At 34.6% G+C, this 430,113-nt stretch overlaps 2 protein-coding genes, 1 long non-coding RNA gene and 1 pseudogene across 5 annotated transcripts; 2 read left to right on the top strand and 2 right to left on the bottom strand.

Moving 5' to 3' along the window:
- Nucleotides 1-11,062: 11,062 nt before the first annotated feature.
- ANKDD1B (ankyrin repeat and death domain containing 1B) lies at nt 11,063-107,642 on the top strand. 3 transcript variants are annotated; one of them, XM_051992083.1, is made up of 16 exons: nt 11,063-11,408; nt 27,187-27,290; nt 31,214-31,312; nt 38,386-38,484; nt 38,587-38,691; nt 46,059-46,157; nt 47,334-47,432; nt 54,408-54,506; nt 59,721-59,819; nt 62,171-62,266; nt 64,803-64,901; nt 69,048-69,143; nt 84,222-84,423; nt 85,223-85,354; nt 104,055-104,111; nt 104,762-107,642. In XM_051992083.1, the coding sequence occupies exons 1-15, from the start codon at nt 11,228-11,230 to the stop codon at nt 104,087-104,089; spliced, it is 1,644 nt and encodes a 547-aa protein (XP_051848043.1). In that variant the 5' UTR covers nt 11,063-11,227; the 3' UTR covers nt 104,090-104,111; nt 104,762-107,642. The 3 variants fall into 3 exon arrangements, with proteins under 3 accessions (XP_051848043.1, XP_051848034.1, XP_051848023.1); XM_051992074.1 differs by lacking the exons at nt 104,055-104,111; nt 104,762-107,642 and adding an exon at nt 90,736-92,632; XM_051992063.1 differs by lacking the exons at nt 104,055-104,111; nt 104,762-107,642 and adding an exon at nt 90,731-92,632 and having other exon boundaries at nt 11,065-11,408.
- POC5 (POC5 centriolar protein) lies at nt 95,291-157,620 on the bottom strand. The gene is made up of 12 exons (XM_051992093.1): nt 157,504-157,620; nt 153,893-153,987; nt 139,011-139,152; nt 134,322-134,405; nt 129,856-130,061; nt 127,748-127,924; nt 123,149-123,253; nt 120,721-120,900; nt 118,572-118,725; nt 113,568-113,704; nt 107,649-107,828; nt 95,291-101,815 (listed from the first exon to the last, which is right to left on the bottom strand). Exons 2-12 carry the CDS (start codon nt 153,974-153,976, stop codon nt 101,678-101,680), a joined length of 1,587 nt encoding a protein of 528 aa, XP_051848053.1. The 5' UTR covers nt 153,977-153,987; nt 157,504-157,620; the 3' UTR covers nt 95,291-101,677.
- Nucleotides 145,304-358,305, top strand: LOC127558789 (uncharacterized). The gene is made up of 3 exons (XR_007952981.1): nt 145,304-145,634; nt 177,044-177,111; nt 358,134-358,305. It is a non-coding gene; the product is annotated as an uncharacterized LOC127558789 (long non-coding RNA).
- A 59,222-nt stretch (nt 358,306-417,527) lies between these two features.
- On the bottom strand, nt 417,528-417,999 carry LOC127550878 (40S ribosomal protein S26-like; annotated as a pseudogene).
- Between the last annotated feature and the right edge of the window lie 12,114 nt (nt 418,000-430,113).

Here is a 430,113-nt window from a genome sequence, read left to right as displayed (position 1 = left end):
CTAGGAAATCCATTCACTTCTGTGATAAATGTCAATTTAAAGAAAAAATGTCCACCTTTTAGGAAAACCCAAAGAACAAAGAACTGATGTCTTAACAAAATGAAAGTGAAATACAGTTATTGGTACTTTTCCCCTTTTATCTGTGGTGTTCATCACTCCCTGAGATTAGGCAAAAAGGAAAAAGAAAGTGCTTTTCAGAATGATTATGTAGAATTTCTATTTCTGTACTGGTAGATAGCATGGTGGGGTCATAGCTTTGATGCATGATCTCTGATGTATGAACTATATTTTCCTTGTTTTGACAGTAAATTATAATTGCCTGAATTTTGAATCCTGTTACTTGTTTTCTATAGCTTAAATTCCTGATCATTATATTAATTGATTGTTGAAATTTATCTGGACATTGTATCATGAATTATTTTTTTTTCATTAAAAAAAAAAACACCTTATTTTGGTTATTCAGAGATGTCTTCTGTTATTCTTGATTTCAGTCTAAAAGGGTGATTAGGCCTTCCAGGGTGAATGGACTCTCTAGTTTTAATCCCCTCAATTTATACATACTATAGAATCTGACATCATTCTATAATCGGCTCCACTCTTGACCCTTTGCTTTCAGCAGAATATAATATTTCTAATGATAATAATTATTGAAATTTCAAAAAAAAATCACCTCCTTAAATAAAACAACAGAATGGACTTTAGATACATTCATAGTGGTAGAAAATAAGAATTATGACAAATGTACTTGACTTCATTTACTCAGTTTTTGTCTGAATAAATTGGCATGGATCAATAGGATTGGTTCTTAATAGCTTTAGAGCTCTTTTCATAGCTGATAGGAGTTATGCTTTAAATACACAATTTGAGGTTATTAAAAAATTCAGAAAGGTAGAATATTTCTTTTTTTCTCAATAGTATTTTATTTTTCCAAATACATGTAAAGATAATTTTCAACATTAATTTTTGTAAGAGTTTGTGTTCCAAATTTTACTCCCTCCTTCCTTTACCTCCTTCCTCCCCAAGCAACAATCTGATATAGGTTAAATATGTGCAATCATTTTAAGCATAGTTCCATATTTGTTGTATTATACAAGAAAAATCAGACCAAATTGGGGGGGGGGGGGAACTATAAGAAAGAAAAAGCAAACCAAAAAAAAAAAAAAGGTAAAAAATACTATGCTTCAATCCACATTCAGTCTCCAAAGTTCTCTTTCCATAGTTCCCTCTCTGGATAATAGATGTCATTTTCTACAGAAAGATAAAATGTTTCTTGAACTGCATAGGGAACATGACAGGAAAAGATAATGATGATGCTGGAGGGTTTTGGGGGAAACAGGGACACTGATACATTGTTGGTGAAACTGTAAACGAATACAACCATTCTGGAGAGCAATTTGGAACTATGTTCAAAAAGTTATCAAACTGTGCATACTCTTTGATCCAGCAGTGTTACTGCTGGGTTTACATCCCAAAGAGATTTTAAAGAAGGGAAAGGGACCCACATGTGCAAAAATGTTTGTGGCAGCCTTTTTTGTAATGGCAAGAAACTGAAAACTGAGTGCCCATCAGTTGGAGAATGGCTGAATAAATTATGGTATATGAATGTTATGGAATATTATTGTTCTGTAAGAAACAACCAGCAGGATGATTTCAGAGAGGCCTAGATGCTATATGAAATGAGCAGATCCAGGAGATCATTATACATGGCAACAAGACTATACGATGATCAATTCTGATGGACGTAGCTCTCTTCAATAATGAGATGATTCAAACTAGTTCCAATTTTCAATGATGAAGAAAGCCATTTACACCTAGAGAGAGGACCGTGAGAACTGAATGTAGCTTCACAACATAGCATTTTTACTCTATCATCGTTGCTTGCTTGAATTTTATTCTGCTGCTTTTTTAAAAAACTGATTTGATTTGATTCTTGTGCAGCATAATAATTATATAAATATATATGCATATATTGGATTTAACATTTCTACCATGTTTAACATTAAAAAAATAAAATTAGAATTCTTATGGAACTGAAAAATTCCAACAAAAATGTACTTTTCAGGTGTGTACAAGTTTTTTTCTTTTAAAAATATTTTTCTTCAGCTATATATAAAAACAATTTTAGCTTTTTTTTGAGTTTAAGTTTTTTTCTAAGTTGTCAATAATTAAAATAATAAATGTCAATATATGTTTGTTTTTATTGTTTTCAGTCTCTAAAAATTAATTTAACACATGATACATTCTTATAATCAGCAAAGAGAACATTTAAAATATCATTTTTGCTGATGATAGAGTTATTTAGGTGAAACAAAACTTCTTTTTTTGCTCTTAATAATATTTTTAAAAATCATTTTTTGTTTGTGGCAGCCCTGTTTGTAGTGGCTAGAAACTGGAAAATGAATGGATGCCCATCAATTGAAGAATGGCTGGGTAAATTGTGGTATATGAATGTTATGGAATATTATTGTTCTGTAAGAAATGACCAGCAGGAGGAATACAGAGAGGCTTGGAGAGACTTACATGAACTGATGCTAAGTGAAATGAGCAGAACCAGGAGATCATTATATACCTCAACAATGATACTGTTTGAGGATGTATTCTGATGGAAGTGGATTTCTTTGACAAAGAGACCTAACTCCGTTTCAATTGATAAATGATGGACAGAAGCAGCTACACCCAAAGAAAGAACACTGGGAAATTAATGTAAACTATTTGCATTTTTGTTTTTCTTCCCAGGTTATTTTTACCTTCTGAATCCAGTTCTCCCTGTGCAACAAGAGAACTGTTCAGTTCTGCAAACATATATTGTATCTAGGATATACTGCAACATATTTAACCTATATAGGACTGCTTGCCATCTGGGGGAGGGGGTGGAGGGAGGGAGGGGAAAAATCAGAATAGAAGCGAGTGCAAGGGATAATGTTGTAAAAAAAATTACCCTGGCATGGGTTCTGTCAATAAAAAGCTATTATAAAAAAAATAATAAAAATAAAATAAGACATTAAAAAAATTAATCATTTTTATAAAATTTTTTGAGTTCCAAATTTTTCTTGCTCCCTTATTTCTTCCCTCCCCAAGACACCAAACAATCTGACATAGCCTATACATGTAGTCGTATTTGAAACAGAAAAATTCTTAAAACAAGTACAGCACAATGTTTTTACATATTTAACACATATTTATGATAAATACATAGAAGAAGATATTAGCAGCCTATGTATAATAGTAACAGTGATAGGAAATTACCTCTTACATTATATAAGGGGCATGTCAAAAAGTTATTTGTGTAAACATGTGGTTTAGGGAACATTTTAGGTAGATTACAGACAGTTCCTGCTTTATGTAAGTGAATCACTCTACAGACCTGTCCATAAAGCAATTTTTATAGATTTTTACATAATGTGAATTTATTCCCTTTACTTAGCCTAGGTGATAACAATGGCATACACAAAATAATATCATTACACTAGTTATAAAATTCACTAAAATGCAGTAATATATATTATACACTATGCCACGATAACAAACACTAAAATGAAATGAATGGTAAGGTTAATGATAAAGTATGCACAATACTATGCAATAAAGTTTACATAGTTGTGCAGTATGTTGCCCATTCCCACCTACTGCATTTGGCTTTTATCACTAATGATTGTGCAACGTTTTTATGAAGCTCTCAAGAAAAGTTTAGACAGTGACATTTTTTCCTCATGTATCTGATTATAGCAAGCAGTATTCTCAATCTTAAAGTATTTGGATTCATCTTTTCAATACAAGGAAAAAATGCACTCAGATAATGAAACGATTCTACCAGTTAATTTGTTGTGAAACTAGATGTTTTGACCTCACCCTTAATTCTACAATCATCTTTGAAGCTAGCAGTTCAATTAGGTCCTTCTTTAGAATCCTCATTTGTATTTTTTTCAGAATTCTTTACATATAAAGTCAAATTTGCATAATGTAAATTTATATAAGGCAAGAATTGTCTGTCTTAAAACTTGTATAATTTCCCCAAATTTCTTTCCATTTCTGGGCCCAGTTCATTATCTCTGAAATACCTATCCAAGAAATACATATCAATAAGTTATATGTATGTACATATATATATGTGATCTGTGTATATGTTGTATCTCCCATAGAATGTAAACTCCCTACAGGCAGGATCTAGGTTTTTGGTCTTTGTATTCTCAGATCTTAGAGCCAGGCACATAGTAGATGATTAATATTTGTTGAATGGTTAATGGATCACCAATCTACTACATGTCGAAATCTGGATGACAAAATATTTACTGGATTGACATAGAGACTGAAGCAGAAAGACCAGTTAGATGGTTATTGCAGTACACTCATTATCTCTTTGTAGTTAGAAGTGATAACGCTTAAATTAGGGTTGTGGCTATGAATATAAACAGAGGGAGACATATGAGAGATATTAGGTGGAACAAGATTGTCTAATGAATATTAAGGGGAAGTAAAAATGAATAGTCAAGAATGAAACCAAGGTTGCCAGCCTGAATGAATAAAATGATAGATATAATCTTGACAATAACAGAAAAGTTGGGAAGAGGAGGGTTCAGGGGAAAGAAAGCTCTATTTTGGACATTAAAAGTTTAAAATATCTCTATGTTCAATTCAAGATATCCAAAAGAAAATGAAGCATGTGTGTGAGAGAAAGTAGGACAGGACATTCAGATCTAGGAATTATTTGTATTGAAAATGACAATTGAATGTATGAGAACTAATGACACCAAGTGAGTCTAGAGCAAAAGAATAGTCTAGTGCAGACTCAGAACCTTGAAGTTAATGTGCGCATAACAGCTTTGGCAGCAAAATGGGCCATTTCATCCAAGGCTAGAGTGGAGGAAAGAGTGGAAGAAGTGGCATAAAATACCTAAGGAGAGACAAGATTTCAAACAACCTATGGTAGAGAGTATGATGGGAATTGATTAGAAAAGAATAAAATGATTGCCTTGCCCTAATAAAAGCGCATTAAGATTAGATGACATCATTTTGTCAAAAGGAAAAAGAGCAAATCAAGGTTTTGATGAGGTTCAGGAGAGAAATTACTGATTTGAAAGGTAGGGTGCAAAATGAAAGGCTTTTATGACATTCACAATGGAATTTTCTCTGCCAAAAAGTACCTTTATTCACGAGAAAAGGTCACGGGCAAAATCCAAAGGTGATTTCTTGACGTGCTTTGGGAAGGGGCGGTTTTTATAGATAGAAGGGGGTGAGGAACCAGAAAAGAGTTGGGGAAATGAAGGATGCTTGGGGATAGCTAGATGGTGCAATGGATTGAGCACCAGTGCTAAAGTCAGGAGGACCTGAGTTCAAATCTGATCTCAGACAACACTTCCCAGCTGTGTGACCCTGGGCAAGTCACTTAACCCCAACTGCCTCAGCAAAAATAATAAAGAATGCTTGAAAGAATCCAGAAGAAATTGAGGAGATGCTTATGGATAAAATCAGGGAAGAGTTGGGGAGATAAATGATGCTTGACAGTAGCAGGGAGGTGTTGAGAAGATACTTGATGGAATCAGGGAGAAATTGGGGAAATAGAGGATACTTGATAGAATCAGGGAGGAGTTGGGAAGATAGTCTCAAAGGGAAATGATCTGATTAAGGAATTTGGGCCTTAGAGAACAAGCAGGTTTGCGTTTCCATCAATTTCATGACTTCTTCCAGCTCAATTTGAAAGCTTATGACTAGAAAGTTGTCAAGGAGGCTGATAGGGGCACTCCTTTGGGGTTATGGTTTAGAAAAATAAAAAGGCAATAGAACACAATGGAATAGGATCAGAATTAGGTTAATGGTTCACTTAGGGGTTGAAATGGAGAAGTGAAGTGACTATACCTAGTCTCAAACTGTTCTAATTCTGTGCTAGAATACTCATTTGGCATCTCTTTATCTCAGTATCTCTCTTAGAAACCATTTCCTATCCAGAAATAGAAGCCTTTTTCTTCCCCTTTACTGAATTACACTTTGTCATTCTTAATTCAGCCATCCTAGAACTTTACTAGGACACCCCCAAACAGTTCTTGAGCATTGAGTTAGAGGCCTCTTTTGCCTCTCCTACAGTAGTATGTACCGCAGTGTCCTGCCAATCCTTCTACTGCTCCTGATCCTTTTTGACTTTAGTTTGAATGAGCTAAGACAGGTTCTACCTTTTTGTTTGTGTTCAATACCTTCACCTATTATTTTGAGATAATATTTGAACTTAGATTTTTCCCTTAGTGATCATGTGATTTTAAGGAAGACATTTTTTCTTCACTTTCTGTACTTCACTTAAGAGAAATCATGTCAGTTCTTCCAATAAATTGCAGCAAATACTTCCATGTTACCATATGTACTTATCACCAAGTTTTCATTTCTGACCATAGTAATATTTACTCTCATTTGTTTGCACCATAGTCATGGGTAAAAGAGCTTAAGCTTTGTTTGACTGCATATTTACCTATCTATCTGCTGAGGCAGTTAGGGTTAAGTGACTTGCCCAGGGTCACACAGCTAGGAAGTGTTTTGTCTGAGATCAGATTTGACCTCAGGTCCTCCTGACTTCAGGTCCTCCTGATTATCCACTGTGCCACCTAGCTGCTCCCTCAACTGCATATTTGTAATAATAATTTTGTTGTTTTGTTCTTATTTTTGTGTTGTTTCTTGGTCCCTTTTTGCCTAGATTATGGTGGTTTGGAGGAAATGAGAGAGCTAAGATAAATGCCTTATTGAAGTCAAATTTTTGAAATTCAAAAGCAAAAAAATGAATGTCAAGAAAAAACCAGAAATTTGATTATTCTTTTAACCAATTAATTGGAACATGTGATTGAAAGTGATAATCCATGGGAGATTTTTTATAAAAGAAGATAGTTATTATTCTATCAAACTGGATACACAAAGGAGCATTTTTTTTTTAAACTGATTCCCACATCAACAGTAAGAAATAGAATACATGTAAGCAGGACAACTTGTGTTTCTAGGAGTACATTACAGCTAAAACAGATCTCTGCCTCTGAAGCCTCTTACTGCTTTCCTGCAGAGGTTGCTACTTTTCCCTCTGAGCTGTGAGCTGCTGAGGTCATCTGCTGAACTGCTTTCTCTGCTTTTCAACCATTTATTAGTTCTCTGCTGAATTGTTACTGCCATCTGTTGGCATTTTTCAAACTCTTGCCATTTTCTAGAATATATTTAGTACATATTTTTGCTAAGAATAAGAATCAAAATATGCTGATTCTGGGCTCAAATAGTTACAAATTCCTTATAAATGAGACCACAACCAGGATTATTTCAGCTCTTTTGCGATTCAGGCCCTAGAGAAGAGTTGTTTTTTTTTTTTTTTTTTAAAGGATTTTCTTATTCTCTTTCCAGAGATGGGAGACTTTGGATTTGGAATATGACATGTACTATAGACAGCTATGGATATCTTGGTTAGTTTTACTGATCTATTAAATCAGCAAACAGCTATTATTCAGCTAGTATGTACCAAGTATTGTGCTAATTGTCAGGGATATACAAAGAAAGACAAAATAAGACATATAAAGCATAAACTGAATAATTGTACATAAAATTAAAGGGAAGGAAGGTCCCCTTGCAGAAGGTGAGACTTTATCAGAGACTTAAAGGAAACCTAAAGTACTTCTCCTCTTTTTAAAATTTAAGTCATAAAAAATGGCTTGCCAGAGAGAGGGGAGTTATATAACCTTTAAAGTTAAAGATTATATAAAAACATAAATTATCAATAAAAATAAGATTTAAGTTTTTCAAAGATGAAGGATTAAGAAAAAAAGAAGGAAGCTTTCTAAAAGTAGAGGTAGAGAAGATCTGTAGCGAGATACTTGCCAGCTTGACCAATGGGAATCTGACACATCCATTTCAGGTAAATAGTATATATATATATATTTATTTCCAGTTTTTAAGTACTATTTTTTAAAAGAAAGTTATTATCCAAATTACATAATCAACACACAGAGAAACTAATTTTCCAATAAAGAAGTGATCAAAAGATATGAACAAAGTTCTCAAAAGAATTTCAGTGATTAACCAACTATATTTGCTTCAAATCACTAACAGTAGAAATGAAAATGCAAACAATTCAATTTTCTTCTCACACTGAGAAAATTGGCAAAGCTGACAAAAGATGGGAATAGTAAATGTTGGAGAGCCTATGTGAAAGGCAAGCGCACTGATATACTGTTGAAATAATGTGAGAAAAGTGACTAAATTGTTGATATTCTTTGACCCAGAGATCCATCAATGGGCATATATTGAAAAGAGGTTAAAGACAAAAAGAAAGAACCCATAAGCCCCCAAAATATTAATGTTCAACCATGTCTGACTTTATGACCCCATTTGGGGTTTTCTTGACAAAGATACTGGAATGGTTTGCCATTTTCTTCTCCAGTTCATTTTGCGGATGAGGAAATAGAAAGAAACAGGGTGAATTGTCTTGCCCAGAGTCACAAAGCTAATGAGTGTCTGAGGCTAAATTTGAACTCAGGTCTTCCTGACTTCAGATCCAAGACACTATCTGCTGCATATCTTAGATGCCTCATGAAATATTCACAGTAGCACTTTTTAGTAGAGAACTGAAAACAAAGTAATTGCTATCAATTAGGAAATGGTTGAACAAATTATGCTAAAATTGCAAGTAAAAAAGTATAGCAGTATCTGAAGTTCTATCTCATATAACAGAGAATCGATTTGTTCCTAGAACAAAAGGGCAGATTTAGGAGGTATGCAAATGAGCTTAGAAGCTAATAACTTGACTTGATATAAGAAATGCTTCCAAATAGAACATACACAGATCTGTAAATAGAAAATGTTTATTAGAAGAATTATGCAGACAATCTATGAGTCATCCAGACTGGCCTCTAAAAGTGACTTCCAACTTATTGGAATCTCTGAAATCTATTGCTCAATGTAATCTAACATCACTCTTAAGAAAAAAGCATCTTGAGGTTCCCTTACCATCAAATGAATCCTTAGTATAAGTTTTTTTTTTTTTTTTACACAAATGATGCCGGTAATCTCAAAAGTTATCTAAATTCTCATTAATATTAAATTTCCTTAAACCCAAGGTAGATTCATTCCATGCTGTTTTATATTATTTGTTAAATCAATGCCAATTATTCTTTATTAAACATCAAGTTATTAATCAAGAAATATTTAATAACTCTATAACAGCTCTTTTTTTTCTGAAGCAAATATTTGGAAACTGAAGTGGTGATCATCAATTATGTAACAACTGAATAAATGATTATAAATGTGACGGAATGCTATTGTGTTATAAAAAATGATGGAGATAGTGTTAGAGAAACAAGGGAAGACATGTGTGAACTAATAACATGAACTGAACCAGGAGAATATATAATGCAACAAAATGTTATAAATACAAAAGATTTTGAAAGAATTAGAAACTCTGATCAGCTCAATGACCAATAACCTTCAGGGTACTCACAATGAAATATGTTATCTATTTCCTGATAAAGTACTGACAGACTTTTTTTTGGATATGTCCAATAGAGGAATTTGTCTGGCTTGATTATACGTGTTTGTAGCTGGTTGGTTTTTTCCCCTCAATGGGAGTGAGGTTAAGGAGGAAGACAGATTTTTGCTGATTGAAAAAAATTAACTAAAAAACATTTTGTAATTGAATCTCTAGAATGTGCTTTCATCTCCAAAACATTTTTAAATTTTGTTATGAATAGGATTTTAAACTAAGTGGCACAGTGGATAGAGCACAACCCTGAAGTCAGGATGACCTGAGTTCAAATCTTATCTCAGACACAACACTTCCTAGTTGTGTTGATGAGGTGTGAATGATGAGGTTAGTGGTAGTTGTGATGAGGTGGGAGAATTGAGATGGGAATCCCCTCTGGTTGGTACAGGTCCAGTGCAAAAGAATTCGCAAACCTGAAATCTGTGTGGCAAAAGGGATTTTTTTTATTGGCACTGAGAAGCCAGCTTTGCTAGGAAGACAGACTTGTTAGTCAAAAGGTCCTGTTAGGGAGATAGATAGCAAAGGTGAACCCTGAGAAGAGAATATCTTCACAGTGGACTAAAGTTCTAGCAGGCAGCTTTGCCAAGAAGAGAGCTTCCTTGGCAAACATAGTCCTGTTTAGGACTTCTGCAAAGATTTGGGGTTCAGAGTTATCTTTTATTAGCCACCTTGATGAAGGATGAGGATACTGAAGAAGAGGTTAGGCAGGAATGGGTGAGGTTCCCTGTTCTCTAAGGCAGTTCCGAGAAGGAATTCGCTAAACCCAAAGGCTATGGTAAAAAAGCTTTGTTGTTAAAAAAACAAAAAAACAAACAAACAAAAAAAACATCAAGAGGGATTCTCTTAGTGGACATATCATTCTCAAGGAAGAAGTGATCTGCAAAGAGTCATTTTATGAAGACCTATTTTATGCATGAGTCTAAGTGGATGCATGAAGTCTCAGGTGGATGTGAAATTTTGCCTGGGGTTGTGACTTCTCCCAAGAAAGCTTATCTTGCTCCAGAAGATGCAAGACCATTTGGGTTTGTAAATCAAAGGAGACTTTTTTTTTTTTTTGGTGATTTTACATAATTTTACAGGGCTCACTCAGATCAAGCACAGTTTTACTGTCATCTGTCTGAGACTTGGACTTCAAAATGGAATGAGATTCCTTCAATGTTGTCAATGCCCAGGGTTTAGATCTCTAGTTGAAAAGAGATTACTTATCTTGGGAGTTTTGAGCTACTGGGAGTGGTTGTGGACCAATCTTCAACTGGAAGGTGCAACCACAATTGAATGAGATCACTTATCTTGATTCCCTGAGAGTGGGCCTCTCCTACAGGAGAGTTTCTCAGGGTTCATCCCATCATTTCCCCCCAAAAGTCAAAGGGGACATTATTTGCATCACCCCGATTCATCAACTCTTTCCAAATACAAACTTAAGCACTACTGGTATACATGGACCTAAAAAGATTTTCTCCTCTAAGAAAATCAATAAAGCAGCCTTTACTAAATTTATTAAATTACTAAATTTATTAAAACTACTATAGGCCAAACACTGTGTATTCAAGACATCAAGACATCCGGGCATTTAATTCTGAAAGAATTCCCATAGCTATAGCTGAGGTTAATCTTAGCTATTTCCTCTCACTGCCTACCCACCCATTATACATACACCTACCTGCAAGCCAAGCCTGGCCACTTCCTGTGCCACAATTGTTCTGCCCAGGGTCTGAGTACCGAAGCAGAAAAGGCATGGTACCAGCAGAGATCACACCTGAACAAGGGACCCAGGGGAAGGGGAGGTTGGGAGGAGCCATGAAGGGACTGAGTGACAATCTGAGGAACACTCTGGCATGGTCCTGGAAAGGGCTTTCAAAAAATGCAAAAGAAAAGGAGGTTTTGGAGAAGGCGGCACTGGTCAGACATGACGTCTGTAAGTATTTGGCAAGGTGGAAGTGGGGGGAGGAAAGGGAGTGATACAGGGAGAAGGTGGGAGGCTTTTCCAAAAGCTGCACAACACCTAAGTTGCAGGAAAAGGAGTTGGATTTGAGAAAAGCAGAACAGCCTTGCAGCAGGACAGCCAGCCTTGTTAACAAAGAGAAAATAATAGAACTTCCCCAAGGCAGAATGCCATTCAGTCAGAGGACCAGGCTCCCTCCCCCAAAGTCCCCACCTCCACTTCCACTTTTCAGTGCATTGCTCTCAAATAAGAATCCAAATGCACTTGAAAAGTCACACCAAGAATAAACTTAGAGGATGAAGGAAGTTTATTAGAACCAACCAGATGGTTCCTGTCTGTTTTTCCCCTTGCAGCCCCCCTATGCATGTCCTACCCCACCCCATTCCACCCCAATAACCTATTTTCTAGCACAAATTTGGAATCATGTCTAAATAAGATTTGTTTCATTTTTTAAAAAAATTAGAAATGCAACGAAAGTGCATATACTTGGCAGATATAAAATGTTTTAAATTATTTCTCCACCCCTCCCCTCATCTTTTAAATAAAAGAAAAAAGGGGAAAGGGTGTATTACTATAGAATAGGGTACTGACGCTGGAGTGAGAGGAACCTAATGGGTTCAAATCCTTCCTTTGATATTTACTATCTACGGGACCACAACTGGACCACAATCTTCAATTTCACAGTTTCTTCATCTGTAAAATGACACAGTTGAAGTAAGCAACTTCTGAAATCCCTTTCAATTCTATAGCTCTGGACCCTGGAGTGCTTCAAGAAAATTCAATATGACTTTTATCTTAATGTCTGCTCCTAGCTTTTCTTTATTTTCTTTCTTATCTTTCTTTTTTTCCTCCTTCCTTCCTTCTTTCCTTCCTTCTTTCCTTCCTTCCTTCCTTCCTTCCTTCCTTCTTTCTTTTCTTTCTTTTTCTTTCTTTCTTTCTTTCTTTCTTTCTTTCTTTCTTTCTTTCTTTCTTTTCTTTTCTTTCTTTCTTTTTCTTTCTTTCTTTCTTTCTTTCTTTCTTTCTTTCTTTCTTTCTTTCTTTCTTTCTTTCTTTTCTTTTCTTTCTTTCTTTCTTTCTTTCTTTCTTTCTTTCTTTCTTTCTTTCTTTCCACTGCACCACCTAGCTGCCCCTTTTTACTAATCTTAAATGTAACTTTAAACAAATTATTTAACCTTTCTAAGTTTTCCAAGAATAAAATTCAATAAGGATTTGCTAAATACCTACTATGTACAAGGTACAGTTCTTAAACTTATGTTCTACTGAGGATGGATACAACTTTTAAAAAGAGAAGTAAATGCAAGATAATTTGAGGAGGAAGAGAGTTCTAACAAGTGAGGATATCAGAAAAAAACTTGCTTGAGGAACATCTGAGCTAAACCTTGAAACAGAGCTAAGGGGCAGACTTGAGCAGGGGACACATCGCAGTAATGAGGGCAGCCTGTGAAAAATTGCCAAGGCAAACTATGGATTATCGGAATGTAATCCAGTACAATATATGAAGGGTGATACTTTTTAGATAAGAAAGCTAAAGCCAGAGTGTAAAAAGCTTTAAATGTCAGGCTGAATTTATTCAATTTTATTTTTATTTAATATTTTCATTTCCCCCCATTTACTGTGAAAAAAAATTTTTTACATTCTTTTAAAAAATTTTTTTAGTTCCACATTATCTCCCTCCTTTATCTCCCTTCATTGAGAAGGCAAGCAATTTGATATAGGTTATACATGTGCAGTCACATAAAACATACTTCCATGTTATTCATGTTGTAAAAGAAAACAGATCAAAAAAATCCCAAGAAAAATAAAGAAATTGATGTCAGTTCTTCTCTGGAGATGGAAGGCATTTTTCATCTTTGGTCCTTCAAAATTGTCTTGGGTCATTCTATTGTTCAGAATAGCTAAGTCATTCAAGTTGGTCATTATATATAATATTGCTATTACTGTGTATAATTTTCTCCTGAGTTTGCTCATTTCACTTTGCATCAGTTCAAATAATTCTTTCCAGATTTTTCTAAGAACACCCTGCTCATCATTTCTTATAGCACAATAGTATGCTATCACAGTCATATGCAACTTGTTCAATCATTCCCCAATTGATGGACATTCCACTCAATTTCCAATTTTGCCACCATCAAAAGAGCTGCTATAAATATTGTTGTGCAGATAGATCCTTTTCTTTTTCCTTTAAAAAAAAAACAAAACTCTGCGTTACATAGCAGTGATATTGCTTGGTTAAAGGGTGTACATGAATAAGTTTAAGAATAGTTCTAGGGGCTGCTAGCCAGAATGGATAGAGCACCAACTCTGAAGTCAGGAGGACCTGAGTTCAAATCTAACCTCAGACACTTAACACTTCCTAGCTGTGTGACTCTGGGCAAGTCAATTAACCCCAATTGCCTCAGGAAAAAAAAAAAAAAAAAGTTCTAAATTATTCTCCAGAATGGCTGGATCAGTATATCACTTCCCCCTACAGTAACATGAATGTCTCAATTTTCTCACATATTCTCCAATACTTGTCATTTTCCTATTCTGTCATATTAACTAATCTGATAGGTTTGGGGTAGAAGCTCTGAGTTGTTTTAATTTTGTGTATCTTATTCCCTCTTTGAGCTAATTCTAATAAGAATAAGCTTCATTGGCTTCCCCTCCTCCAACTTCCCCATTTCCCCCTCTACTGTAAAGGCTCTTTCATACTGCTTTTATGTAAAATTATTTACTTCATTCTATCTTTCCTTTTCTCCTCTTGATATATTCTTCTTTCTCACCCTTTAATTTTATTTTTTAGATGATTATCCCCTTTTATGTACACACCTTCTCTCTATTTGTACTTTTAACTGACCTAATAAATTTTTTGGCGTTACCAGGTATCATTTTCCCATGTAAGAATGTAAACAGTTTAATCTTATTAAACACCTTATGATTTCTCTTTCCTATTTACTTTTCTTTTGAGATTGTAATTGAAAGTCAAATTTTCAATTCAACTCTGGTCTTTTCATCAGAAATGTTTGAAAATTCTCTATTTCATTGAATGTCCATCTCTTCCTCTTTTTCCCAAAGGATTATACTCACTTTTACTGGGTAGGTGATTCTATAATCCTAACTCTTTTCCCATCTGAAAAAATCATATTCCAAGCCCTCAGTCCTTTAATGAAGAAAATGCTAAATATCATGTTATGACATGCATGAGGGCCTGTTAGTATATTTGAAGTATTTCTTTCTGATTGCTTATAATATTTTCTCCTTCTCCTGGGTATTCTGGAATTTGGCTATAATATTCCTGGGAGTTTTCATTTTGGGATCTCTTTCAGAAGGTGCTAGGTAGATTCTGTCAGTTTCTATTTTATCTTTTGTTTCTAGAATATCCAGACAGTTTTCCTGATAATTTTTTGTAAGATGATGGCTAAGCTCTTTTGTTCTTTGCTTTCAAGTAGTCCAATGATTCTCTCCTTCCCCACCCCCTTTTTTTAATTAATAAAAACAGAAAAGGAATTCAAAACAAAATAAAGCAAAACAAAAGAGAACATTGACACATGCTCAGCAGAACATTAGGGAAGATTCAAAATATATAATAACAAATTACCAGATCAAGAAAATATGTGTGTATATGTGTGTGTGTGTGTGTATGTGTGTGTGTGTAGAGAAATTATAGTCATGAATGTCCATTTTTTCTTTACTTCCATGTAAATTGTTCTTTGGTTTTTTGCTGTATGCCTTATTTATCTTATTCCTTTTCCTCCCTTTCCTTCCATCACCCCCAAGTAAGCTAATTAAGAAAAGATTTATTTATATATATACAAATATAAGTATATACACACACACACACACACACACACACACACACACACATACACACACACACACACACACCCCACATACACACACATCTTTCCTATTCCAGCTGACTTTAATTAAATTCTGCTCTATAACTTGCCTTGCTATTACTTAATCTCCCCATACTCAAGAATTCCTCCCTGGTCCTCTTGCCTTACCCTTTGCTTCCTGATCCACCCATCCCTTCTCCCTGATTTCTTTATAGATTTTGGAGGGTGCTATACCCTTCATGGTATATATGTAGTGTTGCCTATTAAACCCATTCTCAATATGAGTAAGTTTTCAGAACTACAAGCCCTCCTTCCCTCTATGTCTAATCTTCCTCTGCGTCTCATTTGTATAGCATGATTACTATTTTTACCTTAACTTTGCCAATCTTTCTTTTGAGCTACTCTATTGTTGATGTGAAACTTAAACATATGTTTCCCATATTAAAAAAAAAAAATACCAATTTGTCCATTTTAAACAGTTTGTCCATGTTGAGTTCCTTAAAACTGCTCTTTGATATTGGCTCTTCTATGTTAAATTCAGGTTTCGTTCATAGAAAATCCTGAAAATCTGCGGATTCATTTAAGATCCTTTTTTTTTTTCTCATTCAAAATTACAGATAATTTTGATGGATATGATATTTTGGATGCAGGCCTAGTTCTTTTGATTGTCTATAGATTTGATTCCCTCTTTATTGTGGCTGCTAAGTCTTGTACAAATCTAATTGTAGCTCCCATATATTTTAATTGTTTTTTTCTTGTTTCTTGAAAATTTTTCTTTTGGATCTGAGGTTTTCGAAATTTGGCCATAGTATTCCTCTGTGTTTTCTATAAAAAAATCTCTTTGAGGTGAGGATTGGTGGTTTTTTTTCTATTTCTACTTTCCCTTCATGTCCTATCACTTTAGGACAATTTTCTAGGATTATTCCCTGCATTATTGTATCAAAATTCTCTTTTTGGTTACAACTTTTTAGCAGTCCAATTATTCTTATATTTTCTCTTTTTGATGTGTTCTCCAGATCTGTTGTTTTTCTTCTGAGATGTTTTACATTCTGTTCTATTTTCTCTTTTGTTATAATCTGTTTTGTTATTTCTTGGTCTCTTATAGCTTTACTGGCTCTCTGGTAAGTAGAGGTTAGCTCCCTGGAGGCCTCAGGATCAGCCAGAGTCAGGATAAGCAAAGTCCTTGGTCTTTAGGGGGAGAAGCAGGCAAACTGCTAGGAGTTTAGTCAAAGATCTCTTCTCGATTCTGGAGTCCAGAATCTCCACCTCTCTCCTCCTCATCCTGCAGCCAAGTGAGTCTGGCTTGTCTCACCCCACCCTCTAATCCTTGCCTAATTATCTGGATGCACCAAACAGTGAAAAGAGCCATTTTTCCAAACATGTGCTAATAGAGTCTTTGTAAAATAGGTAATTAGCCTTAAGTGTTTGGTTATCTGTTTCAAGTGCACCTTTTTTGGAGTTTCAGACCTTTACAACTCCCCCTTGCTGGATTGTAATTTTCAGTTATTTTCATCTTTGAGGCTCTATACCTCCTTTTCTAATTGGTTAACTTTTGTTTTTCATAATCTTCTTGTTTTTCTTGGATGATTTTTATTTTTATTTATTTAATTAGTTTTTTTTCCCCAATATCTCTCATTTGATTTTTAAAATTTCTTTTGACTTCTATAAATTCTCTCTGAGTAGGAAGTCATTTCATTTTACTCTTTGGGGTAAAAGCTTTTTTTTTTTTTTTTTTAAACTCAAGTGTCCTCCTCTGAAGATGAATCCCAGTCTTCCCTGTTTCCATAATGTTTCAGTGATGGGTTTCTTTCTTCTTTGCTAGTTCATTTTTTCTTAAATAAGAGGTATTAGTATAAACACCTCTAATCCTGGGGGGGTGGGAAGGGGTGATGCCGCAAGCTTCCCTTCACCTCTCCACTCTGACCAGGAACCCCAAACCAAGAGCTCCACCTTCTTGCAAGTGCTCACAGTCAGCAGTGCTCCTGCCTTGAGTGCTTCTGCATTCACCAGATGCTGGTTCCTTCTTGCCCAGACCTGTGTCTTAGCAGCACACTTGGACCTGGCATTCCTAATCAGTGGATGTTCACACTGTCTTCCTGGACTCAAACCCCCCGCTGCCCAAATAGTCTAAGAGGTAAAAGTCTCCCTGGTTCCTACTGAGGCTCCAGCCACACTTAGCTAGCCCAAGGGATTCTCCACTTGGTGGGTCTTTGGAGATGTGTACACTTCAGACAGGTTCATCTCGGCCTAGGGTCTTTATTCAGACTTGTTGAGTTATATGAGGAGGACATCTGTTCTACCCCAAGTCTTCTTGCTTTTTCACCACTCTACGTTTGCCCAGAGGCACAAATTTGTTCTATTTGTGGGGGAAATCTGGAGAGCTTGAAATTTACCAACTTAATGAAGGTTATGGAATATTATTGTTGTATAAGAAAGAATTGGGAAGATGACTTCAGAGAGGCCTGGAAGGACTTATATGAACTGATTCTGAGTGAAATGAGCAGAACCAGGAGATCATGGTACACGGCAACAACAAGATTATATATACAACAATTAATTCTGATGAATGTGACACTTTCCAACAATGAGATGATGGATACCAGTTCCAATGATCTTGTGATGAAGAGAACCATCTACACACAGAGAGGAATGTGGATCACAACATAACATTCTCACTCTTTTTGATGTGGTTCACTTGCATTTTGTTTTCTTACTCATTCTCTTTCTTTTTTCATCTGATTTTTCTTGTGCAACAAGAGAATTGTATAAATGTTTACACATATTGGATTTAACATATATTTTAACATGTATAACTTATTTTAAAACATTAGCAATTTACTCTGTCATCTTCCCAGAATCCCCCTCCAACTGTAGCTAATTTCTGTGAAGCTTATAAGGATCATTCTTTAGGACTCACTTGCTAAGCCTTAGAGGACTTAAAACCTTTTGTATTTGCACATTTTCTGCTACATAATCTGTAGATTGCCTTGGAATTATTCTCTAATTGGTTCATATGTGCTGTTTTGTCTCTCTAGCAAATGTTTGTAGGTACATGTATGTGTATGTGTGTGTAAAGTGTGTCTTCTTTAATGTGGCCCACAGCATCCCTCACAGTTATGATCTCACTGATGCTTCATCAATGCCTAATGAGTAAAAAAGGTTTCTCTCAAAGTCGAATAGGAGCATCGTACCTGTTCTAGTCTATTTCAAAGACATCAAAAATCTAAGAAAGCGCTTTGACATATTTGGGGAAAATACTTATTCTTTAAAAGATCTGTGATCTTGACTCTCCACACCTTCCTAGGATATAAGTCTGTAAAACAGAATTTCCTTAGAGAACGTTTTAAGTTGTAGAATTGCTGACCTCTGTTGGTAGAAGGAATTTCTTCATTGGCAGTGATGCAGCTGATAGAGAGCCAGGCCTAGAGTCAGGGAGATTCATCTTCCTGAATTTTAATCTGGCCTTTGACACTTACTGTGTGACCCTAGGCAAGTCCCATAGCCCCATTTGCCTCAGCTTCCTCATCTGTAAAATGATGTGGAGAAGGAAATGAGAAATCATTCCATTATCTTTCCCACGATAACTCCAAATGGGATCACAAAGAGTCAAACAAAACTGAAAGGATTGAACAACAAAAACAAAAAGTTCTCTATACTAATGAAATCTAAGTTTGGTGATGCTAAGTGAAATGAGCAGAACCAGGAGATCATTATATACCTCAACAATGATACTGTTTGAGGATGTATTCTGATGGAAGTGGATCTCTTCAATAAAAAGAGCTAACTCAGTTTCAATTGATCAAAGATGGACAGAAGCAGCTACACCCAAAGAAAGAACACTGGGAGATGAATATAAACTGCTTGCATTTTTATTTTTCTTCCCGGGTTATTTCTACCTTCTGAATCCAATTTTTCCTGTGCAACAAGAGAACTGTTTGGTTCTGCACACATATATTGTATCCAGGATATACTGTAACCTATTCAACATGTAAAGGACTGCTTGCCATCTGGGGGAGAGGGTGGAGGGAGGGAGGGGGAAAATCGGAACAGAAGTGAATGCAAGGGATAATGCTGTAAAAAATTACCCTGGCATGGGTTCTGTCAATAAAAAGTTATTAAAAAAAAAAAAAAGAAATCTAAGTTTGTCAGGGAGGGGAAAAAATCAAAGTAAAGCCTAGCATTCTCTTAGGATAATCAAAGTTGAGAGGATAGTCTGAGCAGGTCAAGTTGTCATCTCTTCACACAGTGCTTTCCCTGTGATGTCTTCAGAACTTGGAAAGACAGTATTTCTGTACATGCCCTACATTAATTTTTTTTATTATTATAGCTTTTTTATTTACAAGTATATATACATGGGTAATTTTACAGCATTGAGAATTGCCTAGCCTTTTATTCCAATTTTTCCCCTCCTTCCCCTCACCCCCTCCCCTAGATAGTAGGATGGCCAATACATGTTAAATATATTAAAGTATACATTAAATACAAAATAAGTTTACATGTCCAAACCGTTATTTTGCTGTACAAAAAGAATCGGACTCTGAAATATCGTACAATTGGCCTGTGAAGGAAATTTAAAAAATATATATGCAGGTGGACAAAAACAGAGGAATTGGGAATTCTATGTAGTAGTTCATAGTCAGCTCCCAGAGTTCCTTTCCCTGGGCATAGCTGGTTCAGTTCATTACTGCTCTATTGGAACTAATTTGGTTCATCTCATTGCTGGAGATGGCTATGTCCATCAGAATTGATCATCATATAGTATTGTTATTGAAGTATATAATGATCTCCTGGTCCTGCTCATTTCCATTCATGTAAATCTCTCCAGGCCTTTCGGAAATCCTCCTACTGGTCATTTTTTACAGAACAATAATATTCCATAACATTCATATACCACAATTTACCCAGCCATTCTCCAATTGATGGGCATCCATTCATTTTTTAGCTTCTAGCCACTAGAAACAGGGCTGCCACAAACATTTTGGCACACACAGGTCCCTTTCCCTTCTTTAGTATCTCTTTGGGGTATAAGCCCAGTAGAAACACTGCTGGATCAAAGGGTATGCACAGTTTGATAACTTTTTGAGCATAGTTCCAAATTGCTCTCCAGAATGGCTGTGCCCTACATTAATTAATTGACCTGCCTTGAGAAAACTAGCAGAATACTGTGCAGCAGAGCTATAGGGAAAAGACTAAAAATGGAGCCTATCTATTGGATTCTTCCTCCTTTCTACCTTCATGAATGGAAACATCCTTTTAAAAGAAACAAAAGGTCGTGCTTACAGACAATGGGAGCCGGATGGGAACTTTTGCTTCATCCCAATATTCCTCTTCATTAGTGCCAAGATTTTATGGAGGGTGGGAAGAGACAAGGAAGGAAGGAAAGCAAATTGCAGTTAGTCACTGACTTGGGAAGGAGGCAAGAAGACCAGTTAACGGGTTTGGATTAGAGCTGGTTGAGGAGGTCATTTGGGAGAGAACGTTCTATCAGCTGTTTCATATTTCTAAATGTTCTGCTTTCAGCTTCCTGACCAAGGCTAGTTGTATAGACCACAACAGTTACTAAGTCACACAATTGGCTTTGACCTTGAGGGATGAAAAACAACAAAGAGGAAATAATGACTTCAGAGAGTTGAGGTTTATTTTGTGCAGGCACTATGTATGACATTTGCAGAGCCTTCTGATCCCAAGGAGATTGTATATGCAGTGGAATTAGCCTAGGTAAGCATGAAAAGTATAAATAAAAAAATCTGGCTTGGGTGGCAATGGATGTTTTTCATGTGACATTGTAAAATTGTCAGGGTCACTTATTTCAGTTGTAAGGCAGCAGCAAAGCCAATCAAGGTCATAGGCTCCATGCCCATGTCAAGTCTTTTTATGGAGAAGAAGCATGGCGCAACGAATAGAAAGATAATCTTTTTTTTAAAGCTTTTTTATTTTCCTGAAAAAACTCTGGGAGATGACTATGAACCACTACATAGAATTCCCAATCCCTCTATTTTTGTCCGCCTGCATTTTTTATTTCCTTCACAGGCTAATTGTATACTATTTCAAAGTCTGATTCTTTTTGTACAGCAAAATAACTGTTTGGACATGTATACTTATATTGTATTTAATCTATACTTTAAAATATTTAACATGTATTTTTCAACCTGCCATCTGGGGGAAGGGGTAAGGGGAAGGAGGGGAAAAGTTGGAACAAAAGATTTTGCAATTGTCAATGCTGAAAAATTACCCATGCATATATCTTGTCAATAAAAAGCTATAATAAAAAAATAAAGAAAAAAAAAGCTTTTTATTTTCAAAACAGATAATTTTTCAACATTAACCCTTGCATAGCCTTGTGTTTCAGATTTTCCCCTTCTTCTCCCCACCTCCTCACCTAGATGGCAACTAATCCAATATATATTATACATGTTAAAATATATGTTAAATCCAATATATAAACATATTTATACAATTCTCTTGTTGCACAAGAAAATTCAGATCAAAAAGGAAAGAAAATGAATAAGAAAACAAAATTAAGTGAACAAGAACAAAAAGAGTGAAAATGCTATGTTGTGATCCACACTCAGTTCCCACAGTACTCTCTCTGGGTGTAAATGACTTTCTCCATCACTGAACAGTTGGAACTGGCCTGAATCATCTCAGTGTTAGTCTTCTTGTTGCCATGTACAATGTTCTCCTGGTCCTGCTCATTTCACTCAGCATAGTTCATGTAAGTCTCTCCAGGTCTTTCTGAACTCATCCTGCTGGTCATTTCTTACCGAACAATAATATTCCATAACATTCATATACCACAATTTATTCAGCCATTCTCCAATTGATGGGCATCCATTCAGTTTCCAGTTTCTGGACACTACAAAGAGGGCCGCCACAAACATTTTTGCACATGTGGATCCTTTTCCTTTTTTATAATTTCTTTAGGATACAGGCCCAGTAGAGACACTGCTGGAGCAAAAGGTATGCACAGTTTGATAGAGCTTTGGGTATAGTTCCAAGTTGCTCTCCAGAAAGGGTTGGATCAGTTCACAACTCCATCAACGATGTATTAGTGTCCCAGTTTTCCCGCACCCCTTCCAACATTTATCATAATCTTTTCTTGTCATCTTGTCATCTTAGTCAATCTGAGAGATATGAGAGTTGTCTTAATTTGTATTTTTCTGATCAACAGTAATTTAGAGCATTTTTTCATGACTAGAAATAGTTTTAATTTCTTCATCTGAAAATTGCCTGTTCATATCATTTGACCATTTATCAATTGAAGAATGGCTTGTATTCTTATAAATTTGAGTCAATTCTCTATATATTTTAGAAATGAGGCCTTTATCAGAACCCTTGGATATAAATTCCTGTCTCTCTCCCCCCTCCCCCAGTTTCTGTTTTCCTTCTAATTTTGTTTGCATTGATTTTGTTTGTACAAACAATATAATATAATATATATTATATTAATATAATAAAAAGTATCCATTTTACATTTCATAATGTACTTGAATTCTTCTTCTTTGGTCACAAATTCCTTCCTTCTGCATAGATCAAATTATCCTTTGTTCTTCTAATTTGTTTATAGTATCACTCTTTATGTCTAAATCATGAACCCATTTTAACCTTATCTTGGTATGAGGTGTTGTGTTGGTCAATGCCTAGTTTCTGCCATACCATTTTCTAATTTTCCCAGCAGTTTTTGTCAAAGAGTGAATTCTCCTATGCTCAAACTGTGCATACCCTTTGATCCAGCAATGTTTCTATTGGGCTTATACCCAAAGAGATCTTAAAGGAGGGAAAGGGACCCACATGTGCAAAAATGTTTGTAGCAGCCCTTTTTGTAGTGGCTAGAAACTGGAAACTGAGTGGATGCCCATCAGTTGAAGAATGATTGAATAAGTTATGGAATATGAATGTTATAGAATATTATTGTTCCATAAGAAACAATGAACAGGATGGTTTTAGATAGTTTTGCAGACTTACATGAACTGATGCTAAGTGAAGTGAGCAGAACCAGGAGAACATTATACAAGGCAACAAGATTATATGATGATCAATTCTGATGTATGTGGCTCTTTCCATCAGTGAGAAGATTGAAGCCAGTTCCAATGATCTTGTGATGAAAAGAGCCATCTGAACCCAGAGAGAGGACTATAGGAAATGAGTGTGGATCACAATATAATATTCTCACTCTATTTGATGTTGTTCGCTTGCATTTTGTTTTCTTTCTCATTTTTTCTCTTTTTTGATCTGATTTTTCTTATGCAGCAAGATTATTGTGTGAATATGTATACATATATATATATATATTGCATTTAACATATACTTTAACATATTTAACATGTATTGGACTACTTACCATCTGGGGAGGGGGTAGAGGGAAGGAAGGGAAAAGTTGGAACAGAAGGTTTTGTAAGGTTCAATGTTGAAAAATTACCAAGCATATGTTTTGCAAATAAAAAGCTATAATAATAATAAATAAAATAAAAGTAAAATAAATATGTATACATATATTGGATTTAACATATATTTTAACTTGTTTAACATATATTGGATTACTTGTCTTCTAGGGGAGGGGAGAGGGAAGAAGGAGGGAAAAAATTGGAACACAATGTTTTGTAAGGCTTAATGTTGAAAAATTACCCATATATATATTTTGAAAATAACTAGCTTTCTATTCAACATGTAAAGGACTGCTTGCCATCTAGGGGAGGGGGTGGAGGGAGGGAGGGGAAAAATCGGAACAGAAGTGAATGCAAGGGATAATGCTGTAAAAAATTACCCTGGCATGGGTTCTAGCAATAAAAAGTTATTAAAAAGAAAAAGAAAAAGAAAATAACTAGTTTTAATAAAATTTTTAAAAATTAGTTATTTTTTTAAGTGAATTCTTACCCAGAAGCTGGGATCTTTGGGTTTATCAAATACTAGATTACTATAGTCATTGAATATTATGTCTTGCGACCCTAACTCCATTGATCTATTTCCTAGCCAGTACCAAATAGTTTTAATGACTGCTGCTTTATAATTAGTTTTAGGTCTGGTATAGCCAGACCACCTTCATTTGCATTTTTTTCATTAATTCCCTTACAATTCTTGATCTTTTGTTCTTCCAGATGAACTTTGTTATTATATTTTCTAGGTCTGTAAAGTAATTTCTTGGTAGTTTGATTAGTATGGTATTGAATAAAGCAGATTAATTTAAGCAGAATTGTCATTTTTATTATATTAGCTTGGCATACCCATGAGCACTTGATATTTTCCCAATTGTTTAGATCTTACTTTGTTTGTGTGGAAAGTGTTTTATAATTGTGTTCATATAATTCCTCACTTTGTCTTGGCAAGTAGACTCCTGATTGTGTTATTTTATTGGAATTTCTTTTTGTATCTTTTGATGTTGGACTTTGTTGGTAACATGTAGAAATGCTGATGATTTATGTGAATTTATTTTGTATCTTGCAACTTTGCTAAAGTTGTGAATTATTTCTAGTAGTTTTTAGTTATTCTTTAGGATTTTCTAAGTATACATATCATCTGCAAAGAGTGATAATTTTGTTTCCTTGTTACCTACTCTAATTCCTTTAATTTTTTTCTTCTCTTATTGCTAAAGCTAATATTCCTAAGACAATATTGAATAGTAATGGCGATAGTGGGCAATCTTGTTTCACCCATGATCTTATTGGGAATGGGTCTAGTTTATTCCCATTACATATGATGCTTGCTGATGGTTTTAAATAGATGCTACTGATCATTGTAATGAAAATGCCATTTATTCCTATACTCTCTAGTGTTTTTAATAGAAATGGGTGTTGAATTTTATCAAATGCAAAGCATAGTATTTTCAACTTTTGTTCTTGTTCTTGTTTGCTTGGGGTTTTTTTTCCCTTTTTTATGATTTTTTTTCCTTTTTGGTCTGATTTTTCTTGCACATTATGACAAATATGGAAATATAATTAAAAGAATTACACATATTTAACCTTTATCAGATTGCTTGCTATCTTGGAGAGAGGAGAGATAAGGGAGGGAGGGAGAAAAATTTGGAACATAAAATTTTACAAAAATGAGTTTTGAAATTGACTGATTTTTGGAGAAGGGTAGATCCATGGAAAGATTTCCTATGAGTGATCTGTATCCCCTAAGTGAGCCCTTATTATAAATATCCATTGAAGATAGATTTATCAACCTAGCTGATATCAGGACCAGATAACCTGAAAGTTTAGATTATTTTAGGATTTTTGCTTTGGAAGAAACTTGAGAAGTAATCTATTCTCAGCTCTTCTTTTAACAACCTGGAAGCTTGAGGCCCAGAGAGATTAAGTGACTTGTCACACAACTACATTCTCAGCAACAGTCTCCATTATACTACCCTGCTTCTCAAAAGCCATTCTCTCAAACCATTTGATGCCCTATATCTCCCCTCTTTTCCATAATAATAGATTTATAGAGTGCTTCAGGATTTGCAAACTATTTTATATATTTTATCTCATTTGAACTTCAAGATATTTTTTTCAAGGTGAGCATTAAAGTGATTCTTCCACCCTACCCATTTTACATTTCAAGAAACTGAGTATCAAAGAAGTTAAGTGATTTGGACATGGACAACCAGTAAAGTATCAAAGGCAAAATTGGAATCCAGGTATCTGAGTCAAAGATGACAAATATATGAATCTAGGTAATTGCAAAGTATGGCAGTACTATCATGAAAACTTCAGCATGAAAACTAATACCAGAATGCCTCTTATGTTTAGAAGAATGGGACTATTTCAGTCATACTAAGAGACAGTTTTAGTGTCACCTAGAAAAGCAGAATGATCCCAGAAGTTCTTTCCCATAGTGTTGACACATAGAAGCGTCCCTAGTCAAGGTGTTCAGTGACCAATGCTGACTTTTGAATAGCCTTAAGTTCTTGGATAGTAGATGTTTCTATGTCACCCTGCTATACCAATAAAGTAATAAAACATTATTATCAGTTACAGTTATTGCTTGCATTTATGCAATGTGATATTTTTAAAAACAAAATTTCCTGCAGCCCTAGCTCAAAGGTATTTTTTTTTGGTGGGGGGGAGGTAGTACTGTTTTTTTAGTCAGTTTATGTAAGTGAAGCTGTGTTCCTCCCCTTTCATCCTGGCCAAAGTAATGATCAACAATCCCCTCCTCCTTCCATCTGCTTCCCTTCCTCCCTTTCCAATGAAATCAGTAGCTCTCAACTCATGTCTTAGGGTGGGGAATGCATTGATATCTTCTGGGTGGTCTGATGAACCCTGCTTTTTGCTTGATATTTTGACAGGCAGACAGAAAAGAAGGGAGGAAAAGAGGAAAGGAAGGGAGGAAGAAAGGAAGGAAGGAAGGAATGAAAGAAGGAAGGAAGGAAGGAAGGGAGGAAGGAAGGAAGGAAGGAAGGAAGGAAGGAAGGAAGGAAGGAAGGAAGGAAGGGAGGGAGGAAGAGAGGGAGGAAGGAAGGAAGGAAGGGAGGAAGGGAGGAAGGGAGGAAGAGAGGGAGGAAAGGAGGAAGGGAGGGAGGGAGGAAGGGAGAAAGATGGGAAGGCTGTCATTTGAGTTGAGTATACTTAGTTAAGTTTACATCCAGTAGAATACAAGCTACTTGAGGATGTAATCTTTAGATTCCCAGTGAAAGGTAATTTGACTAGAATGCTTTGTCTGGAGTTAGGAAGATGGGTTCAAATATCACCTCTCACCTTTACTAGCTGGATGGAATGTCATATTACCTCTGTCAAGTCATAGTTGAATTGTGATTTATATCAGTAAAAAGATTTCCTCTATGGTGAGCTCCCCAAATTGACAAAATCATAGATCTTTTCACTATCTACAATACCTACCATAGTGTCTTGCATATAGTTCATGCTTCATAAACATTTGTTTAAATTGGATTTCATGAGTGTGTGTTTTTTAATATCCTCTCTCCATTTCTCATTTGCAATTGCTTCCTCCTCTAGTGCTGCCAAATGAAAGAAGCTTTCACCATGCTGCTAAAAGAAACAATTTGGATATCATGGAGCAGCTGATTGAGGAGAAGGTTAACATTAATGCTATGAACAATGTGAGTATATACAGTGTGAGTATATAGTGTAGAATAGAAAATAATTGAGAGTAGTGGCTGAGATGGACCAGTTTTCTCAGCACTCCTGGAGAAAGGTTAACACCTTATATTTACAATTAAATCCCATCCCTATATTTACAATTGCCTGTTGGATCTCTCCACCAGGATGAACACTAAAACCTTGGGATCTGACCCCGAATTTATCCTCTTCTCCCCAAATCAGCTCCTTCTCCTAATTTCTCTCTGTTGATAGTACTGCCATACATCGCAATTACCTGGATTCATATATTTGTCATCTTTGACTCCGATTCTTAGATCTAGAAATAAGAAGGACTTGCCTAGTACAATCCTTTTCATTGTACTGATGAAGAAACTGAATTCAGGAAGGTTACATGATTTAGTCAGGATCACAGTGGTAATAAGGGTGGGAGTTGGGATTTGAACCCAGGTCCTCTGACTCCAGTATCACTGAATCACTCCAGCATCACAGGACCATTGCTACTGGAGTCATCATTACTGCTAGAATAATAAAATATACACCACTGACATTGACATTTAAGGTCTTTCATCACTTGGGTTCAACCATCTTGTTTTATTTATTCTGCTTTTACAGCCTACCTAAACTATGCTTTGTGCATGTTCTCTTTTTCTCCTACCCCAAATGCTTTTGCTTACCTCGGCCTTGCCTGGCATGGACCACTCCCACCTCACCTCCATCTATCCATCCCTTCCTTGGAAGCCCAACATCCCGCATAAAGGCTTTCAAGATACCCCACCCCCAGGAAAAAGGAATCTTTACCTTTTCAAACTAGATCTAACCTCTTCCCTGATTACCTCCTCCCTGTATCAGTGGTTTGTCTATTGATACATCTTTTCAGGTCAGAGAGGAACTCTTTGAGAATGTGGTAATTTTCTTTGTATTCCTTGAACATGGGGAAAGGAATGAGGTAAGATACAAAGGGTATAATTGTAAGCAACTGATACAAGGGATACAATTAGTTAAGATTCAATGTGGGAAGTAGAAAGTGAATTGGATTTAAAATCAAGAGTCCTGGGTTTGAATCTAACACTTACTAGTCACCTAGTTTTCTCTTTTTCTAAAATAGAGGCATTCATATTCGCTCTAAAAGCAGGCAAAAACATGAACTTATTTCAGGAGTTCTCAAACTAAGGCCCTCGGGCCAGATACTGCAGCTGAGGATGATTATCCCCCTCTCCCAGGGCTATGAAATTTCTTTATTTAAAGGCCCACAAAACAAAGTTCTTGTTTTTACTACAGTCCGGCCCTCCAACAGTCTGAGGGACAGTGAACTGGCCCCCTATTTAAAAAGTTTGAGGACCCCTGTTAGATTTTCGAGGGCTGTATAAATGCCAGTTATTTTTATTCTACTAATAAAGTTCGGTGATTGAATTGGATTGAAAAAGTGAAATCAGAGGGTACTACCTCCCTGGGTATGAGTTTATCTTATTTTGGGGCAAGGATGTAGGGTGTTTGCTTGCTTTTTAGTCTTCTCTGTCAGACTTAATACATTGTGGGTATGTGGTAAATCAACAGGTAAGATTAAAGACTTGGATTGCAATCTGCTTTTTCATTTGGGCCTCTCAAATTCTGGAAAGTCAGGACTTCCTTGGCTATTTGATCTTAGTTGATATTCTTCCACAGAACATCATTTATGCTAGGTTCCTCCAAAGCTGAAATCTTTAGGGAAAAAAAAGACGGCTTAATAGCATTGTTGTTGGGTTATTGTAAACCTTCCTTTCTGGCCAGAAACCTTCGATTTCAGCTCCTATCTCTCTGGTGTCAGGTTTCGGAGAAGTGAAGGGCAGCAAGGGATAGCTAAATAGATCCATTGCTAGAAATAGAGGTTTCCTGTTTCCCTGGATTTCCTGCAACTTCTTCTTCTTCATTACGGAAATCCCTGGATACCCCTAACAATGTTTCTAAAAGTAGGACAGGGGTAGGGAAGAGAAAAAGAGATGTATAGGGCCAGTTGCTAAGGACAGTCTATGTGCACGGACTTGTGTGTGTATATGACCACGTGTCAGTGTAATAGAAACTAAAACGATGGAGTACCAAATAATTGTTTATTGGGGCAATTCCTATAAATGAATATGCTTCATCATCTACTCCATATGGAAGGTTCCTTTTTTTTTTATTTTTTATTTTTGGTAGGGAAGGGATAAGAATTTTGCTTTTATCAGCATGGAAAAACTTTTAGCATAGAAAAATCTTTCTATGTATGCAGATCAACAATTTGTAAAACTCATGTGAAATCTTAGAAAGTTGCCTAGAGTCACTGAGAAGATTAAGGAGGGAATTGGCCATGGTCACACTGGCTGTATATATACTGGGCATATGGAGTCTTTGAGATTCCAAGTCTAGCTCTCTCTGGAGATTTTTCTTTTTCTTTCTTTGTCTCCCTGACATCCCCAGACTGGACTTGTGATTTCATTGGTGTAAGGAACTCCTAGTTAGGAAACCTCTTGTCCAATGCACATCACCAGCTGCCTTCTAACTAAAGTCTGAGAGAACTGCCTGGCACATTGAAGAAGTTAGTGGTCCTTTGGATCAGAACTGATATGTGTCAAAGACTGCTAAACTGCCTTTCATGTGGGTTCCTATAGGGCATTAAATTTAATAAGCAGATGCCCTCAGAGTTGTTGACATTTAAAAAGTAGGTTAAAATATTTGTTACAAAAGATTTGTTTAATTCCACTCCTCTACCCCACCCACAATGGTAGGAGGTAGGAAGGAGGGGGAAAAATAAGTATAAGTTGGAGGTGGGGGGGAAGGGGGGAAGAAAAAAAAGAAGCATTGCAAAAAAATCTGCAGAAGAAATCAGGGAAGGAAGGCCAGAAAGAATTAGACAAGTAAGACAGTTTTGAAAGTTACATGTTATATAAACAGATACATAGACATATGTGTGTACATACCCACATATATATTAAACAAGATATGCATAATCAAAATTTAAAGTTTTATGTACAACCCTCTTCTATTTTATATATATCTATGGAAATTATTATCTTACTTTGGTGTTTATAAGTTCATTTTTAAGAAGTAGTCTAAATTCTAGTTGGTAAGAATATCTAACTGCTTTTATATTTGTCAATCATCTGATAACAAAGATGCTATCCTTAGACTGTATTTTAATGCTGACTTTCCATCAACAAAGACTCCCAGCTAAGTAAAAGGCACAATGTATGTTCTGGGGAGGGAGGGAAGATTTTTTAAAATAATAAGTTTTATAGACAAAAACAGAATGAAGAGACTGGCCACACATTTCCTTTTTTTTTTTTTTTTCTTGTATGAAAATTCTTAACCTCTACCCAAGATTTTGTGTTAAGGAAAAGAAAAGGCATATTTTACAAGCTAAATCGTTGTTGTATTACAAGAATGACTGGTTCTGCTCTGAGCTTCAGCTCTTCCTATTAAATTTTATATGCCTTATGTTTCTGGCATATATCCCAGTAAGCTGTAAACCTCCCCAATATTATGTGAAACCTAATGCATTTTGAATAATGCTGGAAATAATTCATAGTACATTCAAGGCAGACCAAAAACAGCAGAACTGAATGATTTTTAAAATAATTTTTGTTAATATCTTTTATTTTTCACATTACCACACCTTCTCCCAGTACTCTTTCCCTAGCTCCCTCCAGAGAGCCATCCCATAAAACCAATATTTAAAAAAAGATGGGGGGGGGAGGAGGGAAGAAAGGGGAAAAATTGAAATGAATGTTTTTTAAATTAAAATTTCAGCACAAATGTTGGACTCTCCAGAAATATATGATTTAAAGAGCAAACACTTTTTGATGAATGATTATTAAAATTTTCATTTCTAGTTCTTTTAAAAATGCATTTTTATTCTCTACCATAAGAAACCTCCAAAAAGCATTTACTACAAACTGTGTTTACTTAGATGAAACGCACAGCTCTGCATTTTGCCGTGGGTGGAAATCATTTATCAGCAGTAGACTTCCTTCTGAAACATAAAGCCAGGGTGGACGTTGCTGATAAGGTAAGCTCATCCTTACCTAATAGAATTGTTTGAGACACTTCCATTAAAGCTAGTATATTACTGAAGAAGAAAAAGTTATTGACTTGAGAGACAGACAGACAGACAAAGACACAGACAGAGAGACAAAATGTCTTTTCCCTATAAGAAATAATCAGTAATTTTTTTCCATGGTGATGGTTACCTATGAAGTTTATTTGCAACATATACATGTGGATATTAAATTAGGCTGCCTTTATATGCAGAAATTACACTCCTAACTCAGAAACAGAAGCAAAGCTTTGGACTATTTGTTCAGTGATGGTGATGAATTCCACAAGTGACCTTTGAGACCAATAGTATGCATTTTCAAGGCAGCAAATAGTATAGTTTATAGTTATTGAACAGGCTGAAGCAAACTACTTCACAGAGGGAATGAACCCATGACTTTGCTCTTGAGATAAAAATGTTCCAATCACCTGAGCTAATAAGCCACAGAGATACCTGTTTACACATATAAACTGACCCACCCAGGATGCTTCCTGCCCATTTACCCTGTTTCCTCTTTGTATTACTCTCTAGTTTAAAAAACTGGGGGAACTAACCCATATAATGCTTATAAATTCATAGGATTGAGAACTGGAAAGGACATTTATGATAATACAATTCAAACCTTTTATTTTACTGAGGAACAAACTGATACCTAAAGTGGTTTGCCCAAAGTGACATTGATAGTAAGCAAGAGAGCTTAAATTTGAACCTTCCACCTTAAGTGGAAGTGATGGAGACTTCCTTGTGGAAAAGCCGAAAGACAACTGACTCTGATGTGAGAACACCTGAATTTCATTTCCATTTGTGGCAATGAAAAATTGTGTGATCATGGGCAAGTTGATTAAACTTTCTGGCCATCGGTTTTCTCATGAGGACATTAGTCCTTTATGAAACTTCTGAGCTGTATCTCAGTTTCACATTTATGATCTTTTTGATGATTCTATAATATGGCTCTTCACTGAAACAATGAAGAAACTTACAGAGAAAAGGAATATGAAATTGTAGCCAATTTCATTGTTTCATGTAGTTCAGTTTGCCAACTATAGTATAGACTAGTCTATGGGCCAGTCATGAAGATTTGATTTTTACTCCAAGGTTATCTTTTTTTACTCTCTTATTCTTTTTTCCCTTACTGTTTTTAACTGCTGACAAATATCACTGAAATAATATTAAGGAAATATTTATTTGTTGCTATTTGAATAATGGCCATATCCTCTATTGATTATGAAAGTGAATAACTGGCCATAACCTCCATTTATATAGAGGTGAATAACTGCATTAAGCAAGGAGCAGACTCTATAGTCCCAGAAAACATTTCTTGTTTATCTCAGCTTTCATTATCCTGTTCCCAGGAGGCTATGCTAATGGCTTTCAATGAGAATAGTCTGCTTTCCTTTTTTGGTTTTGGAAAATGTTGCAATTGCTGATCCAAGTCTTAATAATATCTATACAGTCCTACTATGTTATTTAAATTCAGGACTGGTCTATATCGTATTGAGTAGACAATTATATTCCATAAATAATAGAGAAAAATTTTCATTACTTGTTCTCTCTTTGGAGCTTTTTCAAAATACCTAATTGTGTTTTCCTGTAAATGTAATATTATATCTGGCAAATATTTGGCAAGTAAGATCATTAGTTCAAAGACAGAATGTAATTTCTCTCAGGTAAATATAGAGCAATTTCCTACAGATCTTATTTTCCTGATCAAATAAAGATTGCCAATTTTAGTACTTTTATCACCTAATTACTCTTAGGACCATGAGCGTATAAAAAATTTAAGTAAAAAATAAGAGTAGGTTTCCATCATGGATGGTCTGTTTTGCCAATTAATTATATGAACACTAACTCCTAAGTGACTTAGGCTCTGCAGTAGCTTCCTAATGCATATCTCTACCTTTAGCCTCTCATATCACATTAATCCTCTTTTATCTATTCACATTACTGTACCTTGGCCCAGGTCCTTATCACTTCTCACCTTAACTATTACTACAGCTCCTATTTATAGACTTCTCTGAAGTTCATTCTCTGTGAATAGATGGCAAAGCAATTTAACCAAGTCACTTCTTTGCTCAAGAAATTCTAAGGGCCTCCTATTGCCTACAGGATAAAATGAAGACTCCTCTGTTTGGTATACAATAAAAACTGATTCCAGCCTATCTTTTTAGCCTCATTTCCTACATGTATGTATGTGTGTGTGTCAGCCACTTAGCAGAAATTAGGGTTAGACCAACATTCACACTATATAATAATAACTTATTAACTCAGTAAGCTCAACATGAAAACTCAACCAAGAATATGAAAGGTCACATGACATCACAGAGAGAGAGAGAGAGAGAGAGAGAGAGAGAGAGAGAGAGAGAGAGAGAGAGAGGAAGAGAGAGAGAGAGAGAGAGAGAGAGAGAAACAGAAACAGAAAAAGAAAGAGAAAGAGAGAGAAAGTGGGGAAGGGGGAACCAAATTACAAGTATAGTTAAGTAGAATTGTTAACCAAACAAGGATATATTTGTTCACAAACAAAACAAAACAAACAAAAAAAATTTATGATTATATGTAATTGAATAGTTTTTGAATGAACAAAATCAATATAGCTATCATAAGAAGGGAAGCTATTGATTGGCTAGAAATTCATCTCATATGTCTGATAAGAGTCAGATAGCCAAGATATATAGGAGCTATCCAGAAAACTGTTATATACAGGTTATTCTGTGAAGCATCTGAATAGCTGAAGTTTTACTGTTTGTACAAAATGACAAAATGCTGTATAAAATGCAAATATTTTAGCAGATAAAGTTCATCATATAATGTCAACTGAATTTTTTAGAAAGTCCCTCTCAGCTCTAACACTCTATGAATCAGGATACTATTATTCTTTGATTCTTTTGCCTATCTGAATAACATTTTATTTTATCTTGTACATTCCAATTTTCTCTGTTAGGTAACTGCTTTGTATTTCTACCTCTGATGTCTAAGTAACTTATTTTTTTTTGTATTATCTATCTAGTAAGCATCACTTTGTCATATAAAATGGTAAAATAATAGTGTTAGAAAATATACCTTATTTCCTTTTCTGGATTATTTCCCCCATGTTTCTGTTATTCAGAATAGAATTTAGGGAAATAATTAGATGCAAGGAAGAATGAATTTTAAGTAGAGTTAATTTTAAATTATTTAGGATAATAATACTTTGAACATACTTTGAAATGCCCCAAGTAGAGTTATTCAATGGAATATGAAAACTATGTATCAGTTATGATATTTGGGTTTCTATTTTAACTACTGGTTAATTTGCGCAGGCTTACACACATGAATTTTGGTTATATATATATATGCCACATTTGTCTTTGAGTAGAAAATTGGTTCAATCAATATGTTTTTCAAATGAATTGAATATTGAATGAATTCAACAAACATTTTCTAAGTTCCCTCTATGTGTGTGTGTTTGAGCATTATGCTTAGAACTGGCAGACATATAAATATTAGGTAAAAACCATTTTCTGCTTTCATGGGACTTGTAGATATAACAAGATCATAAGACATAAATAATTATCATGTAAAATAATATGATTGGCACACAAGAGAGGTGTAAGCAAAATATGACATGAGATTCAAAGATAGAAAAAACTTTATCAATTTGGGAAATTTTTGTTGAAGAATTTGTGTTTGGGAAGCCTTTGAAGGATTGGTAGCATTACAATAGAGAGAGATGGAGAGGAGTAAGGATTGGATAGGAATAAATACGAATGCAAAGAGAACAGCATGAGCAAATACAAAGAGGTAGGAAAGTCAGAATAGTAATCAATCCAGTTTGTTTGGAACAAAAACATAAAAAAAAAGTAATATGATATAAACCTGGAAAGAGAGAGTTATACCAAATATAAATAGTCTGAATTTTACTCAGTAGAAAGTACAAAACCATTGAAGGATTTTGAGTGGAGAAACAACATAGTTAGATCTATGTAAAAAGAAGATGATTCTAGCAGTGATCCGTCAGTTGGATGGTTAGATTTAACCAGAGAGATTCAATTCTGGCAAAAGATTTTGAACTTTTTATCACAAAGAGCTAATTAGAAGTATTAAACAACACAAGGATATGATAAAATAAATATTTTAAAAAGATTAAAATGACAATTGTGTCTGCATTTGAGATAGGTAGGCCAGTTAGGAAGTTAAGATAGTTATTTGGCAAAGTGATGAGGACCTAAACTAAACTATTCATTTTTTGTGTTCATTTTTTAAAAGTTTTGAATCCCATATTCCTTCTGTCCCTTCCATCCCTTCCTTACCCACTGAGAAAGTAAGCAATATGATGTAAATTACACATGTAAAATCATATTTTCACATTAGCCATGTTATTTTTTAAAAGGTAAGAAAAATGAAAAGAGTGAAAAAATTATATTCCAATCAGCACTCCAAGTTTATAGTTCTCTCTCTGAGGGTAAATAGCATTTTCATCATGAATCCTTCAGAATTATCTTGAATCATTATATTGATCTGAGTAGTTATGTTTTTCACAGTTGATTGTTACAGTTACTTTGTATAATATTCTCTTGGTTCTGCTCACTTTGCTTTGCTTTGTTCATATAAGTCTTCTGAGATTTTGCTGAAACCATCCTATTTCTTATAGCACAATTCCATCATAATCATAATGACTTATTCAGTCATTCCCCAACTGATGGGTATTCCTTCAGTTTCCAATTCTTTGCCTCAAAAAGTTTTTGTATACATAGGTTCTTTTCCTTTTTCTTTGATCTTTTTGGGAAAACAAATGTAATAGTGGTATTGCTGGATCAAAGGTTATGAACAGTTTTATGGTCCTTTGGGCATATACCCAAATTATTCCCTTGAATGGTTGAACCCCCAAATGACTTATTTTATTAAAAATGGAAAGGAAGAGACAACTATAATAATGTAAATTGGCAATAACTATTTATTAAATATCTACTATGCGCTAGATTCTATGCAAGGCTCTGTGGATACAATGAAGAGGGAAATGAGCAAACCCAAGAGAACATTGTATACTGTAACAGCAATATTGTTTTAAGAACAACTTTGACTACTACAAATATCCAAATTAACTACAAAGCACATGTGAAGAAAAACCCTCTCTACATCTAGAGAAAAAACTGATAAATAGAAGTATATATAGAATATATATTATGTACTTTATGTGTATATTCACATATACCCACACATACTTATTTGTGTCTAATAGTAGTCATCTCTAGGGTGGGATAGAAAAGAAAAAAAAGGAAAAAATTAGGGAGAAAAAATAAATTTATAAGACAATTTTATTATATGTATAAAAGGAATAGCAAGATGTCTGCAATAGATTTGCAGTTTCTTGTACTTCATTTTTTTATTATATTATATTATAGAAATGTTCATTTTATTCTATAATTGAACACTGATCCCAAGTAACAATTGATGAAATGCAATTCCTTCTTCTTGATAGAAAAGGGCTAAAGTATTAGTTTTGTATATATACATATATTTGATATGTATATATCAAGAAATGACAATGATGTATAAAACAAAAAATCTCAACAAACTTTTTCTTAAGAGAAAGGGAGAAAATGAGATACAAGAAGGAATACAAAAGAAAAACTTTTTAAAAACCCATCATTTCTGAATGGATGCCCATCAATTGGAGAATGGTTGAGTAAATTGTGGTATATGAATGTTATGGAATATTGTTGTTCTGTAAGAAAGGACCATTAGGATGAATACAGAGAGGACTGGCGAGACTTATATGAACTGATGCTAAGTGAAATGAGCAGAACCAGGAGATCATTATATATCTCAACAACGATACTGTATGAGGATGTATTCTGATGGAAGTGGATCTCTTCAATAAAGAGAGCTAATTCAGTTTCAATTGATCAAAGATGGGCAGAAGCAGCTACACCCAAAGAAAGAACACTGGGAAATGAATATAAACTGCTTGCATTTTTGTTTTTCTTCCCGGGTTATTTATAGCTTCTGAATCCAATTCTCCCTGTGCAACAAGAAAACTGTTCGGTTCTGCACACGTATATTGTATCCAGGATATACTGTAACCTATTCAACATGTAAAGGACTGCTTGCCATCTGGGGGAGGGGGTGGAGGGAGGGGAAAAATCGGAACAGAAGTGAATGCAAGGGATAATGCTGTAAAAAATTACCCTGGCATGAGTTCTATCAATAAAAAGTTATTTTAAAAAAACCATCATTTCAAGTCTAAATATTGGGGAAAATAATAATGTCATCGATAGACAAGAAGAATAGCCTTAGGAAATGAGAGGGGGGAACCAGACATATAACTATCCTCCAAAAGACACCTTTTTAATAGATGATATTCCTTTAAGCGTTGATCTTTTAGAGATTTTTTTTTTTAATTTATGAAGGCATGTTGGCTCTTACCAACATTAAGAACTCATAATCACCTTTAATTTCAGACTTGATGGTCCCTGAGTTGTACAGTATTAGCCTATGTCAAGACTAACTTTGAGGCAATTCAGTCCATTCTCCTCCACTATATCTGCAGAGGTGAAATCTGGTTAAAATTATCAGTAATGGCCAGCAGCCTTTAGGGGAAATTAAAGGGGAAAAATGTCAGAGAAGGTCAACATAGAGATAAGGAGCATGAACATATCTAACATATATAGGACTGTTTGCCATCTAGGGGAGAGGGTAGAGGGAGGGGGGGGAAAATCGGAACAGAAACGAGTGCAAGGGATAATGTTGTAAAAAAATTACCCTGGCATGGATTCTGTCAATATAAAGTAATTATTAAAAAAAAAAAAAAAAAGATAAGGAGCATGTCTGGCTTCCTATGACAATTTTGTGGGTAGCCTGGTATCTTTATATTCTGATTGCATATATTTTGAGCTTGGCAATGAATCCTTTCTGCCTTTTCTCATAAGTACTCCCCACTGCCTGAACTAATAGCAATCCAATGTTTCATTCATACCAACCTTAGTCAGTTACCCTGCACTATAATGGCAATATATCAGATGTTATTAAATAAAGAATGCTCATATCGGTCTCTCTGATTTTTTTGGAAGCATGGCTTGACCGTCCTTCATCTTGCAGCCTGGTCTGGGAGTTTAGAAATCATGCTCATGTTAGTGAAAGCTGGAGCAGATCAGAAAGCCAAGAATCAGGTATGTTTGTCCTAGTTGATCAAGCTTATCAAACAAGTACCTGCCATAATGGTGCTGGAAGCTCCAGATCTCTAATAAATGTCTCAATTTGACTTTCTTTAGGATGGGATGACTATCCTCCACTTTGCAGCTCTGAACAATAATGTGAAAATCATGGAGTATCTTATCCAGGATCTACATCTGAAAGACCTAAATCAGCAAGATGAGGTATGTGTTTAGCTTTCCATGGGCCTGACTCTGCTCTTTGACCAACTAGTTTCTGTTGGACTGCCACAAATGGGCCTGAGCCTCTGTTAACAAAACCAGAACTGGAAGCTGGGCTTAAGGAAGGATAGAGTTGCCTGTGACAATATCTTGTAGTATACCTATAGTCTGGGGTCTATTGCAGGAGGTCTGAGGAGGACAGAAAGGATAGCTCGGGGATTCTTAATCTTTTCAGTATCATGGATTCCTTTACAATCTGGTGAAGTCTATGAATCTCTTCTCAGAATAATTTTTTTTAATGAATAAACATTAAATTGCATAAGTAGTTAAATATGTTATAATAATTATATGTAGTTATATACATACACATGATATATGTGCATATATGTGTGTGTGTACATATATATAAATATAAATTATCTGAATATACCATATCTATACCATGGACCCCTTGGAGGAAAAGTTTGTGGTCCCCAAGTTAGCAGCTCCTCCATGAGCTAGATCTTCCTTTGCCTGCCCTGTATCCTATACTCTGGTAACAATATCTAAATAAAGAAGTATGGCCAATATTTAAGTAAGTAAAATTGTACTGATGAGGATTTTAAACTTCAAGGTCTTGCCTTGGTCTCCTCCTAGAACTATAACTAGCTTTATAGTTATAACTAGTTTTTGCAGTGAGAATAAATAGCATAAGAAGTCCCCTCAAATCAACATTTTAGGACCAATTCAACTGAGGATAGGAGACAAAGACTCTGGATATTAGACCCTGTTGGTTGAGCTCCTAGCACACAAGACCAAGATGAGGGGAGGCATAAAAGTAGACGAAAGGAGGGGGGAAAATGTGGGGGAAACTCCCTTGGGGTGCAAAAGCAAGGAGAACAGGTATACTATCTGGTAGCTTTCTGTTTTAATTAATTATTCTTGTTTCTTCTGTAGTTCTATTTGGCTTCATCTCATTACATGAATAAATAAACACAGCTGTTACACATGGCTAAGGCGGCCTCCGATCATGAATTGTTCTATACTCTGCAGAGTCTAGCAGTGCTCTCACAGATATCAAGGAAGTCTAGGTGGTGAGCATTACATAGGGCTGATAGTATTAGTTCAGCTGGTGGAAACTTACTTCTGAGTCTACTATACAGAACTGGTTTGTTGACCAGAAAAACCTGATCCACTTTTCCTGCCTCTTCTTATAACAATCAGGGGCTCCCCTTACGGTATCCTTTTTACTGGCCACTGGGGAATTTGAAAAGATTGAGCATGAGCAATGCTGATTTTTTAATCTCTTTGCTGGGATCCTCAATAATTGAGCCTGGCTTGGAAAGATGTCAAGATAGAACAATAATAATAAAATGCATTTGCTTGAGTTCCAGTCCTAGCCCTGTCACTTCCTTGTGTGACTTTTGGCAAGTTATTTATCTTGCCCCTGTTTCCTTATTTGCATAATAAATGGATTTCTGAGATATCATCCAGCCCTTGGTCTGTTGTACCACATATGGCCTCTGGCTTCCCATAAGTGAATTGCCCATCCTGAGTATGGCCGGTGTTTATAACACTGTAATTTTGTCTCTCCTGGATTCGCGTTTTTGTTAGTCAGCCTCTGAAGTCTGTGAGCTGGGTTTGAGGACCTCAAATGCTGCTTTTAATACAATTTTTAGATAATTTATTATAGTAGGTATTTCCCCTTTGCTCAGCTTATAAGGGATTGTGAAATCTGGAACATTTTGTTCATAAACTTAATCAGATAGAAAGCGGTCTGTCACCTTCAACCCCTCATCCTCACCCCATTCTACTGTAAACAGAAAATAATAGGAGGCAGGATATTTACCCAAGGCTAAGAAGATAAAGATAAAGGTATTTACCTAGAGGGAGCTCCCCATGCTATAGATTAGACTGGATCACTGGAGATAGCACTTTAATAATAATAAGAACCTTTCCCTTCTGGAGAGTTTGGATATATCAGTAAGGAGTAATGGGAGAGTCCAGAAATCCCTCCCAATTCTGTAATTCTTAGTTGCTGTGCCTGAGGGAGGACAGAGAAGAAAACAAATGTTTAGATGTGTGTATGATGATATATAGACATTTTGAATAAATGTATAAACTATCTTCTGCCTCTGGAAAAAGAAATGTCAAAAAATATTTGAGGAAAGACATAAGGGAAGGCCTGAGGGGATATTCCTATAATTGCAGAGAATTTGCAAATGTTTATAGGACTTTGCAATCTTGGGTCAGATTCAGATAATGGGAGATTCAGTTGGCCCCAAAGAGGAAAGATGTGTGAGGTCTTAAAGGAGGGGAGCCTTGTGGAGGGGGAAAATAATGAGCGAGCTCTCTGAGAAGAAATGGGAGTTGTTTTATGGAACCGAGGTCAACAGTCAACCTAGCAATCGATTTAAGCAGAGGATTTTCCCAGTAAATTGAGGTGAAATTGTTAAGAACTTAAATCCATTAGAGAGGAAAATTAACTCTTCTCTAGAGTCTGAGGAATCATATTGGAATAGAAGTTGAATAAATTTAATAATGTATATGTCTTGGAAGAAGATTTAAAAAAAAATTAAAGTTTAGGAATAGCACATAATTTAAAGCCCAGAAAAACAAAGAAAAAGATCAAACAGCTTAATTAAATGGGGGTAACTATAGCTTCAATTATACAAACAACATAAATTAAGTGAAAAACTTTAATCCCAGTCAGAAAGGGCAAAAGTCTTTTATCCCCGAAAGTCCTATTATACTTGATCAGACCATGTTTTAAAGTTATTTCATTATACTTCAGAAATCTTTCTCTTAAGTTGAAACACATACACACACCCTCTCATTCTACCACTTTCCCCCATCTATATATTTGCATGTCTAGATTTGGAATCAAAGGAATGGGGTTAAATAAATTAATTAAAATAAACGGGGGTAAACTCTGTCATTTGCTCTGTAATGTAAGTTTTTCAGTTGTGTTCAACTGTTTGTGACCCCATTTGGGATTTTCTTGTCAAAGATTTGCCATTTCCTAATCCAGCTCACTTTTTGTTTGTTTGTTTGTTTGTTTTGTTGAGGCAATTGGGATGAAGTGACTTGCCCAGGGACAAACAGCTAGGAAGTATTAAGTGTCTGAGGCCAAATTTGAACTCAGGTCCTCTTAGACTTAAGGGCTGGTGCTGTCATCCAGCTCAGTTTACAAAAGAAGAAACTGAGGCAAACAGAATTAAATGACACTTCTACTAAGTGTTTGAGGCCCAATTCCTCTAGGACGATGAGGCTTCCTCTAGGCTTGGTACTCTATATAATGGCCACCTACTTCATTCTGGACAAGTCATTTAACTGTGGGTTAAAGTTTCCCCACCTACAGAAAGATGGGAATGGTGTAGTTGACTAAATTTTTCTTCCAGTTATTGAACCCAGCCATACAAACGTACAAATATATATAAAGCACATACACAGAACCCTCATTCCCCCGCCCTGACTCTCCTTCCACAAATTCTTGCTTGCTTTTATAGCTAATTATCTTTTCCTTCTGTGATGGTTCTTGTTTCTATTTTGGATCCTTCAATCTGGTGCAGAAGAAGGCTGGTGAGATCAAAATGAAAATAAGGCACCGTAGGAAGAAAACTTAGTTTGATAGAAGGGTGGGTTCCCTACAAATCCAACCCCTAGAAATTCTTTGGTTTGAAATAATCAGTTAATTCCTGTGAAAAGAAAGTGACTGGCTTGGGTTTCAATGATGACAGGGAATGTTTATGCAATTGCTGCTTCAACTGATGGTTCACAGATCTGCAAAGTATTTTTAAAAAGGAAAAAAAAAAAAAAAAAACCCGAACAGGAAATCTCAGCCCTTCAGACTTCCAGACATAATGAAATCCCCTTATCTATAGTGCACATAGAATTAAACTAAACAGGTCACTGAACCAAAAAGTGAAAAAAAGGAACAGGTCCTCTCCTCCTTCTGCAATTTATCCAATAAAAGAAAAAAAATCAGATTTAAGATGATAGATCTAATATTGGTGGGGACCACCCTCATTTTACAGATTTTTTAAAAAATGAACAAAAATTGAGGTCCAGGAAGTTTAAATCATTTGCCCAAAGTTAAATTTATAGCAAACTATTTCTCTGGGACTCAGATACTCTATTTGAAAAAGAAGGGTTTGGACTAACCAACCTTCCAGCTCTATTTGAATCCATAGCTCCCAATAAAATCTGGAATTCTTTACCCCATATCATGCTATAAAGCATTTTAGATATCACTTATTTTTCTCATTTTCCAGATAAGAGAAGTAAGGCCTAGAGAGATAAGATTCCTTACCCAAGGTTACATAGATGTAGTTGAAACAGGGATACAGATTTTCTGACTTCCACTGTACTGTTTTCCTCTAGACCAAATGAAAGAGAGATCCCAAGAGATGTTCATATTTAAATCCTGCTGAAAATGAATTTAAGCAGAGCAAGGAGGATGATACTAGATCTTTCTCCCATTTTTTGATAAAGGAAAAGAAGGAACACTGTAAAACTTCCTAGAAGTGCTCCTTTGTAGATAGTCACTTATACTGTATTTTTAAGGGTTTCCCCATTACCCCAATTTTTTTTGCCTTAACTACTGGAAAATAATAAAGAGTAAAATTCAAAGTTGCAGCTTCAAGAACCTACTATAAAGAGGCTTTCCTTTCTCCTCCTTTCTTCCTCCTTCCTTCTTCTGCCTTCCTCCCATTACCTCTTACTAAATAATACATGCTTTTTTCTATTCTTACTACGGTTGTGGTTATAGAACGCCAGACCAATTTGTAAATGTTTTCTCTTTAAATTGACCCCATCCTCTCCAATCCCCAGGAACGAACTTTAACCTTTCTTTAATCCCTTGAGTTTGAAAAGCATTTCAGAAGTTCTATTGGCTTTGCTGATGTCATCTTGGCTGTGTCAAAGTGGGCCAAGGGAGAGTTGGGGCTATTACCATGACCAGAAAATCCTATATTTAAAAAACAAACCAATCAACCTATACTCAGCAAAACCTTTTTTTTTTTTTGGTGGTCAATATTGGCTGGATAATTTCCTCAGTTCTCTATTTTACTTTATGGTAATAAGCAGATTCATGTGTATTTTTAAAGTATATGGATATTCCAGCACCCAGAACTATAGCTAGGGATTTTTGGAAATGGGATTAGCATTCCCAAGATTGTTCTTGAGATAGTAATAGGGCTGGGCATGACCCTTTGAGGAGAGGAATATGAAGGTGGTTAAAAACTTCAGGACATGGAAAGCTTCATAATTTAAGTAATTGTTACTGATTAGATGCTAAATGCCTATGTTTGACACTTCTGAAGTACTGTGCTGCAAGTCGTGGTTCTGCATATACTATCACATGGATACAAGATGACTTGTCCCAAACAGAGTAATCAGAAGGTAGGATGAACACTTCTCTTCAGATAGCTCCAGGGTATCTGGGGCTTAAGGTATAAAAAAGAGATTTTTCTGGCTCATATTTTTACTGCCTCCCCAAAGCATAGTTGAACAGGTGAATTGGGACAATACCAAGACATATGAATCAAGCAACTTGAAGGAGGCTCTGAATGGTATGAGATGGTGGTTTCAGTTGTTTTTTCCCTTTTAACTCAGTATCTCCAGGAGAAAGTTTAAAAGGACCCTTATTTCTGATGGGATTAGTCACTCTTGCAGAAAGGAGCTAAGAGTAAGAGTTTTTATCACAAAGGAAGGGAGGAACTCATTCTGAGGCTCATTAAATTTATCTTTCTACTCCATTCACAATTAGGAGTACATCATCATCATTGTTAGATAATACATGGAGAAACTGAGGACCAGAAAAGTGAAATAATTGGCTCCTAAGCAAGACTCAAACCCAGGCTTTCCATCTTCCATACATCAGCATAAATCATCTACCATGTGCCAGATACTTTGCTAATCTCTGGGGACACAAGCAAAAATGAAACCTTTGTTGCAAACAATTGAGAGAAATAATATAGATGTGTCTAAGTATCTATATACAATGTAATTACATTCTAATCTTGAGCTATTTTGACTTATTCCAACAATTTAGAGTGGGGAAAGAGAAAACCTTTAGTTTGCCTCATGTTTTAGCAATAGTGGGTATACCACCACCTCCATGAAAATCAAGTGATAAACATCTAAATGTCCACCGTATGCCAAGTGTTAGAAACTATCTCTTTGCCCATTGTAGATCCCCATAAAGTGGATGGCCAAGCTGACTATTTGACTCAGAAATTAGGCTGAGAAGTCAAAGACAGATTGTCACCTATTGTTTTCATTAATCCCATAAGAATATATTACATAAATAAATTGAATAATTTAGACTTGATCAAGTCTATCTGCCATTTCAAGTTCAAGACTGGTGTAAACTAAGGCATTCATGAAACATTTGGCAATAAACAAAAAGACTTTTCCTTGGCCATAGAAAGCAAAGTACACTTAAAACAGGACAAGATTAATCAATGAGTATACACTCCCGGCAGGGGTCCTCAAACTACCGCCATTGGCCCACCGGCCAGATGTGGCAGCTGAGGATGATTATTTCCCTCATCCAGGGCTATGAAGTTTCTTTATTTAAAGGCCCACAAAACAAAGTTTTTGTTTTTAGTATAGTCCGGCCCTCCAGCAGTCTGAGGGACAGTGAACTGGCCCCCTATTTTAAAAGTTTGAGGACCCCTAATATATAGTTAAACCCAGTTTCCCTAAAACTACAGGTCCACTAGTCAGAAGTTTCAGCAATTTGTGCCCTGACCCTTCTGTCTTCAGGTAAAGAAGAAGTTTTTCTCTTGGAACCAATGAAATCTGGCAGATAATTACAATCCCTTTTAAGAAAAAACTGGCTAAGTCTATGTGGGATAGAATTTTAGGATAAACCAGCTCAACTTACTGGCAAGGCCCTGGTAAATGTTGCTTCTAAACCAGCCTAAAAGAGGCATCGTACTAGGAGCTGAGAATATAAAGACGATGACTACAACAAAATAAAAGAGTTTATATCCTATTTTCCCTTGAAACTCTGAAGATTTAGTGAACCTTTTTAAAGAATTTTTCTCAACCTTTTCTTGAGGAAAATGATTTTCTTGGGTCCAATTGCCACCAAACCCCAACTGGAATGACATGTGCATGTACAAGGCAGGTAATTAAGTGTTGAGCCTAGGATCAGGTAGACTTGAGTTCATATGTGGCTTCAGACATCTACTAACTGGAAGTCACTGTCTTTATCTTAGTTCCCTCATTGGGAAAAAAAAGATAGCCCCTACTCTCAAGGTTATTGTGATGATCAAATGAGATAATTGTAAAGTGCTTAGTATATGCCTTGCATATTAATGATTATTATTAAAGCATCTAAGAAATATAATAAAAACACATGTTTTGTGATTACTTTTCAGAAAGGAAGAAAGCCATTTCTTTTGGCTGCTGAAAAGGGACATGTTGAAATGATAGAAAAACTCATCATTCTCAACCTGCTCACTTCAGAAAAAGATAAGGTGAACTTTATTTTTTCCCATAACTTTGGTGGAGCCTTTTTAAAGCATAATAAGGGTAGAGCAGTGACAATCAGCAATGAGCAATCCTTTAACATTATTTAGTGAAGGGCCAAAGGGTAGCACAGTGTGGTGTAATCCCCTCATTGTGTTCTATGGCTCAGCTAAACTGGCCTACTTGTTGTTCCTCACAGCATTGCTATTTGCCCTAAAAATCTAATAAAAGACTTATTTTCACATATCTATTGGACAGCTATAAGGAGGCCTATTTCAATGAGTGTGAGATTAAACTTTCAATACCCTTGTCATTTTTAAGATTCTATAATACTAAAAATGTCTTTGTATATGCTTTCATATCTCTTTGCCTTTATTTAAAAAAAAATTAATGGGGAAAGTGCCAAAAAAGTAAGGTAGCAATTTTTGAATTTTAGCAAGGTCTAAATTTAGTCAACCAACAAGAATTTATTAAGCACCTACTATGTGCAAGTAACTATAAATGTTGTTGAGCTGTGTCTGATTCTTCATGACTTCAAAGGGGTTTTGTGGGGTTTTTTTGGCAAAATTACTAGAGTGATATGCCATTTCCTTCTCCAGCTCATTTTATGGATGAGGAACTGGGTCAAATGGAATTAAATGATTTGCCTACAATCACATAGCTATTAAATATCTAAGGTTAGACTTGAACTCAAGAAAATAAATCTTCCTGATTCCCAGCCCCGTTCTTTATCTCCTGCACTACCAGATATGAGTGCAAAAAATGAAATAATTTCTATTTACAATGAATTTACATTCTAATAAGGGAGAGCACAAATAAAATATATACAACATAAATAAAAAGTTCATTAGCAACTGGGGAGAGAAGGAAAGGCTTCTTGCAGAATATGCTATTGAGTGACATAGCCTGAACTTATTTATTCTGTTTGAGTTATCCAAAACAAGCTTTCTTTGGCTATTTTTACTGTTGTAAATTTTAGGCCACTTACCTGGTCGATATCATCTTCATCCAAGAATGAGACAAACAAAAAGTAATTGGTAAGTGTGTGTGGAAATGACCATATCTTGAATGCCAAATGAAATCAGATTCAAACCTTTTACAGGATCCAGAATATTTATATTATTCAGATATTGGAGATGCTTGTTTTCTTTTTGAGATTCTACCTCTTGTTTTCCTGATTTTAGGAGGGAAATACAGCTTTGCATCTAGCAGCAAAGCATGGTCATACCAATGTTGTAAAGATGTTGATAACCCAGTGGCAAGAAATAAATGAATCCAATGAGGTAAGTACATTTCCTAGACATACAGGGGTAGAAAATGATGATATCAAAGGCATACAGCAGTGATTTTCAAGGAAAGATGCCAAAAATAATCTCTCTAGGTATAATTATAATGATATAAAAAGGAGCTTAGTACATTCTTTTTTTTTCTTTATTAATGTATGGAAATTTTCCAACTTTGTACCACTTAATATCTGTTTATATCAATGATCCATTATGAAGTCCTCTGAAATTACATGCACATAATTATAAAACACTTTTTATACAAATAAAGTCAGATTTAAATAATTGGAGAAATATTAATTGTTTATGAGAAGCAAAGCCAATATCATAAAAATGACAATTCTATTTAAGGTAATCTACTATTAAATGCCTTCCCAATTAAATTACCAAAAAAATGTTTTGCTGAGCTAGAAAAAATAATAAAAATAATTTGGAAGAACAGAAGGTCAAGAATATCAAATGAATTAATGAAAAAAAAAGGAAGGAGGTTATTGGTATCAGATCTTAAACTATATAAAAAAAAAAGGAGAAGATCCTACATGTTCTAAAATGTTTATAGTAACTCTGTGGTGTCAAAGAACTAGAAATCAAAGGGATGCCCATCAGTTGGAGAATGGCTAAATCAATTATGTCATATGATTGTGTTGAAATTGTATTGGAACACTACTGTGATAGAAATGACTTTAGAAAAACATGGAAAAACTTTCATGAAATAATATAATGTGAAGTAAGCAGAACCAAAAGAACATTGTATATATTAATAGTATTATTGTTCAAAGAATAACTGTGAACAACCTAGTTATATACTAAAGGACCTATTAAGGAAGATATTATCTATCTCCAGAAAAAGAACCAACAAATAGAAGACTTCTTTAGTAAAGAGGGAGGAAAGAAGACAGTTCAGAACTTAAAATGTAAAAAAAATTAATTTGATTTTTAAATAATTAAATTCACACACATGCGCGCGCGTGCACACACACACACACACACACACACACACACACACACTTACTTCAAAACTCAAGGCCCTGGGGTAGCTAATAGAGGTGAAGAGAGCACTGACTCTGGAAACAGGAGAACCTGAGTTTAAATTCAGCCTCAGTTTCTTCCATCTCTACTTACTAGTTGTGTGTCCCTGGACAAATCACTTAACTCCCCCAAACTCCCAAAACAAATAAACTAGATCCACCTTCTACATAGAATCTTTTCTGGTCCTCCCAAGTCTTAAGGTATTCTCTGCAATTTAGAGTCTTAGAATTACTAAGCAGTTGAGCCTGGGTTCACAGTCAGCATGTGTCATAGTCAAGACTTCAACAGAGACTTTCCTGACTCTAGGTGAGTGTGTGTGTGTGTGTGTGTGTGTGTGTGTGTGTGTGTGTGTTGTTTCCCACCAAAGAATGTAAACTTCTTGAGGACAGGGGCTATTTCATTTAGGTATAAGTGCCCGGTAATTGTAGATATTTATTTAATAGAAATAAGGGTAAACAACCTCTGGGAATATGTAGACTCACCTGTATTCCTGAATGAACAAAATTTTTTTTTTAATTTTTTATGTTATTGAGGGGCAAGGTTCATTTTAGTTCTAGAATGTACATTAATCTGTCCAGCTTGTAGCAGAAGGCAATATTGAAAATTGCTTTGCACGCCTCCAATGTACTTAACATATAATAGATGTTTTATAGTTATCTATTATTTCAGTCTTATTCCTCTAATGATTGCATCAGGGAAGGGGCAAAATCTTTTTTATACTTTGCATCTCACCCCATTACCTAGCCCAGTGCTCCATAAAGAGTCCTAGATCCAAAATTAAAGTCTGTTGAGTAAATAAATGTCTCATGTTTCTTGGTCTATCTCCTCCCCAGTCACTCCTCCTGCTAGCTTATGTGGATAGAATAGAGGATGGAGGACTTAGTTCTCAGCAAAATTTCAGGGGTGGCTGGGAATTGAAGTGGGGCAAGCAATTTTTTAAATCTCAAATGAACATGTTTATTATGATGCTTAGAATTGATGTCCATTTACTCCTGGATCACTATTAGGAAAGATCAACCTTTAAAAATAGTTACAGAAACCAGCCTTATTTCATTTTATAATATTTCATACTTTGTGATGGACCATAGAATACAATGCTCTCTATGGGGTTTTCTTGGCAAAATAATGGAGAGATTTGACATTTCCTTTTCAATGGGCAAACAAGGTGAAGTGATTTGCCCAATGTCACATAGCTAGGAAATGTCTAAGGCTGAATTTTTTTTTAATTTATTATAACTTTTTATTGACAGAACCCATACCTGGGTAATTTTTTTTTACAACATTATCCCTTGCACTCACTTTTGTTCCGACTTTTTCCCTCCCTCCCTCCACCTTCTTCCCCAGATGGCAAGTAGTCCTTTACATGTTAAATAGGTCACAGTATATCCTAGATACAATATATGTGTGCAGAACCGACCAGTTCTCTTGTTGCACAGGGAGAATTGGATTCAGAAGGTAAAAATAACCCGGGAAGAAAAACAAAAATGCCAACAGTTTATATTCATTTCCCAATGTTCTTTCTTTGGATGTGGCTGCTTCTGTCCATCACTGATCAATTGAAACTGAGTTAGATCTTCTCTTTGTCAAAGAAATCCACTTCCATCAGAATACACCCTCATACAGTATCGTTGTTGAGATATATAATGATCTCCTGGTTCTACTCATTTCACTTAGCACCAGTTCATGTAAGTCTTGTAAGGCTGAATTTCAATTGAGATCTTCCTCACTGCAGGCCTCCCATCTCCTACTCTATTCACTGAGTCATTTAGCTGATTTGAAGAAATTGGATAGCTACATAATTGAATTGCATTCAGTGAAGGGTCAATTAATGTTTAAAGTTCTATGCAAAGAACTCTGCAGTCTCTGAAAGAGATATGAAATTTAGATAAGATTTTTCTTGTCCTCAGAGAGCTTTCATTCTAATATGATGCATACACATAATTTTAATGGAAAATAAGACACAAGTACATAAGAGAGGTATAAGCCGAATGCTGTGTGAGATGAGGTTAAGGGTCATTGTTATTATCATCCATTTAATTTTGAGTACTTTATAGCTTTATCCAAGTTTCAGTTTTACTTTACTGTTAGAAATGAACAGCAGGATTTCAGCTCCTTTTTAAGCTATTTACAAAAAAGCAGCATGCTAGAGAAAACTCATGAAGTCTAAGTGGATGTAATTACCATTTATGATTGGTTCCCTTTATACAAAATAAGTTATACAATGACGACAACATTGTTCTCCTGCGCAAAGCCAGTGATTCTAATTTAATCATGGACTCCTATGAGTCTCTTTAAAATAGCTGTTTTCTTAATTTAACAGATTTCCAGAATAGAGATAGATTATTGTCTCTGAAAGCTTTCTATATTGTGGTCTCCAATTAAGGATCCTAGATTTTAGGGAACTATGGAAGAATCCCAAAAAGGTCGGAGTCATCCTCCATTTTCCTTGAATAGCCAATTACAGGACTTGTCGCTATTACAAGAGGGTCTCCCCACCTTCCTGCCCCTCATTACTCAACCTCCCCCTCCTTTGTCTCCTCGAGAAGCTGTGCAAGCTTCTGGTCCCTCCCATTCTGGGCAGGTTGTGGGCCCCTTAGGGCAGTTTTTACATTACTGTGACCAGAGCATCCACACCAGTAACTCTGCTGGGGCTCTTGGAAAAATTCCTCTCCTCCTTTCCCAATAGTATCCCCACACCTTTTCCCTTAGATCATTTCAGCTGAATCTGTGTCCCTTGGCTGACCCTGTGTCCCAGGGTGGTGGCTGCTGAGTAATAGGCCCCTTCCCTTTTGTTTTGATAATTCTGAGTGACTGGTAAGGTATGAGCAGGAGTGAGATGCTATCTATGTTATAGACCTCCTGAGAATGTTCCAAACCCACTTCTTTGCTTAACCTCCCTATTACTGTCAAAGGGACACCACCAATCTTTTCTATCATTCCTGTGGCAAACTCAGTACCAAAGTCACTCTCTTTCAGTAGTCAAATCTTGCTGATTTTAAATTCACATCTCCTACATTGTCCTTTCCCATCGAATCACATACTACTACCCAATTCTAGGCCTCTTCCCCTCTGTCCTGAGTTACTGTAGCCATCTTCTAAGTGGCCTCCCTCCTTCAAGTCTCTCCCTTTTTCTTTTCTTTCTTCCTTTTTTTTATTAAAGCTTTTTATTTTCATAACATAAGCATGGATAATTTTTCGACATTGACCCTTGCAAAACCTTATGTTCCAAATTTTTCCCCCCTTCTCCCTACCCTTTCCCCTAAATGTCAAGTAAGCCAGAATATGTTAAACATGTTAAAAATATATGTTAAATCCAGTATAAGTGTACATATTTATACAATTATCTTGCTGCACAGATCGAGAAAATCAAATCAAAAAGGAAAAAAAAATGAAGTCTCTCCCTTTTTTCAGTCCAACTCCTAGACAGCTGCTAAACTGATTTTCCTACGTGAAAATAGTGCCAGGAAGATGAAGACTTATTCCTGAGTTAAAATCTGACCTCAGACATTATCAGCTGAATGACTCTGGGCAAGTCATTTAACCCTGTTTGCTTTAGTTCGCTCATCTATAAAATGATCTGAGATGGAAAGAGCAATTCATTCTTGTACTTGCCAAGAATGGCCAAGATATGACTGAAATGATAAACAGTGACAATGACTAAGTTACCCCATTACTCAGAAAATCTCAGTAGCTCCCTATTACCTCTGGGACTAAATAATATTTCATCTTTCTCTCATTTTTAAAAGATGTCTTTTTTGGGGTAATGTTTCATTATATATAATGAATATGTTTTATATTAAGTTGTATATTGTTTTGTAATTATTGATACAGAAATATATTTCCATTTGTTGTTGTTCAGTTGTATCTGATTCCTCATAACTTAATTTGGGGTTTTCTTGGCTAAGATATTGGAGTGGTTTGCCATTTCCTTCTCCAGTTCATTTTATAGATGAGGAAACTGAAGCAAACAAGATTAAATGATTTTCCCAGAGTCACACAGATAGTAAGTTTCTGAGGTCAGATTTTAACTCAGGAATATGAATGTCTTTCTGACTTCAGGCCCTGCATGCTATCTATTATGCTACTTGGCTGCCCCTTATGTATATTTATTTATAAGTTGATATGTATATATTGGGGATGTTCAAAATTTTTTTTTACTGGCAATCAAGGAAGTTTGAAGAATACTACTTTCAATGAAGAGCATAGAGACTAGGACTAGTGCTAACTATGGCTGGGAGTCTCTAGATTACATTTATTGAAAAGTTTGTAGATTTAGCTAGAAAGTCATCTAGTCTTTTATGTCTTAGATTGGCAACCCAAGGCAACTTGCCAAAGGATACACAGCAATAAATGGAAGAGCTGGCATTCATATTCTGGTCCCTCTTATTCCCAATCCAGCATTCTTTCCTGGCATTTGGCAAAGCTGAAATGTTTTATTGGCATCAAAAGCACTATGTTTAATTCTCACTTCCTTTCTTAATTTAATTCAGTTCAACAATTACTAACTTGTTTCCAAAGTGCCAACTCTGTGCTGGCACTGTTCTAGGCACTAGAAATACATACATACACACTCTCCTAAAATAGTGAGTCCTTGACTTCAAAAAGTTTACATTCTTAACATATTCTACTGCTAAAATAGGACAAAGAGTATGAGTAGGTTTCTCCATAATATAAATAGAGATGAACTAGGGAATGTAACCTTGAACATCATTTATATTTCTTTCTCTTTCTGTCTCCCTCTTTTTCTGTTTCTATCTCTTTGTCTCTCTCTCTTCTCTCTTTGTTTTCTCTCTACCCTCTTCCCACTTTGTTTTTTAAACAATAGCTAATTCTAGTTGTTCATTGTTTGATTTTTTTTTTAGGGGGGGAAATAGCTTTTTTTTCTAATTACATGTAAATATAGTTTCAACATTCATTTTAAAATAAAATTTAGAGTTTCAATTTTTTTTCTCTTCCCTTCCACTCCTCCCCTCGATCTAAGCAATCTAATATAGGTTATACATGTGCAATCATGTAAACATATTTCATATCATGTAAACACTAATAAACATATTTCCATGGTAATCATGTTGTGAAAGAAGAAACAAGATAAGGGAAAAACTACCTACATATAGCACCCCACCCCCTCAAATGAAAGTAGTATGTTTTGATTTGCATTGCAACTTCATAGTTCTTTCCCTGGATGTGGATTTTCCATCATGAGCCATTTGGAATTGTCTTGGAATGTATTGCTGAGAAGAGCTAAGTCATAATTCATCTTTGCACAATGTTGCTGTTACTGTGTACACTGTTCTCCTGGTTCTGCTCACTTCACTCATTATCAGTTCATGTAAGTCTTTCCAAGTGTTTCTGAAATCATCCTGCTTATCATTTTTTATAGCAAAACCCTATTCCATTCCATTCATATACTACAACTTGCCATTCCTCAATAGAGGGGCTCCCTCAGTTTCCAATTCTTTGCCACGACAAAGAGAGCTATTATAAATTTTTTGTTCATTTAGGTCCTTTTCTCTTTTTTATGATCTCTTTGGGATATAGACATAATAGTGGTATTGTTGGATCAAAGGAGTATGCTGGGTTGATTGCCCTTTGGGCATAGTTTCAAATTGTTTACCAAAATGGTTGGACCTTGAGTATTATTTTACCAAATTTTTCCAAAATCTTCTCTATTGAAGAACAAAGCAAGCCCTAGAAGGGGAATTTTGTGAAAAATGACATAGTAATAATAATAAATTACACATTTCTACTTCAAATTTTGAAAGATGGGTTTTAGAAGAGGGTAGGGAAAAATGCACAAGTAAATATGGTAATGTGAATCCTTTCTTTCCTTAAAATTGTTAGACTCTAAACTCATTAATTAGCATCATAAGGTTGAAAGAATCTGAATGCTGAAATAGGATTCTTGAGAATAGAAGACTTGTTACTCTTATTTCTTTATTGTTACAGGATGGAGAAACGCCATTCTTTTTGGCTGCTGCAGGAGGTCATAAAGAATGCTGCAAATTATTATTGGATGCAGGAAGTGATGTCAATATTCCCAACAATGTAGGTTCACATTACCAGGGTCCTCTATTAGGAGTACTTCATGTGTTGTCTGCAGACAAGAGAAAGTCTAGGGACTGACCTTTTGTAGGATTGACAGCTGTCTGTCATCTGAGCTTTTGTTTGGATTTATTTCTCATATTCCCCATTGATGTCTACTCCAAAGGAACACTCTTCTTCTCATTCACTTGGGAGAAGTTTGCTTTTTTTTTTTTTTTTTTTTTTGGTAACAAGATAGAGAATGAAGGAATGAATTAAGAAAGCATTTATTAAGCCTAAGTGTGCTTAGTATTTTAGATGTAAAAAGAAAATGTGAGACAGTCCCTGTTCTTAGGGAATTCTAATTGGGAGAGAGCATACATCAACGTTAAGCTGAGGAGAGGCCTAAAAATGCGAAGGGTTCAATGATGGGTGGATGGCAAGGTCCTAGAGTTCCTTAGTTTTATAGCAATAGATCAAATGCTAAGGGTCTGGTGGGCATAAGGCATATCTGGAGGGTTTGGCCTTTTTTGCCTCATCTAAGTTGAATGTTGGGGTTCAAAGGGAGGGCCCTAAAATGTTGGGGTTCTAGACTGGTGTCAGGAGGTATCTCAAAAGAATTTTCAGCCTCAAACCCATCTCTAAGTCAAAGGGCAAAGTTTATTATAACTGTAACATCAATTAAAGGGGGTTAAATTCCAAAAGAGCAAGATAGTAAAGAGCAAAGAACAAGCAGATAAATTTATAGGGAAAAGTGAGAGAAACTAGGTATTTCATATCACTGATATGCTAATTTTATGGCTTAGAGGTGGAATTGAGGAGTGGTCAGGTTCTTTTTTTTTTTTTTCCTGAAATAATTTTTAAAAATTTATTGTATTTAGTACGTTCTTGTGACAACCCACTTAGATGTGTTATATTTACAAATAACATTATTAAATACCTTATACTTTAGTTAAACAAGAAAGTTTCCCTAGTCTGTAACAGTTTAGTTAGTGTTATCAGAAAACAATATGCCAATAACAATCTTTGCACTATACCTAAAAGATAACTTTCATGTAAACCTTTAAAATGTGCAAAGAACAAATGAGTATTATCTTCTTTGATCTCCACAATAATCCAGGGAGGTATATGCTACTATTTTTGACAGATGACAAAACAAAGGCGGACAAAACAAAATAAAGTAAATGAGCTAGTTAAGTGTCTCAGGTTAGATTTCTACTCGGTTCTTCTTCACTTCAGACACCTATCTACCACACCAACAAACTATATTATAATGTTACATTTCAGCCTCTGATTTCAAAAGTTATATATCAAGTATCTACTATTTTTCTGATACTGTGCAAGGAATAGTGGATACAAAAATAAAACTTAAAAGGTACTTGATTTAAGGTATCTTAGATTCTACATATAACAGATAAACAGATAATATGTATGATATTTGAGGAGGGAATTATCACTAACAACTAATGGGACCACTGTGAAATGTAATAATCTTATCTAAGTCTTAGAAGACAGAAGACAGGTTCTTTGTGCACGGGTCCCTTACCTATAGTTCTCTAGTTAGAACTCATGGGGAATCCTTCAGGAGGTATATTTTTAGGTATGAATTGGATATCCAATTTTGTATTGTATCTATTTTAACTTTAGATACCTCATTATTGATGCTCCGTAGCTTCAAGAGTCCTGTTATTGCTGGCCAGCAGGCTGTTATCTGATGGTCAGCAACCTTTTAGACTCAGCATTTTGGCAATACATGGTAAACTAAGGCAAGATAGCCTATGGGGAAAAAATACAACATTCCTAACTGTATCATTCCTAAGGGCTGTACCACATCAAGAGGTTAAATTTGGGAGAGCTTGCTCTATGGCATCATCTGAGTTTATTAGAAAGAACGGAAATAAAGACCATAAGTGGTTTATTAACACATTCCTCAAAGAGCTCTACACAAAACTGAATACTATATCCTCATTTGATTTCAAATTGAGCCAGAAGTCTCCAGGTTCCATGAATATTCTTAGCTGTGCTCACTGAAGTAAGAAGGGACTAAAGAGAAAGGAAAGAAATAGTATTGTCAGGAAAGGTTTGTTCAAGTCACTAAAATTCAGCTACATGAACTATATAAACCAGTATATTTCCAGGAACTGAGCAGTGAGTTCTTTGAGGAACATTTGAGGAAGCAAAATGAAACTCAATCATGTACTTCTCTGGGGTAACTGGGGACTATAATAAGTATCAGGGATTATGACTAAGCACATTTTTTAAAAGAAAAGGAAAGGAAAGGAAAAGAAAGTGTTTTCCATGTTACTCTACCCTTTCCACAATCTAAGTTTTACTTGTTTTTGTAAAAAGTCTGGTACTAGTGGCTCCTTCAGGTTTTTGTAAACTAAAATATGGGGTTTTAGTGATTCAGGGGAGTACTGAATCCAAAGATAGAGAAACTATATTGAAATCCTGCCTCTTAACCATGTGAATCTAAACAAGTCATAATTTCTTGGGCCTTTTCCCTCATTTATAAGAACAGGGGACTGCATGACTTCTGAGGTCCCTTCCCAGTCTCATTCTATAATCCTGTAATCCATGGACCTTAACACAATGAGGATGTGATAGGGATAAAGGGAGAAAAGAATAACAAAACATTTTAGGAGGAAGATATCATCTCCAGAGAAAATGGGAAGGGAAGAAAGCTTGATATATAGGAGAGAATGTTTATTAAGCATTTTCTATGTACCTAAAAGGTAAGGATTGGTTAGTTGTTGTCCTTTATTGTGCAGATGACCAAAATGACACCATTATGTTAGTCGCAAACCCCAGTATGGGTGATCCGACCAATAGGAGTTTGGAGTGCTCTGTCCACATATAAATACAATGAATCCATATGAACATTTGGAGTAGCTTCTCTAATTTTGCTCATCTTGTGTTTCTTTTGAGCTAATACAATTTTACTTTGCTCTTAAAGCATGGGATAAAACACACAAATCACCAGGAAAACAAAACAGTTCCTATTCTCAAGGAGTTTACATTCTAATGACAAAACATTAAGGGAATTTGGGAGGAGAGAAAAGAGGATCTAAAAAGCAGGCTGGTGTTGTGGTAGAATGGACCTTAGAGTGAGCAGAAATGAACTCAGCAATTAAACTTCTGGGTAGGAGAGGTCCTCCAGATATGGCACCCTTGGCAAGAAGTCACAATCATTGAAGAGCCCACAGGACAGTCATCATTGTAATGCTGATGAAACTGAGCAAGACAGATGTTAGAGACCAATTCAATAGTTTATTAAATGGAGAGAGACACTGGGACTAGATGGATCTTGGTCCCAGGGCTGGACGAGACTATCATCTCAAAGAATCCAGCCCTGAGTACTGGGACAGCAAGGATAACAAGAACAGTGACATAATGGGGGATAACCTAATGGTGGGGGAGGCCCTAGGATGACACAGGAGGGAGGTTACTGGTATTCTAATAACATCTAAAATGGACAAACCTTTATCCTGTCAAACATTAAGAAGGAAGGTCTATAACCTAAAGATATAAAACCTTCATCTCCTCAACCATTTAAGAGGGAATGATTACAGCCTGGGGTTTTGGGGCAGAGCAACTGAAGTAGACCTTCATCTCATCAAACATTTAAGAAAGGTTATAACCTGAGGCAGAATAACTAAATAGGACAATTGGAGAAACTGGGTCACGACATTAAAAGGGAACTTTGGTACAACATCATTAAGAGGGCAAAGCAGCTGTTGTGGAGGTGGAATGAACAAAGCTGAATTGATAACAGGATTTGAGGTTGAGTCACCAAGGCAGTAAGTTCAGACCAAGGGGAAGTCTGGAGTTTGGAAACTACATTCTTGCCAGGTTCATGCATGGAACCAGAGTTGGACTTTGAAGGAAGAAAAGAAGAAATTCCATAGGGAAACTTAGGAGAGAGAAGCTACTACATCTTTTTTAGTTTAAAAAAGCACTAAGTCTTTTTGGGATAGCATGTATAAAGTTGGAAGAATAGGTGGGAATCAGATTGTAAAAGATCTGGGATGTCAGAATAAGATGTTGACTATTTATTAAGTGAGGAACTATAAAAGTTTTTTTTTTTTTAATGAAAGAGTTTCATGATTGCAGGAGTACTTTAGAAAGATTATTTGGGTGAAGTCGGGATTCAAGAAAGAGTAGAAAGGTGTCTAGGCAACAATCCTGGAGTCAGGAGGACCCAAGTTCAAATGTGGCCTCAGATATTTACTGTTTGACCTCATTCATCCTTCTCCCAGAAAGAAAGAGTAGAAATTGGAGGGAAAAAATCACTGAGATTCAGGAAGTTACTTTAGAGTCAATTTTAGTTTAGTAAACAAGGTGAAATCCATCTTTCTGGTGCTTCTGTCCCATTTTTCTAATGAAGCTCCTCTGATGTTAATCAAAAGAACTTTAATTCTTCTTCCATAAGAGTTCTCTTATGTTCAAGTACTTGAAAATAGTCATGTCAATTTCAAGAAGTACTCTGCTTTCTATTCTGGTTCCTTTATTGACTTGTTTGGCACAATTTGTGGCCTTCTCACCAGACTGAGACCAAATTTGAACTCAGGTCTTCCTGATCTAGGCCTTATGTTCCATCTACTGAGTAACCTAGTTGCCCAAAAGAGAATTAAGAAGGTACTTTTAGGAGCTGCAGAGATTGAGGTTCATCAAGTAAAATAATTTGACTGAAGCGAAGGGTTTATGAGGAAACTAGTCATAAATGAAGTCAGATGTTCATTTCCTGTCCCTGGGATAAAGGAAATCGTGCTTTTACTTCATTGGAACCTTGGGGAAAATGTATTCATCTGTGCTATATCTCTGTGAATAGTAGAAACCAGAAATATCTATTGTACGAACCATTCTGAATTCTCCACTGCTATGGCTTATCTGGCAAGGATTTGACCTTGGATTCTTGAAGGTCATGCCAGAAAAGAGGCAGGTTGGTGAGTTGTACCAAAGTGGAAGCCTTGCCATTTTGGCCCTCTAATGGACTTCAGAGGGCTAGTCACTTGATTACAATTTAATTTAATTTTTTGATCACTGCAACTCAATCCCTACAATAAAACAATCTGCAAACATGAAGCACTATACAAATGTTAGTGATCATGACAATTAATAAGGTGTGAAATTTCCATCCACAATTGAAATGACAGATCCTTGATAGATTAAAAGCAGCATTCCGATTCTAACCTGAAAACCATTTCACCTCCCTCAGTCCTTCTGTTTTTCTCTCAGAACAAAATTACTGCTTTGCAAATAGCAACCCAGAATGGCCATGTACCCCTTGTTACTTTTCTTCTCAATGAAAACATTGTTTTGGACCAGAAAGCTGAGGTGAGTGGTATATAGTAATTTATCATTTAGGGGGTCATACCCAATTTGCTTTTCAGTGGCTGGTTGACTTTGGGTAGTTATATTTTTGGATGGATTGGTACATTTGTGGAAGACAGATTTATTTATGATGGAGGCTATTCTTTAGAAATAACTGTTTTTTTCTTTTGTGCTTTTTTTTTAAGGAAGGGGTGGCTAAAAGTCTAATGCAGATGAAAAATAAGCTTTTGTATTTTATATTTTAATGTTTAAAGCAATAAAACTTCCATATATGAACAAGATATCATTACTCTTATTAAATTTGGGAAGATGAGGATGCCACGATATTTATTGGAGTATATATATATATGCATAGCTATATTATGAAAATTATCATTTGTTTCTTCTGTGAAACTATCTATTTTTCTTTAACATTCAATCAACTATTCTAACTTTGGTTTCTGGAATTTCATGTTGGCTTTTCAAAATGACCCAACACACCCAAAGCAAACATTTTGACAATGACCTTCTGTGTTGGAGCTGAACGAGGAAAATCCTTTCACATTTTTTTACTCTATTTTTTTTTCTTTCCTGAGAATATTACTCATTCTGATTGCAATTATCTGTTACTATATGTTCTGATAATTCCAGACTGAGGGTGTGACTTGAACTGGGTTTGGCTGTTTTGGAGGACAAGTTTTCACTGAAACTTGTTTGAAATTTTGTCAGTTCAGTCTAAAGAACTTTTTAATATGTAGAAATATTTCAACCACCATGTTAATTGTATTCATTGACATTTCAAAACTTAGAATCAGAGGCCTGGTTTAGTCATCCTTTGCTATGTGACCCTGGCAAATCATATCACCTGAGTGTAATTTCCTCATCTGTAAAGTGTGCATAATATTGTCACCATCAGCTTCATAAGGAGGAAAAAGCTTTTTAAAAATTAATGTGCTGTAGATATTTTATTTTTAAAAATTTTTATTGATTATTTTTTGTTTTCATATTATCTACATTTCCCTGTGTGGCCCCTTTCTTTTCTTCCCCCAGATGGCCTTGCCTTACAAAGCATGTTTATTATTTAGGGTGATTTTTTTTTCTTCTTTCTGCTCAAGCATTCTAGAAGGTTTGAAGGGAAAAGGGAAAATAGGAAATGTTTCATACAACAATTCAGTTTGTTTTGGCTATGGAGGATTATATTAGAGGTGTCAAATATATGACTTGTCCAAATGCTGTAAAAACCAAATTGGTAAATATTTACTAAAAATACAATATGAACAGATATCATTTTAAAACCAATGCAGAGTTCCTTATATACAGATCAGTCTTTATTATGCTTTTAGGGTTTGACATCATTAGCCTGTAATTCTTTACAGTAATTCTACCCACCTGTATAGTCTTTGCTTTCCAGAAAGGCACAAATGGGTAAGCTTGGGAAGACCTAGGGAAGAATATAATTTAATCACATCCCCCCTCATTTTCCATAGGCGAAGTCACAAAAATGCACAAGTAAAAGCACAGAGACTTGAACCCATCTCTCCCAGGTCTTTAAATCATATTTCCTCCAACCTCGTGGAATTTCTAGGTCATTCCCACTTTCTCATCTTCTCCCTCCCAAGTCTTTGCCTTTCTCTCCAAGTACCTTCCCTTTGACTTACCTTTCCTGCTTTAACTACCACTCTTTGCCCCATTGCTGATCTGCCTGTGGCCACACCTGCTTGCTCTGAATCACTCATTCTTTCCAATTCAGCTATTCCCTTTCCCTGAACATTGTCACTTTCTCTCATTCTCATTTTCTTTTAGAAGTAGCTATCCTTCCTTCTTCCTACCTAATTACCTCTTCTTTTTGCTATGGGGGGAAGGGGCAGGGTCAGCCTGGCATAGTGGGAGGAGTTCTAACTCTAGGAGTCAGAAGACCTGAATTTATAAATGCCATTTCTGCCTTGTCAAAGCTATGTGACCTTGAACAAATCATTTAACTGCTCTCGTTCTTAATTTCTTCATCAGTAAAATGAAAGTATTAATAGCCCTACCTTGTCAGATTGTTGTGAGAATCAAGTGAATATATATAAAATGCCTTGCAAACATTAGAATATTATAGAAATCTTAGCTATTATTAATTTAATGCTTTAGGACATCACTTAATTACTTAATTTCTGATTCAGTTTCTTCATCTATCAAATGAGAAAGGCCTCCTGTGGTCCTCCAGTGTTAAATCTAATAACTTTTTCAAGGTCACCTTGCTAGCAAGAAGCGAGATTTGAACCCATGAACTCTGAGCCCATGCCAATTCATTGTATAGCATGGTAGTGGTATATGAACAGTATAGTTAAGGGAGGATACCCCCACTTAAAGTGGTTTCTATCTTTCTGCAGCAGGATTCCCCTCTTCACTTAGCAGTTGTCAATAATCATGTCACTGTAGTGAACAAGTTATTGGGAGCTAAGCACAACGTTGATGCCTTAAATCAGGTAAGCAAAGTGAGGCAGAATCCACTGGTGATTCCTCATCTTCATATAAATATTATGTTGGATTTTGTGTTGTTTCCCGTGGAAGTCAAGGTGAATTAAAGGATAAGGGCCAGCTCTTTAGAAGGATGTGTGCATTCTTCCACCTCCCTCCCTCTCCCACAAGCTTCCTCTGCTAGATGGATGGCAGCCAGTGCATTATTCAAATGTTCACAGTGGATACATCCAGATATTTTGATAGAAAAACAATGACTTAGAAACCTATTGCTAGAAGAGTCTCTAAATCAAGAGCCACTCCCCAAAGCTGATGCACTGTCATTGGCAGGGGGCCCCTTTCCACAAGAAGGAAGCTTTATTTCTATCTTGAAGTCATTAATGTGTCTTCCTTTAAGCCTGAAGACTGAAAGGCCACACGAAATATAAAAATTACATGGATTCAATTAACTGAAGAAGCGGCAAATGCTCCATAAGATCAATCTATCACTGGCTCCATCTGGAAATGCTGAGACAGAATAATAAATATGATTTAGAGCCAAAGGACCTCAGGGCTTGGAAGAACCTTCGACATCTTCTAGTTTAAAGCCTTCATTTTATAGATGAGCACACTAAACTCCAGAGAGATAAAGTGATCTGCTCGTCCCAAAATTGCTTAGCTAGTCAGTGGGAGATCTGGGACGGGAATGAAGCTGTGAATCACATTTTTGAGTCCTCACTTGCTGAGATTTCTTTGCATCCTGATTGTTATTCAGTCTGTTAACCACTGCTCCAAGTCTTATGTTATAAATCCGATGAACATAGTGGCTGTTGTTGAATCATTTCAATAGTGTCCACCAGTCTTAGTGACTCCATTTGGGGTTTTCTTGGTATAGATATTGCAGTCGTTTGTCTTTTTCTTCTCCAACCCATTATACAGGTGAAAAACTGAACCAAACAGGAATAAGTGAACACAGCTAGTACATGTTTGAGGCTGGATTTGAACTCAGGAAGATGAGTTTTCCTGATTCCAGGTCTAATAATCTATGTACTATGCCATTGTGGGAGGTGGGAAGGCAGAGTATGGGAGAGGTCTGGTTATTGACTTATTAAAGTCAATTCCAAGTTCGAACAGATTGAAACTCAAGCAAAGTGTTTTCCATATTGGGACAATTGGGGCTAAACAGGCAATTGGGATCAAACACCTGAAGGAGCAAGCCTGGAGTCAGGATTTGGGTGAGTTTGCTCTCCATATTAGAAAAAATAAGCTTGGACAGCTCAACAGATTCTTGTACCTCCTGGTCTCTCAAAAAATTTAAAAAATAGCATTGAAATCTTTCACTTTGGCCCTGTATGGTCCCTAGAGTTGGACCCTAAAGCTGCTTAAATATAGCTCCAAACCTTAGTCCCAAAGGAACATTTATTTATGTTTGTTTTCTAATTTCATTCTTTATTTTTTTATAATAGTTTTTTTATTTTCAAAATATATGCAAAAATAGTTTTCAGTATTCACTCTTACAAAACCTTGTGTTCCCAATCTTTCTCCCTCCCTCCTTTCCTCCTACTCCTTCCCTCTCCCTTAGATGTCAAGTAATCTAATATAGATTAAACATGTGCAATTCTTTTAAACTGAATATTTATTTAAAGAGACATTGTTGGAAGGGATTTGGTTTCTTCTTAATTCCCTCTGCCTCAGCTGTTCTACCAGCATGGGATCCTAGAGTGTCCTATTTTGTTTTTATTTTCTATTCATCCAAACAGACTACTGATACTATTGAAAACAAGTCTGTTTACTGTATCGTTGTAAATAACTGTCCCTTTCATAATCTGTATAATAGATTCTTTAAAATAAAATAAGATGTCTTAGAAAAAAGTGATTAAAAATATTAACCAGAGAAAATTATTAAATAAGCAATTGTTAATATTGGGGAGACACAGAATTTATTCCTTTCCGAAACATTAAAGATGTTGGCCAAGCCAGCCTCTACAAGACATTGGTGATAATGAGGTTGAACTTTCTCCTCAATCTTGTTCAGACTCTATCCAGGTGGGGAATCTATTTTACTCAGGTTTGGGCTGGGATAAATTCTTTGATTAGATGGCATAAGGCTGGGGAGGGGGTGTTACATGATCAAAGTCATGGTTTTCCTCCTAACTCCCTCCCAGTCCCTCTCTCTATTTATAATATTCTTTCATTATAATATTCATTTTCTCTCATTCTTAACCAGTCAGAATTATTACCATCCTCAAGAATACTAACTCAAAGAAGAGAATATATTTAATATGCTTTGCAAACCTTGAAGTATAAGTGTCTGAGATTATTGTTACACAGGTGGTAGCACAGGGGAGAACCCTAGGCCTACAATAAGGAAGAACTGTTCAAAAAAGGCCTCAGTCACCTACTAATTGTGTGATCATGAGTAAGTCCTTTCACTCTGTTTGCTTCAGTTTCCTCATCTGTAAAATGAGCTGAAGAAGGAAATAGCAAATCACTCCAGTATCTTTGCCAAAAAACCCTCAAATGGGGTCACAAAGACACAACTAACCAACAAAATTATTGTTATAGAAGCAGCAGACCCCTCTGCATTTAGCAGCAGATCTTGGAAATGTGGAACTGGTGGATACCTTGCTGAAGGCAGGCTGTGATCTGAAGGCTGTTGACAAGGTAACACATCTAAATGTCTGCTGTTGCTCCAGGTTCAGTGTTAGCACATCTGCATATATGTAATACTCACCAGAGATGGTCCATATTGCCATTTAGTGAAATTTTAAATTTTCAGGGGTCATTGTGAAAGTCAAATGAGTCTGAATTATATCTTTTTAAAAAATAAAAATGCTATTTTATATCCTCCAAGTATATATAATAGTAAGTATATAATACTTAAAGCCAGTCTCCAAAAGAATACTAAAGCATAAATTATTCACAGCTTATTGTTCATCCACAGAGCTTATAACATATTAGAAAGCTTCTTTATTCTTCCACTTCTTAAGGAGGTGGAGAAATCTCCTTAACTGAGTCTTCTTGAAGGTATTTGCCCAGGCACCCTTCCCTCTCATTAATTATTTACTTCTTTTGTTCTGACATTACCTTCATTTCTGAGTAAATTTTTCTTCTCTTTTCCAAAAACCATACCTTATAAAAAAGGACAAATTTTTTAACAAGCATCTCAGCAAAACCAATTGTTTTGGTTCCACACCCATAAATCCCCACCTCTGCAAAGAAGTGAAGAAAGTACATTTTCCTTCCATCTCAACAAGTTTGTTACAATTAGATAGCCTTCTTTTCTTTTACTTTTATTTTTGTTGTTGGAAACTTGAACCCCACCCATTTCAGATATTATCATCTTCACACTACTCAGGTCTGAAGGAATGTGGTTTGGTCATATTTTTAATTTTAATTCCTGAGCTAGCCAAAAATCCTGGGTTACGGGAAGGAGAAACTAGATGGCTTGTAAAGGCCCAGAAAATGTAGCCCAGCTACATTAAGAGTCAAGGACAAGTTACTCTGCTTGAAGGATTTCATGTGAAAAATCTGAGTTACATCCATACTACCTACAAATCTCCCCACATCCTCAGATAAGGTAGGTAACAATGAAGGATGCTGAAAAAGAGATTTTGAACCTTAGATGGATTTGTCTGAATCCCTTCTAAATAGTTTGGAAATACTCCTCTTCCCTCCTACTGCCTTTTCTTTAAAAGTCAAGTCTTTCGGGTATAGTGAAGAGTCAGGAAAAATGAGAGTTAGAATCCTGCCTCTAACAGGAGTTATATACAATGAGGAAGTCATTGAAATTCTAAGTCTCAGGCTCCTCCCCTCTAAAATGGGGTAATAATACTCATAGTACTTACCTCACTGGGCTGTCTTGGAGATCAAATGAGATCATGCTTGAAAATGGTTTCACAAACCTCCTCTTCTAGCATTCACTTTTTATCCACCCTAGTTAAGTGATGTTTCCTGGGACCTGGTGCATTATTAATGAATAGAAGAAAAGAAAAAAGAAAAAATGCTAAAACTATGACTTGGTACGGCTCTTCCCTCTTCCTGAAGTTTAATCTCTGGGGAGTATCACAGGCTTAATGATACCAGTACCAGGAGCCTTCACATTCCCATTCAAGCATATACTCCTAAGGAAAATGCTCTTCTAAGAGCAAAAAACCTCTGGCTCCCAGCATGCTGCTCTCCTAATAGACTAATTGCCATGATTGTGAATGGTGTTGAAAGCCAGCACTCAGATGGCAGAGATTAGGGGGTTGTGTAAAGGCCTAGAAGTAGCAGTACTTTGTAATCCAGTTATGTGCCCCTGATTAGAGGCTGACTGCTTCCAACCCTAATTTTCAGGCTCATCTAAGACTCTCAATACGTGGAAAATAGCCAACACTGGTGCCTGTGGGAATTGTACTTCTAGTGAGTCTCCAGAAGCATTTAGGATGATAAAGAAAGGGAAACAGTTCTTTAAGTCCCCCACTACCACAGTGCTGGTTGGAGTGGGATTCTGGATTTGGATACCTCCAGCCACATTTTTAAATTATTCTGATATTCCCTTATCATAGTATCTTGACTAATTGTGTTCTGAAATTAACAGCTCAATTTTGGGACTGGCTTTAAACACCTAAATGGAACAGACAGCACCTTACTTGGCAAGATAGAATAAAAAGTTTCTTAAACTGTGGGTCTCACCCCATGTGGAGTCATTTACTTGAATGTGGGGTCATGGAAAATTTGGTAACAGTAAAGGATATCAAATATTCTGACCAGATTTAATTCTTTATGTAAAAATAAACAAGCATATCCCTTTCATTAGTAAGCAAGTTTGCTTTCATTAAATGGTAAAATTGTTTTAAAATGAATTTTATGAGTTATTATCAGTAAATGTTTGATTTGTATACCTAAGAAATGCCCAAGAAATAAAAATTTCTTGGACAAAAGCTTTGATTTAGAAGAACTAGGAAATATCCATTAACATCCTCCCCCTCCCCCAAACTCAGTAAAGAAACACAACAAAAGCAAACCTGTTTCCTTTGTTGTTTGTTCTAGTCCCCTAGATTTCCATGTAATTCTACTAGGTTAAGAATATCATGTAGTGGAAGTGTCTCTGGACTAGGGCAACTTGACAGCTGAAACCTAGTTCTTACTTTGACAGTCTTATTTTCTCCTCAGTAACCCTCCCAAATATTTCTTCTCCTTCACTCATACACTTACTAACCTTGTCCAGGGCCTATGACTTTTTGATTTATCCCAAATCTCTAGCCACTTCAAACCTGTCCTTTCTTTTCTCAGCTAAGCTCTTTCCCTACAGTCTTGGTCTAATTGTATCACCTCAACTTGCCTTCCACTACTCAGTAAACTCCAGTGGTTCCCTATTACCTCCCTGATCAAATATAAAAACTGGTATTTGGTTTTTAAAGTCCTTCCTACCTTTGTAGTTTAAAAAAATTTTTTTTAAAAAATTTTTGTGGGGGCAATTAACAATGCTTTGCCCAAGATTACACAGCTAGGAAATATCTGAGTCAGATTTGAATTCAGGAAGAGGAATCTTACTGTCTTCAAGTTCAGCACTCTGTACATGGCACCAATCAACTGCCCACCTAGCAGGAAGTAGTAAATGCTTAATAAATGTGTTTAACATACAGTAAGGGCTTAGTATATACTTGTTCAATGACTGCCTGCCATTGCCATACTGTATAACCATGAATTAATCACTTAAGTTCTTTGAATCTCAGTTTCTCCTTCTGTAAGATGGACATATTGTAGAAAGGATTATGATAGAACTATGGGTGTTTACTGAGGTTCCAAGTCTAAGATTTCAGGAATCTATGATATTATGGTACAACTGCTGTGCATACTTCAAAGGATCGTAGGGAGGAGCTGCTTTGAAAGCTAATTTGGATGACAATAATATTTCTTCTTTTCCATTTATAATTTTTAATATTTATATTTTAAAATTTGAGTTCCAAATTTTGTCTCTCCCTCCCATTCTCCCTCATTGAGACAGTAAGCCATCTAATATGGATTGTAAGTATGCAATCACAGCAGAAGATATTATTAAAATGCAAATGTTATCTCTGAGGGATAAATCCTACCATTAAAACCTTTGTCTCATTAGTGTCTGAGATTTTTCTGGCCCCAAGCAGGGTTCTAAAGAAGAAATGGGTCACAGGAACAGAGATTTAGAGCTAGAAGAGACCTTGGAATCAATCAGACTTAAGACCAACTCCCTCATTTTACAGAGGGGGAAAACTGAAACACTGAAATTTTGGGGAGGAAGTAGCAAAAGTTTGGAGAATGAGGCTGGAGAGCCAGTCTAGTGGAGGACCTTAGACATCCAGGGAGCATTTTTTGCAGGAGTGGAAAAGACTTGAGAGAGGTTTGCTTTGGGGGATGAGAAAGGTCATGAGTGTCTATCTACTTCACAATCTATATAAGGACCAGGCCTTATCATCTTGATCCCCTTTTGGTCACTGGCCCTTGGCCAATGAGCTGCTTGTGACAATAGAATAAAATAGGCAGAGAGACCAGTGGTGACAAGGAGAGCCCTTGTTTCCTCTATATAGAAGGTGGGATGGGGGAAATTAAGATAAAGCAATATGATTCTGTTTATATTCTTGAGTTAAATTTCTCAGCCATAGCATAGACTGAAGAAATATTTGGAGGACCTATGACTTTTTTGTTTCTTTCTTTTTTTTTTTTAAATGAGGTGACCCAACAACTCCCTCTTCCCCATCTCCTCTCCCAAATGACATCCTTGCAATGGTATGCTTAGAAATGAATGATGGTTATCAGAGCAACTGTCAGCTATGTTTTTGTTCCCAGCAAGGAAAGACTGCATTAGCTGTAGCATCCAGGAGCAACCATTCTCTCATCGTAGACATGATCATCAAAGCAGAGAGATATTACACCCGGAGACAGGTAAGGAAGAAGAAAAATTTAGTTGTGGGGCTCCTGGAGAGGGAATTTAGGGTATTTCTGTTTAATTTCCAGTAATACTGCCTTCGTGTCTGGCCTTACTAGCTGGGTGATCTTGAGTTAGTCCTTAACTTATTTTTCTTGGTGGCAGCTAGGTAGCTCAATAGATTACTGGGACTGGAATCACAAAAACCTGAATCCAGATTGGGTCTCAGACACTTAGTAGGGCAATTGGATTAACCTCTCTTTGCTTTAATCCACTGGAGAAGGAAATGACAAATCTCCCCAGTATCTTTGTCAAAAATAATAATAATAATAATAAAATCTCATGGACAATGTTGGCATATTGTGGACCAAGGGATCAAGAAGACAACTAAAAGGGGTCAAATGCAGCTGAACAACAACAAAAAAACTGTTTTTAGGCCTCGGCTTTCCAACAGGACAACTTAGGTTTTGTTCCCAACCAGAACTACATACTGCCTGAGGGGAAAGAGGACCAAAATCACTTGAGCACCTCCCCAAACCCCAATCCCTTCCTCCCCGCCACACGTGGGCCCTCAGAAAGCTTTGCCAGATTTAAGGCAGCTGTGGGGCAGTATCTACCAAACCATAGGTCACGAGTCCCTGCATGAGTCTTTTACTAGACCAACCATAGAACATATTAATTCAAAACAACACAGTAAAATTTATGACAAGAAAGATTTCTAAGACATATAGAGGAATGGTCTTCCACAGTGTACTAGTGGGGAAAGTGAACACTCAATCAATGCAGGGACATAAACATTGGGGAATGTATGTGACTAGTGTGTGTATGGCTAGAGGCAACTCGAGTTCCAAATGTGAGTCCTTCTGATGACTTCTGGTGCAGTTCTCTCTCACCCTGCTTTCTGCTGGGTCTCTCCTACACTGCTCGATGATGCCATCTTCTGGGCCTGTTGGGATAGGATTCTATGTGGCCTGCCTTGGCTGCTGCTGAGATCTCAGCTCTGCAAAATCACAGCCTCAAGCTTTTTTGAAGTGCATCTCCCAATCAGCCCAGTTCTGCCAGCTATCTAGGAAAATCCCTTTGGATATTTGTATTCTAGGGAAGCTGGGTGGGTCAGTGGATCCAGCACTGGGTCAGTAATCATCAAATCTAGTCTTTGACACTTTTTAGCTGTGTGATTCTGGGCAAGCCACTTAACCCTGTTTCTCTCAATTTCCTCATCTGTAAAATGGCAAACGGTTTGCATTCCACATAAATCATAGATCATCTACTGTATGGAAGACTAAGAAAGAGGCTCATGGCCTTTCTCCTTTCTCCTCTTCCAGCCCATTTTTATTTAAGTACCAGAATGTTTGAACTAGAAAGAATCAAGTGATCCACTCTCTCATTTCAGAAGTGAGGGAAGTCATTTGAATAAAGCCCTATAACTAATTAGTAGCTGAGCCAGTGTTTTATCCCTTTTTTTTTTTTTTTGCTAACTTTCAACTACCAGAGTTATGACATCATGGCCATATTCCTTAGCCAATATTCCAATAATCCCTTTCTTAGCCACCTATACAAATGGACAGCCTACAATCTCAAAGCATCCCCGACTGGTAGGTGGTGGTGGTTCACCGGTTGATTCATGGGGATCTTGTCTCCTCCCTTTATATCAGGTTTTGATCACAAGGCTACCCCCACTCATTGAGGCCAAAACCAGTTTATTGTAACTAATTCTTCAGGACGGGAACTCTGAAAATGGTGAAAATCTAAATGGGAAGTTGCACAAGCTTTGTTCTGGCAATATGTGGTAACCACAGGGATGACCTGTTTGAAAGTATAAAGTGTTAGGTGAAAGTTGTCCCAAAATCCTAACTTGAGCTTTTTCCTCTTCTTGATTTACTTCTTCCTTTTTCTTATCCTTGCTCCCACTTTCTTTTCCATCCTCCCTCCCCCTCTGCAGTTTCCCTTTGAATTTCTGTTAGCTAAACAAATGCATCATTTATCTTCTGAGGAAGTAGGAGGCTGCATGACACTGTAAGCTATTGTGCTTTAGAGAAATGAGGAAGCTGGGATAGTAGCTATGCTCTGTTTTTTTAATGCTATTTCCTGCTTAAGTTAGTGGGGAAATGGAATTATTGGTTGAGAAATGGGTTTCTCTAGTCAAATGCACTTCTTAGCTAAATGGAGGTTAACCAGAAAACCATTATGGTTGGAAAAACTCTTTCTAAAATATGTCAGTAACCACTCTTAGTACTCACTACACTTAGTAAGTGACCACTCTTAGTACTTACCACAGTACAAGGAGCCTGAATGAATGAATGCATGAAGCGTGGATTACAGGTGGATGGCACAGTGGGTAGAGTGACCAGCCTAGAGGCAAGGAGACCTGAGTTCAAATGCCACTTTAGAGGTTTACTAGCTGTGTAATCTTGGGCAAATCTCTTAATTCCTGTTTGCCTCAATTTCCTCATCTGTCAAATGGGGATCATAGCACCTACCTCTCAAAGCTGTTTTTAGCATCAGTTAAATTTATTTGTAAAGCACTTGATACAGAGGCACATAGTGCCATTTAAATGTTAGCTACAGTAATAATCATAATAATGGTTATGATGGTTATTACCTCCTAAAATGTGAGGATCAAATGAAAGGATAATTGTAACGAGCCTAGCCTAGCGCATAGCACGTAGTAAATATTAGATATCATTATTATTATTACTGCTTACTTTGTGAAAAGCACTGGGGATATGATAGTCCCTCCTCTCAAGGAGCTCACTTCTAGTGGTGGAGAAAATGCACGCAGAACCCATGAGCTGTAGCTCAGATGGGAAGGTTCCATGATCCTCAGGGCGTCACAGCAAACAGAAGGTCCTGTCTCTTCACAAATGTCATTTCCTCTTCCCCTTCCCCCCCAGTTTCTGATACTGAATCAATTGATAGGACTGAGCACTTTGGTTGCAAGAACGTTCTTTTCTCTGTCTTCCATAGGTGTGGGTATGACGTCTGTAAGAATAAGAGCCAGACTTTATCTCCGCTCCCAGAGTGATTACCGTGGGCACTGGGCTGAAACAAAACTAGTGCCTTGAGAGAACAGGTTGGGGGAGGGTGCTTTTATTTATAATTTATACTTTCTCTGAGGATTGAGGATTTTGCATTTTCTCAGAGTCATCCTTCTGGGCACAGAGCCCATCGCTTTACGGTTGCAAATGGAGGGAAGCAGCATGGTCTCAGTGGCTAGACAGACACCCAGCTTCAGGATCAGAAAGACTTGGATACAAAGCCCGAATCTGACCGGGTGGCTGTATGACCTTGCACAGATTACTGAACTTCTCACCGCCCATCCTTCTCGTGCCCTAAAGTGCAGAACATCGTCTACATTGCTAGACAGAATTTTCTCACTGGGAGTTCTCTATACTAACCAAATCATTGATCTGGTTACCCTTCTCCCCAAATGATCCTCTTCTTATCTTTGTAAGACAGGTAAGTCAGAGGCAGCTAGATGGTGCAGTGGAGAAAGCAACAGCCCTTCAGTCAGGAGGGCCTGAGAAAGTTCAAATAATATCTCAGACACTTAATACTTCCTTGCTGTGTGACCCTGGGCAAGTCACTTAACTCCAACTGCCTCAGTAAAAAAAAAAAAAAAAGAAATAGGAAAGTCAGGTACTCTTTATTATTATATAGTAATAAAATGTCATTTATCATACATTATTTATCATAATATATTTACATATTACACATGATAGAGATGTATTATATATTAGAGATAATGTGAATTTATCATGTATTTTATATGTTAATATATTCATAATATATGTTTATAATAATATAGAGATATAATTTTATATGATATGTATTATATGTTATAATATATTTATAATACATATACATATATGTCACAATTTATTTTTTTATTAAATGTATTATTATTCTTATTTTATAGATAAGGGAGCTGAGATATGGAACAATTAAGTCACATGTCTAAAATTACACAGTTAGTGAGGGGCAAACCTAGTTCTTTTGATTCTAAGACTTTCCATTGCTTCTCATAAAATTTCCCTATACAGGACTGTAGCAGTAGAGAGTAAAGGATTCTTTTTTGGAGAAGTAAATATTTCCTCTTAGTCTGGAGCCCAAATCTCATATTTGAGTTTCTTGTTCTTAAATGATGAAAGCTGCTTGTAGGGGGTAGGCAGGGAGGGGGACTTCCAATAGAACTCCCAGACAAATGCCCCAAACTATCATTCCAAGATGTGATTCAGCTTTTGATTAAAATGATTTATTCTTTCTCTGAAGCTCCTTCCTCCGAAAGTGGATAAAGCACTGGGTTTGGAGTCAGGAAGATTCAAATTCCTGAATTCAAATCTGGCCTCAGATGTGTGACCCTGGGCAAATAAGTTACTTAATCATGTTTGCCTCAGTTTCCTCATCTGTAAAATGAGATGGAGAAGGAAATGGCAAACTACTCCAAGATTTTTATCAAAAAAGTGAGGGGCAGCTAGATGCACAGTGGAAATAGCACCAGTTCTGAAATCAAAAGGTCCTGAGTTCAAATCCATCTTCAAACTGCTGTGTGACTGAACAAGTCTCAACCCCAATTGCCTCACCAAAAATAGATCAAAAAACTCCCAATCAAACAAAACAAATGGGATCGTGAAGACTTAGCTATGACTGAACAGCAGACATGATATCTCACAAGAGAAACAAAGGATCATTTATTTAAAATAGTTTAAATAGTAAAGCTGGGGATGTCCATAAAGTCATCCACAAACATTGTGACATCCAAGCAAACCATGGCTGCCGCCTCCCAACACTTCTTTTCTCAGTCCTTGTGAATCTAACTGGATCTTGACTTGCAGCCTGAGTTCAACCAAGGCAGGTTAGAAATGGGATGGCAACGTGCCTGTCATAGGTCAGTGTGTCTGCAGAATACGGAAACCACAGTTCAGCAGCTGAACATGCTCTCATTTCTGGAGAGGGACTGATGGATTCCACAAAAGCATCCAGGGAGGAGTCAGAGGGTTTGGGGACTGCCTCAGCACTGATGTTCCAGTGCCTGACATCCACTCTTAGCAGGACACAGTGTACCACACCGTTATGAAATTCCTGGCTTTTTGTCTTCCCCAGTTTCTACTAAGTCATCTTTTCAAAACTCTCTGTTTCTCCTGAGACCCTCTGGGTTGTTAATCATTCTACCCTTTACAGAAGTATAGCTAGGTTTGTGAGAAAATTATTGTTATTGCTGATACTAATAGCTTAATTTAGATAGTATAATTATATTATTAGTACATTTTATACAGATCCAAATTTGTAAAGCACTTGAGCATAGTGTCTGGGATATAGTAAGAACTTAATAAATGTTTGTTCTGCACCCCCAGGGCTTTAAGTTTTGAAAAATACTTTGCTTATATCATCATATTTGGTCTTCACCAGAATCTTATAAGATTGGTGTTATTATCATCCCCATTTTGTAGATAAGGAAACAAAAGCTGAGAAAGGGTAAGTGATTTTCCCAGTCCCTACTAAATATCTGTGGTAGAATTTGAACTCGGATCTCTTTATTACAACTTTATAATACTATTTTGCCTTGAACTAAAGTTCTTTTTTTCTCTAAATAGTACTTTATTTTTTCAAGTACATGTAAAGATAGTTTTCAACATTTATTTTTGTAAAACTTTGTGTTCCAAATTTTTCTTCCTCCCTTCCTTACCTTTCCCTTCCCTAAGACAAACAATCAGATGTAGGTTAAATATATGCTATCTTTTTAAATATAGTTCCATATTGTCACATTCAAGAAAAATCAGACCAAAAGGAAAAAAAAAATCCATGAGAAAAAAAAAGAAACAAAAAGGTGAAAATACTATGCTTCCATCCCTATTCAGTCTCTTTTGTTTCTGGACATAATTGGCATTTTTCATACCAAGTCTGTTGGAATTGCCATGAATCACCTCATTTTTGAGAAGAGCAAAGTCCATTACAATTGATCAACAATCTTATTGTTGCTATGTACAATGTTTTTCTTTTTCTATTCACTTCACTCAGCCATCAGTTCATGTAGGTCTTTCCAGGCTTTTCTGAAATCAGCCTGCTCATTATTTCTTATAGAACAATAATATTCAATTATCTTCATATACCATGACTTCTCCAGCCATTCCCCAAATGATGGGCATCTCTCAATTTCCATTGAAATAAAGTTCCTGAACTAAACTTGACTAGAGCACATTTTTTAAAAATTTAGTTTATTTTTTATTCTGAACTTAAGCACCATAAAAAAAGAAAATGTCTTCATATAAACATTGGAATGCAAAAAAAAAAAATTACATATGAAACTATGAATCTCCATTTTGTTGGCTTTATTTTTAACTATATAAAAATTCCACACATTACTTTCAGAATTGTCCTGCCTGTCTGTGACTTCTGAACTTTGGTCTCCTTCTGTGCATATTTTGAAATATTTATAGGTTTTTTTTTTGCATTATTTTTGCTAACTTCCATTCCCTTAACTTCTTCTATCTAATTAAAAATAGAGGAAAAAAAAATCCTTGTGACATAAAAATTATACAAGAATTCAATGATAGGTATTGCAGCTAATTATACTTAACACAGAGAAGTATGTTAATAATCAGATTATTATATGCTTGGAATTGATTGCATGCTCAGGATGGACACAATGTAATTTTTACAGAGGGCAGAAGGAGCCTGTAAAGATTTACACATCAAAGAAGAGGGAGCAGAAGGTGAAGATCTGCATCAGACACTGATCAGTAGACACTGGGAATATAGCTGGAATTTGCAGGCTGACCATTAATCCTGGAGTTATAGTCACATGGCATTCTTGTCTTAAGCAACTGATAATAAAAATGATATAGAACATCTCATCACCTGAATTAAAAAGTTGGATATCTCAGCTAAATTCTGCAGACTCTGGCTAGCTAATAAAATGATCTGCTGCCTCAAAAAAATGGCAGCAATAGTTTATATATTCTTTATAGGCTCCATGGTTAGGAGAAATAAAAAGTACTTCTCCTGTTTCTCCCTTACTATATTTGTTGATTCTTTTTATCCTGCTTTTTTTTTTTTTCTTAAAACTCTGAGAACACAATCCACTCCTGGTTGCATTTTTATTACTTAATTTTTTCAATAGCACTTGAAGCTATTAAGGTGCTGAAAGCATAATTTTTTCCCTTTTAGAATTTTAACATTATGATAAATGTGGAAATATGTTTAGAAGAATTGCACATGTTTTAACCTATATTGGATTACTTGCTGTCTAGGGGGGGGGTGAGTGAAAGGGAGAAAAATTTGGAACACAAGGTTTTGCAAGGGTTAATGCTGAAAACATCTTTATATGTATTTTGAAAATAAAAAGCTATTATTTTTTAAAAAGTTACCATGCCTACAATCCCTTCCAATTTAAAAAACACTTTTTAGGTTTCTCCTGCTTTTTGGATTTGTATTTCTACCTTGCTATTGTGTTTTCATCAGAAATGCCTTATTGAACATCTTTTAATCCATGAAAATTCCATTTCTCTACCTACCCACATAAGATCATTCTCAGCTTTATTAGATAGGTTATTCTTAGTTGTAAGTCTATCTCTTTTGCCTTTGGAATGTTGTGATCCAAATTTTCTTCTAATTTATGGTAGAAACTGCTAGGTCTATGTGATACTAACTACAATTCCTTGTTATTTGAAAGGTGTTTTTCTGGCTTCTTTTTTTTTTTTTTTAAAATAACTTTTTATTGATAGAACCCATACCAGGGTAATTTTTTACAACATTATACCTTGTATTCACTTCTGTTCCGATTTTTCCCCTCCCTCCCTCCACCCCCTCCCCCAGATGGCAAGCAGTCCTTTACATGTTGAATGGGTTACAGTATATCCTAGATACAATATATGTTTGCAGAACCGAACAGTTTTCTTGTTGCACAGGGAGAATTTGATTCAGAAGGTAAAAATAACCTGGGAAGAAAAACAAAAATGCAAGCAGTTTATATTCATTTCCCAGTATTCTTTCTTTGGGTGTAGCAGCTTCTGTCCATCCTTGATCAACTGAAACTGAATTAGCTCTCTTTATCGAAGAGGTCCACTTCCATCAGAATACATCCTCATACAGTATCATTGTTGAGGTATATAATGATCTCCTGGTTCTGCTCATTTCACTTAGCATCAGTTCATGTAAGTCTCGCCAGTCCTCTCTGTATTCATCCCACTGGTCATTTCTTACAGAACAGTAATAGTCCATAACATTCATATACCACAATTTACTCAACCATTCTCCAATTGATGGACATCCTTTCATTTTCCAGCTTCTAGCCACTACAAACAGGGCTGCCACAAACATTTTGGCACATACAGGTCCCTTTCCCTTCTTTAGTATCTCTTTGGGGTATAAGCCCAGTAGTAATACTGCTGGATGAAAGGGTATGCACAGTTTGATAACTTTTTGAGCATAGTTCCAAATTGCTCTCCAGAATGGCTGGATGTGTTCACAATTCCACCAACAATGTTTTAATGTCCCTGTTTTCCCACATCCCCTCCAACATTCCACATTATCTTTTCCTGTCACTCTAGTCTGGCTACTTCTAATATTTTTTCTTTGATGTGAGAATTGTATTTGTGGGACTTTTTCTTTGGGGATCCCTTTCAGGAGATGATAAGGGGATTCTTTATATTTTTATTCTGACTGTTGGTTCTAATAGATCTGGCAATCTTTCTTTATTTCTTTAAATAAAGTGTCCCAAGAGCCTTAGTATAGTTTTAAACTTTAATAAATTCACAAAACAATAAGTTCAATAACTTTTAATAAAGCCCCAAACTTAAAACTAATAAGACTTTTGGGATACACTTAACTTATGTTTCTTGACATGTTTTCAGATTAGTTGTTTTTCATATAAGCTATTTTTACATTTTCTTTTATATTTTCAATCATAATTTTGTTCTAATATTTCTTCCATTTGGTCTATTTTGGTCTTCAAGGAGTTCATTTTTTGGGTAAAACTCATCAGATCCTATTCTAAGCTATTTGTTTTCATTTCCATTTTTTCTTGAAGAGTTTTAATCTCATTTTTTAGCTCTTGCTTCATTACCTCTGGGTATTCATGTAGTCCTTGTAGAAAATTCATTTTTTTCCTTTGAGACTCTTTGAAGTTGTTATGTAGTTACTCTATCCATTTAAGGGACTTCTAGATCAAAAAAACATTTTTATAGTTTTTTTATTTTTCCAAATACATCCAAAAATAGTTTTCAATACTCACCTTTGCAAAACCTGTTTTCTAAATTTTCTCCCCTAGATTGCTAGCAATCCAACATAAGGTTAAACATATGCAGTTCTTCTAAACATATTTCTTTATTTGTCATGCTGTTCAAGAAAAGTCAGATCCAAAGGAGGGGGGAAACAGAAGAGGAAAAAAACAAAACAAAACAAAGCAAACAACAACAACAACAAGGTAAAATTACTATTCTTTGACTCACATTCAATCTCCATAGTTATCTTTTTGCAGAAGGCTCTTTCCATCATGTCTATTGGAATTGGCTTGAATCACCTCATTGTTGAAAAGAGTCATCTCCATCACAGTTGATCATCACATAACTTTGTGTTGCTATGTTCAAAGTTCTCTTGCTTTTACTCATTTCACTTAGCTTCAGTTCATGTCTTTCCAGTCTTTTCTGAAATAATCCTGCTCATCATTTCTTATAGAATAATAATATTTCCTTACATTCAAATACTATAATTTATTCAGCCATTTCTCAACTGAGGGGAATCCACTCAATTTCCAGTTTCTTACCACTACAATAAAAGGGCTGCTACAAATATTTTTGTACCTGTGGGTCCTTTTCCCTTTTCAAAAATAATGTTTAATTTTGGAAAAGAATTATTGATAGAAGTCAATATTTTCTTTGAATTACTTATCTCTCCCACTTTAGTTCCTGGAAATTTGTGTCTGAGTCAGGATCCATATCCTGCTGCACTTTTGGGTGAGATGGTCACTTCTGCTTGTAACCCCTTTGACTGGATAAAAATGGAGAATAAGAATTAGACCTGTGATTTCAGTGGTATGGATGAGGTTCGAGCAAAGAAACTCCCTCTATCAATGAAGTTCAATACCTTCTTTTCAAGCTGTAGAATAAGAAAATTGCCAAGAGGACTGGGAAATTAATTACAGAGCCAACATATGTCAGAGGGAGGGTCTGAACCCAAGTTATTTTGTTTCAAAGCCAGTTCTTTATCCACTATACCTCATTTCTCCTGAATGATTAAGTTCTTCCCTTACAACAAAGCTTCAGCATCTCATACTTTAATGAAAGATTTTTTAAAAAGATGACATAGCTTGCCCTCATATATTTCTGAGAAACAGATAAAAGAAATATAGAAATTTCTTTTCACATAACAGTGAAATTCTGTGCTCTTGAGGATAAATGAAAGTTCCTAAAATCTGTTCATTTCCTTATTCTTTTATTTCCTCCATTTCCGCCTGGCCACTGCACTTGCTGACAACATGCTTTTTGGCAAGCAGACAGCTTTGTGTTCCTCTTGCTGTAGAAAATGAGAACTATAGATGAGGCTTTGGCTTTTCTAAAGAAAGCCAAAAGGACAGTATAGCTAAGCTGCCCCATTAGCCTTGACAGATATGACTAGTGGTACAAAGTGCTATACTCAGAAAATAGAACTATTCCTGTCATCCAGGGATTCTCATTACAATAAAACTGTTGACTGCACAAAGGCTTTGGACATAGCCATACTACACCTGCCTTTTTTTTCTTAATTTGTGTCTCCAAGAAGTAGCTCTGTTGTGCTCTGAGCTTAAGTGACCAACAACATCTTAGAGACAGATGGACTTTTTGTGAATGAAACCTTTGGGATGAATTTCACAAGTGCTGTGACTGAAAGAGCACTGGCCCTAGAATCAGGACCTGGATCTTCCCTCTGATACTTTACTGGTTGTAGGATTACCTTGGAATCTTACTTTTTTCACCTGTCAAATATGTATTTTAATAATATACTATATCATAGTTGTGAGAAAATAGTTTTTATAAATCTTAGAGCATTTTATAAAGATGAGTTATTATTAAATATGAAAGACTTGGAAAAATGAAATAGCTGTTTTAGAACCGTTAGTTTTCTGAGGGTGGGATTAAAACTCATAGATTTAGAGGTAGAACAGAAGGAAGGTGAGTATTCTTTTAAAATAGTGCCAACCTTTTTGGGATTTGGCATGAGAGTTCCACTGGGTCCAGACAGGGTAGAGTATTCATCTTTTCCCACTCAAGAGACTCTATCTATAGACCCACATGCATGGACTAGGTTCAGTCCTAGGAGAACCTGATCTATATAGAGAGGACTCAGACTCCTTTTTTTTTTTAAATAACAGCTTTTAATTTTTGAAATATATGCAAAAATATATTTCAACATTCACCCTTGCAAAATTTTGTATTCCAAATTTTCCTCCCTCCCTCAGCAAGTAATACAATGTTAAATTTATGCAGTTCTTCTATATATATTTCCACATTTATCATGCTGCACTAGAAAAAGAAGATCAAAAAGAAAAAAATGAGAAAAAAAAAAGCATGCAAAAAACACAAAAGGTGAAAATACTATATTGTGATCCACATTCAGTGCCCACAGTTCTCTCTCTGGATCACAAGTCTATTGGAATTGGCCTGAATCACCTTATTCTTGAAAAGAGCCATCAGACTCCTTTTTTTCATTGCCTCTTGCTCTTTATATCATAATCCTGTAGCCCTGGGGAAATAATTAAAAGCTTAGGTTTGACTCTAGATCTAGCATCTCCTCAAATGGAAAAGTGAAAAGTGCTCAATGTACAAAGTACATTGAGCTATAGAACAGCTATTTATTTCTACAATGTAAAAGAAATGCTTAAAACACAAATGTGTGTATTGACAAAGACAAACAGGAAATATTAATTTATAATTGCTGTTATATTCTCTGGGGAAGTTGATACTTAAATGAGGCATTTTATGGAAATACTGAAACGGTATTTATTTCACCTTTGGCTCCCTAAGGGACCATATCTTTCTAGTATTCAGGCCAGAGGTTGGGTTAGTCTTATTGATGTCATCTTCTCCCCCAACAGGTATCATAGTAGCTGCAGGAGGTACTTCCCATATTATGACTAGTTCTGACTCAGAGACCCAGGAATTCCCAACCGCTCAAACTCATAAAGTGGTCTCCAAGTCTATGACTCTTCACAGGGTCATTATGTAGTCCCCTGTGCTCAGGGAAAGAAATAAAAGGCAAATGATGCAAAAGACCCAAAGTCCAGCCACACATTTCCCCAGGCAAGTGTGTGTTCTAGTTGCTATATGTGTAGTTTACATTTTACTCTTGTCAAGGGAAGTTACATGCCATACATTCTAGACTGTAAGGAAAGGAGAAAGCCCAGGAGGTAGAGTCACTTCTGTTAAGGTCTACTGATGGGTGGCCAAACCTAGCCTTTCTGATCCAGCTTTGAGATGTGTGTGTGTGTGTGTGTGTGTGTGTGTGTGTGTGTGTATCTCAAAGGGCCCAGCCCTTCAGCACTGATTCAGAACATAAATAGTCCAGAAAAAGTCCGGGGTCCTATATTTGATGTAGGAGGAATTCATCAGCTTGCCCCCTCTTACACTTATCTTTGTCTAGCTGCCTTAAGGGTGAAGAAAATAGGAGACTTTCTCTTGAAAGAAGGGATAAGGGAGGAAAGCAGAGTTGGAAAAGGTTTTTTGTATGTGTGTTCTTTAGCCTAAGACACTATAATCAGTCACAGGTATTTCAGTTATATCCTTACCCCACCCCACATTTCTAGCCAATAAGTTTTAGTGTACAGATTATATTCTTTTTTTTTTTTTTTTTTTTTAAAGATTAAGTTTCCAAAGATTGGCCTATCTTTCTGGAATGAATCATAGAGTGCAAATTTTGGTCATTCCAATATAGATCCAGGTGATTTGGTCATGATAGAAGAGGGATCCTGGCCTCCTGATAATCTCAGTTTTTAATTCTATCTCCCAGTTAATACTTTTCTCTATACTGTTTTTGTTTCCATTATTACCAACCTTTTATTATTTTCTCCCTAAAATAAGCAAAAACAGATGTGTGTGTGTGTGTGTGTGTGTGTATACAATATATATATATATTGCAGAGAAGGTACAGAAGTATGTTGATAGAGGGAGTTTCCTTACCTTGGAGTTTTCTCTAATAAAATCATTTTTATTTCCCATCCCCATCCCTATTCCAAGCTTTATCCTTATCCCCATGCCATTATGCCATTTATGTCCTTATTTCTATTCCTTGTTGTTATTCAGTTATTTTTCAGTTGTATCTGAACCTTTTGGGTTATCTTGGCAAAGATACTGAAGTAGTTTGCCATTTCATTTCTTTCTTTGGTTTTTATACAGATGAGGAAACTGAGGGTTAAGGGACTTGCCCAGTGTCAGCTGGTAAGAGACTAGATTTGAATTCAGAAAGATGAGTTTTCCTGATTCTAGGCTGGCATTTTATCCACTGGAGTACCCTACCATATCCCTGTTAAAAAAAAAGAGACCATTTCTGCTATTACATTCTACTGGGAGGAAATGGGTAGTCAGCTGAACAAAATATATCCAAAGCAAATACAAAGTAATTTGGGAGGGAGAGAAAGGGCTCACAAAGAGGGACATCAAGAAAGGACTTTAGGTGATACTCGAGATGAATCTCCAAAGGAACTAGAGATTTCTTACAGGAACAAGCATAGAAGAAGAGCATTCCAGTCAGAAGGACTTGTGGAGAGGGAATGTCATGCAGAGGGAACAGCAATTGGCTAGTTTGATTTGGGGGGTGGGTGGGTGGTCATGGAGATGTGAAATTAATCTGGAAAAGGTCAATAGGGGTCAGATTGTGAAGGGTTTTAATAATGTTAAATGGTGGGGGATGTAATATTTTAGCCTTGAAGAAATAGGGAACCAATGAAAAATGTAATTGGGAAATATTTAATAAAATCATTTAAAATACAGTGAAACATAAGATAATATTGCATTTGAAGACTAAGTCCAATATTTGGTCCATTGGGATCCTTATCTAAGATTTTGTAGCTGTTTTTATTTGAAAACAATAGTATGGACAATAGAAAGACCAGGGACAAGGAAACCAATTAGGAGTTTGTTGCTATAGGCCAGGAGAGAGGTAATATTCCCTGTAGGCAGTCAATAATTTAGAATGCAACTTATATTTAAGACTCTCTTGAAAGAAAAACTATGACACAGCAATCCACCCTATTCTCTGAATTTGTAATATGAAACTTCTTCCAGTTTTCTTGTTCAGGGGATGTTTAGGAGGATTCTATTGAGGGACAGAAATTGGACTTGATCCCAGTACACAGTGAGGCAGAACCCAATCTTGTTTCAGTTATTAAAAAACCAGTATCGGTTTCTCCCCCTCCCCAATGGACAACTAAGCATTGTGTGGTAGAGAGAAGGGCTTAACTCTAGTTACTGGTTGAGTGCGCTTGGCTGAGGTTTTCATTAATTTTGTTTTGAATTCTCTAGTCCTTTTTCTCTTTTGTAAGAAAAAGGTTTGGGAGAGATGATTCCAGTTTCCTTCCAGTTCTTTCTGTAATTCTTTCATTCCTACCTCCTCCTTCCCCTTCAACCTTGTACTTTGGGACCTGGGAGAAGGAAAACAAATGAATGAGCTCTTACAAGGTAACACCTGAGAAAAACTGCCCTGGCAAGGAAGGATTTCAAGATTCTTAAATTTGAAGAGAAAAAAACAAATGAGAATTTCAGGGAGGAACAGTAAGGAGTGGAGAGAGTCACAGTGCTGAAGGTTATCTGTGATGACATTTCTTTGGCTGACATTCTCACTCTCCCTGTGGGTATTCTAACATCAGTCAGGTCACTCTTGGGGTGGAAGCATGCAATAAAGAATTGCAGAATCTCTACATCTTGAGGTCAGACAGGCTATGCTTTATGTTTTTGTTAGATATGTTCCCCACATTCTAGATGATGAAAACTTGCCTGAAGACAAATGGTTCTGAACAAATGACTTGGACTGGACATTTATCTGTTTTGTCAAGGGTGGAAAATACTCTGATTAGGCTATAAACATAGTACATCTGAAATTGTCTGTTATCTTTATGTTCAATTTAGGAACTTAAAGGAAGCAGCTATGACTCACAAATAGACTCTGCTCTGACATTCAAACAAGATCACAGTTTGGAGACGAAGCAGATCCGCTCTTGCCTTTGGAAATTGGCTTACCATCAACTTAAAGCCCAAGACTGGCGGAAGCTGGCTCGCTCCTGGGAATTTTCAGATGCACAGATCAAAGCTATTGAAGAACAGTGGTCAGGTAATAACCCAGGAGAATTTATTAGAAGAAATGGGAAGCAAGGAGTGATGAAACTAGAAATTTCTGATAAATTGCTGAAGACTGGCAATTAGCAGCTACTTTCATCCTATAAAACAGGAACAGCGATATCAATGTTTACTGTGGTTTTTAAAAATTTTTAGCCAGTGACTCTTCCTGGAGAATCTCCTTGAAAACAAACTTTGCAAATGGTTATTTTTTTTTAAAGTTGAATCACAAAAGCTCAAAAAGAAATTTATATTTTCTGACCAAATAAATCCACAGTAGAATGAGTACCAAGAGAAACACTCAGCTCTTAACTGCTTGTTCTGTGACTGGGTGGCCAACAGTGATAGATAAATGAATTCACCTCAGTAACTGCAACTAAAGAATAATAAGTATTTCTTAGGCTACTCTATAGGATTAGATATCCTGGCCTTTCTGGTTTTTACAAAATGTTCTGCAGCAATTACTGAAAGACAATAATTCAAAGTAATTAAACGATTTAACTAAATTACATTTGTCAGAATTAAAAAACATGCACTGGTTTCTGTTCATTATCTTGGCTTTTATATATTGTGTATTACTGTGGCCTCTTACTGTCACAGTAAAACAATTCTGTATTTACATAGCCTGGATTCAGTCTTGATGGCTCATATACCCACACAAGGTGTTCTTGGTAATGACATTACTTTGACCAGAAAAATGAATGAATGTGCAAATGCAAAGAAAAAGAGAATTTAGCAAAAATGAAGGTTTTGCATAAAAAGAAACATCAGATAATTCCATATGTGTTATATAGGAAATGAAAGTTCTTGCGAGCATGGCTATAGAATGCTGCTCATCTGGTTACATGGACTACTGATAAGACATGAGAATCCCATGAAACACTTGTATGAAGGTCTGGTAAATGCAGGATTTCCAGAACTAGCAGGTGAGCAAAGACATTTTTTTTTTTAAAACAAATAATTTTCACTATTCTCTCTTGCTTTAATATCCTGCAGATGAGAATTCTTTGTTCACAGAGGACAAGGGCAAGAATTACTGTTACTAAGGCAGCATACCACAATGAAAAGGGCATTCATGTAAGGACCATTGTCCCCCCACCCCAGATTTACTAGCTGTGTAAGGGCCAGCCACTCAATCTCCTCAGTTTCCTGGCATGTAAAATGAGGTAATCAGATTCCGTAGCCTCTGAGGTCCCTTTAAGCTCGATGATGTCACGACCCAGCTTCTAACACTAGGTGTTACATAATCCTTCTTCTGTAAAATAGAGGTAATTATATTTGAGCTGGCCGTCTCACAGGGTTATTGTCAGGAAACTTGTAAGACTTCAGACCAGGACTTGTTACTAGAGAAAGAGCTCTACTGTACCATCAGTACTTTACATGAGAATTGCCTTGGTGTATAGGGCAGTTTCCATTGTTCCTGAACTATGGCAGAAGGAGGCAGAAGAACTATAGACAAGTTCAAAATCTCTTCCAGATCTAAATCTATAATCTTGTGTCTGTCTTTAGTCAGACAGAAATAAAATGGAGATAGAATGACATTATCCCAATAGAGACTCTATTTACAAATAGGTTCAGAGTCTATCTTGATAGGATATCCATGCTGATGACGTCATAAGATTCCCTATAGCATATCTTTCATGCTTCTCAGTTGATGATATCATACATTCCATGCTGATGACATCATAGATCTCCTATGATATATTGGTAATTCATGCTTCTTTCAGGGCCTTATAGAATGGTCTTCCTCATGTAATAGGTACATTGAAGCTTATTAGTAAATTCAATGTCATTGCCACAAGACGCGGGGGTCATCACCATTCCACTAAGGAAAGCCTTGCTGAATTGAGGAACTGATCCAGTATCTTGACTTGGGTAGTGCTACTGATGGTACAGACAAATATTTTGTGAGAAAGTCTAATTGTTTCCATCCTTCAGCCAAACTGTCATCCTGCCAATAGCAATATTATCATCACCAGTATTGATTATAATCCATTCCATCCCACCCCACACAATATTTTTCATTTTTCTGTACTTTCTGTTTCCATATATTCTTAACCTTCCACATATCAGAATCAAAAATATTTTCTTTAAAAAGAGAGTCTATCACATGGACAAAAAAGTTTGTAGTCGCTCTTTTTGTAGTAGTAAGGAACTGGAAATTGGGTGGATGCCCCTCAGTTAGGGAATGGCTGAATAAGATGGTATATGAGTGTAATGTTCATGAACTGATGCTGAGTGATGTGAGTAGAACCAGGAGATCAGTGTACTCAGTAAGATTATGTGATGATCTATGTGATGGACTTGCCTCTTCTCAGCAGGGCATTGATTCAAGACAATTCCAGTGACTTGGGATGGAAAATGCATTCAGAGAGGCAACTATAGAGACTGAATGTGGATTGAAGCATATTATTTTTACCTTTTTTTGTGTGTATGTTTGCTTTTCTTTCTCATGGTTTCTTCTCTTTTGGTCTGATTTTTTTTTGCACAAGATGACAAATATGGAAATATGTTTAAAAAGATTGCACAGTTAAAAAAATAAGAAGGTCTGAAGGTACTGGACATAGCATTAACTAACTTCACCAAGACTGAAATGGATAATATCTAGACTCAGACTTTTACAAGCTGGATGGCTCTGGGCAAGACATTTAATTTCTTTCATTCTCCTTTCCTACATTTGTAAAATGGAATAACAATGGGGAAGCTACCTTATGAGGTTGTGGACATCAAATGAGATAACATAACATAAAGCACTTTGTAAATCTTAAAAAGATATAGAAATGCTATTTATGGTGATGATGATGATGATGAAATGACTAGTTATCAGTGTGGGAATCATTTCTAAATCATCTGTGTAGCCATGATATTGACAAGTTAAAAGAAAATCAATAATATATTAGAAGAACAAAGATGAAAATACACTATATACAATTTCTACAGCTTCAGTCTGACCTTTTCAAACAGGATATTAATGTCAAAACATGGAAAGACTATGATTCTGGTAATCAGTATTTCTTTGAGAAATTAACTGATATAAATAAATGACCAAAATTAAGTGTATGATCAGAAAAGTTGGTGATAAATTTCAACCTGCACTGATGGAAAGGGTACTCACACTGGTGATATCATAGATTCCTCTTAAGCATATACTTCATGCTTCTCAGCTGATGTATTTCAGTGCCTTGTGGCATGGTCTTCCTCACATAACAGTCTCTAGTTTTATTTTTTATTTTTTGAGGGTCTTAGAGAATTGCCTGAACAACTAAAAAGTTTGCCCAGGGTCACCTGACCACTATGCATCAGAGGTATGACTTTCTGATCCCAAGGCCAGTTGTCTATTGACTATGTCTTATTATTTCTCCCCATCTAATATAATACTATTGTTAAAGAATTAACCAATGTTCTGCTATATCTTAGTCAAGCATATCTTTATTCCTATTTTATAAGGAAGAAAGTATTTAACTGTAATGTCGGAGAAACTGAGCAAGACAGAGATTAGAGACCAACTTAATAGTTTATTAAATGGAGAGATTTACTGGGACCAAATAGATCCATGGTTGGTCCCAGGGCTGAATGAGACTATTGTCTCAAAGAACCCAGCCTTCAGACAGCAAGATTTTTATAGGATAACAAGAACAATGACATAATGGGGGAGGTACCTGGATGGGGATAACCTAATGGGGGGAAGCAACTAGGATGACACAATGGAGGGAGGTACTAGAGAAGTTACTGATATTCTAATGATGTCTAAAATGGATAGACCTTTATCCTGTCAAACATTAAGAAAGAATGATTATAGCCTAAAGATATAAAACCTTTATCTCATCAAACATTAAGAGGTTATAACTTGAGGCAGAGTAAATAGGACATTAAAAGGGAACTTTGGCACAACAAACAAAAATACAAGCCTCTTTGCAAACACTGTGAAGGAGCTTCTCTATGAATTAGCATTAAAAACTTTTTATTATCTTTTGAGAAAACAAAAACAAAATCACACCAAAAAGATACAAAGTTAAATGGAGTTAAGTCACTGAGGTTCAATGCATTTTGGGAGAATATTCTGAGAAAAATGTAAAATATTAATGAATAAATTGTTTTTGACAAATTAGCCATCTCCAGTTGTTTTGCCTGAAGGCAGCAAGGTTTCCCATGGGAAAACACTTTTCTTTAGTTCTTCAGGATAGCAATCCCTACTTTACTCATAGTTCTTTGCAGTGATTCCAAACTTCTTGAGGTACAACAACAAAATGATAGACTTATAATTTATTAGGACTAGAATCCTCATTCCACATTACAGATTAATAGGCTTTTGTGGGTGAGGCAGGGTATTACCCATAATGGGCTAGGTGTTTTATGAGGAAATGCATTCTTTGTGTGTGCCAAGGAGGGAGTGCAGAAGCATGAGGATCATATGACTCTTCAACTTTTGCCAAAGCTCGGGGAAAACACTGACACATTGGGGAAAGCCTTTTCTTTTCCTTGTTGCCCATTCATCTGTGTAAGATTATTTCTAAGATGAGATTACATAGGAGTGTACTGGTAAGTATTTTATAACCTTCTCATATGATAGACCTTTAAATTTAATCTGCATTATTATCTTCAATCTAGAAATCAACAAAACAATAAATGAAACTGATTTTTCACTTTGTTGATTACCAAAGTACAAGTGCTCAAATTGAAAATTTAGGAATTGGTTCTCCCAGCAGTTTTGAGTTGGCTCAAGCACACCCCTAGATATTCCTGAATGGAGCATTCATAATATTTTTCCTTAATCACATCCCCTTATAGTTATTCCTAGAGTAATGATTGATAAACCCAAGTTAAATAAAACCAAAGTGCTATAAACTTGTTTGTAGGTAACATCTTAAATAATTCTAATAGCTGATTTATTATTAGATATAACAGAATAATATTGATTTACACATTGCTGCAAGGTGTTTTGTAAACCTTGTAAAATATTATACATATTATCTTCTTTGATCCTTACAATAATAGGTCCTATCATTACTTCTGTTTTGCAGTTTCAGAAACTAGAGGTTGAACGAGATTGAGGTACTTGTCCAGGGTCATAAATGTCTGAGACAGCATATGAGCTTGTCTTCCTGAACACAAATCCGATACACTATCCAATTCAATCCAATAAACATTTACTAAACACCTACTGTGTGTCAGGCACTATGCTAACACCAGGGATATAATTAACAAAAAGAAAGTCTTTGCTTTCAAGAACCTTACAATCTAATCCACTATACCGAGCTGCCTCAATCTTGCTTTTCTCTCAGACATTCTAGTGGGGTGGATTGGTTAGGTATTTGGGTCCTGAATTTGGTGAAGTTGTTGCAGAATTTTCTTTGTGATCCTATGTGATTTGGAGTTATGCAACAAAAGGTATCACGTGATAAAATTTTAAAAAAGGCTTTTGAATTTGTCTTTTATAAAATCAGGGATGCTCTTTCATGAGTGTAATAATCCATGAGTGTTGATAATCCATAACTAAGTAAGACAGTGTTCTGGCCCAGACCTGACTTAGGCTGGTCCAGGAATTCTGGTTTGGGATTACAACAAAATGAACATTTGTAGCCTTTCTAATGTTAAAAAAGGTTTGGGGCAGCTAGGTAGTGCAGTGGATAGAATACCATCCCTTTAGTCAGGAGGACCTGAGTTCAAATCTAGCCTCAGACACTTAACACTTCCTAGCTGTGTGACTCTGGGCAAGTCACTTAACCCCAATTGCCTCAGCAAAAATTTACTTAATCACAACAAGGGAGAATATTCGTAAAGGACATCATATCAGTTAGGTCAATGCAACTCTCCTGTCTCCATATTTACCACGGTAGAGAATCTGAGTAATGGTACATGAAGCTCAAAGAGCTCCTGATTCTTCTTGTGCTAGGTTTTTAATAATTAATTCCCTAACTAAAAACTGCCTTAGTTCCTTGAGCCAATTAAATCTCAAAGCTCATTTCACTATCTTTTAGGGACAAACCGACTTAGCATAAGTGGAAGTAATCTCAGAATATGTGGCTCTTCCCCTAAATAGAAATTATACTTGTCAGAATCAGATTGGTTAAATCTCAATAAATCAATGAAAGCCTTCCCCCTCCCCAATCTTATTTTGTATCAAGTTGATGAACATATCTTTGCAATTTTTTCTGTCATATAAGCTAGACAATAGAAAATTTAAAAATTTTGTTAATATAGTAATGTTTATAGCAACTTCTTAATAAAATGTGATTTTTTTCAATGTGTTTTTTTCATTATTCCAGCAACTTATCTCTAATAAAAGTATTTTTTTCCCCCAGAGAAGATCCGACAACTACAAAGCAGTACAGAGGCAAGCTCTAAGAAATGTACAATTTCATAGCCTCTTGAAGAGAAATAATATATTTTTCTTTGATCCAGTGATATAATTTTTAGGCTTAAATGAAGAGGTCAAAGAAGAAAAAGACTCATATATAAAAAGTATTTATAGCAGATCTTTTGGAGTGACAAAGAATTGGAAACTAAAAGAATGACTGAACAACTGGGAAATGGCTGAACAAATTATGCTATATGAATATAAAGGAAAATTATTGTGATATAAATGATGCGAGAGTCAGTTTCAGACAAACCTGAGAAGACTTTTATGAACTGACATGAAGTATAAGAGTAGAATCACAAGAACTGATAAAATGACATTTCAGTCAAAAACAACTTTAAAAGATTGATCAGTGCAATAACCACCCATGATTCCAAAGAAATGATGATGAAGTTTGCTATCTACCTCTTGATAGAAAGGTGGTAAAATTAAGATATAAAATTACATATATTTTCAGACATGGTTAATGAAGGAATTTGTTTTGCTCTACTATGCATATTTTATTTTTGTTTTGATTTGGGGAAGTTGTGGGATATGGGAAAGAAGAGGGGGGAGATGTAGAAATAGTCATTTAGTTTGTTGTTAAATTCAGAATAAAAAAAATACATATTGTTATTGTAATTACAAAAACTTTAAATTGTCCTAGCACTTTTAGAACTATAAACATTAAAAAAAAAAGTAGGAATTATTCCTTTTAAAAAATTTTTTATTTTTTTATTTTTTTCATTTTAATAACTTTTTATTGACAGCATCCATGTCAGGGTAATTTTTTACAGCATTATCCCTTGCACTCACTTCTGTTCCAATTTTTCCCCTCCGTCCCTCCACCCCCTCCCCCTGATGGCAAGCAGTCCTTTACATGTTAAATAGGTTACAGTATATCCTAGATACAATGTATGTGTGCAGAACCGAACAGTTCTCTTGTTGCACAGGGAGAATTGGATTCAGAAGGTATAAATAACCCGGGAAGAAAAATAAAAATGCAAGCAGTTTATATTCATTTCCCAGTGTTCTTTCTTTGGATATAGGTGCTTCTGTCCATCCTTGATCAAGTGAAACGGAGTTAGATCTTCTCTTTGTCAAAGAAATCCACTTCCATCAGAATACATCCTCAAACAGTATCATTGTTGAAGTATATAATGATCTCCTGATTCTGCTCATTTCACTTAGCATCAGTTCATGTAAGTCTCACCAGTCCTCTCTGTATTCATCCTGCTGGTCATTCCTTACAGAACAATAATATTCCATAACATTCACATACCACAATTTACTCAACCATTCTCCAATTGATGGGCATCCATTCATTTTCCAGCTTCTAGCCACTACAAACAGGGTTGCCATACACTGTGTCATTTTGGCACATACAGGTCCCTTTCCCTTTTTTAGTATCTCTGGGGTATAAGCCCAGTAGAAATACTGCTGGATCAAAGGGCATATACAGTTTGATAACTTTTTGAGCATAGTTCCAAAGGAATTATTCCTTATATAGAATAGTGCTGTAAGGGTTTGTGGAAAACCACCTAATTTCTCTTTACCTCTGGAGACAATGAGACCAAGATCCTTTAACAGAATAAGAAAAGGAACAATATGGCTTCTGTTCATCCCTTTCACCAGTTTTTATTTTAAAAGAATATTCAGAGAGAATAACTGAAATTAAAATAATTTAAGTTCTCATGTTAAATTACATAAAGTGCTCATTTTCTTTTGGTAGAAACTAATCTGGGTAGAAACATGTTAAAAATCAGACTAAAGATATGCAAAATCAAATAAAAATAATGATATGAACCAGAGCATTAATATTACATCGTTGAAAGTTAATAAATATTATTAAAATCGGTTAAAAAAATTCAGATTGTTGGTAAATGTTATGACTGGTTCGGACCTGAGGATTAAAACTCAGATTGTTGGCAAATGTTATGACTGGTTCGGATCTGAGGATTATTTTTCTTTGTTTGTTTAACTTACTTGCAGAATGAAATATATATTACAAGCCCTGACTTTGTGAACTATAGCTCTTTTATTTAATATTTAAAGTGAAACAACAGCTTATCCTGATTACAACCTGTAGTAAGATTTTTTTTGATAGTTCTCTACCTTAGAAGCATACTTCTAAATCATATCATTATGTAATGATATAAATTTAATCAAATGATGAAACAGGAAGTCACATACCATTTCTCTTAATTTCCCCAACAAAAGAAGAAATGATAGTGATCAAGCAAACTGGTTTCCTCCTGCAACAAGTAAGATTACATATGTCAAAATCATATGCTATTAAATATGATACAGGCATATAGACATGGTGTTAATCAATATCATCTGCAATAATGCTATTAATATAATCTGGTCAAGTTCAATCAATATAATATGCCCTTTTCTTTCCTAATGTTGTTTCAGTGGAACTAAAATCCCCCTGTAATGCTGTTTTTCTAATGTCAGAGTTGTGTAGAATTAATATTAGATTCATGTTGTAGACTTGATGTGAGATACTTTGAGTCATTCAGAGAACAAGGAACCAAGCACCAATGATCAATCATCTCATGAGAGACACTACAGAACCTGAGATGGAAGGCATCCCAGAGTGTATCATTTAGTTTAATCCATCACCAAATGAGAAAACCCTTTACAACATATCCAAGCAGTTATCTAGCCTTTACTTGAAGACCTTCAAAGAGAGAGAATCCTGATTTTTGAGGCAGTTTTTTCTATTATACCTCTAATTGCTAGAAGTTTTTCTTTATATGAATAGAAGCTTAAATTAGCCTCTGCAACTTCTTCAGATTACTACTAGTAGAATTCTAATTCTTTTTTTTTTTTCAGATTTGAAGACAGCTATCTTATCCTTTCCTCTTGCCATCCCACCCCCCTCCATGTTTTCCCTTTCAAAACCAAACATCCCTGTTCCTTCAATCCATCCTCATATGGCATGAATATAAGGCCAATCATCATGATGCTTGCTTTCCTCTTGGTTTTCCCTAGTTGAGTACCCTTTTTAGGATATGGTACCCAGAACAAAATATCATACATTAGTGGTGCTTTGTTATGGATAGGCTATAGCAGAATTATTCTCCTGGACTATATGTACACACACACACACACACACACACACACACACACACACACACATAATACTATACTCCTCCCTGTTCATAGACAGTGTGCTTCCCAATGGAGTTTTAGATTACATTATCTTTTTTTAGCTTCTATTTACATTATTATCACAGTAGAATAGTTGGATCAATTCATAGATGCATTGACAATGTAATTGTGCTTGACTCTCCCAGTCTTGTGTCCTGGGCAAATTTGATAAGCTTGCTTTTAATCAAATCATTGATAAAATGGTTTAAAAGCACAGGATTAAGTCACTAGAGACTACCAAGTTGACATTGAGTTATTAATGACTACTCTTTGGATCTAGCTATTCATCCAATTTCAAAACCACTTAACATCAATTAGCTCAAGGATAAGCAAACTAGAAACTGAGGGGCAAATCTAGCCTACCACTTATTTTTGTATGCATCTTTTATTTTAAAAAAATGTAAAAAGCACTCAACTTTTGGGCAATATACAAGTAGGCCGGTGGGGTGGATTTAGCTCACAGGTCTTAGTTTGATAACTCTGATCTCACCTACATATTTTCATTTGTACCACAAACATGGGATCATTTGTCAAATCCTTTGCTAATGTCTAAGTAAAATATGTTTACAACAGTCTCTTGATTTACCAGTTTTGTAACCATGTCAAAAAAGGAAAAGAAGTTAATCTGGAGTGACATGTTCTTGATCAAACCGTTTTTTTTTTATTATTGATGAGGTTCAAGAAGTCACGAATGCATGGAGTGGTTTGGAATGAATTCACAGACTCAAACCCATCTTTCCATTAAGGAGCAAAAGCTTTATTAAGATGTTTAGTAAGCAAACAAAGTTCCTGAAGAACCATTTACCAGGGGAAAAAAAAAAAAAAAAGAAAAAAAAAAAAAAAAAAAAAGAAAGGGAGAACCTTTTAAAAGATGTGGGAAAAGCCTTGGAGTTGACATCTCTACTTGGGTTTTCTGACTGCACACAACTGAAGTCAAGATAATCTTGTCAATGCCTCTCCTTATGGCCCAAATAGACACTGGGTTGCTAGAAACTTTTATAGATGTTTCCTTTCTCCCCTCCTTCCTTTTTCCTTTCCTTTTTTTTTTTTTTTTTTTTTAAAGATCTACTTTTGCTCTTGTTTAGTCATCTAGTATTTTTTCCATCCAACATTTTTTTTTTTTTTTTTTTGCCTCTGAAGACTATAATGGCAAGATCCAATAATAGAATGAAAAAAAGGAACAATTATTGCTTCAGTCCATTCCTCTCACCATTTTTTTTTTTATTTTAAAGATTTAAAAATTTTTTTAAAAAAGAATTCCCCATTAATGAGTACCCTCTTAGTTTCAAGTTCTTTGCCACTACTTGGGAAAGGCAAAATTTGGAGGATATAGTTTAACTGGGTCAGGTGACTTGAGCTTGTTAAAAACAGGCACTCATTATTTAAATATTTATTTTGGGATCTTCTACTATTGGTCATATTTTTGGGGTTTTATCTAGCTCAAAGATTATCCTTGAAATAGAAAAGAAGCAAGAGTTTGATGGGGTGTGAGAACTGAGGGTTGAGAGATCCCCTAATAGCAATGGAATCCCTCTTGGCCAGTGGCAGGTTTTGTGAAAGAATTCGCCAACCCCAATGAATACAGGCTTGAGGTTTGTGGCAAGAATAGATTTACGATATTATATAAGAAAATAGTAGGCTAAGAAAACCTTTCTTAGCGGGCAGACTCCAGATTAAGAATTAGCAGAGATGGATTGACAGCTTTCAGTTTTATCAGATTTGTCCTGGCCCCAAACTGGAGGGCAGTTTGAGAGACTAATCTTTAATTCAATAGAGGAGTTGATGATGCCCCAGGCCCAGATTTCTAATTGAATAAGTTTACTTATCTAGGCATTTCTCTTAAGAATGGGTATAGCCCCTCCCAGAATCCAGGTGGGTTTGGGAGTCAGGAGCACCCTTCCCCCAAAGGTTCCTTTCCTACCCTTCCCCCGCAAAGGGGGCAGTTTATATCACCCCTCCCCCCAAAGATTAAAGGGGACATAGTTTATATCAAGTTGAATCAATTATCATCAATTATCATTCTATCAACTCCAGTTATCCATTTCATTTCACCATTCTTCCTCAAATCACTAAGATACACTTTTTGTTTTTTATAGTTTTTTTCACTTGGCTTAGCTTTTTCTAAGTTACTAGAACCTTTGACACAATTCTAACAGGACCATGTTATGTTTCTATATTAATGTTAACTCACTGTTCCCCTCAATAGATTTGTCTTTAAATTTCATTCTTGAATTTTTTTTTCTTGCCTAGACTCTCTAGAATTGTAACTTTTAGGTTGTAGGATTCCATTTTACCCTGAGCTAAAGATTCAAACTAATGGATGCTTGAAATGACTATCTGAAAAGGTTGCAGGGCTATTAGTATTTATTGAAGGATATGTATATGTATTTATTGCTTAGTTTTAAGTGCTGAGTGGTTTTTCTTCTTTTTCCTTATGATCTTCCCTTACCCTTCAACATCCAGATACAGTTTAGGATTTCCCCCAGTCTTTTCATATTCATTCTCTCCTTTTTCACATTGACATTTTTGGAAAGTGAAGAGATATTCCACAAGCTTAACTTCTATTTTAGATTAGTCATTTGACCATAACCCAACTAGAAACACAGAGCTCTCTGGGACAGTAATGGAAAAATTAACCCAGTTTTCCATATTTGAGCTTTAGTCTTTAATTCTTTCTGGTTAGGATGAGGTCCTGGAAAGCTAGATGGCTGTTGACATACACAGTCTAGAAGCCTAGTTACTCCCAAAGGCAAATAGGAGGAGCACTAATAGGATCATCTCCGTCTTAAGTGGGCCTTTTGTTCTTAAGTGCCCTTTTGATTATAGCTTCATCCCAGGTGGAGATCTCTGGTAGAAATCGTCTTAACCCCACAATTTACTATATCCAATCAGAAAGCCAAGTTTTGACAGCAACTTCTCTTTCTCCCCTCCCACCCCACCATTTCCTCTATAAAAGATCTGCTCATGCTCTAGATTTAGATTTGAGGAAATCTCCCAAACTTCTTTAGGAATTTAGCCTGCTAGCACACTCCCCTTTCAACTATTAGGACTCTATACTCCTTTTAGGGATATGATGGAATCAAAGTAGTAATTCCTAGTTTGAAATTTTTATGATAAAAATTCACAATGGTTTTTCTTTTTGCTAAAAGGGACATTTATTTAGAAGAGGCTACAGACAAAATGAAGAGGTAAAATAAGTACCAGGAGTGGTAAATATGAAATCAATTTGGGAGAACTTATAGTTAGCAAGGAAAGTGGTTTTAACAATTAACAATAGAAAAGATAAGTTCCCCAGTGGAGATCACAATTAACTAGAAGAAAAGGAATAAACCATGACAGGGAAGTATGTCATTGACTGGCAGGCTAAATCTATATAAGAATGTAGCAGACTAACCAGAGTTAACTATAGTAAAGAGAAAAATGCCATTAAAAGGAAGATATTAAAAGAAGGGAAAGAGAGAAAGAGAGGGCTTAATCCTTAAAAGGATTTAGTAAAAGATCATATGTACAGGAAGTAACTGGGAAGGAGCCAGATGGAATCCACTTGTATATGTCCCAGACCAGTCTAAAGATATCCTAGTCAATATCTCAAAGGTTGTTTAAAGATGCTCAGATTAGAGGGATAGACAATGCAGGCTGATGAGTTCCATCGTCTATAAACTGGATAGTCTGGGACTTGGTTATGTCTGATAATAGCTGTGATGAGGTGCAAATAATGAGGCAGTGATAGTGAAGAGGTGCGAGAACTGGGGTGGGGAATCCCCTCTGGTCAGTGCAGATTCAGTGTGAAAGCCTTGCCTGTAATGCCAAAGAAACTGAGCAAGACAAGAGATTAGAGACCAATTCAATAGTTTTTTAAATGGAGAGAAATACTGGGACCAATGGATCTATGGTTGGTCCCAGGGCTGGAAGAGACTATGATCTCAGAGTCCGGCCCGAAGTACTCAGAGGGCAAGCCTTTTATGGGATATCAAGAACAATGACATAATGGAGGAGATATCTGGGTGGGGATAACCTAATGGGGGGAGGCCCCTAGAATGACACAATGGAGGGAGGTACTGGAGAGGTTACAGATATTCTAATGATGTCTAAAATGGATAAACCTTGTAGCAGCCCTGTTTGTAGTGGCTAGTAACTGGAAAATGAATGGATGCCCATCAATTGGAGAATGGCTGGGTAAATTGTGGTATATGAATGTTATGGAATATTATTGTTCTGTAAGAAATGACCAGCAGGATGAATACAGAGAGGACTGGCGAGAGTTACATGAACTGATGCTAAGTGAAATGAGCAGAACCAGGAGATCATTATACACTTCGACAACGATATTGTATGAGGACATATTTTGATGGAAGTGGATTTCTTTGACAAAGAGACCTGAGTTTCAATTGATAAATGACGGACAAAAGCAGCTACACCCAAAGAAAGAACACTGGGAAACGAATGTGAACTATCTGCATTTTTGTTTTTCTTCCCGGGTTATTTATACCTTCTGAATCCAATTCTCCCTGTGCAACAAGAGAACTGTTCGGTTCTGCAAACATATATTGTATCTAGGATATACTGCAACATATCCAACATATAAAGGACTGCTTGCCATCTAGGGGAGGGGGTAGAGGGAGGGAGGGAAAAAAAAAATCGGAACAGAAACGAGTGTCAATATAAAGTAATTATTAAATAAAAATTAAAAAAAATAAAAATAAATAAAGACAAAGTCAAAAAAAATAAATAAAATGGATAAACCTTTATCCTGTCAAACATTAAGAAGAAATGTCTATAACCTAAAGATATAAAACCCTTATCTCATCAACCATTTAAGAGGGAATAATTATAGCCTGGGGTTTTGGGACAGAGCAAGTGAGGTAGACCTTTGTCTCATCAAACTTTAAGAGGGAAAGGTTATAACTTGAGGCAGCATAACTAAATAGGACAATTGGAGAAACTGGGTCACGACATTAAAAAGGGAACTTTGGCACAATTTGCCAAGAAGTGAGCTTCCTTGGCAAAGCAAATTCCTATTTCTGACTTCTGCAAAGATCTGGGATTCAGAGTTGTCTCTTATTAGCAGTCTGAGGCTTGGGCTCCATTAAAAATTGATTGAGTTTTCACTCAATATTGTCAATGCCCCAGGCCTAGATTTCCAGTTGAAAAGAGATTACTTATTTTGGAGTTTGGAGTCACTCAATAGAACTATCAGGCCCCAAAATCCAACTGAATGAGACCATTTAACTTGGGGAGGGCGTTCTCTGGGAAAGGTATGCTTTTCCCAGGGGAGAGCCTGAGACCCTGAATCACCCTTCTTTTACAGATTAAAGGAGACACAGTTTCAGGGTTCACCTCCATCAGCTGGATGGGCTTCTTTCTGATAAGAGAAGAGAGTAAGTTAATTTCATAAGTCCATATCAATTAGCCTTTGTGATTCTGAACTTGAAAGACTTTAATGACATCTCCATCCTGGTTAACTGTGACTTCCAGGAGAGAACTTGGATTTTTCCTTGTTAATAGCTAAGATCTTTCTTTGCTAACTTCCCTTGGAATTTAGCTACTCTTAGCAGTGTAATAAAACTTTTATCCCTTGAAGGTCTATGCCTACAAATTCTTTTGAGATACTGTGGCAATGGCCTGTAACTCCAATATACTTTTGGGGTCCAACACCTCCAACCGTCAACATCCATTCTTTTAGAGAACTCACAAGTAGAGAACTCAAAGAGATATGGAACTCCAGTTTTGGAGCTAAATGCTAGAAGCTTGTTAGTTGTGAAATGGACAAAGGTCTGGCCTCCCATCCCCTCTCTGTTTTAGGGCTGGGGCTCGTAGAGAAAGATCTGCTCAGCTAGATTAGGGGATTTATTTTGCACTTCAAAGTGCCAGATCAACAATGCTCCCAAGGATATCTGTTCCATGAGGGTAGTCACCTAACTCTGATCTCTATCTATGTTAAAACATCTGCCTTTGTATCTTTGCTCCAGTAAAGTCGAGTCACTGTTTAATGTCAAAGGTGCCAGCAAGGGTGAATAAGAATGCTTATAAGGCTGCTCCTACTTCAGTTGGGCACGGAACCATGCCAGAATCCTACTGGAGGTCCGTCCTGGCCATGCAAACCATGTAGGCCAATTACAAATAAATTATTTCTAAATTATAAATTACTATGGCCGTCTTGAATTTTATTGCCTGGGCTATTTCAGTTGTACCTTTTCACCTCTGGAGATCAAGACAGACCTGAGTTCAATCTAGCTTTACACATGTTCTAGCAGTGTGACCTTGGGAGTCATGAAACCTTTGTTTGCCTATTTCTTCTTCTATTAAATGGGAATAAGTATTTACTTCTCAGAATTTTAGGAAGGATCAAATAGGATATTTGTAAAGTGCTTTGCAAATCTTACAGCTCTCTATTAATAAGGACGTTTTGCTGGGTATCCACTCCTTTACCTTTGTCTTTCTAATCTTTCCTCTGGTCTGCATTTCCCATCTTTTTTTTTTTTTTTTTTTTTTAGTTTCAGTCTTAAATCCATTTTTTCCTTCAAAACTAACTATTCTCCTTCCTCTCCTCCAAATTCAATCTCTGGCTTTTATTCCTAATTCCAAAACACTCCAAAATCTTTCATAATTTCTTCATTAACTCAGGTCCTTGTCTTGTCCTTTTTCCCATATGATATTCTCATAGACCTCAAGTGACTTCATTTACATAAAGGCGAGGCTTTTTTCCCCCCAGGTGGTCTTTTTCTTCACATATTAATTACATATCTAACATTATTGCAGTTCCTACCTTGTCCCAAGAACTCTTGTCACCACTCCTTCCCTGTTATTTCTAGGGCTTATACTTCCCTGGAGGATCACTTCAGATTTCTCTCCTGGAAACCAAGGTTGAGTTAGTATGTGGTCCCTCTTAGCTTTGATTCTATCTGTGTATGTTCTCCATTTTAAAGGCCTACTTCAAGCACATAGTTCAGGTGATGACTAGCCATTATTCAAACATCTTCAAATATGGTGCTAATGGTGTTCCTTGTCAATTTGTGTAAGGAGAGGGAATCTGTCTCCTAGAGAGTAAGGATGGTTTCATTATATCTGGATCCCTAGTACTAGCTAAAATAAGAAGCACTTAATAGATGCATATTGATTAATGCATCTTCAATGCCAGAACAAAAGTCTCATCAGCTATTAGTAACGAGGATGGGGAAAATGCCCTTGGGAATATTCATACCAATGAATTCATAGATCCCTGGAATACCAATAGGCAGAAGGTAAAGATATTTAAAGCAATGCCAAAATGTTGTATTTACTTAATTACAGAGATTTCATTGTAGTTAAAATTTTTTGAAATAATATAGCAAAAATAAAAATAAAAAAGCACCCTCCTCCCTCCAAAAGAATGCTAAATATCAAGAGGATCATGAATTATACATTTGGAGTAATGACAGGAGTTCAACATATGGTCTCCAAACAAGCATATACATATTTTAATTTAAAAAGGCATATATACAATTTATTTCTTAAATAAAGATTTATTAACATTAAAATAATTTCTGCATATAGTTACAAAGGGTATTTTATTTTCCTCAAAATAATTTTTCCATCGAATCAGTCTCTGGTGATTCTGAAAAGATGAACATGATGTTATCCACAGTGTTTTGCTATGCCAGTCTAAGCTTCACTGGGAAGTTCCATGATAGCAAATGCACGAGAATTTTTTAGGAAGGGAAATCAGGAATTGAAAAAAATAATCAATTCCTTTCTATGTATAGTTATATTCAGTTTAGTCAACCACCTTTATGGAGTGAGAAGCCAGGGCAGATGTTTTTCCACTGGGTCCTGTGTGTCTTGAAGATGTGCCGCCTGTTTCATGGTGTATAGTTCGAGGATATTTTGAGGCAAGAGCTTGAGGAATGGTTTGCTGAAAGAAAAAATGCAATACAATTTTGAATCTTTTTTTGTGGTGCTGAAATTGACAGGAAAGTTGAATGTTCCACCTTTGGTAGATTCTGAAGCTAGAAAGGGGCTCCATTGGGCTGGGAAGCTATGAAGGGAGAATATCATGGAGGGGAGACAAAGAGGCACAGCTCACTGCCTCAAGGTAGACAGATCAGAATGGAATTCCTGAGGCCACAGCAGATATCTCTGGTGGAAGAGTGCCATATGCTTCAGAAGACAAAATGGTGGGCACACATGGAATACCATTTTGTTCAGGAAGAAAAGAATTATTGCTTTGCAGGGAGATGAATTGTTAAAAAAATCACTTTAAACTCTTTACTTGAATGTAGTGCTGCTCCATCTGGATATTGAATAATTTTATGCAAAATTGGGAAAACTGTTAATTTGAAATATAACCCTGTGCTCTGGGTTGTTGTACAGAAAGTGCTTTGAAATCCTTTTTAAAAAAGAGGAGACTTGTAAATAAATTTAAGATATTGCTTCAAGGATCTACAATTTCACTCTTGCAGATGCTCTCCATAATAGTGGAAAATCTGACTCCCCTCTACAACTAGGTGGTCCACTCTTTGTGTTGCTATTCTTTCAAGTCTTTCCTGCTTGGTAAGATCTTGTTGGAGTTTGTGCTCAAGTTCATTGGCCCAGCCTTAAAGTACCCTGACTCTGCTTCCTATCACAATGAAACATCAGAGGAAACAGAATGTAGGAAATAATAATGATACTAAAGATTGGTGGGTTGTACCAATTTAAGGGGGAAAAAATTCAAATGTCGTAAATTTAATATTTTGTGTTTTTTTCCATTAAGAGAGAAAAGTGGTTCCAAATAGGAAAAGATGTAAAGGCTTCACTGTTGTCATTAGAGCAGTAAAACAAGCTTGGCAGGTCATATATATCTGGCACTGGATTTGAAATGGAAATAGTCTATAATTTTATGGTTAGAATACTTCAGATACATAATGACCATTTTTGGTAGCTAGCAGTAGGATTTACTGTTAATGTTTTTAACAAAATGGGTGCCTATGATAAAAATAAACAGTATTGATTACTACATATTTTTTCATATCCTTTAACTGATATTTATCTTAAATGTTTTTGAGCTAAATATTTTAAATGTTTTATTTAAAATATTTGCCATAAACTTCATAAAGCCAAAATATGTTTACATTGAAAATAATCAGACTCAGTTAAAATTAAAAATTTTCCTTATGTATGTTCTCTTATGTATGACTCCATTAAAAATATTTCAACATTTTAACTAAGAATTTTAAGTGATTTGAGCAGGTCATTTCATTTTTCTGTGCTTCAGTTTATCATATGGAAAACAATAGGTTGGACTTGTAATGGATCTCTAAGGACCTCTCCAACTCTAAATTTATGAGTTTATAATCCCAAGAGACTGAAGAAATTAAAAAACTTCTATTCCCTATACTTGAAAGTTCTTCTCTAAACACATTTCTTTGGGAATTTCTTTATATTTAACAAACTTTTTATAATGCTATCTATTTTTTTAGAGAAGTATTTATTGAGCACTAATTATGCTAAAGACACTGGTCTAGAAACGGAGGGGCATACAATGAAAAATAACACATTAGTTTCACTCTAAAAAGAGCTTAAAGAGAGTCCAGCAACTATTGGATTAGGTCATAAAACATAGCTGCTAGCAAATTTATTTGTTGCAAGTTTAAAAGAACTTTACTTCCCTCTTGTAGAAGGTAGATAGAAGAATATGAGTGGATAAAAATTATCACTGGTTTTGTGCTTCTGAATCTCCTAGAAAATACTAATCAGAGTAAAAAGTTGTAATAAAGGTTACCACTTCTCTAGCAGATGAGCCTAGAACATTAAATATGATCCCTAGTTATCATTAACTATTTGTTATTATTCAGTCTTTAATATTCATTTCGAACTCTTCATCATTCCATTTAGGATTTCTTGGCAGAGAAACAGGAATGTTTTGCCATTTTCTTCTCTTAATTCTTTTTTTAAAAAATTTATTTTAATACAAATTGCTTTATGAATCATGCTAGAGAGAAAAATGAGAGCAAAAGGGAAAAACTATGGGAGGAAAAAAATTGGAAAAAAGAAGTGAACATAGCATGTGTTGATTTACAGTTCAATCTTCATAGTTCTTTTTTTGGATGCACATAGCATTTTCTGTCTAAGGTCTATTGGGATTGATTTGAATTTTCTACTTCTTTTTACAGATGGGGGGACCAATGACGCAAACATGGTTGAATGACTATGTCAGAGTCACACAACTGGTATGTGTTCTGAGGGACACATTTGAATTCAGGAAGAGAAGTCTTCCTGATTCCAGATCTGTACTCTACTCATATATACTTTCTACTCTGCCTCTTCTAGCCATTACATGTAAACAGAGTCCACGCATAGGTCAAAGAGACCTGCTTTTTAGACTTACAGTACTTAGGAAAATACACCATGTGCAAAGTAGAAGTTATAGCTAGTTTGGATATTAGTTCATTAATTCATTTGGGCCAATGAAAATTACTTGTTTGATTTTGCTGTGTAGGCCACAAAAGGCATGAGAGAAGTCAGTTTATAAGAATGTAAAACAGGTTAAATTGTTGAGGAAGGTAAACACAGGAATTATTTTCTTCTGCTGTTTCACTGTTTGTATGGTGAGACAGCATATTGTATGAGAATGAGCCCTGCAATGGAAATCAAGATTGGCTGTGTGACTAACTGCGAGTCTTTGGTCATCTGGACCTTCTGGTCTGTGACATTCTTTCCTGACATTCTAGATTAAAAGCAATTAGTATTTTACTAATTTTTCTTGCACAATACCAGAATAATTCTCTGTAAATATCTGTGTTAAGGACCATAACATTAACTATAAAGGGTGCTCCAGAAGTCATATAGTTATTATAACTCCTCTCCCTTCATCTTACAGAGGATGACAGCGAGATCCAGTCCAATGTTATTGCCTCTTCTCTACACTTGCTGCCTCCCCAGTTGTGTTGCTTACTGGCAGTAAAATCTTGAAGTCTCTTCAGCTCTTCAGGCCACTTTCTTCAGTGATAGAATAGGGTTTTTTGAACCAGATGACTCTGAAGGTCACTTTCATCTCATGAAGATCTATCTTTGAATTTAGCTTCTGACTGGAAGTATGCCTAAACTCCTCTTTAGATGGCAGAATTATGGCTAATAAAATTTAATACATTGATTGAATTCAATATGAGAAAATGGGTAAAGGACATTTTAAAGAAACCTATAGAACAGGAGGAAGCTATGATATGGCAGACATTGAGAAGGCCTTAGAAAGACCTGGGTTCAATGACCACTCCTCACACATTCTGGCTGTCTGACTCTGGACAGGTTACTTACTCAGTGCCCTGGGCAACTCTTTAAGACTATAAGTTGCAGAAAAGGTGCCAACTTGCATTTTTAGAAGGTGTTTCCTCACCTGGGAGTGAAATAAGGGACCCAGTCCCTAGTCTATCTCTAGAGATCAAAGATCTGTGGGAAGTAAAAAATAACCTCATTGAGGATCATGAAGTCTTAACATTTCCTTCTATTGATACAACATCCTGTCCTCATACTTCTCCTATCTCACATTCCTCTTGATCTCTGGGCTTTTTATTTCCTAGTTTATCACTCTTGTTTCTTTATCTCTACAATATTGTAATTATTTGTGTTGGTATATTAATTCCCTATTAGATTTCAGGCTACATGAGGGGAGGGACTATGTAGTTCTTTTAATCTTTGTAACCTTACTTCTTATTACTGCTTGTGCTAACAAAGTAGGTATTTAATAAATGATAAATTTGGAGACAAAAGAAACCAGATCAAAGATGAGCAGGAAAATAAAATACCTTGATATAATAAGTAAAAAAGTTCATTTCAAAAAGGTTCTAAAATTTCTAAAATTGTGGAAAGAAGGAAGAGAATTAGGGTTCAGAATTCATAACCTTTCATTAGAGATAGAACATAACATATGCTTTTCTTATGTGTTGTGCAGTCCTAGAATGGGAAAAACAATAAAGAGGAGAAATACTGTTGCAAGGCTAAGTTAGAAAAAAAAAGCATTTAAATTCCAAGTCAGAAGACCTGAATTCTGTTTTCAACTTTTGGCACAGTTGAAAGAATTTAGCATTTGGAAATCAGAAGTTCAGTCACTTACTTTAACCTATGTGTTCCTTGTTAAGTCATCTAATCTCTCTTGGGCCTTGGCTTCTTCATCTATAAAATTGAAAAGATTAAACTAGCTGACCTCTAAGGCCTTTTCCACTTCAAAACTGATGGTTCTCTGAATTGACTCATATTGTAAATTTTAAGTCATATTGATTTCTCTGAACTCCAGTTTTTCACAGGTAAAGTGAGGCTATTACCTATTGCTATGTGCTTTGGGAATGACAAAATGAATGGCTGAAGAAATGAGGGATGTTATATCTAGAGAAGAAAAAGTTTAATGAAGACATTTTCACAGTTTTACAACATCTGATGGGTTGTCACAGAGAAAAGGATTAACTAATTTTGTTTTGTCTCAAAGGGCAGCACTAGGACCAAAAGTTTTAGAAATTTAAAAAAAGGAGGTAGATTTTGCTTTAACATGAGGAAAAACTAACTGGATGGGTCTTTAAAAATGAATGAATGTTTTCAGAGGGCAGAGAGGGGCTCCTTATTACAGGAAATCTTTAAATGGAGGTCGAGTTTGTTGTTGGGGATGTGAGTCAAGGCTTACAATAGTTGCCCTCTTAATGTCATCTGACTGAGACTTTTGCTGTTTGATAAGAAAAATAACATGATTAAGATGGAGTCACTTATGCCTTAATAAAGCATTTATTTACAAACTACTAAGTTAAATAATGAAACAGGAAAAAAATAGGAAAATGGATATATAAAAACAATGGCTAACGTACCAATTTCTTCTCATTTGGCTCACTGCTCAAAATGAAAGAAAATCCCACACGTTTGTAAAGTTAAACATAAATCTATTCAACTATTTAACTTAAGATAACAATTCCAACTCTTCCAAGTACTTGGATCTTTTCCCTCTTTGGCTTCCTCTTTGGCTTTGGTTTTCAGCTTCACTAGAGTTCACTACAGCTGAAGTTATATTATCAAATTAATCCAGCTAGCATTTCCTTAATTTAACCACTCTGATATCCTGACAGTTTCATTGAGGAAGGAAGATAATTAAATTATTATCAATGAAGCTCTATCATTAACACTTTTGTCTCTGTAGTGCACAAGAAGTTCATGTAACCTTGACAATGGATGTAGAAATGATTTTCTTTTTCACAAATTTCTATTTACAGGTATGGATATCTTTGCTAAATGAATGCAATTTAGCTAAACACACATTCAATTGTTTACCTAAGAGAAGGATAAAAACTGAGAAAATAGAAAATTTTTGTCTCGAAATCTGCTTTTTGAATATTTTTTCTTTGGGACTGATTAATAACACAACCATTAACAAAATTAGAAATCATTATTGTTATTTACCTTTATTGTCAGAGCACATTCAGTTCTTTCTCTGAAAGATCTGATCAATTCTATAGCAGCTTTATATAGCCAAAAATATCTTGTAGGAAATGATTCTGCAAAGAATGACTTTTTAAATTGAAGGAAAGGCTGATATAGAACAATGGAGTAAATAAAAGTTTTGAGAACACAACACATGGTAAACAAACAGAGGGCTTTTTTATCAGTGCTGTTGACAGCTTCCTTAACATGATGGCTTTTAAAAGTGTTTACTTGAACACAAACTTAGGAGGGGAAATTCTTTTAGTGTTGCCCTAAAATATTTCACAAAAAGTCATTGAACATGGACTTACCTGTGTGACTGGATGATGTTTTTCTATAACAACGGAACTCATGGGAGGCAATACCCCCATTACAGCTAAACTGCCACAATTTCTACTGGTTTTAATAGGCAAATCAGATCTCCCTGCAATTCGAGCTGTAATTGTTCTTCCTGCCTTCTGTTGAACAGATGTCACAACTTTTGGCCCAAACTAGATGAAAAAAGAAGGAAATAATCAATGAGGAGATAATCACCTTGGGGAAACAAGTATATATAATATTCAATTCAATTATTATTCTACTGGCTATGTAGCATTATATTTAAGTATAGTTAAAACCTCACATTAAAATGAATAACAAAGTACAAAAAAATTACCTCATAATTTCATAAGATTATAGCATTATAAAAATTATGAATAAGCCAAATCTGTATTATTCAGCAAAAGAAGTAACTTTAATTGTATACACATATATTCTAACATATAATCAGGACTTTATAAAAAGTTAAAAGCCCCGAAATGACAATTTTTGAGATATTTTTAGCTATATATACAAATGATAAGGAAAAAAACTTCAAAGGAAAATAGGGAAAAAGAGGGAAATTTTCAGATTTTCAAATCACTGCTCAAGTTTAGTCACTTAACCTAGACATATATAGCTGTTATTTTCTTCATTCTGCTTTCAACTGAGTGCAACAGGAGAAAGCAGAAGAAAATATCTAAATTAGTTGAAATAAACATTATAGGGAAAATTTTCCATAATTCTAGAGTTAGAATTAGTAGAGATTAGCATGCCATCTACTGTCCAATATGAATCAACTGTTTGTGGTATTTGCCTGTATAAATTCTGCATTTTGAAATCATTTTCAGCACAAATACTTTCCCTTTATTTACTTTAGCACAATTGCAGCAGTTTCCAAAGAAGTAAGATACCCAGCTGTTGCCCTTGTTTCCAGAGTACTAATAAACAGATACCTGTCTTTGCCTGCTTCTTTCTCTGTTAATAGGCAGTTTTTTTTTTTTCTCCTAATGAGAGTGGATATAGCACTAACCAGGGTATATTTTGAGTCAGCAGAAATCCTTTAAAAGCCAAGTCAAAATAGAATGGTTTTATCATGATTGGTTTCAGGAAATGCTTTCTGATTCCTACCATCAGGGCTCCTCACATTTGTTCTCTCTGATCTTTTGAGAGGAATAGCTTCAGTCATGAAATTCATTTTTTAAATTTTATTTATTTATTGAAGCTTTTTATTTTCAAAACATATGCATGAATAATTTTTCAAAATTGACCCTTGCAAAATCTTGTGTTCCAAATCCCCGCCCATTCCCCACCCCTTCTCTCCTATATGACAAGTAATCCAATATATGTTAAACATGGTAAAAATAAATGTTAAATCCAATACATGTATACATATTTACACAATTATCATGCTGCACAAGAAAAATAAGATCAAAAAGAAAAATGAGAAAGAAAACAAAATGCAAGCAAACAACAAAAAGACTGAAAATGCTATATTGTGATCCACACAGTTCCCACTCTCTTCATCACAAGATCATTGGAACTGGCACTAATCATATGGAATTAATTTTTATAAATAGTATCTACTATGTGCAAAATGCTACGTCAAGTGTGATAGGGAGCATCAGGATAAATAACTTTGATGTTATAACATCTATTATAGTTACAAAAGTGTTTTAAAGTCTATAAAGTTTCTTGGAGCTAAGATACCACCTAAAAAGCCTAACAGGGACTGAGATATGTGAATAGATAAATATAATACGAAGTATGAAATGAAAATACAAGTTGAGCTATGCCTCGAAGAATGGAATAGGAAAGAATGAAGTATAGATATGCTGTTGGAAATAGGGTATTCCATGTGGTGTGAGAAATATGAGCAAATGCCCAGGAACAGACAAGTTTAGGAAAACAGTAAATAGTCTAATTTGACTGAAAGACAGACTCTGTAATTAACAGTAGCAGGCGGTATTTATTATGTGCCACAATGTGAACTAAGAAAGGGGATATAATGACAAAAATGAAAATAGTATGTATCCTCAAGGAGCTAACATTCTACTAGGGGAAACATGTAAACAGATGACTAAAATATAAAATATGTACAAAATAAAGAAAAAGTAATTTTGGAAGAAGGAAGTGCTAACAATTGGTAGAAAGGTTTCTTGAAAAAGATGATACCTAAAATGAACTGAATATAACTTGAACGGCTTGAATAAATTCAGAAGATGAATAAGATGAATAAGGAAAGTATTACAGGTCTGGGGAACACCTGTGCAACAGAAAAACAAAAACAAAAACAGAGATGGAATGCCAAGTATGATTATTGGCAAGAAAACTATGGTGGCATTAATTTAAAGAGGGTTTGAGTTGGGATGATGGGAAATAAACTTGGAAAGGACAGAATGGGTTTGCATTGTAAAGAGTTATTAAGGCTCAACAGTTGTCTATATTTTATCCCTGAGGGGGCTTTCAAGATCAAGGGAAATATCATGTCAGACTTGTAATTTAGGAATGTAAATTTGAAAGTTCTATGGAGAATAAAGTGGAGAAAGCTGAGACTGGAAGTAGGGAGACCAATTAGTACGTTACTACAGCAGTAGAGATAAGAAGTGATGAAGATGATAGTTATTTGAATGGAGAGAAGGGGAAAGATGCAAGATTTGTGGTAAAGAGAGAATATATAAGATTTGGCAACGAATTAAATATAGAAGACAAAGGAGAGGGAAGCATCTTGAGCATGACTCAGAGGTTTTGAAGTTGTGTTATTACAAGAATGTTGATGCCCTCAAAAATTAGAGTGAGTTTTAGGAAGAATGTGATGAGTTTTATTTTAGATATGTTAAGTGTGAAATGCCAGGTGAAGAAATTTAGCAGAGTGCTAAATGTGAAACAGTGCTCATGTGAGCAAGGAGACAACTACCGTGTCTTTCTCAGGTCTTCTCTTCTCTAAACTTAACAGCTCCTGCAACTCAATTCTCCTCTAGCAAGAACCTGATGCTCTCTAGAGACTTTTATCAATGGTCTTCTTCTTCAAATGTGGTACCCAGAACAAAATACAATCTTTTACATTTGATCTGACTAGGATTGAATATAGAAGACTAATACCTTCAAAGTTCTGGATATTATACTTCATATATACTATTAACTCCCACTAAATCCTGACTGTTCTCAAAAGAACTATTACGTTTTCTTCATGTTTTTCTTGGGAAGGTGATTCTTTTGGATGCAAGTATAGCATGTTATGTTTATACTTATTAAATTTCATCTTATTTCATCAGTATAGGTCTTTCAAGATCTATTTGATCCTAAGTTTTTCATTAAGTGCTCCAGATATTCCTCTAGCTTTGGGTCATTTGTAAATTCAAATAAGAATACCATCTATGCTTTTACTTAAATCACTGATAAAAAGACTATCCTGAGAACAGATACTTCCTTTCAAACTGATACCAAGTATTAATGACTACTCTGGTAATGCAATTAGTTCTAAATTTGTCCTTCCAGCTCATGTCTATCTTGTCTACCAAAAACTCTTGAAAGACTTATCATATGCTTTGGTAAAATATAGGTACAATATATCTATAGTATTCTCTTAATTTAGCAATTTAGTAATTGACAAAAAAGAAATAAAGTTAGGATCTGTTTTTGATAAACAAAAAAAGGCACAACTTGTTGACTTTTTGGGGGAAATGGAGGAAATCTGGTCTTAACACATCTGTATTACTTGTTCATGATTCTACCTTAGTGCATGGTTCTTTAAAACCCGAACTGGCTGGAGAATTCTCCATATATTAGATGAGCTTCTTTAGACAGCTATCCCTTTTCCATCAAATTAGAGTAATTTTTCTTTTTCTCTCTCCCTCTTCCTTGCTCTACTCCCCAGAAATTTCATTCTTGAGAATTTCCCATCCCTCTTGAGCTGGCAGTAGATAGAGGACCAGCCTTAAAGTCAGAAGGACCTGAGTTCAAATGTAATCTCAGACACTTAACACTTCCTAGCAGTACAACCTTGGGCAAATCACTTAACTCTAATTGCCTCAGGGAAAAAAAAAGATTTGAATACAATGGAATTTTCTTTTCAAATAAGCATATTTGTACAAAAGTATTGCTATTTTGAGGTTAATGAATTGACCAAATACTTTTGTGGCTGTGGTTAATGATTTACTTATGTCAAATTATTCATATATAGTTAAAGATGCATACAAAGGCAAGGATACAAATGGTGAGGTCACATTATATAAGCAGGTAACTTGAAAAATCTATACCTGAGTTTTATTCAAATATGTCGCATAAATTTCACATAAAAGATTTAAACAAATAAGTATCTGTATATAGAATATTAAAATATGTCATCAACACAGTTGTATTTTCATAGGTGAGTTTCAGACATAGAAAAATCACAGAAAGGATACCTAAACATATAAGGTTCTTATTTGAGCCAGATTCAAATGAGAAATAGTAGTAAGCCCCCAAAACTTTTCTTTTTCCAGTTTGAGTTCCATAAGAAATATTAAAAACTCACATTTATATAATAATTTATGTTTACAAAACACTTAATAATTCATTGTATTGTCAGAACCACACTTGAAGTTCCAAAAATAGACCCTGAATAATCATGAATTATCTGTACTTAGTAAACATATAAATGATGTGTGTCTTTCTGTGTGTATGTGTAGTGACGAGTTATGGCATACAGATGAAGGATCTGAGCTCATCTAGTATACTTTTGAAGTTACCTACAACTTAAGATTACATCATTTCTTTCAGCTCCAAAATCCTATGATTCTTTTCATTACAATGAATTATTTTTAAAAAATTAAAAAAAATTATTTTAAAAATTATTAAAAAAAATAAGGAAAAATGGCTCACAAACTAATTTTTATTTAGGCAATTCACAAGACTTTATTTGTGAATGTTATTTCCAAAGAATGTCCAATTGCATAATATTTCATGCCATACTTCTGCTCTGTGTCATTGTAGTTTGTCCCCATACCTGGAATGCTTTCTCTCTTACCTTTGACTCTTATTAATACCTTGTCCCTAGTCTCCTTCAGTTTAAGTGCTGTGTCCTGAAGAAGGCCTTTCTTAACCCTCTAGTCATACTTTGCTTAAAATACAATACATGTTTTGGAACAGAATTAATTTACTCTAGGAAAATGGCACCACCTTGTGGTCAACCTCAGAAACTTGCTCAAGTTTTTTTTTTTTTACCATTTCTGGCACCATGTTCTCTCCTTATCATTCATAGATTTATCCAAGCAATCTTTTTTCAATGTATTGATATATTCACCTTAATCCCATTTCAAGGGAACTCTTGTCCAGTTTACCTAGGAAAACCGCTGTGTTTTCCTCACTAGATTTTGTATGTAATCAAAAACCAACCTATAAAGAATGGCCAATAAGCAGTGCTTGCACTACACAAATGTAGCAAGGAAAACGAGTCATAAAAAGCTTAAGGGAAAACAATGAAAACATCAACATTATCTACTTCTAGAGACCTTTTTACAATGTTTTTTTTCTTTTCCTTAACCAGGAACATTTGAGAAAAATAAAAACCCTTTTCTTAGTCACTTTTCTTACTTTCCATTTGGTTTAACTACTAGTATTACAAGAGTATCATTTTCTACCTATATATTTTTTGTTGTTCTAACAACAATTTTCTTTTTCTTTCTTTCTTTTTTTTTTTTCTTACCATCTGCTGTGAATGGATGATATTTTCAGCCATATAATTAATGGACTGATCAAGGCTTCTATGGGTTTGCCTGGAACCCAACTACCAATAACCACTTAAAACACCACTTCTATGGAAAAATGCATTCTGAGTTTGTCTCCTTTCCCAGTCCCCCTAAAAAAACAAAATAACAACAATTTCCCCCCCGAAACCTAACTTTAAGGACTGTTTTGTTCATAATTTAAGGACTTCCTAAAATTGTACTAACCATTTCTTCTGTTGCTGCTTGTGCTGGTGGTGGTGGTGGTGGTGGTACTGAGAGAACTGAAGGATCAAAATGAATAGAACCATCTTTCCCTGAGCCACTGGGACCATGGTCATCTTTCTTATTTGTGCTTTCTATGCCTAAAAAAAAATCCAAAGATGAACAATATTAAAACACTTCACCATTGTTTACCATGTTGCTCAATACAGCTATAAGTATGGCTAAAATCATAGCATGCCTAAGAATGTTAATTAAGAGTTAGCTGAAAGACAAAATGGGGAGAAAAAAACTAAACAACCAAAACTATTCAACACACCTTAAGTAATCTACACTATGAAATCCAGCTAAACGTAGGATAATAGAAATGCTGATCATATGCTGGATCTATCTACATTTATATGATTGGTATTAAAATACTTGGCTACAGGTATTTTAGAAAAAAATCAGTTGCTAGTTTACAAAGACACTTTTATTTAATTGATTATGGTAACCTCATTCTGTTCCAGTTGTACCCTTTTAAAACTAGATCTTGAAATAGTTTTATTATTTTTTCCCCATGAAAGATTAATAAATAACATTTTGTACTCCTTTCTTCAGGTAAATAAACAGAAGATGCTGAGAGATAAGGTCAGATCCTGAGGAACTAGAACTAGAAGGGGAAAAATTTATCACTAATGTATGTTATTTGAGATGGAAATATACAGTTTTGCTTTCTCAAATTAATTTCTCATTATTCCCAGTTTTAGCTGTGAGTTTAATTATTTTTCAGTTAAAACATATATTCCTGGAATATATATGAAAAAAACTACTCTAAGATATGATAGTTAATATAGTTCTAAATTTATTAAGTTGTTAAATTTTTAGTCACTTTATAATAAACTCAGATTTCCAACTTATAGCTATGATCTCTTATGTTTACAATGAATTTTGCAATGCAACCTTAATATGTAAGAAGTAGGGAATCAAGGCAAATCAAATTGACTTCATTTAATATCTGAATAGAAAATTTAATATTGTGTTAAGAAATGCTATTATATCAGTTCATATTCTCAATCAGTGAGGTATAATTTTTTTTTTTGAAAATGACAAAATCAAGACATTATTAAAGCTAGGCAACTTTTGAAGACCATATAAAATGTCAGTCATTTGCTGAAGGGCTTTCCTTTCCTATTGCTGATTAAATCACAAATCTTGACAAAAACTTTTACAATCTATAACATGTCAAATATCTTATAGATAATTCAACTTGTTTTTTATATGGGGATATCAAGACAAGGGGACGCTTAATAGGCACACAGTAAAGTTGGGGGTAGAACTAGACTTAGACCCTGGGTCTAATTTTTATGCCAGTGGCTTCTTTCCTCATACCATCAACTTGTCATTTAAAATTTTAAATTTGTAATTCAATAACAATATGTTTATCCTTTACAAATCACATAAACATAACCATTTCATAAGAAAAAATTTAAAATCGCATTACCTTTTCTACATTTTCCCTTACCATCATCTTATAAATATGGAAATTGACATCCCAGAGAAGCTAATAGCTAGGTTGAAATTATACATCAAAAATCAAATTCTCAGAAGGATTGATTACATTTCTAGAATAAGCCCTGGTATTAAAACAAGACCAATATAAAAGCTTAATTGAACTTGCAGGTAACATGTATGGTTGACTTGGGAGGCACTTCAACATAACAGATGTTAACTTCAACATATCCCCCCAATGAGGTTTGGGGTCAGGACTGAGTTCAAGTCCCACACTTGAAGACTCAATAGATAGACAGTTCCTAGCTCACTTTATCACTCTGTGCCTCCATTTCCTCATCTACAAAATGGGATTAACAATGCTTGAACTACATGCCTTACAGAATTATCAAGAAAAAAACTATAAAACCTCCAAGAGTTAAACTAAATATATGATGATGATGATGATACTATAATAAACATGATGAAGCAACAATAATTACTACCATCTTGAACATTTCAACAACTGACATTCTTCTATCTACCTATCTATCTATCTATCATCTACTAGAGTAAATGGCCTTGAAGTTCCCTTTCAGCTCTGAGATTCTATGTATGATATAGTGGGATGCAGTGCTTCTAACAAATGACTTGATTCATTTGGGACAGTTTTTTGGATTCAGAACTGGTTGAATGACCAAAGAAGAATCATTAATGACACTCATTAATGACCTTGTAGAGAGGTCTCCTGGGGCATGCTATAGCAGGGATCAGTTCTTGACTAGGTTGTCAGGAATATGGATAAATGCACAGATGGCATTCTAATCCCATTTGCTAAAGATGCAAAGCTAGGAGTCTAGTGCACTCAATCAAGTTGGGATTCAAAAAGACTAAAGGCTAAAATGAAAGCCTGAGGAAAATTTAAAGATATAGATATAAATTAGTTCTATACTTAGGTTAAAAACAACAACAGCAGCAGCAGCAGCTACATAAATACAAGACAGAGAAATCGAAACCTGTCTTCAAGCATATGTAGGGCTATCTCCTAGAGAAGAAATTATGCTTGTTCTGATTGTCCTGCCTGAGGCAGTAAAACTAGTAGCCGTGGGTGGAAGAATGCAGTTATGTTCAATTTAAGAAAAACTTGTCAACAAATAGAATCGCCCCAAAATGGAATAGCCTATTTTAGGAGGTAGGGGGTTCATCCTCACTAGAAGTCTTCAAGGAAAGGTTAGATAACCGCTGGCTGGGATGTTGTAGGCACAGCAGATAATAGGAAATGAATAAGAATTGCAAGGAGCTCACTTGAAATTTGAAATTTGTAATGGATGAAGTTAGCATGCTTTAAAAAAAAATTCTCTCAGCAGTGTGGCTCAGAAGTAGGAAGGGGGAAGAATGATGGTGAGGGTGACTTTAGTTTGAGGATTAGCCAGAGTTGAATATGGAAGAGCAAAGGATAAAGGATTCTAGGATAGAAAACAGAACTTGTTAATCAATAGACTAACCAATGTATCCAGACTGAAGGAAGGAAAGTCAGGTCAGACCAGGGAAAGACAGACTGTGAAAACAAAGGAATTGAGAGACTGGATGAAGAGGAGGTTTGAGAAGAATGAGGCAATGAAAGAAGCAGGAGGTTAAGAGATGGTGATCAGAGGTCCCTGTTGTCTTAGGCTAGTAGCCTGGCATTTAAAAATCTTCAAAATTTGGCTTTAGCCTATCCTAACTTTCACAATACTCTTCTTAACCATTCAGCAATTCAACCAAAATGGCCTAAAAGGTACTGCTCAATTTCAGCAACCTAGGGTCTTTGTGCATTACTTTTCCATTTGATAGAAAACAGAGATACTAAAGTTATAAATTAAGTTAGTAGCAGAGTCAAGACTAGAAATTAGATTTTTTTGGTTATACTCTTTTTTCACATTACATCACAATGACAGTGCTAAATAGCTAATATAAATTACTAGAAAAATGGTTACTGAACATTTCTTTGAAATAACTATTGAGACTATTGCCATTAAATTTTATATTTGTCTAGAATGTCAATTTAGTCGAGGAAGCTCCTAAAAGTAGAATGGAATAGCAATTATATTTCAAAAATAGAACTCTACAATTATGTAAGAAAATATAACTAGTAAAATAGTGTAAGGAATTTGGCCAGCTTAGTATGAACATAGAGATGTCTAGTGTTTGTAAGCATCTCAATGCTTACAGAAATTGACATCAGTAATATCAATGTTGAAAACATTTTTATATTTTGTTTTTAATATAAAAATGTAAAGCATAAGTTATCTGCACTGTTGCTCTTTCTACTGGGCTTAAGTTAATTGAGAATTGACTATAACCTGATTTGTCAGACATAATAATATGGAATATTAAAATCTATTATAAATCTAAAAATCCATAATGTTGATTGAAAATTGGCTACCTCAAATCTTTTTCAACAAATAATAAACATTAAATGTTTATTATGAACTCTCAACCTTGGACCAAGCTCCCTTGACTGATGGTTACCTCAGTTGCCCTTTACATCTAGATATGCCTTTAAGTACCCTTCACTTCCTGACCATCTCCTAAAAGATGCCATGCTGGGTACTATTATGGAACTATAATGAAATCAAGTTTTGTCATTGTTTTTGGAAAGGATTTGGCAATCACTCATCAAACTTGCAAAGAAAATATTCTCCTTGGCTACTACTTCTCCTGAAAGTTTTCTATCTCTATTAGAATATATGAAGGAAGGAACTTTAAAAATGGTCTTTATTTTTGTATTTGCATAATTAATATTTCTTTTCATTTGTGGTAATTATGTTTTATATAAAGTTACTGCAAACACCAACTTAGTGAATACTGAATCTTGAGCTTCTGATTACATTTGGTTTAGCATTTTCCAAAATAGCCCCAGAGACTGGTGAATTTCCTCTTCCTTTTTTCTGGATATTGTTGATTCATAAACATTGAACTCATAGTCAACAACTCATATCTGAATGAGCGCATCACAGTCTTCTTATGTGTATGATGGGTTAGATAGCACTTAAACACTGTGCTTGGAGACTATTTTAAAGAGTGAAATCACCAAAAACCAGCAGAAAAATGTGAAGAAAAAAACCCAAAAGAGTAAGAAAAGGACACTTATTTACAATATAATAGCTGAAATAAGAAGCACTGCCTTGTTTGACCTCATACTGCCTGCGTTGGCAACTCAAAATTTTTTGCTGCTTTGCACATGTTCTCAAAAGTGCCACTGAATATTGATTATGGGGTTACAAATAAATTTTAGTGAGGTAAATTCACAAATATAGAGTCCTCAAATATGAGGATTGATTGTAAGTGATTTTTTTTGCATATATACATGCATGCATTCATTCATTATATGCAATGATATTATATACTATGTACTCATATCACAAAGAACATAAAAGACAATATCTGCCTTCATCAAACTTATATTTCTATATATTATTTTGAATTCAGAATACACTGTTTTGGCAAGATATATAACAGCAACAAAATGGTATTTTAACATTTATTTGCCATACTAACCATTGTCACTTCTGCCCTGAAATATACTCATGGCTTCTAGATTTAATGCACACACGCCACGCATGAAAGCTTTTTTCATGGATTCTTCAAACTTTTCTTTTTCACACTGGAGTTTTTGGATCTCAGTTCTTGCAGCTTCCAAATTAGCATTTAACTAAAATAGAAAAAATAATGATAAAAATTTTAGACATAGAAAAAACATGATTTTGCTGTCCTATAGAAATGATTTTCCATTTGTGAATCTTTTTTCACAGGTATTCCTAAATGAACACTTTCTCTTGGTATTTTCAATTTATTTAAAACAGGAAATAGTAAAAAAAAAAAATGCCATGTACCTTTATTTCTGATGTGTCCATTAGTATACCTTTTTGGTTCTTAATCTAAGGTGAAAGCTGGAACTTTAAAGACTTTTGAAGTTTGAATGTATAAAAAAAATTTTTTTTTTGGGGGGAGATCAAGGCAACTGGGGTTAAGTGACTTGCCCAGAGTCACATAGCTAGGAAGTGTTAAGTGTCTAAAGCTGGATTTGAACTCGGGTCCTTCTGACTCGAGAGTACATTTTGAAGGAAATTTCCTTTTTTATTATTGCTTCTTAGATTTGACTAGTAGTATATAGAAATGAATTTGATTTTTAAGCATTTATTTTGTAGCCTGAAACTTGGCTGAAGCTATTGTCTCAATTGGTATCTTTAATGATTTCCTATGATTTTTCACATAAAGCCACACACCATCAATAAATTAGAATAGTTTTAGATGTTCTTTCCCTATCATTTTTATGCCTTTAGTTTCTTTCTTTCTTTTTTCTTGTTGCTAGAAGTTGCAAAATTATGTCAAATAATAGTGGGAAGTAGTAGGCATCTTTGCTTCATTCTTATATTTCCTGAAAAAGCTTCCATTGTATCTTGTAAAACTTATTAAAAGAGGCAAAGACTACACTGTTAGATTTGGTCACAGTATAAGACATTTTTGCTCATCTGTTTTTCTTTGTCATGAAGAGAGGATTATTTTAGAAATGATGGTTAATTAAAAACAAAAAGCAACAATAAAATTTACATCAAAACAAAATCTAAAGTCCAGAACAAGGAATGTGATAGTCTTGCTGTACTTTGCTTTGGTCAGATCATATTTAATACAGTGCTCAGATCCGGAGGCAACATTTTAAGAAGGACATTAACAAATTTGAATGCATATAGAGAAAAGGGCACCAGAAGAGTGAAGTCACTACAGCCCATGCTACATAAGGTTTCACTGAAAGAACTAGAAATGCGAGAACATTAGGGATGTTTTTAAGTATCTGAAGGCTGTCATGTAAAAGGAAATAGACTTGTGCTACTTGGTTGATAAGAGACAGCAATTAAAAAAAAAGAGTCAAAGAGGTAGAAAGGTAAAATTTTGGCTTCACATAAGGAAAAACTTAGCAAGCAATAATGTGCAAAAGTGAAATGAGCTGCCTTGAGAAGTAGTCTCCCTTAAAGGGGGCCAGATGACTACTTGTAGAGTTCAGCTATGGATTGGATTCTAGGGCCTCTGAAGTATCGTCCAACTCTGAAAATCTTTGAAATTATTTTCCTTCAAAATTGTTCCCTATTTTACTGTAAAATCAACTTTTATACTCTATAGAAACAATATAATTTTTTAATCAGATAATTGTAAAAAACCTTGCATTTTTACAAAATATTCAACTTTTTCAGGTATATATTCTGTCAATTAATAAAAGATTTATCTGTGCTTTTATTTTGGCTAACATCCATGTATATTTTGAAGGATAACTTCAAAGTGGTCTTGCCTTAAGTTTAAATTTTCTGGAGAGGACTTAAGCTCCATGAGAGTGTCTCTCACAGTGCTTAATACAGTGCACTATAGTGTACTTAAGAAATGCTGGTGAATAAATTAATAATTTGTATTTTTAATGTTGGACAAATGAATGGTAAAGAAATTTGTATATAAATAAGTAAAATTTTAGAGGCTTAACTTCAAGATAATTAAAAAATCTAATTCTCTGGACTAGTGATTATTTGGAGTATTCCACTTTCAAAAATACTATTCAAATTCAGAATATAATAGATGGTGTTTGTTAAAGTGAGCTACCCTGCTCATTTTTTTCTCTTTATCATACAAAGGTAAATAGCTTAACTGGAAAAGTACTTACTGCTGCAATTTGAGTTTCATAATCACAAGAAATCTGGATACAAATTTCTTCAGCTCTGGATTGACAAGCTTTTTCAACCACATCTTTCCATTGTGATTTCAGTGTAGAGCGCCAGGCCTTCCAGATTTTCTTCTTCAATGTTTTGTGGTAATGCTGGTCAGCTAGCCTAGCTTCATACATCTTAATGAAAGTAATGCCAAAAGGGAAAGGAATCTCAAAGTCCAATAGATAATATGTGTGAAAAGTAGAATATTACTTTATGCATGCATATTAAAAATAATAAATAATATTTCTTTAGAACTTCACTGATGGTTTTTCACAAGTGTGGGCATATTTGCCACGTTATGTGGATTGTAACCCATCAAAAAAAATTCATCACCTTGTGGCCAACTTAATATCTCAGCTAGCTAGGCCCAACCTTATCATGAGGCTCATATTTGAAACTTTGCTAAATTGGCAGAATCTAGTGGCATAGGTTCTGAGAACCCAGAGTCACCCTCTTGCGATGATAAAGCATTGATTGAATACTTTAAATGAGGAAAAACAAATAATATCATTTTACATTTAGAGTTTACAAAGCTCATTCCTCATAAAAAGCTTGTGAGAGGTCCATAGTAAAAGTATTATCATTCCCATTTTGTAAGTAAGGACACCGATAATCAAAGATGCTATTTGCTCTCAGTCACACAAATAATAAATGATAAGGTTGGAACATAAAGACAAGTTGCCTAATTCCTAATCCAGTGCATGTTCTTTTCTCTTATACCTTGTGAAGAGTGGGAGGGGAGAGGAAGGAGTGAATAAACAATGCACAAATCTATTTACATCACTTGCTATTTCAGCATCAGAGTTGCCTAATGCTTTTTAAAATGAAAATAGAATCAAAGGAATAATAGAGAATGTGTTAGCAGATAAAGAGTTAGCAGCAATAGGTTTAGAAACAATCAATCGACAAGTATTTGTGGAGCACTCACTGGTGCTAAGCACTCTACTAGGTATTAGGAAAACAATTAAAAATAATCTGTGCCCTCAAGGAGCAAATTTTGGGCAACAACATATACTCTACAAGAATGTACAAAACAAATACAAGATAATTTGGTAAGAGGAAGACATTAGCATTTGGAAGCATTGGGAAAGGATTCATCTAGGGGCTACCGCTTGAGCTTTGATGGAATCAGGATTTTAAGAGGTAGAGGTAGGGAAAGAGAACACTCCAGGCATAGAGGACAGCCCGGTTGAGGGTACAGTGGTAAGGGAGGAAGTGCTATGTGTGAAAAACAGCAGGCAAGGCAGTTTGGCTGGACCCCAGGAAGCATGAAAGGAATAATATTTAATAGGGCTTAAAAGGCTGATTGCAGTTAGGCATCTAACCTTCTGAACTTAGATCGTAAAGGACTTTAAATGCCAAATAGAGGAGTATTTATTTGTCCCTTGAGGTAATAAGAAGCCCCTGAGATTTATTAGTATTAGATTGACATGGACAGACCTATTCTTTAGGGGAATCACTGTGACCACTGGATAAAGCATATATTAGAAAGAGGAGAGACTTAAGACTGGTATACAATTAAGACATTACTATGAAAGCCCAAGTAGGAGGTATAAAGGCTTAAACTAGGTTGGAGGCCTAAGAGGACAGAAGAGATTTTATGAAGGTAAAAATGGTGTTTGGCAACTAATTGAATATGTGATGAGTGAGGAATGATAATGACTAAGGATGTAAACCTAAGTGACTGGAAAAATGGTGGTGCCTTCAACAGGATAGAGAAGTTTGGAAAAGAGGTAGATTAGGGGACAAAAATAATGAGTTTTGTTTTGGACATGCTGAGTTTGAGAGACCTACAGAATATCTAATCTGAATAATGAATTCATCTCTCCTCAGTGTGACAATCTATAGAGGCATTATCAATTACCTAGTGGAATTAGTACCAAACTGAACAAACAGAAATGAATGATATTTTTCCTCTTATCATCATATTTATCATCTTTTGAATACAAGCACTTGATTTCAGTGATAGAGAGAATTTCAGAGAGGAAACTATTTCTATTAATGCAGATCAAAATCTGTTCTGCAACTTTGAAGCCTGGAGAGCTGCCTGAGGCACTAAGAGTTTAATGGCTTCCCAAGGTCATAAAACTAATTAAGTATCAAAAAACTTGATCATCCTTAACATACCCTATGGCAGCTAGTAAAATCCCAATATTTTGTGATACTGCATGTAAGAGGAATTTCAATATATGACAAAACATCTATGAAGCATGCAATGAATGAGGCATGCAAATGTCTTCTAAATGAGATCCCATAAATTCAGTATCTCAGGTTTTGTCACCAGTTATCAAATAAAAACCTGTAACTTTAACAAAAGCTTCAATAATTCACTCTATTCTCTCTCAAGCACAGACATTTATTGTACTGTCTTTTTATACATACCTCCTGTTTGGCCTTGAAGTGTTCAATCCGCCAATGGAAGAATGTTTTCAACAAATCCATTCTTTCTTTTTGCTTGCTTGTAGCTTCAGTCAAGGTAGCAATTACCTATAAAAACAATGAACATATCATGTTAACAATTTGTACCAAAGTAATTGTTATGGTTTTTTTTTTTTTAACAAAAAAGTAATAAAGGAATCAGTAAGTATATGCTTACACTGAACTATTTTGTATTACTGTTACCCTTAACCATATATTTTCATTTCTTTTTTTTTTTTTTTAATTATAGCTTTTTATTTACAAGATACATGCATGGGTAATTTTCCAGCATTGATAATTGCAAGACCTTTTGTTCCAACTTTTCCCCTTCTTTCCCCCATCCCCTCCCCCAGATGGCAGGTTGACCAATACATGTTATATATGTTGAAGTATAAGTTAAATACTATATATATATATATATATATGTATATATATACACACACACACACACACACACACATATATACATGTTCAAACAGTTATTTTGCTGTACAAAAAGAATTGGACTTTGAAATAGTATACAATTAGCCTGTGAAGGAAATAAAAAATGCAGGTGGACAAAAATAGAGGGATTGGGAATTCTATGTAGTGGTTCATAGTTATTTCCCAGATTTCTTTCACTGGGTGTAGCTGGTTCAGTTCATTACTGTTCTATTGGAACTAATTTGGTTCATCTCTTGTTGAAGAGGGCCACGTCCATCAGAATTAATCATCATATAGTATTGTTGTTGAAGTCATATACTTTTATTTCAACAATGATCTGAAAACTCTTGTTTCTTCTTCTTCTCCTTTTTTTTTTTTAATTATAGCTTTTTATTTATAAGTTATATGCATGGGTAATTTTACAGGATTGACAATTGCCAAACCTTTTGAACCAATTTTTTCCCTCCTTCCCCCCATTCTTTCCCCCAGATGGCAGGTTGACCAATACATGTTAAATATGTTAAAGTATAAATTAAATACAATATAATTTATACATGTCCAAACAATTATTTTGCTGTACAAAAAGAATTGAACTTTGAAATAGTGTACTAGTGTACTATTAGTTTGTGAAGGAAATCAAAAATGCAGGCGGACAAAAATATAGGGATTGGGAATTCTATGTAATGGTTCATAGTCATTTCCCAGAGTTCTTTCGCTGGGTGTAGCTGGTTCAATTCATTACTGCTCTATTGGAACTGATTTTTCATCTCAATGCTGGAGATGGCCACATCCATCAGAATTGATCATCATATAGTATTGTTGTTGAAGTAAATAATGATCTCCTGGTCCTGCTCATTTCACTCAGCATCAGTTCATGTAAGTCCCTTCAGGCCTTTCTGAAATCATCCTGTTGGTCATTTCTTACAGAACAAAATATTTCATAACATTCATATACCACAATTTACTCAGCCATTCTCCAATTGATGTGCATCTACTCAGTTTCCAGTTTCTGGCCACTACAAAGAGAACTGCCACAAACATTCTTGCACATACAGATCCCTTTCCCTTCTTTAAAATCTCTTTGGGATATAAGCCCAGTAGTAACACTGCTGGATCAAAGGGTATGCCCAATTTGATAACTTTTTGAGCATAGTTCCAAATTGCTCTGTAGAATGGCTGGATGTGTTCACAATTCCACCAACAATGTGTTAATGTCCCTGTTTTCCCACATCCCCTCCAACATTCTGCATTATCTTTCCCTGTCATTCTAGCCAATCTGACAGGTGTGTAGTGGTATCTCAGAGTTGTCTTAATTTGCATTTCTCTGATTAATAATGATTTGGAGCACATTTTCATATGGTTAGATAATTCTTTGAGAATTGTCTGCTCACATCCTTTGACCATTTATCAATTGGAGAATGGCTTGATTTCTTATAAATTAGAGTCAATTCTCTATATATTTTGGAAATGAAGCCTTTATCAGAACCTTTGACTGTAAAAATGTTTTCCCAGTTTATTGCTTCCCTTCTAATCTTGTCTGCATTAGTTTTGTTTGTACAAAAACTTTTCAATTTAATATAATCAAAATTTTCTATTTTGTGATCAATAATGATCTCTAGTTCTTCTTTGGTCATAAATTCCTTCCTCTTCCACAGATCTGAGAGGTAAACTATCCTATGTTCCTCTAATTTATTTATAATCTCATTCTTTATGTCTAGGTCATGAACCCATTTTGACCTTATCTTGGTGTATGGTGTTAAGTATGGGTCAATGCCTAGTTTCTGCCATACTAATTTCCAATTTTCCCAGCAATTTTTGTCAAATAGTGAATTCTTACCCCAAAACTGGGGTCTTTGGGTTTGTCAAACATTAGATTATTAAAGTTAATGGCTGTTTTGTCCTTTGAACCTAACCTATTCCACTAATCAACTAATCTATTTCTTAGCCAATACCAAATGGTTTTGGTAACCGCTGCTTTATAATATAATTTTAGATCTAGTACAGCTAAGCCACCTTCATTTGATTTGAAAATTCTTTTCTTAAAAATTAACTTAATCATGATTTCTTAGAACCTCTAGGATAAAATACAAATTCTTCTGTTTAACTTTTAAAGGCCTAAATAACCTGGTCCCAATCTATCTTTCCATTACTATTTTTCCTCCTACATTCTAATATCTGGTCAAAATGGTCTTCTCTCTATTTCTGACACATCCTGCTCCTGCTTCTTTGCCTGTGCCCTGATCATCTCACTTGTATGCCTCTGATTTGACTTCTTTCTGCCTCTGCTTCTGAGTTTCTCTTCCTTTAAGATGTAGCTCATGCATCATCTTCAATAAGCCTTTTCTAATCCCAACTGTTAATGTCCTCCCCTGAAATTACCTTGAATTTACTACTTTGTATATGTTTGTATTTGTTTATTTTTATTATGCCTGTTGATATATGTACTCATCTCCCTCATTGGAATTGGAACTTCCTTGTGAATAGGGATTTTTATTCTTTGTACTGATTTCTCCAGCATCCCACTATAATAAGTGGCACATAAGGAGTGTTTAATAAGTAGTGATTGTTCTGCTTGTGTTTCGGAATTTCAGCCTTTTCTCTTGAAGTTCTCATCATTTACTTTTTATCCCATTTGTTGGTAGCTACATCTCCAGTACTGGACTTTGTCAGCCTCCTCTCACTTTGGATAATCTAAGTCACCAGCCTTGGTCACTACTCTTACTAGTGCAGGCTGGGATGTGTGTGTGTGTGTTTATATGCGTGAAGATGTGTAAGGAATCAGTAGCTGAGAACCTCAATGTAAGTCCCAGGCACTAACTCGTAAGTTGGATTGTTCTTGTTTCTGTGTTTTTGCCTTCAGCATGGAGACTGGATGGTGAAATGAATGGATGATGAGTTTAAGGATAAGTATCTTCTGATATTAACACACAAAATTTTTACCTTGGATAGAGAATATTGCTTCACAGTAGGTTTTATCTAATTTTTTCATTTGTAATAAGAGGATTCAGTAGAGTTGGTATAAGTGGGATGGTGAAGAAAAGAGAAGGGGTTAGGGGAGGAGAGAAGGAGAATATATATAGAACTCATTAATATCAAAGAAAAAAATCTCAAAAGGCATCAATTTTAAAAATGAAAAAAACACTATATGTAAATAAGTTATTTGTGGGGCAACTAGGTAGCACAGTGGATAGAGGCATGTAAATGCCCTGAAGTCAGGAGGACCTGAGTTTAAATTTGGCCTCAGACACTTAACGCTTCCTAGCTATGTGACCCTGAACAAATCACTTAACCCCAAATGCCTCAGCAAACAAAACAAAACAAAACACAAAAAACAAAAAAGTTATCTGTGAATTGAATATGTTTAAGTTCTTATTCTTTAATATATACTATGACTTGGGAATAGAGAATAGGGAGGTGCAATAAAAGGAATCGAAGGAATGGGAGAAGTACTGTATCAGAACTGTTGGGAGACAAATGTTAGTCCATTTTCTGGAAATGCTATCCCTTATAACTGACATAGGACCTTCTCCTCTACCCTTGAGGTCAGTGGGAATTCTGAGTTCTATCTGTAATCCAAACTGGCAGGGAATGAGAAAGCTCTATCATGCACTCTATATTCTTGGGATCTACAGTAGCAAGTTAGAAGCTTCCTGAGAAAAGCCTCCTGTGATTTGCTGTTCAGTCATTTTCAGTTGGGTCTTCATGACCTGGGTTGGAGTTTTCTTGGCAGAGATACTTGAGTGGCTTGCCATTTCCTTCCTTGAGTTCATTTCACAAATGAGGAAACTGAGGTATGAAGTGACTTGTCTAGGATCATGAGGCCAAATTTGAAATCAGAAAGAAGATAAGTCTTCTTGACTCCATGCCTGTTGTTCCATCCACTGTGGACTTAGTTGTCCCAATGCTGTTTGTTACATTTCACCAAATACCAGGGTCAACTAAGAACTAGGTAATAGTTACTCCTTAACTGCATAAAGCCATGGCAAGGGTTCCACAATACATGTAAAAATCTTGTAAGTAGATACATATATCTATCTTTGAATTTTGGAAGCATTTTTCTTTCCCATACCTTAAACAATCAAAAATAGTTTTCAGATTTTGAATAACTCTGAAATTAAAAATTAAAAGAGGGAAAATTACCTCATCTTTTCTCCCAGCAGAAGTTTCATAAGTTTTCTGCAGCTCATTCAAGTCATCTATTTGGTTCTGCAGTCTTCTTATTTGTATTGCTTGTTTGTCCTTCTCTCTTTTCATTTCTGCTCTATGCCAATCAATAAAATTAAGTTTCCATTTACTTAGTTCAGCAAGAATATTTGTCTGAGGAACAAAATAATTAACAAGCAGCATATATAAGTATTTAGAGTTTTTAAAACTATTTTAACAGTCTATCTATTGCTAAATGATAGCTCTAAAAAAACCACACTGAATGCAAATTCAATCCAATCTATTAATGTGGTTCAAAATAAACAACTAGAGATAAAATAAAAAACAAACTTTGTTTTCTAATAGGAACACTGGTATTTGGCATTTTTCCTTTATCAATTATTTCCCAAAAGGTAAGATGAACATGAAAGACCTACTAAATTTATAATAGCCATGATAAAGAAATTAATTTATTCAACTTCAAATATTGTACATGAAACTTTTTTCCTCTTATATTTTAATGACTCTATTTAGTGAGTAGATGCATTTGATTACTGATAAAATTCACATAAATGTGGAAAAATGGAGTCTGAAGAAATATTTGTCAATTTATTCAAATATTTACTGAACATATTCTATATATAAAAATATTCTATTACATGCTACAGGATGGTGTATACAACTATCCACAAGCTTTTGATCTAGAAGAGGCAATAGGATCTGTATGACAATAATTACAGTATGAGAAAAATATACAATAACTCACATATGGAAAATTTGGATAATGACTGGTATGAGAAGCTTAGGAGATATTTCTTTTGAATGGAATTATCAAAGAAGGTATCAATGGAGTTGGGTTTGATTTTGACAGACAGATTGGGAGCTGGACGTTTCAAGTGGTTGAAGAGGCATCAGTTAGGTAGAAAAGAGACAAGAATGAGCCACATGTGGGGTGCAACCAGTTTAAGCTATTGATTGTATGTAGTGATGTAGTAAAATTAGAAATAAATATTATTTCTAGACTGTATGGCTTCAAAGAATGACAAGTAAAAATACACTATAACTTATAAGGACCACGGTTTCTCTATGCACATGACTGATTAGCCTTAGTTATGTCTTATATTACTTGAAAAAATTTTAATTGTGTGTTTATGAACATATATATTATATATAACACATATATTATACACACATATTAACAAAAACACAAAATTTGGGAAAAGTCATGCTTCTAGCATTTTTCCCACTTAAATATTTTTTAAAATATATTTTATATAAATATAAAAACAAATATTAATTTGTTTTTCTGAACACCATAGACTTACATCCTATGTCATGATAGCAGATTCAATCACAATACATTAATTTTATTATGTTTGTTAGTTTACTATAGACTGGTTTTTTCTTTTCTTTTTTGGTTAAGAACTAGAAATTAAGAAGATGTCTAAAACTTTACTTTGATGTAGGAACTATTTTCATTTAGTCAGAAAGAAGACACACCAGCATTTTAAGTGATAGACTCAGCTTAATTTGAGAGATAACATGGTACAATGGGTAGGGAATCTGTAATCAGGAATACCTGGATTTAAATTATAACTCAAAAGTTTATTAGCTGTATGGTCCTGGCAAGTTACTCGAACTGAATTTTTTATGAGTTTCCTCATCTATAAAATGAAGGGATTGAGCCCAATGGCCCCTAAATTCTTTTTTACCTCTCAAAAACTATTGATCCTATGATCTTTGATAATGCCTAGAAGTCCCAAACACCAAATATTACAATGAAAAGCAATCATTTTTTAAAATGACATATATTCCCTAAATGAATACATGGTTAGGTTCTGTAATAAAGTATGAGAGCCTGAACTGGCTTCAATACCACCTTGGATGTGCTATGGCCAAAGTCAAACAGTAACATAGTCCTATGTTTTAAAGGTTCAGTAGGGTGCCCAAATAAATGACATACAAAGTTTGCAAAGTCAGTGAAATATGTTGGAACAACATAGAAACTATTTGAGAAAGGTGAAAACAAACCCAAATAACCTTGAATTCTTGAAAAAACAGAATGAACAACAAATATTAGATTATATTTTCTATAAATACCATACCTTAAGACCTGAACACCAGAGATCAATTAAGTTTTCTATTTTTTGAAAGCTTTCATCAGTAATGCATGATTCATTTAAAAATCTGTCATAAAATTCCTTTTCTCTGGGATTAGAAGTTCCTGGTGAAGCGTCACTTAAATGATTTGAGCTGAAAAAGTCCATGATTGGATGACTGATCCTCTTTGGTGATGACAATAATGGTAAAACTATAAATAACAAACAGAAAATTCTTTATCAGTCAAGAAATATTAAAAATACTCCAACTCAGTATTGGTTTAAGAAGTCAGTTGTAAGATGTTATCCTGCCATAAACGAAAAAGGGATGAAAAAAAAAGAATAAATCTTTCCTTCCTTCCTCACTGAACATATTTAATTTGTCCATTTTTAATTTTTGTCGTTGACTGCAAAAGCTAAAAATTGATTTGTCTCACAGACTTTGAAAATGGTAACTCATTCCTTCCACCCCAACAATGTATAATGAAATTTAGGATTAGTTTTTGGCTACTTTGTCTTACTGAGTTATTGGTAAATGAATTTCTCCTCTTTCTCCTCTGTCATTGAGGTTAGCTCACAAGATACTTTTCTTCATGGTAGCTTTTTTGGTGAATGTTCATGAGTGACATAGAATTCCTAACAATTGATTATTCTTATTCAAACTTTGTCAAATCTTAACTTGACTCCTCAAGAAATGCCTATGAGCCATCCATCCAATTAAGCTGTTGCTTTCTTTAGTATTCAGATTTAGTTTTTAGGGAGAATATCAAAATCAATAAAACTTAACTTTCTCAGTAGATACCCACTTGGAAACTGAACAAAGAACCTACATTTAGAAAGCTAATGTCTAAACTAATGTTCATAGATGGTCTAAAAACTCTGGCAGCACCTTCTGGTCCCATCATTGCAACATAGAAAGGATTGGACGTCCTTTTGTAATTTTCCTGTTTTACTAGTTGTCATGGCTCAAAAATTCATACTTCTCATCCAGGAAGCTGGTAATACCTAGTCCTTGGAAAATACACAATGAGAATTGTCAATGAGAATTGATTTTATTTCTAATTTATTTTAAATTAGTAGAAGTTCCTAACACTTCACCTTTATGTTTTGTTCTTAAACTTTTAAGGCGAGATCAAAGATGAGCTTTGGCTGATTATTACATTAGACATTATGCTTTTTCCATATATAATCGATCCAATAAGCATTAAGTATATACTTTTCCTAAGACACTATGGTAAGCTCTGAGGATACAAAAGAAAAATAATCCCTGCCCCGATATAAACTATTATTGGAGATTCACTGCTTCCTGTCCTATGCAAACATGATCACTGACAAGACAGGCAGCCTTATTACTGAGAACAAGATCAGAGTCAATCACGTGCTAGTGCCTTTCCCCATCATCTTGGGCCATAGCCATATCTGCAATAGCTTTAAATATATCTTACTGGAAAACAGAAATTATATATTGGGAACTGCTTCTACTTTTTAGTAGCATGGTAGTAATACCACATAAATTAAATACATAGCACACAGAACATTTATAGAGCATTTGCTGTTAAAATTGAAGACAATAACAAGAGAGAATATATTTTTCTTGAAATCAATACAATTAAGCTGCTCATAATATTCTCAAGTCTAAATGTCTTCTATATACTAGAAATATAATCTTAATCTCACAAAATTTTAATTTCAACTTAATCATTTGATAGTTTAAGTGGTTCATTAAACATAAATACCCCTATTATAAAATAATGTATATTTGTGGATGGCATCAAGAATCCAAAATAAGAATTTTTGGATCATGAGATTTGGATTAGAGAAGAAGATAAGGCATATTTGAAAAATATTTGAAAATTTATTTTCTATTAGATTTTTCACCAGAAGTAAAATTTGTATTTTCTTTTTCTATTTATTTTTTTATTTTTTAAATAACTTTTTATTGACAGAACCCATGCCAGGGTAATTTTTTACAGCATTATCCCTTGCACTCACTTCTGTTCCGATTTTTCCCCTCCCTTCCTCCCCCTTCCCCCCTCCCAGAGGGCAAGCAGTCCTTTACATGTTAAATAGGTTATAGTATATCCTAGATACAATATACGTGTGCAGAACCGAACAGTTCTCTTGTTGCACAGGGATAATTGGATTCAGAAGGTATAAATAACCCGGGAAGAAAAACAAAAATGCAAGCAGTTTATATTCATTTCCCAGTGTTCTTTCTTTGGGTGTAACTACTTCTGTCCATCCTTGATCAATTGAAACTGAATTAGCTCTCTCTATCAAAGAGATCCACTTCCATCAGAATACATCCTCAAACAGTATCATTGTTGATAAAATTTGTATTTTCCATGAGGGAAAATATCCATAAAGTCTTACTTTGATTCCTCATTGTGACAGAGATAATTTTGGATTCCTGAAGGCTATACCAAGAAGACCTAAGTTCTGGCATTTTCTAACAAGTTAAAAAGATGTTAAATGTAATCCCATGTATTCTGATGGAAGTGGATCTCTTCGATAAAGAGAGCTAATTCAGTTTCAATTGATCAAGGATGGACAGAAGCAGCTACACCCAAAGAAAGAACACTGGGAAATGAATATAAACTGCTTGCATTTTTGTTTTTCTTCCCGGGTTATTTATACCTTCTGAATCCAATTATCCCTGTGCAACAAGAGAACTGTTTGGTTCTGCACACATATATTGTATCTAGGATATACTGTAACCTATTCAACATGTAAAGGACTGCTTGCCATCTGGGGGAGGGGGTGGAAGGAGAGAAGGGAAAAATCAGAACAGAAGTGAGTGCAAGGAATAATGCTGTAAAAAATTACCCTAGCATAGGTTCTATCAATAAAAAGTTATTTAAAAAAAAAAATGTAATCCCAGTCTGCTCTTATCTCAGAATCAAGTGGCTAAGTTTATTTCCAGTGTTTGGGGATCTAGGGGATTTAGTTCTTTTGCCACAGCAACCTATGAAAGAAAAATTAAACTTATCTCTTAGTCCTGTGTAGTTTCTTCTGCAGGGATTGTGGGAGAATGTTAGAAAGAGGATCAGGGAATGCTAATAGTCATACTTTTTAAAAGCTCATTTAAAATGTCAACTGTTGGTGCCCTAAATCTTTACTGGTAAACTTAATTGGCATCATAAAAAGAAGTGAATCACATCACTATCAACATTTTCACAATAAAGAAGAGAAGAGAAACTAAGTTGGATTATTTTTTCCCTGCAAGAAATTCATGTCTCCCATTCTATATGATTCTTGTCCATATACTTCAAAAAATCCTTCATTAAGGATGAGCAAAAGTGCACCTTTCTTAAAGTCTTCACATTTCATGGATACCAGTGAAACATTTTTTAAATCTACCTATTATCTCATACTTGGAACTATACTAATGGCCTGTCTACTTTTCCAATCATGCATTTCTTGGATGAAATGTCTTATGTTATTTCTGGTGTGTTGTTCATAACTAGAAATAAGATAAAATCTACTTGTTCTTACACTACCTTTCCACTATCCTTTGGGTTACCTCTAATTTTGATTATTTTGCCTTTTGATGTCTCAAGATACACAAACATACAACACCAATGGGAAAACACCTTGGGGTTAAAAAGATGATTTTTTGTTTTAGAGAATAATTTGGGTTCGTTTTGGGAGGGTGACAAAAATGCCAACATAATCTTAACCTGCAGCATTAAGCATATGGTGCCTTGATCACAAGAAACAATAATCCTATTGTATTCTATGCTGTCTAGAATACTACATGCATTTATGATGTCACATGCTAAGAGGGACATTGGAAAAAGTAAAATATAATCAGAGAACCACGATGGAGGAATCTCTTGTACAGGTACATATTCTTTTGTATATGCTTCTGGGATCTAGAACAACTACTAGATTATATATTTGATCTTTATTTTTTGGATTCTAGAGACCAGTCTACCTAGTGTTTTTCTTACCTGCTAACATTTGCAGGTTTTTCTCCTTTCTTGCTCACTCTCGAATGGAATGTATTTTCATAGCTTTTGCCTTAATTTCATTTTTATAGTGCATATGTGCATAAACTACTCATCGGACTCTACTGATGAAGACTTATAGAAGACTTTTTTAAATGATACATAGTGGGGGGAAAAATAAATGATACATAGTGAAGTGAAATATATACAATGACTAAAAAACTCAAAACATAAAAAGTCAGATTAAAAGAAATGACCAATACTATTTCCAGAGAATTAGATGATGATAAAACATACTTTCCTCCTCTTGGTAGGAGAGATGGGGGGAACTATGGATGCAGAATGTCATAAATAGTATCAGAGTTATTGAATTGTTTCATTTACTGTTATTTTTCTTTGTGATATGAAAGGATTCCTTGAGGCGGGAGGGGGGGGGGGGGAGAGGGGGAGGGTGAAAGGAGGATAGGGGAGGAAGAGAATATGAGGTATAGGAAAAATCTAACTATTCCAAGATAATCATACCTTCTGTTTTTGAAATACTTGGACTGTTGATTTCTATGATTCTCCCAGATTCATTTCTGTGTTCTCTTCCTGCAGGGTCCTTTCCTGTAATAATGGAGGATAAACATGATTCATACAGAGCTGAGTCTTTATTAGGACAACTAATGAATCTCCTGAAGTGAAAACATGCATTCAAATTCATACATTTGAAGTTATAATTATATAAAATATAATAACTGGTTCTATATCTTTGGAAATATGCAACAGAAATTTGAATACAACCATTTAGAGGACTCTGTTCACACTAGACAAGGACCAGCTTTAAACATTCTCATTTAAAATGCTTATACTATAGTGTGTATTATAATAATATAGCACATAGTCATTGAAATACAAAAAAATAATTTTTATACTAATGTAGCTAAGCAAAAAACACATTTGGAACATAAGAGATCTTTTAAAACCAGGACCAATGAAGAAAGTAATTAATGCCTGATAATCATTGGGGCACTCACTGGGAACTCAAGTAAAATGAGAGAATAGATTTAGAGTTTGAAAGGACCTTAGATGTCATCTCCTGCCATCCCTTCATTTTAGAGAAAAGGAGACTAAGGCCCTGATTGGAAGTAACTTGCTTGAGGTCACAGAGGCAATTTTATCCCAGGTCTTGTGACTTCAAATCCACTACTCTTTCCACTATACTAGGATCCCTCCTCTGATATCAACTAATTACCAAAGATAGTCTTTTTACTGATTTTTTTTTGGGGGGAATGGGGGCTGAGGTAATTAGGGTTAAGTGACTTGCCCTTGTGTGGGGTCACACAGTAAGAGTTGAGTGTCTGAGGCTGGATTTGATCTCGGGTCCTCCTGATTTCAGGGCTAGTGCTCTATCCACTGTGCCATCTAGCTGGCCCACAAAACATTCTTGACTGGGAAAAATAAAAAGGATTGTGATATATTCCTTTATCAAAGAATTCTGGAATCATGGAATGTTCAAGCTGAAAGGGGCCTTAAAGGCATATCGATAAACTACAACTTAGGACAAGTAAGAGAAAGGAAGTCCAAAGAAATAGAGTCACTTTCAACTCTCTGGTTTTGATTGCATAGCTAGCACTGCGTGAAGGGCACTCTATTTTATGCTTTATTAAAATTAAAAATAAATCCCAATAACATTCTCCAAATTTGCCAATCTAGCAAAAAAGACTGACAAAGATCAAGATCACTGTAGGAGCACTATGCTTGAAGAAGCTGGCTTCATGATACTATCCTTTTTCAAAACATTTTTAAAAATAATATAAAACTCTGCCAGGAACTGAAGTCAGATTTACCAGTCTATAGTTTGCAAATTCCACCCTCTTTTGGGAAAATAGGAACATTTGATTTACTTCATGATTTTTCAGGGATCACTGACAACTGGCGATGAATGTAGTAAAGCTCAGTGTGAACACTTAGAATCAGTTAAGTGTTCGTTAGGACCTCACTTACTTTTGCTTTCAACATATATAAAAGTTCATCACATATACAAAAGGGGGAGGGAGAGGGTCTCAATAATTTTTGGCTGTGTAAAGAAAGTGGCCCTTAGACCAAAAAGTTTGAGAACCATAGATATAAAGAAACTATTGAGGCTGATTTATAAACATGGCTACATGGTTATTTACAAACTCTAAATTAGTAAGTGACCCTGTAAATAGAAAACAAACTCTGAAGAACCAGCAAAGAGTAAAATTGAAAAAAATTTTGGTTGAACCCATGGGAAACATTTAATACTCTGTAGTAACTGTGTCATGTGCAAATAGTATTAATTTTATATATGTAATTATTTCAGAATTTTAGCATTTTTATGCTTAAGAAAATGTATTTATATACACAACACATATATCCACACCCACATACCCTCCTTATACTTCACATTTAGAGATGATCATTGTCTACTTGCATGTAAATAAAAAGTCCTCACAATCCCTTCAGTGACTTTTTATGATTTTATTGGTGTAGACATTCCTTTCATCCAAGTAGGTGTAATTTCATGCCTTCTGATCCTCTGTAATTCTTATTTATGTCCTCCCATAAATCCCTAATTTGTCAATCTTCTTATCCACCCAATGTGCCATTGCTTCTTAAGAAAAAAAAAAAAAGCAACATGCATTTATATTCTGTTCCTTTCACTGCTTCATCACTTCAAACAAAATGCTTCTCATGTAACTTTCATTACTTATATCTGTTCTGAATCAGCCACATTGGATGTCATCCAAAACAGGTCCTTTATGTCTATATCCAAATCATTGAGAAAGTCTTAGTTAGCATCCAGAATGTTTAGACTTGAGGACTGTGTAATCCCCAAGGTCCACCTGATTCTTTTGGCATGACCACTGAAGCTATGAAGTACAATTAAGGTGTCTGATTAGGTCATTTGTGGCAACATCGTGTAAACTTCTATGAGCATCTCATTGTTACCGAATTTAAGAGAGAGTCTGGAATAGTAGAATTAATATTTGACTAGGAATCTAAAGTCCTGAGTTATAATCACCAGTTATAATCTGATATTTGTTTTTTTATCTTAATAACAGATAATAAGCACTAATAAATACTTTCTGTCTTTGTGCCTTAGTCAAGATCTTGCACCTGTAAAATGGACATAATGTATGCCTTCATAAATCTATTTTAAGGATCAAATGAGATAAAGCTTAAAAAAGCACTTTGGAATATAAAGTAGCACATAAATATATGACAATATTAATATAATAACATCACATAATACAAACTATAGAGACATAAGCATGGAATAGTGAATACAGAGTGTCCTTGGACTCGGAAAGTCCCAGGCTCAATTCCTGTCCATCATCCACGCTGGCTGGGTGACATCTCAGTGCCTTAGATAACTCTCTTGCATTTTAAAGTTATCAGAGAAAATCCTAATTTGCACTGGTAGAATGAGTTGCCAACATCAGTGAAAGGATAGGTCTGGTCTAGTACAAAAAAACAAAAACATGGGAAAAAAGAGTAAGCATAGCTGTGTAAAGTTTGCAGGTAAAAAGAACTAATAGCTCTTAGAAAAATCAAGAATGAAATACTAAGAGACTAAGAAGTTCACTGAACAGGGCTGTCTTCCAGCTCCATGCTCTAGGATCTGGCTACAGGTTTTTCTGGGATTTTTTTTTTCTTTTCTTTCTTTTCTTTTCTTTTCTTTTCTTTCTTTTTTTTTTTTTTTTTGGCTTTTTGCTAAGGCAAGTAGAGTTAAGTGATTTGTTCAGAGTCATACAGCAAGGAAGAGTTAAGTATCTGAGACCAGATTTGAACTCAAGTCCTCCTGACTTTAGGGCTGGTACTCTATCCTCTAGGATTTTCAAAAATCAAGCATCACTGTAGGGGATTTAAGCTGCAAATTGTTAGGTGCCAATTAATGAAATAAATGATTTAATCCATTTTTAGATCTGTACATTTGCTTTCTTAAGTGTGTAACAGTGCAATCAAGGGAGAATACTAAAAAAGTTTGCTTTTACTTTATTTCTAAACCATATAGTGATAAATAAAAATTTCTTTAAAAATTGTGAAATTTATGAATAATGCAATATTATCAATCTAATAATTTATTTCATTGTGTTTTTATGATGAATCAAAGGAAAAAGTTATGTGATACCACAACAAAATCTTTCTTTGTTCAGGATTTGTACACCAAAGGATTAAATGGAAATAGAATGAACATAATTAAACTGAAATCAACCTTCAAAAATCTCATGTAAATTCCTTAATAATGAAACAATCTTTATCATCCTATAGTACTAGTGAGGAATATGCAAATCACTGAACTGCAATTATATTACTAATATCAACTCTGATCCTTAATTCGCTGTTTTACAAAAATATAGTTTTAATATTTTTTCAGCAACTTCACTCCTTATCATAAGACTAATCCCATAGAAAAGTAAAATACTTTCTATATGAGGAAAGTTAGCTTCTAACCTGCTCACAGAAGAAAATTTTTATTACTAGTATACATTTCAAAAATAAAACATAGTTGTATATTGGCTATTTTAGGATCCCACCTCAAGATTACTTTTCTTTCTTACTATTAGGATACATTTGTTTCCAGAGCTAAGGCCTAGCAAGCAAGCTATGTCGTGAGTCTGGCATAACAACAATCCTTTACAATAACTCTCTGGACGAACTTTACTGCAGCTAAGTCACAGAACTGGCTCAAACCAGCCCCAGTTGGTCCTTGACCTCAGAGAATCACTTGCAGGAACTATATTCTAGTTATAAAGTCCTGCTATGAATAGATTTTTTTATCACTAGGCAAACTTGCCTCATTATTGCTGTTATAGTTCATTGCCTGGTTCTTTGTCTAGCCATTGTTATAAGTATCAAGGCTTAGCTTTATGGCCTTGAGTCTTCTCATTCTTAGAGGAGACCCTAGCATGTGTGTTAAGTTTTCCTCCTCTAATAGAAAAAAAGAAAAAATAGAAAAAAAAAAGTTCTTTTGTGAACTATTTGGTTTTATTTTATTTTTCATATTTAACAGTTGCTGTATAATTTCTGTGGCTATTTGGTCAGAGTATACAATTGGTAACCTCTATGGCTCTTTGGTCATTTATTTTCAGAGTTTGACAGTTAAGAACTAATTTTATATATTTAAAATATGTACTCAATTATAAATTAAATCAGTATTGTTCATATGTGGTAATCTTTTAAATTAGAGGTGTATTCTCTCACCTGAAATATGTGGCTCTTCAGCCACTGCACTCAATATTCTGTCATCTGTTCCTCCTAATGACTTAGGATAAGACTGCTTCGAGGTAATTGTATCACTCTTTGGTGTCACTACAGCATATCGAAGCAGCTCTTCATATTCAGTCTATAAGAAAGCAGTCACCAATAACATTAAGATGTGATTATGATTTAAACAATTGTTTTTAAAGAAAAGTTTTCTACCTCAATATTTTAAAATGACATTCATGATCAGATTTTTTCATAATTATCAGGACTATACACACACACACACACACACACGTATTTTAATAAAACCACCCTAACTTTCTTATGCAATAGAGACCTGAGTTTCTGAATACCTACCTCATGCCAACTTAATGATGATACAAGCTAAATGTTGCCCAAGAGTTCTTATAGTGCATACAGAGGTGGCTTATCTACAGCTGAGCTTGTCAACTGCTGTGGCTGTCAATACAATATTGAAAGGGAATGAATCCTCTTGCATTCTATACTGCCTTGTGTGAAGCCAAATTGTCCTTTTTTTAAATCAAAAAAATTATTTTGTCGGATATTTTCCAATTAAATGTAAAACTTTTAAAGTCATCATTTAAACAAAAAATTGAGTTCCAAATTCTCTTTTCTTTCTGTCCTTCACCAATCTTTGAGGGCAAGCAATTTGATATCGATATACATATGAAGTCATGCAAAACATTTCTATATTATCCACCCCATCAAGTCTTTCTTGAAAATAAACATTTAAGGGCTTATACCCCAAAGAGATACTAAAGAAAGGAAAGGGACCTGTATGTGCCAAAATGTTTGTGGCAGCCCTGTTTGTAATGGCTAGAAGCTGGAAAATGAAAGGATGTCCATCAATTGGAGAATGGTTGAGTAAATTGTGGTATATGAACGTTATGGAATATTATTGTTCTGTAAGGAACGACCAGCAGGATGAATACAGAGAGGACTGGCGAGACTTACATGAATTGATGCTGAGTGAAATGAACAGAACCAGGAGATCATTATATACCTCAACAATGATACTGTTTGAGGATGTATTCGGATGGAAGTGGACCTCTTTGATAAAGAGAGCCTTAATTGATCAAAGATGGACAGAAGCAGCTACACCCAGAGAAAGAACACTGGAAATGAATATAAACTGCTTGCATTTATGTTTTTCCTCCCGGGTTATTTATACCTTCTGAATTCAATTCTCCCTGTGCAACAAGAAAACTGTTTGGTTCTGCACACATATATTGTATCTAAGATATACTGCAACCCATTCAACATGTAAAGGACTCTTGCCATCTGGGGGAAGGGGTGGAGGGAGGGAGGGGAAAAATCGGAACAGAAATGAATGCAAGGGATAATGCTGTATAAAATTACCCTGGCATGCGTTCTATCAATAAAAAATTATTAAAAAAAAAAGAAAATAAACATTTAAAAGCTATGAAATTTTACTCTATAATGAATCAGACAACTATTTCAATGCTTTGACTAAATTCTCTGCAGAAGTGCATCAAAAAGAGATAGTCAAAAATTAAAGAGTGCAGATTGGCTTTACAGTACATAACTTAATTGGTAACTTGATCTATCTGGGATACCCAAAGAACCAGAAAGACAAAATAGGTCTCTGAAAAACAAACAGGTGTCACAAAATCTAAGTACTTTACTAAAAGAAGACTCTCAGGTGCTGACTCGGAACTTGCTTATTTTTAAAAATTTTTCATTAAAGCTTTTTATTTACAAAATATATGCATGGGTAATTTTTCAACATAGATCCTTGCAAAACCTTCTGTTCCAAATTCTCCCCTCCTTTCCCACCTCCTCCCCTAGATAGCAGGTAGTCCAATGCATGTTAAATATGTTACAATATATGTTAAATCCAAATATGTACACATAGTTATACAGTTATCTTGCTTCACAAGAAAAATTGGATCAAGAAGAAAAAAAAAAAACTAAGAAAACAAAATGCAAGCAAACAACAACAGAAAGAGTGAAAATGCTATATTGTGGTCTACAGTCCTCTCTCTGGGTGTAGATGGCTCTCTTCATCACTGAACAATTGGAACTGGCCTGAATCCTCTCATTGTTGAAGAGAGCCACATCCATAAGAACTGATCATTGTATAATCTTCCTTTTGCTATGTACAATAATCTCCTGGTTCTGCTCAATTCACTTTCCATCAGTTCATGTAGATCTCTCTAAGCCTCTCAGCAATCATCCTGCTGGTTATTTCTTACAGAACAATAATATTCCATAACATTCGTATACCATAACTTATTCAGCCATTCTTCCACTGATGGGCATCCACTCAATTTCAGTTTCTTGCCACTACAAAGAGGGTTGCCACAAACATTTTTGCACATACAAGTCCCTTTCCCTCCTTTTTTTTTTTTTAAATAACTTTTTATTGACAGAACCCATGCCTGAGTAATTTTTTTTACAACATTATCCCTTGCACTAACTTCTGTTCCAACTTTTCCCCTCCCTCCTTTCACCCCCTTCCCCAGATGGCAAGCAGTCCTATACAAGTTAAATATGTTGCAGTGTATCCTTGATACAATATATGTTTGCAGAACGGAACAGGTCTCTTGTTGCACAGGAAGAATTGGACTCAGAAGGTAAAAATAACCTGGCAAAAAAAATAAAAATGCAAACAGTTTACATTCATTTCCCAGTGTTCTTTCTTTGGGTGTAGCTGCTTCTGTCCATCCTTGATCACATGAAACTGAGTTAGATCTTCTCTTTGTCAAAGAAATCCACTTCCATCAGAATACATCCTCATACAGTATCGTTGTTGAAGTATATAATGATCTCTTGATTCTGCTCATTTCCCTCAGCATCAGTTCATATAAGTCCTCTCTGTATTCATCTTGCTGGTCATTTCTTACAGAACAATAATATTCCATAACATTCATATACCACAATTTACCCAACCATTCTCCAATTGATGGGCATTCATTTCCCGGCTTCTAGACACTACAAACAGGGCTGCCACAAACATTTTTGCACATATGAGTCCCTTTCCCTCCTTTAAGATCTCTCTGGAGTATAAGCCCAGTAGTAATACTGCTGGGACAAAGGGTATGCACAGTTTGATAACTTTTTGAGCATATTTCCAAATTGTTTATTTTTAAACTTATAAATACTAATCTGGAAAGACAGAATATGCCACTGGCAGATTTATGGCAGACTAGAAGCAGTGAGGACAGAGGAAGCAGACTACTGTAAATAGGCACTTAAAAAGGAGGATGAAGTGATAACTCAAGGGATGAGACAGAAAAAGTACAAGAACAGGAACAATGTAAAAATTATGGCAGTTTGGGTGACTTAGTATATGGGTAAAGAATTCTAAATGTGCTTGGGCTCCTGACAGCATTGTGGTACTACAGAAGATTACAATGAAATACATATTAATAACCCTAAGTCTTCAAGAAAAGATGAATGCAGGGAAGTGTATAATTCACCTTAGAAATATTTACATAAAGAGGGTTTGATATTTGCTTTTAATATTTTAGAACAAAATGAAGATTTACTTATATGAAACAGCCTTTTAAAAAATATTAGATAAATTAATTATTATTATAGGAATATAGTTTCTGAGTTGCAAAGAACTTGGAGATGTGCATAAAGACACAGAAAATCCCTCTGTATCATCTTTAGGAATTGGTCATTTGGCATCAATTGTAAACTTCCAGTAAAGAGGAATTGACTAATGTAGCAGCTCCTTCTACTTTTAGACAACTTTTATTCATGATTAGTAAATTTGTCCTTAATCAAGCCAACATTATATTGATAAATTTGTCCTCTAGGGTCAAATAATATAAACCTAATCCCTCTCCCACATGATAACCCTTCAAATATTTGAAACAGTGATGGTATTGCCACTAAAGCTTCTCTTTTCAGACTACACATCCCTATCTTGTTCCAAGTGATCCCAATGTGACATAGAATGGTTTTCAGTCCTTTTATATCCTGGCTGCTCTCTTCTGAAGAAATTTTAGTTTGTCAAAGTTCTTCTTAAAATAATGATAGCTAACATTTATATAATACTTATTATGTTATAGGCACAGTGCTAAGTACTTTACAATTATATATCTCATTTGATAATCATATCAACTACCTGAGAGGTAGGTCTGTTACTACCCCTATTTTGCAAATGAGAAAACTGAGGCAAAGAGGTTAAGTGACTCATCCAGCATTACACAGCTAGTAAATTTCTTAGGATAGATCTGAGCTCAAGTCTTCCTGACTCCAGGTCCAGAACCCTATCCACTGCATCACCATGTGGTACTCGTCTTTCATTTTCAAAGAGGACCAAAATGATATCACTATGTTAGAGCTGAGTTACAATGTGTCTGACTGGGCTGAGCAGACCAACATGAGCTCAGAATGCTCTGCCACAGGTCGGACACACAGAGCCCATATGAACATTTGGGGTGGGCTCTCTAACTCTGAGCATCTCACATTTCTTGGGCTAATTCAATTCGGCTTTGCTCATAGAGCACAGCACCTTCTCTGCTGAGGGCAGGCCATGCTTGGGTGATCCTGTGTCAGTGTCTCCCGTGTCATACAATCAATTCTAAAGTTTTTTAAGTGAGATATTGGGAGTGTCTTTGTACTGTTTTTTTTTCTGACAACCTTGTGAGTGCTTGCCCTGTGTGAGTTCTTCATAAAATAATTTTTTTGGAAAGTACATATGGCATTCTAACAATGTGGCCAGCCCACTGAGTTGTGCTTTCTGCAGTAGAGCTGGAATGCTTGGCAGGTTGTTCAAGAAAGGACCTCAGTATCTGGAACCCTACCCACTACACCTGGACCATATGGTAGTGAGAACTGAACACAATAAATATTCCACCAGGGCAGAATTCAGTCATTTCCTTCATTACAGATAATTTGTGCCTATGGGTAAGACCTAGTCCTAGATTTTCTGTGCTGTCACACCAAAATGTAAATTCTCATTAAAAGTAAAGCCCATTAAACTTTCCCAGACTCTCTTTCTCTCTCTCTCTCTTTTTTAAATAACTTCCTGACATTTTCCCAGACTCTTAAGAAGGTTTCTGGATTGTAGAAATCTTTTTGGAACAATGATAAAGAAAGTGGCATGCAGGATTATGAGGCATAATATATTGAATATAATTCATAAGGCACAGAATGGTTCAATAGATAAGGTAGCATTTTAACTTTTGGAATCTGAGGAGTACTAGATTCTCATATCCTTTAGCTTTCTCATGCACTTATATATATATAAAATAATCTACTAGATCCCACCTACCAAACCAAGTAACCACCAATGAAATTGATCAGAATTTCCCAAGAAGACTGGTTGCTAATCCTCCATGACTGATTTGAAATGTCAATAAAGCTGCTCCCTTTTTGACCTGGTCTTCTAATTCATTCATTCTCAACTTCCACAATTAGAGATCACTTCCTTCCTCTTAAGGCAACTTTGCTGCTTATGAAAGTGAAAAAGGCTTGAAATCTTATAAGTCACTTAAGCTTTAGTGAGAACATTAGATTTTTTCCAGTTAAATAGGAGGATGAACAAAGGAAGAGGGCTTACTTGACACTTTTATTTTCCTTACAACAACCTAATAAAGCAGGTCATATAGGTTGTATTAGCCCAATTTTACTGTCAAAAAAATTGAGGGCCAGAGGTGTGAAGATAACTTTTCAGAAAGAAATGCAATGAAAAATTGTGAAGTAAAATATTATTCTGAATAGGCCTCATGCACAATTCATGTTTAATTTTGCCATTTCACTAAATTGTCCAATAATACAGATCATCTTCCTACTATTTTCTAAATTTCCAAATCAACAATAGCAACTATGAGAATAATTTTACTTTCTCAAAGATTTTTCTACAGCTCTTATTCATTATACAGGGCCAATAGAGACACTTTCCTACATAGCTGAAACCAAGTCTATGCATCTGTAGAAGCTGCAAAAGCTACATGCTACACTGGGATAAGTGTACAATGATAAAAATGCTTCCTTTTAAAATTCTATTTTGGTGGTGTTTTTATTGGTGCCATTGAGGCACAATTCTATATTTAGAAATTTAGAAAAGTAAAATATTTTACATAAAGTCACATCCTCCATAGTCAATGTAAATGATCTTTCTACTGCATCCAGTGTCTTAGACAGCAGAACATGTGGAAGGTCACAGCAGCAGAGATCAGAATGTAAAGCTAGAACACTCTTAGAATTTGTGACATCACAATTTTGAGCAGTTGGTCATTGTTTATGATTTTCACTTTCACTAAAAGCCAAAGTGCCATTCCTGAGAAAGTTAAATGTTACTATCTTATAAATTTCTTTGCATATAATGTATTTAATACTGAAAAAATACAGGACTCTCATCAAATAAATCAACAAACATTAGATGCCTGCCATGAGCTTGCATTGTTGTAGATTTATCAGTTTAAGCATCTAAAGAGAGAGAGAGAAGTAATACTGTTTTTCGGGAAAAACAAAACAAGCAAAAAACTGACAAAAAACTCCCTCTGTAGATATGAAGTTTATTGAGCAATTTATTAAGTTACAAATTATAGTAGTGGATAAAGCTCTACTGAAATGGACTAAATCGAGACTCAACAAATTGGATTGGATCAAATTTAAAAGGTAGGTGAATATTTCATCTTTTTAGGGTTCTTAGTGGTTTAAAGAAGGCAAAAAAAATCTCACGTGCCCTCAATCAATGGGGTAAATTAGATTTTATGTGTAAATGAATACAGTACTTTGAATATCCTTAAGAGATATCCCTTCCTACTCCTTCTTGAGGTTTTTTTTCCTCCTTGTAAATAATGTCTTACTTATCAAAAGAAAAATGTTGTGAATTGGATTCCTGTCTTCTCTAAGAAATTGGAATATAGTTACCATTCAATAAATACAAAGATTAAAATAAGACAGAATTCTTTCCCAAAGATCTAGAAATCAAATGGAGCATTTCTTTATAAATGACTATATTACTAAGTAGAAAGTGACAGGTGTATAAGAGAAGTTCAAGATAAATATATCGGATTTACATAGGTTTGACTGGAGAGGTGGGGCAGAAATCAGGCAAGGTCGGACTTCCGGCCAAGATGGTGGAGAGGATGCACACATCTACTTAAGCTCTGTGTTTTCTCTCAGAATAATTTATTTCATGACAAGCCTCGGAATTAGTGCTTGACTGAAAAAACCCCACAAATAATTACCAACGGTCCAGAAAAGGACCGTTTTGCCTCGAGGTTGGGGATGGTTAGATTGGGCGCAGGTTGAAGGCAGGCAGTGGCAGTGAGAGCATGGTGGGCAGCTCACATCTGAGCAGACTAGAGGGGAATGGGATGTGATCTCAGCTGTTTCTGTGGAGAGAGCTTTACCACAGTATTGGACACTCTGCCCTGGCAGCAAACCAGTAGACAAGCAGAGAAGCTAAAAACACAGGGATAAAGACTATAACCCAGAAAAACTAGGTCTCTTGGGACCTGGCCACCCCTCCAATGTGTCTCAGCATGGTCTCAGAGTCTCAGAATACAGACACAGTGCAGCCATTGAACAAATGGAATTGAATGACTTGAGGAGACACCAAAAAAATAAAACAATGGGAAAAAACATTAAATACCTTCTTGGGAAAACAACAGACGTGGAAAATAGATCTAGGAGAGACAATCTGAGAAGTATTGGACTCCCTGAAAAATATGATGAAAAAAAAAAGCCTGGACACTATTTTCCAGGAAATTATCAAAGAGAACTGCCCAGAAGTTATAGAAACAGAAGATAAAATAGAAATTGAAAGAATTCATTGATCACCCACTGAAAAGGACCCTAAAATCAAAACATCAAGAAATATAGTGGCCAAATTCCAGAACTATCAAAGGAAAAAATACTTCAAGCTGCTAGAAAAAATCAATTCAAATACAGAGGAGCCACAATAATGATCACCCAGGATCTAGCAGCATCCACATTAAAGGATCAAAGGGCCCAGAATATGATATTCCAAAAGGTTAAGGAACTTGGTATGCAGCCAAAAATAACTTACCCAGCCAAAATGAGCATCTTTTTCCAGGGAAGAAGATGGACATCTATTTTTGATGAAAAACTGGACCTAAACAAAAAGTTTGATCTACAAATATAGAACTCAAGAGAAACCTAAAAAAGGTAAAAAAAAATCTTGGGAACTATATTTCTGCTATAAAGATATATAAAGAACACAAGTATACATTGTTCTAGAAACTAGAGGTGGAAAAGGAAATTGTACCTGGAAAAGGGTAAAGTGGGGATACTACATCTCACAAAGAGGCAAAGGAAACCTATTATATTTGAGAGAAGGAATGGAGGGGGATGAACATAGTGTGTATCTTACTGCCATCAGAACTAGCTTAAAGAGAAAAATATTAGATATATTTGATTTATGATGAAACTTCTCCCACCTCATTGAAAAGTCGGAGGGGAAAAATGAAACGAGAAGGAGTAAGCTAAATGGAAGGGAATACAGAAATTGTGAGAAAAGGGGGTAAGATAGGGGGAGGACTTAGAGTTCCTCCCCTTAAGGTAGGGGCAGGGATACAAAAAAGGGAGGGCTGTGAGAAGCAAGTGGTGCTGACAAGTTTAATATTGGGGAGGGGGATAAGGAGGAAAGAAAGGAGAAAAGCATAATCAGGGGTTAACAAGATGGCAAGTAATAGAGAATTGGTAATTTTAACCATAAATGTGAATGGGGTAAACTACTCCATAAAGAGGAAGCAGTTAGCAGACTGGATTAAAAGCCAGGAACCTACAATATGTTGTTTACAGGAAACACACCTGAAGTAGGGCAATACATATATGGTAAAGGTAAAAGGTTAGAGCAGAATCTACTAAGCTTCAGGTGAAGTAAAAAAAGCAGGGGTAACCATCCTTATCTCAGATTAAGCAAAAGCAAAAATTGATCTAATTAAAAGAGATAAGGAAGGGCACTACATCTTGCTAAAGGATAGCATAGATCACGAAGCAATATCAATATTAAACATATCTGCACCAAGTGGTGTAGCATTTAAATTCTTAAAAGAGAAATTAAGAGAGCTGCAAGAAGAAATAGACAGCAAAACTATAATAGTAGGAGATCTCAACCTTGCACTCTCAGAATTAGATAAATCAAACCACAAAATAAATAAGAAAGAAGTCAAAGAGGTAAATAGAATACTAGAAAAGTTAGATATAATAAATTAATAACTAAATGGAGACAGAAAGGAGTACACATTTTTCTCAGCAGTTCATGGAATCTATACAAAAATTGACCATATACTAGGACATAAAAACCTCAAACTCAAATGCAGTAAGGCAGAAATAGTAAATGCATTCTTTTCAGAGCACAATGCAATAAAAATTACATTCAATAAAAAGCCAGGGTAAAATAGACCAAAAAATAATCGGAAACTAAATAATCTCATACTAATGAATGATTGGGTGAAACAGCAAATCATAGACATAATTAGTAACTTCACCCAAGAAAATGACAATAATGAGACGTCATACCAAAATGTGTGGGATGCAGCTAAAGAGGTAATAAGGGGAAATTTCATTTCTCTAGAGGCCTACTTGCATAAAATAGAGAAAGAAAAGGTTAAATGAATTGGGCTTGCAACTAAAAATGCTAGAAAAGGAACAAATTAAAACCCCCCAGTCAAACACTAAACTTGAAACTCTAAAAATAAAAGGAGAGATCAATAAAATTGAAAGTAAAAAAACTATTGAATTAATTAATAAAACTAAAAGTTGGTTCTATGAAAAAACCAACAAAATAACAAACCCTTAGTAAATCTGATTAAAAAAAGGAAAGAGGAAAATCAAATTCTTATTCTTAAAAATGAAAAGGGAGAACTCACCACTAATGAAGAGGAAATTAGAGCAATAATTAGGAGTTACTTTGCCCAACTTTATGCCAATAAATTCGATAACTTAAATGAAATGGAAGAATACCTTCAAAAATATAGCTTGCCCAGATTAATAGAGGAAGTAAATTGGTTAAACAGACCCATCTTAGAAAAAGAAATAGAACAAGCTATTAATCAACTCCCTAAGAAAAAATCCCCAGGACCAGATGGATTTACATATGAATTCTACCAAACATTTAAAGAACAATCAACTCCAATGCTATATAAACTATTTGAAAAAACAGGGATTGAAGGAGTCCTACCAAATTCCTTTTCTGACACAGACATGGTATTGATACCTAAACCAGATAAGTTGAAAACAGAGAAAGAAAATTATAGACCAATCTCCCTAATGAATATTGATGCTAAAATTTTAAATAAAATACTAGCAAAAAGATTACAGAAAATCATCCCCAGGATAATTCCCTAGGATAATACACTATGACCAAGTAGGATTTATACCAGGAATGTAGGGCTGGTTCAATATTAGGAAAACTATTAGCATAATTGACCAAATCAATAACCAAATTAACAAAAAACCACATGATCATCTCAATAGATACAGAAAAAGCATTTGATAAAATCTAACATCTATTCCTATAAAAACACTTGAGAGACTAGGAATAAATGGACTTTTCAAGGGGCCCTCAAACTTTTTAAATAGGGGGCCAGTTCACTGTCCCTCAGACTGTTGGAGGGCCGGACTATAGTAAAAACAAAAACTTTGTTTTGTGGGCCTTTAAATAAAGAAATTTCATAGCCCTGGGTGAGGGGGATAAACGTCCTCAGCTGCCGCATCTGGCATGTGGGCCGTAGTTTGAGGACCCCTGGACTTTTCCTTAAAATAGTCAGGAGCTTATATTTAAAACCGTCAGTAAGCATCACATGTAATGGGGAAAAACTGGAATCTTTACCAGTAAGAGCAGGATGAAACAGGGTTGCCCACTATCACCATTATTATTCCATATTGTATTAGAAACGCTAGCCTCAGCAATAAGAGTAGAGAAAGAGATTAAAGGAATTAGAGTAGGTAATGAGGAAACCAAACTATCACTCTTTGCAGATGATATGATGGTATACTTAGAGAACCCCAGAGATTCTACTAAAAAGCAATTAGAAATAATTCATAACTTTAGCAAAGTTGCAGGATTCAAAATAAATCTACATAAATCCTCAGCATTTTTATACATCACCAACAAAATCCAACAACAAGAGATACAAAGAGAAATTCCTTTTTTATTTTTATTACAGCTTTTTATTTTTAAAACATTTGCATGGATAATTTTTCAACATTAGCAAAAGTTTGTGTTTCAAATTTTTTCCCTCCCTTCCCCTCACCCCCTTCCTTAGATAGCAAGTAATCTTAATATTTGTTAAACATGTTAAAATATATGTTAAATCCAATATATATATATTTATACAATTATTGTACTGCACAAGAAAAATCAGATCAAAAAAGAAAACAATGAGAAAGAATACAAAATACAAGCAAACAACAAAAAGAGTGAAAATACTATATTGAAATCCACACTCAGTCCCCACAGTCCTCTCTCTGGGTGCATATGACTCTCTTTTTTTCCCCCAGACTTTATTTATTTTTTTATTTTGAAAAAAATTTCTTTACATTATCCCTTGCACTCACTTCTGTTCCGACTTTTTCCCTCCCTCCCTCCACCCGCTCCCCCAGATGGCAAGCAGTCCTATACATGTTAAATATGTCACAGCATATCCTAGATACAATATATGTGTGCAGAATCGAACAGCTCTCTTGTTGCACAGGAAGAATTGGATTCAGAAGGTAAAAATGACTCAGGAAGAAAAACAAAAATGCAAACAGTTTACATTCATTTCCCAGTGTTCTTTCTTTGGGTGTAGCTGCTTCTGTCCATCATTGATCGATTGAAACTGAGTTAGATCTTCTCTTTGTTGAAGAAATCCACTTCTGTCAGAATACATCCTCATACAGTATTGTTGTTGAAGTATATAATGATCTCCTGGTTCTGCTCATTTCACTTAACATCAGTTCATGTAAGTCTCTCCAAGCCTCTCTGTATTCATCCTGCTGGTCATTTCTTACAGAACAATAATATTTTATAACTTTCATATGCCACAATTTACCCAACCATTCTCCAATTGATGGGCATCCATTCATTTTCCAGTTTCTAGCCACTACAAACAAGGCTGCTACAAACATTTTGGTATACACAGGTCCCTTTCCCTTCTTTAGTATCTCACAAAGAGAAATTCCATTCAAAATAACGGTCGATAGCATAAAATATTTGGGAATCTATCTACCAAAGGAAAGTCAGGAATTATTTGAGCAAAATTATAAAACACTTTCCACACAAATAGTCAGATTTAAATAATTGGAAAAATATTAAATGCTCTTGGATAGGCTGAGCAAATATAATAAAGATGACAATACTCCCTAAACTAACCTATTTAGTGCCATACCAATCAGACTCCCAAGAAACTATTTTAATGACCTAGAAAAAATAACAACAAAATTCATAAGGAAGAACAAAAGTTTGAGAATTTCAAGGAAATTAATGAAAAAAAAAAATCAAATGAAAGTGGCCTAGCTGTACCTGATATAAAACTATATTATAAAGCAGCAGCCACCAAAACCATTTGTTATTGGCTAAGAAATAGACTAGTTGACCAGTGGAATAGGTTAGGTTCACAGGACAAAATAGTCAATAACCATAGGAATCTAGTGTTTGACAAACCCAAAGACCCCAACTTTTGGGATAAGAATTCATTATTTGACAATAACTGCTGGGAAAACTGGAAATTAATATGGCAGAAATTAGGCATGGACCCACACTTAACATCATATACTAAGATAAGATCAAAATGGGTCCATGATTTAGGCATAAAGAACGAGATCATAAATAAATTAGAGGAACATAAGATAGTTTACCTCTCAGGCTTGTGAAGGAGGAAGGAATTTGTGACCAAAGAAGAACTAGACATCATTATTGATCACAAAATAGAAAATTTTGATTACATCAAATTAAAAAGCCTTTGTACAAACAAAACTAATGCAAACAAAATTAGAAGGGAAGCAACAAACTGGGAAAACATTTTTTACAGTTAAAGATTCTGATAAAGGCCTTATTTCCAAAATATATAGAGAAGTGACTCTTAATTTATAATTATATTATAATTATTATTTATTTAATATAATTTAATTAATAATTATATTATAATTATAATTTAATTTATAAGAAATCAAGCCATTCTCCAATTGATAAATGGTCAAAGGATATGAACAGACAATTTTCAGATGATGAAATTGAAACTATTTCCACTCTTATCAAAGAGTGTTCCAAATCACTATTGATCAGAGAAATGCAAATTAAGACAACTCTGAGATACTACTACACACCTCTCAGATTGACTAAGATGACAGGAAAAAATAATGATGAATGTTGGAGAAGATGTGGGAAAACTGGGACACTGATGCATTGTTGGTGGAGTTGTGAATGAATCCAACCATTCTGGAGAATAATCTGAAATTATGCCCCCAAAATTTATCAAACTGTGCATACCCTTTGATCCAGCAGTGCTACTACTGGGCTTATATCCCAAAGAAATATTAAAGAAGGGAAAGGGACCTGTATGTGCCAAAATGTTTGTGGCAGCCCTTTTTGTAATGGCTAGAAACTGGAAAATGAATGAATGCCCATCAATTGGAGAATGGTTGGGTAAACTGTGGTATATGAAAGTTATGGAATATTATTGTTCTGTAAGAAATGACCAGCAGGATGAATACAGAGAGGACTGGCGAGGTCTTACAAGAACTGATGCTAAGTGAAATGAGCAGAATCAGGAGATCATTATATACCTCAACAACGATACCTGTATGAGGATGTATTCTGAAGGAAGTGGATATCTTCGACAACATGAAGATCTAACTCAGTTCCAATTAATCAATGATGGATAGAAGCAGCTACATCCAGAGAAGGAACACTGGGAAATGAGTGTAAACTGTTTGCATTTTTGTTTTTCTTTCCAGGTTATTTTTACCTTCTGAATCCAATTCTTCCTGTGCAACAAGACAACTGTTCGGTTCTGCACACATATATTGTATCTAGGATATACTATAACATATTTAACATGTGTAATGCTGCTTGCCATCTAGGGGAGGGGGTGGAGGGAGGGAAGGGAAAAGTCAGAACAGAAGTGAGTGCAAGGGATAATGTAAAAAAAATCACCCAGGCAAATATTCTGTCAATAAAAAGTTATAATTAAAAAAGAAAAAGAAAAAGAAATCAGGCAAAGTCTTTCAGATTTGCCTATCCTCATCAATGGAATGAAATAATTTTTAAAAGTAGAGATAGAAGAAAGCAGACAATTTCACACACAGGTACTTGGCTATAAAAAGGTAGCCACACTTTTGAGGGCTTTGAATACAAGGGAAAAGAGTTTATATTTTACTAGGAAGATAGTAAGGAGGTAGGTAAGAGTTTATTCTTTAGAATAGTATTGTTCATTAGAAAAATTATCTTGGGAGCACCATAAATACAAAAGTGAGGAAGTGGGAGAGAACTATTGGAAGAAAGAGGACTATTATCTTTGATCAAGCAAAAAGTCATTAAGGCCTGGATTATAGAAGTAACGGTGGAAAGAAGGGGACAGATAATATTGCTGAATTAGAATGGAATCAACATATTGCCCTGTACCTCTTTTCATATGTACTTACTTTTTTCCCTCCTGTTTTAAAAAGGACAACAGTTTCTCTTGGGTGTATAGTAGGAGTAAAGCTTCCCCCCATAAGTAATCCCAATAAAGTGGGATTATTGCCATTATGTCAAACATAATACCTATTCCAAGTATAAGATGCCATGATAAAAGTACTAGGTACCACACTAACCTAAATGTAGGCATTTGTTGAATCTTAGAATTTACACATTAAGCTGGCCATCCTTCATGATTCCTATAAAAGCCATGAAAGGTTAGATGATATTAACTCTAACCTACCTGAAGATTTGAAGAAACTGAACTATCTGGGTCAATGTCTCTTGGCAGAGCTGTAGCTGAGGCTTTCTCTTCATCTGAGGACATCCTTTACAAAACTGTAAAAGAAGAAATGTTAACTTTAGTTTCCTCTGAGTTTAAGTAAAATCTTTTCAGTTATGTGCAGTAAAATTCTAAATAAAAATTCCTATTACAACAAAAGTTAAAAAACAAATATTTATTATGCACAAAGTGTTGTGCTAGATTCTAAGAAGGGGGAAACAGGATTGTTAGAAGCCAAAGAGATCAGTAGGCAGAACAAAGGAAGGAAAGCACTTCATGGATGGGAAATAGAGAAAATACCAACAGCCAAGAGATGGTCCCTTATTTGTGGAATATCCAGGAGGCCAGTATTACTGGATCAAAGAGAATGTATCAAAGAGTAAGGCAAAAGATTGGAAAGGTAGAAAGGCGCTAGGTTATAAAGAACTTTGAAAGGTGAACACAGCATTTTGTTTTTGCTCATGAAGACAACAGAAAGTCACTAAAGTTTATTGACTAAGGAGTGACATGACTGGACCTGAGCTTTATGTAAATCACTTTAGTGGCTGAGTGGAAGATGCATTGGAGTAGGGAGAGATTTGAATGAGGCAGGCAGATCTCTGGGCAGGTTATTGCAAGGGTTCCGGCATGAGGTGATGAGGTCTTGCACTAGAGGGTAGTAGAGGTGTCAAGAGGACAGAGGGGGGACCTATACAAGCAATGTTGCAAAAGTGGAATTAACGGCCTTGGCAACAAATTGGATATGATGGGGTGAGAGATAGTAAATAATCCAGCATGGAGATTAAGGGATTGGGAGATGGTCTTGCTCTCTCTATTAACAGGGAAGATAGGAGATAGGCAGAATTTAGAGAGAAAGATAATATAAATTCCATTTTGGGCACATTAAGTTTAAGATGTCTATTAAAATCCTGTCCAAAATGTTTTAAAAACATTTGGAGATGAGAGATTGGAGGTATGGGTAGGTAGATTTGAGCATTAATCAGAATAGAGATGGTAATTAAACCATAGAAGCTGATGAAATCACCAAGTAGTATAGAGGAAGAAGAGGGTCAGGACGGAACACTGATAGACAACTATGATTAAAGGGCGTGATCTAGAAGAGGATCTAATAGAGAAGACAGAAAAACTAAGTCAGATGGGGAGGATGAGAACCAGGATAGGGTAGTGCCCTAAAAGTCTAGAAGAGAGGATCAAGGAGGAGAGAGTGAGCAATAGTGACAAAAGCCACAGTGAAGTCAAGTAGAATAAGTATTAAGAAAAAAAACATTGGATTTGGCAACTGAGAGATCACTGGTAATTTTAGAGAGTGGTTTCAGTAGAATGAGAGTAAATGAACTAGCAGTGCTACTCAAATAGTGGTAAATTTCAAAATTTCTAGTTGTGCTATGCCAAGGGACACATTTTGTTTTAGTGGTAATTTATCTCATTGGTCATACAAATTCAGGCTTTCAAAAACAGGACAAGGCAGAGAATACAGTCTTTCAACTTGAAGTTAATTCTAAGTGTTGTGGATAGAGTTGTGGAAAATCAATGAACTTTCAGTGAATCCAAAAGTCAGTATAAGAAATTTCAACTAAGGATGCTGGAAATTGTTTCAATTATTATTACACATATTCTTATGTCCTTTAAGAATCATGAACAAGGGGCAGCTAAATGGTACAATGGATAGATCACCAGCCCTGAAGTCAGGAGGACCTGAGTTCAAATCTGGCCTCAGACACTTACCACTTCCTTGCTGGGTGACCCTGGGTAAGTCACTTAACCCCAATTGCCTCAGCAAAAAAAAAAAAAAAAAATAATAATAATAATCATGAACAAACATCTTTCATATCTTTTCCATAGGAACTTGGGGGTAGGTCAATTACTAATTAGAGAAAGTTGTCACATTTCCTTTTCCATCATGGAATTATAAGAACACCAAATAAACTAGATTAATCTGGCAGTAGAGTGCATAATTACATATTTTAGTCTTACTATGTAAAATAGGAAAGTAATTTGTCATAGATGTTCCTTTGAGTCAAATTACCACAGGATTCAATTATGAGAACTCTTCTGTTCTCTTTGAGATACCTTTCTTTTTTTTCTGAGGGCCCTGACAACAGCATACATTCATTCTACACATGTTCAAGAGCTCAGTGATTGTTTTCAGGTGACTATAATATAATCTTTTTGTGCCATAAAAAAGGTTTCAAAGGAATCTGGCAAGGACTTGTGTGAACTGATACAGACTGAAATGAGCAGGAGCAGGAGACTAATTTATGTAATCACAACAATGTAAATAAAAGCTTTGAAAGATTTAAGAATTCTGATCAATGCAATGACAAACCATGTTACTCGCTTCTTGCTCCTGGAATCCAAATTTCATTTGTTCTCTCTCAATTTGTTCATCGTGTTCTCTCTCAAAGAGAACAGAAGAGTTCTCATAATTGGATCCTGTGGTAATTTGACTCAAAGGAACATCTATGACAAATTACTTTCCTATTTTACATAGTAAGACTAAAATATGTAATTATGCACTCTACTGCCAGATTAATCTAGTTTATTTGGTGTTCTTATAATTCCATGATGGAAAAGGAAATGTGACAACTTTCTCTAATTAGTAATTGACCTACCCCCAAAGTTCCTATGGAAAAGATATGAAAGATGTTTGTTCATGATTACTTTTTTTCTTTTCTTTTTTTTTTTTGCTGAGGCAATTGGGGTTAAGTGACTTACCCAGGGTCACCCAGCAAGGAAGTGGTAAGTGTCTGAGGCCAGATTTGAACTCAGGTCCTCCTGACTTCAGGGCTGGTGATCTATCCATTGTACCATTTAGCTGCCCCTTGTTCATGATTCTTAAAGGACATAAGAACATGTGTAATAATAATTGAAACAATTTCCAGCATCCTTAGTTGAAATTTCCTATACTGACTTTTGAATTCACTGATGGGCTTAGGGTGCAGAATGATCAGATTTTTGGACATGGTCAAGGTAGAAATTTGTTTTGCTTTACTATGCATTTTCTTTCTTTCTTTTTCATCTTTTCTTGGGGGGAGGAAAATCTAGTCCCTTTTCCCTCCTATCTCTTAAAAAAAATCAGGAAAAAACCCCAGAAATATAGACTAGCAAGATGGCTTTTAAAATTAACATGCTGACTTAGTAAAAAAAACCGAGACAAGAAAAACTAACTTAAAGGTAGTAACTGAGAAACAATGAATTCAACAAAACAATGAACGCAGACTGCTAACAATTTAAAGAGTAGAAGAAGGAAGGCCTGGGGGATTTAAACAAAACCCATCAGCTGCAAGATGACACCATCACTTTCCCTATTCGGGACTCTTTCACTTTACCCCGGGGACTGGGTGGTGTCCCTTCCCCCGGATGCATTTGGGAGAGGTGGGGAAAGGAGAAAGCGCTACCACGAGTGGGCAGAAGGGCAGCACTTCCACTGTCCCGCAATGGGTCATCAAAGCTCCCTTGCTTTCGTTAAACGGCGCCCAGCAAGAGCAGGACTTTTAAATCCTCCAATACGTTCCCCTGCCCCCCAGCCAAGTAACCGGACAGATCCCGCTCGGGGGCTCGGAACCACGCACCTGTCAGCGCTAGCTCGTGACCTCCGGTTTTAGTCTGGCCAGCTCCAGCGGTAGACCGGCGTTAACTTTAGGATGGTCCCGGGCCCGGTAGCCTGACAGTTTCAAACTGCTTGGAGGAGTTAAGGAGGATCCTGTCGGTTGGCTCTGCGCTTTCAGTAAAATGTCCTATGATTGGTTGTTTTCTTCAGGGGCGGTGCCTTCTTTATCCCTTTTTAACACTTGGCCCGGCCTCATCCAATTAAGAAAGGGAGTTTCCACGCGAAGGGGTGGGGTTTCGGAGTTCCCTGGTCCCAAGCGTTACTAAGGAAGCTCTGAAGGGTTTTAACGAACATGGACGGATCTCGCTGCTGGGCATGCCCAGTTTAGTTCTTTAAGCGCGTTCTTTCTAGACACTCCGGCCTTAGCTAGATGATCTTTGCTGTCTCTTTTTGGTGTAGGTAGGAGGAGCTTAGGGAAAGCGGAAATGGGGAGCATTCCTGGGCGTGACTTTAGACCCAGAGATTTGATCCTCCTTCTCCTGTGGAAGACAGGTCTCTCATACGATGTATAGGACCATACGAAAGGCTTGCCTCAGTTTCCTTGCCTTTCAGATGAGAGGGTTGAACTAGATTCATGAGCCCGTAGATTTGTGAGAAGACAAATGGTGTGGTCAGTAGAGACCTGGCCATGGGCTCTGAAAGACTCTGCATTGTACGTGGAGTCTTGCTTCATACTGCGCTATATTTATGCCTTGGTTCCTCACTTTTAAAATGAAGAATTGGGTTCATGTCCGGGGAGCTTTAAATCTAAGTCTTGAATTCAAGTCCTCCCCTCTATTCCATCCTGTCTGGCGTCTCAGTGCCTCAGGCAACTCTAAAATTATAAATCGCACAACAGTTATGGATCTGCATTGGTAGAGGGAATTTCCTAAACTAAGGAAATTGGGTCCAGTGCAAAAAAAAGGTAACAAGTTAATTATGGTTTTTAAATTCAATTAAATTTGACAACTAATGAAATCAGATCCAATCCTTTAAAAAAAAAATACAAGTAAGGCTTTTTAAATTCAGTTAAATTTGACAACTAATGGAAGGTCCAGTCCCTAATACACACACACACACACACACACACACACACACAAGGCTTTTAAATTCAGTTAAATTTGACAAGCATTTATTAAAGACTAAGGCACAGTAGAACGGAAGCTCCATGAGAGAATTCCTAGGAGAATTCTACTTAGTGTTTAATGCTTCCTGGATTGAATCTTAAGTTGGACAACAGTAAAACAGGAATATAATTGTGTATCTGCCTCAAAGTGTAGTGAGGAAAATGTTCTAAGGTTTACAAATTAGGACCAAGATAAGTGATCTGAGGTCCTATCACTTAGCTCCAATAAATGATCAATATTCGTGGGATTCTCCTGTTTGGTGACATGCATTTCATGTTGCTGAATTCACTTCAATGACCACTTATTTCTGACTGAATATTGAAATCTGAGTGTTTCCCTGGGGTACTGAATAAACTGAATCCCTCTGTGCTTCTGTTTCTTTTCATGTAGTTGTATAAAACTGCTTTAAGCATATTTCTGTGTTGGTGTCCTTCCTTTCTGAACCTTTTTGCCTCTATTTTGCCCTTTGTAAGGGAAGGGGGAAGCATTTGTTTTCATTCCCAATCTCTGTTTCAAGAGCACATTTCCTACATTATTGGCTTCAAGGAGAGAAATTTAGAACTGTTAGGTAGGAGAAAGGATCATGGATATAATCAGAGTATTTTAAAGCTGAAAGAGATCTGGTTTAAACCTCTTATTTTACAGATGAGAAAAATGACAAGTGAATTGACTTAGTCAAAGTCATAGAAGGAGTAAATAGCTGAGTACTGGTCTCCTTGGCTCCAAATCCAATGGTCATTTTAATATGCATTTGCACTTAAACTGACAGCAAATATGTTTAAACTCTTCACTTCCTTTCCATTTCTAAGCAAGAAAAAAAAAAAAAGATTGTGTTCTGAATTAGAGGAATCCAGTTTTTCCACTTTTCTTTTCATAGTTCCATAGAAGCTCATTTTATATTCTGTTATTTTTTCCCATCCCTGCCCCTTTCCCCATTTCTGTTCTGTCTGAGGAAAAAGTGAAAGTGAGAAGAAAAGGTAACAAAAAAACGGAGAAGAGAGGTAGCAGATAGATATGGAAACAGAAGGCCAAAATAGAAGAAAATCAGGGAAAAGGGGTAAAGTGAAAATAAAGATGGGGGAAGGTTGTCACAAATGTCTTTGATAAATAATAAAAAAGTTGAAAATTCTATATAATTTTTAAAGACCACTGGAATTTTCCTTTTAAAAAATTGTGAGGGTGTAAGTTGAATGATAGGGAGACTCCTGGCATGATAGTCTAGGAAAGAAAGATACTACCAAGGAACTTTATTGTCCATTTCCTTCCCTTTTTACCTAAACCAGCTTTGCTTATCCCAAAATTGTTTTGAGGGTCTTTAATGTTTTGGAGTTAATTGCTTAACTAGAAAAATAAAAATAACCAGCAAAATAAAAAAATAAAAACAATTTCAGAAAAGGAAACTGAAACACATGAGTCCAATCCATACAGTGCTGTGTAGCTGATATGGGGAAATCAAAGCTATTTCCAGCATGAGACTTTGCCTCCTATTCTCCTTGCTGCATCATAGAATTTCTAATAATTATGTAGCAATGGCTATCGCTGAGATGTAGCATAGGAATGTCATTATGTGGCTCAAAGGAAGGCAGAATAGCTGTCCCTAGTCTATTCCCTCACAGTGAGGCTAACTCTTTAATTCTTGTCAGGAGTATAAGCAGGAAATTAGGACCAGAAGCTCTGATCACTCTGCTTTTCACAGAGAGAACAAGCACTGGGCTAAAATAATATTTATCTGTTTCCTTAAATATTTTTAGTTTAGAAGATGGGATTTTCAGATTTAAGCTAAACTGCCAATCTAATTCTTTAATGGAGAAAGGAGGACTCCAAGCTCTGCATTTGTCTTGATGCTTTACCAGATACCAGTTCCACAATGAACACATATATGGCAAATAACAAAGAAATCCATTTATTTTAGTCAGTAGCAAAAGAAAAGAAAGTATATACATGAGAATATATATTAGACAATATAGAGTGAAGGAACTCTCCCAATGGATTGAGGTAGCTCACATCAACTAAGAAGGAATTCTAGATCCCAGTCAAGAAAAAGTTCCCTGATGTCTCTAATAGAGTCAGCCAGGGTTAGAAACAGATAGAGAATACTAACTTCTCACTTTAGTTTCTTCCCATATTCTTTTCCTTAAGTGACCTGAAGTGGGGCTGTCATCTTTCATCTTGAAGCTAAAAGTCAGAAGCACCTGAAGTGAATGCAGAGCCCAAAGAGACTCAGAGACATCATTAGACTCAAAGAAAATTTGAATACTTGAAGACTTCTCTCCCCAAAATGAACAACAATCAGAAGTTTAGCTTGAATCTGAAAACCACATCATCTAGACCATTGGTTCTCAAACTTTTGTTTTCATTATCTTTATCCTATTAAAAATTATTGAGGATCTCTCCAAAGCGTTTTTATCTGGATTATATTTATAGATATTTACCATATTGGAAATAAAAACAATTTTTGAATTTGTAGACCTTCTAAAAGGGTTTCAGAGATCCCCAGGATTCTCTAGACCATACTTTGAGAACCACTGATCTAGACTAATAATATGTAAGGGAACAAATAGGTATGATTCTAGCTTATCTCCTTTGTCTAAGGAAAGCAGATTGGTCAAATATTTAGCCCTCACCTCCTAAAACTCCTCAGGCAGAAATTAAAGTTTCCCTTGGAGAAGGTTAGGAAAAGAGACTAAGAAATGTCTACTCTGCTTCTCTTTGAGCATGTAATGACATTCCCATGCTATATGTGGGGACAACAAAGGTTGTTTAGCATGGTGCTTAACAGTTCTCTAGTTCAGTACATGTACTTAGTACTTACTATAATTCTACAAGATTCACACCTTTGATAAGAGAGCATATAAACTCGGACAAACTCAGCCAGAATCAGAACTAGGGAAGACAGAAACCATGGTTGTGGTCCTCCTGCCTCCCCCACAGAAACCAAGATACATTCAGGAGAACCTCAAGAAAGCTGGCCCGAGGCCCCAGGCAAGGAGATAATAAAGGATTTGGACTTTAACACCTGTCTGTTCCTGTGGTGATTACTGAGCTGAAATGAAGGCTGCTCCCAAGGAAATCAAAACCAAAAAAGAACATTACAAAAATATTAGCAAAAAGATTATAGAAAATCATCCCCAGGATAATACCCCATGACCAAGTAGGATTTATACTAGGAATGCAGGGCTGGTTCAATATTGGGAAAACTATTAGTACAATTGACTATATTAATAACCAAATTAACAAAAACCATATGATCATCTCATTAGATGCAGAAAAAGCATTTGATAAAATCCAACACCATTCCTATTAAAAACACTAGAGAGAATAGAAATAAATGGACTTTTCCTTAAAATAGTAACATGCATTCAAAACTGTTAGTAGGCATCATATGTAATGGGGATAAACTGGAACCATTCCCAATAAGATCAGGAGTGAAACAAGGTTTCCCACTATCACCATTACTATTCAATGTTGTATTAGAAACTCTAGCTTTGGCAATAAGAGTTGAGAAAGAAATTAAAGGAATTAGAGTAGGTAATGAGTAAACCAAATTATCACTCTTTGCAGATGACATGATGGTATACTTAGAGAACCCCAGAGATTCTACTAAAAAGCAAAGTTGCAGGATACAAAATAAATCCACATAAATCAGCATTTTTATACATCAACAACAAAATCCAACAACAAAAGATACAAAGAGAAATTACATTTAAAATGACTGTCAATAGCATAAAATATTTGGGAATCTATCTGTCAAAGGAATATCAGGAACTATATGAGCAAAACTACAAAACACTTTTCACACAAATTAAGTCAGATCTAAACAATTGGAAAAATATTAAGTGCTGTTGGATGGGTCTAGTGAATATAATAAAGATGACAATATTACCTAATCTATATATTTAGTGCTATATCAATCAAACTCCTAATAAACTATCTTACTGATTTAGAAAAAATAACAAGATTCATCTGGAAGAACAAAAGGTCAAGAATTTCAAGGGAACTAATGAAAAAAAAAATCCAATGAAGGTGGCCTAGCTGTACCTGATCTAAAACTATATTATAAAGCAGCAGTCACCAAAACCATTTGGTATTAGCTAAGAAATAGACTAGTTGATCAGTGGAATAGGTTAGGTTCACAGGACAAAATAGTCAATAACTGTAGTAATCTAGTCTTTGACAAACTCAAAGATCCCAACTTTTGGGATAAGAATTCACTATTTGACAAAAAATTCTGGGAAAACTGGAAATTAATATGGCAGAAACTAGGCATGGACCCACACTACACCAAGATCAGATCAAAATGGGTTTATGATTTAGGCATAAAGAATGAGATTATAAATAAATTAGAAGAATGTATGATAGTTTACCTCTCAGATTTGTGGAGGAGGAAGGAATTTGTGACCAAAGAAGAACTAGAGATCATTATTGATCACAAAATAGAAAATTTTGATTATATCAAAGTAAAAAGCTTTTGTACAAACAAAACTAATGCAGACAAAATTAGAAGGGAAGCAATAAATTGGGAAAACATTTTTACAGTTAAAGGTTCTGATAAAGGCCTCGTTTCCAAAGTCTATAGAGAATTGACTCTTAATTTATAAGAAATCAAGCCATTCTCCAATTGATAAATGGTCAAAGGATATGAACAGACAGTTTTCAGATGATGAAATTGAAACTATTTCTAGTCATATGAAAGGGTGTTCTAAATCACTATTGATCAGAGAAATGCAAATTAAGACAACTCTGAGATATCATTACACACCTGTCAAATTGGCTAAGACAACAGGAAAAGATAATGATGAATATTGGAGGGGATGTGGGATAACTGGGACATTGATGCATTGTTGGTGGAGTTTGAATGGATACAACCATTCTGGAGAACAATTTGGAACTATGCTCAAAAAGTTATCAAATTGTGCATACCCTTTGATCCATCAGTGTTACTACTGGGCTTATATCTCAAAGAGATTTTAAAGAAGGGAAAGGGATCTGTATGTACAAAAGAGTTTGTGGTAGCCCTTTTCATAGTGGCTAGAAACTGGAAAATGAATGGATGCCCATCAATTGGAGAATGGCTGGGTAAATTGTGATATATAAATGTTATGGAATATTATTGTTCTGTTAGAAATAACCAGCAGGATGAATACAGAAAGGCTTGGAGAGACTTACATGAACTGATGCTAAGTGAAATGAGTAGAACCAGGAGATCATTATGCACTTCAACAACGATACCATATGAGGCTCAATTCTGATGGAAATGGATATCTTTGGCAATGAGAAGATCCAATTCAGTTCAAGATCAGTGAACAGAATCAGCTACAGTGGGAGAAAGAACACCGGGAAATGAATGTGGACTGTTTGCATTTTTGTTTTTCTTCCCAGGTTATTTTTACCTTCTGAATCCGATTTTTCTTGTGCAACAAGAGAACTGTATAAAAATGTACACATATATTGTTTTTAAGATATACTTTAACATGTTTAACATGTATGAGACTGCCTGCCATCTAGGAGAGGGGGTAGAGGGAAGGAAGGGAAAAGTTGGAACAGAAGTCATTTCAAGGGACATTGTTGAAAAATTATCCATGCATATGTTCTGTCAATAAAAAGCTATAATAATAATATAAAAAGGTAAATGTTAAAGATATTGCCACAACACCATCAACCAGACTTCATTGTCCCATAAAAATCTGCTTATATGGATGATACTCTCATATTTCTCACTTACACAATTATCTTTAAGGTGTCTTTCAGTCAAAGAAAGGACAGTTTGGTGGAATCAATGGAAAGCATTAAATACCTGGTATATGCAAGTTACTTGATAAGATTCTAGGGGATACAAATAAAGCCAAGAAATCTTCTTCCCTCAAGGAGCTTACATCTTACTGAGGTTCCCTTCTTTTTGTTTTTTTCCCTATAATTAAAAAAAAAAAACTATTTTAAAACATTCATTTTGAATTCCAAATTCTCTCTCCCTCCAACACTTCCCTATCTATTGAAAAGGCAATCTATAGGCTAAAGCATTATCCATGTGAAGTCAAATAAAACATTATTAAATATTAGATATATTGTGAAAAAGAAAAATAAGGAAAATGAAAAACAATATGCTTTAATCTGTACTTACAATACCATCAGTTCTCTGTTTGGAGATGAATAGCATTTTTCATTACAAATCCTTTAGATTTGTTTTGAATCATTGTCTTGATCAAAGTAGTTAAGTCTTTCACAATTGATCAATGATAACATTTCTGTTACCATGCACAATTTCCTCTTAGTTCTGCTCACTTCAATTTGCATCAGTTCACAAAAGTTTTTCCAGCGTTTTAAAACCATTCCCTTTGTTATTTCTTTGAGAATAATAATATTCTATCACAATTATATTTTGCAACGTGTTTAGCCATTCCCCAACTGATAGGCTTTGGTCAGTTTCCAATTCTTTGCAACCACAAACAGATCTGCTGTAAATATTTCTGTACATATATTTAATTTCATTGTCCTTTGATTTTTTGGGGATATAGACCTAATAGTGATATTGCTGAGTCAAAGGATATGCACAGTTTTATAGCCCTTGGACAAAGTTCTAAATTGCTTTCCATAATGGATCAGTTCACAATTCCACCAACGATACATTGGTATTAGTAAATTAATTTTTACTAATTTATATTCCTTAAGGATACTAAGATAGAACTCTCCCATAAAACAGAAATAACCATATCTCTAAATGCATTAATAAAACAGGAAAAATGCAGAAACAATCAATTCCATATGTAATTAAAAACACTAGAAAGAAAACAAACTAAAAATGCCCAATTAAACATTAAATTGGAAAATGCAAAAATTAGAGATAAGAGTAACAAAAATAAATATAAAAAGCCTATTGAATGAATAAAATTAATAGTTTTATGGAAAAGCCAATAAAATAGAGACAAAATTGGTTAATTTGATTAAAAAAAGAGAGAAAAGAAAACCAAATTATTCATATTAAAATGATATACCACTACTAGATCTTTTTCCAAAGATGAATAGGGGAAAAGGAAAAGAATCTGTATATTCTAAGATATCTATGGCTGCTCTCTTTGTGGTGGCAAAGAATTGGAAATTACAGAAATGCTCATCAATTGGGAAATGGCTGAAAAAGTTTTGGTATATATTATTGTGATGGTATTGTGATGGAATACTACTAGATATAAGAAAAAAGGAGCTTGTTGCTTTTAAAAGAAATTCATAGATTTACATAAAATAATGTAAAGCAAAATGAGCAGAACCAAGAGTATTTTGTATACATAACAACAATATTGTTTTAAGAATAGCTCATGAAGGAGAAAACTAACCAGAGGAGTTGGGATGGAATGGCCGCCCCAGGCCAGATGCCTTAAGTCTGCTCAGTCCCATGATCAAGTCACATTTTCAGCAAAAGGATCTGAAGACAGGTAGCTCACCTCTCATTAAATGTCCTCCAATTAGGAATGAGTTTCATTTGTTAGGGGAATTCCCTTTCAGAAGGTACACATGTGATTGAAGACATTTCAGAGTCTCCTGTGGTGTCACTGGTTATTGAGAGAAGCCACTGATCATCAATTTATTATTATTTAACTAAATTAGTAAAATGATTATTAATTACCGAGAAGCTCTGTCTCTTGGAGGTTTTGTTTGTCACATGAAAATCTACTAATTTTCCAGACATGAGGTAAAAAGTTAGAGATGTTTTGATTTGTATTCTCATTATAATGATTTGGAACAATATTTGATACAATTTGCAATTCTTTTGAGACTGTTCATATCCTTTGAATCCGGCCTTATATATTTTTCTAAGTTCCCTTTAGATCTTGAAAAGCAAATACTTCTTTTTTGTGATGAAACAATATTCTGTATATTTTTAATATTGTGTGTCCTTTATTTATTTTTTTTTTTTGGAAACAAATGAGATTTGTTACAAAGAAGTTACAAAGTGCTGCAATATTTTTGTACAGAGTACAACCTAAAAATCATGAGGTTAGGAGGGAATTATTGTAATAAAGATCAAAATGATATCAAAATCAAAAAACCATCACAATGGCACTGAAGAATTATAGTTAAAAGATGCTCATAATTTAATTAATCATCTCAAAATAAAGTTAAGATTTTTTTCTAATGAAAATTGAAGAAAAGTTTCTTTTGGTTAAAAACAAATTAAAACCAATTAAAAACACTTCTAATACCCACATAATTTCTACATCAATAGAAAACAAATACTTAGAGACCTCTTCATCTTCTTTTATTCCTATTAATATTTTTAGATTATAATAAATTATTATAAGAGTGTTGTCATTTGATTTTGTTTCATGTTCTCTAAAATAGGCATATCATCAGGTAAAAATTAGAATCAGGTACTTATTAGAAATACTTTATTCAAGAATATTTTCCTTCCATTAAGTTTTCCTTATCCATGCTATGTGAATTTCAATTTAATATAATAAAAATTAGGATATTTTACATTATATGTATCCCTTAGGAATATAAATATAAGCAGAAAAAGAGACAATCCTCTAGCCATAGTTATGAAAGATTGCTGATCTGTATCTCTTCATATTTAGTTAGAGGGAGTGACTTTTTATATTCAAGTCACAGATCCATTTTGAGCTTATTGTGTTATATATGAAAGAGGTTTATCTAAAACTAATTTCTGTCATAATGCTATTCATTTTCTTCAGAAATTCTCATTAAATAGGGAATATTTACCAAACAATTTATGTTTTGGAGTTTATCAAACAGTCACTTATTGAGTTAAGTTTCTGATTCTTTCTTATCTGATTTGTTCTATTGATTTACTTTCTCCACTCCACCCTCTAGTACTACATAGTCTTGATGATTCCTGCTTTGTATTTATGGTATCTCTTAACACTACATAAATCTTTCAAGGTTTTATGGTCACAGTATCTCATAAAAAACATAAAGACCAAAGAACCATATGGTCACATCAAGTCCATGGATCCCATGCCAGTAGGATTAGAAGTCTTATTGCTCTTTCATGGTGCAGCCTGCTGCAATAGCTCTTTAGTCTGTTATTGACAAAAACAAGAAAATGACCATAACTACAATAACCATTATGATGTAAAACTTGTGGTTTTCTCTAGTCATGGTAGCCATTCTCTTTTCCCCAGTTTCATATTTTTCCTGCTAAGAGTCTTCACTTTGGTGCTTCTTGCTCCTTTGTCTTATGCAAATTCATGTCATTAGCCCAGCTGGCCACAGTGACATATGGACATTGAAGTTGTACTAGAAGCATCAATCCATTTTCTGTTTCTATTGGAAAATTCAGTGAAGAAAAAGCTGGGGACTATGTCTATTAAGATATACTCCATCAAAATTCATGGACAACACAAGTAGAATGGGTTGAATATAATAGATAACTCTTCATAGCTGAAAAACTCAAGGTTCTTGAGGATAGTGTCTGTTTTGTTTTTGTCTTTGTACTTATAATGTTTAGCACTGTATCAAGTACATAGTAAGTGCTTAATAAATCTATGTTTATTGCAGATAAATTTTGCATACGTATCTTCCAATTTCTGCCAATGATACATCACATTTTCTTTTCAACCTTTCTTTAAAAGTGTTTTTACTTTTGTTCATTTTGCCTTTATTGTAAATTTCTAGAGGGCAAGGACTACCATATTTCTTTTGTATTCCTCCTTAGCATCAAATATAGTGCTTTATATATAGTAGATCTTTAATAATTATTCAAAGACTAAGTATCATATGAAATGTATTTTCTTCACTAGCTCTCATGCTTGAAGGGAAATTTGTACTGAATCTACTTTTGTAGATTCCAAATCTACCAATGAGATAATTAGTACTTCAGAAGTGACTCTAGATGATTATTTCTGGGGTTCAAATATCTGCTATTTGTAAGATTTGCTAAACTATGCAGTAAAATTAATGTTTATTAATAGAATTAATGTTTTAATAACTAAGGAGCTACAGTTCCCAAAAAAGGTATTCCCCTTAGAATTAGAAAAACAACCAGAAGAAACATTTTGACTATGGTGAGGTAAATGGATTATGCTTACATATTTGTGGAAATATTCCCAAGATATAACGAAATTGCTAGTATTTTATTTATTTTTTTACTGATTTGGAAATCTGTTATTAATAAAATAGAATGCTTCCTAAATCTAAAGAAGAGGGTTTGAGGTGTACCCTGCAAAGGAAAATATCTGTTTAAAATGGAAAGAATGTAAGTTGAATTGTAGCTTTGGAAACACTAACATGTCTATTAAATAGAAATACTTTGACAGAAGATATTGCTGAGAGATAATGAATATCAAAAAAAAAGGAGAGCTAGTTAGTAAGAATGTGTTTAGCTCACACTAAGGGAATGAGATTGGGAAAAGGAATATTATGTCAAATTAAGAGTAACTAAGCCTGATGGGTGGGAGTAGAGTTTAAGGGGGAGGAATCTGAATGAAGATTCTGCCTTATGATGATTTGTTACTGATGCCTGAGATTGGTAAAAATCTCTCCTCTACAGCCTAGTATCTCTCTTTAAAAATTTTTTTTCAGTAATATTTTATTTTTCTAAATAATTGTAAAGATAGTTTTCAATATTTCTTTCTTTTTTTAAAAAATTTTTTATTATAGCTTTTTATTTACAAGATATATGCATAGATAATTTTTCAGCATTGACAGTTGCAAATCCTTTTGTTCCAACTTTTTCCCGCTTTCCCCCTACCCCTTCCCCCAGATGGCAGATTGACCAATACATGTTAAATATGTTAAAGTATAAGTTAAACACAATATATGTACACATGTTCAAACAATTATTTTGCTGTACAAAAAGAGTCGGACTTTGAAATGTTGTACAATTAGCCTGTGAAGGAAATCAAAAATGCAGATGGACAAAAATAGAGAGATTGGGAATTCTATGTAGTGGTTCATAGTCAACTCCCAGAGTTCTTTCCCTGGATGTAGCTGGTTCAGTTCATTACTGCTCTATTGGAACTGATTTGGTTCATCTCATTGTTGAAGAGGGCCACGTCCATCAGAATTGATCATTATATAGTATTGTTGTTGAAGTGTATAATGATCTCCTGGTCCTGCTCATTTCAGTTCATGTAAGTCTCTCCAGGCCTTTCTGAAATCATCCTGCTGGTCATTTCTTACAGAACAATAACATTCCATAACATTCATATGCCACAATTTATTCAGCCATTCTCCAATTGATGGGCATCTACTCAGTTTCCAGTTTCTGGCCACTACAAAGAACAGCCCAGTATCTCTTGAAGGAAGTGCTAAAACCAAGAGCCTTCAGAGTTATGGCTGTGGAGGAGAGGTTGGTCCTATCATGATCCCATTAAGGAGCAGATACTCTGGCCAGAGATCCTGGCTGAAACAACTTTTGTACCTCTCTCTTTATCATTTTAAAACTATAATAGATGTGTTTTTAAAAAAGTAGAAAGTGAATTTCTATTAAATAAATCATATTTTTATGTATATTTCTGTTGAAAATTAAACATATACTTTACATAAAAATAGATTTGATTTGAAAACATTTGATGGAGGTAGTTTAAGATATTGTCAGATCCATGGCAAACTGACAAAACATTAATCAAACTCAGACTTAAAGTGAAGAAAGTAGGGAAAACCATCACACCATATAAATATGATCTAAATAGCATCCATTTTGAATATAATGTAGAAGTGAAAAATAAATTTAAAGGATTAAATCTGGTAGATGAAGTGCCTGAAGAACTATGGACAGAGCTTCAAAATATCAGAAGACAGAAAAAACCCTCCAACCAACCAACCAAACAACAACAACAACAAACAACCCAACAAGAAAGATCAAAATGGTTCTCAGATAAGGCTTTGCAAATAGTTGAAGCAAAAAATAAAGGAGAAAGGGAAAGCTATATCCAACTGAATGCAGAATTCCAGAAAATAGCAAGGAGAGATAAAGTTTTCTTAAATGAAAAATACAAAAAAAAAAAAAAATTGAAGGAAACAATAGAATGGGAAAGCAAAGAGATCTTTTCAAGAAAATTAGAGACATCAAAGGAATGATTCAAGCAAAAATAGGCATATTAAAAGACAAAAATAATAGGGTCTTAACAGATGCAGAAGAGATTAATAACAGGTAACAAGAATACCCCAAAGAACTATACAAGAAAGATTTTTCACATCATTGATAACCATAATGGTGTGGTTACCAATTGTGGAGAATGAAGTCAAGTGAACCAGAGGAAAGACTAGTGGAGGTGACAGAATGCCAGTGAGCCATTTAAAATTCTTAAAGTTGGCACTGGTAAAGTACCGTATTCAATATGCCTACACATTTGGAAAAAAAAATCAATAGTGGCCACTGAATTAGAAAGATCAGTTATGTCCCAATCCTAAAGAAGGGCATTGCCAAAGTAATATTCAAATTACCAAAAAATTGCATTCATTTCATTCACCAGCAATGTTATATTTAATATTCTTCAAACTAGGCTTCAGCAATATGTGAACCAATAATTCCTAGAAGAGCTTGCTGGTTTTCAAAGAGGCAGAGGAACTAACGATTGCCAACATTCGCTGGATTATGAAGAAAGCAAGGGAGTTCCAGAAAAATATCTATTTCTACTTCAGTGACTACATACTAAAGCTTTAGACTGTGTGGATTACAACAAAATGTGGCAAGTCCTCAAAGTACTCAGGAGTTCCAAACACCTTATTTGTCTCCTAAGGAACTCTTATACAATTTCAAGAAGCAACTGTGAGAACTGAACAGCAAACAAATGATTAAGATTGGAAAAAGAGTATAACAAGGATGCATATTTTTGCCTTATTTGCTTATTTACTTTATAACTTATTTACCTTAGTTACTTAACTTGTATGTAGAATATGTCAAGCAAAATGCCAGGCTGGACAAATAAAAATGCAGAATTAGGATGCTAGGAGAAATATCAATAATCTCAGATATGCAGACAATACCACCCTGATGGTAGAAAAGAGATTAAGAAACCTTTTGATAAGGGTGAAAGGGAGAATATCAAAGTTGACTTGAAGTTTAACATAAAAAAATTAAGGTTTTGACAACTGATCCCATCACTTCCTAACAATTAGAAGGAGAAGAAATGGAATCACTGCCAGATTTTCTATTCTTGAATTCAAAGATCACTTCACATGGCAATTGTAGCCATGATATTGAAAGGCACTTCCTCCTTGGTAGGAAAGCTATGGCAAATCTGAGCAGTATACTAAAAAGCCTTTATGAGAAAGATCTGTGTAGTCAAAGCTAGAATTTTTTCAGTAGCAATAACTAGTGATCATAATTACATTAAGTCAGGTTACATTAATGTTACACTACAGATTAAATTACTTAGACACAATACTCTAGTTTTGAGAAGGGAGATTGACATGTCACCAAGGTTATCAAAATATAAAATATTAACATTTAAAAACAAAAGTCCAAAGCAAAGTTATAACTATTAATTAACATCGTTTCCTTATATTTTAGTAATCCATTCTCAATATTCATTTCAGCATATTTTAAGTCCCAGATGTCTCATGTTTGTCTATTCCCTAGATATCTTTTCTTGGATTGTAGACTTTATTCCCAGGACAGCTCTAATGGGGACTCTGCTTTTCCAGTTCCAAATCTAGAGGTTCCCAGATAATTCTGCTTTAATATAATTTAGTAAATTTGGTTCTTCAATTTTTAAACTTCAGAGAATTTGTTTGTATACCATCTAATGTTTATATCCTTACCCAAATCCTGTACCTGATAAAAGAATTAAAATATATATATATTTTAGGGTCCAACTATAAAATGAATATTTTGTCCTTATCAGACAGATACTTTAAGATAATTTCACTTTTCTTATCATTATCAATACAATTTATGTGTAAAATTCTTCATCCAATTTTGAGAATTTATTACTAAAACATACTCAAAGACTATATTTCCATGATAGATACATTTGGAAGACAATCATATACATATTATATAGCTCTTAAAGAAAACACTAATCCTGTTTCTCAAAATTTACTATTCATTTATTTAGAAAACTTTCACATTACATTATTTTATTACCTTGTCTAGTCATTTCCCCCTAAGGAGAAGATCATACCTTTAGAACAATTTGGCTGCAAATACAGGTTAAAATTTTAAGATGTTCATACTTGCATTCTATTATAGGGCATCAACCCAAGGACGTATCTACCTCCCCTTCCTACTATTTTTCCATGACATCATTTCCTTCCTACCTCAATCAAATATGGGCTGCTATTGACCAAAGTTCAATTTCCTGGGTAATTCTCACATTTAGAATGTAAGATCCTCAGCCAATGAGGATGAGGGCAGTAGTGGGAGGGGTTTTTGCATTAGGAACTATTTAAACTGCTGATATGTCTCCAAAAGTGCCTCCTCTCTTTGATTGCTTGCTCAACTAGAGGGGAACCTGCTACTCTCAAGAACATATAATAAATCTTCCTTTTGCTCCCTAGAGATATCTCCAGATTTTTTTTTTCATGGTGGTTACTCACCTCTCTAAGCCACACAATTATAAAGAGTTGTTGTAGTATCAACTCATTATTTAATAGATTTAGTATTATACTTTACTATAAAAGGAAAGAGAGGGACATAATTATAACAATGTTATATGTTATAATACTTTACAATCATTATATTATTTTGATCTTCACAACAATCCTGGAAGACAGGTATCATTATTATTTTTCTTTTTACAGATCAGGAAATGGGGACAAATAGAAATAGATAACTTGCCTAAAATTGCACAGCTAATAAATTTGTACAAGTGGATCATAATTCAAGTTTTCCTACTTTTTTTTAGCATTTTTTTCAACACCTGTATTTGGGAATCTGACCCAGAATGAGAGGGGTTAACAAGGAGAACATTCTCTTGACCTGGAAGAATCACAAGAATCTCTGTGACTTAGATAAGGTGCAAACTTCATTTTGGGATTACTTCCAAATTAGCTGTAGTGCTTCATTACTCTAGAACACTGAAGCTGTTAATCTTGTCATCTACTTTAAAAACTTTTACAAAATCTAATCCTTATTTTTCATTAAAACAAATTCTACAGAATGGTATCCCAAAACTTAGTAAGACACTTGAGAAGGAAGTGAGTTCCTGGAATTATCCCAAAGTGTCAGGAATTTTCCCCTGAAGTCTTAAAATGATTAATTTCCAAACTGCTTAATCTACCAAAATGTTTTTTAGTCGTTCTACAAACTTTGATTATCTGACTTTATTTCTGTAATTTCAACATAGCCAAAGCTGAAATGACGGGGGGAAAGTGTCTTCAGATTTTTTTCTCTTTTCTTATAATCTAATCTACCATGAAAAACCTAAACTGAGAGTTAGTCCCACTTACTGGAACAATTGCTTTATCTATGTAAATTCATTTATCTTTCCCATTATTCTAAACTCTTGGCCCTTAGAAATTCTTTTCTGATAGGTTGTATTTTAAATCTTTGGAGTTAATAGAATCTAGCTCACGACAGAAATACAACATAGATCTCTTATATTTTATAAAGATACAAATGCAGACAAAATGACAAATTAGATACAAACAGACCCAGAAACATTTTGTTTTTTGCGCTGAGGCAATTGGGGTTAAGTGACTTGCTCAGGGTAGATAATATTTTTTTAATTATAGCTTTTTATTTACAAGATATATGCATGGGCAATTTTTCAGCATTGACAACTGCAAAACCTTTTGTTCCAACTTTTTCCTTCCTTCCTCCCCCCCACTTCTCCCAGATGGCAGGTTGACCAATACATGTTAAATATGTTAAAGTATAAGTTAAATTCAATATATGTATACATGTCCAAACAGTTATTTTGCTGTACAAAAAGAATCAGACTTTGAAATAGTGTACAATTAGCCTGTGAAGGAAATAAAAAATGCAGGTGGATAAAAATAGAGGGACTGGGAATTCTATGTAGTGGTTCTTAGTCAACTCCCAGAGTTCTTTCCCTGGATGTAGCTGGTTCAGTTCATTATTGCTCTATTGGAACTGATTTGGTTCTTATCATTGCTGGAGATGGCCATGTCCATCAGAATTGATCATCATATAGTATTGTTGAAGTGTATGATGAGCTCTCAGTCCTGATTATTTCACTCAGCATCTGTTCATGTAAGTCTCTCCAGGCCTTTCTGAAATCAATCTGCTGCTCATTTCTTACAGAACAGTAATATTGCATAATATTCATATACAGGGTAGATAGTTTTAACAAAATATGCAGTCACAGTCCATTTAAAGGCAAAGAGCATGTAGTTTCAACTTTACAGAGGTGTGCGGTTTAAAAAAACAGAAGTATGCAGAGGGAACAATTAACAGGCAGGCAATTTAAGAAAGGCTATCTTTACCACGGTGATCCAAGACGAAATGGGACACTGGAGGGGCCCTGGAGTTTTCCTCATAAAGAATGGTAAGCTTAACCAAGGTAGGAGCTCAGGGTTTGGAGCAGGAACAAAGGCAGAGAACTCACCAGATTGCGGGTGGTGATGAGCATGTCAAACTCCAGAGAAATAAATTTCTCCTGTGCCTAGTCTGTTTCCTCTTGTACCAGAGAATCTGTGACTAGGTTCCATGTTCATTCCCACATCTGACACCAATTAATATCAATGGGACCAAACTGGCCTCTAATGTGTGGGCTGCTGGGTCTGCTCAGAGCTGGTTAGAGACAGAAGAGTCAGGAATCAAAGAGAAGTTTAATTTCAAAGTGATAGAAACAGCTTGTAAGCAAGGAGAGATCTAGACATACGGGGCCTGTCCCTAGTGGGAGGACCTGAGGCTGTGTGGGAGATTGTGATACTTATGCCAATGGTTGGCCAGTGAACTTTAGCCCTGATAATGAGGGATAACAGCAACTGTCATAAGTGTGATTTATTTTATGACTTCATGATCAAAATAGGGTGCTTGTTTGAGCTTGTCCAATACTTGTCCAAGCTCAGAGATCACCTGCTGCTGCTCAAAGTAATCTAATAATCATGTGATTTTACCAGAGAGTGAGCACAAAGGATTGTTGTTATGTTAAGCACAGCTTGCTTATACAACAGAGTGTCTCTTAATATCATGAAAGGAAAGATAGGCAGCTAGGTATCCATTTATACAATGGTTGCAGTGCTAGACTTGGAATCACAAAAACCTGAGTTCAAATCCTGTCTCAGACATTTGCTGGCTATGTAGTTCTGGGCATGTCACTTAACCGCTTTCTGCCTCAGTTTCCTCATTTGTAAAATAAGGATAATAATGTTACCTAATGCTGTGGGGATCAAGTGAAATAACTGTAAAGCACTTAGCACAGTTCCTGGTACATAGGAAGAGGTATGTAAATGTTATTATTATTATTAGCATTGGGGATAAGTAGTACAAAGGAACAGTGGTAGGAGATGGAACATCTGGTCTGAAGAATCGTAAGGTCAGGTTGGCTAAAGTGAGCAAAGAGTGGGTAAAAAACCTTGATGTCAGGTGATGAAGGACTTTCCCCGAAAAAAAAAAAATTTATATTTGCTCCTGGAAGTTAGGTAGCCCCTCGAATTTCTTGAATAAGGCTATACCGTTGTCAGACCTGAACTTTAGAAAAATAACTGGCTGCTACATGTCTGTGAAAGATAGATTGGAGGAGGAAGAGACTTAAGGTAGGAAGATAAATTAGGAGACTGTTGCAATGGTTCAAGAGAGAGATAATGAGGATCGGAACTAAGATGATGGTTTTATGAATGGATGAATTGGACAGATGCAAGAGATATTGTGGAGCTGAACATGGCACAATTTGGCAACTGATTAACTATATGAAGCAAAGGATAGTGGGTGGTTGAGAATGCCATTCAGGTTATGTACAAGGGATATGGAAGGGTGATAGATTACTCTTGGAAGAAATAGGGAGATTTGGGAGAGAGGTGAATTTTGGGCAAAGATAATGAGTTCTATTTTGAGTATGTTGAGTTTGAGATCTCTTCTGCCTTCTTTTCCCCACCAGGCCTTAGTTTCTTTATTTCTAATATAGAAGATATGGATTAGATCATCTCTAATATTCCTTCTAATTCTGATGGTTTTTTTTTTTTTTTTTTTTTAGTAATTGTATATAACTTTTTATTGACAGAACCCATTCCAGGGTTAATTCTGAATTTTTTGATCCATTTATCTGATCAGTCAGAAACAAACAGCTTGGGGAAATTTCCATGAAAATGTGTTGGGAAGGCCCAATTTACACTGATTATAAAGTATTCTTTGTCTCCATTCCTTGGTCTAAGATATTTTGTAATGTCCAAAGCTTCTGTTAAGATATGAAGCTTGGATTATTTGCCTAATTTGGACTTAGTCTATATCATACATTTAAAGTTCAGAGAAATCTTCTATTTGAGATAAATACTGTACAAGTCTTTCAAGTGGATTAAATCTTTTCCTACCAGGCACTTGAGGGATGAGCAGGAAGCAGCAAAATCAAATGCAATGGCTCAAAATCTACTTCTTGGTTCTGGTTGGTAGGTAAGTTATATTTACTAAGTGTCTTTACATTCATGTCTTTACATTCTTTTTTATCTGCTCCACAAATAGAAAAACTGATTTCACTTTGTGAAAAAATGGGTCCATTAGCTCAAAGGATTAAAGAGGGTCAATTCCAGGACTAGATACAGTTTATATTATGGTTAAAATTTTATTTTAAGTATTTACATATTAGAAATAAGAAAATGCTATAAATCTTGGCTTGATTTATTGTTTTGTTGATAGTTTAGTTTTAAGAAAGTGATAGAGAAAATGTTAAAACTTAAACAGCAAAAACTTAAAAGTCTATATCATGCATTTTCAGAAAGCCAATTAAATATTTATAGCACACCTTTGATTCAGTTTCCTCTGAATTATGGAATCAAGCCATTCTCAGAAGGTCATTTTGGACCCATACTAGGTTTCACTCAATCACCTGGAGCAGTCCTTACATTCAAATGACTTGATGCTAATTTGGACTTGAACTCCGAGGATGGCCTTTAGGGGATCCTTGAACAACCATCCAGCTTGAAAAAAGCACATGGCCTTTTAAATGACCCACAATTAATTCTGTATGATAGGTATATGTCTTAGACTATGGTTTGCTTTAAAAGCCTAGATTTTTGGAGTCTGCTTACATAAGAGTACAAAAGTAGCAAACTTTTAAATCACATCTCAGGGATTACTAAATTTTTATTCTATCCTGTTTTACGATGTAGAGAAAATCAATATTCAGTCTGTCTTTTACTCTGTGGATAAGGGGTCAAGTTGTTGTTGTAAAGTAATAGAAATAGAAGAATTCATTCCCTTAAGCTTCAAAAGTACTTTATTCAGTGAGATTCTCACTTGCCAGCTCTGCTGGGTACAACAATCAAATGCAATCATGCAAATAAAATAAAATGGTGGAAGGGAATGATGCCATCTAGACATCTGTAACCTGAGCTCTGGACCCAGAGGGAAAAAAGACAGCTGGAATATTAGCAAAGTAATAGATTAAACAGTTCCTAATGAGCAAATCTGCAAAAGAAAACGTCAGGAAAGAGAAACTTTTATCAGGACATTTGAAAACACTTCTATGTTTTCCTTAATCAATGTAATTTGTTCTCCTAGTCAGTGAGAATCTGCAGTACCAAAAGAATGAACTAGAGACTTAATAAGAGGATTAGCACATTCAGCCCAGATGTTGGAAATCTTGACCTATTCCTTGATAACTCTACAGTTAAGCCATTGAAGAAGATAAAGCTAAGTAGTTTACAGGGAGCAAAACAGATCTGGCCTTGAAGTTGGAAGGCTATGAAAACAAAAGAATTCTGATTTTTTGTGTATTGGAATTTTAAAAAGCAGAAAAAAAAAAACTAGAAGAAACTTTTATATTCAATTAATTAAAATAAATCTAAAAATTGGAAGTCTGGTAATAATAGTAAATACAGATTGAAAGTTATTAGAATTTTATTTTTTTATGAGCTTTTTTTCTTTTTTATTTCTTCAGCACTAAATGAAACTTCTTTCAAATTAAGACATCTCCCTCATGATGTCACTGGTTCTGTTTGAGGACAAAGGATGAACAACATAATGCACAAAAGAGGAGATGTAGCTCTAGAGCTGGAGGGACCTTAGAGACCATCTAGTATAAATTCCTCATTTTCCAGTTATAGAAACTTAGGCCTGGAGAGGTTAAATGACTAGCACTAAATCATAGAGCTCTATGCATGAGAGGTAGGTTGTAAAGTATGATTATCTGCCAGAATAAAGTCTCCTTCCACTGTACCAACACTCTATGAAACTGTCTCCCACATAAAGTCTCCCTATGGTGAGTTTAGTGCTTTGTAAATGTTGACTTTTTCATGTACTTGTTCATGTAGGCAGCCTGTCACCTACCATACTATTCTAATGAATTAAATCAAGCAAATTCCAAGTGCTACATAAATGTGAAGTTATCAGCACAATTGAAAGCATTTTTTTGGGAGAGGGGTACATATCTCTAATTTCATCAGTGTGGAGGTCTGCCATTGTAAAAGCTCTTTCTACCAAAGGAGATAGACTATTCCTTTCTATTTTATAGCTGCCCCTCTATTATGTGATACTGCTCTTGCTATTAGAATTAAAGCATTAACTGGAAGTGAAATGTGAACACAGTCAAACTCATTCAGCCTCTCAGGTCAATTGCCAATCTTCACAGATAGAGGGGATTTTATAAGAGTACTCTTCCACAGTGATGAAATTGTAATGCTGGAGAAACTGAGGCAGGAGAGAGATTAGAGAGTTTTAAATATTTTATTAATTGGAGAGCATAATTGACTGGACAGGACTCTCGTCTCAAAGTATCCAGCAAGACAGAGATTAGAGACCAATTCAATAGTTTATTAAATGGAGAGATATACTGGGACCAATGGATCCATGTTGATCCCAGGGCTGGATGACTGTTATCTCAAAGAATCCAGAGATCAGTGGGAGAATCCCAAAGCCTTAAATACCTTTTACAAACAAAGAAAAGGGGAAAGAAGTGGGAAAACTTCTTCACAGATTCATTTGGTTCTGTCAGGATGGGGGGAGACCATAAATTCTTACTAAAAGCCAGAGTCAGGATGTCTGAATAAACAGAAGTAAAGATGTCAATGAGGTATCCGGAATAATCTTATCTTTTGGAATATTTTAGAGGGATTGTATAAATTCTTGAGACAGAAAGAGTCAGGAAGTCTGATCTCCCCCTCTTATCTTGAGTCTTACATTGACAATTTATTACCTTAATGGACCAGAGGGGGTTTTACAACTAAGAGGACTGAGGCAGAACAGTTAAGGAAACTAGTGCAGGGAAACTAGTACAGGGAAACTGAGGTAGAACAGTTTAAAAGAGACTGGCATAACAAAATCATGGTCTATTTCTTCCCTCATGCCCAAATGTAAGAGTCTTGGTTTGTTTAGTTATTGTCCTTAGTTATTGAAGAGGATCAAAACAACATCACTGTGTTGGAATGTGTCTCACTGTGGCTGCTAAGACCAATATAAGCTTGGAAATCTCTACCACAGGTTGGGCATGAATAAGGTATTTGAACATTTGGAGTGGAGATGTCTCTAAAATTTGTGCATGTCATGTTCCTTTTGAGCTACTGCAATCCTTTTTTGCTCATAGAGCACAGTGCCTTATTTGATACCAGCATGCTTTGAGGAGTAGTTCTTTGTCATTGTACCCAAGTCATACAGTTGATTTCAGAGTTTTTCAGAGACCTTGAGAGTGTCCTTGTTTTGCTTCATAGTATTTTAGGCAAATGAACACCTTGTATTCACACAAAGCAGGTAGTCCATCAGAGTTGTGCTTTCTGCAATAGAGTTTGAATACTTGGCACTTTAGCTCAAGAAGGATCTCAGCATCCAGTACCTTATCCTGTCAGATAATTTTGGAAATTTTTGCAAGACAGCAAATGGAAGCACTTGAGTTTTCTGACATGGCAATAGTAGACCACCCAAGTTTCACAGGTATACACCAATGAGGTCAGCACAATAGCTCTGTAGATCTTTAGTTTTGTAGGTAATCTGATATTTCTCCCTCACACTTTTCTTTTGATCCTCTCAAATATTGAACTAGTTCTGGCAATGCATGTATCAGTCTCTTCAACTATATGGACATCCTTAGAAAGTAAGGATTTTTTGCCAAGGTAAGTGAATTTATAATGGCATTCACTATTACTCCATTTTCTGTGACTAATGGTTCCACATATGAATGGTGTGGTGTTGGCTGGTGGATACCAAGAAAACATGATGTTAATTGTTAGGTCAAAATTAGCACAAGCATCAGAGAGCTGATCCATATTTTGTTGCATCTCAACTTTGAAGTTTGCATTTAGTGCAAAATCATTTAAGAATAAAAAGTCATGCTCCAATTCTCCCTCCACTTTAGTCTTGAGTAAGAACCTTGGTTGTGCTAACAACAACAGTAACAACAAAAGCTACTTATATGCATCTTCTTTTGAGTCCCATAATGACTCTCTAGCATAGGTGCAAGGAACAAGATCTTAAGAGCATATAGTCATCTATTATATGGCTATGACAGAACTCTATTTCAATACTTCCAAAAGTCCTCATCAACAATGCACATTTATTAAGTGCCAAGTAAAGGCAGCTAGATGGCTCAGTGGCTAGAATGATGAGCCTGAAGTCAGGAAAATTTGAGTTCAAATGCTACCTTAGATACTTACTAGTTGTGTGACCATGGGCAAGGCACTTCATTTTTCTTTGCTTCTGGATAAGAAAAGAGCAAACTACTCTACTATCTTTGCTAAGAAAACCCCATGTATAATATCACAAGGAGTCCAACAAGACTGAAGCACAATAATGTGCCAAGTACTTTGCTAAGCACTGTGGATACAAAGAAAGGCAAAAATATAGTCTTTGTCTTTTTTACAATCTTTAAGAGCTCACATTATGAGAGAGGCAACATGAAAACAACCATGAACATATATGATATAGAGAGCATAAATAAAGAAAGGTACTGGCAATAGGTGCAACTGGAAAGACCTCTTTCCGAAGGTGGAATTGGCTGGGTCTTGAAAGAAGCCAGGGAAAAGGAAGTCAGGAGATGGAGACCCAAAGGTAGTAGCAAGGAAGGAAGGAAGGAAGTAAAAAAGGGAAAAAAAGAGAGAGATAAGGATAAAGGAAGAAAGGAAAGAAGACCATTCTGCCTACATATAAAGGAGTAAAGAGTAAGAAAACTATTGAAAGACAAGAAGGATTTAGTTATGAAAATTTTAAAACTCAAAAAACATTTTGTACACGATCCTGGAAGTAATAGAGATCAACAGAGTTTATGGAATAGGAGGACTGATAGATCAATGATTTCTTCCATGTGGACAATCCCTTTTGCCAGGCTCATTTTTTTTTTATGAATCTAGAGTTGTTATGTTTGCAGATAGATTATTTCAAGATGAGCCCTACTAAATGTTGCTAAGGTAGTCCTCAGATGATAGATGTAGGGTCTTTCATGAGATTCACCTTCAAAGTCTTTCCAACTTGGTAGAGTTTTATAGCCTTTGAGACATATCTTTACCTATGATTAAAAGGACAGAAGATGGGAATAAATAATTCAATTCAACAGGTAGTTACTGAATACTTACTATATGCCAGATATGCTAGGTGTTGGAGATAAAAATAGTCATTGATCAGCAGGAATAAATTCATTTTTTTAAAAGTAGCAATAGCTTTTGTTTTTATATCATCTAAAATTTCCTTTGTATTGAGAGGTGTGTTGAAGTTTGCTCAGATCAAAAAAGCAGTTAATGTTGGGAAAATTGGTAACTCTTTTGGCAGAAACTAGGCATTGATCCATACATAATACTGTATACCAAGATAAGGTTGAAATAGGTTCATGATCTAGACATAAAGAATGATATTATAAGCAAATTAGAAGAACCTAGGATAATTTATCTCTCAGACCTGTGGAGGAAGAAGGAATTTGTGACCAAAGAAAACTAGAGCTCATTTTTTAATCACAAAATAGATAATTTTGATTATATTAAGCTAAAAAGTTTTTGTACAAACAAAACTAATGCAGACAAGATTAGAAGGAAAGCAATAAACTGGGAAAACATATTACATTCAAAGGTTCTAATAAAGGCCTCATTTCTAAAATATATAGAGAATTGACTCATATTTATAAGAAATCAAGCCATTCTCCAATTGATAAATGGTCAGAGGATATGAACAGACAATTTTCAGATGATGAAATTGAAACTATTTCTAGTCATATAAAAAGGTTCTCCAAATCACTATTGATCAGAGAAATGCAAATTAAGATTATTCTGAGATACTACTTACTACACACCTGTCAGATTGGCTAAAATGACAAGAAAAGATAATGACGAATGCTGGAAGGGATGTGGGAAAACTGGGACATTGATGCATTGTTGGTGGAGTTGTGAACAAATTCAATCATTCTGGAGAGCAGTTTGGAGCTATGCTCAAAAAATTATCAAACTCTGCATACCCTTTGATCCAGCAATGTTACTACTGGGCTTATATCCTAAAGAGATACTAAAGAAGGGAAAGGGACCCACATGTGAAAAAATGTTTGTGGCAGCTCTTTTTGTAGTGGCTAGAAAATGGAAACTGAGTGGATGCCCATCAATTGGAGAATGGCTGAATAAATTGTGGTATATGAATGTTACAGAATATTATTGTTCTGTAAGAAACCAGCAAGATGATTTCAGAGAAGCTTGGAGAAATTTACATGAAATGATGCTGAGTGAAATGAGCAGGACCAGGAAATTATTATACACAGCAACAAGAAGACTATAAGATGATCAATTCTGATGGACGTAGCTGTCTTCAACAATGAGATGATTCAAACCAATTCCAGTTGTTCAGTGATGAAGAGAGCCATCTACACCCAGAGAGAGGACTGTGAGAATTGAGTGTGGACCACAACATAGCATTCTCACTCTCTCTGTTGATGTTTGCTTGCATTTTGTTTTCTTTCTCAGTTTTTTTTCCCTTCTTGATCTGATTTTTCTTGTGCAGCAAGATAACTGTATAAATATGCATACACATATTGGATTTAACATATATTTTAACATATTTAACATGTATTGGACTACCTGCCATCTAGGGGAGGAGGTGGGGGGGAGGGAAAATTTGGAACAGAAGGTTTAGCAAGGGTCAATGTTGAAAAATTACCCATACATATGTTTTGTAAATAAAAAGATTTAATAAAAGAAAGCAGTTAAAATTTTAGCCTGAGCATTTATTCCTCAAAAGTTGGCAAATGCTACAAATGAAGGCTTGATTTGTTGTTTTGCTAATTGTTTAGACTTAAGGAAGTGGTGGAATTTTCCACCGAATCAAATGTACTTTTTTAAAATGGAAAAGAAGAGAAAAATAGTAAAAAAAGATCAATTTTTCGGAGAGCTCTGAAAATATGTGTAGTGTGCTACCCTTATAGATCTCCCACCTCTTTAAAGAAAGGGGATGGGAGTGCTTTCTCATATTTGTTCTTTGGAGTCATGCTTATTTTTTCATATTTGCAACATTCACATAATTGTTCTGTGGTCATTTTTTTCTATTACATAGTTGTAGCCATTGTGTTTATTGTTTTCTTGACTCATTTCATTTTGCATCAATTCATTCATGTTTTTCCATGTTCCTCTGTAATCCTCATATTTGTCATTTCTCACAGTGCAGTAATATTCTTTTACTTTTATATGCCATAGTTTGTTTAGTTATCACTCAATTAATGATTATCTACTTTGTTTCCAGTTCTTTGATATTAGAAAAAGTGCTGCTACAAACATTTTGATATATATGAGGGCCTATCTTTTTTTATCATCCTTAATGTATATTCTTGGCAGTGCAATGTTACTTTGTGGCAAAGAGTATTGGCATTTTAGTCACTTTATTTGCATAATTCCAAATTACTTTTAGAAATGGTTGAATCCACAGTTCCATCACGTTAGTGTGCCTGAGTTTCCACAACCTTTTCAATACTGACTATTCTCATTTTTTGTTATCTTCGCTAATTTTCTGGATGTGAAATGAAAATTTAGGATTGTTTTGATTTGAATTTCACTTATTAATGGTAATTTGGAACACTGCTTCATGTGGTTGGTATTGGCTTTTGATAATTATTTGCTCTTATGCTTTTGTCCAGAGTTCTTATCTACTTGTGAATAATCTCAGTTTTTGTAGGATTCAGCTAAATGGTGGCTTTTCTCTGTTCTGTTCCTTGAAGGGTTATATGACTTCATTATAATAATATTTTGCACAAATTATTAGATGATAATATGTATAAGTGAAATGAAGTACAGGGACTATGCTATACAGTCAAATAAATTGTAAGAATTGTGAATAAGGCTTGTGGGTTATTGGGATAAGGGAATTTATTTTATGAAGTTAGCTAGGAATAAAAAATAAAGAAATGAAGAAAAATACCCATATATACAAGGGCAGAAGGGCAGGCAAAACAGAAAAAGAAGAGCACAGTATTCTTCTACATCCCTGCTATGAAAATTCAGGGGTACTCACTTGTGATGTAATGATTGTTATAATTTTGAAAATGCAGGGGACTGTTGGTAGGCTTTTAGTTTTATTCTCTTTGACCTAAAATTCTGAGATAAATAGTGAAAAGATGTATTAATAAAGAGAATTGTTGATAGCATACTGTCTCTAGATCTGACTCTTTTCTCCATTTTGGGTAAAGGGGCATATACATAGGATTGCTTAAAGCTTTATGGCTTAGATATCTTGAGGTCTGTAGACACATCTGACTAAAAGGCCATTTCTGTTCCCTGGCCTTGTGGAAAACTGCTTACAAGCAGAAAAATCTTTCTCAGGAAATCTTTATGCTACTCTCTTTCTCTGAAGTGAGGCAGTAGTACTCCAGTGTCAAGGAATGTCATCCTTGAAACTCAGAGACACAGCTTTAGGCTCTAGATTAGTAATATAGTAATATAGCAATATTAACTTCTACCCTTTTAGCACTTCAAAGTTCACAAAGTGTTTTCATCATAATAACTCCAGGAGAATGATTCCCTATTTTACTGATGAAATTCAGAAAAGTTAGGGGCTTACTCATGATCACATAGCTAATCAGCATCAGAGCTAGGATATGAACCCAGGTTGCCTAATTCCATGTCTAACATTTTTATTTTTAATTTTTTTCTCCAACACTATTTTATTTTTTCAACTGCTCATAAAGATAGTTTACAACATTCATTTTTTATAAGATTTTGTGTTCCAATTTTTTCTCCCTCCTTCCCTTCCCTTCCCTTTCCCCAAAACAGTAAGTATTCTAATATTAACATTAGGTTAAATATGTACAATCCTTTAAAATATATTACCATATTAGTCACATTGTAAAAGACAAATCACATCCAAAGGGGAAAAAAACCATGAAAAAAAAAAAAAAAAACAGCAAACAAACAAACAAAAAAGGTGAAAATGTCTATTATGTTTTGATCTACAGTCAGTCTCCACAATTTTCTTTCTGGATGTAGACGGCATTTTCCATCATGAGTCTATTGGTATTGTCTTGGATCACTGTATTGCTGAGAAGAGCTAAGTCCATCACAGTTGATTACCACACCATCTTCCTGTTCCTGTGTACAATGTTCTTCTGGTTCTGCTCATTTCATTCAGCATCAGTTCATTTGGCAAAAGTTTTTCCAGGCTTTTCTGAAATCAGCCTGCTTATCATTTCTTATAGAACAATAATATTCCATTACATTCATATACCAAAACTTATTCAATCATTCTCCAACTGATGGAATTCCAAATCCTTGCTATTACAAAAAGAGCTGTGACAAACATTTTTGTACATGTGGGTCCTTTCCTCTCTTTTCTCATTCCTTTGGATATAGATCCAGTAGTGACACTGCTGGATCAAAGGGTATGCACCTTTTTATAGCCCTTGGGTATAGTTCCTAACTGTTCTCCTGAATGATTGGATCGGTTCACAACTCCACCAACAATTATGACTTATATTTTTCACTTGAATCATACTGCTCTTTCTTATTCAGTTCCAACAGTGCAAGCCGGAAGTATTATTATTCTTATTTTATAGATGGGGAAATAGAACATTGGGATGTAAAGTGACTTGTCCAATGTCAACCAATGGATGACTCATCTTAGAAGTCCAGCACTCTTTCTACTAAAGCACATTAATTCTCCAAAGAAGAAAGGTCAAATCCTAAAGAAATAAGACACAGGATAGGCTCACAATATGTGAACAAAGATTTTTACCACTAGAAACACCAAGAAAAAAGATGGGGAAGTGGATGAACCTCTGCTTAAAGCAGAAGTAAAGTACCCTTGGGGCTTCCTTTTTCTAGTACATGCTACACAAGCATCCCACAAAGAAATGTACTCTATATAAAAGGCTTGGGATCTCACTCCTGGGTACTTGCTAGAAGATTAAAAAAAAGAAAAAAGAAAAAAGGAAAACAAAAAGAATGAGGAGAGATTTACTAGACAATTTTTATATTTCTGTATCTTATTTAAACAGATATTTCTTGAACATATGTATGTATAAACCCATCCATATATGTCATTTGTATCCTTCTTTACTTCTCTGTTCTATATATAGACAGCTCTTAATTTACTTAAATTCACATTATGTAATTTTGACTACATAAAGAATTCTGGATTCCCAAACCCCACCCCCCCACCCCCCATCTACTCTACTTTACTATGTCCTCCTCTCTCTTTGCTCTTTGCCTTTTGGTTCAATTTCATGGTTTCCCACCTTGGAACCAAAAAAAAAAAAAATCTTTAAAAAAAAACAACCAGAACCCTAAAAAACTTCCCTGCAATTGAAAATAGAACTGACCCATTGAGTAACCATCATCCCTATCTGATCAGAACTTGGCTTGTGACTTTCTGTTCTGAGAGAGAAGACCTTTGCCCTGCTTTGTCCAACCACCTTTGGGTCTACCCTACATGTCTATTTTCCCTCTATTAGCCCTTGGGTATCCTGTATTTGTTCTCTGTGCTTTTTTTTTTTGTCCCCACTAGAGTCCTGGAATCATGTGATGGCCCCCTTTAGGCCTCCCTCTTTTTCTAACACCTCAAATTTACATTATATGCAATTGCTTTATGTAGAGGATTGGGGAAAAGTTTGAGGAAAGGTCCACTTACCCAAAGGAAGAACTATCTGCATTGTCTTTACCTTGTTAAAGCAGGACTTTCTTAATGATGAAAAATTTTTGTAATCCTTAATATCTCTGATATTTCTTAACTAAGTTTTTTCTGTACTTCTTTTTATTCCTGTTCTTTGTTAATTTAAACAATCAAAATAGATTTTCTTTGATTTTATTGATTTTCTATATGAAAGAAGTCTTATTGTAAATCATGTTTTTACTTAAGAATCACTCTGTGCTTCTTCCTTGGAGTTCAAGAAAAAATATCTGTTAACCAGTGACTGTACCTTGTAGTTTTTCTTGCAGCTACCCCCACCCCTCACTTTTTCAGTCTGCAAAACCAGCAAGGGCAGGCTGAATTTCAGGGTGGTGCACATGTCAGAGGATGAGTAAAAAATGGAATTTCAGATCTAGAATAGACAATTTAAGAGGCAGAATTTCTCTTTAGACAAATAGATCTATCACCTTCCAGCAATTTAAGAACTTGAGGTTTCAGGATATGCTAGACCATAGTCAGTGGGTGGGTGATGCTGGTACACCTTACTAACAGAGTGATTTACTCAATCAACCCTGACAGAGAATACATCTTGTTGGTCCAATATATGATACTTTGGAAATTGTGGAAGCTTTGGGGCAAAATGTTTTTCACCCTTTTAAAAATATATATTTAAATCACAAGCTGGTTATGTGAAACTACACTTAGCTACATATACTTTTTTTCCTTGTACCTCAATCCCAAATATTAGAATAAGATATTAAGAAAAACCAAACAGATTCCCAGTTTTCTTCTTGGTATGACTTTGTGCCTCATTCTTGTACATCTTTTTCATCAAACATTGCCATTTTGCCATGGACCTAAGAATCAACATTTATTTTTGTACAGCTAAGATTTCTCCCAGAACTGACTTATGTCTGCAATTCTGTGTGTTAGTAAGCATGTAAGCTGAACACACTTTTTTTTTTTTACAAAAATATAGATATTTTTGTCTGCCCTAGTAGCCTCTGCATAAAGTATATTTGTCATATCCACACCAGGTGGCAGTCTATCATACTATTGCTCTAACACAGATCCAAATGTTAGAACACATGCCCTCCCTACCTCCCCACTAGTAGAGCTCTGCAAAAAATATTAACATAATTGAACACAGGATAGATAAAGGAGAGTTTTGCATTAAATAACTTTTTTTGTGTTTTATTCTGAAATGGATAACTTCTTTCCAGGTGTCTCTCTCAGAGATCATCTGAATCATGAAATAAAGATTATATTTTGGATAATATTTTATCATCATTTCTGAAATTTGTCAATATATACTACAAAAGACAAGTTTTAAAATTTGATTAATCAAAGCACCTCATGCTGCATTATAGGCTAATCACTATTTAAAAAAAAACCTTTTTACTTCAATTTTGCCTTAGTTCCTCTCCTGGCTCTCTGAAACATGTTACAAGTTACCTTCTCACTCTGGAAAATCCCTCTTCCTCTGCAATCTCCTCCTCCCCTGGGTAATTTCTTTCCCAAACCTCCATTTTGAGGAAATCATCCTTTATTTATCTCTTAACTCTATCCTGACACTCCAGACTTTGTCACTTTGCCCTTGTATGGATACTTCTTACTTTCCTCAGCTCCCTCACCTATAGCTTTTATGTGTTGTTTTTTCCTGTTAGAATACAATTCTCCCTTCCACACTTTGACTTTCCCTGTCACGGTTTCAATATATCAGGGACTGGCATAATAAATCAAATGGGAAGTTTTTTGAGTTTCGTGGAATTCACAAATGACATGCAAAGGCCAGCAGTTGATATAAAAAAAGTTTAGAATCTCAGAAATGAATCAAATATATGTAAATATGAAAAAACACCATTATTTTTTAAAAAGAAAAAATTCAGACTTCTTTGGTAGGAAGGGAGAACTGAAAACTTTTAAGTAGATTTTCCAGATTGTAGGGGTTTGCCCTACTTACTTACCTCTCCCTTGCCTCATGATGTGGAAGCGATAACTTCATAAGTTCCTTGATGGAACTTTTCCTTTTGCTTGTATTTCCATCATTTCTTTCTCTTATATTTTTCATTTTTGAGTCCTTTGTAATTGCCTTGAATCATAGCATTGCTAATAGATAGGTCACTCACAGTCAATCACCATATAATATTGCTGTTTCTATTGTACAATATTCTTCTGGTTCTACTCACTTCTCTCTGTATCAGGTCATATAAGTCTATCCAGGTTTTCTGAAAGCATCCTGCCTATCATTTCTTATAGTACAATATTATTCCATTATATTCACAAACAACAACTTGTTCTGTTTTCCCCAATTGATGGGCATCCCTGAAACTGAAGATTTTAAAATAAGCAATTTAAAGTTTTCAAAAGAACCAAGGAAAAACTTTCCCACTATCCCATATTTATCATTTTAGGCCTAATAAGAGATTTATTTTCTTTATAAAAATAATATTTATTGATGGTTTTTGTTTCTTATATCACCATAGTTTCCCATGTATTCTTTCTCCTCTCCAAGTACCATTCCATATGCAAATGGTAGTTTCTGTCTTTTTTTTTGCTGAGGCAATTAGAGTTAAATGACTTGTCCAGGATCACGCATCTAGGAGGCATTAAGTGTCTGAGGTAAGATTTGAACTTAGGTCCTCCTAACTTCAGGACTGATACTCTCTACCCACTGCCCCATCTAGATGCCCCCAGTTTTTGTCTTTTTAAAGGGGGAAAATAATGATCAATACATTGAAAAAATCCCAAGCCACCTACAACGTGTAACTCCTCCATCAAAGGTAGGTTGGGAATGTTTTCTCATATTTCCTCTTTCAAGTCCTCCTTGATCTTTATAATTTTATTATATTTACTTTTAATTGTTTCCATTTACAATGTTAGTGACTTATATTCAATGGTACCTGAAGCATGATATAATGGGAGGAGAGCTGATCTTTGAGTAAAAAAGACCTGGATGTAAATTCTGCTCCTGAATCATATTGGCTTATGACCTTAGGCAACTCCTTTAATCTTTGTGGAGGTATATTGATGGAAGGACTTTCCAAGCCAGAAGTCCTTCATTACAATATAATGATATTATTATAAATGCAGGATTGCATTCATAGCATGCAGAATGATTTCACAGTTCAATATTTTTTATCTGTTTCTAAGGAAAAAGCTATTCAAGTCATAAAGTAGATACTCAAGAGTGCCTGAATCAATAGTTGTAAGGTAGGTGCATTAAGAGAAATATGAACAATTTTGGATTACATTTACTGGCATAAATGAGAACCCTGAATGGATTGATAGTTTCCTAAGATTCTGACTTGCTAGGATTGTGATTAGATACTTAAGAGAATAGAGCTGATTATTTTTTTTTTTAATCTGGAAAATAAGGTGATTTTTTCCCCCTCCAAGTAATTTAATTTAAAAAATTGGGGGTCATCCTAAATTCATTCTTAGTCAATAGCTTGTGACAAAGAAAGGAAATCTTAAAGTAATAAACCCATTTTTTCTTTTCCCCCTAAAAAAAAAAAAAAGGCATTAAACCAAGACTTGTCATTACTGTTGCTTTTCTCAAAAACATTTGATATTGCATGGTGTGCAGTAGCTCATTAAATCCTATTGATTTGAGGCAGAGTTTTATAAACCTCCCTGAATGTTATAAATGGTTTGTGAAATTGTTGATCATGTAAAATGAAAGGAGTGGTTTAGACAAACAAGTTTCCTAACATTTCATGGACCTATATGGTATACATGTAAAAAGAATCATGGCAGAGAGGAGAATACTGAAAGAAAGAGACGCTGCCATCAAAATTTCAGCTCAAGGTAGTTTCACATGGAGCAGATCATACACTATATTTTATAGACAAAAAAAAAGGAAAAGAAAAAAAGAAAGAAAATTAAGACAAAAGAAGAAAGCCTTGCAAAACACTCTTTTATTATTTCATTAAGAGAGTAAGGATCTGATGGATTTAGAAGCTAGAGAATTTAAGAAATTTTCTATTTAAAAGTCCATGGATAGAGCTGAAGTTGATTGCTTTGAGTGTGATAAAGAAGTTGAGGGAGTGTGGTACAATGTGAATCAAAGGACCTGGCTATAATCTTGAACCATGCTTCTTTACCTGTGTGATTTTGGGAAAATTACTTCATGACTCTTACCCTGTTTCCTCATCTTAAAATGAAAGGGTTGGATTATATAAATGCTAATAAAGAAGTTTAATATGGTAAATCAGAGTGATGATGATAGAAATGAGGAAAAATTATGGAGTTGTCAAAAGTCCTAGAAGATTAACTGCAGAAATCAGGGTAGAAGTAGTGCTCAATATTACATATTGATCCAATTTTAGGAATAGTAATAGGGCTACCCTTGCTTCAGCACAAAGGAAAATGCTTCCTGATATAAAAGCAAGAACAATAAAAAGGATCTTCCATTTACCATGTTTATCACAGTAATGGAAGGAGTTGAATGTTGAGTGAAGCTGGTTCAGAGGAAGTTAAAATGAGTCTTTTTAAGTCACACACTAAGATACAGGACACAGATAATGAAACCATTCAGAGAACATGAGCTGGGAAGCCAACATGTAGATGGTGTATCTACTCAGTCAGTTGCTAAACTATAACTATTTCTAATCCTTTCCAGGTGCAAGGAATGAATCTAGAACTATTTAAGTCCAGATTGACTATTTAACTCAGAACCTCTGCTGATGCTGGTACTATTGAGACTGAATATCTTGATTCTAGGGAAGAAAAGAATACAATTGAAATAGATATTTACATAGAAAAGAGAGCTATGATTGTGAAACTGGGGTTATTTTTGCAGTCAGGTATTCTTGAACATCTACCCCTGCTCATCTTTTATGGATAAATTCCTATGAATTCCTGTAGTTTACATAGTAAGAGCCTGGAATTCAGGCATTTTCTTACATCTGTCTACTTGTCACAGGAATTTTTAACCTGGAGTCCATGGATTTCATGGGTTCCTAAACATGTATGGGGAAAAAATGCACATCTTTATTTTCACTAACCTCTAATTTCCTTCAATTATTTTAAAAATATTCTGAGAAGGTTGTCCATAAATTTCATCAGACTGCCAAAGAGATCCATAGCATAAAACAACCACCACCACAAAATAATTAAGAGTCCTTGGTTTAGAGAAAGCAGATTCATTGATGAGGACTCTATCTCCAAATCTCTAGGTAAACAATTATTGTTGTTGTTGTTTGTCCTTCTCAAAGAGGACCATAATATCAGGAGATGCTGTTATGACATGCAAGTAAGTTGGATTTGAGTGAGGGAGGGCTGGGCAGGGTCACCTAACTCACTTTCCCCAGAAGAGACATCTGGGTCCAGTGGCCAGAAATAGATTGATACAGTAGGAAACTTTGGACTTTTTTTTTTTTTAATTATAGCTTTTTATTTACAAGATATATGCATGGGTAATTTTTCAGCATTGTGCAAAATCTTTTGTTCCAACTTTTCCCCTCCTTCCCCCATCCTTCCCCCAGATGTCAGGTAGACCAATATATGTTAAATATGTTTAAGTATATGTTAAATACAATATAAGTATACATGTCCATACAGTTATTTTGCTGCACAAAAAAAATCGGACTTTGAAATAGTGTACAATTAACCTGTAAAGGAAATAAAAAATGCAGGCAGACAAAAATAGAGGGATTGATAATTCTATGTAGTGGTTCACAGTCATTTCCCTGAGTTCTTTCTCTGGGTGAAATCTTGGACTTTTTAAGCTAAAATCTACAACAGGTCTCTCAGTTTGACTGAGGCTACAACTATTCATAATTAAGGATAGGTAACAATTGAGGCAAAGAATCTCTTTTTACCCAGTCAAAAACAAATAAACAAAAATAATCTAAACAAACAAGCAAGCAAACAAACAAATAAATAAATCTTGGAGAAGATCCTCAGGGTTTCTGGCCAAAGCAGAAATGATTGCTATTTACATTCAATTTAAGTCTATTGGGACCCAAACAATGACCAAATTGTGCTTGGCTAGGGAGTTATTGATGGCCAATCAAAGGAATCACTGTGGTTTACACTAAGGTTACAACTTAGTCTTCTCTGATCATTCTGGTAATTGACCCAGGACAAGCAGATGATGTGACAAAGAATGACTGAGAGATACTCATCTGAGACTTTCCCTCTCCTTGAAATAGGGGGTAGTTGAAAATAAGGAAGATAGTTCTTTTATACATTGAAAGAGACATAACAAAATAGCATGAGATAAATAATAGACTAATTTCAGGCGAATTTCTGATAGAAAGTTTATACTTACCCTAGAGCTCAATGATTCAGTAAAGTAGGTGCCCTCTCCACCTACACAGATCATAATTTCTCTACAATATAATAGATTGTTCTTGCGAGTTGTTGCAGCTGAAACATTCATCACCCAGCAGCCAGTCTGTTAAGCTTCTTTTTGTATTGCTACCGTGACTCTCAGACAATAGACAGAATCTATCACCAAATTCATACCAATGCCTTTTCAATCTGGGAGGACATACTAAGATTTACATTCTGCTAAAAGAGCCTTTGATGAGCATGGGGTCATTTATACACCACAATGAGGTATCAGAGTAGTATGTTAGTAGAAGAAAATTAATATATCCTTATTATACAATTGCTTCCTCTCCTGCAACCCTCTCTCCAGCAACCTCCCCTCCCTCCCTCCTCCAAACACAAAATACATTCACTTGGGAATTTCACCAAAGAAAAATGTACATCTGTTAGCCAATTTGCAAGCTTAAAGAGTTGCCTGAGGCAATTCCAATAGACTTGTGATGGAAAATGCCATCCACATCCAGAGAGAGAACTTTGGAGTCTGAATGTGGATCAAAGCATAGCATTTTTCACCTTTTTATTACTGTTGCTGTTTGCTTGTTTTTTCCCCTTTAGATCTGATTTTTCTTGCACAGCATGATGAATATGAAAATATGTTTAGGAGAATTGCATATGTTTTGTTATGTTTCAGTTTCTCTGAATTATTCTGCCTCAGTCTCCCTGGTGGTAACCCCCATTCCTGGCCATTAGAATTGAGACAATTAGGGCTAGGAGCTCTGACTACCAGCATTCCAAAAAGTCATAAAATTCTAAATGGCTTATTTCAAATACTTAGATGGGACCCTCTAACTTCCAGTTCAGACTTAGTGTCTCCTAACTTCCCTCCAACTTATCAGAATTTATGATCCTTCCCTCTTCAGAAATTCAGAACTGAATTTATGGTCCTTTCCTGGAACTTACACTCAGCCAGTGCTCTACTTCCTTGCCTTTGTTTCTCTGATTGCTGGAGCCCTATAAGAATTTCTGGAATCCCTTGCTTGTCACTGAATGCTTTGAGACAAGAGTCCGATTCAGCCAACTGGCTAAGATGGTTTTCCATTATTAAAATATTAAAACCCCTCTCTAATCTCTATCTTGTCTCAGTTTCTCCAGCACTTCATTTTAAAAAATAAAATTTTCAGATTTTATCAGATTGCTTACAGTCTTGGGGAAGGGGGTGGAGGGAGGAAGGAAGAGAAGGAGAAAAATTTGGAACACAAGATTTTGTAAAGATGAATGTTGAAAACTAACTGCAAATTTGGAAAAATAAAATAAAAAAAATCCCTGGTCAAAAAAAAAAAAATTGTTGCCAGGGAGTTTGTAGGTTAAGTGTGTTGGTCACAAAGCCAGGATTTATCATAAGTTGGACTTGAACAGAGGTTTTTATGACTCTTGAGATCAGCTCTCTGTTCACTATGTGGTATCAATTATTTGTTGTTATTGTCATTCAGTTGTTTTTCAGAACTGTCCAACTCCTTGCAACCCTGTTTGGTTTTTTTTGGCAAAGATATTGGAATGATTTGCCATTTCCTTCTCCAGTTCAGTTTATATTTACAGCTCATCAACTGCCCCCACAATCTATTTATTATTGATATTCAATTAAATATTTTTAATGCATGTAGTATGTTTAAAGGGTAGGCAATTAAATGGCATAGTGGATAGAGCACTGCATTGAGAATCAGAAAGACTCATCTCCCTGAGTTCAAATCTGGCCTTAGACACTTACTAGCGGTGTGACCCTAAACAGGTCAATTAACGCCATTTTCCCTCAGTTTCCTCATCTGTAAAAATGAGCTGGAAAAGGAAGTAGTAAACCACTCCAGTATCTTTGCCAAGAAAACCCCAAATGGGGTCATGAAGAATTGGACATGATTGAACTATAAGAAGTAAAATTAAAGTTTTTGTTTGGAACTAATATGATACCCATATATGTTCTCTGGCCATATTCTCTCAGGACCTGTCAGACTGCTGATGTTAGGAAGGGGACCCCAAATGGGATCATGAAGAGTTGTACATGACTGAACTATAAGAAATAAAATTAAGGTTTTTGTTTGGAACTAATATGATACTTATATGTGTGTTCTCTGGCCATACTCTCTCAGGACCTGTCAGACTATTGAGGTTGGGAAGGGAACCCCAAAAATTTGGGTTCACAAACTGGTGTCACGATGTGTCTCAAAAGAATTTGCAGGTTGGGGGCAGCTGGGTGGTACAGTGGATAGAGCACCAGCCCTGAAGTCACTTCACACTTCCTAGCTGTATGACCCTGGGCAAGTCACTTAACCCCAATTGCCTTAGGGGAAAAAAAAAAAAAGAATTTGCAGGCTTGAACCCATTCCAAGTCAAGTGGCAAAGTTTATTTGTAACTGTAACTTCCAAAAGAATTTATCAAGGAAACAGAAGAAAGGAGACACATTTATCCAGCTTTCTATCATTGACATGCTAATTCTATGGCCCAGAGGAGTGGTCTCTGGAATTTGGTTATTACTGACCAACAGATTATCTATCTGACAGTCAGCAATGAACTGAGGAATGATCTATTCAGAATCAGTCAGATCTGGTGTGAGAGTTTCCTGAGGCAGACTCTAAAACCAGAAGATTTAGGATTACTGATTTAACAGAACCCCCCTGAAATCAGGGGACTACAAAATCATATTATATCAAGACTACATTGCTCCTTGGACTTCCCAGGTACCCTAAATCATTTGTGAGGCTTCTCTTTTCTTTTCTCCTGGCTGGAATTCATTTTAATCATGTTCCATTCATTTTAGGGGCTCAACTAGCATCCCCAAGTCATCAGGTATCTTTTACATAGGGATATTTACTTAAAAGACATAGCAAGAACACATCTAAAAACATTTCTCTCAATATCTCTGAGGACATAACTCAACTCCCACATACATTTCAGGCTTTTAATGGCTGGAGTCCTGAAGGTCACTGCAGATGATGGCTCTGTTCTGGGCTGCCTGTAATGCCTGGCTTGGATTGCTGGACTCCTGAATTCTGATAGCTCCCATTCCAAACCTTTGTAATATTTAAGTTTGGACATTTTAGTCCCTGCATCTAAAATAGAAAAAAATTTAATAAAAAAGCTGCCAAGTCAAGCCCACTTCTCAGAGGGCTGTAGGACCTGGGAGGAGGAGAGTAAACCTCCCAGATTCTTCTTTTTATAATTTGATTTTCTTCCTCAACAGTGAGTGAAAGTGTCATCTCACTACCTTACTTGGCATTTCAGAAAGAAGCAAGGCCAGAGCTAACTCAGATCCTTTTGAAGTGCTAACAGTTAGCTACACAACCAACAGAAAAAGGTTCTCATTCTAAACTAACTAAAACCAGTTACAGAATGTCCACACATGCTCTAGTCATCAATCTAATCCAGGGGTCCTCAAACTTTTAATATAGGGGGACAGTTCACTGTCCCTCAGACTGTTGGAGAGACGAACTATAGTAAAAACAAAAACTTTGTTCGGTGGGCCTTTAAATAAAGAAACTTCATAGCCTGGGGTGAGGGGTATAAATGTCCTCAGCCGCATCTGGCCCGCGGGCCATAGTTTGAGAACTCCTGTTAAATTCATCAATAAAACCTTGGTTATAGAATGGAGAAACGAAGTATACAACAAAGGAAGAACCATTAACAAGGCATAATGTAAAAAGTATTGGGTTTGGACACTAAATACTTAGGTTCAAAGTTTAGTTCATTTATTTACTACACCTGTGATTTTGGTAAGTCACACAAGCTTTGGGATGTTAATTTTCATATCTATATATAATGGGAATAATGAGAGGAGCTATTTTGTTATGTTGTACTGGAGCCTGAGCTGGCTGTCCCATGGAACATGTGTGGAGCCCAGCCTTCACCCTGCTAAAGGTTCTTCTGGTAGCCCCATGGTTGGGCAGATCCTGGTGACACATGTACCCTGATCCCTTCTGTCTGGTCCCTTAGTCCTGGTGATGGGAGCCAGTGGCAAGAGGAGGAATTTGCCAATGAGGATTGACCACTGCACACCGAGCAGACTTTAAAAATTAGTCAGTCGGGTGGAGGGAGGGAGGGGAAAAATCCAAGCAGAAGTGAGTGCAAGGGATAATACTGTAAAAATTACCCTGGCATGGGTTCTGTCAATAAAAAGTTATTAAAAAAAATTAGTCAGTCAATAAACATTTAATAGGCACTTGCTACATATTAGGCACTGTGCTAAGTGCTGGGGATAAATGTTTTTAAAAAGATAGTTTCTGCCCTCAAGGAGAAGAGTAAATCTAATGGATGAAGACAACACAAAAAGGAAGCTGAAAAGGGAGAAGAGAAGGAAAAAGGAAAGGGAAGAAAGGATGTACCTGGAGGTGGAAAATGATGAAGTCTAGCCAAAGGAGAAGAGCTAGTAGAAAATGAAGAGGTGAGTGCTCTGGGAATCCACTTTAAATGAAGGCTCTGGAAGTTCTTTGCTCTACTTTCCAATTCTCAAGTCAAAGGGGAGTGAAATCATGGAGATCCTTGATTGGTTAAATACTTTTGGAAAGGGATATATCCTTGACAGGTGAAAATCAATGCTGATTGGTGAACAATTAAAGAGGAGTAGACATTAATTTTAAGGTGGGCTAAAAGTCTTCAGTTTCTCCTGCTGAAAACATGACTTGATCATGGAACTCAACTGTCTTTAACAATCTGAACAAAGGAATTCATCTCTACCCAGGTCATCCTGGTTAGTTTTTGCCTTCATAAGCTTGGTTCCCCTACATGGAGGGGTACAATGACACAGCCTTATTTCCTAAAAGTCACCTATATTAGATTCTGTTTACACTTTAAACAGAACTAATGTCTTTTAGTTAGGTGGGGTTCCAGCCAAAATTTCAGAGCATGGAACCCAGAGGGTTTGGCTAATCTCATCTATTAGTAGTACCCTTCAGAGACTGACTGACTGAATGAGGAAATAGAAAGGAAATAGAAATCTTTAATAATTAATTGTTAATATAGTAAAAAACAACTCTCAATAGTATAACTTAAAGGAGGATTTAGCAAATTATGTTTTAATGCCTTAGAATTTCTTGGGAGGTCCATATTTAAACTTCATTAGAACATAAAACAGTTATGAAATTACTGAATTGATATTTCACATTTTACTTTGCTCTTCACTGTCAAAACAAGGTCTTCTGATAAAATAAACTTGGATTAGTCCCCTTATTGGTGATCTTCTTAAGGATTAGCAGAGTAATTAGTGGGGATACCTCCTTTTGTCTCTAGTTACCTCTAACAAAAGAATCTAGGAATCAGAGACTTTTAAAGTTTTAAAGGTTGCCTCTAAGCCTGACTCATCAGTCTTGATTCATTTAGGATCAGGAAAGAACAAATACAAAAATGGTGATCCAAAACTCATGTTCAAGTTTGTCTAGGGTTGTTATTATGGTTATTTAGTCATTTAGTTGTGCTGATCTTCATGACCCCATTTGTGGTCAAAAATACTGAAGTGGTTTACCACTTCCTTATCCAACTCATTTTATAGAAGAGGAAACTCTGGCAAACAGGGTTAAGTGACTAACCCAAGATCATGTAGCTAATAAGTATTTGAGGACAGATTTGAATTTGGGAAAAATAAATTTTCCTAACTTCAGACCTGGCACTCCATCCATTGTTCCACATAGCTGTTCCATTATTTAGATTAGAAATGTGCCATGTGCTCATGGTTGCATGGTGATCAGGACAAGAGATAGGATAGGCTCTCCCTTGCCAGCTCTTTATAGTAAATGTCACAAAAAATTTGACATGATCCAAAGCCAACAGGGAGGAGCAATAAGAACAGAAATCAATTCCTTTTAAATATTCACCAACTATTAACTTCCTGATCAGTGGTCAATTAGGGGACTGCTTTGTTATCTCAAAACAAGCTCTTTTAGTTCTGAGCTGTGGTCAGAAGCAGGGTTTTTTTCCCTCAGTGGGACCAAGTGTTGAGTCAACATGACCCTGGGATTTCTGGAAGTTTACAGGGATGCTCCAGGAACACATCTATAGGTAAATATATCTATAATAACATTTATATAACAAAATATATATACTATGTAGATATATATGTCTATAATATCTGTCTCTCTCTCTCACCTCCTACCCCTACACCCTACACCCATACCCATATATGTGTAAGACAACTTTCAATATTATCTTTCTTGATTGTGATTCTTTCTGACAACTCTGTGCATTTAAAAACAGCTCAATGACCCTTTTTCTTTTTCTTACTTTCTTCTTTGTCTATTCTCTCTCTATCCCTCTTTTTCTGAAAAAAGAAAAGAATACTAAGACCTTGTAATGGATAATAAATAGTCAAAGCATATTCCTATATTAGCCATGTCAAAAAAAAGTCTCATTCTTCATCGAGCCCAATCACCTCTATGAGAAGGTATAATGAAAGTGAACTTTTGGGAAGACAAAACACTATATTTCCCACCCCTGCATTCACCATTTTGCTGTGTATGACCTTGGAATCAATGGCAGTACTACCTAATCATCTACAATATATGGTTCCTTTCAGCATTTTCTTTGCTCCTCTAATTGATAGCAAAAGATTTAATTGTTGAGGAAAAAAGGTTTTTAACAGCCTAAAGAATGTTCCTTCTGTTATCTATCCTGATAACATATCGTATTTTTGATTTAGTAAACTTGTTTTATTAACAGGACAAATCCCCTCTTAATCTTCTGTAGTTGAGTACCCATATCCACACCCACACCCACAGAATCTTCTTAATGAGCAACTCCTTTCCATCCAAAAATATAATCCCTGGGATACTATAATAAATAGCCATCATGCTGATTTATAATATATAAACTAGTAGTTAAATTGTGAATGACACATATTTTCATCATGTTCTACAGAATATGTCACACCCTTAGTGAATTAACAAAAGTAAAATTTTTCATAGGCTTGTCATAGTTTATTGACACAGACTAATAAATAGTTCTTGCAAAAGGTAACTAACATGCTTCACCATCAGTCCTTTGGAACTATGGTTGATTATTACATTAATCAGAATTCTTAAATATTTCAAAGTTGTTTTTACTTATAGTGTTGTTGTAATACAGATTGTTGTTCTGGTTTTGCTCATTCCACTCTATATCAGTTCACATAAGTTTTTTCCAGATTGCTCTGAAGCTATCCCTTTCATGGCCCAATAATAATCCATTATATTCATATGCAATGGTGTCTAGCCATTCTTCTATTGATCACAATTTTATTAGTTTCTAATTCTTTGCTAAAACAAAAAAGGGTTACTATAATACATATATATTAATCCTTTCCATATTTTTCTCTGATTTAGATTTCTTTGGGGTATATGCAAAGCAATGATTTCAGTAGGTTGAAATTACTGCACAGTTTAATGACTTTTGGGGAATAGTTCTGAATGGACTTCCAGAATAGTCGGGACAGTTAACAGATATACCAACATTAAAATACCTATTCCCTAGTATCTCTTCTGATAATTGTCATTTTCCTTTTATTTAGTCAATATTTTGGATTTACCAATATTTTTAGGTGGAAATTTAGAATTGCTTTAATGTAAAATTTTCTAATTATTAGTGATTTGGAGTATTTGTTTTTGTGTATGTGGTTGTTTATAACTTGGCTTTTTTTCCTTTAAAATCTGTTTATATCTTTTGATCATTTATCTGTTGGGGAATGGCTCTTATTCTTATATATCTTGGATATGAAATCTTAATCAAGAAACTGGCTGAAAAGATTTCCTTCCAGTTACCTATTTTCTAGAAGAATCCTGCTAATCTCTTTTTGGAAACACTGTAGATATGACCAAATCTTTATTCCTTTCCTCTTTTCCAGAATTCTTTTTTGAAGAGGGGGGCAGGGATGGAGAAAGATGTAATAAACTAGAGAGGAAAACTTGATCTTTTCTAACTGGAGTCAGATCTTGCCCCTTCTTGCAGAGTTGGAATTCCTTAATGGGAAAAGAATACTCTGATCCTTGTCCCTGGGCTATAGGTTTTTTATGTAAAATAAAGTTAAACATAGGTTTTAGAATTTGAGAGGTTTTAAAATTATTTTGTATAACTCCTTCATATCACAGAAGAGAAAACTATAGCCCAAAGAAGTCATTTGCAAGTTTTCCTGAGATAGCGTATGACAAAAGTAGGATTTAAATCTAAAGCGATTTTTATCAAATTCCTGCTTTCAGTCAAATACAGCTATGATTTTAAAAAAAAATTTCCATACTTTTCTTTCTTTGATTCCTAAGATTCCTTCCATCTATAGATCTGCAAACTCATGCCCTTTAAAGTTTATCTCATGTTGTTCCTCTTGGAATGCTTTCTTCCAAATCTACCAAGCACCTTAATCTTCTTATCCTTACTGACTTCTAATCACTCTAAAGAGCTTTTCTAAACTCTTCAAGTGAGTAGTTCATACTATCTTGGTTTCCAATTCCCATCACCATCACATACATTCTGCTACCCAAATACAGTGCATCAAAAATCCACCAGTTTATGCAATAATTCATTCAACTTGTGTCTTTACTATTCTGTGATTTGCTTTGGTGTACAGTTATTGGTTTTTAATTTTAGTTTTGAATTCATGAAAAGTAACTGTAGACAACGTTGTTAAGAAAGACAAAATATTGCTGTATTAAAAATATTTGAATCAGTCACAGTGTTTTTATTTTTAAAAGCATGCAATCTGCAGATCTGGTCCCATTGTTCCTAAAGGTGCACAGAGGTATATGTGGCAGAACAAGAGCTGTGTATTCCTATACTTGGGACAATATAGTTTTGTCCCCAAGCTAGTGACATAATATTTTTGGAATCTCTATTGGAGAATTCTGTCCATGTTTTTGATCAAGATTCATAAGTAGTTAACTGCATGAATAATAATAATAATAACAGTAGCCACCATTTAATTATCGCTTTAAGGTTTGCAAAATGCTTTGAATATATTAAATTATTTAACCCTGACAACAACTCTGAGTGGATAGTATCATTATCCCCATTAGTAAAGATGGGGAAATTGAGGCTGAGAGAAATTAATTGATTTACCCAGAGTCACACAGCTAGTGCTAAATTAGCTGACACAGTAAATAGAGCATAGGGCTTTAGAGTCAAGAAGACCTTACTAGCTATGTGATCCCACTCAAGCCACTTAACTTCTATTTGTGGAAGGCACAGATGACACATAAAGGTCAGCAGATGACACAGAAAAAGTTTAGAAACTCGGAAATGCATAAAATATATGTATAATATTTTATAATATTAATATATTTTATCCTTTAATACCATGAAAATTCAGACTTCCTATCTGATACAAAGGGAGGACCAAAATATTTTGCATGGATTTTCCTGATTGTAAGGGGCACTATAGCTCTAACTTCTATGAAGTGGAAGGAGTAACTAAATTTTTGGATGAGGAAACTGAGATTCTGAGAACTCACATGACCTGTCTATGGTCACTCAGCTAGCCAGGTAAGTAGCTCCTTCAGATATCAGATTTAATGTGTTCCATATTGCCTCTGAAAAGATATGGTAAATGGAATAAAATATTTCTCAAGTTTTCTTTTAAATAAATATTTTGAAAGCTTGAAACAAAATATTCTTGGAGCATCCTATGATAATGTCTCACTTAGCTAGTATCCTTGGGAAATAAGCTGTTTCACAAAACTTCTTCATCTATATAATTAAAGTTTACTTCCTCAAATACCATCAAGTTAAACAAAATTCAGGTTTTTGAATGAAAGTCTTTTTTTTTCTTTATGAGGCAATGGAGTTAAGTGACTTATCCAACATCACACAGTTAACAAGTGTCAAGTATCAAGGTCATTTTTGAACTCTGGTCTTCCTGACTTTGGAACTAGTGCTCTATCCACTGCATCATCTAGAAACCTCCTAGATGAAAGTCTTTTCTAAAAATGCATTATATACTTTCCAGCCTCCTTAGAGTATACTGAACACAATATAGTCTTTTCTACTAGATTCAGGATTGTCACTAAAAAACGGAAGTTATTATTATATAAATCTAGGACTGTTTGTTCCTATGTAAAATGGTTCCATTATGTTGGACCTTTTTATTTCTTCCTGGGCTTTGATTGCTACCTCCTACAGCTGTTAGAGTGTCTGAATCCAGTACCCTAATGCATTGCTGCTGCTGCTAATGGTGGTCTGCTACCCACTCTTTGAAGAGCTGAAGTTTACTAAGGGAATTCTGATGGCCAAGCTTATTAAAAATGGAACTTCATTTTATATAGTTCCAGTGCAATAGCAGTGCTTTAGTGAAAATGGGACAACCACTCATATGAGAAGATGCCAGCAACATTATATTCCTGCAGAAGGTAGAAACATATGAGCATAGGAATTTTTTTTTAGCAAGAACTATTGATCAAGATAGAAAACTACCAGATGGGGATTTCCCCTTGCAAAATTTTGAGCTCTTTCTTCTTGGGTTTTTTCCTTCTACTCCTGTCTGGGAGATTTACAAGGCTTGCTTTGCTTGTCAGAATTGCTAATTATACCTATAGCTAGTAGGCCCCAGTTGAGGGTCCCGGAGGGGATGTGTACTTCTCATGGTGGCTGACCTTGTGGATAGTTTTCTTTACAACGTCACAAAAAAGAAAAATGTCTTTCTCTCACTTCTGAACTTAAGGCTATCTTTCAGGTAATTGAACTTGCCAAAAGACTGGATGTTGGGTAAGTATTTCTGTTCTGTATTAAAATAATTGTAGTTTAACTCATGAGCATACCCACCAAACTCAGAGCAAGACCTGTTTCATTTTTCTATGTTTTTTTTTAGTTTTTGTACAATAATGTTCCTCATACTCCAAGTTATATAGTTTTTATTGTCCCCCCCTCAAAAAACAAAACAAAACAAAAGAAAAAAGGGAGCTGTTTTCTTTTAAATAGACTACCTATTCATATATTTTTAGTTTAAATCTTATGTCCAGAGACGGGGTAGCTCGATGTTTCAGTGGATGGAATGCTGGGCCTGACATCAAGAAGACTGTTCAGATTTGACCTCAAATGCTTAGTAGCTATTGTGAAAGTTAAAATTATCCCACCTATAATAAGAGAGACTGAGGCAGATATAATTGGCCCTGAGGTCAGTGCAACTAAGAAGAAATTTGTTTTGAGTTTCATGTCTGAATGGGATGCAGAAAACTGAAAAATAAGAATGAGAAAGATGACTTTAGAGAAAATATTTTGGAAGATAGGATTGGAAGAAGAAAAAAAAATCCTTTCTTTGTAAATTCACAACACGTTTAGTATAAACTCATTTGAAACTTATTATTTGTTTTAGTACCAAATTAGAATGTGTGGGGAAAACTATGACCAAGTTTTACAGGTTCTATTATTTACCCATACAACACTCCTGGGAAAGAGGCAGGTGGCAGGTATTTTTATCCACTAGTAGGAAGCAAAATTACTTTTCCATGTTTCCCGGGACCCAGATTCTGATTACCAGTCTCTGATTAGATAGAGGGGTGTTAGTGTTGGCAGATGAATGCGTGCTGTATTTGTTCCTATATGAGATGCAGTTATGAATGTTGTGTAACCTTATTTCCAAACCTTGGAGTTTTGCATAATAACTTGGAAAGTTATTGAAAGTTGATGTGTTATCTGAAGAGAGTTATTTAACACAAAAACTGAAAAGCATTGGCTGTACCTGTTGGGGCTTGTTATCTTATCATGAATGTATTCCCAGGGCCCCCATGCAATGGATCTCTTAGAAAAGCTACCCAGAGGTTCTAGGGACTATCTGGTTCAGCACCCAGCTCACAGCCCCTAGAGTAGTGGGTTACATACTAGTTCAAAACAAAAGGTTTTTAATTATGTATTCTAGTAAATAAAGGGGCTAAAGAAGAGCCCTCATGGATACCATCCCACAGATGAACATGCTGCCAAATTAACCTAAGGCCTTATACCACCTACCTTGTCGATTTTCCAGCTTCTAACTTCTATCCTGTCTCACTTCTTAATGCTGATACCAGACTAATCTTTTTTCTCTTCTGTTCAAAAATCTTCAAGGACTTTCTCTTCTCTACTGGGTAAAGTTTACATTCCTCTGCATGAAGTTCAAGTCTCTCTACAATCAGATGCCATCCCACCTTTCCCTACACCTCTAATTTCTATCCTCTTTGCACTTTGTTCCAGACAAAGTGTCTTACTCTCTGCCCCATTAGTCCATTTTATTCCTGTCATACTGCTTGGTTTTAGTCCTTTGCTCTTGGAGAGGACATCAGAGATGATATCATGATATGCAAGTGATTTGGACTTAAGTGAGGGAGGGCTATATAAAGTCATTCACTTTTTCCTCTGGAGCCATCTGGGTCTGGTGGCAAGATATAGTTCAGGATGACTGGAAATGGCTCTGGATTCTGTGAGGGACTTGGCCTTTTTAAGCTAAAGTCTTAAGTTTGACTGAGGAAACAATCAGCTAAAGAATGGCCTCTTTTATCTAGCTAACAACAACAACAACAACAACAGCAGCAACAAAACGATCTTGGATGGGAAGACCCTTGGGGTTTCTAGCCAAAACAGAAACAATTTCTATTTACCATCCAATCAGGGTCAAATAATGATCAAATGGGGCTTGGCCTGGGACATATTGTTGGTCAATCAAACTTGAGTCCAAAGAGACTATAATTTCTGACCCTCAATACAGCCTAGGATTCACAGCTTTGTGTCTTTATTCCCTTTGCTCTCTGTGCATGAAAAAATGATAACTCACATTTTGTACCATTTGGAGGTTTATAAATAATTTGACTCACAAGAACAATTGTGCAGTATCTGACTCAAATATTTTTTCAGATAGGTAACTGACCCTCAGAAAGCAACTTGCTGGTGTTTATATTTTTTAAAATAATAGCTTTTTTAAAAATAGCTTTTTATTTTTCAAAGTACATGCAAAGATAGTTTTCTTTTTTTTTTTTTATAGCTTTTTATTGACAGAACATATGCATGGGTAATTTTTCAGCATTGTCCCTTGCAATCACTTCTGTTCCAACTTTTCCCTTCCTTCCCTCCACCCCCTCCCCTAGATGGCAGGCAATCTTATACATGTTAAACATGTTAAAGTATATCTTAAATACAATATATGTGTACATATTTATACAGTTCTCTTGTTGCACAAGAAAAATAGGATTTAGAAAGGTAAAAATAAACTGGGAAGAAAAACAAAAATGAAAGCAGTCCACATTCATTTCCCAGTGTTCTTTCTCTGGGTGTAGCTGGTTCTGTTCATCACTGATCAGTTGGAACTGAATTGGATCCTCTCATTGCCGAAGATAGCCACTTCCATCAGAATTGATCCTCATGTAGTATTGTTGTTGAAGTATATAATGATCTCCTGGTTCTGCTCATTTCACTCAGCATCAGTTCATGTAAGTCTCTCCAAGCCTCTCTGTATTCATCCTGCTGGTCATTTCTTATAGAGCAATAATATTCCATAACATTCATATACCACAATTTACCCAGCCATTCTCCAATTGATGGGCATCCATTCAATTTCCAGTTTCTATCCACTACAAACAGGGCTGCCACAAACATTTTGGCACATACAGGTCCCTTTCCCTTCTTTAGTATCTCTTTGGGGTATAAGCCCAGTAGAAATACTGCTGGATCAAAGGATGTGCACAGTTTGATAACTTTTTGGGCATAATTCCAGATTGCTCTCCAGAATAGTTGGATCCGTTCACAACTCCACCAACAATGCATCAGTGTCCCAGTTTTCCCACATCCCCTCCAACATTCCGCATTATCTTTCCCTGTCATTCTAGCCAATCTGACAGGTGTGTAGTGGTATCTCAGAGTTGTCTTAATTTGCATTTCTCTGATTAATAGTGATTTGGAGCATATTTTCATATGTCTATAAATAGTTTCAATTTCTTCGTCTCAGAATTGTCTGTTCATATCCTTTGACCATTTATCAATTGGAGAATGGCTTGATTTCTTATAAATTAGAGCCAAACAACAACAATAGAAGAAGTAGCGATAACAAAGTAAACACTTTCCCCCCCTTCAACACCCCCTCATAGTTAGGGCACAATGGCCAGCTGTTGTTTTAATTGTGAATGACAGAGTAGAGCTCTAGGCCTCTTGCAATTAGTTGATGAATCTCACTCTGAAAAGAGATTAGGATTCCTCAAGAAGGAATCCTATTTCCCCAGTTCCCTTTACTGTTAGTAATCCCTTCACTGTCAACTCAGGAATCATAGTGAACTCAAGGATTCAAGTAAAGTAAACCTCCCCCAAAGCCCAAAAAACTCCTCATAGAATGATTGCAAAGCTTATTGCTCTAGTGAGGGAGTTGAGGGGAGTGGGCTGACAGAGGTCTTGGCTCCAAAGATAAGGAAAAAAGAAATTCCAGCCATGATCCAATAAGCCAGACCCTTCGGGGACTTCCTGGAAGTACTGATAGTTTTTGAAGAACTAGAGTAACATAAGTGCCAGGCAGCCCTGAGAATACTAGGCTGGGAAGCATGCTCCTTGCTCAAGTCAGCCTTCAGAAAGGGGAGACCCAGGAATAGTCATTTTCATCTTGTATAAAATGAGGGAGTTGTTCTAGATGATCTCTGATTCAATGACCCTATGTGTTAACTAAGCCCTCTCCTAGTCCTATTTCTTCATTTGTCAAGTATGGGAGAGGGACTAGATAGTCTCAGTCTGTTATCTGTCTGTGAATCCAGTTGGGCAAGTTGATTAACTTAGAGAGACAGTGTGTCCCAGTGTATAAAATGCAAGACTTGGAGATAAGACTACATGGGCTCATGTCCAACTCCTGATATATTAACTGCGTAGAGAGGGAAGCATTTCACATCCTGAGAAACCATCACTTTCTGTGACTTTTTATAGGTACCATATCTTTCAGAGTTATTTCAATAATTTAGCCAATTCATGGCCTCACAAATGTGAGCAGACACTACAGTGGCATAAATAACAACCCATCCAGACCTTCTCATCTTGTGCTATTTTTGCTCATGTCATCGCATATATTCTTCAGAGGACCTGCTTATGTCTCTGGAGGCTCTCTTCTGCATCCCTACCAGTATGACACCGAGGCAGTCCAACTGTTATCACTCATTTGCCTTTCAAGTGTAGACCTTCTATATATAGAGTTATATAGCACTGCAACTTAAAAAGAAAGATAGATGAATTGATAGATCAATTGATAGGTTGAGCAGATGATAGGTTGATTTTAAAAAAGGAAAGATAGATTAAGAGATAGGGAAATAATTTATTAAACAGTTATGTACTAAGCACCGTACTACAAGTGAACAAGAAAAGTACAAGAAAACAATATGTGGTTAGAATTGGAAGTTGCCTTTCCTTTGAGGAAGACCAGCATGCTTTGTTCCAGGGCTAAAAAGATTGAGCTACAATATGGATATAAAAATCTATCTTACCCTGAAGGAAAATAGTAGGGGAATTATGGGAAGGGAGAAGATGATTTTTAAAAAAAAGAGGGCATATCAGGAGAGGGAGTAGTCAGTATCAACATACTTTTAAGAAGGGACAGGGTGAAAGGACAGAAAGAATAAATGGGGAAAATAGCAATAGTAATTATAGGAAGAATTCTGAAGCAAGTTTCGGCTGATAGGGTCTCATTTTTCAAGCATAGAGGGCATGGAGTCAAATTTATAAAAAGTAAGCTCCATGCCCCAATTGATAAACGATCAAAAAGACTTTAAATCCATGCATATGCTGTGATCTAATAATACCATTACTAGGCATGAATAGATAGCAAAAGAGATTTTAAAAAAGAAAAGAAAATGACATATATACACAAATAGTATTCATAGCAGTTCTCTTTTCATGGCTGAAATATTGGAATTTGGGGGGATTTCCATCAATTGGGGAATAGATCAATACACTGTAGTATGAGTTTGTGATGGGTATTATTGTTCTATGGGAAATGATGAACAGGATGTTATCAGAAAAAGCAAAGCAAAACAAAATGAAAATAGCTACCTGGAAAGTCCTTCATGAATTCAAACAAAGTGAAATGTACTGTATACAAAGCAATAGCAATGATCTGGGATGACCAGGTATAAATGACTTTGCTATTCTCAGCAGTCAATCATCCATAACTATTCTGAAGTATTTATGAAGAAAAATTCTCTCCATATCTAGAAAAGGAATTGATTGTGATTGTGTTTGAATACAGATTGAAGCATCTTCTCTTTCTCTCTTTTTTTAAACTTAATTTTTCTTGAGGGTTTTTATTTTCATTAGGGTGGGAGATCTATGTTTTCTTTCACCACTTGACTTATGAAAATGTTTTATATGTAGCTTCTTAATTATGGATGGGAATAAGGGGAGGAGAACCTAGAACTCAGAAAATAAAAAAAAAGTTTTGAATATAACTGGGGAAAATACTAAATAAATAAAAAAAGATTGAGCTTTAGGGGTGAGATGAGTATGAGGTCAAGGGTTAGAGAACCCTGTGCCTGGGATCTTGTGTTCTACTGTGTGTACCAGACATACTGTCCTCAGAAGGAGTCCCGGGGAAGCTCTGAGTTATCTCTACATAAGAAAGTCAGATACTAAATGCTAAAGACTGAATGAAGCGTGGGAGAACCTTTTACAAGATTTTCTACTGGGAAAAACCAACGAATGAATTTTCCCTGATAGCTTTCAAATGGATTTCAATTTTCTGAAGGGCTTCTGTTCTGCCTTGGAAGCTAATGGAATGGATGGTGTTTAAATTGGGGGGCTGGGGAAAGCAAAGAGGAGAACTAACAATACTGATGCCAGAAAAAGAGAATTATTGAAGCATTTTATAAAACGCACAGGAAAGAACAGAAGGATGTTCATTTTATAGATGAGAAAAATAATTCCAAGAGTTTGAGACTTATCTGAGATCAGACTACTAGCAACTAACTGAACTGAGATTCAAATACAGATATTTTTATTTAAAGTAGTATTTTATTTTTTTCCAATTATGTATAAAGACAATTTTTGTTGTTGTTGTTGTTTTTGAGGCAATTGGGGTTAAGTGACTTGCCCAGGGTCACACAGCTAGGAAGCATTAAGTGTCTGAGGTCAGATTTGAACTACTGACTTCCGGCTGGTGCTCCATCCACAGCGCCACCTAACTACCCCATAAAGACAATTTTCAACAATGACTTTTATAAAATTTTAAGTTCCAATTTTTCTCCTTTCTTCCCTCCAATCCCCTCTTTCTAAAACAGTAAGCAAACTGATATAGTTTATACATGTTCAGTAAAATATATTTCCATATTAGTCATGTTGTGAAAAAAGATACAAAAAGAAAGAAAACACAAAAAATAAAGTGAAGAGAGTATGAGTCTATCTGCATTTAGGCTCCATCAGTTCATTTTCTGGACACAGAATACATTTTCCATCATGAGTCCTTTGGAATTGTCTTGGATCATTGTATTGCTGAGAAGAGCTAAGTCATTTGTAAGTTAGTCAGACAGTGTTGCAGTTACTGCAAACATAGGTATTTTGATCTTCATTTCTATGTTCTTTCCATTATATTACATTGTCTGGATAAGGGGTAAGGCAGTGAAGAGAACTGAGTGAATCCCCTCATCTTCCACACTTGATTGTTTTTTTTTTCCCCTTTCCCTCTTCATGCTAAAGTATCAAGTAGCCTTGGGAAGAAAGGAAGAGAATAAGTAGAAAGGAAACCTCAATTATGTCAGAATAGGATTTTCTGCCCTACAAAATCCTTCTCTCACTCTGCTAGTTTTGAGCAAATCTCTCTTTTTTTTAAATTTTAAAATTTTTATTTTTTTCAAATCTCTTTTAAAAGATGAATTTTCCAGATGTGGAGACAACTTTGTGAATTATAGAGGTCCCACTGAGAGTTTGGAGACAAGCAAAAGTGGGATAAGATAGTTTCCATTCTTCCTCATTTTTTTCTATCCCTATTTTTTTTCTTACCATCATGTCCTGTAGCCACAGACCCCCTCCTCCATGGCAATGGGGTGAGGTAATTAATGAGAACTGGGGCAAAGAGTGCAGGGGAAGGTCCCAAGTAACAGTGGCATTAGAATTGTAATGTGTCCCATAGCAGTAATAAAGAAAGAGAGAAAATAAGGAAGTGAAAATCATATTAGAGAAAAGCAAAAAAAAAGATCTTAGGATACAGCCACAAGATGGGTTGTCATACAGAAGGAATGCAGGAGATAAGATTGGCTATATTCCAAAAAGAAAATCCAAGACAAAGAAAGGAATAGGTACAGAGCCAAATACTTCTTTTCCTCAGATTTTTGTCTTTATTTCAATTATCTTGAGATTGCGATGGTCATAACAGTTCAGTAAAAAAAATGTCATCGTGAAGAATAAATTTTTGACACAGTCCTCCATTTTATTTTTGACAAAACACATAATTTTGTGATAGTAGGAAGAAGAGCGATTGGTTCTGAGTGTTTTAAATCAAACACATTTCCTCCCTGTTTCCCAAAATCTTATTTAGAAGCCCAACAGTAGGCTCTCCATTCCACATCTGTGAGGGATACAGTTAGTGCACAGTGCAACCAGCCTTTGGGTAATGATGATTAGGTAATGTGAACTTCTTGCTTCAGCTGCCTACATGCCTGCTGTTTATTTCTGAGGCTGCAGTTCTGTGTTGTTGGGTTTTTCCCCCTTCGGTCTGACTCATTCTGAATCACACAGAGCACATCCTTGCTAGGATGGCACTCATGGAACAGAGGGCTACCCAGACTCGTTCTGCCCCATTAAGCCATTGTGGGAGCTGTTCTACTAGAGATGTCGGTTGTGCACTCAGTACAAAATGCTCTGAGAGGGCGTGGGTGGTGCATGGGTGGATCGAGGTAGAGGGGAGAAGGTTTGTGCAGAGGAATGACTTTTTTTTTTCTTTTTGGTCTTTTTGTTAACTAGGAAAATATGTACTGTGAGATCATGAGTCAATGCTAATACATTTCACTGATTTTAGGTGAGGATGCTATATGGACAATTCTAATGATGCTATTAGAAAAGTCCTCTCTGTATCTTTCCAGCTCAGTGTGAGATAATATGACCAGAGGGATATACTTGGTGGATTAATGCATCCCTATAACGGCCCCTAAGAAGCAGCTACATGAGCATTCTGAAGGTCGGGCATACAGACTCCCAGGCTTTCCAGGGAGAGGAGCTCCTCGCCTCTGTGGCAAGATATTTCCAAATGGCATTTTCTTGACCATTACTTTCCTTTAAATCAATTTCCTTGTCATCCTTCCACAGGGAATGGGAGAATGATACCGAAAGCAGTATGAAGCCATATGATCTTCAAGGATAGAAGGAAGTTTCTGTTCATTAAGAACCTATTGAGGCTGAGCATGTCATATACTCTGACAAATTTAATCCAGTAAAGGGGTCTCCCTGCACCCAGAGAGAGAAAGGCATTTTCATATAAGCAAGAAAAGAGGTCATTATAGGCAATGGGGGAAAACATCTGTTCCTTTATCTCACAGATCATAAGTTTGAGGGGTGGGAGAGTAGGGTAAGAAGAGAATACATTAATGCTACATTTGGAACACAAAAAGAAACACAATTATTAAACCTTTCCTTTGTGACTTGAGCAAGTTACTTAACTGTTCTCAGCCTCAGTTTTCATATCTGCAAAATGGAGATAATAGTAGGAACCTATCTTACAGGATTGTTTTGAGGCCCAATGGTATGATTTATATAAAACATTTTTCAAGCTTTGAAGCACTAGATAAATATCATCTATTATTATTACTATTAATAGCAAAATATTAATGTCCAATTGATTTATCTTTATCTTAATAGTATCAGAAGTTAACAGTGTTATAAAGTACAGAGAGCTTGATATAAAAAATAATTATTCATTACTATTAAACATTTTGAATAAAATGTGATTGGCTCTGAAAAAACATTTTTAAAAGGCATGTGTGTGTGTGTGTGTGTGTGTGTGTGTGTGTGTTTATTGCGTTAAAAGAAATGCACAAACCAGATAAATGGGAGATGGAGGCTGGGGCAAAGATAGCACATTTTTTAGTCACTGCAAATCTTTCGATTTGAAAGCCCCTCTATAGTTGTAAGTTAGAAGAAAGCACACCCCCTCCTTCTTGAAAAAGTGTAGCTTGCAGTGAAATCCATTATCTGCTTCCTCTGAATTCAGTTCACACACAACCCTCTCATAGGCTATGAGGAGGTTCAATCTGTTCCAGCACAGTAACCACAATCCATTAAACTCTATTCCCTGTAGCCTTTGTTCCCAGTTACTGTTCCCACATTCTGTATTTGGAAGAGAGAGTTTTTGAAAAAAAAAATACTGACTTTGTATATGGACAATCAATTTAACTCCTTCATTGCAGTTTTGAATCTATTACCCCAAATACAGCATGTACATTGCAGGGCAAAGATAATGTCATGAAAAGGAGATAAAAGAGAATGAAGGCTATTTGTTAACAGTAGAATTGCATTAGTGATTGACATTTCTCCGTGAGGTTTTTGGCCATGTCTCCCTCATGGGGTAAAAAGCTGAGGCGGTTATTTAAATAATTCAAACCCTCAAATTTCCACCTGAACTTTCCAGATGTTGTTGTTTGTCTCTCATTAGACTGTGTGCAGCTTGAGAACAGCAACTATCTGTGTGTGTGTATTCTTGGAGCTTAACATAGAGCCTAAAACATAGAAGATGCTTAATAAATGCTTGTCAACTTGACTTTTAAAAACCAATCCTAAATGTAAAATGTTCTGACCCATATTTTATACATAATAATGAAAGTAATAGGAAAAGATGTCTTAGTTCATACTTGGGGATGAATTTCCTTATCTTTAGGTGATTGTAGATAAAAAGAGAAAGTGTTTTTGGAAAGAATAAGGAAAATCAAGGAAAAAGCTGCAAAATCTCCACGACAAGCTTAGATCAGATTGTATCTGTATGAAATGAAATATGGAAACTTCTGCATTGCAGATGAAACCTGGGAGTAAGGAAATACAAGGATTAGTAGGCAATCTCTGAGACACATTTAATGTACAATAAAAATAAAAAAAAGAATGAATACCAGTATGTTTTTGAATCCTGAAAGATTTTCTCTCTCTTTTCTCAATAGTATTTTGTTTTTCCAAATACATGTAAAGACAATTTTCAACATTCATTTTTATAAAACTGTGATCCAAATTTTTATCTCATCCTTACTTATCTTACTCCTCCTCAAGAAAGCAAACAATCTCATATAGGTTAAATATGTGCTATCAGATTCTCAAAACATAAATAAATAGTTTCAGAGAATATTGATTAATATTCCTAAATTTAACTTTTGGATGAACTGCTTCAAGAATTTGTGGGTATATTGTTCCTTCTTTCCAATGCTGTATATAGGAAACTCTCCATATCCCGGTCTTTGTGTGTTGCTATGGCTAAAAAAATTCACCCAATATTCAAACTTTTGGTGATAAGAATTTTCATATTTAGGTAGAAGGGTCCTTAGATGACAGATATGGACGTTGCTAAGCCTTTAGTCTTTCTAGTCTGTACCTTAATGAAGATTTAGAAAGCTTCAGAATCCTAACAGGCAGTATAAAGAAAGAAAGGAGTCAAGATAGTAAAGCAAGCCAGGTTTATTAGGGCAACATACTTACAATGGAAAAGCAGTCTAAGAGAAAAAAAGTCAGATCTACTGGAGTCTGGGGAGCTCCCTCATTCCTCACTGGGGCCCCAGAAAAAAATAGCACCTCACTCAATATAATCTGGTGGGTTTTTATAAAGTTCTTTTTATTAGGATCAGGCATTTGAAAGAAAGGATCATGGAATTTAGATCTAGAGATATTGATTCATGTAGGAGGAGAAAAGCCTTCTGGAGAAATAACTAATTGACACTCAAACTTTCAGCAGATCAGAAAGAGTTTTTGGGCCATTACTTTTGTTCTTAGTTGTTAGATCGACTCAGGATTTTTGAGCTTGCTGAGGGCTTCTTCATTTATTGGGGCAGGAAGTATATTACTTAGGTCATTACAATCTAATAAGATTGGTGTTTTGCTATCCTAGCTTTTGAGAACACAGGGTCATCTCCAGGCTGTTATGAGACATTGTGGAATAAAAATTTAGTAGAAGATTGACTTTACAAAAGAAAACAATTGTAAGAAAACAATTGAAAATATCATAGGAAAGTCATTTATCATTTTGTATCTCAGTTTCCTCATCTGAAAAATGATCCTATGCAATTCTACTAGAATATAATAAATACATTAGGGAAATACGAAACTCTGTGAGAATTCAGAAGAGCGAGACCACTTCTAGTTAGGAAAATTCATGAAGGAGGGGGCTCTGGACCCGAATGAGATTCCAAAATGAAAACTTCTGGGAATATTAAAGTCAAATTCCAGGGCTACCTGGTCAAACAACAACAACAACAACAACAACAACAACAACAACAACAACAACAACAACAACAACAACAACAAACTATTACATACAGCCTGAAAGAAACAATACAAATATTGTGGATCCATATTCAAGATAACACAAGATTTAGCAACTTCTACATTAAAGGATTGGAAGGTTTGGGTTATGATATTGCAGAAGGCAAAGGAACTAGGATTACAACCAAGAATCACATATACCATAAAACTGAGCATAATTCTTCAGGGAGAAAATAGATATTTATGAAATAAAAGACATTCAAACATTCCTGATGAAAAAATTGTAGCTTAATAGAAATTTTTACTTTCAATTTCAGTTCAAGAAAAGCCTAAAAAGGCGAGCAGACAAGAGAATCATAAAGGATTAAATAGAATTAAACAGTTTACATTACAAAATGGGAAGATGATACTTATAATGCCTAAGAACTTTCTCTTTATTAGGGCAGTTAGAAGGAGTGTGTATGGAGAAGAGAGCACAAATATGAGTTGAATATGATGCGATAATGTCCAAAAATAAAAAAAAAATTGAGTAAGAAAGAAGAATGTATTGGGAGAAGGAGGAAGGAAGAGCTAAAAAAGGATAAATAAAAGAGGCACAAAAGAGTTTTCACAGTGGAGGATAAGATGGAGGTGGGTGGTAGGCAAGACTTGAATGTTATATCATTGGAATTGTCTCAAAGAAGGATTAACATGACATGCCCACTCAGTTGGGAATAGAAACCTATCTTAACCTATAGGGAAGTAGGAAGGGAGGAAGGTGACAGAAAGGGGGAGGCTGATAAAGGGGAAGATGGATTGGAGGAAGCAGTGGTTAGAAGTATAACACTTTTGAGGAGAAATATAATAAAAGGAGAGAGAGAGAGCGAGCAAGTTTTAGGGAAAAAGGGTGATATCATAAGCAAATTAGGGGCAGATAGAATAGTTTACTTGTCAGATCTATGTAGAGAAGAATTTATGATCAAGTGAAAGCAAGAGCATAATGGGAAGTAAAATATATAATTTTGATTACATTAAATTAAAAATTTGTACAAATGTTTGTGCAAGTTTCTCTAAATTCTCAAATATATAGATAATTAAGTAAAATTTATAAAAACGTAATCATTCCTTATTGATAAATTGTCAAAGTGTATGAACAGGCAGTATTCAGATGAAGAAATCAAAACTAACTATAGTTATATAAAATGTTCTAAAAATCTATTGATTAGAAAAATCAAAATTAAAACAACTCAGAGGTACTACCTGACTTTTATGAGTTTGGTAAATATGAGAGAAAAGAAAAATGACAAGTTTAGAAGGGATATAGGAAAATTGGGATACTAATGCATTGTTGTGAAATTGTGAACTGATCTAACCATTCTAAAGAATAATTTAGAACTATACCCAAAAGACTATAAAACTGTGCATACCCTTTATCCATCAATACTACTACTAGATTTGTATTCCAAAGAGATTTTTTTAAAAGTACATATATGTACAAAAATATTTATAGCCGCTCTTCTTGTAGTGGCAAAGAATTGGAGATTGAAGGAATGCCCATAAGTTGGGGAATGGCTGAATGAATTGTGATATATTATTGTGATGGAATATGATGAACAGGTTTCAGAAAAATCTGGAAAGGCTTACATGAACTGATGTGAAGTGAAGTGAGCAGACTCAGAAGAACATTGTACGTAGTAATGGCAATATTGTATGATGCTCAATAGTGAATGACAGCTATTTAGGCAATTTCACAGCAGTTAGGATAAAAAATGCTATCTACCTTGAGAGAAAAAATTGATGTAGCCTGGACGAGATTGAAGCATGCTTAAAAAAAAAAAAACAAACACCTTTTTTTTTTTTTTGATTTATTCGGTCTATATTTTCCTTTACAATGCTAATGAGGAGCTATGTTTTGCATGACTGTCCATGTATAACCTATATCAAATTGCTTAATTTATCAGGGAAGAGGTAGGGGAAGGAAGGTTTAAGGAAGAGAATTCAGATCTCAAAATTTTAAAGAATGAATGTAAAAAATTGTTTTAAACATGTAGTTAAAATATTAAAGATAAGATGTTATGTTTTAAAAAGATAAGCACAAAAAAGATAGAAAGTTATTTATAGATTTGAATCTGGAAGAGATCCTAGAAATTATCTGGTCAAATGACCTTATTTTATATAGAAAGAACCTAATGTTTGGAGAAACTAAGCCATACAGGGGACAGAGATGAGATTTGAACCCAGGTCCTTTCCCCCCGTCCAAATACAGTACTCTTTCTTTTGTACATATTAGTTAAAGGAATTTTTCAACCAACAAGCATTTCTGCATTAGTAGCATTTCTGTTCCTGAGAGAGGATACAAAGAAAAAGTTATTTCTGTTTCCAAGGAACTTACATTCTTCTTCTTCTTCTTTTTTTAATTGCTGAGGCAATTGGGGTTAAGTGACTTGTCCAGAGTCACACTGCTATAAAGTTAAGTATCTGAGGTCATATTTGAACTCAGGTCCTCCTGACTTCAGGGCTGGTGCTCTATCCATGGAATTTACATTTTTTTTTTTTTGAGAAACAATACATATATATTATGAAAGGACCAGTGTTTCCTTGGGAGCAGTTTCCTCCTTTCCTTCCCTTGCCTTCTACCTCTGAACTTCCTTGACACAACTCCTGGTCTTGGGGTATAAAAAGTTCAAGCCACTATAAAACTACATACCCTTTGATCCAGCAGTATCTCTACTGGGTCTGTATCCCAAAGAGATTATAAAAGAGAAAAAAAGTCTCACATGTGTAAAATTGTAGGAGCTCTTTTTGAAGTGGCAAAGAAGTGGATATTGAGTAGATACTCATTAGTTGGGGGATGGCTGAATAAATTATGGTATATGAATATAAAATGGAATGTTATTGTTCAATGAGAAACAATGAACAGGCTGCTTTCAGGAAAGTCTGGAAAGACTTACATGACCTGACACTAAGTAAAGTGAGCAGAACCAAGAGCACATGGTACACAGTAATAGCAAGATTATATAATGATCAACTGTGATAGACTTGGCTCTTCTCAGCAACATGGTGATTCAATACAATTCCAATAGACTTGGGTTGGAAAATTCCAACTACATCAAAAGAGAGAACGATGGAGACTGAATGTGTATCAAAGCATAATATTTTTACCTTTTTCTTTTTTCTTTCTTGTGCTTTTTCTCTTTCTCTGATTTTTCTTATGCAATATGACAAATACTTAAATATATTTAGAAGGATTGTACATGTTGAACCCATATCAAATTGCTTGCTGTCTTGGGGAGGAAGGAAGTAAGAGGAGGGAAAAATTTGAAATTCAAAATTTTATAAAAAATGAATATTAGAAACTCATTTTTATGTATATTTGGAAAAATGAAATACTCTTAAAGAAAAAATAAGTCCAAACCACATGTATTTTCTGCCTCTTAGACTTTATGATTGTCTAGATCATCCAAATGGCTATACTCTGATGACTCATTGACAGGTGAACTTCCACCTGGGTATCAGGTGGGTATGGACAGAGAAACTAAGTACTATTGTATTCTTATTGGATATTCTTCGTATGTTAGCACAATGTAAACCTCTTTTGCTAAATGTTCAGCAATCTGAAAATACCTTAGTTTTCTTTCAAACATCAAACCTGAACTAACAGGGTGCTGATGATAGATAGAGCTGCTCCTCTCTCTCTCTCTCTCTCTCTCTCTGTATATATATATATATATATATATATATATATATATATATATATATATATATATATATATATATATATATATATATATATATATATATATATATATATATATATATATATATATATATATATATATATATATATATATATATATATATATATATATATATATATATATATATATATATATATATATATATATATATATATATATATATATATATATATATATATATATATATATATATATATATATATATATATATATATATATATATATATATATATATATATATATATATATATATATATATATATATATATATATATATATATATATATATATATATATATATATATATATATATATATATATATATATATATATATATATATGACCTGGGAAGATTTTATATAGAAAGAACCTAATGTTTGGAGAAACTAAGCCATACAGGGGACAGAGATGAGATTTGAACCCAGGTCCTTTTCCCCCTCCAAATACAGTACTCTTTCTTTTGTACATATTAGTTAAAGGAATTTTTCAACCAATAAGCATTTCTGCATTAGTAGCATTTCTGTTCCTGAGAGAGGATACAAAGAAAAAGTTATTTCTGTTTCCAAGGAACTTACATTCTTCTTCTTCTTTTTTTAATTGCTGAGGCAATTGGGGTTAAGTGACTTGTCCAGAGTCACACTGCTATAAAGTTAAGTATCTGAGGTCATATTTGAACTCAGGTCCTCCTGACTTCAGGGCTGGTGCTCTATCCATGGAATTTACATTTTTTTTTTTTTCCCTATGAGCAACTTATGATCATTAGTGAATTTCTAAATGCAAAGATTAATTGATTAAAAAAGGCCCAGTGATGAAGACAGTTTAGAAAAGTTAAGATAATATCTTAGTTATATAAAGCAAATTTGATTGAGTGATTAAGAAGTGATATAAAATATGGGTGTTCAGATAGACCTAAGTTCAAATTTGGCTTCAGACTAGCTCTGTTTGCTTCTGTTTCCCCATCTATAAAGTGGTGATAATAATGGCATCAACTTCCCAAGCTTGTTTGGGCAGCTAAGTGGTGCGATGAATTGAGCAAAGAGCTTGGAATCAGGAAGACTCATTTTCTTAATTTTAAATCTGGCCAGATATTTATTAGCTGTATTACCCTGGGCAAGTCATTTAACCCTGTTTGCCTCAGGTTCCTCATCTGTAAAATGAGCTGGAGAAGAAAGTGGCAAACCACTCCAGTATGTCTGCCAAGAAAATGCCACATGGTCTTGGGAATTGGATATGAATGAGAATAATTAATCAACAGCAATCACCAAAATCCAGGGTTGTTGTGAGGATCAAATGATCAGACATTTGTAAAGTGCTCAGGACATTGCCTGTAACATAGTAGGTGCTAAATAAATGTTATTATTTTTTCTTTTTAAAAAATTAAATTGATTTATTTAAATATACATTTTTTTTATGACTCATGTTGGGAGAGAAAAATCAGAACAAAAGGGAAAAACTATGAGAGAGAGAAAAAACAGAAAAAAGAAGTGAACATGGCATGTGCTGATTTACGTTCAATCTCCATACTTCTTTTTCTGGATGCAGATGGCATTTTCTAACCTAAGTTTATTGGGATTGCCTTGGATATAAATGTTATTATTAATGTTTTATTTGGAGCTATTTTATTCATTAAGCAGATAGGTATTACGATGAGTAGCATATTAGACTTAGAAATCCTGAATCCAAATTTTGCCTTGGACCATTGCTTAGCTATGTGACCAAGTCATTTAATATCTTCACCATCAGTTCCTCACCTGGGTTGTTGCATCTACCTCACAAGGTTGCTGTAAGGAACAAATAATCCTTGTCACATATATGAATATTTTCTCATTTTAAAAACTATTAAATATCAGTTATTGAGCAGAATGGTCCATGTTGTAACCAACCACTTCCATATAGTTTGGTCCTTTTATTGATGTTAGTCTGCACACCATCACTGGTACCTGGTACTTAATTGTACCAGGTTTCATTCATTTTTTTTTTTTTTTGCCACTTTGCCTATAGTAAATCCACATTACTACTCCCAAGATAAGTATTTGGAAACTTGGTTAGAAAGGTAGCTATCTATCATTGTCAGAAGATAAATGTCTAATTTCTTACTTGAGTGAATTTATGATCTTATCCAACAGTATAGGTTGTAATTCACATTCTCAACCTGTGAGACTCTTGTCTATTGTCCTTCTGGAAATTTTCTACAGGGGATTCACCTAATATGTCCTAAATCGTCTTCTAACACTCTAGACATCACATGCATAACAATGGAGCACAATGATTATCCATAGAATATCTTTTGCTCTATGACCAGTCCATATCTTTTCCAGCTCATGTTTCTTTGATGATATCCTTTACGTGACTTAAACACTTTTTATTTTATTAAAAAATAGAAAAAAAGGAAAACAAAACAAAACAAGACAAAACAGAAGACTGACATGTACCTAGCAGAACATCAGGGATGATTCAAAGTATACAACAACAAATTACTGGTTTAAAAAAGGATATATAATAATAAAAGAAATTATATTTACAAGTGTCCATCTTTTTTTTACTTCCTTGAGAATTGTTCTTTTGTTCTTTGCTGTGCACTTTATTTACTTTCATCCCCTCCTTCATCCCTTCCAACTCCCCCAAGCAAGGTATAGTTAAATAAGGATATTTTTATGTACACACACACACACACACACACACACACACACATATGCAAACACACACATACACATCTTTGCTCCCCCCCACATTCATACACATATTTTTCCTGTCCCTGCTAACTTTGCTTTAATTCTGTTTCTTAACTTGCTTTGCTTTTACTTAATCTCCCCCCAACCCCAATGGATCCCTCCCTTGTTTTTTTCCTTCATCTTTTGATTCCATCTCTGTCTGTCCTTCCCCTCTTATTTCTTTATGGATTTTTGGAGGGTGCTATACCCTTCATGTTATATATGTAGAGTTGCCTATTTGACCCATTCCCGATGTGAGTGGGTTTTAATAACTAGTAAGTCTCCTCCCCCCTAATGTTTTTAATTCTTTCCTGCACCTCATTTGTAAAACATAATTACTGTTTTTACCTTAACTCTTCCCCAATCTTTTGTCCCTGCTACACAATTGATTGCTAGTATATATGATTCTAGAATCTGTGGTTTTTTTATTGTGGCTGTTGATAAATACTGTATAAATTTAATTGTAGTTCCAGAATATTTCCTTTTTTTTCTTGTTTCTTGCAAGATTTTCTCTTTGATCTGTGGTTTTTCAAAATTTGCAGTAATATTCCTATGTGTTATCCACAAAGGATCTCTTTGAGGTGGTGATAATTGGGTTTTTCTTCTGTTTCTACTTTCTTCATATGTTCTATCACTCCAGGATAATTTAATTGGATTATTTCTTGTATTATTGTATCAAGCTTCTTTTCTTGATCACAGATTTCAGGTAGTCCAATTATTCTTATATTTTCTCTTCTTGCTCTGTTCTCCAGATTTGTTATTGTTCTTATGTTTCACATTCTGTTCTATTTTTGTCATTCTTTTTATGCTGTTTATTTCTTGGTATCTTATAGCTCCACTGGCTTCCCCTTGCCAATTCTAATTTCGAAGAGTTATTTTCATTTTTAAGATCTGTATCTCTTTTTCTAACTAGTTAACTTTTTTTTCATAATCTTCTTGTTTTTCTTGAATGGTTTTCATTTATTTATTTAGTTTTCCCCCAATGTCTCTCATTTGATTTTTAAATTCTTTTTAAGTTCCAAAAATTCTCTCTGATAAAGGAACCATTTAACATTACTCTTTGAGGTAGAAGAAGCTTTTTTTAAACTTCATTGTCCTCCTCTAGAGATGAACCCCAATCTTCCTTGTCCCATAGTAAGTTTTTATGGCTGGGTTCTTTTTTTTCAATTCATTTTTAAAAAATGAAAAGTATTAGTGTAAACACCTCTAATTGTATGATGGAGTGATGGTGCCTCTAACTTCATTTCAATTCTCTCCTCTGACTAGAACCTCAAACTAAAAACTCCCCCTTCCTACAAGTGTCTGTCTCCAGAATATCCCTGCCCCACTGCCTCTGCACTCACTGGCTGTGCTGGTTCCTTCTCACTCAGGGCTGAATCTCTGCAGCACAGCTGGACTTGGCATTCTTAATCAGCAGAGGCTCCCTCAGTCTTACCAAGCTCAGACTTCTGACACCACATTCAATTGGGAGGTAAAAGTTTTTTAGTGCCTGCAGAGGCTCTAGCCAAATCCAACTAGCCCTAGGGTTCCCCACTTGATATTTCTGGAGAGTTAGCCTGGAAGTCTTTACACTTCACTCTAGTTAATCCCTAGCCTGATTTTCTTTTGATCTTCTTGGGTTGTACCAGGAGGATTTCTGTTCTGCTCCTAAGTCTTCTTGATTTTTCACCAGTATCTGTTTGTTCTGCGGTGCAAATTTGTTTGTTTGTGGGGGAAATCTGGAGAGTATGATTTTTATGACCTATTCGGCTATCTTCCCAGAATCTTCCCCTATGTAGCTTTTCTTGTACAATTATTCACTGGGGCTATGTTATGATCTGCATCTTTACTCTTTGTGTTTCAACTTTAATTCTTTGGAAATTAGTGTTCTGTGGCTTGTAAACATATGTACTGTAATTTCAGAACACATGATAATGGATCTTTGACTTAGTGAGTATTGGAAACTGTCTCTTGCTATGAATTTAGACACTTGTCTAACCCTTTAAAAAAGTTATCTTCAGTGAGTGTTCTTACTTCTTTCCTATTCTTCTCTTCACTATGGCTTCTGACATCAATGTTCAACTCAACATCTCTCTACAAAATTACCAAGGACTTCCTAAGTGCCAAATATAATGGCCTCTTCTCAGCATTTGATACTATTCTCTTCCTGGGTTCTTTCTGGATTGTCATGATGTTGCTCTCTGTTCTACTTTTATCTATTTTATTACTTTTCCCTTTCCGTTATTGGATCTTCATTCACGATACTCTAGATAACTGTTGATGTCCTTCAAAGCTTGGTCTTGGGACTTTCTTCTTTTTTCTCTTTATACTATCTCACTTGGTGATCTCACCACCAGCTCCCATGGATTCAATTATCATTTCTGTGCATATGACTCCCAGATCTATGTATCCAGCCTCAATCTTTTTCTTAAGCTCCTATTCCATAGCATCAAATGCCTATTATGTATTTTAAGCTAGATGTCTTATAGCCACCTCAAACGCAATATGTTCAAAACAGAACTTCTTTCTCCGAAATCCCTTTCTCAAACTTCCCTATTTTTGTTGAGGATACCACTTGCCTTCTAGTCACCTATATTAAGGACTTTAGGATCATAGTCAACTCTTCACTTGCTCTCAATTCATATATCAAATCAGTTGGTACTTTTTAAAAAAATGTTTTCTATAGTACCTTTTGTATATGTTCTCTTCCTTCTACTTTCACATTTATTAATCTAATTTAGACCCTTTACTTGTTGTCTAAACAATTTGACTAGCTTCTTAATGCTCTCCCTGTTTCAATTCCCTGTATACTGCAATCCATCTTTTACATCATTGCCAAACTATTATTCTAAAACTCAAGTACACAACTTTTTTTCATCTTCTCCCTTTAATCTATAAAATTAAATAATTCCATATTTCCTCTAGGTTCAAATATAAATTCTTCCTTTTTTTGGTATTTAAAATCCTTCACAACTTGGCCTCTTTCTCTCTTTCAGTCTTCATAATCATTACTCCCTTTTTTTTCGTTCTGTGATCCAACCACACTGACTTAATTGATTTTTCCTCAAACATAACTATCTTACATTTGTTTCTTTGCACCGAGTATCCCCTATATATTGAATCTCTTAGAATTCCTGACTTCCTTTAAGGCTCAGCTCAAATGCTGTATTGAAGAGCCTTTTATTGGTCCTTCTAGCAAAGAAGGTTAAGTGGCGCAGTGGATAGAGCACTGAAATTAGAATCATCAAGATCTAAGTTCTAATCTGTCCTAAGACGCTTACTGGTTGTGTAACAAGTCACTTACAATTTGCTTCAGTTTCCTCATCTATAAAGTGGGAATAATATTGGGTCTTTGGATTTATCAAACACTAGATTACTATAGTCATTGAGTATTATATGCACAATTTTCTAATGGCAGTGATACTTCTCACACACACACACACACACACACACCTGTTATATGATCCTGGGCAAGTGATTAGAGTCTCACATAACTTTCTTAGATTATAAATTGTAAAACATTTACTTATGTGTATTGTTGGAGGGAGTTTTCTTACTGGAAGTTCCCTACATTAATGAAATTACAGATCTGGTTGAAAATAAACAAACAACATAACAAACTTTCTTATGAAATGGTAATCTGTGTGGATATCTATTCTTTTCTCCAGTATCCATTTTTTTTAGTGTCAACAGTTTATTTAAATAGCAAGTTGGTTTTGTCTCAAGAGGCTCATTTTTATTTTTCTTCTAATTTGATAATGATTTTTAATCTTTATTTTATCAAGTTGATGATATGACTGTATTCAAACACCTGAATTAGAAATATCTTCCATATCTGTAACTACACTTCTCTATTGATTATAATTAATTTTATTTTGCAGTGTTATTTCTGGCTTATCATATGTAGTACCTCCCAAATATTTTTGAAGAAAGTTTTTATGGTATATAGGCATGAGATTTTGGTTTAATGATAATTGCTAACATGTATTTAGCATTTTGTAGTTTTCAGAGCACTTTACATGTATCTCATTTGAATCTTACAATAATCTTCTGAGGTATCCTTCTTGTTTATGTTTCTTGTTTCTTATTCTTGAAACATGTTTTGAAAAATATTTTTCACTTTCCTCTGATATATCAATATCTACACTGAACTGACCAAAATTTAAAGTGTTTTGATACAATTTAGAGGGCTTTATCAAATTTTTAAAAGAACTTCTCTCTGACCTCATTCCCTGAGGTTTTATACCTCATGTTGGAATAAAAGGGAGAAGCCAGTCATCCTTGGCAACAATTATTATCTATAACATTTTGTTTGTATAATTAATTTAAGTTCTTGAAATCACTCACGGACTTAGCAATATCTTGTCACCCAGGTGTTTTCTTCTATAAGAACCTGATATTTTTATACATATTTAAAGCAACAATAGCACAGTTGTTAAGAAATTTCACCCAGCTCTGAATCAACAAAATAAAAGCAAAGGGGATAATTATAAACAAACACAGCAATGTTACACTGAAATACAATTAAATCTAAAGAATCCCTTTTAAAATAGGCTTTCTAACTAATTTCTTCTTTCTTTTCAAAAATTAATTAAAATTGTTATCTTCTATTTACCCCACATTGTGGTATCAATCTTTTCCTTTCAGGACTTCTATTCCAGAAGACATCCCCTGTTTATTCATTTATTCCTTCATTTACCAGATATAGATTGAACCTCATTTGTAAAACATAATTACTGTTTTTACCTTAACTCTTCCCCAATCTTTTGTCCCTGCTACACAATTGATTGCTAGTATATATGATTCTAGAATCTGTGGTTTTTTATTGTGGCTGTTGATAAATACTGTATAAATTTAATTGTAGTTCCAGAATATTTCCTTTTTTTTCTTGTTTCTTGCAAGATTTTCTCTTTGATCTGTGGTTTTTCAAAATTTGCAGTAATATTCCTATGTGTTATCCACAAAGGATCTCTTTGAGGTGGTGATAATTGGGTTTTTCTTCTGTTTCTACTTTCTTCATATGTTCTATCACTCCAGGATAATTTAATTGGATTATTTCTTGTATTATTGTATCAAGCTTCTTTTCTTGATCACAGATTTCAGGTAGTCCAATTATTCTTATATTTTCTCTTCTTGCTCTGTTCTCCAGATTTGTTATTGTTCTTATGTTTCACATTCTGTTCTATTTTTGTCATTCTTTTTATGCTGTTTATTTCTTGGTATCTTATAGCTCCACTGGCTTCCCCTTGCCAATTCTAATTTCGAAGAGTTATTTTCATTTTTAAGATCTGTATCTCCTTTTCTAACTAGTTAACTTTTTTTTCATAATCTTCTTGTTTTTCTTGAATGGTTTTCATTTATTTATTTAGTTTTCCCCCAATGTCTCTCATTTGATTTTTAAATTCTTTTTAAGTTCCAAAAATTCTCTCTGATAAAGGAACCATTTAACATTACTCTTTGGGGTAGAAGAAGCTTTTTTTAAAACTTCATTGTCCTCCTCTAGAGATGAACCCCAATCTTCCTTGTCCCATAGTAAGTTTTTATGGCTGGGTTCTTTTTTTTTCAATTCATTTTTAAAAAATGAAAAGTATTAGTGTAAACACCTCTAATTGTATGATGGAGTGATGGTGCCTCTAACTTCATTTCAATTCTCTCCTCTGACTAGAACCTCAAACTAAAAACTCCCCCTTCCTACAAGTGTCTGTCTCCAGAATATCCCTGCCCCACTGCCTCTGCACTCACTGGCTGTGCTGGTTCCTTCTCACTCAGGGCTGAATCTCTGCAGCACAGCTGGACTTGGCATTCTTAATCAGCAGAGGCTCCCTCAGTCTTACCAAGCTCAGACTTCTGACACCACATTCAATTGGGAGGTAAAAGTTTTTTAGTGCCTGCAGAGGCTCTAGCCAAATCCAACTAGCCCTAGGGTTCCCCACTTGATATTTCTGGAGAGTTAGCCTGGAAGTCTTTACACTTCACTCTAGTTAATCCCTAGCCTGGGGATTTTCTTTTGATCTTCTTGGGTTGTACCAGGAGGATTTCTGTTCTGCTCCTAAGTCTTCTTGATTTTTCACCAGTATCTGTTTGTTCTGCGGTGCAAATTTGTTTGTTTGTGGGGGAAATCTGGAGAGTATGATTTTTATGACCTATTCGGCTATCTTCCCAGAATCTTCCCCTATGTAGCTTTTCTTGTACAATTATTCACTGGGGCTATGTTATGGTCTGCATCTTTACTCTTTGTGTTTCAACTTTAATTCTTTGGAAATTAGTGTTCTGTGGCTTGTAAACATATGTACTGTAATTTCAGAACACATGATAATGGATCTTTGACTTAGTGAGTATTGGAAACTGTCTCTTGCTATGAATTTAGACACTTGTCTAACCCTTTAAAAAAGTTATCTTCAGTGAGTGTTCTTACTTCTTTCCTATTCTTCTCTTCACTGTGGCTTCTGACATCAATGTTCAACTCAACATCTCTCTACAAAATTACCAAGGACTTCCTAAGTGCCAAATATAATGGCCTCTTCTCAGCATTTGATACTATTCTCTTCCTGGATTCTCTCTGGATTGTCATGATGTTGCTCTCTGTTCTACTTTTATCTATTTTATTACTTTTCCCTTTCCGTTATTGGATCTTCATTCACGATACTCTAGATAACTGTTGATGTCCTTCAAAGCTTGGTCTTGGGACTTTCTTCTTTTTTCTCTTTATACTATCTCACTTGGTGATCTCACCACCAGCTCCCATGGATTCAATTATCATTTCTGTGCATATGACTCCCAGATCTATGTATCCAGCCTCAATCTTTTTCTTAAGCTCCTATTCCATAGCATCAAATGCCTATTATGTATTTTAAGCTAGATGTCTTATAGCCACCTCAAACGCAATATGTCCAAAACAGAACTTCTTTCTCCGAAATCCCTTTCTCAAACTTCCCTATTTTTGTTGAGGATACCACTTGCCTTCTAGTCACCTATATTAAGGACTTTAGGATCATACTCAACTCTTCACTTGCTCTCAATTCATATATCAAATCAGTTGGTACTTTTTAAAAAGATGTTTTCTATAGTACCTTTTGTATATGTTCTCTTCCTTCTACTTTCACATTTATTAATCTAATTTAGACCCTTTACTTCTTGTCTAAACAATTTGACTAGCTTCTTAATGGTCTCCCTGTTTCAATTCCCTGTATACTGCAATCCATCTTTTACATCATTGCCAAACTATTATTCTAAAACTCAAGTACACAACTTTTTTTCATCTTCTCCCTTTAATCTATAAAATTAAATAATTCCATATTTCCTCTAGGTTCAAATATAAATTCTTCCTTTTTTTGGTATTTAAAATCCTTCACAACTTGGCCTCTTTCTCTCTTTCAGTCTTCATAATCATTACTCCCTTTTTTTTCGTTCTGTGATCCAACCACACTGACTTAATTGATTTTTCCTCAAACATAACTATCTTACATTTGTTTCTTTGCACCGAGTATCCCCTATATATTGAATCTCTTAGAATTCCTGACTTCCTTTAAGGCTCAGCTCAAATGCTACCTCCTGTATTGAAGGGCCTTTCATTGGTCCTTCTAGCAAAGAGGTTAAGTGGCACAGTGGATAGAGCACTGAAATTAGAATCATCAAGATCTAAGGTGTAATCTGTCCTAAGACGCTTACTGGTTGTGTGACAAGTCACTTAAAATTTGCTTCAGTTTCCTCATCTATAAAGTGGGAATAATATTGGGTCTTTGGATTTATCAAACACTAGCTTACTATAGTCATTGAGTATTATATGCACAATTTTCTAATGGCAGTGATACCTCTGACACACCCACCTGTTATATGATCCTGGGCAAGTGATTAGAGTCTCCCATAACTTTCTTAGATTATAAATTGTAAAACATTTGCTTATGTGTATTGTTGGAGGGAGTTTTCTTACTGGAAGTTCCCTACATTAATGAAATTACAGATCTGGTTGAAAATAAACAAACAACATAACCAAACTTCCTTATGAAATGGTAATCTGTGTGGATATCTATTCTTTTTCCCAGTACCCATTTTTTTAGTGTCAACAGTTTATTTAAATAGCAAGTTGGTTTTGTCTCAAGAGGCTCATTTTTTTTTCTTCTTCTAATTTGATAATGATTTTTAATCTTTATTTTATCAAGTTGATGATATGACTGTATTCAAACACCTGAATTAGAAATATCTTCCATATCTGTAACTACACTTCTCTATTGATTATAATTAATTTTATTTTGCAGTGTTATTTCTGGCTTATCATATGTAGTACCTCCCAAATATTTTTGAAGAAAGTTTTTATGGTATATAGGCATGAGATTTTGATTTAATGATAATTGCTAACATGTATTTAGCATTTTGTAGTTTTCAGAGCACTTTACATATATCTCATTTGAATCTTACAATAATCTTCTGAAGTATCCTTCTTGTTTATGTTTCTTGTTTCTTACTCTTGAAACATGTTTTGAAAAATATTTTTCACTTTCCTCTGATATATCAATATCTACACTGAACTGACCAAAATTTAAAGTGTTTTGATACAATTTAGAGGGCTTTATCAAATTTTTAAAAGAACTTCTCTCTGACCTCATTCTCTGAGGTTTTATACCTCATGTTGGTATAAAAAGGACTATTCTTTTCATGGTGGTTTCTTGGTAAATACTAAACATGAGCATATTTATTGAGTTCCATGAAATGGTATCTTTTGACTTTGGGCACACTTAAAACCAAGTGTGGCAAGTCTTTTGTTACTACAAAGAGAATCTATGGATCATCTTTCTATTTAGATACAGTTTCCTATTGTCTTCTGCTTTCATCCATATAGAGAATGGCAAGACTAATATTATTCTGTCACTCTAGTCACATGTCTGCTTGTTAATCACCAACAAAGAGCTCACAATTAGGGAACAGAATGTCTAAAAATTGTGGTCCTTAGAACCCCCTTCCATCCTTCATAGTTTTCTGATACTCACACTACAGAAACATAAAAAACACACACCTGACTAGCATCCTTTTGTACTTTATTTTATGGATTTTTTTCCCTCTTTGATAAAACCACTTGAATGGAGGAAAGAAAGAGAATTCCAGAGAAATTAATCATTGGCAACAATCCCTTCCACAAATTCCATCTCACAACTTTCTGAGATTATTCATTCTTCTGGATTTTCCTTGAAAATGGGAATTTATCAGGACCAAAATAACTGAAGCAATAAAGATCTGCCTCTTCCATCTTTCATAAAGTGATTCTATAGTTTCCATTTTTAGTCAGGGGATGTCACTATTGTTTGGAAAGGGTTACTTTTTGTCACAGATCTTGTGACAGGAGAATTTCATTGTGATGCTGTTGTAGGTTAGGGATTCTCAGAGGACAGTCTTGTCTTAATACAGCAATCAGCAGGTATGAACCTTTGATGAACTTTGCTTCTCAGGCTCCTGTCTGAGACACGAACAGATGGGAATAAAAGGGAGAAGCCAGTCATCCTTGGCAACAATTATTATCTATAACATTTTGTTTGTATAATTAATTTAAGTTCTTGAAATCACTCACGGACTTAGCAATATCTTGTCACCCAGGTGTTTTCTTCTATAAGAACCTGATATTTTTATACATATTTAAAGCAACAATAGCACAGTTGTTAAGAAATTTCACCCAGCTCTGAATCAACAAAATAAAAGCAAAGGGGATAATTATAAACAAACACAGCAATGTTACACTGAAATACAATTAAATCTAAAGAATCCCTTTTAAAATAGGCTTTCTAGCTAATTTCTTCTTTCTTTTCAAAAATTAATTAAAATTGTTATCTTCTATTTACCCCAAATTGTGGTATCAATCTTTTCCTTTCAGGACTTCTATTCCAGAAGACATCCCCTGTTTATTCATTTATTCCTTCATTTACCAGATATAGATTGAACCTCATTTGTAATGCAATACTGCTTTAAGTTCTAGGGGCAATACATAAATGCTTGAGATAAATTCCCTGGCTTTGAGGAATTTATAGTGTCATCTAGGACATAACACATATAGGTCAGAGAACTTAAATAACAATATAAACTGTCATCTATGGAAGTGGCAAATAAATGGGAGGAACAAAAGGAGATGAAGAAATTCAAAGACAAGAGAAATTACTCAGGGATGACAAAGTTAAGCTTCCTAGAGGAAGTAAAAAACAGGTCCTAAATGAAAAAACGTTATATGGAGAGGATTGGGGAAGACATTCCAAGTGAGGGACCACAAACAGGAAATTCAAATATTAAGAAACACTTCAACTCTAACTCCTTTGCTATTATATAAGCCCTTAGCTTTCCAAATGGGTGGGTCTGTGTGTGCTGCATAAAGCAGTCCAGTACCACTAAGATGCTGCTTCATAAACCAAAAGACCTATGTTGATCTAGATGTCAAACTGGATAGTGTTTGACTTGGAATCAGGAAGATCTGCTTTCAAATCCTGCTTTAGACATTTATTAACTGTGTAATTCTGGGCAATTTAATAGTTTAGCCTAAATTTCTATATCTGCGAAATGGGCATAATATCAGCATCTATTTTACAGGTCTGCTGTAAGGAACAAATGAAATAACATTTCATAAACCTTAAAGTATGTATGTATATATATACACATACACACACACCCACACACACACACACACCCACAAATAGGTATAGATCTCTCTTTCTATCTGTATCTATAGAGCTACAGATTCATGCATATATATATATATATATATACATATATATATATTTATGTGTACATATATATCTTCTTCCAACTTGGTCTGGCAAAACATTTTTTATTAACTCAATCAGCCAACAAACCTTTAATAATTGCTTATGAGCCAGATGCTTGGCTAGGTTCTGGTGATACAAAGACAAAGCTATAAAGACAAAAGTGAAACAAATCTTGACCTCAAAGAGTTTGCATTTATATCAAATCAATTATATATTTATCAATGACTGAGGGATCTTATTCTATAGAAATAAATGAGAAACAATAAAAATCTAAGAATTAAATTTAAGTTTTGAAATTTTAATATAAGTGTTCTCAAGCCATTTCAATTTTAAAAACCAAATTGCAATCTTTTTTTAAAGCCAGATTATATTTTCTTACCAAAGGAAATGCTGTTGATAATCATAATAGGGTATTTTTAAGAGTCAGCTAGATGGTATAGTAGATAGAGCACTGGGCTTGGAATCAGGAAAGCTCATCTTTTTAATTTCAAGTCTGGCCTCAGACTTTTACTAGCTATGGGATCCTGGACAAGTCACTTAATTATGTTTATCTCAGTTTCTTCATCTATAAAATAAGCTAGAGAAGGAAATGGCAAACTGCTTCAGTATTTTTGCCAAGAAAATTCCAAATGAGGTCATGAAGAACTGGACATGGCTGAATAACAACAAAATTCCCATAAAATGTTGTTTAATTTTGAGTTTATACACTTTGTAGTTAAATGCAGCAAATAGTGTGAAAGCACAAATTATCTGTGTCATAAGTCTTTATTGACTGATAGTCACAGTGGCTGTTCATATAACTTGTGATCAAGAGATATGTAAATTGGAATTTTATTTCATTTGTTCATATTGGATTAAATCTGTGTGTCATTTATTGTTAGTTGGATGGAATTCATCAAGTTAGTTTCAGTTTTGTGGACTTTGATTTGAACTCCATTTTCAATAAAAAGAATGAATTTATTAATGGTAGAATTGTATTCATAAACATTTAATAATTTTGATCATTGCTTTCTGTTTGTCTGAAGAGTTCTTGCATACTTCTGGGGAAAAATTTAGCATAGACTATTCTTTTTAATATTTTATAGAAAGCAAATATTGGTGAGTAGTTGTTAATGATAATAATAACTGTGGATGTACTCTAAAGCTCTGTGTTAGACCCTTTGCGCTTTGTATTTTCTCAGTGACTTCATCAGTTCCCATGGGCTTAATTATCATTTCTGCAGATGATCTCCTTCTAACATAAGGCTATTTCCATAGCTTCTTAATTGGTCTCCTTGATTCAAATATCATCCATCCCCAATGAAAATGAAATATCATCCTTTCCCATGAAAAACTTGTAAAACAGTATTCCCAAAGCATAGCTCTGACCATATTATTCTCCTGATCCAGAAGTTTAGTACCTCCTTATTACCTTTATCACAACATGCAGACTCATTTGTTGGACATTTTAAGCACTTTTTTGTTTGTTTGGGATTGTGGGCCTTGGTGCAAAGAGCTTCTGATAGAGAAACTTACTCCCTCATACGAATGGGCAACTCTCTTAGGATTTTTATTATCAGAGGGTAGCTGGGGTGTCAATGAGCATTTAAGTGATTCACTTATGGTCATAGAGCTAATATAAATAAGAGGAAATATATAAAGCAAAGGCTTCTTCACTTCAACGCCATCCCTCTATTCCCTGTTCAGTAGTACCTTTCTGAAATGTGACAAACTCCATGAGATAAGAAGGAATGGAATTCTTGCCTAATAGAGGATTCAATTGACAGGGTTGTATTTTTTATTATTTTTCTTTCAGAATTTGAGAAACTCATGATTTGCTCAAAAATATTTTTAGTAATAAAAATTCAAATGGCAGCAGTTAATTAAGAATGTTAATTGCTCAGAACTCCACTGTAGAAACAAATTATATCTCTATTTATTTTGCTTTTAAAGTTTCCCTAAAGATCATTAATATTTTTTTCTTTTGGTCGCCATTTCTATATATTATATCAAATATTGTTGTGGCAGATTATTCATGTTATTGAGGAGGAGAAAATCTCCCTTTATTGTCTTTCTATAAGATCCATGAGTACAGGGGTTTTATCTAAATTTAACATTACACAGTAGTACATTAAGAGATGTTTAAGTTTAATTGAATTGTCCTTTATTACTGGAGAATCAGGAAATTGTTCTCTCAAACTGAATTTTTTCCCATGTGGTCAGTTAGTTCAAAATATATTTCTCCTTATATCTGAACTAGCACTTCTGACTCATCTACCTGATTCTAGGAAAAATTATCAAGAAGGTAAAGTTTACCTTCAATGCCACTATTTTCTTATTTGGACAACCTTCAACAGAAACAGCTAGATGGGGCAGAGGAAAGAATGATAGACCTGACATCAGATAGGCCTGAATTCAAATCCATTCCACTAGCTGTGTGACCCTGAAAAATTCATTTAACTTCTCTCACCTCAGTTTCCACAACTAAATAATGGGGATAGTAATAATACTTACCTCACAGGATTGTTGTGAGGATCAAATGAAATAATATTTGTAGAATGCTTAGCACAGTGCTTGCTACATAGTAAATATTTAGCAAATGTTTATTTCTTTCCTCAAATTCATGGGTTCCTAGGTCTCTTAGGGTCTTTCTTAAGAGGATCTCTGTTTCCTGGGTCCTATACTGCATTTCTGTATTCAGTTCTTCTCTTCCCTGCCATGCTTAGTAAAAACACGCATAGGATTATGTTTTTGGAGCTACAGAGAATGCCCTTGACGACTATTGCACATGCAGTTGCCTTATTTCTTGGACCAAGTCCTTGTTGGGTTCCCTATGAAGCATTCTGGAAGATGAAGGGCTGATGGCTGGCTGGCATGTCTAAATAGAAGATATCTAAAAAGATATATAGAGGGAGAGAAGAGTACATATTCTGAAAAAGAGAAAATTATTGATTAATTTAAATAACTTCCCAGGATAGAAAGAGAATATATATATATATATATATATATATATATATATATAAAGACCCATAGGCAATGAAAGTCAGCAATGATTAGAAGAGGCAAGATGGAGGTGGGCTTTAAATAGTTGGACTAATACTGGAAAAATTTTTTTTTTCTGGGTTTGGTTGAGAAGGAAATTTCCTCCTAGAAAAGGAAGGAGTGAAGGGAATGACTGGGAAGGAGTACCCTTGTCTACAGAAAGGAGGGGAATGATTGGCAATCTTGCTTATCAGCACAGTACCACACCACTACTAGACAAAGAGGGGAGAGAGAGAGAGAGAGAGAGAGAGAGAGAGAGAGAGAGAGAGAGAGAGAGAGAGAGAGAGAGAGAGAGAGAGAGAAGCAGAGGAGAGGAGAAGAGAAGAGAGAGTGAGAGAGAAATAGATAGATAGAGAGAGAAGCAGAGGAGAGGAGAAGAGAAGAGGAGAGAGAGAGAGAGAGAGAGAGAGAGAGAGAAGAGAGAGAGAGAGAGAGAGAGAAGCAGAGGAGAAGAGAAGAGAAGAGAGAGAGAGAGAAAGAGAAAGAGAGAGAAGCAGAGGAGAGGTGAAGAGAAGAGAAGAGAGAGGGAGAGGGAGAGGAGAAGAGAAGAGGAGAGAGAGAGAGAGAGAGAGAGAGAGAGAAAGAAGCGCAGAGGAGAGAAGAAGAGAAGAGAGAATGAGAGAGAGATAGAGAGAAAGAGAGAGAGAGTAGTTGACCCAATTAAGTCTATAAAACATATTTTGTACATTTATAAACACAGAATTATAGAATTTTAGAGAAGAAAAGCATTTTGGACATCACCTAGTCCAACCATTTTATTTAATAGTGCTAAATACTTTTTGTTAGGGCATCTTAATGTTTTCAGTTGAAGACTGAGAACTAGAGAGGGAGAATTCTCTTTAAGTACTCTGAATTAATTCAGTTCCAACTGTTTTCTCTTAGCACTCCCCAAGCTATTTAAAGTGCTTGAATATTTTTCTACCACCTTTTCATAGTGCCCCACTGACATGCTCCATAGCTATCACCCCAGAAAAGGTTTCAAGCTATTTGAGACAATTCTGAAAATTCCAGTCAATCAGAAAATGAGAGCTGATTTCACATTTTTGCAAGTAAATTTCATTATAGATGGAATGCTGCTTGAACAGCTCATTAATGCTGCTGTTGAGGATCCTCTTAAGCGACCAGGCTAATGGAAAGACAGATCACATGGGCAATCTTACAAGAATTAATGTGGACTCGAGTGGGTTTACTAAAGATACTTTTGCATACTTCTAAAGGGGATGGACTATTTCAGCCTGAAAGGTTCCTTCCTCAACTACTTATTCCCCTGCTTTTCTTTCAGAGCCATCAAAATCCTATAACTTATTGGAATCCTTTCTCAAACCCTCTTAATTCTAATGCTTTTCTTCAGTTATTTCTTATTTGTCTTGTTTATATCTTTATATATACATATACATACATACATACAAACACACACATATATGTATATATATGCATGTATTCAGTTGCATGTTATCTTCCCCATTAGCTTCTTGAGGGCAGGAACTGTCTTTTACCTCTTGTATCTCTAGTGCTTAGGATAAAACTTGATTGATATTTACTAATTAGGTCATAGAGCACTGTGCTCCCTATCACTGGACATCTTAAAACAGAAAAAAGGAGATTATTCATGAGGGCTGTCATAAAGGGGATTCCAGTTCACACTCCCCCAAAACATAGATCTTTTCATAATAACCTCAACTGAAAATTAAGGAGGTGCCCATCTCTTGGGGAATAGTTGAATAAATATGAATGTGATTATCACATTATAAGAAATAGTGAAACTGACAGTATCAACAAAATTGGAAAGATTTTTATGAAATAATGCAGAATGAAAAGAGAACTAGGAGAATAACATATGTAATGATAGTAGCAATATAATGAAAAATAATTTTAAATTATAATATTTTTATAATAATATATCCTGTATAACAAAATTATCACATAATATGTAAATATTACAATAATATAATATAAATTACATTTAAATTATAAAGAAAAACAATTTTAAAGAACTTTGCAATTCTGATCAACACAATGATAAATTACAATGTCAGAGGATTGAAGAAGCATGCTAGTAGGGAAGCATTAAAATCAGTAAGACATACACTTTTGGTTGTGGTTGATGTGAGAATTTGTTTTGCTGGACTATGAATACTTGTTTAGAAGATTTTGGTTTTTTTAATTGTACAATTGGGAGAAAGGGGAAATAGGAGAGCCAGATAACTATGTATAAATAAGTGAATAAAATGCTATCTAATGCCTAAAAAATTTGGGCTATATGTCCACCAGAATTCCTCCCTTTAGAATTGGAATCATTTCATATCTATGTTAATGTTTCTTTGGTGCCTAGCACAATATCTGCCACCTAGTAGATGTTTGACCATGTTTCCACTTTTTTTTTTTATTTTTATCAATCATCATTGATTAATTTAAATACACACACACACACACATATATACACATATATATTTGGGGGGTAGGGAGAGGAGGGAAAATAAATTGCTATTTCATTCACTAGTTGGCTGTACTTCTGACTCTCTGGATTTTGTCACCATGACTCAGCTCACCTTTTCACTCAGGAACTACCCTCAGTGGCCCGGGGTTTCTCACGATGGGACATCTCACCACTATGCTGACTCCACCATATATATATTCTGGTACCTACTCTCTTCCTTTCCCTTTCATCCCTCCTCCCCCAGATCTGTTTTATTTCTTCATTAAAAAGTAAGTTCTGTAAATTTTCCTTTTGCTCGTATTTGCATTTTGAGCACTTAGTACAGGGTACATAGTAAGCACTTAATAAATGCTGTTGTCTGTTACAGGGAGGCTGCTGGATTTATTCTAAAAGGAGAAGGCTATCATTGAACTACACAATTAAATCATTGTGTGTCTAAATAATCGAGTTCAGATTGGCAATATTCTGTTCTCATTTTATTTCTGGCTCTTGGGATCTTTGTATTTGTGTGGCACTGCTCCCATTCTTGATTTCTTTTGCTGATTTTGGCTCTGTCCTTGACTCAGCACAATGAGGGAAACAGTGCCCGAAAGCTTATTTTAAGTTTTATCTATTTGGCTAGTTTTTAACCTTACCCACTCTCTAAGATGACAAATTATAAAAGAGCTTCTGAGTTGCATTGGTGAAGGAAGTTTCTGGATCAGGACCATCTCCCCCCATCCCTCAGGTGAAATAACAGGTTAAGACAACATCAAAAATCTACTGTGTATTTCCTTATGGATCTCCTTAAGGAGAATTATAAGTTCAGATTTCTATGGGATAAGTGTTATTCTCAAGAGAAATGAGTATAAAGCTTGAAAATTCAAAAAATTTAGTTGCTTCCTGTTAATATAAACATTCATTCCCCCCCCCATTTTTTGCATTTAAAATGTGGATTTGCAGTTTTTTTCTTCATATCATGGGTCTCTCTTCACAAAGAGAAATGGATTGTTTTGAAAGGTAATTGATTACTCCTCTTTCAAGTTCTCCAAGCAAATGCTGGGTGACCACTTGTTGGATATGTTATAATAGGAATTATCTTTTGGGAAGAAGTTGAACAAGATGGGTACCAAAATCCCTTTTCTCACTGAAGTTCTATGATTCAATGACTCATTTACAGATACTAGCACTAAATGAGTCACATGTCATTAGTAACATCTATCCCTTGGGAAGGTACCATTTTATAAGGTCTAACCTTATGAAATAAAAAGCCTTGTATAAAAACTTGTCTTTCAGGGTTACTTGAAAATGAGATTCACTGAGCAGCAAAAAGGTATGGAAGACTCAAACTATTTTCTCCCTTAGTATTAATGAAAAGTATCCAATGAATTGGAATAATGGGCTCTATGGAAACTACAGAATTGAAGGAAAAGAGTTGGCAAAAGGTCAGCCCAGAGCCAGTCTCTGAGTTATAACTAGCACAAGGCTATCACAACTTTGCCCCAGAGTGGAAACAATGGCATGGTTTCTGGGGTGAATTTTCTCCCCTTACTAACCTGCTCCCTTGGCAGAGGTGACCTTTTCCTGGAGCACACTTTCTTCCTGCCCAGGAGAGCAAGTTTCATGTCTAAATTATATGCTTCTATCAACTTAAAAACATTTTATGTCTTGAGGTAGGCTTCTTTCCCCTGACTATACCCCAGGTAAATCTATCCCTGCTTTCCCCAATCAACCACCATTTATTCCAGGTACAAAAATTGCTATTTAGGTGTCCAAATTTGGGGAGGAAGACCACAGGGTTTTCCTAATTCCTAGCAGTCCTTCTCTTTATGTTGCTTATGCCTACATTCAACAGAGTAAAGCATAGGTGAGAAATATAAGTCATTTGTAAGTCATGTAAGTTGACTTACATGAAAAGCAGGAGGAGAGAGGGGTTTTCTCTAAAGGGCTCCCACAAACGTTCCGCTGCTATTGTTTGATTCAGTCCTCCCACACAACTTGTTATAGTTGGAGCTTCTGGGAGACTAATTAGTTCCAATCCAATACAAGTTGGTGGATTTACATTGGAGTCTGGAACAGAAAGTCTTTTCATATGAAAATTCTCACATAAAAATTCCACTCAGTAAAGCAAAATTAAAATCACATTTGCATCTCTATAGTGAAATAGGATAAATGTACTCCATAAGGTAAATAGGTCATAGAGTGGTGAGCTATATAATGGAAGAGATAGTCAATTTACAAGTTCAGCTAAGGATAGGGACTATTCTTTCTGGAATCTGACAATGTCAGTACAGAAAAGATATTTTTATATTTATGTGTTTCCATTATAATCCCATGTATTTAATTTTATATATTCAAAAACTTTATTATGAAGAAGGATCCATTGGCTTCACTAGACTGTCAAAAGGATTCTTAACATAAAAACATTAAAAAGTGATGAACCCTTCTCATAGACTATCTGATAGTCAGAGCTTCTTACTTGTTGTGTAATATTTCTGGGACTACTACTACTCACTTCCTCTACTGTCCCACTTGTTGTTTGTCCTTCATTCTCAAAGAGGACCATGACATTAAGGATGTGTTGACATTACAAGCAAGTGAATTGGATTTGAGGAAGAGAGGTTTGTGCAAAGTCACCAGTCTCACTTTTCTCCACCCATCTGGGTCTAGCCCAAAGGAATGTAATACATGCAAAATGCAACTACTTTTCTAATCACACATTTATTTTAATTATATAATTATTTATTTTAATAATATATATTTTTTGTAACTTCATGTATGCAAATCGCTCTTATTAATATGTGAGAGCTTACTTAAGCACATCATGCATTTTTCCATTGCTTATCTGTCATTTTAATTCTTATGGAGTAGTGGTATTCCATTGGTATGTTGACATCAGACAAAGTGTTAAACAGGAAAAATATATTTAATAAAGATATAATAAAGATATTTACAGAAGATAACCTATGTAAAAGTCAATCAAGGTAAGGATTTATTGAAGATGAGGTTCTCCAAATATTTATGTTTACAAACGAAATATTAACTACATTGAGCTTAGGAATGTTAGGAGTCCTCAAACTTTTTAAATAGGGGGCCAGTTCACTGACCCTCAGACTGTTGGAGGGCTGGACTACAGCAAAAACAAAAACTTTGTTTTGTGGGCCTTTAAATAACGAAACTTCATAGCCCTGGGTGAGGGGGATAAATATCCTCCGCTGCTGCATCTGGCCCACGGGCCGTAGTTTGAGGACTCCTGTAATATTAAGCATTGTTGTACAGTCTTTTCAGTCAGGTCCAGCCTTTTGTGACCCAATTTGGGGTTTTTTTGGTAAATATTCTGGAGTGGTTTGCCATTTCCTTCTCTAGGATATACATTTTGTCAGACAATTATAGTTTAAGTGATTTGCCCAGGATCATACAACGGGGAGGTGTCTGAGATTGGATTTGAACTTGTCTTTCTGATTCCAGATCCAGTGCTTGATGCACTGAGCCATTTCTACAAAGCATTAGTGAAATTCACAATAATATGATAGAGATTGGTCTACCTAACCATCTACATTGTAAAAACAAAGTAGATGATGAAATATGCGTATTTGTTACAGCCAGCAAAACAAGTTGAAAATGAAGAGATGGGGTTGCTGATAATTCAACAGAGCTGTTTAGGAAGAAAAATCAAGTTGCTTATATATCTTAAAACAATATGTTACTATGAAAAACATAGTAACCAACTCTGGTTTCTGTTTTCTATGATCTAACTCTCTGAAGCATGTTGCTAGTTTCTGGGGACTCAATCTTCACAATGCCCCAGTAATTGTGCCGGGACCTGATGTTTTCTCATGATTTTAAGCTCAGCTTAAATGCACTCTTGATTAATCTTAGCAGGAGGGGAATGTTTCAGTTTTTGAAATTTCTAGTTTCCTGGAAGTTCTCTACACATATCGACACACCTTAGACTATTACTTGACTTGTTACCTCATTCTTATCCTACTTATTAAGGCAATCAAAGGTTATGTTCTGATATGTCTTCCCAAATTAATAGAAATATCCAATCTCATTAATTAATCAGATAGGTCTGGGCACTGCATTTGTTGTTCAGTTCATTTTTCAGTCATGCTTGATTCTTTGTGACCCCATTTGGGGTTTTCTTGGCAAAGATACTGGAGTGGTTTGCCATTCCTTTCGGCTTCATTTTACTGTTGAGGAAAGTGAGGTAAATAGATTTAAATAACTTAACCAGTATCATATAGCTAGTAAGTGTCTGAGATAGAATTTGAGTTAAGAGGATGGAGTCTTCCTTATTCCAGATCTGGTGCAATATCTATTTGCCACCTGACTGCCTGAGCACCACTTTAATGTATTAAATAAGCTGGAGAGACTCTTTTCCCCTAAGATTTTTCTCATCTCTCTCTCAATATAAACCCCTCTGGTCTCATAGGCTTTAATAACCATCTATATTCTGGATATACAATTCATTCACAGAGTATCATATAATATAAAGATATATTCAAATATTTCAACCTCTTATTGTAGTGAAAAGAACACAATCAATGTTACCAGTACCTGTCAACTGTAATTTTTGATTTCTCAATTCTGGAAACATAGGTCCTCTATTTTAGATCTCTCAGGATGATAACGAAGTTTCTGAAGAGTTCTTTGTAGGATACTTTTTCCACAGCATGAACTAAAGTCAGTTTTCTAATGACATTTTTCTTTAGTCTTTCTCAAAAATGGCAGTTTATTTAAGTTTATTCTTTAAGAAAGAAATCTTATTTTTTTTTCTTCTCTATCCCTATGGGCTCTAGGCAGGACAGCGCCTCTTTAGTTGACAAATTATAACTTTCCCTAAAATTTTATTCCCTTTTACAGACACATTAATGATGTTGATAGCTTCTGTGGGAGGGATTATTGAATGCTTTGTGAACCTTAAAATGTTATATAAATATCAACTGTTATGTCTAGTGCATTATTATAGAAAGATCTCTGGGGGATGTTCAGATTCAGATCTAATGATTTTGCTCCCAAGCTCTTGGGCAGGTTGTTTCTTGAATTTTCACTTTCAATAGTCCAGAAGATTGACAAAACATTCCCCAATTGTGTTTCAAGTACCATAAGTGACTCTGGGAAAACTGGGTAGAGTTATTCAAATTACCACATACTGCTTCCCAACTCATCTAAAGGAATGGAAAGGTTCTAAAGACTGTTGCCTTTAAATTGATTTCCTCAGATTGTACTTAATGTGGTTTAGCCACCTTCCCCAATTTTATTTTCATTAGCAGCATTTATATTTCCTCATTGAGCACATTAGAGACTTCCGAAGGGAGTCAAGTGAGGCAGTCTTGTCACTGAGGACAAGAATAGATCATGATAGGAATAAAAATCATTCCATCTGGATGATGTGCTGCTTTTGGGTTGTATATTTTGCTTACTTTGGTTTGTCTCTTGGAGTTTCTTCAGTATTTGAAAGGAAGAAGAATCAATATGTTGAGTGCTTTGCTCTACATTGCCTTGCTAATCTTTTATCAACTATAATCATTAGGATAAGAAATAAGAAGTATGACATACTTAGAAGTATGACCAAATAATTACAAAGCGTGTATCTTAATAATGTGACTATAGTAATTGTACTTATATATTAATTTTTATATTAAAGTGATAAAGTAAAACAGTTCTGTAAAAGGCTAATTGAGACATCATGGAAAGTTGTCACAAAATTAAGACAGTGACCTGCAAAATACAATCTTGCATGAATCAGCTTCTAGAGGATTTTGTTGCACTATACATGGAACACAAGATCTATAAATAACTATGAATTTTGTATCTCAGAGTATCAGACTATACAGGATTGTAAAACCCACCTTTGTTTTGTTTCTTACAAAGGTTGGTTTCTTTGCCCAGAGATGCTTCCTGGTTTCTTCCTTCCTTCCTTCCTTCCTTCCTTCCTTCCTTCCTTCCTTCCTTCCTTCCTTCCTTCCTTCCTTCTTCCTTCTTTCTTTCTTTCTTTCTTTCTTTCTTTCTTTCTTTCTTTCTTTCTTTCTTTCTTTCTTCTTTCTTTCTTTCTTTCTTTCTTCTTTCTTTCCTTCTTTCTTTCTTTCCTTCTTCTTCCTTCCTTCTTTCTTTCCTTTTCTTTTCTTCCTTTCCTCCTTTCTTCCTTCTTTCTTTCCTTCCTCCCTCCCTCCCTCCCTTCCTTCCTTCCTTCCTTCCTTCCTTCCTTCCTTCCTTCCTTCCTTCCTTCCTTCCTTCTTTCCTTCTTTCCTTCCTTCCTTCTTCCTTCCTTCCTTTTTTCTTCCTTCCTTCCTTCCTTCCTTCCTTCCTTCCTTCCTTCCTTCCTTCCTTCCTTCCTTCCTTCCTTCCTTCCTTCCTTCCTTCCTTCCTTCCTTCCTTCCTTAATGAATACTGAAAAAAAATATTTATTAAATGCTTACTATATGCCAGACAAGGGCAGCTAGGTGGCATGGTGGGTAGAGTACTGGACTTGGAATCTGGAAGATTCGTCATCCTGAGTTCAAATCTGGGATCCAACACTTACCTGCTGTGTGATCCTCAGCAAGTCATTTAACTGTTTGCCTCAGTCTCTTCTTCTGTAAAATGAAATAGAGAAGGAAATGGACAAACTACTCCAGTATCTTTCCTAAGAAAATCCTAAGTAGAGTCACACAGACATGATAAAAATAACAGCAATAACAAAAAAAAGTCAGAAATTATGATAACTGGATTTTTGTACAGTGGTAAGTAGAGGGTGAACAAGAGGACAAAAGGTGAAATGACTTAAATCTTTGTGCAATGTGATACATAATGAATAAAAATGGATCCAGTCAAGACACTTTCCTGATCAAGAAGGTTGAGTGGGTTTGATTGCTTCTAGGATAAAATGCAAAGGCATCTGCTTGACATTTAAAGTCCTAGGCCTATAGCAATTTGTCCCCTTCATGTATTCTACTTTTCAGTATTGGCCCAGTTTGCTAATCCCTATTCAAGAGATTCCATTTTACACTTTTAGTGCCTTTGCATGGGTCCCCATTGTCTGGAATATATTTGTTCCTTATCTCCCCCTTTTTAGAATGCCTAACCTCCTTCAAACACAAGTTTAAGTATTACTTCCTTCAAAAGGTCTTCTCAGTCCCCCAGCACATTACTTTGTAATTATTGCTTTGCACATCATTTTGCATTTACATATCTATGTGTATATAGTTTCCCTTCAATAGAATATGTTTCCTAAAAAGGTTGTCTTGTAATGGTTGGACTATCTGGAAGACCTGACTTCAAATTCTGTCTCAGATAATTAGTTACTAATTGTGTGACCCTGAAAATTCACTTAAACTTTCTCAATCTCAGTTTCCTCCTTGGTAAAAGAGAGATTAATTATAGTACCCATCTCCTAGAGTTGTGAGGATTAAATAGGATAACATGCGAAAAGCATTTTGCAAACTTCAAAATGCTGTTTTATCATTTGAAACACGGGCTATTTTACTTTTTCCACTTGTTTATTGGCCACTATTTCCAAATCATGCTACCTTCATTCTTGCCATCATTTCTTTCTCCAGCAGAATCCTGGACTCTATCCCTGGGACTGCAAGATCTGATCTTTCATCTTATCTTACCCAAAAATCAGACCTCTGTTTTACTTTCTAGCTACCATTTCCAAATCATTTTGACATATAATTCCCTCGTCACTCATACCAGCTCCCCTTTAGCTGGTTAGCTTCTCAAAAAAGGGAATGTAAGCAAGCTCCTTGAAGCCAGGGACTATATTTTTTTCTTGTTTTTTGTATCATTCGTTTACAGTGCCTAGAGCATGGTAAGTATTTAATAAATTAACTATTTATCAGTCTATCAATTTCTTTAATCTCTATCTACTTCTCTGTCCTGAATGCTGTGTTATACAGAGAAAAAGTGAAAATGATCCTGAGACAAGCAAGGAGAAGGCACGGATAGAGATCAGTGTGGCTCCATGGTTTCACCCTCTAGAGAAGTTGTCAGAAATCTAAGTTATGCTAAACCCTTGAGGCTTGCCCTCTGTAATGGTCTTGGGCAACTTTACCTTGCCATATCCTGTCAGAAATCCCAGTTATTTTCCCTATAAAATCTATTTGTGGCCATGCCATTCTTAATACCTTCTTTTGGGTCAGTCCACCATGGCACTCTGCCTTTTGGTGTTTTTTCCCTTACCCCTCCCTGTGTAGTACCTCCTAACCCCATCATGCCTTGTGGTGTCTCTTCTGACCCCCTTCTCCTCCTTATAGCTAACTAACTCTTTTTGGGGTGCTAAGTCCCTTTCAGGATTTAGCCTGCCAGCTAAGGGCATGGCCCAATCTCATGGGGGCTCTCTTTCTACTGGGTAATTGTGAGTTCCATTGAGGAACTTGTCTTTTCATATGCTCTCCCACTCTATTTTATATTTACCATTCCTGGTGTCTGGATAATCTCTTCATTTTGTCTGTAATTTCTTCTCTAAATAAATCTACTTTTTTGCCAAAGAGAATGGCCATTTTGAATTCTTCACATGCCTGAACCCCAACTTTTGGTGCCTACTGTCATCTGGTGTCTATCATCTCATCCATCCATCCATCCATCTATCCATCCATCCAACCATCCATTCATCCATTCATTCATCCACATTCATCCATTCATCCATCCATCCATCCATCCATCTGTCCATCCCTCTATTGATATATTGGTCTATCTCTCAGTCCCTTTGTCTTCCTGTATCCCTATTTACTTTGTTTTCCCTTCTAACAGGTAGCACAGTAACTTGCACAGAGTAACACATAATAAATGCTTATGAATAAATAAATGAATCACATGGTCAACAGGAGTCTAAATCTAAATTTAAAACTGAGAAATATTAAAATAAATTAGATTGAGTACTGCTTCAGAGGGGGATTCTGTTTGTATATTTTCCCTGATCAGCTATCCAATGTAGCCCTGACTCAGGAAAATGATTCATTGCTCTGAATCACACAGCTAGTCTTCTTCAGGAAGGAGCTAATTATCTAAGACTCAAGTTTTTGTTTTTGTTTTTCACTTTGGTGCAGGTTTAAGTTCAATTTAATAAACAGTCATCAAACACTTACTGCCTGAAAGGCATTGTGCAGTTTGCCAGGGATCTGAAGATGAAAAATGGCAAAGTCCCTGCCCTCAAGGAGCTTAAAATAGAATAGTTTGGATTTATTCTTGTTCTTGCTTGCCAGTCTTCTCTTCCTAAAGAATATTTTGGAGGTCACTGGTGAATATTAAGACATGAATGGGAAAACTTCACTGATTAAGAATATCATCATTTTTATTTGAGAGATGAAAGTATTTCTAGGCGATAATAATAGCAAATATGTTTTCTATTAGTACAGGGAGAGAGTGAGTTTAGAAGAGCTCAACTAAGATACTGCAGGTAAAATACAATGTTTGGGAGAATTCCTACTGTGAATGAAAAGCTCAAATGGTTAGTGTAGTTAGGAGAGGGATAGATCTGCCTAGAATGGTCACTCTTGTGGAACTCCCTGGACTTTTTAAACACTCACACCAAGAAATGCTAATATTTCATGCTTATTGCCGTCATTTAACCTAATCATTGTATGAAGGATATAATTGATTTTTCTTCCGTAGGAGGAACATAGAATAACAATGCTATAATTCTGTATGTCCCTATTCTATAGTGACAGCCTGTCATCTTCTCTAATTTACCAGAGATTATGAGTAGACAATGTACGGAGGAGGAATGTAGTTGCCTGGTAACCATCTTTTTAAACTTTCTTAAATGTAATTGCTTCTGTGCCAGAGAAACATTGATCAGCTTAATTTCTTTTGATTCGAATGCATCACATTTACATTTAACTTCTCTAAGCACTTTATAATAAATAAAATGCTGGCTCGCTTCAGGTAGCAAATAATTTCGTATTCAAGTTGTGTTAAGGTAAGTCCCCTTTATTATGATCATTATCCAGGTTAGAACAAATTGTTACTTTCAAATGGTTATTCTGACTTTGTCATATTTCACGCCTTTTTTTTTCCTGGAGCTTTTCAGAGTTAAAGAAGGGGATTATGAAAGAGAATGAAAATGATTAATTTCATCTAGAATGATTCCAGATGCTAACAACTCCATTTTCTGATCCATGTGTCAGAAGCTTGGTTGTTGTTGTCAACCTATAGCCGCTTTTCCTGTGAATTTATGTTAAAGTAGGAGATATTTTTATCTCAATTTTCATTCGGTTCAACAAGCACCTACTATGGGCCAGGCACTGGAGCTTTTTTTTTTTTTTTTTTTAAATCAGAACTGTGATTTTATTAGTATATTAATATTTACTAATATATTTATTAGTATATTAGTATATTAGTTCCTCTTGTTGAGGAACAGCCTCTTTTAGTGCAAATAGGTGCTTGCTTTGCATATTATAGTGATAGAAAGTTGAAACACTGAGAGATTAAATGACTGGTCCAGGGTTATATAATCAAAATGTACCAGAGGCAAGATTTGAACTCAAGTCTCCCTGATTCCACAGTGAATTCTCTATTTGTGTTGAACTTTGATACTGAGATGCAAAACCAAAAATGAAACAGTCCCTGACTTTTAAGAGCTTACATTCTGCAGCATATTATGTACCTGATATAAATATAGATATATTTAATATTAAATATATTAAAACATTATATTTGTAAACATTTAGATATAAATTTTGGGATCTGTAAGATAACACAATGCATAGATTTCTGGGCCTGGTGTCAGGAAGATGCATCTTCAAGAGTTCAAATCTGGCCTCAGACACTTAACTAGTTGTATGATGCTAGGCATCATACTTACTTAGCACTATTTGCCTCAGTTTCCTTATCTGTAAAACATGTTGAAGCATAACATGGCAAACCACCCCAGTGTCTCTACCTAGAAAATCCGAAATGGGCTTATGCAGAGTCAGATAAGAATGAAAAAATGATGGATAACAAAAAAATATAAATTTATACACATTAACTACAAAGTCATTTCTTTTGGTAGGGAGAAAGAGCTGTGATAACTGGGAAGATCAGGAGAGATCTCTTGTAGATGGTAATATTTAGGCTGAGCTTTAAGGAAGCTCCCAAAGGCTAAGCATCCCAAAGGATAGAAATGAATGGGAAGAATATTCTTGGCATGGAACAATATCCTATATTAAAGGCACAGAGATGAGGGTTGGTATGTTTAGTTCAGGGAATAATGGATCCTGTACACTAGACAGTATGAAACATAGAGTAATAGACTTTAAAGGTGGGAAAATACTTGGGAATCAAGATTGCAAAGAACTTTATATATATATAATTTTAAAATTTATTTTATTATAGCTTTCTATATACAAAACATATGCATGGGTAATTTTTCAACAATGATGCTTGCAAAACCTTCTGTTCCAAATTTTCCCCTCCTTCCCTCTACTTCTTGCCCTAAAAGGCAGATAGTATAATACATGTTAAATATGTTAAAGAATATGTTAAATCCAATATATGTATACATATTTATACAGTTCTCTTACAAAGAACTTTAAATGGCTTATAGAATATGTAAACATATAAGCAAGTTTATGTTTTATTTTAGAGGCAATAAAAAACCACTAAAACTTCTTGACTCAAGGAGTGACATGATTTAGTTTATGCTTTAGGAATATTTATTTGGAAATTGTTCAGAGGATAGTTAAAGTGGTAAAAGGTGCAAGAAGTACAGTTAAGCTGATGCATAAACATTAATTAATTAATAATTATTAAATAAATTAATTGTAGTTATATGTTATAATAATTATTAATTAAGGCATGAGTTATGGCTTCTTAAACTTTTTCCATTTGTTATCCCTTTTCACCTGAGAAATTTTTATGTGAAACTGGGTATACAGGAATATAAATGGATATAAAAGTCAAACATTTACCGATATGAAATTATTTTGCAATTGTCACATTGTTATGAGACCTCATATGGGGTTGTGACTCACAGTATTAAAATCTGGGAACTAAGGTATTGGCCATGTGACTAGAGTGAAACTAACAGATGCAAGAGATGTAGAGGCAAAACCAATAAGATCCAATAATTTATTGGCTATGGAAAATAAGGGAGAAGGAAAAGTAGTGAATGGCTCAAATATTAGATCTGGATGACTGACAAGATGGTAGTGACAGGGAAATGAAGAAGAGAAGTAGGTTTGAGGGAGAAGGAAAGATGATGAGTTTTATTTTACAATAAATTCTACTTGTTAACTTTGAAATATCAGTGGATGGAGATATCTAGCAAGTAGTGGTGATGCAATTCTGAAACTCAGGACAGAGGGGAGAATTATGGATCTAGATTTAGGATTCATCTGTGTAGAGATGATAATTGATGAAATCGCTAAAAGTAAATATAGAGAAGACAGGAAAATCTAGGATAGAGACCTGGGCTACATCTACACATAAGAGGTAGAACACTGATGATGATTCATCAAAAGATATTGAAAGGGGAACAGTTAAACCAAGACTATGTTATAACCACTATATAATCAGGTGAAGTCTTGGCATTCAGTATTGCAAAAGGGAAAAACAAAGTTTACAATGAAGAATTATATCCAGCAGAATTGAAATATACTCTTCCAGGGAATCAATACAAGCAAAAATTCCAAATATTCTGAGAAAAAGGCTATGGTTGGGCAGAATGTTTGAAATGCAAACCCAGGAGAAAAGAAACTTAGAAAAGTAGATACATTTGTGTATTTGGAAAGGAATAAATGATGATGAATTACATTTCAATGTGGGGAGAAGAAAGAGGTGGATTGGATAATCCTAAAGTTTCCAAAGGTCACAGAGGTAGCAAGAAAAACATCAGTGCAAAGCTTGAAAATGGTAGTTTTGTTCTGCTTTGATGGTTTTAAGGAAGGAAAGAGAAGAGAGGGGAAAGGAATACATTAGAGAAAAAAATGAGGAAAGTAGAAGATTTTTTTTTTTGGTTGGGGAGCCTTAGAAGAAGAAGATACAAACTTGGAGGAAGTATTGGGAGATATAGGGATGTCACGAACCTCATTCATTTCTGAATTTGGCAAAGGAAATTTAAAAACATACACATATATTCAAAAAATTTGGTGTAGAAATTAAATGCATTGTATTCAACACAAGACTAGGAAGGGATTAGAAAAGTGGAGAAAGGGATTTAAGAGATTCAGTAGAAGAGCAAACAAGTTTTAAATGATAGACCATAAAGGAAGAGATTAAAGGAAAAGAAAATTTAAAAATCTCGGATTGGGATCTGAACTGGATGAAGTCCAATTATAGATGACTTGTATTGACTTATTGGGGAATCAGTCAACAAGAAAATTTTCAAAAAATAATTAAAGATATGGAGATAATGAGGGGGAAAATTAACGATCAAAGCTGTGGGTTTGTCTATAGGATGAATTCATAAAAAAGAAAAGGATAGCAGAATGGATTAGAAAGTAGAATTCAACAATGTGTTGACAGGAAACTGGTGAATCATAAAGATTCACCCAGAGTTAAAATGAGGGAATAAAATAGAATTTATTTTTGTCTCAAATGAATAAAAAAAAGCAGAGGTGGCTGTCATGAGTCAGACAATGCATTAGTGAAAACAAACATGATTAAAAGATGTTATAAAGGAAACTACATTATATTTAAAGGAGCTATAGATAATGAAACAATTTGACTATTTATTTCTTTTTGCTCTAGCTAACAAACTACCTTTCCACTCATGAAAAATTTCCACTGTCCAAATTGGGTACTATGTACCTCAACCACTATTTTAGGAGAGGATTTAGATCCATGTACCCCTTCACTCCTGACTCAGTTCTTTGGAATTCTATGTTTGAATCCAGCTCCTCAAATTTGCTATATTTAATGATGTCTGATTTAAGTTGCATGCAATATTTCATGGAAAGTAGTGCAGCATACAATTAGTCATGTAATTAGTTAGAGAAGCCAGTAGAATAGAGGCAATCTACTTCTATAAATTCTTAGATTATAGCTAGCATTTATAGCTTTCAAATAATTATATATGTATATATATAATATATTTACATAATATATAATAAAATAAAGTTTGCGAAATATTGCACATATTGTACATTTGTTATGTTATTTGATCTCTACAAGAACCCTTTGAGATAGATATACTATTATTATTATTTTTTTTTACAGGTGAGAAAATTGAGGCTTAAAGGATTTAAGCAGTTTTTCCAGGGTCACATAGTTAGTAATTGCATATATGAGACTGGATTTTAATTCAGATCTTCCTGACTACAAATTCACTATTCTCACCCATTAGAAGGCCTAGCTGCTTAAAGACAAGATAATATTACCCTAAAATAGTCATTGCCTCCTATTCCACTGCAAATAGAGCCCTCCTTCATCATTTTTGCAGCAGTCACTAATGCCCAAGAGTCCCTAGCCTCTAATTTCACTAAAAGCACCAAAAGCTAGAGATTCTGGAGTACTGGTCAATCCCCTTCACCAACCCCTATTATTAAAACTTCTGCCATTGTGGTTTCAGGATATCCAAGTGCTATAGCTTCACTTGGCTCTCATTGTCTCACTCTATGCAGGTAATATTTGGTTGGAAGCGGAGGGTTCAGAGTTTATATCTGTTTTTTAAAGTATTTGCTCTTTTGTGTGTTATATCAATCTGAGTGTCAGGAACACTATGATTAATAATAGCATTTCTATGTAAAAATCCATCCAAAATTCTGAGGAACAAGTTTATGAACTTCTGGACAAATCTATTTGCCTGTTGGGTACATAATGCCCATCTAGACCTTAGAGATCATTCAATGCATTTCCTTCTTCTGCAGATGAGGGAACTGAAGCCATTTGTCCAAATTCATAGAGCAAAGTAACAACAGCTAGAGCCAGAACCCAGATTAAGTGACTTGCCAAGGGTCACATAGGTAGGAAATATCTGAAGTCAGATTTAAAAACCTATGTTTTTCCTGGCTCTAGGCCATCCTAGACTCCATCCATTGCATCAACTTATTGCCCTAAAACTTTCTAAAAGTAGAGAGCAGGCCACGGACTTTTGTTCCCCTGTATTCTCCATAGTGTCTAGGCCACTTGGGAGCACATAGTGGGATGTTGAATAAATTCCTGTTGAAATGAATTTCATAACTTTTAAAACTATTCTCCTCCCTCATTTTCCCTTATTTTCTTTTTTTACCCTAATACTTTCCCTCTCAACTTGTCCTTGATCTATTATTTTTGAAAGGATCAAAGACTCAACTAACTTTAAGAAAATTTGATATTGCAAATGAGGTTCTAGAATCCTCCCAGGATATCTCAGAGAGCCTCATCTGGCATTAGGACTGAAAACTAGGGAATTCTGATACAGCATCTGTTCATTTGTTAGGTTTAAAGAAAAATCTCTCAGTTGTTCTAAGTCAGTGTTTTGGTTTAAAATAAAAATTCTTAATATTTGCCATTTCTTATCATAGATTTGTGTGACAGCAACACAGATCAAATTCTATTACTTTGAACTTCATAAGGACATATATTCAAATGCTTAATCATATTATGAAATCTTCAAATAACTTAACTGCATTATATTGACTCTTACTTATGCCCTATATTATAAGGCCTGCTGAAAAAGGAAAGATATTGGTCACAGTGAGTAGAAGAACCCTGACCTTGACTGGGGAAGTGATAGAGTTGGTAGGATTGCCTCTTAACAATAATCATTTTGGCTGCTGCTTTAATAGTTGATTTGACCAGGGGTCTTAAGTAGATGATGGGTTCATAAGTATTTGATAATCACATCTCTCTATTTGCAATGTGATTTTTAAAATAAATTTTTATTAATGTGTCTTTTATATTACCATAACTTTCCCCAGCATTTATCTTATTTGTTCTCCCAGAAAAGTCATTCCAAATAACAAATACTGTAGTATTTTTTTAGACACAAAAAAGAACCAGGAAAAAAATCAGCGTAACTAAGCAATACAGGAAAAAAGTCTGAAAATATGTGTAATGTGCAACTTTTGTGGGCCTTCATGATCTGCAAAGGGATGAGGGTAAGAATGTCTTCTCATACCTCTCCTTTTGAAACATACTTATTCTTTGTAATTTACAAAATAATTTAAACAAAATAATTCAATGTTCCTGCTTAAAGTAGATAGTTTTCCTTTCATATGATGTCCATTTAAGAGTAAAGGTTATGATGAAATATTTTATCATTAAAGAAAATTGTTGGGAAGTCAGTAGTTTAATACAGAAATAATTCTGTATTAAATTAAATATTAAATTCTGTATGTAAATTAATCCAGAAATAATTCATTTTAATAAATACAAAATCCTTCTGTTTGGACTGGACTCTCACATCTTGATTTTGGAATTCAGAGAATGGATAAAGAAGGATAAGGAAGATCCTGTGGACAAAAGTTTCACAGAAGCAGTTTACACAGAAGAAATAGAAATAATAATGATGCATACTACATATTTCCTGACAGAAAGGTGAGAGGCTTTGGGTGGAGAAAGCGATGTCTGCAAGAATTTGTTTTGTTTGACTGAATGTTGTTTGAAATATAATATTTCAAAAGCTTTTTTCTTTTTTTTTTTCATTGAACAGAGTGGTGAAAGGGACAGAAAACTGATTTTATTAATTAAAAAAATTAAATTTTTTTGAAAAAGAAAAAATGCAAAGAATGGGAGTAGTCTTAAGACCAATAGGCAATACAAACACAGATGATCCTCAAGAAGAATAAAAGAGGGAGTTAATTAAAGAAATTGATGTCACAGCAGATTCATGAGTCAACTTAGATTTTTACAAGTACAATACAGAAGAAGAAAGTAAGGTCAGAAAACCAAGAATAATGACTGAATAGTCCCAATTCTTTAATTACAGGATCACAAGTGCTAAAACTTAAAATTAATTGAGGCTGAGAAAGGGAAATTTTCCCAGCTGAAGTAGGGAAGGCAGAGGAAGAGAATGGTGATAATGGATGATGCTGATGAGACAGAACTACTCAATTCTTGATTCTATTTTTCCCTGTTAAAAAAAATTGATCTTCTGATTAGTAGTACAGAGCTAAAATGATTGCTAGGCAATTGAAACCTAAGTTAAGTGAGGCAATGGTAAAAATATATATATCTGTCTTCAATGAGTTCCAACTGGTAGGCCAAAATGGATGCCATGCTTAGATACTGAAAACACTTATTGATGTGATTGAGCCATGGTTATCCCTGAAAAGGAATGAACAAAAAAGCAGTATGAGGAATGTCAAATATGCATACTCATGATCCTACTTTGAAAAAAAATTGTTTAAATGAATTGAAAAAGGGGAGGATTCTGGGAAGATGATGGAGTAGGTTGGTAAATTTCAAACTCTCCAGATTTCCCCCACAAATAGAACAAATTTGCATCTTGGTGAATCTAGACTGGTGAAAAATCAAAAATATTTGGTCCAGAACAGGGGTCCTCCAGTTACAACAGAGAAGATCTGAAGAAAGACCTGGGGTTGAAGATTAACCTCTGTGAAGTGCAAATAGCTCCAGATTAGCTCCCCAGAAGAATCAAGGGGGAAATCTTTCAGACTAGCTGATTGTGGTTGGAGCTTGCAGCAGGAGCCACAGAGGCTTTCATTTCCCCAAAAGTTTGTGTAGTTGGGGTTTGAGTCCATGAAGATTGAGAGAACCTCTGCTGATTGGGAACGCCAGACCCAGCTGTGCTGCTGAGATGGGGCCATGGGTGAGAAGAAACCACAATTCCCAAGTAGCGGGGTAAGGACGCTGTGGGCACTAGCAGGAGGGTGGAGCTCTTGGGTTGGGGTTCCTGGTCAGAGTGGAGAATTGAAGGAAAGCTTGAGGCATTACCCCCCACTCTATGATAAGAGGGGCTTACGGAAATATCTTTTATTAAAAAAAATAAATTAGCAAAGAAGAAAGAACCCCACCATTGAAACATATTATGGGAACAGGGAAGACTGGGGTTCATATTTAGAGGAGGACACAAAAAACTTTTATCCCAAAGAGTAATATGAAATGCCTCCTTGCCCAGAGAGAATTTATAGAAGAACTCAAAAAAAAATAAAAAATCAAATGAGAGACATTGAGGAAAAAATAAAAAAAAATAAAGACCATCCAAGAAAAATAAGAAGTTTATAAAATGTTAATCAACCAAAAAAGAGGTACAGAGTCTCAAAGAAGAAAATAACTCCTTGAAAATTAGAATTGGGCAAAGGGAAGCCAGTGAAGCTATGAGAAACCAAGAAATGACAAACAGATTATAAAGTATGAGAAAATAGTACAGAATATGAAACGTCTTATACAAAAAATGGCAGATCTGGAGAACAGATCAAAGAAGAGAAAATATAAGAATAGTTGGTCTATCAAATAGGATACTATCAAATAGGAACAAAAGTAAAGTATTCTTGTGTTCCAAAAATAAAGGATGCAAGTAGTATATGGGGGCAGGCATGGCTGGACACCAATTTAAGTGAAAAGTTCTAAAGATCTTAATGGATCATGAACTGAATCAATGATGTGATTAGACAATCAAATAAGGTAATGTGATTATGCAAATAATAATCAAAGTATAATGTCCAAAATGAGGAAAGTGATAGTTCTTTGCCATATCCCCACCATATCTGTAGTATTTGATTCATTTATAAATTTCATTCATTTATAAGATTCATTTAGGGAAGTGGGGACATGTAAAAAGGAGGATGATCAGAATGATGAAGAGATTGAAGACCCTGCCAAAAAAAGATCTGTCAAAAAATAGGAGATTTGTAATCTGAAAAAGAAATATAGAGGAGACACAAAATCTGGCTGCAAGCATTTTGAAGTGCTATCATCTGAAAGATTGATTAGATTTGTTCTTTTTACCCCAGAATCCAAATTTAATAGCATTATATGGGATTTTTAGGAGTGATTCTAGCTTGCTATAAAAAATGAAACAATTAGAGCTGTCCAAAACTATACTAACATTCTCTGCTGTATGTGGTTGTTTGTTTCTTTCTTTCTTTTAAAGCATTACATATTTATTTTTGACATTCTTTTTTTTTTTTTGAATTTCAAAATCCCTTCCTTCCACCTGTTCTTTTCTTACTAATCAAAAAGGCAAGCAATAGGACATCAATTATACATGTGAAATCATGCAAAACATATTTCCAGATTAACCATGTTGCAAATAAGAAAAATAAAGTGAAAAATTTATGCTTCATTTTACACTTAAGAGTTCATTAGTTCTCCTCCTGGAGGCAGATAATATTTTTCATCATGATTCTTTTGGAATTGTCTTGGATGTTGATCAGAATAACTAAGTCTTTCGTTCTTACAACATTGCTATTGCTGTATATAATGATCTGGTTGTGCTCATTGGCTCTGAATCAATTCATATAGATTTTCCTAGGTTTTTCCTGGAACCATCCTGCTCATCATTTCTTACAGCACAATAATAATATTCCATCACAATCATATATCATAACTTGTTCAGCCATTCCCCAACTGATGGGCATCCATTCAATTTCAAATTCTTGCCACCACAAAAAGAGTTGTTACAAATATTTTTGTACACATCCCTTTCTTTTTGATTTGTTCTCTTTGGGAACCAGACTAATAGTGATATTGGTAGGTCAAAGGGCATGCACAATTTTATAGCTTTTTGGGCATAGTTCCAAATTGTCCTTCAGAATGGTTGGACTAGCTCACAAATTCTCCAATAGTACTTTAATGTCCCTGCTTTTCTAAATTCTCTGTCATTTATCATTTTTCTTTTCTATCATATTAATCTGATAGGTGTTAATGTGAAACAGTAAGTTTCTCACCACTGGATTCTTCAAAGGGAGGCTGTATCACAACCTATTGAGGGAGCTATAAAAGGGATTGTTGCTTTAGGTATGGGGTGGATTTGATAACCTTCTAAGTCTCTTTGGACTTAGAGATTTTACTGTGCTAAATCAATTCAACAAAATTTGCCAAATAATTCCCAAGTACAGGACACTATAGTGGGTGCTAGTGGGAAGATATGAAGATAAATAAAACAGAAACATCTGTCCTTATCATTTTCAAGGATGGCTAGTTGGGAGTAGCTTCCTTAAAGAATGAAACATTAAACAGAGGTTTGGATGAGGGAGAGAGGAGAAAAGGGAATTCAGAATTAAATATAGCCCTAGTTATGGTGGGGATGTTGTGATGGTCCTAGGTCAGCCACTGAAGATTCTGAGAGAGGACAGAAGTTTCTAAGAAGGGACTGTTGTTCATCCTTCATTTTTGAAGAGGATTGATGATATCATTGGGTGATAACTTAAATTGGTTTTAAATAAGACAGAGTTGCACAAGTCATTAACCTCATTCTCTTCCAGAGTCATCAAAGTCCAGTGGCAAGACAAAAATCAAGACGAATAGTCATGGTTTAGGATGCAGTGAATAATCTAAATTCTTCACAGTACCAGCTTCACCTATGATATTGATACCGAAAGGGGAGATAGGAAAGGGACTAAAGATAAGATTGACCTATATCACAGTTTTGCCCATTGTTCTTCCCCACCAAATACCATTAAAAACTGAGAAAATTACTCTGTAGACTTAAAAAAGATACTAGACATTAGACTTGAGATTCGTTTTTCATTTAATCCTTCTTAATCACTAGTTTATGGAAATAGAAAGTATTCAGTTGGTGACATGATCTTGCCAATGGTATAATTAGATGATAACTTTGTTATACTTTTGTCTATTTCTGCATTTGCTTTAGCTGATTAAAAGTGAAAATGATTCATCCAAATTTTGGAGATGAGTTATGTTTTCTAATGCTTCAGTAATTTGATAAAAAAAACTCACGCATAAAGACATTAAGTTTTTACATGAGTTCTCATTGGTGTGTTACTTTTCCTGGTTGATACCCAGGGCAGGGATGGCACCTGCTATAGGTCAGAGCCAAAAGTCTTGATTTAGGCAGAGGCCTCCCAGGAAAGAATTTTAGACACACACACACACACACATATACACACCCACCCACACACATAAACACACAGAAAGAGAAAGAGAAACACACACACACACACACACACACACACTGAGAAACAAAGAGAGTAAGAGAGTGTGAGGGAAGGAGGCTTGAAAGAGAGCAGGAAGAAAGAAAAAAAGGAAGAATTTATTGAAAATTAAGGAAGTAGTGATTGGAAAGAATTCTCTTTCCTCCAATGGAGGATTTAAATATTAATCTTAAAAGCATTGAAATTATTGCCAGGTATGTAAGAGCCAGATGGAGAAGAGTTTCAGAGGAAGACACCAATGTCTAGATCAGAAATAAGAATACAACAGTATCAAAATAGGTTAAAAAGCAAAAGAAGAGATGGAGTTGCATAATCAAGAAGAATAATTTAATCCTAGGAATGATAATAAGTGCATGGATTCACTGAAAAGTTTATACAGTTTGTAGCTTTTTATAGGTGTAGATAAGGCTAGTCTCTGCTTTTTTAGCTTGCCCAAATTGGGTAGCTTCTGCCTTTTCTGCCAACCATAGCCTCTGACCAAGGAGTGAGATCAAGGAACAACAGATGGGTATATTGTTATATTGTTATTCAGTTATATGAAGGAACCCTTTCCCCACTTCCAGGACTCTTCATTGATGATTTGCTGGAGGGCATGGAAAAAGAGTCACAGAGGATGAGAAGTCACAGAGTTAGAAAAACTGGGAGGCTGCCTTGTTAGCTAGAAATTTGTGTGAAATGAAAAACCAGGCTGCTATCATGGATGGAACACTGAGAAAAAAAAACAGGACTTGCTGAGCAGAGGACCAAGACCTGAACATGTGAGATCATAGCCGTTTTGTTCAGATCACAACTGCACCACAACTGATCTTGAAAGTTCTCCTCTGCCTTCATTAGTCAATCTACTACCATCAAAGGATACTCTTGGTTGGACTCTTTCCCTCACAGTTAGCAAACTCCCACCACCTCTTACTCTTTCAGATGCAGAGATACAAAAGGCCTGATTGCCTAAGACTAAATCATTCATCTTCTTAGCACCTACTTTCCATTCTCCATTCATCTCATCCTACCCTCCAGTGATACACTCAAGATCTGCCCAAATCTTCTCTACTTTTCTCTCTGGAATTCCCAAACCATAATGAGAAAATTACTCTGTAGACTTAAAAAAGATACTAGACATTAGACTTGAGATTCGTTTTTCATTTAATCCTTCTTAATCACTAGTTTATGGAAATAGAAAGTATTCAGTTGGTGACATGATCTTGCCAATGGTATAATTAGATGATAACTTTGTTATACTTTTGTCTATTTCTGCATTTGCTTTAGCTGATTAAAAGTGAAAATGATTCATCCAAATTTTGGAGATGAGTTATGTTTTCTAATGCTTCAGTAATTTGATAAAAAAAAACTCACGCATAAAGACATTAAGTTTTTACATGAGTTCTCATTGGTGTGTTACTTTTCCTGGTTGATACCCAGGGCAGGGATGGCACCTGCTATAGGTCAGAGCCAAAAGTCTTGATTTAGGCAGAGGCCTCCCAGGAAAGAAAGAAAGACACACACACACACACATATACACACCCACCCACACACATAAACACACAGAAAGAGAAAGAGAAACACACACACACACACATACACACACACACACACACACACACACACACACACACACTGAGAAACAAAGAGAGTAAGAGAGTGTGAGGGAAGGAAGCTTGAAAGAGAGCAGGAAGAAAGAAAAAAAGGAAGAATTTATTGAAAATTAAGGAAGTAGTGATTGGAAAGAATTCTCTTTCCTCCAATGGAGGATTTAAATATTAATCTTAAAAGCATTGAAATTATTGCCAGGTATGTAAGAGCCAGATGGAGAAGAGTTTCAGAGGAAGACACCAATGTCTAGATCAGAAATAAGAATACAACAGTATCAAAATAGGTTAAAAAGCAAAAGAAGAGATGGAGTTGCGTAATCAAGAAGAATAATTTAATCCTAGGAATGCATGGATTCACTGAAAAGTTTATACAGTTTGTAGCTTTTTGTAGGTGTAGATAAGGCTAGTCTCTGCTTTTTTAGCCTGCCCAAATTGGGTAGCTTCTGCCTTTTCTGCCAACCATAGCCTCTGACCAAGGAGTGAGATCAAGGAACAACAGATGGGTATATTGTTATATTGTTATTCAGTTAATATCAAAATTATATGAAGGAACCCTTTCCCCACTTCCAGGACTCTTCATTGATGATTTGCTAGAGGGCATGGAAAAAGAGTCACAGAAGATGAGAAGTCACAGAGTTAGAAAAACTGGGAGGCTGCCTTGTTAGCTAGAAATTTGTGTGAAATGAAAAACCAGACTGCTATCATGGATGGAACACTGAGGAAAAAAAAAAAAAACAGGACTTGCTGAGCAGAGGACCAAGACCTGAACATGTGAGATCATAGCTGTTTTGTTCAGATCACAACTGCACCAAGATTATGAGGCAGAGTAATGATCTTGAAAGTTCTCCTCTGCCTTCATTAGTCAATCTACTACCATCAAAGGATACTCTTGGTTGGACTCTTTCCCTCACAGTTAGCAAACTCCCACCACCTCTTACTCTTTCAGATGCAGAGATACAAAAGGCCTGATTGCCTAAGACTAAATCATTCATCTTCTTAGCACCTACTTTCCATTCTCCATTCATCTCATCCTACCCTCCAGTGATACACTCAAGATCTGCCCAAATCTTCTCTACTTTTCTCTCTGGAATTCCCAAACCATAATGAGAAAATTCCACTTTATTTTAGATATTTCCCTTTCATAAGATTTCCATCTACTTGCATTCACAGAAACCTGGATGTTCCTGGGTTATACAGCAAGCCTTGACATCCTCCTTTAATATCATGAATATTTCCCCTGAATCATTGCTGCAAAAAGGAAGCCATAATACTTGCTCACCATTGCTACATCTAGACTCTCTCTACCACCACGAGTCCTCCTTTGAAATTCATTCTACTCAAATTATTAATCCAATACATATCTTATTGATTGTTAACTCATCAGTCCATGGAACATTCTCTTTATTCAATGAATTAAATGCCTGGCCCATAACATCCCGCTTTACCCTTATTTTTCCCCCTTATACTAAAAGGCTTCATTAAACATGTTGACATTGCCCCATCAATTCTAACTACTCAGTTTCTCTTTCTACTCAACTTTCATGGATATTCCTCCATTTTATATCAGCAACACATAGGGATGATCACACCCTTAATCTTGGGTCACTCAAAAGTGTTCTACTTCTATGATTATAAATTCTGAAATTCTTTTATCTGATTATAATCTTTTATCAGTTTATTTCTCCCTCTATCTTCATCCTCCTCAGCCTATTCTTCATTTTCATCATGAGGTCTAATTCCCCAACCCCTCCTTTAGCACTTTCTCAGTATATCATATAGTATATATATGCAACATATATATTTAGATAACCTGCACACACATACATATATACATAGTGTACATGTATGTGATGTACATATTATTACTGTTACTAGGTATATATAATATACATATATCTATATCTACATATAGATATATATATATTTTTTGCTGAGGCAATTGGGGTTAAGTGACTTGCCCAGGTTCACACAGCTAGGAAGTGTTAAGTGTCTGAGGCTAGATTTGAACTCAGGTTCTCTTGACTTCAGGGCTGGCACTCTATCCACTGTACCACCTAGCTGCTTCTACTAGGTATATTTTTAAAAGAAACACAAAATCTAAAATGAAACATGAAACAAAATATTTTAAAGCATTCTTTATTTCACAAAAATCTTTTTTGATCTTGCTAAAATAAAATAGCTTAAGGAACAGAATTAAAGTAGAAGGGTTAGCAGAGGTAGGAAAGAAGAGATATACACAAACACTACAACAGGGATCAGGAGTAGAATTTATTAGAAAAAAATTATAGCTAGTAATCATTGATTTTAGACAAAGTCAAATTTAAAGATTTAATCAATGGAGAAATCTACATTATATGTCAGCCATACTAATATTTTTTTAGATGCATGTTTACATTATGGGTAAATATGTGTGGATATTTATGTTCCTGAGTATATGGTGATATAATATGCATGTTGCTCTATGTATTGTGTATATAGATATAGGTATACGTGTGTAGAAGTATATGTAAATGTGTGTAGATATAAATATCTACCTATGTATACAGAAATATACCTGCTCTTAACTATAGTCTGCTTGAGTGAAGTTCGGGGGGAGGGAAAAAAAGAATAAAAAAAATGTGCAGCAGAGAACAAAAGAACGATTATAAGGAAGCAAAGAAAAGATGGATGCTCATGAATATAATTTCTTCTATTACTATGTATCCTTTCTTGAAATGGAAATTTATTGTTATATATTTTGAATCTTCCCTGATGTTCTACTGGGCACATGACATTGTTTTGTTCTGTTTTGTTTTTGTTTTCTTCTATTCTGTTTTTTTCTTATTTAATGAAATAAATAGAACTAATAAAATAAAATAAAATAGCTTCCTTATTAATATTTTTGTTATGATTTAATGAATGCACATCTGGCCTGGTCTCAGGACTACCATTCCACTTTCCTGTTTAATTCCATGCCATGTTTTTTTCTCTCTCCCCCAACTTTTCCAATTCCAGTTCTGAAAAGAGTAATCAAATGTTGCATCAATGTCATCATCTTATGCAAAAATGTATCAATCAATTGCCCAATAATTCTAATCACCCATTTCTTTGATTTCCCTGTCCAATTCACTCTTCCCTGGCTATTATATATATATTAATAAAATGTAAGGTGCTTGAGAACAGGGATTGCTTTGCTTATTTGGATTTGTCCTTGGTACAGTGTCTAGCACATACTAATGCCTAATAAATAACTTTTCATTCCCTTTCATGAATTCTTTGTCCTGTTGCTGCTCATGTCTTAACAAGTCTCAACTTTGGACTACTCCATGTACAGGCATAGACAGAGCCTGAGTCAGGTGTGCTAATATGTTGTTCCCCTCAATTTCCAGTTTTTTGTTCTAATGGCTTAAAAAAATAGTCCTAATCTTTTTTCATCTCTTTTTATTTTTTGACAGTATTGACCATCTTCTTACCTGTGTACTCTCTCCTCCTCAGGTTGTTGATGATGTTCTCTCTTTCTATCTGGCAGCTTCTATGTTTGTTGGGCCATCATCCATTTCACAATCACAGAATACTAATATTACTCTCCCACTCTGTCATGACCCCTCTTTTTATTTTCTACACTTTTTCACTTGATGATCTCAGCAACTCCCATGAATTTGATTCCTTCCTTATGAAGATGACTTCCCAGCCTATATATTTAGTCTTAGTGTCTTTCTAAATTCCATTCCTTCATCATGAACTACCTATTAGACATTTAAAATAGGACATCCTGTGGTTGGATGTCCTGTTGCAGGAATCAAATTCATCATGCAGAATGCATTATTTCCTCTTCCAAATTCATTGCTCTTTCAAATTTTCCTCTTAATGTAGAGGATCCCATTATCCTCCCATCTAGGTTTGTAATCTAAATTTCTCACTCTCATTTATCCCATATAGCCCATCAGCTGCCAAATTTTGTCATTTCTATTTCCACAACATTTCTAATGTACATATCCTTCCTTCACCTCTCATAATTACCACCCTAAGCTAAGTTCTGATATTCCTATTTTCCATTTTGAGTTTTTTTTTTAACTCAAGGTTAATTTGGTCACATGATCAGCCCCAGGATATATCAAGAAGTCACTGGGCTTAAATCATGGTAGGAAACCAATAGGTCATCTCAAATAAAGAATTAAAGATTATTCAGCATGACTGAACTTCCTTTACTGTCCACATTTCATAGACACAAGGATATGCTATGTAGTTAATACAGTGTAATGGATAGATTGCTGTACTTGGAATCAAATAGACCTGGGTTCAACTCAAATTTGTGAAACTTAATAGTAAGTGACCATAGACAAATAACTAATCCTCTAAGCCTCAGTTTCCTTATCTATAAAATGGGAATAATAATACCTATAACTAAACCTATTTTATAGGATTATTGGGAGCTTGAATGAGATCATGTATATAAAGTACTTATACAAAATTATATTGATTAATCTATACAATGATTAGGATATCTTTCAAAAGAGTATCAAAATGATTCAGGAAACATAAAATAGGGGAAAAGACTCATATGTGCAAAAATATTTGTAGTGTCAAGGAATTGGAAATTGAGTGGATGGCCATCATTTGGAGAATGGCATATGAATGTACTGGAATATTTTTGTTCTATAAGCAATGATGAATAGGCTGATTTCAGAAAATCCTGAAAAGATTTACATGAACTGATGCTGAGTGAAGTGAGCAGAATCAAGAGAACATTTGTACACAGTAACAACAAGATTATGTGATGACCAACTATGATGGACTTGATTCTTTTCAACAATGCAGTGGTTCAAGGCAATTTCAATAGATTTGTGATGGAATGTGTCATCTGCATCCAGAGAGAGCACTCTAGAGATTGAAGGTGGATTGAAGAATAGTATTTTCACCTTTTTTGATTGTTATTTGTTTGTCTGTTTTTTCTTTCTCATGTTTTTTTTTTCCTTTTGACCTGATTTTTCTTGTGCAGCATGATGAATATGGAAATATGTTAACAAGAATTGCTTAGGTTTAACCTATATTGGATTGCTTCCTGTCTATGGAGGGAAGAAGAGAAAGAAATTTGGAACACAAGGTTTTGGAAAGGTGAATCTTTGCATGTATTTGGAAAAATAAAAAGCTATGGAAAAAAATTCAATTTTGCAACAACAACCAAAAAAATGGATTTGGCAAACTTTCACAGGCAATACTCCATAGGTGACCACATTTTTATGGGTACATAACTGACTGCAAGGTACAGAGAATTCAAAATCCCACTGTGCTAGTTTGTCATTTGTACACTAAAAAAACATTCAATTTTGTGAAACAAAACACCATCTTTTAAAAAGTTTTCAATGTATAATCCAAATTGTGCTTGATTTCTTGGAATATAATAACAGACTTAATTTTGTTTTATGACCTTCTGCTTATTATCAAGTGAGACAAAATAGGGAGATACATGCTCATCAAAAGTATTTACCACACATTGTGAAGGATTTTCAGCATGGAATCCAAGCTGAAGAGAGATTCCCTAAAGAAGATGAGATCTTCCAGAGGCTTCTATTTATGCAAGACATTATGCTTGTTATATCAATGCCTAAAACTCTGGGGAGCCTCCTACATGAAATTTGTAATCATTCAAAAGAAGTTAGTTTAACTATGCATGCAGGAAAACAAAAAGAATTGGATGAAAATTGCCTATTGCTCAGACTATGATATGCAGTTAAATGGATAGCCTATACAACTCATCCATCATCCTTTATCTGCGACAGATGATGCAAATGGACAATGAGCTGGGCCCAGAGTTAAATAGGAAGAGGAAAGCCAGCTAAGACTGCCTTTCAGAATCTGCATACTGGTTTAAGGATCCCAAGCTTGTCCTTCAAACAAAAGCCTAGCTTCTTAAACAATAATGCTTTTCCAGTGCCAATGTGTGACTTCAAATCATGGAATACTCTGGTCTCCAAAGATTTATGTGATGACAAATCAAAGGGCATTTTAAAGACATATAGTGGACATGAACAGTTATGAAACATCATAAATAAGTTATATAAGAGACATGCTACAAAGGATGTTGTCAGAGAATTATATGATTGAATAAAAAGGGTCAGTCAATATTTTAAAATTTTATTGGATGCAAAAATCCTTTGGAATGGAAAACCAGGTAACATAAAATAATTATTTCTATTTGAAAATAACATGGCAAAAATTTGATGAAATTAATACTTCTAATAATAATTATAAAGTCAGGATGAGTCATCAAGTTACTTGGGCTTTTTATATTTTACAGAAGTATATGGTTTTGGCAGCTGTTTAAAAGTCATTTCTTTTTGACATGTCAAACATCATGAAACATGTTAGTCTCAAATGCATAATATGATAATATACTGGAAATGGAATGTGCTCAGCTTCTGAATGTAGATAATCTCCCACTCTTGTGGTTGACTGATGGAGGTATAGTGGGGGAGGAAGGAACAATGGGATTTGGGTATCATCATTAGAAGATTGCCAGGGAAGCAAAAGACAAAAAATCAAGGAAAAAATGGAGGAAAAAAAGATAATGTTTAACTTTCTAGCTTATTTTATTTAGCTCAACCAAATATCTTAAAATAGCTTATGTATTGTTTCAATTAAAATTTAACAAAAGGATAAACTGAGATAGTCCCCCATGTAAAATAACATTTGTTAGCAGGGGCATACTGCCTGTCAATAAATAAATGAGTCAATGGCTTGTCTCCATTTATGCCAAAGACCCCCAAACAAAAAGAACAATTTCCCTTATTTATGTTTTGCTGAGTATAGATCAAAGAATAAAACAGAGAGGATGACATAATGGGATTGAAGACAACAGGATTGGTTATAAAGTTAAGACCCAGGGAACAACATTGTTAGTTGGAAGTTTGGTAACTGGGGCTAATGATGACCCACTTTCCTTTCTCATAAGATTAAGAAGTGCTTATTATTTGAATGTAGATTAAGTGGCCTAATGTCTATTAGGACAGCAAACCAGACATCCTTGAAGGATAGCTTGTTTGTGCAAAGATATCAGTCCATCCACTTTTCTGTTCACTGCCCTCCCTTCCCTCCCCCCCCCCCCCATTCCAGGTCAGTTAAATTTCTTTAGGCAAGAATAGGCCAATTTTTACAGGACACTTGGATTTGTAAACTTTACCCATTACAGGCCAGCTGAATCTTTGAACTAAGTTAAGAGAGAGAGAGCTATGACTTAAGCAGTTATAGGACAAAAATAATTACAGAACAAAATCAATTATAAATAGGATTAATAAATAATGATACAGGATTAATCTTAATCTTCTCAATATATAGCTTCTTGTTGGTTTTTAATATAGTATTTCTGTAAGACAATTGAAGTAATAGGTTCAGAGTGATCTGATCACTGTTTTAGCTATATTATTGTATTCCATTCAATTCAATTCAATTTTAATGCAGTACTATACATTGATCTCACTGGATACAGAAACTTAGAACCTATGGGAATTCCTTCTTCAATGTCAGCCTACCTAACTCTGTATATCCATCTGCTTGTGGGTGTACTAGTCCATATGAATCCCTTTAATTATATATAATTGTAGCTTGTCTTCTGTCTAAACTCCAGAGGTGTCTCCCCTTTCTAATTGGCATCTGATTGGGCCCCTTAGGGCTCCTGGTTGCTCTGGATATAATATTGATGAATGGGAAGTTACCAGCTTTAAACATTCTGCTAAGATGAAAGATGACCATGACTTCCTCTCAACTCTGCTGTAGAGCCCTATATTCCCCTGGATATTAATATTTGCTCAGTCCTTGCTATCTATTCTGGACATGACTCCTAGGAATCATTGAGTTTTTATATCCTCCCTGTAAATGAACCCTTACAGATGACATTATGCCCCCTCTGCAACAAATCCCCAAATAGTACAGAACTTTTTAGATAAGATCACTTTTACCAGCCTCATAGGAGAAAAAAAAAACACAACAAGTGGATGATGAATGGCTATTCCCCAGATTATGATATATACATAGCCCATATATCTTTTTTAAAAAAATTCTTTAAAAATTTTTAATAATAGCTTTTTATTTTCAAAACACATGAAAAATAGTTTTCAATATTATCCCCACAAAACCCTGTATTTCAAATTCTCTTTCTTTCTTTCCCCCAACCCCTTCCTTCAGAAAACAAATAATCCAACACAGGCCAAACATGTACAAGTCTTCTATACATATTTTCACATTTATCATGATGCATAAGAAAAATCTGATCAAAAAAGGAAAAAAATAAGAAAAGCAACCAAACAACAAAAAAGGGTAAAATTCAGTCCTCTTTCCAGATGGAGATTCGGCCATAGATCTTGTCCAAGAATTATAAATACCTTAAAGAGACACTGCAAATGAACAGTAAGAAGAGTCTAGAATTGTTTGAGTTTGGGAAACTCTATAATTATTTCAATGACTCGATAGTTCTACCTAAAACATAATCCTGTCTTTTCAAATATCCCTAATTTTCTCATGATACAAATCATGACATACTATAATTTCCAAGAAATAAAATTTGTGGGTTCCTCAAATGGCAAGGTAAAATACAAGGTAGTTACAAATAGAATGCTTCATATTACTCTTGACAATTTAGAGATTTAAGAAATAGAAGAGATGTGATTTATGAATGGAAGAGGAAGTGGACCAGTCATATAAGAAGAGCAAAGATAATAGCAGCTTGAAGCTTACTTTGTGACAGTTTCCAGTGTTCTTCCTGGATTAGAACTAATATTATACCAATAGATCTAAATAAAAGCTCTGGATGCATTAGGGGAAGATGCAGGCAAGCATGACAGTATAAGAAACTATGAAGGTGTCACAATCTGTTGCATAGGAGGGACTGGTCACATTGACAAGGTCACAATTCCACTGAGTGTTAAAGTACTTACTTCATGGTGTTGCTATAAGAAAAGTGTTTTATGAATTTTAAAATGTCATATAAAGGTACGTTATTATTATTGTTAAAAAGTATTTGATGCCCCCTCATTACTGTAACAGGATTATTGTGCATTCTGATCATAATTTTTATATTAACTTCTTTGTAACAAATCTTGATCTATTTCCATGTAATTTCTCCTGCTTAGAGAAAGTTAGAGGTTAGCACTATGGCACCTGAATGAAAAGTCTGGATAATTTCTGGAATGCCATTGATAGTTTCAATGTAGTACACCAGGCATTGAAAGTAGAAATTATATCCTTAAGGAATGAGGAAACATATAGCTGGAAAATTTGATGGTGGAAGATAGAGGAAATAATTGCCCGAGGTAAATCTGAAAGATACTAGAAAGGGCAACTGTTCCAATCTTCTCATTTTACAAATGAAAAAACTAAGGATCAGAGAATTTAAATGATTTCACTGATGTCCTACAGATAGTAAGAGACAGATCGGAAGTTTGAGCCTAGGTCCTCTGGGACAGTATTATTTAGATAGTTGGTGTGGTGGATAGAGCCATGGATCTGGAATCAGGAAGATTGGAAATTAATCTTAAGTAATTAAAATGAATTAAGTAAGATATTTCCTGTGTGACTCTGAATGAGCCACTTTAATCTCTCTTTGCCTCAGTTTTCTCAATTGAAAAATGGGGAAAATAATAGCACTTAACCTCAGAAGGTTGTGGTGAAGATCAAATGAGCTATGTGTAAAATACTTAGCACAGTGCTAAATTATTATTTTCTTTTTTCTTATCTCTTTCCACTATCTTGCTGTGTCTCTCTCCATACTCTTTCTATTAAGGCTGGAAATAATGAAGGGGACATCATGCCTTAATAACATCCCATTTGAATATCAAATAATATTTAGTTTTTTTTTTTCCCAACCAAGATGGCCACAAATGCCAGATCTAATGAATGATGTTCATTAAAGACTTAACTGATGAGACTAACTACCTCCAGGCTACTCTACAGGTTCCTCAATGATTAAGATTCTTAGAAGTGTTGAATTTTTCTATGTGTTCAAAGTAAGCCTAAGCTAGAGTATCTTTCTCACTGTCCTGTGGCAAATACCACTCTTTGGTAAGCAGGAGAAAAGCTTTGAGGTTGAGTATCCCAGCTCTCCAGGAACACTGGGATCTTTGTTCATTCACATCTTTCTTTAACACTCTCCCATCATTCTTAAACAATAGAATTGTGTTTGAGAATAAAGAATAGAGGGGGTGGAGTCAAGAACACAAGGTTTTTCTCTGACCTTCTCTACAACCCTCACACTAATTACAAAATTCAGCCTCAGACTTAGCTCTGGACCAGCAGAACCCACAAATATTGGGAGTGCGACAAATTATCAGCCGAAGATAATTTCAAATATCACCAAAAAAGGTCTGTTTCAATTGGAAATGGGAGGGAGACAGCCAGCACAAGCAGCTGAATACAAACACCAGCACAGACAACACAAAGTCCTGTGATGATGCAGACTCTGCTGTTGGTACAGAGACTCCATGTGGCAGAAAATTTAGGGGGAGGAATCTATAGAAATCTACAGCAATGTTGGTCATTCTAACCTGGTTGCAAGCCAGTAAATAAGCAGAGAAGTTACAAAACATCCAACATAAACACAAAAGGTAAAGAGTGAACTCCCAAATGCCAGAATTTCATAGGACCTGGCCACGCCCACCCAGCACCAGGAATGAATCAGCCACCACTTCTTGGAAAACCTCCCCCTTACTAAAAGCAGACCTTAACTTTTTTTTAAAAAAGTGAGTAAAAAAGTAAAGAGGACTTTGATGATATACAGCTTCTATGGTGAAAGAAAAGAAAACCCTGAGGAGACTAAAGGCAGATTGTCTCCAGAAGAAGCCCCAAAAGGTGATATAACTGGTTTCAATCACACAAGTCTCTCCTAGAAGAAATTAAAAAGAATCTTAAAAGAGAATCAGAAGAAAAATGGGGAAAGGAAATGAAAAATTTGCAAGAGGGTTTGGAAAAGGCAACACAGAAACTATTTGAAGAAAATTCGCTACAAAATAGACTTAGTGAAATGGAAAAAGCATATAACTCATTAAAAGATAGATTTGATAAAATGGAAAAAGAAAGTAACTCCCAGAAAATCAGAATTCTGTGAAAAAAAGAAACTAACTCCTTAAAAACAGAATTTGTGAAGTGGAAAAAAAAATCCACAGAACCAAAAAACTCATTTAAAAATTCAATTGTACAAATAAAAAGAAGTAAAAAAAAAAAGTAAATGAAGAAAAAAAAATCACTAAAATTTAGAATAGAAAATGGAAATGCACGATTCAATGAGACAAAAAGAATCAGTCAAACAAAACCCCCCAAAAATGAAAAATAGGAAAAAATGTAAAATAACTAATTGGGAAAACAATGGATCTGGAAAATAGATCTAGGAGAGACAATTTAAGGATTATTGGACTCCCTGAAATACATGATGAAAAAAAGAGCCTAGACCTTATGTTTCAGGAAATCATCAAAGAGAACTGCCTGGATATCATAGAATCAGAAAGTAAAATGACATTGAAAGAATACACTGAATACCTCCTGAAAGAAACCCCAAAATTAAAACCCAAAGGAATATTGTGGCTAAATTTGAGAACTATCAGACAAAGGAAAAAATATTAAAAGTAGCCAGAAAGAAATAATTCAAATACCGAGGAGCCACAATAAGGAGTATTTAGGATCTAGCAGTGGAAACTTTAAAGGATCGAAGGGCCTGGAATCTGATATTCTGAAAGGCAAAGGAACTTGGAATGCAGCTAAGAATAAGTTACCCTGGTTAACTGAGCATTTTCTTTCAGTGAAGAAGATGGACATTCAATGAAACTGGGGAATTCCATTTATTTTTGATGAAAAGAACAGAGTCAAACAAAAAATTTGACCTCCAAATATAGAACTCAAGAGAAGCATAAAAAGGTAAACTAGAGATGGAAAGGATATTGTAACAGGAAAAAAAGGGGGAAGTGGAGGTAAAATAGGGAAATTACATCCCAGGAAGAGGTAAAGAAAGCATATTATAATTGAGGGAAAGAAGAGAGGATGATGAATATTGTGTGAATCTTACTCTCATCAGATTTAGCCCAAAGAAACAATATCAGATATATTTGGTTTCACTGAGAAACATTTCTCATCTTATAGAAAAGTGTGAGGGGAAAGGGGAAAAGGGAAGGTGAGATTAAATGGAAGGGAAAAAAGAAATAGTAGGAGAAAGGTATAAGAAAGGGGGAGGATCTCTAAAGGAGGAAGGCTACTTGAGGTAGTGCTCATAAGTAAAATGCTGGGGAGAAGGGAAAGGGAAAAAGGATAGAGAAAAGTGTAATTTGGGGTTAATAAGATGACAGGAAATACAGAATTAGTAGTTTTAATTGTAAATGTAAATGGGATGAACTCTCCCATAAAATGTAAGCGATTAGCAGACTGGATTAAAACCCAGAATCCTACAATATGTTGTTTACAAGAAACACATTTAAAGGAGAGTGATACATACACAGTAAAGATAAAAGGCTGGAGTAGACTCTATTAAGTTTCAGATAAAGTAAAAAAATCAGGAGTAGCCATCCTGATCTCAGATCAAACAAAAGCAAAAATTAATCTAATTAAAAGAGATAAGGAAGGAAACTACATCTTGCTAAAGGGTACCATAGATAATGAAACAATAACAATATTAAACATAAATGCACCAAATGGTGTATTCCTAAAGGAGATGTTAAGAGAGTTACAAGAAGAAATAGATAGCAAAACTATAATAGTGGGAAATCTTAACCTTGCTCTCTCGGAACTAGATAAATCAAACCACAAAATAAATAAGAAAACTTAATGAGGTAAATAGAATACTAGAAAAACTAGATATGATAGATCTTTGGAGAAAATCGAATGGAGACAGAAAGGAGTACACTTTCTTCTCAGCAGTTCATGGAAGGGAAAAAAGAAATAGTAGGAGAAAGGTATAAGAAAGGGGGAGGATCTCTAAAGGAGGAAGGCTACTTGAGGTAGTGCTCATAAGTAAAATGCTGGGGAGGAGGGAAAGGGAAAAAGGATAGAGAAAAGTGTAATTTGGGGTTAATAAGATGACAGGAAATACAGAATTAGTAGTTTTAATTGTAAATGTAAATGGGATGAACTCTCCCATAAAATGTAAGCGATTAGCAGACTGGATTAAAACCCAGAATCCTACAATATGTTGTTTACAAGAAACACATTTAAAGGAGAGTGATACATACACAGTAAAGATAAAAGGCTGGAGTAGAATCTATTAAGTTTCAGGTAAAGTAAAAAAATCAGGAGTAGCCATCCTGATCTCAGATCAAACAAAAGCAAAAATTAATTTAATTAAAAGAGATAAGGAAGGAAACTACATCTTGCTAAAGGGTACCATAGATAATGAAGCAATAACAATATTAAACATAAATGCACCAAATGGTGTATTCCTAAAGGAGATGTTAAGAGAGTTACAAGAAGAAATAGATAGCAAAACTATAATAGTGGGAAATCTTAACCTTGCTCTCTCGGAACTAGATAAATCAAACCACAAAATAAATAAGAAAACTTAATGAGGTAAATAGAATACTAGAAAAACTAGATATGATAGATCTTTGGAGAAAATCGAATGGAGACAGAAAGGAGTACACTTTCTTCTCAGCAGTTCATGGAAGCTATACAAAAATTGACCATATATTAGGATATAAAGACCTCAAAATCAAAGGCAGAAAGGCAGAATTTTTTTTCAGATCATGATGTCATAAAAATTACATTCAATAAAGGAGCAGGGAAAAATAGACCAAAAAGAAATTATAAACTAAATAATCGCATCCTAAAGAATAAATGGGTAAAACAGCAAATCATAGACACAATAATTTCATCCAAGAGAATGACAATAATGAGACAACATACAAAATGTATGGGATGCAGCCAAAGCAGTAATAAGGGGAAATTTTATATCTCTAAATGCTTACTTGCATAAAATAGAGAAAGAGAAAATCAATAAATTGAATTTGCAACTAAAAAAGCTAGAAAAAGAGCAAATTAAAAATCCCTAATCAAATACATACTTGAAATTCTAAAAATAAAAATAGAGGTCAATAAAATTGAAACTAAAAATACTATTGAATTAATAAATAAAACTGACTTGGTTTTATGAAAAAAGCAATAATAAAGATAAACCTTTAGTTAATTTGGTTAGAAAAAGAAAAGAGGAAAATCAAATAAGGAAGAACTATTCACCAATGAAAAGAAAACGAGCAATTATCAGGAGTTACTTTGCCCAACTTTATGCTAATAAATTTGACAACCTAAGTGAAATGGAGAGATGCCTACAAAAATATAGATTGCCCAGATTAATAGAAAAGGAAATAAATTACTTAAGTAGTCTCATTTTAGAAAAAGAAACAGAATAAGCTATTAATCAACTTCCTAAGAAAAAATCCCCAGGACCAGATGGATTTACATGTGAATTCTATCAAACATTTAAAGAACAATTAACTCCAATACTATATAAACTATTTGAAAAAATAGGGAATGAAGGACTCTTACCAAATTCCTTTTATAACACAGACATGGTACTGATACCTAAACCAGGTGGGACAAAAACAGAGAAAGAAAATTATAGACCAAACTCCCTAATGAATATTGATGCAAAAATCTTAAATAAAATATTAGCAAAGAGATTACAGATAATCATCCCTAGTCTAATACACCACAACTAAGTAGGATTTATACCAGAAATGCAGGACTGGTTCAATATTAGGAAAACTATTAGCATAATTGACTATATCAATAACCAAATTAACAAAAACCATATGATTATCTCAATAGATGCAGAAAAAACTTTTGATAAACTCCAACACCCATTCCTATTAAAAACACTAGAGAGTATAGGAATAAATGAACTTTTTCTTAAAATAGTCAATAGCATATATTTAAAACCATCAGCAAGCATCATATGTAATAGGGATAAACTAGAACCATTCCCAATAAGATCAGGTGTGAACAAGGTTGCCCACTCTCACCATTGCTACTCAATATTGTATTAGAAATGCTAGCCTTGGTAATAAGAGAAGAAAGAAAAAGAGATTAAAGGAATTAGAGTAGGTAATGGGGAAACCAAATCATCATTCTTTGCAGATGATATGATAGTATACTTAGAGAATCCCAGAGAATCAACTAAAAAACTATTAGAAATAATCTACAACTTTAGCAAAGTTGCAGCATACAAAATAAATTCACATAAATCATCAGCATTCTTTTACATCACTAACAAAATCCAACAGCAAGAGCTACAAAGAGCTACAAAATTCCATTTAAATGGAATTTAAAATAACTGTTGATAATATAAAATACTTGGGAATTTATCTGCCAAGGGAAAGTCAGGAACTATATAAGAAAACTATAAAACACTTTCCACACAAAGTCAGATATGAGCAACTGGAAAAATATCAAGTGCTCGTGGATAAGTCGAGTGAATATAATAAAGATGACAATTTCCCTAAACTAATCTATTTATTTAGTGCTATATCAATCAAACTCCCAAGAAACTATTTTACTGAACTAGAAAAAATAGCAAAATTCATCTGTGTAGAGGGCCGAAACTTTTGAGTCAATGCTGAGGTCAGATAGCTGAGCACTTGAGGCTAACTACTGATTGGACAATACTCTATGGGCATATGCTTGGAAAATGGCCCTTCCCACTATCCTGTGCTGGCTTGATGATTGGTGTATACAGAGAATTGTAGGAGGGACTAGGGGGTGGAGTAAGACTAGCCAGGGTCATTTTGGCGGTGGATGAGGAAGAAGGAATCCTGCTTCCCTCCCCTTCACTTCTACCCCTAATGACCAAGAATAAAGACTAAGGACTTATGCTTATCCTGACTCCAGCTGATTCTAAGGTATCCTGGGTGCTAACGCAGTCATCACACATGTGAAAGAACAAAAGGACATGAAGTTCAAAGAAATTAATGAAGAGAAAAGCAAATGAAGGTGGCCTAGCTGTATCAGATCTAAAATTATATTATAAAGCAGTGGTCATCAAAACCATTTGGTACTGGCTAAGTAATAAAGAAGTCAATCAGTGGAATAGGTTAGGTTTGCAGAACAAAACAGCCAATGACTATAACAGTCTAGTATTTGACAAACCCAAAGGCCCCAGCTTTTGGGATAAGAATTCATTATTTGACAAAACCTACTGGGAAAATTGGAAACTAGTATGGCAGAAAGTAGCCATAAACCCACACCTAACACTGCATACCAAGAAAAGGTCAAAATGGGTTCATGATCTAGACATAAAGAATGATATTATAAACAAATTAGAAGAACATAAGATAGTTTACCTCTCAGATTTGTGGAAGAGGAAGGAAATTTGTGACCAAAGAAGAACTAGAGACCATTATTGATCATAAAATAGATAATTTTGATTATATTAAAATTAAAAAGTTTTTGTACAAGCAGATTAGGAAGGAAACAAGAAACTGGGAAAACATTTTTACATCTAAAGGATCTGATAAAGGCATCATTTCTAAAATATATAGAGAATTGACTCAAATTTATAATAGTTCAAGCCATTCTTCAGTTGATAAATGGTCAAAGGATATGAACAGACAATTTTCAGATGAAGAAATTGAAACTATTTGTAGCCATATGAAAAGGTGTTCCAAATCATTATTGAGAAATGTGAACTAAGACAACTCTGAGATACCACTACACACCTGCCAGATTGGCTAAGATGACAGGAAAAGATAATGATGAATGTTGGAGGAGATATAGGAAAACTGGGACACTGATAAATTGTTGGTGGAACTGTGAACAAATCCAACCATTCTGGAGAGCAGTTTGGAACTATGCTCAGAAAGTTATCAAACTGTGCATACTCTCTGATTCATCAATATTTCTACTGGGCTTATATTCCAGAGAGATCTCAAAGGAAAGAAAGGGACCCACATGTGCAAAAATGTTTGTGGCAGGTCTCTTTATAGTGGCTAGAAACTGGAAACTGAATGGATGCTCATCAGGTGGGGAATGGCTGAATAAACTGTGGTATATGAATGTTATGAAATATTATTGTTCTGTAAGAAATGACCAGCAGGATGATTTCAGAAAGTCCTAGAGAGACTTACATAAATTGATGCTAAATGAAATGAGCAGAACTAGGAGATCATTGTATACAGCAACAACAAGACTACACTACAATCAACAATGGCTCTCTTTGACTTTGAGATGATTCAAACCAGTTCTACTTGTACAGTGAAGAAGAGAGCCATCTACACCCAGAGAGAGAACGATGGGAACAGAGTGTGGAACACAACATAGCATTCTCACTCTCTCTGTTGTTATTTGCTTGCATTTTGTCTTCTTTCTCAGTTTTTCTTTTCCTTCCTTCTTGCTCTGATTTTTCTTGTACAACAAGAAAACTGTATAAATATGTATACATATATTGGATCTAACATGTATGTCAACATATCTAACATGTATTGACCTAACTGCCAGCTAGGGAAAGGGATAGGGGGAAGGGGGAGAAAATATGGAACAAAAGGTTATGCAAGGGTCAGTGTTGGAAAAAATTACCCATGGATATGCTTTGTAAATAAAAAGCTTTAACAATAATAACAAAAAAGAGAATAATGAATAGAATTATACTTCAGGTGAGGTGCGGAGTACAGTAATCCTAGTCACCTGAACTAGGTTTTCCTGCCTGAACATCTGAGTTCAGATGTCTGCAAGGAGTCTTCAAGGGTGTCTGTAAGGTTATCCAGCCAGGGTAAGAGTCCTGGGCTGGAGTCAGGAGACCCATATTTGAACCTGGACTCCAGTTATTAAGCCTCTCTTTACTTCAATTTTCTCATTTAAAAGAGGTGATATTATTTATGCTATCTGAGTCACAGGACTCTTGGTGAGATTTAAAAACCTGTGATTATATCACTGTAGGGAAATTCTAATGAGAAAACTTCTTTTACTAATGAAAATCTACAACTATATTTCTTTTCTTTTTTTTTTTAAATAACTTTGTATTGACAGAATCCATGCCAGGGTAATTTTTTAGAATTATTCTTGCACTCACTTCTGTTCCAATTTTTCCCCTCCCTTCCTCCACCCCCTCCCCCAGAGGGCAAGCAGTCCTTTACATGTTAAATAGGTTACAGTATATCCTAGATACAATATATGTGTGCAGAACCAAACTGTTCTCTTGTTGCACAGGGAGACTTGGATTCAGAAGGTATAAGTAACCCGGGAAGAAAAACAAACATGCAAGCAGTTTATATTCATTTCCCAGTGTTCTTTCTTTGGGTGTAGCTGCTTCTGTCCATCCTTGATCAATTGAAACTGAATTAGCTCTCTTTATCAAAGAGGTCCACTTCCATCAGAATACATCCTCAAACAGTATCATTGTTGAGGTATATAATGATCTCCTGGTTCTGCTCATTTCACTTAGCATCAGTTCATGTAAGTCTCACCACTCCTCTCTGTATTCATTCTGCTGGTCATTCCTTACAGAACAATAATATTCCATAACGTTCATATACCACAATTTACTCAACCATTCTCCAATTGATGGGCATCCATTCATTTTCCAGCTTCTAACCACTACAAACAAGGCTGCCACAAACATTTTGGCACATACAGGTCCCTTTCACTTCTTTAATATCTCTTTGGGGATCCAGTAGAAACACTGCTGGATCAAAGGGTATGCACAGTTTGATAACTTTTTGAGCATAGTTCCAAATTGCTCTCCAGAATGGCTGGATGTGTTCACAATTCCACCAACAATGTATCAGTGTCCCTGTTTTCCCACATCCCCTCCAACATTCCGCACTATCTTTCCCTGTCACTCTAGCCAATCTAGGTGTGTAGTGGTATCTCAGAGTTGTCTTAATTTGCATTTCTCTGATTAATAATGATTTGGAGCATATTTTCATATGTCTATAAATAGTTTCAGTTTCTTCATCTGAGAATTATCTGTTCATATCCTTTGACCATTTATCAATTGAAGAATGGTTTGATTTCTTATAAATTAGAGTCAATTCTCTATATATTTTGGAAATGAGGCCTTTATCAGAACCTTTGACTGTAAAAATGTTTTCCCATTTTATTATTTCCCTTCTAATCTTGTCTGCATTTTACAATTATTTTTCAATTTATAGTCATAAGGGTGTTGTTTGGGGACACTAAAAATAAAATGACTTTTCCAGTCATGTGTCAAAGATGGAACCTGAATTCAAGTCTTCCTGAATCCATGAGTAGCCCTCTGTCCACTATCTAATGCTCTCTAATTTTAGGGAAAGTGCCTTTAAAATATTTAGTCCTTATATATACATGAGTTATAAGTCACTACATGGGATTGCTGGAGATATTTATTGCCAGAAGCGAGGGCTTTTGATGCCCTGGAAGAAGGAAGAGAAACAACCTAGTAAGTGAAACTCTCTCATTTTCCAAAGTCTAGCAGAAATCTTATTGTCTTGATGATGCTTTCCTAGTTCACTGCAGACCACAGTGATCTCTCTTTTTTAGGGCTTCAGTAATCATGAACTCAATAACATTTGACTATCTCCTATCAGCTAGGTGGCCCACTGGATAGAGCACTGGGCTTTATGTAAAGAAGACATATCTTGCTGAGTTTAACAATTATTAGCTATGTGATCTTGAATAAAGTCACTTACCAGATTTTCATCAATTTCCTCATCTGTAAAATGAGTTGGAAAAGGAAATGACAAACTATTCTAGCTAGTATCTTTGCCAAGAAAACCCTAAATGGGATCATGCAGAGCTGGATGTGACTGAAGTGACTGAAAAGCAAAAATATCCTGTCTAGTATTAATCTGCAGTTGTTTCCTGAGATTTTTAAGTTATCTTTCCAATGAAATGGTTCAAATCTTCAAGGACAAAGACTGCATTATATTTCACACAATTCTGGGCTTTGAGCAGCATCTGAGCAAGAGATTTCTCACTTTGGGTTTTCTGGGAACTGATCAATAAATCAATGAAATACAACAAATTTCATATTGATTCAATGTTGGCTCAGCTTCTAGGAAAGAGGCACTTTGATATATTGTTATTGGAACTGGTACTAACATTTTAGAGAGTAATATGATAATAACCACTAAAAGACACAAAGCTGGTAATGCTTTTGATCCATTGATTCTATTACTAGGTCTACCTAAAAATTATGAAAAGAAGAAGGTATTCAGCTATATACTAACTTTCACAGGAAGTTGTTTCTACTGCCTACCATTGGACATTACTTGCATTTCTACTGATTAGAGGATGGCTAATTAAATTATGGTAGATTAAAGTAATAGAATATTTCAGCTATGAAAAAGGAATAAATATGAAGCATATGTGGTAATATGGAGAGACCTCAATGAGCTCACCAGAATTAGAATTGCACACATATTGATTACAATTATATACAATTTTCCCTTCCACATTGTGACTTTCCCCATCACTATTTTAATATATGATGGGTCAGCATAAGAAAATAGACGGGAGTTTTTTAGGAGTCTTGTAGAAGCACAGGTGACACATGAAAGCCAGCAGATGACACAGAAAAATTTAGAATCTCAGAAATGCATACAATGTATGTGTAGTATTATATAATATCAATATATTTTGTCTTTTAACACCATAAAATTTACCCCAAATTTACAACACTATAATGTAGACATCACATAAAAGAAAAAGAAAAACATTCAGACTTCTTAGCTATGAGGGGAGGTACAAAAAATTTTTCAGGGATTTTCCATATCAGAGAGGCACTGCTACTTGACCCCTATCCCTCTGGAAGGGATAATTTTATATGAAAAATAAAGATGATAAAGTTTAAGGAAGAAGAACTTTAGACAGATTTGATAAATGATATTAAGGAGAGAAAAATAGTTTACTCATTCATTGACTTATTTCCTTCTGCCTTGTTAGATGACAATGATAAGGATTTATGTAATATTGTATTCTTTATTTTGTATATTTATCTTTATTAATATATATGTACACACATATATGTATATATACACATATGAATTAGTATAACTGATACATGTTGAATAGTTGAACTTGGTACCAGAAAAACATGAATTCAAATATGGCCTCAGCTACTTCTTGGACAGTTTTCCTTATTATACTATGAGAAAAATAATGGCAGGTTTCCTATTGGGCTTTTGCAAAGATAAAATGAGATATTTGTGAAACATTTTGCTAACCTTAAAATGCTTTATAATTTATTTTTATTGTTATCATTCTTGTATGATTGGAATAATCACTTAAATTCCAAGTATCCTGAGCATCTCTGTATGTTTCAGAGAAGATGTCAATCTGAATTGGTGGAGGGTATTTTCTCATCTTGGATTTGCTTATACCAATGAAATTACTGGTTCAGTCTCCATTTCTTTCCCTGTTCCTATTATATATGTTTGGGTGAATTTGGTCATTTTGTACTGCAGTGTTCTTGGTAGGTAGTTACCAAAAATAGTAATGCTCTCTCCAATTTTACCCTCAAAATAATCTGTCATGTAAATAATTGTCGTTTATGTGCTAACATATGGATAGCTAGATGCCATATGAATAGAGTACTAGGCCTGGAGTCATTATGATTTTAAATCCAGCTTCAGATACTTGTTACCTGTGTGACTCTGGGCAAGTCATTTAATCTTGTTTGCCTCAGTTTCCTTATCTGTAAAATGATCTGAAGAAGAAAATGGCAAATCATTCCAGTATCTTTGCTAAGAAATGTTTTCACAGAGTCAGATATAAGTAATAATGATTGAATGACAACAAAATGTACACACATCTGTGATAGAGGATGAAGAGAAATAAAAATTCTATGAAGAACTTGACAGAATCCTTCAAATTAAATCAACATATGCTCTGGTGCTAATATATAAGAAATGATAGATTAGAAATTAGTAATTAAATACTGATCACTATAGTAACCAAGCATGACTTTAAAAGACTTGAAATGAGTAATGTATTCTGCCTTTTGGATAGTAGATAATAGTTGTAAAGTGAGTTTTGCATTTTCAGAAATGTTCAATATATTGATCTTAAAAAGTTGACTGTTGCAAGGAAGGTTTTATTTAGAGAAGAGTCACTGGCAAGCAACAAAGATGATTATAAAAAAGAAAACAGCAACAAAATATTTTTAATAGATGAAAAAATAAGATTAAAAGACCAAAGACTTGAACACTAAAGAAATACTTCCACACCTTATATCATTTCTTCAAAAAAAGAAGTAAATAATACTGTACATGTCACAAAACTGAATAGCAATTCTGTGTGTGTCTCTATCTCTCTTTGTGTGTCTCTGTCTCTGCCTCTGTCTCTTGTGCTCTCTTGCTCTCTTTCCTCACGCCATATACAGAAAAATCCTGGGAACTGATCAATGAACTTTAATTGACAGGAACCAACTCACTTCCAATTAAAAGCTAATCCTGAATCAGTTATCTGATTTGTTAGATAATGACAAAAATTAGTTACAAGTTAAAAGGAGTAGAAACTAGAAAAGAAAAGTCTGAAATGAAAACAACTCCATCCGAATCTTCTTAAAGAAGTTATTGATGAAAAAAATGAGCTGTGGATTAAAGATAGGACATTGATACTGACTATAACAATTACATTCATAGGTTTAATTGATTGCCAATCATTTCTATAATGAGGAGCCTAAAAGCCTCTAAAGTATTTTATTTAGCAAATATGTGGCACATTCACCAAACAGAGAGAGTAATCAAGGGCAATTTTGGTTTAGAAAATAAAATTGATTTGTAAAGTCTTGCAGAGAAGTATGATAGAAGATTATGAGCAATATTACCTCATAAAATATGGAAAAACTGTCGAGGGGAAAAACAGATTAAAGAAGGTCTGGTAAAAGACTCAACTATGCTGATCATCCTGAGTGTATTTAAAGATTAAAATGGAAAGACAACAGAAAAAAAGGGGGGAAATTAGCAAAGACTTTTTGTAATCAAATCTTGTCACTATAAAGAGCAGTGGAATTATAATATTTATATTCTAACATAAATTTTATGTATGTATGTATGTATGTCTTTTTCTATTTATTACTCTCATTTGATCCTTACAACAACCTTGTGAGTTAGGTGCTATTATTGTCTTCATTTTGCAGTTGGAGAAATGGATTTAATTCAATTCAGTGAACACATATAATGTTCAAGATACAGAATTTAAGTGACTTACTCAAATTATTAGAGTTCTTCATTGATATGGACAGGAATCTCTAGATATTTGAAGTCTGACTATTCAAGGAATGAGATAGGTATGTGTGTCTATGTATGTAGAAATATATTAATGTATGATATTATCATCAAAGAAAGAAATCTTTTATATGGAAGAGTCACATGAAAGATGCTAGGATGGGTCCCCATATGGATAGCTTTATATCAAGTCTGCATCTTATAAATGATTTTATTGGTTTATTCACTAAGCAGACAACAAAAAGAAATTGCAGCTAAATGGAAGGATGGCTTATAGGTTCTCTTTGGAGAAGTCAATAAGAATTTGGTAGAGTTGGTTTTATTTTGTGTCCAAAGTCAACAAGAAATATGATTTCATGGAACACTTTATCACATTGTATTGCATGACTCAGAACAATATTTGCGAAAAAAAGGTTAACATGAAGAAATTGTAATGCCTTTGCTATTGTCTATTACAGGGGATGATATGGTACAGAAACTTAAGACAAAACTCAGTAAGATTCTAATTTAGGTTCCTATATGTCATAATAAGGTCATAATAGGGAAATTTCAAAAGTCTAATATTTTATTGGGCAACTGGGTGGTGTAGTGAATAGGGTACCAGTTGTTCCCTATTGAGAAGATTTATGCTCCTGAGTTCAAATTATTTCCTGCATGATCCTGGGCAAGTCACTTAACCTTGTTTGTTTCATTTTTCTCATCTATGAAATTATTTTCCTGTTATATTCTAAGACGTGAAATTCTACCTTTCTGTTCATTGATTTTATGGATTCATTTTGTTTTGCTGGGCATGTTTAAAATTGACCAAGATTTCAATTTCCAGGAAGGGAAAAAACAATGCAGTTAGTTAACTTCTCAGTTAATGTGTGATTAGAAAAGATAAAACTGTAGTTTACATAGTCATGAACTACAAAAATCCATTGTGTATGTAATGCAATTTTAATAATGCATTCTTTATGTTCTATTTAGAGCTTCCTGGTTTATATTTTTGTTACTATTGCTATTGACAGAAGGATAAACAATAACAAAAAACTAGGAGAAGTTGTAATAAATAATTAATTATTCTGATTTATTATCAAATACTAAGAAAATAAAAAAAACCATGAGAGAGTCTTTTCTCTTCAATAAAGAATTCTGATATGGACAATATTCCCATCTGTATTTTCTGCCTTGCTTAAAAATAAAAGAAGACTGATTCAGAATCTTAGGTCTCTTCTAAGCGTCTTTCTGTCTCTGCTTGTCTATTCTTTGACTCTTTCATGTAGGACAAGCCATTTCAATTTCCATCTCCATATGTGAAAGCTTACTTGTGTAGTACTTTTCTTGAATTGCCTCTTGCTGTATTGAACATAAAATATACAACCATCCTCAGCATCAGTTCTACTTATATCCAAACAGGTAAACCAGGGCCAATTCCATTTATTAAATAGATATCCTAATATTAGGGGAAAATGTATTTCTTTCCTAAAATGTTATTTTAAGAGGTATGTAGTGATTCATGTATCTAGGAAAATTGAGCTTCTCAAAGATCTCTAGATCATCCCCCCACCCAAAGTCCTTGGGAGTGATGATTTTGGGGGGAAGGGGTTCAGGCAAAAGACCTTCATTCAATTAGTTCCATGTTGTCAACTCCTTAGTTGTAACCTGATCTTATGCAGTTTAGGATAGCATAATAAGAATAAGGCTGGGGCTTAGAAAGAGAAGGGGTAGTTTTCTTGCTTCATCATTACAGAGACCTTACTATTCTACATTACCATGCACTGGAGCAAGGAAAAAATAGGGGTCTTCTAAACATTGGTTTAGAAATGACACTGATTCTGGGGAATCTCCAAAAGAAGGCGATCCTGGATTCCATTGGGAGATTGGAAGATTACAGTGGGATGAGACAAAAGTGAATAATGTTGAGAGTCCACTTCACCAGAGGGCCAATGGGTCCTAGCTTCCATCCTGCAGTGGACACATCAAACACAAAATATAATAGAGGAATAAATTTAACGAGTCATCGGGATAAACTATATATTGGCTCCCCTATAAAGGTCTTGAGTCCATTCTCATTGTCCAGTTGAAATGGAAACTAGATGAGCTTCCAATATCTTCTAAAATTGTAAACCAAAAGCAATATCACCTCTAAAGAATTAAAAGAAATATCAATAATCATTCAGAAAGGTATAGCCATTGCTCCCCCCACCCCAACCAACAATCAGTTTAGGGATATAAGACAAAGAGGAAAGCAAATAATTTAAAGGGCTGCACTTAGAGAAATTTACTCTGAGAAAAGATATATAGAAAGATTGAGATCTGGAAAGCAGTATATTTACAGTGATGCATAGGCCATAAGCAAAGATAAAACCAAAGATAAGTGCAGAAGTAATAGATAGAAAGAAACATGGGGCTAGAATTTTCAGGAGACTCTTGCTTAATTGGGTTACTACTTAAATATTTAATGTCCATGTTAATGCTCACTCCAAATATTCTACTATTGAAAGCGAGCACAGCAATAAGTTCAATAGACTTAAGGTTATCCCAAATAAAAGCTTCTAAAGTTTTGGCCTCTCAGGGATTTGTATCCACACATGGAGGAAAAGTAGGATATTCATGTGTAAGAGTTCATGGTCTGTCATTAATTGCATTCAAATTCTCCCCCTCTGCCCCCTCTGCATGTGACCAATTTCTCTGTCACTTTATAATAACCTAAATTGAACTTTAAGTATAGTAAAATCCCTTAAAGAAGTTAAATATGTCACTCTGTAGGAGACTTGACATTATGTCTCTCCTGTCATGGAAGAAATGGGGCTTGCTTCAACTAGTGCATCTTATTCAAGATTTACCTATATTTCCAATCTGGCAAGCAGCAATAGTTATTATTCATCATTCATTTTCTAAGAGAACCAATAATATCACAGCATGATATGCTTGTAAGAGAATTGGATTTAGGGGAGACAGAGTTGTGCAAAGTCATCTACCTCATTCTTTCTTTCTGGGTCATAAAGTTCAGTGAGAAGACAAAAGACAGGGTGACTGGTGATGGCCTGGGATGCAGTGGATGACCTCGGTATCTAATATTTTATAACAAGCTCTTTTGCTCCACACTCCCTGGTTTAGCCAGGTTGGCTATTTATGGTGGCTGTTGGAACAAATTGCTCTCATCTGTTCATTTTATCTGGGGGAAGGGCATCACTTGCTTAGAGTAGACACCCCCTAACTCGCTGATTGATTTGAGGGCTGTTGTAAGGCCTTTAGCCTAGTTTAGTCCATCTGCTAAGACAGTTTTACTAGGATGTGGTCTCTGTGCATGCTAGAGCTGCTTGGAGCCACAAATGAGAGTTGGGTAAGAAGTGGACACCAAAAGTGGATGAGTAGTTCTGCAAAGTGGATGAGGGCTGACAAACTCTCACACCAGTGTTAATCAGTTATCCTTAACACAATATGCCCCAGCAGCAGAAAAAAGACACTAAAAAACTAACAGTTTGTGTAATATACTGCTACAGAATGCCATATTCCATAGCTTATGATGAGACATCACATTTAACCATTAAGGAAAGTCAAGTCTTAGCCAGGGATATAGGATAAATTGAACTTCTCATATACCATAGCAGCTCAGGGTCTAAAATGCTAGATTGGACTATTAGGAGAAGCTTCTTTAGGGTAGACACTGTTTTCATGTTCTTTTAAATTGCCAGGGCCTTGCATAATTGCAGACCTAAATGCTTTCTGGATGGAATCAAATTGCCCTATCAGTGGTTACTTGATCACTTGATCAGTGATTATTATTTGCCTCAGTCTTTCCTTTGGTTTAGAGACTTGAGAATTGAGAAGGTAGAGAATAGAGGAAAACTCATTGCAGTCTTAACAAATATCAAGGACTTATGAAGCTCATTTAAAAAAATTCTCACATCTGAGTGTTCTAGGGCTCCTGGTTTAGCCATCCTTGTGATTTATAATGTGACTCCCTAATTATGAGATTCAACTCACTGTCTGTAAGGACAATGCTTAAGTGAAGGGGCAGGTCAATTTTCTGAGACCCTCCACAGATATGGATCATAACATCTGAAGCAGTTGCAAAGCAGCCTTTACTGACACAGGTGTTGCTTGTGGACTGGGAATGAAATAAATTGGAGGCAGAGGGAAGAGGAGGGAGGTCAGAGAACAGCAACTGCCTCTCAGTCTCCTTGTATCCTCATCCTCATCCTCATTCTCATCCTCATCCTCATCCTCACCCTTACTCTCACCCTCATCCTCATCCTCATCCTCATCCTCATCCTCATCCTCATCCTCATCCTCATCCTCATCCTCACCCTCACCCTCATCCTCATCCTCATCCTCATCCTCATCCTCACCCTCACCCTCACCCTCACCCTCACCCTCATCTCACATGAAGAGATCCATTCTACAGGTCTGAGTTAAATCTCCAGCAGCCACTGGCAGGTAGCTCCCGTATCACAACAACTATCTGTATAAATCTTATTTTCTTCTTTAGGGCAACCCAAAAGCTATTAAAAATAGACGTGGGGGGTATGAGATTCTGACAGATCTTGGCAACAGAAGATCCATTGTCTTTGGTAATTTTCCTAAGATATTCAGTGCTATATATAGGGAACAGAATCTCCCTGGTGACCCATGCCTGGCTTTACACCCTGTCTTTGTTACAAATTGTGTGATCTTGGTCAAGTAATTTATTTTCTCTTGATCTTGTCCCTGATTTTTTTCCCCCATATAGTGACATATAAGATAATAAATGCATTTCCTCTATTTTGTCTTTCCCCTTCTTCCTCATCTCCCATAATTAATGTGACTTCTGCCACTTTCTCCTTCTTCACCCTTGTCTCCAAGTTGAGGACCTTACTCCTTGCCAAGGCTAATCTTCTACCTGTTCCAGCAATCTCAGTTCATCTGTCTCCTCCAACAGATTGCTCCCATCTGCCATCCCAATTCTATCACTTATTTCAATCTCTACCTCTCTACTGACTCCTTCCCTACCAATCTGCCCATGTCTCAGTCATCTGGAAAAAAACCAACAACACATATTTGGTCCTTTCATTGCTGTTGACTTTCTTCCTTTTATCTCTTTTGTGCTTTGTAGCTAAACTCCTTGAAAAGTTCTTTTACAACAAATACCTCTGCTTTCCCCTCCCTTTTTAAATCTCTTACAATTTGATTTCCCTTATCGTTCCACCACAGTCTCTCTCTCCAAAGTTACCAATGATATCTTAGATGTCAAATCCAATAGCCTTTTTTTTTCAATTATCATTCTTCTTGACTACTCCACTTGATACTCTCTCCTCTTTTGATCCTCTCTTCTCTCTAGGTTTTTGGGATACTACTCTCTCCTGGTTCTCATCATACCTATTTGACTTTTTTCTGACTCCTTTGGTAGATGTAATACAGATTATTCCCTAAAACCACAGATATCCCTCATGGTTCTGTTTTAGGCTCTCTTTTTTCTCCCTCCCTACTATTTCACTTGAAGATCTCATTAGATTCCATGGATTTAATTATTATCTCTGTACTAATGATTCTCAACTCTAACTATTCTGTCCCAAACTTCTTTACTAACCTCCAGTCTCACATCTCCAGTTACCTTTCAGAAATCTCAAAAAGAATGTCCAATATACATCTTAAACATGTCCAAAACAAAACTCATTATCTTTGACCCTAAATTCTCACCTTTTTCACTTTGTTTATTACTATAGAAGGCAACAGCTTCTACTCAGTTCTTCAGGCTAGAAACCTAGGAGTCTTCATTGACTTCTCACTATATTTCAATTCTTATAAATAATCTGTTGCTAAAGCCTATTGATCTCACATTTATTTGCATTATCTCTCAAATATGCCTCCTTTCCTCTGATCCTGCTACCATTCTAATGCAGTTCCTCATCACCTTATGCCTTAATTATTGCAATAGCCCACTGGTCAGTCTGCCTCAAGTCTCTCCCCACTCCAATCCATCTTCCATTTAACTACCAAAGTTATTTTCCTGAAATCAAATCTGATTAGTGGATTAAAATAAACAGAAATTAAATGATTATCTAGAGTCAAACAGCTGGTATCTAAGGCCAGATTTGAACTCAGGCAGATGAGTCTTCTTGATTCTAGACCCAGCACTATCCATTGTGCCACCTAGTTATTCCATTGATGTTTCTTGGTAGACCTAAAATTAACTGTACATTAATAATAATAATAGCTAACATTTATATAGTACTTGCTATGTTCTAGTCACTGGGACTGAGTACTTTACAATTATTACCTCATTTGAATCCTGAGACGTAGATTACTATTATTATCTGCATTTTACAGATGAGAAAACTGAGGCAAACAGGGTTAAGTGACTTTCCCAGAGTCACATAACTAGGAAGCATCTGAGGCCTTATTTGAACACAGGTCTTCCTGACTCCAAATCCTGACCCTCTATCCAATGTGCCATCTAGATAACCCTAGAATCAAGTATTTGCTTATTCTGTTCTATCACTTTGGCTCAAATTCTAAATAACACATGCAGAACTGTTAACAAGCACAATTTCCCTTCTAACCCCTTCTCCCATTACAAATTTAGAGATAAGAAGGTTGCTGAAAAAATATCCAAATACCATATACTACTATATAAAGGCTGTACATGGAACCTCTGGAAAACTTGAATTCAAATTCTTCATCAAATATTTATCAGCTATATGATCGATGGCAAATCATTTAGCCTTGGAATCTCAGTTTTCTCATTTATAAATTAGGGATAATATATCTATGAATGACTTAGTTTTTCTTAGCAATGCAGTGATCCAAGGCAGGTCCAGGGGACCAATGATGGAAAATGTTATCTACATTCAGAAAAAGAATTGTGGAGTCTGAATGCAGATTAAGCATACTATTTACACTTTTCCCCTCTTGTTTTTCTTTTTTTTATGATTTTCCCCTTTTGTTCTGTCTTCTTTCACAACATGACTAATATGGAAATAATAGTTTAACATGATTGCATCATTATGCATAACCTATATCAGATTGCTAGCTGCTTTGGGGAAGAGAAGGAAGGGAAGGAATAGTGGTCAAAAGAGTTGGGGCTCAAATTTAACAAAAATGAATATTGAAAATTTTACAAAAATGAATGTTGAAAACTATTTTTGTATTTGCAAAAAAAATACTATCAAGTCAAAATATAACTAAATAAAATGGGGATGATTTTAAAAATCTTTAATATTTGACTCAAGTTTTTTGTGAGGATCAAATGAGATAAACTATGTAAAGCAATTTTAAATTTCTCTATAAATGTCAGTTATTATTATTGTTATTATTATTATTATTAGCTGTGCTTACAAATAGCATAACAATGAAGAACAAAAGCTCCATTACTGTGAACTGACAGATTAGGGCATTATTGTGAGACATGAGTAAGCTACTTCTGTGCAATGTTATTTTAGTCATACAAAAACAAAACACAGTATTTGTCATTAAAATTGAAATAGCCTCTAATCAAGCACAGCTTGATGTCAATGACATAAAAGCAATTATGGTGCAATCAAGCAAAATAACATTGTTGACAGCTTCCACTTATTTCCAACATTTTTACTTTTGCAAAAGTCAAGCATTTATTAGTATGACTGTTAAAACCAATCAGTTACTATATTGACATTATCCCCCTTGGTGCATCTGAGGGGCTCATGGCCACACATGGTGTATCTTAAACTCAAAGCCTGCTTCTTTCCTGGCTTAAGCCTCCCAAATTATTATGGGATACAAATCAATCCTGTTGGGTTTTACAAACTCCACAAAGAAGCAAAGCCTTTGTTTTTGTTAATTGAATTTTTTGTAATTTTCAATTTCATTTATTTCTTCATTTCTGAAACGGGCAGTAAATTATACTACAGTAAAACCTTGATCAACAGGAATGCTTAGGGAATGGGAAATTTAATTTTCTGCTTAATTCGGGACTAATGAGAAAACTTTTCTTTCTTGAACAATTATAATCAAATTCTTATAAAAAATTTCTTATAAAAAATTTGGTAAAGCAAAATTGAAGATCTTTTGTATTGGGTCAACATGGGTGTTCTCACCTCCATCCTGTTGCTGAATATTTTCAGCATAATTGCATGGCATAATAAAAACAAACTTTTTTTTGCTTATGTGTGATTATTTTATCATTATAATTTGAAAAGTCTGAAGTACCAGTTGTTCTGAGTCTTGGTGGGGAGGGCAGGGAAAAAGAAAGCAAAAAAGGTAAATGACTGGAAAGGGTACAAGAGAAAGTTGGTGACTCCAGTACTTCTCAACAGCAAGTATGCAAATCTGATAAATTCAGTTTCTGATTTGAGTTTTTCCAGAGATTTCTTCAAGACCTCTAGCTAGAGATTTTCAGTTACTCTATTTTTGGGTTGTTTATAGCACAAGATGGCAAATCACTTTAGGATGTTTGCCAAGAAATTCCCAAATAGGGTCACAAAGAATTGAACAGGACTGAAAAATGAATGAACAACAACAGCAAATCTAAAAGTAATTTAATGCTGCTTTGGTGGAGGCACTTGTTCCTTCATTATTCAGAAGTCCTGAAATCTGGGGCCCCAGGGTGACAAAGGTCCAAGAAGGATTAAAAGCTCTTGGGACTCAAGACCAAAAACCAAGTGCATGTTTCATATTCCTTGGCATTTTGGAAACAAGTCTATACAACTGTTACAGAGCATCAGTTAAGTCTAACTTAGCCAGAGATGCAATTATCATAACAGAAGTCTGCCATTACAGAAATCATAGAACAAAAGATAAAAATATCACAAGACTCAAGGAGTCAGAGGAGTAGATTAAGATGAAGAGGTCTTATATCTACCATAGATTCTAAGCATCAGAGTGCACTAATTTGGGAATAGATTGTTTGTTGCACATGCAGGCTGGCTATCTTCTCTATCATTTTGGAATAAGACTATGGGGCTGGGACTGAGTGCAGATTTAATACATTCAGAACCTTGAAAACCAGTTGCTTATAGAGCCAGATATGAGAACAGAATCCTGCCTGTTGCCTATATCTCCAGTTTGTTTCTGTTTTTTGAGGGGCACTACTGCCCCTTAACTGATGCCATGCTCTATTTAGTAACTTAGATGGAGCATAAACAGATGATTGGGCTTGGTACCAGGAAGACCCGAGTTCAAATCTAAACTCAGACACTTACTCAGACATCCTAGGTAAGTCAGTTAACCTCGATTTGTCTTAGTTTCCTCATCTGTAAAGTAGATATTATAATAGCACTTTTTTGAAAATAAAATTAGACAATATTTGTAAAGCTCTTTGCATACCTTGGAAGTTATATATGTACTAATTGTTACCATTATCATAGGACCACAAAGAATGTGAATCCTTATCAATTCTTTTTTCTTCCATTCTATGTTGGATAAACTCTCTTCTCCTCACCCTTTCCTTGTGATTCGGACTCTATCAGCTGAGGAGAAAGTCCTTCCTTCTGCTACTTCTCATCATACTCTCACCCCTATACCCCTTAGCCCTCCTATATCACAGTCCATGTCTTACTCTACCATCACAACTTTTTATTGATAGCCTTTACAAAGAGATATTTAATGAAAAGACTTGGCAAGAACTGAAGTACAAAAAATTTCTGCAAATGGGTTCGCATTCTTCCCTATCCTACTTTGATTATTGGGAAGAATGGACTCAAAACTTCAAGCAGTTTTACAAAGCATTTGTCCCTCTAGGTTAACATCCAAATATGACATAGTGCAAGAATGAATCTCTCCATTCTTATCTCCTTATCGTGTAGGATTGGATACTTTGGTTTGAGGGTTTATTCATTGTTCAGTATAGCCAAGTTACTGCTTAGGGCTGTGACCTAGCAGGCCACAAATTCTGCCCTGGACTCTGACTGCTTCATCTCTGGTAACTCCATTGGCCTTTTTAAAGAGGAGAAAGTCATATACAAAACTCCTTCACCCAATCACTGGAAAGAAGATATACAGAGTTGCAAATGAATGTCATGACTATGGACCACATATCAGTCTAGAGGAGAAGAATCTGAGATCTTTCTCTTAGCATATCTTTCTCAATTAAGCCAAACAGGAAAGAAAGAGAGGTCTTCTGTCCCATTATGCTCCCTGGAATTCTTGCTCTATTCTTAATAAACCCTGTCTTATAATAGATCTTTTCATCTTATATTCATTCCATTGTCTGTCAATTATTGTCCCCCAGCTCTTGCTTCCTGGAAGAATCCTGAGCTTCCATCAAGAGTGGCTAAGTTTAACATTTTTTCATCTTATGTTCTCTCTATTGTCTATCAATTATTGTCCCTCAGCTCTTGCTTCCTGGAAGAATCCTGAGCTTCCATCAAGAGTGGCTAAGTTTAAACATCTATTGTCTGTTTCGATCTCATTTCTTTCTGCCCTTCTCTTCTGTTCCCTGATCACACAATAGTAAATAGCAGAGCTATGATTCAAAGCCATACTGTCCTGTCCAATTTTAATGTTCTTTCCATTATACCACAAGAAAATAGGTATGTCAAAGTCATAATTTATTCAGTTTCCTGTGGGTTGAGTGGTGCCCAGTCCTCTATTTATTTAACCTGTTCAGTTCAACAATGCATTGATGACAATCAAAATTCAGAGTTGCAACAGCAAAGATCAAAAGAAATAGAAATGCCAACAATATTCTAAGGAGAAATTTACATCATCACAGGGAACTCTATGTTGTCTGACACAGTTATGTCCAAAACAACAGGAAAAGGAGAAGAAATTGTTAAGGCTAGAGTTATTGATGGTCTTATGACACAGTTATCACAGTTTAACCCTTTTTATATCCTGTGCTTAAGATATCAGGCAATTTAGGAATCAATGAAGAAGGCCTTTCCCAGGGATATGCACAATGCAGTTGAAAACAAATCCATACACGCACACACACAGAAAGAAAGGAAGTAACCCAAGTAACTAGACTTTCCAGATTGCAATGTTCTGCCACAGGATTTCAGCTAATCCCCTTTTCTTCTCCTCTTTCTTCTATATAATCAGCTTTAAAGTAATAGCATAAGGACTCTCTAGAGAACATTATTTCAGATTATCTTATATATTATGACATTATGGGTAACTCCATGTTGATGGGGTGGGTGAGGGTATTGAGTGAATCTGTGATGAAAAAATCTTTGCTAGAGCAACTTCATCACAGACTCAACTTCAGTGATGATTTGAGAGCCTCAGACTTATTAGGGTTAATGGTAATAGCTACAGGCTTCCTGCTCTCACACTCAACTGTTCCTCCCTGATTGTGGTAATAGCCTCAAAGAGAGAGAGACATGAAATGAAAGAACATCAGTCATCAGTAAGTTGTCTGGTAAAGGAGAAAGCAAATGGAATTCCAGTTTTACTCTCTGGCTTTGATATATGTTGCCAAATTGCTCCCTGCTTTCATTTAGCTTTTATCAATTTCTGTCTAGGTATCTGATGTATGAATAGGCTTCTATTCCAAAGTGCATAAAGCTTAAAAATACTAGCATGTGGTTCAAATCAAATGTGTCACAAAACAGAATTAGGCAGCAAAAATTAGACTCCAAATATGATCCCTCTCCATCCCCCATTCGTCTCTATTTCCCCCATATATAATAATTGGGGATGATGTGTTAGTCATCCAGTATTATCATTTTTGATGCAAGTTGTCTCCGTTTACTGCCTTTTTGATGTCCCATCTCTATTCAGATCAACCCTGCTCCATTCTAGACCCACTAAACTTGATTCTTTTCCCTCTTGCTCATTCCACCATTCATTTACAATTTAATCTATCTCTTCTCTGTCATTGACAATGAAAGAATGAACTTAAATCTGATACTTCTATTTCTTCACCACTTACTTTTTTCTGAATTCCTTACAATCTTCCCCCTATTCTAATAAAAAAAAGCTCATTCATAGATCATGAATAACCTGGTAATAACCACATTCATTGTTCTTTTTATCTAGTCTTCATCTTTGATTATTGTACAGGGCAACAAGGGTTGACTTTTGATAACAATAATAACACTGATTTATGTGTCCATATAGGAGATATTCAATATACATTTGTAAATTTAATTAATTTATTGAATTATTATATCACCATAGGTAGTTAGGTGACACAGTAAATGACCTCAGTTCAAATACAGTCCCAGTACTTACTAGTTGTGTGATCATGGACAAGTCACCTAATTTCTATCTACCTTGTTTCCCCAACTGTAAAATGGAAAAAAAAAAAAGAGCACCTACCTTTCTGGGTTATTGTGAAGGTCAAAGGAGATAATATTTGTAAAAAGTTTAGTAAAACACTTAGCAATACTAGATGCTTAATAAATTCTTGTTCTCTCCCTAACTCATCCTAGTTCTGGTTCCCTGCACATTTGACTTTAAGACATTCCATGTGAAGATATTTATATCTACATTCCTCTTTCTGATGTTTTTCTTAAAATTTTTTTAAACTTTAAATAGTATTTTATTTTCCAAATACATGTAAAGATAATTTTCAACATTCATTTTTGTAAGACTATGTTCCAGATTTTTCTTCCTCCTTCCTTTAATTCCCTCTTCCCCAAGACAGCAAGCATTCTGATATAGATTAAATTTGTGTAATCCTTTAAAACATATTTTCATATTTGTAATATTGTACAAGAAAAATCAGACCAAAAGGGAAAAAAACAAGAAAGGAAAAACAAACAAATAAAGATAAAAATACTATGTTTCTCTCTCTCTCTCTCTCTCTTTTTTTGCTGTCTCCCTCTTCTCTTTCTCTATCATTCTTTATTTCTTTATTTTTAAATAACTTTTTATTGACAGTACATATGCATGGGTAATTTTTTACAACATTATCCCTTGCATTCACTTCTGTTCCGACTTTTCCCTTACCTCCCTCTATCCCTCCCCTAGATGGCAGGCAGTTTTAGACATTTTAAATATGTTATATTATATCCTAGATACAATATATGTGTACAGAACCTAACAGTTCTCTTGCTGCACAGGAAGAATTGGACAGAAGGTAAAAATAATCTGAGAAGAAAAACAAACATGCAAACAGTTCATACTCATTTCACAGTGTTCCTTCTCTGGGTGTAGTTGATTCTGTCCATCATCTATCAATTGGAACTGAATTAGATCTTCTCTTTGTTGAAGATAACCATTTCCATCAGAATACATCCTCATACAGTATTGTTGTTGAAGTGTATAATGATCTCCTGGTTCTGCTCATTTCACTTAGCATCAGTTCATGTAAGTCTTTCCCAGCATCTCTATTTATCCTGTTGGTCATTTCTTACAGAACAATAAAATTCCATAACATTCATATACCACAATTTATTCAACCATTCTTCAGTTGATGGACATCCATTCATTTTCCAGTTTTTAGCCACCACAAAAAAGGGTTCCACAAAAATTTGGCACATACAGGTCCCTTTCCCTTCTTTAGTATCTCTTTGGGATATAAGCCCAGTAGTATCACTGCTGGATCAAAGGGTATATGTACAGATTAATAACTTTTTGGGCATAATTCCAGATTGCTCTCCAGAATGGTTGGATTCACTCACAACTCCACCAACAATGCATCAGTGTCCCAGTTTTCCTTCATCCCCTCCAACATTCATCATTATTTTTTTCCTGTCATCTTAGGCAATCTGACAGGTATGTAGTGGTGTCTCAGAGTTGTCTTAATTTGCATTTCTCTGATCAATAGTGATTTGGGACACTTTCATATGAGTGGAAATAGTTTCATTTTCATCATCTGAAAATTGTCTATTAATATCCTTTGACCATTTATCAGTTGGAGAATGGCTTGATTTCTTATAAATTAGAGCCAATTCCCTATATATTTTGGAAATGAGGCCTTTATCAGAACCTTTAATTGTAAAAATGTTTCCCCAGTTTGTTGCTTCCCTTCTAATTTTGTTTGCATTAGTTTTGTTTGTATAAAGGCTTTTTAATTTGATATAACCAAAATTTTCTATTTTGTGATCAATAATGATCTCTAATTTGGTCACAAATTCCTTCCTCCTCCACAAGTCTGAGAGGTAAATTATCCTATGTTCCTGTAATTTATTTATAATCTCATTCTTTATGCCTAAATCATGGACCCATTTTGATCTTATTTTGGTGTATAGTGTTAAGTGTGGGTCCATGCCTAATTTCTGCCATACTAATTTCCAGTTATCCCAGCAGTTTTTGTCAAAGAATAAATTCTTATCCCAAAAGTTGGGATCTTTGGGTTTGTCAAACACTAGATTGCTAGTCAATATTGACTCTTTTGTCCTGTAAACCTAATCTATTCCATTAACTAAACCATTTCTTAGTCAATACCAAATGGTTTTGGTGACCACTACTTTATAATATAGTTTTAGATCAGGTACAGCTAGGCCACCTTCATTTGATTTTTTTTTTTCATTATTTCCCTTGAAATTCTCAACCTTTTGTTCTTCCATATGAATTTTGTTGTTATTTTTTCTAGCTCATTAAAATAGTTTCTTAGGAGTCTGATTGGTATAGCACTAAACAAATAGATTAGTTTAGGGAGTATTGTCATCTTTATCTTTATTATATTCACTCAGCCTACCCAAGAGCATTTAATATTTTTCCAATTATTTAAATCTGACTTTATTTGTATGGAAAGTGTTTTATAATTTTGCTCATATAATTCCTGCCGAATTATAATTATTATAATTATCTATATATATATATATATAGATAATAATGATTATCTATTTGGTAGATAGATTCCCAAATATTTTATGCTATCAACAGTTATTTTGAATGGAATTTCTCTTTGTATCTCTTGCTGTTGGATTTTGTTGGTGATGTATAAAAATGCTGAGGATTTATTTTGCATGTTGCAACTTTGCTAAAGTTGTAAATTATTTCTAATAGCTTTTTAGTAGAATCTCTGGGGTTCTCTAGATATAACATCATATCATCTGCAAAGAGTGATAATTTGATTTCCTCATTACCTACTCTTAATTCCTTTAATCTCTTTCTCAACTCTTATTGCCAAAGCAAGCATTTCTAATACAATATTGAATAATAATGGTGATAGTAGGCAGCCTTGTTTCATTCCTGATCTTACTGGGAATGGTTCCAGTTTATCCCCATTGCATATGATGCTTACTGATGGTTTTAAATATATGCTCCTGACCATTTTAAGGAAAAATCCATTTATTCCTATACTCTCAAGTGTTTTTATTAGGAATGGATGTTGGATCTTATCAAATGCTTTTTCTGCTTCTATTGAGATGATCGTGTGTTTTTTGCTAATTTGGTTATTGATATAGTCAATTATGCTAATAGTTTTCCTAATGTTAAACCAGCTCTGCATTCCTGGTATAAATCCTACTTGGTCATAGTGTATTATTCTGGGGATGATTTTCTGTAATCTTTTTGCTAAGATTTTATTTAAGATTTTAGCATCAATATTCATTAGGGAGATTGGTCTATAATTTTCTTTCTCTGTTTTCAATCTATTTGGTTTAGGTATCAGTACCATGTCTGTGTCATAAAAGGAATTTGATAAGACTCCTTCAATCCCTATTTTTACAAATAGTTTATATAGCATTGGAGTTAATTGTTCTTTAAATGTTTGGTAGAATTCACATGTAAATCCATCTGCTCCTGGGGATTTTTTCTTAGGGAGTTGATTAATAGTTTGTTCTATTTCTTTTTCTACAATGGGACTGTTTAACCAATTTACTTCTTCCTCTGTTAATTTGGGCAAGCTATATTTTTGAAGGTATTCTTCCATTTCATTTAAGTTATTGAATTTATTGGCATAAAGCTGGGCAAAGTAATTCCTAATTATTGCTCTAATTTCCTCTTCATTAGTGGCGAGTTCTCCCTTTTCATTTTTAAGACTAACAATTTGATTTTCCTCTTTCCTTTTTAAAATCAGATTTACTAAGGGTTTATCTATTTTGATGGTTTTTTTCATAGAACCAACTCTTAGTTTTATTAATTAATTCAATAGTTTTCTTTACTTTCAATTTTATTAATCTCTCTTTTTACTTTGAGAATTTCAAGTTTAATGTTTAACTGGGGGTTTTTAATTTGTTCCTTTTCTAGCATTTTTTGTTGCAATCCCAATTCGTTGACCTTCTCTTTCTATATTTTATGCAAGTAGGCCTGTAAACCTTATTACCTCTTTGGCTGCATCCCACACATTTTGGTATGACGTCTCATTATTGTCATTTTCTTGGGTGAAGTTATTAATTATGTCTATGATTTGTTTCACCCAATCATTCTTTAGTATGAGATTATTTAGTTTCCAATTATTTTTTGGTCTATTTTATCCTGACTTTTTATTGAATGTAATTTTCATTGCATCATGGCCCAAAAAGAATGCATTTACTATTTCTGCCTTACTGCATTTGAGTTTGAGGTTTTTATGTCCTAGTATATGGTCAATTTTTGTATAGGTTCCATGAACTGCTGAGAAGAAAGTGTATTCCTTTCTGTATTCATTTAGTTTTCTCCAAAAATCTATCATATATAACTTTTCTAGTATTCTATTTACTTTTTTGACTTCTTTCTTATTTATTTTGTGGTTTGATTTATCTAATTCTGAGAGTGCAAGGTTGAGATCTCCCACAATTATAGTTTTTCTGTCTATTTCTTCTTGCAACTCTCTTAATTTCTCTTTTAGGAATTTAGATGCTACACCACTTGGTGCATATATGTTTAATATTGATATTGCTTCATTATCTATGCTATCCTTTAGCAAGATATAGTGCCCTTCCTTATTTCTTTTAATTAGATCAATTTTTGCTTTTGCTTGATCTGAGATCAGGATGGCTACCCCTGCTTTTTTTACTTCATCTGAAGCATAGTAGGTTCTGCTCCAACCTTTTACTTTTACTCTGTATGTGTAGCCCTGCTTCAAGTATGTTTCCTGTAAACAACATATTGTAGGATTCTGGCTTTTAATCCAGTCTGCTATCTGCTTCCTTTTTATGGGGGAATTTACCCCATTCACATTTATAGTTAAAATGACCAATTCTGTATTACTTGCCATCTTGTTAAAATACTATGTTTCTATCCACATAGCTCTCTCTCTGAATGTAGATAATGTTTTCCACCCTGAGTCAATTGGAAATGTCTGGAATTACCCTATTGTTGAGAAGAGCCAAGTTCATAACAGTTGATCATCATATGATCTTGCTGTTAATGTGTTCTCTTAGTTCTGCTCACTTCACTCATCATCAGCTCATGTAAGTCTTTCCAGGTTTTTCTGAAATCAGTCTGCCCATCAGTTCTAATAGGACAATAATATTCCCTCATATTTATATGCCGTAATTTATTTAGTCATTCCCAATTGATGGGCATTCATTCAATTTTTAATTTCTTGCCACCACAAAGAGCTGCTACAACATTCTTGCATATATGGGTCCTTTCCCTTCCTTTATGAATCTTTGGTATGCACAGCTAGTAATGAGATTGCTAGGTAAAAGGGTATGCATAGTTTTATAGTCCTTTGGGCCTAGTTCAAATGTTGTCTTGCATCTTTTCATCTGTCTTAAAGTTTTCAATAAGTCCAGAATTCAAAGGCTATAGAACTTAATATTTATATCCCCTTCTTGTGAGAAAAAACTCAGAATTGAGCATACTTTATAAACAACAAGCAGCCCTAAGCTCAGTTCCTTTTTATGTTCAGAAGATTTCTTAAGACAAAGTGACACAGTGGATGACTTATTTCATGGGCTCCTGAATACTTGGCCCAAAATGGCACTATGTTTCAGAGAACATTGGAACAAATCAAATTGTTTCTTTGAAGAAAACAAAAAAGCTCCTAGTTCCTTTTTTTTTAAGTACAAAGATGAGTCCGGCAATAATTAGCTAGGAATATCCAATTTATTACACAAAGATTTTTCTAGTTAAAGGAAAAAAACAGAACAAATATTTTGATTGTGAGTCAGAGTCATCTATGTGGTCATGTTGACTATGGAAAGTTTTTAGATATGACTGTTGTATCTTAGATGTGTGACTTTGAGCAGGTTTTTCTGAGCCTGATTTTTCCAAACTGTAAGAGATTGCATGATCTGTAAGTGTCCTTCCAGTGCTAGAGCTATGATTTCATGATCATTATGATTGGTATCACTTAACTGGTTTGGAAATGGGAAATTGAACATATTTTGGTCAATTCTATCATAACAATTATAGGTGCCAATCAATAGATTCCTAGAGTTGATCAAATCTTTCAATGAGATTTAAATGGAATTTACACAGTGGTTTCTCCGTAACACCTAAGAGGTAAATTTCCTGGAAGTAAGTAAAATATGAGAAGGTATTTCTTATTATAAGAATTAAATCACCACAGAAAACAATGTCATAAGACTGGATCAGATAACAACAGAAAGAAATGATAAAAACAAATACACAGAAATCTTCCAGCATATTGCATTCAGTGAGCCAAGAATAAAAAGCAAGAAGAATCTTAGTAGTAAGTAAACTTAGACAACTTGGTAGCATAGTAATTAGAGTACCAGGCCTGGAGTCAGGAAGATTCAACTTCCTGAGTTCAAATTCAGCTTCAGATATTTACCAGCTGTATGATCCTGGGCAAGTCAGTTTATCCTATTTGCCTCAGTTTTCTTCTGTGTAAAGTGATCTGGAGAAGGAAATGATAAATCACTGCAGTAGCTTTGCCAAGAAAAAGCCAAATAGGGTCATCAAGAATCAGTCACAACTAAGCAACAACAAAGCAAACTTGGCTCTTGTATTCTATCCTTGAAAGGAACATAGGGTTATTCGGCTTGAGTACTACTTAAATTTAATGCATCAAATTGTGTCTAACTTTAACCATGAGAAAATGGTTGGTTGTAATAGGAAACTAGTAATCAGCTTATATATCTACAATGCTTTAAGGTTTATAAAGCACTTTTCTTGCAAGCATTCTGTGAGGTAGGCAAAGATTTATCTTCTATTACAAGTGAAAAAATATTGAGTTCAATTTGAATCAATTTGAGAAATTCTAATACATTGTACTTCAGTGAGAATGAAAAGGTATCCAGACTCACATAGTTAATAAGGAAGCATGGAAGACAGATTCTGAGTCTGTTCACAAGATCAGATAGCTAAAGATGACCAGGACTTTAGAGGTCTGGTAGTGTGGTTCCCTCATTAGGCAAAGAAACTGAGGCCCAGAAATTAAAGGGATATATTCTGAATCAGGATTCACACAGAGAGATCTTTTCCTTGTAGGCTACTGCTTCATTCATAAACACTTTTCATAGAATTTAAGAATTGAAAGGAAATGCAACATCCATTTAGTCCAATCCATACATGAAAGGAATTCCCATGAAAACATCATTATCAAGTAGTTATCTAGGTTTTGTTTGAAGACCTCTGAGGAGAAGGAGACAACCCTTTCTTGAGATGGTCTATTCTGTCTTGGGAAATATCTAATTATTAGGAAGATTTTCCAGATATCAAGCTTAACATTTACATCTTTTTAACTTGTAGTCACTGCTTCTGATTTTGTCCTCTGTTCTTGTCCCTTCTACACGTGGTAGCTATGATGTTCCTGCTGAACATTCTCTGAACTCCAAATCCTAAATTCTTTCAACTGATCTTTATATTTCATGAGCTCAAGGTTCTTCACCATCCTGATATATCTACTTTAAACATTCATCAATTTATCATTGTTTTCATTAATTGCAGTGACCAGAACTGATCACAATGTTCCAGATGAGCTCTGATGAGGGGCAGAGTCCAGAAGGACCAGTGCCTACCTATTCATGGAAGCCATGTCCCTATTAATGTAGTCCAAGGTCATATTACTTTTTTTTGTCTGCCATATCACACTGCTGACTCATGTTGAGTTTGCAGTACAATAAATTCTCTGGATCTTTTCCAGAAAATTGCTATCCAACCATGCCTCTACCATCTTTACCATCTTGTACTTATGAAGTTGATTTTTTTTGTCCCCAAGTACAAGATTTTATATTTATCCCCAATTGAATGTCATATTATTAGATCCAGTGCAATACTCTAATCTCTCAACATCTTTTTGTATCTTGACTCTGCCATCCAATGTGTTGGTTATTCCTTCTAGCTTTGTCACTTGCATTTGATAAGCAAGCAATGTTTGCCTTTATTAAAGTTAATGTCAAAAAATGTTAAATATTAGAAGACCTATAGATAACTGGGATATTCTGCTGACCACATTGACATTGAACTACTAACAATTCTTTTTTAAGTTTAGCTATCTAACCAGTTCCATCTACATAATTATCTTATAGTCCAGTCTTCTTGTTATCATTAAGTTGTGACCCTATTCAGGTTTTTTTTTTTTTTTTTGGCAAAAATCCTGGAGTCATTTACTCTTTCCTTCTCCAATTCATTTTACAATGAGGAATCCGAGGCAAAGAGAGTTAAATGACTTGCTCAAAGTCATATAGCTACTAAATATCTGAGGCTAGAATTGAACTCAGGAAGATGAATCTTCCAAGCCTCGCCACCTTATGTATCATCTATTCTCCTTATATAGTCCAAATACATTGCTTAATTTTTTTCCCCATACAAACACTTTATCAAAAACTCTGCAACTAAGTAAACTTTTGTAATTCAGCAAGTCAAAATGAATGATTGTGATGACAAAGAGAATTTTTTATCAACTGAAAAAAAACTTTCTAAAACTATATTGACAAAGATACACAAAGAGACAGAGTAGTTTGATCTTTTGGGAGTTGTTATGTGCCATTCCCAAAAGACCAAAAAAAATTGCTGCTGCAGCATCCCAACATAGTTAATTTTCAAATGAAAGGATCTTAGTCACTTAGGTAATTTGATTCAGCCCATCTGACTGAGTGAATTAAGTACAGAAATTGAAGTCAGGACCTTAGAGCTTTTAGTCTTGGCTCTGACACCCCCTAGCAATACGGCACAAGCCAAGTTATATTTCTAATGAATATTTGAGCCTGAAAATCTGTAACATTTCCAACACAGTGTCATCAAAGGAGTCATCAAGTTAATCTATCACCAAATGAATTTAACTAGAATGTCTAAAATAACTTTAGCCCTGATTCTGGAAGTAACAAGTGGAGAGGTGATGAAGTTGAATTCTTCTGGCTTTGTTTCTGATTTTGAACTTTGCTACCATGACTCAGTTTGCCTTCTTTCCCTGGAACTTCTTTTAGAAGCTGAGTGAATCATTTTTCTTCCTGGTGAGCTTCTTTCAGGATGTTACTGGGGGGATAGAACCAATCTGGCTTTGCTTCATTACCTTCTTGGTTGAGTTTTTGATTCTTCACTCATCACCACTAATACCTCCTCATGGGTACTTTATTCTCCACTCATTTAGCTCCCTTTTATGTGTTGTCTTCCTCCATTAGTTCTTGAAGGCAGGGACTGTCTATTTTTGCGTGTATTTGTAACTCCAGTGCACTGTTCCTGGCACATAGTAATTTATGACGCCATTGGGAAGACACACAAAAACATACCTTACAATATATCATTCAGTACCAAATTGTATGCCTGTGATGTTTTCCATCACTTTAACAGTTAAGGAACACAGAGCTAACTTTTCCAAGCTTTATCATTTTCTCCAAGGCACTGAGCCTACAAAGGAACTGCTTCCCTCATGATTCCACATTAATGAAACTGTCAGGTTTTTTTGTACTTTTAGAGAGTGATTTCTACCAATGTCTTCTTAAAGGAACCATGTTTCTTGTTCATAACATATATTTTAAGACATAGGTGGGAAGAAGCCTGTGAAAAATAAGCACACTAAATCTCTCTTGATGGAACTGGGAATGAGTGGAATCATTTTAGAAAGAAATTTGGAATTATGTAAAGAAAGTGATTAAAATGTCCATAGACATTTTGATCTGGAAATCCCACTGCTAGAAATTTATCCCAAGAGAAAAGATAGAAAGTCCCCATATGTATCAAAATAGTTATAACAACACTTTTTGTAATATCAAAGAACTATTATATTGGTACTTCCTCTTGGTGGACATAGGAGCACTCCTTGGCCCCTTTCCTCTTTGCTGGGAGGCTTCTTGTTGGCCCTACCTCAGGTCTTTATTGGAAAAAAAATTTCCATTTTCCAGCAGTAATGTTTGTTTGTTTGTTTGTTTTCTGTTAAGGATTATTGTTAAACATTATATTTCCTGTTTATTGAAGTCACTTTGATGACTTCATAAATTTATCACAGAGCCAGAAATGTCCCTTATAGTGCTTGTGCTTAAGAATTCTCATAAAATTCTTTTATTTAAAGAAAAATTGTGTTTATTCAGTAGGGTTCAACACTTCAAATATCCTAATGTCCATTACCTTAAAGACCCTCTAACTCAATAGAGCAATGGATCTTAAGAGATTTGGGATGTTCTAATGTAACTAAACCTCCTCCCTCCTCCCCCCTCCCCTCTCCCCCCACCCACTCAATGCTCATTCTTATTTCCCTGCCTTTTGTCATACTAGTCCCCTGGCCAGAAATTCCAATCCTGACCTTTCCATATTCAAATTCCAGGCATCTTTCAAGACCTCCAAAATCAATACAGAAATTGGCGATAAATTAATCATTTAATGACCTCTTACTACGTATCAGGTACTATGCTAGATAATTGGCACAGAAAGGTAAATTGGAGCAGTCCATGCTTTTAAGGAACAAGCATTCTGTTGGGGAAAGCAACATATACAAATAGGAGGAAAGAACCAGCAAAGACTTTAGGAAAAAGATGGTTACTTGAGTTGAGCCTTGTTAGAAAGTATCACCCATATCTCCAGAGTTCTAATTCATACTGATCTCTTCTTTCTTTAAGTGCCTTGAATACTTACATTTTATACATGTGAGGAAGTCATTCATATTTCCAATTGCAAACTGTTCAGTTTAAATCCACAGAGATATATATATATATATAGCTTCCCTAGATTGATATTTTGTTTTCTGTGTTCACAATTCTATACAGTTTTCTTATAGTATTTCTTGAATTAAGGCATTTAGGTCATTTGATTTATCATACTTTCCCAGGAGATCCATGCTCCTCTAATAATCTCAATATAGTCTATTTTCAAGATCAGTTTCTTTGACTTGTTTAAAAAAATATTTTTGCCTTTTGCTTCTCATTTGTCAAATTTTCTTCCCTCAGTATTTTGTTTCAACATTTATTTTCTTTCTCAGTTCCTGCTTCTTTAAAGATAGTCTCCATCATATAATTAATTTTCCCTGTTCTGTTGTTCACATATGAATTCTATATTAAGAATTCTGACTTCTTTGTTGAGTTTTCATTTCTTATCCTAAATTATTTCCTGATTTATTATTTCACAAATTGTTTTTTCTACTCCGTTTTTGTTCCCTTGTCCCTTCTTCCCTGTATGTCTTTCTGTCTCTTCTCTTCAACATTGACTCTGAGAGTTTTCTTTTTAATAATTTATTCTAATTCTGGTGTGTAATATTTTTCTTTTGAGATTTGAGAATGAGTGTTAAAGATTCCTGGTTATATAATATTGCCAGTGTTCTCCCTATTAATTTCTCTTTTAAAAACTCATATTGCTTATTTAATGTCTGTTTTAAAAATCCCTTTCATTTCTAAAGATATTTTTCCCTATTCTATCTAGAGAATCATCCCTTAATAAGAAAGACCAAAAAAAAATACAGTTCAGTAAAAACTAATACATTAATTAAATCTAACATGCAGTGTTCTATACCTATCGTTTCTTTTCTCTTCAAAAAAGGGAGGGATGTTCATATCCCTTCTTTGGGATCAAACTTGATCTTTAAAATTTAGATACAATTTGTTGTCCTTTCTATTTACATTCTTGCAATAATCATGATACTGTTTTTCAAAGTCTGCTTACTTCACTTTGCCTCATTTCAGATAATTCTTTCCATGCTTTCCTTTGTTCTTTATCTTTTCCCAATCTTATGATTCGGTAATATCGAACACATTCATGTGCCATTATTTATTTAGCCATTATCCAGTCATTGAATATCTATATTATCACCTGTTCTTCGCTATTACAAAATTCCTTGTGAGAAATATTTGGATGTTTATGGGACTTCTCCATCTTTGCCCTCGGACTATATTGATAGTAGACTGCTAGTGATAAAAGGCTATGGACATTTTAATCGCCTTCTTAGCATAATTCTAAATAACTTTTTGGAAGAATTTCATTTCAGCTCATTCCCAGCTCCACCAACAGGCCATTAAGAATGCTTCTCTTTCCAAAGGCTTCTTTTGACCTATATCTTAAAATATATGTCCTTAATAAAAAGCATGGTTCCTTTAAGAAGACACTAGTAGAAACTACATTCTAAAAGTGCAAGAAATTTGACAATTTGGATGATGTGGAATCATCAGGGAAACTGCTCCCTTTGTAGGCTCAGTGCATTGGAGAAATGAAGCTTGGAGAAGCTAGCTTTGTATTGCTAAACTTTTAAAAGGATGGAAAACTTCACAGTTATACAATTTGGTACTGAATGATATGCTGTAAGTTGTGTGACATCATAAATTTCTTAAGGACATAAACTAATAAAAGTACTGGCCTGAGTGAGGAAACTGGGTTCCAAGTTTTTTGTGTCACCAATTAGCTCTGTGACTTTGAGTAATTTCCTCATTACTAGATATTGTTAAATAGAGATTGGATGGTTTATTGGGGTTGTTATAGAGCATTCCTAAATAGGTATAAACTTCTAATGTTCATTAGATGCCCTTTGAAGTCTCTTTTAATCCCAGGATTTATGAATAAGCAAAAAAGTATCTACTGACTTTAATTTCTACCTGTCAACTAGTTCTTTTGCTGCTGTCTATTCACATATAAATACCAAATCTTTAAAAACAAAACAAAACCCTCATTAGATCTTAAACCCCCGCTCCCTCCCCATTCCAGCTATCTCCTCCCCTTCTTAGATAAACTATTTGAAAAATTCTTTTCTCTTCTTTCTACTTCTTCTCTAACTCTTCTAAACCCTTTGCAATCTTCTTTTTTAACTTCATCATTTAAATGAAACTGCTCTCTCCAAAGTTAACTCCAAAGTTACTCTTTATGGTCAAATCTAATGATCCCTTCTCAATCCCCATCCTTCTTGACCTCTAGGAAACATTTGACACTGTTGACCTCCATCTGATTATTTTCATGTCTTTAAATTATCATTCAAATGACTCTGCTCTCTTGTATACCTCCTATCTGTGTGACTATGACTACTCAAGCCTCCTTTGCTGAATTCTTCATCCATGTTATATGCATAAATATGGATATCCTCAGATTGTAGATCCTGAGTCTTTTCTTTTGTCTTTACATTATTTCATTGATAATTTCATTAGTCTTCCCTAGTTTCAATTAATATCTCTATGTGATTGACTCCTAGATTTATATATTCAGCCTTAGTTTCTCTCCTGATCTATAGTATATCATATTTCCTATTATATATTTAAAATCAGACAACCTGTAGGTATCTTAACCTCAACATATCCAAAACAGAACTCTTTTTTTTTTTTTTTTTTTTTTTACTCTAAAATTTGCCCTGCTTTTGAACTTCCTTCTTTTGGTTGAGGGTACCACTATCTTTTTTTCCATGCAGGTTGACAACTTTGACTTCTACATATATCCAGTCATCAAATTTTGCTTATTTTTGCATATCTCTTGTATTTGTCCTTTTATTTCCATTCCCACAGCCACTACTCTAATTAAGGACCTTATCACCTCACTTGTATATATAGCCAATTATCTTCATTTAAGATGGAGAAACTAAATTAGATGAAGTTAATTGATTAGCCTAGGGTCACAAAATAATTAAATATCTGAGGCAGAATTTGGACTCAGGTTTTCTTGACTCTAAGTCTATCTATTGAAGCAGCTAGTTGTCTGTTCCTCATATTATGGCCCATCTCCCACCCATTGCTATCCTTCTTGACCTCTAGGACACACCTGAAACTGTTGCCCATCATTTGATTATTCTCTCATTTTTGGGTTATCATAAAACTGCTGTCTTGTACTCCTATCTGTGTGACCATAACTACTCAACCTTCTTTGCTGAATCTACATTTATGTCATATCCACTAAATGTAGGTGCCTTTGCATTGATCAGCCATCATGCCTGGAATGCTCTGTTTTCTTCTCCTATATCTGGTTTTCTTCAAGACTCACTTCAAATGACAACTTCTGTGGAAGACCTTTACTTGTGCCTTAAACTGATAAAGTACTATCAGTCTTCCTTTAAGGTAATCTTGTTAACTACTTCACATAAATCTTATATGTGCCTATACATGTACATGTTATCTCTCTCACATAATATAATCTCCTTAAGAGAATTAAAAAAAAATATCTTTGTATCCTTACATCTTAATACTGCTCTTAGTGTATAGTAAGTATTTAACTTACTTAGTGTATAGTAAGTATATGTTGATCAATAGCTTGCTTACTACGTGCTTGGTCCTGTGCCTACTGGTAGGGATGCAAATACAAAAGCAAAGAAGTTGCATCCTAATGAGTGAGACATACATATAAATAAATGTACATATGTGTGTAGATATTTATCAACATATATATGTTATATATGTACACACTATATATGTGTGTGTATATACACACATACACATATGTGTAAGGTTATTAAGAGGAGTTTGGTGAAGGGAATCACAGAGAGGGTGACTTGATCATCAACCAATTAATATCCTTTCCAAACTAACGGTCCTATTAGTGTTACCACTATGCCCAGAGCAAAAGGCAGAAGATGGGGACAGTATGTGCCCAGAGACATGGAAGAAGGCAAGATGATCCTATGTATAGAATTGGTTATTATATGAAGCATGATTTGGAGACCAGATAGATATAATGGGCCTAGTTATCTAGTCTTCAATCAAGATAGTTCATCCCCTGGGTGGAAGCTCCAAAGATATGCGGCTACTTTCCCCACTTATTTTGTAGTCCTAAGATTGACATTATCCATAAGTGTGTTATGACTTTAGAAGTGTGACTTAGAAGGTCAGAAAGGCCTCCTGCATTTAAAAAATAATGCATTTCTTTTACATTCCAACTCAAGGATAACTGAAATTCTGCAGGGTTTCTTTCCTTTGGTTTAAGCCAAGCAGTTTTAGTTTCCTCCATTAAAATGCAAATATCTCTGAAGAAAGTATCTCATTAAGCCTTATCAATCCTTTATGCCCTAGATCCTTTTCTAACAGCAGGTTTTCTCAGCAAAGTGGGTTGAGAAAGTGGGAGGACACTCATTTGTTCATTTGCTGTTTGTTCTCCATTCTTGAAGAGGACCCTGACATTAGGAAGGTGACAGGATAACTTGCAAGTGAATTGGATTTAAGAGAGGCTGAATCTTAGAGGGAAGAGTGGAAAACAGACCAGGGGGAAAGAGGAAAACTTAGAAGATTAACTTCTCCAGCTTTTCAACATTGCCTAGAGACAATCCTGTGTGCCCTTCACAGCAGCTGGACACAAAGCTAGTGCTCAGTACATATTTACTTGTTTTAGGTTTCTCAGCCTACAGATAATCTGTATCTTCCTTCCTATCCTCCAATTTGTAACACTTGGCTAGGGCATAGAGAGGTTTGCAAATGAGATGGATGGGAGACAATCCTTGTTATTTTAGTATTCCCATTCTCTCCTATTCCTCCATTCATTCTACCTACTTTCTATTATTTAGAGACTTGTAAAACTGAGGATGCAAAATATCCTAGGTGGCTGACTTGGTCTTCTGACCCTTAGTTCTATCTCCTTGCTTCCACTTGATGAAAGCTGGGTTGTATCAGTGAATTTGCAGGAATGCAAAGCAAAAGATTTAATTGGGCTCCAGGTGGAGGCAATGAGGACAACTTAACTGGTTTAAAATCCATTTGCTTCCTTTGAAGGAAGAAATTTAGGGAGGTAGGTAGGGGGGCATTATTCATCTCAAATTCTGTCACTTGCTACCTGTCAATCACTTTTTTAGTATGTCAGCTAATTCTCAACGAGAGCTATTTCTAGACAACTGGAGAGATATTAGTCACTAGTTTTCAAAATCTTATTCAATCTTCACATTCACAGGATATACACGAGAGCCTGGCAGCCCTTTGGAAAGAGAATGAAGATTTTATAGAACTATTTTTATGGTCTATCAAGGTTCCTAACTAGACTGAAAGCTCTTTTAGGAAAGGGGCAATGTTTCTTCTTTCTATTCCTCATGGCTAGCTACTAAAGCAGCATCCTGAAGGGTTGTTGTTATTGTTATTGTTGATTTGGTGGATTTCTTAGATAAGTGTAAATGTGTCTGATCCTTTTTAGCCATACTTTGATAAGAAGTATGAATCTGGAAGCATTTCTTCTCATTTTTATTTCTTTGAACCCTTTGCTTCATATACCACTTTCTACATGAGTTTTTTCATGATTCATTATGCTGCTAGAGCCTTCCAGGGAATGTGCTGGGAAATGTTTAATAATTAGTTCTTTTGACACAATGAAGAGTGAAATGAGCAGAACTAAGAGTAGGTTGTATACAGTAATTACAATATTGTTTTAAGGATGACTTTGGACAAATAAGTCATTTTTATTATTACAATTATTCTCAATTTAACTATAAAGGATCTATGAAAGAAGACACTATCTGCATCCAGAGAAAGAACTCTTAAGTAGAAGTATATATAGACTATTTTTACATATCTATACATATTTTTGTATAATGGTAGCTATCTCTAGGGTGTAGGGAGAGAAGAAAGGAAAAAAAAAGAATAAAAAAATTACCTGATAACTTTATTATATATTTAAAGGAATAGCAAACTGTATATAACAAATTTGCACTTTTATGTGTAATAATTTTTATAATAATTTAAAATAATACTATAATATAGAAATGCTTGTTTTATTCCCTAAATTAAAAATGAGTAGAAAAATAAGTGGCTCTAAATATGGGGGATTCATGTTAAAGTTTAATCTGTTAACACTTGTAAATACTTTCCTAAATGTAGACAGTCAAAGAAACAAGAAGGTAAACAAAACAATACATCAAGCCATGATTTGTAGTCTTTGCCAATTTCTGAGATGTAAATGTTCAAATAAAATTTTATTAACTGACTTTGAGCTGATTCAAGCAGCTCCTGCTCTGCCCTACCCCAAATCACCTTTTACTTTGCATATATTTTGGATGAGCATATCTTTACTTGTCCTTTTGCCTGATAGAATGTGAACTCCTTGAGGTCAAGCGCTATTTCAATTTTGTTTTTGTATCTTTAGCACTGAGCACAATTCCTGGTACATAGTAGGTATTTAACAACCATGTGTTGCTTGGTTGATCAAGCCAACAAGTATTCGGTAATTAGACTTGACATATGGGACATGCAGCCCTGTGAATGTTTGCCAGTCTTACTATTGATTGCTGGTGAAAATGAAAGCCAGAAATGAGGAAAGCCTTGCAGTTAGTGTATCTTCAGTTGTTGACTCTTTTCTCAGAGCCACCACTTTTAATTCCATATTCCAGATTCTGACTCTTAAAACAGTTCAAATCTACATGTTTAAACAAAAAAAGACATTTCTTTCAATGAAAGATACAGGAAAATTCTCTATTTGGCAAACTTGGACAGAATACTGAGAGTACTTTTTTGATTTTTGCTCAGAGGAATTGGTGGTTCTTAATAATAGCATTAGGGCAATTAAATGGAAGGCAATGCCAAATAGGGATATGAAGTCAGACACAAGTGAAATGACTAAACAACAACAGAAACCATAGGATTAATTATTATTTTTCTGGAATGCATTTTTGCCCTTAGTCTAGAAAAGAAATCAATAGTGTGAAAAAACATGTTCTATTCAGTAGTTATATGATTCAATAGTTTATTTTTCCTAACACTGGCCTGAGGTTATATAGTATAGTCCTGGAAACACCCATCCCCATTCTACCCCACACTCCCATAAATATATTCTCTCATCCAGACAAGCAATTCTGGTTTAAGGTACTTTGTGGATCTTTATTTCTTTAAAAATCCATTGCTCATTATTATTATTATTATTATTTTAATCAATTATCTAAAGGACACAATTCATTAAAAAAAAAAAAACAAGATTTAAGAAGAAGGTAAAAAAAAAATAGCATGAACTAGTTGTTTTCAGTTTATCTTGTATGGCTCTTCTTGAAAGTGATCTGCTGGTCTTTGGTTACTGTTAATGTTGCTCCATTGGATCAGTCTCTTTCTGTTAAGCTCCTCCAAATTTCTCTTAGAAAAGGAAGAGTGAACTCTGTCAGCAGTCTTTCCATTTAAACCCCAAGGCTCTAGCTCTTTTATAAAAACAAAATCCTCACACAGTTAATCTTTAGACAAAGAAAAATCCTCCTTGATTTTATCTATTCCTATTACTCCCTCTAATAAAGAGAATCTGTTCTCAGACTTTGATTTTGTTTGGAATTGCTGCTCAAAAAAAAAAAAAAAAATCCTCCCAAGAGCCAAGGCTCTTGAATGCAAAACAGCTAACTAACAAAGTTTTAAGCTTATTTTTAACTCCACTTTCTACTCATTAAGGATAATGTTTCTGTCTGAAGTGTCCATCTGACTTAGAATTAGAAAACCCTTGTAAATGCTTGCTTAATGTCCTATTGCTAAACTGAAGCCATTTAATATCACTTTAGGGGCTCCCTTTCTAGAAAATCTCTAAAAGTTATTCGGTTTAGAGACTTACTTATTTTCTTAAGCCCAAGATTCTTTTGATTTCACAGGATAATGAAAAAAGGAAGAGACAAACAAACAAAAGCTATGCTTAGAGGGCAACATCATTGTCTTTCTTTAACTAGGCCCAATTTCTGCCTTTATCATATGTTTTTCTGGTAAAAGTCTTGCTAGACTTGGCTACACTTTGCAATGAGGAACCCTCAAAATTTATCTTTGGTATCTCCTTTCCTCTTCTTTCCCCTAGGTTTCACTTCTTGCCATATCTTGTCTTTACTCCTTCTTTCTTCACTTTTATTTTAAAGAGAAAGTTTTATACAAAAGCTTTATTCTTTTAATTTTGAGATTTAAATTTCATTCATAGAAACATAAAGTATATCTATAGTTTAAATGCCCCTCATACCTGCAATTTTCCTCTTCTCTGTTATTTCTCTCTTATTCTTTAGTGCCTACTCAATCCTTTACAATTTCCTAAACTTTTCCTTTTTTTTTTTTGCCTTCTATTCCTCTACCCTTCTTTCTAGCCAATTCTTTTTTTTTTTTTTTTGGCACAGATCATCTCTTCTTTCTTCTCATACATAATAAAAATAGCTCACATTTACATAGTACTTCAACATTTTCAAAACACTTTATGTTATCTCTTTTGATCCCTAATGACCATTCTTAAAGTAGATGCTATTTGAATTTCCATATGAAGAAACTAAGGTTAGGGAACTTACAGAAGATCTGGTAGCCCAAAGCAGGATCTGAACTCATATCTTGACTCTAAGTCAACACTTTCCATTATGCTCCCCAGCTGCCTCTTCCTTCCCTCTCCCTCTTCTCCCTTTCATGTTTCAGACTCACTCTTCAAATGTCCTTCCTTCTTTCTTATAGCTTCAAAACTCTTTTTTGACCTGATTTATCTGCTCTTGGTATTTTGATCTTCTTGCTTTTCCATTTCTGATTCTTTAAGATTTTTTGGGTAGGGGTGGAAGAGTGGGATTTGTCAGTTTTGTTTTATCTTGGCCTTTTCAGAGTGAGGGGGATAGAGAAATTAAATAGAGATGGGCAGTCTGAATTGATAAATAATCTGAGTAATAATGACATTTTAAAAAATGCAGTTTTATTACAGTAACTGCTGCCTGAGAAAGACTGAGAGAGAACAATAATTTATAATGATAGAATTCATTATGTAATCACAAATGCTGGTGCTAAAGACCTTTTCTTAAGTGGGTCAATATTTCCTATAGATTCACTATGAATTTGTTTTGTAGACCTTTTCTCATAAGCCTCTGGATAACAAAGACACATCTGCATTCATGCTGTGGCCCCCAGAAAGTTTTTATTTATTTTATTTTTATTGCAAATCTAGTTGTAACAAATTCTGAAACTACTATAAAGAATTCAACCACCAATAATCTCTGCTAATCTTTGACCATTGATTGATTGATTGATCTGTTGCTTGCTGTGGAAGGGAGGGATGTGTGTTTGTGTGTGTGTGTGTGTGTGTGTGTGTGTGTGTGTGTGCATGCGCCCGCACACACACACAAAAACTTTTTCTGCTGTGGTGGTCATATTTCTGTGTTTTGCCATTAAACAAGGCCATCACAGAATCAAAGAATTCAATGTGGAAAGGACTTCAGACTATATCTGGTACAATCTATATCTGAATAGGAATTGTTCTTTAACTTCCCTTATCCCTCCTTTCAATGTTTTGACATACCTCTTTCCCTTTTCCCAAACAATGTACCTAAAACCCAAAATTATAAAAGAAAATATGAAGAGGTCCAAGAGCCAAGGGTGGTGAGTGGTTAGAATACATTCTTTCCCCTCCCCTCCTCATCTCTGTCCCTTTAGCTAGAAACAATGTGTTTTCTCTTCTGATTCAGTACATACATAAGTTGGTTTGGACTCAGTTTCCACTTCAGATTCAGCAGACAGGAAACAGGACTCTTGCTCTTTCAATCTGGATTCCTTAGAAATTCTGACCTTTCTCCACCTGTCTCTCACAGCATTATTGTGCTCCCACTCCCTTGCTATGCAGGAGGCTCCTAGGACATCCCTTACACCTCCTGCAATGGCATCATTTGATCCAGCTTCCCCTCAATGCTTCTGTCTTTGCACAAGAACCACAAAGAACACAGAGCTTTTTGGCTAGATCTCTTTCCCCTAGAATTCCAAAGTAGCTTTAAGCTACACAAGGCAATTCAGCATGTGATTCTGTACTGTCCTATTTTATTCTCTACTTATTTCTTTATGCTTCCACAGAAATTTGGATAGCTCCTTTCAGGATATATGGAATCATACTTTTAAAAAATTGCATCATCTAGCATAGTGCGAGTCAATTAATTGTGACATAATATTTAACTTTTTCACTTTATTTGACTTTTCTCTTAAGGGTCAGCTAGTGGCACAGTACATACATTGCTGATCTTGGAGTCAGAAAAATCTGAGTTCAAATCCTGTTTCAGACACTTATTACTTGTGTAATCTTGAGCAAGTCACTTAACTCTGTTTGCCTTAGTTTTCTCACTTGTAAAATGAGCTGGAAAAGGAAATGGTAAACTATTCCAGTATCTTTGCCAAGAAAATCTCAAGTGGGATCATAAAGAGTTAGACATGACTAAAAAACAATGAAAACTTAAGTTCTAGATAGACTTTTTTGATCTAGCCCAGAGTTATATTTAGCATTCCTCATTTTTCTGTTGTGTAGGTTAAACACCTACTTAGGATCATGGATTTAGAGCTGATACAGACTTTTGAGGCTCAGAAGTTAAGTGATCCCAATATCATAGCTAGAAAGTAAAAGAGCCAGAACTTGAATCTAGATCCTATGACTTCAAATTCAATGTTCTTTCTGCTGAACTACACTGCCTCTGATGTCTAAGGCTGGATCTTCATTGTCCTTTTTTGTTATTTTCTGAGTTACATATCCCATAATAATGGATAACCAAATCCTGCCATTTTATATAGCACATCACAAGTTAATGAAATTCATCCTTGCTTCCCATGTCCCGAGCAGACAAAATGCTCTTGTGTTTCAGCCAACAGTGCAATCTCCTTTTGCAATAAAACTGATGATGTATCATTAAAAGCATCTCAGAAATTGAATTGTTCTTTTCACTGAATCATAGCTGCTCCTGATTTTGCCCTTTTAACTTTCCACTTCATTTGGGCAAGTATTTGAAAATCTGTCTCCTTGACCCACAATAAGGCACCTGGAACATTCTGCCCCTGTTCATTTGTTCTACTTCATGATTCCACTACCCTCACCCTTGTCCTCTAATGCTACTTCTGAATTACCTATTGTTCATTGCCAAATCATTTCTTCACTTGTAGTAATTTTTTTCTTCCGTAGTTCATTCTCTGCGGACTCAATCTTACAATTTTAAGTGTTGTTTCCCAAATCCAAAATTCAGCTATATGACAATATGTTAATGTAAATTTCTTATCATGTCAGTCAAGCAGATAACCTAAATATGCACCCCAAGAGGTCAAGCTGATGCTAACTCTTGGAAGAGAAAAGTGAAATTTATAACATTCTCATCCTTAAATTAGTTTCAGAGAAAACTTGATGATGAAATTTTGTTTCAGTTAGAGGAAAAATGATAAAGATAAAAAAGTCCATTTAGTCTGTGATACAACAGAATGTACACTTTGATGGTTATGATGAGTCCAGGGTTTGGTCCTCAGTTTCTGAAACTCTCTTGTTGGTTCATCTACAGGTGACTAGGCTCTGATAAATCAATTTACATTAAAATTTTAAAAAGTTAGAATGCCCACTTTGACTCAGCTCAAAGTCCACTTTCTGCAGTAAGTTTTCCCTTTGTTCCACCCTCTCCCAACTCCCCATTTGTTAATGCATTTCCTCTGACATTATCTCTCATTTGCAACATATATATTATATATATATGTGGCTGTTTGCATATGGTTTCTCTCATTAAGATGTGAGTTCCTAGAAGGTTGAGAATGTCTTTTCTTGTTTCCCTAGCACTTAATATAGTGTCTGGAACTTTTTTTTTGGCTAGTTGTTTCAGTCATGTCCAACTCTTTATGATTCCATTTGTAGTTTTCTTTGCACAGAAAGTGGAGTGGTTTTCCATTTCCTTCTGCAGCTAATTTCACAGAAAAGGAAACTGAGGCAAACGGTGAAACGACTTGCCCAGGATCACAAAGCTAGGAAGTGTCTGAGGGCAGATTTGTACATATAAAGATAGATCTTCCCGATTCCAAGTTCAGCATTCTGTTCCCTGTGCCACTTAGCTGCCCATCTGGAATAATAAATGCTTAACAAATCCTTATTGATTGACAAGAATCTTAGTATCTGCTCTCAGATTACTTGCTTTAGAATCATGAAATCATATCACCACAGGATAGACAAGGGATACAAGGCAGATTTAATCCAACCTAGACCTGAACAAGAATCCCCACTCTTATTCCTCATGAGTGGACCCCCGCATCTCAACCCTATTTTGTAAAGAAGAAGTTTCTCAGCCAGAGTCAAAGTCTACCTGTTTGCAGCTTTTTCTGTCTTTCATTCCATTTTCTGCCCTCTGGATCCAAGAAGAATGTGGGTGGTTCCTTTTTCCTATGATTTAAAAATTTGAAGACAATAGTCATAATCTTTCTCCCCATTTCAAGTCTGTTCTTCGGACTATATTTGTCCTTTGGCCCTTCACCCTAACCTTCATAGCATTTTCCATAATCCATTCAACAACCTGGCTGCTCTCCTTGGGACACACTCCAATCTGTCATTACTATTCCTAAAACTTGGTATCCAGAACTGATCACAACAACCCAGCAATGGTTTGACTAGAGCAGTGGCTGATCACTTTCCTCATTCTGGATGTTGTTCCTCTCTTAATGAAGCCTTGGAGAACATTAGTGATTTTGATTTCTGTAGCATTGTTCAATTGTTTCAGTAGCATCCAACTTTTTTGTTTTCTTTTTTTGGTAGAGATACTGTGTGGTTTGCCATTTCCTCTTCCAGCTCACTTTACAGTTGAAAAAACAGAGGCAAACAGATTAAGTGACTTTCCCAGGGTCATACAACTAAAAAGGGTCTGAGGCTAGATTTGAACTCAGGAAGAGGAAATCTCCCTGACTCCAGGCCCAGCATTTTATCAACTGTGCCACCTAGCTGCCTGAATAATGAACATCAATTAACATCACAAAAATTATTATATTTTAATAGACAGGAAATAATTGATTACTAAGTTGGCATCCTTTCTGAATCTCCTTGTTATACAATAGGCCACAAGCTTGTTAGCTTCCCATAAAATGGGAAGAAAAAATAAAAATAAGCAAAAAATATAGCAGAAAATTTAAATAATTCCACTAACATACTCTATTAAAATAAATAATTATGGGACAGTGGGAGATGGAACATGGATGAAGGAAAGGATATTGCCATATATTATATTATATATTTATTATTATATAATTATATTATAGTGATTTCATAAAGAAGTTTAACCTGTGTAAATCACAGTAAAAACCTATATATAGGTATATATGTATGCCTATATAAAACCTATATATACTTATATAAAAACCTATATAGGTATATATAAGTAAAAACCTCAAAAAGCATAAGAACTGTCTGCAAATATTGACCTACTTGTCACTCAGAGAAGTATAGCAACATTAGTTAAGGCTATGAACTTATTTTTAAAATCTCATGGAAAAAAGATCTTGGAAGATTAAGAGCACTATCTTTTTCATAAAATAGCAAAATCTGAGGAGGGGAAAACAGTTTAAAGGAAGTTGGGCAAGCGACATTACTAAACAAAGCATCTAAGGATATTTCAGAGTGAAACTAAGAGTGCAATAAGCAAACCAAAGATGGAAAATACTTGCAAAGATTTTTAAGACAAATTTTTTTTATTTTTATTTTCAAGGACATTCATGCCCTAGGACATTTTTACTCTAACTTCCAAGCCTCAGATGTAATTCTTGATGAAACAGAAATGGAATTGGTAATGGAGAAAGTAAAGATAGGAAAAGCAGCTAGAGGCAAAGTTGAACACTGAGGAATCAATTCTCAAGGTATAAAAGGGAGACTAAGGGATCAAAGACAAGGAAAAAAATTCTCTTATTTTATTACTTTCAAGAGAGAGAGCTCTAAGTGAAGTGAGTAGAACCAAGAGAACATTGTACACAGCAATAAGATTAGGGGATGATCAACTCTGATAGACATGTCTTTTTTTAAAAATGAGGTGATTCATGCCCAATTCTAATAAACTGGTGAATAGGAAATTTCCATATTATTAGTAAGTTCATTTCAAATCATTGTAAGAACGTGACTTTTCCCCATGTGAACCTAATCTCCATCCGAACCATGTGAACCCATTCTCCATGTGAACCTAATCCCCATGTGAACCATGTGAACCTAACCGAGGTAGGACATGACTCCCCCTGTGAGGACTTGACCTTCCCCTAACTCATAAGAGCATATGTTTTTGCTTCTTCTCCTGTGGGAACTTGACCATTCCCTAACCCATAAGAATAGGTGTTTTAGTTCCTTCTCCCATGAGAACTTGACCATTTTTTAACCTATAAGCTGGGAACATACTACATGTGTTTTAACTCCAACTACATGATTCCAGAACTTACCACTCCTTGGAACAGTTGCTGTCGATAAAGACTGGCCCCCTTGTTGATGCAACACTTGACTATAACCACCTGGAGCCCTTGTTGGTACTTCCCTGTCTTATATGATGTCTTTATTTGGCTCAAAGCCTTCTTTGTCCTGATTCCTATAAAAGGCGGGTAAAGCATCTTCTATTCAGAGCCTCACCCATGGAGATATTCATCTGCCTGGGACTCACTTTTCCTGATCGAATTGAAGACTGCAGAATGGGGCTCCCAGTCACTCCAGTGTTTCCTCTATCGGTGATGTATTTTCTATCTCTTTTCCTTTATCCTAATCATAATCCTCATCATTCTTTGTCTGTTATGTGTTATTTGCTGTATTAGTTGTTATTGCAAGCAATCTATTTCATGTATTGTATAATTAAATTTTACTTTCACTTTAATTGAGTCCGAGAGCATCATTTTGTAGGAGCTAATCTGAACCTTTCCCTAAAATCACAAAACAACTGGTGATGGATAGAGTCATCTGTATTTAAAGGGAGAACTATGGAGACTGAATGTGGATCACAATATAGTATTTTCACCTTTTGTTGTTATTATTGTTATTGTTTGCTTGCTTTTTTTCTCATTTTTTCCTTTTTGATCTGATTTTTCTTATGCAGCATGATAAATGTGGAAATATGTATAGAAGAATTGCACATGTTTAACATATATTGGATTACTTACTATCAAGAGAAGGGATGGGGGAAGGGAGGGAGAAAAATTTGTAGCACAAGGTTTTGCAAGAGTGAATGTTGAAAACTATCTTTGCATATATTTTGAAAATTAAGAGCTATTATTAAAAAAGCACATCAATTACTATTTGGGCAAAGAAACAAGAATTTATTAAATGACTATGTGCCAGCCACTGTACTATATATTTTACTAAGATGATCTTCTCTGACCCTTATGACAGTTCTGGGAGTTAGGTGCTATTATTTTTTATTTAAATTTTTAATTTTCAAAACATATGCAAGAATAATTTTTCAACATTGACCCTTGAAAAATCTTGTTCCAATTTTTTCCTCCCTTCCCCTCATCCCCTCTCCTAGATGACAAGTAATCCAATATATGTTAAACATAGTAAAAATATATGTTAAATCCAATATAGGCATACATGTTTATATAATTCTCTTGCTGCAAAAGAAAAATCAGATCAAAAAAGGAAAAAAATGAGAAAGAAAATATAATTCAAGCAAAGCACAATAAATAGACTGAAAATGCTATGTTGTGATCCACTTTAACTTTCCACAGTCCCCTTACTGGGGACTCATCATCACACAGTCATTGGAACTGGCCTGAATCACCTCACTGCTGAAAAGAACCAAATCCATCAGAATTGATCATCATAGAATTTTGTTGTTGCCATGTACAATGATCTGATTCTGGTCATTTCACTTACCATCAGTTCATGTAACTCTCTCCATTTCTCTTTGAAATCATCCTGCTGATCGTTTGTTATAAAATAATAATATTCCATAACATTCATATATCATAACTTGTTCAGCCATTCTCCAATTGATGGGCATCCATTCATTTTCTAATTTCTTGCCTTTACAAAAAGGGTTGCAACAAGCATTTTTGCATGTTTGGGTTCCTTTCCCTCCTTTATGATCTCTTTAGGATATAAGCCCAGTAGAAACACTGCTGGATCAAAAAGTATACATAGTTTGATAGCCTTTGGGAATAGTTCTAAATTGCACTTCAGAATGGTTGAATCAGTTCACAACTCCACCAACAATGTATTAGTGTCCCAGTTTTTCCATATCCCCTCCAATATTCATCATTATCTTTTTCTGTCATGATCATGAACCCATTTCAACTTTATTTTGGTATACAGTTTTAGGTGTGGATCTATGCCTACTTTCTGCCATACTAGTTTCCAATTTTCCCAGCAGTTTTTGTCAAAGAGTGAATTCTTATCCCAAAAGCTGGGGCCTCTGGATTTGTCAAATACTAGATTGTTATAGTCATTGGTTATTTTGTTCTGTGAACCTCACCTATTCCACTGATCAACTTCTCTATTTCTTAACCAATACCAAATGATTTTGATGATCACTGCTTCATAATATAGTTTTAGACCTGGTACAGCTAGGCTACCTTCATTTCCTTTTCTTTTCATTAATTTCTTTGAAATTCTTGCCCTTTTGTTCTTCCAGATGAATTTTATTGTTATTTTTTCTAGTTCAATAAAATAGTTTCTTGGGAATTTGATTGATATAGCACTAAATCAATAGATTAGTTTAGGGAGTATTGTCATCTTTATTATATTCACTCGACATCCACAAACACTTGATATTTTTCCAATTGCTTATATTTGACTTTATTTGTGTGAAAATTGTTTTGGAGTTTTGCTTATGTAGTTCCTGACTTTCCTTTGGCAGATAAATTCCCAAATATTTTATATTATCAACAGTTATTTTAAATGGAATTTCTCTTTGAATTTCTTGCTGTTGGAACTTGTTAGTGATGTAAAAGAATGCTGATGATTTATGTGGATTTATTTTGTATGCTGCAACTTTGCTAAAGTTGTAGATTATTTCTAATAGCTTTTTAGTTGATTCTCTGAGGTTCTCTGAGTATACGATCATATCATCTGCAAAGAGTGATAATTTGGTTTCCTCATTACCTACTCTAATTCCTTTAATCTATTTTTCTTCTCTTATTGCCAAGGCTAGCATTTCTAATACAATATTGAATAGCAATGGTGATAGTGGGAAACCTTCTTTCATTCCTGATCTTAATGGGAATGGCTCTAGTTTATCCCCATTACATATGATGCTTGCTGATGGTTTTAAATAGATACTACTGATCATTTTAAGGAAAATTCCATTTATTCCTAAACTCTCTAGTGTTTTTAATAGGAATGGGTGTTGGATTTTAACAAATGCTTTTCCTCCATCTATTGGGATAATAATATGATTTTTGTTAGTTTGGTTATTGATATAGTCATTATGCTAATTGTTTTCCTAATATTGAACCAGCCTTGCATTCCAGTAATGGAATTAATTTTTCTTTAACTATTTGGTAGAAGTCACATGTAAATCCATTTAGCCCTGGAGATTCTTTTTTAGGGAGCTGATTAATAGCTTGTTCTATTTATTTTTCTAAAATGGGAATATTTAAGAAACTAATTTCCTCCTCTGTTAAACTGGACAATCTCTATTTTTGTAAATAGTCATCCATTTCACTTAGATTATCAAATTTATTGACATAGAGTTGGGCAAAATAACTCCTAATTATTACTCTAATTTACTCTTCATTGGTGGAAATCTCTCCCTTTCTGTTTTTGAGATTTAGAATTTGATTTTTTTTCTTTCCTTTTTCTAATCAAATTAACTAAAGGTTTATCTATTTGTTGGTTTTTTCATAAAACTAACTCTTAGTTTTATTTATTAATTCAATAGTTTTCTTATTTTCAGTTTTATTAATCTCTACTTTTATTTTCAGAATTTCAAATCTGGAATTTAATTGGGGATTTTTAATTTGTTCTTTTTTCTAGCTTTTTTAGTTGTATGCCCAATTCATTGATTTTTTCTTTCTCTATTTCATGCAAATAAGCATCTAGAGATATAAAGTTTCCCCTAATAACTTCTGCATGCCACAAATTTTGGTATGTTTTCTCATTATTGTATTCTCTTAGATGAAATTATTGTGTCTATGATTTGTTGTTTCACCCATTCATTCTTTAGGATTAGATTATTTAGTTTCCAATTAATTTTTGGCTTATTTTTCCCTGGCCTTTTATTGCATGTAATATTTTTTGCATCATGATCTGAAAAAAATGCATTTATTATTTCTGTCTTTCTACATTTGATTTTGAGGCTGTTATGCTCTAATACATAATCAATTTTTGTATAGATTCCACGAACCACCAAGAAAAAAGTATACTCCTTGCTGTCTATTTCTTTTTGTAGCTCTCTTAACTACTCCAGGAATTTGGAGGTTATACAATTTTATATATATATATTTAGTATTGATATTACTTCATTATCTATGGCACTTTTAAGTAGTATGCAGTTTCTTTCCTTATCTCTTTTGATTAGATCTATTTTTGCTTTTGCTTGATCTGAGATCAGAATTGCTACCTCTGCTTTTTTTTTTTTTTTTTTTTTTTTTTTAAACTCAGCTGAGGCATAATAGATTCTGGTCCAGCCTTTTACCTTTACTCTAAATGTATCATTCTGCTTTGAATAAGTTTTTTTTTTTTTTTGTAAACAGTAAATTATAGGATTCTGGATTTTAATCTAATCTGCTTTCTGCTTCCATTTTATGAGAGAGTTCATTCCTTTTTCTGGCGCAGTCCCCTTTCTACCTCTAGTTTTTTTCATATTATCACAATAAAATCAAATTATAACTGCACTCTCCACATATATCCATAACAAAAATATAATTCTCAAGAATTCTTTCCTTTTTACCTTTTTATGCTTCTCTTGAGTTCTGTATTTGGAGATCAATTTTATTGTTTAGCTCTGATCTTTTCAACAGAAATAAATGAAATTCACCTGTATCATTGAATGTCCATCTTCTTCCCTGAAAGATAATGCTCAACTTACTTGGATAGTTGATTCTTAGCTGCAATCCAAGTTTTCTTGCCTCTTGGAATATCAGATTCCAGGCCCTTCGATTCTTTAAGGCAGAAGTTGCTAGGTCTTGGGTAATCCTAATCATGGCTCCTCAATATTTGAATTGTTTCTTTCTAGCTGCTTGCAATATTTTTCTTTGATATGATAATTCTGAAATTTAGCTATGATATTCTTTGGAGTCTTCATTTTGGGGTCTCTTTTAGGATATGATTGGTGAATTTTTAAATGGCTATTTTACCTTTTGAGTCTAGGACATCAGGGCAGTTTTCCTTGATGATTTCCTAAAATATGATGCCTGGGCTCTTTTTTCATCATGGTTTTCAGAAAGTCCAATAATCCTTAGATCATCTTCCCTAAATCTGTTTTCCAGGTCAATTGTTTTTCTAATGAGGTATTTTAAATTTTCTTCTATTTTCTTAATTTTTTTTTTTTGGTTTTGTTTGACTGATTCTTGATGTCTTTTTGAGTCATTTATTTCCATTTGTTCAACTCAACTCAACTAATTTTTAGTAAATTATTATTTTCAGTTACCTTTGTTTCCTTTTTTTTTTTTTTAATTTGGCCAATTGAATTTTTAAATGAGTTGTTTTATTTGATGGATTTTTTCCATTTCACATATTCTGTTTTTCGAGTTGTTTTCTTTTTTCATTTTGTCAAATCTATTTTGTAAAGAGTTATATGCTTTTCCCATTTCACTAAATCTATTTTGTAAGGAATTTTCTTTAGATAATTTCTGTGTTTCCTTTTCCAAATCCTCTTGCAAAGTTCTCATTTCCTTACCCCATTTTTCTTCTAACTCTTTCAAGATCCTTTTTGAGTTCTTTCAAGAGAGCCTTGTGAGATGGGGACCAATTCATATCACCCTTTGGGCTTCATCTGGAGATGATCTGCTTTTAGTCTTTTCTGGATATGAAATCTGTTCTCTTTCTCCATAAAAATTATCTATGGTCAGAGTCCTTTTACTTTTTTTGCTCATTTTAAAAAAGGATGAGGTTTGTTTTTAGGGCAAAAGGGAGATTGTCCAAACCTCCTTTATGTGTGAAAGTGGCTGTTCTAGTTCAGTGCTGATTAACTTCCAGTATTGGATGGGTGTGGCCAGGTCTATGATATTCTGGGGTTTAGGGGTTCATTATTTGACTTTTGTATTTGTGTTGGATATCTTACAGCTAATCTAGTTATGTACTGGCTTACCACCAGGACAGAGTAGCCAACACTGCTATAGATCCCCCCTAGCAGATTCCTTGGCTCACAGAACTCACATCACACTGGGTCTTCGTACTACTTGCACTCTGGTGCCAGCACTGAGCCCACCTCCCTCTATGCTTGATTAAAACAGTCCTTTTCTGAAATTCTTCCAAATTATCTTCTGCTGAAAATTTGTTACACTCTAAATATTTGTGGGTTCTGTCATTCCAAAACCAGTTCAGAGGCTTGATTTGCTGTTAATTTGAGAGACACCTGTGAAAGCGCAAATAAAGATGTGTCTCCTCTCCACCATCTTGACTTTGCCCCCTTGTAAGGAGCTATTATTATCTTCATTTTGTAGATAAGAAATCTGTGGCAGAGAAAATTTATGCAACTTGTTTAGGATCACAGAGTTATTAAGTATCTGGGGCTAGACTTGAACTTAAATCTACCTGACTCTGAGCTCCGTACTCTGTGCGACTTATTTATATAACTTTTTCTTATTTATATGCAAATCTTATTAGGATACTCTGTATGTGCAATGAAGAAACCCTTGATAAGATATCAGAAGGAGGCAGACATGCTTCTCCACCTGCTATTTCACAATGGACTCGATTTTTATCATTATACAATAGATGGAAAGTGTTAGTGAATTCAAGAACTATTGCATTATTATTAATTATATTTAATAGTTTCTCCTCCCAATTTCATAGGACAAAATGTGGTCTTAAAGGCATTCCACCAGAAAAATATCTCAAATGCATATGACAAATTTATATAGAATTCCATGAAAGAAATAACAACAGCAATAACCTTATTTGATGGCATACTAATTTTCAACAGCAAGGAAGGCATAAATCAGGAAGAATTATGCTCACTAAAGTAGTTTGTCACTGTAATGAAGAAGAGACTATAGTAAAGTGCAAAGGAAAGGATGATTCTCTATAGACAATGATATGCTTCAGTTATTCCTGTTTGAGTTTGGCATTATATTAATTGCATCAAGTCCTGAACTATTGAAGAATCTCCCAAATTAGATCTATAATGACTGAAAAAAGGTTGGTCTATTGTCACAAGAAAGATCAAATGGATAAAGAGTATCTTTGTGTAGAATTTGAGAAGCAGTTAAAGGCGCAATCTAGAAAGCATATTTACCACTATACAAATACAAATATGGGATAGATGATCTAAAGGGACAATGCACTAGAGTCCCTAGGAAAAGGAGAGTGAGCTAGCTTACCTTTGGAAAATGGCAGTGCTTTTAATCAATTGGAGTTCCTCTTTCAATAAAAGCTCATTACTGCAGAAAACCAAGGTTATTCTAATGATGTTGAGGGGTAGCTAATCCTAGCACATTATAGTCTCCAAAGAACTTAAGTTGAAGATCCTTGAGGGATGGTGGTAATGGACTAACAAGTCTGGTGAGAATAAGGTTAGTATAAGAAGCACAAGGAGAAGTAGGATTAGGCCTAAGGCATTTTTAATGGTATAATAAGGGTGGAATGGAATTTTCATCTGAGTCAGGGTTTGTGTGAATTAGATGGAGAATCATGCAAGATAAAACTGTGTTAAGGATCTTATCAAAGAAATATCTGACTGGAAAAGAATTTAGATTTAATAAGAGTAAGATATATAAACTTCAGGCAGCTAGGTGGTACAGTGACTAAAACAATGGGTTTAGAATCAGAAATCAAATCTAGCCTCAGACACCTCCTAGCTGGATGACACTGGGCAAGTCACCTAACTTAGTTTTCCTCAGTTTCTTTATCTGTAAAATGAGTTGGAGAAAAAATGATAAACCACTTCAATATCTCCAAAAAAAACAACAAACAACCCACCAAATGGGGTCAGGAAGAGTCAGAGTGAATGAACAACAATAAGGTATAGCCTGCCTGCTTCATTGGTACACTCAAGATATCAAGGAAACATAAGGAAGTACCAAAACATTGGATGTATTCCTTTGTAGCAAATGTATGGGAGGACATGGATGAGAAGAACACAGGATGCACAGATTGTGATTGGTAGTGATTTGCATCACTAGGAGGAATAACCACATTGCTAAGATCACAGAGCTGGATAATATAAAAGTTTGTTGATTCCTTTTAGCTAATTTAAAACAAAACAAAAGCTGTTTAGGGAATATGTTATTGTGTTACTGTTAACCTTGAAATACTGATGACAGTTAAGAATTAAGTATGTGGATGACTACTCTCTCTTTTTTTTCCTTTTTTATTTTTAATTAAATATTTTATTTTATTTTATTATAACTTTATATTGACAGAATCCATGCCAGGGTAATTTTTTTTTTTACAACATTATCCCTTGCACTCGCTTCTGTTCCGATTTTTCCCTTCCCTCCCTCCACCCCCTCCCCTAGATGGCAAGCAGTCCTATATATGTTAGATATGTTGCAGTATATCCTAGATACAATATATGTTTGCAGAACCGAACAGTTCTCTTGTTGCACAGGGAGAATTGGATTCAGAAGGTAAAAATAACCCGGGAAGAAAAACAAAAATGCAAATAGTTCACATTCATTTCGCAGTGCTCTTTTTTTGGGTGTAGCTGCTTCTGTCCATCATTTATCAATTGAAACTGAGTTAGGTCTCTTTGGATGACTACTCTCAAAGTCCAATTACAAGCCACTCTTCTCTGTTCTTCAGAAGATTTAACTATAAACAAATCTCTATCACTAATAGTCCTCAACTGAAAAGGATCTTAAAAGACACAGAGTTCATCATGCTCTTTTTGTGGATGAGGAAAGAAACTGAAGCCAATAGAAGTTTTGTGACTTTCTTTTAGTGGTTTTCAGTTTTGTCCAACTCTGTCATCCATTTAGGACTTTCTTGGCAAAGATATTGGAATAGTTTGGCATTTATTTTTCCACTTCATTTATAAAGAGGAGGAAACTGAGGTAAACAAGGTTAAGTAACTTGCCTATAGTCACATTAGTGATTAGTGTCTGAAAGAAGATTTGAGCTCAGGAAGATGAATCTGCCTGACTCCAGGCTTGGTGCCATTTATCTGCCCCTATGATTTGTTTAAGGTCACACACACGTACACACAATACATATAATGAGACAGAGATTTGAACTCAGGTCCTATGATTCAAAGGTCAGTATTCTTTCCACTATGCTCTGCTGATTATAGACTGTAAAAAATAGCTCCAATTAAGCCTGTAGGTAGTACAGTAATAACCCTGAGACCCAAGAGAATGCACTCTTATATGTGTTTGCGTGGGTCACTGTTCTTCCGTTTTTCTAGAGCCCATGTTTCTTATAGTGGGTCAAAACATTTGGAGTTGTTTGTGAAGCGGGTTGTGGTCCCTTTAAGAAATTGTATTTCCTATTGATCTGTGATTCCTTTCAGATTCCCACCCCCTCCTGGCTGAGGCAAAACCTCCCCAGACAAGTTGTCTTTCTAGGATGCCAGATCCTTTGATTCAATTACTAATCCTGGTCAAAAAGCATCCCTCTGAATTCCAATAAGAGATTTGGGCTTGTCCCAGCCCCCACTGGGTCTGAGTCATTTTAGGCTCTTCCAGTCCCTACTGGGTTCTGATCTGCTCTGGTTGTCCCAGCCCCCATCAAAACATCCAATATAATAAGCTTCCATCAACAAAGGCCTTTTGCAGATGGACCTTGGCAGCTCCCTTTGCTGCCAGGACCTTCTGTCCACTGAGAACTGCATTCTCAGTGCAAAATTCCATTTTTCATAGATTTGCTCATGGAATAATGTTCTTTTCCAGTGCCATCCTCTCTTTATCTTTACCTATTTCCTAACTAGACTTGATGCCTCTCTGTCAGGATTTCTAACCTTACTTCCAATCCCCATAATAAACCTTTTATCAATCTAGGGTTTTGGGTTTGTAAATTCCTTTAGAGAACCTCTGCACCACCAGAAGGGAGTCCCCAAAACTCCCTACCCTTGCACCCGAATCCCAAGGTTGTGCAGGGAGCCAAACCTCTCCCTTTGGTTCCCTGAACCTCGAACCTGCCACTAGAACTTATCATTTAACTCCCTGACCACCAGAAACCCTAATTTTGGTTCCCTAAATCTAGATCTTATCAGTTTATAGATTTGCTGTGAGCAAAACCTCCTTCACTCTATTGTGGAATGATTGTTCAATGCTTTTTCTCCTTTTCTTTGTTTGCCAGGGACATATATTGATTCCTTACTGTGTATAGAATATTTCACTATTGGAGTTAAAAAAAAAAAAAGCAACCCATCTCACCTCTATCATTGCACCTTTCCTTCCCTTTGGGCTGTTACTTGTTAGTGTTTTTTAAAATACCTGATTTTAAGGAAAATAAGAGGATACCTTTGCTACTCATAGCAGACAAACAGTCTAAAATTTTTGGGGTTCAAGGTCTGTGATCTGACTAGTGCTTTTAGGCTCTTGTCATACAGGGTCCCAGAAAAGTAGGAAGATGGAATGTTTTGTTGCAACCTGACATAACTACACTTTTATAAACCTTGCTTTTGTGAAGCTGAAAGGCTGTCTACTGCCAGCTAACATCCAGTATTGCTGATTTCTTAGAATTAAGATCTTAGAGGCTCCCATTACAGGATAAGAGCAGTAGCTCATGTCAAAATATTTTCTTTTTTTTATTAAAGTTTTTATTTTCAAAACATATTCATAGATAATTTTCAGTATTCACCTTTGCAAAACCTTGTGTTCCAAATCTTTTTTTTTACTTCCCTTCCCCCAGCTCTTTTCCAAGACAGCAAGTAATCCAATATATTAAGCATGAGCAATTCTTCTATATATAAAATCTTTTGCTATTGTTTGCAATTTAACTTTCCTTATATTTCATTTCATTAGATTCCCTCATTAACACTATGAGTAAATACTGAAAATCTTTAAATCACAGAATTTTAATGCTAGAATCCCAGAGTCTTAGAAATCATCTAAATAACCCCTTTATTTCACAGTTGAAAAAAAAACTGGGGGTAGTGATTATGTAGCTTGTCTAAGAGATTTCTCTAAAGCCGGAGTGCTTAATCTTCACTCTGTGAATGTGAATGGGAAAAATTTTGCATTTATTTTCACCAAGCTTTGTTTTTGTAATACTATGTTGTATTTTTTTTTATTGTTGTTGTTGTATTTTCTTGGCAAAGATACTAGAGTAATTTGCCATTTCTTTCTCCTGCTCATTATTTCAGATGTGGAAATTAGGGCAAATAGGATTAAGTGACTAACCCAGGGACATACCTTGGTTAGTAAATGTCTGAGACCAGATTTTGAATTTAGGAAGATTAGTCTTCTTAACTCCAGGCCCTATGTTCTATTTACTATTTCCCATCCTAAATGGGATGAAAGGTTGTCCAAAGGATTAGCACTTGTAATGTAGGGCTTGTCAAGCTCTTTTTAAGGCTGCTCATTCATCTTTTGTGTTCACCCATCATCCAACTCTCACCTGTGCCTCCAAGAAGCATGCATTATGGCTGTATCCTGGGAAGCCATCTTGGCAGACAGGTTAAACCAGCTTGAGGATAATTGATGGACCTCAAACCCATTGGTGAGTTATGGGGGAGGTGTCTATTCCAAGCATGTGAAGAATTTCTCTCCAGGAGAATGGGTGAGTGAGAACAATTTATTACAATTGTCATGAAGGTGGCTGAAGCAAGTGTGGAATGCTTAGAATTTGGTAAGACATCCTAAAGTAGTTTTTAGGATTCTAAAGTAATCCACTGAATTCTGCACTATTGCCTGTCATCTTGACTTTTGTCTTGCTATTGGTCTTCAATAACTCTGGAAGAGAGAGTAAGACTGATGACTTTGTGCAACTCTGCCTCACTCAAATCTAATTCATACTCGAGTCAAGATCTTACTCCATGATGTATTGATCTTCTTCAAAACAGAATAACAAACAACAACAATATTATATACTTTATTTCATTTATTTGAACATTTTCTTATGAAAATGGATCCATTGACTATGGCCAAATAGCTATCAAATTGTGCATACTCTTTGATGCAGCAGTGTTTCTACTGGGCCTGTACTCCCAAGAAATCATAAAAAAAGGAAAAAGAACCCATATGTGTAAAAATATTTATAGCCATTTTTGTATTGGCAAGGAATTGGAAACTGAGTGGATGCCCATCAGTTGGAGAATGGCTAAATAAGTTATGGTTTATGATTGGAATATAATTGTTCTATAAAATATGATCAGTAGGATGATGTCAGAAAGAACTGGAAAGACTTACATGAACTTATGCTAAGTGAAATGAATAGAATGAAGAGAACATTGTACATAGCAACAATAAGATTATACAATGATAAATTCTGATGGATGTGGCTCTTTTCAACAGTGAAGTGATTTAGGCCAGTTCCAATGGTCTTGTGAAGGAGACTCTCTGCTCCCAGAGAGAACACGGTAGGGACTGAGTATGAATCACAACATAGTATTTTCACTTTTTGTTGTTATTTGCTTGCATTTTGTTTTCTTTCTCATTTTTCTCCTTTTTGATCTGATTTTTCTTATCCAACATGATAATTATGGAGGTATGTATGGAGGAATTGCATATGTTTAACATATATTGGATTGCTTGCCATATGGGTGAAGGTAAAAGTAAGGGAGGGAGAAAAAGGTTTGGAACACAGGGTTTTGCAGGATTGGATGTTAAAAAAGTTATTTATGCATGTTTTTTGAAAATGAAAAAGCTTAAAAAAAGAAAATGGATCTATTGGTTTCATTAGACTGTCAAAGGGCTCCATGACACTCTTCAGAATTTGTATCAAAATAAACATCTAAAGTAAGATGAAGTTTAACTTTGTGATTTATATATCAAGGACACAGATCTCCTAATCTATTTTAAATTTATAGAAATTATTATCACCTGAGTCATTGAAAAAAATTATCACTTGAATCCTTGTCATATTGCAGTCAAATTTTTGGTCCAATGAAGAAAAATTCTGTTATATAATCTGTTGACTAGAAATTTGGCCAATGACAGATGAAACATGGAATGAAAATAATATCTTTGCAATGATCAATTCTTTATCTTCAGTTAGTCGAGATATCTTTTAGAATACTAACTCTAAAATTATGAGTAATGAAACTCACAGCCACTTTGACATAGTCTGCCCTTGGCTACTATAGTTTAGAGTAGGACAGAAAATTTTAGTATGTGTCCTCTGCTTCCAAGTTTAAAACCTTGGGTCATACTGTTCATTTGACATAGCTCTACAGTTACATGGATTGCATGTAAAAAGAGCATCTCTCTCTTTAGTTATTGCTGTTCCATGCTTAGGATGCCCTTTCTCCTAACCTCCTACACCTAGCTTCCCTTTTTCCTTCAAGATTAGGGTCAAATACCACTTTCTGCAGGAGACCTTTTTTTTGGCACTCTTCTGATTTCCCCAGTCCTTGATGTTAGCTAACTGAGGAATGGATAATTGAGGGAAAAATCTTTGCAGCAAGTTTCTCTGACAAAAGACATATCCAAATTGTCCTAGGATCTGATTAAAATTTATGACTAGATAAATATAGATAGGAACAGATAACTGGTCTAAAATATAAATGATTAGTTTTCAAGGGGAAACATCTAAGCTATCAACTATCATATGAAAAAATCTTGAATAATTAGAGAAATTCAAATTATTGCAATATGGCAGTCATACCTGGAACAACACTGCCTTTGAAAAACTAAAGGCAAATTTCACAGATAGGGCAATGGAAAGGCACATTGTAGGGGTGATAAGGTCACAATATACAATGAGAAGATCTAAAGCAGGACATTAGTAAAGGAAGTTATCAAGGATGACAAGAAGAGAAGATAGGTTGGTTGTGTGATAAGAATGAGGAATGATGGATGGATAGCCAGAATGCTCCAATGGAACTCTCCTCTTATTGGGAGAAAAAGAGGAAGACTTCTAGCACAATGTCTGGACTTACTGTGGTAAACTTTTGGGAGAACCAGAACGAGAGTCACACAGGATGGAAAGGCATTGGTGAATTGTACATTACTTAAGGGAACTCGAAAATCACTGAGATCAGATGTCTACTTGAAAATAGTAGAGGAATTTATCCTCTGAACTATCATAGCTTTTTTCCTTGCTAAATTGTTTTATTACAGGGGAAAGGACGTGAAAGTCAATGAGCAAAAGTTGCAAAAAAACAAACAAACACATTTAGATTTGTAGCAAGGAAGAAAGTCTCTTCCCAATTAAAACAGTCCAGAAGCAGAATGGGCTGTCAAGTTCTCCACCCAAAAGCTGTATGAGCAATTCTGAGATAAATTGTAGAAGCAATTCTTATTCAGTATCAAGTAGAATCAGCTGGCCTCCTAAGTCCAGATCAACTTTGAAATTTTGTGGCACAGAGCTTTTCCTTTCTACTCTTCTACCACCCCCACATTTAGGTTTTATTTCAGGTCATATTTTAAAGTAACCTCATTTCCTAATTACTAAATTTCCCAATTTCTAAAGCCATCTTTTTAATTGTCCTATTTTCCTTCCAATAAACAATCTGCTCCTCATTTCTGTCAACTCTTTTCTCTAATGGAAATTATGCATCCCTAGCAATTTAGCAAATGTTTGATCTAGGTAGCATGAAAAAAATTATTTCTATTTTTATTATTGGCAACTAAATGGTCTAGTAGATAGTAGATCTGGAGTCAGGAAGATTCAAGTTCAAGTTTAGCCTCAGAAACTTAATAGTTATGTAACTCTTGGCAAATTACAGCTTCCATATGCTTCAGTTCCTCACCTATAAAATAGGGTTGATATGAGAATCAAATGAGATATTTATAAAGTACTTAAGACAATGACTGACAAATAGGAGGTGCTTAATAAATGCTTGTTTCCCTCCTTCTCTCCTATACAATTTCTCTCTCATATAGGCATCGGATATGGTTGAATTCACCAGAAGTTTCTATTAGCAGAAAGGGTGCATTTAAATATAGCTTCATAATGATTTATTTTACAGACATAAATAAAAATGTTGACTTTTTGTTGCAGAGGCCATGATCACTATATACCTAAATATGATAGTGACAATGATATGTAATACTCTCATCAATTAATTAACTAACTAATTAACACATTAAATAGGGATAGAAACTAGAACTGTGATTTCCTTGGTACAGGGATATCCCAAGTCAAAAAAAAAAAAAAAAAAAACAAAACTTCTCCCAATGAAGGTTTGTACTTTTTCTGTAATTTATACTCTAAGAGAGTTTCCTAGCTGACCAAAAGATTAAATGACCTATCCTGAATCACATAGCTGGTATGAACTTGAACCCAGGTCTTTTCCCTACACTTCATTTATTAATATTTTATTTTTTTTCAATTATAAGTAAAGATGGGTTTTTTAACATTTACTTTTATAAGATTTTAATTTCCACTTTTTCTCCCTTCCTTTTCTTATCCCTTCCCATGATGGCAATTGATCTGATATATGTTGTACACATACAGTCATATTAAACACAGTTCTACATTTATCATGATGTAAAAGAAAACTCAGAACAAAAAGGGAAAGCCATGAGAAAGAAAGAAAAAGTAAAAACAGTATACTTCTATCTGCATTCAGACTCTTTAGCTCCTTAGTTCTTTCCCTAGGTGTGGATGGCTTTTTCCAACATGAGTCTTTTGGAATTGTCTTGGATCATTGTATTGCTGAGAAGAGCTAAATTTATTAAAGTGATTCCTCACACAGTATTGCTGTTACTTGTGTACAATATTCTCCTGGTCCTGCTCACTTCTTTTGGCCTTAGTTCACATAGGTCTTTCCAGGTTTTTCTGAAATCTTTCTGATCATCATTTCTTATTGAACAATATAGTAGTCTGTTAGTTTCATACATCACAATTAATTCAGCCATTTCCTAATCGATAAGCATCTCCTCGATTTCCGATTCTTTGCCACCACAAAAAGAGCTACTAAAAATATTTTTTGTATATATTAGTCCTTTCCTTTTTTTTATGATTTCTTTGGGATACAAACTTATTAGTGGTATCTCTGGATCAAAGGGTATATGAAGTTTTATAGCTTTTTGGGCATAGTTCCAAATTGCTCTCCAAATGGTTGGATCAATTTATAACTCCACCAATAATGCATTAGTGTTGAAACCAGGTCTTTGGGGCTTCTAGACTATTATTCTACCCACCATACCATGCTGTTTCTAAATTAAATGAATGATTTAAAATGAATATCCACTTTAATTATTGACTCCTCATGGACTAGTTTTGGGATCCTTTCTGGTAGCTCCCTGGATCCTTAAATAGGAACTAAAAATGTCCCATGTATGTCTAGTGATAGGTTGCCTGTTCCCAGGGCCTGGCCCCTTTTAAAACAGGTAACAGATTATAAATATCATTGGGGACAAAGAACCTTTCTTAGAGCTCTGGAATAGGGAATGAGTATTAATTCTAGGAGCTCTCAAGACTAATAAGTCTTTGCAGAAATCTTCCTCAATATGCAAATTTATTAGTTTTTCACTTTACTTTTAGTCAAGCTTTGCTTACTCAAGGAAATAGATAAGATTCCTAAGGGCCTTCTGGCTCTAACATTCTGTGATCCTTCTGAATACACTTTTGGCTGAATTCCTATTTCAAATCAAAATGGTCCCCTTTTCAACAGTTTCTTCTGAGATCCTTGTTCTGCATGCAGTAAATCTGGTTTGTTTTCCTTCCACTGCTGTCTTTGATGGCCAGTTCTCTGACTTTGCTTGATGTTGTATCTTTAACCTTCAACCCTATCCTCATGCAAACAGTGGTATTTACCATAGATATTCTTTCTATTGGCTTCCCAGCTTTCTTGGGTGCAATACTTTCCCCACAGCTATAATAATCTGTTTTCATTTTGCTCTTTTAGAAACTGTATAATTTTCCTTCAGCATACTATTTGTCACAGCCATAGAAAAGCACATATTGTGTGGGTAACTTGTCCTCAGCACAGGGTTATTACTGGATGCTTTCTCCCTCAGAGTTTCGACTCCATGAAGTTAACTTACAGTTTCCAAAGCATTTGCTTTCACTTAAAATAACAAACAGATTATAGGGAAAAGGTAGGAACACTAAGTGAAAACTTATGGAAGGACAAGTTTGGTGAAAAGGGGAAGAGGAAGTAGCATAGTATATGTCAAGGGTAGCCTAATTCTTTAGTGGGCAAAGAGTACCAGCAAACTATAATAGATGAGATAGATATGAGTGTAGCAAAAAGAAGACCAAATATAGAGTCAGATATTGTTGTTTAGATGTTTTCTGATTGTGTTCAGTTGTCTATGGAGTTTTTTTTTTGTAGTTATCTTGGCAAAGATACTAGAGTAGTTTGCCATTTCCCTTTCTAGCTCATTTTCCAGATGAGGAAACTGAGTCAAACAAGGTTAAATTATTTGCCCAGGGTCACACAGATACTAAATGTCTGAGGCCAGATTCTATTTCAGAAAGATTACCTGACTCTAGCCCAATGCCCTATCTACTATGTCACTTTGCTGCCCTTAGAACCAAATGACTTGGCTTTAAATTCCAACTGCTACTCAATGAGTTGGGTGATACTGGCAAATCATAAACTTCCTAGGCTTTAGTTACTTCATCTACAAATTGAGGGGTTTGGGCTGAGCCTTTTCAAATTCTAAACTGATGATACCTATTAGAAGCTAATGTGTATTATACAGAACTGGCATGCCACAAAACTACAAGATGCTATTTTGGCAAACAAAATAAGAGTTGTAAGATAACAGATTTGGAATCCAACTTCTTGTTGATGACCCCCCCCCCATCCATGATCATTCATTCATTCATTCAATGAGCATTTAAATATTTGAGGCACTATGCCAGATATGGGGAACACAATGACAAAGATGAGAGAATTGTTGCCTTTAAAGAAGATACATTCTATTGTAAAGATATAGAGATAAAAAAAAACACTGAGGAGAGAATATGGACACTGGTCATACAGAAAGGAGATATCAGTTCTGGTTGGGATTCCATACATGAAGAGAAAAGGAAAGGAACAAGTATTTATTGTCTTCTCTATGTCAGGCATTATGTTAAGTACTTTACAAATATTACCTCATTTGATATTCAAAACAACCTTAAGAGATAGATACTATTACTATTCCCATTTTACATTTGGGGAAACTGAGTCAGTGGTTAAATTGTTCAGGGTCATACAGCTATTAAAGAGTCTGATGCTGGCTTTGAACTCAGGACTACCTGACTCTAGGGCCAGCATTTTATATCACTGAGTCAGCTAACTGCCTCTGTAATGGAAGAATACAGTCAATTTAAATAAGAATTAAGAAACACTTTATGTGGTGGTGGTGGTGGTGGTAGCACTCTTGGAGCTGACATTGTCTCACAACCAATTATGGATGTCACTGAAGACAAACAGCCTTTCTGTAAGTTTTGAGACAGCACATAGTTCTAGGGACTCTCAGGGCTACAAAACAATAAAAAGCACAATAAAAAAGTAAAATGATTGTTGATTTCAAAAAATGTATGCATTTTATTTTCATGGAAGAATGAGGGAAGATATGGAAATAAAATGTGGAAATGTGCAGATAAAATATTATGCACTCAAATATAGATAACAAAAAATAGGGGAGATTTGTTCTGGCTTAGACTCCTAATTACACAACAATAACAACATCTCAAAGATTTACAAAGTTGTTCCTAATAACCCTCTGGGACATGCCAGCCTAGGTGATGGAGGAAGAAGAAGTCATATAACCCAGTTCTCCCTACAACTATCCCCCAAAAATCTAAGGAAAGGCACCAGACCAAGAAGTGTTTAGAAAATAATAGGAGAAAATAGTGAGTCATTTTTCCAGCCTCGGAAGCAGATATCTCTCTAGAACAGCTTGTGAGAGCATTATTATCCTCATTTCACAGGCAAAGGAATTCGGACTTCCAGAGCAGATGTGGATTCACATTCACAAGTTCAACAAAAGTTTTTTGTGACATTAGATGAGCTACTGATTCCAGTTGTAGGTTTGAGAGTGATGAGCTTGAAAAAAAAGAACAGTTGTCTCTAATCCAGGAAGGTCCTAGAATATATGATTCCCTTTAAAAGAGTTCATACATTTGATTTCTTAATGATGCTGGAATAATAAGAAAGGGATTTTCCTTTTCTAAAATTTTGAAAACTGCATCATAGGAGTTTTTATTTTCCTTTAGTCTGACAGTAGGGGCATAAAGGTAGTTGATAACAACATAAGTGTTAAGTTTACTCATTGAATAGAAATAAGTCTATTGAAATGTTCTGAGGAAGTTGGGTCCAAAGACTGCTAGCAGGAACTGCAATTATTTTTCAGCCTTTGGTTATTTATTATCCAACACAAGAGGACTTCTTGTCCTTTTGTTTTTATTGTTGTTAGGAGGAATATATTAGTGTTTGCTGAAATAATTGGCAGCAGGGGATATATTAGCTGTGTGATGCTCCTGATCTTTGCTAGAGAAGATTAATCTTAGTTGACATTGAAGAGTGGGTTAGTAGGAGAGTAGAATACAGGGACTTTGACATGAATCTTCTTCAGTTGTCCTTCCTGATTCTGAGCTTTGGGGCCTGTGTCTAGTCATGTGTGACTCAGGCTTAAAGGGCTCATATTTTGAAGTGGTGAATGATCCTCTTCCTGGCTTTGGAGTTAGAAGAAATGATAACTCATTGAATTATAAAAAGGGATAACCCTTTCTTCATTTCTGGGCTTTAAATCTAGTCAGATCTGTTTTGTGTGGCTTCAGAGACAGGAAAGGGGAGATCAGATGATTTGTCCTATTCTACCCTCTATCCCTAGTCATGAACAAATGGTATCTGAAACATTAAATGCTGCCTACACAAATCTGACCCTGGTTTGGGCTGCTTCTTTTCTGAACTCAGACAAATGAGTACTTCTCCCAAGATGGATGTGTGAGTTCAAATGGTTTAGAGGTCTTCCTGAGTTGGATCTGAATGGCAATAGGAGTGCCCAGCAAACTACATTAGCCTTTTTGGAGAAAACAAGTACCAGTAAAAAGATTGGCCCAAGCCTGTCTATATATCAGGATTATTTTGGACTACATAAAACCAAGGTGAAATGTAAAATGTCTAATTAGCACTACTGCCAATTGTTGTATAATCTGAGGAGACTGAAATATTTGCCTCTCAGAGGATTATAACAATAGTTATAAATTAAATTATTAAATCCTGTTTAAATTGTCCTGTTAATTTGCATGTGAGGATTTGTTTGTTTGAAGTTTTCTGCATTTCCTGTGGAAGAATAAATTACCAGTCCCATACCTGAACTGATGTGGAGAACTATGTCTTTCATAGTTGATCACTACAGATCTTGCTGTTGCTGTGTATAATATTTTCCTGATTCTGCTTGTTTCACTCAGCATCAGTTCATACAAATCTTTCTAAGTTTTTATTAAAATCAGCCTGTTCATCATTTTTAATAGAATATAAACTTTCCATTATTTTCATACACCATAATATAGTCAGCTATTTCCCAATTGATGGGCATCCTCTCATTTTAGTTTCATTTTCTACTTCTTTGGTATGAGGTTTCACTGGGGAGGAATGACTGTCTAAAAGGATTTATCTGTGAATATCAATCCTTCATTATTCTACCTGCTCCATCCCCCTCACCTTGGAAAAGTTTTAATTGGATCTATAACCTTGTTTTTGTTAAACTCTTAACCACCCAGCCAATAAACAATTATTAAACAGCTATTCCATAAAAGCTACTCACTGGGCTAAATTCTAGTTTGTCTTCAAGAAGATTATAGTCTACTTCATTAAACTTTGCCTTTTTCTTATTTTATTTTGCTCTCCATACAGAGACAGCATTACAATACAATTAATTATATTATAATTTATAATTTAATATGTTATATTAAATATCTGTTGATTTTCCTCTGCTCATGAAGGCCCAATATGGCCCCAAAGTGGCACAAATTTCCATGTCTTCAGTGACAGCCTTGTAGTGAGATGATTTCTATACATAAATTCTCTCATTTGAATAGCACTTTATTTTTTTAAAATTATTTTACATTCAATACCTCCATTTTATTTTCAGGACCATCTTGTGAGAAGTAGAAGTGATATTAAAGAAAGAAGAACTGAGACTGAGAAGGCACATTAATTACTTCACCAAGGTCATGCAGCAGGACTAGTTAACTCCAGGGTTTCTGACTCCTGTTACTCTTTCTACTTACATGATCCTGCTTTCACTTATCACACCTTTTAATAGGAAATAGACTCGGTTCATAGATGATATCTAATTACCTCCAAAGTTTAGGGCCCTGAGGTTTGCAACTACTTCCTCAAGCAGCATTTATCCTTTGTCCTTATATGTGGAAATAGCAGAAATATGTGCTGTAGGTGTATTTTAATGTCATTGTCTAGCTGGGGGAGTTGAATGTATGTATACCGAGAATTTGGGTGACTGGCTAATTGTAGAGCCAGAATATGTGTTCTTGTTTTAGCTGAGACGTTGTGGGTGTATAAGGAAGTCTGCAGGAACCACAATGAGAGAGGCACAGGCTGGAATTAGAAGTTACAGGTAAACTGAAGGCCTAAGAATTAAAACAAAAGAAAATCTTATCCCCTCCCCTGTAGAAGAAGATCTTGGAGGGAAAGAAATGCCTCTTAATAATAATAATAATACCTGGCTTAATTTTTTTTTTTGATATCTTTAATGTCATTTCCAGATCAGAATATAAACCTCAATTCCTATTCACTAAGCCATCCCATATAACAACAAAAAAAGGAAATGATAAAAAAAGTTCAGCAAATCAACCAACACTTCAGTTTGATGACATTGAATAATCAATAATAATCCTTTCCCTTTGTAAGGAGGAAAGGAAGGTACATTTTCTCATCTCCTCTCCAGGCCAAGACTGATCATTATAATTATTTAGCCTTTAGTTTCTTCTTTGTTCTTTCCTTTTACATTGTTAAGGCCATTATATATATTGTTTCTTTAGGTTTGCTCATCTAAGTCTTCCCATGCTTCTATGAAGTCTTCATTGTCATTGTTTCTTATAGCACAACAATATTCCATTATGTTCTTGTCCTATAATTTCATCATTCCTTAATTAATGTCCATCTACTTTGTTTTTTGTTGTTGTTGGTTGCCACTATAAAAAAATGAATGTTTCGGATACATTGGATTCTCTTTCTGTCTTTGATTTTTAAGCAATGGGACTTGGGGATTAAATGGTGTGGACATTGTAGCAACTTAAAAAATATTATTTCAAATTGCTTTTCAATAGGCCAATTCATAGTCCTATCAATAGCAAGTGCTTTTATTTCCCTAGAAGGCAATATGTAGCGCAGAGAAGAGAGTATGGAGTCTAATATTCAGGAAGACTTGACTTCCTGAATTCAAATCTGACTTCAGACATCTATTAGCTGTGTGATCCTGGGCAAGGATCTGCTTCTCACTTTTGATGCCTTATTTCCTCATCTGCAAAATGAGCTGGAGTAAGAAATGGCAAACTACCCTAGTATCTTTACCATATGGGGTCACAAAGAGTCAGAAATAACTGAAAAATGACTGAACTGAATCTTTCCCTAGGTCCTTATCTTTAACCTTTTAATATCAACTATTTCCTCTTTCGTAATAATGGTTGACATTTATATAACATTTTATAGTTTGTGAAACATAGGATTACAGAATATGAGAATTGGAAAGAACTTTAACAACCAAGTCCAATCCATACATGAAAGGAACATCCATGATAACTTATCTGACAAATATTTGTGATGGGCTGACTGACTCAGGCTTGTCCTGTGGTGACATAAGTTCAAAACCAGAACAAAACTAAGACATTAGAAACTTATCTAACAGTTCTCATAGCAGAGGAAGAGCATTCAGGGCTAGGAAAAGGTGTTTACCTAGAATAAAGCACTGGGTTCAGTTGAGCATAGCATTCCAGTATTGTAATCCTCAGGGAAAGGTTTTAAGCCCCTTGTGTTCTAATTATTTTGTACATACCTAACCCAGAAGCAGCATTAGTCAGTCACATCTCAAGGAGAAATTTAATGCCTTTTAAGGAAGAATTAGTTTGTGGTGGATGGAGGAGGTGGTTTGGGTAATGAACTCTCTCTCTTAGTGGTGAGCCCCTAAATATCTTCTAGAGGTTTTTTCATCACTTAAACGGCATTTAGATTATTGGGCAATTCTGACCTCAAGGATGCAATAAGCCTGACACATATGGAACTGAAGAAAGAAAAGAAATACTAAAAGAGAATCATAAAAGTAATAAAACAAAATAAAAGTTTCCATATGGGGAATGTGGAATGACTGATTATGGGAAAACAAAGACAAAAATTTTCTTTTGTGTCAAAATTTTATTCCATAATTTTTGGGCTAATGCTAGGTATTTCCTATATTTATTGGACTATGTTTCCTGTGAACGCTTTACAAGTTACTTTTTAAAAATCTAGGGTGCATTTTAGAATATAGTTGGATTTTTTTTTTAAATCACAAACTCTAAAAGGTAGGGATCACTAATCCCTCAGAATGCATCTCATTTCCATCTCAGTAACTATTTCTTGTCTAAATCAGAATCAGACACAGAATAGAAGTTTCTCTTCGTTGTCTGTATCTTTTGAAGGATGAAATTATTATTAAAGCAAATAAAACACATTATATGTTATCTTATTTAATCCTCAGCAACCCTATTTAGTGGGACTACAAGGCTGGTTTAGGCTGATACAGTCTTCCTTATCTTCATTTAGAAATATCTGGTTAGAGAAGTGTGTTGACTCATACACCAAGGAAAGTTCTGTCAAGTCTGAGAGTAACTGACTTCTTGTAGGTTGACTTTTTTTTTTAATGTAGTAGGGTACTGGGAAGCTTCATCAATGACTTGAACCTTAGGCTCATGGACTCATCACACTTTGGGGAAGGCTTCCCTGCATTTCAGGGGAAACCTAATTCAGTTTACCTGAAAGAACCTTGGGAGAAAGTAGCTCAGTCCACTTACTTGATAGAGTAAACATTGCTGTTCCTACATGCACTTCCTCAGGGATGCTAACAAGTAGTAACATTGAAAAGGCAGAAATCACAAAGATCCTGCACTACCATTGACATCATTTTCTCTTTTCTAATCTAGATTTCAAAGAATATCAGAGAACTTGGAAATTATTGGATGATGGATTTAGAAAACCGAAGTTATAATGCCATGGGAAAATTAGACAGGTCAGAAGAACAGGGGAATAATCTGAATTCTGACACTTACTAACTTTTGGGCAAATGAATTTATCTCTCTGGACTCCACTTCTTTTATTTGTAAAGTGAAGGATTGAAATAAAGCACAAGGGGGTTGAACTAGAGCACTTCCAAGGTCTATTCTATCTCAAAAACTCTTATTCATGATTTATTCTATTCCTTCACTTTTTAGGGACTTGTGGCCCAGGAATTGACTTATTCAAGGTCACACAGCTTGTTCTTGGTAAAAATGAGACTAGATTCAGACCTTCTTACCATCATTCAAGCTGAGATGTTCAAGGAGGACTGAACCTCAGGTGAGAAGGTTTGTTCAGCCCTTTTCAGCTCTGTTCACTCAACTTTGGTGTCTACTTTTCACCCAGCTCTCACCTGTGGCTCCAAGAAGTTGTAACATGTGCAGCAACCACACTCCAGTAAATCATATTGACAGAATGGCTGTCAGGTTGAGGTTTTAAAGATGGAATAGGTAGATAAGAATGATTTATTTTAATGGTCAAGAAGGTGGATGAAGTAAAAGTTGTGGAGGGCTTAGAACTTGATAAGATATGGGACATCAAGATCATCCACTGCTACCTGGACCATCACTCTGACTCTTTATCTTGCTACTGGAGTGGAAGAGAGAGTGAGGCTGATAACATGGTGCAAGTCATCTTAAATCTGCTTTACCTAAATTAAATTCACTCTTAGAGTCAAGACATCACTCCATGATGTCACTGATGCTCTTGGATAATGAAGGACAAACAACAATATCATGCAAGTCATCACTCATTTGTGATGTCATTAAATGAAGGACAATCAACTGTTTTTCTACATTTATCTGTCCTTCCTTAAGAAATTGATTCCTTTAATTAATTGCCCTGACCCATTTACAAAACACCAGCAATACAGTTTTATTAATAAATTTAAAAAGTGTGTGTCTTTCAGTTGTGGAAAAATATGCATAGTTTTAAAAAACAGAAATCAAAGAGCATAAAGCTCATGAGACAGATATTCTTTGATGATCAATATAAAAATGATTTAAGAAATACAGGCACAAATAAGGGAAGATTAAACTGTTGTGGACATTTCTATTATGTCTGCAAATATATGTACTTTATATATATATATATTTTTTTTTCTACTCTGTGGTCAAAGATTAGGAATTCAAATAGTTCTATAGGGATCCACAAAAAGGAAATATGGACCAGTATGTACCTCAGACATCTGGCTTAGTCTGGCAAAGTACTTTCTAAGCATATTAAACTGTAACCCATTCCCTTTTGCCAACTTGTGTTGATCTTACCTGCTTTGGCCACATGGACATTTCTGTTTGTTATTTACTTTCCATGCCTCCTGCTCATCTACCTGTAACAAATATACTCTTCTCTTTTCTGCCCCAACACAGATGCTCATGAAAGTTAATTCAGAAGGGAAGTAGAAAGGAGAGGGGAAGAATATGAGATGTTTCATCAAGATTATTATCTTTTAGGCTCAGAGCATATTGACTCTGGGACTATTTTCACAGTCATAATCACTTGTCTAGGTGTATATATGGATTCAAGGAAATATGAAAGTGCACCAGAGCCCCTCTGCACTTACTAAATCATTGTCCTTTGGGGGTCAGGTGTTTGGAAGAAGAATCAATGTTCTGGCGCAGTATGAAGCCTGGAAGCTTTATTTTCAGGTAATTAAACTTCTTTCAAAAAACTTCTGTAGCATTTGTAGCTTATACTAACTGATGAAAACATGGAAAATAACATGGCTTATACAACTGGTTTTCTTGTTGAACTGGTTGTTCAACTGGTTGAATTTGTTGTTGTTGTCATAATTGTTAAATTTGACATTGTCAAATTAAGTCAATATTATGTTTGATATTTTGTGATCCTATGGACTTGTCCATGAAGTTTACTTGGTATGAATACTGGAATGGTTTGCCATTTCATTCTCCAGTATATTAAGGTAAGCAGACTTAAAGTGATTTGCTCAGGATCACACAGGTAGTAATTGAAACACGAATCTGAAGTTAGATATTTCTAACTCCAGGCTCAGTGGCTATTTATTGTACCATCTAGCTACCTCTTGATTTTCTCTAATTAGGGCACTATAGTAGGGAAGGGGAAGGAAGTATATCTGTTTAAACAGACTAAAATATTGAGTAATTTTAGGAGTAGATACTCAAGATTATGTGGACTTAGACAAATTACTTCAATTCTCTAATTAAATTTCTCATCTGTCAAATGGGGATAATAAGAACTGAAGCAGTTTCCTCACAGGATTGTTGTAAGAATCAACTGAGTTAATAGCTACCAAGTGCTTTGTAAATTTTAAATTTTGATATTTATGTCAGTTATATTATTAATGGAAAAACTTTTTACATACCAATGGCTTGTTGAATACTACTTACTTCTTTTTTCCATTAGGAGATTCTATTATTTTCCTTATTTTTCTTCCTCATATTTTATTCCCTTCAGACAAAATATGAGTTGTTCTGAACTAAAAGTGCCACTTGAAAGGCAGAGTGGGTAACTGTCTGGCTAGTATTCTCCACCATCACTAACCTCATATTTCTTTTTCCTTGCAGGGAATAAATAATTCACATTCTTCATTTCACACCTTTCCCCTCTGTCTTTGACTGTTCAATACTCCATTAAATCTGCCTCAGACAATCAAACGCATCTTCTGTAACTATCTTCAGTCTTCTCTTTTTCAAATTCTGCCCAGTTATATCTTTCTTCTCTTACTTAGAATTGAGACACAAAAGTTGTTCCTAATCATGGCTGAATGCACAAAATACACTTGCGTTGGAAAATGAACGAAGGAAATATGCCATAGATCCTTAACTTATTCTAATTAATTTTGTCTTTTCTTCAATATCATTTCTGAAGATTTTTTTATCTTCAAGTTATTTAAGTTTATTAGTTTTCTATTTTGCATTTTAGCCTTATGATCATCTACTTGTTTTTCAGTGAAAATGTAGAATATTTCAGTGAGACTACATGCTTGGTGAGCTGATTATCTTTTATAACATTCCAATAGGAAAAAAAAAGTATTCTAAGCTTTAAGTGATTGATTTAGAATTTAAATTTCAAAATGCAAGATAATGGTAATTCATGACTTCTTATATTTCATAGATGGTACATAAGGAGACACAGAGAGGCAGAGATTCAGAATTAGAGATGTATTAGCCCCAATCAAACCACATCTGAAAATCATATTTAGTTCTAAACTATATTTTAGAAAAAAAGATTGACAAGCTAGAGAATCCACATTCTGGAATCCACATGGAAGAATAAAGAAAGGTTTAGTTTAGATAGAGTTTAACTATTAACTTCAAATATTTTAGAAGTCATCTGGTAGGAAGAGGGACTAGGTTTGTTCTACAGAGCCCCAGGAGATAGAACCAAGATTAATGTGTGGACTTTGTAGAAAGGCAAATTTTAATTTGATTTAAGGAAAAATATTAACTTCTCATAGTGTTTTTTTGTGGCATGTGTTACCCCTCACTGGAAATAGTCTTCAATCAAAGGCCAAATGACCACTTGTTAGGGATTTTGTAGAAGGAATTTTTATTAAGGTACATCTTGGACTAAGCAGATTGTGAGGTCTTTTCCAGCCCTCAAATTCTGTGATTCTGGATCTCATAATTTGTTTCCTTCTTATCTTTGAGTCAGTGTCAAAAATCCTGGTTTCTCTAAGTTCTATCTGAGCAACTTCCCTTAGTATTAGCATCTTTTAGACCTGAGGTCATAACTGCTTTTTTATTTAGTGTTTTCCTTGATCAGTTTATCTGATGGAAAATGGTGGGGGTAGATATGTAAGAGGTGGCATAGACATTACTCTCTATTTAATAACTCAGAAAATGAACAAAGTAAAATAAAACAACTTCCTCCTGTTCCCTTCCCCAACACTAAGTATCCTTTAATGACTTGTTAATAGCTCTCTCCTTTAGAGCATTGCTCATTTTAAAATTACTATTTAAATGTATCATCATAAATTCTCATGTTAGAGCAAGTACCCGAGGTGGTTCTGCAATGATCAATCAATCAATCAATAAGCATTTATTAAGTGCCTCTATAACAAGTACTGGGAATACAAGTAAATAAATGTAAGGCAAATAAATACAAATACATGTAAAGTAATTAAATGCAGGAGCATTTAAATAAAAATAGTAAACCCATAAAGTAACAAATAAAGCAGATAAGTGATTCTATAAAGCCACTAACTGAAAAATTTCCTCTGAGAGGTTAAAAAATTCATAACCATTAGAACTGGAGAAGAACTTGAAGTTCATTGGACTGTTTTACAGATGAAAAAACTGAAGCCCAGAATTATCAAGTCATAAGAAAGCAAAAACAAACAAACAAACAAACAAAATAAAAACAAAAAGCCTTTTACCTCAAAATTTAAGATGGTAATTGGGGAACAATAAAATGGTAGGACTTCTTCTTGGTATATTTTCCTCAGAGAATTGCAGTGTTGTTCATGTATCAAGTCCTGATCAATGATCTGTCAGATATTTCAGTCCTATATTATTGTAGTAGGTAGAGAAGAAGACTTTTTCTTATACCAAATGGACTTGGTCAATTTCCTTCTTCCTGGCCATATTGATTGGAAAGGAGCCTTAGTTATTCTTAAAGGAACTGAGCAGTCCTTTACCTCTATACAAGAAAGTCTACTGCACATGAATAAAGGAAAAAGAGAAAAGAGCTTCCAGAGAAGAGTGGTGATAATGAGCCAAATGGAAGAGCTGAATGAGTCCTTGGAAACCATCTCATTTTACAAATGAGGAAAATTAGGCCCACAGAAAGGAAGATATATGTGATTTCTAAGATGTGGTGGGGAAGAGGAATGTGGATGGAGGCAGTGACTGCTCAGTTCCTATTGGCAGTTCATGAGCTTCACCCACAGCAATGGGTATAGGCTGTAGAAAGAGCTGCAGAATTGAGAGATGGGTTATAACATACACTTTATCAGAGAAAGAGACCTGTGGCTTTAATTTATTGCTGATGAATAATGGTCATTTTTCAATGATAATGTTCATTATTCAATGATAGAGCCACTGTGACAAGGTTAGGGACAGACTAGAATCCACAAGACTGTAATAAAAATATGGCTTTATTTCTCAGTAATTTTGCTAATTATTTTTAAAACCAGGTTTCTTTACCATAGAATTATCTCCTTTCTAATCTCACCTTGATGAGGAATTTCTAAAGAAAAATTCCCTCACAATCTTCACAAAAAAATTTCAGATAGGGATGGGAGATCATTGTTTGTCTTGTTTGATTCAATAGTCTTGAAATTCTACTTATCTTTTAAAATCCAACACAAATGTTAACAGCTCTCATAAGACCTTTCCTACATGCTTTCTTTGTTAGTGGACAAGTATCACATAACACTTGTTTATACTACATTTATGCACTTATGTAATATTGTATATTGTAATTATGAGTCTGTATCTTATCATCACACTAGATCACACTAGACTGAGGGCAGAGATCATGACTTACCTAAATGTTTATCTAGCACCATGCATGTCCACATACAGAAGATATTTAACAGCTATTTGTTGAATTGAATTAGAAGTGAATGTTTGTAAAAATATATTAAATGTCATTGTTGAGATATATAAAAGTAGAAAAGGAGGTGGACTGGCCGTGCATCTATAGAAAAGTATTGCCATTGTATTGATATCTATGTGATGTTAAGAAATTTAGAGGAAGATACCATACTTATATGCCTATGGTGGTTTATGGAAGATTTGGAGAAGAACCACACAGGATGAAAAATGGGGGAGTTTTGATCTGTACTGTTGGAAGGAGAACTCATATAGTTGAGATCCTTGATCCATGAAGTAAATTACCCACAAGACAAAATTTGTACAATGAGTTGATAGTTTTTCAGAAAAACAAAAGATATTGAGAAGGATTTGTATCTTCTTACAGTTGAAATAATAAGTAAGTTCTAATTTGTTTTAAAGGTTTGCTTTTTCAGTTGGTAAGGAATTAGGAAAAAAAAGAAAATAAATGCTTATTAAAATAAAATTTTATTAAAAAGAAATAATTGCTGAAATTGGAATTGTTATTTAATTGAAGGTTAACAGCAACAGATCAAAATTAGGACTATACAAATAATACTTGAGCATCACTTATTATCCATAATTTATTATCAATCAGTTTATCAATCAATAAGCATTAAGTTCCTATTATGGGGGTCCATGACCTAGGCATAAAGAACGAGATTATAAATAAACTAGAGGAACATAGGATAGTTTATCTGTCAGACTTGTGGAGGAGAAAGAAATTTGTGACCAAAGATGAACTAGAGACCATTACTGATCACAAAATAGGAAATTTTGATTATATCAAATTAAAAAGCCTTTGTACAAACAGAACGAATGCAAACAAGATTAGTAGGGAAGCAATAAACTGGAAAAACATCTTTACAATTAAAGGTTCTGATAAAGGCCTCATTTCCAAAATATATAGAGAACTGACTCAAATTTATAACAAATCAAGCCATTCTCCAATTGATAAATGGTCAAAGGTATGAACACACAATTTTCAGATGAAGAAATTGAAACTATTTCTTCCCATATGAAAAGGTGCTCCAAATCACTATTGATCAGAGAAATGCAAATTAAAACAACTCTGAGATACTACTACACACCTGTCAGATTGGCTAAGATGACAGGAAAAAATAATGATGAATGTTGGAGGGGATGCGGGAAAACGGGGACACTGATGCATTGTTGGTGGAGTTGTGAATGAATCCAATGATTCTGGAGAGCAATCTGGAATTATGCCCAAAAAGTTATCAAACTGTGCATACCCTTTGATCCAGCAGTGTTTCTATTGGGCTTATATCCCAAAGAGATACTAAAGAAGGAAAAGGGAACTGTATGTGCCAAAATGTTTGTAGCAGCCCTGTTTGTAGTGGCTAGAAACTGGAAAATGAATGGATGCCCATCAATTGGAGAAGGGCTGGGTAAATTGTGGTATATGAATGTTATGGAATATTATTGCTCTGTAAGGAATGACCAGCAGGATGAATACAGAGAGGCTTGGAGAGACCTACATGGACTGATGCTAAGTGAGATGAGCAGAACCAGGAGATCATTATACACTTCGATGACGATATTGTATGAGAATGTATTCTGATGGAAGTGGATTTCTATGACAAAGAGACCTAACTGAGTTTCAATGGATAAATGATGGACAGAAACAGCTACACCCAAAGAAGGAACACTGGGAAACGAATGTGAACTATTTGCATTTTTGATTTTCTTCCCAAGTTATTTTTACCTTCTGAATCCAATTCTCCCTGTGCAACAGGAGAACTGTTCAGTTCTGCAAATATGTATTGTATCTAGGATATACTGCAACATATTTAACATATATAGGACTGCTTGCCATCTTGGGGGAGGGGGTGGAGGGAGGGAGGGGAAAAAACGAAACATAAGCGAGTGCAAGGGATAATGTTGTAAAAAATTACCCTGGCATGGATTCTGTCAATACAAAGTTATTATTAAATAAAATAAAATTTAAATTAAAAAAAAAAAAAATAAATAAATAAATAAAATAAAAGTTGCTATTATGGGCCAGAATACATAGTAGGCTGTGGAGACCCACAGATGAAAATGAAATAGCTCTTGCTTTTGAGGAGTTTACATTCTATGGCTTCATCCAATTCACTTTATTCAAAACAGAATAAATATTTGTTGACATTTACTGTGTTCAAGATACAAAGAAATATGACTGATAGGAAGAATTATGATAGTCCTTGTCAACAAGAATGATTCTAGTTTATACAACGCATAAATACATGGCAAGTTAAAATAGTTATAGAAGAAATAAATAAATTCTGAATAAGAAAAACACAAGAATATCACAAAGAATATTTAATACATAAATGATTAATTGGCAAATGAGTATTATAGACAATAACAGAGTTATGATGTGCTCAGAGGAGGGAGGGATCAGTATAGGCTAGAGTATGTAGGGAAAGAAAGAGTTGAACTGGTCCTTGCAAGATAAAGAAGGATGGAAATCACTATTTGGGGAGGAATTGAAATACTGAAATAACAAAACGAAAGTTGTCCTGGAGGGACTATTTGACTGAAATGTCATCAGGCAATCAATCAAAAAACATTTATTAAGCATATACTATGTACTAGACACTGTGGTAAGTACTAGGAACAAAACAAAACAAACGGAAACAGTCATTAGTCTCAAGAACTTCATATTTTGTTAGGGAAGACAACATTTACATAGCGTGTCCCAGAAGTCTTAATGCCATTTTAAGTTTTAATAGTTTAAATTTTATATAAGTATATACAAAATAACTAAGATTTCATATAAGATTTCTATATTTCATATAAGTACATGCAAAATAATTTAAAAGTAAATATGAGATCCTTTAGGGAAGGAAGGTCAAATCTTGACTTTATATTATGGTGGCAAAAATGTGAATACTTTCATATATTGATGCTGTTATAAGATGCAGAATACAGAATCTGTATGGATGAGGGACTTCCTGAGTTTAGTATCAGGTAATTCATTGATCATCACCAATTTATTAGACTTTTGTTTAGATTTTTTTAGATATTGTCCTCAATAGTTATTTCTTGGTGCCTATTCTGTTTAGAGACCAAGCATACAAAGTGATATAAGATGGGCTCCCAATCCTTAAAGACATGGTATCTAAATGGGAAAAGAGAAGATATACATAGAAATATAACTAAATAGTAGTGTTGTCATTTGGTCATTTCAGACTTGTTTGACTCTTTGTGACCTATTTGGGGTTTTCCTTGCAAAGATACTAAAGTGGTATGCCATTTGTTCTCGTTCATTTTACAGATGAGAAAACAGAGGTAAATAGTTAAATAATTTTCCTAGAGTCACACAGCTAGTTAGTGTGAGTGGCCAGCTTTGAATTCCGGGAGATGAATTTTCCTGATTTCCAGTCCAGTGCTCTAGCCACTTTGCTACCTATCTGCCCCCTAAATAGCACTACCGGGCACCATATAATAAAGGGCAAATGAGTGCCTCAGAAAATCAGTCTTTTAGTAATCATGAGGAGGGCATCATTTCTGAACCATGACTAGAAAGTTTCATGGAGTGGGCAGGTCTTGATCTAGAATTGATGCAAGGATGGGCCATAAATTAAAGGGGAAAGAGAGCAAGGTAATTTCAAGCCAGGAAAATGTAGGGAACGGAGGCTCAAAGTGTGAATGAAAAGTATGTGCTGTATTTGTGGAATAAGGAAGAGAAAAACTCCTTTTGATTGGATTTGCTTAGATTGAATAGATTGAATCTGAGCCACCTATATTCAAATCCTACCTCAGAAAGATGCTGGCTGTGTGACTGGGCAAATCATGACATCTTGGTGTTCTAGCCAATCCTCTATGAATACACATTGCAAAGGTGCCAGTATGCATTGGTAGAGGAATATTTTTTTTTGCCTGGGATTTCCTATGCCAATAAAATCAGAGGTCTAATCCCCTATTATTTCAACTAGTTGAAATTGAAAAAGAAGTTGGAATTAGAAAAGCAAGGTTTTTCCTGACCTTCAAGGCTAGGCTGAGGAGTCAGTGGGAAGATGTATCAGTGATCATAATATCCTTTCTAGTGGATGCTACTTTCCAAAGACTTCATTCACCTTCTCACTTGGACTTCACCACTCATTCAATTCCTCTTTGTTTATATTTATAGTCTTATTGTCTTTGATCTATCTCTAAGGTCTATTCAATTTCTAAGCCCTATTTAATTTTAACTCTGAATTTATTTATTAATTTAATTTAATTATTTAATTTAATTTAATTTAAACTCTGAAACATTTCTCAAGGCTGCTCTTGATTCCCTCTATTTCTCACTATTCCAATTCCTATAATTCTATCACAAGCCTTTCTCCCACTTTACAATTTGAACTATAGCAATGGTATCTCTACAGTCTTCCTTCTACACTGTCTCTCTCCCAAACTATTCTTCATACTAGCCCCAGAACAAACTTTTTCATACATAATGGTCATACCACTTTTGCACTTAAATATCTTTAATTTCTCTACATTGTTTGCTGATTAGTATACGTCTTTGCTTTGCATTGGGATTCCTCTGCAGTCTCACATAACTCTTCCTCCTTTGCCTCTAACACTCATTTAGAGTAGGATTTTTAATCTGGGAACTATGAACTTAAAAAATAAATGATAACTTCATTTCAATATAATTACATTAAAATTATTATAATCACATAATTATTAAAGTCACATTATAATTCAATAAAACATACATATATTTTAATTCTATTCATTTGTTTTATGCATTTAAAAACAGTCTAGTGATGATCAACTAGGATAGACTTTTAGTTCTTCTCAGCAATACAGTAATCCAAGACAATTCTAATGGACACATCTGAGTCTAGAGAGAGAATTTTGGAGACTGAATGCAGATTGAACCATACTGTTTTCACCTTTTTAAAAATTTTGCTTTTTCTTTCTCATGGTTTTTCTATTTTGTTCTGATTTTTCTTTCACAATATGGGAAATAGGGAGATATGTTGAAAACGATTATACAAGTATAACCTATATGAGATTGCTTGCTGTCTTGGGAAGGGGAAGAGAGGGAGAAAAAAATCGGAACTAAAAATCTTACAAAAATGAATTCTGAAACTTTATTTGCATGTAATTTGAAAAATAAGATACCATTAAAGATGAAAAAAAAATCCTAAGAGGTTTCCATGGGGCAACTAGGTAGTTCAGTGGATAGAGTGCCTAATCTGAAGACAGACATATCTGCCTAAATTCAAATCTGGCCTCAGACACTTATATTAGTTATGTAACCTTGAACGTGTCACTTAGCCTATTTGCCTTAGTTTCCTCATCTATAAAATGAGCTGGAGAAAGAAATGGCAAATCATTTCAGTATCTCTACCAAGAAAATTCCAAATGGAGTCATGAAGAGTTAACATAATTGAATAACAAAGAAGGGTCCATAGCCTTCACTTAAATGCTAAAGAACAATATCTCTCTCTCTCTCTCTCTCTCTCTCTCTCTCTCTCTTTTTCTTTCTTTCTTTCTTTCTTTTCTTTTTTCTTTCTTTCTTTCTTTCTTCTTTCTTTCTTCTTTCTTTCTTTCTTTCTTTCTTTCTCTCTCTCTCTCTCTCTCTCTCTCTCTCTGTTTCTCTCTCTCTCTCTCTCTCTCAAACACACACACACACACACACACACACACACACACTCACAAAGCATTTAATAGCTTTTTTTAAAGCCTGTATAGAATGTCACCTACTATTTGAAGCTTTTCCTGATCCTCTTGGCTTGATAGTTATGTTCCTCCTTGATATTCAACATAAACTTTGCTTTGTAACTTTCTAATGTTCTTACCAGGTTATTCTGTGTATTTCACTTATGGGAATGTCCCATTCCCCTAGTAGACTATAAACTGCTTGAGAGAAGAGATAATATAGTAGCAAAAATTTGTATCCTCTCTATCATTCCTTGCATGGTACTCTGTATATAGGTACTTAATACATTTTTGGTTTATTGTTTATTATTGTATCATGAGAGTTGGGACATATCAGTATTTCATAATGGCATGACTATTCTAAATATTTTGGAAAGGGGAAAGAATAATTTTTTATTGCATAATAAAAGGAGAGCAAAACATTTCTTTTTCTTTTTTTAACTGAAAATGGAGAATTGTGCCATTTTAAAACAGCATGGATAACTAATGGGCTCATGTGACCTTTAAGCTTCTCTGTCTGCCTTCAACTTTAGAAATTCTGGCACAGGAACAACATGTAACCTGAGGTTCCTGTATGCCTCTATTGGCCTGGAGTCCAAAGGAGATCATCCTTTTCATAAGAGCCCTGGGCATCATTGAAATTTTTTCTATAAATACAGAAAGTCCAAACAAATCTGTAATGACTTTAGGAGAAATTAAAACAGCCTTTTTTCTCTGGTTGAATATATGTAATGTAATTTATGGGCAATTGAGCTGAGTGATAGTGGCATATTTATTGCTTTTTCAGAGGCAAGCACCTTATTGAGTTGACTTTTTAATTAAGCAAATGCAACTTATTGAAAGAACATAGGCTCTAGGGACAATAACAGTTTAGTTGTAGGAATCAAACAGATCAAAAGTGACTCCTCATAAGCTCTATAGTAGCTCTTTCTAGATGACATTATTATAAGGATATTTTGATCCTTGAGGACAAATCATTATTTTTTTGTGGTTATTTCTGAGTGGTATCAGGGTTCATAAGTCTATAGGTGACTGTAGATGACATTGTAATCTACTATGGAGTATGTTTGCAAAGGCACTGAATGGTTCTTCCTGTGTCACTGAGATCCTGACATGAGTTTCCCTTGTCTTTTTGCAGGTGGAAGTTTGTACAGAAGAAAGAAAGAGAATCTTACACGTTGGAGGAGTTGGAGGAGTGCAGAGACTTTGAAAAGTGATTAAAAGGGAGAGAAGAAAAAATGCTAAATACAATGCAGCCACACCATAATAAAACTGCTTTTCCAGTCATTTATCTATGTTAAAATGTTAATAGTCAGGACACATACCCTTTTGGACATGAGCCAGACCCAACCATGGTGTAAGACCAGCCAAGAAATGATTGGAAATTGAGGCAACAAGCAAGATGGAAATTACAGGTTACCAGGAGCAGAGTTTAGTAGGGACCCCAGGGACACAGAATTCAGGTGATAACATAAAGTAATTTTCAGGTTGTATAGAAGCCATATCTTCTATGATAAAAGGCAAGTTTCCAAAGTTCTAGCTTTTCCTTCTATACCTGGAGGTGCTCAGTGCAATGAGATGGCTTGAGCTGGGAGATTACATTTATGCTTTAATGGGTAAATGAGAGATGATGCTGGCCCTCACTGATTCCTCTATTTTAGTAATTTCAGTTAAAATTTTTTCCTAATTAAAGAGTAATTAGAATCTTGTAGGGCTCAACATGAAGGGGAAAAATTTTCCTAGACTGGAATAGGGACAAGAAAGCTATGATCTGGACCCTAAACCTTAAATCAACAAGAAAAGTAATAATATTCAGAAAGGGACAGAACAATTGGGAAGATGACAGTCATCTCTGTGAGAGTTAGAGAGAGTTTAGATACCCTCCAGTCACTTTCTAGTGACATGTGGGCAGATTGATTGGAAATACCTGTTCTACTGTAAAGACAGATTATAGCAACATCTAGCTTTAACTCCCTCAAAATATATCTTCCACTTCTCTGCCACATTTCCTGAAATTCCCACTATTTAATTATTTTCTGAGTTAAGGATTATTTACAGAGCAGTTTTAAAAAATAAATCTTATTGTCTTTACTCTTCAGGTAATAAGGGAGAAGGAAATCTTTCTTGAAAAGATAGAATTGTGCTTCAAAGGAGAATGGGTAATAGAATTTTAACCAATGTCAGGAGGCTAAATGAATGTGATACAGGTGAAAAAAGATAAAAAGAACTATAGAATATTTAGAGCTTCATAATAGGTAAGAATATCCAAAGATTATAGAATTAACCTATCTCATGAGGAAGTGGCTTCCTTTCCTTCAATATTAAGAACAAGTCCTAGATACTACCAGAAGAAAAGTCATTCAGTATTGGTCATATGACAAAGACATATTTTACTAGTTGGTACCTCCCTGTTGAGAACTACTGAGGTAGCTGGGTATATGTTGACTTGACAATGGCAACAGAGAGTCTGATGTCTTCATGGGATGTATATTAAGGGTGTGATACTAATCCTGAAATTCACCACTCATTTTTGGTAATTTACTTCTAAACTAACAAAGCCATCAGAAAGAATTCAGAAAGTATTTTTGACAATTATGATATTCTGTGCAAATAGCTCAAGAACTGAGTAGGAATGAGTAATATTTTCAGTATTTTCAGAACTGCTGTCAGTTGAAGATAAGAGCTTTAGAAGAGAAAGGGTTTTGAGAAGTAAAGTTAATTAAGATGATGGTATTTGAAAACAAGTTTTAGATTTTTGAACTATTTTAAGGTGTAAGAATAATTATTTCTTATTCAGGTATACTGATGAATTTAATTTAATACTAATAAAAGTATATTTGCCCAGACATTTGAGAATCTGATCAACAGTACTTTAAAACAACAAAAATAAAAGGAGCAGAGAGAAAGCTCTGTGTATGTATACACATATATGTATACATACATATGTTTTTTAATATATATCAGTGAACCCAGATATTATAGAGAGTACCATGTACAACATAAAATAAATTGTAAAGAAACTTAGTAATTAACAGGTAACTATATCCAAAAAGAAGGACAGTAATAAAACTACTAATCTCAAATATTATGATTACACAAAGTTTGGGTAATCTAAATTAGAGATCCTTTTTAGTTTATTTTTTAACACATATTGTTTTATGAATTATGTTGGGAGAGAAAAGTCAGAGCAAAATAGGAAAAACCATGGGAGAGATAAAAAGAAAGACAGAAAAAAAGAATTGAACATAGCATGTATTGATTTTCATTCAGATTCCCCATTTATTTCTCTGGTTGTAGATGGCATTTTCTGTCCAAAGTCTATTGGGATTCCTTTGGATCACCAGAAGTACTAAGAAGAACCAAATCTTTCATGGTTGAACATTGCAATTTTGCTGTTATTGTGTACAACGTATTTTTGCTTCTGCTTGTTTCATTTAACATCAGCTCATGTAAATCTTTCCAGGCCTTTCTACAATTACCTTGTTCATCATTTTTTATAGAATAATATTCATGTACCACAATTTGTTCAGCTATTCCCAATTGATGGGAATTTACTCATTTTCCAATTCTTTGCCACCACAAAAAGAGTTGCTACAAACCTATTTGGATCCTTTTCTCTCCTTTACGTTTTTTTTCAGATACAGAACCAGTAATGGCATTGCTGGATCAAAGAATATGCACAATTTTATTGCCATTTGGGCATAGTTCCAGATTGCTCTCCGGAATGGTTGGATCATTTCACAACTGTACCCATTTCCCCACATCACCTTTAACATTTATCCTTTCCTGTCATCTTAGCCATTCTGAGAGGTGTGAGGTGATATCTCAGAGTTGTTTTAATATGCATTTCTCTAATCAATTGTAATTTAGGATATTTTTTCATGTAACTATAAAAAACTTTAGTTTCATCATCTGAAAATTGTCTGTTCATATCCTTTGACCATTTATCAATTGAGGAATGAATGACATGTACTCAATTTTTTGTATATTTTAGAAATGAGGCCTTTATCAGAAATACTAGCTGTAAAGATTTTTTCCCAGCTTTGTAGTTCCCTTTTAATCTTGTTTCTGTTGGTCTTGTTTGTGCAAAACCTTTTTAATTTAATGTAATCAAAGTTGTCCATTTTGGCTTTCATAATGTTCTCTTATTCTTCTTTGGGCATAAATTCTTTTCTTTCTTCCAAAGATCTGATGGGTAAATTATCCCTTGTTCTCTTAATTTGTTTATGGTATCATGCCCAAACCTTATTTTGGTATGGAATGTGAGATATAGGTCTATGCCAAGTTTCTTACATATTATTTTCCAATTTTCTCAGCAAATTTTGTCAAATAGTGAGTTCTTATTCCAGAAGATAAAGTTTGGGGGTTTATCAAATACTAGATTGCTATAGGCCTTGCTTATTTTGTTGTGTGTATCTAATCTATTTCACTAATCAACCCCTCTATTTCTTAGCCAGTATTAAATGATTTTGATAACTGCTGCTTTATAATATAGTTTTAGTTTGGTACTGCTAAGCTGCCAACTTTTGTATTTTTTTCCATTAATTTTCTTGATATTCTTGACCTTTCATTCTTCCAGTGAATTTTATTTTTTCTAGTTTTATAAAACAATATTTTGACAGTTTGATTGGCATGGCACTAAACATATAGACTAATTTAGGCACAATTGTCATTTTTATTATGTTAGCTCAGCCTAGCCATGAGCAATTTATATTTTTCCAGTTGTTTAGATCTGATTTTATTTGTGTGAAAATTATTTTGTAATTGTGTTCATACAGATCTTGCGTGTGTCTTGGCAGGTAGATCCTCCAAGTATTTTATTTTGTTTATAGTAATTTTAAATGGGATTTTTCTTTTTATCTCTTGCTGATGAGCTTTGTCAGTAATATATAAAAAAGATGATGATTTGTGTGGGTTTATTTTATATAATGCAATTTTGCTAAAGCTGTGAATTGTTTCCAGTAGATTTTTGGATGTTTTTCTAGGATTCTCTAAGTATATCATCATATCATCTGCAAAGAGTGTTAATTTTATTTCCTCATTGACTATTCTAATTCCTTTAATTTCTTTTTCTTTTCCTATTGCTAAAGCCAACATTTTTAGTACAATGTTGAATAATAGTAGTGATAATGGGCATCTTTGTTTCACCTTTGATCTTATTGGGAATGCATTCAGCTTCTCTCCATTACAAATAATGCTTGCTGCAGATTTTAGATACATACTGCTTATTATTTTAAGGAAAGTCACCCTTATCTTTATGTTCTCTAGTGTTTTTAAGAGGAATGGGTGCTTTTTTTTTTTTTTTTGTCAAAAGCTTTTCTGCATCTATTGAGATTCACATGATTTCTGTTGGTTTTGTTTGTTCTGTTGATATGGTCAATTATAGTAATAGTTTTCCTGATATTGAACCAGCCCTGCATTTCCCACTTGGTCATAGTGTATTATCCTACTGATAAATTTCTGTAATCTCTTTGCTAAAATTTATTTAACATTTTTGTATCAATATTCATTAGGGGATTGGTCTGTAATTTTCTTTCTTTGTTTTGGCCCTTCCTGGTTTAGGTATCAGAGCCATATTTGTGTCATGAAAGGAATTTGGCAATACTCCTTCTTTATCTATTTTTCCAAATAATTTACATAGTATTGGAATTAATTTTTCTTTAAATGTTTTGTAGAATTCACTTGTGAATCCATCTGGCCCTGGAGATTTTTCCTTAGAGAATTCCTTGATGACTTGTTCAATTTCATTTTCTAAAATGGGACTATTGAAGTATTTTATTTCTTCTTCTGTTAACCTGGGAAGTTTATATTTTTGTAAATATTCATCCATTTCAATTAGATTGTTGGACTTGCTACCATAGAGTTGGGCAAAATGTCTCCTAATTATTTCTTTAATTTCTTTTTCATTGGTGCTAAGTTCCCCCTTTCATTTTGGATGCTGGTGATTTGGTCTTTTTCTTTCCTTTTTCTGATCAAATTAACCAAAGGTTTTTCTATTTTGTTAGTTTTTTTTATATAAAACCAACTCTTAGTTTTGTTTATTAGTTCAATAGTTTTCTTAGTTTCTATTTTATTAATCTCTTCTTTGAGTTCCAAAATTTCTAATTTGATATTTAATTGGGGATTTTTAATTTATTCCTTTTCTAACTTTTTAGTTGCATGCCTAATGCATTGATCTCCTCATTTCTCATTTTATTTATATAGCTATTTAAAGATATAAAATTTTCCCTAAGAACAGCTTTGGCTGCATCCCATAGGTTTTGATATGTTGTCTCATTATTGTCATTTGGATGAAATTATGTATTGTTTTAGTGATTTATTTTTTGTTTGACCCAATCATTCCTTAGAATTAGGTTATTTAATTTCCAATTGGTTTTTAGTTTATCTTTCCCTGATCCTTTATTGAATATAATTTTTATTGCATTGTGGACTGAAATGGAAGTATTTACTATTTGTCTTTTTGAATTTGATTGTGAGGTTTTTATACCCCAATAAAGGGTAAATTTTTGAGTAGGTGCCATGTACTGTTGAGGAAAAAAAATTTCTCCAGAGGTTTACCATATCTAGGTTTTCTAGGATCCTATTAACTTCCCTAGTGTTTTTCTTGTTTATTTTGTGGTTAGATTGGTCTGATTCTGAGAGGGAAAGGTTGAGGTCCCCCACTAGAATAGTTTTGCTATCTCTTTTTGTAACTAGCTTAAAATGCTCTCTAGGAATTTGCCAGATCTACCACTTGGTGCATACACATTTAGTATTGTTACTACTTCATTATTTATGGTACCCTTTATCAAGATGTACTTTCCCTCTTTATCTCTTTTAATAAGATCTATTTTTACTTTTGCTTTTGCTTTATCTTAATTGAAGATCTTAATAGATTTGTTCATACCATGCCTGCATCAAGAAATAAATCCAATCTCATGTGTATCAGTTATTCTTGTTGAGATATAACTTATTAATTGACTTGTCAAAGAATGAATAAATCTTGTTTTAAAAAATTGACGAGAAATATAGTATAATAATTTTGTAAATGAAGAATACTTACATAAGGGCATTCAGAAACCAGGAAAGAAGGAATATATAATGGACAACATTTAAGTAAGGAACATAAGATGGTAGTATAGTAAGTAAGTTACTACAGTAAGTGAAAAGATTGCTCAGAAAGCTTTCATATTTCTGGGAAAGGCAAAAAAAGGAAGGTTAGAGGAATGGATTTAGTAGTATGCCCTAAGTCAAAATGAAACATTATTTCATGATATATTTTATCATCATATTATGATACAAAAACAAATATTATTTTATTAAATTGTGAGCTTCTTGAAGAAAGGTACTATCTGTTATTTCTTTTTGTATCTTCAGAAATTTGCATAGTGCTTGGTACATAGTAGGAGCTCAATAAATGCTTATTAAATGACTTACAGAAAAGCATTTGCAAAAATAACACCAGGAAAATAATTCCAGTCTATGCATCATTATCACTTGCTGAGGACGAACAAGTAGAGAAATTCTACAATGAACATGATAATGGCAAATTAAATCAATTATAACCTCTGACAGCTGATGATTATAGTAAGATGCTGATGAGGATAGGGAGAAATATATGGGAAAGTATGGCTTAAGAAAAAATGAGAGAAACTAACATATGTAGAGTATACAAAAACCTTATGCTTTTATATCTTGAATATTTTCTTCAAGAAAGAATTCATAGGTGCTAGGCATTTTATACACCAAATATCATAAAACTTTAATAGATTTATTTTAACAGGCAAGAAAAAACTTCTTATTGAGGTATGAGTTATTCCTGAGTTAGCTATTTGTGTGAAGCCAAGTTATTAACTTGTCAAAGTTAAGATCAGGATTACTAAAAAAAAGTGAGAAAAAATATGTGGTATATAATTTCAATAGCTTACTCTTGAACCTTTTAAAAAATTACGTGACAATCAAAAATTGGAAATGGATAAGAGAAATTACATTGACACTGACACAGACTACAATAATTTTATTCTAGAGTTCAGTTGATGTAAATAAATTAACATAAAAAGGAGACTAAAAAAAACACAGAACTAAATTTAGCAACTGTCTTACTTGCTAGATGAAGAGATGTGGCTGCCAAAGGCAATACTAGGTTAGAATATAAACTCATTTGCAAAATTTTCTGGAATAAGATGATGGATAACCATGGTATTTAGTTAATAAAACAGAAAGAAGCAAGGAAGAACAAAGCCAATAAAAAAAAGTTGACAAGTTGCCTAAGTGAAATCATCCGAACACAATTGAGTATAGGAGAACAATAACTAAAAAAAATGGAAATTTTTCATAAAAGTCATTATAATGAATTATTTTCTCCATCAAGGTCAAATCAATTGCTACATTTGGATCCTAATGTTTCAGTCTTGAGTTTTAGTTATAAAGGCAATAGAAAAGGTTATAAAGAGGGTGAAGAAGCAGTAAGATCAGAAAAAAGTGTACTTAGAGAAGATCTACAGTGAAGACAGCACAATTATGAGGGTATTGAGAGAATTATATATAATATATGTGAAGCTAGAGAAGTTATCAAAGGAATAGAAAATAACTTTGAACCTTAATCTAGAAAAAGGTGACCAAGGAAACATCAGTAGTACAGGCCTATATGTTTATTGTCTCAACTATATAAAAATCTTTATGAGAGTCAAGCATACATAAATTGAAGGCATCCCTTAAAAGATGAGAATAGAATGACAATTTTTTTCAAATGACATTCTATAATATATTGACTCTTTCAAAATTAATTTTTAAAAATATAAAGAATTTATGATCATGTTGCACTTTTTGTTAATTGAATATGAAGGAACATTTAATCTGGTAGAACAGTGGATAAAGTACTAGGCCTGGAACCAGAAAGGCCCGAGTTCAAATTTGGTCTCAGGTACTGACCAGCTATGTAACCTTGAACAAATCCCTTAAGCTCAAGTCTGTGTCTGGAAATTGGAATTTGGTGGCTTCAAAACAGGATCTTTATTTATTCTTCCATGCTGCCCCTTAAAAATATTAGGTTCACCATGTTCTTTGCCATGGTAACAGAGGGGATCTAGTACAGAGTTCAGGCTAAGTAGAAGTTCCTCATATACATTAAGTCAAATATTTTACAGCCTCCTGAAATAGAGCCACAATCAATTAAAGTAATCATCTATTTATCCAACTGATCAAAAAGATTTTCTTAATTAGGAATTTTCTTTATATACAGACACTGTGCTAAGTACTGGGGATAGTTTTAAAAGAAGATACAAGCAGTCTACTCCCTTACGATGACACTAATGTAGGAGACAACATGTAAATAAATGGGCACGTAAAAAAAAAAAAATATATATATATATATATATATATATATATATATATATATATATATATATATATATATATATATATATATACATATATATATATATATATATATTAGGTGGAAAGTAATTTCAGAGAGAAAGGCCCTAAATTCTGGAGATTTGGGATTGGGAACATTGGGTAAGACCACCTACAGAAGGTAGGATTTCAGCTGAGATTTGAAGGAAGCAAGGAGAAACTAAGAGGCTGAGATGAAGAGGGAGATTATTCTAGGCATAGAAAGCAGCCATTGAAAAGTCATGAAAAAGGAAAATGAAATGTCATATGCAAGGAATTGCAAGGTGGCTAGTGAAACTAGTGAACAGAGGAAAGTTTGTTAGGAACAGTAGGACAAACAGTAGACAGAAATCCAGAGAACTAATTGTCAAAGAGAAGACTTTCTATTTGGTCCTAGAAGTAATAAGGAGCCACTAGAGTTTATTAATTAGGGATTAGACCTATGCTTTAGGAAAATCACTTTGTCATCTGAGTAGGGAATAGATTGGAATGAAAAATTGCAGCAAGTGAGTGAAATGAGCAGGACCAGGAGATCATTATATACTTTAACAACAATACTATATGATGATCAATTCTGATGGATGTGGCCCTTTTCAACAATGAGATGAACCAAATCAATTCCAATAGAGCAGTAATGAATTGAACCAGCTACATTCAGTGAAAGAACTCTGGGAAATGAGTATAAACCACTACATAGAATTCCCAATCCTTCTGTTTTTGTCCAACTGCATTTTTGATTTCTTTCACAGGTTAATTGTACACTATTTCAAAGTCAGATTCTTTTTGTACAGCAAAATAACTGTATGGACATGTATACATATATTTTATTTAACATATACTTTAACATATTTAATATGTATTAGTTAACTTGCCATCTGGGGGAGGGAGGAGGGAAAGGAGGGGAAAAATTGGAACAAAAGATTTTGCAACTGTCAATGCTGAAAAATTACCCATGTATATATCTTGTAAATAAAAAGTTATAATAAAAAAGGAAGAGTAAAATAAAAAAAAAGAAAAGAAAAATTGAAGCAAGGAGATCAATTAAAAGGTTTTTTTTTCAAAATTCCAAGTGAAATGTAATGAGAGCATATATTGGCTGTGAGTAGAAAGAAGGGAATGTTTAATTAATTTTATGATGATAGAAACAACAAGATTTAATGACAGTGAGGAGTTAAGTATGACATAGGTTGTAAAGCTAAGTGACTGAGAGGATGATGATGCCCTTGAAAGTAATAAAGTTCCAAAGAGGGGAGGTTTTTTATTTTGGGGAAAGGTGGCAATCACTGGATATTGAATTTGAGATGCCTATGGATTATTCAGTTTGATATTTCCAAAAGATCAAATGAATTAAGAATTCCTATTGTCCAAATTGCAACATTCATTGAGATGGACAAATTATATAAAACTTTTCCATTGATGTGTATATTTGGGATAGATGGTATAGATGGACAGTGAGTTGGACCTAGAATTGAAAAGAAGAGGTACAATAAGTTGTATTACCTTTAAAGAACTGCAAAGCTTTCTTTTATTTTTAAAAATTTTACTTATTTTATTTTTATTTTATGGAATAAAATAACAATGACCATAACATAGTATATTTAAAATAAGATGAATACACATGAAACTGAAAATCTATTATGTACAATGTGCTATTCACTTTAAACATGTTTTCATATAAATGTTTTCATATAAAGTTTTCATATAAATTTTTAAAAATTTTTCCCTTCCCTCTCCTCTTTCCCAACTGCCCCAGAGATAACTACCATTAGACACAAATATTATATATATGTAAAATAATCCTTCTATTTATCAATTCTTTCTCTACATGCAGATCGAATCTTCCTTTCTATGTCCTTTGTAGTTAATCTAAGTGTTTATAATAGTCAAAATGACTTAGGTACTCAAAGTTGTTCTTTAAAAAATATTACTGTTAAATGTATATAATGTTCTCTTGATTCTGCTCATTTCACTATTCTTTATTTTGTACAAGTCTGTCTATGTTTTTCTAAGATGATCAAACTCATCATTTCTTATAGCACAGTAATACTCTATCACAACCATATACCACAATTTGCTTGGCCATCCCCCTATTGATGGGCATCCCTACAATTTCCAATTCTTTGCAAAGTTCTTAGATAAATCCAAGCTTCCCCTGAAAGCAAAAGCTCCATTTTTAAATCCAAGATCCTGCTGGTATTGCTATGGTATCAAGACATGGATTACAAGAGTTATCAAAGGATTGAAAAGGAAAATCATGCAGAAGTCCATGGAAAGATGTCTAATAGCTGTGATCAGAATGGAACATTTAAGACTCTCTGTTAAGTAGGAGTAAAGAATGTAATTATGGAATGATTCGTCTGGTAGGAAGAAAAGATGGGCAAACAAGTGAACAGTTAGATACAGCATAGATACTCTCATAATATAAGAATTAATATATATATATAATATATAATATAATCAACATAAATATATTTAATAATATAATTGATGTAACAAGAATTTATATATATATGTGTATATATATATATATATATATATATATATATATATATGAATAAAATAAGAAACTCTGGCACATTTGAGGGATCCTTAGTGACAAACTTATTAGATGGCATTGATAAGATTCATACAGGATGAAGGGCATGGATAGATTTCTATCTGTCAAATTGGAAGGCACTTCAAAATCATTAAGATTCCAGGGCCATTTGAGCATTGTGTGGGAAGTATTCTAAATACCAACTATTCAGAGGGAGTAATGTCTCAATAATTTGGGAAACAGATCACAAATGTGGTATAAAGACATGATATAGTAATGATAAAGGACTTCCCCTATACAGGCATTTATTGGAGATCTTTCTGCTAAAACAAGAGAAAATGACAAATTCTTAAATTGCTGTAGTAATTTCATTCTTCAAATGTTAGGAAGTGGTGGAAAGAACTACTATCCTGAACCTAATTATGACTAGCAAAGAAGTGGGTGTAGGTGTTGAAAGTGACAATTCCTGTTCTAAGTTTGTGTTAGATATAAGGAGGGGAAAGAAATAAGGAGTGGAAATGGTCTAATAAGCACTCTAGATTTCAGAAGAGCTGATTTAAAAGAAGTCACAGAAAGGATGAGTAGGGTCCCATGACCTAAAATTCTGGGGGGAAAGGGGGAATGCATCAAGAATGAAAGTTTGTGGATATAAATAATTCCAAAGAGGAAGAAAAAAGGCAGCTGCTTAAAGATACTGATGTGACTGTATAGGGAACTAGCTAACTTAAAATTTAAAAACATATAGGAGAAAGATGAGTGAAAGAATAGGTAACTATGGATGGATATAAAAGAGAGGAACTATAAGAATCATATCAAGTGGAGCAGCTAATTGGTGCAGGGGAATAGAGCCCCTGTCCTAGAAGACTGGCTCATAATGCTTAATAAATGCGTGTTGATTGATTAATTGATGAATGAAAAAGAGACATCACCTAAACTTTGAAATTCTCAGTCTTTTAGTCTGTATAAGGCTACCTAGGACATACACCCAATCCTACACTCAAAACTAAAGGTTCCATTTTAAGGTTTTTCTAGTTTATTCAGAGGGGTGAATAGGCGGTACAGTAGATATAATTACTCGGTACAGTAGATATAATTATGTGGCCTGGAATCAGGATGTCCTGAGTTCACATCTAACCTTAGACACTTATTAGTTGTATGATACAGTACAAATCATTTGACTTTGTTTACTTCAGTTTTCCAATTTGTAAAATGAGATGAAGAAAATTGCAAACTACTCCAGTTTTCTAATCAAGAAAACCACAAATGGTATCATAAAGAATCAGACATGACTGAACAGCAACAGTTTATTTGAATAATAAAATATTGAGTATAATAAAAAAATGCCAGAAAGACCAACAGCCTCATTGGTTACTAATTCTATAAATCTCATTATTTCCCTAGCTTACCTTGGGGCAAGAGTTGCTTAAGGTGTAATCTGTGGAGAAATTTAGAGGGTCTTCCTTTCCCTCATAGATTATTTTATGGAGGCAAAGTAGAATAGCTTTTATTTTACTTCTCATATAAAATTTAACTTCTGAATGGGTATTGCTCCCAGATTTGGGAAAGACCTTAGTCTGGGCCAAAGTCTCTTCCTACATCTTAGGCTATCACTGGTCCTTCTGTCCTGTGTCTTGTCACTGGACTCTGATGATTCTGAAGGAGAGAATGGGTCCCCTTTGAAAATGAAGGGCAAATAACAAGAGTAACCTGAAGAGACTGTCTTATGTTTCCTGGTATCCCATAGTTTTGGCCTATAAAGAAAGATGGGAAGTGTCACAGAAGGAAATGCTCTGCTAAGACTGAGTGTAGCAAGACATCATTAGTGAAACTCCACCAACAGTATTTTTACTATTCAGAGCAGGACCCATAATCAGTGTTCCCACTAAATTGACCATATGTGGGACTCAGCAGGAGTATAATGCCTCCAAGCACAGTTTTTATTTGTTTGATTACACAGAGTATAGGATTCAGAGATAAAGAGAGTAATAGTAACAGTGTAGTACAGGGGAACAAGCCATAGATTTGAAGTTTGAAAATTCTTGTATCTCTGCTCTGCCTTTTACCATATTGCATGATCTTGAGAAAGAAATTTGATTTCTTTGTATCTCAGTTATCTTACCTATGAAATAAGAAGGTGGGACTATATGATATGAGGTCTTTTTAACTTTAAATCTATCCTCTGTTATCTGATGTTCTATGTCATCTAAGCTCCCCTCCCCACTCCCAATATTTTTTGGGATGAGTGAGCTCAAGGTACTTAGAGAAGGAAATTGTCCAAGCTTTTCTAGGTAGTAAGTGTTGGAAGGGAACTACAAACCTAGTTTTTGATTCTAAGTTAGGGACTTTGCCTACAGAAACACACATTCTACTTTATATTATAATAATAACTAGCATTAATTTAATTCTTGAGGTCTACAAAACATTTTCCTCCTAATAACTTTGTATGGTAGTTGTGTGAAATTTAAGTTCCCATTCTGTAGATGCTAAAACTGAAGCTTAGAGAGGTTGTAACTTGTCCATATCCAAATATCATCTGTTATAAGATTTCAATCTCCATAAGGTCTGGGACTTAGTACTAGTACAGAGACTCATAGAGAATATAGAGTTCAGTTAATTGTGAATTAATGAATACTGATTAAGCACCTAGTATGTTAGACTAGGAATTCTAAGGCATATAGAATAATGCCATAGTGGAGTAAGTGGAATGATTCTCAGCAAAATTGGGAAGAAGACAAAGTTTATCTTTGGAGCTGTTGGCTGTATCTTTCTGAGTCCTTTACCATAGTCAGGGAATTCCTTTCCTTTAGAAATTAATAATAATTGTAGCAAAACAACAACAATCAATCAACCAATAACAATAACATACAACAACTAATCTTAAATAGCTAGGCGGCACAGTGGATAGAACATGACCTGAAATCCAAAAAGAACTGAATTAAAATCTAATCTCAGGTACTTATTAGCACATGATGTTCCTGGGCACATCATTTGATCTCTGTCTGCCTTGTTTTCCCCTTATTTAAATGGGGATGATGATAATAAAAGGATTTACCTCACAGGGTAATTCTGAATACCAAAATAATCTAATATTTGTAAAGGGGTTTGCAAATTTTTAAAGTGCTACATAAATGCTAGATGTTAGTGTTGAGCTACACTGAATATTGATGAATAAGTAATTTTAATTTAGCAGGGAGTCTTCATTACCTGGTCAATAGAGAAAGTAGAAAAGGCAAATCCCTGAAATTAGGGATCCTTTGCCCTTTTGTCTCATGGGCCCTTTTAGTAAAATTTATGGGCCTCTTTTCAGAATAATGTTTATAAATGCAAAAAATAAAATAGCTATGATTATGAAAGAAGCCAATTATATTGAAATATAGCTATCAAAGCATTTCATAGATCTGCTATATGGCTCACAGATTCCCTGATGTTTCTCTACACATGCTCTGGGGGCTGAGGAGCTCAGGGTAAGAACTCCTGCCTTAGAAGGATGATGTGGCTGTAAAACAAGAAGCCTAGAACACCTCTAGTAGCCAAAGACAGGGCTATACACATGTGTTTGTATTTATGTGTGCATATAGGCATGAGTGGACTAGTGATGAGAAATAGAGAAATGAACAGAAAATGCATTCTCCTACCTTCCCAAGTCTGCTTAATTATGAAGAATTTCCTTTGGAACCACTGGATTGGCAAATTCAGTCCTTTCTCTGTGCTCACCAGTGCTGCCTCTTTTGCTTCCTGATCTATGAGAGGACAAAGCATCCTGCTGCATAGAAAGAGAGGTTTTCTAGTCAGACTATGCCTGGAAAAAACAGGACTTGGGAAAGCTATTAATTAATTACAAAAGTCAATGGAGGAATTGTAGCATTTAGAGGTAACTGCTGTTTTTTGATCTTTTCCATTCCAACATCCCTTTCACACTTGGAGAAATGTGGAACAAGAGTTCTCCCTCATTACTATTCTTTTTCCTCTGTTCCACCATCTGTCTCTGGCTAGTTGCCATCTAAGACTACATATGGTGGTGTTGGAAGAGGGACAGCACAAGTGACATGCAACCATAGCCATATCCTATTTTCTGTCCCATATATTTTATGGTGAAGTTATTCAAACAGCATGGTAAAACATGATTTTGTTGTATTTTCAAAGAACTGAGTCAAGCAGGGTACATATTTGAAAAGAGAATTAGAAAGGAATGGGACCCAATTAAGCAATGTGGTTGTATTTGTAACTTGTAATTTGTAATTGTTAATCTGGTACTGGTAAATTCTAAAAATTAGAGCTTGATTTATTATTATATTGATTGTTGAGACTGAAGAAGATATTAGAAAAAATAGGAATAATGCAGATTAAAAGCATGTTTTATGTTCATTTTTTGTTTTGTTTTGTTTTGTTTTCTGGAAAGCCAGTTGTTAAATATTTACAAGCACACTCCTTGTTCTTGGCCTTTCTTTTTATTCCAAACAGACCTCTGACAGTTCCCTTTCCTTAAGTTTCCTATTCTCCAAACAGATTTTATCTATTTCAACTTTTCATTGATATGCTTAGATCAATTTTCAGTAACAAGCCTATTGTGACAGTTTCAGATGACAATTTGGGCTTCCTTAACCTAATTGGGTGCATAGAACAGTGACAGGTTCAAGGCCATATCTAAAGTTCATCACATGCATTTTGGATCATCATAGAAAGTTCACTCAGAAAATTGAAATGCCTATGTCTGAAAGAACATTTTATCGAACCCTTGAGCAGCCTGTGGCATAGCATTATATATCTAATTTTACTGATACAGAGACAACAAAAAGATGATTTTAAAAAAGAAATATCTCTACCTCGCTAATAATAGGAAATTAATCATACCAGAAATAATTTCTTTTGTCCAAAACTTTATAAGTTCTATCCTCCCTGGTAATGTGCCACTAGAGTTTTTATAATGATTAAATAAATTGACTCTGTCCCCAGAGGCTACTTGTGGGAACAGACATTGTTTTCTTGTTTCTCATAATTTTTCTCAAAGGAAAATATAACAAACTGAATATTTTTATAAGCTTTTTTTCAAACTCTTCCAATTAATATATTATTTTAGAACGTGTTAACCTAATTTTCTTTTTTGGGACCTTATATCCACCCCAGATTTCTGAGTCACTGGACCCTCAGAGAACAGGGCTATTTCACAGCATTATTAATTTCCCTGGGAATCTCAACTTTTGAATATGTGGGATCAGTTCATTCCTTGAGATTTGTTTTGAGTTTGCTTTTAAAATTCACCTTTAAAATACTGGCTCTGGAGTCAGAGGTCCTGGGTTCAAATTTTACCTCTGAGCCTAGATTTATGAGCAATGTTAGTCAAATCATCTACTTTCTCTGTCTTCAGTTTCTTTATCAAAATTAGAGTATTGGATAAGATAACTTCTGACATATCTTTCAATTCTATGAAATAATGAATAAAAAAATGGGAATTACCTACACTTTGAATAACCTGGTACATTAAATGTTACTATTACTCTCAATGTTATTGTTCTTTGACACATTACATTACATTGGAAATTCTATAATAGTAAAGAATTTTCCAAACCTTAAGATATAATGTAAAAATGCTAGTTATTATAACTGTTACATGGATACACACTCATGATTCTGTAACAAGTGTAAACTCTGCCACATTTCAAGCTACTAACTAGATGCTCTTTATTATATTCACCCAATCTATCTTTCACTGCAGAAACATTTTATTAAGAAAGAGACTTGCATAATCTTGAGATGCAGGAGTTGGAATGTTCGCTAGTTTATGTAGGAGACATTTATATGGTCTTCATTTGTACAATAATACTACGTATTGCCTTAAATTAGAAGACTTTTTTTTGCAAATGAAATTTATTTTTACTAGCTAATATATTATAGGTTTAACCATAAAAATTAAATTCAATCAAATGAGGACATTTATTGAGTGATTAACAAATAGCTTAAGCACTTAATGCATTATTGAATTAAATCCAGGAATTAGATGAACTGATCCCTAAAATCTTTTTCAATTTTAAATTTATGATGTCATTTGTTTGGTGTGAGATAGGGGAGGAGCATAGAAAAGTGACTACTATGAACAATCAGATTTTGAAGTCTAATTTTTTATTTGCTTAAAAAACAAATATTTACATATGGGTGATATTTACAATGAAGGATATTTCATTGTAATGTAATAATTACTTAATCCAAATCAATATTCTATCCCCAAACACATGTTGCTTACATATGTGCCCTTCTCATGTGCACTTCTTGATACCTGTGTTCCCTTTGTGGCCTTTCATGTGTGTTCTCCATTAGTGTCTACCCTTTCTATGTGTATCTATCCTTTTCACTGATAATGTGAATGTATGGGAGAGTATGTGTCAGGTTTTTAAAAGAAATGTATTACTGTTACTTTTCTTTTTTTTTTTTTATTAATTGCTTTTGCTCTGAATTGACTATATCTTTTGAAGAACTGGTAAACATATTACTACTTGTAAGTTATGGTTTTTAGAGGAATAGGCCCACAGAATACTTGGAACTTCTTGTAATCTGGTCACCTCCTATCTTTCCAGTCTTCTTGACCTTACTTTCAAGTACTCTGTGGTTTGGGGTAGTCTCCTCCTTTCTGTTCTTCCCTCACACATAGTATTCTATCTACTGATCCATGTATTTTTCATTTTTATGCTGTTTCTCCTGTGCTAGAAATTCTCTTTTTTTTTAATCTCCATTTCCTTCCTTAGTTCCAGCTAAAATCCTACCTTCTACAAGAAACCTTTTCCAATTCCCCTTACTACTCATGCTTTCTCTCAGTTGTAAGAAGGATGGTTTTAATTAGACCTTTATTTTGCTTCAATCAACGTTAATCAGTTCAGTATGATTCCATTGAAGTGATGATTGTTTGCAGTTATTAGAGATATACTCATCTAGTAATATATAATTAGGCAATTTAGTCAACTATTATTAGTATAAGAATAATATTTATTAATGCATATTTTACACATAGCATATAGGGATAATTAAATAATTATATATAATTTAGCTATATGGTATGCCTCAAAATTTTATGAATTCACTATTCACAACTTATTTGTTAGTTATGAAGTTTACTTGCCTAATCACAAGAATCCTAATGACCAAAGTCAGTATGGATGGGTTATCTTGATATGATATAGAAAGTCCCCCAACTTATTTTTGTACCTCTGGTCCATTCTCTTTGCCAAAGTATGCAGGGGACCATCTTGTAATCACTTAGTCTGTGGAGATAATCCTTTCCTTGCCCATGCTGTGACTACCCTTACTGTCTACTTCATTTCTAGTTCTCCTGTAGGGTCAAAAGCAAGATCTATCAACTAGTGAGACCCCTCATTTTACATTGCCTCTTCTGAGTGTCTGAGTATCAGACAGTATCATAAGATTAGATCTTGTGACTTTTAAGAAAACTTCCAGCTCTAAATCTATAATTCTAAGGTCTGTATGTCTTATTATTACATATTATTTAGCTTTGTTTGTATAGATGTGACCATAATACAACCTTGAATGAGATGGTACATTTGATCAGGGAAGAAATTCATCTTTGTGCTTTATTGCATATAATACCTAGTTTTAGGCTCAGTTATTTACTCATACTCTAATGCATTTATTGATATTCTGGATTTTTTGAAGTTCTAATACAGATTTTGTTTATATTTAAATCTTTAGACTTTATACATTCAGCTTACTTGGATGCTAGTACTAGAATAGCAATTCTACTACAATAAGAATTTGAGTTCTATTCAGGTAGATGTCCAAATCCATTGGATTGTGAGAGGAATACAATATGAAAGATGATGTGAACATTTGACTTCCTGAAGCAATTGGTCCCTATGTTAACCAAACTGAGAAGTAGACTTTCTTCTGTATTCCTATTATTTCATCAGGAATATCTAGATAGCTCCTCTTTCTGACTACGTATCAAACAACAGAATTGAGAATAATCGTGTAGAAGGCACTGAAGAGACATGTGGTAGGTGCAAAAATATTGCAATGGATACCAAGAAAAGGAACTATAAAGCACTAGAGCAAAAGATGACACTAAAAAGAAATCTAATTGAAGAAGATAGATTAATCATGTGGCAAAAACTAGGTATAAACAATGACTAACTCATGAGTTCTAAAGGTAACCTCTTAATCTCAAGAAAAAAAAAAGAAAGAAAAGAAAGAAGCAAGGAAAAAAAAAGAAGGAAATCAATACTTATTAAGAGTCTACTACATGCCAGATATTGTATTAAATGCTTTTTACAAATATTCTCACCTTGCGTTTAAAAAAAAAGCAAAGAAGAACTTAAAACGTCTGGTGGATTTCTTGTGGCAAACTTATGGGAGGGCTCAGACAAGAAACAGGCATGGATGAGTGGAACAAGAAGCCAGATAAGAAGAAATCATAGATCTGTTTAGACATTTGAGGATCTCCAGGTACACTTGCTTCCACATATGTCTCCTTCATAATATAGCATTAAGAAGATTAAAACAATAGCAATAACACCAATACTACCACACCATCAACATCATTAATGTATATTTCAATCAACACATAGAAGGACATTAGCCTTTTAGTTGGTGACTTTGGCACTTGGGATAGGGAAACTGAAAGCAAGAAAAGAGGATGGTAACTTATCTCATTTCATAACTTTGCCTAAGGTTGGCAAACCTTAGGTTTGGTCCTGGCTGTGTCTGTTCTATATAATACTTCTCCTACTGCTCCAGTTTCCTATGAGAGGTAGATAAAAAATTAATATAGTAATGTGGTAGATGACTCCATTTTTTTTCCCTAGACGTTTCCTTGTCATGTCTTATAATCTTAAAACTCTTAAAAGAAAAATTTCTGTTCTTGTTCAGTTGATCAGTTGTGTCTGACTCTGTGAGTCTATGGCCACTCCAAGCCCTTCTATCCTCCACTATCTTTCAAAGTCTGTCCAAATTCATTGCTTCCATAATACTATCCACCTCATTCTCTGCTGTCCCCTTTTCCTTTTGCTTTCTCTCTCATCATCAGTCTTGTAATGAGTCTTGTCTTCTCATTATGTTACCAAAATATTCAAGCTTCAGCTTCAGTATTTGATCTTCTGGTGAATAACCTGAATTAACTTAAGTATTGACTGATTTTGTCTCCTTGTTGTCCAAGGGACTCTCAAAAGTTTTCTCTAGCACCATAATTTTAAAGCATCAATTCCATAATTCCCATTTTTCCTTATTGTCCAACACGCACAACCACACTGGAAAAACCATAGCTTTGACTATGAAAACCTTTGTTGTTAAGGTGATATTTCTGCTTTTTAAAATGTTGTTTCCATTTATTCTCCCTGATTTGTCAGGAAGTGATGAGTTCAATTGCCAAGACCTTACTTTTTTATGTTAAGCTTCAAGCCTGTCTTTATATTTTCCTCTTTTAATTTCAAGAAACTTCTTAATTATTCTTCACTTTCTGCCATCAGAAATGTTTGCATTTGCATGGTTGAGGTTGTTGATATTTCTCCTGCCAACCTGAATTCTGGCTTTTGATTCATCCATCCTGACATCTTGTTCTCTGCATATAAGTTAAAACAATGAAGTGACAACATTTTGTACTCTTTTTCCAACTTTAAACCAATCACTTGTTCCATGTTCAGTTCTAACTGTTGCTTTTTGGTTTGCATATGAGTTCCTCAGGAAATAAGTAAAATGATCTTCTCTTTTTGAGGACTTGCCACATTTTGTTGTCATCCACACAGGCAAAAACTCTAGTATAGTTAACTAGAGAAGTAGAAATATTTGTTTTCCTAGAACTCTCTTGCATTCTCCATAATCATAAATATTGGCAATTTGACCTATAGTTTCTCTACTCCTTCAAAAACCAGCCTGCACTTCTGGTAATTTTTGGTTCACATATTGCTGAAATCTGACTCATAGAATCTTAAATATAACTTTGTTGGCATGTGAAATGAACATAATTGTTCAGTAATTTGAATTTCTTTTTACCCCCATCTCTCTTTCTACTTGTTTTTTCAATCTGTGGGGACATTCTCAAACAATCTTCTTCATTTGACATACTAAAGTGATTAGTATATAGAGAAAAAATAAAGATTTCTCTAAATAAGGCAAGACAGACTTCCACAAAACTACAGAAAGAACCTCCCTTTGGACCCATATTGATATACTTGGAGTATTGCTATCTTTATTCTCTTTGTCTTGAGTGAACCACATAAATTTCCTAGCACTTTTGGGTTTTTTGCAAAGGGTAAAGAGAGAGAGAAGAGCAAAAGAGAAAAGATCTCATTTCCTTATTGGAATATAAATATACTTTATTTTATTCAGGCATCCTATTGATAGACTAAGATCTTGTGTAATATTCAAATGCAGAGGTAAGGGTGCTACCCTCTTGATGGTAAGGATTGTTAGAGAACTGCAAAATGCAGCCAAAAAGAATGTATAAGACTTCCTCTAGAGTCAGAGTTCTTAACCTTTTTTATGATCTGGACCTCCTTGGCAATCAGGGGAAACCTTTTGGGACCCTTTTCAGAATTATGATTTTAAATACATAAAATATTATACACTGAATTACAAAAGAAGCCAATTTTATTGAAATAAAAGTACAATTCCTCTCCCCCCTACCCATCCAATTTCAAGGATCCTTTAAAATCTTGATTAATATCTAACTTTAAAACTTGGTGCCTTAATGGCACAAGAAACAGAATGCCCAAGAATGACTACTATTTTTGGAATCTAGACTTTGTGATTTAGTATTGCATGGAAAGTGATATATCTGATGCTATTTATACTCTCTATAATGCTGAAATGAACTTTTTCTCATGAGATTTCATACTGTTTCTTTCTTTGAATTTATTTTTTTTAATTTTTCTTTAGTTCTGATATCATTTTTATGGACATTTGGAATAGGTTGAGATGTGCTCTATCATTAACAAATGCTGTCTTGGTTAAAATTCCCTATATTTTTTGTTTTGCCATTAGTCATTTGTGACTGACACAAATTTTGTAAGCTCAGCAGGTATTGCTAAACCCTTCAGGAAACAAGCATTAGCCTTTTACTTACTTATGAAAAATTTTTTTATTATGGGTTGTGACCATTCTTGATCACTCAGAGTTTATATTGATCCTAATCAATAACAAAATTAAGGAGAAAGGTTAAATAAGAATTTCCCTAGTTAAAATACTATTTCATGGTGAGAAAACAAGATTTCAGGTTAATGACTAAGTTGGTTTAAAACTCAAGAGATCCTTGTTTTTCTATTTTTTAAGTTAGATGAGTGGATCTTGGCTTTCTCCTATTACTATCTTTGCTTTGCTTCATTGTTATCATAAGACCCTACAGTTTATCATATCACGTGGGCAGTTACTCTGACATAAAAAGGAAAACAAATAGCTTTCTTTATTTGGCTGTGTAAGGGAAAATTATCATTGATTTCTCAGAGATTGACATAGAATATTGAGCACCACAAGATTATAATAAATGGTATTGCCCAGATGGATTTTGCATGGGATTTCATATGCTGCATCAATTTCCTCCTAAATGATTTCTCTCTAGGTGAAGCTTTTAGTTGTCTGGACATTCATTTCAGCAGAGAAAAAAAGGAGATACGTTACTTGCCCATTTGAATCAAAACATGACTGAAACATCAAAGCAGATAAATATCAACCTTTCAGTTACTTTTTAGAAGACTATGAAGGCTGTATCTTTTTATATTAAAAAGCATCATCCCTATCCTTTTTTGCATAAGATTACTGTATTATATTGCAATGTATACTAGATAGTGATATTAAATAAATATTTCAGTATGACAAATGGCTTTTTGTTGTATATTAGAAAGGCCACTAATTTGGAGTCAGAGGACATGTTTTAGAATTTGAAATGTTACTTACTAGTACCACCTGAGTGGGTCTTTTATTCATTACTTCTTTCTTAAAATTTTCTTTTTAAAAAAATTTCAACAGTACTTTATTTTCCCAATTCCATGTGAAGATAACTTTCAACATTCATTTTTGTAAGATTTTGAGGTTCCAAATTTTTTTCTTCCTCCCTCTCTTACCTCTTAACTTTTCCAAGACAGCAAAAATCTGTACATGAGCATGTATAGTCTATACATGTACAATTAATTTAAACATATTTCCATATTAGTCATGTTGGAGAAGAAAAATCAGAACAAAAAAGAAAAACAATCAGCAAAAAAACAAGCAAACAAACAGAAAAATGAAAATAGTAAGTGAAAAATGTAAATGAAAATAACATGAAAAAATAACTATGAAAACAAATTAAACTCAAAAGTATGTCCTATTTTGGGAGATCTGGTTGTTAAATGCTTACCAGCACATCTCTAGATATGAGGAATTAGGGGAAATGAGGAAAGATTTGTTTGAGTTGATGCAGAATAAGTAAAAAGAACCCAAAACAAACAAAATTCCCCCCCAAATGAAAACAAAATACTAAAAATGAGAGAACAAATAAATCGAAGAAGTTGAACATATTATTATTATAACAACCAATCTTGCCCCAAAGAAAAGATGAAGAATTATCTTTCCTTCCATTCACTAGGAATATAGGGAATTGTCTCTATGGAGAGTTGCATATAGATGTGGTCAATGTATTTACTTTTGCTTAACTAGTTTTTTCCTTTGTTATAAAGAAAAAATTCATGAGGGAAGTTAGGGAGGTATCAAATCTTAAAATGATCATCAAAATTTAAAGAAATAATTAGTGAAAAATCACAAAAGTGTGAAGTAAAATAAAATGAAAGAATCTGGCTAGTTGATTCGTTCTAGCTATGTTCTTCATCATGACCTGCTGAAATGAATTGTTCAATTCTTGATACCAAACAGTATGAAATAAATAAAATAAAGGGAAAAGGCTAGTTAAATACATTTCATTATAAGGGTATAATGTACTATTATTATGCTGTGAAATTACTAATATCATTACAAAGTCAGGAAAATAATATGTATTCGAAGGCCCTTTCTAATTCTAATCTTGTTCCTTTCCATCTAAAATCTTGTTCATAATTTTTGGCAACTTTTTAATAGAGTAACTTCTTCAGGACCAGATCTGTTCTTTGCAATTTTATAACATTCTTTTTTTATTATTTTGTAGTTGTTATTTTTTTCATTTACATTGTTATAGTTGTGCATATTATTTTCTTGACTTTTTTAGCCTCATGTTATATTAGTTCAGTAAGTTTTTCTATATTTTTTCTGTTCATCATATTAATTGTTTCTTATAGCCCCTTGTTTATTATAAGAATGTAATGGAACTTATTTATCCACTTCCCAATTTGTAAGCATCTACTTTATTTTTAGTTCTTTACAATCACACACAAAAAATGCTATTGTAACTACCTTGATGGATATAGAGTCCGAAAAAAATATCCATCAACTTTTTTAGTACATATGCCTAGCCAATGGTATCTCTGAGTCACAACAATAATCCTAAATTCATCAGTTTTATTTGTGCAAAAATTTTACAAATTTATGTAATCAAAATTATTTTGTTTATTTTTGTAACTATCTGCCTTGTTTGATTAAGAATTCTTCACTTGCATATAGAAATGAAAGGTATATGATGTCCTTTTCTATTGTTTTATTGTATGGTCTTTAATATCCAAATCATCCATTTATTTAGAATTCAATGTAAACTACAATGTGAAATGATAGTCTAAGCTTCATTTCTGCCAGATTATTTTTCTTTTTTCCTAATAGTTTTTGTCAGTTGTTTTCTAAGTGATTTTCAGATTTTAGATTTCTTAATACTGGGTTATTGTTCAATTATTTCTAATTCTCCTTTGTCTAGTTTATTTTATTGATCTACTTTTCCATTTTTAAGCAACGCAAAGTAGTTTTGATGACTGCTGCTTTAAATATCATTTAAGGTTTGAAAGTGCTGTTTCCCCTTAGAATTTTCAAAAAAAATTTTATTGAACAAGTACAAGCACACAAAAGGTGCATGTCCATGAAAGAGGACATATTGAATCATGAAACAAGGACAATCTGTTGAAAGCATATTTATGGGTCAAAGAAGTCTAAAATATCCAGGACATTTGGATTGCTTTGGCTAGTTTTTCTATTCAATTCTCTTCATATTTCTTCCAGATAAAATATCTGCATTTCATTTAACTTTTATATTTTTTCTATTTAACTTTCTTATTTCTGCTTTTTGTTTGATTTATCACATTCTGTTATGAGGCAAAGTCTTAATTATTACATTTTATTAGCTTTCTACCTAATTCTCTGATAAAGCAATTAATTCTGTGCTTATGCATTTACTTTCTGTGCCATAACAACAAAAAAAGAAAACAAATGCTAGAACTTTGAAAACAGTTATCACTCCTGTTAAAAATAATTTTTCCTCTATGTTTTCCCCCTACTGATGAAGTAATCCTTTAACTAAATTAATGCTTGGCAATTTATTCAAGAAAAGACCTCAGTGTCTAGTATCTTATCCCTAGATAGCCTTAAAATAAGATACTTTCTATCTAAGGTATCTCCTCAGGAAAGAGAATCTTCCTGAGACAATTCAAATAGAAGTGACTCAGTTTCCTGTCAGGTGCTGATATACTGTGTAGGTTTCACAGACATACAACAATGAGGTCGACACAACAGCTTAATTCTTTGATCACAAGAATTGTGTAAGTAAGCCATGTTTGTGTGATTGACTAAAAAAGTCAATTAGTCTAAGGTAAAATTTTCCTGATGGGTGGAAGCTTCAGTCCAAGCTTCTAATTGAATAAAGTCATACTGACCACATATGTCTAGACTAAATAGGTGAGCAACTGCCACTAACAGAAGGGGGGAAATGTGAATAGAGGTAGTAGCTCCTTGAGACCCAACTCTCTCCAAGTGCCCTCCTATTATTGAGTACACAACAATAAAGATGAACGTTCTATTTTTTTAAATTATATATTTTATTTTATTTTATAATAACTTTATATTGACAGAATCCATGCCAGGGTAATTTTTTTTACATTATCCCTTGCACTTGCTTCTGTTCTGATTTTTCCCCTCCCTCCCTCCATCCCTTCCCCTACATGGCAAGCAGTCCTATATATGTTAGATATGTTGCAGTATATCCTAGATACAATATATGTTTGCAGAACCAAACAGTTTTCTTGTTGCACAGGGAGAATTGGATTCAGAAGGTAAAAATAACCCTGGAAGAAAAACAAAAATGCAAATAGTTCACATTCATTTCCCAGTGTTCTTTCTTTGGATGTAGCTGCTTCTGTCCATAATTTATCAATTGAAACTGAGTTAGGTCTCTTTGTCAAAGAAATCCACTTCCATCAGAATACATCCTCATACAATATCATTTTTGAAGTGTATAATGATCTCCTGGTTCTGCTCATTTCACTTAGCATCAGTTCATGTAAGTCTCGCTAGTCCTCTCTGTATTCATCCTACTGGTCATTTCTTACAGAACAATAATATTCCATAACATTCATATACTATAATTTACCCAGCCATTCTCCAATTGATGGGCATCCATTCAATTTCCAGTTTCTAGCCACTACAAACAGGGCTGCCACAAACATTTTGGCACATACAGGTCCCTTTCCCTTCTTTAGTATCTCTTTGGGATATAAGCCCAGAAGTAACACTGCTGGATCAAAGGGTATGAACAGTTTGATGACTTTTTGGGCATAATTCCAGATTGCTCTCCAGAATGGTTGGATCCATTTACAACTCCACCAACAATGCATCAGTGTCCCAGTTTTCCCGCATCCCCTCCAACATTCATCATTATTTTTTCCTGTCATCTTAGCCAATCTGACAGGTGTGTAGTGGTGTCTCAGAGTTGTCTTAATTTGCATTTCTCTGATCAATAATGATTTGGAACACTCTTTCATATGAGTGGTAATAGTTTCAATTTTATCATCTGAAAATTGTCTGTTCATATCTTTTGACCATTTATCAATTGGAGAATGGCTTGATTTCTTATAAATTTGAGTCAGTTCTCTATATATTTTGGAAATGAGGCCTTTATCAGAACCTTTGACTGTGAAGATGTTTTCCCAGTTTGTTGCTTCCCTTCTAATCTTGTTTGCATTAGTTTTGTTTGCACAAAGGCTTTTTAATTTGATATAATCAAAATTTTCTATTTTGTGATCAGTAATGGTCTCTAGAAGATGAACGTTCTATTGACAATACCAGAGTTCTCATCACTGAAAAGGTTCAAGTAAGTGGGCAGAGTATATCCTAATGGTTTAATGTGTCTCAAACAATTATGGCAACTAAAAATTGCATCTTTGGGTGAAAATAAAATCTTTAAGCAAAGTTGTGAAGAATAGATATAAAAGAAATGAAAGGGAGATGATAGCTAAATGAGACATCTACGTGATATAATAGACTGAGCACTGAACCTGAAGTTAGGAAGACCTAATTTCACCCTAGCTATGTGATTGTGGGTTAGTCACTTAACTTGTTTTTCAATCATCTCATCTCTAAAATTGGGATAATAATAATGCCTACCTTCCAGGGTTGTTGGAAGTATAAAATGAAGTAATATTCATAAAATGCTTTGTAAACCTTTAAACAAACACTAGGGAGAAGCTAGCTAGAATAATTTTTGCTTACATTTTTCTTTTGAATTTTCATTTTGTGATTTATGCATCTTGGGAAAGAAGAAACTGGCAATGATTGTAGCCCTTACTAGTCCCATTTTCCCATAGAGCTGAAAGTGAATTGGGGGATCAGTAATCCTGTATCATCATAGGGAAAATTGAAAAGAAACAAGAGAGAAGGATAAAGAGGCAAGAAGAAGTTGAGAAGAATCAAGAACTAAAGTTGGTCCTATCTCTCTTATTCTACAATCTTAGTAACAATTGCAATACTTTGTTTAATTGTCTTGTCTGATCTGGAAAGAACAAAAAATTTGGAGAAAATGCTAGTAGCACTTACTATTTGAAAATAATATCAAAAATAGAGATAGAAGAACTATATGAGGGAAACTTTGCAAAGGCAGCAATCACATTAAATTAAAAAATGCAGAAATCTCCTGTACTAGACTTTTGTAATACTAAAAGACTATCATTGTACCATTTAATGAAGAAATTGCTTATGATAGTGTTAGATCCTCACCCATCTTTGCACTCACTGTATTTATTGAATAATCATACTGAATTCTATCTGTAATCTTTTTTGACCATAGAGCAATCAATCAATCCATAAACATGTAAGTATCTACTAAGTATTATCTAGTAGTGAGGGTTTTCCTGGCAATTTTTCAACTGAATATTAGTGAAAAATCATCATTAATACAGATTCGTGTTGTATATTTAAGAATTTTATACTTCTCACTGCTAAACAAAATGATTAATTCATTATTATGGTGACAACATGACTTCATCTTTTTGAGCGGTCTCAGGTTTCTCATTTGCAAAAAGAGAGAACTAAACTAGATCATTTCTAAAGAATCTTTCGGTTTAGCATCCTTGAATTCAGTCATATCCATTAGATACTTTTTCAAATTGTATATGATGTTCAGAAAAATGGGGACAAACAGAGTAAATGTCACATAATTATTCACCAACTGCTATCACATGTAGGCAGAAACCACTAATTATAAAGACCAAAATGAAACTATTACTGAATTTGCATAATGGTCAAATTAAAGACTTGGATACTTTTCAAATAATGAGATTGGCAGCGTTGAGAAGATGGCACCAGTCACATGTCTGCCAAACAGATTGTCATCAAAGAATTGGATTATAGCCAAATATATCACGGGGAACAAAAAGGGCACATATGGAAGAGAACCCTTAGGAAGTCTCCTCCCATTTGATGGCTAGATGTCAAGGCTGTTCATTTTCCTTTTACAAGCGTGTAGGCGGGACAGGGAGAGTCAGGTCATACAAATTAATCAGGCTGATTTAAAACAAAAATCCAAAAACTTAATACCAGAATTTATACATCCAAATGACAGTTGTCCCTTGCAAAATAGATCATTTAAAAGACTAGTAATTTATTCTAACAGTATTGCCATCATCCAAAACATTTAAAGGGCTTTTCTTTGAAACTTGTCTGTAGATCCTATGACTGATTTTATTTATTTTTTAACTTTAGTTGCATTAAAAAAAACCCAACACTGTAATAATTTTCAAAAATCTACCTCCATCTTCCTGCCAGCCTAGTAAAATCCTTAAATATGGCAAGAAAAATAGTTAGGGAAAATCAACTAACATTATAGTCTCATCTGTCAGGGCACATAGTATGTGGCATCCATAATCTCCACTCCCATCTTCACCTGTATATGTAGATATATGAAATTAATAGGTTGTATTTCATAAATGCCTTTCAATATAGTTTCATTTAAATTATTATAACCATTATGTTATTCCTCCTTTGTTTTCTTAATTCTGTATCAGTTCAAATGTCCTCCAATGGTTCTCTGAAATCCTTGGAGTTTCAATTTCTTATGGTGCAGGAGTATTATGTAATATTATACAACAAAGTTTGTTCATACATTCTTCAACTGATGAGCACCCACTTTGTTTTTTTGCTTTTTCTATAACAAAGAGTGTGTTGATGAATTTTTTACATTGGATGTTTATGCCTGTCTTTGGCCTCCTTGAGTCACTTTCTTATTAGTGGGACCAGCATACATTCTTTGGGATATGCTCAAAAGTAACAAATCTTCATCTGTCAAAGGTGCATATTCATTTTGAAAATCACTCAATGCCAATCAGCTAAAATTGCATGATAATATAGATGACCAATAAGGTTTGTTAAATGAAAAAGTAAGGTATGATTATGAAAAAATAAATATTTATTTTCTTATGTGACCCATGAATAATATTGAAAGAAATTTTCAAAGAAAAAATTTAATTTCTTTTTTGTTTTTTACTATAGCTTTGTATTTTCAAAATACATACATGGATAATTTTTAAAATTCACTCCTACAAAACCCTGTGTTTTACTTTTTCTCCTTCTTTTGCCCCCTCAATAGTCAATTGACTATTTTGTCCTGTGAACCTAACCAGCAAGTGGTCCAATTATATTAAAAATGTGCAACTGTTATATACATATTTCCACAAATATCATGCTACACAAGAAAAATCAGATAAAAATGAAAAAGAAAACAAAATGCAAACATACAACAACAAAAAGAGTGAAAATACTATGTTGTGGTCCACATTCAGTTCCCATTGGCCCCTCTCTGAGTGTAGATGGCTTTCTTCATCACAAGATCATTGAACTGGTCTGAATCACCTCATTATTGATGAGAGCCATGTCCATCAGAAATGATCATAATAATAATCTTACTGTTGCTGTATATAATGATCTCCTGATTCTGCTCATTTTACTTAGTATCAGTTTTTGTAAGTCTCTCTAGGCCTCTCTGAAATCATCCTGTTGATCATTTCTTATAGAACAATAATATTCCATGACATTTATATATCATAACTTGTTCAACCATTCTGCAATTGATGGGCATCCACTCAATTTCCAGTTTCTTGCCACTACAAAAAGGGCTTCCACAAACATTTTTGCACATGTGAGTCCCTTTTCCTCTTTTATGATCTCTTTAGGATACAAGCCCAGTAGAAACATTGCTGGATCAAAGGGAATGCACAGTTTGATGGCCTTTTGGACATAGTTCCAAATTGCTCTCCAGAATGGTTGAATTAGTTCACAACTCCACCAATAATGTATTAGTGTCCCAGTTATCCCACAACTCCATTCAACTTCATTATTATCTTTTCCTTTTAGCCATTTAGCTATCTGAGAGTTGTGTAGTGGTATCTCAATGGTATCTTAATTTGAATTTCTTGGATCAATAATGATTTAGAGCACCTTTTCATATGACTAGAAATGGTTTTAATTTCTTCACCTGAAAGTTACCTGTTCATATCCTTTGATCATTTATCAATTGGAGAATGGCTTGAATTCTCATAAATTTGAGTTAATTCTCTCTATATTTTAGAAGTGAGGCTTTTATCAAAACCCTTAAATGTAAAACTGTTTCCCCAGTTTAATGCTTCCCTTCTAATTTTGTCTGCATTGGTTTTGTTTGGTAAAAAAACAAAACAAAAAAAAAAACCCTTTTAATCTAATATAATTAAAATTATCCATTTTGCATTCAATAATGTATTCAAGTTCTTCTTTAGACACAAATTTCTTCCTTCTCCATAGATCTGAGAGATAAATTATCCTATGTTTTTCTAATTATATATATAATATCAATCTTTATGTCTAAATCATGAACCCTTTTTGATTTTATCTTGTTATAGGGTATTAGTGGATCAATGCCTAGTTTCTGCCATATTAATTTCTAATTTTCACAGCAGTTTTTGTAAAATAGTGAGTTCTTATCCCCAAAGCTGGGGTCTTTGGGTTTGTCAAACACTAGATTACAATAGTCATCGACTATTTTGTCCTGTGAACCTAACTTATTCCACTGACCAACTACTTATTTCTTAGCCAGTACCAAATGGTTTTGATGACTACTACTTTATAATATATTTTTTGGGTCTGGTACAGCTAGGCCACTTTCTTTTGTTCTTTCAGATTACTTTTGTTATTATTTTTTCTAGCTCTGTGAAGTAATTTCTTGGAAGTTTGATTGGTATGACATGAATAAATAGCTTTAGGTAATATTGTCATTTTTATTATAATACTTTGGTATACCTATGAGCACTTGATATTTCTCCAAGAGATTAAATCTTACTTTATTTGTATGGAAAATGTTTTGTAATTGTGTTCATATAGTTCTTGATTTTTGCCTTTGTATGTAGACTCCTAAATATTTTATATTATGTACAATCATTTAAATTGGAATTTCTCTTTGCTTTTCGTGCTGTTGGACTTTGTTGGTAATATAAAAAAAATGCTGATGATTTATGTGGATTTATTTTGTATCCTGCAACTTTGCTAAAGTTGTGAATTGTTTCCAGTAGTTTTTAGTTGATTCTCTAGGACTCTCTAAGTATACCATCATATTACCTACAAAGAATAATAATTTGGTTTCCTCATCTATTCTAATTTCTTTAATCTCTTTTTCTTCTCTTATTGCCAAAGCTAATTTTTTTTTTTTTTTTTTTTTTTTTTTTTTTTTTTTTTTTTTTTTGCTGAGCAAAAATTAGGGTTAAGTATCTGAGGCCAGATTTGAACTCAGGTCCTCCTGATTTCAGGGCTTGTGCTGCACTACCAACTAACTGTCTCTAAAGCTAACATTTCTAACACAATATTGAATAGTAATGGTGATCATGGGCAACCTTGTTTCACTTGATCTTATTGAGAATGCTTCTCGTTTTTCCCCATTACATCTGATGCTTGCTGATGGCTTTAAATAGATGCTATTGATCATTTTAAGGAAAACTCTATTTATTCTTATACTCACTAGTGTTTTTCTAATGGGTTTTGGATTTTATCAAATGTTTTTTCTGCATCTATTGAGATAATCATATGATTTTTGTTAATTATTATGTTATTGGTAATTGGTAGATTATGTTATTGGTCAATTATGCTTATTAATGTAGTTAATTATGCTTATGGTTTTCCTAATATTGAACCAGCCTTGCAATCCTGGTATAAATCTTACTTGGTCATGGTGTATTATCCTGAGGATAGCTTCCTATAATCTCTTTGCTAATATTTTATTTAAGATTTTTGCATCAATATTCAGATACCCAATTAGGGTAATTGGTCTATAATTTTCTTCCTCTGTTTTCACCCTACTTGGTTTAGATATCAGCACCATGTCTGTGTCATAAAAAGACTATGGTAATATTTCTTCTTTCTCTATTTTCCCAAAGAGTTTGCATAAAATGGGAATTAATTGTTCTTCAAATGTTTGGTAGAATTTACACGTAAATCCATTTAGCCCTGGAAATTTTTTCTTAGGGAATTGATTAATAGCTTCTTCAATTTCTTTTTCTAAAATGGGAATATTTAAGTAATTTATTTCTTCCTCTGTTAATCTGTACAAGCTATATTTTTGTAAATATTTATCGATTTTACTTAGATTATCATATTTATTGGCATATAGTTAGGCAAAATAGTTCCTAAATATTGCTCCAATTTCCTCTTCACTGGTGGAAAATTCTCCCTTTTCATTTTTGATACTAACAATTTGATTTTCTTCTTTCCTTTTTCTGATCAAATTAACTAAAGGGTTATCTATTTTGTTGGGTTTTTTTTTTCACAAAACCAACTCTTAGTTTCATTTATTAGTTCAATAGTTTGTTTTTGCTTTCAAATTTATTAATCTCCACTTTTATTTTCTGAATTTAAAATTTGATATTTACTTGGGGTTTTGTTATTTGTTCTTTTTCTAGCTTTTTTAGTTGCATGCCTAATTCATTGGCCTTCTCTTTCTCTGTTTTATGCAAGTAACCATCTAGAGATATAAAACTTTCCCTAAGAATTTCTTTGGGTGCATCCCATAAATTTTGGTATGTTATCTCATTATTGTCATTCTCTTGGATCAAATTATCGATTGGGTTTATGATTTGCTATTTTACCCATTCATTCTTTAGGATGAAATTATTTAGTTTCCAATTAATTTTTCATCCATTTTTCCCTTGCTCTTTATTACATGTGATTCTTATTGCATCATGATCTGAAAAAGATGCATTTATAGTTTTTGCATTTCTGCATTTGATTTTGAGCTTTTAATGCCCTAATATATGGTCAATTTTTGTTTAGATTCCACAAACTGCCGAGAAAAAAAGTATATTCCTTTCTGTCTTATTCAATTTTCTCCAAAGATCTATCATAACTAACTTATCTAAAATTAGACTTACTTTCTTAACTTCTTTCTTATTTATTTTGTGGTTTGATTTATCTAGATCAGAGAGAGCAAGGTTGAGAGCCTCTACTAGTATAGTTTTGCTATTTCTTCTTACAGTTCTCTTAACTCCTCCTCTAGGAATGTGGATGCTAAATCACTTGGTGCATATATATTTAGTATTTATATTACTTCATTACCTATGGTACCCCTTAGCAAGAATCAGTTCCTTTCCTTTTCTCTTTTAATTAGATTTACTTTTGCTTTTGCTTGATTTGAGATAAGGATCGCTATTCCTGCTTTTTTTTTTTTTTTCCACTTCAACTGAAGCATAATAGATTCTGTTCCAGCCTTTTACCTTTACTCTGCATGTATCATTCTGCTTTAAATGTGCTTATTGTAAACAACATTTTGTAGGATTCTGACTTTTAATTCAATCTGCTACCTACTTCTGCTTTATGGGAGAATTTATTCCATTATTCCATTCACATTCACAGTTAAAATGATTAATTCTCTATTTCCCACCATTTTATGCTTTTCTCTTTCCTTTCCCCCTTTCTCTCCTCTCCAGGATTTTGCTTCTGACCACCTCTCCTTCAAACAGCCACCCCCCTTTATAGCCCTTTTCCTTTTTTTATACCTTTTCCCTACTACTTCTATTTTCCCTTCTAGTCCCTTTCTCTTTCCTTTCCCTCTTCTCCTTCCACTTCCCTATAGGGTGAGACAAGTTTCTTTTTGGAGCCAAATATGTCTGATATTCTCTCTTTGAGCCAATATGATAAGAGTAAGATTCATACAATGTTCATCTCCCTTCCTTCTTTCCCTCAATTATAATGTCTTTTTTTGATTCTTTATGAGATGTAATTTCTCTCATTTTACTCCATTTTCCTCTTTTTTTCCCAGTACAATCCCTTTTCTACCTCTAATTTCTCTTTTATATTATCACAATAAAATCAAATTATACCTGCACTTTCTAAGTATATCCATAACAGAGATATAGTTCTCAAGAATTCTTCCCTTTTTACCTTTTTATGCTTCTCTTGAATACTGTATTTGGAGATCAATCTTTTTGTTCGCTCTGGTCTTTTCATCAGAAATGGATGAAATTCACCAGTATCACTGAATGTCCATTCTTCCCTGAAAGAAAATGCTCAGTTTAGCTGGATAGTTGATTCTTGGCTATAATCCAAATTCCTTTGCCTTTCAGAATATCAGATCCCAGCCCCTTCAATTCTTTAAAGTGGAAGCTGCCAGGTCCTGGGTAATCTGACTGCTTATAGTATTTTTAATTTGGCCCAATAATTCTGTAATTTAGCTACAATATTCTTCGGAATTTTCATTTAGGGGTTTCTTTCAGGAGGTGATTGGTGAATTCTTTCAATGGCTATTTTATCTTCAGGTTCTTGGACAATAGGGCAGTTTTCCTTGATGATTTCCTGAAAGATGATGTCTAGGCTCTTTTTTCATCATGGTTTTCAGGAAGTCCAATAATCCTTAGATTGTTTCTCCTAGATCTATTTTCTAGGTCAGTTGTTTTTCCAATGAGGTATTTTACATTTTCTTCTATTTGTTTTTCTTTTTTTGTTGTTTTTGTTTGATTGATTCTTGATGTCTCATCGAGTCCTTCTAATCCATTTATTCAGTTTTAATTTTTAGTTAATTATTATCTTTAATTATCTTTTCAAGCTCCTTTTGTATTTGGCCAATTGAATTTTTAAATGAGTTGTTTTGATCAATGGATTTTCCTCATTTCACAAATTCTGTTTTTCAAGGAGTTTCCTTTTTCCATTTTGTCAAATCTATTTTGTAAGGAGTTATTATATGCTTTACCATTTCCTCCAGACTATTTTATAAGGAGTTATTTGCTCTTTCCATTTCACTAAGTCTTTTTTTTTTATTAAAGCTTTTTATTTATAAAGCATATGCTTGGGTAATTTTTCCAATATTGATCCAATATTTTTGTTCTAAATTTTCCCCTCCTTCCCTCCATCTCATCCTCTAGCTGGCAGGTAGTTAAATATATGTTAAATATATTGAAATACATGTTAGATCTAATATATATATACATATTATACAGTTATCTTGTTGCACAAAAAAAATCAGATCAAGAAGGAAGAAAAAGAAAAACTGAGAAAGAAAACAAAATGCAAGCAAATAACAGCAGAGAGAGTGAGAATGCTATATTGTGTTCCACACTCTCTTCCCATGATTCTCTCTCTGGGTGTAGATGGCTCTCTTCATCACTGCACAAGTGGAACTGGTTTGAATCACCTCAATGTTGAAGAGAGCCACGTCCATCAGAATTGTTGTCATATAGTCTTATTGTTGCTGTGTATAATGATCTCCTGGTTTTGCTCATTTTACTTAGCATCAGTTCTTATAGGTCTCTCCAAGTCTCTCTGAAATCATCCTGCTGTTCTTTTCTTACAGAAAAATAACATTCCATAACATTCATATTCAATAACATACCATAATTTATTCAGCCATTATCAAATTGATGGGCATCCATTCAATTTCCACTTTCTTGCCACTACAGAAGGCTGCCACAAACATTTTTGCATTTGTGGGTCTCTTTCCCTCCTTTAAGATCTCTTCGGGATATAAACCCAGTACTGGATTCATTCACAACTCCACCAACAATATATCAGTGTCCCAGTTTTCCCACATCTTCTCCAATATCCATCATTATCTTTTCCTGTCATCTTAGCCAACCTGACAGGTGTATAGTGTTATCTCATTTGCCTTTATTTGTATTTCTCTAATCAATAGTGATTTGAAGCACCTTTTCATTTGGCTAGAAATAGTTTCAATTTCTTTGTCTGAAAATTGTCTATTCATATCCTTGGACCATTTATCAATTGGAGAATGGCTTGAACTATTATAAATTTGAGTCAATTCTCTATTTATTTTAGAAACAAGACCTTTATCAGATCCTTTACATGTAAAAATGTTTTCCCAGTTTATTGCTTCCCTTCTAATCTTGTCTGCATTAGTTTTGTTTGTAAAAAAAAAACCTTTTAATTTAAAATAATCAAATTTATCTATTTTATGATCAATAATGGTCTTTAGTTCTTCTGTGGTCACAAATTCCTTTCTCCTCCACAAATCTGAGAGCTAAACTAGTCTATGTGCTAATTTGTTTATAATATTATTCTTTATGTCTAGATCATGAACCCATTTTGACCTTCTCTTGGTATATGGTATTAGGTGTGAGTCGATGCCTACTTTCTGCCATACTAGTTTCCAATTTTCCCAGTAGTTTTTCAAATAGTGAATTCTTATCCCAAAAGCTGGGACCTTTGGGTTTGTCAAATACTAGATTGTTATAGTCATTGACTATTTTGTTCTGTGAACCTAACCTATTCCACTGATCAACTTCTCTATTAACCAATACCAAATCGTTTTGATAACTGCTGATTTATAATATAATTTTAGATCTGGTACACTAGGCCACCTTCATTTGCTTTTTTCTCTTCATTAATTTCTTTGAAATTCTTACCCTTTTGTTATTCCAGATGAATTTTGTTATTTTTTCTAGTTCAGTAAAATAGTTTCTTGGGAGTTTGATTGGTATAACACTAAATAAATAGGTTAGTTTAAAGAGTATTGCCATCTTTATTATATTTGCTCAACCTATCTATGAGCACTTAATATTTTTCCAAAATTGCTTAGATCTGACTTCATTTGTGTGGAAAGTGTTTTGTAGTTTTGCTCATATAGTTACTGACTTCCCCTTGGCAGATAAATTCCCAAATATTTTATATTATCGACAGTTGTTTTAAATGGAATTTCTCTTTGTATCTCTTGCTGTTGGATTTTGTTAGTGATATAAAAGAATGCTGATGATTGATGTGGATTTATTTTATATCCTGCAATTTTGATAAAGTTGTGGATTATTTCTAATAGCTTTTTAGTTGATTCTCTGGGGTTGTCTAAGTATGCCCTCATATTATCTGCAAAGAGTGATAATTTGGTTTCTTAATTACCTACTCTAATTCCTTTAACTAAGTCTATTTTTTAAGGAGTTTTCTTCAGATAATTTGTATCCTTTTCCAAACCCTCTTGCAAAGTTCTCATTTCCTTTCCCCATTCTTTTTCTATCTCTCTTTTAAGATTCTTCTTGAATTCTTCCAAGAGAGCTTTGTGAGATGGGGACCAATTCATATCATTCTTTGGGGCTTCATCTGGAGATGATCTGCTATTAGTGTCCTCAGGGTTTGAAATATGTTCTTTTCTTTCTCCATAAAAACTATCTTTGGTCAGAATTTTTGCTTTGTTTTTTGCTCATTTTTTAAAAAAAGGTTGAGGTCTGCTTTTAGGGCAAAGGGGAGACTGCCCAAATTTCCTCTACACATGACAATGGCTGTGCTGGCTGGGTGCTAACTAATTTCTGATGCCAGGCAGGCGTGGCCAGGTCCTGCATTATTTGTCTTTTGTATTTGTGTTGGATGTCTTCCAGCTAATCTGCTGATTTACTGGCTTGCAACTGGCAAAGTACCTATAGATTCCCCTAGTTATATTCCGTGGCTCATGGGATGGTACACCACCCTAGATCCCTGTACTTGCCTGCTCTTGGTCCCTCTCTAAGTGCTCAATTGAATCAGATCTTTTCTGAAGTTCTTCCAAAATATCTTCTGCTGGAAATTTGTTATACTCCAAATATTTGTGGGTTCCGTCACTACAAAATCAGTTCAGAGGCTTGATTTGATGTTGATTTGAGGGATATCAGAGATAGTCAGATAAATATGTTATTACACATTTATATTAGAGAGGATGACATATCCTCTCTGCCATCTTGGTTCCATCCCCAAAATTTTAATAATTATAATAATAACCAGCATTTAAATGGCACCTACAATGATGAATACAAATATTACCTTGTTACATCCTCATACCAACTATAGAAGTTAGTTGCTATTACATTTCCATTTTATAATTGAGGAAACTGAGGCAGAGTTTAATTTACTTGACTAACATCATATATTTGGTATATGAAGATGGATTTGAACTAGGCCTTCTAGGCCTAGGTCTCTATCCACTGCACCATCTTTGAGTGATGACAGTAATACTGGGATAACTAAACATTTTCCCAAGATTATTATATTGAAGGATAAAACTCATTTTTGAACTTGAATTCATGCATGTTTGTTTTTAGTTAGTCACATTACTTTATAATTGGACTTCACATACCAAGATTTTTGGCTCTATATTATATGCCAGAATATTCTTTCTCCATTTATAAAATTTGTTAAAAACTCAAAATGAAAAAAAAAAGTGTCATGAATGATGTCATATGGCTACCCTTCTGCCTAAACACAAGGATGTTTAACAGAAAACCAGTAAATTTACAATACTTGGCAAGAGCTGTTCCAACCAAACAAGTATGCATAGTCATCATAACTGAAAATAGGACCAACCAAACACAAAGAACAAAGTGTTTAGTGAAAGGAGATGATCATTTATAACAATGGAGCTGATAGGAACATATCATTGAGGATAGCTAGTGAAAGATAACTGGAGGCACCTATGTGGTACAATGGATAATGTGTTAAACCTAGAGTCAGAACTCTAAGTTCAAATCTTTCCTCAGACAGTTACTGCTATGGACAACTTACTTAACCACTGTCTGACTTAATCCACTGGAAAAAGAAATGGCAAAAGACTATTAACTTTGCCATGAAAACCCAGTGTACAATATTGGCATGTTATGGTCCATGGGTCACAAAAAGATGGACATGACTAAGCAAATGGGAGATAAATAGGATCAGAAATAGACTTGAGTTCAAATTCCACCATATATTTATTAGTTTTATGGCTATGGACAAGTAACATAAGTTTTCTATATTTATTTATTCAATATAACAAGGATACTAATAACATCTATCTCATAGATTTGTTATGAGACAATGAAGTTAAAGTGCTTTGCAAATCAGGAAGTGCTGCATAAATACTATTATTTTTATTATCATTGAGCTATTATTATTATTGAGCTATTATTTTTATTCTTATTTTAGCCAATAAGAATCAGCATTAGAGATGTTATGAAACTGATAATCTATTTTTTTTTTTTGGCTTATTATAGTCTCAGGAAAATAACACTGCCTGGTAAACTTCTTTCATCATTAGCAAGCTTGAGTATGACTATATAGTTACCTAAGGAATCCTTTGGAGTTCAGTATCTTTCAATCTCATCTTTTTTTTTTTTTTTTTTTTACTTTATCTGTGAATCTGGGAGTCTCTTTTAGGCACATCCATTCATGATTGAGCCAGACAACATGTATGTTCTTGGGATAGTGGGAGCTCAGTTAATCAATCAACAATCATTATTACTGGCAACCATGTGTCAGGCTCTGTGCTAAATAATGGGCATATAAAAAAGAGCAAAAGACAGTCCCTGCTTGACGAGGAACTTATAATCTAATGGAAGTTATTTGTAAATTCCATTTCTAAGTGGTTAATCACTGATAAGAAGTGGCCTTAAACTGGCTCACATCTAAGTACGTCTCTGACATTTGCCCCATTTTCATTCTCAAGAAATGATACCCAGGGAAGAGGCTATATCCTCACAAAATGACTTAGTCCCTAGAAAAGTGCCCCTTCTGGTTTAAAATTCTATGGACTATGAATATATAGCACTTACTGTGCTATATAAGTTAAAATTTTTTCAAATATTAAATTGACTGAAAACAATACAATTTTTTTCTGGCATTTGTTCATATTTTATTCATCACTGAATCTATTGATTTTGTTCTCTTACAATAAAAAAATGTTGAAGAAATAGAAGTTTCTTTTTTTCTGTTTTATTATTATTAGATTAGAAGTAGCATCTTATAGTGATTGGAACACAGTCATTCATATCAATATCAGTTCTGCATTTTAAATAATAGGCTGTGTAAATCCTTCCAGAGCCCTTGGCAAGACTGTTGTTGTTCAGTCCTATCTGATTCTTTGTGACTTCATTTGGGGTTTTCTTGGCAAAAATACTGGAATGGTTTGCATTTCCTTCTTCAGTTCATTTTTTCAGATGAAGAAACAAAGGCAAATAGAATCAAGTGACTGCTTACAAAGCTAGTAAGTGTCTGAAGCCTAGATTTGAACTCAGGAAGATGAATCTTCTTGACTCAAGAGCTCTATCCACTGTGCCACCAGATGGTCTCTAAGACTACAAGTTTCCAAATAATTGTTACTTGAAATTGGTGGTTTCCTTCTAGGGGTGGTATCCCTTACATTCATGAAATTAGAGGAATAGAAAAAATAGTTACAAAAATGCATTGGGATCAAAGTTCATAAATGATATAACTTGGGGAATGGAGTGAGGATCAGTAGGAGTTCTTGTGACCATATAGAAGATGGAAGTTGGGATGAGCCAGTAAGGAAACCAAAAAGGCTGATTTGCTTCTCTAACTCTTTTAGATTCAGAAATGGATCTGGCATCGTGCCTAATGTTCAGTTTACCAACTGGATGCAAAGCTGGCTGTAACTTTTGGGAAGAAAGCCAACTGAGCAGTCTTCATTCTTGTTGATTAAAATGCTCTCAGTAGAGGTGCTGTTTCAAATTTGTTATCATGCTTTCACCTGTCGTGAAATGGGAACTGGCAGTACCCCTAGAGCTGAATGGAAAGACTATTCATTTTAGCATTGCTGCCTGGAAAAGCCTTCTAGGTCAGAGGGACTCCATTTTTTTTTTTTTTTTTGAGTTTGTGGCACCTTTTTAGGTTGCATTTTTTGGTGATTGGAAACCTCATGCCTCTGGATGCATAATAATTTTGGAGTCAATGTGAAACAATAAGAGCTAATGATTAAATGTATTTGCTTTGATACAAGTATTTCAAAGAACTTCTGGAGATGTCTTCAAGAAACCAAGAATTTTTTGAAATATAGATTGAAAACTTTCCATTCTTTTCTTTGCCTCAAGTAGTAGGAAATGTAAAAAGAGTATTTGCTGTTTTATTTATTTCCAGGTGAGAAAATTTTTCCATGTGTCTGGTAAGCAGTAATAAATTTTTATATTCTTTTTATTCAAAAGGCAATTATTAAATGCTTTCTATGTGTAAGTACTGTGCTAGGAGATGTCTTCAAAGACAAAATGAGCAACAATCCCTGCCCCCAAGGAACTTGCAATCTAAGGCGTGTCAAGTAGCAATGCTGCATGTTTATATAAATAAACATATTATAATTTGAGGAGAAAGGGTACATTGGAAAATAAGGAAATCAAAGAAAGGCTATTTATCAGAGGTAGCAACTGAGATATTGAGTTTAGACGTAAGCTAAGAATTCAAAGAATCTAAGGTGAGGAGAGGGAATGAATTCTGTGCTGATAGGGCAGTAAAAATAAAAATTTATGTTTGTATTGCCTTAGGCCTTTTCTGCCTCTAAGAAGTCTATGAACATTCATTGAGATAGGGAGAGGCATGGTTATCTCATTTTGTCAATAGTGAGACCCAAATGGAGAGAAATGAAATGAATCTGACTATTTACTAGTGATGTAACTAGAAGCAGATTCTGATTCCTTGAGATTCATTTATTGTTGTTTGTCCATGGGATGGATAGGCTTATGCCTTTTGCCATTAAAAAAAGAATCATTGTAATAAGAGGGAATGTTATTCAGTGGACTGAAGATTAGCAGAATTAACGTTACAGATGAGTTGAAAATGCAGGGGACTATTGATAGGCTTTTAGTTTTATTCTCTTTGACCTAAAATTCTGAGGTAAATAGTGAAAAGATGTACTAATAAAGAGAATTTTTTAAAACAACTTTTTATTGACAGAACCCATGCCAGGGTAATTTTTTACAATATTATCCCTTGCACTCACTTCTGTTCCGATTTTTCCCTTCCCTCCCTCCACCCCCTCCCCCAGATGGCAAGCAGTCCTATACATGTTAAATAGGTTACAGTATATCCTAGACACAATATATGTGTGCAGAACCGAACAGTTCTCTTGTTGCACAGGGAGAATTGGATTCAGAAGATATAAATAATCCGGGAAGAAAAACAAAAATGCAAGCAGTTTACATTCATTTCCCAGTGTTCTTTCTTTGGGTGTAGCTGCTTCTGTCCATCATTGATCAATTGAAACTGAGTTAGATCTCTTTGTCGAAGAAATCCACTTCTATCAGAATACATTTTCATACAGTATCATTGTTGAGGTATATAATGATTTCCTGGTTCTGCTCATTTCACTTAGCATTAGTTCATGTAAGTCTCTCCAAGCCTCTCTGTATTCATCCTGCTGGTCATTTCTTACAGAACAATAATATTCTATAACGTTCATATACCACAATTTACTCAACCATTCTCCAACTGATGGGCATCCATTCATTTTCCAGCTTCTAGCCATTACAAACAGGGCTGCCACAAACATTTTGGCACATACAGGTCCCTTTCCCTTCTTTAGTATCTCTTTGGGGTATAAGCCCAGTAGAAACACTGCTGGATCAAAGGGTATGCACAGTTTGATAACTTTTTGAGCATAGTTCCAAATTGCTCTCCAGAATGGCTGGATGTGTTCACAATTCCACCAACAATGTATCAGTGTCCCTGTTTTCCCACATCCCCTCCAACATTCTGCATTATCTTTCCCTGTCATTCTAGACAATCTGACAGGTGTGTAATGGTATCTCAGAGTTGTCCTAATTTGCATTTCTCTGATTAATAATGATTTGGAGCATATTTTCATATGGCTAGAAATAGTTTCAATTTCTTCATCTGAGAATTGTCTGTTCATATCCTTTGACCATTTATCAATTGGAGAATGGCTTGATTTCCTATAAATTAGAGTCAATTCTCTATATATTTTGAAAATGAGGCCTTTATCAGAACCTTTGATTGTAAAAATGTTTTCCTAATTTATTGTTTCCCTTCTAATCTCATCTGCATTTGTTTTGTTTGTACAAAACCTTTTCAATTTGATATAATCAAAATTTTCTATTTTGTAGTCAATAGTGATCTCTAGTTCTTCTTTGGTCATAAATTCCTTCCTCTTCCACAGGTCTGAGAGGTAAACTATCCTATGCTCTTCTAATTTATTTATAATCTCATTCATTATGCCTAGGTCATGAACCCATTTTGACCTTACCTTGGTGTACGGTGTGAAGTGTGGGTCAATGCCTAGTTTCTGCCAATTTGCATTTTCTATTAGTGATTTAGAGTTTTTTTCCCCCACATGGTTTTTGACATCTTTGACTTCTTCCTCTGAAAACTGTCTGTAATTGTTTGGTCACCCATCAATTGGGAAATGTCTCTTATTCCTGTAAATTCAACTCCGTTCATCATATATTTTTAAAATGAGACCTTTATTGGAGAAACTTAATAAAGATCCCTCCCCCTCCCCCCCATACACTTTCCTGCTTTTCTTCTAATTGTAGCTAAATTGGTTTTGTTTATCTAAAACCTTTTCAATTTTATGGAACCAAAATGATACATTTTACTTTCTTTTCAATTTCTTGTTTGATCATGAAAAATTTCCCCTTTTTATAAATCTGACAGGCACTTTCTTCCATGTTCTACTAATTGGCCCACAATATCTCCAGTATGTTTAAATTATATGTCAATTTTAGTTTATTGTGATATTTCTAGTATAAGACTTTGATCTATGCCCAATTTAGACCCAGAGTACTTTCCAATTTTCTTAGCAGTTTTTGTCAAATAGTGAGTTCTTGCACTGATAAGCTGAGGTCTTTGGATTTATCAAACAGTGGCTTACTGTGTTCATTTGTTTTTAATATATTGCATACTACATCTGTTCCATTGGATGACTACTCTTTCTTATTCAGTATTAAATTGTTTTGATGATTATATTTCATAGTATAGTTTGAGATCTGAGGTTCCATTTATTCTTATTTTTCATGGATTACCTTGATACTCTTAAACTTTTGTTCTTATAAATGATTCATGTTATAATTTTTTCCTAGCTCTATAAAGTAATTCTTTGGTAATTTGATTGGTATGGCAATAAATAAATAAATTAGCTTAGGTATTATTGTCATTTTTATTATTTAGCTCAGCCTGCCCATAAGCAATTAATATTTTTCCATAGATGACTTCATTTGTATGAGGAATGGTTTTAATAACTTATTAGAAAGTTGGGTGATAAAAATTTGTCTTTTTATTAATTTCCTTTAAAAATTAATATTTTCCCCCCAATTTCATGTAAAAACAATTTTAACATTGTTTTAAATTATGAATTCAGAACTCTCTCTTTCCCTTCTTACCTTCCCTGTGTCTATTGAGAAGGCGAGTGATTTGACATGTTATGTATGTATAGTAATACAAATACAATAATTACATGTAAGTCATGTTTCATACTGAAAAAATATGAATCAAAAAGAGAGAAAAGCAAAGAAAGAAAAAGTATCCCTGATCTATATCCAGGTTCTACTAGTTCTTTCTTAGGAGATGGATAACACCTTTTATCCTAAGTCCTTTAGAATTGTCTGGGATCAATGTATTGTTGAGAATAACTAATTTATTCATGGCATGTTAACATCAAACATTGTTCTTACTGCACCATGGTTTTTCAATTCTACTTATTTCACTTTGTATCAGTCTTCCCAGGTTTTTCTGAAACCTGCCCGTTCACCATTTTTGAATTGCACAATAGTATTCCATTCTATTATTCAGCCTTTCCCAACTCCCAATGAATGGATATCCACTAATTTTTCAATATTTTGCCATCTTGAAAAGGATTGATATAAATATTTTTGCACATGTAGGCCACTTGCTGTAAGATTCCTTGACATGGTAGTTCTGAAATTTGGCTATAGTCTTCTTAGTATTTTTATTTTGGGATATCTTTACTGAAATGATCAGTGGTTTCTTTCTATGTCTATTTTGCTCTCTTGTTTCAGAATATCAAGGAAATATTCCTTGATAATTTCTTAAAAGATGCTATCCTGAAAAAAAATAAATAAAAAATAAAAAAAAAAGATGCTATCTTGGTCCTTTTGATTATAGCTTTCAGGTAGTCCAATGATTCTGACATTATCTCTCCTGGATCTATTTTCCAGAGCAATTCTTTTTAACATGAGGTATATTACATTTTATTTTATTTTTTTCTTTTGAATTTGCTTGATTTATTCTTGATGTTTCATAGAGTCTTTAGCTTCTACTTGTCCAATTCTAACTTTTAAGGAGTGATTTCCTATTAGCTTTTGTACTTCCTTTTCCATTTGCCCAAGTGTACTTTTTTAGGAGTTGTTTTCTTCAGTGAATTTTTGTATCTCCTTTTCCATTTGGCTAATTCTACTTTTAAATGATTGTTTTTTTCCCAAGCTGTTGACTTTTTTTTTTTTCAATAATTCTTTTGCATTATTCTCATTTCTTTTCCCAATTTTCTTCTACTTCTCATATATGAATTTTAAACTCCTTTTTAAAATCTTCCATGAGTTCTTTCTGCACTTAAGATCACTTTTTCTTTGGGGCTTTGCCCATAAATATTTCAACATTGTACTGAGTTTGTGTCTTAGTCTTCCCTGTCTTCTCATCACAATAACTTTTTATGGTCAGATTCTCTCTCTCTCTCTCTCTCTCTCTCTCTCTCTCTCTCTCTCTCTCTCTCTCTCTTTCTCCATATATATATATATATTATATATATATATATATATATATATATATATATATATATATATATATACATATACCCATTCTTTGGGGGTCTTATTCCCTTCTTTTAAATTTGGGTTCTACTCTTGGGATAGACAGGGCACTGTCTCAGGCTGCTTGTATAGGAGTTGCTGTTATTTGTCCTTTGTTCTCAAAGAGAACCATGACATCAGGGAGATGGTTGCCATGATATGTAAATGAACTGGAATTAAATGAGGGAGGGCTGTGCAAGGTCACCTGCTTCACTTTCCCCTCCAGAGCCTTCTGCGTTCAGTGGCAATATATAGATCAAGATGACTGGAGATGGCTCTGGATGAAATGGGAGACCTTGGCCTTTTTAAACTAAGCTTTTCAACAAGTCTCAGTTTTACTGAGACCGTACCCATTAAATGATTAAGATTAGGTAGCAATTGGGGAAAAAAATCTCCTCTTTCACCTAGTCCAAAAAAAAATCTAAATTAACGAATGAATAAGTGAATGAATCTGGGAGGGCAAGACCTCAGAGTTTTTGACCTAAGGAGAAATGACTGCTATTTACATTCAATCTGAATTAATCAGGACCCAAAAAGTGACCAAAATGGGGCTTGGCCTAGGACCATTTCGAATCAGATTGGTTTGGGTATAAGGCCTGGTCCTTAAGAAAGAAATCTAGACAGTAAATCCCAAGATATCTTTAGAGGATTCGGAGGTACAAAAAAGGGGGAAGTGCTTTTAAGAACATGTGTAGGCAAGGTCCCGATGTAGACAGGGAGAAGAAAAGAGGGAAGGTGCTGCACTAACATTGTTGTGAGGCTCATGAGGGACCCTTGTATCTGCTGTTGTGCTGAGAGGATGGGGTAGGAGATGGCTGGCATTTCTAGAGGCTAGAGGGGTTTGCCACCTTACCTGGTACTGAAGTGGGATCCTAGTCTTGGTGTCTGTCATGTGCTTAGGATATTGGGGTATTTCTATTCTGAGAGTACACTGAAGAAAGTGTCTATCTGGTCATTGGAAGCTGACTCTTTGCTTAGGGCTGTGCTAAAACCCATGAAGGTCTGGTAGCTGGAGGCTGCCTTTTTGCCCTGGGCTTCCTATTTGCCCTGGGAGGGCTCCTTGTATTGTCATTTGTCTATATGATTATACTGGAGCTCATGATCTACTACTGGTTTGTTGAGGTGGGACTTGGTATTAGTTTACTGGAATGCTTTTTGTTCTAATCTATGTTTCTCTTTTGCCCCAGTGAGAGAGAACTTTCTTGATGATCTTCCAATTTTCTGGGCTAAAATATTGTTTCACCCCATCTTTTTGCTGCTTTTGTTGTTCCAAGATTTATTTTAGGGTAGATTTATTTCAGGGTACTATTTTGTGATTGTTTAGATGTACATATGGAAGAGCCATAGTGATTTACTTTCTCTGCCATCTTGACTTCTAGAAATCCCCTGCTCTTCCTGTTCATCATTTCTTATAGCATAATAATATTTCATCACAATCATTTGCAACAACTAATTCAGTCATTCCCCAATTGATGGATATCCTCTCAATTTCTAAGTATTTACCACCACTAAAAGACTGCTATAAATATTATTATACATATTTTAGTTTTTTATCTCTTTAGGATGCAGACTAACTAGTGGTATTGCTAGATCAAAGCATGATTTTATAGCCCATTGGGCATAGTTCCAAATTGCCCTACAGAATGGTTGAATCAGTATACAACTTCACCATCAGTGCATTAAGGTTTCAATTTTCTCATAACCCCTCCATCATTTATCATTTTCCTTTTCTGACATATAGCCAATCTGATAGGTGGTAGTTCAAAGTCTTAATTTGCATTTCTCTAATTAATAGTGATTTAGAGAATTTTTTTCAAGACTATACATAGCTTTGATTACTTTTTTCTGAAAGCTGCCTGTTCATATCCTTTGAGTATTCATTAATTAAGGAATCAATTTTATTTCTATAAATTTTATTTCATTTTCTATATATTTGAGAAATGATCATCTTTATCAGAGAACCTTGCTGTGAATTTTTTCCTATTTGTTCTCCTTTCTCTCTCCTTTTGCTCTGTCCCTGTTGCAGAAGGGTTTGCTTCTGACTTTTACCTCTCTCAAACTGACCTCCCTTTTATCACTATCCCATTCCCTTCCCCTCCTCGTTTCCTATATAGTAAAATGGATTTTTATACCCAATCAAGTGTGCATGTTATTCCCTCTTTGAGCCAATTCTGATGTCTCAATTCTAATGAGAATTCACTGTTCCCTTCACTTCCTCCACCTTCTACTCCACAGCAAAACCTTTTTCATGCCTCTTTTATGTCAAATAATTTACCTTATTCTACTTTTTCCTTTCCCGTTCTCCAAGTATCTTCTTCTTTTCTTCTTAATTAAATTAAAAATTTAAAGATAATCATTCCATCATATTCAGTTTTTACTGATGCTCTCTCTCTCTATGTATACTCCTTCTAACTACCCTAATAATGACAAAGTGTTTTGGAGTTACAAGTATCATTTTCCCATGTAGAAATGTAAACAGTTTAACCTAATTAAATTCCTTATGATTCTTTTTCTAGTTACCTTTTTAATGTTTCTTTTAAGTTTTGTATTTGAAAGTTATATTTTCTTTTCAACTCTGGTTTGTTCATCAGGAATGACTGAAACTTTTCAATTCATTGATATCCATTTTTCCCCCTGGAATATTATACTTAGTTTGGCCAAGTAGGTGATTCTTTGTTGTAGTCCTAGCTCTTTTGCCTTCTAGAATATCATATTTTAAGCCCTTTGAAGCAGAAACTACTAAATCTTGTACTCTCCCGACTGTTGCTCCAATTCGCATTGTTTCTTTATGGCTTTTTTCAATATTTTCTCTTTGACCTAGAGATTTTGGCATTAGGGAGAATTTGCTATTATGTTTTAAGAGTTTTCTTTTGGGGATCTCTTCTAGGAGGTGATCACTGGATTCTTTCAATTTCCATTTTACTCTCTGGTTCTAGAATTTCAGGGTGCATCAACTTTCAAGAAATTATCAAAGAAAGTCACCTTGAAATCATCCATAAAAGGGAAGAAGATAGCAGAAGGGATTAGAAACAGATTTCAGCAATGTATTGTTTACAAGGAAGATACTTGAAAAAGAAAGATACACAAAGGGTTAAAATAAGGGATTGAAGAAGAATATATTATGTTTCAACTCAAGTAAAAAAAAAAAAAACAAGCACTCAAAATCTCAGAAAAGAAAAAGCAAAAATAAAGCTAATTTGAATAGATAAACAGGGAAAATTTAATTAACCAAAAAGTAGCTTAGAAAATGAAATAATACTAATACTGAATATATGTACACAAAATGATATGGCATCTAAACTCTTAAAAGAAAAGTTATGTGATTTACAGGAGGAAATAGTAAAATTATAGTACTGTGGGACCTCAATTTATCCCCTCTCAGAACTAGATAAATCTTTTTTTAAATGATATTTTATTTTTAACAAATTCCTTGTAAAAAACAATTGTTGACATTCATTTTTAAAAATTAGAATTCCAAATTCTCCTCCATTCCTCTTCTTCTTCCCCCTCTCCCCCATTTCCTGAGATAGTTAGCAATTTGATATTGGCTTATCCATGTGCAATCAGGCAACATATATTTCCATAGTAGTCATGTTGTTAAAGAAAACACAAATCTTCTTCCCCACCCTCCCCCCAAAAGAAAACAAGGAAAAAATGAAAAATAGCATGCATTGATCTACAGATTCCACCAGTTCTTTCTTTGGAGGTGGATAGGATTTTTTCATCTTAAATCCATTGTGATTGTTCTAGATCATTGTATTGCTGAGAATGGCTAAGTCATTTACAAATGATCATCATACAGTATTATTGTTTTTGTGTATAATATACTCTTGGTTCTGTTCATTTTACTTTGCATCAGATTTTACAAAATTCATTCTGCTTGTCAGTTCTTATAGCATAATAGTATTCCATTACATAAAGTACAGTAATTTTTTCATCCCATCATCAATTGATGGGCACCCCATCAATTTCTAGTTCTTTCGTTATTGAATATTATTGTTCTGTAAGGAATGACCAGCAGGATGAATACAGAGAGGACTGGCAAGACTTACATGAAATGATGCTAAGTAAAATGAGCAGAACCAGGAAATCATTATATACCTCAACAACGATACTGTTTGAGGATGTATTCTTATGGAAGTGGATCTCTTCGATAAAGAGAGCTAATTCAGTTCCAATTGATCAAGGATGGACAGAAGCAGCTACACCCAAAGAAAGAACACTGGGAAATGAATATAAACTGCTTGCATTTTTGTTTTTCTTCTCGGGTTATTTATACTTTCTGAATCCAATTCTCCCTGTGCAACAAGAAAATTGTTTGGTTCTGCACACATATATTTTATCTAGGATATACTGTAACCTATTCAACATGTAAAGGACTGCTTGCCATCTGGGGGAAGTGAGTGCAAGGGATAAAGCTGTAAAAAATTACCCTGACATGGATTCTGTCAATAAAAAATTATTTTAAAAAATTTCTTTCTTTGCCACCACAAAAAAGCTGCTATAAAGATTTTTGTACAAATAAGAACTAGAAAAGTTTAACAATAAAATAAATTTAAAAAGGAATCAAGAATATAAAGGGAAAATTTAGATGTGATAGGCTTCTACAGACTAATAAATAGGAATAGAAAGGAGAATAAAGCTATGCATGGCACTTTCACAAAAATTGACCATATATTAGTCTACAACAATCTTACAACCAATGCATAAAAGAAGAATTAAATATATTTATTTTTATCATAACTCAAAAAAATTACATGCAATAAAGGGTCTTTTAAGCATAGGTTAAGAATTAATTTGAAACTAATAATTTAATACCAAAGAATGGATAGGTCAAAGAATAAATCATAGAAACAACCAATAATTTCATTAAAGAAATGGACAACAATGAGACGATATACCAAAATATGTGAAATATAGCCAAGACAATACATAGAGGGAGGAATTGTATAAATGCTAACAGTAGAAGAGAGCAAATCAATGAACTGGTTATGTAGCTAAAAAAATTAAAATAAATTAAAAAAAATCAACAAAAATAGAAATCCTAAAAATCAAAGGAGAGATTTTTAAAACTGAAAATAAAATAGCCATTTAATCAATAAAATTCAGAGTTGGCTTTGTGAGGGAAAAATCAATTATATTTTAATATAAGCCAATGGATACATTGATTTTTAAAAAAAGATAAAAACCAAATTGCCAGCATGAAAAATCAGAAGGTTAATTCACAACCAATGAAGATGAATAAAAGCAAATATTAAGAGCTATTTTGCCCAAATACATGCCAAAAAACTATCATCTTAACTAAATAGGTTATTATATTTATAAAAATATGAGTTTATCAGATTAACAGAAAATGAAATCAAATACTTAATTAACCTTATATTAGAAATATTAGAAAAAGAAACTGAACAGGCCATAAATGAATTCCTTCCCCAAAAAAGAACAGATGAATTTGCAAATGAATTCTGACTATTATTTAGAGAACAATTACTTCCACTATACATTAACTGTTTGAAAAGGAAAAAAGTCCTATCAAATTCTTTCTATGACAAAAATATTAGAATATGATATCCTAGAAGGTAAAAGAGCTAGAACTACAACAAAGAATCACCTACTTGGCCAAACTGAGTATAATATTCCAGGGGAAAAAATGGATATCAATGAAATTGAAAAGTTTCAGTCATTCCTGATGAACAAACCAGAGTTGAAAAGAAAATATGACTTCTCAAATTGTTTACTTCATACATGTGAGTACTCTTATGATTGTCATTATTTGAGTAGTTTGAAAAAAGCATGGCCTGAGTTGAAAGTGATGTAGCAATTCTTTTAAAAACTGTGTAGGAAGAGATAAGAAAGAGTAATTATCTCACACAAATGAGACATCGGAGGAAAAATTGTTACAGAAGAAGCTAGTAGGAAGAAGACAGTTGAGCTGACATCTTACTTTCAAAGGGGATTGATTAAAGAAGGAATTATATACACAAACACACATACATATACATATGCACATACACATATATAGTCTTCTAAATTCAGATAAAAATAAGAGGTCAAGGGGATAGAGTGTGGAGAAAGAATAAGGGGGATGATTTTTAGAAGAATGGATAGGTTAAAGAATAGAAGAATGAGGTACTGAGAAGAAGTAAAGTAGAGCTGGGAGGAGAGATAGGAAAAACAGGATAACATCTAGAGAGGAAAAATAGGAAGGAGGAAAGTATACAACAAGTAATTAATTATAGCTTAGAATCTGAATGGGACAGATTTACCCATAAAATAGAAATGGATAAAAGATTAAAAACTTGAATTTAACAACATGCTGCTTTTAGAAAACATAAAAATGAGAGATACACACAAAAATAAAGGGTAGAAGTAGAATTTGTTATGGAGAAAAACAGGGATAGTAATTATGATCTCAGGCAAAGTTAAAGCTAAAATAGAGAAACTATACTCTGTGTCAGCAACATTATTTAGTATTTAGATGCAATATTCTTCTCTAAAATATAATATTCTATGGGAGCAGGTTTCTTGGGGGGCTTCTGGAGGAAGCCTTAGTTTCAGTTCAGTGTAATCACCCCAAAGGCAGCCAGGGATTAAAGTCCAAATCCTTTATTGTCTCCTTCAAAGACTTGTCTCTTTTCCTGGGCCCCGGTTAGCTTTCTTAGAGGCCTATCTCTCTTCTTGGTTCTGAGAGCTTCTGCTACTAGTCCTTTGCCTCTTCCAGCTTCTGCTTCTAGATCCTCCAAATGTTTCTAAATCCAAAGATTTGTACTTCAGCCTCCAGCCACAGCAAAGGTGGAAGATGGAATGACTCTGTCTCCTCCTCTGAGAGCTTCTAGTGCACTTGTCCTTTCTGGCTCTGACAGCTCCTCCTTATATGTTCCATATTGAGTATACACCAATCATTATATCACTAGGAAACCATTGTTTGTTGTAGGATTAAATCAAGACTAAACTAGATTTAACCACTGTCTCCTCAATTCCACTTACTTAGCACCTTGTAAGAATCCTAACATTTAGATACCTAGACAGTTATGAAATATCTTAGCATATACCTGCCAAACTAGACACAGGAACTATATGAAGATAGACATAAAACACTTTTTATACAAATAACTTCAAATCTAAATAATTGAATTAATATCTATTGTTCATGGGTAGGTAAAGCCAATATAATTGTTTTTTACTTTTTGAAAAATTTATTTAATATTTTCCCCCATTTACTTTTAAAACATTTTTTATATAAAGCATTTTGAGTTCCAAATTCCCCCCTTATTCCTAACCCTCATTAAGAAACCACATGTGAAGTTATGCAAAACCTTTCCATAAAAAGTCCAATATAATTTTAATATAACATTTTAAACTAATCTTTTAAATCCATTTTATCCCAATTAAATTACTAAAAATTATTTTACTGAGTTAGGAAAAAAAGGCAAAATTTATTTGGAAGAACAAAAGGTCAGGAACTTCAAAAAAAGTAGGAAAAAATGTAAAGGAAATAGATTTAATAATATCAGGCCTTAAACTATTAAGGTTTATTTTTATACTATAAAGTTTTATAAAATAAGAACATTGTTGAAATGTAAGATGATAATTTAGATTATTTAAAATAAAAATTTTACATATACATAAAATCTAGATAGCCAGGAATACAGAGAATGCTGAAAAGTGAGGGGATTTTCATAAACAATCTCTAAGATATGTGATTAGGTTAGAATACTGCTATGATGTAGGGAATGAGTTGATTGGTTCAGAAAAACATAGAAAGACTTGGACTTGTGAAAGAAGATGCTATTCACCTTCAGAGAAACAGACAAAAGGTGAAAATAAACATATTGTGGTCTTATGTAAATGTTTATGATATATGTGTTTGTTTATAGATATTTATGTATATGTATGTACATATGTCTATATGTACATACACATGTGTGTATTTTTCATGTTTCATTGTAGCCTTCTTCAGGGTGGAAGGAGAAAAAATAAAAAATGTGCAACAGAGAATAAAAGAAAACCAATAAGCAAAGTAAAGCTGGGACAGCTTTGAAAACTATGTGTAATATTCATTATAAAGGTTTTTTTGAAATGGAAATTTATTATTCTATATTGAATTTTTTCTTTTTGTCTGCTGTGCATATAGCAATGCTTTTTCCCCCTTTCTTTCTCATTTTGTATTTAAATTTTAAAATTTAAAAATAATTAAAACAAAAAATAAAAATGTTTTGCTTTAATTGCACTTGTGTCTAATTTGCAGTTTTCTTTGAAATTTTGATTGTAGAATTTTCAAACTGTTGTCATCTGTGTTTGTATCTTAAGTTTCTCTGTTCCCATAGTAAATCTTAATGACTGGATTTTTTTTTTTTTTTTTTTGTTTTGTTTTGTTTTGTTTTTCTTCTAGCTTACTTAGCAACTTTGGATTTTATGTATTGTTGGGCTTTATTTCCCTCTGGGGGGAATGTCTGGCCTGAATTTCTTCTGCTTTCACAGGATACCCTGAGGATCCACAAATGTTCAAAGCGTCCAATGTCATGCGATCCTAGCAGTGGTCTGTTCAGTGCCCTCCTTGTCTGACCTCTATGAGTTCTTGACCAAAGTTTGGGTCTATAGTCTTACAGGTCTTACATTAGGATTTTTTTCCAATTGGGTTTTCCTATTCAGAATTTGGTCCTTTGCATTGTCTTGGTTATTGTGGAAGATGTATGCTGGGAGAGCTAGACAAAAGTATTTGCTCTTATTCTATCTTAACTTTGTCCCTGGTAAACATTATTCTTCCTTTATCTCTGGTCATGAATGACATTTTATATTTCATACTATAAGCAAAAGACTATCTTTGAGTATCTTTGCCCTTGTCAAATTCTTTAATCTTTTCTTCTTGTCTTCCTTAAAAGTAATCCCTAATTACAGCTCTACCGGTAAGTCTATAGGCATTGATTCTTTATATTTTTCCTATGTGGGACATGAAAAATGAAAATAAAGACCCAGGGCAGTTCTTTGTTTATAGCAAATGAAGAATCTGCAATTTTTATCGGTATAGACAGTTCCCACTATGGGAATTCCATTGTCAATGAAGATTGCAACTCAACTATTTCCTATATTATAAAAGATAGATTTAGACCTAAAAGGAAACTATGGTAATATAGTTCCACAAACTCATTCTATAAATACTGAGGCCCAAAGAGATTGTTACTTGACCAGAGTCATATAATTTAAGTAAATGGCAGGATTCTAACTTAGGTCTCATGACTCCAATTCCAGATAAGTTTTAGAAATTTCCTGATATACTTCTAAATTCAGTAACCTGGCCAGGGTCATACATCTTCTAAATGCCAGAAACTAAATCTGAACCTATTTCTTTCAGATGTGATGTTTGAAAAGGTTCAAGAGACATAGTTTCTGTGTAATCTAATATTTTATTAATAATGCTAGAATTTGCATAAAAGGATGATCATTTGGCCATCTCTTTTAGACCAAAAACAATCATGATGGGGTGGGACTCGCAGTTTGTATGTCCTTCACATTAAGTATTCCTGAAATGCACCAATCAACTCTTATCAGTTAACAGTTAATGAGAATAACAATGAGAAGTTGGATTATATTACATTGAGGACTTTGGGATATTTGACTTGGGTCACCTAAATCTTGGTCAAAGAAACATCAATTTTCATATCTATCTGACATACGGGAGAATCAAAATTTTCTCAGACCTATCTGAATAAACACAATGAACAGGATTGCATCCATTAACCTAAGGTTAGAACTTCTTTTACTGGCCTCAATTAGATCTCAGCCATCATGGCTGGGCGAGTGTTTTGAAAGATTTCCTAGACTGGTTTATTTCTGGATGAGGAATTAGACAAGGGGCAAAAACACCTTGATCCTGATATAATAATTATTTGTGAATACAGAAAGAATCATTTCTCAAACTTACTATCTCAACACACTATTCTGCTCATGTACATGTGTCCTATGGTCCTGAAACACGCACAAAACACAATACATACATACATATGTGTGTGTATTTGTTGATTTGATTTGAAATTCTGAAGGGGAAGAAGTACCCTATCAGTATTCCAAAAGCAGAGATGTATCTGCCACCAGTAGATCTCTATGCGTATAATTTCCCTAAATGAAATCACAGATGAAAGTTGTGAAATAATTTTAAAAAAATGAAACCAAGGAAACTAGCTTCTAAATTCATTTGGAGAATCTCAAAAAGATAAAGCTAACAGAGAATATTGGACACACTGTCAATAGCATCATTTCACAGTATTTTATTGTGTTCTCTTGCTTGTTCTTGTTGGCTGCAATACATACCCACTCTATGATTGTCCTATTTCTACTAAGAAACTAATAAACACATCCACCAAATCTGATGTTATATGTGGTGTTTCACATCAATAGTTCCTTGTCTCTACAAAAAGGGAAGGATGAAAATTCTCATATTTATTCTTTAAGGCCAAGTTTCACCATTATAATTTTAAAGTACTCAGTTATGATAATTTTATTGCTCTTTCCAGTTACATAGTTGTAGACATGATGTATATCATTTTCCTAGTGCTTCTTTCTTCATTTTGAATCAGTTCATATAAATAACACATGCTTCTCTGTATTCATCATCTTCTTTACCTTTAAATAACATGGTATTTTTATTTAGTTGTTTTCAATTATCTCCAACTCTTCATGACTCCTTTTGGAGTTTTTTTTTTTTTTGGAAAATAAACTAAAATAGATTGTCATTTCCTTTTTCCAACTCATTTTATAGATTAGAACACTGAGACAAACAGGGTTTGTAACTTGTGCAGGGTCATCCAGCTAGTAAGTATCTGAGGCCAAATTAGAACTCAGATTTATATGAATTGATGTTAAGTGAAGTGAGTAGAACAAGAACATTGTATACAATAGCAAGATTATATGATAATCAATTCTGATGGACATAGCTCTTTTGAAGAGTGAGGTGATTCAACCAGTTCCAATGGATTTGTGATGGAGAGAGCCATCTGCACCCAGAGAGAGGACTGTGGGGACTGAATATGGATCACAACATAGTATTTTCACTTTTTTGTTATTGTTTGCTTGTATTTTGTTTTCTTTCTTATTTTTTCCTTTTTGATCTGCTTTTTCTTGTACAGCATAATTGTGAAAATATGTATATAAGAATTGCACATGTTTAACATATATAGGATTACTTGCCATCTATGGGAGGGAGTGGGGGGAAAGAAGGGAGATATTGGCAACTCAGAAAGAATGAGCTTCTGTTAAGATTTCTGAAGTCTTTCCAAGCCACATATGGCTCTAGTTTTATGTGTTTTGAGGAAGACAGTACAGAGTGAAACTAGTGGAGCAACCTAATCTAAGAAGCCTCAAGTTTGCCGTAGTAAAGTAGAGAGTTGAATGTTTACTAACAAAACCCCAGATAATTCAGGAGAAAAGATGTTTTTGACACAAATTATCTAGCTAATTGCTTTAGTTCTGCTTTTTTCTTGGACACTGATGACTTAGCTAGAGAAATGCTCCAATTGAATGCTATAAATTGCACCTGCATTATGAAAACTAGAATATACAACTGATAGTGAAATAGAAAGTTAGTGTTACTTGGTGAATTTGAATGATGTGGAACAAATAAAGCAAGTAATTAAAATTAAAAAATGAACTCTTCCTTTTAGAGACATGGTTTTATCTTTAATCTGAATTATTTAGATAATTGTAGGTAAGTATAAGACTAGCTCAATGAGTTGATCTTATTTCGGTCTTCTAATGGAAGAATAAATTTATTCATGAAGTATAAAGAGCAGATAAGGAAATATAATTGTTCAGCTTCAAAACAATTTCTGAATAATTCCATGCCTTGTGTGGTTACACTGAAGTATGAACCTAGAAGTCTTCAGGAACCCATTTTCAAGAAATGAATGTCATAAGCCTAAAAGCTAATGTTAGGTACTCCTCTTCAGAGTAAACTCAATTTAGATAAGTAACCACAGGGTGGGCCCAAGCAGTTGCATCAATGTTTGTTCCTTTAATAGTGGCGTGCAATATGTATAGATTCTTCAGCAACATGTACCTCACCCCAAGATGAATCTAGACACTAGTGAAGCTATCATGATGACAACAACAGGAGGTGAAAAATAACCTGTTTCACCACTGTGTATATCTTATCTCTAGCTTCAACCTGACTTTTACCATACCTTCTGCCAGCAACTCTATATAGTACAGTTTGATTCAAGACATATTCCTTCCCTATGATTTGGCTTTCCTAAATAGTTTAAATAAAGGATCATTTAGTTCTATTAGCTTGATTTAATTGTTACTGCACTGCAGGAGCATCCTAAGGGAATTTTCCAAACATTGAACATGACATCCCTCTAGAGTTCACAGTACCCCATTCGCCCTAGTATGCTGACACCTTCCTTTTAAGGTCTATCTTCCTGCTGCCTTTTCCTGGTAGTTAGCTATGAACAATTAGTGGGTCCCTGCAAAGGTCTGTCCTTGCTTAGTCTATTGGACTTAGTCAATATATATATATATATTTCCAAGGGACTTTAAGTGAGGATCAGTGATGGTTATCCTACTTGCCTCCTTAGAAATATCTCTCTTCCAAGGGCAAATTAGTCATGTGCCTGCTGCCATGATTGTCTTTGGCATTTTGCTAGCCTTATTAATAAAATGATTAAATTACCCAGAAACTATATCTTTTGAACTTTATAAAGGTTACATGCAATGAGGGAATTAAAAAAGAATAGTCAGACAGGTAGGAGAACCAGGATAGAATCGTAACAAGAAAACTCAGAGAAGAGAAAACATCTGGAAGTTCCCTTTTCCAGGCTGCATTTGTATTCATCTCCACAGAATTATCTTTTTTTCTTGCATGTACAATCATTTTCAATATATTTCCAAATTAGTCATGTTGGGAAAGGAATATCAGAACAAAAAGGAAAAACCATGAGAAAAAAAGAAATAAAACAAATTATGATAAATGTGGAAATAACATTTAGAAGAATTGCACATGTTTAATTTATATTGGATTATTACCTATCTAGGGGAGGGAGAAAAATTTGGAACACAAAAAATGAAACATATTTGTAGATGAGTGTTGAAAACTATCTTTTTGTTTTTTAAAGTAAGAAGCTATTATTATTTTTTAAAGAAAGAAAATAGTATCCCTTTAATCCACATTCAATCTCCATACTTCTTTCTCTGGATGTGGATGGCATTTTCCATCCAGAGTTTATTGGAATTGTCTTGATGGATAGGTAGCTCTTTACATAGGCTTTGGAGGGACTCTGGGGGCAGCACCAGCAAATCTGAAATGGGGTAGGGGTGCCTGATCCTTTCATGCCTCAGGGGACTGATTGTTCACTACCTTGCCATGGATCAAGCAACTCACACAGTAATGTAGTTTCACATACACTTTGGGCAGCACATAAGAATCAAAAATACTGGCCTCAGAGATGTGCTTGACAGCCATCTAGCTTCCCCAATATTGTGGATTATAAACTTCTTGATGGCCTTGTTCTTGAGCACACAGCAGGCACAGTTGGTGCAGTGGGTGGGCTGCAGTGGTGGCCCTTCCTGGCATCTCCATTGTTCTTCCTCTTCTTGGTCATCTTGTAAGCCAAGAAACAGAAAAAAAGCCTGATCACCATTTCTTTTCTTTTTTTTTTTTTTTTTACTATTCCAAGAAACACATTTTATTTTAGAAGCAATATAGAGATACTGAAGTCTGGAGGTAAGAGGGCAGGAAGTATCTTTTTTTTTAATTTAAATTTTATTTTTTTAAAATAATAACTTTGTATTGACAGAATCCATGCCAGGATAATTTTTTTACAACATTATCCCTTGCACTCGCTTATGTTTCGTTTTTTCCCCTCCCTCCCTCCACCCCCCCCCCCCAAGATGGCAAGCAGTCCTATATATGTTAAATATGTTGCAGTATATCCTAGATACAATACATATTTGCAGAACCGAACAGTTCTCCCGCTGCACAGGGAGAATTGGATTCAGAAGGTAAAAATAACTCGGGAAGAAAATCAAAAATGCAAATAGTTCACATTCATTTCCCAGTGTTCCTTCTTTGGGTGTAGCTGTTTCTGTCCATCATTTATCCATTGCAACTCAGTTAAGTCTCTTTGTCATAGAAATCCACTTCCATCAGAATACATCCTCATACAATATCGTTGTCGAAGTGTGTAATGATCTCCTGGTTCTGCTCATCTCACTTAGCATCAGTCCATGTAGGTCTCTCCAAGCCTCTCTGTATTCATCCTGTTGGTCATTCCTTACAGAACAATAATATTCCATAACATTCATATACCACAATTTACCCAGCCATTCTCCAATTGATGGGCATCCATTCATTTTCCAGTTTCTAGCCACTACAAACTGATCACCATTTCTTTTCTTTTCTTTTTTTTTTTTTTTTTACTATTCCAAGAAACACATTTTATTTTAGAAGCAATATAGAGATAATGAAGTCTGGAGGTAAGAGGTCAGGAAGTATCTTTTTTTCTTTTTTTTTAATTTAAATTTTATTTTTTAAAATAATAACTTTGTATTGACAGAATCCATGCCAGGATAATTTTTTATAACATTATCCCTTGCACTCGCTTATGTTTCGTTTTTTCCCCTCCCTCCCTCCACCCCCCCCCCCCAAGATGGCAAGCAGTCCTATATATGTTAAATATGTTGCAGTATATCCTAGATACAATACATATTTGCAGAACCGAACAGTTCTCCCGCTGCACAGGGAGAATTGGATTCAGAAGGTAAAAATAACTCGGGAAGAAAATCAAAAATGCAAATAGTTCACATTCATTTCCCAGTGTTCCTTCTTTGGGTGTAGCTGTTTCTGTCCATCATTTATCCATTGCAACTCAGTTAAGTCTCTTTGTCATAGAAATCCACTTCCATCAGAATACATCCTCATACAATATCGTTGTCGAAGTGTGTAATGATCTCCTGGTTCTGCTCATCTCACTTAGCATCAGTCCATGTAGGTCTCTCCAAGCCTCTCTGTATTCATCCTGTTGGTCATTCCTTACAGAACAATAATATTCCATAACATTCATATACCACAATTTACCCAGCCATTCTCCAATTGATGGGCATCCATTCATTTTCCAGTTTCTAGCCACTACAAACTGATCACCATTTCTTTTTTTTTTTTTTTAATTTAATTTTATTTAATAATAACTTTGTATTGACAGAATCCATGCCAGGATAATTTTTACACAGCATTATCCCTTGCAATCACTTATGTTTCGTTTTTTCCCCTCCCTCCCTCCCCCCCCCCAAGATGGCAAGCAGTCCTATACATGTTAAATATGTTGCAGTATATCCTAGATAAAATACATATTTGCAGAACCGAACAGTTCTCCCGCTGCACAGGGAGAATTGACTGATCACCATTTCTTAAAGAGCAATAGTATTACATTACATTCATATAACTTGTTCAGCCATTCTCCAGTTGATGGCCTACACTCAATTTTCAGTTCTTTTGATCAGTCTTCAGACAAAAATAGGTGATACAAATATTTTTGCACATGTGGGTCCTTTTCCCTTTTTTATGATATTTTGGGTTACAAACCCACTAGTGGTACTGTTGGATCAAATCAGATGCATAATTTTATTGCCCTTTGGGCATAGTTCCAGATTGCTCTCCAGATCAGTTCACAACTCCACTAACAATGCATTAATATCCCAGTTTTCCTATATCCCCTCCAACATTTATCATTACCTTTTCCTGTCATCTTAACCAACCTCATCAATGTGAGGTGCTACCTCAGAATTATTTTCATCCTGCTGATCGTTTCTTATAGAACAATAATATTCTATAACATTCATATGCTATAACTTATTCAGCTATTCTCCAACTGATGGGCATCCACTCATTTTCCAGTTTCTTGACTACAAAAAGGGCTGCCACAAACTGCACATGTGGGGTTCCCTTTCCCTCCTTTGAGATCTCTTTGGGATATATAAGCCCAGTAGAAACACTCCTGGATCAAAGAGTATGTGCACTTTGATAGCCCTTTGAGCATAGTTCCAAATTGCTTTCCAGAATGGTTGGATCACTCCACAACTTCACCAACAATGTATTAGTGTGACTTAATTCTTATAAATTTGATACAGTTCTCTACATATTTTGGTAATGAGGCCTTTATCAGAAACACTGGTTATAAAACTTCCTCCCCTCCCCCAGCTTTCTGCTTCCCTTCTAATCATGACTGCACTGGTTTTATTTGTGCAAAACTTTTTAAATTTATTATCATCAAAATTATTCATTTTGCATTTCATAATGTTCTTAATTTCTTATTTGGTCATAAATTCTTTCTTTTTCCAAAACTCAGGCAAACTATTCCTTACTCTCCTAGTATCAACCTTTATATTTAAATCATGTACCCATTTCAACCTTATCTTGGTATAGAATGTAAGATGTTGATCTATGCCTAATTTCTGCCATACTATTTCCCAGTTTTCTCAGCAATCTTTCTCAGATAATGAATTCTTATCCCAGAAGCTGGAGTCTTTGGGTTTGTTAAACAACAGATTACTCTAATCACTGACAGTTGTGTCGTGTGTACTTCACCTATTCCACTGATCCATTACTATATTTCTTAGCAATTATCAAATGGTTTTGATGACTGCCTCTTTATAATACAGTTTACATCTGATATGGTTAGGTTGCCTTCCTTTCCATTCCCCATCCCTCTCATTAATTCCCTGTATGTTTTTGATTTTTTGTTTTTACAGATGAATTCTATTATTATTTTTTCTAGCTCTATAAAATAAATTTTGGCAGTTTGACAAGTCACTGAATAAATAAATTTAGGTAGAATTGTCATTTTTATTTTATTAGCTCAGCCTATCCAAGAGCAATTGATATTATTCCAGTTGTTTAGATCACCACAGAATTATCTTTATCATATTACAGGCACCTCTTCACCTTGGAAGCTCACTATTCCTTTGGACTACTCACATTGGAAGTACCTTTAGCCCTTAAATCCTCATTTTCTGATTGGCTGGTATCTCCAATTTAAGGAGACCTAAAGCAAAAATGTCTTTTCCCTCTCTAAGCTGCATTGCTTCCTCCTCTCAAAAGGATTTGTCAATCACTATCTTGCATCCCCACCTATCCTCTAGCACTTCTGCAATTCACTTTTATGCTTTATCTTTCCCAATTAGATTGTGATCACCTTGAGGATCTTGTGCCTCTTTTTCTATTTTGGGAGCTTTGCATAGTGCTTGGTACATAGTGAGTGCTAAATACATACTTGTTGATTGGACTGAAGTGTCAAATGTTGTAAAGAAAGCAAGAAGAATAAGGATTGAGAAACAGCCACTTGATTTGGCCTCAGTTTGTTATCTCTAAGCTCCCCTCCAATTCTGAATCCTTTATGTATATGCAGGCATGGAAGGCAATGTGAACAAGGCTGTGTTTCTGAAGAATAGTCATTAGCATAGTTTGTACTGTAAATGCTCCAATGGCTTCAATGAGGCTTTGTACTATCCTTATCAAGCATCATACTAGTGGAAAGGGGAAAAAACTTCATGAAAACCTGACAAGAAAGGGGAAGCACTTTCATAGGAAAGTGTGTTATGTATGGGATGTGTCTGACCCTTTTTGAAGAGAGTTCAATACATAAATACAGCTCTAGCATGCTTGACCTGACCACAGCTCTTACATAGACATTTATTAACCACCTGCTATGTATAAGACATGGTGCTCTGATGCTCTGATGCAGCTTTAAACCTAAACCAATAGACACTAATGAACAATTTAATCATCACAATAGTGATCCAAGGGGAGAAAGACCCAGGGGAAGACATGATAAAATACAATGAAATAATGTCTGGAAAGCAATGTATTGTGATAGATGGATTATGGTGATATATTTTTTTCTAAGCTGACTTTTTGTTAGAAAAAAAAATTGCTAAGTATATCTTCAAAGAATACTATTATTGGATAAAAATTCATGAATTAAAATCTATTTTAGAAAAGCCTTCCCAAATTAGGTAAGTGAAAAGTCTGCATCATAGAATAACTTTTAATATCATGCAGGTTTACTATTTTCAGATAGATAGAAACAAAGTGTTGCAAACAACAGTGTTGCTATCAATCCTATTTTAAGGAAATAAGATGACTATAAGGACATATGAAGAAAGATCCTATCTGTATATAAAGAAATAGCTGATGAATAGAAATTTTTATAGAAATTAAAAAGCCTGCTTATTTTGTCATCAGAAGACCAATATTCAAAACCCAGCTTTGTCACTTTATTACTTGTGCAACTTTCAGTAAGTCATTTGTCATTTACTCATTTCAGTTGTATCCAACTCTTCATCACCCCATTTGAGGTACTTTTTTGACAAAGATATTGGAGTACTTTGTCATTTCTTTTCTGGCTCATTTCATATATGGGAAAACTGAATCAAATAGGGCTAAGTGATTTGCCCAGTGTCACATGTTTGTATCTGACTCTAAATCTGGCACTCTATCCACTGAATCTCCTTAACAAATCATTAAATCACTCTAAGTCTCAATTTCTTCCAGCTCTAAATAGATGGCCCATTTTTTCCTATGTTTTTAACATGCAAAGAAACTTTGTTAGTGATTTTGACATTCTTGCTTAGATGAACTCATTTTTTGTTACATTTTAAAATTCAACAAACTTATTTAGCACCTACTCTGTGCAGAATACTATGATTTATACTAGGAGAGACAGAAAATTTATGTAAGATAAAGTCCTTGTGTGCATGAAATAGTCTATAATTTGGAATACTGTATATTGGAATAGATTGAGACTTTGTCTCAAATCCTAGATTACCAAATTGTTACCTATATGACTTTGGATAAATTATTTAATCTCTCTAGATCTCAGGGATTTTTTTATCTGTAAAATGCGAAATATGGATTAAATGATATCTAAGGTCCCTTCTAGCTCAGAATACATGATCTCATGATCTTGAAGCTCTTAAATTTAAATGGTAGAAGGAGTGAGATGTAAATAAGATCAAGATAGTATATATTATTATAATCTAAATATATTATACATTATAATGAACAAAAACAGCAGTGCTGTGTGAAGACTAAGGAACTTTTTAGCCAATTTTAGATTGATTATCCTTTATACTAAGGGATTCATTCATTCAAAGATAAGCTTGATCAAATAATTTGATTTTTCCAAATGAGAGAAGGGTCAGGAAGTTTTCTTTACCCCAGTAAAAAGAAGAAAGGTCATTAAAAGAAGTCAATGTAAAAACTCTGATGGAGATAGCTTTTAATTTTAAGTGAAATTTGCTCTTTCATAAGAAGCTGTATGAAGGTGGAGGAGTGAAGTTAAGTATTTCATGGGAGACTTTTGGCCTCAGTACCAAGCCCTAGCTAAGCTGTAATTTCTAGCTCATGGCATATTCAGTTATGACTGCAAAGTATGACTTATAGATTCATATCTGAAGTATGGTTATAACACATTTATATTAGACTGGATTCTTTGATGCAGCAAGCTGTAGTTTTGTTGCTACGGATACAAGGAAGAAGAAATACAGTAGCCACTCCAGTACCAGAAGATTACCTTGGAGATTGCAAAGAGAAAACATGAAAACTCAATTATAGGGCTCCCATAGATTCAATTGACAGAAACTACTCACATCCAAAGAGTGGGAAAAGATTAACATTTCCACATTAAATCTTTTCCAGATCATAAGCTTTCAGAGACCCAGTAAGGAATGATTCAAATTGTTTCCATGCAAGTGTCTCAACTGGGCTGCATGCCGCTATGACAATAGTAGTTGTGGAATTGTGTGATCCTTGTGGATTTGTATCTTCAACATAATATGTTGATCATATATGTGACAGTTATATAGAACATGTGTTTCATGTTTATAGTTATCAATCCAGGATTATAAATGATCAAACCAAAATTCCTTCTATAGGATAGTAATAACACCTAATCTTTGCGTATAAGTTTTCCTCATGATTAACTTATTAATTCTGATATATTATATTTGAAAAAATTGAGGCTTAAGAAACTCATGGTACAAAGTGGCTCATGTGTAGCATACCTTTAAGGGAGACAATAGGTTCTGAAGGCATTTAGCAGATAGCAATTGAATTGAGCCTGAAAGCATGGTATTATCACAGACAAATTCTTTAATGATACTAACTTTTATAATTGAATTATATTAGTAGTATTCGTACAAATGTAGAAGATACCTATGTGGAAAAGATACACAGGGGATATTTTTTCAAGATTACCTCCTCATCCTTAGACCTAGCAATATGTCAATGGAATACACAGGAAGGAAAATATCTGGGTACCCTAAAACACAACAGCCATACTGTCTTGCTGCAATAAAATACTAACTCATTTCTGCTTCTTTTTCTGTATTTAATAACTCCATGTCTGAAGACATAGAAGGAATTAGTCTGCTCACATCAAGAATGATAATTATTTTAATAGTATTTTATTTTTTCAATTACATTTTAAAACAATTTTAACATACATTTTCACAAGATTTTGAATTCCAAATTTTCTCCATTCCTCCCTTTCTCCTTCCTCTCCCTTTTCTATAAAATTGAAGGCAGTTTGATATAGGTTATATGTGTTCTATTATATAAAACATATGTCCATATTAGTCACAATTTGAAAGAAGAAATAGATCAAAAAGAAAAAACACAAAAGAGAATAAAGTAAGTGAAAAAATATGTTTCAATCTGCATTCAGAGTTCATCAGTTCTTTATTTTCCTTTGAACTTGTCTTGCATCATTGTGTTGCTGAGAAGAGCTGTCATTTATAGTTTGATCATCACATAATATTGCTGATACTGTGTATGATATTTTTCTGATTCTATTCATTTTTCTTTGTATCACTTCATACAAGTCTAAACAGGTTTTTCTGAGACTTGCCTGTTTATAATTTCTTATTGTTTATAATTCTTATAAGAATATAAATTCTTATAATTGCTTATAAATTCTTATAATAAATTATAAATTCTTATAAACTAATGGAATAGTATTCCATTACAAGAATATGATGCAGCTGGGCATCCCCTCAATTTTCAATATTTAGCCATCATGAAGTGTTGCTGTAAGTTTTTTTGCACATGTAGGCCCTTTCCCCACTAATTAATTTATTTTTCCTTTCCCTCTCTCTCTTTGGGATACAAACTTAGTAGTGATATTGCTGGATATGATTTATTTTTTCCTTGTTCTTTGGGCATAGTCTGGTTGCTCTTTAGGCATAATTCCAAATTGTTCTCTAGAATGACTGGATCAGTTCACAATTTTACCAATAGTGCATTAGTATCCTAATTCTTTCACATCTTCTCCAACATTTATCATTTTCCTTTTTTGACATATTAGCCAAAATGTTTTTTTTGGAGGGTAAGGCAATTGGATTAAGTGACTTACTTCCCCAGGGTCACACAACTATTAAGTGTCATGTGTCTGAGGTCAGATCCAAACTCAGGTCCTTCTGACTCCAGGGTCGATGCTCTATTCACTTCATTAACTAGTTGCCCCTGTCATATTAGCCAATCTCATAGGTATAAGGTAGTAATTGAGAGTTGTTTTCATTTGTATTTCTCTAATCAAAAGTGCTTTAGAGCACTTCTTCATATAACTATACACAGCTTTGATTTCTTCATCTAAAAACAGTCTGTTTATATCCTTTGATCATTTACCGATTGGGGCATGGCTTGTATTTTTATAAATTTGACTCAGTTCTCTATATTTTTGAGAAATGAGGTCTTTATCAGAAATACTTGCTATAAAGATTGTTTCCCAGCTTTCTGCTTTCCTTTTAATCTTGGTGACATTGGTTTTGTCTTTTAAAGTCTTTTAATTATATAATCAAAATTATCTATTATATATTTTGCAATGCTTGCTTTCTCTTGTTTTATTATGAATTTTTTCCCTCTTCATAGATGTGACAGACAGGTAGAGTATTTTAGTGTTGATATTACTTCATTGTTTGAGGTACTTTTTAGCAAGGTATAGTTTCCTTCCTTATATCTTTTAATTAGGTCTTTTTTTGCTTTTGCTTTATCTGCGATAAGTATTGCTATCTTTGCTTTTTTTTTTTTCACTTTAGCTGAAGAATAATAGCTTAAGTTTATTTCTTTACCTTTATATTGTGGAATTGTATTAGATCATTGTATTATTGAGGAGAACCAAGTCTATCAAATTTAATCATCATACAAGGTTGCTATTACTGTGAACATTGTTTTCCTCATTCTGCTCGCTTCACTCAGCATCAGTTCATGCAAGTTTTTTTGTTTTTTTTGTTTGCTGGTTCTTCTCTTCTAAGATTTGTTTTGGAGCATAATTTTATGATTGTTTAGAGGTGACTATTCTCATTCTGTCATGTTGTATCCAAGAAGTATCCAGTTTAAGAAAAATAATTATGATGATTTGAATTTAAATAACATTGTAATGATTATAAAACACTTCCAAGACATTTCTAGGAAGTAAGTATTATTATTTCCATTTTGTTGTTCAATTATTATTTCAATTTTACAGATCCAGAGGTGCAGAGATAGACTATTTACCCAAATTCACACAGCTAAGTTACTGGGGTAGGATAGTACAATATTATTTCCATTTTGCAGATGAGATAGTTGAAACACACTGAAAAATTTGCTTGTGCGAATATCAGATAGAAGATTCAATGTCAGATTTCCTAACTCTAAGTCTAGAATTTTTTTCACTACTCAGAGTGTCCCATTATACCACATTTATTGCCTCTTCTTTCCTATATACACTAACTACATCAGTACCATGCCTGAGATGAAAGACATGTTCTATGTAATTGTCACATATCATTGAAACACAGATCATAAGCTTTCAAAGATCCGGTGAGAAAAGATTCAAATTGTTTCCATGATACATGTCTCAAGTGGGCTGTATATAATTATGACAGTAGTAGTTGTGGGACTGTGGGATTTTTATGGATTTGTGTCTTCAATATAACCATATATTTCATGTTTATAGTTATCAATCCAAGATTATAAATGACCAAACCAATATTCTTTCTATAGGACAGTGATAACATCTAATCTTTACATATAAGTTTTCCTCATAATTATCTTATTAATTCTGACACATTATAGTTTTATATTTGAAAAAATTGAGGCTTAAGAGACTCATGGTATAAAGTGGCTCATATGTAGCATATCTTGAAGGGAGGGAATAGTATTTAGCAGAAGGCAATTAAATTGAGCCTGAAAGTATAGAATCATCACAGACCAATTCTTTAATGATGCTAACTATTCAAACTGAATTATTTTAATAATATTAACACAATGTAAAATATACCTATGTGGGAAAGATACACAAGGATAAATAGGAAATAATAAAGAGGGAAGGCACCAGACTATTTCAAAGCATTGCTGGGAGGTAGATTCTATAGTTATCTCCATTGTAAAACTAATTAACCTGAGGCAAATGAAAGCTTAATAATTTTCCTAGGATGGCACAGCTAGTAAGTAGTAGAAACCAGATTTGAACTCAGATTTTCCAGACTGTAGGATCCAGTGCTCTATCCATTGTGCCACCTCTGTATAGCATAAACATATGTCTTAAGTTTACAAAGAACTTGATTGATTGACTGAACTTTCCCTATAATTATTTTATGAACCCAAATAACAGTTATCCCCAATGAAGTGACAGAAATAAAACTATTCATACAGGAAAAATCAAGTAGATGAAAAATGCCTTTTGTCCAAACTATGACATCAAATTGGATGGACAATCTATAGAGCTGATTCTTAAGAAAGGATCTGAAATGAACAGTATCTTTTAAACACCAACATTTGTTAGGTAATGTTGAATGGCTGTATGAATACTTAAGCCAAACTTATAAGTGATTTTGGATCCCCTGCAGGAAGTTCTTTAAGGCTGTAGGACTTGGAACAATTTGAATCTTATCACCTATCAACTGGAGCATCTGGAGGAACTCACCATCTACAGAGAATCTCTCTTTGACTTTGCCTATGCTAGATCTCACCCATGACGATGACCACCATTTTCAGTGAGTTTATAAGATCAACATAAAATATAAGATAGTTGTAATCGATCTTAGTATCTCTTGCTTTGATTGATATTAATAATTATGAGACCATTAGACCATGGATTTAGAGATAGAAGACAACTTAGAGACCACTAAGCTAAACACTCAAGTTGAAAATAAAGAAATTGAAGTAGAGCGAAGTTAAGTAAATTGTACAGGGTTATATAGATAGTGTCTGAGGTGAAATCTTAATTTTAGATTTCCCGATTTCAAGTCCAGTGTGCTACATATTATGTCATGTTGTGACTGGAAACTGTGATGTGGATAGGGATTAAACCAAATAATCTCTAGGTTCTCTCTCAACTCAAAAATTCTATGGTTCTTTGATGTTATGGTGGAAAGACTGTCTGGAAAGATTGGGACCACAGGGAACTGCACAGATGAGGTAGTCTTGAGTCCCTATGACAGCCCAATAAGACAGAAGGTAATCAAAAGTGCTAGGGGTGAGGTAGGTGCCGCAGAGAGTCACCAAATTTACCAGCTTCCCAGTTTATCCTACAGCCAGTGCTGATAATAAGTAATGAGGCAACCATGAGATGGAGGGCATTAGGTTTAGGGATATACAGTAAGTGATAGAATAGCTTTTTGTGAAATAAAATCCTATTGCTACTGGTCTGGGGAAATGGATATGTCTGATTTCAAGATCAGATGACAAGACAATTTTGCCTCTCTTAGTACCTCATAATGGTAGAAAGACTGGTAAGGGAAAGGAAAGATTATATTTATTGCTTTATATCTATTTGCAAAAAACCAAATCAATATTGGAAAGTTATTGGATGGAAATCCAATGATCCCCTATCTTTTGTGGAAGCTTTAGATTTCCTTCCTTGGGGTAAACAAAGCTCTTAACATACTTCATTTTTCTGGAAGGAGAATGGTGCTATAATATCCCTGGCATTCTAACAGTGATCCTTTTATTATTCATTGGAGAGGATCCTGAAACAGTAAAAAAAAAAAAAAAAAAAGAAGAAGAAGAAGACAAAGGTTCAACTGATTTCTTCCATTTGCTACATGAATTTGGCAAATTCACTTTATGCTTCTGAATCTCAGTTTTCTCATCTGTAAAATGGGAAAGGTAATACTCCTACATATCTTACCAGATTGTCATAAAGGAATCATTTTTATAAATCCTTGCAACATTGTAGAAATGTAATTTCAGTATTCCATTTCTCCTCCCCTAGCCTGTATGTACATCTTGATAATATAGACCTGGAGTTAATACAGAATGAATATGAGTGATGAGGGAGTTGTCTCAACTGAAATATGCTGACCTGGAAAACAGAGAGAAGCTGATGGCAATAATTTTTTTATTATTTCTGATAGATGTGTCTAAAATAAGAATAAAGAAAAGGGTCCTTGGCTTCAAGCCCTATTTAGAACTGCTTCCGGAAGTCTTTAGCAAATGATTCTGCAACCTCCTTTTAAAAACATCTTAGAGCTTTCACTTCTCATTATCATTCAGGAAACCTGCCAGGTCTTAGGGTTAAAGCTTCTATTACTTGCTAAAAAGCTAGTTGAGACAAGTTTTGCATCCTGTGGCTGATAATATTGAATCAGCTCATCAGAAAATAGGGCCAAAGATTTCAATAAGCAGGGAAAGCTCCAGTGATTTAAACAATGTTCCTGGGTCAGCCTCTGTACAAGCTTTTATTGAGTGCATACATGGTGTATATCAATATGCAAGGCACATTGTGTTCATTTGAATATAATAGATTTAATCATTATCTCCAGAGTGTAAAATGTGGCTGTAGCATGTAAAAGTATGGGTTGTGATA

This window comes from Antechinus flavipes, chromosome 1 (genome assembly GCF_016432865.1).
Source record: "Antechinus flavipes isolate AdamAnt ecotype Samford, QLD, Australia chromosome 1, AdamAnt_v2, whole genome shotgun sequence".
In the NCBI taxonomy this organism is placed as follows: domain Eukaryota; kingdom Metazoa; phylum Chordata; class Mammalia; order Dasyuromorphia; family Dasyuridae; genus Antechinus; species Antechinus flavipes.
This window is presented reverse-complemented; position numbering and strand designations above follow the sequence as displayed.

Excerpts from the sequence above, each read along its gene's own strand:
- ANKDD1B (XM_051992063.1), top strand. The coding sequence starts at position 11,228 with ATGGTACCAGCAGAGATCACACCTGAACAAGGGACCCAGGGGAAGGGG. Across the intron at positions 31,313-38,385 it reads GGGTGGACGTTGCTGATAAG|CATGGCTTGACCGTCCTTCA; the intron begins GTAAGCTCATCC and ends TTTTTTTGGAAG. Across the intron at positions 54,507-59,720 it reads ATGTCAATATTCCCAACAAT|AACAAAATTACTGCTTTGCA; the intron begins GTAGGTTCACAT and ends TTTTTCTCTCAG.
- POC5 (XM_051992093.1), bottom strand. The coding sequence starts at position 153,976 with ATGTCCTCAGATGAAGAGAAAGCCTCAGCTACAGCTCTGCCAAGAGAC. Across the intron at positions 120,901-123,148 it reads ACTTCAAGGCCAAACAGGAG|ATGTATGAAGCTAGGCTAGC; the intron begins GTATGTATAAAA and ends ACTTTCATTAAG. Across the intron at positions 118,726-120,720 it reads ATGAAACTCAAATTGCAGCA|TTAAATGCTAATTTGGAAGC; the intron begins GTAAGTACTTTT and ends TTTCTATTTTAG.